Source organism: Caenorhabditis remanei, chromosome IV (assembly GCF_010183535.1).
Source record: "Caenorhabditis remanei strain PX506 chromosome IV, whole genome shotgun sequence".
NCBI lineage: Eukaryota > Metazoa > Nematoda > Chromadorea > Rhabditida > Rhabditidae > Caenorhabditis > Caenorhabditis remanei.
In genome coordinates, this window is record NC_071331.1 from 16,955,138 (window position 1) to 17,361,561 (window position 406,424).

General features: G+C 38.1%; 107 protein-coding genes across 107 annotated transcripts; 53 read left to right on the forward strand and 54 right to left on the reverse strand.

Annotated features, from left to right (window-relative positions):
* Positions 1-4,831: 4,831 nt before the first annotated feature.
* GCK72_014726 (uncharacterized protein) lies at positions 4,832-5,386 on the forward strand (the record flags this gene model as incomplete). The annotated part of the gene is made up of 3 exons (XM_053730428.1): positions 4,832-4,933; positions 4,983-5,166; positions 5,298-5,386. 3 exons carry the CDS (start codon positions 4,832-4,834, stop codon positions 5,384-5,386), a joined length of 375 nt encoding a protein of 124 aa, XP_053585200.1.
* An 8,584-nt stretch (positions 5,387-13,970) lies between these two features.
* Positions 13,971-14,479, reverse strand: GCK72_014727 (uncharacterized protein; the record flags this gene model as incomplete). The annotated part of the gene is made up of 3 exons (XM_003108092.2): positions 13,971-14,034; positions 14,098-14,231; positions 14,276-14,479. The coding sequence occupies 3 exons, from the start codon at positions 14,477-14,479 to the stop codon at positions 13,971-13,973; spliced, it is 402 nt and encodes a 133-aa protein (XP_003108140.2).
* Positions 14,480-15,973: 1,494 nt separating this feature from the next.
* On the reverse strand, positions 15,974-16,725 carry GCK72_014728 (uncharacterized protein; the record flags this gene model as incomplete). The annotated part of the gene is made up of 2 exons (XM_053730429.1): positions 15,974-16,289; positions 16,586-16,725. 2 exons carry the CDS (start codon positions 16,723-16,725, stop codon positions 15,974-15,976), a joined length of 456 nt encoding a protein of 151 aa, XP_053585201.1.
* Positions 16,726-16,746: 21 nt separating this feature from the next.
* On the reverse strand, positions 16,747-17,253 carry GCK72_014729 (uncharacterized protein; the record flags this gene model as incomplete). Its single annotated transcript, XM_053730430.1, has 3 exons — positions 16,747-16,888; positions 16,934-17,068; positions 17,111-17,253. The coding sequence occupies 3 exons, from the start codon at positions 17,251-17,253 to the stop codon at positions 16,747-16,749; spliced, it is 420 nt and encodes a 139-aa protein (XP_053585202.1).
* Positions 17,254-19,062: 1,809 nt separating this feature from the next.
* On the forward strand, positions 19,063-23,061 carry GCK72_014730 (uncharacterized protein; the record flags this gene model as incomplete). Its single annotated transcript, XM_003108081.2, has 13 exons — positions 19,063-19,190; positions 19,856-19,985; positions 20,036-20,556; positions 20,611-21,019; positions 21,072-21,154; positions 21,201-21,406; positions 21,461-21,528; positions 21,585-21,692; positions 21,751-22,158; positions 22,208-22,357; positions 22,490-22,606; positions 22,655-22,786; positions 22,834-23,061. The coding sequence occupies 13 exons, from the start codon at positions 19,063-19,065 to the stop codon at positions 23,059-23,061; spliced, it is 2,688 nt and encodes an 895-aa protein (XP_003108129.1).
* Positions 23,062-23,192: 131 nt separating this feature from the next.
* On the reverse strand, positions 23,193-27,613 carry GCK72_014731 (uncharacterized protein; the record flags this gene model as incomplete). Its single annotated transcript, XM_053730431.1, has 13 exons — positions 23,193-23,503; positions 23,548-23,700; positions 23,743-23,861; positions 23,908-23,978; positions 24,023-24,302; positions 24,354-24,605; positions 25,664-25,790; positions 26,008-26,161; positions 26,205-26,517; positions 26,562-26,824; positions 26,880-26,956; positions 27,140-27,310; positions 27,358-27,613. The coding sequence occupies 13 exons, from the start codon at positions 27,611-27,613 to the stop codon at positions 23,193-23,195; spliced, it is 2,547 nt and encodes an 848-aa protein (XP_053585203.1).
* Positions 24,719-25,531, forward strand: GCK72_014732 (uncharacterized protein; the record flags this gene model as incomplete). Its single annotated transcript, XM_053730432.1, has 5 exons — positions 24,719-24,762; positions 24,879-25,035; positions 25,090-25,215; positions 25,288-25,386; positions 25,430-25,531. 5 exons carry the CDS (start codon positions 24,719-24,721, stop codon positions 25,529-25,531), a joined length of 528 nt encoding a protein of 175 aa, XP_053585204.1.
* Positions 27,614-28,285: 672 nt separating the features above from the next.
* Positions 28,286-33,212, reverse strand: GCK72_014733 (uncharacterized protein; the record flags this gene model as incomplete). Its single annotated transcript, XM_053730433.1, has 11 exons — positions 28,286-28,562; positions 28,702-28,910; positions 29,157-29,276; positions 29,324-29,752; positions 30,180-30,320; positions 30,696-30,794; positions 30,887-31,309; positions 31,353-31,709; positions 31,810-32,807; positions 32,851-32,965; positions 33,099-33,212. The coding sequence occupies 11 exons, from the start codon at positions 33,210-33,212 to the stop codon at positions 28,286-28,288; spliced, it is 3,282 nt and encodes a 1,093-aa protein (XP_053585205.1).
* Positions 33,213-41,118: 7,906 nt separating this feature from the next.
* GCK72_014734 (uncharacterized protein) lies at positions 41,119-43,767 on the forward strand (the record flags this gene model as incomplete). Its single annotated transcript, XM_003108116.2, has 7 exons — positions 41,119-41,146; positions 41,194-41,278; positions 41,324-41,510; positions 41,629-42,915; positions 43,016-43,388; positions 43,470-43,643; positions 43,691-43,767. 7 exons carry the CDS (start codon positions 41,119-41,121, stop codon positions 43,765-43,767), a joined length of 2,211 nt encoding a protein of 736 aa, XP_003108164.2.
* Positions 43,768-44,152: 385 nt separating this feature from the next.
* Positions 44,153-44,636, forward strand: GCK72_014735 (uncharacterized protein; the record flags this gene model as incomplete). The annotated part of the gene is made up of 3 exons (XM_003089069.2): positions 44,153-44,221; positions 44,266-44,367; positions 44,412-44,636. 3 exons carry the CDS (start codon positions 44,153-44,155, stop codon positions 44,634-44,636), a joined length of 396 nt encoding a protein of 131 aa, XP_003089117.2.
* Positions 44,637-46,327: 1,691 nt separating this feature from the next.
* On the forward strand, positions 46,328-47,309 carry GCK72_014736 (uncharacterized protein; the record flags this gene model as incomplete). Its single annotated transcript, XM_003089071.2, has 4 exons — positions 46,328-46,370; positions 46,416-46,465; positions 46,625-46,978; positions 47,217-47,309. 4 exons carry the CDS (start codon positions 46,328-46,330, stop codon positions 47,307-47,309), a joined length of 540 nt encoding a protein of 179 aa, XP_003089119.2.
* A 6,073-nt stretch (positions 47,310-53,382) lies between these two features.
* Positions 53,383-54,082, reverse strand: GCK72_014737 (uncharacterized protein; the record flags this gene model as incomplete). Its single annotated transcript, XM_053730434.1, has 2 exons — positions 53,383-53,603; positions 54,046-54,082. 2 exons carry the CDS (start codon positions 54,080-54,082, stop codon positions 53,383-53,385), a joined length of 258 nt encoding a protein of 85 aa, XP_053585206.1.
* A 766-nt stretch (positions 54,083-54,848) lies between these two features.
* On the forward strand, positions 54,849-56,277 carry GCK72_014738 (uncharacterized protein; the record flags this gene model as incomplete). The annotated part of the gene is made up of 5 exons (XM_053730435.1): positions 54,849-54,901; positions 54,947-55,073; positions 55,118-55,657; positions 55,709-56,035; positions 56,089-56,277. 5 exons carry the CDS (start codon positions 54,849-54,851, stop codon positions 56,275-56,277), a joined length of 1,236 nt encoding a protein of 411 aa, XP_053585207.1.
* Positions 56,278-58,871: 2,594 nt separating this feature from the next.
* Positions 58,872-60,726, forward strand: GCK72_014739 (uncharacterized protein; the record flags this gene model as incomplete). Its single annotated transcript, XM_053730436.1, has 10 exons — positions 58,872-58,898; positions 58,954-59,180; positions 59,258-59,345; positions 59,397-59,639; positions 59,688-59,816; positions 59,961-60,158; positions 60,206-60,297; positions 60,351-60,513; positions 60,560-60,633; positions 60,681-60,726. The coding sequence occupies 10 exons, from the start codon at positions 58,872-58,874 to the stop codon at positions 60,724-60,726; spliced, it is 1,287 nt and encodes a 428-aa protein (XP_053585208.1).
* Positions 60,727-64,150: 3,424 nt separating this feature from the next.
* Positions 64,151-65,282, forward strand: GCK72_014740 (uncharacterized protein; the record flags this gene model as incomplete). Its single annotated transcript, XM_053730437.1, has 6 exons — positions 64,151-64,177; positions 64,255-64,517; positions 64,563-64,650; positions 64,727-64,972; positions 65,021-65,179; positions 65,235-65,282. 6 exons carry the CDS (start codon positions 64,151-64,153, stop codon positions 65,280-65,282), a joined length of 831 nt encoding a protein of 276 aa, XP_053585209.1.
* A 24-nt stretch (positions 65,283-65,306) lies between these two features.
* On the forward strand, positions 65,307-67,246 carry GCK72_014741 (uncharacterized protein; the record flags this gene model as incomplete). The annotated part of the gene is made up of 9 exons (XM_053730438.1): positions 65,307-65,327; positions 65,374-65,454; positions 65,499-66,242; positions 66,311-66,394; positions 66,438-66,581; positions 66,637-66,728; positions 66,783-66,945; positions 66,992-67,065; positions 67,114-67,246. 9 exons carry the CDS (start codon positions 65,307-65,309, stop codon positions 67,244-67,246), a joined length of 1,536 nt encoding a protein of 511 aa, XP_053585210.1.
* An 8,581-nt stretch (positions 67,247-75,827) lies between these two features.
* Positions 75,828-77,689, reverse strand: GCK72_014742 (uncharacterized protein; the record flags this gene model as incomplete). The annotated part of the gene is made up of 3 exons (XM_003088812.2): positions 75,828-75,993; positions 76,270-76,465; positions 77,587-77,689. 3 exons carry the CDS (start codon positions 77,687-77,689, stop codon positions 75,828-75,830), a joined length of 465 nt encoding a protein of 154 aa, XP_003088860.2.
* A 6,158-nt stretch (positions 77,690-83,847) lies between these two features.
* On the forward strand, positions 83,848-85,041 carry GCK72_014743 (uncharacterized protein; the record flags this gene model as incomplete). Its single annotated transcript, XM_003108225.2, has 7 exons — positions 83,848-83,930; positions 83,975-84,363; positions 84,413-84,471; positions 84,519-84,624; positions 84,672-84,721; positions 84,769-84,888; positions 84,934-85,041. The coding sequence occupies 7 exons, from the start codon at positions 83,848-83,850 to the stop codon at positions 85,039-85,041; spliced, it is 915 nt and encodes a 304-aa protein (XP_003108273.2).
* Positions 85,042-85,076: 35 nt separating this feature from the next.
* GCK72_014744 (uncharacterized protein) lies at positions 85,077-88,256 on the reverse strand (the record flags this gene model as incomplete). Its single annotated transcript, XM_053730439.1, has 6 exons — positions 85,077-85,297; positions 85,343-85,531; positions 85,580-86,018; positions 86,069-86,424; positions 86,511-86,958; positions 88,182-88,256. 6 exons carry the CDS (start codon positions 88,254-88,256, stop codon positions 85,077-85,079), a joined length of 1,728 nt encoding a protein of 575 aa, XP_053585211.1.
* Positions 88,257-89,089: 833 nt separating this feature from the next.
* Positions 89,090-91,564, reverse strand: GCK72_014745 (uncharacterized protein; the record flags this gene model as incomplete). Its single annotated transcript, XM_053730440.1, has 6 exons — positions 89,090-89,301; positions 89,350-89,538; positions 89,584-90,022; positions 90,374-90,729; positions 90,813-91,260; positions 91,490-91,564. 6 exons carry the CDS (start codon positions 91,562-91,564, stop codon positions 89,090-89,092), a joined length of 1,719 nt encoding a protein of 572 aa, XP_053585212.1.
* Positions 91,565-93,624: 2,060 nt separating this feature from the next.
* Positions 93,625-95,715, reverse strand: GCK72_014746 (uncharacterized protein; the record flags this gene model as incomplete). The annotated part of the gene is made up of 5 exons (XM_003108065.2): positions 93,625-93,836; positions 93,889-94,219; positions 94,271-95,226; positions 95,445-95,586; positions 95,638-95,715. 5 exons carry the CDS (start codon positions 95,713-95,715, stop codon positions 93,625-93,627), a joined length of 1,719 nt encoding a protein of 572 aa, XP_003108113.2.
* A 1,031-nt stretch (positions 95,716-96,746) lies between these two features.
* On the reverse strand, positions 96,747-98,299 carry GCK72_014747 (uncharacterized protein; the record flags this gene model as incomplete). Its single annotated transcript, XM_003108361.2, has 5 exons — positions 96,747-96,812; positions 97,072-97,436; positions 97,486-97,557; positions 97,605-98,098; positions 98,151-98,299. 5 exons carry the CDS (start codon positions 98,297-98,299, stop codon positions 96,747-96,749), a joined length of 1,146 nt encoding a protein of 381 aa, XP_003108409.1.
* A 375-nt stretch (positions 98,300-98,674) lies between these two features.
* Positions 98,675-102,283, reverse strand: GCK72_014748 (uncharacterized protein; the record flags this gene model as incomplete). Its single annotated transcript, XM_003108259.2, has 10 exons — positions 98,675-98,824; positions 98,872-99,076; positions 99,169-99,265; positions 99,315-99,386; positions 99,718-99,832; positions 99,880-99,957; positions 101,120-101,231; positions 101,566-101,754; positions 101,800-101,885; positions 102,179-102,283. 10 exons carry the CDS (start codon positions 102,281-102,283, stop codon positions 98,675-98,677), a joined length of 1,209 nt encoding a protein of 402 aa, XP_003108307.1.
* Positions 102,284-102,786: 503 nt separating this feature from the next.
* On the reverse strand, positions 102,787-104,592 carry GCK72_014749 (uncharacterized protein; the record flags this gene model as incomplete). The annotated part of the gene is made up of 8 exons (XM_053730441.1): positions 102,787-102,863; positions 102,913-103,260; positions 103,306-103,564; positions 103,612-103,759; positions 103,813-103,922; positions 103,972-104,056; positions 104,114-104,259; positions 104,353-104,592. 8 exons carry the CDS (start codon positions 104,590-104,592, stop codon positions 102,787-102,789), a joined length of 1,413 nt encoding a protein of 470 aa, XP_053585213.1.
* A 788-nt stretch (positions 104,593-105,380) lies between these two features.
* Positions 105,381-106,150, reverse strand: GCK72_014750 (uncharacterized protein; the record flags this gene model as incomplete). Its single annotated transcript, XM_053730442.1, has 3 exons — positions 105,381-105,681; positions 105,728-105,858; positions 105,917-106,150. The coding sequence occupies 3 exons, from the start codon at positions 106,148-106,150 to the stop codon at positions 105,381-105,383; spliced, it is 666 nt and encodes a 221-aa protein (XP_053585214.1).
* A 3,132-nt stretch (positions 106,151-109,282) lies between these two features.
* On the reverse strand, positions 109,283-111,434 carry GCK72_014751 (uncharacterized protein; the record flags this gene model as incomplete). Its single annotated transcript, XM_053730443.1, has 4 exons — positions 109,283-109,522; positions 110,701-111,016; positions 111,066-111,270; positions 111,317-111,434. 4 exons carry the CDS (start codon positions 111,432-111,434, stop codon positions 109,283-109,285), a joined length of 879 nt encoding a protein of 292 aa, XP_053585215.1.
* A 779-nt stretch (positions 111,435-112,213) lies between these two features.
* GCK72_014752 (uncharacterized protein) lies at positions 112,214-113,744 on the forward strand (the record flags this gene model as incomplete). Its single annotated transcript, XM_003108333.2, has 8 exons — positions 112,214-112,255; positions 112,431-112,487; positions 112,535-112,652; positions 112,701-112,844; positions 112,887-112,948; positions 112,998-113,253; positions 113,322-113,398; positions 113,670-113,744. The coding sequence occupies 8 exons, from the start codon at positions 112,214-112,216 to the stop codon at positions 113,742-113,744; spliced, it is 831 nt and encodes a 276-aa protein (XP_003108381.2).
* A 566-nt stretch (positions 113,745-114,310) lies between these two features.
* On the forward strand, positions 114,311-115,148 carry GCK72_014753 (uncharacterized protein; the record flags this gene model as incomplete). The annotated part of the gene is made up of 4 exons (XM_003108128.2): positions 114,311-114,385; positions 114,438-114,553; positions 114,601-114,988; positions 115,047-115,148. 4 exons carry the CDS (start codon positions 114,311-114,313, stop codon positions 115,146-115,148), a joined length of 681 nt encoding a protein of 226 aa, XP_003108176.2.
* A 189-nt stretch (positions 115,149-115,337) lies between these two features.
* GCK72_014754 (uncharacterized protein) lies at positions 115,338-116,816 on the reverse strand (the record flags this gene model as incomplete). Its single annotated transcript, XM_003108338.2, has 7 exons — positions 115,338-115,564; positions 115,609-115,750; positions 115,795-115,958; positions 116,006-116,373; positions 116,417-116,508; positions 116,560-116,681; positions 116,726-116,816. 7 exons carry the CDS (start codon positions 116,814-116,816, stop codon positions 115,338-115,340), a joined length of 1,206 nt encoding a protein of 401 aa, XP_003108386.2.
* GCK72_014755 (uncharacterized protein) lies at positions 115,981-117,909 on the forward strand (the record flags this gene model as incomplete). Its single annotated transcript, XM_003088690.2, has 6 exons — positions 115,981-116,100; positions 117,154-117,275; positions 117,322-117,442; positions 117,514-117,653; positions 117,702-117,800; positions 117,846-117,909. The coding sequence occupies 6 exons, from the start codon at positions 115,981-115,983 to the stop codon at positions 117,907-117,909; spliced, it is 666 nt and encodes a 221-aa protein (XP_003088738.2).
* Positions 117,910-118,130: 221 nt separating this feature from the next.
* On the reverse strand, positions 118,131-118,767 carry GCK72_014756 (uncharacterized protein; the record flags this gene model as incomplete). The annotated part of the gene is made up of 3 exons (XM_003108336.2): positions 118,131-118,357; positions 118,401-118,674; positions 118,720-118,767. The coding sequence occupies 3 exons, from the start codon at positions 118,765-118,767 to the stop codon at positions 118,131-118,133; spliced, it is 549 nt and encodes a 182-aa protein (XP_003108384.2).
* Positions 118,768-119,421: 654 nt separating this feature from the next.
* Positions 119,422-120,807, forward strand: GCK72_014757 (uncharacterized protein; the record flags this gene model as incomplete). Its single annotated transcript, XM_003108347.2, has 4 exons — positions 119,422-119,432; positions 119,489-120,287; positions 120,340-120,537; positions 120,586-120,807. 4 exons carry the CDS (start codon positions 119,422-119,424, stop codon positions 120,805-120,807), a joined length of 1,230 nt encoding a protein of 409 aa, XP_003108395.2.
* Positions 120,808-121,074: 267 nt separating this feature from the next.
* Positions 121,075-122,990, reverse strand: GCK72_014758 (uncharacterized protein; the record flags this gene model as incomplete). Its single annotated transcript, XM_003108177.2, has 7 exons — positions 121,075-121,250; positions 121,302-121,436; positions 121,483-122,101; positions 122,144-122,317; positions 122,367-122,670; positions 122,721-122,878; positions 122,928-122,990. The coding sequence occupies 7 exons, from the start codon at positions 122,988-122,990 to the stop codon at positions 121,075-121,077; spliced, it is 1,629 nt and encodes a 542-aa protein (XP_003108225.2).
* Positions 122,991-124,359: 1,369 nt separating this feature from the next.
* On the forward strand, positions 124,360-126,751 carry GCK72_014759 (uncharacterized protein; the record flags this gene model as incomplete). Its single annotated transcript, XM_053730444.1, has 8 exons — positions 124,360-124,417; positions 124,462-124,604; positions 124,768-125,012; positions 125,086-125,421; positions 125,475-125,683; positions 125,731-125,814; positions 125,885-126,474; positions 126,551-126,751. 8 exons carry the CDS (start codon positions 124,360-124,362, stop codon positions 126,749-126,751), a joined length of 1,866 nt encoding a protein of 621 aa, XP_053585216.1.
* Positions 126,752-127,343: 592 nt separating this feature from the next.
* On the forward strand, positions 127,344-129,409 carry GCK72_014760 (uncharacterized protein; the record flags this gene model as incomplete). The annotated part of the gene is made up of 7 exons (XM_003108110.2): positions 127,344-127,388; positions 127,552-127,749; positions 127,796-128,042; positions 128,085-128,246; positions 128,292-128,706; positions 128,752-129,171; positions 129,220-129,409. 7 exons carry the CDS (start codon positions 127,344-127,346, stop codon positions 129,407-129,409), a joined length of 1,677 nt encoding a protein of 558 aa, XP_003108158.2.
* A 269-nt stretch (positions 129,410-129,678) lies between these two features.
* Positions 129,679-130,054, reverse strand: GCK72_014761 (uncharacterized protein; the record flags this gene model as incomplete). The annotated part of the gene is made up of 2 exons (XM_003108317.2): positions 129,679-129,810; positions 129,863-130,054. The coding sequence occupies 2 exons, from the start codon at positions 130,052-130,054 to the stop codon at positions 129,679-129,681; spliced, it is 324 nt and encodes a 107-aa protein (XP_003108365.1).
* Positions 130,055-131,556: 1,502 nt separating this feature from the next.
* GCK72_014762 (uncharacterized protein) lies at positions 131,557-133,005 on the forward strand (the record flags this gene model as incomplete). The annotated part of the gene is made up of 7 exons (XM_053730445.1): positions 131,557-131,586; positions 131,629-131,767; positions 131,816-131,910; positions 132,005-132,173; positions 132,217-132,437; positions 132,484-132,745; positions 132,794-133,005. 7 exons carry the CDS (start codon positions 131,557-131,559, stop codon positions 133,003-133,005), a joined length of 1,128 nt encoding a protein of 375 aa, XP_053585217.1.
* Positions 133,006-133,835: 830 nt separating this feature from the next.
* Positions 133,836-134,063, forward strand: GCK72_014763 (uncharacterized protein; the record flags this gene model as incomplete). The annotated part of the gene is made up of 1 exon (XM_053730446.1): positions 133,836-134,063. One exon carries the CDS (start codon positions 133,836-133,838, stop codon positions 134,061-134,063), a length of 228 nt encoding a protein of 75 aa, XP_053585218.1.
* Positions 134,064-143,863: 9,800 nt separating this feature from the next.
* Positions 143,864-147,469, forward strand: GCK72_014764 (uncharacterized protein; the record flags this gene model as incomplete). The annotated part of the gene is made up of 5 exons (XM_003108316.2): positions 143,864-143,941; positions 146,094-146,429; positions 146,900-147,052; positions 147,102-147,233; positions 147,284-147,469. The coding sequence occupies 5 exons, from the start codon at positions 143,864-143,866 to the stop codon at positions 147,467-147,469; spliced, it is 885 nt and encodes a 294-aa protein (XP_003108364.2).
* On the reverse strand, positions 144,344-145,678 carry GCK72_014765 (uncharacterized protein; the record flags this gene model as incomplete). The annotated part of the gene is made up of 7 exons (XM_053730447.1): positions 144,344-144,472; positions 144,520-144,676; positions 144,726-144,901; positions 144,947-145,099; positions 145,149-145,365; positions 145,452-145,605; positions 145,651-145,678. 7 exons carry the CDS (start codon positions 145,676-145,678, stop codon positions 144,344-144,346), a joined length of 1,014 nt encoding a protein of 337 aa, XP_053585219.1.
* A 967-nt stretch (positions 147,470-148,436) lies between the features above and the next one.
* On the reverse strand, positions 148,437-162,511 carry GCK72_014766 (uncharacterized protein; the record flags this gene model as incomplete). The annotated part of the gene is made up of 17 exons (XM_053730448.1): positions 148,437-148,510; positions 148,569-148,684; positions 148,822-149,143; positions 149,193-149,363; positions 151,134-151,466; positions 151,700-152,498; positions 152,582-152,850; positions 152,901-153,191; positions 153,347-153,922; positions 154,624-154,814; positions 156,426-156,522; positions 158,860-159,004; positions 159,424-159,597; positions 160,935-161,227; positions 161,716-161,792; positions 161,973-162,150; positions 162,463-162,511. 17 exons carry the CDS (start codon positions 162,509-162,511, stop codon positions 148,437-148,439), a joined length of 4,155 nt encoding a protein of 1,384 aa, XP_053585220.1.
* Positions 162,512-163,909: 1,398 nt separating this feature from the next.
* Positions 163,910-165,131, forward strand: GCK72_014767 (uncharacterized protein; the record flags this gene model as incomplete). Its single annotated transcript, XM_053730449.1, has 4 exons — positions 163,910-164,032; positions 164,079-164,199; positions 164,245-164,603; positions 164,652-165,131. The coding sequence occupies 4 exons, from the start codon at positions 163,910-163,912 to the stop codon at positions 165,129-165,131; spliced, it is 1,083 nt and encodes a 360-aa protein (XP_053585221.1).
* A 9,921-nt stretch (positions 165,132-175,052) lies between these two features.
* GCK72_014768 (uncharacterized protein) lies at positions 175,053-177,168 on the reverse strand (the record flags this gene model as incomplete). Its single annotated transcript, XM_053730450.1, has 8 exons — positions 175,053-175,160; positions 175,910-175,975; positions 176,032-176,129; positions 176,178-176,451; positions 176,494-176,622; positions 176,669-176,798; positions 176,846-176,987; positions 177,048-177,168. The coding sequence occupies 8 exons, from the start codon at positions 177,166-177,168 to the stop codon at positions 175,053-175,055; spliced, it is 1,068 nt and encodes a 355-aa protein (XP_053585222.1).
* Positions 177,169-183,359: 6,191 nt separating this feature from the next.
* GCK72_014769 (uncharacterized protein) lies at positions 183,360-183,575 on the forward strand (the record flags this gene model as incomplete). Its single annotated transcript, XM_053730451.1, has 1 exon — positions 183,360-183,575. The coding sequence occupies one exon, from the start codon at positions 183,360-183,362 to the stop codon at positions 183,573-183,575; it is 216 nt and encodes a 71-aa protein (XP_053585223.1).
* A 244-nt stretch (positions 183,576-183,819) lies between these two features.
* On the forward strand, positions 183,820-184,116 carry GCK72_014770 (uncharacterized protein; the record flags this gene model as incomplete). Its single annotated transcript, XM_053730452.1, has 1 exon — positions 183,820-184,116. One exon carries the CDS (start codon positions 183,820-183,822, stop codon positions 184,114-184,116), a length of 297 nt encoding a protein of 98 aa, XP_053585224.1.
* A 2,590-nt stretch (positions 184,117-186,706) lies between these two features.
* Positions 186,707-187,039, forward strand: GCK72_014771 (uncharacterized protein; the record flags this gene model as incomplete). Its single annotated transcript, XM_053730453.1, has 1 exon — positions 186,707-187,039. The coding sequence occupies one exon, from the start codon at positions 186,707-186,709 to the stop codon at positions 187,037-187,039; it is 333 nt and encodes a 110-aa protein (XP_053585225.1).
* Positions 187,040-199,510: 12,471 nt separating this feature from the next.
* On the forward strand, positions 199,511-204,378 carry GCK72_014772 (uncharacterized protein; the record flags this gene model as incomplete). The annotated part of the gene is made up of 8 exons (XM_003108199.2): positions 199,511-199,617; positions 202,100-202,362; positions 202,615-202,769; positions 202,823-203,304; positions 203,358-203,631; positions 203,679-203,852; positions 203,972-204,121; positions 204,247-204,378. 8 exons carry the CDS (start codon positions 199,511-199,513, stop codon positions 204,376-204,378), a joined length of 1,737 nt encoding a protein of 578 aa, XP_003108247.1.
* Positions 204,379-205,748: 1,370 nt separating this feature from the next.
* Positions 205,749-207,262, forward strand: GCK72_014773 (uncharacterized protein; the record flags this gene model as incomplete). The annotated part of the gene is made up of 7 exons (XM_003090012.2): positions 205,749-205,852; positions 205,902-206,029; positions 206,075-206,192; positions 206,238-206,457; positions 206,504-206,713; positions 206,761-207,002; positions 207,046-207,262. The coding sequence occupies 7 exons, from the start codon at positions 205,749-205,751 to the stop codon at positions 207,260-207,262; spliced, it is 1,239 nt and encodes a 412-aa protein (XP_003090060.2).
* Positions 207,263-207,418: 156 nt separating this feature from the next.
* GCK72_014774 (uncharacterized protein) lies at positions 207,419-208,518 on the reverse strand (the record flags this gene model as incomplete). The annotated part of the gene is made up of 3 exons (XM_003090009.2): positions 207,419-207,876; positions 207,922-208,335; positions 208,383-208,518. The coding sequence occupies 3 exons, from the start codon at positions 208,516-208,518 to the stop codon at positions 207,419-207,421; spliced, it is 1,008 nt and encodes a 335-aa protein (XP_003090057.2).
* A 206-nt stretch (positions 208,519-208,724) lies between these two features.
* GCK72_014775 (uncharacterized protein) lies at positions 208,725-209,244 on the reverse strand (the record flags this gene model as incomplete). Its single annotated transcript, XM_003108189.2, has 3 exons — positions 208,725-208,928; positions 208,979-209,084; positions 209,144-209,244. The coding sequence occupies 3 exons, from the start codon at positions 209,242-209,244 to the stop codon at positions 208,725-208,727; spliced, it is 411 nt and encodes a 136-aa protein (XP_003108237.1).
* Positions 209,245-209,511: 267 nt separating this feature from the next.
* GCK72_014776 (uncharacterized protein) lies at positions 209,512-210,810 on the reverse strand (the record flags this gene model as incomplete). The annotated part of the gene is made up of 7 exons (XM_003090010.2): positions 209,512-209,834; positions 209,881-210,016; positions 210,068-210,129; positions 210,179-210,337; positions 210,441-210,534; positions 210,581-210,702; positions 210,750-210,810. 7 exons carry the CDS (start codon positions 210,808-210,810, stop codon positions 209,512-209,514), a joined length of 957 nt encoding a protein of 318 aa, XP_003090058.2.
* A 1,315-nt stretch (positions 210,811-212,125) lies between these two features.
* On the forward strand, positions 212,126-213,186 carry GCK72_014777 (uncharacterized protein; the record flags this gene model as incomplete). The annotated part of the gene is made up of 4 exons (XM_003108126.2): positions 212,126-212,292; positions 212,343-212,737; positions 212,815-212,976; positions 213,026-213,186. The coding sequence occupies 4 exons, from the start codon at positions 212,126-212,128 to the stop codon at positions 213,184-213,186; spliced, it is 885 nt and encodes a 294-aa protein (XP_003108174.2).
* Positions 213,187-213,827: 641 nt separating this feature from the next.
* Positions 213,828-214,556, forward strand: GCK72_014778 (uncharacterized protein; the record flags this gene model as incomplete). Its single annotated transcript, XM_053730454.1, has 4 exons — positions 213,828-213,973; positions 214,024-214,174; positions 214,223-214,351; positions 214,398-214,556. The coding sequence occupies 4 exons, from the start codon at positions 213,828-213,830 to the stop codon at positions 214,554-214,556; spliced, it is 585 nt and encodes a 194-aa protein (XP_053585226.1).
* A 485-nt stretch (positions 214,557-215,041) lies between these two features.
* On the reverse strand, positions 215,042-218,799 carry GCK72_014779 (uncharacterized protein; the record flags this gene model as incomplete). The annotated part of the gene is made up of 9 exons (XM_053730455.1): positions 215,042-215,275; positions 215,324-215,632; positions 215,680-216,201; positions 216,250-216,376; positions 216,424-216,470; positions 217,642-217,956; positions 218,007-218,525; positions 218,575-218,692; positions 218,741-218,799. The coding sequence occupies 9 exons, from the start codon at positions 218,797-218,799 to the stop codon at positions 215,042-215,044; spliced, it is 2,250 nt and encodes a 749-aa protein (XP_053585227.1).
* A 1,164-nt stretch (positions 218,800-219,963) lies between these two features.
* On the reverse strand, positions 219,964-221,231 carry GCK72_014780 (uncharacterized protein; the record flags this gene model as incomplete). The annotated part of the gene is made up of 5 exons (XM_053730456.1): positions 219,964-219,968; positions 220,013-220,325; positions 220,373-220,882; positions 220,931-221,057; positions 221,104-221,231. The coding sequence occupies 5 exons, from the start codon at positions 221,229-221,231 to the stop codon at positions 219,964-219,966; spliced, it is 1,083 nt and encodes a 360-aa protein (XP_053585228.1).
* Positions 221,232-222,410: 1,179 nt separating this feature from the next.
* GCK72_014781 (uncharacterized protein) lies at positions 222,411-223,046 on the forward strand (the record flags this gene model as incomplete). Its single annotated transcript, XM_053730457.1, has 1 exon — positions 222,411-223,046. One exon carries the CDS (start codon positions 222,411-222,413, stop codon positions 223,044-223,046), a length of 636 nt encoding a protein of 211 aa, XP_053585229.1.
* A 2,853-nt stretch (positions 223,047-225,899) lies between these two features.
* On the reverse strand, positions 225,900-227,399 carry GCK72_014782 (uncharacterized protein; the record flags this gene model as incomplete). Its single annotated transcript, XM_053730458.1, has 5 exons — positions 225,900-226,133; positions 226,182-226,490; positions 226,542-227,051; positions 227,100-227,226; positions 227,272-227,399. The coding sequence occupies 5 exons, from the start codon at positions 227,397-227,399 to the stop codon at positions 225,900-225,902; spliced, it is 1,308 nt and encodes a 435-aa protein (XP_053585230.1).
* Positions 227,400-228,028: 629 nt separating this feature from the next.
* Positions 228,029-229,683, reverse strand: GCK72_014783 (uncharacterized protein; the record flags this gene model as incomplete). The annotated part of the gene is made up of 5 exons (XM_053730459.1): positions 228,029-228,217; positions 228,260-228,568; positions 228,620-229,099; positions 229,145-229,271; positions 229,610-229,683. The coding sequence occupies 5 exons, from the start codon at positions 229,681-229,683 to the stop codon at positions 228,029-228,031; spliced, it is 1,179 nt and encodes a 392-aa protein (XP_053585231.1).
* Positions 229,684-229,866: 183 nt separating this feature from the next.
* Positions 229,867-231,434, reverse strand: GCK72_014784 (uncharacterized protein; the record flags this gene model as incomplete). The annotated part of the gene is made up of 5 exons (XM_053730460.1): positions 229,867-230,049; positions 230,099-230,512; positions 230,558-231,088; positions 231,139-231,265; positions 231,316-231,434. 5 exons carry the CDS (start codon positions 231,432-231,434, stop codon positions 229,867-229,869), a joined length of 1,374 nt encoding a protein of 457 aa, XP_053585232.1.
* Positions 231,435-231,821: 387 nt separating this feature from the next.
* On the forward strand, positions 231,822-234,982 carry GCK72_014785 (uncharacterized protein; the record flags this gene model as incomplete). The annotated part of the gene is made up of 9 exons (XM_053730461.1): positions 231,822-231,949; positions 231,995-232,121; positions 232,170-232,682; positions 232,730-233,038; positions 233,087-233,159; positions 233,793-233,862; positions 233,911-234,028; positions 234,078-234,596; positions 234,647-234,982. The coding sequence occupies 9 exons, from the start codon at positions 231,822-231,824 to the stop codon at positions 234,980-234,982; spliced, it is 2,193 nt and encodes a 730-aa protein (XP_053585233.1).
* A 1,299-nt stretch (positions 234,983-236,281) lies between these two features.
* Positions 236,282-237,725, forward strand: GCK72_014786 (uncharacterized protein; the record flags this gene model as incomplete). The annotated part of the gene is made up of 5 exons (XM_003089438.2): positions 236,282-236,421; positions 236,466-236,550; positions 236,603-237,097; positions 237,153-237,470; positions 237,516-237,725. 5 exons carry the CDS (start codon positions 236,282-236,284, stop codon positions 237,723-237,725), a joined length of 1,248 nt encoding a protein of 415 aa, XP_003089486.2.
* Positions 237,726-238,006: 281 nt separating this feature from the next.
* On the forward strand, positions 238,007-239,331 carry GCK72_014787 (uncharacterized protein; the record flags this gene model as incomplete). The annotated part of the gene is made up of 5 exons (XM_053730462.1): positions 238,007-238,059; positions 238,106-238,232; positions 238,282-238,821; positions 238,873-239,199; positions 239,272-239,331. 5 exons carry the CDS (start codon positions 238,007-238,009, stop codon positions 239,329-239,331), a joined length of 1,107 nt encoding a protein of 368 aa, XP_053585234.1.
* Positions 239,332-246,730: 7,399 nt separating this feature from the next.
* Positions 246,731-247,048, reverse strand: GCK72_014788 (uncharacterized protein; the record flags this gene model as incomplete). The annotated part of the gene is made up of 2 exons (XM_053730463.1): positions 246,731-246,911; positions 246,993-247,048. 2 exons carry the CDS (start codon positions 247,046-247,048, stop codon positions 246,731-246,733), a joined length of 237 nt encoding a protein of 78 aa, XP_053585235.1.
* A 5,648-nt stretch (positions 247,049-252,696) lies between these two features.
* Positions 252,697-262,066, forward strand: GCK72_014789 (uncharacterized protein; the record flags this gene model as incomplete). Its single annotated transcript, XM_053730464.1, has 12 exons — positions 252,697-252,829; positions 252,875-253,081; positions 254,177-254,325; positions 254,466-254,623; positions 254,677-255,118; positions 255,866-256,697; positions 256,775-257,413; positions 257,466-258,517; positions 258,564-259,127; positions 259,173-260,973; positions 261,021-261,872; positions 261,939-262,066. 12 exons carry the CDS (start codon positions 252,697-252,699, stop codon positions 262,064-262,066), a joined length of 6,957 nt encoding a protein of 2,318 aa, XP_053585236.1.
* An 899-nt stretch (positions 262,067-262,965) lies between these two features.
* On the reverse strand, positions 262,966-264,187 carry GCK72_014790 (uncharacterized protein; the record flags this gene model as incomplete). The annotated part of the gene is made up of 3 exons (XM_003108218.2): positions 262,966-263,155; positions 263,242-264,045; positions 264,093-264,187. The coding sequence occupies 3 exons, from the start codon at positions 264,185-264,187 to the stop codon at positions 262,966-262,968; spliced, it is 1,089 nt and encodes a 362-aa protein (XP_003108266.2).
* Positions 264,188-264,499: 312 nt separating this feature from the next.
* On the reverse strand, positions 264,500-265,882 carry GCK72_014791 (uncharacterized protein; the record flags this gene model as incomplete). Its single annotated transcript, XM_053730465.1, has 5 exons — positions 264,500-264,653; positions 264,701-265,214; positions 265,260-265,392; positions 265,461-265,688; positions 265,739-265,882. The coding sequence occupies 5 exons, from the start codon at positions 265,880-265,882 to the stop codon at positions 264,500-264,502; spliced, it is 1,173 nt and encodes a 390-aa protein (XP_053585237.1).
* A 1,373-nt stretch (positions 265,883-267,255) lies between these two features.
* Positions 267,256-268,667, forward strand: GCK72_014792 (uncharacterized protein; the record flags this gene model as incomplete). The annotated part of the gene is made up of 5 exons (XM_003088084.2): positions 267,256-267,335; positions 267,811-267,948; positions 267,998-268,091; positions 268,142-268,388; positions 268,438-268,667. The coding sequence occupies 5 exons, from the start codon at positions 267,256-267,258 to the stop codon at positions 268,665-268,667; spliced, it is 789 nt and encodes a 262-aa protein (XP_003088132.2).
* Positions 268,668-269,238: 571 nt separating this feature from the next.
* GCK72_014793 (uncharacterized protein) lies at positions 269,239-270,114 on the reverse strand (the record flags this gene model as incomplete). Its single annotated transcript, XM_003108152.1, has 5 exons — positions 269,239-269,325; positions 269,497-269,679; positions 269,725-269,849; positions 269,924-270,020; positions 270,064-270,114. 5 exons carry the CDS (start codon positions 270,112-270,114, stop codon positions 269,239-269,241), a joined length of 543 nt encoding a protein of 180 aa, XP_003108200.1.
* A 571-nt stretch (positions 270,115-270,685) lies between these two features.
* On the reverse strand, positions 270,686-272,334 carry GCK72_014794 (uncharacterized protein; the record flags this gene model as incomplete). The annotated part of the gene is made up of 5 exons (XM_003108340.2): positions 270,686-271,516; positions 271,564-271,713; positions 271,773-271,868; positions 271,975-272,050; positions 272,108-272,334. The coding sequence occupies 5 exons, from the start codon at positions 272,332-272,334 to the stop codon at positions 270,686-270,688; spliced, it is 1,380 nt and encodes a 459-aa protein (XP_003108388.2).
* Positions 272,335-272,947: 613 nt separating this feature from the next.
* Positions 272,948-273,671, reverse strand: GCK72_014795 (uncharacterized protein; the record flags this gene model as incomplete). The annotated part of the gene is made up of 3 exons (XM_003108327.2): positions 272,948-273,106; positions 273,152-273,535; positions 273,588-273,671. The coding sequence occupies 3 exons, from the start codon at positions 273,669-273,671 to the stop codon at positions 272,948-272,950; spliced, it is 627 nt and encodes a 208-aa protein (XP_003108375.2).
* Positions 273,672-275,063: 1,392 nt separating this feature from the next.
* On the forward strand, positions 275,064-275,737 carry GCK72_014796 (uncharacterized protein; the record flags this gene model as incomplete). Its single annotated transcript, XM_003108101.2, has 2 exons — positions 275,064-275,132; positions 275,183-275,737. The coding sequence occupies 2 exons, from the start codon at positions 275,064-275,066 to the stop codon at positions 275,735-275,737; spliced, it is 624 nt and encodes a 207-aa protein (XP_003108149.1).
* Positions 275,738-276,548: 811 nt separating this feature from the next.
* GCK72_014797 (uncharacterized protein) lies at positions 276,549-278,165 on the forward strand (the record flags this gene model as incomplete). Its single annotated transcript, XM_053730466.1, has 5 exons — positions 276,549-276,930; positions 276,976-277,082; positions 277,128-277,349; positions 277,392-277,808; positions 277,860-278,165. The coding sequence occupies 5 exons, from the start codon at positions 276,549-276,551 to the stop codon at positions 278,163-278,165; spliced, it is 1,434 nt and encodes a 477-aa protein (XP_053585238.1).
* Positions 278,166-278,517: 352 nt separating this feature from the next.
* GCK72_014798 (uncharacterized protein) lies at positions 278,518-280,325 on the reverse strand (the record flags this gene model as incomplete). The annotated part of the gene is made up of 7 exons (XM_053730467.1): positions 278,518-278,586; positions 278,636-278,777; positions 278,823-278,969; positions 279,025-279,291; positions 279,592-279,956; positions 280,133-280,207; positions 280,251-280,325. 7 exons carry the CDS (start codon positions 280,323-280,325, stop codon positions 278,518-278,520), a joined length of 1,140 nt encoding a protein of 379 aa, XP_053585239.1.
* A 3,068-nt stretch (positions 280,326-283,393) lies between these two features.
* Positions 283,394-287,649, reverse strand: GCK72_014799 (uncharacterized protein; the record flags this gene model as incomplete). Its single annotated transcript, XM_053730468.1, has 15 exons — positions 283,394-283,487; positions 283,533-283,621; positions 283,664-283,852; positions 283,895-284,351; positions 284,396-284,594; positions 284,637-284,958; positions 285,001-285,201; positions 285,247-285,373; positions 285,417-285,540; positions 285,584-285,718; positions 285,762-285,913; positions 285,956-286,167; positions 286,216-286,369; positions 286,417-286,573; positions 287,133-287,649. 15 exons carry the CDS (start codon positions 287,647-287,649, stop codon positions 283,394-283,396), a joined length of 3,129 nt encoding a protein of 1,042 aa, XP_053585240.1.
* Positions 287,650-288,104: 455 nt separating this feature from the next.
* On the forward strand, positions 288,105-290,203 carry GCK72_014800 (uncharacterized protein; the record flags this gene model as incomplete). Its single annotated transcript, XM_053730469.1, has 4 exons — positions 288,105-288,336; positions 288,924-289,027; positions 289,073-289,167; positions 290,014-290,203. The coding sequence occupies 4 exons, from the start codon at positions 288,105-288,107 to the stop codon at positions 290,201-290,203; spliced, it is 621 nt and encodes a 206-aa protein (XP_053585241.1).
* Positions 290,204-290,730: 527 nt separating this feature from the next.
* GCK72_014801 (uncharacterized protein) lies at positions 290,731-294,513 on the reverse strand (the record flags this gene model as incomplete). Its single annotated transcript, XM_053730470.1, has 10 exons — positions 290,731-290,867; positions 290,913-291,107; positions 291,153-291,500; positions 291,546-292,101; positions 292,146-293,147; positions 293,294-293,622; positions 293,673-293,802; positions 293,853-294,115; positions 294,186-294,407; positions 294,453-294,513. The coding sequence occupies 10 exons, from the start codon at positions 294,511-294,513 to the stop codon at positions 290,731-290,733; spliced, it is 3,243 nt and encodes a 1,080-aa protein (XP_053585242.1).
* Positions 294,514-295,434: 921 nt separating this feature from the next.
* GCK72_014802 (uncharacterized protein) lies at positions 295,435-297,968 on the forward strand (the record flags this gene model as incomplete). The annotated part of the gene is made up of 5 exons (XM_053730471.1): positions 295,435-295,728; positions 295,782-296,338; positions 296,387-296,929; positions 296,980-297,790; positions 297,837-297,968. The coding sequence occupies 5 exons, from the start codon at positions 295,435-295,437 to the stop codon at positions 297,966-297,968; spliced, it is 2,337 nt and encodes a 778-aa protein (XP_053585243.1).
* A 474-nt stretch (positions 297,969-298,442) lies between these two features.
* On the forward strand, positions 298,443-299,592 carry GCK72_014803 (uncharacterized protein; the record flags this gene model as incomplete). Its single annotated transcript, XM_053730472.1, has 5 exons — positions 298,443-298,480; positions 298,526-298,595; positions 298,697-298,910; positions 299,046-299,322; positions 299,436-299,592. The coding sequence occupies 5 exons, from the start codon at positions 298,443-298,445 to the stop codon at positions 299,590-299,592; spliced, it is 756 nt and encodes a 251-aa protein (XP_053585244.1).
* A 2,490-nt stretch (positions 299,593-302,082) lies between these two features.
* Positions 302,083-302,784, forward strand: GCK72_014804 (uncharacterized protein; the record flags this gene model as incomplete). The annotated part of the gene is made up of 4 exons (XM_003108513.2): positions 302,083-302,122; positions 302,168-302,268; positions 302,315-302,428; positions 302,779-302,784. 4 exons carry the CDS (start codon positions 302,083-302,085, stop codon positions 302,782-302,784), a joined length of 261 nt encoding a protein of 86 aa, XP_003108561.2.
* A 576-nt stretch (positions 302,785-303,360) lies between these two features.
* On the forward strand, positions 303,361-304,005 carry GCK72_014805 (uncharacterized protein; the record flags this gene model as incomplete). Its single annotated transcript, XM_003108592.2, has 3 exons — positions 303,361-303,454; positions 303,520-303,776; positions 303,880-304,005. 3 exons carry the CDS (start codon positions 303,361-303,363, stop codon positions 304,003-304,005), a joined length of 477 nt encoding a protein of 158 aa, XP_003108640.1.
* A 116-nt stretch (positions 304,006-304,121) lies between these two features.
* Positions 304,122-307,921, reverse strand: GCK72_014806 (uncharacterized protein; the record flags this gene model as incomplete). The annotated part of the gene is made up of 11 exons (XM_053730473.1): positions 304,122-304,228; positions 304,275-304,351; positions 304,400-304,471; positions 304,523-304,635; positions 305,218-305,502; positions 305,550-305,688; positions 305,733-305,843; positions 305,893-306,107; positions 306,437-307,078; positions 307,128-307,303; positions 307,711-307,921. The coding sequence occupies 11 exons, from the start codon at positions 307,919-307,921 to the stop codon at positions 304,122-304,124; spliced, it is 2,148 nt and encodes a 715-aa protein (XP_053585245.1).
* Positions 307,922-308,891: 970 nt separating this feature from the next.
* Positions 308,892-311,429, forward strand: GCK72_014807 (uncharacterized protein; the record flags this gene model as incomplete). The annotated part of the gene is made up of 3 exons (XM_053730474.1): positions 308,892-309,001; positions 309,048-309,530; positions 311,288-311,429. 3 exons carry the CDS (start codon positions 308,892-308,894, stop codon positions 311,427-311,429), a joined length of 735 nt encoding a protein of 244 aa, XP_053585246.1.
* A 378-nt stretch (positions 311,430-311,807) lies between these two features.
* On the forward strand, positions 311,808-313,260 carry GCK72_014808 (uncharacterized protein; the record flags this gene model as incomplete). The annotated part of the gene is made up of 4 exons (XM_053730475.1): positions 311,808-311,864; positions 311,912-312,073; positions 312,142-312,316; positions 313,136-313,260. 4 exons carry the CDS (start codon positions 311,808-311,810, stop codon positions 313,258-313,260), a joined length of 519 nt encoding a protein of 172 aa, XP_053585247.1.
* Positions 312,858-316,870, reverse strand: GCK72_014809 (uncharacterized protein; the record flags this gene model as incomplete). Its single annotated transcript, XM_053730476.1, has 11 exons — positions 312,858-313,304; positions 313,355-313,577; positions 313,625-313,840; positions 313,891-314,630; positions 314,714-314,954; positions 315,005-315,126; positions 315,177-315,662; positions 315,712-315,911; positions 315,960-316,200; positions 316,245-316,470; positions 316,551-316,870. 11 exons carry the CDS (start codon positions 316,868-316,870, stop codon positions 312,858-312,860), a joined length of 3,462 nt encoding a protein of 1,153 aa, XP_053585248.1.
* Positions 316,871-317,505: 635 nt separating this feature from the next.
* Positions 317,506-317,857, forward strand: GCK72_014810 (uncharacterized protein; the record flags this gene model as incomplete). Its single annotated transcript, XM_003108405.2, has 2 exons — positions 317,506-317,577; positions 317,636-317,857. 2 exons carry the CDS (start codon positions 317,506-317,508, stop codon positions 317,855-317,857), a joined length of 294 nt encoding a protein of 97 aa, XP_003108453.2.
* A 430-nt stretch (positions 317,858-318,287) lies between these two features.
* Positions 318,288-319,198, forward strand: GCK72_014811 (uncharacterized protein; the record flags this gene model as incomplete). The annotated part of the gene is made up of 3 exons (XM_003108627.2): positions 318,288-318,424; positions 318,470-318,670; positions 318,718-319,198. The coding sequence occupies 3 exons, from the start codon at positions 318,288-318,290 to the stop codon at positions 319,196-319,198; spliced, it is 819 nt and encodes a 272-aa protein (XP_003108675.1).
* Positions 319,199-319,792: 594 nt separating this feature from the next.
* GCK72_014812 (uncharacterized protein) lies at positions 319,793-320,579 on the reverse strand (the record flags this gene model as incomplete). The annotated part of the gene is made up of 4 exons (XM_003108516.2): positions 319,793-319,868; positions 320,232-320,317; positions 320,363-320,400; positions 320,447-320,579. 4 exons carry the CDS (start codon positions 320,577-320,579, stop codon positions 319,793-319,795), a joined length of 333 nt encoding a protein of 110 aa, XP_003108564.2.
* A 355-nt stretch (positions 320,580-320,934) lies between these two features.
* On the forward strand, positions 320,935-322,150 carry GCK72_014813 (uncharacterized protein; the record flags this gene model as incomplete). The annotated part of the gene is made up of 7 exons (XM_003108520.2): positions 320,935-320,985; positions 321,034-321,116; positions 321,164-321,406; positions 321,460-321,568; positions 321,616-321,843; positions 321,897-322,016; positions 322,067-322,150. 7 exons carry the CDS (start codon positions 320,935-320,937, stop codon positions 322,148-322,150), a joined length of 918 nt encoding a protein of 305 aa, XP_003108568.2.
* Positions 322,151-322,222: 72 nt separating this feature from the next.
* Positions 322,223-323,017, reverse strand: GCK72_014814 (uncharacterized protein; the record flags this gene model as incomplete). Its single annotated transcript, XM_003108620.2, has 3 exons — positions 322,223-322,355; positions 322,407-322,789; positions 322,895-323,017. The coding sequence occupies 3 exons, from the start codon at positions 323,015-323,017 to the stop codon at positions 322,223-322,225; spliced, it is 639 nt and encodes a 212-aa protein (XP_003108668.2).
* Positions 323,018-323,119: 102 nt separating this feature from the next.
* On the forward strand, positions 323,120-325,409 carry GCK72_014815 (uncharacterized protein; the record flags this gene model as incomplete). The annotated part of the gene is made up of 6 exons (XM_053730477.1): positions 323,120-323,151; positions 323,295-323,466; positions 323,513-323,794; positions 323,838-324,819; positions 324,869-325,317; positions 325,365-325,409. The coding sequence occupies 6 exons, from the start codon at positions 323,120-323,122 to the stop codon at positions 325,407-325,409; spliced, it is 1,962 nt and encodes a 653-aa protein (XP_053585249.1).
* A 439-nt stretch (positions 325,410-325,848) lies between these two features.
* GCK72_014816 (uncharacterized protein) lies at positions 325,849-326,664 on the reverse strand (the record flags this gene model as incomplete). The annotated part of the gene is made up of 3 exons (XM_003087235.2): positions 325,849-326,032; positions 326,082-326,357; positions 326,447-326,664. 3 exons carry the CDS (start codon positions 326,662-326,664, stop codon positions 325,849-325,851), a joined length of 678 nt encoding a protein of 225 aa, XP_003087283.2.
* A 1,080-nt stretch (positions 326,665-327,744) lies between these two features.
* GCK72_014817 (uncharacterized protein) lies at positions 327,745-330,735 on the reverse strand (the record flags this gene model as incomplete). The annotated part of the gene is made up of 11 exons (XM_053730478.1): positions 327,745-328,287; positions 328,334-328,646; positions 328,694-329,146; positions 329,204-329,382; positions 329,428-329,492; positions 329,545-329,615; positions 329,668-329,840; positions 329,896-329,997; positions 330,050-330,370; positions 330,427-330,522; positions 330,700-330,735. The coding sequence occupies 11 exons, from the start codon at positions 330,733-330,735 to the stop codon at positions 327,745-327,747; spliced, it is 2,352 nt and encodes a 783-aa protein (XP_053585250.1).
* A 1,229-nt stretch (positions 330,736-331,964) lies between these two features.
* GCK72_014818 (uncharacterized protein) lies at positions 331,965-333,516 on the forward strand (the record flags this gene model as incomplete). Its single annotated transcript, XM_003108550.2, has 7 exons — positions 331,965-332,077; positions 332,121-332,190; positions 332,472-332,638; positions 332,683-332,845; positions 332,892-333,040; positions 333,195-333,336; positions 333,409-333,516. 7 exons carry the CDS (start codon positions 331,965-331,967, stop codon positions 333,514-333,516), a joined length of 912 nt encoding a protein of 303 aa, XP_003108598.2.
* A 712-nt stretch (positions 333,517-334,228) lies between these two features.
* On the reverse strand, positions 334,229-337,223 carry GCK72_014819 (uncharacterized protein; the record flags this gene model as incomplete). Its single annotated transcript, XM_053730479.1, has 9 exons — positions 334,229-334,323; positions 334,406-334,588; positions 334,679-334,857; positions 335,136-335,365; positions 335,418-335,641; positions 336,032-336,300; positions 336,349-336,422; positions 336,540-336,902; positions 337,170-337,223. The coding sequence occupies 9 exons, from the start codon at positions 337,221-337,223 to the stop codon at positions 334,229-334,231; spliced, it is 1,671 nt and encodes a 556-aa protein (XP_053585251.1).
* GCK72_014820 (uncharacterized protein) lies at positions 334,417-335,443 on the forward strand (the record flags this gene model as incomplete). Its single annotated transcript, XM_053730480.1, has 4 exons — positions 334,417-334,646; positions 334,716-334,848; positions 335,100-335,345; positions 335,399-335,443. The coding sequence occupies 4 exons, from the start codon at positions 334,417-334,419 to the stop codon at positions 335,441-335,443; spliced, it is 654 nt and encodes a 217-aa protein (XP_053585252.1).
* A 1,482-nt stretch (positions 337,224-338,705) lies between the features above and the next one.
* GCK72_014821 (uncharacterized protein) lies at positions 338,706-340,479 on the forward strand (the record flags this gene model as incomplete). The annotated part of the gene is made up of 9 exons (XM_053730481.1): positions 338,706-338,709; positions 338,765-338,948; positions 339,003-339,182; positions 339,289-339,499; positions 339,546-339,710; positions 339,755-339,930; positions 339,975-340,068; positions 340,113-340,202; positions 340,252-340,479. The coding sequence occupies 9 exons, from the start codon at positions 338,706-338,708 to the stop codon at positions 340,477-340,479; spliced, it is 1,332 nt and encodes a 443-aa protein (XP_053585253.1).
* A 999-nt stretch (positions 340,480-341,478) lies between these two features.
* GCK72_014822 (uncharacterized protein) lies at positions 341,479-345,260 on the reverse strand (the record flags this gene model as incomplete). Its single annotated transcript, XM_053730482.1, has 6 exons — positions 341,479-341,632; positions 341,685-342,398; positions 342,736-343,387; positions 343,433-343,470; positions 344,951-345,144; positions 345,192-345,260. 6 exons carry the CDS (start codon positions 345,258-345,260, stop codon positions 341,479-341,481), a joined length of 1,821 nt encoding a protein of 606 aa, XP_053585254.1.
* Positions 345,261-345,314: 54 nt separating this feature from the next.
* GCK72_014823 (uncharacterized protein) lies at positions 345,315-345,575 on the reverse strand (the record flags this gene model as incomplete). The annotated part of the gene is made up of 2 exons (XM_053730483.1): positions 345,315-345,473; positions 345,519-345,575. The coding sequence occupies 2 exons, from the start codon at positions 345,573-345,575 to the stop codon at positions 345,315-345,317; spliced, it is 216 nt and encodes a 71-aa protein (XP_053585255.1).
* Positions 345,576-345,684: 109 nt separating this feature from the next.
* On the forward strand, positions 345,685-349,217 carry GCK72_014824 (uncharacterized protein; the record flags this gene model as incomplete). The annotated part of the gene is made up of 4 exons (XM_053730484.1): positions 345,685-345,810; positions 347,600-347,770; positions 348,666-348,761; positions 349,038-349,217. The coding sequence occupies 4 exons, from the start codon at positions 345,685-345,687 to the stop codon at positions 349,215-349,217; spliced, it is 573 nt and encodes a 190-aa protein (XP_053585256.1).
* Positions 346,031-353,579, reverse strand: GCK72_014825 (uncharacterized protein; the record flags this gene model as incomplete). The annotated part of the gene is made up of 14 exons (XM_053730485.1): positions 346,031-346,150; positions 346,270-346,365; positions 346,563-346,619; positions 346,679-346,790; positions 349,813-349,886; positions 350,065-350,157; positions 350,201-350,329; positions 350,377-350,470; positions 350,519-350,600; positions 351,073-351,186; positions 352,039-352,164; positions 352,439-352,504; positions 353,196-353,292; positions 353,448-353,579. The coding sequence occupies 14 exons, from the start codon at positions 353,577-353,579 to the stop codon at positions 346,031-346,033; spliced, it is 1,392 nt and encodes a 463-aa protein (XP_053585257.1).
* Positions 353,580-358,232: 4,653 nt separating this feature from the next.
* On the reverse strand, positions 358,233-361,706 carry GCK72_014826 (uncharacterized protein; the record flags this gene model as incomplete). The annotated part of the gene is made up of 5 exons (XM_053730486.1): positions 358,233-358,379; positions 358,847-358,938; positions 360,075-360,186; positions 361,236-361,483; positions 361,622-361,706. The coding sequence occupies 5 exons, from the start codon at positions 361,704-361,706 to the stop codon at positions 358,233-358,235; spliced, it is 684 nt and encodes a 227-aa protein (XP_053585258.1).
* Positions 361,707-362,188: 482 nt separating this feature from the next.
* GCK72_014827 (uncharacterized protein) lies at positions 362,189-364,094 on the reverse strand (the record flags this gene model as incomplete). The annotated part of the gene is made up of 8 exons (XM_053730487.1): positions 362,189-362,303; positions 362,858-363,054; positions 363,104-363,214; positions 363,309-363,416; positions 363,465-363,596; positions 363,668-363,772; positions 363,819-363,982; positions 364,034-364,094. The coding sequence occupies 8 exons, from the start codon at positions 364,092-364,094 to the stop codon at positions 362,189-362,191; spliced, it is 993 nt and encodes a 330-aa protein (XP_053585259.1).
* A 4,051-nt stretch (positions 364,095-368,145) lies between these two features.
* On the reverse strand, positions 368,146-368,399 carry GCK72_014828 (uncharacterized protein; the record flags this gene model as incomplete). The annotated part of the gene is made up of 2 exons (XM_003088740.2): positions 368,146-368,276; positions 368,327-368,399. 2 exons carry the CDS (start codon positions 368,397-368,399, stop codon positions 368,146-368,148), a joined length of 204 nt encoding a protein of 67 aa, XP_003088788.1.
* A 12,212-nt stretch (positions 368,400-380,611) lies between these two features.
* GCK72_014829 (uncharacterized protein) lies at positions 380,612-386,847 on the reverse strand (the record flags this gene model as incomplete). Its single annotated transcript, XM_053730488.1, has 11 exons — positions 380,612-380,751; positions 381,000-381,273; positions 381,332-381,472; positions 381,518-381,638; positions 381,689-381,956; positions 383,913-383,982; positions 385,141-385,554; positions 385,627-385,867; positions 385,994-386,135; positions 386,562-386,724; positions 386,776-386,847. 11 exons carry the CDS (start codon positions 386,845-386,847, stop codon positions 380,612-380,614), a joined length of 2,046 nt encoding a protein of 681 aa, XP_053585260.1.
* A 10,959-nt stretch (positions 386,848-397,806) lies between these two features.
* Positions 397,807-399,523, forward strand: GCK72_014830 (uncharacterized protein; the record flags this gene model as incomplete). Its single annotated transcript, XM_003108654.2, has 6 exons — positions 397,807-397,932; positions 398,124-398,264; positions 398,311-398,396; positions 398,447-398,612; positions 398,661-399,152; positions 399,296-399,523. 6 exons carry the CDS (start codon positions 397,807-397,809, stop codon positions 399,521-399,523), a joined length of 1,239 nt encoding a protein of 412 aa, XP_003108702.2.
* A 268-nt stretch (positions 399,524-399,791) lies between these two features.
* Positions 399,792-400,901, reverse strand: GCK72_014831 (uncharacterized protein; the record flags this gene model as incomplete). Its single annotated transcript, XM_003108637.2, has 6 exons — positions 399,792-399,983; positions 400,060-400,258; positions 400,306-400,435; positions 400,481-400,574; positions 400,625-400,744; positions 400,797-400,901. 6 exons carry the CDS (start codon positions 400,899-400,901, stop codon positions 399,792-399,794), a joined length of 840 nt encoding a protein of 279 aa, XP_003108685.2.
* Positions 400,902-401,717: 816 nt separating this feature from the next.
* On the forward strand, positions 401,718-403,656 carry GCK72_014832 (uncharacterized protein; the record flags this gene model as incomplete). Its single annotated transcript, XM_053730489.1, has 10 exons — positions 401,718-401,793; positions 401,846-401,910; positions 401,990-402,490; positions 402,540-402,696; positions 402,739-402,845; positions 402,946-402,987; positions 403,192-403,271; positions 403,319-403,379; positions 403,464-403,560; positions 403,607-403,656. 10 exons carry the CDS (start codon positions 401,718-401,720, stop codon positions 403,654-403,656), a joined length of 1,236 nt encoding a protein of 411 aa, XP_053585261.1.
* Between the last annotated feature and the right edge of the window lie 2,768 nt (positions 403,657-406,424).

The window sequence follows — 406,424 nt, forward strand, 5'->3', positions numbered from 1 at the left end:
GTAATAACAATGATACACTCATTTGACAAACGGATGTCTTCATGATACAGTAGTCTGCAGTGCTTATTTTTTCTTCAATCTTTGTCAATGTCACTTCTTTTTTTCTTCCGAATGTCTAGAATATACCGATCTAGACAGAAGATTCTTTCGAAAGGTGATGTTTATAGATGATCGCTTAGATAAAAGAAGAGAATCGCACCCAAAAAATCATATCGAAATTTGAAAGTACTTTTGCACTATTTAGAGTTCAATCAGGTCCACGGATCAGTTTTTGTAGCCGAGATATTCCGGATCATGTTCTCAAGGAATGTCTCGAAATGGTTGATTCGTTATTTCAGATAAACTTTTCTTATTTATATAGACCTAGATTACTGTACTTTGAGTTCGAAGATGAAGTGTTCAAGTTCCTGACCACTCATTGTTTCTCATAGCCAACGTCACTTTTTGATCTCGTTTTCTTGTTTTGTTGTCTTAAAATACTCTTGACCACAAAGTGTTTTCTATAAACAGTATCCATATTGATCACTACAGTAATACTCCCATAGCTCACCAATGAGAATCGATGTCATAGTAGCCGTTCCCTCGTGTTTCGATAAAGACAAAATTTTTTCAAACTCTAACAACACAAATCTCTCAATATCTGCATCGTTTCGCAACACTCATCGAAGCAATCAGAACAAATAAAACCGAAAAAATGTTGGTTGGTATATGGAACAAACCAAATACAGAGTCAATCATCCTGTTCAATGTACTTTCGAAGCAATCATTTGCAACCACGCTCCCCAGTAAGAACATTCATAACCTGTTTTGTCTCAAAAGATGCGCATCGAAACAACGGCGTGTATAGTAAGAAATGTCTTGGGAGGGGAGGGAGAAGCTATCGAATCTTGAGATCAGTGTTCTAAGGAAAAGATTTTTAAGGAGGAGGGGAAATGAACGTCATCGTCTGGATAGAAAAGACCAACAGGACCTTTCTTTAGCCCCTTCCCTTATCATATTCCTTCATCTGTTCTGTTACCTTGACGTGAGGCGAATGAAGGTCTTTTTACCTCGTTATTGAGGAGAAAGAAGGCAATCGCTCTGGGTTATAATACCGTGTTTCTTTTTCAACTCTTTTCGACTCTCTATCAATTTCAACTCCCCTTTTTCCCCTACTTCATTTCGTTTCTAATCAGGTCGATTGTCGCCTTCTCCTTTTTTTTTGCCCAACTTTTCTCCGTTTTGCAAAACGAACTGTGTCTATATGTGATTGTAAAGTGATTTTCGCAGATTTTTGATTCATCGGAAAATCGAGATAAACGAGAGAAAAAAGAAGTGACCACGGGAGAATTGTTTCGTTGAGTGACGATTTGATGTGACCTTTTACGCTTCTTGTCTTGTATCATTTATCATTTTCTGACTCTTTTTCTTCTTCTGGTGGCCTAGAATTGTCTGTCTCGGATGGAATTTTTTGTTGGATAGTACGGTAGTCGTAGTACAGTATCACTTTTTGACCTACTCATTGATATGATCCACCTATTGAATGATATCAAAAGAAGAAGAAAATGAAAATTGTGTTCTTTTGTGATTTGTACTTTATCGATTTGAAACTAAATTATTATTCTTTCAAATTCTGAAGATGTACAATCAAAGCTTGATGACCTGGAATGATTGCCCGACTGAAAATCCTTGTAAGTAAAACAAAAATTCCTTTTTTTCGAAAAATGTTTTGGACAGTTCGAAAGTTTTCATGAAAATGGCGAAGTTTTAGAAGCTTTTAACTAAAAGTCTTTCAAAGCTTTTACTTCGGTTCCCAGATGATTTTCGATGAAATGGATCACTAGTGGATTCTGGATTAATATGAAATGACACCGTTTAGACTGGTTCGGGTTGTTGAGTGCATATTCTTCTTCTTTTTTTCTGAAATAGAAATTTTCACTGCTTCATCAACTCAAAATGACTATTTCCTAGACATCATCTTTCATCAGCTTCTGTCTTTTTTCGCTTTAAATTACACGATTTGTAACTGCTTCGCCACTTTCTAGAACATGATGGTTCTACTTCTTCCACATTTTTTCAATCGATTCGTTCTACTTGATACAATCTAAACTTTACAAAGAAGAAGGAGAAGAAGAAGAAGATGGAATATATGAATACACGAGGAGGGAACTCCGTTCATGACAACTTTTCGGGGGAAACCGTATTAGATCATATCTTATCTTCCTCTCTTTCTCTTTCTCTTTTTCTCTCTTCTTATTTCTGGAAACAAAGTGTAAACAGTCGGAAGAATATTCATAACTTCGCAGACTTTTCTTTTTAATCAAAATACTTTATCTACCTGCCCTCTCGGAAATCCAGACATTCTACATCATCTTCCGACGTATCCTTCTTTGTTTCTTCAGCTGTACTTGCACTTTTTCTCGCTATTTTCCGTGTTTTGTAGCACCTTTCCGAGATATTCAAACATCATTACAGTCCATACAGTCCAATAGAAATGAAGTTTTCGTATTTCGGAGAATAGGAAAGCTGCTACTCTGATCACTTCGAAATTTCCACAGTTTAGCAGGGTCACTGTTTAGTTATGTTTCTATATTATCACTGATATTAGGCCACCATTTTTTGAATCTGGCTAAAAATTGAAATTGAATCTGAAAATTCTTATGCCACCGCTACAGTAATGACCTTTTATAAACGTTTTGTGGAACAATGCATTCTCGATTTTTATAAATTATTCTCTTCTTTTGTTGTTTCTATGAATTTCAAAACCAAATCTAATTGGAATCTGTAAAGAAAGCGTCAACTGTATACTAGAAAAAAGCATTATTGCCCGTAGGTTATCTTCTAAAAGATCACACCGTATATATCTTTCTTCGAGTAGTTTCTAGACTACAAACGGACACTTTTTTCTTCGTTTTCTTGTGAATTTAATAATTAACCATTTTAGTTTGTCATCTGGTCTTTTAGAATTCTTCCTCTTCTCCATCTTTTTTCCTCCCCATGCAACTTTTTTATTCCTACGATCTTCGATTCACTGACCGATTTTCGCATCTTGATGCTTGTCTATTCGTTTTGCATATCTCCATGCTTCTTCAAACGCTTCTCACTAATACAGTTCAATATTTCAAACACCGAAAAACCGAATCCTCCCGGTATCGCATAGCCAAATCTCTTCTTCCGTGAATTTTCAAAGGATCATTCTGAAGACTCCATAATTTTTCTTTCGCCATTTCTTTCCCAATCAGAAGCATCTTTCGGGTTCGGTTTGTCACATTTTTGCCTCCGTATACAGTCGGACAACGCCGCCTTTTGTTTTTTTATTTGATTCGTCACTTCGTTTCGCATACAAAACCATCTTCTACCACCCGTTTGTCTCTTATTTTTGATTCTAGTTTCTTTCTACAGTACCATATAAAAACAATATGAACACTGTCGTATTCATGTTGTTTCATTCGATTATATTTGGTCTCAAACGTTCATTTTTACGTTTATTCTCTTCGGAGCTCAACGTTTCAAACTCTGAAATTCTAAAAACCAAAAGATGAACAGCTGAATACGTTTTCTACTATGCCATTTTATTAACTAATTATTTACCGCAGGAAAATAATATCAAAATTCAAAAACTCAGAAATTCAAAAACTGAAAACAGAAACTTACACAATATTTTGTAAATAGGCCCGTAATAGAATCTGCTAAAATGTAGTCTGCTTTTCTGTGTGAAAACAAAGCTGAACACATAAATGATTCCGTTGTCGAAGAGCTTGAGTCCTCATATGTGCTCAATGAGCATTGAAACGGACTGTACAACTCCCTCGTGACAGCGAATAATTTTCCGCATTTTTGTATGATTAGCTGGAGTAAAATGAATATCGGCCGATCCGCGGCGATAATGCACGGATTTCTTTGTCGATTTTCTTTTACCATCCAACCAGCTGGTGGGAAGGTCATGAACCAATTTTAATAAATCTTTCAATATATTGCAACCTTTTTATGATGTAGTACATTTCCCAATCCATTTGCAGAAAAAAAAAACTGAATATTTCTCAAGCAAATTTAATAAACTTTTTCGGCATTATTCATGAACGCCTTTCAGAAAAGCCGGAAACTTTATGAAGAAGTACGGTAGAAAATTCGCGCGGTGGTTGCTGTCGCTGACTCCGCCCATTTTAACTTTTTTCATTGATCGAGACTTGAATCGCATAAAGAAGAAAATGAAAAGATGGAAAACCTTCAAATAAAGCACAAATTCACATTTTCGAAATCCATCATTTTTTTGGTCAGTTTCAAAAACAGTTTGATAAATTTCAAATGTTTTTGTATGAAATAACTCGTTTTGAGACTGGCGCACGGATTTGTTAAGGCGTAACGTTAGGTCTCTTTTAAAAAAAGGTTCCGAAGAATCGAACGAACATATGAAGAAATCATTTGAAAGAAATTATAAAAAAAAAAGAAAGAAATCGTCTAAAAAGCAAAAGTTGTTTTCTTAGATTGTGTCTTCTTGGATTCACCGGGTGTCGTCACAACTTCTCATATTATATAGAATCCATTAGATTGGCGCATTCGATTTCTCGTTCGAGCGCCCGCCTGCTGCTGATCTTTCACGTGTCCAAAAACCGCCCATTTCCGCAAGTTGACCATTTATTCCAATCCGCCACCCAGCCTAGAAGCCAACCAAATCGCATTCACGCGTCGAGAAACTCAGCTCACCGCGCGGTGCTCTTATTACAAAGGGGCCCAGTGGTTGAGGACTCCGCCCCTCCCATTGCGCTGTCTCGACTTAAGAACTCGATTTGTACTGCCTTTTCATCTTCTTCGTAAAACTTAATCATTTTTTATTCTATCATGCATTCTCTAAATGTTTCTATTTTCAGATATCTTCTATGGAATGCCGCCAGTACACGAGCCCACAGCGACGACTTCAGCAGCATCGTCGGTGTGGCAGATTGGAATGCCCCAGGTTCGTTTCCTTTCTTATTCTCTATCACTTCAAGTTTTTAAAATTTCAGTTAAAATCACAAGTCGATCTCATAAATTTCGCTCGTGGGATTCTTTCGACACAAACGACATCAACGACCGCTTCACGAGATATCCAGAATTTGAACCCGATCGTTGGTTCGGTGGCCTCCAGAAAATCACCGACAGCAATGACTGCCGTAAGCGCCGCTGCAGCAAATATTACTCCTCAGATCGGTAGGTTACGGTAGATTGTTATTGTCTGGGATTTGAGTGCAAACACGCCGCGTGAATTATAAAAATAGTTTTTTTCAACATAAACAATGTATGGTTTAAATTAAAAGTATACAAAAATGACTAGATTACAGGGCTCGCTTCGCTCGGATCTTTCACGACTCTGCCACCGGAACTGCTGCTCCAATTCGCCAGGCTGGATAACCTCAACTTATTCCCGTAAGTCGTTTTGAAGAGGGAGTTCTTTTTTGAACTAGTTTTCTGTCGTCTGAATCTCTTCGTCTCCTGAGCTATTTCCAACGTGCTGGCTACATTCAAGTCTAGACTTGTGCTTTGATTCAGACTGCACTTCTGATTTCTGCTAGAAACCAAAATGAGCTCAATAGTGCTTACTGAGTAATGAAGTTTCATGCAGTGTCTGATCATTAATCAAATGAACGAGTACTACTTCTAAGAATAATACTCTGATCTTTCTTTCGTAATAGTCTGAAAACATAAAGAATGAAAATCAAAGAACAAAGTGCCCTGGTTTTCATTTATTATTTCGTTGTTGCCTTGGTATTAAATCTAGAGACTTTAGCCATGTCTGTTAGCGGAAACGAAAGTAAAAGAGAGAAAAAGAGCATTGAAACAAAGATCCGTATGTTGCATGACACATGAGTAGTGGTGTCCAGAGAAATGAGAGTGTGGGAGGAAAGGTGCAAAGTGCGTTTGCTCGCTTTTAAAAAAGGAAATCCAAGCCTCCACGAGCTTTCCGATTTTTATAGAATACAAGGTAAATAGTAGAGGAAAAAAGTAACGAGATGATGTGAGTCGCAGACTAATGAATGAAAAAAGGATTATTCTGGTTTGTGCTGATGTTCGAAATTATCCTAAGCTTTGAAGTCCTTCATCATTTTTCATGATCATTGTGACCATCGAAACAACATTGGAGCCAGCCGAATGGCAGATGCTCATCAAAGGGAACCTATTATGAGAGAAGAGGGGTCAGAGGGTACCGCCCTAAAATATTACCCTCTTTTATAATACGTTCCTCCCGAGCTCGAGTCCCGCTCTCATTTCTCCGTTAAGCTCACATTCATCCGCCAAAATGTTGCAGGTGCCCTAGGAAAAGTCTAGTTTTACTGCCTACTCTTGTTCCCCTTCTCCTTTTATTATGGAGCTCTTTCTTCTTTTTTTCTTAGGCTTCTTTTCCTTCTTTTCAATTCCTAGACTTCATGTGAACCTTCGCTTCAATGAGTCCTCCTCTGCACACACAAAGTTCAAAGGTTCAGTGTATCATTTTACTTTTTTTCTTCGTTTTCCTGTCTTCTTTCTCCCCCACTCCTACACACTCACAACCACACACTTAAAACATCCCGAATAGTGCCACGTGCTTGTATAAACTGTTGTATACAAGTGTGCGTCAGCATCTACACCAGCACCGAAAGTTTCCGGTTTATCAGCAGTTTTGCGGTTTCAGTCCCTGCAAAAACTTGGAAATATAATTTCAGTTTACATCGCTGTTGACCTCGATTACCTGATTTAATGTCAGAACGTTCTTGTTATTCCCGATACGCTCTTCCAAACAAGAGAGAAAAATGCGAAAAGCTAAGGTTCTCTCCGAAAAATATTATTATAGTAGCGGGAGCTCTCGTTCGAACAAAAAGTTGGTCAACACTCTTTCTTTATTGACACATGTTTTTCGCTTATAGGTTGGTAGTTGGCCTAGTGCCAATCGGGCGCCGAATTTATTCAAATTGAATCCGACTGGTCATAAAATGTTCGTTGTTTCGATGGTGTCTCCGAACTGTTCTTCTGTATAATCACCATGACGTATTAATTGAGTTCAGCAACGAATTAGCTACAAAGATTACGAACGCCACGGACTACGGTAGTGAGAGACAGTAGTGAAAGACTAATTTCTTATCACTGATTTTCCGTGTTGCTAGACCAAAAAGTTCAGTTGACGGGAAACCTTTTTCGCAACATTTATTTTAAGAGAAAAACGATGACCTAGTCTTATCAGTTCGTGTTAACACTACATAGAGATTGTTAATGCTCCAATGTGAATATATACAGACTTTCGGAAAAGAAGAGTTGATGTTTGAGTACAAAGATCAACGTCATTGTCTTTTTTCTTCGCTGACCTCCTACAAACTAATAAGTATTCACGGACTCTCCTCTTTTTCCTCGCGGCGTCCGAATGTTTGTCAATCCCTCGTTTTCCACCTTGTCGCCCTGACAGATCACCGAAAGAGGAAGAGAGAAGTGACAGTGAAAGAAAAATTTCGTCTTTTTCGGTGAAAAAGTTTTCGTTTAATTTCTCATTTTTCGATTCACCTCAACCATGTGATGATACAATGAACATCTTAACTTCAGAGTATAGTAGAGTCGCATTTTACTTTATTTTCTTTATGCCTCTTTCGGATAGATAATGAAGGCTTAGAGGCGAACGGGAGAGAGTTCCGGTTCGGTGACCACCAAAACCTGCCAATTTTAAATCTTCAAACACCCCGACTTACCGGATCATTATTGTGATTTTTCAAAGTTTATTTTGATGACATACTACACCTACATGACGATTGTGTTTTGGTTAAACCGCAAATAAATTTGTGTTCTGTAACTAGATATTACTTGAAAACACATCATTGGTGAAATAAAGTGCTTGGTACTTTCAAGATCTCCCAAGCTCTGCCAGGCACCCAGTGTTGTGAACTCGCGGCTCTTTCCATATAATTTAGTGACCAGAACACGAATGGAATAACCTTTTCACCTTCACTATAAAAGAACCTGTTCACAAGTCCACCACCCTCCCCTTTTCTTTTCAAATCTCTTCTCTCGCGAAGCCAATTTGCATTTGAATCACTAGTCCTTGTCCTCGTTTCGACCCCACGCGATAGAGATAGAATCAAATAAAGTGACGAGACCGAAAAGGCGAAAAAAGATTCGGTAGCAACGCGGAGAGTTGCTAGGAAGCGGAGCCTCTTTTCTTTTCTTTTCCCTTTTACAAAATTCATATTTTTCCTGGGTGTCCTCCGCCTCCCAATTCATCGCAACTTTTCTGCATAAAAAACCCAACTGCTGACCGCTTGAAAATAGAAGGAGAAAAGAAAAAGAGGAGAGAAACACATGCGTGTCGCCACCAAAACGACGTCGGCAACGAGTACGTGTGATGCTGAATACGCCTGGGTCTCTATCTTTTTCCCTCTTCACGTATGCTTTCTCATCATCTTGAAAAAAGCTCGCTTCGGATTTCAAACAATTCTAGTCCCTATTCCTCCAGTTTTCCTACCACCCTGACTCTCATCGGTCTTCTTCCTCTTTTTATTCCGGCTCAAAATCTCTTGTTTCAGCTGCGGCTTCTCCTCATTATTCCGCCTCCTTTTTTTTTAGTTTGGAGTTTTTGAGACTTTTCTCTGATTTTTTGATTTCTGATTCCTTTCTCACTATTAGTTGGTACCTTCGTAAATGTTTGAGTTTACGGAATCTGAGAGATCGTATTCGTTGATTAGATGTCCTTCTTGCGTAGTTTTCCATCCCGACACCGAAGAAGGATTTTCGTGTTGTGAAGAAAAAGATGCAACGATGAACAAGTTTTAAGTTCTTTGCAAATGACCATTGTCTTTTCATCCATGCGTTTACATGTTGTTTTTCTTTCGGATAATGCTATAAACGTTCTCTTTTTCCTACTATATGAGAAATATTTGTTTTAAAAGCATAATAAAGCCCAATTGATAAATTAACTCAGTTTGTAGCGATTTCACATCCAGAAAATTTTAAAGAGAACCTGCGCTTCATTGATCCTTCGAAAGATTGATCAATTCAGTTTTCCTGTAAATCCTTGTTCTTTAGAGACACTCCACGTGGTGTTTCATCCTTTCATTTAGATCTTTCAAGATCGTTTTTCAATTTATTCAATTCTATAATATAATTTTTTGTTTTTCAGAGCGGTGGGCTCACCGACAAACCCATCATCATCTTCGTGCTCCGAACCATCTACATCACAACAACAGCAGCAGACATCGAAGCCGGCCGCCCCTTTCATGCCATCAGGTCATGGCACGACGGTAGATCAGCACCAACAGAGGCAACAACAACAACAGCAGCAGCAACAGTCGATGGACAGAAAATACTCCATGGATACTTTACAGCAACATGCAATGCAACATCCGCATCAATTACAGTACTTTCCAAGTCGTAAGTTTTTATTATTATTTTTGATAACAAACGTTTTGGAATTTCGAGAATGTTAAAAATGTTGATGATGATAATTATGATGATGATGGTGATTTATTTACTGTATAAACATTGGTTCTAAGCAAAAACTCAACCTCCTACTCTCCCGAAATATCGACAAAATATTTCAGAAATAAAAACTACAAAAAAAACGAAAAATATATATTTTTGGGTCAGTCTGACCACCTGCACAATGATCAGCAAAATGCTCAGAAAGCAAAGAACAGCGTCAGAAATAATATCTCATCTCTTCTTCTTTTTTGTTGAGCCAGACGTGGAGTTCTTCTTGTTATGAGCCAGATCATAACACATCGGCTTCTTTTTTTTGTGGTCTTATAGGTATTTCTTGATTAATAGACATATTGCAAGTGCAAAACATATTAAACCTCCGGAAGCAAATGATCTCTAGTGAAACGATGTTCAAGCACATATTTCTTATTCTCTCGTTGTGATAATCCGTGAGACATTGGCTCCGCGAGAAAAATTACACCAGTTCAGTCTAGCGAAATCCCATGATAGTTCGATGATATTACATCGATCACCCACCTACACTACAAACTCTCATTTTCTTTTTCCACAGATGTCTGTTTCTCTTGTTTCCTCTTCTTTTATAGGTTATTCTCGTATCGTACTCTAGTGTCTTTTCTATGCCCGTGATGTCATTTTGTCTCTCTTCTCGTTCTTCTCTTTTACCATCTAATTTCTAATTCATCTCAATTCTGTTTCACTTCTACCTCTCCTTGACAATGCCTCTGTCTTTGTATCACCCTTGCGCGCCTACGGCTGTTTGCACAACCGATCACAGTTTGTTTAATGCTCGGCCGTATGTCTGAGAGCAAAATAACAGAATTCCCAACTTGCTGCGTCTATGATTCGCTCCCTTCTTTCACTCCCGCTGATGCCACCCTCTTTCCCGTTCATTCTCTCTCTCGCTTCCTCTGTCTCTCAGTCTCTATACATATACTTTCTCGACATACTACTATACCACCACCATCATCATCATCATCGTCATCATCATCATCACAACCATCACCATAATTTTTGGGCGAAACACACTGATCTATTACTGTCTATGTCGATTTGACAAACGGCTGTCTGTGTTCTAAATACGTTTCCTATGATCCTAAAATGGATGTGGCCCGTCTTCTAGACTTCATGACCGCTTCAAATGACGTCTACGCAGCAATGGACATGAGCCAGAAACCGTCACCACCTGGACTGTTCAAAATCGGTAAGTCTGTCTACCTGCTATTTCTTATCAGTTCCCGACGTCTACGTTTTGCAGCCAAACACGAGCCCAGCAGCTCATCGAATTCGCAGCCTGGCACACCAGCAATGAGTGATCGAAGAGCGGTAAGTGCAAATTGTCTGCGACAGTGTTTCTTACTTCTTAAAGAGTCCGGTTCAGGTACCAGCTTGCGCGATATGTGGTACTGATTCTACTGGGATTCACTTCGGAGTAGACGCATGTGCAGCATGTTCGGCTTTCTTCCGACGAACAGTTGTTCTAAACAAAGACTATTCTTGTACAAAAGGAGGCAATTGTACAGTAGTAAAAGGTATGTTTTCCTCTTTCTTCAATTGTTGTACTTTCTCAATAACTTCCGTACCGAAAATAGCCAAACAAAAGAAAGAAAGAGTCTATTCTTGGCTCGGCCGCGAGAATGTACTTCAAAATTCACTATTTCGTGGTTTGTGATATCAAATTTGTAAGTTTGATCTCTGAATTGAAAATGTTTATTTTCAAAGAAAAAAGTCAAATTACTTCAGATGGATCCGCTGGTCAAAAGTGCAGAGCGTGTCGATTTCGGAAATGTATCACATCAGGAATGGACAAAAACTGTGAGTTGTTTGATCTTTTCGTCCTGCTCAGCAATGATCATGTTATTTTAGCTGTTCAACACCGTCGAGATGCAATTGGAAAGTATTCGGCAGGAGTGAAACGAGAACTGAGTCCAGATGATTATGAACAACCACCAGCAAAAATATCAACGATCAGTGAACCAAGCACATCAGCAGGTCCGCCATTGAATGCTACTCCACCATCGAGGATGTCCAGAGTTCCAAGTACAAGTCGGGTGCAACATACGCCATGTTTCAATCCTGCATGTGGACAGAAATCAGTACTTCATGAGCTAATTTGTCGCCAAAACTTTCTGACAGAACAACGACAATTATTTTATGCTGGATGCCTTGGTGATTGGTTTCGAAAACCATCAGGAATAGAAAATGTAAGTTGATTTTGTTCGTTTTGCTAGCCTGAATTTGTATTTATTTAGCAGTCTCTCTCCGAGCTCACCGATTTCTCGAATTGTATGTTTCATTTATGGAAAATCGAACCAAGATTGGCAGCTGATTTCATGAATCGCAATAGATACTTAGATCCACTTCCCATCGTCGAAAAATTAAAAGTTTATCGAAACTTTGTGATAATGAGACAATCTGTTGAAGAGCCATATCTCACTTGGCGCCATGGTGGTCTCGAGAAACGGTGGTTTGTGATGCCCAACAATACGTATATCGACTTCAATGATCCAGCCAAATATTTCGATAATGGGGCATTGAAAGATCTGAAACTGGACTATGAAACGACAACGAAGTAAGAATTGGCATGAACTCATTTGCTGCAAAAAATATAGTTTAATTTCCAGTCTCTTTCTACCATCATTCACACATGCAATGGATACAATTGGAGAGAAAATGAAGAAGATCAATGTGACAGAGACCGAGCTGACCGTACTACTTGGCCTCGTTTTATTAGATCCCGGTATATATGGAATACACGAGAGTACACGAAAGTTCCTGAAGGGTGTTCGTGATCAGCTGATTCATGATGTCTATATGTACTACGAGGATGAAATGGCTCCTGAACATGATCCAGAAATAAGAATGGCTGATTTATTCATGATCGTTGCAGCTATTAAGGTGAGTTAGCTTTCCGAAAACTCTTCTTTATATAAGAAGGTTTTTGAACAATATAAACAGCTATCCAGTAGTTGATATAAATTTAAATCTCAATTTACAGATTCACTCCATCAAGACGTCTGAAAATATGCACATGTTACGAGTTTTTGATTTGATCCCTGCTGATGCCTGTTTCAACCAAATGCTTGATGTTGAAAGTGTCAACGTGTCTCCGGGTGGTAGCAAAGATGCTGAAGCAGAGCAAGGTCCGAGCCCTGTGTCTATCCCTGAAGCAGCACGTGAAGATATATATCAAGATCACGATGATGACACTCCGCCTGTACTTGAAAGAAACTGTGATGATCCTGTTACTCCCTGATTGTGATCAATTTTGCGCTTTTAAAGTGTTTCCCTAGTCATGTATTTTCCCGTTTTCAAATGATTACCTCCCGGTTTTATAGGGTTTTTTACGATGATGTTTACTGTGTGCCTATTTAATACTGTTGAAATTTACATATTGTTAAAAGGAGCTATCTATTCGTACAGGATATTGCATGTTCCGGCGAAGTTATTGCCTGGATCATTTTAACCTCATCATACTTTAATTATTATGATCTCTAGTGCGTTATGGGTGTTTTCTAAGAACCTCTTCTCAATGTTTACCACTTTCAAGCATCACTTTGATATGTGCAGTCGATTTGTAATATACAATTTTTATGATAAATTATTTGCCATTCATTAATTAAAACTTTACATGAAGAGGAAGGGAAATTGGAATGAATGTGTGGGCGAATGGTTGACCGGAGATTCACTTAAGCTTTGATGTAACGGATCACTTCGAAGATGGCTGAAAGGAATGTTTGTTTTTTGGGTGTATGAGCAGATCAGAATGTATTACTCACCGGAACCGCAAACAACGAAAATGAAGAGACCGATGAGCCATTGGGAGGTTGGGAGTTTGGATTCAGTGGCCTTCTGAAAAAATCGATTGATCAAGTTAAAAAAGAGATAATGATTTGAAGCTGAAATTTTATATGACCTCTTTATTTCATTTCTCGAAACCATGTCCTATATTTTCATGTCTTAATCAATAACTGATCAGAAAGTTATAACAATATAAATATTTAACTTGGGCGTCATATATTTTATACCTTTATGAAACACTATTTGTTACGTTTATTTAACTATTTGATTCATAAAAAGGTTTCACTCTGACTGAAGTCCTATTCCTCAATTTTATCCAGTTCCCATTCGACAAAACTGTACGTTCTAATGAGTTTATGAAGATAACTGAAAACTAACGTTTCCCTTCGGTACATTTCCCCGTTGAGTGACGTTCTTGCTGAACTGCTTGTTAGCGACGGCCATACGCTGCTTTGGAGCCATTCTGAATAGAAGTCACTTTGAATATAGACCGAAAAAGCTGAAGATAAAAAGAAACATGTAAATTATGAAAAAACCAGGAGAAAATCTTAAGAAAAAGACTGAAAACAACTCCACGTGTTTGGAGAAAAATTGACAAATGGCACAGCTAAACAACACGCAATGCCGTTATAACGGAGTGTCGTACACGAAAAGCGTCAAAAGTTATGAAGCAGAAAACAGAAAATACGACGTTTTTATTGATAAGAAAGCAACAATTATCACGAGTTTCACTATTATGTACATTGAATTGAATTGATCGTTTATGCATTCAAAAGTCTATTGATTTCTTCTTCCAAATCAAGTGGGTCAACAGAATGCGAGTACCTGGAACATGATCAATCATCATCTGATTCTATTTGAAGTTGGACAACAATTTGGTCGATTTACCTGGCAACCACGTGACCGTTCCTATCAATCAAAAATTTAGAAAAGTTCCAAGGAATATCTGATGCCATTGATGAACCTCTTTCTTTCTTCAAAAACTTCCAAAGTGGATGAGTCTTGGGTCCATTTACTTCAATCTAAAATTTCCAAACTTTTGAAGATTTATGTCAGAAAAATAAACCTTTGCGTACATATCAGGAGTATAAGTGTAACTACTTTTCACAAAATCCATAATCTTCGTTTCACTCTCGGTTTCCTGCTTTCCAAATTGATTACATGGAAATGCGGCGACTCGAAGCCCTTTGTCTCGATACAGTCCGTCTAATTCTTTGAATGCATTGTAATTCGAATCAGTATATCCACAGTAAGACGCTACATTTGTCATTATCACTACTTTATCTCTATAAGCCTCGAAATAATTCAGAATTTTGAGAAAATCTACCTGTATTTCTCCATGGAAACCATTTTTCCATCTATGTTTTCAGCTTGAAATTGATAAATTGTCCCATGTTGACCACTCTCGTCCCCATCACAAAGAAATCCCGAAAAGAGAAAGAAAGAGTAGAAAAGTAGAGATTGACCCTTCATTTCTTGTTTCTGCAAGTTCGTTTGTGTGTTGTGTGACTACGTGTTTACAACGGCATCTTGGACGAGATGAGAGAGAAAAGAGACACAGATATATCAAGTGAACAGAAGGTCGGAAGAAGAGAAAAATGAGAGATGGAAAATACAAAAACAGTGATAATTTGTTGTGAGAATAGATATAAAATACCACGTGGAGAACACTCATGACCTCGATTTGAAATGAGAGATTGTTTCAGTTTCTCTTGTTTTTTTGTGAGAATGTTTCATGGGATTTCTGGAAATAGAGAGAGTGATCAGAGTGCTTTCTTCTTTTTCAAGATGATACGGTTCTGAGAGTCGATTGAATATTCCATCTTTTATGGGAAGCCTATGCGCTCTCGTTGAATTTTCATTACAAAACTGAAACGTCATGTGGCTCCTTTGCAAATGAGCTGAATTCGACAGTAGTTTTATAAAACTGATGAGAAAATACATTTTCAGATGATACTGTAGTCCTAGAAGTCATTTTCAGAGCTGTTGAATATTATGTGGATCTCTGTGTTTTCAAACATTAACATTTGATGAGAACATGAATATAAGAGGCAGAAAGGTACTCCACCGTACTAGCTCCGTGTATTTAGACTTGGGAACGAGGCTTGAAAATCCGAATTCTTAAAATGCACTTATCAAAGAAACATATAACAAGGCGGTTGGAAACGAAGAAAATACATTAGACGTGTTAATCTGTGATAAACCCGACCGAGACCGGTCTGGCACGGTCAGGTGGGGTCAGTCTTTCAGAACAAAAACACTCAGAAGGCAATTGTTGGCAGTTTTACTAAAACAGTATCGAAAGGTTTTCGAGATTTCCGCCACATCTTCCAACTTGATATGGAACTTCGAACTCCAAAAAAACGTTGCTTTTTTAGCAGAACTCGGATCAAGACACTTCAAACTATTGTGCCCCCAAGCCTCATATTGTGCTCGGTCAAACGTCATTCTCTCACATCAGCAACGTCCACAAAAACTAAAAAGTGAATAACATGCCCTCGACCCTTCGCTCCGGTCATACAGTAACCCAACCTGTCCCTCATCCTGCTAACCCTATTTCCACCGCATAAAAGAAGGGTGAATCGACAGGAAGAGCATCAATCTCTCGATAGATCTCCCACAGTTCGACTCACTCGACTCGTCTACCAGCTCCAAATGGATCAAATCCCGCCATATGAGTTCACCAAGTACGTCTTCGCAGCTCGTGCTGCTGTCGTCACTTGCTCTGCGTTTGAGGTATGTTTCTGGTGGAATCTTCTCTTATTCAGAACCAAATGAGTTCCTTTTCCAGCTTTTGATGGTGCTCTTCGGTTCCCTCGAAGACAGCAACATCCTTGCCAAACTCATCTACTTCATTTTCCTTGGAGGAACAGTCGCCGTCTCTTCCTACAACATTGCACTCAACGTTGATGGTCGTGAAGAGCTTCAGAAGGCTCTCACTGCTGATATGCAGCAAGAAGTTCGTGGAAAGGCGGCTGCTCTCGTTTTCACTCCAGCAATCGCCGGTGCCTTCATCTTCTTGTGCGTCTCTGGACACGCCTTCTTCTCCCTCTTCGTCCTTTTCCACGTCCTCGCTTCGGCTGGACAACTTGGATTGGAGATCTATGAAGTGAGCCGAGGATCGGGAAGTGTTGCTCCACCGGCTGATGCTGCTGCTCCTGCTGCTCCAGCCGCCGCTGCTCCAACTCCATCTGCTGTTCAACCAGTTGCTGAAGTATCGGCAGCTGCTCCAGCTCAATAGAAGAATGCCTACTCGTCCTTATTAGTTTCTAATAAAGTTTTATTTAGTGGCTCGTGTTTTATTTTATTAATAATTTAAAACAGATTCAATTAATAATTTATTTCTCTAGAAAATCATCTTTTTATCTTGAATCACTTTTTTGCTCCAGGAGTAATTGTTGATTTCACCATTTTATCTGCGAATTGAATCTTCTTTCCATTCGGCTTCTCCACAACTTTCTGCTCCTCAGTAGCTGTCAATTTGGATACTCCTGTATCTGATCTGAAATTTAACATCTTGAATTCAAATAAGTCTATTCAGAAGACGTGCCCAGAAGCCTTTCCAAGTGGAACATCGATCAATTGAGTATGCTGAGAATCAGTTTCCTCTTTCTTATCTTTCTTTTGTGTTGTCTTTCTGAATATCTTTCTTCCTCGAATCACTTTTATCGAATCCATCCTGAAACCACTTGAAATATAAATCTGCATAATGAAGAGAACCTACATTTCTCCTTTCCCTCGTTTACTTTTTTGTCCGTCATCCGGAGAAATTGGTTTAGCCATTAAACTATCCTGAGCTATAGCTGCGGTTTCTGGAACTGGACCAGTTGACTGTGTGGTCGTTGCTATCTTTTTATCTCTGAAAATATAAAAAATATTCCAGATTTCCAGAAGTACGAACCCAGCTGCATTTGGAGTCGCTCCTCCTCTTTGAACACATTTGATGAAAAGAGCCGGAATAAAACAAACCAAAAATACAATCGAATAGAATCGTGATTCGTGTAGAATGAGATGAATATCAACATGATTCCAATTCAAGATCATTTTTGTTAAATTGGCTAAAGTATAGAAATAAACATTTATGAGATTGGGTTTGATCAAAGATAACAGAAAACACGTTGAAACTTGGGAAAAATAGGGAGAGAATTTGTTTTAAAAAATCTAGAGCACGGTATATTTCATTTCAATTGATGAGGAAATAATGATATTAAAATATTTGTGATGTAATTATTGTAGAATTGTAGAAAGATTGGAACAGGATATTTTCTTATTAGCCAAGAATATTTTTAATGTTTTTAAGAAAAATCCAGTTTAGGTTAGGTAGAAAATTCAGATTGTTCGATTGCATTTCAGTTGGAAAACTCGGCTCAATTGGCAAAAAATGGTCCCAACCGCAAAGAACGGCCCCAAAAAATAAAAGAACGGTCCCAAAGAATTACATGGTCCCTACCGCAAAGAATGGTCCCAACCGCAAAGAATGGTCCCAAAATTTTGGGTGACACGAATTTCAGAATTGAATGGTTCCTACCGCAAAGAATGGTCCCTACCGCAAAGAATGGTCCCTCGAAATTGATACTAAAAACTTTTCACCATTCTCTTAGGCTTAGGTTTCTTAGAAATTGGGAAAAAATTGACAAATACGATTAATAACCGATTTTGTCAATTTTTTCACCAATTTCTAAGAAACCTAAGCCTAAAAGAATGGTGAAAAGTTTTTCGTATCAATTTTGAAGGACCATTCTTTGCGGTAGGGACCATTCAATTCTGAAACTCGTGTCACCCAAAATTTTGGGACCATTCTTTGCAGTTGAGACCATTCTTTGCGGTTGGGACCATGTGATTCGGAAATTTGGGTCACCGAAAATTTTGGGACCATTCTTTGCGGTTGGGACCATTCTTTGCCAATAGAGCCAAAACTCTTCTCAAACCCTGAAATTCCATTCCATCTCAAATTTTCTCTCAAAAAACTCCTTATTCCCAAGTCAGGTACACCATCTTTTCTATTCCTCAATTGCAGAAAAATCCGGAATTCAGCAACAAAATTCGTCAGTTCTCTCGAAAGAGTTGTAGTTTATGTGAATTTTCCACCTGCTTTTCCGATAATTGATTTTCAAATCTCACCTGTCTTGTTTGCTGACAACTCTAGAATAGAAGCGGTGGTTTGTGAGAAGTTCAAGAAGAAAATTTTGGAAAACGTTTTGAAAGAATTTTCGAGAAATATTGGTAAAGTCGAATAGTGTCAAACCTCATACTCGAATTTCCAATTAGTCTTGAAATATATACAAACCTTTCTCGCCAATGTTTCGAAAATTCTCGAGATATTGTTACCGTATTCACCTGACACCAATAAATTCTGAAACGCCTACGGTCTACTTGCAACCTATTCAATTAAAAGTCAGCTCCCTGAATTTTTCCCAAGATTTCTCTGTCAAGAGCATATGATATATTGAATCTAGCTCCCACGGCAACCAACGAATTCAATCAAATATACTCCTTTCCAATTTTCTCAGAGTCATTTCTCTCGAACCTCTTTCTTTTTCCCCCATTTTCTTCTTCTTATTTCGCCTTCGTGGAGATTCGGGCGGCTCAGTGACCACGCCTTCTTCTTCGCCCAATCTCCATCTGCTCCACGAATCCAGTTTTTGTTATTCTGACTCTTACAAACTGACCGCCCGTTTTTCTCATTTCGATTATTTTTTCTCGTTTTCCTAATCAAAAACAGCCGATACAAAATGAGAAACGAACAGGAGTCGCCCGCTTTCAATACGAAAAATTACGATTTTATTCTCTCACAAAAATTCTAAATTTCAGAATTTCAAAAGAGAGGTGTAGTGAGCTCAAAAGCAGGTCAGGATGGGTTCGGCGTCGTCCACCCAATCCTCGTTAAACAACTTCGTTGGGATGGGAAGATTGAATGAGGATATGAAGATCTATCAGTTGGTTGATATGCATGGAGGTGGAGAACTTATTCCCTGGCTCAGGTATGATTCTGAATATATTGTTTTCGAATCATTTTGTACAGAACCGTATGACGAATATTCCAGTTCCATGAAGTTCGCTAAACGCTTTTCCATTTTGTTCTTGTTTCTGACGGTGTCAGAACCAAAAAGTGCTCTTGACATCTCTAAAAATCAAAAATGAAATGATCCATAAAACTGACTCCAACTCGAACCTATAATTTTCTTCTCTTGTTCTTTTTTCTTTTCATTTTTTATGACTTCCTGGTACTCGTTGGAAAAAAGAAGTCATACAAAATTGTGTCGAAACGTGAATATTTTCAGTCATAAATTAGTCGAAATCTGAGATTTCACATGTTGTGTTTACTAGAAAAAATGTCTAAAAACCAATTTGTACTACTGGCTATGACGCATTTGGCGAATCTCGGCGAATACATTTTTGAGAAATTTAGGAGACTTCTAGATTACGTCTGTCTGCCAAGAGAGGGTATTGAGAACGAGGATTTCAGACACATGGTTTCTCTCTGAGACACTTCGCAACTCTCATAGACGTTTTGAAACTGATAGTGTGCAGATAAATTAACGAGAGATTCTTGAACTTTCGGTCTCATTTCTCGAAAAAACATGAAGTTTTCCCTTTCCAGTCACACGATTCTCACGGCTCTTATCACCTGTTTCCATATTTTCAGATACGCCATCATAAGTAGTGATACTTCTTTCATCGACGCTTATCTTGAGACAAAAGTTAAGGATTTCTTGTATAATGGAGGAAAAGGAAAACTGGTGACAGTTACCGAGTTGGTCAAGTTGAGAAATAAGGTGAACTCTCTTATGAAGTTTCCAAAAACCTGAAAAGAATGCGTTTTTAGGAAAGAAACGAACGTCTTGGAGCATTTTCTCGAAAGAAGGGAAAAGGAAAAAGTGGACCAAATGTGTTGGATGATTTCAATCAAGAAGGAGAGAACGTTGGAGATCTGAAAAAGGCGTTGAAACTTCTTGATGGAGGAGGAAAAGGTGGAAGAAATGAGAGTAAATACAGAGAGATTTCATGGAAATTGGAAGAAAGAGGCTCAATGGGAGAGACTATCATTGGATGTTGTCTACTCCATGCTTCTGAACTTCATAATGCTCTTGTTATTAAGATTCTTGATTATTATCCAAAACTTCTGAATGATATTCATATTTCTGAGGACTTTTATGGATTGTCTCCTCTTCATCAGGCAATTATTAACACGGACTGCAAGCTGGTTTACAAGTTTTTGAAATTGGGAGCTGATGTCAATGCTAGATGTTATGGATCATTTTTCTGTGCGGACGATCAGAAAACGTCGAGAACTGATTCATTGGAACATGAATATGTGGAACTTTCAATCAAAACCAACTATACAGGGTTTGTCTTTTTGTTAATTTTATTCGAAAGCTTCAAGAATTCATCCTTTTTCAGTAACATGTACCTCGGTGAGTATCCACTTTCGTTTGCTGCTTGCCTGAATCAGCCAGAAACTTTTCGTCTTCTTCTTGCCTTCAAAGCTAATCCAAATGCTCAAGATACAAATGGAAACTCAGTTCTCCATATGTGTGTAATTCACGAAAACATGCAAATGTTCAAATTGGCTCTGGAATGTGGAGCAAGTCTTCGAACTGTCAATAAACAGAGTCTTTCTCCTTTGACTCTGGCAGCTAAACTTGCGAAAAAAGAGATGTTCGATGAGATTCTGGAACTGGAAGGAGACAGTGTCTGGGCGTATGGAGATGCTTCATCGACTGCTTATCCGTTGGCTAAAATTGATACAATCAATGAGACAAGTGGGGAATTGAATGAAGCATCTGCATTGTCCCTGGTGGTTTATGGGGTAGGACACTTGAAAATTAGTGTTGTGTTGAACAAAAAAGTGCTATTTACAGCAAACCGTGGAGCATTTGGAACTTCTCGATGGCCTTCTTGATACTCTTCTCGAAGCGAAATGGGAAGCATTTGCAAAGAGAAAGTGAGTTGTTTTTCAGTTATCAAGAGACTCATGACCAATATTGCAGCATGATAGTCTCATTCACTGCTTTCACATTCTATTACATCTGTTTTGTGACTGCATTCACTCTTCGTCCAATTGGATTCTCAACTGAAATGATAACTGAAGGATGGATCAATCGTTATTCTGAACCATTCCCTGGAAGACATGGAAAGGACGGAGAACCTCAATTATCACCTCTGATTAATACAACGAAAGGGTTGAAAACGTGGGGTGAGTAAACGAAATTTCCCCGGTTCTTTCTTCTGAAAAATTATACAATTTCAGAAGAAAAGCTTACTCAATGCCATCTGCGAGACTACTGGGACCCAGATATTCCGTTTGCCAACGCATATGTGAGTACTACAAAATTAAAAGATAGTTGTTTCAAATTTCAATTTTCGAGTTTCAGATTCGTCTCGTTTTCGAAGTACTCGTTGTAATTGGACTTGTCATTCAAATGTTCCTGGATTTCCATGATATTAAACGGATTGGAAGAAAGAAATGGTGGGCTGTATTGGTAAGTCAAATAAAGCTCAGCTCTTCCTCTTTAAAGTATAAAATGAAACAATATTCAGACTGCTTTCCCTGCTAAAATCACATTTAAAGTCACATATTTTCTTGTTCTTGCAATGATTCCAACCCGTCTTGCGTGTCAAATCTCTCCGATTCTTTTGGTTGTTGACAATGTTCTCATAACAGTGACAATGATATTCACAACTGTTCATTATCTGTATTACTGTCGTGTCATTCGATTCGTCGGACCTTTCGTTTTGATGGTTTACACTATTATTGCAACTGATATTTTCCGTTTCATGCTCATTTATGGCATCTTTCTGATGGGATTCTCTCAAGCGTTTTCACTGATTTTCTTGTCTTGTGAGAGGGAAGCAAATGTGATCAAAGAGTTGATTCAAAATCAGTCAGTGGCTACTGGTGCAGAGAAAATCAGGTATACAGCAAAGATTGATGCATATGAGACTGCTGTGAGTCTGAGTTTCCGAATCTCAATATATTATTAAGGAAGATTTTCAGATTGTGAAAAACGCTGAAGCCTTCGAGAACGTCATTCAATCTCCCATTGAAGCCTTCGTCCGTACCTTCATTTTGACAATTGGAGAATTTACTGTACTCTACCGTAATCTGGCTTTATGTCCCGCGAATACAATGGTTTGGATTGGAAAGGTAAGAGAAAATGCGGGTCAATTGATGAGCTGACATTTTGGAGATTCATATTACCATATTGAAATTTCTTTTCAGCCGTGCAGGTTGAAAACTTAAATTTGAGAATCATTTTCTATAAAAAATTTCTTTCAGGTTGTGTTCATAACATTCGAATTGTTTGTAAGTATTATGCAGTTTAATATGTTGATTGCTATGATGACACGAACTTATGAAACTATCTTCCAAACACAACTGGAATACAAACGACAGGTTTTTTTACTCTAGAACTATCTCTTAAAACTTCATTTCGTTTTCCAGAGAGCCCAAGTCATTCTCATGTTAGAATTGTCATTGAGTCCAAAAGAACGACATCAATATCTTCTGAAATACTCTCGACCAACTGGAACAAATAAGAAAACGAGAAGTTTGGTTGTCAGTAAGAAATCTTCGGTAAGCTCTCCATCCCTAACTTCAATTTCAATTTCGTTGATTTTCAGTTCAACCGAGAAACAAAACAAGGGCAAAGAGTACTGGAAGAGAAAATGAAAAAGATGATAGAAGAGAAGAAGGCAGTTTTGAAGCGAAAGATGAAAGATTTGGAAATAAAAGAAGGAATTCGTCCAGTGACTGGATACAGTCGTACTCCTCGTCCACATACTCAGTACATGAATAGAGGAGCAAATGGAACTCAAAATGGAAGTGCTGCGAATGGAAATACTAATTAATTCTTTAATTGATTCTCTCTTCTTGTGATTGTCTTGATTCCCTGTGATAATAAATATATTTATTTGTTAAAGGCAGATATTCTAAAGAGATCTATTCGAAAGAAAAGCACCAATACTCAATTTCTGAAATTTCAAACATTTTCTCCGTTAACAATAGCATTAATCCATGAAAGATACGGAGCCACCATTGTATAAATACCCGGTTGTTTCTTCTGTGCACATCCATCACCCCAACTAATCACTCCTGCTAGAACGAACGCTCCGTCCTCTCGACGACAAGCGAATGGACCTCCAGAATCACCTTGACATGAATCAATTCCACCCTCGAGATATCCAGCACAAAATGCAGATCTTGACATTGAAGTGTAGATTTGAGAGGAGTTTACACAATCGAATCGATCGATTATTGGAATCAGAGCTGCCTGGAGACGTTGGGCGTAATCTGAAACAACAGAAATTGGGATTGAGAATAGAAAGAAAACTGACGAAGTCCCATACTTCCCCATCCTGAAACAACACATTGTCTTCCCGGAGTGTACACGAAATCTTTGGATGGAAGACAGATTGGTTGAACGTATTCATTGAATTCAATTCCTGGATAGGGAATCTCAAGAATAGCAATATCATGAGAGAATATGTCTGAAAATAGGCTGAATGTTAGATTTATTGAGTTTCGATTACCTTTGTAGAGCGGATAATAGTGGATTCTCTGTAGGCCAAACACCTGTTCACGTCCATCAGTTCTATTGTTATCCCACTCTCCAACCACTATTTCGTATGACGACACTCTTTCGTCTTCTCTGAAATTTATTCGTTCAAGTTCCCTGGTTTGGATAAACGACTTACTCAAAACAATGAGCAGCAGTAATCAAATGGGTTTTGTCGAGAACCGAAGCTCCGCAATGATGTGCTTTTGTCTGAAAACACTAATGAATAAGAATGCCACTAATTTCTCAAATACCGCCTTATTTCTCAACGCAGCCGTCCATGGAAATGCTCCAGGAATAGTCTCGAATCCCCCGACAACTCTTGCAATCCTGGATCTCGAAGCATCTCGAGCATTCACTTCAACGTATCGGAGACCACATTGAGATATAGAAGACACTCCGTTTTCAGAGATACATGAGATTCTAGCATGTCGAGTGCAATAAGTGGATCGACGGAGAATACAGTCTGGATCGCAGATGACGTCAAATCCAGATGAAAGCGACGAATTCGTGGAGAGTAGGGAGCCGCGTTCTCTATAATTGATGACTCCAGAGTTGAAGGTGCATCGAATTGAACTTCCTTACCCTAATCTCATGCTGTAACAAACTGAATTTGCCCTCTTCTCATCAATATGATCTGCACAAAGTGGTTCCCATTTTGCTCTAAATAAAACTTCCAAATATCCACGTGTATCGGTTCCATTTGTCAATCGGAATGACTTTGCAGTACAGTCTCCCTCATCATCACCTGATTCACAATCAACATTTCCATCACAAAGTTGTCTGAATCTGATACAAGAACCATCTGAACAAGCAGCTTCTTGACACTGCGAACATCTGTAACGATTCGACGTGAACTTGAGAATTCTGGAGTTAAAGGGTCACTTCTTTAATTTCATTATTTTCATATTTCTAGTTATAAATATCACACTGGGTGCACGTGGCAATTGATGATTCATTTTGATGAGCGTCGTCATCATCACTCGATTCGTTGGTACGGTTTTTTTTTGAAAACTTTGAAAAAAAAATGAAAAAACATACCTGATAGTCTGGCAGGTTGAAATGATAGTTGATGTACAATTGGGTTCTCTCAAACAATTCAGATTCCAGGCCGGCAGACGAAGAGCCGTTATGGAGGAAACCGCTGCCTGCGAAACCGAAGAAAGGGAATCGGAAGAAGGCAAAGAATGCGGCAGTCGTACCAAAGACAATTCGGATTGAAGTGATCCCTCTACATAAATCGGGTCTCTGTAGAAATGTTTATTGGGTTTGTGAGATTTCATTTATTTTTTTTAGTCCGGAACAATCAGTTCAATTTGAGATGCATCCCAATATGGCAATAACTCGAGAATCAAAAGAAAAAGAAGAGTTTGTCGGGGAAGTGGATTTCTATGAAGGACACAATACTAATGTCATCGTTAATTTTTTCCCTGCACTCGATTATTCGGTGAGTCTCATCCAAAAAGTATTCTAGAACTCTCAAATCAATCTCTTTTCTTTCAAAACTCTTTAATTCCAGGAGCACTCAAAACTCCGATTCGCCCATACCGCCCATACGCCTCCTGTATCAGTTCGATCTGTATCATCATCTGCTTCATCATCTACCTCATATTCAAGAGTAATTCTTTTCTCTCCGCCAATCATTCATTCCGATTTTACAGCCAAAAAGAGATTATTTGCAAAAGAATATGGATATTCTAATGAAGAAATTGGACATTCTCGCATTCAAACAGGCAATCATTGACTCACAACCCACCAACTGACACATCTATTCGACCCCATTTTTGTACACATACATATTATTTTATTTCGATCACTACCACCAATACATCATTCTTTATGTAATCATTCGGAATGTCATCTCATAAATACTCAATAGAATTCAAAATACTCACCCGAATCCCAGAATTCGACAGATGGAAGATAGCTTCTCTCGACTGAAATTCTCATTACACACTCGGCCTTTTTTAGAAAGTTTTGTTGCGTAGAGTGTCTTGTTGTCAACTTCAAACAGAACGTCTTCTGGAATTAAAGACGATAGTATTAACAATAGATTCTTTATTAAATAGTCGTCAGATTTCAACTAAACCGAAAAGAAAGCTGATGTCGTGTGAGTTCTGAATATGAACAGACTCAGTTTTCAGCGGCATCTATAGACATATTCTAAACCTCCACCACGTCAGATATCCAAAGTAAAAGTCTCTTACTACAGTAATCCCCAATTTTATTCGTAACTCACTTGAAGAAAATCGACGACGATAATAAAGGGAAGTTATCTTTCTTGCAAGACTTGAATATGTTTGAGAAGTATCAGTTAGAAGACATGTTTGAGTTTTCGGTTCATAAGAGAATGCTTCACACATCAGAAGACTTTCCCGACACTTTCTGGCACACTGAAACTCGAAAAGTCTTATGAATACTATTTTGATATCTTACCCCTTGAACATGAGGAATAAACGTCCAAACTTCAATAATATTCTCAATTAATCGATACGCTCCAATCAATTCATAATACTGTAGATAGTCCTCACAGTTCTGTTCATCTGTCCCATCGATACAATCCACTTCATAGTCACATTGAAATTTCTCAGAAATGCATTTCGATCCGTTATCACATGAAAATGATCCGATTGTACAAGAATCTCCAGACTCCAATTGAATCGCATCGTTCAGACTTTCCGGACAATTTGGAATATTACATTCAGATAGCTGATTTGGTTTTGTATAACAGACTGGAGTTGCAGATTTTCTATAATTAAAATATAGTATAAATCTAGTTGAACTTGGACTTACTTTCCATCTTGTTCTATGAACCTACAGAAATTATGATTCAGAATTTCAAGTTCGGCGTCTCGTTGAAATAAAACAGATGGATCATTCCACATGAGACAGCTGATTCCGTTCGAAGTCTTGTTAGAAGCTCCAGAATAATCTCTGTTTTTTCCGATACATTCTCTTCCAGATTCACAGAAAACATAACCTTCTGAATCACAGTCAGATGCAACGAGACTACCCGATTGATACGATAGACACCTTCCGTTTCCAGATATTTCCTGCTAAAAATAGAACAAAAAGGACTTTCAAAAAGAGTAAATCCCAATTCCAACTCACTTCTACAGTATCCCCATTTGCCCATTTCCACGTGGATCCTTGCCTGAGACCGGAAGTGAAAAACAATCGTGAATCTGCTGAAAAGTAACGATTACAGAGATGGACATTCATTCATTTCGTTTTCTCCGTTTCGGTCACTCATTTAAAAAGTAAATAAACAGTGAAAGGAAGTGCCACGTATTACTCACTTGTTGAATTAACCGATAAACAGAAAAATCATTTGAGTAAATAAGAGAAATATGAAAGAAAAGGGCACTTACTTAACGAGAATGGCAGAATAGTATCTCGAATCGACTCGATTTCTGATGGTTTTAACGAAGAAATTAAAGAGAATGGACTACAGTAATCATTTGCTTCAGAATATCCTTGAACTGGAACAGTTGAAATTGAGATACATTTATTGCCGAGTTGAAGAGTTCCCGAAGAACATACTGTAATTATTTCAACTCTTTTCAAACAAAAATGTCTTTTGACTCACAACTTGACGAACAAAAAACTTTGATTCCAGTCTTACAGAATGCAGATAAGAAAGTGAAACATACGGATGAAGTACATCCAATTGAATAAGTATATTGTTGAAGTGGAACGATTGAATGAGATGAAAATGTACTTGATATCAGAGAGCATACTTGTTCTCCGTATTTTTGATGAAATGATTTTGAACATAATGGAAAGAAGAGACCGTTTTGACTTCGAACTTCCAGAATATCATCAAAAATTCTGGAATTTTTCATTCAGATTCTGAAAAATGTATTCTTCTTCTCAGAAACTCACTTTAATTCTATACATTCTTGTAATTTTATAATAGAAAAAAGGAGAAAAAGTAATAATCTCATTGTGAAGAATCGCATTGAAACATCTCGTTCATTACTTCTACTTTTCACTTTTTCTTGTTTCCGAATCTCGTTTCAGTCGTCAATTAGACAATAATATATTGAGTAGAAGAATACAGGAAATGTCTCGGTTTTTCTCTCGATTCCCAATTCGAGAGAAAGAGAGAAAAAGAAAAGTCAGTAAGTGAAGTTGAGGTTTTTTGTGGAAGGAAGTGGGCGGAGTCACGAACAGAGAGATGACACCGAATTTCTTCAGTGTACGGGAGAACTCCGTTTTGCTAATATGATACTTTTTAGAGCTCTCTGTGTTCCTGGGCATTACTTTCAACAAGATCAGACATTAAACAATTGTTGTTTCTTTTCTTAAAACCATTGTAGTTGACACCTTCGAATTAGTTATAAAGTGGTGTTTAAATTTTGGTAAATGACATGAAAGAAAGTTAAATCTGTTTACTAGTAAACAAGGGGAGATCGAGTTAAAAACTAATAATGGGGAAAGGAGGGACAAATAAAATATTTTACAAAACAAAATAAAAGCCGGGAAGAACAGATGGAACAAAAACATAATGGAACCTAGGAAAGGGATGGTCCAAGTCCGGTGCGACGATGTTTGCGCCGAATCGGAGGGATATCTTCTGAAGCGCCGTCATCCGCCGCAGTACTGATTACAAATGTTTTATCCGATGATGTTGACGGTGTTCCATCATCGATTAATATGATTGAATCATTTTCTGACTTTTTAACGAATGTTTCGTTGTTGGAACTTCCTTCCTCCACATTTTCCATGTCTTCATAAACTCCCGGGAGACGTGTATCGTCATCGAATTTGATAGGAGACATTGCCACTTTTCTGAAAACGATAAGTAATAAGATTACGGAAACTTCCAAAAGTACAAATAAATACACTGAAGAGAAGACTTTAGAGACAAGGTGATTGTCAGTCGCCAAAACTTCTTCAAAATGAAGATAGCAAAAGTTTATAAGATTACCTTCTAACATTCTCATCGGTTGTCCGATTCAGCTCATTAGCGACAACCGTTGGAATCTTTTTCGTATGGAAATGTCTGGAATCGTCCATCGTGACATCTTCTGAATTAACAACTTTTCCGTAGTGATCCACTGCACGACGAGCACGTTCGTTTCTCTTCAGTTCTGGCTTTGGAGTCAGAAGAGATCCTTGATGGTGGGTTGTACGGCGCTGAAAATTCAATCAATGGGGTTATAATAACTATAGAGAGTTAATGAAGGTGCTTTTTCTTCAGTGACGGCAATTGTTACAGTATACCACCCTCCCCAACTTAAAAAAAAACACCCTGCCCTACGGGAATCTGAAAATGTAAGATTATCAATTATCAACAAAGTCAATACTTATTAAAATGATAACAGATAGGCAATCAGAAACTATTGAGTCTCTAGCCTAAAAAACATAAGTAATCAAACTCACTCTTGCCAATTTCTTTACTTTTTGATCCACATCACAATAGTGATTTTTGAGCGACTCGAAATGTTGCATAAGCTCTTCATCTACTTGTCCTGACATGACAAGACCCAAGAGGAATTTGATCTAGAATAAAATTAGTAATTTCATCATTTCATCTGAATTCTGCTTACTCGTTCATGCAGATCGGCTTTTGCATCCTCGACATTACTCTTCAGATCTCGGATCTCACTTTTCATTTCTTCACCTTCCCGTTTTCTTTTCTCTTCTTGTGATGCTTTGATGGCTAATTTAGCAGAATATTCATTCTTTGTTTTAGTTAGTTTGAATTCGAGCTCTAATGCTTTTCGCATATGAGCCACAGCATGCGAATATATCACTTCTAGAATTGGCCGCATCTCGACTGGAACCTTCTCCCATCTCGATGTGGATCTCTCTTCATTTCCAGAAATTGTTTCATTCCTTAATGAATCCTTGATTTCTTCATTAATAGTATCGAGTGAAGCACGAAGAGAGGTCAATTCTTTCTGACGGTTCTCCTCAAATTCTTCTTCTCCAGGAAGGACTATCGAAACGTCTGGATCTACGCTTGACATACGCCTCTGTAATAAATTTTTCCTTTCAGAGTTAGAACAATGTCAGCTAATTTTGATTCACATTACATAAATAGTAACGCGGACTGGACAGACAGCACGCGAATAAAACAGGGAAACACACTTTTCTACAGTTAGAACTTTCACTGTGTTCATCAGTCGATACTTCGCTGCAATCCATTTTATCATCATCTTCACATTCCGAATGATCACAATATTTTGTAAAAGTCTTGTCAAAATGAGTAGATCTCTCGAGAAGATCACATTTACGTCTAGCTACTATATATTGAAGACACACCTGAATAAAGACAAACACATGCAACAGGTAATTGGACAATAACGGCAGTTAGATGAAAAAAAAACGTTTGTTAAAACACAAATGTAATAAAATGATGGTTCTTTTTGAGAATTTCATTCCAGATTTCAGAAATATTACCTTCTTTGCGCCTTCAAACTTCCTTGATTCGATCTCGTTAATCCGCTGCATAACATCCTGTCGTTGACGGCGAAGCTCTTCACAAAGAAGATGACAGCGTTGGGAAGTAATTTCGAGTTCCAGTTCGTCCTCGATGAGACTCTGAAAACGATAAACCTTGTAACCACATAACCGAGATCGAAATAAAAAACGAACTTAGAAGAAATGTATAAAACGAGGAATGCTTGAGAAGTAGTATTACATATTTTCAGGTGTGCTCCAAAGTTTCAAGTAGAAAATCAAAAATATTCATAGGAAACTGTAATATGGAACACACGGGAAAACATACAAATGACAGCTGATAGATAACTAGGTAAGAAGATGACAAGTATTATATGTACATAAGAACTGGGTTAGACAAACTGGTTAATTTGACAGAAAATTCAGTCAACGAAATGCGCGCGAGAAATGTTTTGAGTACGGTTTCTGAGAGGTAACAGAGGCTAAACGCTGAAAATTGCGAGTTGTAACATTAACCTGAATAGCAGTAGCATCAGTCGTGGATCCTTTGCGATTGGCACGTTTCAAATTGAGTTCCCGGAGTGTTTTGTTTATACGGTTCGACTCAGCGAGTCTCTGAAAAATGATTATTTTTAGAGTCGGAACAGGGTTTTTGTTTCACAAAAACCAACACGTCGAGTTGCTAGAAAGTTTCAATAACACCTCACCTGCTGAAGAACAGCCAGCTTCTGATCATCGACTCGTTTCTGTCTAACCACATCCATTTCTCTCTTTTGAAGCTTTGACTTCATTTGGGCCATTTCTCTCTCATGCTTCTGTTTAAATGCCTGGAATTTGCTAGCTTCAGCGCGTTGTTCACGGAGAAGACGAAGTCGTTGAGTTCTCAAGTTCTTCAGTTCCTCCTCTGTCTTTTTCAACGTTTCTTCCATACGACGACGCGTTTCTTGCAGCTTTTTGAGTTCTGACAACGTTTTCTTGTCCTCGGCGTGTTGTCGTTCCAGTTCCTTCAGTCTTTGACGTCGCTCTTCTGCTATTTTCGTTACAGTACTTGCTTTCTTGGTCTCTTGGCGAAGTTTGTTGATTTCGGTTTCGAGCTCCCCGACACGGACAACCAATTGAGTTTTTTCCGACTAAAAATGAAATTAATAAAACATATCAAGAAATAAAGCTCACCTCTCTTTGCTTCATAGCTTCAATGAACTCTCTTTGTTCGTCCAAAGCCTTTTGTCTATTCTCATCTTTCAACGCGATTTGATTCTCCAAATCGTCCAATTCAGCTTGTAATTCCGGAAGTCGTTCGGCATCATAGACCGTGTCATCTGAAGATGGAAGACATGTTGCCGTCTCGTCTTGATCTTCTTCTGGGAGAGCCGTCAGTTCTTCGGAATCAATTAATTGTTGTACAGAGCGTACTAGTTCATCCGAATCTATCATTTCTTCATTATGGAGAGTGTTCCGGACATCTGTTATCACTGTCGACAATTTCATTTTTTCAGCTTCGAGACGGGCGTTTTTCTGAGCGAGATGATTCTGAAAGAAAAGCAATATTATGGTGAACCAAGAAAAACTTGTCAACCTATGTTTCGTTAGAAAACACAGAAATACCGGAAAAAAGAGAAAAAAAACTTACGATTCGAATGATGCACTCTGATTGCTTGATCGTTCGTTCTCGTAACTCTTCCGTTTTTCGTGAAATTTCATCTTTCAACAACACAATCTCCTCTGAGTTCGCCACATCACTATACTTGACGTCCGAAGGAGCTATTCCTTGTTTCAAATCTGACACCTCTTGCTGGAGACGTTTGATTTGGGCATGAAGAACTGCAATCTCTTCAGCTTTCGGATTTTTGTTGACAATTGGTTTGTTCTTGATTTGCTTGGCTCTGTCCGCATAGCGTAGAGTGTTCAAAGTTTCTTGAGAGTTGGTATCAGCCGGAGAGATACATGCAAGAAAGACGGTGTAAGAATTACCTCCAAGTGAATCTTGGAGTACACGCGTAATCACTGAATTTCGGTATGGAATGTGTTTTTGCTTCGTAGCAAGAGCAGCGATGACTTGTGAAAGAATGAGAAGACCCGCATTGATGTTGATTCCTTCTCTCATTCGATTTCCTTCCGCTTCCGTTTTTTTAAGGCGTTCTGACCCAGCCAGATCGACGAGCTGCAGTTTAGCCGAAAAAGCACTGTCACTATCAGGCGTGGCAGTTTTTTCAACAAAAACGGTGAACACAGCATGAGATCTACTCGACATTGCATTCATTGCTGTCTCTGCTTTCGTACGATAATGACATCCAGTTGCCAATTGTTTCAGTGCACCCTTCAAGTCGATCACCGGAACAGCAGTCAAATTGACGATTGTGCAGTTCTTCTCATCTCCATGAACATTTAACTTCACTTTGTCAGCTCGGAGAAGATCGTAGACATTGTCACCATAAACCTCGAACATGGAAACGGTAACAGTGAATGCCTCTGGAGCTTCCGTAGCCATGATGCGTTGGAATAGCGCATGTACGAGACGAGGGATGATTCCACGGCGCATTTCATCGGTTCCATCGTTGTCCTCCGTTCCCATTGTGTACGTTTTACCACTCCCAGTTTGTCCATAAGCGAGAATAGTTGCATTGAAACCTGAGAAAGCATTTAAGTGCGAAGTTTGTAAACCAAAAATTACCTGCAAATATGCGATCGAGAAGGGGAAGAGCAGTTTTTTCGTAAACGGTCTCTTGATCAACAGTGTCTGAGAATACAGAATCATAGGCAAATGTCGCTGATTCATTGATCACTAGCTGTAAAGCAAAGAATATTTTTAACGACCTGGAAATACTGGGAACTCAAGCAGAATAATTTTATAATAGTTAGTACAGGTTCAGAATATTCATAAAGTATTTTTTGTACGATATGGAAAACCAAAATACGAACCTGTCCTGTATTTTCGAAAAAATCCACACATCGACGAGCTCCTTCTTTGTTTTCTCGCGCGTTCATGGGCCGAGCACGGACCACAACCCTAAGCGATGTTTCAGATGCGCTCATTTCAGCTGGTTAGAATAGTTAATATTTAGGAAACGTTCCAAAAAACTTGAAGAATGAAGAAAAAACCGCCGGTCGTTTTTGAATTTATAATTTTCCCGCCCATGAAAACCGGGGGGTACGCAAACAGTAGAGTTCACGCGCAATTGCTGAAATCTTATGGGCCTGTTCACAAATTAGCTAAAAAAACCCAAACAAAATACTTTTTTTGCTTTTATTGATACCTTGTGAATAGACCCATTACGATTTTTGCCTGCTACTTGGTTTAAGAACTGTGCGAATAAAAACTGTGCTGTTTAAGAACTGGTTTTTGACGGTTTTCAAAAACCTTAAGCGGAAATGTGACCATTGTTTATCGAAAACTGTATTTAAATACTGTTTAAAATACAGTAAAACAGAAAGGAAAACTTATCAAAATCAATGAGAAATAACATAAATCAACGAACACCTAGAGAGATCTATTAAAAAGGACATTCAGCAGGTCCCAATCGGTCAGGTTAGGCAGGACTGGGACATTTATACGGTTTTTCGAATACGGGAAGATATGATATTTGCAGTGAGGATAAACTGTGAAAAATAAATAATATATAATGCCTTTATTCAACAAGGAAGAAAACAAATGCAGATACTAATACAAAAAACATATTCATCTCAACATGGATGAATAGCAACAGATTCTATAGCTCAACAAAAAAGCCAATTCCAAATACATTGAAACCCGACTGAAAGATTTTACCGGTCCCAATGGGAACTGAAAATTCTCGTCAGAAAATAGTTGAACCTCTTGTTACCTGGAGACATCAAAACGTTGTCATAAAAACAAATAAAACAAATGAAGCAAGACAATAAAATGTCCTATGAAAAACACAGAAAACAAGAATCATATACTAGAAACTCCTTTGGCATCTGGCCAGACCATCATTTTGAAACCCTTTGGGTTTAAAATGATAGTGGCTGATATTCCGTCGCTTCTAGAAATATCGAGCCCGCCGGAAAAAACAATTGCCTCGTGATTGTCGCTGAAAGGAAATAAAAATAGTCCGAGGTGAGCTACGTGAAGAAGAAGAACTTACATAGAATAGGATCTTTTGAATGTTATTGGGTGTTCTTCCACATTGATGTCAATGAAAACATCTCTCTTATTCAAGTTCCCCAATACATCGCAACTAAAATATTTTGTCCGTAAATAAGCTCCACTTACCCATTCTTTCATAAAACAGTTAAAATTTCCAGAATTGAAAGTGGACTTAAGCAAGCAAACTATTCTTGCATTCAAAGTCGACAAACTGTGCATTGTAAGATGTTGACTGTGGTAGATCGAAACGAAATTCAAATCGGATGGAAAAGAATTCCGTAATTTCTCAAAATCGAACTGGGAGTAAATCCATAAATTGTTAGTAACATTGAAATTATCCAAAATGTAATATTTTTTTTAAAGTCATCTTCCAAATCATGCTCGAGTGTAAGGTTTTTCACTGGAAACAGTTTCTTGTTATTGTAAATCTGAGTACTGAAAAGTTCTTACACTGATTAACTGCATGAGATTTCAACCACACTACTATATCATTGAAGTATGGAAAAAACGATTTGTTCATAAAAATTGATAAATTTGGCTTATTCAGCATTCCAAGGAAAAAGTTTCCAAGAATTTTAATCCCGAGTAATTCATTTTTCCAATACGTATAAATACAATGATCATCTTGAGTTATTTTCGCAGTGATTCCGTTAAAACTAACAACATCTGAAAATTGAATGTTTCAAACTATGCTGAAATACGGTTCCAAAAATATCACCTTGAACAAATAGTTGCCGATAACTCTCTGCTAGGACAAAAACTTTCCCAAAAAAGTTCATGTTTATGGAAAGAATGAATGCAAAACCGCAACCAGAAACACCCATTCTTAACTCAAACTTCTTCCAATTCTTGCTAGTTCTTATGATGATTCTCATTTTGTGAGATACGAGAGACAAATTGAATCTGCAGATACACAACTATTTAATGTGTCATACTGCGCCACTCACAATTCTATCGAAGTAAATGTCTCGAGAACCTCATCGCGAGCCAGTGAGGGAAGTCGGAGCAAGTGAAATGTTGAATTCGGATTGATTGACTTGTTATAAGAAGATAAACGATTCAAAATTTGAAGAAGTGGGATCATTTTTATCGTCGGCTGTGCACTACGAAAATGAACTGTATGAAACCTGAATTTTTTTTTAGAAATTTTAGAATTTTTTTGAACTTCTTTCAGTCTCGAAAATTTCGAGTTGTTTTTTCTTATCCACTTTTCGAGAGGAAAAGAGTGAATTCACAGGAATACTAACTTATTTGAATTTACAGGAAAACTATCAAAAAATTCTTTTGAGCTCCTCATGTTCCGCTTTTTTCAGACAGTATATAGGAAAAATGTATAAAAATTGAGAGTAAAATTTGACAAAAACTTAACATCCTTCTTATATGTAAAAGACAAGCGGGCGCTGTCAGTGGATTTGCTTGTGTGTTTTTAGGATTTATGCAAGATTTTTGCGTAATTATTGTCGAAATAAAAAAGTGATACCCCGGTGTTTGCGGACTTAGTGCTAATTTTAATAATTTTGCACTAAGTCCGCAAACACCGGGTATCACTTTGTTTATTTCGACAATAAAAAGAAAAGTGGTCAGGCTCTAAACTGAACTCTCGCGCCACTTAAACGTAGGACGTGAGCTTTATGGTGCGTCCAAAGTTGCTACAAAACAGCAAAAACGACAAATCTGCGGTGTCCAAAGTTGATTTGTAGATTTGCAGGTTTGCAGTTATGCGTTATTGCTCATCCTTAATTTTTTAACTGCAAAACCTGCAAAACCTACAAACCTACAAATCAACTTTGGACGCCGCAGAATTGTCGTTGTAGCAACTTTGGACACACCATTAATCACTCGCATTTTTTTTTTCAAATTTAACGCCCAAATACGATTGATAACCGTTTTTGTAAATTTTTTCCCGAATCTGAAAAAATTCGAATTTTTTGCAGGTTTCAAGGGTTTTTGAGGAATATACTTGAGTAAAAATATGGAAAACTCCCAGAAAAAATTGCAAAAAATAGTAGTGAAAAAGTTCAAAAATTCAAATCCGACCCGGAATTTTGCAAGTCTCGAACCAGAGACCTTCTTTATAATACTGTCTTTAAAAAAGAGAACATTTCAGATGGTTTTCCTGTCTAAACTTACTCTACTCCTCTCAGAAAACCGGTAAAGAAAAACAATGCGAAAATTATGAAGACGAAATACGCGTACTGCCTCCTGCACGAGGTAAGCGACGTTAGGCATCTCCAGTCTCTCACGAGTACTCGCGAGTGCAAATAGAGCATTGCATTGCCTCCTGCACGAGCAAAGCGCCTCTCTTTTCGCACGCGGTCTGCGTCTCCTACAGAGACGCACGTCTCTCACTCTCTCACTGGGATTTGAGGGTGTTTGATTGAAAACTGTACTGTAATTTAATTGAAGATTTTGGTGATTTCAAAGAAAAAATTAGGATTTTGAGAACATAAATCAGAAGAACAATAACAATAATGTTAGGAAATCCAAAAAAAAAGAGAAGAATAATAGTGAACAAGAGATAAAACGATACCTATTATATGACCATTTTTGATCGAAAACGTTTGAAATGCAGTCAACTTATACAAAAATCGAAAACGGATAACTTTTTCGGAATGTCTTCACCGTCATTTTCCACTGTCAAACATTGAAATTGGTTGAAAACTGCGCGCAAACCGCGCAAAACCAAAAAAAAATTTTTTTTTTGTTTTTATTGATACCTTGTGAATCGGTCCATTACGATTTTTGGGTGATACTTGGATTAACAACTGCGCGAATAAGAACTGGTTTTTGAGCGGTTTTCAAAAACCTTAAGCGAAAACTAGCATTTATGGTTTACATTAAACAGAGAGGAAAAATTATTCAAATCAAGGAGAAACAACATAAATCAACGAACACCTAGAGATATCTGTTAAAAATGATATCAATCAGCAAATCTTCGCATAAAAAATTTAAATGAAAGACTTCAGCAGGACTGGGACATTTTCACTGCTTTTTGAATACGGGCATCCCTCTAGAGGAGGCCTCTTGGAGCTTTTCGATGAGATCCTATATTTGCAGTGGGAATAAACAGTGAAAAACAAATCATTTATAATACATTTATTCAACAAGGAAGAAAACGAAGATCTTTACTATTAACAAACACCAGATTCTGTATGTTTGTGTGTCTGTCGCCGATCCTACAGCCCTTCCTACTGGACCGATTTTCTTCAAAGTTGGACGAAAAGATCAGAAATTTCCCCCGCATGATGCCCGTCTTTTTCTTTTTTCAAAATTCTCAAAATGACGCCTTCTGAGCCAAAAACACTGATAAAGCATAGGGGAATGAAAAACGGAAAAAATGACGTGAAACTGTCGGCCTAAGCGTTGTCATTTCTTTCCTTTCTTCGGCTTGCATTTTCCGTGGACTTATGGTTACGGTTGACGTGTCGCTGCGTCCGATCTGGCAAGTTATGCGTCGTTGACTACAGTTAGTCTTTAGTTCGAGTTTTTAGGGCGAAAAAAGATTTTTAATTTTTTTTGTTGATAAATTCGGAAAAAAGAGATTTCCGAACGTGTCGTCTGTTTCCAATAAGGAAAATTACGGTCCGCGTTCTAAAAAGCGAAAACGTGAAAGATGTTTTGGTTTCATAGGATTCAGAAAAGTAGATGATTCCAACCGTGTCGTTTTTTTCAGATTGATCAATATCATATAAATACGGGCAGTTTTCTGGAGACAGCTAATAGGGGATGGATCCATTGTGGATATGAGTCCACGTTTTTAAAAGTATTAATAGCCAATCTGGCTAGAATTTACCTTCTTCTTCTTACCACGGTTTTAGCTCCGCCTACTTTTTCGTGTAAAATACAGTGAAAAGCGGAAGTTGCATGAAGTACAGACATGTGGCCACGTAAATCCCATTCTTTTGAACTGCTGATAACTATCATTTTCCTATTTCCTTCATGGCGTCAATGTCTCCAACAACTACTGTTCCTGCCGACAAGTTAGTGGATGATTATGGTGATGTTTCTCCTGTTTCCGGTGAAGGCGTGATCCATCGCTCAGAATCAGATGGGAGATTGAAGCTCGAAGGAATTGATGATACAGGACATTCAACTTATGACACAGGAGTCGGTGAAGAAAAACGACGAAAAGAAAACGTCGGGCACTGCTATCCGGGCTTGAGATTGTTCAGAATTCATAGCAAATGTTGTAGACCTATCGGCAGAAAGAGGCGAGATGAATATAGGACGGATATCAGCTCGGATCAAGGCTATCGTACGGCCGGCTGTGGCTTTCAGGGCCGTCGAGGCCGCGGATGAATGAAATGGGCTGAATTTTTGCATATCGACTAATCTTTTGGTTCTCTTCAAGGCCGGCTGAAGAAGCTAACATTTTCCATGGCTGGGAACTGAGATATAAAATCGCCCACCGGCCTTTTTGACGGCCTTGGCTCGATTCACATATGATCGTAGAGCTTAACGGAATGGAAGGGATTGAGGACGAGATGATGACACAGGAGTCAGTACGAAAACGAGATAAGAAAAACGCATAACCTCGCTTAAGAGAGAAAGAGAGATCAACTTTTAATGACTTCAGAAAAATAAAGCTGCTAATTCAACCCGCTTGGTTGCCAAACGAGAAACTGAGAGTCAGGATGAGAAAGAGTTGAGGTTGGAATGAATGGTAGATGATACAGCAGTCCGAAGATGTCTACAGGCTGACACTGAGAAGTTGAACAGCAAAAGAACCAGCACCAAAAAAATTGGAAACAGCAGTGGACAAGAGTCCGAAGATAATTTAGAAGGGCTTGAGTAGCTTTCTGGGGAGCTACCAGACGATCAGAAAAGCCCGATGATGTGACGGCGAGAAGAAAGAAGCTCTTCTCGGAGTAGCTGCTACTGTGCACAACCAGACCTTCACTAGTCCAGAAGGATGAATCAAATTTGTTCATATTGCGAGGGGTTATACTTCAAAGCTAAGTTCTACTTTCAAATGGGGAAGGTCGGTGCGTTCAGGAACCCGATCTGTCAAGTTCGGCAACGTTGACTGTAGTCAGTTGGATCAAACCCATGTTGGGACGTAAAATATATTTTCTTATATTCAGATATAGAAAAAAAGGATTCGAAACGTGTCGTCCGTTTCCGGATTGATACACAGATGCGATATGAAAGATTTTTTGTCATCGTCAGAGTCAGAAAAAACTAACTAGGGAAGGCCCTCGAGTCAAAGTGGAGATATGGGACGTGACCTATATCATTGGAAAGCTGAGAAAACGCTGATTTCAAATATATATTCAGTTTTTGCCCTCGAGGCCTGGTATTCGAGAAAAACGAGGTCAAAGTTTGGACCCCTAACAAGTCATTACCTTACCGACGTGTTAAAAATGTCGGCAGCGTGGTGTCGGCGGTAGCAGAGCGGTCAATGCGCAACCACTTTTTGGTTCAATTCCGTCCGGCCACCAAATTTTTTTGGTTTTTTAAAATTTATTTTTTAATATATTTGAACACAACTTTAAAAAAAACCACTTCCCGATCCAAAAAAACGAAACTTTAAAAATCAAAAAAATTTGGTGGCCGGACGGAATTGAACCAAAAAGTGGTTGCGCATTGACCGCTCTGCTACCGCCTACACCACGCGAGCGCTGCCGACATTTTTAACACGTCGGTAAGGTAATGACTTGTTAGGGGTCCAAACTTTGACCTCGTTTTTCTCGAATACCAGGCCTCGAGGGCAAAAACTGAATATATATTTGAAATCAGCGTTTTCTCAGCTTTCCAATGATATAGGTCACGTCCCATATCTCCACTTTGACTCGAGGGCCTTCCCTAGTAAGGATTTCGAACGTGTCGTCCGTTTTGGATTAATTAAGATTTACTGTAGCACATAGAAGGGTGGTGTTAAGAAGGAGGTTTAGTCGCCGTGAGGCGACGTGAACCGACTGGTACTACAAAAAATATATATTCATCTCGGCATGCAAAAACCATTTCCGAATACATTGAAACTCGACTCAAATATTTTACCGTTTTCGGTGGGAACTGAAAATACTCGTCAGAAAATAGTTGAACCTCTTGTTACCTGGAGACATCAAAACCTTGTCATAGAACCCGTTTTTTTTTCGATTAAACACTGTACTTCCTGCCAAGTTGATCGATCGCTTTACACAAACTTTGATTTGAATCAAGCTATCTTTTACAGATAAGCCATGTGGTTAACATGAAAAGAACATCGTACGTACTTTTTTGAACACCTAACACCCAGTTTTTGTTTCCTCGTATATTTTACATCTCCAGTCAAACGTGTTGTTTTTGTATTTATTGTCACCTAATTCAATTTCTGAATTTTAGTTAGATATTTAGAGAAAAGCGTGTATTTACATTTTGAGCCATCAATGCAAATTTCGAGTTAACTCGAACTTGTTTTGCGGCCGTGGCCTATAATTTTCACTCAACACGTTCTGGCCGAATCTCTGCGCCTCTGCAAAGACTGGCCCGTCGCTTCAGTGGCTTGTTCAATCAATTCTTTCACAACACACCTTTTTATTCCAGTCACCATCCTTTAGTCACCTCTTCAATTTTTGTTGATATACATTTGCCTTTGTTTATATTTCCTTTTGTTTTGGATCCCTCATGCTCCTCACGAACCTTTCCCGTTTCCCATCCTTTCGCTAGTCAGTTCACGTTTCTAAAAACATGAAGAACAATGATTTGGTGACGTGGAAAGATTCTAAAAAGAAATCTTCATTCAGTATTCTAAAAAATCTCAAACTCAATAATACGAGTACCATGGTAATATCTCCAACCTCTATTTCCTCTGAAATAAGTCTACTTTATGAATATTTCTTTCAGTACCGCAAAATGGCGAGCAAATTTCAAAAAGTACTCGGTGAGTTTCTGTTTTAAATTATTTCAAATAACATATTGGATTTTCAGAACAAGCAACAGACAGTACACTGGTTGAACCGAATTGGGAGGGAATTATAACATGCACAGATATGATTCGATCTGGTGAAGTTCCGTAAGTGTTCGATCAAATTACGTTCGACATGTTTAAACTTTCCAGAGCAAGACCATCCCTTCAAGCAATTAGAAAGCGTCTCCAGCACGAAAATCCCCACGTTGTCAATCACACTCTTCTTGTACTCGATGCATGTGTGAAAAACTGCGGACATAAAGTTCATGCTGAAGTGGCAACTCGTGAATTCATGGAAGATTTCAAAAACTTGGTTACTGAGAATAAGTATGATGAGGTAACCTTTCCAACAAAAACTTTTCGAGTTTGACACTGTTCTGTATGATTATATTTTCCATAAGAACACACAAAACATCACCAAATATTTTTTAAATATTATTCTTTTTATGTTATAGGTAAAAAACAAGTCACTGGAAATGTTGCAATGCTGGGCAACTGCTTTCGCCAACAAACCAGAATACAAAATGGTTGTCGACACTCATAATCTCATGAAACTTGCCGGATTCGATTTTCCATCATTGAAAGAGGCAGATGCAATGTTCATGGCTCAAGTTGCTCCAGAATGGGCTGACGGACCAGAATGTTATCGCTGTCGTTCCATATTCACAGTGTTCACTAGAAAACACCACTGTCGAGCATGTGGTCAAATCTTTTGCGATAAGTGTAGTTCAAGAGAAATGGCCTTGCCGCAGTTTGGAATCGAGAAAGAAGTTCGTGTCTGTGAAACTTGTTACGAGAAGAAAGTTGCCGAGATAAAGGAAAGATATCCTGCTTTGAAGAAACAACTTGCTGCCGCTATTGCTGGAAAGAAAGGTGTCACTCCAACATCGGGCGATTCAGAGGCTGATCGAGCTGCCAAGGAGAAGTTATTGAGAGAAAAAGAAGAGGAGGATCTTGCTTTGGCCATCGCTATAAGTCAAAGTGAAGCTGAAGCTAAAGAAAAAGAGAAACAAGCAAATATGTATTCTTTGTATAACGGAATTAAGCCGGAAACAGATTTGGGTGGTTACAAAGGTGCTGCTGAACCGAGTACTGCTCCTCCTCCTGATGAAACATCTTCGGATCCACTTGCAAGATATCTCAATCGAGATTATTGGCAACAAAAGAAAGAAGGAAAACTTGAAGAATGGGCAGCATCTTCAACAACTGGAGCTCTTTCAGCAACTGCTCCACCACCTTCTGAGCCTTCTATTGCACCATCAATTTGCTCTACTTTGATGGGTCCAGATGAAAACTCATTGAATGCTGAAATTGCTGCAATGTCATTAGGTGTATCTAATGGATTGAATAATTCTGTTGGTGACGATGCTAAAGCTCAAGCCGACGATACAATGCGATGGTGTCAATCGATCAAAGATCAAGTATCCGTTATGGATAACAGAATTCGGTCGAACTTGGCTAGAGGACGTCCTGTATTCAATGATTCTGCTATACAGGATTTGTTCACGAGATTAACTGAATTCCATTCGCATGTCCTCAGTCGAATGCATACACTTGATGAGCAACGTGGATATTACGAAGGCCTTCAAGACCATCTGGCTAATATCGGAGAAGCAAGACAAGCGATTGATGAAATGCGCGATGAACATGAACGAAAGAGACAAGAACGACTTGCTGAAGAGCAGAGATTGAGGCAAGCTCAAATGCAACAAACATTGGAAATGATGAGAATGAAAAAGCATGTAAGTTCTTCAGTTTCTTTTTCCTGCCAATTCTTTATACATTTAGGTCTGGGTTTTCCTGTCAATACTAATCAGCTGATTGAACACTTATTATTTTCAGGCAATGCTAATGGAACAACGAGAGCAAGCGCTTCAAAGATTCCAACAACAACAGCAAGAAATGGCTATGCGTCGACAACAACAAGCCTATTACAATCCTCAGATGGGTTATGGGGCTCCTCCGGGACAACCTCAACAGCCATATTACGGATATCCACAAGGACAGCATGCTCCAAATCAGTACCAACAACCACAACAACAATCCCAGCCGCAACCCCAACAGCAGTATTACCAACACTATCAAAATGGTCCGGCAGTTCCTCAAACTCAAACAACCACCAACCAACATCAAGCCTCGATGCCACATGCTCAACAATACCAACAACAGTATCAAGGATACTATCCACAACAGGGCTATCAACAACAACAAGGAGGTTAGTTTCAAGCAATGTGCATCCGTAAATAATTAAAAATGAATTATTCGATGTCATAAACATTTTCTAAAGTCTCTCCAGAATCTTCAGGATATCCATCACAACCTCAACAACACCCGAACTATCAAAATGGAACATCGACACCTGTAGAAAACGGGCAATACTCGAATCAACATTCTGCTGAAATCAAGCAAGAACAGCCAGTTCACATGTATCAACAGCCGGCTGCCAATGGTCATAATAGTTATGGAAATGGTAACTGATTAATTGCAAACTAACACAAACAATAAAAGCTTTTTCAGTTGATCAAAATGCTGGACAACAAATTCATCAACCACAACAACAAATGGCTGAGCAACCACTCATTTCATTCGACTAACTCATTTCTTTCTGGCCTGTGACATTGTAGTTTTCAATGCTGTGATAGAGCTCTTCCCACTTATAACTTTTGTATAAAACACTTTTCCCTATACCGCTTACTCTGGTGCTCCGTCGTGGTTTCAGCCATAACTCGCTAATCCTCGAATTTGCATGTACGTAACTTATTCATTTCTCCCTCCATTTCTAGAAATATTTATTGTATTGTCTGTACAACATGCACCCTCTTCTTTTCCTACTACTTGTCTCGTAAATTATTCAAAATGAACGACTCGGTGACGGATTATTCCAGAGTAGTGTTTGTTTTTGAACTGTGTTGATGACGATAAAATATCTAAACTGGGGAAATAGAGTGATATGGTCACATTGGTCTTCATAGAAAAACGATGGGAGGATCTGCATCTACACCGCCTAAACCGGCACTTTCCGAGCATTCGAAGCAAATTGTTGAAGAAGTAGAAAACAAAAATTAGGCTAAAACTAAAATAAAAATTTAAAGGTAAAACAGCATGCCGTTGTGATCTACACAAAAGATGGATGTGGATACTGTGTGAAGGCGAAGAACGAGTTGTATGAAGATGGAATCACGTACACTGAAAAGGTTTCATATTTTTATAATATTTACACTATTCATTTAAATTTCAGAATTTAAACGCAGTTGCAAAGGTCATTCCAAACCCACAGGAATATATCAATGGACTGATGGATTTGACACGTCAACGAACAGTTCCACAGATTTTTATTTGTGGGAAATTTGTTGGTGGATACACAGAATTGAACGCTCTGCGACCGAATCTTGCCAAAATTTTGGAAACGTGTTCATTGGACAAAGGAGAAACGTTGCGACGAGAGTTTGCTTCAAAAATTTGAAGAGTTAATTTCGAATGTGCCATAATTATTTTGAAATGACATTATATTGTCGAAATAAAAAAAGTGATACCCGGTGTTTGCGGACTCAATGCTAATTTTTAATAATTTTGCATTGAGTCCGCAAACACCCGGGTATCACTTTTTTTATTTCGACAATATCTATTATAAATTCACGACACTGCGCCGCATGGCTTTTGGCGCCTCTAATTTGGTCAAAATGGTCTCGAAGCGAAAAACATTATTTGCATTTATTTTTAGACCTGCAAAGCTCGAAAATAGGGTATTTGATCTTTTTCAACTACGAGACCATTCCGCGAAATTTCTAATAAATGGGATGCGCCTTTAAAGCCATGCGGCGTAGTGTTGTGAATTTATAATAGATTGAAATAAATCCTGCTGAATAAGCATTTCTCAATTGAATACATATGGTTGATAATCCAAGTTTATAATTATATTGTTGTTTATTGTGGATTCTTTCTCTTATATGAAACCAAGTGCATTGGGTTGTGACCGCGCAGTCTTGTCGGTCGCTTCCTAATCCGAACGTTTCGGCTATTATACGAGCGGTCCCCTCTTTTATTTCTCACTCTGTTCTCCCGTTTTCGTATTTAGCAACTCACAACCCCCGACTCCTGACTCTTGTCCTTTTCAACTGCGCATTTTTCTTCGTTTTCCTTTTTTTGTTGTTTCGTCCAGTTGACCCGAATTTAGCGACGAGTATAAGTGAATCGATCGGAAAAGAAAGAAAGTGACGATGAAGTCAGCAATTTTCGGATTAAATGACACAATTGTAGTTTTTTGTTGTTTTTTCGTTGATTTCGGTTCTAAAATTGGAAATGTAAACTGAAAATTGGAGGCTTCTCCTACTGTAAGCTTTACACCAAGCTCGAGCTAACACTAGATTAAAACAATGTCGCCGGTTTGTCTTCGCCGACATCGTGATTATTTTTCGGAAAACGAGAACTATTACGCAAACTTTGACTGCTAGCTTATCAGTGACTCATCTGATGATTCACTATAAATGTTTTTGGTAGTCGAACCACAACTTTAAATTTCTGTTCGATACGATTTTTGTATTATATATTTCCAAATGCTGGTATCACTTAAATCGGACCTGTTTTTCTAAAAAACTTGCGCTCTTTTTGTCGTGCGATAGAACTTACGGAGCTGTTTGAGAGGTGAGAATTGTCAACATTATGTACTGGTAGCTACAAAGTAGTTCTGCGATGGTAGTTCTGCAAAAAAGTTAGTCATTAGATAAACATTTTCACTGTACTCCTTCTGTTCAATATCATGATGTTCAGTTTTGTGTTTCGCTTTCCAGCACTTTTCTCCTTTCTTTCAAATTGAAATATCCATTGGATTTCGCCGGAATCGCGAAATGGCGGCTCTCTTTATTATTTGTATAGAGTGATGGCTGAACATTTCGAACGAGGACACATGCATTAAGTACTCGCAGCAAGAAAGGGAGCAGAAGAAAGTTTGCCTTTTACGATTTTCCTTAAGAAATTTATTTATTAAATAAACTCGCGGTACACTCAGTTTCTCCTTTCCTGACTCATTCACCTTTCATTGTCAAAGCATTTCCAAACGAACTTATTGATTTTTCCCTCTTCCACCAAGTTTTTAATTTTAAAAATCGCTTTCATTTACAGGTTTCTATCGTTTCTCGTTTCAAACGGAAACATCACATGTCGGTATATCCGCCAACACCGACCATCTCCATGATGCACGGTAATACTTTCTAGACTGAAAAAAATTGTAAAATAAGTATTTTAGCTGGAGCAGATAGGAAAAAGGCAAAACGGCCACCTAACGTCGGATCAAGAGTGAGTTGTTTTTCTGCAAATTGTGTATCATGTCAAAAACCCAGAAATACTAATTTTCTTCAAACGGAAGAATTTCCGGTTTCAAAACAATTTCGATCGAAAAATATATAAACTCATATGCTTCTCAATAAATTGATTATTCAAAAACAAAGTTTTCAGGAACTGAATTCTCAAGAAAACGAAATGCTCTTCCAATTAGTAGGGTCTGATGCGGTTTCTCTGACTGCTGCAGTCGTACAACTATTGAAATCAGACAGAGGATCGTGGAGAATCGAATTGCAACACGGAGTGGTTTCTCTTGTCAAAGATTATGCACAGAGAGCATATTTTCTTCGAATATTTGATATTCTCGACGAAAGAGTTGTTTGGGATTTCAAACTGTACAAAGCGTTTCGAGTACAATCTTTTCCTCAGTGTCGAAAATTATTGGCTTTTGAACAGATGGAAAACGGAGAGGACGGAGTGATTCTTGGATTGAATTTTTTCAGTGAATATGAAGCAGCGGAATTCAAAGTAAGATTTAATTATTTCAATTGAAAAAAGAATTCCTTTGAGTAAAAGTATGAAATCACAAAAAATATGAAAAAGTAGTTCTTCTTTGGTGATAAAAATTACAAGTATGACGTCTTGTCGTGCCAAATGTCAATAATTGTTAAGAAACCCTAAACATTGATTCTTCATGAACGTTTTGAGATAAAATTATTAAAAAATAGTTTTCATTTTTGCCTCAAACAATCGTGACATTTTTAAGGAACATCTGGATCGTCGTCACGCACAAGAGCGGAAATCGAGTACTCCAGTACGTCCCGGAATGCCTATGGTGATGTCTTCTTCTTCAGGTTAGTTCTATTTTCTTATTGTTTCTTCTTTTTCAAAAGTTAATTTACTCACAGTCAATACTCTTTTTTATTTCAACTTCGCTAGCAATTCAATACGATTTCTTATTGAAAACGAGTCAGAGTTCATTGTAAACTACTTGCTCTAACGGAGAAAGAACCGCGCCCTCTTGTATGCTTGCTCTGTCGTTTTTTCTTCTTGCTAATACTTTCTTTCCGCGCGGTACGCAAAAAAAAGACTGCGCTTCTGCCAATTCTACAGTCAGTTAACTTTCTCTTTCACATGCACACTCACATAGCTTGTATCACTTTTGTTGGCTCAACGCCAATTTTCTCATTCCGACTCGAGTCATAGGAGGTAGAGGGAGGAGAAGATAGAAGAAAAGTCGAACAATAAATAAGGAGACTAGCAATTTTTTGCTGATGGAGCTCATTTTTTTCAACAATTCAGAAAATATGCAGACGACTTTAATATGAAACTTCTGAAGTTTGAAATGTATCCCACGATGAAGAATTCTGTAATCTTCATCTCAATATCGTTAAGTTGCTCTATTTTAAGCTTCTTCATATTGGCTGAGCTGTTCTTATTTCCGAAACATCCTATGTGTGATCTCGAATTTAAGATTTACGTCAGATGTATTTCCTATCTCCTATTCAGTTTTTTGATCCAAATCCCTTTTTCATAGGATATTTCAAAAATGTTGTCTAGTAACTGGTGTCGTTTCTCCTCTTTCCGTTCTTTTATTTGCCGTTCCGATTACTATATTTCTTGAGCATAAGAAACGCTCTTTCTCTCTCCTCCCGGCTGTCAAACTGTATACTTTTCGTTTTTTTTCTCAAAGTTCTTCTTGAATCATCTATCAGCTTAACGCTCGTAAACTTGTACTATTCTCCTCATCGAAATCGACGCCGCCTTCCCTTATTTCTTTTGTCGATTTGTTGTTTTTTCTTATATTGCCCTTCGCTTCATATGACATACAAATATGGGTTGGAATTCGAACAGACAAGAAGGAGATAGATGAAAAGAATAAGGAGAAGAGGAAGAAGCATTTTTTTCTGTTTTGTACGGAAAGAAATCCGATCTTCTTTTCTGTATTTCTTGTCTTTTTATTCGTTCTTGTCCGATCCAATTTCGGGTGCTCCTTCTTCTTTTTGCCCGAATTTGACAACTCCCTTTTTTATTCTTCATCATCATCGTTTTTCACGGGGACTGGTCAATTCCTTTTCCTGTCTCGTCCGTGCGAAATGCTGACGAAAACGGCAAACTAATTGGGCTATGAAAAGCCATTATGTACTCTTGTGTCGTCGGGCAAAACGAAAAAGAAAACAACAAGAGATTCAGTTACCATAAAAAACTTTGTTGAAACCATTGTTTGGGCTTTGAATCTTTGAATTTCTAAGCTGTTTCATTACTCAGAAAGTTCACGATCAACCTTGATTCGAGAGTTTTTCTCCTTTTCCGGCTGTAGTAATTGTAGTAATCTTCCTTCATGTGCGTACGGGAATGAGAAAGTTTCAAACCATAATTCAGGGGTGTTCTATCTACGTTCCATTGTCACAAAAAGCGTCCTCTGACCATTGTGTCTGTTTTCCTGTCATCATCCCAAAAGTTGTTGAACAGTTTGACCTTGCCGCGCTCTCGAGACTTGCTTCCATTTCCTTCGTATTCCTCCAACACCGGTAAGCCGTCCTCTTAATCCTGATGAGTTTTGTGTAAAAGGTTGGCAGACGGTGGGAAGAGTGAAAGTGAAGGGGAGAGAAGGAGACAAGCTCAAAAGAAATTTCGATGTTTATTTTGTTGGACCGGAGAAAAACGAAGAGCGCATATCATAATCTATTGGCAAATTCGTCGTTCTTCGCCTCTTTCCCTCAATCTCTTTTCTGTTGTCCTTTCTTTTTTATTGTACCGGAATAGAAGAACATAGTCATACAGTAACTGAATCTCAAATCTGGATCCCTTGACCTCGCCTGATTCCAACATGTTCCGATGAATTGCGCGATCCACTTCTCTGATTCGGAGCAGCGGCATATCTTTCCGCATGAGCACAGGCCACTTGAAAGAGCAAGGAGTAGGACAAGAAGAGTACAGACATTGAGGAATAAAATCCGTGCTGCACGTCTGATCTCACTAATCTTACTGTCTTGTGATCCAGTAGTTTTTGGTCTCAAACTATTTTTGTCTCTAAGTATTTTTGAAAATGTATTAGTCGTCGTCTTTATTAGTAGTCTTCCGCGAATATCGGTACCAGTACTACAGTTACTAATAACCGAAGGACGCGATCTCTTTTTATTTCGTCATAATCCATTTATCTTAGTACAGATCTCCATCAATACCGCTCTATTTCTGTCTTTTCTTCACTTCCAAAACCGTTCAAGAAACTAGTGAAAAACTAATGGAAAAGTGAAATTTAAATACAAACAGTCTGCTTCTTCTTCTTTTTTCTCTGTTTTGTTTTCTTCCGTTTTCCGAAGTCATCAACGTCTTCTTCCACTATTCGGATTGGCACGATGTCAAATAGTGAGTGGATAATTTGTGTTGTACATTATGTTTTTTTGACGCTTCTACCTCTTCTCTGCCTTTCTTTTTTTTTCCATTTTTCTCAACCATATTCTGTTTTTCCCGTAGGTTCAGTGCACATAGAGTTGTGTTTGACTCCGCCTAACTCTCGTGAGAAGAGAAGTGCTTCAGTTCATCTTCTCCCCCTCCTTTCCCTCTCTCTTTACTCCTCATTTCGGTCACTTTTACTATTTATTTCTCGCGCCTCCCACTCACAATACCATCACTTCTGTTTTACTTTTTGATAGTTTGTGTTATCTCTCAACATAATTTAAACATCTGTTCTTCTTCGAGAGAATCGAACAGTATGTCAATAGGCACAGCCGCCATTCGCATCACCCTACGTGGTGTAATTCGATTCGCAATTGAAACGGACGAGAAGGAGAAGCCAGTGCGGTGAACGGTGTGAAGAGGCGAAACGGTATACAATAATGATGTATATTATGACGTTCAATTCATTCATTTCCACCCATCGTCTGATTCTAATATCCGTTCGATTTGAACATTCAAATTACAAGAAAAAAATGATCAGAAATGAAACCGCTTGTTCCGATAATGTCTAGATTTATCGGATGCGGATTTTAAATGTTTCTGAAGCATCAATCTTGCGTTACGCAATCATGTTAGTCGTTTCATCTCATACTTTTGTTAGAAAGTTTGAAACTGACCATACTTTTCATCCAAACTTCTTACATCCCTGTTCTCGAAGTTTTCTTTGCGTTCTTCTATTTCTGTTCACATATCTTCCAACTGGACTTTTTTTTTGGCAGTTCTCACCTGACCCAAAATTTACGAATCATTCATTTCGCATCGTTTTCGATTCATAAATGTCACTTTGCCCTCTTGCTTTCTTTCTATCGTTTCTCCGTTCCCATCATCTTAATTATCCTAATTCTCGACCATCGTATTACCTTCCAGCCAAGTAATAAGAACATGTGGATGGTGGTGAGCGAGGATCCGGCTGGCCGTCTACGCTATCAGTACCACAACCTGCCGCCTCCGTCCGGCACACAAACGCTCCCTCCTCCGCCCACTCCCTCGTCTAATCCGTCAACCGTTTCGGCGGCTCAAATTTATTCGTCTTCCCCTTCCGGTCATCATAGCCATATGCAGCGTTTCGCACGTGGCGGATGCCTAAGTTTTCCCGATCCGATGGGCGCCTCGCCCCGTACTAAAACAAGAAGTCATACACTTCCAAGTGGTGGACACTACTACGAAATGGAACAGTATGATAATGTAAATGACTATTCTACCTATGGAGGACCTGATTCTTCAAGTTCAACAAGTTCATCTGCCGAGTATCAGGATCCAGTTTATTCTACAAGATATGGTGGATCAACAGGTACATATGCAAGGCGGCATAATTATGCGAGATGCTATGTTCCGATTTCTGCTGATGCATTCTATTATTATCATCACCAACAACAACAGCAGCAGCAGCAACCACAATCATACCGACCACGTCATCGGTCATCACATCAGCAAGAGCAACGTCGTCACAGAGCACCGAGTCCAGATCCAGATTATTCACCACCTTTATCAAGAAATAAAGTTCGATTTCATCTGCCCGAAGAACCAATGTCTCGTGGTGAATACGTGAGTAACACATATCAATCTTCACGACAAATGAAAGTGTTCAATACGGATGATTTTGGAGATGAAGAAGATGATTATGAAGCAGTTTCAATGAATCCAGATCCTGAACCACATCATCATGATTCTGTTCTTGTGCACGGATCCAATGGACAAGTATCTGTAATGGTAAAAAAGGAAGAGCCTATATACTGTTCTGGAGGAAGTGATAGTGCTGAAAGTAGTAGTGCAACACCTTCATCAGTTGAAGCAGATACTCCACCACCAATTCCATCTCACCCGCCTGCAAGACATCGATTAGTGAAAAAGAGTCAAAAAGAGTTGACTGCTCGTAGCTCAAACTCCAGCCCACATAATGGTTTGTTTTTATTTTCAACGTTTCTAGAATTGTGTCAATATTAAAGATAGCGAAAGTGATGCATCACGTGTACTGTATATCGTTTTATTTAGTGTATCACTCGTAATGTTTGAATAATGACGGCATTTGAAAATCTGATAACTCTTTCGGTCTAAAAACGAAATCAGGTTCTCTGATTGAGCACATACTGTTTTTCTCAAATTTGGAAAGCAAACATTCTTTCGGTTGGCCGCCATTTGGGTTTTTGCCCGAGTTGGCGCGAAATTCGGACCGATTTTATTATTTGTGTTCATGTCATGTTGTGAGCACCAGCGAAACGAGCCGATCGTGGCCTCTTGATCGGTTCATAGAGGTGAGAGCAGCATTTATGAGTTGAAGTCAACATGAGATAGAACAAAACGAATTGTAGTGAATTGTTGATCATATCAGAAAACAAAAAGAGTACTTGACTGTGAGAATTTGATTGTGAGCTTTTAATAGAGAAGAGAGAACAATTATAAAAATATTCAGGGATTGGATCCACTCCAACTAGACAATTTGAAATCACACAAGCATATGGAGGAACGATTCGTGGACCTCCGATGACGATCGGAGGAGGTCAAGGTATCACTCCGATGGGAACAATGGCTGCTGCTCCACATTCACATACACAAACAGGTAAACTTACAATCTTCTAAAAGGAAGAACGACGTGAGAGTTCACAAAAACTGAAATATTTAAGCAATTTTCATTTCTTATACGAATTTTGTCAAAATTTTAAATAATGATTGGTAAATTGAAACGAATATTTCATAGAGTAGGTGTGAATTGTCTCATTTCAATCGCAATCAATGATGTCATATTTTTTTAGATGGAAATGCAAGCAGTAGCGGTTCATGGTTTAGAAAGGATAAGAACAAGAAGAAAGACAAAAAGTCGAAAATCAAGAAGGAAGACATTTCAAATCCGACTAATTTCCAGTAGGCTCATATTTTTTACAGTTATGGAAAATGATAATTTTCAGACACAAAGCTCACGTTGGATGGAATCAAGACAGCGGTTTCTCAAATACAGTCTATGATGATGACATGGACGAAGCAACGAGAAATATATTGAAGGCTGCTGGTTTGGAGAGTAACAATTTGAATGAGGATGATAAGAAATTTGTGAAAAAGTTCATAGCCAAAAACTACGATAAATATGTATCAGTTGGAAATTTGGATCCTTCTCAAATTTCTGCTCCTCTTCCACCAGTTCAGCATCATCAACAACCGCAAGTTCAACAGTGGAATCAGTTAGTTTTCTTCATTTTATTTCTTTTGAAATTTTAATTTTTCATTTCAGGACACCGGTACGACCTTACAAACCATCATTCCCTGCCTCTGCTCCTATCGGTGGTTCGTCGTATCCTTCTCCTGCAGCTCCACCACCACCTGCACGTGTAGAATCTCACGGGTTAGCACCAGCTCGTCCACCACCTCCACCCCCCTCAAATAATCGAGGAATAGCTCCATCAAGACCCTTGCCACAGGTTTGCGGCTAATTTTTATAGAGTTGATTTTGATGTGAATAACCAACTTTTCCAGGCACCAAACTATGGAACACCTGATACTCGGCCACATGCAGTTCCACCTCCGCCGCCACCTCCTCCACCAGTTCCTGGAATGGCTTCTGTCTCGACATCAGCTCCGCCACCTCCGCCTCCTCCACCGCCGATGGCTCTACCTTCAGTGGGAGCTGGAGCTCCACCACCTCCTCCCCCTCCGCCGCCATCTGGAGCTAATGGACCTTCAGTGCTAGCAAGTCTTCCACCGGCTCAAAATGGAAGATCGAATCTTCTGGCGGTGAGTATTGGTCTATCGTTTAGTTTAAAGTAAATTATTTTGAAGGAAATCCAAGCTGGTAAGCAGCTGAAATCAGTTCAACAGGCCTCAGCAACGGAATCTTCAAAACCTGGAGACGTTCGTGGTGATGTGATGGCTCAAATCAGACAGGGAGCACAACTGAAACATGTAAGTTGGGTTTCAGAAAAGACTGAGGTGATACTGTTTGTTTCAGGTTGATGCTGTTGCTGAACAAGAGCGTCGAAAGAGTGCGACATCTGGAGCGGCTGGAATGGGTGGTCTTGCTGGAGCATTGGCGAAAGCACTTGAAGAACGACGTCTAAATATGGGAATCGATGATACGAGTGATGACGAAGATGAAGAAGAGGACAAAAACGAGTGGTCCGACTGAGAACTTTCCCACATTTATATACTTTCTCTTCCCATGTTGAACAGGGTAATTTTAGTCATTCAGTACAACAACTTGGGTTTTTTTTTTTTCAAATTGTAACTTCTATTCATTTTTACTCTCTCTTTTTATTCTTTCTCCTCTCTTCAGTGTGCCTCTTCTCTGTGAATTATTCCATCTCTCACAGATCCCAATATTGTTTCACCCAGTTGTGTTTTCCCCCGTTTATTACTTCTGTGATGCTCCTTTCCCTCCCACAAAAACCTTTTTTATTTGTGTTTCATAATGGCTCAAGCGCATATACATTCATGCATATTATCTTTCGTATTTGCTACTATTTCCTTTCTGGGTAAATAATTTCATGATTTTTGAATCTTTATTGAAGTCCTCTTTTCTTTGAAATCAAAACGAGACGCAGCAAAAAGATCATTGATTCAGATTGATTTAAAAACAGGCACATTGGAAAAATATTGGAAAAAACCCCTCAAATTGTGAGTTAAAAATGAAAATGTTAGAATTATAAGATCCATCTGGAAACTAAACTAAGCGGATCACTCATCACAAGGTCAGAATGATTGAAGACTATTTAGTTAATGAAACTAGTTAGAAAGTGCTGATGTTTCGATGGAAGAGCCTCTCTCCAGTAACCTCTTCTCGCATAATTCAGAAGAGTTGGCGAGACACAGAGAAAACGAGAAAGGGTGCTCCGCAGTGTCACGCCAAGCGGACTCTTTTTCGCATTTTCCGATAAATTTCGATTTTCTCTCAAGCTTCTGTTCTAAATGAATAGCACACTTCTTTTTTGAATCTGAACACAAAAAACAAAAAATGATTGTGAGACATATGTCAATTGAAGAGCCAACAACCAAATCGGAAATGTGGTGAGAAATAAATTCAAAGTTTAGAAAAAACAAGAGAAACTTCAGGTATGATTGGTTGGAATATCGCATACGAAGATTCATGATAATAGAATGTGTTTTCTTTGTAATGTTCGTTTTTCTCATATCAAAATCATTTTCTATCTCTGATGAGATTCAGAGAACTCATGAAATGGTAAGATTTCTGAAGTTTTTATTTTTCAATCGAATAATTTACAGATGTATCAAATGCAATTAAAAATTGACAGTATCGAGAACCGATTGTCTTCAAGACATTATATGAAGACAGAGAATACTGAATCTATTTCTGGAGAAAGCCAGCAAGAGATATCGAGACTTCGAGAAATGAACGAAAAACTTGAAAACGAAATGAAGGCTGCATCGATCGAATCAATCATGAGCCATCGTCAAAGCGCCCTCCCAAGTGATAATTTAAATTCTATCCCTCCAAATTCCACAACTAGCTCTCGAGAAATATTCAATGCTGCTAGTATGGTGGCTGGTGCATCAATTGTTGATAAACTGTCATCACATACAGTATCTGCCCAAACTGGAGGGTATATTAGAAGTGGAGAAGAGACATATGTTCTACTCGATAGAAAAGAATTGCCGCTTTATAAAGCATGGTGTTCGGATGAGAGCAAACCGAGGCTTACGATAAACTTGGCAAAATATGTCAAACCTATTTCTGTTTCTTATCAACATACGAAATGGAATGGACTGATTCCAGACGATGCTCCAAGAATATACGATGTTGTAGTAAGAATTTAGATTTAAATTGACAAGATTCAACCGAAAAACTAATTTCAGAATTGTCTCGATAATAATTGTAAGAAATGGGATGTTCTGGTCTCGAATTGTGAATACAAATCATCTGGATACAGTATTTCAAAACAAGAACAAACATGCTTGATTCAATCAAATCGGAGCATGATGCCAGTCAATACCGTTCAATTTCGTTTTCGTGAAAATTATGGAAATAAGAATAGAACATGTGCATATTTAGTTCGTGTCTATGGAGAAAGAACAGAACCACCGGAAGATAGAAAAGCAATCGAAAGAAAAGAGGAGGAACGAGAATCTACATGTTCATGGATCTCATGGCAATATAACAATTTTCGGATTTTGTACAATGCAGTAAGTACTTTATATGCTTGTGGCATGAAACATTCTAATTTCTGAGATTTCAGAGAAACAAAACATGTCCAGTTTTATATGAGAACAATTGCTGTATTGAATGCCCAGAATGCTGTATGGAATGCACAATGACCACTAGTTTTTCAGATTCCATGCAAGGGTTCCTTTTATTCATCATTGTTCTAGGCACATTATCTTTAATTTTTTCCGGATATGTTCAACTTTGTAAACATTTACAATGACCTCAATAATTATAACTTACCAGCTGTTCCGGCCACTTCTCTTTCTTATTTCTCAAAAATTGCCGAAATAATTTTTTAAAATAATTTTTCCAAACCCCACATCCGTTTTATATATTAGGTTGATTCATAATTTTCTGCAATTTTTGGATAAAACTTTGCTTCTATTTTTTCGAATCCAGAAAGACTTCTAGAATTCAAAATATTGTTTATCAGCATCGATTGTCTTCTGGCAACATTTTGGTAGTTTACTAATTTTCTCCGCGTAGAGCACCCATTTGAAATCATTTGAATACGAAACTTGCTCCTTTTTGATATCCTCTTTCTATTCGGATTTTTTCCCGTTTAAATGACGTTTGAGTCCAACAAAAAGTTAGTTATCAAAGAGAAGAAAGTTGGATAAGTACGTTGAATAAAAAATAATTATCCAGCCAGGTGACAGCAGTTTGTTGTGGGTTACTTTAGCAACACTTGAACAAGTGTTGTCCTACTGAAAACTTCGTTTTGTTATATCTCCCGGTCCTGGAGTCACATATTTTTAAATTTATCCAAATCAGAAACGTGAACATCTGATGTTACTTCCCTATCCTTTTTGAGGAGTTCTCACCACTCCACCAAAAGCACTGAGTCCCCCGATTCAAAAAACCACTTTTTCAGGTTTGAGAACATCCAGAGCTCGCAAAACTCTATCTACACATTGTACTTTTCTCACATCGTTAGAGTAATAACTCAACTACTTATTTCTAATAAATAAACAGCTCGGCCATACGTGTGTTGGGTGTAAAAGTACTAAGAGCCAACTTAGGTTCAAGTGATGTGCCATCTCATGTTGTTTCAAAACGTGTGGTATGTAACGACGAATTTTCTCATTCCGATAATTTGTTTCCATCCATGAACTACAGTTACATGAGTCACCCTAAAAGAAGTTGACAACCTAAGGGTGGTTTGATACAGATCCGCTTCTACGATTCCCTGCAATAACTCCAAATCTAGCTCTGACTGCTGAAAGAGAAGAAATTTTTCTGTCAGATCCAAGTTTCTTGTTTCGAATCTTTGGAATTAAAATGTATTTGCGTTTAAACAAAAAGACCTTTGTTAACATACATCAACAACTTCCTTTTGAATGAAATAATTTTTAGACCAGAAACGAATGAAAACAAAATAACGTTTCAAAAACGCAAAAAGTTGCGTGTAAATCAAAGCTCCGTTCTCTGCGAAAAAATCAACGAGAAATAAATCTTTGAAAGTGTAACAAGTACTTAAGTAGGTCTGCCAGACAATAAAACAACCACATCGAAAAAACAACTCCTGTGCCGAGAAATCAAAACGACAACCGGCAAGAACGAAAATTGCAGAAAATTATGAATCAACCTAATATAAAAATGATTTCTTCCTACATTTTCACTGTGTTCTATTGACCATAAACCTCAATTGCATAAAGTACACTCTCATATTACCAGCATTCCTCTAATATAAAATCATTGTCATTATACTGTATTTATCCAAAAACATTCTTAACAGTACTCGGTTGTATTTGATTTCACGATTCTTTAGAAAAATAAATGATTATAATTACGATGTGTTAAAATTATAAAGAAGCTTTTCATTTAAACCAGTGACTTTTACAAGAGATTACAAGCGAGTAGGTTATCAACAGGTTATCAACTTTGGCTGTTTTCAGTGGCAAATGGCCAACTTTGACAGTGTATATCGGTGTCATCTGATAGTCCGACGAATTTTATATTGTATGGGCTGGACAGAACAAAAAAAGCACATAACTTTTGTATTTTATTATTTTTTTTGTAGGGACACAGGTCATTGAAGTTGTTTTCCCCTGAAACCGACTAATAATGTTTTTTTAATGTCTCTTAAGTCATTAGAAGTTTACAAAAATAAGTACTGTGTTCTTTTTATCGAAAGGTCACTCCCATAAGCTTTTTTAATTTCTAGAAACATAGTGATTGTTGGATACATCACTTATCTTTTCGATATGCAAAACAGCAACCCACGCAGTGTAGCTTCAGAAGACCTTGGAACTGATTATAAAAGTTCTGCTCCACTTCTGAAAACCCTTTTCCTCATTCAAAAATAATGTTTTGAATCTGGTTCATTCTATGGAGAATTAAATATCTTAATTTCGGATGGATGAGACAGGAATGTTTTCCATGTTTCTTTACAGACGGGATTGATACTGTAACACACACCTACACAAATAACATATGATTGTTTTAAAATTCCAGCTTTTCCCAATTATATTCATAACTTAGACTGTTTTAACAACAGATCTTCTCCGCTTCTCGAGAAATTGAAGAAAAATCGAGTGTGTTGAAAAACCTGAAAACCTGAATTTTCTGTGCAAAAAATAAAAGAATTAAATTGAAACGTGAAAAAATAGGGTTCACGTTTCGTGCAGTCTTTTTTGGAATGTGAGGGGTCGAGGAATGAGAAATTCTAAATATTTGTTTTTAATTCCACACGGCATCAGAACGTGGAATAGTTGTCTTGTTCTTGCAGTTCTTTTCACTGTATTCAGCCGTTTAGGAATATAAATTATTTCACAATTCTCCACTGTTAAAAAAACGAAACAATCTCATGAAATGATGTCAATGTTAAATCAAGAAAAGGTAAGTTGTTTATATTATGAAGCTTCTTCATATTCGTCATTTTCGTCGCTTTCAGTCCCGAGAACGCCTATTGGAAATCGCGAAAGTTTACGGGATCGAGGGATACGATGGGTTTTGCACCTCGTTTTCGATAGAATCGCTGGATTTCGACGGAATGGAATGCCACATGTCAAATGTGAACAACCCCAAAGAGCCATCCGGAATGGTTCCGGAAGATGCATTGAAGAACGTGTTGAAACTCTGCTGCCGCACATTCTTCACATTTTGGACGAAGAGCACTTTGTTTGATTGGGTCTCAGATGAATGGCATTCTTGTGAGTTTCCAACTTGGTTATATCAAAAATATCTGGGCATTTCAGCCATCATCACTCAAGATTGACACACGGTGGATATGTGAAGATCCTCGTGAACTTGGAACGTCTGATGAATGGAGTGTGCAAAATGAAGGTAAGTTATTCAAAAAGTTAAGAATCTTGAACAAGAAACGGGAACTTTCAGGGAGAAATGCAGTCAGTAACCGAATCCATGATATCTACAATCACCCGGAGGCTGTTTGTAGGAGAAGGCCGTATAAACTTATTCAATTCAACAACACTGGTAAATGTCGCGAATAACGTATTGTTGAATCTGGAAGAGACTGAACGGAGTGATATTGTTGAAAAAGAAGAAAATATTGGAATGGTTGAAGATGAGAGAGACGAGACAATGGTTGAGGCAACTGGTGAAAAGGATCAAGTAGAGGTAGAATACAGTTTATTTGAAACAGTTCCACTTTAATTCGTTTTTCAGGAAACGCTCGAGACAAAAGTTGATCCAGATGAACCACCACGGTCTGATGTGTCTATGGAACCCCATTCAGCAGAAGCTTCAATCCAGTTGAAACGTCACGGAATTCAACATTTGGATATTAATAACAATGTGAGAGTAGAGAAAAAATTTCACGAAAAAGGGCGTTTTGACATATCTAGAAAATTCCGATATAGATCAAAGTGTTCGGCTTGCATCTCCAGATGTTACAATAGTTAGTTGCCAAATCTCTATTTTTCTATTGAAAGCTTTCAGGCTCACACGACAAATGAATCGACGCATCCGGATGTTCCCGAATCCATGTGCGTAGATGTCACAAGTGTTCCGAAGGTGAGTGGAAATTGGAAAATGGAAGAAGGACGACGGTATCGAAAAAGAAAGAGAAGACGTAGGATTCAGAAGATATTGCTTCCCCACCGATTGGATAGATCAGAACAAGCAAGAATGGCAATGGTACTGTGATGGTATCCCGGTCGAACTATTCTCTATTTTCATTTCAGAACGGAAAGTGTGAATTTTCAATCGTGAATGTAAATCGAGCTGCTTCATACTCTGCCGAGAAAGTGCTCGATGATCTCCTTGCAAGTATCGGGTAAGCTTGAAGAAATAATTTCAGCAAGAAAAAGAAAGTTGTTTTTTTTTCAGTATCATTGGAGAGCACCACCTCATCTCCTGCGTTCGACTTCCGATGAAACGATTTGGACATGTTTTGACGTTCTCAATTCGGAGTCCGAAGGATTCCAAGATCTTGAATGAGTGTATCGGATCTGAAAAGATTTGGTACTCTAGGTTCAACGGGATCTTCATGGTGAGTTGGGGGATATGCCCTAAAAAAACTCATTAACCGTTTTCAGGCAAATGCAAACGTCTTCATTTGGACACCAATTACTGTCGAAGAAGCTGTTCAAGGAGTTCTCGCCACTTCGATGTAAGCATTTTTTTTAATTGTACGAAAACAATATCATTAAATTCTAGCAAGCAATTCGATGACAGTTATCAACTTCCGGAGTCAAAGATTTGAATGGAGAGAAACTGAAGCGAGATATTATGATTTCCAGCTCCTACCATGATATCATTCTTGATTTGAAGAAGGTGAGATCCGACTCTCAGTCTTCATTCAGCAAAAAAATCATTTTCAGATATTATGGAAATCAGAAATCAACAAACTCAGTAACTTTATAGCAAGAATGGAGTGACAACTACTTGAATGAATGATCTTAAAGTTGGAAATGGTATTTAGAGCTTCAAAAGATTATGTTTATTCCGGCTTCTGAGTTCCGGATTACAGATGATTTTCTATTCTCTTTTTAAGATTCTGGGTTTCAAATGTTCCGAATTCAATCCGAATACCGAATTCAAGTTTTCGTTTTTTTTCATTCCGAAATCAGAGATTCATGCATTCCGTACAAGTTTTCTTTCTTCTAGCCCAGTTCCAAAGAGTGACTAATAGTAAGTGACACAATGCGACTCATGGATCATCAAATTAGTTGCTCGAAAACACGATTTTCGTTGGAATTCATACCTGCTAGCCACTTGTTTAATATGACTAAGTTGACTAACCTCCCAAAAGCGACATCTCACAACCAACAGAAAAGTATCTCATAAATGTGAAAAAGTACTTCACAAACACATTTAAACAATTCCGTTTTTCGATGATGTTTAAATTAGTTCTGCTAGGAAAACCATGCCCGAGATATTCATTAAAATGATGTGTTCTGATAACTGCTATCTGATGTTCTTACTGGAAATTAAAAAATTTTATCCAGCAAGTTTACAGTTCAGACAAATATATACGTTGAACAATCGTGATCTATCTTTTGCCAACTTTTGAAAAACGTGTTCCCCTTATAACCTTTTCAAATACTTAGAAAGGCATTTCAACGTGACCGACCTCTGTGACATGTTCCCAATAAATGTAAACCAGGACAAGGTCAGGTCAAGGTCAACTCTATCTGTCGATGAGCACACCTCTATCAATCAGTTCTCGCTTACAAAGCCCTCCGATCAACCTTCAAGCCACATATTCACTGCGTTTTCGTCCCACCTTTCTTCCACGCTATTCTAATTTGAATCAAGCATCCTATTGCTCAGTATATGAGGTTGAATTCTATAGGGACGGATCGCGCATCTAGTCACAACAAACCTCACCAGAATGTACACTTCCTCACTCACAGCTTGATTTCGAAATTCCATAGAGTTGCTTCAACCAGCTGATCCTGACTATGATGCCTCCCGGTAATTTCAGTTTTCTGACTATCAGAAAGCTCCCACACACCGCATTAATTCTCAACTTCCCACACTTCAATTTTCCTAATTTCCCTAATTTCTTCAATTTTTGACTGCGCTAGCTCATAGCGTTGATCTTGGATGGTGGTTCTATTTCATTTTAATTCAGTTTAAAAACTGTTTTGAATCTGATAGAGTTGCTTCAACCAGCTGATCCTGACTATGATGCCTCCCGGTAATATCAGTTTTCTGACTATCAGAAAGCTCCCACACACCGCATTAATTCTCAACTTCACACACTTCAATTTTTCTGATGTTGACTGTTTTTTTCTATTTTTGACGAATAAATATTCTATCAAATCTTCTTCAGGCCTCATTCAAAATGTTATTGAAATTCTTACTATATACTTTAGACCAACTCTGAAATATAAATCAAGTATATTTTCTCCTGTTGTAAAAGTTCAAATTTGCAGATTGAAGTCTATTCAAAGCCATCGATGCTTTATGAAAATTACTATGGAATACTAATCGAATCATTGGAAGTATGCGGAATTTAAAATCATTGGAAACATTTAATCTTCAGAATATTGACGACTGATATATGGCTTACAATGTATTTAAAAATTATTATCTGCAAGAAAATCTACTGTGACAATAGTCTATAGTACCGTGCTGTAGGATATACAATTTGGCATTTCTAGTTGAAAATGACCAACGTTAAGAAGGTGTTACGGTATCACTGATTGTCCCACAAAGTAAATTATGTATCTACCATATAGAAAAAAGGTAGAGCATAATTTTTGTAGTTGGCAACTTTTCTGTATGGACACTTCTTAGAGAGTTAAATATCGACAAAGTAATTTCTCCCTCAAATCGACCAATTTCAGTGTAAAGTTGGGTTATCTTGGAGCTGTCCCCTTAAAATCACCATAACTCTCTAGGGAATGCTTGTACAAAAAAGTTGTCAATTAAAAAAGTGCAGTTCTACCCTTGTCCTGTAACGTTTATACATAATTTACTTTGTAGGACAATCAGTGATACTGTAACACCCTCTCGAAGTTGGTCATTTTCATTGAAAAAGAGCAAATTGTACATCTTACTGCCCGGTACTGTACATACTCATTCTCCTGTTCCGATATCTCCGCGAAGAAATCAACATTATATCTAATGGAATATGAAGAAGAGAAACAAGTGGACTTCCCAATATATCCCTAATCGAACTAGGAATTGCTGAAATTCATTACCTTGTTTTTATATTTAAGATTATATACAAATGGTCTGCGCAGCTGATTCCCCGTTTTTTCCCATTCTGCCTTTTATTTCTTCCTAGATTCAAGATCCTCTTCAATTCTTAATTTTCTTTCGTTTCATTTTGTTGAATAATTACATTTTCCTACTAAAATTGAGTTATTTATTGACTTCTCTATAACCCGATTTGGTAACTTTCTCCCTTTTCTTCATCTACACTTGTAGGAATTGCCAAAATCTCAATGAAATGTTTTATAACGACTTAATGGATGATCAATTTATGAAATAAATGATCTGGTCCAATAAATTGAATCTTTCGAAGATCACGATTTGTTCTTCATTGCGGTAAAATTATAAAGAAATTCCAAAAGAATTTCACCGTATCCCTCCAGTGTATGAATTCAGTGGTCCTGCTGAATCAACGTTTATCTAAATCATACAAACTCCAATCAAATGAAGAAGACACACTTTTCATACATTCTGGCAAAACTCCAGCTGATTCAACTGTTGCTGAAACTGCACTGACCGGCCGTTCTATTAGAGAGTTTACGGTATTCATATTCTCCCTCTCTCTAACTCTTTTTCGAAAATATTTTTAGTCAATCAGGTACTCATACTAATTTTGCTGAAAATTAATTCTTCTGTGTAGAAATTTAATTTCTGACCACTGTTCACGTATTCTGCATCATCCGATTGAGAAAAGAGAATTATCTGTATTTTTGATGAATTTCTTCATGGCTGAAAACGTGGAAACACCAAATCAAAAAATAAAAGGTTTTAATTAAAACGTGAAAAAATCATCACGTGTCTTGCGTGCGGTTCGTTTGTGGATTGTAGGAGACCGCGCAAGATTAAACTTGGATTTCTCTGCGTGGATTACTGAAATAAATTTAGATTTTTATTGTATGTGAAAAGGTTTATAAATTTATCGAAAAACCGGTTCTCAAAATCAAAAAACCATAGTTTCTCTAATGTTGAACGATTCGAGAATGAGAAAGGTGCGTTTGTTTTAAAAAATTAGAAAGCTCACACGGGAAAAATGTATAGATGATATTTTATCTTTCTTTCTTTTCAGTCTCCAAAAGAAATCGTATCTGATTATGCAATTGTATACGGAATAAAATCATTCGACCCATTCTTCTGCATTTATTCCGTTCAGTCGTTGGATTTCGATTCGATGAAATCCACAATGTCTATAGTCACAAATCCAAAGGACGAGAGTGAATATATTCCGAAGAACGTGCTGGAAGAAGTAATAAAAATTAGTTTTAAAGCGTTTTACTCTTACCATACCAAGACTCAATGCTTCGATTGGTTCACAGATGATTATTGTTTTACGTAAGTTTTTGATCTCAAATCATGAAAAATATCTAAAACTTTAAGACATTACCCGGCTCATTTGGAACATGGAGGGACTGCACAGGTCGAGGTATTCTTCGAATCTATACGGAAGGGAGTATTTCTATCGAAGGTTAGTATAGTTTATAGATATATGATAATTTAGAAATCATCTGCAAATTGAAAGGCAAAATCAGATTCTTTTTCAGGGTAAGATAAGTTCAATCACCGACTCGACAAGCTCTACTTACACACAAACACTTGTAGTTGGAGAAGGACGAATACACATGTTGAAATTGAACCCGCCGACTGGCATAATAGAAAATGAGAACGTGTCGGTGATGGATATTGAGAGAGAAGATTCCGAAGAAACTAACCCATCTCCAGATGATAGACAAGAAATCGGAGAACAAAATGATAGAACAATTGGGAATGATTTTGATGATGTGCCTCTGGTTAGACTTTGAAAAATTGTTATATGTTTATTTTGTTTGACTTTTCAGCAATCTTCTGAAAATGAAATAGGAGAAAGCCTTCGTAAAACTCCTCGAGAATCCCCTCCAGAAGAAGACGCTCTTGTTGATATTTCGATGAGATCCGAATCCAGTGAATCATCAGACTGGAATAATCCAGAAAACCCTTTTTTGGATGATGATAATAATGTGAGTAAAAAGATTGAATTTGACTTTTAGAAAAATCTCAATTTTCAATTTTCAGAGCGTCCGAGTTCGCAATACCGAGCACAGTGAAAAGTCATCGTCTTGAGAAAGCTCGTATAGTGAACCATCAATGAATTCAACAGTTTCTATGGTTAGTCAACAAATGGATCATTTTCTTTGAAAAAAAAAGATTCCAGCATTCCGTTCGTTCTTCAATCTCTGAGAGTAGAGTCAATTTGGAAACGACGATGAATACGGCGGAAGGCCATATTTCGAATGTAAGTTGAAATGAATAATAAATTAAAATTCAATTTTTATTCAGGTTCCGGCCGACGTCACTGAGATAATCCCGAGAATTACGACAGTGACAGTGAAAGTTGTTCCGGGAAAAACTTGTGGAGTGGTTCTCAACGATTCTTTGGATATTGTTAGACTGGAAAATGGTTCATTTTGCGAGAGTGCGATTCAAGTTGGTGATCGAGTTCTGTCTGTCAATCGAAGTCAATGTAATAATCCGAACGAGTTCTATAGTCTCTTGTACGCTTCTGGTGACACCGTGGAGATATGTGTCAAAAGAGAGGAGAAGACGGAGAGTGAGCTCGCAGATCTACTGAAAGATGACGGAGACATGCTCGGGAGTTTGAAGACAAGAGAAGGATTTACGTACACAGTCACAAGAACCAGAACTGACAAAAACGACAAGGTATTCGGTTTGACTGTCATCCAATACAGCAATCGAGTTTTGGTTTCGGATTTGATGGACGATTCCCGATGTGCAGAGTTGCTTGAAAAGGGTGATCACATCTGCGATATTGATCGTATTCCGGTTACAAATCACATCGAATTCCAAAGAATCATCGAAGATAAATTGATGACTCAACAGATTGTCTCACTTCTCATAGAGAGACCAGAATCAGATGAGGCGAGAAAATGGATATCCGATGGATTGAATCAAGAAAAGTCGAACTTTTTGGCTATAGACGAAGTTTCGGTTGGAAAAAATAACTGGGTGGACGAAGATGGTCAGATAAAGACGAAGAAGCCGATGCTCGAGCTCTGGAACCCGGTGCACATCTGTCGTAAAAAGATGGCAAGAGATATTCTGAAATCGAAATTCTTATAAGCATTTTACAGAAAATTTCGAACCTGGTCGATGAGAATTCTTCTGAAGAGACTATCTTCTCTGAAGTCGTTTCGACAATGTTTCCAACTGTATACGTAAGTTTCTGATATTCGAGATGTAGTCTTCTCCATTTTTCAGACTGAAGATTTGGCCCGTGAAGAAGCAATCATTAATCAGACGAGAAGAAGTCAGCGAAAACCGTGGAAGTCCACCAAACAAATATCTCAATCAATCTTGAAGGCGCCGGGTGTCGTCGAGGATGAGCTAGTTCAACTTTCAATGGTATGATCAGTGCATCCGCATCATAATCATAATAATAATAAATGCATTTTTTCAGAACGATAATTATGATTTCACTTTCGTGAATGTAAATCGAAAAGCGGCTGATGATGCTGAGAACGCCCTGAATATTCTTCTGGAGAGCATTGGGTATTTTTTGTTCAATCTGAAAAATGAACAATAATAGGAACGCCATAATTTCAGAATTGAAGGCAAGCATGAGCTTAGTTCATATGCTCGACTTCCAATCAAGGGCTACTGTCACTTTATTAATTTCTCTGTCTGGTCTCCGATTGATGCAAAGAAACTGTATCGGCTGGTTGGATCCGAGAAGTTGTGGCATAAATTGTTCGTAGAAGGAGTCGTGGTGAGTTGGAAAATAAGTCTAAAAATATCTCATGAATGATTTTCAGAACGGAGCAGCTGCTTTCGTTTGGACAAGAGTGACTACTGAGCAAGTGTTGAATGCAGCCTTGGCGACAACGATGTGAGTTTTAATTAGAAATTTTACAGAGAGAATAACTTCAATTTTCAGAAAATCGTTCAACATTGAATATGAATTATCAGAGAAAATCACACAGATCGATGGGAAACAGTTGAAGAGAGATTTAGCAAATTCCAGATCATATAGAAACATAATGATTGCACTTAAAAAATGTGAGATTTAAGACGTTTTAGTTCGGCAGCTGACAATGTTGATTTTAGATGTTCTGGAAGATGTACATCGATAAACTCGTGAAAACTGTCTGATAAAGGGATTCAACACTACTCGAAGGATTCCTTGTGGTTTATGAAAAGCTATAACATGTATAATTACCTCTAAATTTACTTTTTGAATAAATAATTGATTTCTATATTTCGAAAAAAGTCTCCATTGAACACACTTCTCTAGCAAAACTAGATTTCCAGCATTCGGAGTTCTTCGTTTAACAATTGCTTCAGGGTTTATTCACAGAGTGTACAATTAGGAAGTCGACGGGAAATAAATAACGATTTTTTTGAGATTATGAGATTGGTATATTGTGAAATAGCAATTCTATAACTGGTGGCTTACAACGGGGAACATTCTGAGAAGAAAGATGATGTCGGGATATGGAAAGAAAATGTTACACAACAACTTATTAGAAGAGAAGTTAGAAAAAAGGAATGAATGAGCCATAATTGACAGAATTATTAAAAGACCGAGAAAGGTGAAGGACATTTCAGGGGAAAAGGGCAAAACGAATCGGAATTGGTTGACAAGAAACCCGTAAAATTCAACACAATTAAGAGATAGAAACGGAAAAGGGCAATAAAGAATTGAGTTCTAAATTATGAAAGGAAAGAAGATGGATTTGTTCCTAAGTGTGATGACTTGAATGCATCCGATATTTGTCTTTGACAAGAGTTCCACGATGATGACGACGTGAATTATGATGATGATCAGAAGCAAGAAGTTCGCGTTCAATATGAATACCATCGGCTTCTAGAACGGATTGTTCATCTCGTAGATGACAACACTGAAATCAAAACGATGATTGCGTGTAATTAACTGAAAAACACTTACTTTGACACATATCGTCCTTAAAAACGGATGCTTCAATGCGTCCGCAGCTGACACTCGATCCTTTCCTTCATATTGTAAGAATTTCATTAATAACTCGAAACCGTGCGCATCTATTCTAGGAATCTGACGGCACAATGGTTCCGGATTATAATGTCGATTCGCGTAAGGGTAGAATGTCGGCCTCTCACAAATTGTTGGATGACGATCTGGACGTGGAGACCCGAGTGTTCTAAAAACTGTTCATTTAGACTCAAAGAAATGTTCCCAAAACCCTCTCACCTGAAAATGAGACCTAACTGCTCTGTTGGAGTTCCTCCAGGGAAAAGAGCTCGTCCAGCAATCATTTCGAATAGAATACATCCAACTCCCCACATATCGATATGCGTCGAATAATCAGTGGAGCCGAGTAGCACATCAGGTGGTCGATACCATAATGTAACAACTTCATTCGAATATGTTTTTGTCGGTACGGACTTGGCACGCGCCAGTCCGAAATCCGCAAGTTTCAGTTCTCCTTTCGCAGTTATCAGAAGATTTTGTGGTTTGAGATCTCGATGAAGTACCCTTCGTTGATGACAATAGGCAAGTCCGCGTAGTAATTGGAATAAGAAGAGACGAATATTATTCATTTGCATGGCATTGTTACATGAATCCATATATTGTTTCAAGTCCCGATCTACATATTCGAATACCTGAAATTTCGATTTTTAGTTAGCAGTCATTATGAATAACAACTCACAAGTGTCAGTAACCGATCTGTGTGTATGATATCATGAAGAGTAACAACATTCGCATGCCGTAAATTTCTCAGAAGTGAAACCTCTCGAATTGCAGTACACGGTGCTCCCTCTTCTTGTTCCAATCGAATTTCCTGAAAAACATGAATTCGTATAGCTTTATACAAGTAATAAAAAAGGAAGGGGTAGACAAAGGAAATTAATTTCGAATTTCTTTGTCTCATCGCAAAACTCACTTTTAATGCCACAAACTTGTTGGATAGAATTGATCGACCACGGAATACTGTAGCATATGTACCCTCTCCGAGTTTCTCTAATTTTTCATATGTTTCCAGTTTTCCGAATCCAATTTCACTGAGTGATGCTCTTCGATTCTTTCGTGTTAACGGTTGATCTAGTGTTGGTGTTCTGTTTAATTTGTCGACAACTGCAACAGGAAGACGCAAATCGGCCGGAAGTGAAAGCCTTTTTTGGATTTCCTCCTAGAAAAATAACACCATTTTTTCAACAATAACAAGTTTTTAGAGAAAATAGAAAGGCAGAATCTGAATTTAGTCTCATGTGTCATAGGCATGTGATGTCATGTATATTCATAGATTTCCGGTTAAATTTCCGGCTCATCTCTTTCTGTCGACCCAAAGTAGATCAGGTTTCAGGTCGTGGGAGGAATAAATCAGAAACATGGAATAGATGCATGCCAATTTCAGATCAAGAACATAAGTGTATGCAAACCGTACCTCACTCCACTTTCTTGCTGGCTTCTGACGCATTTTTACGTTTACAATGTATCTGAAAATGGAATAAATTACACTCGAAACGTACGGAATCTGAATACAAACCTTGGAGGCACACCAGTTGGCGTCTGATCAGAAGTACACGGTGAAACCTCAACACTCTCTCCATCAGATCCCAAAATCATCGATTCTTGGACGACTGCTGTAAATTTCTTTTTCAGATTGGCTCCCATTTTCAGAATGCGAGCGCACGCGCCGTCACACAAAGTACATCTCTTTTTTGTTTGACCATTTCTCAAAAAATCTACGTCACATATAGATTCCCTCATCTACATTTGAGCTGGTATTAAATTTCCACTATTTTTCGGAAATCCACACCAAAATATTATTGTGCAGAGCCAATTGTGTAGGGGGATTTCGAAAACTTACACAAAGAAATACTGGGTCTGAGAAGACACGTGCTTCGAGACATTAGCCTTTCACCATCACGATTCCCAGAAGCTGAATCTCTTCCGGAACGTCTTCTCGACACGAACATGTTTAAAAATGAAGCGAATGTACTACTCTTCTTCATTTTTCTCATTCCATCTTCTGCTTTTCTTTTCTTTTTCCCTTTTTTAGTATCCTCAACTGATGGTGTTGTTTGGGAAGGTACACCATTTGGGATATGTGATATTTCATGTTCTTCAATGTCTTCTGGAGCAACTTCTTCTTCTTCCACAACAATCTCATCTTCATCGTCTTCTTCTTCCTCTTCTTCTTCGTAATCATCTAACTCCCGTCGATCACTTGCATCTTCAAACTCATCTTCCTCTTCTTCATCGAAATCTTCTTCTGGAAGTGTTGTCACTGGTCGTCTCGAATATTCAGAATCATCACAAAAGTCATGGAATGTTGCAGATTTACACATTCGTTTATTGGAAATCTCCCTTTCCCATCCAACGTCTTCTTCATCATTTTCACTTTCTCTATCGTATCTGGTATTATCAGATGAGCCAACTTCATAGGCGAGATCAAGTAGGTTTTCAGTATCCGAGATGGGGTCCGAGCCTGATAAAAGACGCGCCTCGGCGGTCGAATCGGCCGGAGAATATGCGCTCATGCACTTGGCCACGATGGACAGCTGAATGATAAATTCACTCAATTCATTTAGAAAAGAACGGAAACGAAGTAGATGAGAAATGACAGAAGGTACCTTTTCAAGAAGAAACAAGCGCAAACCTGAGATTTGGAATGCATAAAAATGAGTCGGTGTGTAAGGGGAAAACGGGAAGAATCTATCATGTATGTCTCGATGAATTTCTAATTTTTTGAAAAAATATGAAGAAGAAAAACACCATTCAAAACGGGATTCAACAAGAAAAAGAAGAGATGAATGTCTGATGATAAATTTGAAAATGAAATGGATCCATAGATTCGCATGGTACTTCCTTATATGAGTCAGAATTTGAGGAGAAGAAAGTTGAGAGTTCCAACTTCTCTTTCGAGACAAAGTGGCTGACACCTATCCGAAATGTACATAAAAGAAGACGAAATGACGTGGACACTTGATTTTTTAAAGAAAAGAACACGTCAAGGGTCTCTGAACAAGTAGACCAAAATATTGGTCTTGAGTTTTTAAATGTCAGGTTATGGTAGTTTTTCCGACGAGTTTCAGTTTTTTTGGAGAAGAAAGAAATCATTTGGATAAATAGTACTGGAATTTAACATTTATAATCATAACAAGAATAAAGTTTCTTCAAAATTAGCAGCAAAGAGTCACTCCTGCGTAAAAGTACAGTAGATCATAGTTCTTCTAAATGTGAAAATTGAGATAATTGAAAAAAGAAGTGCAGCAACATTTTCTAGATAAGTTCTTCTAATGAGCCTAGGCAATGAGCACGACGCCTACATCTTCGTACGAGTAAACTCGAGCATGAATAGCGTGTGCGCGGAGAGCTGAGGAGATATCTCTCTTCATTGAATATTAAACGAGACGCAGACATGAGAGAGAGCCGGATGGAGTCGTGCAACGCAGACGATACTAGAGAAAAGAAGAAGGAGTAGAAGGAGAAGAAGACAACGACATCGTGTAAGCCAGGGGTGAGAAGAGCAGCAGCCACACAACTGAGGGAGAGCACAGTGTCGATGGAAGGAAAAGGGAGGAGCTCCTCTCTTTTCTCTTTCCTCTTCAGTCCCTTCTATGAGCACTTCTCTCGCTTCTCCGTATTCCCTAACTAATCCGAGAGATGTAGTGTTGTAACTTCTACTGACAACCAAGCTTCCCTATAGCAACTGGATATAGAACTTGAAAACAAGAGACGGAAAACCTCTAGATTTTCAGCCAGATTTTTTTCCAGGCTCTTTTTTCTTCTAAAGAAAGAGCTTTTTCCTCTCGATTTTGTTTTTCCATGATGCCCACGTCGCGACTTGAATAGTAATGCTAACAAACGAAGAGAAGGGAATAAGGCGTTGGCGGAAAATAATTACCAACGAACATGAATAGAAAAATAAGGTCTAAAAATCCAGAGAAATACAAGAAGCGGAGGCGTTTAGAATAAATAGAACACTCTAAAACCAAATGAGGTCACACAGTTTTATAAAAAGCTATATATTTAAACCTCGGGTTCGATTCTAGATTCAAAAAATATGACTGTTAAACTTTCGAATGTTCGAAGACCGGACGTGAGAACTAAATCCCGGCGAAGAATAGCGAAATGATAAACGCCCTGAGGGACCGAGTAGGCGTCATGCAGTATGACAAGGAACTCATCTCTCTCATTCACAGAGAGCTATCTGCCACGTCAACATGCCCTTCTGTCACCCGCACAGCAGGAGAAATGAAGGCGTTTGATTTCCTTTCCACCAATCACTCTTCTATTGTGATTCGTGATATTACATTAATCCGTGTGCCAGAATCATCACATCTGTTCACACCCATGAGGCCGCAAAAAGTCAAAAACGAACTGGTGTAAACTATCTCTATCTCGCTCTCTCATAGTGCCCTCCGCCGAACAAGACTAATAAAAAGTTACTGGCCGCTACTGGTGCAGTCCGACGGGCAAAGGGGACACGGATTATTTCGGAGAAGAGAGATGACATTGGGTCAAGAGCATCAATCAGAAATTGATGAGAGTTGTGAAACAAGTGACCTCTTCCATCTCTCTTTCTCTCAAACGTTTCCTCCAATTCATTCCATATGCAAAATCGGTCACTTTGCTTTCTCTACGATGTCAATTATAAATTCGAAATGCGTGCTTCATTGAGATTGCTCCACCTTTGAGCAGATTTCCGCGAGCCGCCCCGTTTCCCATGAAAAATGATTGAATGAATTCAGTGTTCCTACGATTTCTAACAGTCTGCCTAGATCTTCAAAAAAGTCGTAAAACCTTTTTTCTCTTTCGTCGAATTTAATTAATTTTATACTACGAAAAATTCTGCTCGTTTTTTTTTGTCTCATTGTGCCAATCGAGTGACCGAAAAACAGAAAGATATATACGCGTACGAAATGACGGCTAATCAAGAAAAGGAGCGGGGGCGAAGAACGAATATTTTTGGACGGAAGAAGACGGAAAGTAAGAAGAAGACGTCGGTGACAGCGAGTGGACGGCAACTACGAACAGACGATGACAACCTGCCATCCGTAATCCCTAACCTTTTTTGACTGCTGCTGCCGCCGACTGAAGAAGACGACGCTTTCAATGAATATTGAACGTCAGTGCCGTCGATTAGTAGCAGAAAAAGAATGAGCATTGTGCTGATTCGAGGTGCTTTGAATAGAAAGAGGATACAAATTTGGGTGAGCATTAGAGTGGACAACTAGAAGAAGAAGAAAAGGAATCTTAACACAATTTGCACCGCGCGTCTTCTGACGCCCGAATGCAGCGAAAGAGCAAGATTGTGTGAAGTGTGGAAAAGGGGAGAGAATAAGAAGGAAAAGTAGGGAGCCAGTAGGGAAGGGTGCACCAAAAGTGGAGGTACTTAGGAATAGAAGGACAAAAAGGAAAGGTGGAAAGTGCCACGTCATTGAGAAACAAGCGACACACAGACGTTTGATTATAGTGTGTCTGTGGGGTTTGAAGGACGTCAACGGAAAGGATTTGTACAACAAAAACCGAAGCCATAAGCTGTTTGGATAAAGAAACTGTCACTTTCAGCTGAATGTTGTTTGATCGAATAATTGTCAGCTCTAGGAAATAATTATATCTTTTCGAAAAGTAAAAAACCGAGAAGGAATACATATTCATGACATTTCAGGCTTGAATTTATCATGTAAAGCAGCACTCTAAGCAGATTTGAAATCAGTCTGACACATCGTTCCATCAAAAAGTTCAAGTCTGAAAGACGAAGAAGGGGAAGTGGCGTATTTGAATATGAATGGGAAGCGGGACGAAAAGTGTGGGAGGACGAACTCGAAGAGGTCTTCTTTTTCTTCGGATTGAGATTGATAAGTCGGCTCGTCGTGGAGCAAAGAGGGATGAAGAACACAAAATAAAATAACGAAAAGGCTTTAGCAAAAAAAAGAAGACAGAAGGTGAAGAAGAAAGAGTTTGAGGTTGGAATGGATGAGCTTTACGGCGGTATGACGAACAAAAGAAACATTGAGCCGAAATATAATGTGATGGAGGCATATTGTGGTATCATTCAAGAATTTCGGAGCATTCGCCTCGAGAGAAACTTCTTCTCAATTCTCATGAAAACTGGGTGAATTCTGATAATAAAAGTAGAGGTTCGAGAAGAAAATAAGAGCTCGATTTATGGTCGAATTGAACTGGGGTAATTGTGTTCAAACGGGCGGTCTCGAGCGGGATATAAAACTGTAGTTAACACGTGCAAAGCAGCTGCGAAAACGGATATTCTTTTCGTTTTTCTTTGGAAATTTTAGAATTCGTTTGGAAGAAAGCAAAAGAGCAGGTGTACCTTCAAAAGACACGTCACAAGAGATTTACATACGTAATGTTGCATGGAAGGACATCGCCTACCGAGTAGGTTTATATGGAAATGAGTGAATATTTGACATTCTCATAACCTTCCAGTGTTTTTGTGATTGTTTTTGAAGGTGAACACACGGAAACATCAGAAGACGACAAAAGTTCGGAATAAAAAGAGATCGCAGAGTGAGAAAGTGAAACAATAGGGGGCAAATTCCGTGATGAGAAAGAGAAGAAAGAAGGGCATTCAACATCTGGCAACACGACTTCTGTTGCTCTGGTGAACGAAATAAACAACAAAATCAAAAGAGAGAAGAGAAGACAGAAAAAGTAGTTTGAAAGTACGGAAATGAGGAAAAATAAAGTATTTTCCAGCAAATGACAAAGGACAATCGGAAACCGTGGGTATCAATTAACTGGCTATTGTCAGTTGTATGTTCGGAAGGACGAAAAGAAGGAAAATTGGAGGAGAATAGTGATTAATCGGGAGGAGTAAAAAGGACAAGTAGAAGACACGACCAACTAGAAACTAGTAATGTTTCGAAATTTATTATAGTAGAATGGTGGGTTAGAAATATCAAAAATGAAAAAAAGAAGAAATTTCCTTCCGAAATTTAACAAAATTGATGTAAAATTATAATGCGTCTCTCTTCGTTGAACAACAAAATTACTAATTTGTAAGAATTGGAACATTCCGGCAAAGTAATTTCCATTAGCATGAAATGAAGCTGCTGCTACGTCTAATGTTCAGTTTTTGATTGAAAACAATTGGTGAATAAAATTTTTTGACTTCGATTTCTGAAACTTTCTCTCAATATAATCTATTCTTAGTTTCGAAAACTAATAAAATGGATGAAGATGAGAATATATAATCCAGCTGTGACCGACAAGTCAACTGGAAAAAAGAGAGAGACGAAAAAATAACAAAAGAAAGAAAAATATGAGAGAATTTGAACCGGTACGATCACGATGATGGACACCTGGGAAAGTAGGCCAGGTGCAATAATTTCGAATTTATCGAAAAATTAACCGCCTGGAGTGTTATTTTCGAATCGAGAACAAGGCAGATGTTCTCATTAGTTCAAACTAATGAAGCCATTTCAAATCTGTTGGGATTAAAACCGACAGAGAAACAGAAAAGTATAGAAGGGAGTGGCTAAAAGAAGAAAAAAGAGGAGCAAGACGAAAGAAGCTTATCATTGAACGGATCAAGAGACGTCCCATCGGAATTCTTTCGTTCGTCGTCATCGGTAATTCAAAGATTTCTTTTTTCTCTTTGAGTGACTTCTCTTTGTATGAACAATTCTTTTCGGGAAGGTCATTCACAATGAGAATGTACTTTGCGTGCGACGTGCGACGTTCGTTTTCGAAAAGAAAAACTTACAAGCATTGGATCCATAATATGAATTTCGACGGGAATTGTATCCACGTGGATAGTAGAGACTGTGTGTTCGTGGTGGTGGGACATGCATTCCGTTGATGTAGTTACTACAAATAAAAAGATTTCGTAAAAATAGAGGCAACTATGAGAGAGATTCTGTGTGAATGTATATTTTCGATTGGCAACAAACATAACAATACTTGAAAACATAAATTCGTTTTTTTCCAGAGAACTCAATCATGATTGAATCTGATATAAGTATGAAATATGTCTACGGTTAAATATATTATATTACAACACTTTGTATCCAACAGAATCATAATTGAACTTTTAGTACTACTCAAGTATATCTGGAAATAAGAAAGAGCTGAGAGTCCACTTACACATTTGTATCATATCGTCTTCCAGCTGTTCCTCCTCTCGAAACTCGAAGTAATGCCGTTGGATCGACGCCGCATTCCTCCATAATTGCACCATTTTTATCCGATAAATGGCTCATCGATTCGGAAAGTGTCCACGCCCGTCCATGAAGCGGTGCTGACATCATACCGTATCCAATGACAATGTTGTTCCGTGCTTCTAAAAGAAGAAACGTTGGATGTGGGGTGAAAAACGGATTGAGGTTAATCTGACAGCTTTCTATTTTGTAAAAAAATATTTGAACGAGAGAAAAAACATAAAGTTCAAAGATTGAGTTTGTTTTTTTCACCCTGAAATTACTCGAATATTGTATTTTCCAATACACAGTCTCCCAGACTCCGAGTAAGAACTGCAAGGAAATTTTTGATCTACCCTCGTGAAACGAAAAATTTGAGAAATTAGCAGGTCTAAAACGTTATTATTTTAATTTTTAGCGTAAAGCTCAATGTCAGAAGTAAGAAAATTTCAGTTTTAGAATTATTCTGAGAGCATTATCCAACCATTCAATCCAAAAAATTATGGTTTCAGATATTATTTCGAGTCGAAACGGCAATTTTTCATTTTGATTTCGGAAAAATCTACGGGATTTGTTCATTTCTCAAAATTATCCAACGAATGATTGCTCAAAACGCGCTCCGGAGATTTTTACACATTTCTGTAGGACGGTTTTCCAATTTGCTCATTAGTTTTCGAGAAAATAACAAAAAACTGAAAGAAATTCGGAATTTGATCGATTTCTCAAAAACTAATGAGCAAATTGGAAAACCGTCCTACAGAAATGTGTAAAAATCTCCGGAGCACGATTTGAGCTATCATTCGTTGGATAATTTTGAGAAATGAACAAATCCCGTAGATTTTTCCGAAATCAAAATGAAAAATTGCCGTTTCGACTCGAAATAATATCTGAAACCATACTTTTTTGGATTGAATGGTCGGATAATGCTCTCATAATAATTCTAAAACTGAAATTTTCTTACTTCTGACATTGAGCTTTACGCTAAAAATTAAAGTAATAACGTTTTAGACCTGCTAATTTCTCAAATTTTTCGTTTCACGAGGGTAGATCAAAAATTTCCTTGCAGTTCTTACTCGGAGTCTGGGAGACTGTGCAATAAAAAAAGCCAGCTTCTAGTTGCATAATATCAATGCTCAATACTCTTTTCCTTTCATTCTTCACGTGCGTTACTTTTCAAGAAATCAATCATTTCATACTGATAAGCGACGGTTCAAGTTGCCAACGTCATCAATCATCAAATATTCTCCTTTTTTCATCAACCTACCACATTCCGAATCGTAAAAAGAGCCTCCAGAGCTTGTGATGCTCACATTGTTGTTGCTTCCAGGCCGAAATGCTGCCGACAATCTCCGTTTCAGCTTTTTCATTCTTTTAATCTGAAAATAAAAACAAAAATATCGTTTTTCATGAGAGAAAAAGAAAAGAAAACTCACTAATTTTTAGAAAATAAAATATTATCCTAGATGATAGATGAACGGCAGTTTGAGGGAGTGAAGTTAGTATATTCAGCCTGAAAAAAATAATTTTGGACAAGAATAAAAATATAAAGAGCAAATTTGCTAGCAAAGAATCGAGACAAAAGAGAGATGAATGGTTTCCTCCGAAACAGATTACTTTTCGGCATTTCTGCAAAAGAACAAAATTGGTTCGGACAGCGATACGAGCCGAAAGAAAACGGACGAATGTAAACAATAAACAAATTCTGACAAAAAAATAAAACATGTCGTTCTTTCTTTGTTTGGAGGGAATCAAAGAGATTTTTCCCGTTCTGCACATGAGAAAATGAAGAAAAAAGAGTCGAGTTTTTCACAACTGATAACGGAGAAAAAAGTACGATGGACACTCAACCGACTGCAAAAAAAAGAATGAGAAGAGAGAAAGTTCCCAGTGGTTCCGCCTTTCTCAAGGACATAATCCGTAAAGGAAATTGGGAGAAAAGCTCCGAAACTCATTGAGGAAAAGTACTTTTTCAAAAAAAGAAGAAGTTGGGGATGTAAACTGAGCAGCTGCTTCTTTTCTGGAGAAGAAGACGACGACGACGTAATCAAGTCATTCGGAGCACCTAACGAAGCAAGACGGGCGGCTCTTTGTGTTGGTCGTCAGGAGCATCCAATTATGGAAAAGCTGTGAGTAGTGAGCAGAAATAGATGGGCGGTGTGAGAATAAAGTAACAAAGATGCAAGTTTTCAGGCGGGAGAGCTTAGATTGGATAAACAGATATAGAGGATACTCGAGTAAGATTTATGGAGATGGTGAGGGGCGATTCTCTGATAAAATAGAAACATTTGGAGTCTCGAAAGGTTTTGAATGTCTTCCATTGTTTTTAAAAAGTCGTAGCATTTTCTGTGAGAATTTAATCCAAATGTACAGTGACAAGTTAAGAAATTAGTGAAGACGAAGGTATCTTCGAGAATTGTCAGTGTGAAATGTAAACATTACGCGAGAGTAGTGGAACGATAGCATCAAAAGTGAAATGAAATCTCTACAGGACTATGAGTGTGTGAGACACCCTCCATAAGAAAAAAAGTACCGAAACTTGCGAAAAAAACCGAACAAAGCGACACATGAGGGGAGAAACACGGAATGAGAGCATATGGAAGAAAAAGATCAGGTGAGAAGATTTCGATTTCGTAATTTTGGGTCAATCCTAGAGGGAGTTCCGATGAATATTCAAAAGATTTCAAAAATTCTGAAAAATAACTAGACTCAAACTTTGATCTTTGAGTTTTATGAGTAAAAAGTTTAAAAATGAAACAATTGCAAGCATATTTCGGGCTGTCTTGCTTGTTTTTCTTATTTAAATTCCAAAAGAAATAAGTTCCAAACAAGTTCTCATTTCCCGATTAAAAAAGGAGGAACACATGCAAATGAAGAAACACAATAGAGGAGAAACACTCATTCGTCGGAGGCAATACATACACTTCGAGCGTGTCTAATGAGAAGATAAGGAGTGGGGAGAAAGACACATACACACAACTTGTTATCGGTTCTCTATCAGCTTCTCTTTCTCTTTTTTTCAACACAGTCGACCGACGTCTTCATTTCTTTTTTCTTGCTTTTTGCTTCTTTCTGTCATCACCATCATCGTCGCCGTGAGCGTAGAAGGGCGTAGTTTCTCGAGATGAACGCTTATCTCGTCCTTAGCAGACAATAAATCGAAGTTGACGGGTGGAACTTAATTTATGGCGCGGGCAGGAAAATATCGTTTTTTCTGTCTTTTTTGAAGTGAAAATGCCAATCTTCGATTCTCTCGTCCCACTGCACTCGGACATTTCAATAGACTTGCGGTTCCCAAATTCCGAAAGAAAATTTTTAGAAAGTCTCTCGATACCTTTTTGCAAAGCGGTTTTTAAGTTTTTAAAAGCCGAAAAAAGAAAAAAAAAGCTTTCGAAAAAATGTGTGCAACTCGACGTTAAATTGAGCGTTTCTACGTACTTTCAGAACTACAGTAGCCATCATGAAAAACAATCTGACGAGATCCTTGCTGATCTTCCAAGAAAGCTTTCTTGGAAGTAACATTTAAGCGGACAAGAAAATCAGGCTTGAGATTCTCATAAAATTATGTATTCAATTCTAATCATACAGTCGATAGTCAAATGATGATGGCGAAAGTGAAAATAAACGAATAAATGGAACAAATCGAAAACTTTCGCGCCGATCTCACCCCTATCCCTCAATACTTTTCTTGTACGGATAAACAACAATTTGAATAAATATAATAATATTGTAAAGAGACAAGACAAATGAGTGAAAAGAGGTGAAAGACGATCGGAGATTGAAAAAAGGTAAAACTGAGAAAAAGGAAAAGACAAATTGGGTGAGAAAATGACCTTTCCAACAGAGATATTTTACTAGTATCCGATAGCAAAACACAAAAAGTATCCTCTCTCGATCGCAATAAAATCGAGCGTATCCTCTGCTTTACGAGCTCTCGAAAGGTTATAAACAAGTGTTTTGACAAAAAGAAACGAAGAAATGGAAGAGAGGAACAGGTCGAGAAGAAAATATAATTTGATTAGAAATGAATTTGAAGTGGAACCGGAGTGATATGATGACCTGATTCATTTATTCAAATCGTTGACATTAACGGCGCCCTGCTGTCTCGGGGATCGTTTGAACTGTTCAAATTGAATTTCAGGGCTCGTAATTTCGAGAAGCTATTTTTTCTTAAATTTTTTTTGTTGTGACATCTTAATTTCCAAAATAGAAACATATTGAGACGGATTGAAGTTCGAAAAGTGAGAAAAAAGGAACAGGAATCGAATGACGACTAATGGATTCGTCTTCAACGCAAATAGTGCGGGCGCGCATTAAAATGATATGCGTGACGCCCATTCAGGTGTTTGGAACGTTGCCCATTTTGACTGTGGTTGTTGGCAAGAAGCATTCGGAGAGAGGGCTTTAAATGGACGAATGAGAATGAAAAGAGTGAAAGAAGGAGAGGTATTTGTGGGTGTTTGACAATAGTAATAGTAATAAATATCAATATAAATATACAACTATTGACATTTATAAAAATGATAATTATTGGAGTGATTGAACAGTGAAAAACATGAATGGAACATATAAATGAAGTGAGTTTTCAGAAGAGAAAGAGTGGTCAGAACAGACGAAAGGATACGGTAGTTACCGCTGCTAAATGCACAGATGACCAGCGCAAACTTGCTCTATTGATTCATTGATGTTGATCTAATGAATCATTTTGGCAGTTGAATGTTCCAAAGCTTGGTGTTTGTCTCTTCCCGCATATCAAGAAATTGTTATATATTTTCTACAAAACGAGTTGCTGATATTCCCCAGAAGCTCGTTAAAGATGATAATAACGAATCATGAAAGTTCTCGTTAAAATATAAATAAGAAAAAAGAACTAGCGTTTCTCTTGGGATTTTCAGTTGTTATTCTTTCGACAAGCTTATAAACTGAGTTCAAAAAATGATTCTGATGTGAACTTTGACCCATTCAAGGTTTCCATTGCACACAGTTAAAGAATATTTTTGTGGAGCAAGTTGTGGCCACATTATCACGCTGGTAGGTCTCAAAATTTCTGATAGAGAGTATGGATTCATAAAAAGTTTAACTCGCGAGCTTGCAGTAAGTTGAAAACGGCTCTTGTATGCTCCAACTAACATTTTTCCAAAAAAAAAACCAGAAGAGTTTTTTTTTTCCATTTTCCCTTCCGAAAAGCTAGTTGGAATGACAAGTCAATTTGTGGATGGCAAGGAGCCGACAATGGGAAAATTGAGGGGCACAACGAGAGGGATTGTTTGGCCGTAAGTGGTGTGGTGAACGTCCTGTTTGCACAGTCTTGTCTTGTCAAACTCCCACGGAGTTCCCGCTCATAAAAACAAAACAAATCGAGAAGAAGCAAGAAAAAGAGATAATGATGGGAATGAAGAAGGAGAAGCGGAACGTTCTGGCACGTCTTCCAGCAGAAGACGTCACCAAAAACAAAAGGAAAAAGAAGAGGAATCAGGATCTGAAGTGGTGACACTGAATACCCTTGAGACGACGGAAAACGACGCCCTCTCTCCTCAGAAAATGTCGTTTTCCTTTGGTGTTGTTGTTGCTGGTATGCACTTCTTCATTCTCTCCGAAACAACTAATTTAGAGTCGAAAAGTAGTAGTAAATGAGGGACAAAGGGGACAAAAGGAGGAAGAATTATTGATAGTTCGTAGGAGATGAATGTTCGCTCTATTGTAAAATGAGGATACGGTAGCCACTATAGTGGTCCAGGAGTGATCCAGGAGTTCCGACTATCTCAATTTCTGAATCTCGTTTGAAGCCCCAGAATAAATAATAGTTTGAATTTCGAAAAGTTGAAAAGTCAAACACTAACATTTGAATCATTTCGAAATTCTGGGAAATGTGAAAAAGTCAAAAAAATGTGATTCATTATTTCCTCTATGAGTAACAGACACGAGTTTTACCCAATTTCCAGGTGGAATTGGTTAGCTGGTTCTGGATAATCTAGAATTTGAAAAACTAACAAAAAGAAAGATAAACAAATAATAAAAAAGGTAATTTATCTAATTAATATCCCCGATGGCAGTTATTACGAGAAAGAGAATAAAAAATCATAAAAAAGGAAATAAGAATTGCACGGTTTGCGGTATGAATGCAATAAATGAGGTCAGTATAGCCGTAGTTACTCTCCCCTTCCCCGTTCAACATTCTGCGTCTTCACCGCATTTTCATTCAAAAAATCCATCTTTTGGCATTCGTGGCGCGATAAATCCACATAGAGTAAATAGTATTGGAATCAGAATAGACGCAGACACGCCGACAGTCTCTTCTGTGTGTACAACACTTTGGCGTAGCTGAACGTCTCTCGCGCACTCCAGTGTCTCTGATGTCTCTGATTACAGTACAGTATCTCTATCTTTTCACAACTACGAACTGTTTCTCTCTCTCTCTTGGGATTATCAATCGTGCATATTGCATTGAAACGGTCATTCTCTCTCTCTATTTTCTTCTTCTTGTTTATTTGTTTGTCTCTTCCCGCAATTGGAGGGAAGAAGCATTGAATTGAAACACTTTCGAGAAGAAGAGCTCAAAATGACACAATATTGGAAATCCTTGAAAATTCTTAAAACGAAGAATTGAAATGACATCTTCTTCTTCTTTTATTCCATTGAAAATGTTCGGGTACTCAATTGAATTACCTATTACCTACATAACCAATTGACTATATCGAATCAGGTCAAGGGCGTGAATGGACCTCTTGTAATAGTTTTTTGCTGGTAACTGAATAGCAAATGGATTCGAATAAACACGACTTTTAAATGATAGCCATTAACAACAATGCTGTTGGAGAAGACTGTGAGGGGGTGAGGTGGCATTTGAAACGGCCCTGTTTGAATTCTGGACAATATAGCTTTGAATTTTTCTTCATTTATGATTTTTCCGATGCTTCAAGAACAAAGAAGAGTTCACATATTTCTGGAATTTTAGTAGAACCATTGAAGTGGATAACCTGTAAGAAATACATATGAAAAATCCTGAATGAAGACTTCGCATCCCAGTTTTTTATATGGTTAAAAAATATCTGCTTCTGAAACACTCGACGGTTACAAAATCTCAAAGTTTTTCTAAACCCCCGCAGACTGTTTACGTGCACGGTGTCATGTTTTATCATCTTTCTAATTGTGTGAATCTACCCTCTATCAGCATTTTCTAGCCACATTTTTCAATGTCATCAAAAGATTTTTTGATCTGAAACTCTCTGCAGAACTAGCAAGAAACCTGAAGTCACAAATAAACTCTTGTTTCGAATTTCAAAAATCAGATACCCAACAATATCAGAGTCTCAAACCACATTTCCGTGTTTTCCAAAAGTTCATTCCCCGGGTACATTTCAGATAATTACGAATTTGATCACATTTGTTATCACTGAACATCCGTGTGAAAAAGGAAATGATCATAGAAATTGATAGACTACACAATTGGAGAAAAAAGAGAGTGATATAAAAGAAAGCGGTGATTCTCATTATCAGCAGCAGTCAGTTTGACACAATGTTTCAACCAATGCTTCTAGTTTCTCTTCTTCTTTTACCTTTGATTTCTGCTCAATGTGGACCTGGAGCAGTGTTTCAATCATCTAGTTCTAGGTATATTTCGATTGTGAATTCAATCATCACTTCTCTATTTTCAGATGCTTTACATTCTTCCGAACAGGAGTAGATTTCCAAAGTGCTGAAGCAATTTGTGCCACTTTGAACGGTCATCTTGTCTCTATTCACAATGCAATTGACAACGCTTTCGTGTCGAGTCAAGCTCAGAAATACTTCGACGGATCGGCATGGCTCGGAGCCAAAACAACAGCTCCAGACGTCACAAATCCATTGAATTGGTATTGGACTGACGGATCGAACTTTGATTACCAAAACTATCGAGTCGGAGAACCAAGTGCACAAGGAGCAACTGCATGCATGCAACTGCAAACTGGAACTGCCAAATGGCTCACTACTAACTGCTCAACTCAACTTCCATTCATTTGCTCATACTCTTCAAGTGTCACTCCAACATGTCCAACTGTAACGAGTAAGTGTCAATAGATATTTCATGGCTGCATTGTGTACATTAATTTCAGTTCCCAGTCATTGTCCATCTGGATACACTTGGTACGATGAGACTGATTTCTGCTATAAGGCAAGGAAAAGGGTTATGAAACATTTCAACAAAAAATTTGAATTTAGAGTACTGTCCGATTCACAAATTTCAATGATGCTCGCAGTGCTTGCCAAGCTGATGGAGGAGATTTGGCATCTATCCATTCTCAAGCAGAGAATCAATTCCTTGTTGGTACGACTTAATCTTGATTTTACCATTGTTAAAAAACTGATTTTCAGAACTTTCTAAAGCTGGAATCACCAATAAAGACAAGGGACACAATGATGATGTAAGTTTTGAAGAAATGGAAAATGAAAATAATGAAACGAATTCCAGGTTTTCATCGGATTGATCTACCAGAATTCCAAATGGCAATGGACTGACGGAACCGCTGTCAACTACCTCAATTGGGGAGATGGTGAACCAAATAACATGGAGAAAGAGTGGTGGACTTCGGTAGGTTTCTTTTAAGTCTCGACACTCTATTCATTCCATTTCCAGTTGGTTGCTGACCCACATGAGGACAGAAACACAGAAGACACCCGATGGAACAACGTTGCTCAAGTTGATATGAGAGCTTTCATTTGTAAAAGAGCACCACTTCATTAAAATGTATTTATTTAAAATAAAAAACACGATCCTCATTATATTTCCAACTTCCCTGAAACTGCGATTTCGATTTCTCTCATTGTGCGAAGAACAGCTTCTTCTCTGAATGGCGGTGCAGCAACTTGAACTCCAATTGGCATTCCAATTGATCCAATCGTTGCTTTTTTGGTAATTTGATACCATTTATCTGTTTCTGGATACTCGTTTATCAACTTCTCTTCATCTGATTTATTCACTGTGGTCACTGGGACAACACCTGGAAATGGTTTGACTTATTCCGAGGACCTCTTCGAAAACGAACCGGCACCAAAATCCAACAGATTATAGATAAAAGTATAACTAGCTCCACATAATAACTTCGACGGAACATCGTGTTGAGGAGCTGGCATTATGGAAGGCGGGCACAAGATGACATCCAAATTGTCCTTCAGCATTAGTGAAACATATTCCTCTCTGTATGCTTCAATAGCAGCATACGCTTCTCTCAATTCTGAAAAAAACGAAGTTATAGAAGTTCTCAATTTTCGGCAAAACTAACCGAAAGTGTCTCTCGTTAGAGACTTCATAAACATCCCTAGTCTAGGAAAAACCAGAGAAACTGGATAACTTAGTAACCGTTGAATCCATGCAGGAACAGTACAAAGTGTTCTTTGAAACGTGATCGTCGGTTCTATTATATCATTCATCAACTTATTCAATATAAATTGTCCGCCGTCCAGGAAGAGAGCTCTAAAGTACCACTGAATAACATCGGTGAGTCTTGGTGGATGGAATGGAATAACAGTATGTCCAGCATTCTCCAAATGTTTCTTCGATTCGAGTACAGCTCTCTGGAGTGCCGGAGTTGGAGTGAACCATCCATCATCAATATAATATCCAATTCTCAATTTCTTCTCACTTGAATACAATGATTCATTCCAGTGGACTGGTGGACAGTATGGATCACGATCCGATTGGAAATCAATGTCTCCCCAGACCTGAAAATTATTAAAGCAAGTTTCTTGCAGAAATGTAGTCGAAGTCTTACACTCTTCAAAAGTTCAACATTTGACGTAACATTCTGAGCCATTATACCCTCATTCGCATCAACAAGTGGTTTTCCGGGAACAGAAGTGCCACCTCCACGATGAGCAAATCTCATTTTGGATGGTTTAATTCCAGCAATTCCAGTGAAATGACATGGAATTCTGACAGATCCTCCAACATCTGTTCCAATTCCAATCAGAGATCCTTTTGCTCCAATCAATGCACCTTCTCCACCAGATGATCCACCACAAGTACGAGTACTATCGAATGGATTTGTAGTTGTTCCGAATAATGGATTGGAGCAATTGTAACTGAGAAGTGACTGGGGAACATTGGTTTGGCAGAATGGAATCAGACCTGAAAAAAACATTTTGTTTATCATTCAACTAGACAGAAACCAACTTCCTCATAGCTTTTTTATCAAACTAAACTGTAATACTCACCTAATTTCTTATAATGTTCAATTTGAATCGAATCTTCAGTCGATGGTCTATAAGCATCCTGAACAAATCCCCTAGTTGTATCATATCCTTTCACTTTCAAACATTCTTTCAATGATAGTGGAATCCCGAACATTGGAGGTTTCACAAAAGAAGGCAACTTTGCTTTTTCATCGAGTTCTTCCGCCTGTTGCTCTGCTTCCAGAATGAAACACGTCACTGCATTCGTCTTTTCATGAGCCAGAATTGCTTTGTGGAAGTACGTTCGAACTGCTTCAACACACGTCACACTTCCTGTCTGAAGCTCCTCTTTCAACTGTTCGAAATCCAAATTTCCGATGTAATCTCTTCTTTTCGAATCCAATTTATCAGAAATTCTTCTCGCTTCTTCAATATTTTTTAGGATATCATCTCGTTTTCTCTGAACAACTTTCTCCAATCTTTCAACTATCTGAAATCATATACATTTGTCTTGAAACCTTCCTTTTGAAATGTATTTATATCGATAATTGTATTTGTACTTACTCCTAGATCACGGAACTGTCTATTTTTTAAACCCTAGTACAATATCTTATCAATGTGTCTGAATGTGTGACTGAGACGGACAGAACTTTTCTTTTTTCCAATAAATAATCTATCTTATCACGTGCCATCGAGGGGGGTGTTCCTTTAAAATGGAAGGCATGCTTTACAATGTTTCTCAAAGGAGAGATAGGTTGATGATAACAAATTACATTGGGTTACTGTATGAAGTTCATTTTTCATTTTCCTAAACAAACCAATATGTTCACCCGATTCGGAAATTATCGTTGCCTAGGTGTTATTTTTTTCCAGAACTTTGCTATTACAGAGCTGTGTCATTTTCAGAACTGTCTCTTGTCAGAACTCTTCCTTATCGGAAACAACCAAAATCGAATGACTTCGGCTTTTGTTTTCTCTTTTCTAAACTTTAAATTATGTACTCTCTTGAAGTTATGGACAGAAAAAACCGAAATTCCGAATTTGAAGCTGGTGAGGTAAAAAATAGTTCTATAAAGGGGAAAACTAAAAGATTTAGGGTTATGTCTCCTGATATTATTTTCCATGTTTGAAATAATTCATATTTGAATTTCTCAAGCTTTTGGAATTTCAAGGGCCCTCTATCTATAATGTTTTTGATATGTACTCCAGAGCTGTGCGGAAGTAAAATTTTCAAAAAAGGAAGAAGGAAGAAGGAAGAAGGAATAACATTTTCAAAAAGGAAGAAGGAAGAAGGAAGAAGGAAGTGAAAAAAGCCCGGAAGAAGGAAGAAGGAAGGAAGAAGGAAGGAAGAAGGAAGTTGGGTTCCAAACCGGGAAATCGGAAGTTAATTTTGAAAATGACAAATTTGAGGAAACTTTTTTCTAGTCATCTCTGAAAACGAATTTTGGCGTTGTTTTGCATACAAAATTCCATTAAAAATCACCAAAACTCCGCTGATATTCAGTCGAAAATTACAAAATTTTTGTGAACTTTTAACACGGAAGTCGAACAATTTCAACGGAAGAAGGAAGAAGGAAAAAGGAATAAATTTTCAAAAAAGGAAGAAGGAAGAAGGAAGAAGGAAGTGAAAAAATGCCCGGAAGAAGGAAGAAGGAAGAAGGAAGAAGGAAGAAGGAATTCCGCACAGCTCTGATGTACTCTCTACTTACTTACCTTCCTCCGCTTCAATTGAAAATGACAGTAATAGGCACTGGCTCCTAATATCAGAAGAGCCACGTAGAAGAGCATAACTCAGTTTTTCAGCAATTTGTTGTTGTTGACAAACAGAATTCCGAGTGGATGAAAAGAGAACGACTAGTCTCAAAAAGTGAATATTGGGAGGTCAGATACCGCCTTTTATTATCTTTCTTCTCGTGGGAAATAGTGTTGTCTCCACGGAATTCTAGAGAAAAGAAACGAAAGAATTGGGCATTTCAGGAGAATATGAGAAAGAAAAAAAGGGAATGGTCTCATATCTTTTATTCTTTTTGATTTTTGATGATGGTTTGGTTACTTTGATATCCGTTACGGTATTCGAGAAGTCATAAGAATTAAATGAGATTTTGAAATTTATGAGAGAATCTATTTTATATTTGAAGTATTGGCGTTGACCTGCTTACCAAAAGTTTATTTCCGAAAAATTCGGAAGAAAAGTGGGTTATTTCTTCATAAAGATTCGTTGAAACTTCTCACTAGATTTCTAGACTTTTTAAGTTTAGTCAACCTTGTCAAGATGCTTGGCCTCATATCTTCTCTCACACTAAAATGGAATTTTTCCATTTCAAAGAATCTAAACTTTTTATTTCTTGAGATTTTGCATTCTGATGTTTTTGAAATTCTTTTTCCGGTGAATGATAGTCATGATTTCAATCTTAAGATTATCAAAAATATATTGATAAATATGAAAGTAGAAAACATGAGAAAAGTTTAGCATGTTCTCTTAAAAGCTATCACACCCGTTAATGTTGCTCAATTCTTCATGTCTGCCCAAATGTACATTTTATCCGTTTATTTCTATTACTGAAAAAAGTTGAGAACAAATAAAATACAGTGAGTAGAGCAAAAATTCAGTTGAGATTTGATTATTTTCCAGTAATTGCGATTTCGATTTCTCTCATTGTGCGTAGAACAGCTTCTTCTCTGAATGGTGGAGCAGCAACTTGAACTCCAATTGGCATTCCAATTGATCCAATCGTTGCTTTTTTGGTTATTTGATACCATTTATCTATTTCTGGATACTCGTTTATCAACTTCTCTTCATCTGATTTATTCACTGTGGTCACTGGAACAACACCTGGAAAGACAATAAAGATTCTTTGGAAAAAGTCAGAAAAAAACTGACCTGCTCCGAAATCCAATAAGTTGTAAAGACAAGTGTAACTGACTCCAGAAACAACCTTTGATGGAATGTCATGTTGAGGAGCTGGCATGATCGAAGCTGGACACAAGATAACATCAAGATTGTCCTTCATCATCAATCCAACATATTCCTCTCGGTATGCTTCGATTTCAGCGTAAGCTTCTCTCAATTCTGAAATATCGAATATATTTCAAATATGATAGTTTAGTAACTGACCAAAAGTGTCTCTTGTCAGTGATTTCATGAGAACTCCCATTCTCGGGAAAACCAAAGAAACTGGATAACTAAAGATACGTTGAACCCAAGTGGGGACCATCCAAAGAGTCACTTGGAAATGAATTGTCGGCTCAATGATATCTTTCAAGAGTTTATTCAAAACGTATTGTCCTCCATCGAGACAAACTGCTCTAAAGTACCACTGAATAACATCGGTGAGTCTTGGTGGATGGAATGGAATAACAGTATGTCCTGCATTCTCCAAATGTTTCTTCGATTCGAGTACAGCTCTCTGGAGTGCCGGAGTTGGAGTGAACCATCCATCATCAATATAATATCCAATTCTCAATTTCTTCTCACTTGAATACAATGATTCATTCCAGTGGACTGGTGGACAGTATGGATCACGATCCGATTGGAAATCAATGTCTCCCCACACCTGAAATGAGAATTGATAGTTTCAATACCGTAACCATGATTCATTTCTATTCTTTGATTCTACATTCATTTGTTATCTCTTCTATTTTTTTCCTTTCATCTATCTTATCACTGTCGTCTGGGAAACCCGTGATAAAAAAAAAGAAAAACCGACTTGGCTAAACTGTACCGTCTTTTATCAAATTCCATCGAGGGGTGGTCTTTGAGAGGTAGAATCATTTCATCGGGAATATAAACCAGTATTTGAATGATGTGAGAAGTTAGATCACTTTTCATTTAATTTTTCACGGAACTTCGTTTTTGAGATATCAAACGAATATGACGCAAGGGAACATGTAGACGAAGCACTTACATTTCTCAAGAATTCTACATTCGTTTTTACATCTTGCGCCATTGGTCCATCATTTGCATCAATCAATGGTTTTCCTGGAACAGATGCACCTCCTCCACGATGAGCAAATCTCATTTTGGATGGTTTAATTCCAGCAATTCCAGTGAAATGACATGGAATTCTGACAGATCCTCCAACATCAGTTCCAATTCCAATCAGAGATCCTTTTGCTCCAATCAATGCACCTTCTCCACCAGATGATCCACCACAAGTACGAGTACTATCGAATGGATTTGTAGTTGTTCCGAATAATGGATTGGAGCAATTGTAACTGAGAAGTGACTGGGGAACATTGGTTTGGCAGAATGGAATCAGACCTGAAATCAAGCAATTTTCTTATCATTCAACTAAAAATCAACTTCTTCGTAGCTTTTTTATCAAACTAAACTGTAAAACTCACCTAATTTCTTATAATGTTCAATTTGAATCGAATCTTCAGTCGATGGTCTATAAGCATCCTGAACAAATCCCCTAGTTGTATCATATCCTTTCACTTTCAAACATTCTTTCAATGATAGTGGAATCCCGAACATTGGAGGTTTCACAAAAGAAGCTAACTTTGCTTTTTCATCGAGTTCTTCCGCCTGTTGCTCTGCTTCCAGAATGAAACAAGTCACTGCATTCGTCTTTTCATGAGCCAGAATTGCTTTGTGGAAGTACGTTCGAACTGCTTCAACACACGTCACACTTCCTTTCTGAAGCTCCTCTTTCAACTGTTCGAAATCCAAATTTCCGATGTAATCTCTTCTTTTCGAATCCAATTTATCAGAAATTCTTCTGGCTTCTTCAATGTTTTTCAGGAGATCATCTCGTTTCCTCTGCACAACTTTCTCCAATCTTTCGATTATCTGAAATCAAATTTATCTGTGATGAGTCAATCATATCTTATCAATCTATCTGTTTGATTAAGGGTGTAACCAGGTAGGAACTTTATTCAATCTCTCAAATTATGTGAGTCTGTGTTCTTCAAAACGAGGGATTTTGTCTGACTGTTACAAGACATATCAGTCATCAGATTCTAGAGTCAGATAATTTCAATTAAACATTTTAAAAAAAGTGTCTAGTGACAGAACTAACCTTCTTCCGATTGATTCTGAAATGATAGTAGTATGCCCCAGCTCCCAAGAGTAGAAGCACCACGTAGAAGAGCATGATGCTGTAAAAATGTTTCAATTTCAGAAATGGAATTTATTTCCCAAAAAGAGGTGGAGTTGAAAGTGAGAGGAGGTGTGATAAAAACCGATTTTATAGCCACATTTTCTTTGAGGAGGTGTTTGCCGACACACGAGAGATTCCCTTGAATGATTACAGAATGACAAGTCACAAAAAAATATTGAATGTGAAATGAAGAGGATTCATTTTTTAAGGGTAACTATGGAAACATCGGGAACACAATAGAATTTCCATTATTTTTAAAGAACTTTAAAATAAATTTTGAGAAAAAAAATGATTTTATACGAAATGAGACAGTTGAAACCTAAAGGGTTTTCAAGTGGAAGGTAAATTCAAAATATCAAATTTCTTTTAAGGAGTTGATCTTATTTGAGGAGCAAAATATTATAATATTTTTTGGCAGAACTAGTAAATTGATGATTGAAAAAACTTATATTCTCTGAGACCGTCTTCAAATTTTTTTCCATATTGTACCCAAATTTAACAGACATTCATCATTTCTTCTATTTTAAAAACTTAAATTTCTGAAACTTGAAACTTGTTTCGACTCCAAATGTAGAACTAACCAGACAATTTTCTTAATCTCCGCTATTTTTCAAACCACAGGTTTTGAAAACAGTTTTATTCATGAAGATTTTCAATTCGCTCTTTTTGTAAACCAAAAATCGAAAAAAGTGGAAATTTTGCAAAAATTCAGTCTAGACAAAGAAAACACAGACGTTATGCTCTAAAGACTTTGAACGTTTTCTTTTAAAATGCGTCCTCATCCATCCGAAAAAATAGGGAAAACAGGACTAAAAGCAAATTGTACTTTCCACGATCTGAGAACTCAATTCAAAAGGATGACTAAACAGAAATAAAAACGATAGGATTCGAAATTCGGAGAAATTTCGTTTCAATGCGAGAAGGTCATAGAGCAAATAAATGTGTTATTTATTTAAGAACTTATCAAGATTTCAATTGAAAAATCATATCAACAAGGAAATGAGACTGAAAAAAGAAAAGGAATGAATCAGAGAGAGTTCGTATTTATACACTTGAATCATTCACAAGTTTCAAAAAAGGAAAATGGTGATGTCGATGAAAGTAAATAATATTGAAGTTTACTTTTGGGAAGAGGAATGAATAGAACTTGCAAATCTTTTCTGAGATTTTGATTTTCTTTTCAGAAGAAAAAAACTGCGGATGTGGGAAAATGGTCAGCTGGATGCAGATTACTTCGAGAGAATTCTGTTAGGACGCAGTTGTTAGAACGGAGAAGAGTTTCTAGATTATAGAATCGAAAAATAATTTTTTTCTGAATAATTATCCAAAATAGAAATTTCGCGTAAGTTACTTCAGAATCAAATATGAAAAGATTGACAATTTGTAGCATCCCATGTGACATTTGATAGAAAAAAGATATGAAAAATGTAGACCAATCGTTGTTAATTTGAGAGAAAAAACTAGTTTTCTTCTCGGTTTTTCAAAGATTTGTCAGCTGAATTAATGATTTCTTTTTGATCAATCGTTCAAAGTTATTGTGAATTTTTAATTGAAGATGTTCAAGGTATCCAAAAAACATGACTTATTTTCCACATGCAAATGCGAGAAGCATTTGTTTTCTGAATTTTGTGAATTGTTACAATTCGAAATCCTGCATTAAAAAAACTATGGATTCCAGAAATATTTCAGAAAATAGAAATCTTCGGAACCCCCAAAACGTAATAAATTCCACACGAATAACTAGAATCACTTGAGCAAGAAAACAAATTAAAAATAGAATTTGCCAACTTTCGTGTCAAATTTCGAAGAGAGTTGACTGTTTGCATTAAACTACCACCCCGTCAAACATGTAATCCTTTTTGTCGTTGTACTCTGATCTTTTCTTTCTCCCGAACGAAAAGAACGAACGGTTTAGTCTAGACAATTAGAAAAAATTGTTTTATTTTATCAAGATCAAAAGTTTTATCACAAAAGAACACATTTGTTTTAACTAGAAAAAGAACCGTAACCAAAAGATATTATGACAGAAAAAGGAAAGAAGAAGGGATTATTGATTATTTGCCAGTGACACCGAATTCAATCTCTCGCATAATACGGAGACAAGTTTCCTCTCGATACGGAGGAGTTGCCACTTGAACTCCAATTGGGAAACCGATGGTTCCACGAGAACTGTTCTTTGCCAATGCATACCATGGATCGGATGCTTCGTAGTCCGATTCTAGATCCAACTCATCTTGTTTCGTGACATGAGTAACATTGACGGATCCTGGAAAATAAAAATGGATATGAGTTAAATGAATTATGCTTAGAAAGCTTACCTGCAGCATAATCAAGAAGATTAAAGATTCCAGTATAGCTAGTTCCGGCGAATAGTTTCGATGGAGCAACGTGTGGGAGAGCAGGAGTTACAGTAACCGGACACAGAAGAGCATCAATCTTTTGATCAATCATTAGAGCAGCCATTTCACTTCGATATGCTTCAATATCCGCATATGTGTTACGCAGTTCTACAGTACTTAGAGTCATCGCATTCATCAGATTTCCAAGTCTTGGGAAGAAAACTCTGATGAAACTGGCAAGGAATCTTTGAACTCGAACTGGAACCATCCAGAGAACAACTTGAGTGTAGAGAAGGGGATCGATGATGTCCTGAAAGAAATAAGATTGTACTGAGAGATTATTTATAGTGTTGGAACTTACATTCATAAGTTTATTGGACAAGAATTTTCCAGCATCCACACAAACTGCTCGAAGGAACATAATCAAAACTTCGGGAACTCGTGGAGGACGGAACGGAACAAGAGTGTGTCCAGCGTCTTCCAAAATCTGTTTTGCTTCCATAACTGCTCTCTGACAAACTGGAGTTGGAGTGAACCATCCATCATCTGTGTAGTATCCAATCTTTAGTTTCTTATCACTTTTGTATGCTTCTTCATTCCACGTGACAGGCGGTACGTATGGATCTTGTTCAGTAATCCACGTGTCAGCCCACACAGTTCGAAGGAAATCGACATTTGTCTCAACTCTTGTTGACATTGGACCGTCGTTTGAATTAATCAATGGTCTTCCAGGAACAGATCCACAAACTCCACGATGAGAGAATCTCAAATGAGATGGTTTGATTCCAGTTGTTCCAGTATATGCACATGGAATACGGATTGATCCACCAACATCTCCTCCGATTCCGAGAATTGATCCATCTGCTGAAATCAATGCTGATTCTCCTCCAGAAGATCCTCCAGATGTTCTTGATTTGTCCATTGGATGATTGGTTGTTCCGAAGACTGGATTAGAGCAATTATAACTGAGAAGAGATTGAGGAACATTCGTCTGGACATAAGGAATTGCTCCGAGTTTTTTGAGTTGTTGAACAAGAACTGCATCAGTTTCTGTCGGATGGAAAGTGTCTTGAACAAATCCACGTGTCTGATCGTATCCTTGAAGTGGAACACATTCTTTCAGAGACATCGGAAGACCGAACATTGGTGGTTTCTTGAATTCTGGGTCCTTTGCCTTTTCATCCCATTCCATTGCCCATTGTTCTGCTTCTTTCACAAACATACACACAGAATTCGTCTTTTCATTTGCTTGAATTGCCTTGAAATAGTATGTTCTGACCGCATCGATGCATGAAATTGTTCCAGATTGAAGTCCTTCTGAAAATTATAATTTCATATGAAAATCATGCCATTTGAAAGTGTAGACTAGAACATTTCTGAGTTCGGGAAATCAAGGAAATTGGACTGATAAGAAGAATGAAAACCAATTTTTATTGTTTAATAATCACATTTCTCCTAGAAAGTGTCAATCTAAAAGAATTGAAATTCAGTTTTTTCATGAGAAAAATAACTATTCGAGAACTTTCGGGACTTACCTTTCAACTCTGAATATTCCAACGAAGCAATCTTATTTCTCGTTTCGACATCCAACTTTTCCGCCGACTGCTTCGCAAACTTCACACTTTCAGCTCTCTCCGCTCGTTTCCTTTCCACGATTTTTCGTAATTCAACTTGTCTCTGAAATCATTCGATTGTCTTCTGAATTCCCGCTGATTCGAAATCACTCACCTTCTCTCTTACACTCCAGAATCTATAAAAATAGGCGGCGGCAAGAGCCAAAACTGTAGTGAGTAGTAATAAAATCATATTATATCAATCTGTAAAAAATGAAAGTAAGACTGGTGGTAATTGATAAGTTGTACACTTTTTATAAGCAAAGGATTAAAAATCAAACAAAGGAAAAAAAGGAGAAAGAGAAGAATAGAAGAATGACAGGAAAGTGGACATTGAACCGTCTTGAATACAGTTTTATAAAACATTTCAAAGTTGTTATCAGTCACAAAAGTTGGTTGGCAGAAGAAGAAGTAGGCGGGGCTTGGAGATGATTCGCGTCATCTGAATTGAGCACATCTCGTGATTCATTACTGATCAAGCTGATCGAAATGGGAGAGAAAAAGTAATGAATAACACATAAATATTTAGATGGTAATAAATAATATGCTATCATTTTTAGAAATTTATGAAATGGGAAAACAGGAAGGAACCAGTTGATAAGTAGCTGTTTGAGTTTTATTTCACTGGGAAGTGACATTTTGGATGAGAAACTTCAAAAAGTTGCATTCCGAAATAGATTATTTTGTAATCTTTTTCAAAACAACTGAAACTTTTTTATTTCATAGATATAGGATTCTTTTCTATCGCCGATAACGAGTCCCTGGAATTCCGAACCCAAGAAATTCGCGCAAGAAATTAATCTCATTCCTTCAAACTCGATAACTTCCACATTCCACAAAACTGAAATGGCGCGTGTAGCCAACATAACAGAGCTAGAAGAAGACTTAAAAATTGAAATAGTTTCATTTATTTTTTGTTATCAAGTACATGTAAGGTAAATAAAAAAGTGCGAGCAGGTGGTCCCCCAAAAATAGAAACAATAAATACATGAGTTAATGAACAGGGGAAAAGGGAAATAGGGGACGTGGAAAGAGCACCTATTAGATCAAACTTTTTGAGGTTAGTTAGAAAATTGGTAAAAATATAAAAAAACAGGCAAAAATAGTAAGCGAATCTTTTAGGTACCTTGTTTTTGTTTTTTTTTTCTTAAATTTTGGAAGGGGAAAACAGTAAAAATAGGCTGAGATAATCACAACAAGAAAACATAGGATGGAAGAAATTGATTACGATTCCATTTTATCGTCCTCCTCCTCTTCCTCTTCTTCTTCGTCGGCGAACGCCACGTTCTTCTGGAAAAAGTTACTGTAAATCCCAGTTTTTTGAATTTTCAGAATGTTCGGATATATTCGAGAAGTTTCTCGGGTAATCTATTTCCGAATGACTCACTCGGAATAACCTTCTCAACCCCCACTGATTCATCTTTCGCGTGGGTAACCCTCTGTCTGTTATCAGTTTTCATATCAATTTCATAACAAAAATAGGGTGTGAGAGGTGTAAATCAACGTTTCACTATACAAACTGATATTTTCTTTTCTATTTTTTACTCACCTGGAAATCAGTAATTTCTTCCCAAATGATTTTCTTCCACTCATCAATCGTATCTGCCTTCACGTCATCATTTAACTCCATTTCGTCAGCTGTTGGCTCGTCTGATTCATCGTGATAAGCTTGCAAGTATTCATGTTCCATTGCTTCTTTCGCTGATGGACGACGATCCGGATCGAGATGAAGCATCTTTTCAAGAAGATCAATCGCCTGTGGTGTTGCTTGGGCGAAGAGTTTTTTAAAGTCACGACGAGCCATTTTTGGAAGATTTCGGATATAATTTCGTGCCTCTTCAGATGAGATCTTTTTAAGGAACTCTTCATCGGGAGTTCCAGTTACAGACATAATGCGAGTGAGTTGATCAATGTCTGGAAACTAGCAGAAATAGTCAAAATATTGAATTGATGAATAACTTACGATCAGATCCAGGGAATAGTGTTTTTCCAGTGATAAGCTCCGCGAGAATGCATCCAACTGACCAGACATCCACTACAAAAGTTAGTTTCATTCGAATTCATGATCAAAAAATAGTATACCTGTCTGTGTGTAATGCATCCAATTCAGCATAATTTCTGGCGCTCTGTACCATCTCGTGGCCACGTATCCCGTCATTTCTGAATCTGTCTGTCTTGCTAATCCGAAATCGAGAATTTTCAGTTCACAATCCTCATTTACAGCAATATTTGATGGCTTGAGATCTCTGTGAATGATATCAGCGGAATGAATGTATTTGAGACCACGAAGAATTTGATAAACCAAAAATTGAATGTGATCGTCGTTGAGTCTCTGGATTTTGAGAATATTTGAGAGATCTGCGCCCATGAGCATTGACACGAAATACACGTCTTCAATATCATTCACGTTTTCATTTGGAGTGAAGACGTCAAGCAGATCAATAATGTTTTCGTGGCGCATGCATCGAAGTAACCGTAGTTCACGGAATGTGCGTCGAGCATGAATGATCGATTGGAATGGACGATTGAACTTTTTGATGGCGACCCGAGTGCCGGATCGAGTGCATTCCGCGGCGCTAAAAATTTTCTAATTTCAAATTTATTCAGAAAAGGACTAGTTGAACTCACCAAACGGTTCCATATGCCCCAGTTCCGATCGGAGTCAAGTTAATGTAGTAATTCGGAACAACCCAAACACTCCGGTTGAGTTCAACCACATAATATCCTTCGCGTGGCGTTGGATGAAGCATCTGATCCATTGTGGCCTGCGGAAACATTGACTCCGGAAAAATCTAGAAGAGTCTAGATGTTATGAAAATAACAAGAACATTGATCGAGATATTGAACGGTTATGAGTCACCGAGAACCAACAAGAAAACAAAGAAAGAATACTCTATTCAAACGTATGTACATTGGTTTTTATACATTTTCAAGAAGGAGTCAATAAATTAGAAATCTGAGGTCATGCCTGATAGGAAAGTATGTGTATAAATCACATGCAACATGGGGGAGAATCTAGGGTTTTAACAATGAGATCATGAAGGAATACAAGAGAGATCAATAAGTGTGAATGAGATCAACATGTGAAATATAATATTAAATTAATAAATTTAAAGAAAAGAAAGAAAAATTTAGCACTTGAACATTCGAATTCATAATTTCATTGGCTCTTCTTCATTGTCCGTACAGCTAACAAAACTGAGTCGACGCGCAGAATTTTGGAATAATCGAATTTCGTTCCAGATCAATTCTCTCCAATCAGCAAGTGTGGTCGCCTGCTCTTCGGCGGGATCTGTTGCTACCTGGAAATGGAAATTTTGTTTCTAAAAAGAACGAAAATAGATCGTACTATGCTATTTTTTACCGTATCCATAGCAACTGGTTCATCATTTGGAACGGAATATTCACGGAGATAATCATGTCGGAGGGCACTTGACACTGAGATTCTTTCATCTGGATCCAAAATTAGCATCATTTCAAGCAACTCAATTGCATATGGAGATGCCATAGGGAACAGTGCACCAAAATCTTGACGAACAATTGGGGGTCGATTTCTAAAGATAAAATAACAAATATGGGAAAAATTGCTGAAGTTCCCCAAAAATTATCCGTTCTCAAGAAGAAATAATTGAATTACAGCACTCACTTGATATAATTTCGAGCCTCTTCTGATTGAATTTTTGACCAAAAATCCTCTTTGGGAGTTCCCACAACCGACATTATCTTGGTAAGTTGATCGATATCTGCAACATTCTGACTCCCAGCTGAGAAAGAAAACTTCACAAAACTCACGATCATCGCCTGGAAACAACGGTCTCCCAGAAACGAGTTCCGCAAGAATACACCCAACCGACCAAACATCCACTGAAACAAAAAAGAGAATTGAAACTTTTATGTATTTTCTTTTTTTTTGGTAGCTTCGGAACAAAAATATTAAATTTTTCTCAATTCACATGTGAAACTTCTATTGAAATGTCAAAAAAGTTGAAACTTTTGCAAAAAGCTGAAACAATGAACGATCATATTGTCTCAGCTGCAACATTTGGAAGGGAGGCTCGTTTCACAATCAAAAACTAAAATGTTTGAAACAAGAGGAATCGTTCATTTTTATTGCTGTATGAATATCAAGTTACGATGGTCGTTTCGACAAAATGAAAACTGTTTGCTCTTTTTTTTCTCTCTGATTCTCTCTCACCTGTCTGTGTGTAATGCATCCAATTGAGCATAATTTCCGGAGCTCTATACCATCTCGTTGCCACGTATCCAGTCATTTCGGTGTCCTGGGCACGAGCCAAACCGAAATCCAGAATCTGAAAAAGAAAATAGTCGAGAGAGAGAAAGGGGATAATAATGTCACCTTGACTTCGCATCTTTCGTTGACAGCGATGTTCGACGGCTTCAAATCTCGATGGATAATCCCAGCCGAATGAATATACTGAAAAGAAGAGATTTGAAAGAAGAAGAAGAAGAAGAAGGAAAAAGAGAAAGGAACATAAAACTGCTGATGAATCAAAAGGAGAAATAGACAATTCAGAAAGTGAGAAAGAGCGAAAAAAGAGTGTCTCTTCGGTAAACATAATACAGTTTGTCGATCGTCTTTATCATGAAAAAACGTGGAGAAATTAAGCATTAGAAAAAGAGAAAAAGAGACGTCACTTTGAAAGAAAACAACGAGTTTTAACCCGCCTGTATTAGAAGACATGTAACAGAAGGTGTGTTCATCGATCAATCTTCGGATGAGAGTGAACTGATGAGATGAGAGACGCAGGAAGCAAAGAAAGAGACAGTACTAGAATGACAGTAGTACAAATAGGAGAAGAAAAAGAGAGAGTTCATAGCACTTGTGACTCGAAAGTTCATGGGTTAGAGATAGCAACCTTTTGGGATTTTTTTTGCCTAGTTTAGACGATCTATGAACGAATTTAGTCTACAGAATAGAATAAATTAAACTTACTTTTATATTATTCGGAAAACAAAAATATTAGTTTGAAACTATAAAAATGTCTCCCAAACTCCACAAAATATATTCAAAATAACATGCCAAACCTTTTGGTGAGAGAAATATAAAAAAGGAGAATAGAACTCGAGGCGTTTTATGTTTTTTTTCTAAACCTGTCATATTCATAAATCAACTCTTGGCCGCTCTCTCATTTTCTCTTCATCTCTTTCTTTTTGTGCCGAGGCATTCAGAGAGAACACGAAACAACGAAAAAGGGAAAAAGAGGCGAGCTGAAGCGGAATAATTGATAGAATTCATCCAAAAAAAGGAGGGCTTTCTTCCTATTCCGATACATCTTCTTGACCCCGTGGCTAATCGAAAAAACATCTATCAGTAAGGAAAGAAAGGGGAAAAAGGAGAGAAAAGATGGAGCAATCGTCGCCAGAATTTAATTAGAAAGTGGGAAAAAATGGCAAGGACGCAGAGATGAAAAGAGAAGAAAAAGGTTCTCAATGAGGGAAGGGCGGAGCACTTTCTGAGGGTTGCCCACTCGTAAAAATGAAATTTGAGAAATGTGAAGAGAGAAAGAGAGGGAGAAGGAGTAAGATTCTAGCCCCTAAATTATCATTCATGAAAAATGAAAAGAAATAATTAATACCTTGAGACCACGGAGTACTTGATAGATGAGTAGTTGGATTTGTTCATCGGTAAGACGCTGGATTTTCAGAATATTTTGAAGATCGGAACCCATCAGAACAGAGACGAAGTATCTGAAAAGTGGGAAAAATTGTCATGAGAATTAGAAAGTAATTGGCTTCGTTGTCTACATAAAATCCGCTATAAAATTCAACCCCCGTTTTCTGAATGTTATATTTAATCAAAACAATTCAGTCGAACTGTTTACTCGAAGTAAACAAAAAGATGATTTGTGATCTCTATTCATTGAAATGACCTTGATCTGTTTTTGTCTCCACGTGTTTTGTCTCTATGCAAATCAATTCTCTCTTTCTTTCATCTCTAACCCTCTAACCCTCTTATCTCTACCAATCCATCCGATTATCTCTCTCCTCTCCAATCTTCTTATTTTTCTCATTCCACACTTACACATTATTCAAAGAAGTTGCATCTGGATCCGGTGTGAATACATCAATCATTTCCAAAACGTTATCATGTTGAAGTGTTCGAAGTAATTTCAACTCTCGATACGTTCGTTTCGCATGAATTGTACTTTGAAATGGTCTGAAAAACTTCTTGATGGCGACACGATCTCCAGTTGGCTCGTATTCTGCCGTACTGAAAATATTTAATTCATTCCCATTTCCTATTCTGGAAACTAACCACACAACTCCATAAGCTCCTTCTCCCAGTGGTCGTAGACTGTTGTACCATTGTGGAAGAACCCATTTTGTCTTGTTCAGTTCAACCTGAATTATAAGATCTTGAAAGGTCAGAAACATTCACTTTGATGGTTATAATTTGAACTATTTTTAAACTTAAAATCTTATTCATTTCAAGCTCTCAGAGGAACTCAGGCATAAATAAGAGCTGGAAATCTTCTTAACAGATTTTCGGTCTTGCAGTTTTTGCTCCTCGTTATTGGGATTAAACTAAATTAACGGTCACTTACTTTTTTTAATTCAAAAATTGAACGGGTAAAAAGTCAACGCGAACTTCATAAAAAAGCTTGAAAGCATCAGAGGAAATGATATTTAGTTACCTCGTGATAGCCTTCTGGAGTAATTTCCGGAGGGGCTGGTCCAAAATCAGCAAAGAAAACTCCGGGAATGTTGGCCGAGTCTCCCATCTTAGCCGACATTCCCATTCAAGAAGACATCTGAATTCTTCCAATGACTTTGACTTATTGTATCTTAAGAGAGAAAGTATGTGTGTTAGATGAATACCAATCTTTTTTTACTTCGAGTCGGTACAACCTTCAAAACAAAAAGTTTATTGAACTAATTAGTATGTGCGTAAGTGTGCAATGTAAAAGAATGACGAATAAATGAAAAGGATGATGAGATGTAAAAAAAAACGGAAAGATGAGGAGAGAGAGAAACTGAGAAAGAGGTACAGAGAAAGAAGCTATAGAATGCACAAGGAAAATAAATACTCTGGAAAGGAAATGATGTGAACAAAAAGAAAATCAATCTGCACTATCACCAGTAAAATGTGCTATCACTGAACGACAAAGGGAAGAAGAATGGAGGAAAAGAGAATAATAAAGCGACACAGGGCATAAGAGACAGAGAAAGAGGAAGGTATAACGGGTTGATGGGGGGACAAAAAGGAATAGCTGGCAATATATACAATCATGAGAGAAGACATCTAACGATCTGCTTCTCCTGGAATCAATGGAGACGAGTCGAGCCTCCTGTAGTTCATTATCTCTTTCCATACGGCATCTGAAAACAAAAAACAAAGGTGTTATTAATTATAAAATAGGAAGTTTACCTCTCCATTCAAATCGAGTTCTGGCCTGGGAATCGTCTAGATCAAAAATATGATCTGCTCTTGGTTCATCGTCTGGGAGGGAGAACTCTGCAAGATACGGATGCTGAATAGCTTCCTCTACTGTGATTCTCTTCTCTGGATCCAAAACAAGAAGTTTCTCAATCAAATCAATGAAATCGGCTGACGGATTGTAGGCAGCAAAAACTTCACGGAAGTTTCGCCTCTTGAACACTTTGTATGACTGAATTACAGCTTTCATCGCAGACGAGTTATCGTTTTCAATCTTCGTCAAAAGTTCTTCATCCGGACTTCCACATAATTGGGTGATTCGTTGATATTGAGCATTTACTGTAATTAACTTATTACTAAATGTATCAGGCATAGATGCAATACCGTCATCTCCTGGGAACAACGGGTCTCCTGTGAGAAGTTCAGCAGCAATACAACCAACAGACCACATATCTGCGAGATTTGTGTAACTGTCAATTTTCCAATAAATGACTTCTGGACTACGATACCATCGTGTTTGAACATATTGTGTTAGGGTTGTGTCTTTCTTTTCTAATGATCTTGCAAGTCCAAAATCGAGGATCATAAGATCAGAATCGTCCGTTAAAGCCAGATTACCAGGCTTTAAATCTCGATGTATGATCTGAAAAGGAGTGTTATTCATTTGTTAATCCGAGGCAATGTTGTTACATTTGCTGAATGAATGTACTTTAGGGCACGTATGATTTGATAAATGATGAATTTGATATGCTCATCGGTCAGCACACGCCTTCCATATTCCCTTTGTTGTTTAAGTATTCGATAGAGACTACGACCAGCGAATTCAGTGACTACATATCTGAAAACAGAAGAGTTCATTTCAAGAGCTCTCTTCAAATAAATGAGACATACACATCACGAAAATCGTTTTCCTCGTCAGGAGTGTAAATGTCAAGAGCGCAGATGATATTGTCGTGTCGCATTAATTGAAGCAATTTGATCTCTCGAAAAATGCGACGAGCCTGAAAAAGTAGAAAAATGTCATTAATATATGTATGAAAAGACACTAACATGATGAGGATCGAAGAAAGGCTCTCGCATCTTTTTGATGGCTACCCAACGACGCATGCCGTCACGGCACACTGCACTTGTTTTTCTGAAAATAGAAAACATTCAGTAGACAGAACACTCTGAAAATACAAATAAAACATACATTACATTTCCGAATGAGCCTCCACCCAAGTATTCGATGTTGGTCCCATCCACATCATAACCTTCTGGGATAGCAAAAGTGATATTACGGACCATAACGAAATTGAATCTTCTATTGTGAGGACCACAGGGTTTCGAGAGAACATCCTGAAACATCTCTCTGTGGTGTTAACTCACAGATTGATTTTCGTCAACTTGCGAAATATGCAGTATCCACACTTTCACCGGTCTCCCACTCACCTCTTCCTCCTCCCCGTCATTATTCGTTGTTCCGGAACTCTGCTTCTCAGCCTCTTCAGCTAACTTTTTCTGCTGCTCGTGCTCCATCTGTTGTTGAAGCCAGGTGTTAGGTTCGTAGCTTTCTGGCGGTTGTGATTGAATATTGCATCGTTTGGTTGGCGGTGCACTTGGTGTTGGTACGTCTTCATGACGACGGACGTGCGAATACGGCAAATTTGATGACGATGGAGCCGAGGCCATCTGGAATAGGAGTATTGAGAGATGTAAAAATAGGAAAAAAGGAATTCGTTGTATTTACTACAGGCTAAAAAAGCAAGCGAGTGAGATTTACAAGGAAAGTGAAAGTTGTTACGAAATAGTCTTCCTCGGTGTGTTTATCCGACGGAATGTAAAAACACTTCTGTTTTTTGTAAATAAAATAAGAAAATGGATAAGCTCTGAACTAATATTGTTTTTGAACTAATATCGTTTTCAAGTAGAGAACAAAATTACTTGAAGACAAATTGAATAATATGAGTTTATAAATATATTCTCAAAAAGAAATGAAATCTAAACCAACTATTAGCTTGGCACAGTTCTTGCAACTGCGCTCCACCGAAATCCCCTTAAAAAATGTATCTTTTCTCTCACTATCAGTCTCTCAATTTCGCACACATTTTTCTTCGGTTTCGGTAGAGCACGGTTGTAAGAAGGGTGCCGTGCCAATATTTAAAGTTAGTTTTATGAGCCTGTCAGATTTTTTCAATTCAAACATTTAAATATTTGAATAAAGGTTCAAAACCTACCTCTTATTATGATACAGTTATTCTACAAATTGTTGTAATAGTTGAGTAGCTGCTGCGGTAGTATGAGAAAACTGAAAGTAGAAAGAAATGGTTATCAATGCGGAAAATTAGTCGAAGGAAGAAAATATGAATCACCAGCGATCAAGACGCAGAGAAAATTGATAAACAAGAATTTTGAGAGGTTGAAAAACAATTTATTTATTTGTTTTCTAGTTATACGTGCTATTTATTGGAATTATTTTCCTATATTTGACTGTTCTCTCTTCTTCGCGAACGTCCGGAACCTTTGCTTCGGTTAGATCCTGTTCGATGCAAAGGACCCATTGATTTCGACCTTTTCTGACTAGAAGCTTCACTTGACTGTCGTCGACTTGCAACTGACGCTTGTCTAGAACCAAACCGATTTTCCATGATGGAGTTCGTGTCCAGGAATCCCGACTGGTATCTTCCAACGCTTGTTGCTCGAAGTGTATTGTAAGGACTGGCAACGAAAATGTTATTTGGAGAACGCCGATGAAGAGAAAGCGTAGAACATCCAGGAATTCTGGAAACTGAAAATTGATTTCTGGATGGAAAAATATAAATCTTACACGGGCGGATAAAGTTTTTTCTCATCGTGGGGCTTCACAACATTAGTCATAGCATGTCGATTTTCTAACACTGGATATGCTGGTGGTGGTAGCGGTTGATAAGGATCTTTTTCGAATATCGGAGGTAGTGGCTGAAAAGTAAGTGAATACATTTTTTTTTGCTGTTTTTTTTTTGCGAAGATTAATCACCTGTAGTGGGTCTATGTCGCGACGGTTTGTGGGGTGGTGAGCCCGAACCGACCGCGAGGACTGAGAGGACTTGGACTTAGAAAGAAGAGCCAACACAGATTTAAATAACAACGATTTATTCGATAAGAGACGCAAATTAAATAAGATACCTCTACTAGCTCCTTTTGGCTCGGCATCGATGGACGTCAGTTGAGGAACCTTGGAAGAAGGTGATGGCGAAGGTGGCTTTTGCATCGGAAGTAGGCAACGGCTTCGGCTGGTTGAGAAGTTCCTCTCTCGTGGGTAGATACTGATTCTTCTATTTTCTTGTTCCTACATCGACATTGACACGTAGTAAGGTCATCAAGATAAGGAGTTTGTGGAGCACGTTGTTCAAAGTGATAATAAGGATACCGTATTCTCTTCACGTCCATATGAATTCATCGTTGTATAATTGATAATAAGAGCATAATCTACGATCTAGATTGTACCAGTTGCGACAATATAGCTGAGGCTATTAATGTCGCGACACTGGGGGGGAGCGAAAAAGAACTTCCCTAGTGGTAGCGTTAGGGAAGTTCGTGGTTTGCCTCTGCCTAAGCAGAAGCCAGAGGTTGGTTACTCGGCGATCCGAGTTGTTGATCATGACCGATTGTCACTTTATTTTCTTTAGCCCGTCTTGGGAGGTACGGGCGGGTTCGTTGAGGTGGAGCCTTCGCTGGAGTTATCTGTTTGTGTAGATCCGAAGGAGTTCCGGCCGCTGGCGCGTCTTGATCTTGACGTTCTTCCGCGGGAATCTCTAGCGGTATAAGGTGATTCACTGACTTTTGAAAGACCTTCTGTCCGATTTTGACTTCAACGGCTCTCACCTTCCCATCTTTGGATGAGATTAACTTCTGAATGACCCCGATAGGCCACATGTATCGAGCTACTTTTTCAGTGACGATTAACACTGTTGTACCTGGTGTAGGTGGGCTCTTGTTGTGCGCTGTTGACCGAGGTATGGATTCTCGGAGTAACACGTAGTATTCATCGCTGAATACGTTCCAGAGGTTATCCCTGACAGCTGCTGTAGATTCGATTAATCTTCTTGTTAGTTTTTCTGTTTTTCCTGACTCTAGGACTTCCGATATTGTTTTTGACGATTCTGGTAGTACCATCGATGATTGTGGGATCAAATAGTCGATGGGTCGGACTGGTTCGGCATCGGCTGTGTGGACTTTGTTGGCGGTTATAGGCCTGCAGTTGATTATACACTCAGTCTCAATTAAGAGACTTTCGAGCTCTAACAGCGAAACTGTTATTTTCTTCAGGCATTTATATATCATGTTCTTTACCAAAGCCACCAGTCGTTCGTAAATTCCTCCTTTCCACGGTGAGAAGGGTGTAATAAACCGAATGTCTATTTCTTTATCCGCCAAGAATGAAGTCAGCGTTAGACTTTTGTTGATGATTGTCTTGATATCCGTGTTCATCATTGAATATCCGAGTTTGAATGTCGGAGAGTTGTCCGATAGGATAGACTGAGGAACTCCCCTACGACCGAAATATCGTTTTAAAGCCATGATAAAACTGTGAGTGGTGTTGTCTTGGACGATTTCCAAGTGTATTGCCCGAGTGACAATACATGTGACTAGTAGTACCCAAATCTTTCCGTATTCATCCTTCGATTTGTATCTCAGAGGGCCGAGATAGTCGAGGCCCACGAAGGCGAACGGAGCCACGAGTTGGCTTCTTATAGACGGCAAGGTTTCTGCATACGGGTATTCGAAAGGAAGAGCGTGCATCCTTTGACATGTGACACATTGCCTCCGCACCGCTCTGACGAGTATTCCAATTTTCCGTATCCAGTATTTTCGTTGGATGTCCGATATGACATCTTTCACTCCCTGATGTAGCAAGCTGGTATGTGATTCGATAACCAGAAGGCGGGCGAGCTGGTGTGTGTGGATGATAATAATTGGTCTCTTCATCTCATCGGAGTGTCTGGGATGTCTCGAATTGACATATGGCCTGTTGTGTCGATATAAGCCGTCTGGAGAGAGCACTGGCTTAAGATGAGCAGGCGGTTCCTGCCCCATTCGCAACTTTGAATCCCGATAATGTTCCGCAATGATAAAGGTTCTTGTGATCCTCCGTTTGGTCACTTCGTCCTTTTCTTTATCGGCGTCATCATATCTTTGCAGTGTCATTGATTGGTATGAGTACTGACAAGACGGGAACCGATTGTTCCGACTTTTTATACAGCTGTGGACAAACCGAAGCACATAATTGCACGTAGTTGTCAACTTCCGCATGTCATTAGTTCTGGAATATGGCACGATTGACTCATATTTACATAATTCTTTCTCCTCCATGCTGTTGACAACTGCAGTTTCTGGTGAATCTTGGTTTGGAAGCTTGTTTAGTTCTCGAGATAGAACTTTTTCTCCGTCATTCACCACGAATAGGTGAAACATTCGGGCATCTGGAGGCGTTGTTTCCAGAGTCTGCGGCCAATCTTCTTCAGGTCGCTCGAGGAAGGATGGTCCATGGTGCCATAGTTTGTTGACTTTCAATTCGGCTAAAGTGCATCCTCGAGAAGCAATGTCTGCTGGATTCGCGTTTGTTGGCACGTATCTCATTTCTGGATTCAGTTGAAGTTCGGTTAACTTCGCTAAGTTCTTATGGATATTTGTGACTCGATTAGCCACCCATTTCAGTCCCACGTGGGTTCCTACTTTGTGTAGAACCCAGTGTAGGACACATGTACTATCACTGAAGAATATCACCTGATTGACTGGCATGTGAAGTTCGTTCATCAGATTCAACGCAAGGTTTGTGGCTGACTCCAGTGCCAGAAGTTCCATTTGTGGGATGGTGATTCCAACACGTCCTGGCTTGACTCTCGACTTTGAGCATATTAATTGGGACTCGTACTTCTGTCCAGGAAATTCATGTCGTATGTATGCAGCAGCCGCGTAGTTGTCCTTGGAAGCATCTGAGAATATTACCAGTTGAACTCCAGTATAGTGATATGACGACACGATTTGTCGCGGTATTACGAATTCCGTTTCGTTGAAATGACTGGTGATACTCTTCCACATGGGAAGAAGTACGTCTGGTAACAGATCACCCCATTTCAGGTCGAATTGCCACAACAGGGTGATAAGTTTCTTGATTGGCACCACGAGAGGTGTAATGATCCCGGTTGGATCATAGTTCTGAGCAAGGAAGGCGATAACTTCCTTCTTTGTAGGGATTCCATTTGGAGGCCTCGCGATCTTAATTCTTATGACGTCTGTCAGACTATCCCATGTATGACCAAGAAGCTTGTTTGAGGTGTCGGGCGCCCGGTCATCTTCTTTGATTTTCTCCATAACTTCTGGAGAATTGCATAAAAACTCCCTAAGATTCATCGCCATCCGATTGAACGTATCGCCCATCGCGATTCAACATCGAACTTCTCACAGTAGGCCGCTGCATGACCTCTCTGAGAACAAAAGAGGCATCCGCTCCAGAAACGATGTCTTTTCTGTTTCTTGGGTTTTTCTGGCCAACTAACTCGACCGTGCAACGGAAGGCGTCCTGGTGAGACAAGTGACGAAGCATCTTGGATAGATGACGCTGGCGTATCCGAATTGATACCTGAACAATGCGATCATTGTTGTGAATACGATAATTCGATTTTCAGATGGTAGGTACGAGATTTGACGCTATTGTGAGAGAGTGATCATGTTGCGTGTGTGGTGGTTCAATGGGTTGATCAGTTTTTTCGACTAAAAAACATCTCTCGTCTCGCTGGGACCTACATCAACGATATGATGTCCTACCGGGTGTACTGTATGTTGCCACTCGTTCGGATCCCACCCGAACCCATACAGACACCTCGTAAACAACGACTTTGTTTTACCTCTCGAATAGAAGTTGTCACCTCTCGAATAGAAGTTTCACCTCTCGAATAGAAGTTTCACCTCTCGACTAAAGGATGGTGTCTCTACGATAAGAGGTGTCCTACGATTAGGACGTCTACAGCGTCGCCTATCCTAGCCTACTGCGGTCGCGCTCGAATTTTGCGTTCTGTGATGACTAATCTTTCGAGCCCTGAGACCTCTCATCCCACCAAAGTTCGAGTAACTCCGGTCGATGCACCATGTCGCGACGGTTTGTGGGGTGGTGAGCCCGAACCGACCGCGAGGACTGAGAGGACTTGGACTTAGAAAGAAGAGCCAACACAGATTTAAATAACAACGATTTATTCGATAAGAGACGCAAATTAAATAAGATACCTCTACTAGCTCCTTTTGGCTCGGCATCGATGGACGTCAGTTGAGGAACCTTGGAAGAAGGTGATGGCGAAGGTGGCTTTTGCATCGGAAGTAGGCAACGGCTTCGGCTGGTTGAGAAGTTCCTCTCTCGTGGGTAGATACTGATTCTTCTATTTTCTTGTTCCTACATCGACATTGACACGTAGTAAGGTCATCAAGATAAGGAGTTTGTGGAGCACGTTGTTCAAAGTGATAATAAGGATACCGTATTCTCTTCACGTCCATATGAATTCATCGTTGTATAATTGATAATAAGAGCATAATCTACGATCTAGATTGTACCAGTTGCGACAATATAGCTGAGGCTATTAATGTCGCGACAGTCTAACTTTTCAACTACATCATTTATGGACTTATTCACAAGGAATCCAAAAATACCAACAAAAAAACTATTTTTATGTGTCATGTCAGAAAATAGTTTTTACTTTTTTGCTACCTTGTAAGTAGGTCCATTATATTCCCAAGAGTATCAGTTATTGTTTTTCGTGAAAAACGTACCACATAATGTGTAGTGATTGTCGTTAATCTTGCAGGATCATTGTGCTTCTTGGTGTGATGTAAAGAGAGATCGCACAGCTTCGTTGTACACAAAAAGTACATCAATGAAACGAGAAGAAAAATGCATCCTAATCCGAATAATATAGGACCGGCTATTTGGATAGGCGGTGGTCGAATTCGTTGTTCATATGGCCATGTCCAAAATGGAGACGTGTAAAGATATTTATAACCAAGCAACGACATTAGAAGACCACCAATCAAGAGGAACACTCCGAAAGCTGTGCAACAGATAAGAGAAGAAGATCCTCGAAATTTTCTGGAAAGAAACCTTATTTCAATTAAATTGATCAAATTAAAACACTAACGAAGTTCTGTACGGGAAGAAACCAAACGTTGCCGGATATAAGATATCCCATCCTTTCGGGTAATAGTAAAAGTACGGATCTCTTTGAGCCATCGGACCAAAATGTAGAACTCTCTGATTACCAGTCCATTGCAGAGGGTCTATTTCACTGGCTCCCGCTTGAACCATTTCGTCTTTCTTGTCTTTGACAGTGGCGTGCAATTTATCTGAAAAAGTCAATGAATGCATAAAAAATCAATAATGAAAACTTACTTTGAGCTCTTCTTTTCCGCTTCTGATGTGGACGTTCAGCTTTCGATCCGAAGAAAAGATGCGTGCGGACTCGCTCTTGATTCGACGAAGCCCCGCCGCGCCCTCTTTTACTTCCCATCTGAAACCAATCAGTTCCGGAAGAAAAGTGACTTTTCGGCCCGACTCGATTGAACCTCGATTACAACTCTTTGAGCTGGCCGCAGTATCAAACAGCCCTCTTTTCTCTCAATTTATTTTTGCTAAATAGTTTGGTGTCGCGAGAGAGTGGTGTCAACAGATGTTTTCACTCATTTCCTCATTCTCATCAGCGCACTGAGTGCTCTTTTATCAAACACTTACCATATTTTTCTACTTGAAAATAGTAATCCACAGAAGCTGATATAAATCGTATCGAACCGAAATAATAGCTGGCTCGTCTGGCAGTGTAGTTCAGATTCAATTCACAGCTGGTGGAGGATAGAGACTCACGCTTGTCGCAGAGTGTTGTGAGAGCAAAACGGCCTAGTACCCGCGTCATTATTTTGAAATTGAGATGCCGCTGTCAACGATTATTACAAACGGGACCTTCGCAGAGCTCCCGGAGCCGACGGGGAATCCTCCATGAAAGCGCGCCCCAATAACAACGAAGCGGCGCGCGGCGCGTGCCTAAAATTTCTCTGCGTCTCTTCATGTAGACAGTCCGCCCGTCGAAGTATTCCCAATTTCAGTCATTTTTCAGATTTATTTTCATCAAAAATTTATTTTTTCAATGAAATCCGAAAGAACTAATAACAATTGTTACATCTATGCCACTTATTATTAATTTTATAGCATTTTTCGGTGTTTTTCGACAGCAAACCTTTCTCTATTCTGCATATTTTATTTCTTAAAATTTAAATTCAGGTATTAACTGGGGCAATGGCTTCTCTTGCTAGATCCGGTGGGTTCGCCGTCAAAGTGGTGAGTTTTTGAATTATTTCAATTCGACAAAAAAGTGGAAACTAGTTTCCCAATTGCTCTTTTACTGAAATCTCTGCAAAAAAGTCAATTTTCCAATTTGACTCATTAATTTTTTCAAGTTTAAATTTAAGATTGTTCTTTTATCAAATTATCAACTATAACAGTTATTTTTTAGATTAGCGGATCCCAACAACATGTCAACTTCGTTGCCGCTTCTCCAGCTGCTGAAACTGTAAGAATTGTTGGTTTTAGATCAGTGAATAATAATAAACTTTCCAGGTTTCTGCATTCCGAGAAGTTCCAGCTGAATTCACAACTGCCGAAGCTCGTCAAGCTGCTGTAACCCGCAGCACCGGAGGTGTTTTCACCAATGGGCTCGCCGTCAAAGGAATCAATGGTATTCAATATTTCTTCATTCAAAATCTACAGTGAATCATTTTTTCAGTCACTTCTCGCCGTTTGGCTCACACCGATGTGACTTTCCCAGATATGACAAGCTATCGTCGCGATTCCACAAAAAATACTCAAACCCCCGCTCGTGATACCGAAGATCAACGCCGTGCTCTCCCATCTGCTCTCTACTACGGAGGTTTGCATTAAAAATTTTAAGCTTTCTATAAATGTATTTTAGCTGGTGGAGTCCTCTCTTTGTGGGCTGGAAAGGAAGTTGTTCAAACACTGGTTTCTTACAAGGTATTTTATCCACCTAACTTCGAAAAACGGAACTTCAACTTTTTTACAGGCTATGGCTGCTGATCAACGTGCTTTGGCTTCGATCGAAATTAGCATGAGCGACATTCCAGAGGGACAAACTAAGACTTTCGAATGGCGTGGAAAGCCAGTGTTCGTTAAGCATCGTACCAAGGCTGAGATCGCAAAGGAGAAGGCTGTCCCAGTCGCTGATCTTCGTCATCCACAACATGACGATGAGCGTGTACAGAAAGATGAATGGTCTGTTGTCATTGGAGTGTGCACTCATCTTGGATGTGTCCCAATTGGTATGTTAGTTGTTTCAGATGTTTTAATATATTGAAAAACAACTATTTCAATATTTAATAATTTGCAGCAAATGCTGGAGATTTCGGAGGATATTATTGCCCGTGCCATGGTTCTCACTACGATGCTTCTGGACGTATTAGAAAGGTACATTTATTGTTATTTGAATTGTCAAAAATTGGTTATGCTACCCGTAAATGATGAGAAAATCATCCTTGCTCTGCGAGTCGTATGGCAAAGTGTTCAACTTCAAATAGAATGAGTTCTCAACATCGGGTTGATTTCTTTTTTATTTTGAAGAAGATCATAGTCATCGTTTACGACGGTGAACAGCGTTGGCCTCTGATACGGTTCGGAATTAATTTTCCAATAAAAAAAAGAAGTTCAATAAAGTTTCAACTGACGAATATTTTTCCAGGGACCAGCTCCATTGAATCTTCACGTTCCGGCATACTCCTTCAAGGATACCACCATTGTCATCGGATCGAGCTAAATATTAAATTCAAAAACCCCCGTCTGAAAATTCGCCTCCTTATCGAATTTGCGTTTTCCTTGGAAAGTAGATCCCTCTTTCTACGTCGTATTCTTGGCAGATAAAGTTTATTTTTAGTTATTTTTCTCATTTTTACTGTCTCTGTTTTTGTTCTTCTTTTAAAAATTTTTCTAGGATTCTAATGCACTCCTGCTCGAAATTTGTTCATTTCATAATGAATAAATGTAATTTAAGAATAGAGTCTCTGTGTCTGTGGGCGGGGCAAAAGAATAAACAACTCTTGGCAAACATGCGACCGGCATACTCTGCGTCTCATCACACTTTCAATCAATGTCCTCGAAAACGGCACTTGATCCATTGGTGAGGCATAGACGGTAACATGTCTCGTTTCTCTACGTCTTTCCAATTTCTGACACACATACACACTCTACGATAACTTTCTCGTTATCAAAAAGAACATGACGAGTAGTCTCTCTTCTTCTCACTTACTCTCCATCCATTTTTCGCCCTTTTGTTGTTATTTTTATCGTTATAGATGAGAATCGATTGATTTCAGGTATTGAAAAATGCCTTCTATTCCGGAGCACATCAATCTAGCAGCATTCAAATTCCCATTGGGATTCATTAGAATCATTCAATTCGTAAGAATTATTTAAAATAGTTATTTCATATTCAATTGGTTAATTTCCACAGATTTTCATCATTATTGCAATCGCAGCAGTCAATAGTTGGGGAGTTAAAGTTGAATACAACTGTAAGAGTCCCGCAAATGTATCAATGACAAACTTCCAGGAAGTCTACACTTTTTCGTATGTTCTAAAGTGATTAAGAATTTCAAAAACTTCTATTTTAACAGACTTTCAAAGATTAAGTTCACTGGCTGTGATAGTCAGAAATACGATATGTGGAATGGGGAAGATAGTGCTGGTGGAAGTGCTGGATTCTTCTATTTTGTCAATGTCACTGCTCTGATTTATGTAATATTCATCTGCTTTGTTTATGTCATTTTCTGGGGAATTTATCAAACTGAGAAACGTCTTCCACTCGTTGATCTTGGTGCAACTGCTCTCTTCTTCGTTCTTTTCTTCTTCTGTAGTTCAATTTGGTGGGCAGGAGCCAACACAATTGGAACTGCCACGTCAGATGAACGACTGAAAGAGATCTTCCAACGCAAAGAGTGGGTTAATCAGAGTGCCACTTACTCGAACAGAGATGTGAATAATGGACAACTTGCTATTTCTGTGGTAAGATTTCTTATAAATTGTTTTTTTTTTCTTCAAATCAACGCATAAAAAATTTCAGCTGGCAAACTGGGTGTGTGTCCTCTGTTTCGCCTTCAATTGCTGGTTCATATATAAAGAAGTCGTTCCACGTGAATCTGCCCATCCAACAGACATTGCCTAAACTCACTGAATCCGTTTTTCCATGATTACTCATGCCCTTCTCTACTTTTTCCCCCCATCAACACGTCCAACGGGCTTTTCCTTTTTGTCTCTATTGTACTCTATTCCTGAATAACTCTGACTCATTTTGGAATGTATAAAAAAACTAATAAATTAAATAGAACTTTAAAACAAAGAAAATCAACAAATTTTAGTACAGTGGGAACTTGTCATTGATTTTAAGTGCCCATTCCTCGTATCCTCCAATTATATCACGGAAACGAATAGAATTGAGTTTTTCTCGTAGAAGAAGAACTGCTCGTTGTGAATCGTTTCCTCTATGGCAGATCACATAAACATCAGATGTATTTGAATCAACTCCAAGACGAGACGACAAGTCATGTGGTGTGAGAGACCTACATTCGTTCAGTGTGATATCTGAAACAGGATCATTGCAGAAAAAAATAGACAAAAGGACGTACTAATTGCTTCCGGCAGGTGTGCAATTTCAAATTCAACTGGCGGTCGTGTATCTAATAGAAATTGTTTTTGAGCTCCTCTAATATCTCGATATTCTTCTACATTCAAACGATCAGTTGGTCCCAGAAGTTTCAGATTCTCAATCTAGAAAATATTGTTTTAGAAGCATGATTTTTTGAAAAAAAAACCTTATCATGGGCACCAGCGCCACAGAAAAGAACATAGTCAATTGGAGCTGTAATCGTTGGATTATCCCCACAAACTGCACATTTCGTATCTCGTTTTCTTAGCCGAATCGTCCGGGATTTTCCTTCACGTCCGTCAAAAAGCAATAATTTACCAGCGAGAGTGCCTAAAATTAAACAAAAATTACTATGAAAAAAGTTCTGAATTACTCACTATCCACATTAGCCGCAATCTTCATAACTTCTAACGCTTGCATACTTCCAATCGTCCCAACAATTGGTCCGAGAACTCCTCCTTCATTGCAATTTGTAACTGAATTTGGATCAGGTGGAGATGGAAACAGACACCGATAACAAGGACATTCAGGACCATAATGGTACACTGATATTTGCCCGTCCCATCGAAGGGCACTTCCACTGACAAGAGGAATGTTCAAAAGTACACAAACATCGTTAATGAGATATCTTGTAGCCACATTATCAGTACAATCACAAACAATATCGTAGTTTTTGAAGATGTCCATGGCATTCGAACTGTCCAACGACACGTTATGAACTACTGTGTTGACATCGCTATTCTGTCTGAAAATGTGAACTGATTATAGTTATTCATATAAAAATTTACAGTTTAATGTTGTCTGCTAATCCTTTTGCCTTCGAATGTCCTATTTGTGCTTCTTTATACGCAACTTGTCGCTGAAGATTATCCAAAGAAATCTGAGAAATGAAAATCATTGAAAAATCTAAAATTAGAAGTTTAGATGTTACATGATCATAATCAATGATTCCCAGAGTTCCCACACCTGCAGCCCCTAAATACGTTGCAACGGGACATCCGAGCCCTCCAGCTCCTACAATCAGTACTCGAGAGTTTTTCAAGTTTTTCTGGCCTGTAAAATATGGATATGATCCCAAAAAGAGACGATTTCTTTACCTGAAACTCCGAAATCATCAACTAAAAGCTGTCTGCTGTATCTTCCAGCATCCTTTTTGCTAATGCCGGCTACCCAGTCATTATCACTCATGTTTATCTAAAAAAAGAAGAGAAAGCAGGCCAACAACTCGAAAAAAGTACTTTTTTGATGCCTTCGGCAAGTGCGCCCCAGCGGACAAATCGTCGCAGCCCTTCACATTTTCCTGATTTTTTAACCGATTTTGTTTAATTTTTATTGATTTGTTGATAAGAACTTTTTAAAATAGTTTTAAGAAGAAAAATAATTTAATTTCAAATCGTTGTAACAAGTATAATCTACACTTGCTATCATTAAATGCTCCGTTTGAGCAACGTTCGTTTCTTATCGATTTCTAACTACCTCTGATCGCTGACTCAATTCAAATTGATGATTTTAATTTATATTTCAGATGTTGCCTCAATTGAGCCGTCTTCAAACGTCGGCCAACATTCGGTCGCTGGGTTTTAGACGGTTCGCTTCATCTCATTCACACTCAGATGCCAAAGTTGAAAGAAAACCCGATAACTACCGGTATAATCCTGTTTCTATCGGTTTTGAAAATTATATTTTTCTACAGACCAGGTACTGATTCCTATGCCTACGATAATCCATGGCCAAAGTTGAATGGTGGTCGTTTGGACTGGTTGTTCGGAGACGGATGGAGAAGACCACTCGCCAAGGACCAAGGAGCCAAAATGGTGAGTGTAGTTAATATATACAGCAATATGAACCCAGTTTTTCGAACTGTCTAAGTAAAATTTTATTTCAGAGAAGAGAATGGATTTGGTTCTCGCAAATCGCACATGATGAACACAAAGATTGGGCTCGTTTCCATCAAGCTGCTTTCCTTCTTTTCACTGTTCTCACCACGTGGTTCACTTGCTGGATTATGTTCGCTCGACCAGATTGGTAAGCTTCATTTTTTGCAGAAACTTAAATTCATTAAAAGATTTTCAGGCCAATGGGAAGAGAATGGGCCCTAAGAGAGGCTCATTTGGAGATCGCCAGACGAGAGAAGGCCGGACTCCCACTCATCAGCCCTGACCTTATCCCAAGGTAACTGAACAAATAAATATAGTTCATTTAAAATTATTTTTTCAGAGACCGCGTCACCGCCACTCTCCCATCCGACGAAGAGCTCCGTGACTTCGACGTGCTCATCTAAACTGCCGTTTCTATTTTCAAATGTTTTTGTGTATTTTCATCCTTCTCCTTTTTTGGTTAGTCTAGTGATTGGCAGTTGTCCGTTTCGATTTCATTGTTTTTATGATTAAATAGAATAATGCGAATGTTTTGCTGATATTTATTATCACCGAAAATGTAATAGAAAATTGATAGAAACGGGAAAAATTGATAGAAAGTTGATAATGGGAAAAAGTAGATGTATCAAAGCCACGGTTTCCTAGATTGACTTGATGGACGACTGTTAATTTTCTTTGACTTCTCAATTCGCTCTTCTTGTTGTACTGACTTCAGACGAGAGGCTGACGTACTGCGCCAAAGTCGACCTCCGAAGACACTGTTCCTCTTCTTTTCGTAGATCTCTTTGAGTTTCACAAAGTCAATTGAGGGTTCGACCAAGCAAGGATAGCTCTCCTTGAACTGTGCTACATCTGAAAACAGAAATATTTTGATGTTATCTAATGGATAACTGACTTCCTTTCAGCAATACAGTTTTGAATCCTCTCTGAAAAAGTACTTTTGCCACTCTGTCAGCTTCTCTGCCATAGATCACGAGAAGATGACCTTCAGCTCTGGCTTGTGCAAGAATAGGAGTTTCATAGATGAGCCGAGCGAGCATTATTCTATCATAATGATATGCATTTGCTATGTGAGATTTCGAGTATACGTCATGATCATTTACATCAACTAGACAAAAACTCTCTGGGCATCCATTCGTCTGCTCTGCTTGGGCAATGAGCCAACCCACCTCAACGAAAATATTCTAGAGACTTAGAATGGTAAACAAACTCACTAATTTATCAATGTCTATGGCAGAGTGAGGATCAGCAGCTAAAAGCATTGAATGGCCGGATAATTGCGCGTAGAAGTCGTCAAAAGGGACTCGGAGGCACTGCGTGAGACAGTGAGACGACAGAGAATTTAGTAAGAAGCAGGTATTGGGGGCTCAGAGACAACTCATTGGATGCAGGTGGGAGGCGAATACGCGCGGAATGAGTGCGCATATGTACTTGAGATGGCTGCATTAGAATAACTTGGTTGTCAAGGAAACCGAATTGAGGAATGATGACATATGGAAGAGTTTTGGGAAGGAAAAGGAATGAGATAAGGGATTAGAGATAAGAAAATGAATATTTAAGAGGGTTTAGAGCAAAACAATCAACGAAGATACAATTTTTGGAAATTGAAAATTCATTTTATAGTCTCCATATACTTGATACGGATTAAACGTCAGAAAATCAGATTTCACTTAGAATATTACGAGTAAAAGCAAATCCAATTTGAAATTATCTGGAATACAATCTTTAAAAAAAAGCAAAACATTCTTAAAAACGAACAACGTGCAGATACCGTACACCTACCGTAACCAAGTTTTAAAAAGAATACAATGACCACGTGAACTCTGAAACGTTTCACGTTTTTTTGTAATAGCAACGTGGAATCTTTCAAACAATGTTTCAATCGTAAATCGGCTCATATTCAGAAACTTCTTGCTATGACGTTTCAGTAAGTTTTTAGCAGTTTTACTTCAGTTTTCCCATCTGAAATTATCTATTTTTCAGTGCCCAATTGCTTTTGGTGCTTTCAATTTTACTATCAGCAAACAGTTCCCTTGTACCAATTACTTCCGTGAATCACGATGAAGTCATGCAGAATAGTCGACTGACATTCGTATCATTCACGGCTTCTTGGTGTCCATTTTCTCAGATGCTTCTGACGTCATTCACTGATGCAGCTATCACATATAAAGAGAAGCATCCGGAGAGAAAAACGATTTGGGGAAATGTGGATTGTATGAACGAGAATGAGCTTTCGAATAAGTATTCTATCAATAAATATCCAACGATGAAAGTGTTTTTCTATGGTCATTTGGTAACAGAATATCGTGGATCTCGTCAGGTTCAGGCATTGATAGACTACGTGGAGCAGATGGAGAATACAACAAGTCTTGTGAAACTGAATGAAGTTGAGAGTCTGACACAATGGCAACGATATGCTGTACCCCAGAAAGGAACTCTTATTCTCTGGTTTCCACGTGGATCTCCGCCATTCGAGTTGATTCTTAAAGCAATCGTATTGATTCATGACCGATTGACAGTAGTTGTTCCGGAAGTTTCGAATCTTTTGGAGCATGAAGAACACAAATTATGGTTTTCTTTGGACGGAGAACATGTTCAACATTTTAATGGAAGTGTGACAAATTTCAAAGAAATTATGGAGTGGGTTAAGCAAAGATCAGAAGGAATGGTTCGAGAATTGACATTTGAGAATATGGAAGAAATGGTTGAAGATGGAAAACCAATGCTCATTTTGCTGCGAAAAAAAGATGACAAAGAAACAGAGAAGAAGTTTGTAGAGGCTGTCAGTTTTTGAGAGTTTGTGACATTTTTGTTGTAACTTTTTCATTTTTCAGATTCGCCGGGAATTGGAGGGAGACCTTCTCTCAAAAGTGAATCCACTGATGGCTGACGGAGGAATTCTCACAGCAGTGCTTCGTCATTTCAGAAAAGATGTCAATGACCTTCCATTTCTTCTCATTGATCAACTTGTTCATTCTTATCCATCTCCCTGGAGTGGTGACGAGATATTCGCGAAAGGAAACATCAAGCAGGTAGAAGAATGTCAATACTGTGAATATAGAGAAAAATAATATTTTCAGTTCGTTGTCGACCTGTTCAACGAAACTCATCACCGTAAGCTTCACAAAAAAGTTGACGAGCTCTTGAAAAAGATATTGGCTGAAACAGAGAGAATTGAAAAACAAGCAGAATTGGAAGATCAGAAGACTGAAGCTCCTAAAACACTCACAAAACAAGAGAGTTTGTTCAAACAACTGAAACCAGGAAAGAATCGGTATTCTTTCGCAAAAGAAGAACTTTAGTGGATACTGTTTTTATTTTATTTTTTACAACGAATAAATATTGATTTGACTTCCGAAAGCGGTCCCATTTACAATCAAATATGTCTTTGATACACTACACACATATTAAAGAAGAAATAGACAAGAAAGAAGCATCTCCCAAATGAAAAAAGGAAAATCTCATCAAATTCAAATAAATAACCATTCAATAAATTAAAACACTCGATTGGAACAAGAAATAACGCTAACGAGAAAGTACCGGCACATTGAGGAGCCTGTTTGTACGACTTAGTTCTGCGACTGTGGAGGGGCTTGTGGATAACCTCCGTATTGTGGGAATTGAGGAGGTTGATAGGAGGTTGGTCCGGATGCAGAAGATGAAGTTGGTGGTGCAGCCAACTGCGTGATTCCAATAGAACTCAAAGAAGGCATCGGGAAGTTGAGAGGCGCAGGTGGTGGAATTGCTGAACAGTTCTATCAATTAAAAACAAAAACAGGTTGTATTTATGACTTACGGTTCACATAAGAAGTTGGCGGACTCGGGGCTGACGTGGCAGAAAACATTGGTGGAACACCAGATGGAATTTCTGGTGCCTTGTATCCATACGACGGTTGCTGTGGTGGATATGAAGGCGGAGCATAGTATGGCGCTGAAAATTTCGAGGTTTATCAAAAACAGTATTGTTTGTGGCTTACCTTGATATCCAGATGTGTTAGAAGAGGATGAAGCAGGTGGTGGATAGTAAGGGGTTGAAACCGGAGTTGGAGGCTGATATGATTGGTATGAAGGTGGATGAGGAGGTTGATATTGTTGCTGATGTTGAGGTTGTTGTGGTTGCTGATGTTGTTGTTGTTGTTGATAGTAATCCGCAGCAGGTTTCACTTGTTCCTGATATTGTTGAGGGTAGGCCGGAACTGGGGTTGGAGCAGAAACAGGAACTGCAGGCGCTGGTGATGGTGAGTGCTCGTGAGAGTGACCATGACCGTTTTCGTGAGAATGACCATGTCCTACATTGTCATGAGAATGTCCATGTCCTCCATCATCATGTGAATGCCCGTGGCCCCCATCAGCGTGAGAATGCCCGTGACCTCCATCAGCGTGTGAATGCCCATGACTGTTAGATTCGGAGTGTGGAGGTTGTTGAGAAACTGGAGGCGGGGCATACGAAGTTGGTGGCTGCGGGAGGAAAGCAGGTTGTGGTGGGGGTGGAAGATTTTGCATCAACGTGGCAGGAGCTGGTGGAAGCGGCACAGACGAAGAAAATTGTGATGGATCAGGGAAATTCGTAGCAGCTGGTGGTTTGGTCGTATTAATCTGAAAATATTAAAATTATATGTGCCTTGTATGATTCGAAACCTTATCAACAAGTGGGTTTCCGACGGGAATTCTTGATTGACTAGCTGTTTGTGGAAGTTGAGGAACATTCTTTGATCTATCAACGGAGACTGGAATACGATGAAGGTATCCGTATCCAATATCACATCCGAGACATCCTTCCCCTCCCCATGCAGAGTTTGGAGTAAGGGAGACCTGAAATTATATTTATATTGCAATAATAACTTTCTTAAAATCTGCTCACCTCTCTTACAACATCAGTATCCACGTTATAAACATATAATTTTAGTGGTTTTCCTTCATTTGCTTGAACAAGAGCTATCAAGTCATCAGCTTGGTGGAGAACACTCTCTGCTCCGAGAATATAATCGGTATCTGCGATCAAACCAGCAAGAGATGCTGGTGAATTTGGTTGTACAGAAATTATGTGCCACACATGTTGACTGGCTCCATCAAATGAGCAAAATCGAATCGAAACTCCGAGAAGTCCTTGACCACCCCAATTTTGGGAAGGAATAATACTTGTTTGACGAACGGCTTGAGACTTACTGTATAATTTTTATCATATTCACATTATTATTCAATTAAAGAAACCGACCTATTATAAACAGTAATTTCCAACGGTTTGTCAATATGCTGTTTCAGAACTTCCTTCATCGTATCGTTGTCTTTATCCAATCTGATATTTCCGATTGATACAATAAAATCGAAAAATGGTTCAAGACCAGCTACTGCTCCTGGTGAGTTTTCTTGGACCTGAAAAAAACTTCGTAATGGAAAACTAATACTTGATGTATTTTCTTACTCGAAGAACATGATATCCTTCAGTCCCACCTCCTGGAATTGGAACACTTTCACTGCTTCCCATTTTGAGGGTTTCTGAAAATTTCAATTGCTATTCGATAGTATGGAGAACTAGTGAAAGGAGGGTATATCTTCGAAACATAATAAATAAACTAAACACTTCTGTTCTACAATTAATAAGTCATTTTCAATTTAAAAAAGAGAAAAAAGTGTTCTGATAAAAGCAAATTTAATAGATTTAGCCACGTGTAGGCGTACTCGAATTTGTGTATTGACCGCAAACACCGTCACGGCAAAATGCATACGCAGTAGTAAAATTTTTAAAACGGCTTTTGATAATATTTTTAAGTGCCGCTTCTTAAGGACCAGCTGCTGTTTATCAACCACAAATTTATTTAAATTAAATAATTGAAAGCTCTATTTCTTAATTTTTAATTATATATGTTCAATCTTATAACAATATGTGAACTAGGAATAGATTTCTTTATGTTTTCAATATTCATGTCAAGATTGATGTTCCATATCAGAATATCGTTTTGTCTTTTATATACTCGAGCTGGAGCTTAGCTGGGATAGTTGGCTCAGTTTTGTCTGCAAACACTGGGACGAATTACTGCAGACATTTTGGAAGAAACATGCGCGCGTCATTCAAATTGAGTAAGCCTTGCTTCAAAGTTCATTCATATATTCATACGTCTAGACATTTATGAGCTCCTCCTTTTAATTCCTCTTCCAGTGTTATAAATGGCTTATGGCCTATGTATCCCCAATAAGAGGTTAGCTTTTGAAAAGTTTGACCTGTATTTCTTTCCAATACTTGTACTTATATCTGGAGTTGACATGTTTTCCTAATTTCCAGCCTGCCATGTTGTTTACATATCCGCATTTTCTCGTTCGAATTTTCCATGGCTTTCTTCAGTGTTCTTCAATAAAAGCACTACTGTACTTATTAAATAATAATACTAATATTTCCTTCCCCCTGCAGATTTATCAAGGGACGCTTCCTTCATTGTGTCGTTCTCTTTGCTGTACTGTAATAGTGACTCTTACGTGTTTTCTTCTTTTATCTATATAAAATTTATAATATCGTACGGCTTTTCCCTTTGTTTATCATCAATCTCTATTATAAAATCGATAGATTGAGTCAAAAAAGAGGGCCTTGGGCAGCTGCAGAGCGGTCTCACCCAGTACGAAACGGGCCGCTTACAGTGTCGGCGTCTCTTGCATTCACCAGCTATTCACCCTCTTCTCTCATCCACTTTCATACACACTCTTCGCTCTGCAGTCCTGTTTCCTCGGCCGTCGCCGCGCCGAACAACGAGTCTCTAGACTCTGTGTCCTCACCGTCTTCTCGTTTCTCTCCTCAGAAATTTCATCGATCCGAAGTGAACAGAATATTACTTCATTCATTCTTACTTTCAGAACTGGGAAAAATGATCCAAAGGAAGAGGGTATCGTCTGGAAGAACAGGGCGAGGTAGAAAGAGAGAAGGTATCATGCACATGAAGATATACCTACCGTAACCTTCATTTCAGAGTCTAATTCGCCAGTCCGTCGTCGTGGATCAGATGACGTTCGTGCTCCCCCAGAATTTCGACCATACGATTACGATGCCCTTTCTGCATTCATGATGAAGAGTCTCAAAGGACAAAGTTATCCGTTCTTATCTAACGGTTTCGTGAGTTTTCTCATATTTTAAGTCCCGTAGTACTAGAATGAGTTCTGAAGAACCGATAACAAAATCAGTCTTGGAAAATAGTAAAACTAACTCTAGCTTCTTAACTATAATTAAAAACGGTATGAAAAGAAGTCCTGGCCTATCGAAGTTCATTTGCGTTTAGATTCACCTTGTACACGAAATCGAAGCGATGGCAGCGGCAAATAATTTCACAAAAGACTATATGGAGGGAGAAATTCAATTTATAAACGAAGGATACTACCCTACTCCGAATCTGAATGCAAGAGCAATGCCATCATATGATTCAAGAGGAGACGATCAACAATCTGATATGGAGGGAAGTTCGGAACCTCGAACAGCCAGAGCACCTGCAATTCCAACGGAAGAAGATTTAGCTAAAGAAGCTGAGTAAGTTCTTATTCATACAAATATTTTTCTTAACGAAAAAAATAATTATTTTAAAACATTCAAACATATTCAGAATCTGCTTGCTTCCCGAAGAACACGAAGAAGATGACTTTGATGAATACCCAGCTTATCATGTGGGAACGCGTTTCTGGACTTGGTGTCGTAAAAGTTTCATGGGAAAAGTGGATTCAGAATTTCTGGAGAATTTTAAAGAGACTATTCTGGACGTGTACAGTGACGAGGCACTTCAAAAGTATTTGGTCAATGAACCGTGGAAATATAGAAAAAGAGCAGCGCATGCGTCCAGAAGAAAGTCATTGAATACTTCAGGCAGTAAAAAAAAGGTCTCGATTTCAAATGAAGTAACATCTCCGACAACAAATGGAAGCAGAAATGGAACTCGAAAAACGTAAGTTATTGAGGCGGTTATTATATTTTAAAAAAATAATTCTCTAATTTCAGATCGCTTGCTGGATACCGTATTCCAAATCGCCGAATTTCGGAGAAGGAGAAAGATATAGCTAACAACAATAAAATAATGCCGATAATTGATTCAATGGTATACACAGCTTGTAAGGAGTATAAAGACAGTAAGAATGCTCCGGAAACTCCATCCGGAAGACGTGGCAGACATAGACTGACAAGCCCTGAGGTTTCCAGAGAACGTAAATGTATGTTAAATTTCTAATGGATTTTAAACATTTTTGAAGAATTTTAGACCCGAAATTGGAAATCGATACTGAATCTGAAGGTGAAGATGAAACAGTGAATGGCACCAGCAGTCAAAGAGGATCCTCGCGATGTAAGTCTTATATAAAGAAGAGAATACAGAAAAGGCGAAATTTTCAAAAGTTCTAAAAGCTCGTTTACAGTGCATTCTCCACGACAACTCAAGAAGGAAAAAATGGAGGAGGAATACGAGCGAATGGAAAATGGTCATTCTTCTTCGAATGGCATCAATGGACACTCTCGAACTAATGGACACGCTGGAACATCGTCGCCAAAACGAAAGAATGGTGATATCAGACACTATTTCAGTTCATCTTCGAAACCAAGCACTAGTACTACACGAAGAAACGGAGAGAATGGATATGATGATATCGAAGTTCCTTCTGATATAGAAGATTTCGATAAAAAAGCAATCGGATCGAAGATTGTTTCAAAACTCATTGCGGGAGGAATCCTTCCAGACTCCAGTGCACAAATTTTCGATGAATTAACACGAGATGACGGCGAAGAGGGACCAAGTGTATCGACAAGAATAGAAATGAGTGAAGAGGGAAAAGATGATGCTGAAGATCAGGAAGTTGGAGAATTGGCTGAAGAGCTTCACAATTTGCAGATGAATTTGAAAGAGGAAATGAAAGAAAAACGCGAATTGTTCATGACGACATGGAGACGTGCGAAGGCTCATTTCGCATTTTTCCACACTTTCAATGAGCTCAAACGAGGAGATTATGATGTAAGTGCCGTTGATCATTAAATTCAGAGTTCCAATAAGCGAATCATTCTTACAATCACTGAATGTGTGTTTTCAGCTTTTCAAACTTGGAATTAACATGTACCGAGACTTCCCCAACCGAAAACTCCCAGGAATATCTGAAATGATGTTGCTCAAACAGGCTCTAAGGAAGCGAAATCGTCTCGCACGAATTCATTACGGAAAAATGTATCGTCGACATCCGAAATACAGATGGCATCAAGGATACGTCCCAGCTGGGAGACGTGTCGTAGTTTAAAATAATGTACCTTCCCACCCTTCTCATGAAATCAATTTTTTATTTTTTATTGTTCAATTCCATTAATGACTTCATAATTAAATTATTGATCTCTCACATTAATCTCTTTCTTTTTTTTTTGTAAATTATTTCATTTCTCTTCTATTTTCTGTCGGGTCTTATTCTATTGGTCTTCTTCCCCCTTCCTCAAAAATTGATCCACAAAACGCACACTTAAAATGCTCCTAATTACGTAAACATAACCAATATCATAGACCTCGACAATGTTTTTCACTTTTTCTTTTTTCCACACTACCACAATGTTCTTCCTGCGCCTTAATGTAACACACATAACTAATTTCAAATTTACCGGCATATCGATGTGTCCTCCCAATAAATATGAGTAATGTACAAATTCTTCCCCATTTCTTTCTTCTCAACAAATTGTTCCCTGGTTTCTGCCATTGTATACGTTTTGTTGACGTGGCAGTGCCTTTTTATTTACGCTTTACCAGTCGACGGCGTCGTCGTTTTGTCTGCGTCTCGAAGCTATCAATGCTTCAATGGGAAAAAGAGAAAATATAAAGATTTTTGGCAGAATTCAGTCGATGGAATGGACGGAGCAGCAGGAGCAGGTAGCAGCAATGTTGTTAGACAGGTGAGATTTCTTCGACAATATGAAGCGACTGGAAAAAAATACAATTGAGTATGCGAATTTATCAGAAGTTTTGAAATTTTCATATTGCCAGGCGTTTGAAAACTGAAAAAAGGAACAAATCTGCTGAAAAATTTTAAAAAAATCACACACATTTTATTTTCAGGGATTCATTTGTCCATTTTGTATGGAAGATTTCGGAGAATACGAACGACTGATTGGACACGTTGAAGATGATCATCCAGAAGAAGACAGCAGCGATTTGGCTGGTTTATTCGTTTCGAATGTCAAAGGATTCTTTGATAAAGCGAAACGAGGAATTCAGAAATTGGATGCTAAGAAAAGTATTGCAGAAATTGCTAGTGTTAGTTATTAGCTCGAAATTTTTTTTTTCATCCAAATTACTTCAGAACGTCGAGTCAGAATTCACAGAAACTACCGAAAAACTGACAGAAAGAGCTCCATTACCGCGAATTCCGAAACCATTGCCTCCAGATGAAATATCTTCAGGAACAATGAGATCAAAAACAAGAGAATTTATGTCGACACGAGAGCTCAATATAAATGAAGTTGCTGTTAGAACAAATATGTTAATTATCAGATTAGATAGATTAATTAATGGAGGACCGAAGGATAAAGATCCGGCGAAGAGAAAAGGTAAAGAAGCAATGAAACAAATTTCAAATTAAATCAATTAAGAATTTGAACGAGAAATCGTACCCTGGCTCGACGATGCAGAAGCTGTGTGTTGTCCCCTATGTGCCGCCCGTTTTGGTCTCACTCGTCGACGTCATCACTGTAGATTATGTGGAAAAGTTCTTTGCCATTCTTGTAGCAAATTTCTTTCTTTTGACACTGCTAGTTAGTCTCATTCCTCAGTTCCTTTAGATATTTTATAATATTAAGGATCTCTGACAAGTTCATCGAATCCTCTTGGAAATGTTCAACTAGATTTGGATGATAAACCAACAGATACAGAGGAACCGGAAAGTTCGAATAATGAGGAAAATGGGCGGAGATCATTCTTCGCATTTTCTCAAAAATCAATGGATAAAATGAAGAAAGCAATGGCCGGTGCTGTACAAAAGGTTCATTCTGCTGCTGCTGGAGAAGAGATAATTGCTGGTGCATTGAATGAACAAGAGATGTCAGATCATATGAGAGTTTGTAATCTGTGTCTGAGGGATTTGCAATTCCGAGAAAGTCAAATGGAGAAGAAAGATCCGCCTTCTTATGTTCAACAATATGAATACATGAAAGAATTGATTGAAGAAGTGAAGAATCTTGTGCCAACTTATGTTAGAGTGGTTGTTAGTTTAAAGTGAGATATTAGTTTGTTGCAAAGATAAAATTAGTTTAATTTCAGTAACGGAGAATCTGTTTACACTCATAAACACGGAGAGGAGCTTCGATCGAAGTGTTTGGAAATTCAGAAGAATATTGATGTTCTGAGTAAACGAATAGCAGAAGGAGCAGATGATAAACCGAACGCTGGAAAAGAACAACAATTGAGAAGAAACATTCGTTTATCCGCAGTGAACGCTCTTCAAGGATTAATTGGACAAATGGAATCACTTCCAACAGCAGAAGAATGTGCGAATCGAATCGTGAGAAGAAAAGAAAAACGAGTGAAAGATTTTGCGAGAGTGAATCGAACAATGATGAAAATGTCGAATTCAATGCCACAACTAATGGCTCACCCTCATTTGAACAGTACAAGTAGTGTATCTTCATTAGGAGGTCCACCATCTTCCGATGATGGGTGGACTACAGAAGATAATGATCTGTAAGTCTAAAGAATTGTACCGCTGAAATTATCTCGATTGAGTTCCAGAGTGTTTGAGCCAAGTTCCATCGAAGACGACACGATTCGAGCAGACCATCCACTGTACGAACAACGTGAACAACTTGAAAAATTCCTTAAAGAAGCAATATTGAATGGAAGAATGGACGAAATGGAAATTTTGGAGAGGAATATCAAAGAGATCGACGAAGAAATGGACCGTCTTGGTCTTTTATCCTAATTTATTTACTTTCTAGTCAATGTTTTAGCTTTCCTGTGAATCAAAAATTGTGATATATTCTATTGTGCCCCGAGAGATTTTCGTATATTTGCATATTTCTGTGATCTTCATTTTCTACTTTTTATATCTTTTTACGCAATGTAGTTTTGATCTTTGTATCGAGTGGAGTATATGTCATGAATAAGTTTATGCATATTGAGTGGCAAAATAGTAATGACCCGAACTCAAAATGAGATCGAAACTGGGGGAGTAAATGTGAAGGAAGAAGATTAATAGAGGCCGCCTCTAGATCTCAATATAGAATTCAGACTTGGTGTTGGTCGGACTGGAATAGCGATTCCGTTCTCGTCAATGAAGACTTCACTGATTGGTTGACCATATGTCCAACGGCGGGGAATAACCTGGAAAGGGAAATTCTGAATTTTCAGTCAGAACTTTTAATGAATTTCTTACCGGTCTCCCTCCGATAGAAGCAATTGGTCTGATGAAACTTTTATCGTTAATGTTGATTCTCGAGATAGAATCAGCCTCAATTCTTGCCTCATCAGGATATCTCCCCTGGTATTGCTGTTGTTCTTGTGCTCTCGTCTCCTTTAGTTTTCGAAATAATCCTTGCATTGTCAATGATGAACATTCTGAAAACATTTAATTTGATCGTATAGTTGTCAGATTCTTGTCAGATTTCTTTCGAATCTTCATTGAGTGATGGGTTTGATAATTGAAATGAAGGAAGAAGAGAGTGTGTGTATGTGAGGATTTGAACCGATTTCTCTCAATTCGAAATACATTGATCAAAAGTCAAAAAAGTGGTCAATGAAACTGTTATTGTTATCATTTGAGATGAGGTTATGATGATGATGGGAAACAGGTTTTTGGGTTAATGGCACGTAGATGAAAGCATTTGATTCTCTCTTTCTAGAACAAGATGGGATTCAAATGGAATTCAGATGGAATTAGAACTAGGGTTCATGAGAAATTTCAAAGTGACCTATTATCTATTTCATTCACTGAAAATCCCTCACTCCAATCTTTAAAAATCGCGTAAAATCCTGCGACTCAATTCGTATTCTAGAGAAGAATATCGTTGAACAGACTCCTATCCATTTACCCAATAGAATATCTAGATTCTGTGAAATTTTAGTTTTTGAAAAACCAGAAATACTCGAAAAAGTCAGAATCATAATTCATTTTTGATTCAAAAAAGTTTCAGTTTCAGTCAATTTTGATTTGACAGAGCCCCATTTTCGCATCAGAAACTTAGACTACTTCGTGAGATACTAGAAGGTTTCTATAATGTGATGTGTCCATCATCTTTTAAAATCAAAGTATCTCTAGTTCACAGCACTCTCCTCACTCCCTATACTTATAAACATAACTAACCTTGAATGAAGAAGAAGAAGCCAATAAAAATCACAACAAAAGTATATGATTTCATGTTCGAAAGTTGTCTGCAACTAACTATTCTCTTCAATTTATCTTTCCTTTTAAATGTCGTCTCGGTGAAAGATTCGGAGACACAGACGACCGATGACGTCGTTGGAGACCGTTCGGAAGGAAATCGTCTTTTAACACTTTGACGTTTGTTAGCTGAGAGAATGTCTGTAAAAGACCGAAAGACTGAAATAACAGATCAGCTGGTGGATGGGAGGTGGAGAGTAAACAGAGAAGACGATCAGATGACCTTTGAAAGATCAACGACGACTCTTTTGAGAGTATGAAATCATAAAGAATACAGAAGTCAAAGACAGACAAAACAATTATTGAAGACGTCAGAAAAATGAATTTTGTGTTTATTAATTATAGAGAAGAAGAAGAAGAAGAAGAAGAAGAAGAAGAAGAGGGGTGTTTACTGAAACTGTTCAATGAGTGTTCTAGAAATCACGTAAGACAAAAAACAAATAAGGGATGTAGACGTTTTTCGTATGACAAAATTTAAATAGGTTTCTTGGGGTGCTGCTTTAAATCGGATGGTGTTTTTGGGTAATTGGAACGCTTCTTCTGTAAGACTATTTCGGTCTACTACAGTAATCACATTCAACGTGGACTCTAACTTTCAGAAGAAATCAAAAATCCACGTTTATTTTCGTAAAAAAACAACAGAGAAATCATTTCCTTTTCTCTCTAAACAACTCTAGGTTTTCATAACAATGCAATTCAAAATGAATTGTTTCGTTTTGGTATGTTCATTGGGAAAACAAGAAATTTCACTCTGATTTCAGTTATGCTCCATCTTCATATTCGTTCAGTCAACGATAGCTCTGGATAATGGAATTTCAGAATTTGAAAATAATGTAACTAGTCGACGCGAGTGTTGGGCAAAGGGCGGAATTATTTCGAATATTTGGAGGAACAGCGCAGGTCATCAGTTCTGTTCAGTTTTCATGTTCCTATCTTTTTCAATTTCAGCATTATCTGCTTTGAAAATGGTTAAAGTCGATGGAGAATTCACAGTTTTCAACTTGGGAAAGCAAATCGATTTCCCAAAAATAATTAGTGATGAAGTGAAAAAGGCTTTCGAAGCAAACCAGCCTGCTTTTCTGAAATTCGATGATAAGGTATTTTGCAAAACTTTGAACATTGTTTTATGAGTTTTAGGGTGGGCCCAATTGGACACCAACGCGTGTTAACGAATCAGTAGTATGTGAAACTGTTCTTCACTATGGATGCTTACAAGATATTGTGATCAATACAACTGATAGTCTCGACGAATTCAATCGATTCGATTGTGCTGAATTGCATGGGAATCTTATTATCACTGGATTTAGTTTGTACTTTTCTTCATTATTGTATTTATTACAATAATTCAGGTCGAGGTCGTTTTGCAACAGAGAAGCAACCCGACTTCAGTAAGCTGAAAGAAATAACAAAGATTGGTCGTCGATTGATTATTGAAAGTGTTCAATTGGATCAATCATTATCTTTCGATAAATTAGAACAAGTTGGTCGACATGAGGAAAATAAAGAATTTCCAAGCATTCGAATAGTCTCTAATTCAATGCAGAGTATTCATTTTCCATTGTTAGATACTGTAGGTTTTGCACCCGTACTTATCAGTAATCCCCCTTGAAATTCAGGCTGAATGTTCCTCGAAACCGCCGATCAATTGTGTTTTAACTGCGAATAATCATAATTATTCTTCTCCTGGAAAATCGATGGAAATTAAATTCAGAAACGATACATTGGAATCAATTTGGATATCTTATGTTAACCTTGATTCAGATGCTGAAGCCACGAAAGAAGCAGAATTGGAAAAAGAGAAAATGGATGTGCAACAGAAGATGAAAGATTATAAAAATGATTACATTGATTGGCAAGAAGAGGCATTTGGAGAAGAGGGTTAGGTTTCAGAGAAGACGGAAAATATACGAATTGAAATTGTTTCAGCGTCTCTCGTTATGGGAATCATTGGTATCATTTTATTCGTTGCATTTCCTGGATTTTCCGCGTTCATGTTAGTGAGAGGTAGAAGAAAACCAGATTACAATTTCAAGGAAATGGAGAAAGCAGACGAGAAAACTCAGGAAGAAAAGAAACCAGAAGTTTCAAAGATGGCTGAAAATAAGAGTTCTCATAATGATGATCTTGGATCAAATTGATTTTTTATCGAATGAAAAATAACTTCTCTGTATAGTTATTTACGTTTCAATATGTCCAAATTCCAATAATAATGAATTTTTCCGATTTTCGAGCAGTTTTAGATTTTCGTTCCAAGCAAACTTATATTTTTAATTCAAATTACAGTAGGATTACTTTGGCTACATCGACTCAATTAATGGAGATGGAAAAGAGAAACCCATTGATTTTAAATTTTATAGAATAACAGTGTTAACAACAGTGGCAGACCACCATTTTCTTTACTACGGTATTTACAGTATGCCTTAACTTTGAAAATTCACCGAAGACGTGCCAGTAAGTTCTCATTTTACTAATAAACTAGAATCAACTGAAAGTATTCAGATGAATAGAATCAGAAAAGTTCAAACAGGAATCTAACTTTCTCTTGTTGCAATCAATGAATTTGAGCCCAAAAAGTGCATTTTCGTGTCTGAACTTGACCGTTTTGATCCATGAAATTCTAAGATCATCATTTCCATTTTTTTGAGGAATTCAACTGAAATAGACAGATTAGTAGCGTGAATTCGAGATATTCTTTATGATAAAGAATGAGTGAAAGACAGAGGATTAACTTATTATTTTGAAAAATGGAGTACGTATTTCGAATGATATTTATGCGCATACTCATAGTGAATTTAAGAAGAGAAAAACGGGAATTCTACGGGATTACGTCGAAAATTCGGTTATCAATGGAACAAAAAGTGGGAGATAAGGAACAATATTTTGGGATTACCGTAGTCGATTTCGAAGAGGCGGAGTTAAGGGAAAATGGAATAAAAGAGAAAACGATTGGAGTGTCGAATTTAGAAAAATGCTACCGCTTCCCTATCCAATCAACCCAGTTACAACTACTACTCAAATGACGCTTCCCATTCCAACAGTGACCATTTCTTCGCCTGTTATTCCATCTACTTCAACTCCTTCATTGACTTCTCAAACATTGGCGAATGCGTGGAAATTGGGAATTGCTCCGTCGCCTGCTTCCAAATTTCTTCTTCCAACGACACATGGAATCATGAAAATGGTACAGAAATTGTGAGTTTCGCTTCGAATTTATCGTTTTCACTCTATCACTCTTCCATGAAGCTTGTTGCTGTGACAGATAACCGAGGAAAGATATTTTGTATTCATTTAGATCCCTTTGTCCCTTCAAAGTCGGGAATAGACATTTCTCTAAGTATTACGGTAATGATGATCTTTGTTTCAATGAATTTCTGTTTTGAGTGGGAGTGTGAAACTGGAAAAAAAAGTATCTCGTTATTTCTCTGAAAGAGGATAATTCCTCAAACAATCAATAATCTCGTAGTAAAAGCTATTGGATTTGTGAAGAAAAAGAAAAAGTTTCAAGATGATGGCAACCGTATGTTTCGATTTTTACGGAAACATTTTCAGGAAAAGTTATCACTGTTGGAATTCTGGATCTCATTTCATTAAGCCTAGTTCCAAAATGATCCGGGTTTAGACGTACAACTTTCTCGTTTTTAAAATTTTGATGTTCTAGATATTCTTTTCCAGTTAATTCAACTGTAGATTTTCAGAAATACCTAACAGCAACTGAATTCTGAAAGATGAAACACAGTTTCGGAAAAGTTACAGGTTGTCAAAGTGAAAAGCTCCAAAGGATTTTATCATTACCGTTGCCATCCTTCCCTGTTCCTATCTGTAACTTTCAACTCTCTACCTTCCCAATCTCTTTATCTTCTCTCTTTAAGATGATTCCCAGTTGATAATCAATTTCAATTATTTTACATCTAGAAATCTATACACCTATCCATGCCCTCTTCCTTCTCTCTTTTTTCCCTCGAATAATGTGATTCCCAAGTCCCTTGTCGACCCTAACGTTCTTCTTCTTCTTTCCTCTAATACATTTGTCTGTGTCTCTCCACTTAAGAGATTTATTTAGTGTGTCTTAGGCAAGCAAGCACTAAGGAGAAGATGGGTTTAGTGAGGGAAAGAGGAGGAAAAGGTCAGTCTCCTTATTCTATCTCTTATATACACTAACCATCGATTTTCTAACGAATTATTAAGGAGGTTTCCTTATTTTTAGGGTCTCAATATGTCCAACTCAAATCCTAGCTCCCATTCTTCTGCAGATGTAAAACTATATTCCTTTTCTCTCTTATTAATTCTTTAATTCCGAATGGTAACACATCTTGAATAGTAAAGAAAATTACATGTTTCCTCCACTGACGAATCGTAGTGTAACTTTAGAAGATCAACTTTTTTGTTTTTTAAAAACCAATTTTTTGCTTTTGCTAATAATTATATGTATGAAAAGGTGTGAAATTATATCTATAGCATCTGTAGTCTTTATTCTGAAAAAGATCAGAGACATTCCTTCGGAAAAAAGAAGGACAAGGTGGCAAACGAACGCTTATCTAATGCTGCTATCGTTTCTTCTGAACAAGAAATTGGAAAAGAAGAAAAAGAAGAAGGTCATCTCCATGTGTTGAACTGTTCTTCCTTTTCTTCCTTCTTTTTTTATTAATTTCGTATTCATCCAAACTTTCCATTTTCTCATGAAGAGCATACAATATAACTATCTTTTCGAAGAATTTCAACGGACTTTCAACACTTTCTCACTACCAAAACGAGAAAAGTTACAAGACTCTCAGATCTCAGTTTCGGTTGATTTCCATATATTTCTTGATGAGGTGTGAAAATAGTTTTAAAATGCATCTTCTAGAAGTTTTCCAGATCACTTCGTTTCAGAATAACCTTATCTCTCAAGTCAGTTTCCAGAATATCAAGACAGGAACAATCCAAATAAATTTTTAGAAATTCTCCAAAAGTCGTTTCCTTTGAAACCCAAAAAAGAAACAATTCGATCTCTCTTCCAAAGTGTGTGAACGAGAGGAAGATGTCCCATTATTCGTCCTCTATTCCTCCACTTTTCTGGCTTATGACCGAACGAAACTCTCAATTTTCTGACTTCAGCTATATATTTTTTGGAAATGTATCTCATGTTATGTCTTTTGTGGTTCTCTTCTTCTTCTTCTGCTTCTTCAAAAGAGACTAGTTGTATTTAAGCATTCTTTCTGACTTTAGGTTTCAATCGATTTAGAGTATTCCATCTGAAAAGAAGAAACTGATCTTCTGAGTTTCTAATTTCTCCCTTATCATCCCGTTCAGGTGTCCTTCTTTTCCTTGTTTACTTCCTTCCAATTTCCCATTTGCCAACTTATTCTTTTGGAGCAATTTCGCCTAAACGACAAAACCAAATCTCCCCCTTAACTAAAGGGAAGCCGCTTAAGGAAGGCTTACGGAACAGAAAAGAGAGAGGGAGAGCATAAGGAAATATTCAGTTTTAGTTTTCAAGGTCTTACTTGTTTTTCAATTAGAGATGAGTGGTGCTCACTGAGTTTTCATTCATTAATCGAGCTGTGGTTTGGGCAGATTCGGAATGATGTAGATATCTGGAGACTTATCAAATTCAAGACTTTGAACTTTTTTTGAAATGCTTAAAGAAAAAATTTAAAAAACGGAATGTCAAAATAATCAAGTGCTAAGAAAGCGGCTAAGAAATGTTGAAAAATTACAAAATTTGAGAGTGTGTCACTGTGTCAAAGATTGTTCGAGAGTCTCAAATTTCTCAAAAGTTGTAGATGAAGCCTAGAGCTTCAATTTTGTAGTTGACTATGCCTGGGTATGAGTGTACCGTAAAGAAATATTACCTGCCAAAGTTTTCCCCGAGGTTATTGAATATCCGTACAGAAAAGCTATCACATTTATGAAAATGTATGTGATTCGGGTATCTCTGCAAAGCATTGCCAAATCTTATCCAGATACCTTCCTTTCACACTTTCTTATCTTTCTTGTTACTCAAATTTAAGCTTTTACGATAAAAACTCATTTCAATATGAGTAAATCTTAAATCCTTTTTCATTTTTCACTTAATTCCATAGAATTGTTCTTTTCTCCAAAAACAACCCATTTACTTTCAATTTTCCATCTTTCAATCCTTCAACGTAAAAAATAGTAAATAAAGATTAGAAAGAAGAAAAAAAGAAAGATCATGGATGAATTCTGTGTGTGTGGAATGATATAATCAGCTGATCACAATGAGACTTCTCGTAAACTCTCGAAATGAAACGGATGAGTTGGAAGAAGAAACAAGAAGGTGATAGTTTAACATTCCCTCTGTCAATTGAGAAGTCTCTTCGTCTTTTCACTCATCAATTCCAAAGTGCACTAGGTGGAGCACGCGGGAGCCTACTACCACCCACACCTTTAATCGCAGGAGAGGAAGAAAAAGAAGAAACTCTTTTCTTTCTTCTTTTTCACGGCACTCGTTATATATCTTAGAGATTAGTGTTGCCTCCAGGGGGCCACTTGGTCATATAGACAACTTCTGGGTCCTTGAGTACTCTTTTTATTGGGAGAGTTCAACTCTTTTGAAACATTTCGACTTATCTTCATCCTGAAATAGTCTCACTAGTATTGGTGGACATTGGAGACGTTAGGCAAAACCGATACGGCTGTGAATCTAAAGTAACGGAGAGTCTGATTTCGATCCTAATATTTCTTTAAAAATGTTCACAGTTATCAGATTTTCGAATCTCGAATTCAGTGATTTCTCAATTCGGAGTATTCCCAAAAACTGCCCCGTATCCCTTTTCCATGTCAGTATTTCAGAAACCCCTATTTCAGTATTTGTCTTCCCATTTATTTCGAAAACTTTCCCTTCAAACTCTTAATTTTTCCCTCCAACTATTCTCTTCCAATTCCAATGAATTTAACCCGTTTAGGTCTTCTCTCTGTATATAAATGTGAGAAACCGGGAAATGAGAAGAAGTTAGAATAGAATAAGGAATGCAATTTTTTTCTCTTTTTCCCCTTTTCTATGTAGTGTCCTTATTAAATTACTCTCATTTCGGTCTATTTTCGTTGATCTTTTAGTGTCCGAATAAGCGGAAAATAATGTGCAAAACCTCCTTCCCATTGATATAAGATGCTTTCAAAACTGATTCTTTTAAATCTTTGATGTTGAAGAGGATAGAAGAAGAGGGTGGAGGAAATTTTGAATGTTGGAAATCTAGAAAAAGCATCTTCTTTTTTGTCTTATCCGGATTATCTGTGTAGTTTATGCGGGCGGGTCCTTAGTTTAGAATCGGTTTACTGTTTGTCATTTAGACGAGTTTTAATAAAGTTGTATCATATTTTGGAGATGAAAAACAACAGGGAAAGGAAGAAACGAAGTTAGGTGAAAACCATGGGTACGGTACCATCCAATAAAGTGTGAGTGGATTTCTTTCTGAGAAATGTGATTCTCATAGAAATCTTCTATTGACGTAGTTTTCCAAGTATTCAAAAAGACTTATCAGCTACATATCTAAAGCATTGGTAAGTCTTTTAGAAATCAACTGATATTTAAGAGGAAGGGAGTACGGTACTTGGATTACTGAACTGACTTCTGGAAACATGTTTTGATGATCAGGAAACTTACTCTCACTTTCTTCAAGACTTCTAGCTTCTTGAAAAAACAGTATCTGAAATAGTTTGCGTATCTTTCATGATCTTCTACACAAAAATGTTTACACATATTTTCGATTAGAGAGAGTGCTACTCCAAAAAGTTAGCATCTGTAAATAACTAACAACGTCTTCATAGTTTGCCAACGTCAAAATAACGAGAGGGTGGGACTTAGTGATTGGTGTCCGACATCTCTTTTTTGTTGGAACCATCAACATTTTGTGTCTTCATGTCTTCCAGATCAACGGCAGGACCAACCACAAAATGACCAAATTTCTCTAAATTTTTCTGAAAATGCTGTTTTTTAATGATTTTTTGGAAAGATTGACCCAAATATCGTTTTTTTTACGCTGAAACGTATTATTATGGTGAGAATTTGGTGTTTCTGCAGAAGAAATGTGTGCTCATTTCAGTCTTGATCTCAGCTTTGTACTATAAAAACTTTACTGTCAGCTAATTAGAGACTGCCGGTCAATTAGAGAAAATACGGTATTCATTTTGGTTAGAATTGAATCAACTCATCCTGGATCCGCTCTCGGAGTCTGAAATCTCTGAAAATTGAATCTGACATCACAATTTTTCTGCAACAGCCCCTTATAAGTCCCTAATCAAGTCTCACTCTCTCTACCCTAACTTAATTTAAAACCGGCTGAATATGTACTCCATAGCAACCACTCTCCTCACTTTCCTAATCTATTCTCCCCCGTTATTCTCCTATCTTTTCCACTCATAAGGTCTTCATACTGTTCATAAATGGCCTTCCAATCCTTCTCTTCATCCAATCCTTACTGTACTATTACTGTCCTCTCCTTCCTTTTCTCTCTTCATTTGTCTCCCCTAATCCTTGTTCGTAATCCCGATCGTCCCTTCTCTTTCCCCTCCAACTGTATTCCTTTTTCCCCTTCAACTAGTGTCATTCAATGTACTAAACAACTAAACTTTCAAAACTGGGTAACCCCATTTCACTTATGCTCTTTCCACTCTTTTTTCTTTCTCTGCAAACTTTTTTTAAGAATAAGAAAGGGGAGACCATTAAGTTTTGGTGGCACACACACACACACTTTATGGTTGGGTTTCCCGAATAAAGAAGTGAAGTTCATAAGACTTTGGGTATTCGGGGGATAGGCTCAGGGATAGGCTCTTACAGTAATGACTTCCTCAAAGATAAGCCGGAAATGCTTTACTGTACATTTTTTTTTGTTGGTTTTTCCGTACTTGTAAAAAATTTTACGATTACTGTAATCTCTCTGAAACCGGATTAAATAACTCAACTTACCATTAGCTTCTTTTTCAGCTTTCAGATGTTCAGTTGTACAGTATCAGAATACCAGTTTCCTTTTTAGAGAATCTAGTTTCTTTCTACTTCTCAACCAATTCGAAACACCTGGAATTACCCTATCAGGCTTCGAAAAAGACGCCATGCCCAACCCCGCCCCTTTCTTGAGCTTTTGTGGTGATTCTCTCTAAACATAGAAAAAGTACTTCCATATAATCCATGGTCATATATTTCTAATTAGTTAAGAGTGTTCCTTCATATCCTTCATATCCTCATCCACTCTCCTCTTCCAACGCCTACTTTTACTCTCCTCTACTTCTTCCCCAAAATAGTCGTCCCCCCGGCGTCCCAAACATTTTAAAGCCCCTTCTAAACTGCTGTCGTTACCAGTCGAATGGCAATAGAGAGACTTAGAGACCTTCCTTCTCTCACTTCTTCTTCTTTCTTCTACAACGACGTTGACGATGGACTGGACCCCAACCACTACCACCTCTTCGTTGTTCGAATAAATACTCGTTGAGAGTGTTATGGTGGCCACTACTCTAACGTTTTAGTGTTGAAAAGTGGGAGGAAAGAAGAGAAAAGAAGTCTCTCTCTATCTTCACTTCCTTCTTTTTCTATAGTTTGTACTGTTCTGAAAACGTCTCCTTTCGCTGCTAAACATTCTCAAAATCTTCTATTTCGGAATCTTCGGAGATTCGAGATTCATTCTCGATTCCATCAATTATTCATATGAAAATATCCCCCAGTTTCTCGAATTCTCACTCTAAATTTAAATCTCAAGACCACATCTCCAAAGTGTTTGAATACTTTAGTTCCATCTTTCTCGAAACTCGTAAATCTTAATTTTACCTTTCTCAGAAATTGTATTGGGTAGCCTAATTCAAGTTAGAAAAAAAGTGCACTACTAGTGATTAATCATAATTTTATCAACTCAAAAGTCAGGCAGAGTAATAAATGTTATTTCAGAATCAGAGTACATGAAACTAAGTTCTTGATATTACTAACCTCCCCCTAGATTTATAGATTTCCAGTAGAAAACATTTTGCCAAAAAGAAATTTGACTCGAATTTCAGGCCCCGCCATCTAAACAAAAGCGGGTTGTGGTCCCAATGAACTAGTAAGTAAAGAGACGTTTTCAATCAGTTCTGAAAGACATGTCCTAGAAAGTTACCAATTTCAAAGGAATAACTGCTGACTTTGAGACTGTATCCTGACAGCATAGGTTGTCTATCTCTTTTAATTTCTATTGAGAGTCTAGATCAAACCTAGAACTTCTTTTTTGTAGTGAAAAACTGTCCTCACTACTGCCCATAGCATTCCTCCAACAAATTCCTACAGTGATTCCTTCAATTGAATGTGACTGCCCAGAGAGATCTCGAGAGAACTTACAATAAAGTTGAAAACTACAAAATTGAAGCTATTGGATAGCTCTCTGTGTTCTACAATAATTTGAAGATATACGGAAATTTGCGGCCTCAAACACTTTCGAAGTTCGCCGTTTTCATCCAGAAAGTTTTTTAAAAAAGTTTTCAGTTTTTAACCTTTTTAATCTGCTCAATTCACTAAGATTGTGTCAACTCTACTCACCTCTCGACCTGCTTTTATTGTAAAAAGATACCTTCACCTCAATAAACATTATTCCTATCCATCGCTAACCTAAACAATTCTCTCTTTCCTTTCTCTTTTCCATCAAATATCATAATGATCACCTCCTCGTGCTTCTTCTTCTTCTTTTCTCTTTGCAACCAACCAAAAAAACAGTTAAGAGAGGCAAACGAAGGGAAAGATGCGTACGTACAGTACGCATGTTTATGGTCGCATAAAGAGGGATTCCTAGTAACGAAAAGAAGAGAAATATATGACAAAACACCGTGTTTAGGATGTTTCCTCTTCTCTCTCTCTCTCTCCTTTGTACTTTTTTGATATTGTGAACGTTATATTCTTTTCTCTTTTTTCACTCTCTCAATGGTTTAGTGTCAAAATGGAAGTGTACAGAGAGCCGAGATGGCGGTTCGTTCTCTTTTAGGGCTTTTGAAGTTTAAAAACATTTTTGATTGAGTTCGGAACAATCTGAAAAGTGGAGGCACATATTTTAGATCCTCGACTTTGAAGGTAATGTTCCCAGGACCCAATTTCGGTTTTTGTAACATTGCTCTAATGTCACTCCACTCGCCACGACTTCCTCACCGAATTTCGGTTTAGCGCAGTTGTAAGAACCGAGTAAACCCACTAGGTTTTCAAAATGAAGATTCAAAATTTTGAATTTTAACTTTCACAATCCTACACTTGTAAACGAAAACCCAAGAATTCACTTGAAGAAAAAAAACAGAGTCCAGTCCCAGCTATCATCTAACACGAACCAAGCCATCGAGCTCTCTCTCTCCCTCTCATTAACTAAGTTCTCCCAACTAAAGCACTTTTAGTTTCTTTAAAGTGACTATGTCTGAGTCTCTAGCTCTCAGTCTTGAGTGCTCTTTGAAAATGCTCCAGTGGTGGTATCATTTTCAACATAAACGGAGAGAAAAAGGACTTTTTGAAGGCCTTCTCTCTCTCACTAGAACTCTACTCTCATTTGAGATCAACTCACTTCATAAACTCATTTCATTGCCATATCAAGTACCATTCGAATGTCATTTCATACTGTTTGTCGAGGCAGAAGACACCCATTTTTTGATTCAAAACGAACAGCTCTTTTTCTTCTTTTCTTCTCCTTTCTCTCCTTCCTACCATCCAAAATTAGTATTCTTTGCCTGTTCTCATCTCACTCTTTTCTCCTATTCACCCCCACCCAATTGTTGTCTTTTCTCTTCTTTTCTCTCCTTTGCATAACACAAAAAACGATTCGATCGTATTCAAACTTTTCCTTGTTTAGATGACACGCTTACACACATTTGGTACCGTACCCACAGCGGGCTCTTTTTTTGTTTCAGGCATTATGAACGAATGGGGAACATCAGCTCTTCTCTTTTTAAGTGGTTCGGATTGAATCATGACTGAGTGATGACATTATTATTGAAGTCTCTAGGTTATCATATAAGTTTAGCTGAAACTTTTATGGTTGGAAGTCTTGGGGTTTCTGAAATCTTAGTAGGGATTTTCACTTTCAAGTCTCAAAGCTTGATTCATTCTGCTATTGAGCAAGCGACAACTCAAAGATTCAGATTCTCCACAAACCAGCCTTATAAGCTCATTCTTAAAACTTAAACTCATTGATAGCTTACTAGGTAATGATTAAATTTGAATCTCATTTCAGAACGCGCAAAAGTCACGCCAGACTAGATTGTATGACTCTCTGAAAATTAAGATTTCTCAAATCCCTTTTTCTGTTTTTCCCTTTCTTATGATTGTATTCTAGCACGAGTGCCCTTCCCAGTAATTGGATTACTGAAATAGGAAATACAGTATCCCAGTCAATTATAGATCTCTCCCAAAACACTCTTTTTTTGAAAATAGTCTCGAGAAATTCTAGAATCTCATGAATTCGAATTCATATTTCTGTTCAATGTCTCTCAATTCCAGCAAACATGTTCATAACTCTATTCCACTCTTTCCACTCTCTTCCCAAATAAAAAGTTCTACCTTCCTTCGCCTCCATCACAACCCAACATCATCATCCAATGTGTTAGTAGTCAAACTGTGAAATAGAAATAAAAAATCATTGGTTTGTTGTATTAGTGTCTTTCCTCTGCGTCGTCTCACTCTCCAATAGAGTCGTTTCCAACAACTAATTCTATTTAATGCCCTCTCACAAATTGGACAAAAATGTCGATAATGAATAAGACCTTAATTCTTATCACAAACCATTTAGTACTTCTTCCAAACTACTACCGTAACCTACAGTACTCTTCTTGACCTTCATTGTCTCTCATTGACCTTAAACAAAGAAGTTAAGCGTATTTCTCTCCCTTACCTTCCCTATTTGCTGCCAACTGATCAACACTAATCATTATCACTTTTTCCTAAATTAAACCAATAAACTCGCTTATTTGCTTATCTACCTTCACCTGCTTCCCTATCAATTCTCGCTGCCCATTTTTGCATTCTTTTTACTCAAATATACCACTTCTTAAATATCTTCTTTTTTCAGAATGTCATCAGACACAAAGTACAAATATGCAGTTGTCAGGATACCAGAGAATTCCGTCGTCGATTTCTTCTCTCTTATTGTGAGTTTTGCACGTTTATTTTCCTCTTGCAAGTGGTGTCATATTAACATCTTAAAATATGTGGGAAATTTGGGAGTGTCAAAGAAAGAAAGTTGAAAAATACTGTATCTAAAATAACGTTTTTCGTAGAAATAGGGTTCTAGGATTTCCAGAAAGTCTCAAGCTTCGAAGAATGTTTGGAATAAACCTAGGGTATCGAGGCCTCTCACTTTGAGCAGGTGCATCTATTCAGAAAGAATTTCTCAATTAAATTTAAAAGTTCAAAATTGAAATTATGTGTTTGTTTTAAATAAACTATAACTATCACTCCATGATATCTTTCTGAAACAACTACAAAATGAAGCGGATCATGGTTTATTGAGGTCATCCCATTGGTTGAGAAAAAGAAAAATTAAGAGTTTTCTAGAGAACGCATTTGCTGTATTGATCAGTGAAATCTTTGTGGAATCCCATCGTAGTCTCATCCAATAATCCACGTTTCTCAAAGAAATTCAGCATTACTTGATGGACGAATAGGTATTGATGATCTGTCTTAAAAGAGTGTGTGATGTATTTTTGAAATAAAATTATAGTTATACCTGAACAGAATTGTTTCGTTGCTCACGAATCTTCTGAAGAATCTTGTCGCTTTCTTCGATTGTCTGTCCATTTATCAACTGATCCATCACGTATTCAATCATTACAACTGATCCGGTGCGACCGATTCCAGCAGAACAATGAACAACTATTGGTCCTCTGAAATAGATCAAATTATGAAACAGTAACCAAAAATGAATCCGTTTACTTGGACACTCTCGCCTTTTCCAATAATTCCAAAATGGCATTATCAGCTGTCGGAACTCCACGATCTGGCCAGTCGATCCAGTGATAATGAGTTGTTTTCAATTTTTCGCAACCGGCTCCTTCAATTGTCAACATTGTTTTGGTAACCTTCGCACTGCTGCTTTCACGAAATTTGATCTGAAATTCCAGTTGACAGTCGTAGATTCAGAAACCAATACGAACCGAACTCGACGACTCAAACTTGACTGTAACCTTCTGACCCTTCTCTTTAAATGTCATTGTGTCTTGTTTCTCTTCAGTTGGCAAATATTCGTAGCATTTTTTCGCGCCCTTTTCAGTGTAGTTGCATAACATGAAGATGGTCTCAACACGGTCCTAAAGCAGTTTTCTCTAATTCTTCTATTCATTTAATGAATCCTCAAACCTGCAAACACATGTACCAAAAGTCAGCACAAGTCTTCTCAAGAGGTGCCTGAGTACAGATAAAACGTTTCGGATTCGTCGGAGTTGCCACGTAGTTCGCATGAATGTATTCGTGAGGCCAGTTTCCACCCAATTTCACACGATTATTATCAAGACATCCGACATCTTTATAACGATTTTTCCCGTGTTCTTGAGCTTCTTTGAATGCTTTCATTTTACTGAAATCGTTAAATCTTTTCATTGTGGCAAAGTCAGAGCGCAGTCCTGTTGGACCCTTTTCCAATGTTCTCGCCACGAATTTAACGATCTGAAATAGGGATTCAGAAGCTTAGTGAGATGTTGTATCACCTGTTTCCGTTCCCGTTTTCTATCAGCAGTCGTTGGTTCATCGAATCCAGTATTCTTTTGACTCTGCTCCTTTTCCTTTTCACGAATTGTTTTGCTCCGACTTCGATTCTCTGCGAATAGTTCCAGATGGGAAACTCTGTAGAAAGAGAACTCACTTTTATTCGAAGACATTTTCTGGTCCATTTCTCTCAAATACGAACCGTTCACAGCGGTAACAAAATATGGGAATGAGTGAACAGAGAGAGAGAGAGAGAGAGACAAATGAGACGAAATGTTATTTTGTTAAAAATCTACACGTGGGCTAGTGAAAATAAATTAATTGGATTAAAAATAACAGAAAAAAGAGCTCACGGAGAATTAATTGAAAAACAGAAACGTCAAAAATAGGGCATACGGGCACACAGAAACACCAACATACAAATCATGACTGAATTTTCCGATTTTCGATGGAGCATTTATTTCATTTGATCTAAAAATAAGTTTTATGAGTTGAACATTTCAATAAACTAGCTGCTTCATTTCAGGTACATTTGATGAAACTCTGTTACAATTTCAAGAGGGTTACTGTAGAATCCTTATTCAAATTTATGATTTTCAGGTTGCAAAAGGATATTCAGACGTTTCATTTGTTGCTTCACTGGCTCAATGCAATATGAAAGATGACCCGAATGACGATCAACCAACAACTTCAAATTCCGTTAAAGAAACAATAAATGACGACGAATCGAATTCTGAAAACAATAAATCGTCTCCGCCACGCCGCCAATCATCTGGATCTCAACCTCAATCAATCTCTCGTCAGAATCTAACTCCGAATATCAAAACGGAGAATTTCGATTCGTGGACTCCAACAGCTCCATCTTCTAATCCGACTCCTGATATTCTATCAGCTGGAGGTGTTCCTGCTGAATTATTGACGAATTTGTTTGCCAAAGTGAGTTGGAAATAAGGGGAAAGAACGGTTTGGTTTCTAATCATATTAATGAGTTTTGATTGAATTAACTACACTTTCATTTTGTGATTCTTTATTCTTAATTCTGAGTTCCTGTCCCGTATGAAGTTACTTCATCATTAAATATAATTCGAATGAAATGCGGCCATTCTGTCTGTTTCAATTATATTTTCGTTTCTTGTCAACCAAATTCACGCTAACTGATAACGCCGTTTGGTCACTGAGTTCTTGTTTTGAACTTCTATTTTATCATTTCGAGAATTCCATGTTTTGGGAATACAGGTGGAAGGTCACTTCTCATGAAATACCAAAAGAAGTTACTTTTTCTCTGATTATTCCCACTGGTAGAAATAAGATGTCTTATCCCTATTTTGCACTCAAAATAATCAAATAATCAACTCGTCCTCTGTCCATTGTCTTCTTCCTGACTAACACGTGTTTTTTGTTTTCAGAATAACGGAACCGAACAAAAGAAACCAATATTTGGATTCCAGGCATCAGGAGTTGATTTCGATTTATCAAACAATGAATGGCATGAAAACTTGAAACTATCGAATGGACATTCAGCTGAGAAGTTTCATCCGTATTCTGGAAATCCCAAGAATGTGAGTTTTCTTCTTTTTCCTTCGATTTTTGAAAACAAAAGAATTTCAGGATTCTCCACTGCAAACTCGAATGAAAGGATGGCAACGAGAATATATAAAAGAAGTGATAAAAGACAGTCATTATCCGACGGAAGACGAACTCAGAGATATCGAATTGAGATGTGATTTGAGCAGAAAACAGGTTTGTTCAATTCCATTTCGTTATGATTTCTCCAACTTCGACTATTCCAGATCCTCCGATTCATCGCGAAACGATTGACCAATCCGAATCGAAAGCCACGTGTCAATCATCATGACGAGAAGCGAAAAGAGCAAGAAGAGAGAGATTCATTGGGAGATCAAGAAGACGATTTACGAGATAGTGACGTCACTAATTTACATCACATTCTGAGTTCTTTACAGGAGACAACCGCCTAGTCATTTTCATTTTTCTTTAATTCGCATAATGCCTTTGCATACAAAATAAATCTTGTTTTTTGAAGTTCTTCTTGTTCCAAAATCACACTGAAAATTGCATGCCGGAAGTTTCGAATCTGGGAACTGAATATCAGTAAATAAGAAAGTTTTAGTTTTGATTGTTTATTAAAACTTGCATAATGCCTTAGCATGGGAAATAAAACGTTTTGTTTCGAGAAATGAGTTTAAAAGCCGAGAAAGACTGAAAAGCTGCGCTCTTCTAACAAACCAAGGCGATTTTTGGGCAATGATGATTGGAAAGAATAAGGAAAACAAGATTTAAAGCGATATTGTTTGCAAACAACTCAAGTTTTTGTTCAGAAAATGAAAAAAAGACCCAAAGCTATCCAGTTATTACATGGGGAGCGAGTGGTTTACAGATGAAAACGAATCACAACTGAAATCTAGAGAAGGGGTAGATCATAAAGATGTACTCGGGAAGAAAATGAAAAAGAGAGAAGATGAACAAGAAGAGAAAATAAAACAAAGAAGAAGGGAAGGGACATTCTCAATTGAAAAATAGAAAACGAGGGGATGATTGATAAGTTCTCGAGATTTGTAATCTGAAGAGAAGAAAGAGGGATGGGATGAATATATCATAGAAAATGAATATGACTTATGACTTTTCGAGAAAAACTGTGTTTATTTTGAAAGGGGATTTTGTGGGAAGTTGTACCCGTCGTATAATTAATGGTATAAGCTCTGAGGCGTCTATTTGCCAACAGGGACAAACTACCAACCAACCGGGAAGAAAAGGATGAACAGGAGAATTTTGATGAGAAGATAGTGACTTTGTGACAGGAAATTGAGAGAATCAACATCTGACAGGGGGATATAAAATACTACAAGATAATGAACAGTGGGTTAGAGAGTACACATAAATAAATAAGCTCAAGCGAGTAAAAATGTCGAGAAAATTGGTTGAGTCCTATACGAAAGTTGATGTTGATCCTTTCTCCGGCCGTTCAGCCGGCATCAAGCTCTTTTGTGGAACGTATTGACCTGAAACAGCTTGGCAGATTCGTATCAGATTCTTATGAGAATATATATCAAAACTTACCAATGAATGATCCATCTTCCGTGAAAACACCAGGATCCGTGTCTCCGTATTGAGCCATACTGTCTGTTTCTGATTCAGCCTTTGAACCAGTCAGCGACCTCTTCTCGTCGTCGTCACTGAAAATTTAGTTCATTTATTCAAAGTTTATGGAAACCTCTAGAAATCAATAAGTAAACAAAATTCTAATAGACTTGTCAAAAAATATTTTTGAATTTTCGTTCTATCCCATATCTATATGTGAAAAAATACTCACGTCTTGTAATCTGGTTTTCCAAGAATTGGTTCTCTTCCTTGTTCACGCTCACGCTGTGATACTGGATAGTTTTGTCCACGATGACGGCAGACAACACAGCAGATGCAGATGATAATGAGCAGAAGAAGGAGAATCAAGATGAGTAAAATGAGGAAATAGAGATTTCTTTCACGAGAACTCGTTCCAGTTGTTGTGATTTTTGAGATTCCTGAGAACGTCTTCGTCGTTTCACCACCTTCTGGATCCACTTGAAGAGCAGCTACTCTCACATCGTACTTGGTTCCTGGACTGAGTCCATCGACGTGTACCGTCAAACCATCATCTAAAAAAGTAAAGAATTGTATTCAAAACTCTGTCCGACACCAACTCACCAGATGGCTTAACAGTCTCCCAATCATCTCCATCTTGTGGTTTGTATTGAACTTCATACGTGTTTCCCACGGGAGCACGTGTTTCTTCATCATATTTCGCGGGTCGGAATGATACATTGAAGTATTTGTCTCCGATGGCATTTTCAACGAGACTTGGAACTCCAGGATCCACTGTAATGAATACAATTTATCATAATGCATACCAGATGTTTGTATTCAATTCAACTCTTTTTCTCCATTCGTTTTTGTTTCCTAAAACCCTTCTAAACCTATATTTATCTCTTCTCACACCTGCACCTGCACCTCTATTTCGAATATGTTAATCTAATAGAGCTCGTGAGAGATAAAGAAATAGAGAGGAAAGAGAGAATTGAAGAAGGAAAAGATGAAAAAAGAAGTGATGTAATTCAACACCAAGTCGTCAATCCTGATGACAGCTTCTCTTCTCCTCCTGGATAAAACTTCAATTTCAATTAGCCCTATACTATTGGTGGGAGCCACGCAATTTCTTCTCGGTTTTTCGTACTCGTACAGTAGTCCTCTTAACCTAATTAATCGGCGCCGAAAATGTCTTCGCATTGTGTGCATCCAGAAGGGGACCCACGGTCTTCAAGAGCTGCCATCCATCTATTCGGAACAAAACATGGCTCGTTTTCTCAGCGCCTGCTCTCATTTCTTTGCACAAAATGGGTTAAGTCTTCCTTGGGGCTCGCGCTCGTCTTTTTTGCTCATTTTTTCTAAATCGATTCGCTGTCTTCTCCTACGGTTGATGTTGAGAAGAAGCAGAAGAAAATGATGAGAGAATAGGACGAAATGAAGGAAGACCGGATTAAGTGTCAGTGCAGAGAATACGTATTTGTTTAGAACGTCAACCAGAACTCGGCTTCATTTTGTTTTAAAAACTTACAGGGACTGGCAGAAGTAAGCAATCGAAGATGAGTAAAAAGGAGAAAAGAGAGAATATGCAACATGATGTTCCTCTTCACGTATAGTAATTTGAATGTTGTTGTTCTTCTTCGATGTTATGAAAAGAATGCGCGAGAATCGAAAGTGACGGTTTATCGAGACGAAGGGAGGAGTAGTTGGAGTAGTGTCCGTGTAGAATGGACAATAGTTGCAACAATATGTTGGAGTGACGGAGGGAAAGAATATGATGCGTACTACGGCAACAAAACTCTGATATCTATTTTGCCGATCTAGTAGTATTAGACTACCAGCAACACAGAGAAGAAGCACGAAAAAAGAGAATAGGAAGAATTGACCAAAAAAAGAGGCCAGAGTCGAAGGAGAGGAGGCAATGCCCAACTACAAAATTGGACTTCTCTTTTCGTGTCTGCTACAACCAGCTGAGCCCCACAGAGCTCTCTATAGGTGTGCAATAGACGAAGGGCGAGGCTATGCAACGAAAAGCAGCGGAGAACCGAGACTCCAGCGGTGACCGGGCTCACTTTGAGAAGGAGACGAGCAGGGCTTCTGACTCCGCCCCTAATTGCGAGGGCACCCAAAGAAGAAGAAGAAGGAGCCACATCACACTCCAATGTCCTTCCATGTTCTGTCCAGCCAGCAACGTCCAGCTATTTCCTGTGTGCTTCTTCAACTAATGAGTCAAGAGGATTTGTGTCCGAACGGGAAAAGAACGATGGCAGGTGAAAGAAGGAAGAGAGGGAGCCCGCTGTGTAGCCTAATGAAGCATGGACGAATAACAAAAGGTTAGTGCATTGACATGGCCTTTGTTAGGGTATTTAGGTTTAAGGAATCAACCAATTCGCTCTGAGATTCTCTTTTGAATTATTCAACCTTCTAATTTGGACGAGATATTAAAATTTTGATTAATAAATCCCATAACCAGACGTAGGATATGATATACAAACTAGACTTTGAGCTACTTTAGACCACTCTCTTACTATCTATATTTTTCCCGATTTTTTTCAAAATACTCACCTCCAGCAGCAGTTGTTTCTGGAAGAGTGGTAGCATCCGACGAGTTCGGATCACCTTCACCAGCTGACGTATGAGCTCTCAAAATGAATCTGTACGGTGTCTCATTCTCTAATCCAGTAATTCGAATCTCCTTAGCATCGGCATCAATTTGTTGTCGTGGACACGTCTTTTCAACTTGCTTCCCATTTTGTGTCTTACAATACTCCACCTCGTACCGAGCCAATTTTCCATTCGTTTGCCTTGGCTTCTTCCAAACGAGAACGACGACTCCTTTTTCGTCTCCATCTTTTGAGTTCATTGGATATGCGCGAAGGGATCGGACAGGAGATGGAACTGCAATTTTGAAAAAATGTTTAATGGAGGAGAAAGTGAGGAGAAGTGGCTCATTACGAATTCAGATGCGAGTCTCTTCAATCCTTTTTTTGCAATAAATGTATACTTTCATGAAACTCAAGGGACATTCTTTCTTCAGTTTTTAACTAGGGAGTTTCAAAAATGAGTAAGCATTCTACGTTGAAAGAGCGTCCCTTGGTCTATTGAAATCAAGTTTTAAAGTAATTCCTTACCTCCTTCGTCAGTCTGGAAATCGATTGTATCACTAGATGGTCCTTCGTGAGCTCCATTTGTAACTTGAATATAAGCATGGTTCAATGTAGCTGGTTTCAGATCAGTGATTGTTCCTTGAGTTGCACTTGGACCGAAGACAATAGTCTTACGAACTCCCGCTTGTCTTTTTACACGAATCGACCTCTTCCATCTGAATTTTCTCTTTTCTTCGTCATCATCTTCTGGTTCGTCGACGTCTTGATCAGCTTCATCAACCCAATATGTGATCTTGTATCCTGTGAAATTTCCATTCGCTGTTGCAGGATCAACGCCATTCCATGCAAGTGTTACAGTAGTTCCACTCTTCTCCAGAACACGAAGTCCACTTGGAATGCTGCTTGGAACTCCTTCTCCAGTACGTCCTTCAACTGTTTCTGGTACAACACTTGTTCGTCCTTCACTGTTGATAGCTTGAACTTGGACCTCATAAGGCTGGAATGGTTTCACATCTTTGTCATCATCCAAATTAATTGTGACACGATCAGCAAATGGATCTTCAACAGCGACCTCCTTCCAGTCTCCGTCTCTCTGATCTTCGTCGACTGGGCGATATTTGACGATATAGTGGAAGTTTGCTCCATTCCATTCTTCTCTCGCCATTGGTTTCCATTGAACAATCAGATTTTCTGGACTCGTTCCCTTTGCAGCAACTTCTCCTGGATTCTTGTCTGGTTGCTTGGCGGGAGTTTCACAAATTCCCTTGACTGTTGTCGTAGCACTGTCACCAACAGAATTGCGAGCCAGAACACGGAAGACGTACTGAATAAGTAGCATTGAAATTGGTTAATTTTACAGTATTTTTTTTTAATTTCCTGATAAATCATTTCCTTTTCAATTCTTACCTTTCCAAATTGTTGAAGAGATACAGTAGCAGATCCTGAAGTCTTTCTGAGTTGATCGTCAACTTGATCGTTTGGATGAGCTGCTGATGGAACTGGATGAGTTCTCCATTGTGATCCTTCCGTCTCTGAATCCATTTGGTATTGAACCCAGAATTCCTTGACTGGAGCAATTGTATGGATTGATTCAATATGCTCGAATTTGATGAATGCGGTGAGAGAGTTCTTGTCACAATTGTTGACAAAGGCAGAGTGGACAGCTCTAGGCACATCTGAAAATTAGTTGTTTGTTAACACAAATCTGGCCGAATAGTAGGTTTACCTTTGAACTGTATCTTGATTTCTTTTTCAACTTTGTCCAACTTTGTGCTGACAATACACTTGTATTTTGCACTATCATCTTGTGTTGGGTTAGCAACTATCAGAGAGTGATCATCGCCAATTCTGTAGTGTCCAGAGTTCATTCGTTCCTCAGGCAATGGGATTCCATCAACAAGCCATTCATATTTCACTTCTAGTTGATTATCAGCAGTCGCGTCACATGGAAGAACCATTTCTTCACCAGCCATTCGAACTTCTTCAGCACGAGCGAATGGTTGAACAACAGTTGGTTCTGAAGACAGACACAGTTAGAGGAAATATAAAGAATTGAAAAAAAAAAACTGAAATGTGATAAATATTTTATCATTATTCACATTTTAACGGAAACCAGAATCATAAGTTTGTTCAAAATTTACGTTACCATGTTTTAAGAAGGTATAAACTTACTTCTAACTTTCAGAGTGATGCTACCACTGGCTTGACCATATTTGTTGGTTCCGACGCATTCATATTCTCCTTCTTCGGCAGCAGTGACTTCACTGAATACAAGTCTTCCAACTCCGTACGGATCCGCTGGAATTTGATGTCCTTTCGATCCGGATATCATAGGAGCTTCCCATTTAACAGCAGCATTTGGACTAGCGAAGAACTTGCATTCCAATGTCACTTTTTGTCCGACAACTGCTTCCACTTCTTCTTTTCCTGGATCAATCAAAAGTTGTGGTTTGAATGCGAGAAGATTGAGGTAAAAGTTGGTCCAAAGCCATCCATGCTTGTTTTCTGATTTGCATTGGTAGACGGCGTTGTCTCCTTTTCCATAAGTTCCTTTCTTGACATCATAAATTGTCAACCGAGTTCCTTCGATCAAATATCGGTCATCCTTCGGTGATCCCATTTCAACTCCATTTTTGTAGAATGTCACTTTCGGAGTTGGTTTTCCGTAGGTTGTACAGTCGAATGTGACATTCTCTCCTTCACTTGTATTCGTGTTTGGCGGAGGTCCTTGTGGCCAGTATGGAGCAGCTGAAAAGTTTGTATATGAAGATAATTGAATGGGTTGTTCTAATATGATTATCTCTCATTACACATGTTTCTATTTTAACAGATACTTTCATAACTGAAGTTGATTGCATTTATCTGATGATCCTAATTTTCTGATAAGCCGTACCCTGTGACCGTACATGTAGATAATGCTTTCTAATACAAAAACGAACAGGGAAATTAGAAAATATGTCAAAACTTCATTCTAATTATGGAAACGGAAGCTTTGGAAAGGAGTTTATGAAGGCCTGATAACATTAAAATGATTAAAGAGTGAAGTTTTTAGTCTAATCTGATCTTTTCTATAGTAATTAGAGTCATTATTTTATTCCAGTTTTTCAAAAACTTAAGAAAACCCTTGACCTAGAACTTTTACGTGAAACCCCAATCTATTTATCGAGATATTTTGTAAAAACGATAAGAAGAGGGGCCGATATTTCTTAAAAGTAATTACACTCCCTAAATTAGTTGTTCTCCAGCCCCTTCACTACGCTCAAAACTTCTAGAGAACCCAACCGAAGAGGGAGAATTTTATCAGAAACTTCCGATGTTGCCCTCATAAAACCAGTCCAGCACTACTCATCTCATCTAAATTTCCACGCAATGACCCTATCGGGTAGAGTGAGTACGTTTTTTGGAAACATCCAAAGTCGTCCAAATAATTTTGGAAATAAAAAACATACCCTCGACGACAACATTGAATGTACGATCGATGTCGTTTTGGGTGGCAAATCGACAATCATATTTTCCAGCTTTGGCTTGAGTAACGTTGAAAACAAGCGTTTTTCCGTATGATTCGAATCGGAATCCAGCTGAATCACTATCTTCACTGATCTCACGGCCATTGTGGAACCATCGGGGCTTCGGTGCTGGGCTGAAATTATACGGATTGGGAAACGAGATATTTGAATTTCAGCAAGGGCATTCCAGACGCGATATATCAAAACCTATGCGAACTAGCTTCTTTCGTCCTATATCGACAGTAATTACTCTTAAAAGTTGTCATTGGAATTCAATCAACAACTTCATTTTACTGTTACCATTTCAGAATTTTGCTGGATAACACCCTATTATTATTTTCATCTCATTTTATATTTGAATCCATTAGTCCTCTTCTTTTAACCATCCATTTCTCTCTCACCGGAACTAATGGGCTAATTAGAGTGTTAAAAAGATGGCCCATTGCCGCAGGAATACTCATTTAATTGCTACTATGATACTGTTTACGTGTGCACCTTCTTTACCCTTCTGTTTGTTACCCATCCCCCTCTATTTCCTCACTCTCCCCTCAATTTCCGACAACAATATCCAAAATCGCAGGTGTTGTGCTCATGAATAGCCAACGAATCCATCTGATGACTTATTAACTGGACGTTTCTCTTTCGTCTAAAGTAGTGAATATTCAACTACTTTCCCCCCTTTACTTCTTGTCTCTCTCATGGTATCGTTTAACCGAAATCTCGACTTCTTTTCGTGTTTCTTCAAAAAGCAAACGCTCAAAAGAGAAACGCGCGACAATCCAATGGTTGTCCCAAAGGAGACTCATTGCAAAAACAAGATCGCTATCGGGTTTGGTGGTCCCAACGAATTGGAAGATAGAAGGAGACATCTCTCTTCCCCGTTACTAATAAATTTTGTGACCACACTTCAACTTCAATTGCACTCTTTCTTTTTCTCTCAAGTCCAAAAAAGGGCATACGAGTGGTTGCTGTCTTTGTTGTTGTTTTGTTGACGGCCCTTCAACAAAAACTTTGTGAAAATTGGAAGGCCTACAATGAGAGAAAAGAAGGGGGTACCGACAAACGAACAATGGAAAAGAGAAAGAGAAACATTCAAAACGTACATGGGTACGCTTCATTAGAGTTCAGTTCGTGGCGGCGGAAATGGATTGTTAGCGGAAGTGGTTCCATTCGAGAGTACATATATGGAACACGTAAACGTCAGTATTCCGAAACTGACTCGTTCGAAGTTCCATCTATCCCTCTTATCACTTCTCACCTTTCTCGCAGGTTAAAATGCACACCAACACCCGATCGCGCGTGTGCATCAAAAACATCTAAACATCTTCTAAGCCGCGAGAGGATTGGTTGACGACAACACGCACCCACTTCCGAACCTGGCACCGCCGAACGGGGGCGCCCGATGTCGTTTGAGCAGCGCTCCAGAGACTTAGAGAACAACGGCTCCAGGGCTCATGCTCTATGGCTTGCAATAAGCTGCGTTGGAGCAACGTCCGGCGGCGCCGTCGAATGGCCAAAAGTGGACAGCGGAAGAGAAAAAAGATGTGTTTCTGAGGCCATTGCGTTTTCGAGCGGGGCACACATACAAAATAAGTGGGTCTGACGAGCAACCGGGAGTTGAAAGAAAAATTGGTTTTGTTCGTATAAGCCGCGCAAGAAGATGATCTAGGTTTCAAAAAAGGAGAGATAAATTGATGGATTGGTATCTGTAGTTTGTTTGAACGGGAAGTGATCGAAAAACTTACTATCCGGAGAAGAAACAGTGAAGTTTGTGTTGATTTCCTTGCAGAGCAATCGGAGAGCTTTGATTCACATACTGCTCAGTTGGTGGCATCTGTTGCACTGAAAACGGAGAAATTTGATTTAAACTTGTTCTTTTCGAAAATTCAGTTTGAATTCCATTTTGCTTTTTGCAAGATACTCACAATTGAATTTTATGTTATACTTTCTAGATCAATGATTTTGTTATAAGCCCAGGGCGCCCATGTGTGTGTAATTCTCTCCCAACTCTATTCAGATTTTCCATAATAGACTCTTACCCTTTTCCCAGATCTTTTCTTCTCGTTCCCATCATATTTTGTTTCCGTTTGAAAACTAAAACCTAACAGCCCATTTCCCCTTCCTAACCCATAATTCAGTTCACACGCCCGTTTTCTTTATGTCAATCATGTTCTTCTTTCTCCTCTTTTTCGAAATGTGCAGGTGGTTTCATGATCGATGAGAAATGAAATTCGATTATTTTATGACCCCATCATCATCTGCTTCCCAATATAATTTTATAAACATTTTCAGTGTGTAGCATGATGTACTTTCTCGATTCCTAGCTCCGGAACAAAATCACCGGAAACGGATTGTCCTTCGTGTTGTTCGAGAAGTTTCATGTTGCGCAAACAGATAATCCCTCGTTGTTTCAATGTTTTTTTCGCTGCAAAGCTGCCGGCCATCCTCCAAGGGTATCGGATGTCTGTTCTCTTCCCGCCAGAGCTCACTTCATGACAAAAAGAGTGCATGAGCTTTAAAGACGCAGAGATGCTTGTCAGAAGTGCGATCAATCAGTGGACGCCATCTTCCCGCCATTTTTAGCGGAGAATAGTTGACTATTTGGCGACGAACGACGTCTTGCCCTTGCTTCTGCTGCATTTCGTCTTCTGTCACTATCCCATCTTTTTCTCTTTTTTGTGACCAAGTTTTGGATGGCCCGGCTCATTCGCACATATGTTACTGACTGGTTTGTCATTACACCACCAACACAAAGAAGAAAAAGAAGAAGGAGGCGGGGGATGAGACGAAGAAAACTAAGAAGCGTCAAAAGAGAAAAAGAAAACTAGAGCGACGGCGGTGGTAGATTGGGGTGACCACAGAAAAAAGGAAGAATAGAATTCAATAAAATTGTGATTGGTGATGAGAAGAAAGCAGACAACTCCAGAGAAAAGCATTCGAACCCACGAATAGAAGAAATATGAGATGCAGTTTAGTTGAAAAGTGAAACGTCGGGTGGCGGGAAAAAGAAGAAACTCGAGATCCGACTAATTCTATTACACGCATTTAACACATTGTCTTATTTTCTCATATTGTTGTCAAACAGTACCACCTTTTCAAAACCGTTTCCGCTTGATCGGTTGTACTTCTTACGGGTCGTTGAGCCTATGGAGCATCAAGCCATCTGTCATTTCAAAAAATTATCTTCTCATCCAAACCACCGTGCGAGGTGGTGAAATCTGCTGCCTAGATTTGTGAAGGAGGAGGACAGAAAAAAGAGGATTGGAGCACACCCCAGAATGCAACAGCTGTTTCTTCAGTGAAGCAATATTCTTCTCTTTCTGTGGGTCCACCGATTTGTTTTGTGTTTATCTAACAACATGTCGATTACTCAAAGTAATCGGAGAGAAAGAGAGAAGTACACTGCTGACATACACTTTAGAGATATACAAAAGAGAAACTGTTCCATTATCATTTCTATTTACCAAAACTATCAGTTGAAACGGGGGAAGCCTCTCCATATTTGTGGCGAGATGACGCGCGACAAGTTTGGCCTTCTATCTCTATTTCCACCCGGGTTATTGTCTCCCCCTTCTACGATTCAACCGTTCTTCTCTCATTTTCTGTGATTGAGTAGAATTTGGAGGTTCAGAGTGCGATGATGGTCTTCTTTCTTTTCTCTTACTCCCCCCAATTCAGTTCCTACCAACACTCTCTCTCTATCAAATGCAACATTGTTGGATCAACAGAGATGCAGACGGGTAAACATCGCGCCCCGGCGGCGATTATAGGGGCGGACGCGACGCGAAATAGTATCGGATCCAATAGAGACAACATTAACTACTCACTCTGCAACACACACAAAAAAACAAGTCAATGTCCTCCGAAAAAAGAAAACAAGTTTTCAGAACTTCAGAAGTTTCAGACTTTTATCAGAATTTCAGATCCAAGCACTTTCAGATATCCACAAGTCGAGTCATTTCGGAAAAGTGAAAGTACACACAACAATTTTTACGGGGCGGATATTTGTATGTGTACTTTTTGTTGGCAAACATACACACACAAAGGCGCCCAAGCAATTTTTTATGATTGATCTGATTCAATTTTTGCAACGAAATAATTTCTTTCAGGAATTTGAAACATTTGGGAAGTTAAGCTCGACACTTTTGGATTAATTGAATGAAGAAATAAAAAACTCACAGCTTCGTCTCTTGTTGTTCGTGATTTGGAGGCTGAACTGATTTCCAAATTTGTAGTCTTTGAGTTCGATGTTTTCGGCAGTGCATGTGTAGTAGCGATCAGACTTTAAATCCGTTTCATTAACATAGTGAAAGAACAATGTTCCCTGGAAAAGAAAGAAGAAAATTCAAAAACGAACCATGAAAAACAGTAGACATCCTAGTAGGAGGAGGATCGTTGTTGGTGGGCCTCCAAGACCCATCGTCTCTCGTAACCTCATCGTTATGGATCAGCTGAATATCATAGACTTGCCTAGAGGGGCAACAGAATGGGAAGAGGAAGAGATAAGAAGAGTGATACCCGAAATCGAGCCAAAAAGGGTGATGGGACAAGTACGGCGGGTAGTGAGACGGCTCTGGCAGTAGTGAGAAGACGAAGGGGGCACAGCACTGGCAGCAGTAGCAGCAGTAGGTCTCTCGCCCAGCACTTGTGTGTCACTCTCTAGACCCTCCGCGCGCGATCTCCCTCTCTCTTCCATTGCTTTCTCTGAATTTCACGCTCTTTTTCTCTGCGTACTCCACCTACTCTCTTCTTCAGGGTAAGGCCTCCTGCTTCACCCCAGGCACCATCTACACCATCACTACCACCAAAAGCGGCGGCGCGGACCAAAATGACGCGTCTTCTTGCCGCCTCTTTTTGCTCTTTTTCTTCCATCTCCTTCCTCGTCTTCTTCTGATTCCAAACCCAATGGGGAATTACCTAGAGACAAGAAGACAGGAGAAGAAGCGGTGAAGTGGAGGATGAAGCAAAAAGGAAAAGAGCACAAGATTATAATGGGTTTGGGGTGGTCAATAGTAATTCATATAATCGGTATAAAGAAGTCGCGGTCGAGAAGAGCGGAAATGGAAAACTAAGAATGAAGAAGTGCATTCGTCAAGCATCGAAGGGCTTCAATTACGTCGCACAACACTAATCCGGATCGTACAAAAAGCTTTAGAAAAAAACTACAGGAAAACAAGATTCACTTCTTATTCTCTTTCTACTTCATTTCATAAACGTACTGTCTTTCTGATTGCTTTATGTTTTAGCTTCTTCTTCTTCTACCGTCACGCCTTCTGAAACAAAAAAGAAGACGTCAAAGGTCTCGTCAAATTTCAATCAAATTAAGAAGAGAAACACCACTTAACTACGGCTAATCTGTTTTTCTTTCTTCTTCCTTTCCCCTCATTCTCTCGTTTAAACGATGGGTTCACACCAGTATCACTCTTCTATGCTTATTCTCAAAATGCTCCATATTGTTACCACTTTTCTCATTGGGAGAGGAACAGCTAATGAGCCTCTTCCACACTTCAGAATAATGCTCTCATCCTCTTCCTGAAACTTCAGGATTCGAAGGTCATCGTCCAGTGGAAGAGGGAGTAGGGGAAAACTAATTGCGCAACATAACAACAGACGGAAGGAAGGGAAAGGTAATGTTGCGAACTACTGAATTGCGCAACGGGCATGAGGCCAGGTGTCAGAGAAAATGAGGCGGCAGGGTACAAATAGACGTACGATGCTGTCAAAAAACTTATTCATCATGAAGACGTCGGGAATAGAGAAAAGAGAAGGACGAAATACACACTGGACCGTCTCATATTAACAATGGGACTACAATAAGAGAGAGTTTTGTATGTAGTACTATATGAATAGAAAAAGAAAAAGGAGAAGGACAACTACGGATACTTGAAAAAGACCCCGATTTTGGGGAAAAATTTCTAACTGTAGAATGATACAGCACCGTAAAGGTTTATAACTGCACGGAGAACACCTAGATGAAACTGAAGAAACTATGATTGATTGTACAGAAAAAGAACAAAAACTATTCCACTTGGGAAAATATTGATAGAGAAACATTGGAAAAGAAAATCGAGCTTTGAGAAAAACAGAAAAAAACAATTATTTTGGCACAAAGAGGAAATGAATTATACGCCCACAGAAAGTTCATTGGAAAATGTGAAAAATTTACTACAAAACTAAACAGTACCATTATATTAATAAGGTTACGAGAGACGATCTGAAAAACCTATTGGATTTCAACCCATTTTCCCACTCACTTGTTCATTACTGGAAATGTGACTACTACTTATTGTTTCGAAGTGTCCAGGCTCCTTTCCCATCAGAATCCAGTAGACTCTTGCAGTTGGATTACTGGCTGGAGGCGAGCAGTTTCTCTGATATGGATCTCCAACTTCAACGACCACAACTTCTGGTTCAGCTGTTTTGAAGTGACGTATCCATGTTTCTTGAACACGAACTGGACGATCAACGGCTGTTCCGTTCGAGTTTTCAGCTTCGCATTGATAGAGTCCGGCGTCAGTTTCGTCGAGACGAGAGAAGACGAGACTGCCTGATGAGGTACGAGTAATCTATTTTCAGGACAACTTGGGAATGGAAATGAAACAGGAATTATTTAACAATTATTGCCAAGAATTACTACTATTTTTAAATTAGCCAATGCACTAGACTTATCACGGGCGGGCCGGGCCGAAATCAAAAATATTCTCTGCCCGGTCCGTTCTGAAAAAAAGTTGAATTTTTTTGGAATTTTTTTTGAAAAAAGTAGTTTTCGACTAAAAATTTGGAATTCAATCAAAAGGTAAACATGCATGATAATTTAAGCACTTTTATTCTAAATTTTCGAAAATTTTCAACTAAATTTTGTTTAAAAATGAATACCCGTTTTTGAATCCGGGCCGGACCGGCCCGGTTTTAGACAACTATGATTTATATTGAATCTTTTCAAAAAAATTTACTATAAAACTTAAAAAGTTCTAGACAAAATGTCGATAAACTCTCAAAAATAGTTCGCGTTCTGTGCGCGAACTGAAATCTCACCTTCTCCTGGTTTCTGAACGACCTTTTCTGGGAACATTGAAGGAAGGAATGACTTGCCATCTTTTTTCCATCGATATCTGAAATTTTTTAGTTGGAAATAAGATTCCGTTAAGATTTTCATATCGAAAGTCGATCAACTGTTGCTTTGCGTGAGCCAAAATAATCCAGATTTGCAAAAATTGAATGTTCGACGATAACTTTTGATGACGGATTCTCATTTTGTCAAATTTCAAGTAAGAGAATATTAAAGAACTTACGATGGTCTCGGATTTCCATTGGCTAGACAATGGATGGTTTGTTCGAGCAAATTTCCAGGCGTATTTTTTGCGGATTCATCACTCATCCCACTCTTCTCCACTTTGAAGAAGACGGTGTCCGCATTTTTGTCGTGCACAAACTGTGGAGGAGTTTCGATTACCGACCAGTCGACGTTGCCTGGAAAAATATACCGATTGTTTCAATTTTTAAACTATAATATTTTGCGGTTCTTGTGACTAGACAAAGTGATCTCTGATTAAATCGTTTTCTGTCAAATATCTGTTCAATGAAAAATAGTTATCGAACTTCTTAGTCGTTTCTTGTTTGTTTTTTTACCGCATTTTTAGAATATTCCCTTTCAATAACAAAAATGGGCGTAAAATGATGTTGCAATCATCTGTCAAAATGTCAACGAATCGTCAATCAAACAGTTTTCGAAAGAGAAACGACGGATAGATTATCGTTTACTACGTCTTTTATGTTATATACCTGCTGATAGATGGCCGGAGAATAGAAGGAGCAAAATAAAGCTCCTCATCTCGCTCGCGTGTCTTCCGACGTGATCTAGAATCGCGTCGAAATTCGTTCGTTGTGCTGCTCGATGCTGGAAATCGGAACGATTTGATGATTCATAAAAATCGAGAAATATTGAAATGTGAGAAAGCGACAAAAGAATTTCATCGGGAACATGTAATGTACAAAAAGTGTTCGACGAAAGGAAGGAAAGTACATGGCGATTCAGAAAGAAGATAGGGATGCGAGTTACAGTAAGAAGTTTACTTTGAGATTCAAAAATTAGGTTAGAAAGGGCGATAAGAGAGAAAAGTGCGAAATGAAAAGAATTAGGAGAAAACCAAAAGAAGAAAGAAGTCTTTATTTGGTCTAGGTTCTCTTCCGATTATGCAAATGAAAAAAGCGAGAATTCATGGGAATGTACCCCGCTGACCGAAAAAGTGACCATGAGGAAGCAGTTTTGACGGGATTAACGATGGAAGATTCTTATGTTTTCTTATGATTTCGATCATTTTTTGTAGGATTCAACCTTAATTCACATAGGGGAGTTGATAGCTAGAACTGGACGATTGTAATTCGTATTTCTCAAGAGTTTTTGTCACTGTGCAGCAATAAAACAGTTGAATCATAGAATTTAGCTTTTGTTGGACATTAATAATCAACTGAAAGGTGAAAAGAGATACATGCAAAAAAGAGAATGCGATTGAAGAGAAAAGGCGGGAGGAGAAGAAGTCAACGGAGTGATAGACGTGTGTATTCGTTGACAGTCCGCAACCGACACAATCTGCGCAGCCGATGGAATTGTACTTTACCGGTAGGCGCCTTTCGGTTTTTTGCAATCTGGACAAAAAGCGAGCTCGCTTCGAAAACAGAAATGGACGCCTTCAAGGACGCGTGTCTTCTGGATGAAGGAGAGAAAGAATGCGTTCGCGTCACGCTACTCGATTTTTATTGCTCCAATGTTCTACGCACGAGATGTCACCTATTCGACGTGTATGCGTGGGTAGTACAAGAATGAAAGAACACGAATGGCTTTTACGAAGGCATTAGGTCAAAATATGGTTAAGAATAACATAGAATATAAAACTTGCAATTGTAACGAAAGCAAATTTTTGCAAACTGTGATTGCATGCAAACTACCATTTTCAGCTTTCAGCGATAATGAAAAGTTTCATCGAGAAAATAATAAGAAGACGATGGAGGAAAACGTTCAGAGTTGATTTTGTTAAATATTATTAGGGAACAATAAATGTTTAAACATATGTTTCAGAGAATTTTCGCGGACAGTACGGTATTAAAGGCGCATAGAGAAGCGCGAAACGACTGGCGACTTTCTCGGCAACAGGTTCATTTTTCCTCGTTCAGAGCTGTCGTTTTTACATCACAATTTCGAAAATCTCTAAATTTTCAATATTTCGAAGAGATGCCGCCAACGAAAGCAACGATGGAAATCATAAAGAATTCCAAAAAATTTATATTGACGAATCGTTATCCACCAGTTTCGACTTCTTCGGTGAAAGGTGGAAAACCTCTTATATCAAACACGGTATGCTTACTCTTTTTATTTAAAAGAAATTACTGTCATTTTTCAGAAGAAAGGGATTTTATCGACAGCCATTTCCAGGATGAATCGAAAGAAATACCGAGTTACTTTCGCTGAGATGTGCAAACCTTCAACTTCTGCAGATAATAATGCATATCAAATTACAACTAGTGAGATCATCGCTTATTTTCAAAAGTTAACATTTCAACATTCAGGGAGCTCGAGGTTAGAGGACAATCAAACAGAATGGAGGAATAACTCAAATTCGAATGAAGTACGAGAACTATCGGAGCTTACTGAAAACCGTGCATCCGACTCTCATTCTCTCGATAATTCCACGAAAAATTATCTTAAAATACTTCCCGTTACCGGTTTCTGTAATATGCCACTCCCACAGCAACACGAAATGCCTTCGGAAGGAATTTACAGGATATATGCCAATACTTCATCAAAAACCACGTTTCTGACGCAATCATTAAGATCAGATGCAAGACTGAATGATGTGAAGGACGAGAAAAATGCGCAGAAAAAAACAGGAAGAATATTTAGAAGGAGTTCGCCGTTCAAGTCAAAGGTAACACTTATTTTCGTTTGTTTCCGTGCAAAATTATAGTTTTTACAGGCTTATCGTAGAAATCGCAGGCGCATTCAATATCAAGTGGATTCCTATCTACCTCTCTCTGATAAAAGACGTAGTTCTACATACGAAAGGGATGATAGATCCAGAAGGCGAAGCGGCAGAGATCATCGTGATGAACGTGCCTCGAATAGAAGACGATGCACAATCGACGAAAGAAACAATCCAAGTGAAAGTGAACGCAAAGAAGCTAGAATTGATGAGAATTTATCCGACGATCAAAAGAAATATCAGAAGAAAGCATGTGATGATCGCGAGAAATCCCGAACACGGAGCTCAGTTCAAATGTCTGCAGAGTCAGAAATTCAAGAAATCACATATAATGTTCAAAATGATGAAGAGAACAAGGAGAATTCTGAAGCCAGTTACGCTCAATCGTTGAATCAATATGGTGATCAGACGCTGAATCAGTATGGAATCACACTGTTATCGAATCATAATAACACGCGGAGATCCTACTATTAGATGATTCTCATTTAACTTATTGGCTTGGTATATCAAAAATCTATAATTTCTTACAAAAAAGCTTGTAACATTGTTTCCAATTGTAAATTCCTAACTTTCTCCAACTACTCGCAATTTTGACAATTTTTCATGATAATATGCAAAAAATGTAACTAGAGAATGTTTCCAGTAAATAAATGTGTATCAAAGAAGAATGTGTAAAATATATTAATCATTTTAAAACTCGGTAAAATTTCTTGAAATTTGGAACAAAAAAATTTCAGAAAGAGAAGAAAAAATAACTAGTTTTTGGTGAGAAGGCTATACACTTCCGGCACATTGTGCTAAGTCGATCGGACAGATTTCTCGAAATTCTTTTCTTTCACATTACTCTCAGTGTCACGGAAGAAGGTCGTAAAATGAGTGTAAGCCATATAGAGAGGTCATGAAATTTGGCAGTTTTCAAAAGCTGCCTTCTTTCTCTTCTCATTATTCATAACACATCGATCTTGCTTTTGGAACGCCGCCAATGTAGTGGAAAGAACATCAAAAAGAATGAATTATTAAGTGGAAGTTGGTACAGAGAAAGAGTGGCTTTCATCTGATGTATCGATATAATATGGGTGAAAAGAAAAAGGATCAGAAAAAGGAATATCTGTCTGCAGAGACTCCCCGTGTCCGATTTCGGGTAGAGAGGGTCGGTCATAAAACAAAAAGGACAGAAGACGAACGGTCGACTGCCACCCATCACGAAAAGATAAAATAACACTGATGGATATCAGAAAATGATTTGACTCATGCTTTTCGAATGACAAAGAGAGAGAAAGAGAAATAGAGGAAACAATGCAACGGGAGGGGTTGAAACACTGGAAAAAAACGAAATGAGTCAGAGATTTTCGAGATTTCAAAACAAAATTGTTTATTTCTTTTTTTTTTCGGAGTGTTCGATTACTATCTAGGAGAAAAAAAGAACATCGATCAGAAAGAAATTTCAGAAAGGGGTGGAGCAACTAATTGACTTTTCAACCGGGTGGCTTTGTTGGTTAAGATTTTGTACTGATGAGAAATAATACGATAGAAAAACTCTAAAAAAGAAGGAATGAAGTTTCAAGAGCCAAAGTTTTTCCTATAAACAAAAAGAGAAACTGAGGAGAAGGTGGCATGAAAAAGAACAGCTATTTGGTAACTACCTCAAATTATATTCTCCATCTCTTTCTCTCACTTTTTCTCCGTTTGGAGGTGTCTAACGGGACAAAAGAGGAACCAATGGCGCCAAAGTTTTGGGGGTGAATTGTTGAGACGAACGAGATAAAAGGACATGACAAGTGGGCCGAAAACGAATTAGAAGACGAACGAGGCGCCAACAGATCACCGGAAAAAAACAGAATAACGGGGGGGATAGATAGAAGAGAAATAGAGAGAGATGGTTTGGAAGGAAAGTAGTAGAAGGAGACGGAAGGATTCTTTCTTTTCTTCACTACACATCACATATACATGCTCATCCATAAAAGAGCACAAGTATTTTCAAAAAAGGGAAACTTGTCGAGGGAAATGAGAAGGAAGAAAAGAAAATGAACGGGTAAAAATTCTAATGTTCAAGGAAAGGTTGAGAGGGAACTCGAGGTGACTGATTCATGGAGACATGATGACGTAAGAGGAGATATAGTATTGGATTGAGAGAGAGACGCAGACAGATCAATGACGTGGCAGAAAGGGGCGGATTAGTACGAATTGGTACGGTTGGTAAGGAGTATCGTCGAGGAGAATTTGAATATTATTTTCGGGTTCTAGACATTTAAAACTACTTGAAATAGACACCCAAAATGGAATTGACCTAAGAAAATGACTAAATTCTCCTCAAAAACCAATAAAAATGCTAGCAGATGTTCTCTCCTCAATTGGACATTTACTACTCATAAAAACGATGAAAAATTGGTGAATGACGGATCTATTCAATGGTTTTTTTCTTTCGTCGTAGTAGAGAAAAACCGTGGGAAAAATGGTTTTGAAGGGTTTTTTGAGAAAGCGGTTTCTCTCTCATTCAGTTGAAATGGTATTGGTTTTTTGAAGAAGAGAAAAGAAGAAAGAAAAAGAAAAATAGCAAATTAATGCGATTGAATTCGTAATTTATAAGAAGACTTACACGGAATTTGATAATTTTCAACTGGAAATTACTTCAACTTCTGAAATCGAAAAACTTTTTTGCGAAGGTTTACGGTAATACTTACGGTAATAACTGCCAAAACGTTTTTTTATTCAAAAAAGTGTCAAAAACTTACGAAAATTCCCAAAAAACATATAACTAATCTCCTGAAAAAAGAAGAAAAAGGAACTTTGTAAAGTATTATGTTGTCAGAATACGGAGAAAGAGATTCATTATAAAACTGTTTCGAAATTCTCAAAAAAACATGAGAATGATTAATTCCAAGGTTACCAGGATTCAGGGTAAAGGGATTCATGTGAAAACAGAGATTTTTTGAATGGGCGTTTGGAGTAGAGAAGGCGACGGTCAGTCGGCCATTTTTCAATCGGATTTGTTGATATATTTGGATGATGGGAAACGAGAGAATAGACGGGGTGTTCGGTAACTAGTCATTAGCATCGGAAGACCGAACACAACGAGTCATAACCTGATTAACTGTCGTTGCGACACCCTCAATGCTTCAATCCAATAACTCAATGAGGATTCAGAATAGAAAAAAAAGAGAGAGTAAGAGAAGAGAAAAGAGAAAGAAATAATTGGAAAGAACAGGTGCAATAAGAAGAAAAAGAACGGAAAGAGGAGAAGAGGTTTAATTGAATTGGAGAACAACTGATTGGATGAACGAAAATACAATTCTCTAATTTTGGGTTCGAATTTTGACAGAAACTGGTTCAGGATTTCATAACAAATTTTGAACTTGGAATTATGATGACTAAGAATCAGATAGACAAAGACAAAAAAAATTGAATATTGGAATTCAAAATAATGGAAATCATGTGAATACGGGGTGAATTGGAACAGGGAATGAAACGGAAATATGGAGAAAAGGATGGTTGAAGTTTTAGAAGATTACAGAAATTTCCAATCAAAAGTTTTGAATTTAAAATTAGAAGTTTGAGTTTGCAAAGCACAGTTTTCACAACTTCGCAACTTCGCTCCCCCGATTTACTGTAACTATCTAGAGAATTTCAGTGGAGCACAGTTCCAAAAATCGTGTAGCGACAATAGAAAGGAAAATTGGTTTCCTCAGTCTTCCAATCAAACAGGAAACCAAAGATTTATGAGTAGTATTCTAGTGGAAGCAATAAATAAACCGAACATTTATTGTGGAAAAACTGAGATTATGTAGAATTCGGAAATCAAAAAAGGTTGGTAAATTGGAAAGTTAAAAGGGAAAAAAAGAAAATTGATGCTTAGACAGATTCTAACTGTAGAAACCATATTGAACGAGGAAAATTGAAGAGACTTATAGTTATATTCAAACAAAATATGTAAAACAGTCCCAGTTTTAATTCAGAAGAATTTCAGACAATAAGAAATCAACACTGCCGGAAATCCAAAAAAAAGAGAAACAAGAGAAAAGGCAATAAAGTTGAGTTGTCAACGACTTGTTAATATGTGTTGAAATAGAGAAACAATCACATAAACGTCTTCTTCTTCTCCCTTCCAAAAAAGAAATACTCCAGAATAGCTCTCACCACCACCACCAACACCCCAAAACGAATGCAATCAAAAAAGAGAGAAAAGGCTAATGTGGCGGGAAAGGACAAGAAAAGAATAGGAGAAGGAGGGGGACCTAAATGAGTGAGTAGAAGACGTGCCAAACGGCGACAGATGGTCATAAAATGCGATTGAATAAGAACAAGGAGTCACCACAGATCCAAATCTGTTGACTCTTTTCAACTTTTTTTTCGATGAAGAGAGGAAAGGTGGAAATGAATGAAAAAACGGAGGAAAGTCTCTGGAGACGATTGAAATGAAAAAGGCGTCGCCACACAAAAGTATGGAGACCCCATCTTCTTCTTTCTTCTTTTTGCTCTCTTGCTCCCGGCGACAATCTCAGTCGCATATCTTTTCGGCTCTTCTTCCTTTTTTCTTCTTCTCGCTTTTTCACACAACGACGACACCAACCAGCATCTCCACAACCATTTATTGCACCCAACAACACAACAACATTTTTTTGGGTCCCCCCCCCCCCCCCCACTCGTCTCCTCTAACAACTTTTTTTTTCTCATGCCGTTTTTTTTTGGTTGGTCAAGTATGCCAGTACGCATAATATAATTGAATTCTGTAAGGAGTTGCATCAACGAAAAAGCACCCAAAAAAATATGGAGAAAGTCTAGAGTTTGGGGGGAAAAGAGGGCGAAACAGAAAACGGTTCAGTTTCCTGTTTTATTTGCTTTTCCGCTTTTTACACTCTATCTCTCTTCACTTTTTGAATTGTTCGAAACGATTTTAGTCTCTCTTCCAAATTTTTTTAGATTCCGGATTGTGCATAGATACAGTACTTCCGGTTTTCAGTTAGGGGATGTTTGTACCAAATAGTTTACAGTAACCTTCTTGACCTCCAGTTTCAGAAATATTTCGAAAGTTAGAAGACAGTGTAGCTAACTGGAAAGTTCTACAAAACTTGCACGTTCTTCTACAGTACAAAACATGAGTTCACAGGAAATTTCTAGTCCGACTGAATAAATAAATACCTTAAACTTTCGACAACGTTTGGACAATAAAATTAGACAAAGTGTGAAGATAAGAATCTTCTGGGCTACGGATATGGTGATATTGAATTTCAAAGTTTGCAAAAAAAAACGTTCCGAAACAGATACAGTACTCCATGGATCAAAAAAGGCGCTTTTTCTGACACTTTTTCATTTCTATCACCACCAACACCGTCTTCTTCTTTTTTCGTTGTTCCCACCCTCTTCATTTCCTTTTTCTTTAAACCCCTCCCCCAATTCGATCGGACCCTTTTTCTTCTTCTTCTTTCATCCTATTCTAATTCTTTTGCGGCTTCTCCTTCATTTCGACCACACAACACTTCTTCCGAAATTTTCGGGGTGCGAAACGAAATGCCTTCTTCGTCTTCTTATACGTTAATCAGACGTATTTTGAGAAAGAGAATCAAATTAGAAGGGCACCGCGTGGACAGCAGAAGGAGGAGGAGCACTATGTCAACATTTTGGGAAGAAGTAGAAAACGAAGGGTAAGACCCAAGAAGAAGAACGAGAAGAAGGAAAAGAAGGAGGTGACAAATGGTAAGTGGTTTTGGAGCCAAGAAGAAGAATGGAGAGTAATTAGAGGTGTGTTGCTTAAGGAGTGACCACTCATTGACTTCTAAAAGACAATTGGATCAAGTAGAGAGCCTTCGTAATTATAACGGTGCATTCAAATTTTTGAAACGAACTGTCTTATGCTAAAGTTCTTTGTAAGAAAAAAATATGGATGAGAAATTTTCGAAACTGGAAAAACATGAAGGTTTCAAGTTTAAATGTGAAATGTTCGGAGCATTTCAGAGATGTACGGTACGATAGAAACTAGAAGTTATTTTGATTGAACTGTATCGTGTTCCAATAAAATCAAAAAGTGATCAAAGTTAGAAATACACAAAAATTATAATAAACGTGTGAGAGCGGTGAATAAGAGAAAAGAGTCATCGGCAGTTGCGGTGATTACATTGAACGGTAGAGAGGGGAACAGGAGAAATAGTGTTGTGAAGATGAGAGACGCAGAAAAGGCGGCTTCTGTATGCAGGTGGCTTTAGATGGCTCTTGACGAGCACACATAGAGATCAAGAGACGCAGAGAGAAGAAACAGTTTATATGTATTCTATTCTGTTAGCTCAGATGGTGTTTGCCAGGTATCCTGCCCGGTTTCCCTCTGAATATGTGTAATTTTTTATGAATTGTCCAAATTTGTTTAAAATTGAGTAAATTTGGGCTGATCACAAGCAATGTCCATCTCGGGTTTCATGACTTGTAACATGATAGATTGACGGAAGAACAGAGTAAATAGCGAACAGACAAAATATGAAATCAGAGAAAACGAAGAAGAGAAGAAGACGATGACAAATGACAACCATCTGAGAGAGGTACATAATTGATGGTCAGAAGTTGAAGAGTTGAGATGGATTTAGAAGATTCAGAGATCTCTTCATTCAGATGTTTTGAAGAATTCAGTCTCTCAAGAATTTAAATTTCAGATGACAGGTCAGCGGAATTCCACACAAGGATTCTAGATATTTCAACTGAAAAATTCTTATTTTCAGAACTGTTTGGTGTTGAGCTATGATCCTGTTGAATTCATCTTCAAAGTTGGTTTCAAAGTTCTTACTTCGATTCTCAGCAAGATTTCAGATTTCGTTATACTGCTGTCAGTGTGAAATTTCTGAATTAGAGAGTGTATCACAGCGTCTCAGATAGTCTTATGGTCCCAATTTATGTAGAATGTATAGAACAAAATAAGATCTCCATACTTAAATAAAATCTTCTTTGCACGGATCCTTCACAAATGAAGCTCTAGAAGTTAGAATCTGTGATAGACTTCCAAATTAGCGGATTTCCACTAAAAACTAGGAAATCATTATTTGGTTGATACTGTAAATCTGTAAGCTTTCACGAAATTCATAAGGTAATAAAAGTTCTGAAAGAAAACCATTCGAAATTTCATCACAGATTTCATAATTCTGCTCAAACAAATGAATTAGTCAAGGCCAATTCAAAAAACCGATTGAAAAGGGTAGTGTTTCTTTGCTTGCTTTCTCTTTTTTTGCGATGCCATCAATCTCAAATAGTGGTGCATCATCGTGGGAACCTTTCATTTTTGACCTATTCATTCCCTTTGACGTATGTCTTTCGGGCGGTCGCTTTTTACACAAAAAGAGAAAAATAAAAAGATAGGTGAGAAAAAAGAGAAAAAAGAGAATACAGTAGGCATCTATTTGTGCAATAATCTATTCTAGAGGGTCCTTATTCCCGATTATCAAAACTAATAAAGAGAGGGAAAGGAACGAATAGAAATTGGTCAATTGCTCAAGGGACCTCAAAAGTATTTGCCCTCTGCGGAAGTTGGTTGCTCTTTGCCCAATTGTCATTGAGATAAAATCAGATGAACGAAGAAGAAGAAGAAGGGGAAGGAGAAGCCGATGGAGACACTTGTAAGGAACCAATTGGGTGAAGAGATAATTTATGGACGAACGGAGGAGTCAAATGAATGAAACAACGATGAATCAACGGCTTGATTATAAAGTTTGTACAACTTATTTTGGGAAGAAGCTGAAGAAAATGAAAAGGAAGGGAGAAGGGAGAGATGACGATAGGGTTCAATGGTTTTTAGAAGTAAATAGAGAGTGGAATGAGTGGTACAATGACGAAATGAGGATGGACTAATGTGGTGGTCCAGTAAACTGAATGTGTGCGGAATCAGATTTTAAAAATTTAAATGTAAAGTTTTTTAAACGACCTTAAAACCTGCGATTGAGGCGCACCCGCTAGCAAGAGTTTGGAACATATTATCTCGGCTGCCTTTAGAGATATGAACATTATTTCAACTAAAGAAATGTTCTATGAATATTAAGCTATATTTTTAGAATTAGCAGCTTTTTGATATTTCCTTTGGGAACCGAGATATGCGAACAGACACCGCTAGACACGCCTCTACTACAGATTTTACGGTATAATTATCATGAATCATTTTGAAGAATATTCCAAAAGCGAAATCTGTATATCCAAGGAACGAGCTGGTTTCAAATTATATTTCTATAGCTCTAACTAATCTGTAACGGTATCTTGATTGAATTCTAGAACCGATTCTTTCCTGGGAGATCAATACACTCTGGAATACCATGAAGAACAACTTCATGGAAGACCAGTTGTCTCAAAACTCTGATGATGAAGTTCGTGAAGTTACACTGATAATCAGATTATAATAAACCGTATTCTCCCTAAAAAGTAAGATCAAAACTCGAAAAAAAACCACGAAACCTAGACTTTCTAATTCCAAAATCCGCTTCCTCACTTCTCGACAAAGTATCGAATTCACGAAAAGTGCGGCGCGTCTTTTCCGCCTACAATTCCCCTCTTCTATAGGTAAAATGCGAAAAAAAGTTGCATTTCACAAAAGAGACACCTCAAACAAGCAAGCACAAAAAACAAAGAATCTTTTGGAAGGAGGAGCTCGAGCTCTCTCTTGTTGCTCAAACAGTGCATCTCTTCTCTCGTCAACAGGCAAAAAAAGTGTAATCGCAAAAATACAAAAGCCGTTTTGCCTTGAGTCTACCCAGAGACATTGGATGAGAAAAAGATATTTAGAGAAAGGAAATAATGGATGAAATCATAGAAAGAGAGGATATAAAAGTGTAGGCGGAAATAAGGAAGAAGAAGGAGTCGATACAGTTTGTGTCATGAATTGAAAGGGAGGAGCAGAATGATATTTCATGGATTCATTTGGCAAATGGATCAATGGGAAATTGTGGTAGATCAGAACATAAACTAGACAGGAAAAAACTCATGACATATACAGTTAAAGTATATGGAACAGTATCTGAATAGGTCCCGGAGTTTGAAAGTCCGCAATCTAGCTACATACATTATGCACCAGCGAGCGGATGCTCTAGAAGACGATGAAAGGCAATTTTCTAAAAAACTTAGTTGTTTTGTCCGGTCTCTTTTGAGTAACTTTCACTTATTCTTTTATGAAAACAGTCTAGGAAAACCAAGGTAGGAAATTCTATTTTGACAATCTCATAACTCAATTTTTGGAATTTCAGAACAGTAACAATTCTCAGAAATCGAACTGAAAATAGTTCTCTTCGTACCAAATGACTGGTCAAACTCATTGAATAAGTGACTAAATGTGTTGGAGCGGACCCGTTTGTTTGAATCGTAAAGTCAAAATAAAAGAGTGTCGAGTTCTGAAATAGAGTTTCTCCTGAACACCCTTTCTCTGCGTCTCTCCAACTCACTCACTCTATCAAATGGTCACCAAGTGGCTGTAACTCGACACCGTGACGGCTTTCGTTTCGGAATATTCAAATTTGGAAAGAGGGTGGGAGTTGGGTCTGTTTGTCTACTCCCTTTCTCTTCTACACAATTAATGACTCAATATGCAAATTTCACGTAATTGAAATTGTTGTGTTGAGAAATTCAAGATGTTTTGAAGGCACTGTACTAAATGCATTTGAGATGACAGTTTTCACGAAAAAAACATAATTATCTGATTCATTGAAATCAGAGAAAGAAAAACAAAGAAAAAGTGAACATATTGAAAACATTGGTATGTGATATCCAGAGAGAGAGAGACTCCTATCCACTTGAAATGTTCGGCAAACGAGAGAGATTTTCAAGTGTATCTGGTCAAAAGACTGACCATCTATCGATAACATTATGGAACAAGAAACACTTTTCCAGAGAATCAGAATCAGATTTTCACAAAGCTTTTTATGGTTGACATACGGTACTGGAAGATTTACCGTTAGACTACCGGTGAATCGTCTAGTTCCAGAAGCCATCTTTTCCGTTGCCAATTTTAAAAATAAAAGTCATAGCGGGGCGTCCCCTTCAAAGCCTTAGTTTGTGGATCTCAACCGTGAGATCCACAAACAGAATCAAAGTCAAGTCACGTAAAACAGAAATGTTCAGTGTAATTTTCTTCAATAAATCATTTTTATGATTAGAGACTTCGTACAAAGAGTTGTTAACGAACTGATCAACGCCGTGATTGAATACGAAATCGTAAAATATTGATGGCTTCCTGGTTGTCTGAGAAGTTGAACGATTTCTATAGAGAACAAAGTTTCGTGTTCAACTGTAAACTGATTCTCACTTGTTTCCGCATGATCGGTATCTGTTGCCATTATTTACTCTTTTTTTCACTTTCAGACCTTATATGGCAAAATTGAACTATCCAAGAAAATTGAAAAAATTTATTCCAAAACTACTAATATAATTCAAAAATGATTTGATTTAGCAAACTTTATTGATATGACATTCTACGAGAAGATTCTTTTTCACAATCGGAAGACCCAGCAGATGAAAATATTGAATTTCCTGATCGAAGTGGGCTGAGACGCGCTGAAAGTATTTTAAGATTGTTGACTGGAAAATAGATTTTGAAACTCATGAAACGAACAAAAACCATCGTAAGAAGTTTCTGGATTAAGAGATCAGATGAGGAAGGGAGTGGGCGAATCACTGTTTTCTACTTATGACGGTGCTCGTTGGTCTTTTGATCTATTCGTAAACAACGAGTTCACAATTTATCAGAAAATGGAGGCGTTTGAATACGGTAACTATCAAAAATCTCTTCTGATTGCTGTCTCAATCTCGTTCGGAAGCTTCAAAAAGTCTTATTCGAAATGATGGAACCCGAATCCGATCAGTTGCAAAATAGATCCTTCTCTCACAATCCTGAGCTTTTGCTCGTGATTTTAATCATTTAAAAAGCACTAAAAGGGATTTCAATGATCAATAATCGTCTTATTTCTTCTGATGTGTCTTGAGTTAAAATCCTAGGAATCTCGTTCGAAAGTTGAAATCATATGAGGATGAAAGCGGATGATCGAAATCTCTTTTCATCAGATGAAAGTTCTTGTGATTTTGGAAAAAAGCATTCTATTTTGAGAGGAGGCTTTTGATTATCTTTTGGAAGAATGATGACACTCCGGACTATAGAGAATAGCAGCTATTAGCACGGTACTGCTCTTACAAATGCGCTCCACCGAATAGGACGATTTCGGCAGAGCTCAATTGCAACAACCATACTTCATGTACTCTCTATTTACACTTTCTTTTTTTTCTGTACTTGTTTTCTAACTCCTTACCTCCAAAGCATTCTGTACGTCCTGGACTTGGAATAGAATATCTGTTTGTTCACTGAAAGTTTCCACCTGGAAAAAGAAGAAAATCGAATTAAAATTCGATCAGACACACACAAAATACGTACCCCATTCATCAACAATTTCATAAGTGCATTTTTATGTTTTGTGTACTCATTTCTCATTATTTCCATTCCCTTATCGGACACTGAAGTTACCACAATTCCTGAAAAAATGAAGACAATAACAGAGAAAATATTGGAAAAGTTCTCACCTGTTGAGAAGAAAACACACGCTTTGAGAAGTGAATAGTGCAGATCAGTGACTTTTAGATTCATCATTGGATATATTACAAATGAAAACATTGTCTCTGTAATTGAAGAGAAAAGAGATCTCAAATGTTCATCTTCCACTGAAATCCATCGATCAGATTTCAATGGATAGACATTTGAACAGCCGAAAAGAAGACCTTCACACATTTCTACTCTTGTTTGATAAGCCATTGTGAGGAATGAGCAAGGAGCAAGACGACTGATAAACCACGCACGCTGGAATCAAGTTTGAAATTTAAGAGAGGTATAGATGGGTACCTTATCAGTTGGAGAAAGTTGATTGAAGACAGGAAATCGAGTTGCAAAATCCAGAAAATGAACAATGGATCTAGACCAACTTCTACAGAAATTCTCGAAATTTAAGATTTCCAACGGTTTCCACTCTCTCTGAAAAGAATACACGAGTTCTGGAAACCTAGAACCATCCACTAACTTTGAAACGTGGACACTGCGGTGACGTTTTCTGAATCAAATCCAGCACATTACTACCCAACATTCGATCTATTAGTTGATTCTCCTCCTCTCTGCACATATTCGATTCGCAATAATTATTCTCACAGTATCTGAAACATTAAATCTCCAAAATTTCATCTAAAATTCCTTCTCTCACTTCTCCAAATTCATATAAACCTGTGCCATCTCCATCGCCTCGGCCACGCCCATTTCGGTGTCCTTTGAACTCTTTGGAGTGCTCTCCGCGGAGCTCGATACCTCGCAATCCGTGCTTGGTGAGGTGTACTTTCCGCGGATATCTTGAAGGGATAAGATTGTTTTTTTTCGAAGGGATTGTGTCTTGTGTTTTCATAAATTACCTTTAACATTCATCCCAACTTGAAGACACTTTTTGTACCGACAAGCTCTACAGATATTACGAGTTCCTTTTTGAATTACACACATATTTCCACGATAACATTCAAACTTCTTTTCAGACATGTACACTCGACGAAAGAATCCTTTGCAGCTTCTGGAAAATCACTGTAATAGCAGGGATTCTGTTTCAAGCAGAGACCTCAATTCTCAGAATACGTATAGACAAAACACATTTTCATAGTCTATAGTTTTACTCTCTATTGTATTTCCTTTCAGACTCGATTCCAAGTAATTGTATTCAGTGGAAATTAACTCGATTTTTATTCAGAGATCAGGGGAAAACGACACAGGTCATTCAAAAGCGGAGCAAAATGAAAAAATATGTTCATAATCCGGTTTTGTTAAGAAAAAAAGAAGAAAGACAATGAAAACCAAGATTTTTAAAGAGTATGAATTGACCTTCAAGTTTGTTTACAAAGCAATCTTATTTCGTTAAACTAGCACATTTTGGAGTTTCAAAAGATGCCAAAAGATGTTTTGAGACTATTTTTTGCAACTAAGATTGAAAATTTGCTAGACCTCTTCCTATGAAACTACTCGAAAACTTTCAAAAAAAGAACTCACGGACAACAGATGGTTCCATAATGTGGTTGACCATTCGAATCATCACAAACTCGACATATTAATATTGCATTTTCAGGAGAAGACATCATCCACCGCCGCCGTCTTCCCTATCACTTTTTCTTCTGAATGAGCATATATATGCTCTCTTCTTTTCCTCTTCCCTCCTCCCTCCTTCAGATTATATTCATCGTCTGGCTCCTTATTTCTCGTTTCCATGACTACTCTCTCATTTTCTTTTGATCTTTCTGTTTTTCTCTTTCGTCATTTCTTTATTTCTCACATAAATCCCTCCTTATTTGACCGAAAAACACTCTCCAAATATAAATGGAAAGTGTTTGGAGGGAGAGATCATGATGACGCTTTGAACTATACAACACGGAGGTTATCACAATGACGTTGTTCGATCAAAAGAGGAGTACAAGTGAACCGAAATGAAAAGAAAAAAGAAGAAAAAGTGGAGGTCGAATTGTTTCTGGAGATTCTCAAACAAAATACAATGTTCGCACTTTGATGCATACATTATGGAGTCTGTTGGTCTGAGAGTTGTGGGTCGAAGCTCAAATTTGAGGTTTTCGATCTGTAATTCTAGTTGTTTCCCAATAAAATTTTAGTTCAACACGGAAGAAAACTCGTCCGAATAATGTCACTAAAATTTTTCAGCTGTTTCAGGTTGACTGATTCATGCTTGTTCTCTGAAACAAAATAAGAATACATCTAACGTTGATAGAATTCTTACTAGGGAAGGTCACCGAGTCAGTATGGAGTTATGGGACGTGACCTATATCATTGGAAAGCTGAGAAAACGCTGATTTCAAATATAAATTCAGTTTTTGCTCTCGAGGCCTGGTATTCGAGAAAAACGGGGTCAAAGTGTGGACCCCTAACAAGCCATTACCTTACCAACGTGTGTAAGTGATCACAGAATCATAGAAGACTAAACAATTTTAGGTGGGTTATTGAATTGGGACATGGAATAGCATTTTCCCAGCAACATTTTTGGAAAACACTGAAAATGTTTTAAGCGCGAAAGCCTCAATTTCTAACCGATTAAAATAGGAAACTAAATTATTTACAGATATTTGTCATGATTCTCTATGGATCTTCAAAAGTTTTTTTCCATAGAAAAGAGATTCGTTGAGAAGATTTTGTTCTGTCTTCGATTAAGCTTGGTAACTTTTTCACTTCTGAAATCGAAAAATGTGTTTACCAAAAGTTCGACGAATACCTCCGAAACCAGTGAATTGATATATTTTATTTTGCTGCCCGGTATTGTTAAATCGACCGAAAAGTCTACAGAAAAATGTTATTTTTCTGTTCAAGGTGTTCAATATTCTGTAAACGAATAAATTTTCATTTACTTCCATGTGCAACAATAAATTACAACAATTTCCATTGATAACACAATCATCTCTTAAAATGTAATTTCAGATAGCATGGAAGAAGAACCAATTACGCTTTTCGACCAAGATATGAAAGAACCCTCAATGAAGGAAACTTCATTTTCTCAGTTGTCAATAAATCGAGAGATATGACGAGAGATTGTTTGAACTTTGATTTGATCCCTCTTTATCATTTGAATAGGTCAAAAACACGGTTTCTTGGTGATTTGAATTCTTGTATTTTGATCGGAAAAGCGGGTTTTCCTTCTCTTCTTTTCTCCGTTTTCCATGTTTCATTCATCCCTTTTCGTCTGAAAAATACGTATCAATTGTAGTTTGAAAGTAACGATCTTTGGGTGTTCTGTTTTTGCAGAGAAGTGACGTCTTCACAAGTGGAATCTGAATTTTACGTCGTTTACACTGAAAATGAAATGACTGAAAATCATAATAAGATGGTTATTCTCGATAGAAGATGTTATCTGAGAAGTTGTGAAACGAGAATTATTACAAAAGTTTCCGATTTTCCAACTGAAAAATAAAAAACAGAGAAGATGGAAACTTGTGATAAATCACCTTGAGTGTAAATGGAAGTCACGCTAGTCTCATTCTCTCATCAATCATCTTGTTATCATTTGGATTAATCATTAGGTCAAACCGATCAAGGTTTCCTTTTTTATTTGTTTTTGATGATTCTTTGGAGTGAACTGAATGTTCGATTCAAAGAATGATTGAAGTGATTATTGAGAGAACAGAGATCTTGATTTAGAAGATGGAATCAATTAGTTTTTGAACGCTATCAAATTGAGAAAAACGTGAGATCAGTTGGGAATGCTGTGAAATCAAACTGCCAAAGTACTACTAGACTATAAACGTTTTCATTCTCATATTGAGGATCCGATCGGTTGATGAATACAAACTGTGTGCTCTTGGTGAGCTTTATGAGCGCTTCAGTGCTCTAAGATTCAGTTCTAAGGTTCAGTCAGAGTAATTTTCATGAGCTACCAAGCGGGAATTCATATATGAAAGTTGCAGATGGAAAGTCAAAATTTGAGTTTTTAACCGAGTTTTCGAACTGCTTAATAATTTTAATTGTGTAGAAATAAATTACTTGAACTGACTCCCACACAGAACTCTCAAACCTAAATTTGATCTGTTCCACTTCATTCAGGTATAATTGTTCTGGAAAAAAAGTTATCAGATGAGATAATGGTTCTCCGTTATCTGAAACCACGATCTTAAACTTTTTGGAGCGTTCTGGCTCTTTGTGATGCATGTTCTCAAAATCGGACTTCAAGTTAAAGCGACTCTTACTACACCAACTTTGGTTTTTTAAATAACAAAACTGAAATCATTCAAGAAATAATTCGTCAAGTTCCGTGAGCACTTTGAAATTAGAAACCTCTCCCTACAAGAAATCCCACCGTATTTCTGAATTTCCTGCTATTTTTTCAAACGATGACGTCTCCAGTGATGTCATTTCACCTCCTGTTTCTCATAATTCCCTCTCTATAAAAATACAGACCAGTCTCTCATTCACTCTCTGACTCATTTTATATCATTGATCAAAATTTTGCGAGTTTCTAGAAAATTCAAATAAAAACTGAATTTGAATTGACCTCTTCGACGACATAAATCACTTCCCGATGACGTCCCTCTTCTGCAAAAAAACGTCCAATTTCTATTTACAACCTGTCTCTATCTACCAGTTCTCTCTCTATCTCCACACCCATTTCATCTACTTTTTACCGTTCGTTCTCTGAAACGCCTCATCAAAATTCCGTATCGTATCGCTTATTGACAGTTTTTCCTCGTAAATCAACGCCGATGCCACCGAAAAAAATGGACGGATTCATTCTCGTGTTTCAACGAATTGTTTTTGGGAAACCGGTTCGCGAAGTGATTCGGACGTCTTCTATTCTCTTCTTCTTTTCTTCTCTATTTCTCTTTTCGTCTACCATCTTCTGAATTGTGTTCTTTAACCGAATTTTGCATTAATCAAGAAAAATTGAGTTTAGTTTGATACTGTTTTTTGAGTTTTCAGTGAAAATTAAATTATACATAGATTGTCGGAAATCTTCTATATTAGTAGGGCTTGGACCTAAATCTTCATGTTTTGATTGCTATTTTTAACAAACTTTCTCTAATTTTGATGACTCTTCACACCATTAAGTAGCTTTAATCATTCAGGGCGCTTTGAATGAAACGCACATTTCCTGGCAATCCAAAAATTGACTTTTTTTTCAAAATCTCCTATTTTTCCATTTTTTTCACTTTGTCATCTATTTTATTTCCAATTATCTAAGCTTCATTCCAATTCTCCGTTGTGTTGTTGTGTTCAGAATTCGTAAATATCAGTTACAAAAAGAAAACAAAAATAGATGAAAAAGAGAGGAAAAGATGAAAATTTCGAGATAAGAATCCGTCGAAAACCTGAAAGAAATGTCTACTGATTCATCAAAAGGCTTAGCCACAAACGTCTCTCTTTCCTGGTTTCTTCTCGAAAAAAGTTGCTCTGGATTGGAAAGAGTAGTCTTCTTCTTCTTCTTTTTCTTTTTCCTCTTTTCACGTCAACGTCGTCTGGGACCATTGGAAAAAAAAGAAGAAGCAGCAAGCATATAATTGAGACGAGAGAGCACGCCTTCTGAAAGGGACCCAGACTGAATGTATGCCCTCCTAACGGCTCTTTCTCTCTCTCGGATTTCCTAAAACATTGAAGGCCTTTCCCTTCTCTTTTTTATTTTATTTTTTTCCCGCAAGCCATTTCTGCATCTTCACGCTTCTGACTACATTGGAATGAGACGAGAAAATAGTGTGAGAGACGTAGAGACGCAGAGACGAAATCTGAGAAGCCTCTTCTTCTCGTTTATCTTCCGGGAGCCATTCTATTCAACTGGTTCTTCGTGCCCTTTTATGAGAAAATTCAGAATTTAACGGATTTTTTGTTTACTTTTCTCACATGATTAAGCGGGATTGACTTGGGTTTGATCTAGATTTGTCGCGCCCATAACTGGGTTGTTATTTACGCGACCTTTCTGCTCATCAACTTCGGGTCAATTCGCGCTATATTCTGATCGAAGAGATTAGTTTTATAGCCAGAATTTACTCTATAAATTCTGACAATATATTGTGTGTTCAACTCCCCCAACTTCTCGCTCAAATCTGTGGAATCTGCACCGGAAATCGCCTCCAATCGATAACTCGCGATTGGAAGCGATAATGCAACTGCGCTCCACTGGACAAAACTTCTGTTGCCAACAGCTTGGCGCGAAACGCCCGGGATTCTTCCAGAACGTTATAATTTGCCCGCGAAACTCTCTTCTATCGTTTCGCTCTTGTTCTTTACTCACTTCTCACATATTCCCCACCTATGGGACGGTGACTCGCTCACCGCTCTCTATTATCGTGTTCCCCCAGCTAGGTTTACCTAATAAACCGATTATTCACTACATTCTATTCTTAAAACCACTGAACCGAACCACCACTATTCTATCGATGCACAACCTCGTCTACTACGAGGAATTCTCTGGAACTTTTCCCCACAAATCCGCATTCTATTGGTGTGACGGTGCGGGCCTCACCAGCCAATCAAATCCCCGTCTCCACATGGTGCATCGACCGGGAAAGGAAAAATATTGATCTTCCGAAGAGGATGGTTGATTTTTTTTCTAGAAAGAACCGAGGTGATGCGGATTATCGATTTTTTTCGACTATTATTCGCCGGAAAGCAAAGAAAATCGACTCTTCGAAGAGGAGAGCCGATTTTGTCCAAAGAAGAAGCTCGATGACGCGGATTATCGATTTTTATTTAACAATTGGTCGTCGGCGAAAAGAAATGATGCAATTTATGTGATAATTTTTTTTTCTGGACCAAAAGCAGAGCGATTTCGCTGTAATTGTAAGTTGCTATACAAATTTCAGGTTTCCGAGCATTCAGCTTATGAGACGGAATTTCGAAATTATTGCGAAACGCTCCCCAGCTCACGAATAATAGAAGAGTGTGAGAGCAATGTGTAGAAGCCATTCTGATAGTTGATGTCAACTTCAAGCGGAGCTTCGCCAGCCGAATCGAAGAGATTCGCGGCGTTAGCGACAATGATGCAATTTCAAGAGGAATGTCGACAGCACTCGGCTCGAAGAGAGTCGTTGTGCTGGCGATAAGGACGAAAGCATCAAATGCAATCATTTGTCTACTGCTTCATCCGAGCAGAGCACAAGAACTCATCATGATGATCGATGCCCTGTGGACAGCAAGAAGAAAGTCAAAATCGGACGCGATGGAGACGACGTAGCTCCAAGGGGTCATCAACAGCGATGACAGTGACGCAGAAGAACCTGCACAGATTCTCCGAAGAGGAGAATCAATCGGAGGCAGTAGACAGTGATCGGAAGTTGCCGCGAGAAGGCAGCTACTGGAATGGGGCTGAAGAAGCCACAAAAGCCGTTCAATCGGAAGTCGAAGTGGGTGTTCCTCAAATAAATCCCAACAACAACAGGAACGGTGGCAACACAACGCAACTGAAGGAGTGATGAAGCTAGATGATGATCTTTCCCCCTGCAACGGTGATCACACGCAATCAAGTGAGCCGGAGCACATCATCTAGTCACTCCAAAACGTCGTATAAACGTTGATTCGAGCAGTACCGCATGCCGAAGAGGTATAAGGAATTCTCGAAGAGTTGATCTGAAGCTGGGTCTTCAAGGGACAAGGGAAAAAGCCAGAATGTATAGGTTACGCGAAGAGCGAAACCGAGAAATCACCCCCGCCCCCAGCATGTTCGACGGAGAACGCACTGCATGTCTTTCCGAAGAGGAATCCAAACAAAATGAATGCCTTTGCATACAAGCTGGTCAGCAAGGGACATCGGAGAACCCACACCGTAAAGGAGGATGGAGATTCTATGGACTCCGAAGAAACCGGAAGGAAAGGCACGATGCTCCGAAGGAGCAGGAATGTTTCACCCCCGCCCCCAGCATGTTCGACGGGTGGAAAACAGAACCAGACCAGACGGAACATGCAAAGACTTACTCAGTGCGACCTTCGAAGAGAAGCGTATTGCTCAATTTCTAACTGCTTGAGCTGCTGAGTCAATGTTCGAATCAACCCCCAGCATACTTCTGAAGGAGAAGAATGAGGGATACGACGCGACCCCCCATCGCACTTGGAAAGACTTGTAGAGGAAAGAAAGACGGATACGTTTACGGTGGAGGAAGAAACCAACGACAAGGATTCTTTCAAGAGACGTGGACGACAGGCCAATCACGCTAGTTCATCAAACGGAAGAGAAGTCCACTAGACAATGCCCAACGCGCGGGGCAGTGCCGAAAGGACTCCTCGAAGTCAACATTCCCGATGACATGGACTGAAAGACTGCACCAATCAAGTCAAGTACAAGGACGATCACCTATGGTTGAAGCAGCCGTCACTCAAAATGCTAATAGGGTCCATGCAGCCTTCTCTCAAAGTGCAACTACGGTCAAGCAACCATCATTCAAAATGCAACTACGGTCAAGCAACCATCATTCAAAATGCAACTACGGTCAAGCAACCATCATTCAAAATGCAACTACGGTCAAGCAACCATCATTCAAAATGCAACTACGGTCAAGCAACCATCATTCAAAATGCAACTACGGTCAAGCAACCATCATTCAAAATGCTAATACGGTCAACAACCATCAGTCAAAATGCAACTACGGTCAAGCAGCCATCAGCCAAAATGCCAAAAAATTCTAACACACGGGTTGGAACCCATCAAACAAATCTCCGTCAAAAGCTTTGCAAGCTTCAACCCATTCACCCACGCTGTCACAGCAACTCAAATTTTATCTAAACTCATCACATTAACATCTATACGTATCAGTCCGAAGAGGACATGAAGATGCGGTCTTCAACAAACTGGAATCACGAATCAAAGTGCAGGAAACTAACAATACTGATCATTCATCTGCAGAAGAAACGAAGAGTTTTGACCATCCCCAGCCTTCCCTCCTCGAACGTCTTAAGAGCATGGAGCTTGGGCGATCATCATTCGCATCTGAAATGGCGGAAGACACAATGTCTATCGGACAACGTCTATTAAGGAATCGAATGAATGATGTAGCGACAACAAAGTCTTCATGGCAAATTCCACAAAGGAAAAGAAACAACAATCCCCGTTCGAGAAGAGACAGTCATTGGTGGACAAGAGGAACAAATTGCTTATTCTGCAAGGAGACCCAAGCGATCAAGACGAATCGACTCGTCTGGAAATGGTGCCTCAGCTGAAGTGTCACGGATTCTAAACCACATGGGAAGAGTTCAGCGGACCATTGAGAAGATCAATGGAAAGCTTGCTCATGAGGAAGCACAAAGGAAGCAGCAGCAAAAGAAGACATCCTTATCAGGTTTCGCATCTGATCCAGCACTAACAGCTAGAGTCGAGCCCAAGTCAGTGTGAACGGGATCACAGCAACGCTATCGCAAACCGAAAATACATCTTCTTGTTTGATTGGTTTGGAACAGGAAGATAAGACAATGCTGCGTCAACTATTACGGGAACGTCTACGATACCCAATGGCTCCGGAAGGAACAGCGTGTCATTTTGATAAAAACGAAGGTCGAAGAGACCCCAGCACCCAGAACCAAGGAGTCCAGAGACAACTGCAACTCTCAGAGAAGATGAATCACAACAGGTTGTCAAGGCGAACCTTTGCAAGCAACAGACACGTAGAGGCTCTGGAGATTGCTCGAACAGTTCCTACTCACACGCCTTCCCAACGACAATCTTGCTCAGCTCATCAACCACATGCACCTGGCCAGAGTTACGTGAGGAAACTTGAGATGTTCGGAGATAACCCAGTTAATCCGTTCTTTCACTTCAAAACCGACGGAGCGATTCTCGAGTCGTCAACAAGCTGAAACCTCGGAATCCCAAGCAAATCGGATCACGAGAACTACAAGGAGAATTACAAATTCTGATCTGGAAAATCTTCAAGTTCTTCCCGAAGAGGGACGAATATTGAGGATTCGGTACGCAGTAATTATGGCAATTTGGAGCAATATGTTCGGCGGCTGCGGGAAAAGGAAAGAATCAATATCCTTTCTTGCTAATCAACCGCCCCACAGATAAAATTGACAAGTTCACGTGACTCGGAACATCGAACAGACCAAATTCAGTTCGATTGACCCACCAAAAATTGCAATAAAATTCCTTCAATCGAATCTTCAACACATCAGTCACTTGGAGACATTCAAGGAACGATTCTTGACAAGGATTCGCGCCTGTAGCAGTATACCGATTTGCCACGAAGATGGTTTGCTGTCTTGCCACGCTCAAGGAGAAGGAGAAATGCATTCAACAAGATCTCGAATCAAGGAAGACAACGGAGAGCTGATCCTTATCTTCAAGCAGCTGATGACAATAGATCAAGAAGAGCAAGAAGATCTTCACATCCCCCAGCTGGACATGTCAACAAAGCCAGTCGGACCGCAGGAAGCTGGTACGTCGTCGAAATCAGAAGATGATTCCGGCAAGGGCACGAACCAATCTGATGTCAAAAGCGACAAACTGGTGTAAAAAAAAAAACTCGCACACAGCTTCTCGTACCAGTCGAAGAGAAAGAGGATCATCTCGAAATTCTATCATCTCGCCGACAAAGCCAACGAGATCAAGCGAGAGATGAAGCAGTCCATACTGGCCAAGCTACGACGAGAAGCAAGAAAAAATCACGAGAAGATGCTCGTCGAGACGTCTTTCACCCAGCCAGTGAGGAAAGAAGCCTCATGTAACAGCCACTCTCCGAAGGAGTATGGAATCACCGAAGAGGTGGAACCAAAGCACGACTCCCTCAACGAGTACTTGGTCAAACACTTCGTGATGGTCAAAGGACGAGCCGACAAGAAGAGCAAGGAACATCAACTCTTTGAGTCGAAGGAGAAAAAACTCACGACTATCAACTCATTGACGAACCGTTACAACCCAGCTCTTCATTTCCCAGTATACACTTCATAGGGGCCAACATCTGCTTCCGGATGCCCAGCTAGAACTCGAAGTTGAAGACTCCCATAAAGGACGGAAATCCAAACAGGAAGTTCTGGTTCCCAACAATGGTCAAGAAGCAACCAGCAAGCTATCAACAACAGCAAGGAGGACGGACAAGTCCACGAACGAAGAGTTCGTGAGACAGACTCGCAACAGGCCGACAGAAGTCTCGGTCCAACCATCCAGGCTCAACGGCGTCGACGTTACCTGCGGTCTAGGACAAACAGTCAGGATTCGGTCAATCTGCATCCCCAGCTTGAGGACACATTGCCCAGTCAAAACAACCTGAGTCCACTAACAGGACATCGCCTCAAGAGGAGACTACGTACAGGAGCTGAAAGAGAAGGATCTGAAGGGAGACGGAACCCACATACGCCCGAGCAATTAGATCAACGGAGTCATCATCACAAGGTGCATGAAGCTTTCAAGTCAGGTAGCTCCATCGAAGAGATGGTGTTGGCCAGAAAGTCTCCATCACTCCAAGTTCGCATACATCATGGTCGACAAGGACCATAAACTGGAACATCTTTCTAAAGTGAAGCAACATCTATAGGAAAACGTCGGAAAGGAGTTCTTCCATAGGCTCAAGATTTGCACCTAACAAGGATACGACATAGCGCTTAGCGAGGACAAAGTACAGCGAGAACCGAGAGAAGATCTCTGTTCCTCAAAGTATTGCGTTACCTTTTTCCATCTATCGTCCCCCAGCGAAGGAGGATGCAAATCAAATGGATCCACAGCTGAATAATCATCCCGATGCAGCCACAAAGGGAAAAGAAGGTCAAGAGAGAACTCCCGACGCTCCTAGCGACTCGCAACTTCTTGCTACGACAACCGGAGCGAACCTTCTGTGCAAGGAAACCTCCAAAACGTCAACATTCAGCCGAGAAGAACTAGGGACGTTTTATACCAAGACGTCTGCACAATCTTCTTCTAGCCCTCCACGCTCAAACTCGTCAACGTCGGTGCGATGCAAGCGATGCAAGCGATGGAGGACGGATTGCCACGAGCTCATTTAATTTTCGAGCAAACACTCTTTCCTTTTTTATTTCCGTCGTCAATCATTCGTTATCGCCCAACATCTTAAACGCTTGTGCGTTTCATCCACTAACTAAAGCGGATATTCATTGCAGAACTTGGATCAGCAATTCCCCAGCTCGACGATGAACTTCCTGACAGGATTTCGCCAAAGAGCAACAAAAACGGTGAAAAAAGCGGATGACGAACGCAAAGAAGCGGACACCCTTCTTGAGTGGGACACGAGAGGGCTCAAAAGCGACATTCTAGCAATGAAGCAGAAAACTCTTAAGGACAAGCTTCCCGGACTGGAAGAGCTCGAAGCCGAACTTCGTCATTCAGTCGGCGAAGGAGGTGAAACTCAGGAAAGGCAGGACGCCATCAGAAAGGAAATGAAAGCTCATCTCCAGCAGATCAACCACGCGGGTGTCTCGGAACGGGTCAGGTCCACGATTGAGAAGATCAGTCAAAGACTATCAAACAACCTGTCCCCAGCACTACCTGTTCACCCATTAGGAGTAAACAGCACGTCTCTCCCGATCACCAGTATCGTGGGAACTACAGCCAACACACAAGCAACCGATACTACGAATGGGTCGAAGAGACTCAATAATATCGGAGCAAATAACGAAATGGCTCTCCCGGCTGTACTGGGAAGGTTAGAACACTCCCGCAACACCGAGTACTACAGTTGTGGAACGGATCGGGACCAGAGAAGCTCCAGCATCGATTCCTACGAATCAACACGCATAGTGCTCGAAGAGAGACTCTTCAGCCGAATGACTGCTATGGAGAAAACACAGGAAGCTACTGGAAGAGCTCTGAAAGAGTTGGATAAGTCAGTGAAAGACAAAAACTTCAACGACGCCAGAAGACTGTCAGCTATTGAAGCAGCAATCACCAAGATCGCAAACGCAGTCGAATTGCTACAAGAGCAACTTCAACATAGCGGATTCCACAATTCGAAGAGAGTTGGTGGAATCGGCCGTGAAGATACCGCACCTGTCGAAAGGTATTCTGAAAGAAAGAGGCCTCGATCAAGTGACATACTCGGAGTTTCGCAGGGAAGACCGAATACGTCGCAGCAAGAGGAGTTCTACAGGGGACAAAATCGCGTACATCCCGAGGAATACCAACAGCCCCAGCGTAAAAGACCATACCAAAAGCAGAGACAGGAGAGAAAAGTCAGATTCGTACCACCAGGAAAGATAAGGCCCTGCAGATATTGCGAGGCACCAGATCATTGTGCGAACGAGTGCAGTCTTCCAGTAGAAGCAAAGATGAAAATGGTGGCCAACAAGGTGATGTGCTTCAACTGTCTCTCAACTCAGCATGGCGTCATCGACTGTCAATCGAAGCTCAACTGCTTGAACTGCTACAAGCGTCACTACACTGCCCACTGCCCTCAGATTGAAGACAAGGAGAAGATCCAAGTCAGAAGCACGGAGACGGTGGACTACGAAGATGACGAGGAGTTGGAACACCAACTGCGCAACGGAAAAGAGGGTCAATCCTTCAACTGTTAATACAGATTCGCTCAACTCCCCAGCCGTTCCATCTACTAATGCCTGTCGCTGTCAACTGTTGTTTCGATTAACTAAATCAAACGCTAATTATCCAAGTCCCACAAGGAATGATCAAAGTCAAGTAACCCGTCTTAGAAACGAAGAGTTTCTTATCAGAAATCGCCGAACGGTCAACACCCAGCGAGAACAAAGGAGGCTTACGTGTCAATATCAAAGCCCAAATGATGTGTCAGAACCCAATGATGTGCCAAACCTAGGTCTCAACCTACTTTCCTCATCTTCAACCGGAAAGCAGGTTCGTCCGCCCCCGGAATGTCGCGCCCATAACTGGGTTGTTATTTACGCGACCTTTCTGCTCATCAACTTCGGGTCAATTCGCGCTATATTCTGATCGAAGAGATTAGTTTTATAGCCAGAATTTACTCTATAAATTCTGACAATATATTGTGTGTTCAACTCCCCCAACTTCTCGCTCAAATCTGTGGAATCTGCACCGGAAATCGCCTCCAATCGATAACTCGCGATTGGAAGCGATAATGCAACTGCGCTCCACTGGACAAAACTTCTGTTGCCAACAGCTTGGCGCGAAACGCCCGGGATTCTTCCAGAACGTTATAATTTGCCCGCGAAACTCTCTTCTATCGTTTCGCTCTTGTTCTTTACTCACTTCTCACATATTCCCCACCTATGGGACGGTGACTCGCTCACCGCTCTCTATTATCGTGTTCCCCCAGCTAGGTTTACCTAATAAACCGATTATTCACTACATTCTATTCTTAAAACCACTGAACCGAACCACCACTATTCTATCGATGCACAACCTCGTCTACTACGAGGAATTCTCTGGAACTTTTCCCCACAAATCCGCATTCTATTGGTGTGACGGTGCGGGCCTCACCAGCCAATCAAATCCCCGTCTCCACAAGATTTGATTCGGATTTGATTCAGAATGAATTTTTTTTTAGAACCAATAGAAGAATAGAAGAATGCTAAAATCTGAGGCAATGTTGAAATAGGTGTCCTGAATTTTCAGAATTTTCAGCCATATTTCTGTTCAATTTTCTGTAAATTTCCATGCGACCTAGTTCTCTTCTTCCACTCTGTACCGTTATGAATACTGTCAATACCCACTTATTAATGTTTTCTGATTTTTCTGAAACTCTCCAACAAGTCAACAAACCGTTTTCAGGCCCATTTAGTTCGTCATAAATTCTAAAAACGGTCACATTTCTCACCCAAAAACTCATTATTCAAATACATTCTCTTGTAGTTTGGCCATCTGATTCCAGAAACTTGTCAACATAACCCTATTTATATGTAACTGAAATTTCCTTCCCTTCTCTTATTTTTCATCCATTCCTCCACTTGAACATAAATTGTTGCTTTTTGCCTAAAAGAGAGACTCATTTTTACTCTTCTCTCTCTATATCCGAATATACAAATATCTCCAGAAGACGTCTTCTTTTTCTTCGTCTTTCTCTCTTCCAAGCCTCAAAAAAAGAATGCGGACGACGCCATCTGAGGTGCTTTCTCTCTTCACCCACAGCTCTTTTCTCTCCTTTTTTTTGTGCTTTCTATATATACTTCGAGTCTATATGTACATACCTTTTTTCATTTCTTTCCTTCTTCCTCCCACACCAAAAAACCCATCCGAAAGAAACAAAAAACGATGACGTGACGAGTCGTTTTTTCTTTTTGATCTACCTTCAGAAGAGGATTTCAATCGGTTCAATTCCTCTTCTGTATTCATAAAAATTAAACAAGCGAAACATGAAAATCGGATGAATCAAAGTACCATTTATCACGATAAAAGCAATTTTATTTTCTTTCCAAATAGAACCCAACAACTTTTGCATTGTTATGGTAAGAACACGAAAGAAAAAAACATTTTTGAAACTTTTTGTGAAAAAAGATATTGTATTGTTAGAGCTTTGAATAGATTGTCTATTGAATTCTTCATTTTTTTGTTGATTTTTTTATAAGAGAGTTGACGTGTCAGAAAAATTAACACTTCCTGAATACAGTTTTCATAAAATTTCTGTTTTTTAGAAGTTGAACAAGTTTATTTATAATCGAATTAAAGTTTCCTGGAACACTTTAAACTGCAAGGTTTTCTTTAGAAAGGGAAATTAAATTGAACAAATTAATTTGATTTTTAAAGAGTGAAGGGAATTACATTGTTTCCAGTATGTAGTTTGGTAGCTTTGTGAGAGAAATGATTGAAAGAAAAATCTAGTTTATTGCGTTAGAGCTCATACTGTTGATACTGAATTACAAAGAGTTGAGATGGTTCTGAAATATGTTGTATTCAAGCAACTGGTACTAAAATTGAACAATTCATCGTTCACCTTCTCCGCTTTCCCAGTGATTTTATTTCGTGAACCATTCAGGCAATACTATACCTGATTTGCACAAACCACTATCCAAGGATACTTTTCGCTTACGACTGTATCCAGAAAACTCAACGCTTCATTAGACTTCTGAAACTTTTTAGTTCTTACTATATCAATTTTCTTTTCCAACTTTTCCCTCTTCCACACAAAAATATCACTCTCCTCCCTCCCATTCCCCGGGTTCTTCTTTATTATTCAACCAAAAAACAAGCAACTCTTTACGCGCTTTTTTACAAACGTTGTGTTCTCTTTTTTTTCTGTTTGCATTCATCGGAGGACCCAATTATTTTTGTGTCAACTACTACTAAAACAACTGTAAATTGGAAACTGGGTCCCCCTCCCAACTCTATTTTTCAATTGTTGTTAATCCTATTTTCATGTCTCCTCATGTTTACAACCGTCTCTTTTTGAAATAAATGTCGACCGGATTTTCGGATCTACACCGTTACTTTCTGTCCCCTTCCGACCACAGTCATTTTGTTTCTCTACTTCTAAAATTTTGGATTTGGATTGTGGGTATAGTGGCAAAAAAAACTAGAAAACTTGTTGTTCATACACAGTCTATGACACAAAAACTGACACATAATACGATGAATTCATCGCTTCACAAATATTCCCATCATCGGAAAAAGATTCGGGGGGCAACGGATAATCGGCCTGTCATCTCAATTATAAATCTCTTTTCCCTCCCATTCTGACCTTTTGTCACTTTTCAGTTTTCTCTTTCTCTCTCATTACAACTGTCAAATGTTCCAAAATATTTACAATTCTGATTATCTCCACTCTCTTCTCACTTTTTCTGTTCCAAAAATACAAAAATACTGTAAGGCTCACTATAATTCTTGTAATTTCTGTAGCCTGTCCATTATTTCGAAGCTATCAGTTGGGGGTCTCAATTCGGTAATTCTGATTCATAACACTACCATTGAAACTTCTAACCTTAACTTGAAACTCTCCTTCCTGTTCTTATCAATATTTCCGCTTCCAATCATGTCACGTCATCTGATCTGACTCTTACTATTTGCATACCCTTTTCTTCCCATTTTCCGAAGTTGAAATCTTGCAAAATAAAAAGTTGAAACAAACTCGCATTGCCATGTGATATTCATACATATCTTCCGATTTGATCTACAAATGAGAAAAACGAGAAAGAACTGCCCGATTCTGATTCATTACCAACAACCTGGCCACGAGAAAAGAAGAAGAGACTATCATCTTTGGACAAGAATCTTTGAATTTACGTTTCTTTCCTGTTTTGTTCATTGATTTCCACTTTCAACGTGGGAGAATGTTTGATTTGAATTAAAGTGGGAGGAAAGTACGCTCTAATGATAATTGACAATTATTCTATTTAAAGCACAGGTTTGAGTCAACTGATAAACATTTTTCAGTAAACTACAGTTTTCTCAAACTTTTTTGATTTTTCAAAAATCAGTGTCTTGTTTGACTATTCACATCACCTGTTTCCCTACTACTTGGTCAACATTTTTATTTGTTTTGAGGAGGTGCAACTAGATACAAATAAGCTCAAAACAATACAAGTTTTGTTTTTTTTTCTTTTTCCCTGTCTTCCAAATAATTATCCAGCTTTCAAGAAATCAAGAAACTACTAAACTGTCTTTACTCTTCTTTTCGTTGTTGCCTACAATATATTTGTCATTTGACTTTTTGTCGATTTAAGAGCTCAATGACAAGCCAGTCGACATGCTCTTTCATTGGTACTTTTCTAATCAAGAGATCACTTTTCTCAAACTGATCATTTTGTTACTCATTCGAAACAAGACAATACATTTGCCACTTTTTGAACTATTTGCTCCCGGTCTCTGAATGATTTCATTCAAATGTCGTCCTACTTGTTAGCAAATAAAATCTCAAAATGGTCTTCTTCAGATGACATGAAGTGGGTGGATCCCGGTACAGCTGGCCGTAATTTTTTCGGATTGTTTATCATCGTCTGGAATGTATTTAAACTTACTCAGGTGCCAACAAGGCTATATTTATTGTTCTTTGGAATAGGTAAGAGGTGAAAAGAGCATTCTAATGGTTTTTTTTTCAAAAACTTAGTTTTTTGGAAATGCTTACTTTCTGCCTAATCGGTTCTATGCAGACTTGACAAGATGATTTCCAGATTCTTATTTTCAGAATTCACTTAACTGTGGTTTTGTTTCTATCGATATTTTGTAAGCATATTTATCTTCATTCAAAATTACAAATATTTTTTCAAAACCAGAATCTATTCTATAGTTTCTTTCAGTTTTCAAAAGTTGTGCTGCAATAAAAGTGATCTTTGAAAACAGTACGAAAAAGACAACTGAGAAATAATAAAACCCCTCCGATCATAAAGTTCAAATGATCAGTTTCTCGAGAAAAGTTTCGTGAAAATGACACTCAGATCGTCTTGTCATATTCTCTTTTTCTCTCACCACAAAGCAATAAAAAACATGAATAATATCTTTTTGCGTCTAGACAATAAATGGGTGACTCATAGTGTCTTATCAGAAGTCAGTTTCGACAAAACACAGTTTTCTGATTTCTTCCAAAAACTCCCGAATAAACATTTCTGTATTTCATAACATACGTTGCTCATCTCTTCAATCATATGTTCGGTTTCCGCGTGAACCGCCCGTTGACTCATATTCTTCTCTCTGCTTCTTCTTCTTTTCCAATTGTTTTGATTCCGACACAAACTATCTCTCAAGAGTGACCCCTGGTGCTCCGGAGAGTCCGCTTCTTCTCCTTTTGCCGCGACCTGTTTGTTTATCTCTTTTTGCTCATTTCTATTGCTCCGGCGACGAGAATACACAAAGAGACACCGGTTCGGATTGAGACCACTTTTCAATTGTGTGTACCTGATTTGATTCTCATCACTTTTTACCTTTTTTGACCATGATCATTTAATGAGTTCGAGTAGTTTTAGTTCCGAGCGGGTTGATGTTTTGTGGAAAAAAGCACCGAAATTCTGGAAGGTTTCCTATGTTTTTTCTGATGATTCAGATATTTAACGCTAGTGTTTTTTATATTGATTTGGTTCATCATTTGAAATGTTTTTATTTTCATGAACATTCTCGAGAACAACTCTTTTTTCATTGTTCTCATCTCCTACAGGGATGGTATTGTATACGTTTCCAAACTACGGAACCAACTATCACATTGTATCAAATTTCCCACCCACACGTATTCATAAATTCTAATTTTCTCATTCCGTTTTCTCGTCCAATCTGATTTTGATTCCTTTTTGATAACATACGAATTCTCACCATTATCATTAAACTTTACGATTTTTGGAAGTGCTCTCCCCCCGTCCTTCTAGTTTTTTCGTCATTCTTTTTTTCTCATTTTTTCATCACTTGGCGTAATCTTTTGAGATTTCATTCATATCAGACTCTGACGTGGCATCACTGACAATGAAGTACAATGAATAGAGAGAGTAAAAATGTTTCTTTTTGAAAAGGAAGAAAAACCATTGAAATCTCGTGGGAAACATTTTTTGCGAACGCCTCTTTTCAACTTTTGTTACGAATACAAAAAACACGTGGAAGTTGAGCTTTTCTTCCCAATTTTTGCAGTTTCCGTTGGCCACCAACTGTCATTTTTTGTTCAATTGAACTAGTATTATTGTCTGTTTTTTTCTTTTTCACTCTCCTCAAGTCAAATGACTCATTTCCAACCAATGCCGTTCGATTTCTTTTTTTGATTTTTATTTCAGAGGCTTCTGATTCAGCGTTTCCGATCACCGCTCAAACCACAATAAATAATAATAATTTTCAAAAATCACCGCCGCCCGCCTTGAGAAACTTGATCCAATGTGCAAATAAGAACTCTTTTCTCTCATTTTCACTATCAAACAGATCAGTTTCAGACTGTTTGAAAAGTGCACATTTAACTGGGCGATGACTAGGTTTGGGAAGAGAAAAAGAGAGAAATCAAACGACGAGAGAGATCAAACTTGGATTGTTTTATCAGTTGATCATAACGAGAAATATGAAAAAATAGAGATATTTATTAGAGGAATACTTCTTCTGTTTCTCTTCTCTCATCTAGTGAGTTCTCACTTTTTGATCTTCGTAATAATCAGAGAAAAAGGAATGTGAAATCAAAAAATGACGTTCATTTCGCAAGCTCCGGCAGAAAACGTTGTCATCATGGGTTTAAGGGAATGCAGGATACGAATTAACTGATAGGTGGGAATACAAATAGTCTGATGTAACCATTACCACAAAGAGTTTTGGTTTCATAAGATATTTTTGAGGAGTTTTTAGTGGCGGTCCCTCTACAGTAATCTTATTAACTTCAGTTGAAATTACTAACTTTTCAGGGCTTTTCAACATATTTTTCCAATTGATTACTTTTCGTAACGTTCCTTTGAAGATCAGCAGAAATATTCGATATCACCCGAAATCACCTAGATACTGTATGGTACTCACTATATATAGATGGTCCATTTGGGAGTAAGAAGAAGAAGCCATAAGTATTGTCTAGGGTAATTGATTATTGAGAATTGAGTTACCAAGCCATATGTTCCGATCTAAGAATCTTCCTAATACATTTGCAAGATGTGCAACTCTCCGCATCCAAACAATCCCATTTTGTCATCTAAGAACATTTTCGTTTTTCCTCTCCGAAATGATACTTCAACCTTCTAAACCTCCGAACTTTGGAATTCTAGTCATCAATCTTTGTTAGACCTAAAAAAAGTTAAATGACACTGATAAGGCCTTACGAAATGACCATCACCTCTTTCCTTACGTAAGCCTCGCATAAACTTTCGATTTTTGAGCAACAAGCCCTCCCGCAAAGATTACTTTTTGTCTTCTTCCTTAATGTTTTCTGAGTTTAAGAACGAATATTTTCTATTCTCTTTAAGTCATCCTCTTAACTTTCGACCTTCTGCTGTAAATGCAAATTCGAATTCCTTTCTGATAATGACGCAAGTGGTTTTTACGGAGGAGGTGGAGAGTACACAGTTGTTAATTGATTGATAACTGAAGAGAGACGAAATTATATTTATAGTTTTCAATAAGGTTCATGTTGTAATCGGGAGTAGATCAACCACAAATCATGCTCTCTCTAATTCTCTATGTTCTCAACAGAATCCAATATGTTTCTTATCATTTAGTTTGCGTCGTTACGACGTGTAGAAGCACAATTGAATTCCGAGAAATTGGTGGAGAACTGATAAGAGAAAGAAATATCAGCTAGTTGATGTAGTTAGATCGAAAACTTACAGATGAAAAGAATAGAACGGAATTCGGAAGTGATAGTTGTTGGCAAGAAGAAAACGTGGGAGAAGAGGAGATTAGAGGTTGGAAATTGACAGTTTACGGGTAACGAACAAAGAATGGAGTGGCAGGAAAACAGGAGGTATTAACTGTGGAGAGACTCAAAGAGAGCAAGAGCTTCCGTAGATTTCGGAGAAATAAGAATACAGTAGTCATCTCCTGAAACAACCTGTTCCCAGTAGTCGGTTCTCTAGGTCATCCAGAGTTCAGTTCCACGAATTCGCCAATAAAAAGTTCCCCCCAACTAAAAATAGATTCTTATTCTTTTGCCGACACTCTCCTATCATATTATCAAAAAACAGACAAAACCAACATGTGTATTCATCAATTGATACCCTCCTTTACCCTACTACTTTTCTACTTTTACTACTTGCTTCTGACCAGAATAGGTTTCCTTTCTCGGTCATTCTCCCCATCATATCATGCTTCTTTTTTCTTCTCCGCCTTCTTCGTTTTTTCATGTTTCTGCATGAAACACCGCCTCGTTTTCAGGTGAGTATTGCCTCCGCCCAATTTGCATTTCACAGTGTCCCGCAAAATCCTTCGTCCACCTCCTCTGAGAAGTCGTCGTCCCGTCTGACTGTTGTTACGTTACTATTCAGGCGGAACATACACCATCATATTTTTATTTGTTTCTCTTCTTCTTTCTCTCTTTTTCTATTTGGGATTCCCCCCTCTCTCTCTCCTCAAAACTCCGCCCACTTTTAGTTGCAAGAGGGAAGAAGAAGAGAAACGTTAAGACAGTCTAGCAATGAACTTTTGCAAAACGGAAACCACCGACTGATTGATATCATTTGAACGTGGTTCCGAAATAAGTAGCATACAAAACTGTGTCTCTTATCTTTCGTTTTGTGACCTAATTGGTAGGAGCTGGGTCAGGAGTTGTCCTGAAATTTTCAGTTTTCAAAAAAGTTCAAAGTTTTCTATTTGTCATCTTCCAGGTTATATAAGAAAAACGATGATTTCAGCCGGTTTATTTCAAATATAATTTGTTGTTGAACTCTGAATTAAACTTTCGGAGTTTAACTTACTGAAAAAGTAGTTATGGATTACTGTAGCTGCTCCCTTGTTCATATTTTTCTTAGTGATAAGAACTTCGTAGGATTTTAAAACCAGAAAAGCTTCTGAAAACTACAGTAGAAGCCAGATAAGTGTTCTTCTTTTCCAATTTTGAGTAACTTATTTTAATATTTCTAGTTGATCAACCATACAAAAACAAAGCTTCTTTAAGACACTTTCAGAGTTGGGATTGTTTATTACACCTAACACTTTTCTGATGATGCTTCATATAAATCTGCATTCTAGTACCTAATCAATTTCGGTATCTGTCTGAAAACTCCTTTCCATTTGAATGATTAAACGTGAGTTGATCTATGAATAGTTCAAAGTACTGTATAATCTAGTAGCCGTTGTAAATTTTCATAATCTTTTTCTCTCCTCTATACTGTTTAACTCCAATCCTCTTCTCCGTCACTTTGCATCTGATTTCATATTCCACTTTTCCAGTTGCCAAAAACCATTTTCCCCCGTTTTCCAAGTCTTTCTATTCCATAAGATGTTTGATGCCACGTGGCACATTATCATCTGGAATGCCAGCTTGCCAATCGGCAGAAAAACTTTTTTGTCTCCTTGTGCCGTCACTGCCGTTATCATTAATCAAAAGGCTGGCTGCCTGCCACGTCCCCCCACTGGAAGGATGAACTATTATCAGACGATTTCGGTTTGGCGCGTAAGAAACAAAAAGAGAGGAAACCTAGAGAGAACAAACTCTCTTGTTCAATTATTTATGATTAAAAAGAGGAGAAAGTACGTCCGGGTACTCTTGCTTTATCAATATTTGATTTGAACTTAACCATGTTTTTTTGACAAATTGATGATGAAGAAGCCGAGTAATCCATCTGACCACCGTTCACTTTTATATACATAATATTGTATACATATATGAAATGAAACTATGAAACCCGTTTAATAATCCGCCTGTCCGTCTATCCCGTCCATCCGATTCTCTCTTTTCTGCATATATTCATTCCCCTTTTCCACCACCATTTTCCGCAATTACCGTCTCCCGTTTTCCCGCATTTTCTGAAATAATATTTATTTTTGTAGTTTTGAAAAAGAATATCCCAAAAAACGAATAAGAAGTCGACATCCCTTTGAATCGACTTCTATTCAATCATTGTTTCTATCAGGACGCTTGCGGCAAAGACCGCGACACTCAATATCAAAATGGAGCCCGTTGAAATGGATGATTGGGAATACTGGGGTGATGAATACCTCGAAGATGAACCCACATATGCTATACGACCTGGAACTCGAGTTGTGAAGGTTGAGAGGTTAGTTGGCTCTTTGCAACTTTTCAATCTGGATAAAAAATACTATTTGAACTAGGAATATCATCTTCAAACTAGAAAGTTCGAGGTTTATATACTCAATGGATCAGATGAAGGTCAAATTAAATAAAATTGAACTTTTGGAGCATTTGAGCTATTTTTAGTTAGAAATTTCCCTTAACTTCCTCCAAAAAAAGAAATAACCCCGGAAGCATTTATTTATTATCTTCTGATCGAGTAGAAAGAAGATAAGTTGTCTACATCTTTCTAATCGGAAATTTGATTGTTTCGTAGAAATTCCTATCTTCACGACAACCAGTCGATGACCTTCTGACGTTTCTTCTCTTTCGATCAGATGGCTCAAGCTCATTGACCATCAGACCCTTTTTAGGAAGCCTTGTTAGATAGTACGTGTTCTGTTTGCATTTCAATTCTCTTTCTCTCTCTTTGTTTCTCTAATTCTCTTCATAAATTTCAATTCTGTTATCTTCTCATACCGCCACGCAACCCTTTTTGGTGATAGTTTGCAATATTATCAATGGCATTACCCCTCTCACGCACACTTTGTGTAAGCGCGTCAACCGACAACGTCAAAATACTCGGAGAATACTATAGAGAGAGATACCGCACATGAAACTACTGTTTTGTAGATGATGTTGAGATGAAGAAGGGGGGAAAACACGTGGTCCTCATGATCCTCGCGCACGGAGATTGATCAATTTGTGATAGGAAGAAGTTGAATGATCTTTGTGATTTGCTAGATGAGGGTTTCAAAAATGTTGGTGGTTCAAGGACGGTGATCGGTCAATCTGAAGGAGATATTGAAGAGGAGAAGGAGAAATAATAGCTAGATTATGATTCAGAAATAATTGGAAATCATGTATTCAGTTGAAGGTCGAAGGGGGAAAAGAAGAAGCAAAAAATATTACAATATACAAGACAATAGATGTTGCAACTGTTATAAAGGTGTTCATTTTTGCAGGCTTCACTAGGAAAAGAGTAATTTTAGAAGAGTGTTGCATTGTCGGAAATTATATTCCACCTAAAATCTGGAATTTAAACATTTGGAAGGAAAAAATCCCGTTGCTATTCAACTTGAAAATATTTGCGATCAAGAATTTTATTGTTTTCTGGATGAAACTCTCAAAATAATTTTGAATTAATAGTCACGTTTTGTACTTTTCAGTCAAAAACTAAAAGACTGTTATCGATAACATCAAATCCGAAAACTTTTGAGGTTCAAGAGACAATTCGGTATCATTTCCGTTCTTCCAACACCCACATTCTGTAGCCCCCTTCAAAAAAAACTTCCTGATAACTTATTTATGTATTTATAGTGACCTTTTTCTCAATACAAACCAGTTATCTTATCTATCGGTGGACTACAATTTTATAGACACTCCTAAAAACTTTAATGGTTGTGTGGAGCTCAGCGTGATGTTTCTTTTTCCGACAATTTCAACGGAAGAAGGATTCTTGTTGATAGATGAGATATGATAGTCTTCTGCAAAGAGAGACCTGATTAATTAGCCTAATTCAAAATGAATCGTTTCACAAACACTGACATCATCTGTCCTTCTTCTTCTTCTATTTCTTTATCATTGCCTCTTTGAATGAATGACCTAGAAACCGATTGGCACGTCCGGTGATGGTAATAAATTGTATTCAGGGAAGAACAAGAATTGGGGGATAAACGACGCGGAAATCGTTGTGCAAAGAAGAAGGGGAGTTTGCTAGGGTTCTTTACTTTCGCGCCTGTTTACTTGCCTTGTTCGGTCGAGATTTCGGACACGAACCCCCTCTCTGGGCGCATCTTTCTCTTTCTCTATCGTCGTAGCAGTCTCTTTTGTTGAATACAGTCCTTCTCCCATCTAAGGCCCCATCTCTCTCATTTTCTTTTCTTTTTTCATCATCAGTGTCTCTTTTCCTTGTTATCAGTAAATCGTCTTCTTCTTCGTCTTCGTCCTCCCTCCCTTCTTGTTTCAATGTCACCGTTTTGTAATATTATCATAGATGAATTTGGGAATTCCCCCCTACTTTCCACGTGGACTTTTGTTTTTATGTTTTTACCCAACCTTCTAGAAAAAACTTCGATCAGACTGATTTTTTTTGGGTTTCCGAATTTCAAATTTAACAACTCCCTCTCTGAGTTTTATTGTCCATGTCATTGATCATTGTTTCGATGACTTTATTGGATTTACTCAAACATTCCAAATTATAAACTTTGAACTTTCCCCACCCAAAAAGCCAACTTCCGCTTCAAAATGTGAAATTTATCAATTCGCAATTCTTCAAAAATCGAGAAAAAAGTAGGGAAAAGACAGAACCGTAACCCTCTTTCGTATTCTTAATCACCTAAAAAAATGCAAAGTCGCCCCGAAACCTCCGTTTTTCAAGACACGAAAAATCATTTCAAAGATCAAGAAATCATCAATTTTTCCTGTCAAGGACACTTGGAATATACTCTATTTTTGGCTAATTGCAGGGTTCCAATGATGCGAGGAGAACTGAAAATATCCGGTGCCACGTCATCGTCAGGTCCAGCCACGTCCTATGTGATTCGTGAGAAGTCGAATTCAGGTGGATCTCAGAACGGAGACTCAGTTTGTGCTGTTTGTGGTGATGGAATCGCAAAATTACATTATGGAGTTTTGGCTTGTTATGGATGTAAAGGATTCTTTCGGAGGACGTTAACTGGAAAATATCGTTATGCTTGTAGATTTGGAAATAATTGTATTGTCGATAAATGTGAGTTTTCTGTTTCGGATTCTTTGGAAAAATGAGAAAAACGTTGTAACCAGACTTATTAGCTTTTCATAATTTCTGCAACTGTGCTCCGGTGAGACTCAAGAAAATAAGAAACGTAGATAGAGAAGTACTGAAAAACTTTTAAAGATTTCGATTGAGCGAACTTGTCAAAATCATTCTGCAAACGTTCCCATCCAGTCGAAAACTACACATTTCAAATCCTTCAAAATCTGAAATTCTAAATCATTTCAGTTCACCGAAACAGCTGTAGATATTGTCGATTCCAACGATGTATTCAAGCCGGAATGGATCCGAAAGCAGTTCGACCCGATAGAGATCAAACGGGAAAACAGAAAGTTCCGAGGATAAAGAAGAAGCAAATTGATGAGGAATTACTGAATCACATGGTGAGTTTTTCAAATGGATATTTGAAAATTAAACCAAAAAAATCCATTTTCAGATGAGGCTACAAGGAGATGATTGGTCACGAAAACTTCCAGTAGAAACGCGAATTTTATTAATGCAATTGATGAGTATTGAGGATAAAGTAGTGAAAGGAGACAACAATATGAGTGCACAGAACACTGCAAAAGATCCAAAAAGTATTTCTCTCCGTGAAATGTTTGAATCGAAACCAGCTCTCGATGGGCGGCGGATGGAGATTGGATATGAGCCATTTCGAATGGCAAGAACTGAAGAATTAGGAGTTATTGCACATCGAAGAGCAATCGCAGCAGTGGATTGGGTTGATTCATTGACTGAAATTGCTGATGCTGTGGATACAGAAGATAAAGTTGCATTGGTGAAAAGTTGTTATTCTCCATTGACAATTTTCAATTTCTCGGCGAGAACTGCCCAGAATACAAAGAATCCAGATATTTTATGTCTATGCAGTCATTCTTATGTTCCAAGACGACTACCTCCAGAGTTTAATGAGACAAAGTGAGTAATCTAACACCTTGAATTGTTCTATTCCTAGTTTCAATTATTTTCAGTCATCTGTCCAACTTCCTGATCGACAGAACTCTCAATGAATTGGTTGCTCCATTGAGAAAATTAAATTTGAAAGAGGAAGAAATTGTTCCATTAAAAGCAATTATCATCTTGAATCCAAATGCAAAAGGACTTTCCGAGCATGCGAGACAAGCGATTTCAGAGCTGAGGGATAAAGTTCAAGACATGTTATTCCAAATCGTGAAGGAACTTCATCCAATCTACTCAGCTAGTAGCAGATTCGGAAATTTATTGCTTCTTCTCCCAACTATTACGGTATGATTTCCAGATTCTCTATCTCTAAAACTCTTATATTTTTCCAGACTCTCTCCGGTCTGATGTCTGAAAACATGCATTTCTGTCAAGCACTTGGAGGAAGAGCCAGTGGAGATAATCTTCTTGCTGAAATGTTTGGAGATAGAGTATTCGACGATCAAATGATCAGTAGCAGTATCAGTCCTCCACTCTTCGAAAATCCAGCTGAAATTTGTTTAGAGGTAATAATTACACTTCTTATCAGGAAGAGTTGTAAACTCATTAAAAGTAGAAATTTCTCGGAGAAATTAAAAATTGGAAATGATAAGAGAAAACTGTGCAAAATAGAGAATATTTGCAGAGTATTTCACCGCCAATGTCAGATCGAAGATTCGTAAAGAAAACGGATGCAGCGACACAAACAAATGATGATTTGTTATCGTCTGGACCGTATCTTCCACACTCGAATTCATGCAATTCCCTTCTCAATTCTGGATACTCTCCGCCAATGGTGAGGAATTCGAAAATGAAATTTACTATTCTGAAAACAGAAAACAATCGTTTCAGAATCTTAAAACTTCAAAATTGGTTGAAAACTGAAATCTATTCTAAAACAAGAACCAAATCTAATTTCAGCTCTCATCTTCTCCATTCCCACTACTTGATGACAACGACGAAGCCTTCCAGAATGATATCAGTTTAACTGAATTGAATGGATGCGAAGAATTCTTCAGTCAACTGTTGGAGCAACCCATCCTCGACAGCTAAAACCCATTGTACTCTTCTAGAGATTCTTGCCCATTTCCCTGTTTTCTTATTTTGATGTACATATCCCAATTATTCCTATACATACAATATACATACATAGTAAGTTATTGTCTTCTTCTCCTCTTTCCCACTCAGCTTCTTCTTTTTTCCATTTCTTCTCATCTGCATCCAAATGACAAAAATCCCCACAACTTGCTCGAAGCAAATTCATTTTCATCGTCATTCTCTCATATTCTTCTCAACAGAAAAAAAAAGAAAAAATCAAAAGTTTTTCACTTGTTTGCTATGATCAAACTCCCCCTCTCACTCAAATCCACACACTCTCTCTCACCGTTTTCTTCTGTGAATCCCAGGTATCAAATTAGTCGAAAAGAAATTTATCTGTTTAGTTTTGTATTTGTCTCTAGAGTAGATGCATCTTGTCAACACCCAGAACGTTTTCCCGGTTGGGCGTCCCTTTCCAGTTCTTGTATTTTTTCGTTCCAGCTATCAATGTCTCATGCTTTCCAGATTTCTAAATGAAAGAGTTTTACTAGATTCATTGTTGCAACTACACACCCGACAAACCCTAAAAAATCAGTTTGAAAACGGAAACTATTCTCATTGGACAGTATTATTAGAATATATTCTAGATTATCTAGAACGAGAAAAGAGAACGAAATGATGAATCTTTTTTATTTTTGAAGTTTAAATGGAGAGTGTTTGAATGAGAAAGAGTCGTTGTGAAAACCCTTTTCAGGAAAAATTATTATAAAATGAATTATAAATTGACAGTATTCGAATGAATAATTTCATTTCAAACTGCAGACATCCCACAAAAGTGAATTAGAAGAATACTCAACTCGAAAATTGAATCCCTCAGGAAACTTTGATGAAAAATTGAAAACTTATGCAGATAAGAACTTGTGTGAAGCTTTGCCTAGAATGATTAGAAGATACAGTACTCTAAAAGGCTTCATCCTGGAATTTTGTTCAGAAATTTACGTTTGAAAAGTTGGGTTATGACATGTTACGGGACTAATGACATATATTTTTTTAGTAATGTTTTTGCGGGTGTACTGGAATAATATTTTTCACAAAAAGCATTATTGTATGTCTTCATCTTCAATTTTCACTTTAAAATATGAGTACATGAACATTTATTCGCAAACTTCATGATTTGAACAATTAAACTTTCTATTCGAGCAACCCAGTTAGACCGAACGAGAGAGTGGAGGGTGACAGACAACGATGCAGAAATGGCCGCGTGTTCGTGGCCGAGTTTGGTGCTGGTTTTGTTGTGAAATTTCACCAGTTTTTCCGAATTTTATTCATTTTTTCTCTCTTTCTTGGATCCATTCAAGACATTTTTCAGGCTTATAAACCATCCAATGAGTGCTCTTCTTCAATATAATAAAATAACATACGAGTGTACTTGTGGAAAATGGCGAACACTTCCGGATCTTTTTTTCTGTAGGCAATGCTTTAAAATTAAGTTAGTTTGTTGTCTCATTTTTGTTTTTTTTTAAATAATATTTTTTCAGATGCGATGACTGCAGCTGTAGAGAAATTGATGTGATTTTCTGTCCACGATGTCTCGAACCGTCGAGTCCGCCAGATGCAAGACTCAAGAAGCATCGTTGCACGAATTGCAATGATTGCCCGAACTGTGGTAAGTCATATTTCTTTCGCTAATATTTAAATGTATTAACTTCAGCGAACGTTCTGAGTGCGAGAACTGAAAATGAAAAGTGTTATCTGCTCTGTCAACATTGTCGTTGGTCATCTCGAGATGCTAATCAAGAAGATCGAGATAATATTCGTTCGTGGCCCTCGTAAGTTGCACTTCAGAAAATGAGAATTGTTTTTTCACTTTTCAGAAAAGAGAACCCGTTTGCCAATGAACTTAATGAAGTGACGGCGTATATGAAAAGGCTAGAGAAGATTGAGAATGCTCCGAAAGATTTAAAGAAAGGAAAGTCGAAAGCGTGGTCAGCTTTCCATCTGAAAGACAAGTTCGGTGTTCAGCAAATGGTTGAGAAGAGACGAAAACAATTAGTTCCAGAAGTGAATCCCATCGATGTTCACGCTCCGACGGAGGTAAAGGATTATCTCTCAAAATAAAATACAACATTATTTTTAATAGGCACCCACCCTCGAGGATGAAATGAAAGGTCGTTCAGATGTACTTCGAACGCTTGATCAAGTAATTATGCAACCACTGACTAATTTATCAGAATCCCTTCTCCCAGTGAAAGTTGCATTACAAGGAAGAGTTTTGGTCAGATGTGATGAATGCGAAAGAACTCTTGTAAAAAGAGATTTCGGTGTCGCCACCTATAAATTCAAGATATCAGTGAGTAAATTGCGGTTCTTATTATTAGTTAAATATACCATTTACAGTCATTCGCTCGAGAATTCGTTCCCGATATCAGGCTGTCCCGTCCGATCGGTGAACTTAAAGTTGGACAAACGTCCCACGTCCTGCTCTCTATCACAAACCTGTCGCTGTCTCCATTAGACCTAACTCTCACTCCTCAATCTGGAGAAAGAACCATTCAATGTTCCAGTGATCCTATCAAGCTAGTTCTGCCATCTCCAAGAAGTGCTGATTCTGCTGCTCCCGGTGTTCATGCAGAACAAAGGTATGCGTTTATTCCATTTCTGTTTGAAAATTTTGTATTTCAGTGATGTCATCGTGTTCCGCCAGCATAATCGTGTTGGTCTCCGATTGGATGTGATCCCTTCGGAATCTGATCTTTCTTCTCCTGTATTAGATCTTCTCATAACTTACAGCCAGGATGGTTCATTCAGTCATCTTGCTGCTAGTGAAAAAATACTCAAACCAGAAGAATCTGGTGTCGACCGAATTCTTTCTGCTCGTCTCAGAATAGACCTCAACTAAATTATTTTAAATGTATAATATCATATTTTTCCTACGGTGCGCCTGCCTTATTATCAAACATAATTTATGTGTTGTTTTATAGAAAATTATTTTGCTTTTTTTGCTTTAAAACTTTTATAGTCATTAGTTAACAACAACAACAAGAAAAAGAAACAATCAGAAATCAATGTTTTGACAAGAAGAACTATTTTGCTGCCCAGGAGCAGGTTCCTCAAATGCAGGTGGGAGATGCATGACTCGAATCTGGAATCCTTTTCTAGAACTTGCTTCGAAAATAAGATCCAAGATTGGTGGGGTGTGAGTTCCGACCGACATTAAACGAGGGAGGTTTTTCAGATAGAAATAACCATGAGCGGTTCCAAGATGTCTGAACATTTTCTTTTCATTCTCGTTGAACAGCATCAATTGAATTTGTGTATCAGCACAAGATTCCAAAATTCTCCAAGTATCATTTGGTACTCGATAAGAGTTAGCAGTTATGTAGACGATCATGTAGCTGGAACGAGCAAGGGAACGAAGACAAGCAAGAAATCGGCCAAGAAATTTGTAGTCCTCCCAAATTTCCATATCGATGTTTTTGAGAACGACTCTCAGAAGATTCTTCTTCGGACCACCTATAATTTATGGTTCAAATTTTATTTATTGTATGTTATTTTTACCTCTTCCGCTAGATTTTGTGTGCAATTCCTCTTCCCGAACAACTTCACAAAGCTTTTTGTACAAACCGCTCAGCGAACTGACTTCTTCATTGTAAACCTCAACGTTCGGATTTTCGACGTGTTTCGAGAAATCATATTGATTATCGTTTCCTGACGCTCCAATTGCAGAGGAAACTTGCTTCACGTTTCCGTATCTCCAAGCAATTTTCATATCAATCTCTCCGCCAGGATTCGGGGCGTTTGGAACTTCTTTCTTATGTTCGTCATTCGTTTTTCTCGTTGGTATCACTTTAAGTAGACTATCCTTCACATCTTCTACTGGGTCAGCGACGAAACAACGATGACTATTATGAATACCCTCTGCTAGAAATGAGCGAACGAGATAGGATCCATAACATCTGGAGCGATATTCATCTGAAATGATGCGACGTTTATATTCGTACGAATTTAATTGCCCTTACCTATAAGAACAATACTTGAATTGACAAGAGCTCCACCGAGAAGAGTATCAAAAGAATCACATCCACTGGATGTTTCCAACAGGCGCTTCTTTGTAGAGCAACCCGGGATTTGCACGCTATCACCGATATTTAACATTAAGATTTATCTGAAACTGTTTTTCTGTTTCATAGGAAAGATTACGAATAAATATGAAGAAATCGTTAAGGATAATGAAACCATGATACTTCAAAAGTACAAAAAAAAATAAAAAATGAAATGATTTATTCAACAGAATCTAAAACGAAAACAGCTAAATAACTAACTACAAAAAACACCCGCAATTAACAAAAAACGAGCCAAAATTAGACAACTGCAACTTTCTTTCTGTCGTCTCCACTCAGCTGCAATTCTTTGCGAAGAGCTTCACGTGCGTCCATTTCTTGGCGTCTACCCATCACAACTTGTGATTTTACAACGACAAAAGCTCCAAATCCAATGAGAATGATAACTAGATATGCCATCCACGTGTTACGATGGTTTTTGTCGAGGTCGTGGCGTCCAACCAGCTGAAAGAGAAGAGTTATTATATTGTGGGTTGAAGGAAGAAGGGTGAAACCTCAGATCTGTATGCCCATTTAATTTTTTGTCCTTCTACAATCATTTCGCGATTTTTAACTGCTGAATTTCTCTGACGAATTTGTTCTTCAAGAAGATCCATGTTCCTGAAACAATGAAATAAATAACCCGTCCTAACGAAAACTTACTAAAAACGACAACTTACGTAATATCTCTCTGATCTTTTGTTCTATGAAGTTTCGGATTTTTTTCAGGAAGATTACAAAGACATCGTTTGATTGGAAGGCGTTGAATAGCTCGAAGCATTGCGATGAGTTGGAAAACCAAAAGTTTTAAAGACTCGTTTCAAGTTGCAAAAGCGAGTAAAAGATACAACGACCCTCCGAAATAACGCTTGCGCGTGCTGTTTACCGTAAATCGAGTTTTAAGAATTTCAGCGCAAACTTTTAATTTTCAAACATCTAAATAAATAAATATGCTTTATTTATCAAAAAATATGAGAATCTGTGTAAAAAATAAGAAAAATAATTTATATTTGTACGTATGCATCTGTTTTTGGAGAAGTTTCTTCTATCAAATCCTCTTTCTATCATCGTTCTTTGTAGAAAACCCGTAGAATGTTGCTGCAAGTGGCTGTCCTGGTAGCACGTGCGCGTATTCTTCGAGCCATTCACCGAAGTGAAAGTCATCCATTGCTATTCTGGCTAGATCCTTCTGCGTCCAAGTGTCGTGCTGTTCAAACAAAGCCAGAATCATAGTGTGCATGCCGACAGGTTTATCAGTAGAATCTGGTGGCTGGTAAGAAACTGCAGATTTAGTTCTTCTGTGAATTTCAAGTTGTCCATCAAAGGCAGCAATGTTTGCAACCAGCCAAGTGACAGCCTTGGATGTTGCATCTGTCAATAAATCGTGGGGTTACTGTGGACGACAAAAAATAATTACCTGCTAAAATGATTGTGTAGAGTTTTTCATCTTGTAACTCAACTCCAGCAGACATTATTGGTGGATCAGCGAGCTTATCTATAATTGAAGCATCGAAAAGTTGTCCCATCGTAATTTGTTCGTCACTGAATGTGGCCTACAATGAAGTAATTTGAATCAAACAGAAATTGTTTCTCTTGTATCTTACAATGAGTTCATAAGCAGGAGCAATTGGGAGAAGCCGTGGAACAATTCGATTCTCTCGGAAAGCTGGAAACGAATGTGTTTAGACATCATTTCGTTTGTAATAAATTCTTACTGTGTTCTGGTTCTCTGTACTCTAATGTTCTATTTGGTTTACAGCAAAGTTTGATGGAATCATCCCCAAGACTGCCCAGGCAACGATAACCTCGTGGACATTGTGATTCAACTGAATTGCCGCATGGTAACAAAAGAGTCTCGTAGTACTTCGGGCACGCTGAAAGAAAACCGAGATAAAAGAAACCGGAAAAGAAGAGCGGGATCTCCTTTGACACGTGGCGGGCGGTAATGTGTCAAAAGGACGGGTCACCCTCACTCACTCGGAATATCGGCATCCTTCTTGTCTTCACAGCAGACGTATTTCTGACTGCGTAATGAGTATTGACACACCGGATTTCTTCCTGCCGGACAGTTCTGTAATTGATTTTCTCTTGTTTTTGTTTTTTTAGTCAATGATTACATGATCATCTGGATGACATTCAATAGCTCTCGATGGTATTCTCAAAGTAGGTTTACTCATTTGTGCTTGTTGCCAAGGCCGAACACAATCAGAGTTTGACCATCCTTTCACAAGATGCGAGTCTAAAAGTTAGAAGTTTACATTTCGTTGGAGGTTTCCTATGTCTTACTGTATCTCGCACCTAGCCCCGCTGTAGGCACAAGAAGCATAATCAGAACAGTATTGAGCATGATATCTATAGCAGGCAAATAAGGAAATAGGGGATTATGAAATGTAGCATTTCTCGCTGTTTTATATGCTGCCGCGAGCCGCCGCGCCCACAGCAGGAAGTGTTTGTTTATATTTACGTGCCAATCCAGGCCCAGTCAGTCTTCAATCAGTTTTAAATCCGCTCGCAAACATGTTGCCCAAGAGACTCTTGTTGACCAAACTTGGAATTCGAAATCGATTAAAAATGTCTTATCTGACGGTTCTCATAGTAGCCACGACGAGCAAGGAAAGGGTGTGAATGCAAAGAAATGCCTAGTTAATCTGCGATAATTATACATAGTTTCCTTTCTGTGTATGCCAAGTACTGGAGTTAATCTTTTGGCAATCGGAAGATAAAAGAAGAAAGGAAGTGGATGTTCAAGTGATTCAACTAGTTTATTCCACAGTATCCGAAAGATTCTTCATATAATCGTAATTCGTCAGTCTATGAAATCCATTTTCGTGCATCTGTTTGTATTCTCACGTTACTCATTTTCTTGTTGTCCGGGTCATGTGTCGCTGTGAAATCACACCTGTCTTGTACCGTTTCTGTCCCACAAAAATATGTGGGAAATCGTTTTTCTTCAATTCGATGTGTCTCAGAACTGGTCAGAATTATGTTCTGATTTATTTTCAAACAGTATCCCTGCGACTGGTTCCGATTGTTCCGATGGTTGGATGGATAATAGGCGGAGTCTAGTGTGGGGGAGGGACCTCTCAACTGTTCACATTCCTTTCAACGTGTTACTCTCACTTCCGATTGAAAGGTTACAACCGTTTTCAATACTTATATCACTTGAGAGTTGCACTGACTAGTACACACAGTTTATCAATTTCCTTGTTTTTTGTCTCTCTTCCGGTTAAACCCTTTATCAAGTGTCATGAAAAACACGAAAAATTATGAAACCTAAGCTGCCTATGTTGTTTTTCAAGTTTCTTATTTTTCTCATCACTTCTATAAACACAAATATAGATTTGCAAAAAATCTCAAACCTCGGTTTTTGTTATTCGGTTTCCCACAAAACTGTTCACACTCGCCTCCCGTCACTCCAATTAGGCTACACTAGAAATTCATCTTCATTACTCCCTTGCACCGAACAATGCGTTCTAAAAGATGATTCTTGATAATATTATAGTATCATTAATCTCACATTAGGCCTATTACTACAATCCTTGAGTAATTATAACAATATTCATGACTCTCTTCACTGTCTGTCACCCAATTAGACATCTCCACCTCCCTCCCTCGCTCCCTCTCTCTCTCTGTTCACCAAACAAACCTTCTCAGTTTCAGGAATGGACCAGACGTATGCAGAGATAGAAAACGCGTACGCACAAATCACGACACTTTCTCCAATCATGACAACTCCGAAAAGTCGTCATCACAATTTCCATCAGAATCAGTTACGGAAGAGTCGACATTTGAGAGAACAATTCGACAGCAGACTTCCGATTGAATACCGGTAGGGTCGTGACCTGACATTCAATCCAATATAATTGTATCATGTTACAGATATCCAAAAAGAAACAGCATGACGTCATCTTCGTCTACAAGACAACGAAGTCTGGTGAGCAAAGGTTCTTCGTCTGGATACTCATCTTCCGGAAGTACATCATCAATTGCAACTGTTGTCAATGGACCAAAACCTTATCGATCGAAAAGAGATGATGTGGATGAGTTCAGGAAAGAATCAATCAGTGAACAACAAATCACAGAGGAGAAAATTGAGGTATTAACAGTGATAAACAAACAAGAAATAGTCGAGAAAAACGAGGATGTTGAAGTGGAGAAAAAGAATCGAGCGTGTTGTATCGAATGTCGAGAGAAAGAAATTCGACTGGAACTTGATCTTGCTTCTCATCAGTATGCTAATCTCGAATCACTCAAACAACCTCAAGACCCGTATGGTGAGTAAGCAAACCTTTGCTCAAATGAAATGGGCAACTGATCTTGAATCATTTAAAATTTGAAACCCAATTTTCAGTGTTCCTCATGACAACAATGCTCGGAAATCTACAGAAAGACGACGGTGGTCGAAAAGTAGCAAAAGTTCAACAGAAAATCGAGAAAGTGTTGCGACTGAAGCCACGTGAGCCATTTAATGTCGAAAACAAACTGACTTACGATCGACAAATTTCAACATTTGGTAATTTTAACATTCCTTTCTCTAACCAAACTAACTTTTGATTTTCCAGCGTCTGATGTAACAATTCGTCTTCGAGCAGTCAATGAAGTGGCACCTGAAACATATCGTGATATCTCGGCCAGATTCTGCGAAGCACTTCATCATGGAACTCCGAATTCAAAAAGTCTGAAAAGCATCGTGAAAGGCGTTAAGAATCTACTCAACTTCTAATTTGATATCTCTTCATGTAGAATCTTCTTTAAATATAATTTATAATTTGAATTCAATAAGTTGTAACTAGTTTTAACAATTTGAAAAGCATAATATCCAAAATCCTAGAAATGTATCACTTGTTCAGTCCATCCCCTCGTGTAAAATGTTTCAGTTCGAGTATATTCTTGTAATCGGTTTCAATTCTTTTTGTTCTACTGTGTGTTCATCCCTTCCTTTTTTGAAGTAAAGTTATTAGTATTATGTAGAGACTTCTAGAAGAGATATTGCTGTTACCGATTCATTCCAAAGTTTTGCAGGTTTCCAAACGTCTGATAATTGAAGCTCACCCAGTATTCTCGAATTTCAGAAGCTCTCACTGAACCGACCAGGATCAATATTTCAGTAATAATCTCTGTCTCTCTTTTCGCTTCGAACACACAATCAATACACTACTCCTATTAGAAGACGTAAAACAACTCATGTGCTTTCTCTCTGCTCACTCACTTCTCCCTTTTTTCTCTCATCGATTCTTGTGACCAAGAGTGAGAGAGTCAGGCGGTGTGCATTTTCGTCGATATTCTTCTTCTTCTTCTTGTGAGAAAATTTTCACTTTTTTCAGTTTTTTCTTAGAAACGATAATTTCAGAATTGAACCAAAAGATGATTAAAGAAAAGTTCGATGATCTGCTGGATTACTCAGTGGATTCTGATGAGGATTCATTCTTGATTGTGGACAAAAAGAAGAAATCGTCGTCTCCAATTCCAAAGAAAACTAGCCAACAGCCGACTCCAAAGTTAACACAAAAGTGAGTTTATAGAAACAAGGAATCCAAAAAAACCAAAAAATTAATTTCAGATTGAAAGCCAAGAGAAATGAGATCACCTTCACGCGAACCATTGTTTTCGTCATCTTGACTCTCGTATTCGTCCATCAAGCATGTAGATATACTCGGATGGAACTTCAGATCAAAAAGGCTGAAAATGAGAAACAGGAAGCTTATGAAACGGTGAGCTCCTTCGATAAAAAGCTCCCAACCTATCTTCATAAAATTCAGATCTCAAAAATGCAAATCGAATTGGACAAATTGAAGCAATCGGAGAGTGAATGGATGAGAAAACAAGAGTTGAAACACCGTCAAAATGGAATATCTGCTGACGACGACGAGGATCCGGATGATGATGATGTGAGTTTCTTTTCTCGAATGAAGTAAATCATCTTCTGAATTCCAGACTATTTTCCAGAATTCAAACCACAAAACCGAAGAAATAATTTCCGTTCAGGCCGCCCCTCCACATCTATTCGCTGTCTTTGGTTTTCTTCTCTGTCTATTCCTGGCAACAATCGTTTTCTACTGTCTTGAGAGGTCCGAACAAGTATATTATCGTTGATTGAATTCATGAAATTTTCCCATGACAATTATTTTTTGCAATAAAATTGTACTTATTCACAATCTTTTTATTTTACCTGTTCTTTTAAGGAGAGAATTCATTTAATTTTTAATGGGAAACGTGAATATTCTGGGGAAAGATGGGAGAAAAAACTGAAAGTTGTCATGATCCTGATGGTTGTTTCAGGATTTGAATTAAGTATTTTTAACTGCATGGGATTCGTTTGGATTCTTATTTAAATGTTTCTAAAACAACTTTAAATTGACTTTTTTGACGATTTTCCTCATATTTCCATCGGTGATTTTAAATACTCAACATAACGGTTGCAACCGCGGTTGAATTGTATGGAAAAACGTAAAACTCTTTATTCATTAAAAAAATAAACTTCCAAATCTTTTCATGCTTACAGAATTCAATTTGATTTTTGGAGATTTTCCTCTCTCCTTTTATAGATAATTTTTTTTCTCTCTTTTTATAGATAAAATTTACTTCAACTCGTTTTCCAGTCTAATCATTTCGTTCGCATCCTCAATGGCCTCTTGAACTATACAATATAGTATTAAACATACGAATAAAACCATCAAAATCCCAATAAGATTCAGACAAATATAGCCGATTGTACTCCAGTTGGTGTCTTGAATGAGACATTCATCACAGCATTCCGGGCATTCAGTACAGCAGCCATTCGAGTAAAGTACCGTGCAATTCTTGCGGTCAATCTGAAAATAATTTAAATTATTATATGATTTAATATTTAGAAAACAAACTATATTGTAAGCCCACGATTTATGATGATAGTCATAAGTGAGTTCAGAACAAGTTTCAGCCTGTTTCAGAGTCCTCTCTTTAACTTTTGGAACTTCTTTTGTCTCTCCGTAGACTCGAATCGAATGAGCACAGGTTTTCATGACATTTCCATGATTTTGACGGAAATGAAATTGAACTTTCCCAATGGAATAATGATTTTTATTGAATGGAATTGAGCAGAATTGTTCTTGTTCGTTGTCTATAGTTGCTTTATATTCACAATTCGAGACAAGTGGTTCTAGATTGTTACAGTAGTAATCGAGACAAGCCTGTGTTAAAATCAATTAAATACTCACTAGATAATGAATAAACTCACAAGTACATCATATCTCCTCGGTGCACCATCTGGAACTATTCCTGACCATTTCGAGTGTTGATAAGACACTGAAATTGGTCTGATATACTTTGCCAAATCAATAGTCAGAATTGGATTCTCCTCATTTGAACACCATGCTTTATCTGATGGTGGATCAGATCTATCAATCAATACATAACCACTTTGATCTCTTCCAAACAATGGATTATTGTCTGAATTGGATGATCGACTCGAATCAACTGTTGCTCCGAGAATAAGACTTGCTGCATTCATCCGGAATACTGAATTATTTGGAGATGAATTATCTTGAGTTGGGACAAATTGTTTCGGATATTCTTTCGATTTCTGATTTATCTCAATCGATGGATTTTTGATATCTTTTATCACTTCTTCCACTTCTTCAACTAATTCTTCGAATTTCTTATTTCCTTCATCCAGATTCATTGTGTCGGTTGGTTTCGAAGCTGTATTAGATTCAATATCTATTTTGAAATTTCGGAATTCCGATTGAATACTTGAAATCTGAAATCAACTCAATCATACATCTATTTCTGCTTGATATTCCATTACCAATTCAAGAGTTTTATCGTTCTGAGATGAAATATGGTATTGTTTCCATAGAATCAAAACGAGACAAATCGAAAACAACAATTCCAGAATCATGTAATGACGAAGTTTATTTCTGATCCATTCATACCTGAATACTCTTTGTTTTTTTCAAATTTGAAATAATTCCAGACTTACCATATTTCTTTTTTTGTTGTCGATTCTTCGATTTGAAATCTATCTTTCTGAAGTTTGAAAGTGACATTTGAAGATACTTCTGAGCCATATGCTGACTCGGAATTTCTTCCAATTGATGTTTTATCCATTTTCAGTTTTGATTCATTTGAAAAATATCTGTTTAAAAAATTGAGATTAATACTTTAGTGAAGAAAAAATTTTCAAATCAAATAAAAACTAAGTTGAAAAACAACAGAATCATTGAAAATGCTCCATTGATTATTCACAGTTTGTTTAGCTCTTGAGCAGGAAGAAAGAGTCTTCTCCGTTCACGAGGGACCATTTGAATACCGACTACTGTCGGATGGAGCATGTTTGCATATTTCTCCGCGTCTCTTCTTATTGTACGATCTCTCAATGAAATTCTGGGATCCTCGTCAAGATTCCCTGAGGTATGAAATAGATCCATTGAAAAGAAATGTGCATGGGATTTTAGTATGGTTTTCATATAGACATGAAAGGGTTCTTGAAATGGAACAGTCTTCTGATCAATGAAGTTTTTCAATTCAGAGAATCATCACTATCTCCATTCCGAACCTCCAACTTCTGCGTGAACCAATTAAAATGTTGAAAAAGGTTGGCGTAATTTATCAATGAAATTTCAGTAAAATATTAGAAAAAATTATTTTTTAAACGATTATTTCTCTTGTCGGAGGATTCCAATAGAAAAGTTGTCAACTACTAAAATGAAGATCTAGGGTTGTTCCATTAATACTGTAAAAACTGCAAATCTTACCATTTCCAATTTCCAGATTGTACCTACTGGTTTTTATTTTACAACTTTGGACTATTTGATTTTTAAATTTCATTCATTGACATTCGATAAGAACGAGATTCAATTTGTACTAAATTTGAAAATGTGAGGTAGAAAAAGAATACAATAAGAGAAGATGAACTCAGGCATTTACAGAGTTCCTTTTTATCATTCGTAGGCATTCTACAACTACCGCAATAATGAAAATTACAACAAATAAAATAAAAAGGAGACCAAAAACAATTTGTGCAAAATAGAAAGAATTAAAATCTTTCATTTTGCAATCTGAGCAGCATTCAGGACAGTCGGAGCAACATTCCATCGAATACAATTGGGTACAATTCTTCTCTTGCTGAAATTCGTGTTTGTTTTTACATTCTCATTATATTCCAAACGTAATTCAGTCAAATAAAAAGTGAACTGACCCAACTATAAACCAGAGAAGAGTGCTTATGATTCCATGCCAGTTCCTCGCATTTCTTTTTATCTTCCAATTTTTTCTGTTCAGTTCTGAATAAGTTTCTCCGAATTCCAAAGACTCGAATGGAGTAAATACAAGTCTTTTCTACATTTCCATGGTTTTCCAGGAAAAGAAATTGCACTTTTCTGACTGGAGGAGCAACAGAATCCGAAGATATTCGACACATTTGTTCTTGGATATACTGGCCATTAACTGATTTTTCATATTCACAGTTAGTTGCAAGAGGCTCCAAATTTTCACATTTCGAGTCGAGACAAGCCTGGAAAACATATAAAATTTCAACAGAGAAGAATCATTTGAAATCCGTACCAGAACATTATATTTCTTTGGTGCACCATCTGGAAAAACTCCATTCCATTTTGAATGTTGATAAGAGACATACATTATTTCAGTATTCTTTACCAAATCGATTGTGAGAACTGGTTTTTCTTCGTCCGAGCACCAAGATTTATTCGGTGGAAGTTCTTCTCGATCCAACAGAATATATCCACTTTGATCACGGGTAAATGGATAGAAAAAGTTGTTGAAAAATCCATCTTCGGATGAAACAGAAGAAGAAGAAAGGCCTAAATCCACTGAGGCGCCCATCAGAATATTGGCTGCATTCATTTCGAAACGAGAGTAATTCAATGAATTTATTGGAAACGAGTTTGATTTCTCAATCAATTTTTCGCTTGTTTTGACTTCTACTGGTCTAATCGATTCTTCTTGGATGCTCTTGAGCATTTCATTCCTCTCTGGTTTCGGAACAGAATTCGTTTTCAGTAGTTCATATATCTCATCAAGCCGCTTGCCCAAATTATCTATATGTATTTCTAACTTTGCATTCTGAAAATGAGAAATATGAATCCAAATTGAAGTAATAAAGTATACTTACCAATTCCATATTTCGTGAGGACAAATCATGATAATTCGATAGGGAAAAGAATAGTATAATTATTATAATTCCTTCTAAAACCATATAATATCGTAATCGATATTCTAACCATTGATACCTGAGAATATAAATTTTCCGTATTTAATACGAATAAAGAGGTTCTTACCATATTCCCGGTGCATTTTTTGTATTATTTTCTTCTTCTTCGATATTCAATCGATTCATTTTGAAAACGAATGAGGAAGATTAAAGAAGATCTGATAACATGTGGAAAACTGAAATGAGTATGGTATCGTAAAACAAAACTTAATTTCAAATTTTTAATCCATTGAACTGGAAAATGAAACTAGAATCGAAAGACATTTAAATATTCTCACATGGCCCCGAAAGGCTACTATTTCTTCTTTTCTTTGGGTCTCTTCGTAGCGTCTGTCAGGAGAGAGAGAAAGAGAGAAATATGCATACGGCACCAAGTCTAGGCCAAACTTTAGGTCCACACAAGTCTAGGCACGGGTTTTCAACAAGTCTAAGCTCAACCTTACCAAGCAGCAAAGGAGTTCACAGAGTGCCACCAAGTTTTGGCCCATATTTGAACATTTTTCTGTAGCATGTTTCCATGTAGTATTTTTTCAAAAATCTAAGAAAACTTCCTGTAAATACAGAGAAAGAGAACGGAAGCTTTAAAAGTTAAAAGATATTCAAATTCTGCGACCACGAATCAGACTGCTCACAAGTCTTTCACAAACCTTCCAAAAGTTTAGAATTTACTTTACGAAACTCTTGTGGAAGACTCGTGCAAGACTTAGCGACCACCACCGAGTATACATACGAGATGATAAATTGTCAATTCAAGATGTGTACTATCATTCAGTTCAAGTTTGTACCAACCCAATACAGAAATTTTTGATTTGGAACAGCACCAAAATTAATACTCTCTTATCGTTTTTCCTGTAATGTCGCAATATGTTTCAGAATTTATTGGAAGCGATGAGGAATGTACATATAAGAACATACAAGTAACATCATAATATCTTCGGATTTTATTCTGAAATGATTGAATGCTAAAAGAGTTTTACTTGCTTACAAAATAAACTTTCAACCAATGGCCAAATTCCGATTTAATACAAATTAGTGTTTCACAGTATTCGTTTTGTTTTCTGAGCTGTTACTCTTAAAACTTAGGTAGATTATTTTCGTTTGCTGAACGAAATTTCTATTATTATTGCTATAAGGGTAAAAATAACAGTGATTAAAATGACAGAAAAGATTATAAGTAAGATGGAGAAAACAATTGTTTCAATGTTGGTGTCTTGAATGAGACATTCATTACAGCATTCCGGACATTCAGTGCAGCAGTCATTCGAGTAAAGTACCGTGCAATTCTTGTAGTCAAACTGGAAACAATTTCAATTATTATATGATTTAATATTTAGAAAACAAACCATATTGTAAGTCCACGATTTATGATGATAGTCATAAGTGAGTTCAGAACAAGTTTCAGCCTGTTTCAGAGTCCTCTCTTTAACTTTCGGAACTTCTTTTGTCTCTCCGTAGACTCGAATCGAATGAGCACAAGTTTTCATGACATTTCCATGATTTTGACGAAAATGAAATTGAATTTTTCCAATTGAAGAATGATTTTTATTGAATGGAATTGAGCAGAATTGTTCTTTTTTGTTGTCACTAGTTGCTTTATATTCACAATTTGTGGCAAGTGGTTCTAGATTGTTACAGTAGTAATCGAGACAAGCCTGTGTTAAAATCAATTAAATACTCACTAGATAATGAATAAACTCACAAGTACATCATATCTCCTCGGTGCACCATCTGGAACTATTCCTGACCCTTTCGAGTGTTGATAAGACACTGAAATTGGTCTGATATACTTTGCCAAATCAATAGTCAGAATTGGATTCTCCTCATTTGAACACCATGCTTTATCTGATGGTGGATCAGATCTATCAATCAATACATAACCACTTTGATCTCTTCCAAAAAATGGATTATTGTCTGAATTGGATGATCGACTCGAATCAACTGTTGCTCCGAGAATAAGACTTGCTGCATTCATTTGGAATACTGAATTATTTGGAGATGAATTCACTTCATTTGGGATGACTTGTTTCGGATATTCTTTTGATTTCTGATTTATCTCAATCGATGGATTCTTGATATCTTTGATCACTTCTTCAACTAATTCTTCTAATTTCTTATTTCCAGTGTTGTCATTGGAATCGGTTCGTTTGGAAGCTCGATTAGATTCAATATCTAGTTTGAAGTTTCGGAATTCCGATTGAATACTTGAAATCTGAAATCAACTTAATCATAAATCTGTTTCTGTTTGATATTCCATTACCAATTCAATAGTTTTATCATTCTGAGATGAAATATGGTATTGTTTCCATAGAATCAAAACGAGACAAATCGAAAACAGCAATTCCAGAATCATATAATGACGAAGTCTATTTCTGATCCATTCATACCTGAATACTCTTTGTTTTTTCAAATTTGAAATAATTCCAGACTTACCATATTTCTTTTTTTGTTGTCGATTCTTCGATTTGAAATCTATCTTTCTGAAGTTTGAAAGTGACATTTGAAGATACTTCTGAGCCATATGCTGACTCAGAATCTCTTCCAAACGATGTTTTATCCATTTTCAATTTTGATTCATTTGAATAAAATCTGTTTAAAAAAAGTTAAGATCAATACAAAGGAAGAAAGTTTCAGATAAAAAAGACGAAGTTGAAAAACAACAGAATCATTGAAAATGCTCCATTGATTATTCACAGTTTGTTTAGCTCTTGAGCAGGAAGAAAGAGTCTTCTCCGTTCACGAGGGACCATTTGAATACCGACTACTGTCGGATGGAGCATGTTTGCATATTTCTCCGCGTCTCTTCTTATTGTACGATCTCTCAATTGAAATCTGGGATCCTCGTCAAGATTCATGAGGTGGGAACTAAATCAACTGAAAAGAAATGTGCATGAGATTTTTCAAATGATGTTCATAAAAACATGAAAGGGTTTTCGAAATAAAAGCAGTCTTCTGATCAATGAAGTTTTTCAGTTCAGAGAATCATCACTATCTCCATTCCAATTATGTGAATGAAATTGAATTTCTCCAATTGAAGAATGATTTTTATTGAATGGAATTGAGCAGAATTGCTCTTGTTCGTGGTCTCTAGTTGCTCTATATTTACAATTTGAGACAAGTGGTTCTAGATTGTTACAGTAGTAGTCGAGACAAGCTTCGATTACATCATCTAGAACCATTTAACGAAAGCCAAGAGTCTTTATACTTCCATCCATGTATTTTTTCGAACTTTTTATGAAGTGATAGATGATTACCAGTTTGAAGAGTGATGGTTATTAATTTTCTTAGTAATAAGAAAAACTCATCTTTGCTTAGTCTCTCATAGTCTATTTGTCCAATTTGTTTGCAGAGTCTGTCCATGGAACATATTGATCATTGTGGTACGACGCGGTTGCATCACGTTCCATTCGTCACTACAGCAGTTACATTATCAAAGCTTTACAGCAAATTATATTCCGTGTTCTTCATCTGAAATGACCACAAACTCATCATTTTCTTTATTCAAACTCCCATTTGTTGTTCTTAAAAAAATAAGTTCAAACTGGACATCTTTAGACATGTAAGTATTTTGAAAAATGATCGTAATTAATGAAAATTATTTCAGACTTTTGATCTCATATGCTTCAAGACGAACTTCAATTATTTTTCATTCAATTGTTCCTAAAAATAGATTTAAAATGGATGTACATTTTTGGATGAAAGCATGTGTGCGCATATACGATTCGAACGAAGACAATTTTATGGATATACCATTCGAGCAAAGAAATACTATTGACTGGAACGATATAGATCTAGTGTTTGATTTCATTTTCGAAGACAGAAGTATTGCTCAAATAATAAGCGTAATGGATCGCACTTATTACGTCTTGAACCTGGAAATTCGTTGCTTAAATATCAATAACAGCCATTGCTTGGGAAGCGTGCCACAAATTTTAAAGTGGTTGAATTTCCGCCAACGATCTGTTGAAATCGTGCTATTAGACTACAACAGACCAAACGATGATGAATTTATTTTAATATTGGAAAGTTTGAAAATAACCAGAACTCTTCAAATGGAAATTCATCCATCATCACATAAAATCAAACCTTTTGATCCAAAGTTCGAAATGGACTACTTATGGATGAAAGGAGGCAGAACGAATCCTTGGATTTCTTTGGATAATATAATGACATTCGATTGCATTCATATTGATTTAGGATGCTTCTCATTCACATCATCTGATATGAACAAATATTTAAAAGCATGGATCAACGGATGCAATTACAGAATGGAGTATCTTTTTCTAGGTCTCAGATTGTTAGACCACGAAATACTGATTCATGGAATAGAAGTAGAAGAAATTGAGTCTTCGATTACGAGAAGTTATAATAAGTAAGCTCCACTGATAAAAGTGCTGTAAAACCATTAACTCAATCAATTTCAGGAATCTTTCACAGCCATGCGTTTTTGAGGGCGGAACAAACGGCACTGTTCTAGAACGCCGGAACGAAAAAAAAATCCCGGAACGAAAATAAAAAATCCCGGAACGAAAAAAAATCCCGGAACGAAAAAAAAATTCCGGAACGAAAAAAAAATCCCGGGACCAAAAAAAAATCCCGGAACAAGAAAAAAATCCCGGAACGAAAATGTTCACTCTATTATTTGAATTTTTGCGGAGTTATATTGTTCCAGAGTACCGAAAAGAAACTAGAAAAGTCCAACTGCTAGTCAGTACGGGTCCAAAAGAGATAACGGTTCTGAGAAAGTGGTGCAAAGTCCTACCAGCAAGTCATCAGCTGGTTGCCATTAACTCAGAATCTTAAGTCCTCTTGTAGCAAAAAAAAATGTTGGTTCAAGTTCAGATCCAGTAGGCAAAGAACTTGAAAACACTGGCTGAAAAGTCAACAAGTTTTCTTTTTATAGTCAATTCTTTAATAATTCTTCAACAAGTCTACTTAAAGTATCATCTCTTCATCAATCATCTCAAACACCAGAAGAAAGCCCAACGACAATCCACCATTCACATCTTTTCCTCAAGGATTCAAGAATTCGTCGAACAACTGAAAAAAGCCAGGAAGAAAAAGTCATATACTTCCCCAGTCAGATCTTCAGAAAGGTTACGGATAAGTTAGTCAAAAAGAAGAAGCCTAGAACATCAGTCCCTCAGCTCGACCTCATAGTGGATTAACCGGATTCATCAACAAGAAGTCAACGATTCCAGGATTCAGGAGCCAAGATGTCAACGTCAAACCCTCCTAATAGGTGGAAGCACACAAGCAACTTCAGCTGAAACTCCAAAGAATTTCAACAACTTCATTGTTTGACAACTCATCTTCTGGACATAAAACTCCTGAAAGTTACAACCATTTGACCTACCACACTGGAATGAGCCTTCTGTGAAGGAGTTCTTCTGGACCGGTTATGGGAAAGTGAACAAGTCACAACTAGAAGTCATACCAGCCGCTTATTCCGACCAACTCCAGAAGCTAAGCCTCGCGACGAGGATAGTCACAAGAAACAACTTGGAGTAGCGAGGAAGTACACACAGAAGATAAAAACTTCAATACTAGTAGTCGTCAAAGGACAAGTTCAGTAGCAGCAGTCTAATTCCAACTACTAAGGATCAAGAAAAGATCGAATAACACCCACAAGCAAGGAAGCTCGAGATTTGGGAATTCAGCTATGTGAGTATCAGCAATTTCAAAGTAAGACACCACACTCTCCGACTACCAGCTAGCCGTCAACGGAAGGTAACAACTACCAGCTTGCACTAATCATACCAGCTAACCTATACAATAAAAGGTTTATCGATTTCTTTTTGTGTGCCTCTTTGAGATCACAATACACAGATAACAGTCAGTGCAACATCCTTAGGGTTGAGGGGCAGGTTTCCCTCAAACCTCCATAAAACTTCCTCGTAACAACTAAAGCTTCAAAAACCAAAAAACTCCTCAAAAATATAGAAAATCTAAACAATCCAAAAACAAAGGACAATGATAATGTTTTCCGGAACTTAGTTGTATTGTTTATCATGTATTTCAAATAAACATTATATCTCGGCAAAAACTCAAATAATAGAATGAAAATTTTCGTTCCGGGATTTTTTTCTTGTTCCGGGATTTTTTTTTGGTCCCGGGATTTTTTTTTCGTTCCGGAATTTTTTTTTCGTTCCGGGATTTTTTTTCGTTCCGGGATTTTTTATTTTCGTTCCGGGATTTTTTTTTCGTTCCGGCGTTCTAGAACAGTGCCGAACAAACATACGTAGAAAAGATGGAAAGTTGGCGACATTTCAACAAAAGATTGATCAAATTCATACTGACCCAGAACAAATTTATCTGTTTCGAATGGTAGTGTGGCAAGAGAATTCTGAATGACTTACAAAACTTGCAAAACTATTACTGTCTTACTATTTCCAGATGAAACATAGAATCTTTGAATGGGCTCACTGATTGTCCGATATTTTCTGTTTTTGCAAACCTACATTTGACAATATTAACCTGTTTTATATTCTTTATACCGTGTAATAATTTAGATTATCAGACTACAGTACCGCTCAAAAGTATATCAAGTTTTCGTTTTTTGGTCATAACTTTTTTCAAAATAGTCGGAAAAATGTCAGAAATGTTTTTGAAAAATATTGGTTCATTTTTTTGGAGCCGGGTCTTCAAATTTTTCACATGGGCCTTGCCGGGCAGAGCTGTCTTGTTCGGTTTCTTTGGTTTTCTTCTCTGTCTATTCCTGGCAACAATCGTTTTCTACTGTCTCGAGAGGTCCGAACAAGTATATCATCGTTAATTGAATTCATGAAATTTTCCCATGACAATCATTTTTTGCAATAAAATTGTACTTATTCACAATCTTTTTATTTTACCTGTTTTTTTTAAGGAGCGAATTCATTCGATTTCAAATGGAAAACGTGAATATTCTGGGGAGAGGTGTGAGAAAAAACTAAAAGTTGTCAAGATCCGATGGTTGTTTCAGGATTTGAACAACGTTCATTTTACTACTTCGAATTCGTTCGGATTCTTCTTTAATGTTTCCAAAACTAATTGAAATTGGCTTTTTCAATTTCCCTCATATTTCCGTCGGTGATTTTAAATACTCAAAAAAAACGGTTGAATTGTATGGAATAACATAAACCTTTTATTCATAAAAAATAAAATTTCAAATCTTTCAATGATTCAGCTTACAGAATTCAATTTAATTTTTCGAGATCACACTTCTTTTCCTCTCTTTTCATAGATAATATTTACTTCAACTCGTTTTTCAGTCTAATCATTTCGTTCGCATCCTCAATGGCCTCTTGAACTGCACAATATATTATTAAACCTACGAATAAAGCCAATAAAATTGAAATAAGAATCAGACAAGAATTTCCTATTGTACTCCAGTTGGTGTCTTGAATGAGACATTCATCACAGCATTCCGGGCATTCAGTACAGCAGTCATTCGAGTAAAGAATCGTGCAATTCTTGTAGTCTAACTGGAAACAATTTCTATTATTATATGGTTTAATATTTAGAAAACAAACCATATTGTAAGTCCACGATTTATGATGATAGTCATAAGTGAGTTCAGAACAAGTTTCAGCCTGTTTCAGAGTCCTCTCTTTAACTTTTGGAACTTCTTTTGTCTCTCCGTAGACTCGAATCGAATGAGCACAAGTTTTCATGACATTTCCATGATTTTGACGAAAATGAAATTGAATTTTTCCAATTGAAGAATGATTTTTATTGAATGGAATTGAGCAGAATTGTTCTTTTTTGTTGTCACTAGTTGCTTTATATTCACAATTTGTGGCAAGTGGTTCTAGATTGTTACAGTAGTAATCGAGACAAGCCTGTGATATTTAAAATTAATTGAATACTCTCGAGATAATGACTAAACTCACAAGTACATCATATCTGCTCGGTGCACCATCTGGAACAATTCCAGACCATTTCGAATGTTGATAAGACACTGAAATTGGTCTGATATACTTTGCCAAATCAATAGTCAGAATTGGATTCTCCTCATTTGAACACCATGCTTTATCTGATGGTGGATTAGATCTATCAATCAATACATAACCACTTTGATCTCTTCCAAAAAATGGATTATTGTCTGAATTGGATGATCGACTCGAATCAACTGTTGCTCCGAGAATAAGACTTGCTGCATTTATCAGGAAAACTGAATTATTTGGAGATGAATTCACTTCATTTGGGATGACTTGTTTCGGATATTCTTTTGATTTCTGATTTCTCTCAATCGATGGATTCTTGATATCTTTCATCACTTCTTCAACTAATTCTTCTAATTTCTTGTTTCCAGTGTTTTCATTGAAATCGGTTGGTTTGGAAGCTCTATTAGATTCAATATCTAGTTTGAAGTTTCGGAATTCCGATTGAATACTTGAAATCTGAAATCAACTTAATCATAAATCTGTTTCTGTTTGATATTCCATTACCAATTCAATAGTTTTATCATTCTGAGATGAAATATGGTATTGTTTCCATAGAATCAAAACGAGACAAATCGAAAACAACAATTCCAGAATCATATAATGACGAAGTCTATTTCTGATCCATTCATACCTGAATATTCTTTGTTTTTCAAATTCAAAATAATTTCACACTTACCATATTTCCTTTTTTGTTGTCGATTCTTCGATTTGAAATCTATCTTTCTGAAGTTTGAAAGTAGCATTTGAAGATACTTCTGAACCATATGCTGACTCGGAATCTCTTTCAAACGATGTTTTATCCATTTTCAATTTTGATTCATTTGAATAAAATCTGTTTGAAAAAAGTTAAGATCAATACTTTGGTAAGAAATGAAAGTTTCAGATCAAAAGAAAAATAAGTTGAAAACAACAGTATTATTGACAAAGCGCCATTGATTATTCTCAGTTTGTGTAACTCTCGAGCAGGAAGAAAGGGTCTTCTCCGTTCACGAGGGACCATTTGAATACCGACTACTGTCGGATGGAGCATGTTTGCATATTTCTCCGCGTCTCTTCTTATTGTACGATCTCTCAATTGATATCTGGGATCCTCGTCAAGATTCATGAGGTGGGAACTAAATCAACTGAAAAGAAATGTGCATGGGATTTTAGTATGGTTTTCATATAGAGATGAAAGGGTTCTTGAAATAAAAAGCAGTTTTCTGATCAATGAAGTTTTTTCAGTTCAGAGAATCCTCACTATCTTCATTAGGAACCTCCGAATTGTGCTTGAACCAATAAAACGTTGAAAAGTGTTGTCATATTTTATCAATGAAATTTCGACAAAGGATTTGAAAAAAGGCGAGCAGTACAACACTATAAAAATCAAAAAAGGTTTAAACAAGAGAAGTAGAATATGATATTTAAAACACTAAATTATCTTGGTTAATGAGCTACAGAGCGAAACATAAAAGAACGACGATAGCGAAAACAGAAAATAGAGCTAGAGCACACAGAACCCCGAGTGCACATTGACTCAGTATTTCAGAGTTCATATCTTTGATAAAACATTCATTGCAACATTCCGGACAGTCTTCACAACATTCATTCAAGTAGAGCACTTCACAACTTTTGTAATCGAGCTGAAACTAATTCAAGTTATATCGAATATTATTTGAACAAACCATGTGGTAAGTGAATGAATTGTGGCGAAAATCATAAGTGAGCTCTCTACATGTTTCAGCTTCTTTCGGCGTCTTGGGTGCCAGTGTTATGATTTTTTTGGCTTCCCCTTGCACTCGAATTGTATGAGCACAAGTTTTCACGACATTTCCATGGTTTTGACGGAAATGAAATTGAATTTTTCCAATTGAAGAATGATTTTTATTGAATGGAATTGAGCAGAATTGTTCTTGTTCGTTGTCTCTAGTTGCTCTATATTCACAATTTGAGACAAGTGGTTCTAGATTGTTACAGTAGTAATCGAGACAGGCCTGAATGAATAAAAATGAATTGAATACTCTCGAGATAATGAATAAACTCACAAATACATCATATCTCCTCGGTGCACCATCTGGAACAATTCCAGACCATTTCGAATGTTGATAAGACACTGAAATTGGTCTGATATACTTTGCCAAATCAATAGTCAGAATTGGATTCTCCTCATTTGAACACCATGCTTTATCTGATGGTGGATCAAATCTATCAATCAATACATAACCACTTTGATCTCTTCCAAAAAATGGATTATTGTCTGAACTGGATGATCGACTCGAATCAACTGTTGCTCCGAGAATAAGACTTGCTGCATTCATTTGGTTTCCTGGAAACTCCCTCAATGAATTCTTCTGATCCCTGAATGGATGTTCCGGAATTTTCTTCAATTTATTTATTTTTCCAGCTGAAGAACTTTCAAAATCTTCAATTACTTCTTCATCATATTTCTCATCCTCTCTGTTGGATTGTATTTTGGATTCAATATCTAACTTGAAGGTTTTCAATTCCGATTGAATATTTGATATCTGAAAAATGAAAAATAAATCATAAATTGCCCGATTACGTCTTACGAATTCATGATTTCTTTCATTTTGTGATAAACTTTGGTGTAATTTTGATATAACCAGCACAATACAGATTAAAACGAACAATTCCAGAATCATATGACGTCGAACTCGTTGTTTAATCCATTCATACCTGAAAAACTCTTTTTTTTTGAGTTATATTTCACACTTACCATATTTCTTGTTTTGATGTCGATTCTTCGATTTGAAATCTATCTTTCTGAAGATTAAATGTAGCATTTGAAGATTCTTCAGAGCCATATGCTGATTCAGAGTTTCCCCGAAGTAATATATGATCTCTCATGAGTTTCGATGTATTCTATTTCTGTGAAATATACTTGAAACTGAGTTGTCTTCAGTCTAAATAAAAGAAAAAACTCAGATTGACTCATCTTCCTAACAACTAGAAACTAAGTGAATCTATCCACTTCATCCTCCGTTTATTTTCGACCATGTGAAATATCAATAGACCTTATTTTTGTGTTTCTCTGTGTTTCTACTGATTTCTGTCTCTGTAATCCAGGTTCCGAATGAGTTGACGTCATTTGTTTGCTGAGAAAAAAGCGGAGAGAGCCTCTCCAATCGAAATGTATAGAAACAGAAAGGAACCTGAGAATTAGTTTCACGTATTTAGAAGTACAAAATTTAGAAATAAAATGTTTTTGTATTCAGAATGCATAAAAAATCAAAATTTTCATCAGATAATGCTTAACCAGAACAATACGAAATCACATATATTGGAAAGAACGAAGAACGAAATACAACCCGATGATGATCAAAGTAGGTCCGAATAAGATAGAGAGAGCCAAGAGAGTATTGTACAGTCCAAGAGACATCTCGCATTCCAGACAACATTCTGGACACACTGAACAGCAATTCTTTGAGTAAAGTGGAACACAGTTCTTCTCCGTCTGAAATTCATTTTTGTTTCATTTTAATTTATTCAAAAAGAGTTCAAACCTTCGCATTGTACAGTACTCGAGCATTATCATGAAACCATTTCAATTGAGTACAATGTTGCAAATTCGCATCTTCTTTTTCTTTCTTTTTCTTTTTTTCATTCATAATTTTCTCGAGTTGTTTGATCTGCCTCTCCTCATCACTCATCTGGCTTTTTGAATCTTTTTCTTTTTCTTCTTTTTCTTCTTCTTTTTCAAATTCTATTGGCTCTCCATAAACACGTACAAGATATGCACATGTTTTGTTTACATTCCCTTGATTTTCAACGAAACGGATTCGGATTTTATTGATTGGATACCAATTGAGTTGTTCAACGATTGTGCAGTTTTGTTCTTGATTTTCCTCATCCGTCATTTTGTATTCACAATTGGAAGCAAGAAGCTCCCACTTCTCACAATTTGAATTGAGACAAGCCTGGAAAGAAATATATAAAACTCCAAAAAATACTAGACAACTAACCATGATTTCATATAATTTTGGTGCATCTACTGGAATTGTTCCATTCCATTTCAAGTGTTGATAAGAGACTGAATTCAACCTGATCGGTTTCGCTAAGTTTACAGTTAGAATTGGGTATTTCTCAAGTGAACACCATGCTTTATTCAGTGGCAACTCATCACGATCGAGTAGAACATAGTCACTTTGAACCGTTCCGAAGAAGTTTTCGACGTCACCAAGGAATCCTTCTCGAGTAGAAATGACTTGGGATGATTGGTCATAGTCAATCGATGCACCAAGAATTATATCTGCTGCATTGAAGGGAACTGAGTCATTTGAAATAACCGGAATAGGAGTTGAAGTAGAGAGATTCTCTTGGACCGAAATGGATTCGTTTGCAGTTTTTGGTTCTTCAATATCCTCAATCACAACTTTCTTTTCGATTGGTTTCTCCTCTTCCTTTTCAGGATAAATTTCATTGAAAGTTTCAAAATTCGTACTGATATTGAGTTGGTTTTCTAAAAATGCGACCCGGTTTTGAAGGTTTGAGATCTGAAAAATAGATCAATCAGAATAGATTCTTGACGATATTTGAATCATACCATTTCATTAGTTTCGTGATTTTGAGTAGAGACATTATAAGAATTGATTAGAAGAAATAGAATAGAAATGAGGAAGAGTCCTTCCAGAATCATATAATGTTTCACTTGATATCTGATCCACTGAGACCTGGAATAGGAAAAATAAATTACAATTTTGCGATATGACTCCGAAATTACCATAGCCCGCTACTTGAATTAGCTTTGTTTGGAGAGAAACGTCCTTTATTCATGGATATATTGATACTGGACATTGATTCACCAACTAGATTGGTTTGTTCTTTTGGTTTAATGTCCATTTTGATACTGAGAGTTCGAAAAGTTCAATTACTATCGACTACCATGAGGAGAGACCGAAAAATAAATGAATTAAACAAAGTCGGGAGCCTTTACTGTTTGAACAAAAACTAATCCAATCGATAATAATGATGTATTTGTCTTCTTGGAGAAATCTACAGATTTACCGAAAGAATACGTCAATAAAAGAGATACGGAGAAGTATGCAAATACGCTCTATTAACAATGGTGAGACTCACATGGTCCCCCTAGCTAATAGCAGTTGGACACTTCTTTCCCTGTTGGCCTCCTTGGTAGCTGAGCCAATTCTTTGAAATTATTAGAGCCAAGTGAAATTAAAATTGTACTTTTAGGTAGCTAATGAATACTAACTGAAAATACCAACTACAATGGTTCAAACATCGTTTGGAAGAGATTCCGAGTCAGCATATGGCTCAGAAGTATCTTCAAATGCCACTTTCAAACTTCAGAAAGATAGATTTCAAATCGAAGAATCGACAGCAATAAAGGAAATATGGTGAGTCGGAAATTGTTTTAAACTTTAAAAACAAGGAATGTTCAGGTATGAATGGATCAGAAATAAACTTCGTCATTATATGATTCTGGAATTGTTTTTTTCGATTTGTCTCGTTTTGATTCTATGGAAACAATACCATATTTCATCTCAGAACGATATAACTCTTGAATTGGTATTGGAATATCAAGCAGAAATAGATTTATGATTGAGTTGATTTCAGATTTCAAGTATTCAATCGGAATTCCGAAACTTCAAACTACATATTGAATCTAATAGAGCTCCCAAACCAACCGAAAATGTGAATCTGGATGAAGGAAATAAGAAATTAGAAGAATTAGTTGAAGAAGTGATGAAAGATATCAAGAATCCATCGGTTGAGATAAATCAAAAATCGAAGGAATATCCGAAACAATTCATCCCAGCTCAAGATAATTCATCTCCAAATAATTCAGTTTTCCAAATAAATGCAGCAAGTCTTTTTCTCGGAGCAACAGTTGATTCGAGTCGATCATCCAATTCAGACAATAATCCATTATTTGGGAGAGATCAAAGTGGTTATGTATTGATTGATAGATCTGATCCACCATCAGATAAAGCATGGTGTTCAAATGAGGAGAATCCAATTCTGACTATTGATTTGGCGAAGTATATCAGACCAATTTCAGTGTCTTATCAACACTCGAAATGGTCAGAAATGGTTCCAGATGGTGCACCGAGCAGATATGATGTACTTGTGAGTTTATTCATTATCTCGAGAGTATTCAATTCATTTTAATACAGGCTTGTCTCGATTACTACTGTAACAATCTAGAACCACTTGTCTCAAATTGTGAATATAAAGCAACTAGAGACAACAAACAAGAACAATTCTGCTCAATTCCATTCAATAAAAATCATTCTTCAATTGGAAAAATTCAATTTCATTTCCGTCAAAACCATGGAAATGTCATGAAAACGTGTGCTCATTCGATTCGAGTCTACGGAGAGACGAAAGAAGTTCCAAAAGTTAAAGAGAGGACTCTGAAACAGGCTGAAACTTGTTCTGAACTCACTTATGACTATCATCATAAATCGTGGACTTACAATACGGTTTGTTTTCTGAATATTAAATCATATAATAATTTAAATTATTTTCAGATTGACCGCAAGAATTGCACAGTACTTTACTCGAATGGCTGCTGTACTGAATGCCCGGAATGCTGTGATGAATGTGTAATTAAAGATATCAACTCTGAAACAATAAATTCCTGCATCTTACTTATATTCATTTCTTTTGTTCTTATCACTATCTTTTTACTCCCCATAGCATTGATAATAGAATGTTTGTTCTGCAAACGAAAATAATAATTTATTTTGTAAGTGAAATAAAAGTACTTTCGCATTCAATCAGTGATGATTCAGAATTAAATCAAACTATATTACGGCGTTACTTGTCTGTACTTATGTATAATCCCCATTGTTTCCAATAAATTCTGAAAGTATTATGATATTACAGAAAAATGATAGCAGAGCACCAAGTTCAGTACTGTTCCAAATCTAAATTTTCGGTGTTGAGCTGGTACAAACTAGAACTGAATGATAGTACACATCTTGAATTGACAATTTATCCTCTCGTATGCATATTTCTCTCTCTTCAAACAAACGCTACGAAGAGACCCAAAGAAAAGAAGAAAAAGTGCACTCTCGAGGACACGTGATAATATCGAAATACCGGTCGATTCTAGTTTCATTCTCCAGATTAATTTCAAATGGATCTCCATTCTCTCAAATTAAAGTTTGTTTTACGATACCATATTCATTTCAGTTTTCCACATGTTATCAGATCTTCTTTAATCTTCTTCAGTCGTTTTCAAAATGAATCGATTGAATATCGAAGAAGAAGAAAATAATACAAAAAATGCACCGGGAATGTGGTAAGAACCTCTTTATTCGTATTAAATACGGAAAATTTATATTCTCAGGTATCAATGGTTAGAATATCGATTACGATATTATATGGTTTTAGAAGGAATTATAATAATTATACTATTCTTTTCCTTATCGAATTATCATGATTTAGCCTCAAGAAATATGGAATTGGTAAGTATACTTTATTACTTTAATTTGGATTCATATTTCTTATTTTCAGAATGCAAAACTAGAAATACATATAGATAATTTGGGCAAGCGGCTTGATGAGATATATGAACTACTGAAAACGAATTCTGTTCCGAAACCAGAGAGGAATGAAATGCTCAAGAGCATCCAAGAAGAATCGATTAGACCAGTAGAAGTCAAAACAAGCGAAAAATTGATTGAGAAATCAAACTCGTTTCCAATAAATTCATTGAATTACTCTCGTTTCGAAATGAATGCAGCCAATATTCTGATGGGCGCCTCAGTGGATTTAGGCCTTTCTTCTTCTTCTGTTTCATCCGAAGATGGATTTTTCAACAACTTTTTCTATCCATTTACCCGTGATCAAAGTGGATATATTCTGTTGGATCGAGAAGAACTTCCACCGAATAAATCTTGGTGCTCGGACGAAGAAAAACCAGTTCTCACAATCGATTTGGTAAAGAATACTGAAATAATGTATGTCTCTTATCAACATTCAAAATGGAATGGAGTTTTTCCAGATGGTGCACCAAAGAAATATAATGTTCTGGTACGGATTTCAAATGATTCTTCTCTGTTGAAATTTTATATGTTTTCCAGGCTTGTCTCGACTCGAAATGTGAAAATTTGGAGCCTCTTGCAACTAACTGTGAATATGAAAAATCAGTTAATGGCCAGTATATCCAAGAACAAATGTGTCGAATATCTTCGGATTCTGTTGCTCCTCCAGTCAGAAAAGTGCAATTTCATTTCCTGGAAAACCATGGAAATGTAGAAAAGACTTGTATTTACTCCATTCGAGTCTTTGGAATTCGGAGAAACTTATTCAGAACTGAACAGAAAAAATTGGAAGATAAAAAGAAATGCGAGGAACTGGCATGGAATCATAAGCACTCTTCTCTGGTTTATAGTTGGGTCAGTTCACTTTTTATTTGACTGAATTACGTTTGGAATATAATGAGAATGTAAAAACAAACACGAATTTCAGCAAGAGAAGAATTGTACCCAATTGTATTCGATGGAATGTTGCTCCGACTGTCCTGAATGCTGCTCAGAATGTAAAATGAACGATTTTAATTATGTGTTCGTTGGGAATATTCTCCTTGGCCTCTTTTTTATTTTTGTTTTTGTTTGTTGGATTATTTGCGCAGTTGCCGAATGTAAGAAAAATATAAAAGCCGACTCTGTAAATGCTTGAATTCCTTTTTTCTTATTGTTTTCTTTGTCTACCTCACATTTTCAAATTTAGTACAAATTGAATCTCGTTCTTATCGAATGTCAATGAATGAAATTTAAAAATCAAATAGTGGAAAGTTGTTACATAAAAGCCAGTAGGTAGAAGCTGGAAAGTTTTTGCAATTTTCAGCAGGAGAAGTCGGGTTTCAGGACAGTGGCACAACACTGTGGATTGTTCGATAGATTTGCAAGTTATGCAAAATGAATAGAACAACCCTAGATCTTCATTTTGGTAGTTGACAACTTGGAGTTCTCCGAAAAGAGAATTTATAGTATAAAAATAACTTTTTAGGATGGCCTAGATTTCACCATCCATATCTTTCAATAGATGTGTAAAAAAAAGAGTTCAACTACAGAAATGAACATCACTGCAACTTAAATCAGATCAGTTTGATTATTAGGCTCAGTGAAACTCAATGCTAAAGTGTGGTGTGTTTTATGGCAAACAGATGGATAAGATGAACCAATTGAATATCGAATTTAAACATTCAGATTTCAGAATTGGTTTTCCTTTTCTCCGTATTTACCCTTCGACCTGATTCAGCGACTCAGTTCTATTTTTTTTTCAAATTATCTCTTTTTGGTTAGCCATTCCCCCGACAAACACAACGAGCGAGACGGCAGCTCGTTTTTTGTGAATTTCTGAAAACAAAAGGCTCTTGTGAATATTCTATTTTTCTCTATCTCTCGTAAAACCTTCTCTCGTTGAGAATATGTCAATATTCTTTTGTGAGCAAGAAGTCTCTAACGATACGAACTCTCTCTCTCTTTCTCGAAACCTTATAAAATATAGAGTGAGTGGAACGAAGAGATTGAGGCGACTGACGGGGAGAATCTTGCTCTTTTATACTGCTCCGCATGACCTTTCACTATGAATTTCTCTTTTTCACCTCATTTTCCCCTGATATCTTCTGATTATTGTTTCGACTGAACCTCATGAGAATCTTCTTCTTTTTTCTTTTTCTAATTTATAAAGCTTCTATTCTAGACAAATCAGCAATGAAGTATAAAACTGGAGCAGAGAATAAACCATTCCTTCGAGACGTCGAATCTCCATCCGACAATCCGTCGAATCCGTTTCATTTCAGAAAAAATGAGTATTTTGGAAATGAAAAACCGATTGCAAAAAAGGAATCTTGGTAGGATTTTCTATTTTTCTAAATGTCAAGTTTCTCAATTTTAGGCACAAAGTTCTCAATAATCGTCTTCGGCATTACACAGTTTTAGAGGCGTTTCTTTTCGTTTTTCTCGTTATACTTCTGTTCAAGGTAACTTTTTTTAAATGTGAATATTTTCTATGTTTTTTTTTTTTAATTTCAGATTTACAGTCTTCAATCTCAAATTGACACACTCGAGAGGAAACTTGATTCGAAAAAACATGCTGAAAGTCATCTGATGAAAACAAAAGAAATCTTGGAAGAGAAGAAAGTGATTCATGAAATTGTGCAGAATGTGATCAACCCTTCATCTCCTTTTCCGAAAGAAAAAGAAGGAAAAGTGAAATTGAATTCAGAATTCAATGCAGCAAGTCTTGTACTCGGTGCATCAATTGAAACAAGACAATCATCTCATTCAGTTTCCCCTGGAAATTCATATTTCGATATTGTTTCATTTGCATTGGGATCAGATCAAAGTGAATTTTCACTGCTGGATCGAGTGGAACTACCAGTGGATAAAGCATGGTGTACAGATGATAAGAAGCCAGTGTTGACAGTCAATTTGGCTGATTATATCAAACCAATTTCTGTTTCATATCAACATTCGAAATGGAATAGAACTGTGCCAAATGTGGCACCAAAGTTATATGATGTTGTGGTAAGATAATTCTGAGTTTCCAGTAGAATTGTTATCTCGTATTTCATATTTCCAGTCTTGCATTGACGGGGATTGCAATCAACACGAACCACTTGTATCCAATTGTGAATACTCAAAATCTGGAAATCAAGAGCAAAAATGTTTGATCTCCACTGGTCTCCCACTTGTCAACAAAATACAATTTCGATTCCATGAGAACCATGGAAACTTGAATAAGACATGTGTGTATCTTGTTCGTGTTTATGGAGAGCCAAGTAGATCAAAAGAAGTTAAAATTCAAGTCAAAAGTCAAAAAGAAGAAGAAGAAACTGCAAAGATATGCTCTCGATTGGCATGGTTCCATGACAATATCCCGGTATTTTATAATGGATTGGTAAGTTTTTCAAATCCAATACTGAGATAACAGAACAATTTCCAGGCATCCAAAAACTGTTCAACACTCTACTCGAATGATTGTTGCCGTGAATGCCCGAATTGTTGTTCGGAATGTCAGATAAACGACTCGACACTCCTCAATAACCTTCAGTTTTTCATCATTTTCTTTGTTCTTTTTTTCATTCTCTTTCCAATGTATATAGCAGGAATATCTGCATGTTGTTTCGGTTTGAAACGATTTTTTGGAATCTGAGATCTCTTGTTGCAGTTAATGAAACTAGTTAGAAAGTGTTCTTATTTTTATAGAAGAGCTTCTCTCCAGTAACCTCTTCTCGCATAATTCAGAAGAGTTGGCGAGACGCAGAGAAAACGAGAAAGAGTGCTCCGCAGTGTCACGTCAAGCGGACTCTTTTTCGCATTTTCCGATAAATTTAGATTTTCTCTCAAGCTTCTGTTCTAAATGATTAGCTCACTTCTTTTTTGAATCTGACAATAAATTGAATCTGACAATAATCTGACAATAAAAAACAAAAAATGATTGTGAGACATATGTCAATTGAAGAGCCAACAACCAAATCGGAAATGTGGTGAGAAATAAATTGAAAGTTTAGAAAAAAACAAACGAAACTTCAGGTATGATTGGTTGGAATATCGGATACGAAGATTCATGGTTATAGAATGTGTTTTCTTTGTAATGTTCGTTTTCCTCATATCAAAATCATTTTCTATCTCCGATGAGATTCAGAGAACTCATGAAATGGTAAGATGACGTTTCTGAAGTTTTTATTTTTCAATCGAATAATTTACAGATGTATCAAATGCAATTAAAAATTGACAGTATCGAGAACGGATTGTCTCCAAGACATTATATGAAGGCAGAGAATACTGAATCTATTTCTGAAGATCGCCAGCAAGAGATATCGAGACTTCGAGAAATGAACGAAAAACTTGAAAACGAAATGAAGGCTGCATCGATCGCATCAATCATGAGCCATCGTCAAAGCGCCCTCCCAAGTAATAATCTAAATTCGATTCCTCCAAATTCCACAAGTTGCTCACGAGAAATATTCAATGCTGCTAGTATGGTGGCTGGTGCATCAATCGTTGATAAACTGTCATCACATACAGTATCCGCCCAAACTGGAGGGTATATTAGAAGTGGAGAAGAGTCATATGTTTTACTCGATAGAAAAGAATTGCCGCTTTATAAAGCATGGTGCTCGGATCAGAGCAAACCGAGGCTTACGATAAATTTGGCAAAATATATCAAACCTATTTCTGTTTCTTATCAACATACGAAATGGAATGGATTGATTCCAGATGATGCTCCAAGAATATATGATGTTGTAGTAAGGATTCAGATTTAAATTGCCAAGATTCAACCGAAAAACTAATTTCAGAATTGTCTCGATAATGATTGTAAGAAATGGGATGCTCTGGTCTCGAATTGTGAATACAAATCATCTGGATACAGTATTCCAAAACAAGAACAAACATGTTTGATTCCAGCAAATCGGAGCAGGACATCAATCAAGAACGTTCAATTTCGTTTTCGTGAAAATTATGGAAATAAGAATAGAACATGTGCATATTTAGTACGTGTCTATGGAGAAAGAGCAGAACCACCGGAAGATAGAAAAGCAATCGAAAGAAAAGAGGAGGATCGAGAATCTACATGTTCATGGATCTCATGGCAATATAACAATTTTCGGTTTTTGTACAATGCAGTAAGTACTTTATATGGTTGTGGCAGGAAAAATTCTAATTTCTGAGATTTCAGAGAAACAAAACATGTCCAGTTTTATATGAGAACAATTGCTGTATTGAATGCCCAGAATGTTGTATGGAATGCACAATGACCACTAGTTTTTCAGATGTTATGCAGACGCTCCTTTTATTCATCATTGTTATAGGCACATTATCTCTATCTATTTACGGATGTCTAAAACTTTGTCAACATAGTAAACAACGTATAAGACGCGGGTACATTTAACTACTAGTTTATTAGCGAACTTTAAGTTTACATAATGAGTGTGAAAGGGTGAAAGGTGGATGAAAATCAGTCTCGGGACAAAAACCCCGTAAGAACTGCCTAGATTAAGAGAAACGTCAGCTTATATAGGCATCGAAAAGGGGCGGAGTTAATGGGTGACAATTAGTGGCGCCGAGCCTGTAGAGCGGGATGCGGAGTGTCGTTGTGGCGGCGATGACGAGAGAGCGCCGGCGTTGAAGAGACGGCAGACACGACGACAGCGGGAGGCGAACATTGCAGGCCTAGGAATGGTGGTGACGAGACTGTGAGCGAAAGCGAGCAGTTTCGACCTGAAAATAAGCACTTTGTGTGTGTTAGAAACTCTGATAAATCTTAAGGGCCGGGATAGGCTTAAGGTTTCGACAGAATACCTTACACCTCCCCCCTTTAAAACAAAACGACCGCCCTCGGTCGGCAATTAAGCGTTTTAAACGACCTTCAGAATGAGGATACACTCAGGTAAACTTGCGTGAACTTCGCATTCGACTTCAGATGACCAATCCCTTCGTGAGGTTGAGATGGTAAAAGCCGTGAAGGTGTCGACGGTTGACTTAGTCGCTGAACCTTCCAGGTTTCCTTCGGTTACGAGCGGGATTCCGTCTTGCTCCTGTAGGTGGTTGAGCCGGAACAGTTTCTTCGGAACGTCTTGTCTTCCTCGGCTTATTGACTTTAGCCGGTGGTTTCTTGATCGAAACAGATCCTTTTGATGAATCAGTTGTGCATTCAGCTTTTTCAGCTGAATTATTTACCCCAGATGGGTTGTTAACAGTTTTAGCATTATCTTCCTTCCTGTCCGTTGATAACGCGTCGGTCTTTCGACCTTCGCAAGTGTTATCCGTAACGGGAAGTTTATCTTGAAGAACATACTTTTTGATTTGATCGAGATGTACTCTCTTCTCTTTCTTTTCGGGTCTACCAATATCTTGGATGATAGCTTCAGATCCGTTGACTTTGATAACTCGATATTCTCCAGTCCATGGAAGGACCAGTTTTCTGGAGAGGCCTTTCTTTGACTCGTAATTCTTCATCATGACACGGTCTCCTGGTTGAATTCCGGAACCGAGAGCTCCTTTGTTGGCTTGAGCTTGTCTTACAGATTGTGCTCGAATGGAGTTTTCAGCAGCCAGTTTCCAGGCGTCTTGAAGAGTTGTTGTCAGATGGCGAGTCCATCCTTGATAGTCAGGTTCTTTTTGTGACAGCGGTGTCGGATCCAAGATCTTGTCGATCACAAACACTGGATCTCTTCCAAACATCAAATAAAATGGAGTTTCTCCTGTAGTTGAGTGAACAGCGGTGTTGTAAGCAAACGCCACTTGCTTCAGAATCTCATCCCAGTTCGTGTGATCCTTGTTGACCAATTTGGATGTCATTTGATGGAACGTCCTGAACGATCTTTCGGTAGCTCCATTTCCCTTTGAGTGGTGTGGGATGGCCAGATGATGTTTGACGCTAAGAAGCTCACAGAACATCTTGAACGCCTCCGCTTTGAACGCGGGGCCATTGTCAGAGACAATTTCCGTAGGTGTACCAAACTTGAGTACGCATTCCTCCAGAATCGCCCGAGATACCGTGTCAGCAGTCGCATCCTTCAGCGGAATGGCGATCACGTACTTCGAGAACCAACAGATGACGTTCATGTAGTACTTGTTGCCATTGATTGACTCTTTCAGTGGTCCGCACATATCGACTCCAATCTTCTCGAAGATGGTTGAAGTTAGCACGATCGACTGAGGTTCCCGAGTTGATGGATGTGGAATCCTCTTCAGCTGACACTGCACGCACTCTGCTGCCCACTTCAAGAAGTGCATCTTCATGTTAGGCCAGAAGTACCTAACTTGAGCCTTCTGGTGTGACTTTCTCCCGTTGAGATGACCTCCAGATATTGGGTTAGCGTGGAATGACTCGAACACCAGTCGTCGAAGACTCTCAGGTATGACTGTTCTGAGTTTTCCTTGGAATGATACGGTAAGTATCCCTTTGTCGGAGATTACAACTCTGTCTAGCACGTCATTCCACTGCCTTGACAATGAATCAATCGGAGTAGCTGGATGCTTCAAGAAATTCTTGATCATAGAGATCTCCTTATCCTTGTCCTGTTCGTCCAGCAGACTGATCGGATTGCTATCTCCGTGTGCATTGAATGAACTAGCCGGACTTTTGGCTACCATGCAGTATGGAAACTCGACAATGTCTTCCAGTTCCTGCCCTTCCAAAGGCTTCGATTCATCCTTTGCTCTCGACAAGAAGTCAGCTACAGTGTTCTTCTTTCCGTCGATATGAACGATCTCCACATCATATTGTTGAAGTTCAACCAACCATCTAGCCAGCATGTCGTTGACCTTGCTCTTAGCCATCAGAAAACGAAGTGGACGGTGATCTGTGTGAAGAATCACTTTCGATGCGTAGAGATACGGCTTGAACTGGCGCAGAGCAAAAACTATCGCTCCCAGTTCATTCTGAACTGCTGCTCGTTGAGCTTCACATGCCGACAGAGTCCTAGAGACATAAGCTAACGCTTGGTAACTCTTCGGGTCATCAGGAGACGTCTGAGTCAGAACTGCTCCCTGTGCGACAGCACTTGCATCCGTGAAGACGTGGAATTCCCTGTTGTAGTCCGGGAACGCTAACACCGGCTTGCTAGCCAAAGCTTTCTTCAGTGTAGAGACTGCTTTCTGCTGTTCTTCACCCATGACGAACTTTACATCTTTCCTCGTCAGTCTTGTTAACGGTTCAGTTATTTCTGCATAGTTCCTGATGAACTTCCTGAAGAATCCAGTCATTCCAATGAATCGACGCAGCTGTATGATGTTTAACGGCATCGGAGCTTCCAGAATCACCTTGACGTTGGCCTGGTTTGGACTGTAGTTTTCACCATTGATCTCATGTCCCAGAAACACAATGGACGTCCGTACGAATTCGCACTTCTTAGGAGAAGCCTTCAGATTGTACATTCTGAACCTCATCAGAACTTTCCTCAGAGTTGTCATGTGTTCCTCGAACGTTTTGCTGAATATCAGTACATCATCAATGTACAGCATGACGTCATCGTCCATTCCAGCGAGCACGGTTTTCAGGGCTCTTTGAAAGTACGAAGCGGCTGACTTCAAGCCAAATGGAAGATGTGTGTAGGCGTAGACACGTTTCTCAGTGATGAAACCATACTTGTATGACGACTCTTGGTCCAAACGGAGTTGAAGATAACCGTTAGCCATGTCTAGCGACGTGAAGAAACGAGCTTTCCCCACCTTCTCAATGATCGAATCAATCCTTGGAAGAGGATAGTTATCCGGGATTGTGATTTCGTTCAGCTTTCTGAAGTCCAGACAGACTCGCAAAGCGCCATTCTTCTTTCTCACCAACACAATGTTGCTGGTCCAGGGAGTGTTACTTTCCGTGATACGTCCCGATCTCAAAAGTCCATTGATGTGACCTTCCAGCTCCGCCTGATACTTCGCCGGAGTTCTGTACGGTCTTCCTCTGACTGGAACTTCTGTGCTGGTGTAAATATGCACTGGATCAGTTTTTGAACTACCCAAGTCGTAAGCGTTTTTGGAAAACACGTCATGGAACTCATCCAACATAGCTTGAAGTAACGCCTTCTGAGTTTGAGTGATCCCCTCGGCTTTGCTGAGATCGATCTTGAACGTTGGATCCACCTCCTCTTCGTCTCTGGCTGCCACATGTAAAATGGGAAGAGAGGTGGTTGTAGTGTCAAAAACACTGCAACCCCCCAGCAGCATTCCATGCTGGACTGCTTGTAGCGACTTTCAGATTGTTCTCAATCTCGACTGGTTCGTCAGAAACGTTGCTGACCAGAAGTTTGCAAACTTTTGTGGTTACGACAGCTGGTGCCACGAACAATTCATCAGAGGAATCGATAGCAGATTCCACGACCAGAGGAGTATCAGGTGCCAGATTCTCTCCTCGTTCAATCTTGCATTGAATGAAGCATTCCGATCTTGGTTGAATCACTGTTTTCTCAGCAACGAACACGCTGAACTGTTCAGTTCTTGCTCGACCTGTGAGTCTAGCTCCCATTGGCAGAATGTCTTTACCGATTATCACTCTGTGATTGCCATAGTCCATTCTCAGCATTGGTAAACGTGACAGGATGTCATTCCCAAGAATAAAGTCATATTCTCCAGGTGCTGGTTTTGTACTTGGATCCTCAGCGAAATGCACGCGGTGGCAGATTATGGTTGATCCAATCTTGAATGTGATCTCTGCAGATCCAATCATCGGAATCGTGTTGTTTCCGACACCGACCACGGCATTGGTGCTGCTCGGCAAGAGTTTGTAGATCCCAAGAAGCTTGGCGATCGATCTGCTGGCTACCGTAATACTTGCTCCAGTGTCAATCAGTGCAGTACACGACAACGAGTTAGCCTTGACAGCTACCTGAGCGGTGATATACTTAGGTCCCGATTTTGCAGATCCCGAAGCCACATGCTTGACTAGCCCTTCACTTGGATGTTGCAGGATGTAGCATCCTCCCCGGTCAGTTCCATACTGATCGGCTGTCAGCTGATCGTTACGTCCTTTCAGCAAATCGATCTGCTCCGTCAGAGCCTTTATCTTTTCCAGATATTCCATCTCAGTTGCACTTGCCATTGCTTGTTTCACTTGTGGCTGTGATTGACGGTGATTGTCCACTGGGTTCATCTTGTTACCAGACTGTTGATCTCTAGCCTTCTTGAAACATTCTCTTGCGAAGTGTCCCTCCTTTTTACAATAGTGACACATTCCTTTCTTTCTGTAGTTACCGTTTCCTTGGCTATTGTTGGAGCGACTCTGATTGCTTCCACCTTCCTGTGTACTTGAGGAACCATTATTCCAAGGTTTCCTTTGAACACTAGCTGCTATTGCTCTCAGCTCAGCCAACAATTCGCTTTCAGAATTTGTTGGTGGCAACATAGCTTCCACATCGAGCGCTGCTTCCAGAGCCTCACGAGGGTTCTTCGGCTTGTGTAGCTTGACACCCATCTTCATATTGTCCCGTAGACCAAACAAGAAATGCTCGAAAATGCTGTCCTTAGCAGTTTCCGTCGTTGTACTGTTGTGAATCTGTTTCACCAAGCGTGTGATAGCTCTGTAGAATTCTTCAACCGTCTCATCAGGACGCATCTTCCTTGAACGAAGTTGCTCACGATAACGATCACCCATCGCTGGATGTGCGAATCTTTTCTTCAGTTCATCGACCAACTCGTCGAACGTAGCATCATTCTTCTTATCCAGAATTTCCTGTACAGTATCTCTCGCTTCATCGCGAAGATAAGCTAGCAGAAATCTTACTTTATTTCCAGATTTCGTTGCATCCTCTGTCAAGTTGAATCTGTCTTCAAAAGACCGGATGAAAGCATTCAGATCCTCTTTGCTGGATCCACTATACGGCGTGATCTGTGCAGCATCCGCCAATGTAATTGCCATAACACGTGGAAGTGTTTCAGTATTTGAGTCAGGCTCAGTTAAAATGTTTTCAGAATTTCCCTTCTCGTTATCACTAGCCACCGCGTCGGTCTCGCGACCTTCGCATACTGTGGCCGCAATAACAGGGCTCACCTTTACGTCTTCAACGCCAGAAGACCCATCAGGACCATGTTCCTGCTCAGCTCCGATTGTTGTTGCAGGAGCAATGTTCTCAGAGGACTCGTTTGTCAGAGTGCTCTCACGACTCTCCTCCGACACAATCGGTATAGAATCGTCCAGTGTGAACGACTTCACATCTCTCTTCTTCTGTTTCCTCAGCTTCTTCTTGGCACTTTTACTCAGCTTCGAAGCAAGCACAGGTTCCAATTGAACCGACGTCGACGCAGCTGTTGTCGTCGTCTGGATAATATTGTGATTATCAAGGGAACTCCCCTCCTCACGAGATACTGGACTTCCATCGGGTTGTCCCATCAATGCCCCATGCATTGAGTTGACCACTGATTCCAGACCAAACTGTCCTGGTTGCATATCAGATTCAGCTCGCGCTGAATTGTCAACACTTGTCACGATTTCTTCTGCGATTGCAGAAATGTCAATCTCCTTCTCTCCGTCGTAGTAGATGTCTGGTATCTCCATGTGAGACACGTGGATGCCATTGTTATCAGTTGTTGAAACAGGAGTAGACACTCTCGGCTGGTTCTCACTACCAGAGAGATATTGGTTCACAGAAGGGTTTTGGGTTGTTTGGGTGCGAAGCTTGGAGGTTTCAAGAGTATCCGCCGCGTCGGTGTTTCCACCTTCGCACTTGGCGGCCTCTTGAAGCTTCTTCAAATCCTCAGCCAAGATTCCGAGTTGAGAAATCACCTCCGTTTGCTTCTTCTCCACCGCTACTGCTTTGTCGCCAGCTTCCTTCGCTTGTTGTTGCATCAAATTGATGGACCCTTCGATATTCCTCGTCTTTTCAGCAAGGGAATCCTCCAGATGCTCCTTCAGCCAAGTCAGATCGGACGCGATCGCTCTTTTGAGTGCGGAGAAATGTTGCGGCGTGACAGTCGATCGATCCGTGAGTCGATCGGCAGCTGCCACCACTGCCCATGGCGGGCGATTAGCCATTTGTCCACGATTGGACATTGAACGCTTCGATGGTTGTTTCGAATCAGAAATTACCTGAAACGAATAGAAATCCAGCAGCCCATGTGCTGCCGGAAACAGGAGCGAATGGCCTAAGTCGGGTATACGGATAAAATCGATAATTTTAAGGCCGTAGGCAGCGCGTCGGTATTTCTACCTTCGCATGTGCTGCCCCGGTAAACAAGCGACGAAATAAAACACGTGACACGATTAAAACGAAGCTTATAAAACGGGAAGCGCATCCTACGCCAATTTCCCCCACCGGGAATTCAAAACACCTAACACTAACCTACGCGCCAGCGGAAACACTTAATGTAAATTGCGCACTTTACAAGAAGGGGCGGGCGGGAGGGTGTAAACGAAAAGAGAAAACGGGTTATGGTCCCGAGCCAGCTAACAAAATACAAGTAGAAAATGTGGGTGGGAAGCGTGGGTGGGTCTTAAAGTAATTCTTAAAAATGAAAGAAAAACAAACGATGCTGCTACCAGTAAACAACGTATAAGACGCGGGTACATTTAACTACTAGTTTATTAGCGAACTTTAAGTTTACATAATGAGTGTGAAAGGGTGAAAGGTGGATGAAAATCAGTCTCGGGACAAAAACCCCGTAAGAACTGCCTAGATTAAGAGAAACGTCAGCTTATATAGGCATCGAAAAGGGGCGGAGTTAATGGGTGACAATTAGTGGCGCCGAGCCTGTAGAGCGGGATGCGGAGTGTCGTTGTGGCGGCGATGACGAGAGAGCGCCGGCGTTGAAGAGACGGCAGACACGACGACAGCGGGAGGCGAACATTGCAGGCCTAGGAATGGTGGTGACGAGACTGTGAGCGAAAGCGAGCAGTTTCGACCTGAAAATAAGCACTTTGTGTGTGTTAGAAACTCTGATAAATCTTAAGGGCCGGGATAGGCTTAAGGTTTCGACAGAATACCTTACAACATTTACAATGACCTTAACAATTATAACTTCCAGGTGGTCCGGCCACATGCGTTGTATATAAAAGAATGATATTTCTTCCTACATTTTCCCTGTGTTCTGATGACTATAAACCTCAATAGCATTCCCCTATTGTATAATAATTGTCACGATACTGTATTCTAAAATATTCTGAATTGAAATCGTTTGAATTTGATTTCTTTTCATAAGTCTTTAGTCGTATTTTAAATAAATAATCAAATGAATAAATATTCAGCGTGTTTTCTATCTTGCCCATAATTACTAGTCTTTGTTTTATTGCCTAAAACTATGAGAAAGCAGGAATTTTTGGTTTTTTACCTGCAATTCGCACTTCCGGAAGTACTTCCCATTATACGACATGATCATGCATGAATAAAGGAAATGATGCACTCTACAGTGCAAAGTTCCTTCGTTGCGAGACCTCAGCGTTCGGAGAGGTATGCACCTTTAAAGTTACGGTAATTTTAAAACATTATTTTAATTTTTCCAATCTTTTTTTAATTCTTGAATTAAACTTTTAAAACTTTCCCCACAACATTACAATTCGAAACATCTAAAATCCGTTCATCCGTATCGTATCAACTGTCATTTTAACTTCATAAATCCCACCCTGTCATTATCTGTTCATCTCAATTTCCGAAAATCATATTTCATCTCATCGTTTTTCTTCCATTTCTAGTTTATTTTTTCTCTTCATCCGCTTTTCTTCCTATTTTTCCCTAATTTCTTTTCAAGTGAAGATAAAATCCTCCAGGTTGCGCAAGCCATGTGAATAGACTTGAAAGTCTGCCACAAGAACTAATTAAGTTATTACCGCCATCCAAATCCGTCTCACTTCATCAGAATATATCGTCGGTGAAAGTTTCAGTAATTATTGAACTTCTTGTTCTTCATTTGGCAGTTCAATCTGTATTGCTTCATGTTCTTGTTAGTTTCTGTTTCTTCATGAAATTTTCCGTTCTCTAGTTACATTTTCATTTGCAACTTGAACTTCGCAACGCTCAATTAAGAATAAATGAAGAGCGACAAACTCCGTGATGACCCGTCTACTTATCGGTGCGCACACCAATTTGTTCCCTCTTCAACTGACGCAACATACAATAACAATTACTGAAGACTACCGTCATTCCTTTGCTGTTGGTATTATAATCCCTTCCATATATTCCGATGAACTTTCTCCTGGTTAAAAAACGAAAAGTCAGAAATTCGTTTCAATTCTAATCGTAATCGGGTCGCCGGAAGATTCGTTTTCGAAATCTCGGGGAAAGTGCACAAACACCTGATTGTCGACGACAAACGACGTCTTCTGATTTCATGTACCAGGACAATAACAGGGAAGATCGTCGGCACTCGTTCACCGTCACTTCTCCATCTTCTACCTTCAGATGGCCTTGATCGTAATGACGGGCGGGCGGATTGGTGGCCCCGAGTGGGGGTCTCACCGCCGTGTCGACTTTTCGCCTTCGTTTCTTCTTCTTCTTTTGCGGATTATTGGTTTATCTACCTAGTTAGCACAAGGTTACCTTCTTAACTAACCTCGTATCATCGATTCAGTGTGAAAAACAAGACATTCGAAAAACGTTTTTCTATTTTTTCTGTTATAACTGACCTTTTTTCAAAAATTAGTTTTATAGCAACAAATTTTGGAAAATGTTATTCTTTGACATAATAGTGCAACATGTTTTTCCTTCATTTTCTGACTCATTCTGCAAAACTTCTGATGTTTTTGGTATACACAAGTTTGTTTATTTATCTTTTCTGAAGTTTTAAGTAGAAGTCTTTCTTCACTTTTGCTTCTAAAATTCTTCGTTTTCTTCAAAATCAATTTTGATTCTTTCACTACTCTAAACTCCAAGTCATCATTCAGATTTCCTCTTTTCTTTCCAAAAGTTCTCCTAGTACAACTTGTTCATCCTCTTTTCTGGTCGTTGGCTCATTTCCGAAATTGACAAGTCGTCCTCGTTGTATACGAAATCTAAGACCCTCTTCTACTTACGGCTTCACCTCAAAACACATTATCGGCCCATCAATTTTTCTTTTTGCCTTTTCTGTTCTCGCCGTTAAAATTGTCAGGAATGACAAACTTTCCACCCCATCCAAAACCGTTTTGCAAGGTCGGTAAAAGAAACGCCGTTCGAAATCCATTAGCAAACGGATTTATAGTTATTGGCGAGAACGAGGCAGGTAAAGAGAAATAGAGAAACGGAAAGATTATTACATTTTTGAAAGAGATCTGGTTGGATTTAGTACGCGAACTGTTGTGAGGGTGCCGTCCGTCTGTTGGACAGTCCTACGCATCTGCCGCGTGTGTGTATCGCACTACACCCAAAACGACAGGTAACCTGTCTCTTTTTTCTGTTGTGTCCGTTCGTTGACTGGTCATCCGCTACCTCTCCGTCTGTCCTTTTTCTTCTTTCATTTACCTATGTTGTTAGCCTCTTCGTCTATCCACTGTCATATATGGTTTTGACCATATTTGCTCTCCAGCCAGCTCTTCGCGCACACTCTTCTGAGCTGCGTCTCTATGAGATACTGCCTATCCCGTTCATATCTCTCGGTATCCCGCTACCTATGGGAGGAGACCACCCGAGAGTATCTAGTTGAGCTTCTCTCCGTTCATTTCTCTAAGATACTTCTTTCTCAGAGACTATGATTTTCGCGCATCCACTACTGGTTCTTTCTTCCTTTTTTTCCTGTATACCTTTAGCTTCTCAATGCTTCTCACAATCGTCACTAAGCTTGTTCAAAACCTCATCCAATTTGCTAACCCATTTGCAAAAACCAAGAAGTGGACGTTCGAAAAACTTTTTTTTTCTTGGATGGCTTTTTGAAGTCTCCCGCCGTTTCAATTCCACCCATATCCTAGCTTTTCTACAGTTTCTTTTCAATTTTACGCGGATTAGTGGATCGGACTTATTACCAATTGATTTCTCATAGTAAAAAGGAACAGAAATAGAAAGCCCTTCTCCTCTCGGGCTAATCTTCACTGCGGAAAGTTTCATACATTTTCATCAGATTCCCTTGCATCTAGACGATACATCTGGTTACTAGTCGCCTTTTCGCCTCGTTTTTCCTCCAGACGATAATGATCTGGCTATCGGGGCGCGCGACGCTCTCGGTGACTTACTTTCCGAGAATACGTGTCCGCTTCTTAGTTTGCTTCTTCTTCATTTTCTCTCCAACCATTTTTATGTGTAGTCACCCAGCGTCCCTTTTTCATGGCCTTCTTCAAAAATCTTCGTGGGACGTGTCTCTTTGGGTTATTCAAATTTTTCATCGAGCACAAAACAGCACCAGTAAGCACAGCTGCGACGGCGAAAACGACGTACTTTTGTCAAAGAAAAACTCGAAGAAAGAGTGTGGGAGGCAAGAATAATGAACGGCCAGTGTTCCCTCCATCTCGTTTCGACCTTGTCTCGTTTCGTTCAACCCATTTTCCTTCTTTCTATGTACTCTTTTTCAAATTTTATGAGCTTTTCGAATTATATTCGTACTCACTCTGATTCGTTGGGAACCTATATGTTTATGAGTTCATTCAGGAAATCACGGAGATGTTGTATAGTTGGCATATTCTAAGGTTTTCTTCCTTTTATGAACATTCGATTAATCCCAAATTCTCAAAATTACCGTATACATTATACTAGGTTCCTAGTCACCAGCCAGATGTTCTTTCTTTTCTCTACATCTTCTTGTTTTTATTCCGGAACGTCTTCTCCTATCTTCTGTTTCTTCTCCTTCCATCTCCTCATTTAGCATAATTCGAAATGCCTAACTTCAACATGCTTGTAAAAACTGAATGAACTCCTTGAGGAGCGTGTGAAGTGTCCGATGATTGTCGTCGTCTTCATCTTCTCTTCGACAATTCCCATGATGATCGTTTGCGCGCCTTATACAACAAGCCCTTCATGTTTTGTGCCCTTTGTGCCGAAATCCCAAAAATCCGAGTAGTAAAGTTGCTATGACGAACATTTTTACATTGTCATGCTCAATCCTCGTACCACCCAGCGCTTTCCACAATGACAAAGTTGAAATTAAAGAGGCATTACGTCTAAAAACGGAAAAGGGCGACGCAATCATAATTGCCAAACCCTTTTGATGTTCCGCCGACTCATCATACCTTCCCACACTATCCGTTTTGTCTCTATACTTGATCTCGGTTTTGATTCAACAGAGCACTCAACAAAGGTCAATTCTACCTCTTCTCTCCCTCATTTCCATGCCATTCTTCCTCTTTTCCGACACCTGAGACGGAAATGAACGTTCGAGTAGACCATTCGTTCGCAATATTGGAGTCCGTTTTCACACCTCTGACGCATTCTATTTTCTTCTCTAGAACGGTCTATTGTCTCTTGTTCCACGTCATTTCCGTATGGATTTAGGCAGTTTTTTTTTTTACAGATTCTAATATTTCAAATCTAAATTCTCTACTAAAATATATTTCTTTCTTTTCTCCCTCGGATCGTATCGTGTAGACTATATACAGCTTCCAGAAATTCTTTGTCTGCCACGTCATATCCGCCAGTTTCCCTCCCCCCTTTTCTTGTGTTGTTCGTTCTGGGTCATTACCGTTTGCTTTCTTATTCTTCCCATTCCCTTTGTCACATTCGTTTATGCAGTTGCAAGTTTTGGAGTTTTTGAAGAATCGTTCCGGATAAGATAATAGAAAAACACAATTTGTAAATTTTGCCCGCTATCTTATCTTTCGGCTTTCTTTTTATTTCAGTTTGAAACAGCACCAGCTCTTCTTTTCTTCTTCCTTTGAGGTATTCTTCGCTTTTTCATGATATCAGTCTATTCTTTCTTTTTCTATTCGACCGCCTTTACCTCCAAATGGTAAACAAAGGATGGTGTTATCGGGGCGCCGGTGTGCATTTCAACACTCGCTTTCTTTCTTTTCTTCTCGTTTTCTTCTTCGTCCTCATTCGAAACCTCAGAATCTGATTCCTATATGAAGGTGACCTCTCCCATTAGAGCTCTCATTTGAATACATTAATTTCATTCATGATCCTCCCCATTTGCCACTTGAACGGGTGATGCTACCACATGGTCATCCTGTCTCCCACCTCCTTCTCAAACCCCGCCCACTCTTTTTCACTCCCTCTGCGTCTTACTCTCGTTAGTCATACTTTCTCTTATCTGTACAATGTACTACCGATACTAATCAACACATCAAAATGGATTTCCGCTCGACATTACCTACCAGAATGCATAATAACGACCTCTCTGGTATAGATCATATAGACATCTCAAATGTTCCTCAAACGCTCCTTCCGTATCATTTCTCACTTTTTTCTCCTATTACCACCACCTACTCAAATGTAATCGCAATTGGGGCCCAGAAAGCAGATATTATACATATAAGAGGGGACAAAAAAGTGAGAAGTGGGAATTGTCGTCTTCTACTTTCGGTGTCTGTATGTTTCTTCTGCTTCTTCTCCTTTTTCTTTCCTTCACCGTCATGAGTGTCTGAATGGGAAAAGGCGCCAATTTGGTATATTCTCCTCCGATTTATTCCTGATTATATAGTACTTTTCACATCCGTTCATTTTATTTTTTTGCTGTGTCAAATTCTGCTTTGAACTTTTCACAAAATTCTAATTTTTCAGTTAATCGTGTCGTCGAACGCGAAAAAGAAAGAGACGACTATAATATCAAGGAAAAGTCCACATGGAGGAACGATGAGGTGCCGCTTTCTGCTGCTCCTGTGTACCACCTCGGTACTGTGGTCCGTGGCGTCCACACAATTAGTATTAGGAAAACCTCCGATCTTTCAAGATGGTGGCTCTGTCGAACAGAAAGTTGCTGTTGAAGGTATGTATTTCCATTATTTCAAACTGTCATTTGACTCATTTCCAGGCGAGATTATACGATTGAAATGTGACGATGCCGAGCTCGCGGAGCAATACGAATGGAGAGTCAATGATGCGTCTGGCGAGTTGATTGCCACATCACGATTCGCAGAAGTGACGGTTTCACGAGCGAACGACCATCAAAAGTATCGATGCGTAGCGAGGAACACTGTTGGTGCCGCTATTTCTCCACCATCTATGGTTCGATCCAAGTGTAAGTCGTTCTGCTTTTTTTCTAATCATTTCCGCTTTTCTCTCGCTTGTCTCCTGACTCATTTGACCTGATTGAAAGCGAGCGTTCCGTTGCGCTTCTTGATTACTAATACTTTCTCTTCTCCTCAAAAGATCATCTTGTTAGTTAGTGCCGCTGAGAGTCTGTTGGCTGCTACTGTTAGTACGACATGACACATAAGATTTGTTACAAAAACTAGTAAGCCCACAACTAAGACTGCCGGAAAATGACCAATTTTGGTGAGGTGTCAGGTTTCGAATACGAAGAAGAAAGAGAGTGACCAGGTCTTTCTGCTGTTGTATATGTTTCCCAAACACCTAGAATATATGTTTGCTCGATCAACACAAATACATAATAAAGGGCTCATTGGGTGTAAAAAGAAAGTGAGGAAATAGAAAATAGAATGAAAGAAAAGTTAGATGAAGGGCCGAGGGAAGATGTGAAGCCATTCGGAAACACAAAAACAAGCATCTGGAGTCTCTTTTACGACCAGTAACAGGTGCTGTGTAAACCGCTAAGAACCTAACATATTATTAAACTTCCTAAACTTATATCATCATGTCCCCTCGTAAACAGTCGTGTCATTGATCTGAACATCAAGCAGATGTGTTCACATGATTTATGAGGCGCCAATAGATGAGACTGTCATTATGCTCTTTTCCGTTCGCCGCCGCGCAGCACCACTTTACGAGCATGCTCACTACACACCTCAGTGAAGATGGGTTTCGGCACTATTCACTCTCTTGTGCTCCAAAAAGTGTTTATGACAGTTTGTGAATAGTGAAAGCAGGCCTGGCGGCACAATTTGCTTTGCGCAAGGAAGACGGAGAGGATCGCCAACGCCTCGGCTCACTTTGCCCCATATAATCAGCTTCTCATGTTCGAATTGAGCAAACTGTTGGGAATGCGCACTAGCCGGCCGGTTTGAGTATGAAAAAGAGAAGGTGCTAGGAAAAGAAACAAGAGAAAAAAATGAAGAGCAGGGAGGTAGAGTAGGTCGCAGCAGGGGGTCAAAAGTGACAATAGAGGGTCATATTAATATCAATAATACAATCATATTATGTTTGTTATTTACAGATCTGGATGATTTCGATTCGTCAGATGAATCTGTTCAATATGAAGTCACAACAGGAATCGGCCGTTACTTTGTTCTTCGGACTCCACGTCTCATCTCATCTCGAAATCTGGATATATCGTATTCATGGATTAAAGATGATTCTAATCAAGTGAGTTTTTCATATTCTTCTTTTCCGCAAAAAATAGAAAATTCTTCGTGAAGTTTTGCGAGTTCGAGAGTAGTATGAGCTCAACAAGCTTGTGCCCCCACTCAAGTACCCTGTTTGTATATTTATTTGAATTGTTGTAGGTCACTCCGGACGGAACGCACTTTGTGACCGCAAATGGGGATCTTGTAGTGACCGGTGTGAAACGAGAGGATTTTGGCACATATAAATTGATGGCGAGCAGTGATGATCTGCAAGAAATCGTCTCCAAGGAATATGTTGTCAAGGATAATGGAATGACGTGAGTGTTGGATCCATGAAAAATCGGATATTTATAATTTACGAAATTTGTAGGCCCTCACTCCAAAACATCTTCTCAATTATCTACTTTTCACCGGAACGGACCATCATAGAATCTTCTCTGCCACACGACGAAGTATTCGATTGTGTTACTTCATTCGGTATCCAAGATGATGTTAAGATTCGTTGGTTTCTGAATGGACAACCAATCAGTGGCTCGGAAGTCGGAATTACAACAACAATGAACAATCGAAGACTTGTTATCTCGAATCCATCTGGATTCACACGTGGAGAACACAAACTAGAATGTCGAGCTGAAGCAGCAATGGGAAGGACTTCCGATCAGAATTCAACATATCTGACATTTATCAGTCGTCCAGTACTCAAAGATCTACCGAATGAAGTTCAGAAATCAGTTGGATCCAGTCTGAGTCTAAAGTGTGCTGTGAAGAAGAAGAGTTCATTGGATATCAAGTGGTACAAGAACGGATTAATGGTAAGTCTCACAGTAGGGTGCTGCACATACTTGAGAAATTTTTAATACCCCCACTCCTCTTATTGAACTGAGTTATGTAATATTAGAGTAGGTTGTACATATGTTATGAGTGTTTGAGATTATGCTGTTCAGGAACCATTTCTAAGAAGATTAACACAGTATTATGACATGGTGTAGTACTCGGTTTGAGATGCTTGTTCTGGTCAATATAGAGTTTTTTTATGGAGGGAATAGCTTCCTCATTCTATCGACGCCCATCCAATTATCTACTTTTCGTCTTCTTGTTTCTCCTCCTCCAATCCATGCCGAAAATCATCCTCTTCTCGTCATTGTTTTCTCCTTCTTCATCGTCGTACTAATTGTGCTGGATTACGTACTCGAAGCCAGTTTCCGGAATTCACGGGACAAGGTCAGATGAAGAATCGAGATTATGAAGGCGTTAGAGAGAATGAAATGCCGAATTTTTTGTTGTTTAGTTGACAGAATAAGAAGTTGGAGTGAAATAGAAAAGAGAGACAAACAAGCACTTGATGAGACCATATGTTATAATTATACAAAGGAAAGAGAGGGACTGCACCAGATTGTCACCACTCTCTGACTGAATTCAAAATTGCCCTCTTGAACATTTAAAAGTAGTATTTTGAACACACGTTTACTGGATGAGAAGGGAGAAAATGTAAACCAGAGTGTTATCAGCTTAGAATGCGCAGTTAGGGATTTACCGCATTCTTACCATATCTTTTCCAGATGAATACGCAACGAGGAAAACTGGCAATCGACCGAATCAAACAAGAAGATTTTGGGTTGTATCAATGCGAAGCGAGTAACGAAGCAGGTGCCGATATGAGTAGTGTATGGGTCAAAGAAGGTGATGGGAATGATACGGTTGCTGTATCGATGTCAGAAGATGGACGTTCTCTTGAGGAAGAAATCAGTATGGAGACACCGCCACCAAGGAAACTGAAATTTTTCGATAGTTCGAAAAGCCAAGAACAACTATTCCCATTCACATCAGATATTGAGCCATTACAAAAATTGACAAAGACTCCTAAGGATGTGACTGTACCTTCTGGAACTGATAAGATCACATTGGAATGTACTGCTGCTGGAACTCCAACTCCACACGTCATCTGGCTTCTAAATGGACATGAAATTCAGACAGATAGTGTGAAGTATGATCTATTTGCCGGTGGACTCACTATTCATGACGTTCGGAAATCAGATGAAGGAGAATATACTTGTGAAATTAGTGGAAGTGATGTGAAGTCGTCTGCAAATGTACAAGTGAGCGGTGATTCGTTGATTGAATACGGACCAGCTGATCAGAAGAGTTTGATTGGAACAAATGTTGAATTCTCATGCGAAGTTGCGAAGGAATATACAAGAAAAGCAACTGTCGAATGGTATTTGAATGATGCATTGCTGCCGGTCAACGGAAATTCGGGTCTGAGAATCTCTAGAAATCGTAAGGGAAGTCTTATCATTCGTCAAGTTGGTCCAGATAACACTGGAGAGTATAGATGTCGAGTAACAGTTGATGGACGTGAAGAAAATGCCAGCGCAATGCTTCAAATCATCGGTAAGCTGTGTTTTATTATAATTCGAAATTATTCTTAATAGTGTTTACTATCATGTTATCAAACTGTTTCATTTCAGAAAAACCTGCAATGCCTGAACGTGTTCGTGCTGAGCTTCACAACGAGACGATGCCAGCGAAAGTACGAGTTCGATGGAATGAAGGGTTCGATGGAAACGAACCAATCATCAAGCATGCTATCGAAATTCGAACAATGGGACCAACTGGGTTATGGAGTGATTGGACAACAGCCATAGATAATATTCCAAAAGATGATGGAAAACCGTGTTGTTGGGCGGATATAGAAGATTTGAGACCATCTTCTACTGCTGAATTCCGAGTTGTTGCTTCTAATAAGCATGGTCCAGGAAAACCATCATTACCATCATCAAGTGTTACAATGCCGCAACAACCACCATCTGCCGCACCGAGAAATGTTGCGGCTTCTGCAAGATCTCCTCATAGTGTAATGGTTCAATGGCAACAGCCAAAAGAGGAGATGGATAGTGGAGATGTTCTCGGATACGTAGTACGATACAGGTTAGCTGGATACAGTTCTTTGACGTGGAATGAGAAGAATCTGACGACAAAAGATGCACGAAATACATTGGTTGATGAGTTAATTACATGGAGAGAATATGAGATTCAAGTGGCCGCTTATAACAAGAGAGGACTCGGAGTCTTCAGTGAAAGTATAGAAGTAACAACGGCAGAAGGAAGTGAGTTCATCTTTTAGCGAAGTTAATCAAGTATAAGTAATAAATATTTCAGGACCAACACAAGCTCCCAAGAACGTACGAGTGAAAGTACTCAACTCAACAGCAGTTGCAGTTGAATTCACTGCACCAGAACAACAAAGAATACCTGGAGTGAATCTTGGATATAAAGTTCAGTTCTGGAAAGGAGAACCAGAGAAAGGAGAACTTCACAAGCAAGTTATTCTTGATCCGGATAGACGCCAACTCAGCACAGTTGTGAATGAACTGGAGAAATTCGGGCATTACAATCTAACCGTTCTTTGTTTCACTACTCCTGGAGATGGTCCAAAAAGTAATATTATGAAAGTTGTTACGGAAGAGGATACTCCAGAAGTTGTCGATGAATTGAGTATTGCTGAAGTAATGTATAACGGAGCAGTTCTCACATGGAATCCTCCATTGAAACAGAACGGAGTGGTTACCAAATACACTATTCGTCACTGGGCATCAAGTTCTCCAGATGTCAAAACGAAACACGAAGTTGATGGAGCAACCACTAATTTCACAATTGATGGTCTCCAGCCGTCCACTAGATACGGCGTTGATGTGATGGCTTCGACGAAGAAAGGAGATGGACCAGTTGAAGAAACAAAGTTTGAAAGTGGAGTACCTCCTGAGTTACCTGGAAGGCCATCAATGCTTTCAATTGGTGATATCTCTGCAACAACAGTTCAACTTCATTTCACTCCTGGATTCGATGGACATACTGCTATTCGTCAGTGGATAGTTGAAGGGAAAATGGCTGACTCGAGTGTTTTTGCACATATTTTCAATGTCAGTTCTCCAAAAGCTAGATCTATCATTGTGACTGGACTTCGGCCGTTTACTCAATATCAGTTGAGACTGATTGCTGAAAATGTGAAAGGACGAGGAGCACCATCAGAGCCATCGAGAACTTTTGAAACACTTCAAACAAATCCAGAAACTCCAAGTCAACGTCTGTTCGCTGAGCCAGTGTCTGCAACTTCTATTTCTGTATCATGGACACCACTTCTTGCTACACATTGGAATGGTCAACCGAAAGGATATCTGATTGTTTACAGAGAAATCGATGAAGAGAATTGGGTAAGTTTTTGGCAGAAATTATAATTTTTATCTATTGAATTTGCAGAAAGAAGTTCGAACACCTGCTCTTCGTTCCAGTGAGCACACAGTCACAGATCTTCGTCCTTTCACGACATATGAAGTTAACGTCTTCTCCGAAAATGTCTTCGGAAGAAGTCTTCCTACAGATGCAGTCAAGGCGAGAACATACGAGAGTGTTCCTTCAGGATCACCAAGAAATATCGTGGTAACTGCCGAAGGATCAAAATCTGCAATCGTGAAATGGGATCCTGTTGCTGAATTATCAACTAATGGAGATGTAATTGGATATAAGATACGAGTTGTGCCAGAAAGAGATTCTCTGATGGCTGACGAAACTAAAGAAATTGATGTCCCAGGACAAGCAACGCTCATGACAAAATTATCGAATCTCCGCCCATTCACCAGTTATCACGTCTTCATGTCTGCGTACACGATTGTTGGAAATGGACCGGAAAACTCTACTCCAGTCTTATTCGAGACTATGGAAGACGTTCCGGCTCCCCCAGAATCATTCCAATGTTCATATATCAGTGAGCAAGAAGTTAGAATGAAATGGCTTCCTCCTGGATCTCCAAATGGAAAGATTTCGGTAACTTACTTATTTGCTATTTTTTAAATAATTTTATATTTTCAGAACTACATCATTTCGTATTGGAAATCCCACGAACCGAGATCAATGGCTATCGATTCTACACTTGTTGGGAATTTATTGATGTTCGCAGCGATGAGTTTGAATCCGAATACGCAGTATACTTTTGCTATCAAAGCAAGAAATGTCAAAGGAGAAAGTGAAGAGGCACTTGCTGACGTCATGACATCATCAGTACGACTTCCGGTTCGAAATGCTCCTTCGCCTGTTCGGGATACTCAATCACAACATCTTGCCTCGGAAATCACAATCAGATGGGATGAATCACTTCCAAGGAAATTAACAGAAGACGCAGAGAGTCCAGTGCGTGCAGTTCAAGTATCCTATCAGAAAACGAATGAAGACGAATGGGTTACTTTGGAAAAGAAGTTCGACTACTCGAAACGACGTGCTGTTATAAAACATTTGTCACCGAACTCAATGTTCCGATTCCGAATTCGTTTCATCGGAGACTTCCTTGAATCCTCCTGGTCGCCAGAATCCGAATGGATGAGAACTCTTCCATCAGCTCCGTTTGCTCAACCAATCTCTTTGAAAGCCACTCCATATGATCGGAATAGTGTTCAATTAGAATGGGTAGTCCCTCATAAATCAACATGGAATAGTGCTGCAATCGGATACCGAATTCATTATCGAGAGTATCCATCGAACGAAACTTGGCAAATGGAAGAAATCCCAGTGCACGATCCACATGAGGAAAAAGAAGAGAAGGTGTTGGCGAAACTAGATAGTTTCCGACATTATATTCTTCGGATGCGATTGTTCAACTCAGAAGGCGAAGGACCGTTTTCAGCCCCTGTCTTTGTGTATGTAGGATATTCAATTCCAAAACGAAACCTTACAAATATCATCACTGAACCATTATCTTCATCTTCGATTCGTGTGAAATGGGATGCTTGGCCAAAGGAGGACAGTGGAACAATCACTTCTTTCAAAGTACGATATGTTCCAGTCGCTTCTGTCCTATCGTCTGTCAGTAGTGAGGAAGAAGTGATGATTGTCGATACGAATGAATGCACATTAAACGACCTGCGTAAATTCACCGAATATCAAATATCTGTTTCTCCATATAATCGTGCCGGTGAAGGAAAAATGTCACAAGTTCGTGAAAAGACGTTGGAAGACAAACCAGGACCAGTTGGAACTCTCCGATTTAGTGATGTTCTTATGGATTCTGTCAAAGTTTCTTGGGATGAACCAGCTCAACCGAATGGTATTGTTACTGGTTACATTGTCAATTACAAGGGATATCGAATGCAAGAAGAATTCAAAAATGAAGATCAACAAAGAGCCTCACGGAACTATTTTGATACTCATGGGCTTGCTGAAGGCGTCACCTACTTCTTTAGTGTGTGGGCTGAAACATCTGCTGGTAAAGGAGAACAGCGATCAGCGAATGTAACTATCGGACCAAGTAAAGAAGGACCACCGCCTCCAAGCAAACCGCAAATTACATCAGGTCAAAGTTATGTGACTTTGAGTTGGAATGATGTTGCAAATTCTGATGAAATCGTCGGGCATCTTCTACAAGCGAAACGTGTTTCAGTTGCAGAAGAAACTGAACATGGATATGTATCCCAACGTCCACGGAGAAACGAAATCAAAGGTGCCAAAAGCGCTGCTCAAACTGCCGCTGCTTCAACCTCTAATCGTCCGACTCATCCCATCGGAGAATGGATTACATTACGACCAACTGACGGCAAGAGTGAAAAGGAACAAGTATCTTATAGAGAACTTCAACCATCAAGTTTCTATGTTTTCCGTGTATTTACACGAAATGTTAGAGGTGAGTTATTCGGTCACTGGTAGAGTTTTTCAATTGAATATTTTCAGGAATCGGAATGGCCAGTCCAGAAACAGAACAGTTGTTTGTACCCGAATCCATTCCGGATGATCCATTCTACACAACATGGTGGTTCATGGCTCTGGTTGCAATGGCTGCTTTCGTGTTGATTGTGATTATAGTTGCAATTTTATGTGTCACTGGAAGTTCAGCGAAATATCGTCGGGAAAAGCGATCTAGATCGATCGATAGTCTTCAATTGGCAGATGGAAACTTCGCATCATTCCAATTGAAGGGAACATCTGCTGCTAATATGACCAGAAGTCGTGAACTTCCAACTCGACCTGGCACTACGCAATCATGGCTTTCTGATCAATCTCGAGAACCGCCGGCATATGGAAGCGTTCACGGAGATGGACGTAACAGTGCCGGAGTCATGAATATGTATGGACTGGCTACTGATGTTATCCCTCCACTTCCGAACTCTGGACCGCCACATACGAATATGGAAGCAATGCAGAAACTTAGTGCTCTTGTTGGAAGAGATATCCGAAGTCAGAATACAGCATATGTCACTCCATCGACTAGGGGATCTGATAATGGTCGGAATGAATATATGCCAACAAGATCAGACCTGTACGCAACAAGATCAGATTACGGTCGTGTTGAGTACAGGGGGCATATTCCATCGTCATCAGGTGGCTCACAACCACAAGGAAGTCCACAGCAACCGCCAGAGGCGTATGACTCATTTGACGAAGAGGAAGACGTGGATGATGATACTGTGATTCGTGGAGATCGAACGATGACAGATGGAGCTGATGACATAGCAAGGCACTATGGATCAACTGATCAATACAGAGATACTTGGAGGAAGGTTCGAGATACTGATATGGTCAGAGGTGAGTACAGAACCAGTTTCATTAGCCTCATTATCTGAAATTTTATGCTCACTTTCCATTTTTCAGCACCAATTCTAATCGGTCAACCAAGTAGTGCAGCTGGTCGATCTTCAACAACCGACAGCACAAGTGAAGGTCCTTGGGCAAATCCCTCGAATCCCAGTTTGACAGCCGGGTTCTCCAGTTTCGTCTAGCCACTTTTCACTCATTTTTTCTCTTTTTTACCTTATTCTTTTTTGTAGATGTACATAGATCTGTGACCTGTTTCCATTTCTGTCTCATTGTCGATGTTCAAAATCTTGCCTTCCTGTTTTTTTTTCTCAAAACGTTTGTAATTTTGTCACTATATTCTGTACCATTCAGTGTTTCTGCCCCCTTCTCATCCCATTATTACCGGTGATTCAATAACCGAAGCTATCGATATATTATCCCTCCTAAAAACTTATTTCTTTCTTTCCTTTTGATGAACGGGTTACTGTAATGAGTTTTTCCTCTGTTTTCCCCCACCCCTTTAGAATCTCGTGTATTCGTTTTTGATATTTTGAAAATATTCTTCTGTAGCAGCAAGAATAAACTTAATTGATTTAAATAATCAAATCTAAAAACAATATTTCGATCATCTGGCAGGAATAATACAGTTACCATTTGAGGAATAGAGAGGAGAGACTATACAGTACTTCCAGACTTTTCTTCTCGATTGTTATACTCTGAGCTTTTTATAGTTTCGACCACATCATTCGAATTGATTTCATCGCAAATCAATCCGTCTTTTCAGCTTTAAACTTTTCTCCAGATGATTCTAAAGATCATGTTGTTCAAACTCGATTTCATTCAAATCTAACCAGGAATCGAGACGTTTTAAAACGATGGATGGAATGTTAAAATAATAGAAAAACAGGGGAACTTTATAATGTTTGTTCTTTTTGGATCTCATGTATCAGTATTTCGAAGAAGCAATAGAGAGAACATAGAGCATTATTAATCTGGAAAAATAAAATATTGTTGGATATGAGACGGAAGCGATGAGAGAAGTCAACAATGAGTATGGGAACACGTTGAAAAATGAGACAAAAGAAGAGAGGATCAACAATCTTCAGAGATCTAAACGTTTTTGTCCTTTATATGGGAACTTGTTATATGGCCACACCGCCATTGCGAACCACAACTTTGAAGTGTCAGACCAAAAACGTCTTATTTGTTGAATTGTGGCGAGAGTTCCATCTTCCCTTCGGATATCGAATCCTCCTTCGAATATATGACATTCTTCTCTTCCCATGAAGTCACTTAAAAGTATTTTTTTTTAACTTATAGCTTGAAAGGATTTTGTGAAAAACAGTGATGTATTTCATTGGAAAAGTGAGAAACTTACTATACGAACATTATTTTGTCCATTCTATCCTTCTTTTCGAACTCGATTCCGTCCAGTACTAAATCGAAGTTGAGTGGTTTCAAAGCAACAGTGAAGAACTCCATTTGAGGATTGTTCCCATCGAGCCAACTTCTTATTATCCGATTTATATCATTCTCATTGAATTGACACACACCCATCACTATTCTTCTATATTTAAAGTTAATAACATCGTTTACAGTAATCCACGTGACTGGTTTCTCCCAAGTTTTACTAGATAAATAAACTTCTGTTAGATCCAGAGCCTCAAATGGCAATGGCTTTCTTAAATAGGGTTGTTCCAGTCCGAATGATAAATTATGAATAGAGAATTCTGCTTTCTTGAAGAATAGTTCGATACTATCACTATTAGTATCATCACCACGGAATTCACAGTAATCTATTTCATTCTTTCGATTGTTGATCCACTCAGAAAGGTCTGACATTTCTTGCATTGATCCATCCGACGGCAGATAAATATAGTTGAGTTCCATCCGGAATAATCCACATATGTAGTCGGTCCATTCTTTCGCACTATCAATCCAAATCATATGTTTATCATCCATAATTTCTGTTGATTCATCTTTCCGTTTCAAATACTTTTTTCTGTTATTCAATTCATCAATGGAGAATTCAAAGATGCATTTTTTTCTCCGATAGAATATAATAGCTAAGAGTTTTTTAGGACTTCGATTGCGTTGGAAGTTTAAACATATTTCAAAATCGGCGAATTTTATGAGCTGAATTACGAACTGACATTTTTTCGAAACAAACGAGAAATCAAGCCTGGAAAGGAATTAATATAGTAAGGAGAAAAGTTTTTCAGAGCTTACATTTCCAAATAATCGAAATTGTGTAATACATTACTCAACGGAAGGAACGGAAGTTTCAATATAGGGAATGGTTTCTCTTCTGGATTTAAATTCATTTTGGATAGAATAAGAGAAAATAAGATGAGGTGTCACTGTTATTACAAGAGAAGAGTCGATGTGCAGCACTCAATATCAGGTGCGTTGCGTGTGCGTGGCGTAAAGAATGGTCGTAAAGATGACGTCTGTTGTATGGGATGTTGAAGATGCCAGATGAGGTAGGAGAGAGGTAATGCAGAATCCAGTTGCAGCGAGAATAAACTTATTTCATTTATAATCTGATCTAGAAACAATATTTTGAACAAACGGGCCTTTCTGTATATACAGATAAGAATAATGATAGGAGATCAAGAGTAACAAGGAGATGATGATCATGGGGAAGCACGTTTGATTGTCTTTTTCACATCAACTTGATATCCTGGTTCGAGGACCGGCGGTGCGCAATGATCACAAGAAGCAGGAGATCCAGGGGCTCCTGGTGCTCCTGGCCGTCCTTGGAGACCTGGCCGTCCTCCGATTCCTGGTCTGAAATGAGAGATAATTAGGTTGAGTAGATGCTCCAGATAACTTACGCTCCAGGATTTCCTTGTTGTCCGGGCGGTCCTTTTGGTCCTGGATTTCCTTCAGTTCCTCTTGATCCCACACCTCCTTGTCCTCCCTTAACTCCCGGTGGTCCTGGTGGTCCTGCAACTTCTTCCTCATTCGACTCTCCGTGTTCTCCAAGTAATCCAGGCAATCCAGGAGGTCCAGGTGGCCCCGGTGGCCCAGAGAGTCCCGGTGATCCATCCTCTCCATCAATTGTATTTCCATCTAATCCAGGTGGTCCCTGCTCTCCTGGCCGTCCTTTTGGACCCGGTGGCCCTGGATAACCTTGTTGTGCTGGAGCACAAACTTGACATGGTTCTCTATCAATATCAGCTACTCCATCTCTTCCTTGTCCTCCATTTGATCCAGCTTCTCCGTCGTTTCCATCTCTTCCTGGATTTCCAGATGCTCCTGGAGGACCAGGTGGTCCATAACGAGGAATACAACCACCGCCTCCATTGAATCCGGATTGACCGTCACGGAGGATTGAGCCGGTTTGGGCTGAAATTATCAATTTATGTATATGAATAAGAAGAGAGTTCTTACGTCCAACAAATGTAGGTCTAGTTTGATAACCTTGAGGAGATGCTCCACATCCCCCTTGTCCTCCAACTCCTCCGTTATAATCTTGTTGAAGAGAATACAAAGTTGGACGTCTGGCTCTGATTGCTTCGATGACCTGGAAAAGAGAATTTCTTTTTTAAACAAAACAACTTTGTTACAATAAATTCTTATTCCAAAACGTACCTCTGGAAAGAATCTATACTGCCCATTTGCAGCTGGTTGACCAATTGAATCATAATTTTGTCCGGAATATTGTCCAGAATATGAATTCACGTATCCACCGCCACGTTTTGATCTTTGAGAAGATGATTTATTGAATGATTGGATCAATTGAATCTCTATTTCATCGATTGCTTTGTACATTTTGAAGGCGTCTGCAGTGCATCTCGCTAGATTATCATCTACTGATGTCTGAAAATTGAAAGAAAAAGAATGAGGCAAACGACAGATGAATGACTTACAACTGCTTGAAGTGTGGACGAAATGAGAACTGGAAGAGCGAAAACTGATAGAACTGCAACGAAAACAGCGACGGATGATGAGAAGACAGCGAGTTGTCGCATTCGACGAGCCAATTGTATCAGTTCTTGCTCATTACCCTTCATTTTCTGGAAAGCAATGTAAGATTGTTTAGATTTTTCATTTTAAAAAACGAATAGAAAAGATTTAATACTGAAAATTGAACGTATCAAAAGTTGTTAAACTATCGATTCGATTTGCAATGAATAAACCTTGCATCTCGGATTACTGTACCTACAGTACACTGGCTATTCAGGTACTGGCAGGAAACACTTTTTCCTAATTATCAATGGAACACGACTACATTAGAAAGACCACAGCGAGGTATAGTTCGTTAATGTGTATAGCTCAAAAATCTCACTATTTCGATTCTCCAAAACAGTGGACGGGTTCGAGACTTTGATGATCTGTAACTTTTCAACAACATCTCAAAATGAAAAGTTGTCAACTGCAAAAGTTGAGTTCTTGGTTTCATCTACACTCCATACAAAATTTGGAATTGTGTGGGAATCAGCAAGACCGTGAAACCCTTACAAAGTCCGTACTTTCCACTGAAAAAGCAACAGTTTGCAACCTTTTGTACGGAATTCTATAAATATCTGAACCATGATATAGTAGAGTTGTCAACTACAAAAATAAAGTTAAATATTCGATGAAATCATCCTACAAGAATCTGGGTTTCAGAAGAATTTTTTGACTTCCTAACACTCTCTCAAAGTTCGTATTTACACCAAAATTCGTTTGGCCGGTCTATTCAAAGAAGGTTTAGATCAAGAATTGAACAATTACATTGAGTGAACAATCAGGTTGGATAAAGTTCTTTTTTTTTAACTTATTCTGAGAGTAGATTGAGAATTTCAAATTTTTGTAACTTCCGATAGTCAAGAATTAAAGTTATCCATAATTTTGATTTTTGAATTCACTCAAAAAAGGAAAAAAGCACGAAAATTTCAAGAATAAGATCAAGAGATTGAATGAGATGAAAACTTGGAATAGACGAAATGTTCAGCTTCTTCTTCTCCTTCTTCTTCGCCTTCTAACCGAATAAGGCGAATCAGCATGTTATCAGTCGTTTTAAGTGTAAAAATGACGATGAATGGTGACTTGAATGAGGTATGTAGATATGTAGTCGTGCTTAGTTTACAATGATTATTTGGGTGGGAAGTCTCTTTAATCAATTCTCGTTTAGAATCTCTCAATTCTTGATCCCTTCCGTTTGAGAACAAATATATTTCCTCTTCCTCCCGGATGTTTATCATCTTTCCTAAAAAAAAAAGAAGTCATATCTTCCGAATGTTTCATCTCATCTAAAATTCATAGGATTCATCCGAAAATACAGTAAAAGAATTCAGTTGAGCCTCGGCAAAAATGCATGAGAATGGGGAGGAATGGGCGGAGGATATGAAGTCGGAGGAAGACGAAAAACGGAGAAAGCGGTCAGTTGCGAGCCAATTCGATCATGCAAGTCAACGCGGATCTCCGACCGATTCTCGGTCCTCAACTCGTTCGTTTGGATCCAATGAGAGTTAAACAATTGCAGTAAGTTCTGAAAAGAGATGATTCAGTGTCTTCCTTTCCTTCTTTTCCGAAAATTCTCTGAATTCGTCATTTGTAGTTTTGATTCAATAACGTTAACTTTCAATTTTAGACATACCGAGTGTCGAAAAATCTGAAAAATCTGCAAAAAACTTTTCAAAGAGAAAAGAAAAACAAGTATTCTCATTGTTATTTCAGCTGCAAAAATCAGAAAACTAACCCGTTATGATATGTGAACTGATATCATCACAAATCAATCCCTCTTTCCAACTTTAAACTTTTCTCTAGATGATTCTTGTGATTCCTTTTATAACCTGTTCCATTTTCGTTTTTTTGCTACTTCACCTCCTCCCCCCCTCTTTTATATCATCAGAACAAGAGAAGAAATGATAAGAAATAGGTTGTTATCTGAATGAGAAAGGGACTTGACAAGTTCTTTGAACTGAGATTATTTTTCCAGATATCAAGAATCTTTCAGAGATCCTCTAGTGTACGAAGCGATTGATAACCTTGCGAAGCTGTCTGCTCATTGTCTTCAACTTCGTACACCGTTGACCACTTGTGAGAAATTGATTAATTCTGACTCAACTTTGTATCTTTCGTGGAAATATGATGAGTAAGAGAAACCGTTCAGTGCTTTCGATGAATATCATTAGCATTTTCAGAGAAGAGAAGGTCAGTCGACTCCTCGGATTTGCCAAAGTTGGAAGAAAGAAGTTGTTCCTTTACGATGCTCAAATGCAAACTTATGAAGGAGAGGTGGGGGTTCACAGAATTTCGATTTTAGACGAGTCGAGCGTGACTTTCAGATTCTCTGCCTCCTTGACTTCTATGTCCATTTCTCAACTCAACGTCAAGGTGTTGGAAAGCAAATTCTCGACTACATGTTCGCTCAAGAGCATACTGAACCATTCCAACTGGCTCTTGATAATCCTTCTGTCACTCTTCTTGGATTCATGTCACAAAAATACGGACTGAATAGACCAGTCTGGCAGAACACAAACTTCGTCGTTTTCGATGAGCTCTTCCAGTCGTTGTCTGCTGAAAACGGAATCGGTATGAGAAAACCCAAACATTGAATTGAAACAAACTGATTATCTTTTAGAAAAGCAACCACCAGATGGTTGGCGTCGACCAATGACTCCACGTCGCCTGGGAACTGGAATGACTGATACTCGTTGGTTGCAACACGCTGTTAGTGGACATCAAAGCAAGGGAAATGCAATGGCTGCTCCAGTTGATGCTGATATGACTCCACAAGGAGCGCTCAGCAATCGAGCTCATCAAGCCAAAGCCAGAAAGGCTCATATTCTCTCCAGCAAGCCACTTTGGTGATTCAGATGTCCATAAAATACATTTACACAGCTTTCATTTATATTCCACACGCACTCTCTGCCATCTCAGCTTATTCTCGCGCTCGCGTGCTTCACCAGTTTAAAGTTTTCGAATTTGATTTTATATATAGCGATGTGTCCAATGAATAAAATTTAATAATCATCACTAACCCATTATATGAACATTTTGTAAAAATATTATTCATCAACACCCTCAAATAAATTAAATTGTTGCGAATGTGGTGGACCAGCCATCGATTGCTCTCCGACTAGTTCACCGTGGTGGTTTCAAAGAGATTGACCATAACACGGCCAAATATCACATAAATTAGGACGAAGCCCGGCCGATTGTAGGGAACGGAGAAGAGACGGGGATACCAATAACACACAGAAAAAAGAAGCTCCCAGTGCCATCATACAATCAAATTCTATTTAACAAAACACATAATTTAAAAACGGCTGCGTGGATTGAAGTGGTTGGTTGGTTAGGATAAATTTTTAATGGGGAGAAAAAGGGAAAGGATTTACACATTATGGAGGAGAATGGGGAGTTTGGACAGGAATGAGGGCAATTAAGTCTTTGACAGTTGGTTCGAGAGCCAGTCGAGACCCTCGTAGAGTCCGTGTCCTTGAGTGGCGCACGTGGCTTGGATGTACCACTGAAAGAAAAATTGTTTCAAAAAATCGCAACGTCCTGATTTTCTAACATGTTCTCGAAATTAATGAACAATCTCCGAACAGATCGGGAATTATTCCGTCTGTCTGTGCTTTTTATACTGATCTGGTACGCAGATAAGTAAATGGAAAACGGAACCTCGAATTACACTCACCTGTCTTGAGCGGAGATTGTGGAGTCCAAGCTTGTCGGTCAGTTCGGCGGCGGTCATTGCATTTGGGAGATCTTGCTTGTTGGCGAAGACAAGAAGAGTAGCATCCCGGAGTTCGTCCTCATTAAGCATCTTGTGCAACTCCTCACGGGACTCTTCGATACGCTCCTTATCGTTCGAATCAACCTGAATATTTAAAATTATTTAAGAACTACAAAAATTATAACTTACGACAAAGATGAGTCCTTGCGTGTTTTGGAAGTAATGCCTCCAGAGTGGACGGATCTTGTCTTGACCTCCGACGTCCCAGACAGTGAATGAAATGTTCTTGTATTCGACGGTCTCGACGTTGAATCCTACAAAATATTTTTTAAATGATAGTCGAAGAATAATTGTTCTGAAATGTTCACTTTTTCAGACAAAAACTCACCAATAGTCGGAATAGTAGTGACGATTTCTCCGAGCTTGAGCTTGTAAAGAATGGTCGTTTTTCCGGCAGCGTCAAGTCCAACCATCAAAATACGAACCTGAAAAATGAAACTGTTTCAGTTTTTTTGGTGATTAACTAACCTGTTTCTTGCCGAAAAGGCGATTGAAGAGAGATGAGATTGTCAAACCCATATTGGAGCTGATTCAACACCTGTAACATGAAAATTTAGTTGTTAGTTCCAAGAAAGGCAAGTAAAAAAAGTTCGCGAATGACGGAAACTAGCTGCGCATGACACAAAACCATGTGACATATCATAAACAACTACGACTTCGTCTTTTTTACACCCTTTTGAGAGCATTCAAAGCAAAAAGACTCGTTGAAAACGAAAAAGCGGATGAAAATTGCCTAATATGGAGCGAAAAGCAGGAAAAACGATGAAAATCGGCAAAAGCAACGTTGATTTGCTGGATGTCGTCCAGCCAGCCACACACGTGTAATTTCGATTAGTCGATCGTGGCGAGACCCGTCGGCCAGCAAACAGCGCCTCCCTTTAAACTGAATGCGCTTGCTTTTCGATGAACGCTCTCGATATGGACATTTTATCGTTCCGCAAAAGCGTGTTTCGCTAAATTTTATGAAACAGAATTCTTGGGAGGATCGTATAGATAATGCAAAATATATAATTAGTCATGAAAATAAATTTATTATGGTCAAAAAGTTAGAAAATTGTCGAAAAATCATAAAAAGTGAGTATCATTGAAGTCAGATCCAGTCGGCCATTCTCTCAACCAGATATTTCAATTGCATTGCATCCTGAATGCTTCCGCGCACTTTCAGACTTCCATTCATATATGCATTCACAGGTGAAAGTTCTTTGGTTAATATTTTGCCGAAAACGGCGAAATTGGATTCGAACACTACATCCGGATTTAATGCTGTTCCCTTATAGGCACTTCCTGCACCATGTTTCAGATCAATACATATCGGATCCACATCTTTGCAGTTAATTTGAAACACCTTTCCTATCAACCGAACTAAATGCTCATCAATTGCCATGCTGGCTACAGTAATAAGGTGATCGATGTCGATGGAAGACTCGTTGGAAGTTGAAGACGTTGGAACTGATGTTGAAGTCGATGGTCCATCAGATAAATCAACAAGTGGCGCTGCTTCCTTTTCTTTGGCTTCTGCAGCGCACTCCTTTGCAAAGTCTTCGAACGCTGGACCGATTACTTGCCACAACTGCTGTCCAGCATCTGATTTAGCGACACTGCTCAGCGCAGACATTCCCATATTCTCTCCTTCTTTGACAACCTTCACATCTGACATCTCCACGTCAGTAATCTCAGTTCCAAATTGACACGTAAATGCACCCAATTCATCTTTGAAATTTGCAGCCATAATTCTTCGGTCTTGAGAGTTCGTCACATCACATACACGTTTCTTGCTAATATATCTGTACAGCATGGTATTCGCAAGTGTTCGAACAGATGCATTTCTATCTTGAACCCCACAAACTGCAGCAATCGGGTCTCGAATTTTCAGGAAGACAGTTGCTCCAAGTTCGACAAGTCCTCGATCAGTAGTGATAATCTGAAAATAAAAAACGTTTTGCTGCTATTATAAAAAACTAAACATACTTGTAGTGGAGGAACATTGAAAGCAGTAATTGAAGTAGTAACCTTATGAGTTGTATCGATACAAGGAACAACTAATGCAATTCCAGGTCCACGTGTTTTCTGAGCTCTTCCAAGTCGGAGAACAACCAATTTCTCACTTGTTGATATGAACTGAAACGGATCATTATAAAGAAATGAAGAGAAGAACCGGTCTCTCTCAATTAACCTACCTTGAGTGCGAAGAGAAGAGATAATGGCATCGTCATCACGACGAATAACATTGAGAGACCGTAAATCAGAAGTTCGACTGCAGTCAGTGGTTTGATCTGGAGTTAGAATCTTATTTAAGTTTTTGAATAATTAAAAAAAAAAGACTTTCAGAAAAATAAAATAAAATTTCAGACATTTTCTTACTGTAGTGAAACAACTTACATTCTCTTCCATATCAGTTCCGTAATCTCTTGTATAAGTGAAGTTGCCATATTTGCTCCCGAGAACCATTCCATGTCTGGAAATGACAATATCCATAAATGCAATTAAATAATTAAATACTTAGTTGCATTACCTTTTCGGACCCATATAACCCATTTTATCCAGATCATTATATGGTGCATAAGTGAATACAGAATCAAAAGAACCCTCCGGCATTCCATACTCCATTACACTTTCATTCGGATCTCCAAAATCAACGACACCTGAATATCCTTCAATACTTTCCATCTCGATGACGTCTTCTGGTGATTCTGGATCGTTTTGTGTTAAAGCAGAATATTTGTATGACGAGGAGAACATTATAGAATATATAGAATAGATGAGAGAAGAAGAAAAAGAACTTTTGCTCTCTTCTCTCTTCAGCTTCACTTCATATGTCTACGTCTCTCTCTTCTCTTTTGAACCACACACATCGATCCCTGGCCCCCCGTGTCTCCCGTCCTCGTCCTCTGTGCACAAATGCATTTATTCTTGCATTTGAAAGGACGGATGGCTTTTCCCAAAAGACTCATCCTCAGATTATTGTGTGGCGTTTGTCACATAAGAAAAAGAAAATTCGGGGGTTTGGGTTGACAAGAGACAGATGTTTTTTTTGTTCTTTTGGGGAATGTAACCTATATTTTTGGATGCCGTTTTGGATTTAGATTGGAAATTTGTTCAGAATTCGGGTTATTGAAAAGGGTTATTCTGAAATTGGAACTAAAATTTGAGTTTTCTGTAAAAAAAAAGTTGGACAGGGATGGAGATGGAAAGTTCTAGAAGTATGGGATTCTGGAAAAATGAAATCATAAAGCCACAATAGTTTAGATAGAAGTCTTTATTAAATAAATATGGAATACATGTTCTGGATATGTTTTGGTTTCACTTTCGGATAGAATTCTGAATATTTACAGAAATTGATTTGTCATGTCATTTAATGATGTCTTGGTGGTCCATGTGGACGGCTCTTCCACAAATCGAAAAGCTCATCCTTGACGTCTTCATCGAGATCTTCGATGATGGCCCACTTTTGTTTTCCGAGAGCTTCGAGTTTCTCGTAAGCTTCCTTGGCAGCTGGGGAGAGCTTGGCTTCCTGCAAATAGATGAATCAGTTAAAAATCTTTTCAGAATTCCTTACCTTCTCCTTGTATTCCTTATCTTCCTTCTCCTTCTTCTCCTTGAATTCTTGGAACTTCTTCAAGTTATCTCCAGTGAGCAATTCCTGAGCAAGAGCATCAATTTTCTCTGGTTTTTGGGAGAATGGAATAGATTTATCCTTGAAAATGGCGTCGAACTTGGCGAGAATATCCTTTGGAAGTCCACGGAGGAATGGAAGTGGTGGTCTCTTATGGATGCTCTTTCGAACGTCTTTTGGAAGAGATTCCATCACTTCACGAGTCAATCCTTGCTCCTCGTAACACTTATCTCCCTCCTTATAGTCCTTCCAGATCTCATTGATCTTCTCTTGAGCATCAGATGGAAGATCCTCAAGGAATGGTGGGAGTCCACATGGTGGTGGTGGCTGGAATTATAAAATTGTATTCAAGAAAAGAATTCTGAAATCGAGAACTCACTCGTCCTCCACATCTTCCGAAACATGGCTTGGCCTCAGCGGCGATAGCCAAAAGAAGAAGAGCAGCTGCGAATTTAGAAATCATGATTCGAGTCGTCTCGATGTCCTTTCTCTCAAAAATACAAGACCTTTTATACGGTACAAATGCATTTCAAAGAAACCGAACCCTTCGCCAAACACTGCTCATTTCTCTGCGCTCTCTTCACTCTCCTCACTCTCTATTGTGATGCTGATCTCATACCGTTGTTGTTGTTTTTTCAAGTACCGCCCTCCATATGTCCATTTTCGATCTTTTTTGAGAAAAAGAGAAAAAAAAAGAGAAAGGAAGAACACTTGTGAGAAAAAACGGATATCAAGAGGACTTTCACTTGAAAAAACTATCAATGGCAATTAGATGATGTCATCTTTCTCTTGTTCATAAATTCGTCGAAGACCAAAGAAGATTCGTCTTCAATGTGTGGTCAATGTAATAGTTCAGTTTCATCTGAAGAAGATCATTATCAAAATGATTCAAAGAAGAGGCACTGAAACAACTTTTATTTGGAATGAACTTTGATGAATTGGGAGAAAGAAATTGTGACTTGGTATCAGTGAGATGCTGGTTTCGAAAGTTATTCAGATCAAACGAGAAGAAATGAAAAGAGTCTTGTTTTGAGAATATACTTGATTTCATTAAAATTTCCAGATCATTGAGAACAATATATTCATAAAAAGATGAAAAAGCGGAGGAGAGCAAGAGGTGTACAGTAATCCACGAACCTGGTACAACAGTTGAAATTGCAGGAAAAGTCGATTGTACTGTTTTTGGAAATCCCGAGAAACTTTAGAAACCTTAATTATATTTTTTTAATTGTTAGCAAAAAATGCTGCTAAAAGTAAACTCCTGGTCGTCAATTTCAGTTGTTAATGGTCAACTTGAAGACTATTTGGCGGCTTCAGATTCGGTGATACACTAAAAACTTTCAGAATGAAGAAAAATCAAGATCTTCGCTTAACTATTTTTCTGTTGCGAATCCTTTAAAAGGGGATATAGTCGGAAGAACGGGAACACCGTTTGGATTTAAAATTTTCCCCAGATTAGGGAATTTTAACTGAAAATAACATTATTTTGAAAAAATTCCGTCTAAGTTTTGGCTTATGTGTGAAAGAAATTTTCAATTTTTCAACTCTTCAGAAACTTCAAAATAATATTCTGACTGATTAAGTTGCATCACAACACCTACTGAAAATTCATCACAACAGTCTCTACTATCTGTCAATACATTTTCTCTGACTTCTTCCCTCCGAATACTTTTTTCTCCACATATCTTTCAAAAATACATTTTTCTTCTTGACACAACGCTGACCGAAAGATCTGTTCCAAACGAATTTATCATTATTTCATTCTCTCAACGTCTCCATACTATTTCATCGTGTTCGCTGGACGGTAGGTCGAGTATAAAAGACGATTCTTCTCCTCGTATTGAATCAAGAAATCATGATTTCGAAGGTTGTCTTTTCTATTCTTTTGGCTATTGTGGCGGTTCAGGCGAAACCTGGAGGCAGAGTGAGTTACTGTCATTTCTTTATTTGAAATCGAAATTCTTTAATTTTCAGAGATCTCCACCATGCGGAATCCCACCATTCTTGGATTCACTTCCAGAAGATGCTCAAGAGAAGATCAATGATATCTGGAAGGATTACAAAGAGGGAGATAAGTGTTACGAGGAGCAAGGATTGACTCGTGAAGTGATTGATGCCCTCCCAAAAGAAGCCAGAAAGAACCTTCACAAGAGACCAACTCTTCCATTCTTGAAAGGAGTTCCAAAGGAGACACTCGCTAAATTCGAGGAGATTTTCAAGGATAAGTCAATCAAATGGAGTGAGAAACCAGAGAAGATCGAAGCACTTGCTGAGAAGGAACTCACTGGAGATAACCTGAAGAAGTTCAAGGAATTCAAGGAGAAGAAGGAGAAGGAAGATAAGGAGTACAAGGAGAAGGAAACCAAGTTGTCAGAGGAAGCGAAGAAAGCTCATGAGAAGATCGAGGCATTGAACAAGCAAAAGTTCGAGATTCTCGGAGATTTGAGTGAGAAGGCGAAGGAAGAACTCTTCGATTTGTGGAGAAGTCGTCCACATTTCAGAGGAGGACGTCATGGAGGAAAACACTAGAGCAATTATCTGTAATTATGTCTAATAATACGTTTTTAAATGTAATAAATCGTTGTATTTTCTCTTTTTTTTAATGTAAAATAGGTGAATACATTCCACTGAGGCTATGAGGTGGAGATGGCTTGCAGGATATTTGGAAGTTCTTGTTGTCTACTTTACGTATCTTTTCCTTTTTTCCCGATTTTTTCTTTCTTATTTCCTGACCTTGACCACATTTTTCCATTTTTTTCTTTATAACATATAACCCGAACAGATAAGAAAATGCAATGAACCATTCAATTTTCGTGGTCTCAACCGGTCATTGTTGTTTTGATGTTGATCTATCTATCTTCGGTCCAAAAAACATCTCGATTGCACTGAACGCCTTTTTTTTGTTTGGGTAAACAGAACGGCACAGGAAAAAAAAAGATAATCGGTGCGCAAATAATGAGCATGGAGAGAAGAAACAGGGTGAGCAAAAAATGTATGTGCAATACACGAAATTGTCACGAGCAGCACATATGGTCAATATATGCATATGGTCAAATAAAAATGTAAAGTGCAAGGTTTCAAAAATTGAAAAAAGGGTTGAATTGTTGTCAAATTACCAAAAACTTCGAGGTCAACGATAATTAGATGCCATAGCAGGATAAACACTCTGCAGGTTGTCGTAAACTCAGGAGATACTGTAGGTTCACCGCGACGGCAAATCACGACTGACCTGAAAAAATTCGATTTGAGATTGTTTTTGAATTTGTTTTTACAGATTTGTTCTCAAGTAAAATTCTGTCAAAAACAAGGATAATTTTCAGAAATAAAATCTACGTGACAAATGGCACTGAGACGTCCCGTCTCGCCGCAACTCTCGAATCGTTCGAGTCCGCCGGTCACACGATCTGTTTCACGCAATGGATCACGTCAACCGTTCGAAACTTCGACACCGCTTACACGTCGAAGTCTTCAGCCAGGGATGCATATTGATACAATCGAGAGAGTTTTCGAATCGGCAGATGATACGGATGTCGATTTAAACTCATCAAAATTCATATATAGAGAACATTTCACTGTCACAGAGAGAACATCGATTCAAAAAGAATTGTGGTACGATTGGCTGGTTTACCATATTCGAATGATCAGACGTCATTTGCTTCCGGAGTTCAAAACAGTACGCGAGACAATGATGGTACTTCTGCTACTTTTGATGATCACCAAATGTAGGCTCTGTAAACAATTGTGTTGTTTAAATGAACTTTTTTCAGATGCCCGTGACTGCTACAGCGAAGAAATGCCCAAATCATTTGAACAACACCAACCGGCGGACTACAGTTCTGAGTGGATAGCAGAAATTCAGAAAATTGAGAAATCGGTAAGAAAACTTATAATTTCTATCAGCTCAATTCTTTCTGTTCAGATTTCAAGTCTCCAAGCAAAAATAGACTCAACAGAGAGTAATTTGCATCAACTGGAGAATCACTTGAATCAGTTCGACCTTAAAACGGATCAGTTGATAAATCAGCTAAATGATGATAATGGATGGAAAGAATCGGTGATGGAGGAACTCAAGAGAATTAAAGTTTGGCAGACCGAAAGTGATCTGTCAATGCATTCTTTGAAAAAGGAAGTTGAGGAAAAGGTTTGTAAGTTTTATCATTTCTGAAACGGTTTTTTTTTTCAGAATTGCGATAAAGTAATAGCCGCCGAAGAGGAGAAAAAACCTGCCGAACCAACACCATCGTTTCCATCAGATATCCAAGTTCATTCGTCACAAACTTCTCGTCGCCCTCATGTTGGTATCAACGTTGCAAACAGTCTGATCGGTGCATCAATTGATAATTCTTGTTCTTCACGCCCAGTTTCCGCCAAAGATGGGATCTTTTATGACGTCATGTCATATTTCGGTTCTTTTAAAGAGGGCTACGTTCTTCTCGATCGTGATGTTCTCTCGCCTGGGGAAGCGTGGTGCACAAACGACGACCGTCCGACGTTGACTATCAAATTGGCTAGACATATCGTGCCGACTTCTGTCTCTTATCAGCATGTTCGATGGAGTGGGATCGTTCCAAATCATGCACCAAAAGTCTATGATTTGGTGGTGAGTTTTAGATAATTACCTCTGTAAAAGTTGGTTATTCAATGATTTCAGGCTTGCATGGATTCGTGTTGTATCCGTTCGGAGCCACTTGTTACGGATTGTGAATACAAATCTTCAAATGACGAACACGATGAACAAGAACAGTTTTGCTCGATTCCAAGTAATCCGAATCTCTCGTCAGTCAACCACGTGCAATTCCGTTTCCGTGAAAACCACGGTAATATGAAAAAGACGTGCGCATATCTTGTTCGCGTCTACGGAGACTTGGCGAATCCACCAAATGCACAAACACCGGATAATGCAACAGCTTCACTTCTTGAGGAAACTGTAGCGGATTCAATGTCGGAAAGCGTTTAAACATTATTCATTCATTTCTTCCGATAACCTGCGTTTATTGATTGACAAAATCTGAGCACCTCATACATTTTCTCTAAATTTGTGTTAATTAGCATTCCCTTCTCACAGCTTCCGTGCCTCTCTTGAATCTCGTATCTTGTTTTATAATCAATCCGGTTAATTCTCGATTATCACCTGTCCCACATATAGTTCCTATTGTATTGCTTTATTCAACATTTACTTATGTAGAATGTCATGTTTGTCTAGAAAAATCTTGTCTTCAAAGTTTTAATTTCACAATTTTTTATCACGAAATGGCACATATTATTTGGAGGCGTAATCAAAGAAACCCTGTGATTATTGTTCGATACTTCTAGCAAGGTGTCGGTCCTTCCGGGCTGCGATTGTGAAGATTGTCGAATGTAGTGACTCGAGAACGAAGCTGATGGAAGTGATGTTTGGAAATTTAAAACTAAACAATAATAGCTTACCATTCCATTTCCTCCATCAGTTGTCAATCGAGTAACAACACTTCCATTTCTTGTCGTAATCAAAGCTGGACATCCAAGAAGTTTAAGAGCAGCACGACGGAAACGGACATTGAATACACAGTAGATCATCATATTCGAAGCACTGAAATAGGCATTAACTAATGTTTAATTATTGTAAATGGATCACCTGTTAACACAAACAAGTACATTCGAAAGGGGAATTCGTTGTCTGTAGAGATCTGTCTTACTGTATCTATCAACGAGGTAATTGATGCCAGGTGGAATATTACAGAATATGAATATCATTGTCATGACTGTCGCCATTACGGTTACCCTGAAAATTTAGAGAAAATGAGAATTTATTCGGTTTTTCAAATAAGCAAACTCACTTTCTTTCAGCATCCTCTCGTTTTGAATTCATCTTCCCACTATTATGAATCATAACTTCCTGTGCTCGATATGCCAATCTCACTTTGTGAATTATAATAGCATTCAAAAAGATGATGATAGTCCATGGAATTAATTGAATGAATGTCACATAGAGATAGAATAAATAGAATTCTATGTAGAATTGATTCTTCCTCAATTCCGTTGGAACAACTTCTCCGTTATGATCGAGTCGCACTTCGAAGAATGAAGGAAGTTTGAAGAATGTGCTGAAAACTTTCCGATTTAATTTTTAATTTTTTCACATTTCCTTGCATTTTTTGTTAAATCCCCGTCCCTTGTTCAACTACAAAATTCTAAAAAGAAACATGATGTTCCTCACAAACATATCTAGACATAAATTCATTTAGAGTGCCACTTTCAGCTGTACATTTTCGTCGTGGTATCCTAGAAGCCAGTTTTTCAAAGCACATAAATTGTGTTTGAAGAGACAAGATCCCTTATTCAACGTGTATGTGTCTGGAGCCCAACGTCATCTGACCAGCTAGAAGAAGAATGAAAACACAAACCATATGAGGGTGATAACAACCAAAACAGTCAATGAATTCGATCGAGTCGACCAGACTCTTCGCTTGATTGGAAACGAAACAGCAATGAATCGATCTACAGTAACCGCCACGTATGTCCAAACAGATCCAGCTTGAGCAATTAGAGACAAAGGGAAGATGAATACGGTGACTTTCCAGAAGAAGTGACACACAAAACTGTTATGCTGGAATGAGAAAATAATCAGAGGTCCCTTCCATTGAAGAGATTCTAGAATTACTCTTTCAGATGGTTCATGAATCATTGAACATTGATGCATAGATGGATAAATCATAATTGAAGAAGTGAGAAGAACCACGTCGAATAACGAAAGACCACATAGTAGAACCTGAAATAGTATAACCTCAAAAATACTTATAGACTGCCCTTGGCCATTTTTCAAATAAAGTTTACTCTCAAAAATAGAATGGAATTCAAAGATCGACATATTTAAGCACATTTTGTTTATTTCGTTTTCCCTTTTTGTTTTTTCCGAATTCATAGGAAATTAATTGAAAGACGAACCTCCAAAGAGCTGTGGCGAAGTTTTGCAAACACAATTGCAGACAAAACTGCAGCCACAATTCCGGGTATGCAGACCTGAAAGAAGTCGGAACTTTGATGAGACACAAATTAATTGAACCACGAAAACACAATGAACATGCGAACAAAAATGGTTCATATGGCTTGGTTTGTAGTTTTCAGGGGAAACGGCCATATTTGAGAATTGTGTCACACAGTCCGGAGAAGCCTAATAGCTTGTACAAGATAGTTGTCGACTAAAAAAATGAAGCTCTTGGTTTGACCGTATTATTGATTTAAAATTAAAATTATGCATCAATTTTTGGCTTCGTGATATGCTTTTTGAAGACAGTGACTTTCAACTCTCCTCAATTTAACTAACTTTTCTTAGCCCCCATCTTCCAGGATATTCTCTCTTTTCCTTTTTCCAAACAGAAAATTCGAGCAACTAAAAATGTTTCGATCCCTCTAAATTCCATTATGTTATTCGTTTTCCAGTCCATTTTTCTATTTCAGCTCTATCTCTACCCAACATATTTTTGTTTTTCTTCTTCTTCGTTCCAATTTTTTCTCTTCTTCATACCATCAGTACCACCCTGAGCATTCAAAAGTACACATATTCTATCCATAATATTCGGTTTTCTCGTTTTGTTCCCAGCCACAAAGTTGGTCTAATTCGAGAATTCGAGAATATGTACTAATGAGAGAAAGAAATTGAGAAGAAGTCGAGTGGATAGAAAAATAAGAGGAATCAGAGGATCTCCTCATTAAAATGAAAAGAAAAGGAGAAGCAGCTGACTTCATTTTCAAAAAAAATGTTCATTTTTCATTATTTCGCGCAGAAATTGAACATCTGTTCCTTCCATTTCCTGTTTTTATAAGGAAACACAATATCAAAAAGGTTTTTTCTTCTGTGAACATGCACCATTCAAATGGATCATTGGAATATAGGTCATGTTGATGATAGAAAAAGAGATGAATAGATGGCAATTTAGAAATTCTGAAACGGATGTGAATGCGTCACATGTCTAGAAGGTGACAATAATTGAAGTCGGAACAGAAATCTCAATTGGATTCAGAAAATAAATGAGATATTTCTGGATGATTCAAATTCAAGAGAGCAAAAATCAGTAATGGAATTCTGTGGATTTCACCAGTATTTGTTCATTTTGCAGAACTTTTTAGAGACGACAAATGCACAAGCAAAGTTGACAAGGACAGATATGAAGGATTTTTAAATCACTTTCAAGACAAAATCAAAGCGATCGAACAATCGACGACACTTTCTACAAGTCCGTAGTTTGCACCGAAAAGTGCTGTAACCCTCCAGTCACTTTAACCAATTTTCTCGTTCCTCCAAAAAGTTCGAATCCAGGAAAAACGAAATAATTTGGATGCAAGGAAACAAAACGAAATAAAAGGAAAGAACTAAAATTGGATCTTTCGACTACTCAAGTGTTTTTTTCCAGAAATGTTTTCAAGTCCTTTCTCAATTTCATTCACTTTTTTCGTTCCGTTTTTGCGTTTTTCTCTATTTTAAACCCATATTTTCGTCTAAGAATAAGGAGACGTCACAATTGAAATGATCATATGTTATCACATGATGAAAAAGGAATAATTGGAGCACAAACAGATCTTTTTATCTCGCATCAATGCATGAATACTTTCGAAGAATTCGAAGGACCGAAAAAATTCATTTTTGGAAATGAGAATCGGCTTCGAAGGGAACAAGAGAGCAAAAAAGAATCCCCGTTTGATTAGGAACGTTATGAACTCATTAGGCTGGAAAAGAGAATGGAAAAGGCTTCATTTAGATTGAATGAATCATTAAACGAATCGGCTCAATACACAAAAAACATTAGTCAGATATTTGTTATTGACACATGAATACAGTTCTAAAAATACGTCAAATGATCACTTGACCCCTTGGAAGCTGATTATCTATGTGCGAACGGTTTCAAAAATGTTTTTCACTTTTCTCGTTTTTTGTTTTTCATTCGAGAAGGAAGTGGTTTCCCTAATGGATAAGCTCTTTTCGAGAGGAAAATGGAGACCGAGAATCAAGATGAGAGTACAGTTATCTGATCCTGGATCAAAAGAACCATTCTTCCCATCAAAATAGTTCATATTCTTTATACTTTCCCCCCTTCTTCGACTACATTTTCCTAACATCTTCTTCTACCCCTTCTTCTTCTTCTTTTCATCATATTCTTTTTTCTCCGTTTCATGGATAATGATGGATCAGCAAAAAGAGCTCATTATCAAAGAGAGAGGCTCTCTCTTTTCCTTTTTCTGTTGCCATTTCGTTCACACAAATTTATTCATGAGAAGCTGAGAGAGAAAGAATATATAGGGTCACCTCTTCTTCTTTTTCTTCTGAATTTCACATCTTCCACTTTCGGTGCGTCATTCCTTCTCTTTCCACCCACAACACATCTCTGAACGAAATATTTTTTAGAAGAAGCTTTTTGACTAATTATCATTCGAATTAATATTTGAATCAAAAACGATCGAGAATTCAGAATTAAATTGGAAGTGGAAACAATGGAGCGGAGTCCCAGGAGAAATACTTCGATGGGTCATTAAAATGTTTTCTTGTTCTTTTTATGAACAACAACCACCGAATTCTGATAATTTGGCCGAGAGCACGACTTCCGCATTCTTCATTTAATTTTGAATGAGAAAAACGATGCAGAAAATTCTATTTAAAAAAATACACAAATAGTAAATCGCTTGTTTGAGTCCATTTAGATTGTATTTAAGTTATGCGAATACGTGAAATAGAGAAACTTGGCTTACAATGATTCATGCAAGATCACGATCGAAACAAAAAAGCATATTCGACACGACATTTATATAATTGAATTATACTAACCAGTGGAACAAGGTAAATGTATGATAGTCTCTCTACACTTTCATATGAGAAAATATCTTCCCATGAATACGCTTCGAGAGACCGATTGTTCAACAACATGGTACCAGGAATAAATGATAAACTGAATAGAAAGCAGAGCAAGTTGTGCAGTATTTGAGAGAAATACTGCCTGCGCTTCTATATATTCAAAAACAAACGGAAAAAGGCGGGGCTTCACAAAGAGGTGTGGATAGAGAAGAGAAAAAGAGAGTTTCGGAGGAATAAGACGGTTAAAAATATAAAGGACGAAAGAAAAAAGCTTTGAAGCTAACTACTTTAACTTATAGGTTATCGAATGTGTGGAACAAATGACATGTAAAATGAATGAGTATCAACACGTGATAATGTGCCTAAACTACGCGAACTTTGGAGAGTCGATCGAGTGTACTATAGGATAGTTGGTCGGAAAGAGTTGCCCAGTCGTGAAGTTCTCCATTTTTGAATCTGAAAAATGTTTTAAATCTTCATAATATAGAAATTTGCAGTTACCTATAAGCTTTGAACAGGCCGGTTCCTCGCTTGGCAAGTTCATGAGCAACATAGACAGGAGTTGGGATGGAAGTCGGACTGTTCACGAGCTATAAACAACATTATAGATAGTAAACATCCTTGATACCCACCTGATGAAGACTGCAAACCGCACATGTCATTTTTGCAATGCTTTCATCAGAAACTTCTTCGTCATCCCGGAGAATTAAAAACGACGGAACCTTTGCTGTTCCCTGGACTGGCCTGAAGGCCTGAATGAAAATTTGTCGTTTTCCATACTCGGCAATGTCTCCTCCAACAGATGTGTCAGGTAAGGGATTCTGCAAAGAAAAAAAAAATTTGGATACTATGAGCTTGCATACTGTGGGCGTATTCCCATTTTGACCTCCTTTTGCATAAAAGCGTGTGTGGTGACGTTTTTTGACTACGATGGCTAACACTTTAGGGGCATAGTCACGGAGCCCCTGTGATTTGGCAGCAGCAATAATTGTCTGTTCGATGATCTCTACTTCTCTTAAAGCTTCCGTTTCTTCACCAAAAGAAACTCCGTCACGGAAAATGATAATTTTCTTTGGGAATCCACGACGCTCCGCAAAGTTTCGAACATGCTGGTCAGTGAATTTTCTCAAAAGTTCGTCTTGAATAGCCTCTCTTCTTGGATCGGTGTAAAGAAAATCTCCAATGAACGAATACGGATTATCCGCGGCGTTGCAAGACAATCCAACAGTAGATGGGTTTCCTTCCCTTGATGCCATTTTGTCTGGATGCGCGACATCCATGCCCATTACGAACGTTGGGACTTCTTTCCACGCTCCAAGTCTGAAACGGAAACATGTATACGTAGTAATCCCCGAAGAACGTACTCTCTCGGAGGATCTGCAGTGTAATTCAATCCTCCACATTTGACATTGGCCTTCATGACAATGTTATCGAGAGTCAAGTCGTATGCACGTCTGCCACCATGGCTTTTCTTTTCGATATTGTCTCTGATTTTTCTGATGTTTTTAAGAAGAACATGTTGTGTTGGAATATCACTCATCCGTTCCTCGAATTTGAGACACTCTGAAAGGAACTAATTTCTGGAATAAATTATCTATAATTTACCATGAATATTTGGAACGTCATCAGAGACGAAAAGAACGAATGGTATGAAAGCGGGATTTGGATACTCCCTGAGGGTGACAAGGTACTTGAAAACTGAAGTTAAGAACGTTTCGCTGTCCCGTTCTCCTTCGAAGTGTTTCAACTCGTAGTTTTTGATAATCATGCCTTTGTCACGGCATCGTTGCATGAAAGCATTAGCGACGAACTCTGTTGCTCTGATATCTTGATCAAAACTACGGGTGTAACCTGCGAGAAGAACGAACATCAAGTGATCGATAGTTGCTGGCGTTTCAAATCGCTTGTCTTGAGCTTTCCAATCACGCTGCAGAAAAAATACTGATTTATGGTTCATGAGAGTTCAAACCTTTTCGTCATCAACATGAACTGGATCAGCGTAGGCGATTTTTGGAGCAAGAACTCTTTCTCCGTCGATCTCGCTGATGTTTTGGAACGGATCGTTACAAATAAGAACCCCAAACTCTTGCATAACGTTGTCGTTGAAGCCGAACGCGTCATAGTGATGCTGAAGAGTAGTCCATCGCTCATTGGGCGCGTTTGCACGCGGCTAAAACACATTTTAAGGTAAAAACTCTGATTGATGATTTCCTACAGTGAGCTCGAACTCTTCCAAAACTCTCCGATCGATAGATTGGAATGGGAGCACTTTCAGGTACTCAAGTGGCATTAAACGTTTGTGAGGTCCAGTGCCGCATTGGGCTGCAGGGAGGGCTGGGAATCTAAAACATTTGAGATTACGGTACCACGGGTGATCTAAACTACTTGAGGTTTGGATATTTCTGTTTAAACTCCTGATTTTTTGGAGCGTTGTAGTCGATATCCGAAACTGTGATGGTGTTAGTCGCCCAATTGCTCAAATCCTCATAGTAAGGGTTGCACTTTAAGTCTGAAAGAAATTTGTTACATAGGAAAATGGATCGATACTAAACCTTTAAGTAGCAATTTGACGGCTCTTTGTAGTCTCATGTTTGGATTGACAATACGATTTGATCCAAAGTCACGCGGGAACGCGTATTGGATCATTTTGCTCAGTGGAATAGCTGCGTAGTATTGAGTGGACTGTGCTGAATGAATAAATATTCGAGTGAACATGACAGAAAACCCTACGATCGAGCTCGAGAATTGGCAGTGGATGCTCTTTGCCGACGATGCGACATCCTTTATGGATTCCTTTGGCTGCAACTGCCCATTTTACCCGAAGTTCTTCCATGTGCTCAGTATTCACATAAAGACCTTTGGACTGGGACAAGTACTTCCCGCTGTAATAATTAACCAATTTTTAACACTGAAATATAGTAAACCTTCTAGTAGCGCTCTGAGACGTGACGATATCTAAATATGCGTAGAATCGTGGATCACTCCATTCGTTGATTTCAGTCTGTACAAACGACGGCTTTTCGAGGTCGGGTTCACAAGAAATTTCTAGGTCTCCATTCAGAAACTTGATTGAGTCTTTCAGAAACTCAGAGATTCCCGGAATCTGCAGAGCATCTTCCTTCTGAATGACCATGTTCTGAAACAACATACCAGTTTAGTAGCTAGACGGATTACTTATGTCTACCTGGCTAATTCCTTCTAAAGTGAAAAGCGACTGAGCTCCATCGTAAGCATAGACTGGGTGTTTCTTTGTTCCTTTCGTGGCAATCCATCTGTCCAGAAGCTTGCCAAGCAAAATGAAGTTATCATTCTGTTTGGATGCGCGATTACCACGACCTCTGAAACGAACATCATCGGTTCCTTTTTCATAAACTAAATAACGTACCGAGCGCTCATCGTTGTGAGGATGTAATCCTTGTTGGTTTTATGATCGAGAAGCTTCATCTGAACCACATGACGAAAAACTATACGCTCAGAGAGTTCAAGCCCAAAAATGTTGAGGGCGAGTCGAGGGTTGAGGTGTTGATTCATATCTCTGTTCCCTGAAAATTTAGATGGTTAACAACTGTCAGATGCGAAATGAAAAACTACGAAATCATGTTTCTTTTCGAACAAGATCACGAGAAATCGCTAAAAAATTGAGAGAATATTTGGGATTCGAATTTCGAAAACTCTGGCAATAATGCGCTCATTTTGACGCAACATTGCACAGGACTCGCCTACCGTAAGAACTACAAAGAGCGCGCACCATAGTTTGAATGCACTGTGCAAAAAGAGATTGATTTTGTTTAAAAATAACTTTTTATACTGTATTCTTCAAAATGGGGGGCATTTCCAACTTTTACGACAGACAAAATACTCTATTTTTAACAGATTTCGATATTTTTACTATTGAAATGCTTCCGCTCACTAAGGTACACACAGTATGACAACAAAACGTTTTCTGCAAAATTCTAGAAACGCAAAGCCTAAGAACTGGACTTAAAAATTATAAAATTATAAATTTTTAATCATGGAACTACTTAAATAATTAATAGTAAAAAGTTATTTGCTTCGAATGTTTGATAGTTTAAATTGATAAACACTTATTTAACAGCTCACCGGAGTTTTCCTTGTCACTCGAAAGTAAGCCGTTGCAGCGGTCAGTAGTTTCTACAGGTCTGCGATGGTTATCTGCATGATCACGTCTTCCTCTATCACTACCACCTCCTCTTGTGTACGCACCATCTCCATCTCCACGGTGCCCTCCTCTTCCACGATATCCACCACGAGAAGCATTATCATCTCTGTGGTGTGATCCCCGTTCCGAACCTTTATAGTCACCACGATGAGACCCACGTCCACCGCGTTGATCACCATTCGATTCTCTATCTGAACGATAGCTAGAAGGTGGTCCATTTTCGGAGCCTCCACGATGTGATCCACGACCACCTCTTCCTCCGCGATTCGAGAATCTATGCTCCTGTGATCCTCCTCTCTCAGATCCTCCACGTCCACCTCTATATGATCCACGACCGCCTCTCCCACTACCGCCTGGATCCCGATCTTCTCTATCTCGTGCTCCTCGTCCCCGTCCACCACCTCCCCGTCCTCCGCGGTTTGAGTTCTCAGACTGCATTCTGTGCTGAAAATTGTTACTTTTCTAGAAAATCGCTTCAGATTATCACACGAAATCTCACGATAAACGATAACAAGTCGTGGAAAAATGCTATATTATTTTCAATGCTCACTTCGTCGTAATTATAATTATTTTAACAAAAACAAGAATTATTTACTGAATTCCGAAAAGAAGGAGTGACGCCTTCAGCTTTACAGATTTTCTCAAAAGAATCTAATTTCAATTCCATTAATAATCTCAATTACCTTCTCTCAATACTCAAATTTCAGTGTTTGTCATAGAATGATTACAAGCGTGAGAGAGTATAGCATATCGAAGAGACCCAGAACTCACCTGTCGTATAACTTTCCCACGGGTTCCAAATATATAAATCAAAACCGAGTCTCTCACTCAAACCGCTTCTCTGCCTAATCGACAACTATTTGAGAGCTAATTCTACATCTAACACTACTATTATGGCTTTCAATATTGAGAGTTTACTTGAAACTAAACTAAATCCAACTGAGGAAACTGAGGATTACGAGGAAGAAGAAGAAGAAAGAGAAGAAGAAGAAGAGGATGATGAGGATAAAAATGCTATCGATGGATGGACAAACTTGGCAAGCAGCCAGTTGGCAATGTATGCTATCGCCAATGATTTGAGAACTCCTACCCTTGTTGAGTTACAAATGTTGTTGGGAGTTTCCGGTAAGTGGACAAAAAGTGTCGATCAAATAAGGTAGAGCAGGAAAAAGAAAAGAACGAAGATGGGACTGAAAGAGAGTAAACTCCTCTTTCTTCCTGAACTGCCACGTGTCGTTCCGTGGAATGTCGTCTTGTCGTTTTAGTGACGTGGAGTTCACTTGAGAGATGTGAATTTTCACGTTTTTTTGTCTCGAAAAAAGAAAATTTTGGAAAACTATTGGGAACACTCATAGACATTCAATTCGATTTTTGAATTTGATGGCTGGCTTACGCATTCAACGGAGATTTTTTGTTCCGTATATTTTATTTGCATTAGTAGTGTAAACAAATAAAGGGTTACGGTATCTCTACGATTATTTTTGATTTCGATGACTGTCTGGTTGGACTTTTTCTAATTTTCCGAAAGCGAGAAATACTACGGTAGGCACATGTTTCTCGAGTTATTTCAAGACTAATTGAAGTTTATAATATTTTGATTGCTGAAGGTAAAAGGCACTTCAATTAGGAATGTTATTCTAATATGATTGACAGCTTGATAGTGATATTAATCAGAAAATTTCTTTCATTAGAGAAAAAAAAAACAATTTCAGCACGTAAACATGACTATAAAAGAAGCCGAAAATCAGTGAGTGAGCGGAAACCGAGGCAAGCCTACTCGGCAAGACAGTTGGATCGATTGGAATCTGAATTTCAGGTGGTTAAAGAAGTCATAGAATATTCCAGAATAATGAATTTTCAGAGTGATAAGTACTTGAGCGTGAACAAGAGAATTCAATTGTCTCAAACATTGAATTTGACGGAGACTCAAATCAAAACGTGGTTCCAGAATAGAAGGTGAGGATATGGAAATGAACAAAGAGGTCGGGAGAGCACTATAATGAGTCATTGTTGCAACTGATAAAGAGAGGGTCAGTAGTACTGTATCTTTTGTCTACTTGTGTGTCAATTATTGTAAAGACAAACAAGAATTTATTTTGTAATGTCAACAATCATATAAAATCGACAGCTTGAAGGAGAGCAGAAAGATATTTGAAAAAAGTCAGTTGACACTTTGACGACAAGTGGTCATTCGCAGAAGAAGCAAGGACAAGTTACCAGTTGGGTTCTCTTGTTCTATCAGCGTCAAAAGATAGTGTAAGAGATTGAGAGAGTGCAGACGAATTACTGTACGCATATTTCTTTAATAAATTGATACGGGATTTAGAGAAACAAAGAAGAGGGTAATGGTACAGAGAAGATTTTCTGAAACCTTATTCGTTTTCAAAATCATGAAAAGAGGTCTGGTTTACAGCTTTTAGTGTCCAAGATGTACAAAAAAAATCTGTTCGATTTAAATTTTCTAACATGAATAGCGCCAGCACCTATCAAAATGCGTTCATTTTCTTTGATGATTAATTCGGAAATGTTTGAGAAAAAAAGAATTGGAAAACAAAGTTTTTCAAAGTGAGCAGATAAGTCGTATCTTGTGCTACGTATCATTATTTTCTCTCTTTTTTCCATGACAACTTTCTATTGATTCCGGTGGAAAGGTCTCTTGGGAGCGAGAAATTTTTTCTTCTTGGTATTGCGAAATACTTGGAAGCCAAGTAGGAAAAGGACTGAGAAGTGGAAAAAAGAGGAGAAAAAGACATTTTCGGCAAAAATTTAATTCAAAATGAATTTAAAAATCAAAAATTTCAGAACAAAGTGGAAGAAGCAATTGACCTCCTCGATCCGCCAAATGTGCAAAGAAGTTCCAACAAATCCAGTCGTCGGCGTACCATTTCCAGCCCTTATTACCCCTCCAAACACTCTTGCAACCTCAATTATCTCGACTCTAACCAATAATAATATCTCAAGTCAAGAAGAATCAACAAACGAGAATCAATGAATCTAATATTTTATTTTGACCATAATACTTTTCTCTAATAAGATTTTTTCAAATTCAGAAATACATCAAATCCGTTGAGTGTTACACTGTAGTCGTTGTTCGGATTGGAGGATAAAAACTAGAAATAATAATTCAAATTTTCTCATTTTTTGAACCGTCGTACTCATTAGAATAGTCGAATTGTAATCTGAAATCGTTTCTCCTTTGCTACACGTGGTCTTACTGTAGACGTCGAGCCAGTTGGAAACAGTCAGAAGGGAAACTAGAATTCGATGCATTCTCACAGTTACATTTCACAGCTACGTGCCATTTTTACCCCCATCTAGTTGAAAAACACGAAATCACATTCTGGTTCAATTCAAATTGTATATTTCTCCAAGAAAAACTAAACAAAGACATCACGAAAAAGAAAGAAAATCGGGGTAAAAAATCAAAGGATCGGTTTTTAAAAAATCAGTCAAAACAGAACATTATATGGTACAGTAAGTGATTATCATCGGGTTTTGATTAGAAATGGACCTGTTGAACTACAAGTCATCGACACGTCTTGATTTGATATCTGCCATCATTCGATCAAGTTCAGCGGTGTATCGAAGTGTTTCGTCAAGAAGTGTATCTGCTTCTTTTGTTACTTTTTCAATGTGAAGATTGTTCTTTTTGGCTTCTGAATAAAATATCATTTGTATTATTTCCAAATAGTTCTTCTTACCATCACATAGCAATGCTTCCTCTTTCTTCTTTTTCAAAATATGCTCTTCACATATTCTATCAAAAGAGTCTCTTCTTCTTTTCAGCTTTTCTTTAAGGTCATCAGGAATTTCTGATACAGGTTCCCATTCCTCTAAATGTCGACGAGCAACATAAAGCGAAGTATCCAGATCTTGGAAAGACCCGTTGTGAAAATCTGAAAATTACTTGTTCTCTTTGTTTTTTCACGGTAGTAACCAACCTGGTGTTGGTTTCTTCTCTTGGAATGTCTCACTGCTCCTCCGTTTTGTTTTCATCCAATCATCAGGAGCATCAAACTTGAATCGTGTTTCAATCTTCGCACTCTTCTCAAAGCGTTTATAAAACTCGTTCTCCCTTTTCTGACGATCCTTCGCCTGCTTTTTCAGCACACTCATCTTGTGAGCTCTCGCTCTCCATTTTCCGAATGCATCGCGAACGATCCGATTCTGACGATTCTTTTTGAATATTTTCAGCTGAATATGGTTGGTTGGACGGTCTAAAATTGGGAAAACGGGAGAAGTCGTTTGACTTTTTCCTCCGTATTTCTTGACTAGATTGTTTGCGTAGTCTGTAAATTACTGATTGCACTTTATCCATTGTTGATGTGTCTCACCTTCTGATTCCCATCTCGGAACACATCTTCTCATCATCTTCTTAATTTGAACCCATTCTCTCCACCTATTCCAAAACTGCAGTAACCATTGTTTTGATAGTCTGTCACTGATGACTGCTAGACGGTCCAGAATCTCTTCTTTCTCGTTAACCATCTCCACACAGATTGTCTTCACATGACAATCGACACTCCTCAACACTTCTTTCCAGAATTTATTAACGATGTGCTGTGCCAGTTTTCGTTCTCTTTCCCTTCGTTCTTTCTTCATTTCGTCTACCGTAATCCGCCTCAATTCCTTGTCGGCTGCCTCTTTTGCTATCTTCATTGCTAGATTTCTTGCTACTTCTTTCTCCTTTTCCTTTCTTTTCAACTCCATTTCCTTTATCAATCGCTCTTGTTCTTCTTTTAGTTTTCTTGCGTTTTCGAATGCAATCATTTGTTTTCGAAGTATCCTCGCCTTCCGAATCTCCTCATCAACTATTCCCGCAGTGACCTGATCGATGACTCTCGTCATCAGTTTTTCAACCAATTGGTGCCGCTGAGCCTCCGCAACTTTCTGGAAATAGTCTAAATCAAAAAAGAACAAACTGATATACTCACCCTTAATCTTTCTTCTTCAGCTTTCTTTCGCTGTTCAATTGTCGCTTGCATAGAAAGTGATCCACCCGACTGGGAAAATGAGGAAATCGAGGAGTTGTTCACTGGTGGAATGTCAGATCCGCTGAGCACGGAATCTAATACTTTATCATGAACATATTCGTGATGATGATTGAAAGAATTCGACACGTCACAACGAGAAGCAATGAATTGGAATAGTCCAGGTCCATAAACAACAGAACTCAACTTTTCTGAAGTTTTCTGATCGATCCATTGATATGTAGTGATAGGAACAGTTTCATTCAGAGTTAAATCATCTCTTGATAGCACCACGTAATCACTTCCTTCCGTTCTCAATCCGTATGTATTCAATACCGAAGTCAAATCGCTGACACTATCAAAACCGAGAGTTCGTTGAAGTTTGTCGAGTGGAAAACTGTTTCGTCCATAAGCATTTGCCATTATTGAGATAGCATTTGTTCTGGTAACAGTGAAGAGCTTGTGAGCTACACAACATTGTAGATATGATGCTTGTGTTTGGAGTAGACGGAAGAAGCGGTAGTAATTCTTATCTCGGAATGCAGATGCCAATTGAAGAGAGAGTCGGACTGATTGTGATTGACGAACTTCGCTACGATACGAGAGAACTTGAGATAGAATATTCGTATCGTTCATATGAAGCATCACATCGTAAGATCTGAACTCTGCCTCATTTACACATGGAATCCCTCTTTTCTCGAAGTCTTCATAGAAATGGCGGAGAGTTTGCAGACATTTTCCAAGCGTTTCGTTGTTCATCGCAGCGTCGAAGTGCTCTGTTTCGAGATCACAAAGAACATATCCGAAAAGAATGTGAAGACGAGTGCACCGTTCAACTAGATTCAGAGCCAATGCATCGGAGAGGGATAGTTGTGTTACTTCTTTTCGGAGAGCACGAGTTCGGTTCCAGAGAAAATTATACCAAGCAGCCCGCTGTTCTGGAGACTCAGGGAACTCATCAAGGACCTGAAAACCGATTTGAATATTTGAATGAAAAGTTTTATTACATTATGTAATAGATAACACATCGCGTGATTCATTATCCTCTCTGACCGTAGCTCATGAGGTAACGGCCTCTCTTGATCTGCTGCAGATCTCGCATATTGTTTTACCATCATTTCGTGGGAAACGTCTCCTGTTTCAATATCACATTCAAATGGAGATACTCCTTTCTGCACTATTCTCTGATATCGTTCTTTCTCTGTACACATCTCTTCACATCGCTCAAGTCTCTGAATCGATGGACTGTCGACTTCTCTCAGCTGACACAGAATTTTATCTCTATCATCGAGCAGCATATACTTGTCATAATCCTCCAAGCACTTCCGGCCTCTTAAGGAAACTAGACTTTGAATCAGTTTTGCTTCTTCTGGTCCCATTTTTCCTTGTCGATTTCCGGGAGCCGAAGTCGGTCTGTTTGCAGGTCTCCACGTACGATCAGCTGAACGGATGACATATATTTTGATTATTTATCGCGAGAATAATACGTACCAAAGGGCTTAAATGATGCACCAGCCTTATCAGTTTTGAAAGACATTGTTCCGAATCCTTTTGAGGAAGAAGTAGCTAGTGGTACCCCGAACATTGTTGTTGGTGCCTCATTACTTGTTGCATGATCAGTCTAAACCGCATTCGTATCATAATCAAAACGAAAATTGAAAAATTATTCACCTCGTCGTGTGAATCGTCGTCTACAATAGGCTTCACGCTTCCGAAAACGCTCTTATTATCGACGTTCTGTCTTCCGAAGAAACTTGGTTTCACGATGTTTCCAGCTGGTTTTGGATCCGAAGGATTTTTGAATATCGAGGTCTTATTTTCGGATCCGTCAGGAGTGGCTGCTCGTCTTCTGTTTGCGAGGGATCCCACTGGCCATTTTCCTTCCCTTGTTCTTGGTCGAATAGCAAATTGACCCTCTTGTAGAACGGGAACTTCTGAATTTTGGAACTATTAGTGAGAAATTACACATTGATAATTAAATATTCACTCCAAAAAATCACTCACTGCGATCAGCAGAATCTCCTTGCGATTTGAAAATTGATTCCTTATTTTTTCCTAGCACAGTCAACCGACTCGCCAATGAATTTTTGGAAGGTACAACTCCTGGAGCATTCGGTTCGGTCGGCGCCTCTGTTGCTCGTTTCGCGGCTTGAGAGAGGATTGATGGTTTTCCGAAAGACGACCCGAATGCTACTTTTGGGACTGCGGCTCCAAAAGCGCTTGAAGCTGAAAAACATTATTATTCTTCATCCATCCGTGTTAGTAACCGACCTGCTGGAGGTTTGCCCGATGTACTGGGGGCGGTATTGAAATTGAACGGCGGTGGGTCCATCACCTATAAATCATATTTTTGCTTTCTAGAACATTTTTACAGATTTTCATAAATTTTTAAAACATCAAAGTTTTCAAACAAGCGAAGATAAACGTTTTCATGCAAAGTAATTTACGTCTGTGTCTCTCAAATTTACATTATCTCTCTCGTCCGTAACCCCGAAGTACGCAAACACCGGCATACACCGTGTTTCTCAAAATTTTAGCGCCTTGAGCGAAATTCTTCTTCTTTTCAAAAAAAAACGTGTATTTATGAGACCGTACAAATCGGGAAGAAACGAAATCGGGAAGAAACGAAAGCGGAAGAAACGAAACGGGAAGAAACGAATCGGGAAGAAGCGAAACGGGAAGAACAGTTTTTCGCCAGTTTTCCTGACTTTAGCTATAGTAATGGCTGCGCACAATGCTCTAAATCGATTTTTTAGTTCCGTAGCTTTATTTTTGACACAAATTTTAGCGCATAAGCCAGTAAAATCTTTTCTCAATTTTGGATTACGGTCAACACCGCAATTTGACGTGAAGGTGTTCACAGAAATTTAGCTTTTTCTTCCCGATTCGTTTCTTCCCGTTTCGTTTCTTCCGCTTTCGTTTCTTCCCGATTTCGTTTCTTCCCGATTTGTACGGTCTCGTATTTATCTCTTTTATATTATTCCGGAGCCATTTTTGATGCTGATTGTTCTTCATATCAAGTCTAATCGTTCCCTTTTAACGTTTCGTGTCTTATCTTTTAATCTTTGTCTGAAAAGTAGAAATTCCGACATTCTACGTTTTCGTTCATGTTTTCTCTTGTGATTCGGACTGTACACGTATCTTATCAATTGATTTTTGGACGGGTTTAGAAAAATATATCTCCTTCTATTAATTACGTTGAAACTGCCGTAATTAACACGGTTCAAGTTTACAGGTCGTCCAACCTTGAGCGATGCCGTCGTCGGAGGGATCGTATAGAGATCTGGAGAAAAAGCTGAAAGATGGACTAACTTCCATTTCAGCTGACATTGTGGACAAGTATGGAAACTTGAAAGTGGCACTAAACATCAACGCTACTGCCAAGTTGATTTTTGATAGACTCGAGAATTTAGAAGATCTTGCTGATATGTCATCCCGTGATTTGACGGCTCTTATTGAGCAAGCCGAAAAAGATAGTCCAGAAATGCTTGCAGAAATCAAAACTCAAGCGAAATCTTGTGAAAATCTGGTGGAATTTCTGCAATCAGTGAGTATTCAGAATACCAATTAATCTTCAAGAACAAATCTTCAATTTTACAGATGAAAAAAGTTGAAGAGCAGTTGATAATTATGCGAAGCAAAACGACGAATAGAATTGAATGGGGAAACGCTATTCTTGCTTGCAAAGACTTTCTAAATGACACTAATCTATTGCTAGAAGGAATACAATGCGAAGGATTCGATATGAGTATTCCATTAAAACATTTCGCCGCTGAGTACTCGATTCTCAGTTATAACTGCCGCTATCAGTTATCTGCTGATTATGACAGAGCGATGACCGTACCGAAGTTATCAAAAAAGCAAGGTGGAGATAAATCTAACGTCTCTTTCACCGTTCTGAATATGTCAACACCAGAAGATCACAAGAATATGAACGAAACTTTATCAGCGATGAATATGATCGGACAGTTACCAGAACGTTTGGATGCCTGGAAAACCGTTATTCTGGACGTTTTCTGTGAAGCCATCGTTTCTAGTCGTGATGGTGTAGATGTCTTCTTTGTTGACAATCCAACACCCGATCAAACGAGATTCTTGATCAATCAGAAACTTCGTGGTAAAAAAGACAAATCAATGGACGTGGCAAAAGTTCTTGAGTGAGTATTATTTCTTTTTCGAACAATAAGAGAATAGAGGTTTTGCAGATCGATGAATGCATTTTTCACAAGACTCGCATCAGTTCTAAAATCCTATGAACTTCTTGATGCATGTGGAAGATCATTGATTGTCATGATTGGTAGTGTCATTGAATCACAGCTTATAACTATGATTCTGAAAGACGTTATTGCAATTGCTGCCCCGGTCACTGAGACTGCCGATGAGGATCAACAAATGTTCACAGATTTACTGGATATCGGAGAGGAATTTGTCAGTAGAATGAAAGAACTCGGATTCTTCTCTCCTAAAGCGAAACTAATTTTTGAACTTGATAAAAACACGATTTTCGTTGATCGTCGTTGCTTTGCTATCGTTTCGAAGGCCAACAAATTGATCAATGAGACATATGATAAACTTGTGACTGTTGGAGTCGAAGATTCAGCACCAAAAGATATTGATCTGCTCTCGAAGGCTTATACACATGCTGAAAAGTATGGAAAAGAATACGGAAACGATCTTGGCCGACTCTGGAGTCACAACGAAGAATCACAGTTTCCTTCCTTTTTCGCATTTCAAAAATGTACTGTCAGGTATTTGTTTGATGTCATTTTTTCAAAGAAACTAATTGTAAATTTTTTAGTGCATCAACTATCAGCTTCGTTAATCTTTTACGTGATAATGTGAAAGCAGCATTCGCATCTGAAGACGAAGGTGCTCGTGCGAAGTTAGCACTCACTGCCGAGAATATCGTCCGTCTTTATGTCATTCAGTCACCTAGAAAGCATGCTGAGTTGTTCAGTTCTATTCCAAACATGTCGGCAATCTTCTACAACAACTGCCATTACATTTCACATTGTATCATGACAATCTCTTTTGAAGCCAGCACGGAAAACCAAAAAACGTTGCTCGAACCTCTTTTGTTGGATTCCGTAATCAGATTACGTAATGTTGCAGCTGATTGTATGGAGAAAACATTGAAAAGATGTAGACGAGAAATGGCTGCTTACTTGGAGGATCACAGTATTTTCGAGCATTTGCCTGCAAGTTACAAAACCACGAAAAGTACATTCGCCCCGCCTGAAGAAATGTCCGAAATGGCTGAAGTTTTGGTACCAAAAGAAGAACCGAAATTGATTAAATGTTTAGCCGCATGTCTTCTTCACATCCGCCTTATTGCCAAGAACCTTCGTGAACCTCTAACTGAAGTGGTTTACTGCAAAGTTATTGGGTCACTCATTTCATTCCTTCTGGATTCACTCGTTAGACACGTAGTCACTACATCCGATTTCCGAGAAAACGATGCGAATGTGATGGCTGATGTCTTCAAGAAGTTGCTCGAAGTTGTTGCCAACATTGTCACGTACCAAGAACAATCGAAAGTTACTGATTTCTGCGCAAGAGAGTATTTCCGATTGAACGAGATTGTGTTCGTACTAGGAAATAGAATGCAGGTATGTCAAATATTTTTGAACTTCAAAAAGCTAGACGTTTTTCTAGGACATCGAACATCGCTGGTTCAATGCAAAAGGTCCAATGGCGGAACATCTCAGTCGATCGGAAGTGGTTGGACTCATCAAAGCGCTCTTCGCCGACTCCCAACACCGTAATGACCTAATTGCTCGTCTTTAAACTGTATCAAGTGTTTTACATATCCCCGTCAAATATTTTCTATCATAATTATTCCTTTTCTGTCACTTCTACTGACAATGTGTTTTACCGGTTTATTACTTCTCTTCCCATAATTGTGAATAAATTTCGAAGGTGACGAGAATATTTCAAAGAGCTCAGATATCCAATTCAAACACTTTAATGAAATGCCCTCGGAATTTTTCCACCTTCCAATTAATCTGGAGATACGATTAACGAATCGAAACTTTGAACATCATTTGTACAAGTACAGATTTTTATGATACAGACAATCTCATTCTTCCCAGGAATATCTTTGGTACTACGTGACGCATACGCAACGCATCTGTATATTGAGAGATTCTATCTTTGTCCTAATTGTGCAATCTAGTCTCATTCAATCTGTGCCCACCAAAAAAAATGAAAATTGCTTCTGATGAAAAGATATTTCCTATTTTGAAACTACCCTTTCTTTTAATGAGTAATGTATTACGGAATTTCGATTATTTGGAAATGTAAGTTCTCTAAACTCGGATTGTCATAATTTAGTTCCTTTTCAGAATTGATTTCTCATTGGCTTCTAATAAATGTCAGTTCGTGATTCAGTCGATGAAATTCCAAACTTTTGGAGTTTGTGTGCGCTTACAACCCTGAACAGAAAGTATTCCTATTACATTTTATTGAGACGGTGATTGGATCTGTAAATTTTCTATGGATTATTTGAATACCAGATATACAAGTATTTGAAACGAAACACAGCATTGACACAACACAAAACCGAGAGAAATACGATTTGTATTGAATTTACGAAGGAATGGACAGATTATATTTGTGCTTTATTCCGCAAGGATCTGAGCTGTCTTGCAATGAACTCAAATTCATCGACTCATGAGATTTTATCCATCACGGATTGGATCAACAAAAAACAGTGGACTCTAGAGTATTGTGAGTTCTCTGGTGATGATACTAATCCTGAGAGCATCGATTTATTTTTTGAAAAAAGGAAAGTCTCAATTGGAAATTTTTCGTTTGTACTGAGGCCAGAGCATAAAATAAGACCATTGAAACTTGGAGTTTTAGATGTGGATGCATTTTTTGTGAAAAACAGATCTTCTAAATATCCTGTTAATTGGTTGACTGTGGACGATATAATGATTTCATTATGTAGGATAATAATGATTGAGACATGCTCCTTTGATGAGAATGACATAAATCGGATATTAAAAGGATGGCTCAATGGAAATAATTCACAACTGGAATCGTTTACTGTAGTGTTGAAGATGCTCAATTTCCAATTAGTATTAGATGGAATCGATTTCGAACGGAAAGATGAAACACTCAAAAGAGAATTCGAATAGTGAGTTTAAATGAAATAATTCCTATCAGCATATTACGTTTTTCTCAAAATCCTTCAGAAAGTTGTTTTTCCATTTTTTTTCAGTTGTATTAAAAGACTAATAATTGTTCCAGTGAATTCGCGGGAAGGCAATGTAATACACTTCAGTTCACAGGAGGATTTGACATTCGCAGAAAAGATGGCACACTTGCCACAGTTCAACAGAGATACCATTTTCCGTCTAATGCTCCGATTTTCTGGTTCGTGATGGTAGTGTGGCCGAATAACTAAAAATAAAAGACATCTTTAATCCGAAGATTTTTCTTACCGTTTTTCTCCAACTTATAATATTTTCTTTGCTAATGGTGACTTCTCTCATTTATTATCTAAGCTAACATATTTTCAATATTATCCTTTCCAAGTTTTATATTATATTCTTGTTCAAAAAAACTTTTGAATTTGATGAAACAGTTTGAAAGTTTGAAAGAAAAAGAGCAGGAAACATTTTGAATCCACGTAGTCATATTTTCCAAATGAATCATTCTCAAGGCTGTCATGAACCACATGAAAACCAAAGAGTGTCCTCTGTATTCAGCACAAGAATATTCTGATCATTTTGTATACTCGCTCACGACCATTTTCAGATTATATAGTTGATGAAGACAATAAGAGCACTTAGGCTCATTTAAAACCAGATTCAGACGGGAAATTGTACAAATTAGCTTCCAAATTAATTGAATCTAATTCGATGACGACGATGTTCAGTGTACTATTCAAACACGCATGCCCTTGGAATGTTGCCAACTTATTTCAAAAGTCTTTTTGGCGCCAATCCGGAAGACGCAGACAACAAGAGAAATCACTTTGAAAGGTCGGGTGAATAGTGTCACATGACAGTTTTGGCACGGATGAAATCGAAACAGAAAGTCGAGCTTCATCTCACTGTCGTCTCTGAACCAGTTGTGACTTTTAATCCCGTCCTTCTACTTCTTTTTCTGCGCCCGCCCGTTTCCTTTCCCGGCGACAATACGTTCTACTCTACTTATTTGTTTATTCCATTTGATCCCTTCTTCTTCTTTTCCCTCTTTTCACTCAATTTTATCCATCTATCGTTTTCCGTTTTCTTCCAGAGGCAACTAGTAAACATCTTCATTTTCTCGCTTTTTCTTCGATTTGAAGTAGTTATTATAACGGGATTACTGTAGGTGCCACTTAGACATCGGAAAGTGTGGTGTGACACATGAGATCATTTGAATTATTTTTTTTGTTTATTTGAAAACTGATACTCTAGAAAAGAAGACACTGAAATTCTGTATGAACCACTTGATTCGCCATTTTTTTGCTGGCAGCTATTTGAATACTGCGAATTCGAAAGGTTACGGCAATGTTTCTTTTCGAAGGTAACCCACAGAGAATGAGTCACATTCACCTTTGGTCACTAGAATCCGACAGAAGTTTTAAAATAATTTGCAAGATTCTTTGATTTTCAAAAGAAGAGAAGACTTCGAGAAGATAATCATTGAAGAAAAGAGTCTTCTGAAATCTCGTAAACTTTTTCGTGATTCCCAATTCTTCTGAACTTTCAAATCCATCCATCTTCATCTCTCCCCCTCAAACTGTCTCATTTTCTATCCAAACATCTTTCTCTCATTTCCATTTTTATTCACACAAAACATGTCTTTATGGACATATTGGAAGTGCAAATTGCACCTGTTCCTTGTCTCTTCTCCTCTTTTTTCTTCTTCTTCTTCATCTTATTCATTCTGCGCGGTCATTGGTAAAAAGTTGTAAAAGAACAGATGTGCCCTCTTCTTCTTGCCCTTCAATTGCCCTTTCTTTTTGTGAACAATCTAATGAACGGGGCCGCCCATGCAAGCTTTGTACCATCTTACCTTTTTGTATTTTTTGTTTATGTACTGCTGATTCAACATATACAATTCCTTCTCAACTTCCAGTTAAACCAACAAAAATAATGCAAATCTTTTTTTTCCGTGCGCTGAAAAGTAATAATCGTTTCTCTCTCTCTTTTTTCACTCGCTTTATTTCCATTTTCAGACCTATTCATGTCTTTTTAAATTGTGTGAAATTGAAAACTCTCTGTCTCTTTTTGTGTCTCCTTTCTAACCGTATTTGTGCCAACTGTCACTATTATTTTTGTTTCCTCTACTGGCAGGTGTCTCTCTTCATAACAGACACCACACCTAATATTCCAATTGTTTGCACGTGACACCTCTTTATCCTTTTTCGACAAAAAGTGGTTTAGAGACACCATTTTAATCAGATTTATTGACTGTTGGCCATATGTTGCATTTGGAAAAACCATCTGGGGGAAGTCGAAATTGAAGTTCGATCAACAGAGTGGCCTCGAAAAAGAAAGTGACAAAAACCAGTTTGTGACCTTATGAAAAAAAACACTTTTTCTTGACCAGAATTTCCCTTTTTTTCGAAATAGATTTGCTACGTGGCAAATTTTTATTTGCACGTGTTCTTTTTCACTAAATTGTCACGTTCACCCAACTAGCTCCACGTGTCTCACATGTGTCAGTTACAGTAATAACTTCGTCATCTTCTTCTTTTCTCGCGTCGCATCTCAAAAACATTTGTAAACATTGCGCGTGACAGACTCAAGCTGCTCAGAAATCTTCTTCTTTTCTCCTCTATGCCCTTCTTTAGAAATTCTGTTATCCTTTTTTGGTCCTCTCTTTTTCTTTTTTATTGCTCCCACATCTTCTTTTCCTTTTTCCAGAAACCGACCCCCCCCAAACCGATTCAAACGAAAAAATGCCAAACTGCCCACGTTGTCAGAAACCAGTGTATTTTGGTAGGAATTTTTGAGTCTCAATAATACAAACTTTTTGAATTTCAGCCGAACGCGTCACATCGATCGGATTCGACTGGCATCGTCCATGTCTCCGATGCGAAAATGAGGCTTGCAAGAAGACGTTGGCAGCTGGAAGTCACTCTGAGGTACTCGTGTGTTTGTTGCATTCTGAAATAGAATTCTAACTTTCAGAGAGAAGGAAAGCCGTACTGCAATCGTTGCTACGGAGCAATGTTCGGCCCACGTGGATACGGTCATGGAGGAGTCGAATCACACACTTTCCATCAGGGACAAACGTCCGGACAGGTTAGGATAATAGTTTCCTTATGTTCTGTATTGTAGATCTAGAAAAAAATTAGGTGTGAAAGTTTCGAAAATCACGGACTCTAGATTCTTGTTTTAACAAAATACAGTTTTTACGACTGGTCTCAACCAGAATTATGTAGAAATGTAACTATTGTTTTTTGCTTTTCTTCATTTCACGCAGTTTCTCTTCATTTTCGATAGAGCGCAGTTGTAAAAACCAATCCGTTGTAATACAGAATACTCTTTTTTTCCATGTTCTAACCAAACTTTTCTGATAAAAGCCATCTAATTCCTAACCACTTTGAATGGTTTTGTTCCCCTCTTCATCCAATAATTCTAACCATTTTCAGGTTTAAGTCAACCTCTTCAACATCTTCTCCACTTCCACAAATCCATCCACATACTATCCGAAACAGCCGAATTCTCGTACCTTCTCGCCACATCGTCACCTACTATTAATAATTTTATGCCGATTTCTCTTCTTTTTCATCATTTTTTGTCCTTCCAAAAAAGATTGTGTGGCATCCAAATTCGATATAATAAAGTGTATAGTTCAAAGAATTCTAATTCCGAAAAAATATTCTGAGCTGAAATTGACGCAAATCAAGTAGGGATTCACTAAATTTAGAGAAACGACTAGAATACGAAGCAGACAAATAGAGTCTTCAGGTCAAAGAATTTGTGAATCAGAAGCGGATAGTTTTAATATTGGAAGTCGTCATGAAATAACGAATAAAATAACGATCAGATGGTAGTGAAAAACAGTTCTCTGCGTCTCTTCATCTAGCCTACTCTCTCAACAATGCTCTAATCCTAGAGCTCATCTAATATCCAATAATCCGCCTTTTTCTGATATCCTTCCCATCTCACAGAACTTTTTCCTTATATCATTTTTTATTCCTCCTCTTTTTCTTTTTCTAGTAAGTCAATCAATGGCACCACGAAACCAGAGAAGATATCGACGCGGACAAGATCAAACTTGGAGAGAAAAATGGACAATTTTCAAGCATAATCGGAGGAAAGCAAGTCAGTTTTCTTTTTCTTTCTTCTTTTCTTTTTGTAATATTTTCATTCATAAATTATCTATTCAGGTTGGCATGAATTGATTGCTTATGGTATTATTCTAAATGTATTTGGAGCTGCTCTCCTGCTTATAAAAGCACAATTGGACAAAGATGTGATAAAAGCGGCGGTAGATCAAAAGTTTCGAGATGCTGGAATTCGTGTGAATTCCACAGATGGAACAGATGAAGAAGAGGAGATTACTGAGCCAAGTGCAGTACTTTTAGTGATGATTACGATGGGTGGAAGGATGGCAAATGTTGTGGGGACAATGAAATTATATAAGGTTAGTTTGAGGGAGATCAGATTCTGAAAAAAAAATGAAAAAAGGAGATTTAAAAATAGTATAAAGTCCACTTCCAACTTCATCTCATTTTCCAATATTTCAGGGTCTCGGAAAGTACTTATCCGACAGAAAACGAAAGAAATTCCAGTCGACAACTGAAAGAATTCAGAACGGTGAAGCAGAGACGGAATGCACGGAACTTCTTGCTGACTGTTGTCAGATATGCTAAATATTGTTTTCCTCTTGTTTTTCTTGTTACGGGTTGATTTAAAGTAATAATCATTTATTGATAGAATGAAACCAAAATAATTTTTTCATGAACAAAACACACTTCAATTTTATGGCTTATTGACTGGAAACTCCATATTGCAAAACCTTAGTGACGATCTGTTTATTATCCTCTGCGATTGCAGCTCGACAAGTGACGACAATTTGTCTTCCGGGTTCTCCAACTGAAATATTTCTCAAAATAAATGAATTAGCAGACAGTCAACAAACCACGTAGACGTGAGCAGTTCTCGATAATCTTGTTTAGTCGACGGAGAGATTTCACACATCTCTCCTGGTTGTTCCACCTGAAAATTATATGATAGAGGCTTCTGAAATTCCGGATGAACATGTACCTTAGCTGAGCAGCTTGTCTTGCCGCCGCGTCGTTTGCTTTCAGACGAATATAGAATTTTCTGGCATTCGGACTGAAAAGAAAAGGATTAGACTAATGTCGCAAGTAAGGGATTAATACTGACATTGTATCAATGGCAATTGCATCTTCAGCTCGTATCAATACCTCTCTAACAGCTGCTTGTCTTTCTTGGAGTTCAGCTGTCAGTCTGTCACGGACTTCGGTCATTGGATCCATCTGGAAAACATTTGGATAAGACAATTGATATGAAATCATAATGCGTTCTTTTGGAGGTGTAAACTCAGTTTAGGATCAATTTTGATGCCAGAAAGACTAGAGATTGTGAGATTAACCACTCAGAAAAGTCTCTGAAAAGTCTCAGAAAAGATCAGTGAAGAGGAGAAAAATACATTGGTCAAAGAATAATGTTGTGTATGAAAAATATGAGATAAATGGGATTGAGATGGATGGAGGATTGATACGAGAACTCAAAAATATTTTGTTTTTCACGGGGTTGTTTAGCATTGATTTTAAACTCTTCTGCAAGATGGAATGTTTCGAGAAATAAAGTTATTTATCTGAAAATAGAAAACTGAGAAGATTCTGAATATGTATGTAAACTTCCAACAAAAACACTCTGATTTCCACAAAAATTGAAATTGTTGGAAAGTTTTAGAATTTGTGATAAACTCTCAACATTTGCTCCATCTTTAAAAAAAAACCTGAAACGCTGTTACATTTTCAGACGACACACGATAAATCGATTAGAATTTACAGATCTAAATTTTTGTATTTATCCAATAATTTCCAAACTCGAACCTCTTCCAAAATCTCTTCAGCCTCTTTGAAAACATCCGGAAAGTGTGCAACAGATTCCATATTCTGAATTTGGAAGAAACTCGAATAACTCTGCACCATTGCTCCAACTGTTTCAATATCATCATGAAATATTGTGAATGTTTTCTCCGCTGGATCTATCGAGAACATCAATGATTTCTCATGTTTCGGACGTAATCCCATAAATTTGAAATCTCCTTCATTTTCATCGAATATCTCAACCAACGATGAATCGATTGTGAAACTTTCTGAAACCCATTCGGAGAGCTGAAAATGGAAAATTAGAGGCGTCCAAATGGAAAAAAATTATATACTTTTATTGCTCTTGGACTCAATTTGAATTTCACGAAACACGTCGGCATGTAGAAGAATTTCTCGAACTCCTTATTCAACAATGTGAATCTACAGAAACGTGGAAGGATTCTTGTATTCTCCATCACCATTAATTTGTTTCTGAAAACGAATACTTTTTAAAAGAAGATGTATAGATAACTGACGAATCGACATGTCCCAAGAAGACTTTTGTATGCAAATCATTTGTCGAATCCTTGTCAATTACCAGTGGAATGTCAATGACACTTCGAGATTGATGTTCATTTGGAGGAATCCTCAAATAAAATAGTTGTTTTTCTTTAAACTTCGAGTCTTCGATCCTACCAAATATAAGATTCTCCCTCAAATAATCCCTCTGCAAAAATCAAAACTCCTCTGATAGGAATCGCATGAGATGCTTCGACTCGGAGACTCAACAACTGGGTTTCACAACTGACAATGAACACAACTGCAACATCAGTGTCAGCTGGGATTCTGAAGTCTCGATCTTTCTCTGCTTCGGTCAGTTGCTCTTCTTGTTCGTAGTTTGATAATTCCATCTGGAAGAAAACTCGAGTTAGTTTCTTATTTCAAAGGAAAACGTCATGAAGTCAGTTAACAGTTAGAGAAATCCTATGGAACTCTGGTCTCAAGATCTACCGTAAAACATGTGATTGAGGCCCACCCGCTAGCAAGAGTTTGGAGAATCATAACTCGGCTGTCTTCAAAGATTTGAAAATTGTTTTAACTGAAAGAATATTCTATGAATGTTAAGCTATATTTTGTCCGTTAACAGCTTTTTGATATTTCCTTTGGCAACCAAGATATACCGCAGCAAACAGGCACCGCTAGATGCGCCTCTATTACAGGATTTACGGTAGTTCCTTACCATCAAATTATGTTTCTTCTGTCCAAACTCTCTGATCAACTGTTGAGTCTTATCAATTGCTCCATTCGTTGCCTTCTGAACTTTGAATCCTTTCACTTTTCCATCCAAACAGACTACAGTAACCGTCGGATTCTCTTTATCTCTACTCAAAGTGGCAGATGCAACTGGAGTTGCCACTGAATCTCTCGACAACACTTCTCCATTATGAGCAAATCTCAAATCAACTTTTCCTTGTTTCCATACAACAACCATCAGCCCTTGCTCCTCGAAGTTAAAGATTTTCGAAACATTCGATTTTGACTTGATTCTCCATTGTCTCTCTTTCAAAACATAAGTTCCAATTGTTCCATTATTCAGAGAATACGCGAAACATCCACTCGTGACATGAGCGAGACTTGTTATTTCATCAGTTTCCATCAGTTCAGCTCTCATCAAATCGTTCTTGAATACTCTTATCTCGAAATCAGGGGATCCTATGACTAATTCCGTCTCTCCATCACCATCATAATCACTCAAACACATTGTCGTCACTTGATCTCCTGTCACTGTCCAATAAGTGTTGGCTCCAGATTTATCGAATCCCCAAATGCAACAATTGCCTCCACAATAGATGGCCTCTTCAAGATCCCCCAGTTTTCCGTACTGAAATTTAAAACTTCTTGAATATGAAAAACCATCTTTCAGAACTCACTGCAAAACAGTTGACTCCATCTGGAACATCATTCCGGAAAACCGTCAAATTATTGTGAACATCGTAGCAGATGACACTCGAGTCTGTTCCAATCACAATGCAATCATATCCTTCTCCAAACGGAGCTGCCGCGATGCACCGGATAGTTTCAGTGATGTTCAATGATGTTTCGGTGTCTGGAAATTGCTAGTTTGGCTTGCATCAAAAAGAATTTATCACTCGATCATCGACGTGTCTGTCTAGTTTCCGATTTCTTTGTTTTCAATAGAATATGGTAAAATTTAAGACTGTGTCACAAAGCCAGATGTGAAAATGCAACTGCAATCTTTTCGGAGAATTCATTTCAAAGCTAGATCTTCATTTTTGTAAATGACAACTTTTTTGTATGAAAATTGTGAAAAGATATATTCACTCAATAAACAATGTCACTGCACGTCAGAACTTTCACATTTTTAAAGGTTTATGTGCTTCCAGATATCATTTCTTCCTCAGAAGAGGCAGTAAAGAAAAATGAATTTCTAACTAATGTGAACATTTTTGACAACCTCAACGTTCATAATTATCTACTGAATTAGTGACTCACCTTTAATAATAACCTTATTAGTGACTGAGACCGCAACAATAGTCTCTTGACCATCTGGTTCCAAAACTGCCGAAATAACACATCCTTCCATTATTCTCTGATCCAATGAAAAAGAGAAAACACTCGTGAGTTCAACATTGTCATCGAATTTCGAAGTCTCATCGGATTCACCAATTTCAACTTGTTCTTCAGGAGTTTGATCGCCGTCCATTTTGAGAAGAAATTAGAAAAAATTGAGAAAATTCAGGTTGAAGGGAATTTCTTCGAAGTGGGGAAAAATGAGTTGGGGAGAGTGCTCGAGCTCGTGCTTGTGAACGTCGCCATGGAAACAGGAGAGAAATGAAAAAGAAGAGGTAGAGAAGCGATGTGGGAAACAGGAGAGAAGACTCGTTTCGACTGCTCATTCAAACATGAAACCTGAGAATGGTATCGTTTTCCGACGTGAACCGGAGACAATGTACCAAAAATTCGAGTGAGAGATTTGAAAAAAAAAAGATGTCCTAAAAGTGGATTAATTAAAAATGAGAGTATTTCCGGTGGAGATAAACAAACAAAATCTGATAAATAAAGAATGGTTCCAGCACTACGTGTTGCAAAGTATTTGAGCATATGATTTGACCTCCTGAATCAAATTCGGTCAACGCAAAAAATGACAACTCTTAGGACACCATGGTACTAATGGATTGAAGTATCAGTCAGGACTAATGTGTTTGGCCTATGTGACACCGGATGAAATCGAACGACTAAAGTTTGGTAGCCTAATTAAAGAACGAATGAGCCAATGCTTGAAGTCAAGGAGGGACATAAAAAGAGTCCGATACTATCAAACTAAAAAGGTTGAGTATTTCGAGAACTAGAATATCTATAAACTGATGGTTTCGTCCTGCCTATCGCACTGTTGAAGTTATAAGTTCGACAATTTCAATTTATCTCAGTTTCATATTCAATGTTGATCTATTGAACTGCACAAGTGCACTAAAGTGTTTCAGCCCGCGAAATTATTTTCTGATAATAATTGGCCAAACTTTGTTTTTTCACAGTATTTTCTCTTGGTCCCGACTTCCGGGCTGTTTCTCACTTACGAATTATATCTCGTGGCGTTTTGAAAACACGTTTTACTGTAGATAATCCAATCTGAACCAGGATCCAGATTATAAAATTCACACTTTTTCAGACTGTTGATGGCTTTACTCCCATCAATTGCTGCCTTCGGGACAATGGCCGTGATGTCATCGAACTTCCCAAGAAATGCCACAGTTTTCGATGTTTCCTCTATTCGAGATCTCTCAAAGTCAGTAAATATAATTAAAAATTAGAATATGAAATCTATGTTTTAGCGCAACGAGTGCTCGGAATTTCACCTGCAGTACCTGCTCGCTCATCTTCTTCTTTGTCTACATGGCCAGCAGAATCTTCCGCTTCTCTGAACGGCTGATGGTTTGGGTTGGCCGCTTGATTTTATTGATTGGAGCTTTTGGAATTTCGGCCGTCATGGTCTGCCTATATTTTTCGTTGGACGAGTACATCATCGAGGGACTGTCGATACTCTATTGTCAGTTTGCGAGAGCCAGGCTGGCGATGTCCATCACCCAAATGAAAACAAATTCAAAACATTCAAACTACTGCCAGGCCAAAAGTTGCACTAGGCTGAACTTCGTGCTACTGCTTTTGGAAGTTTTCGAGACAACTATTGGAACAACCATTTGTCTTATCGTCATCTCTACAGGCATCAACGACCCAATGCCGTACCTTCTGATTGTCTACATCACTCTGGTTTTTGTGTCGCTATTCACTCTTGTCACAGAAATCGTTCCAATCAGGTTTGTAGTTTTAGAAACCTTCAGTGTTTTCCAGACAGAACACTTGAAGTTTATGCCTAAAATATAAGAGATTGTAAATTTCAAAAAAAAAAGTTTTCAAGTGAAAACGCAAAGTTTTAAAGAAAAACTGTAGTGATTATACTTTGCTTCTAGAATGTTATATTCCTCCTACTTTTACATGTATAAATATACAATTTCCATTATTGAGCCATGTAAACAGTTGGAAAGCGTATAAGTTGAAGAAGTCTGGTTTTTTTCCATATATTTGTTCTCATTATTTCAGTTGTGTTTTTTTTTTGTTCTCATTATTTCAGAACGTGGAAAATATACAGAAATTTGAATCCGAAATTTCTGTATATTTTCCACGTTATCTTTTTTTTCAATTATACAGAAATTTCGGATTCAAATTTCTGTATATTTCCCCAACAAAAAAGGAAACGGATAATTCTACTCAGATTCTCCATCTTTTCAGATCCTCGATCCTCATTTGACATTTAGGACTTAAATCTAGTTGACAGTGTTTGGAAGTTAAGTAGTCATGTCTGGAAAATTCATAGTTTTTGTCGAGACCAGACTCTTTTCTTACCTGTCTGAGTGTACTTGGTCATGAGAATATACATCACAAATAGATAATTGATTTACAGTGTCTCCAAGATAATTAGGCTATTTTGAATATAATCCACACACATTTTTTTAAAATTGTTCTTCTATTTATCAACAGGTACTTTTAATAATCTGTAAAAATAAGTTTTTCAATGAATAAGGATACTTACCTGGCTTGTAGAATGCTTTGTATCTATATTCTCTTTGAAAAAATTGGATAGCCATCATGAAATTACACGTCATCTTTTTGTTTTCCTTGGAAATGAATAGAAAAATGAACTTTCCAGAGGGGTTCTCTCGTGGTTTTTACAGTACGAGTTCCCACAATATTGCCAGTGTCACGTAAGATTTATTTGAATGAAAAAATTCATTTCCAAGGAAAACAAAAAGATGACGTGTAATTTCATGATGGCTATCCAATTTTTTCAAAGAGAATATAGATACAAAGCATTCTACAAGCTGGTCTCGACAAAAACTATGAATTTTCCAGACATGACTGCTTAACTTCCAAACACTGTCAACTAGATTTAAGTCCTAAATGTCAAATGAGGATCGAGGATCTGAAAAGATGGAGAATCTGAGTAGAATTATCCGTTTCCTTTTTTGTTGGGGAAATATACAGAAATTTGAATCCGAAATTTCTGTATAATTTTAAAAAAAAAGATAACGTGGAAAATATACAGAAATTTCGGATTCAAATTTCTGTATATTTTCCACGTTATCTTTTTTTTTAATTATACAGAAATTTTGGATTTAAATTTCTGTATATTTCTCACGTAATTTTTTTTTGTTGTAAATTATACAGAAATTCTGAATTCAAATTTCTGTATATTTTTTTTCCTCACTGTTTCATTTTTTATGTCACATTATTTGTATTGGTTAACTTGAAATAATAAACTGAAAATAACACAACTGAAATAATGAAAACAAATGTATAAAAACGAGAGCAGAGCCAAAAATCTCAGAGATTGCGACAATATTCCAGGATCTTCAGATTATCGGTATATTTATACAGCAATCACACATATTTCTTTTTTGATGAAAAAGCTGTAAGGGCTACATAAATTGATAGAAACTATGAGAAATGATGCGAAAACTTTTTTTTTTTGAAATTTACAATCTCTTATATCAAAAGACACATGTATAAATTATAGAAGACCAGATCCACCTCCAGTCGAACGTCTCCGCCCCATCAGACACAACCCCAGAATTGCAAACGAAGATGAGGATAATGACAACGCGGTCCCTATGGAAAGAATCAGGATGGTCAATCCCATCGCTGATTACTTCCAATGAAAATACATACTCATTTCTTCATGTTCTGTGTTTCTTTCTCTCTCCCCTCCCTCTCTCTTTATCTCCAGTATTCTCCCCCTTTCAAATTCGTCCTCCTGCTCAATTTATATTGATCGGAGCACTATATCGTTTTATTCTCAGAAACAGGAAATGAATTAATTCATCAATGCTCATTCAACTCTTCTCATTATAAATGATAATCCTTATGCTCATGTTTGTCGGCAGTGACGGGTCTCCAAAAAAGAATATGACTTATTTACCTCTCATTTTCTCTGCTTGTATGATATATCGAACTTTTAATTTTGGGAGTTTAACCACAAAAAAGCAAGAGAAATTCCCTATTATGCAGATTATTTGAAAACTATTCTTCTCGGATCAATGTTCTTTTCTATTATTCAATTGACCGTGAGTTTTTCCATCGACTTGAGTGTACCGGTAGGTTGCAGTATGTGAATATAATCAGCCAAATGGAAGCATTTCAGTCTGATTATAAGTTGTATATGTATATCAACTTTGCCTTCGTCACATTTCTCGGATATTTCTCATGGAATGTTGTAGAAGCTTGCGAATTGAAGTACCGGTGGTCGTTCTCGATAGTGTTCTTTTGCCTGGTATTGTATCAATATTATATTCCAAAAATCATTGTAAGTTTTTCAGCGAAGAGCACATAGAGCGTAGTGGTAAAAATAGTACTACAAAAATCTTTTTTTAGAATGTCAAAGATACTCAAGATATTTTCATCTGGAACTTTTGGGTCAGTCTTTTCGATTACACACTCCTTCGAATGGAACAGTTACAACCATCTCCTCTTCTAGCACCACTTCCCCATGAACCACTTCCTCAACATGGAAACAGATTTGTGCAGCAACAGTTTCGACAGTTTAACTGTCAATAAAATAAAACGATTCAATATATTATCAAACTTTCCGTTTTTATAATCGAAAGGGATTTTCCCTTCTGGACTTGAGCTCACTCTAGTCCAAGTCTGTAATTGAAGTACTCCCAAATACCGTAAATACTGTATTATAACGGCATGTCGTTATATTTTTCAACTGGTTCCCAGAGAAATTTTGTGCTTTCAGAAACTCATTAAAATTAAACGGAAAAACATTTTTGGACGTTCTATTTGTTAATTTAAAAGTTACTAAGCACGTTGCTTCTAATCAAAACCAAGAAAGACCACCGGGATAATCATATTCATGAATTTTTAGCATAGGCAGAGTGCCGTTATAATACAGGTGCCGTTCTATTACAGTTGCCGTTATAATACAGTATTTACGGTATATCACTTTATTTTCAAAAAAATAATACACAATCTCGATAAATGCAATTCAGAAAACTCTAGAGGTCTTCACTATCTTCAATGCTTTGTTTTTTTCACAGTTCAATTCAAAAATCAAATGCCAAAAGTCAATTCAAGTCAATAAATTATCTCTGCAATCCAGTTGGATTTCTCAAATTCAATGAGTAATCGTTCGAACTTGTGCTTCCCAACATTCCAGAGAATCCGGATCCAGATGATTTCATCGACGGCGCCAAATATGCTCCACTCTGCCCAGCACCTTCTGATTTAGTTCCCATCAACCAATACGTCATACACATCCCTTTTCCTTTGATTGGAATCTCTCCACGTTGTTCACAAATGTAGTCGGGATACTCTTTCAGAAGAAGATTCTTTGCAGTTTCAGATATTTGAGTTTTCCCAGGTTCTCCGTTACTTTCCATTCGAGATGCCATGTTTACAGTATCCCCAAAGAGACAGTATCGAGGAGCATTGAGTCCGACGACAGCTGCAGCGACTGGACCAGTGTGGAAACCTAGACGACATTGAACTTTCGTATCTCGTTTATGAGGGACGACGAATTCAGACAAGAACTGGAAATCGAATTATCAGGTAAAATCGTATTGTTTCGTCAAGTCTTTACCTTATGAACATCCAAAGCAATACTGGCAATTTCATTGATATGACGATGTCCGTTCTCTTCTGGAACTCCTGAGACAACCATGTACGCATCTCCAATTGTTTCCACTTTGTATGCATCTTTTCTTGCAATAAATTGATCGAATCCATCGAAAATTCCATTAAGAACAGAAACCACTTCAAGGGGAGAAGCATGTTGACACATCTCGGTGAAACCAACGATGTCACTGAAAAGAAAATTTAACATAAACTTGAATAAAAAGGGAAAAATAACCTGAAAAGAACAGTAGATCCAGTGAAAGTCTTCGGGGGAACAGGCCGTCCTAACTTTAGTTCATTAGCCACGTAAGCAGGGAGAAGCTGACTGAGAAGACGGTCTGCTCGTTGATTTGCTTCCTCTAACATTCCAGTTCTTTCAGCCACCAACTTCTCGAGGTTATTGGCATATTGTTCCATCATTCGTGTCATTTGATCAACCAGAGACCCCTTTCTGAAAATGAATTTAATTCATAATGTATACTGCTACAGTCTGTAACTAACATGTTCAAATAAGTCTCCACATTCAACTTGATTCTTCTCAAAGAGGGTCTCATCTCTGGAGTTGTATTCCAACAGTCTTGAATCAATGCAGTCAGATCCATATTCAACACTTTGTTCTGGGTAATTACCGGCTTCACAACTTTCGTTCCATCCTTCAACCATTCAACCAACTCTGACTGATTAGTACCCTCTGGGAATGGAAGAGCTCTGAATATAATCTCATACATAACGAGTCCAAATGCATAGACATCTCCCAGCTGCCGTCTCGCTTGAGTCTGTCTCATCCAGTCCTGATCCACTCGTCTCACTCGATTCTTTTCTCGATTCTTCAGCATTTCAGGTGACTCATACAGTATACTTGTGCTTTGTGTTGCCTGTGATTTATCATCTTCACTTGTCAGAGCATCTCTCGAGATTGATTGTTGTTTCTCCCATCTCTCTAATGGATCAGCAATTCCGTAATCTGTCAGCTTAACCATCCAATTTCTGTCAATAAGACATGACCATGGTGTAAGAGAGCCGTGATATCCAATCTGCGAGGCATGTAAATATTCCAATCCAGCCAAAATATCTCGAATGAATGCTCCATGGAATTTGGTATCCAATTGAATATTGTCATTGTAAATGATATCTTGAAGGGTACCACGAGAACAGAATTTCCAAACGAGTAACATCTCTTCTTTCTCATTCCAAACCATTCCCAAGAACGGGTTGATGTTGTCATGGACAGCAGCTTTCATCTAGAAATTTTAGCTTAAAATAGTTGGGAGAGTTAGAAATGACTCCTAGCTTGTGAAATGTTTAGTTTGCTTCAGACCCTTACCAATTGGATGAGTGTTTTATCTGCTCGATTAAAAATAATCGGTCTTCTCTGAACATATTTATGATAGATTGCATGTGTATTTGTTCCAACAATCGCATGATTCCTTGATCCATAGTTCATATTACTCATTTTAGTTCGAGTACTTCCCAACGAGAGCATACTTTTCAATTGTTCTTCATCGATAAACTGTAGATCATCTCTATAAATCCTAAATGGAAGTTTATCCAATGCTCTCTTTTCTCTGAAATACTCAAAATTATTATCTTCTTTCTTTCTAAATCTTTAACAAACAGAAGCTTTTGAGCAAAGAAGATTGAGACGGCGGCGATGATAAATAGAAGGATAAGCGCGGCTCCAATGATAATCAGTGTGTAATCACATCTTTCATTTCTGAATCCGCAGTCTGGCTCATCCTAAAAGAAAATCTTTACAGATTAACGCAGTGGAATCGTAATAGTGGAACCTTGGGCATTTTTCGATCTATCGACGGCCAGAAATCTCTCATTATATCGGTAACAACGATCTCATAACATCCGGATTTGTTGGCAATCCCATCACAATTATCAAGCATTGTCGGTTCCATATGAACCATTGGAAGTACTGCATCTGTATTAGGAGATACAAAGAATCCACGGTACAGAGGTGCTCTTTCAGCTCGATCATCCATTGAGACAAGTCCAGACGCTATTCCAGATGCACCGACCATTCCGATAAACTTCATCTTCCTCATATTCTGCCACATCATTCTTCCGTTCAGAAGATTCTCTGCTTTTCCAGTCTCATTTAAAACTTTTCTGGCAGCAAGAGCATAGAGTTTCAGAGCATCAAACAAATAGAGATATCCATAGATATTTGCTATATCAACATCTGCTTCAGTCAATCCAACATCTTTAATTCTTTCAACAAAAGGACCAATGATAGTGTTATCAAAACTGTTGACATCATCAATCTAAATTAGAGAAAATATATATTCTAGTCACACTCAAAACTGAACTTACGATAATCGCATTAGCATACTGATCTTTCACTTTCTGAAGCATTGATCCATCTGATCCAGTCCAAGGAGCAATATCTTTTCCACCATCTTGCAACCATGGGAATACGTATCCATACTCATTCACACTCATCCCTTGAGTGTTCGCAGCAGTTAAAAACTCACGAGAAGTTTCTCTGGTGTTCGAGAAAAGACAGACAACAACTGAAAGTGGTATTTATAGTTTGAATTCCTCAATTTGAGTGAGCTCACTTCTCGCTGAATTCTTAATATCATTCAACAATCCAGAAGCAACCATTGCTTTTGAATCAGCGAATTCATCAAACATAATCTTTTTAACCACTGAAATTCCTCTCTGATGAAATACTTCTTCGAATGAAATCACTCTATCATATGCCAAAACTCCAGTATTTGTCACGATTGCCACTTTATTCCATCCATAGTGACGAAGCATTGCACACGTCGCTTCAGCGATTGAATTCGTCGTTCTCATCTGGAGATTCTCTTGGTTTGAATTACCGGTTAATCTGGGCTTACAGAAATTCTGGCAAGGGTTGGATACGCATTTTTATCAGCTAAATTATTCGAAGCAGCCATGTAGCCAATGATTGGAATATTCCAGAATGCAGCCATTCGAGCGACTGCATCCATTTCAGCATTACAATAGGGACCAATGAATGCTTTCACTTTTTGGAGATGATACATGTCTGCAGCGACAGCAACTCCTTCATACGATTCACCACATCCAGTTTGAGATATTATTCTGGAAGTTATCTTTCTAACTGAATTTTCGAATACCTAGATTTCTATAGAAACGATATTTATCTATATTTTTTAACATACTCAACATCCAAGTCTTCATCCAAAATTCCTTCGACCAGCAGTGATTTATGAGACACTTCCAATATTTTCACATCATTTCTCAATGCTCCAATTGCTCCAATATGTCCGATTGTCAATCTGATTTTTCCTTTTGAATCATACAACCCTGCACTTGAATTTGAGAGAAACAATGGATTTGTGTTGGGAGTAGATCCCTTTGACGGAATATTCTCGTTATCTTCTGTTCCATTATTTGCGAGAATTCGTTCAGTTTCTTGGCATAATACCAGAGAATTCAGAAGAAGACATATTAATAACGGGGATAGAAACCCGGTTTTCATTACGAAGAAATAAGTTATTACTTTCAAAATATGAGTCGTCTAGTCGGAAGCAATGAAAATGTACGAAATGAAGCAGTCGTTGTCGCGCGGAGAGCCGTCGTTCCGGATCATCTCGGATCATATTCCTACTGTAGTCGTCATCCGATAAGCTTCCTCTCTTCCCGACAACTCTGTTTTCTTTTTATCAATTAACTCTAATGGAATGCGTAGATTACTCATAGATATTTAGAAGATTTTTTTCGAGTGGGAGGATTGTATTTACAGGCTGATAATATTGAGAAAATGTTATTTTTTTAAAGTCACTTTTGATCCGATAACCGTCAAAAATGAGAGTGTAAGGAAAGATGTTTGAAATGTATTTATAAAGTAACAAAGAAGAATTTAAACAGTTCTGGTTCCGAAAAATGACAAGAACAACGAGAATCTTCGTCAATATTACACACTTTTCACAGTACATTGACATATCTTTTACATCATTCCGTTTGCTGGTCGCACTTGATCACAAATTTAATATTGATTACAACATGAAAACTGTTATTCTTTTGTCTTTAATATTTCTCGAATCTATTCCATTGAATGGGCTCACTTATAACGAACATCTGCAATTTTTGCAACTTCAAAACGCCGCTTACAACATGTACCTTCGAACGTTCGCTGAAAGAAAACAAAAGAACAATGTGTTCAAAAGTTGGTATGCGGCCACCACTGTATGTTTCTGTTATTATGTAAAAATCCAGATTGCGATTCAAATCAATTTGTTTCCAGGAATTTCCACCATTGAAGAGCGAGTTTTTCGAAAATGACACTGTTGTTGGCGATAGTCAGAAAAACTCTGCAGTCGTCAGCATGGATCTCGTTTATTCAAGACCCCGAACAGTCGACGATGATATCGGAATGCCTCTAAACCAGCCAATTTTCACAAAGGAGAAAACGACTTTTTATAATTATGGAAAGCTGTATCAAAATTACTACCAGAATGGAAAATAACTGTTCATTTACATCCTTGTTTCTAAAAAATTGATTTTTAGAAAGAATAAATGCTGTTCTTGTTTGTTTTTGATGGAAATTTACGCTTAAAGCCATTCAGAATTGACGAAAAACGAGTTGACACAGCCGTTGTTTAAAGGCGCAGGCAGTTTCGAAGGCGGCGGGTCTCGCCACGCACCCTCCCTCTCAATGAATTTGCTTGCAGAATTCTATCTTCTTCCTAAAATTTCGGCCTTTTTGCGTTTTTCTGGGAAGTTTTTAAATTTTTTGTAGAAATTTGAATAGAATATCAAAAATTAATGTTTTCTACAGCTCTCACTAATTTTTAAGAATTTACTGGAATGATCTCTGTAACTATTTTTTACACCCGTATTTTCATCGTTTTCCGTATATTTTTGTTAATTTTGCAGCTTGAGGTACACATTTCAAAATGGCCGACAGAGGAGGCTTCCAATCTGGATTCGGAGGACGCGGTGGTGGTCGCGGCGGAGCTCGCCCTACTGGAGATCGTCCAGCTGGACGTGGAGGACGCGGAGGCCGCGGTGGACGTGGTGGACGCGGAGGAAGGTGAGAATACAGTTTTTGATATCATTACCACAAAAATTATTGCAGAGCCGGACGCGGAGGAGAGAAGGAGACCGAATGGACTCCAGTCACCAAGCTCGGAAGACTCGTCAAGGAGAAGAAGATCACTACACTCGAGGAGATCTACCTCAACTCCCTCCCAATCAAGGAGTTCGAAATAATCGATGCTCTCTGCTCCAACCTTAAGGACGAAGTCCTCAAGATTTCCCCAGTCCAGAAGCAGACCACGTAAGTTATATAAATTCGATTTTGAAGCTGTATGATCCGATTTCCAGTGCCGGACAACGTACCCGCTTCAAGGCTTTCGTTGCCATCGGAGATCACAACGGACACGTCGGACTCGGAGTCAAGTGCTCTAAGGAAGTCGCCACAGCCATCCGTGGAGCTATCGTTGCCGCCAAGCTCGCTGTTGTCCCAGTCCGTAGAGGATACTGGGGTAACAAGATCGGACTCCCACATACCGTCCCTTGCAAGGTCACTGGAAAGTGCGCTTCCGTCATGGTCAGACTTATCCCAGCCCCACGTGGTACCGGAGTCGTTTCTGCCCCAGTTCCAAAGAAGCTCCTCCATATGGCTGGAATCGAGGATTGCTACACCGCCGCTAAAGGATCTACCGCTACCCTTGGTAACTTCGCCAAGGCCACCTATGCCGCTCTTCAGAGAACCTACTCCTACCTCACCCCAGACCTCTGGAAGGAGGAGGCCCTCGAGAAGTCGCCATACCAACGTCACCACGAGTTCCTTGCTCGCAACTAATTTGTGGAAACTTTTTTCCAGTTGTTAAAATAAAATTGTTTACCGTGTATCATTGTAATTTAATTATGAGAACACTACTTTATTTTAACAATTTTGGGAATGAATTGTCAATTTTTATAAAGCTGCATTCTCATTAAACTGAAATAGCCTATTTTGATGTTTCTGGAAAAATGATGCCAGGAGCGCCAAAACGTTCCCACGATGAAGACTTCTCAGGGAACCTATCCTTGTCGTGAGGAATATTTAGGAACAACACTGATGAATGGGTAAAGTCTAGTTCACTGTCGCCAATAGGTTCCAATCGTGTAGACATCAGAGATGTGATTAAATTATATTCACAAGGGCCCGATATGAATTCTTATAGAATCTTGCTGGGTGTCTTTCAATTTTTTGATAGTAAGTCAAAAAAACTGGTTATCCCCTGGGAAACGGAATACGAGTGCTACGTATTTCTGAATGTCTATTGTACTTTTATAAAGTCATGAACGGTCTATTAGAAGTTTCAAGAAATGTTCATTTTCAAAAAGGGTTTATCAACGATAACAACAACAATTGGGTAACAAAAAAAGTTCAAATCATATACAATGGAAGTGATCATCGGAAGTTTTTGGCAGTCTTGTTTTTTGACTTCTTGATTGCTTTGCTTTTCTTGGTAGCTTTCTTCTTCTGCCTGTAATAAAAACTTTTAATAGTAATTCTGGAGTTCACAAATTCGAGATATCCCTTATCCGTTTTCTTTGAAAACCAAGTTTACATAATAAATACGATCTTCCTGCACTGCTAACATATTCTGGAAGTTCCATAAATAGTAAACAGTAATTTGTTCCTACTTTTCAAATTTCGAAAAAAAAATCGAATTGGAAGATTGTTGGTCAACCAATCTCTCTATCGGAAAACTGCTACTCTCTCGTTTTTAAAACAAAATTTATCACAACAAAATAAGTGATTGAGAACTCAATTGAGTGGTTCTTGACGACGCATTAATTTAAACAAGTCGGTTTCAAAAAATCGAGATCTTTTAAAGTAAACTTACGTTCCAGATAACCACGATGGGAATGATCCGTCTTTTTTTCTGAGGGTTTTAGTGTTGATGGTGGCAGCGTCTGATGTTACATCCATCTAAAAAATCATTTTTGATTTGAATGAAAAGTTTTAAGAAATCACCTTTTCTGTAGTTGTGGTTCTGTCAGCCAGAGCTTTTTCTGAATTAATAACCATTATTTGTGAATGAGAAATTATTTTATTCACCTGCTTCCACTTTTTCGTATTGATCTCGTTTTTCGACGGCTTTCTGGAGGAATGCATCAGTCTTCGGCTGTTTTTTGGTGCGAGCAATAGCGCGGACCTTTCTCTTGAATTTAGATCTCAAACTTTTCGCCATTTTGTCAGAATACTACAAGAATGTGATGTTGAACAGTTGAAAAACGCACAGAATAAACTGAAAAATAGTTGAGTTTAAAGGCGCATGCAATTTCTCAGCTAGTCGTGGCGAGACCCGTGCAGTTCGAAGGCAAGCCGGGTGGAAATACTGGCTTAATTAGTACGATCCGCTTCGTTTAAAGTGAAATTTCACACTCATCACGATAATTATTCTTCGAGATTGTTAAAAAAGAAATCAGCGAAAAGGCGGCGAAGAGAAAATCAATATTTTCAGGTGAGTCTTCTTTACAACGAACGACGAATAACCCAAACGAGAGGATTCAATGAAATAGCACTGGATAAAGGGGGAAACAGAAATGTTTGGCTATACTGGAATTGCGGTCACCGATCCAACAAGACAGGCAGAGGTATTCCTGAGAATATTATATTATAACAGACTGAATAAATATTTTAAGATCTACCGAGCATTGGAATCGTTGAAAAAAGATGAACTTGGTTGGAAAAAGTCGGTTGAATCATTCGTTGGTCCCAACAAACCGTGAGTTTGTCACGTCATAAACTAAAATTGAAATCTAGATTCATCAGGTCAGCAGAAGAGCAGTTTCTATTGCTGCAAGTCATCGAAGACTTTCTGAACAAGCGGTACAGCTCGGCAACCCAACAAGATGTTTTAGTGATCAGAAATTTTTTGTTGCATTATATCAAAGGCTTCCAAGATAATTCAAGCACAAGCCATGAGATGTTCCTAACTAACAAAATGGCTCACATTTTCTCACTGGTGTTTGCTATGGATTTTCCTGAAAGATGGTCAGCATTTTTCAACGATCTGTAAGATACAATCATTTTATAATCTCCTGATTTGTTTAACTTGCCGATTTCAGTTTTTTCAACAACAATATCACGGATACAAATATCTCGAGCTTCTACCTGAAAGTTCTTCTTGCTATTGACACAGAAGTTGTTAACCGGGACATCCAACGTTCAAAAAATGTGAGCATAATTACTTTTTTCAAAGTGTTTACTTTTCTTCATTATAGGAAAGTGAACGAAATATCAAAATAAAAGATGCGATGAGGGAGATCTGTATGAACGAGGTTGCTAAAAGTTGGCTAACCATTGCAAACAGTTCGAAAGAGGAAGCAATTCAATGTCTCGTTTTGCGGAATATTGCCGCTTACGTCGATTGGATTGAGTTGGATCTTGTTGCAAACGACTACGTGATGCCGTTCATTATTTCAAAGCTACAGGATTCAGCGACTTCAGAGGTATTTCAAAATTGAAATTATAGACATATCGAGCTTCATCTTTTAACATTTAGGACGCCACTTCAGCAGTTTGTGGTCTAATGCAGAAAGGCATGCCAGCGGAGAAAAAGGTCGGATTGGCGTTGACAGTAATGACTGTTTTACGAAATAATGGTCTTCTCACAGTGAACGATGTAAGTTCAAATTGTAGTTAAGACTTGAATTATATTGTTTTTTCTTTCAGAACAACGACGAAGATGAAGTCACACGTGTTGGATCGCTAGTCAACACTCTCGGATTAGTTCTTTTAGATGTTCAAAACAAGTGAGTTCGGTTCATTGGAATGTAAAAGTAAATATCAGTGGACATTATATACAAAAAAATTATTAGGTGACATATTTTAAAAATTTCTTTTGAAAAGAGAGTTTTGTGAACATGTTTGTTCACATTGCATCTTGCTCGCAAATCTGTTCTGATTTCCACATCCACTCCAACTGAATCGCTCGCATTTTCTGGATTCATTGTCGTAATACCTGAAGGACGTGTGATATTTTGGAAATTATGAGATCTGAGCTCTAACTTACCACATAATTCTGGCACGACTGCAAGATCCTGTTACTGGTGGTAGGGTACAAACGTCAACTGGACTTGGTGTAGTCGGTGGAGCAGTAGTAGGCAAAGTTGGCAGAGTGAATGGTGGAATAAGTGTTGGTGTAGGAGCACCTGGAGCACCTCCACCGAAAAGACTCAAAAATGGCGCGAAGGGAGATGGAGGAGTAGTGGGTGTTGATGGTGTACTCGGCGGGATGGTTGGCGTCGGAGCCAGTGGGGCAGGAATATTCGGTGGAGTTCCTGTTTGAGTCGGTGGTGGAAATAGAGGTTGTCCTCCATTAATTGTTCCAAATGGTGGAGGGGAAGGAGTATTTTCCACGAGACATTGAGCAACCTGTTCGTCAGAAGTGAATTGCTAGGGATTAGGATGAACTGGTTCAAACAGGAATCAAAGACTTACGAAAGTGACAACCGCACAATAGCGAGTTTATTCATATGTTAAAAAAGAAAATATGCTAACCTGGTCAACAATTAGACACTTTTTCGGTGGATCACAGATAAGGGATTCACATAGCCATTCTGCTGCTTGTCCATGGGCATATTTGACTGATAATAGAAGGACGAAAACTACTAGAAAACGCATTTCAATCTAAAAATAAGGAGTTTTCGATTTATAAAACTATAGAAAAAAGTGCGAGATAAATAAATGAAGCTGTGAAACTGGTATGTGTTTGAGAGATGAGAAATGAGGGAAAAGGCGGAATGGCAAGCGATGAGGTGAGTCACGCATCACAGATCGCGCGAAGAAAAAGAGAAGAGAAGCGTAGAAAAGTGACCGGTTGGTGAAGACGAAAGCCGTAGATTGTCCGAAGGGCAACACACTGCGCTTTCGAATTTTAATTCGAATTTCCATTTTACAGATTGTGCGCAAGTTCGATTCTGGAGAAAGAACAAGAATGCTGTGTACAGGAGATGGCACGTCTCGCAGAGCCAGCGATTGTTGTTTTGAACAACGAGGATCCAGATTTGAGTTATTTGTGTACCGACTACATCAGAGGTTACGCTTCATTCCTTATCAAATTTTATCCAAATGTAGGTTTCAAAAAGAAAACAATCATGTGCAATTAGAATGTTTTAGGATACGAATTTCATTGAAAAAGTTATTCGAACAGGACTTCAAAGATATGTTATGGGAGACGATATGACAGTTGGAGGGGATGGAGAAGAAGAAGTTGAATTCCAAGACTATCGAAGAGAGCTTCGTTCAATGCTCAACGTCATCGGTCTGAGACGTCCAGAGGCCATTGTCAATGCTATCGAACCATGGACAGCAGAAGTCACAGCTGGAGGATCGACTATTCCAGTTAACAAAATAGAGGCTCTCCTGAATGTACTTTTCCATCTACACGAAATCATTCCGGTGAGTACAAACAGTCTTTCATAGAAATCAAATTTACTTTCAGAGTAACATGCTCCAAAATCCGAGAGAAGGAGTTTCTCAACGTGCTGCACGTCTTCCAATCGTAATTCTGGAAGGATTAGTTCTTGATGGAAGATGTCCGGCAGTTCATGTTCTCTACTTTGAGTTGGCATGTCGATACGAACGACTTTTAGTATTACAAGCTCAACCAGTAGTTATAACTCATATTGCTGCCGCATTCCTCGATCAACGTGGAATATCCATTCCAACTGGCAATGTTCGAACCCGAATCGTGTATCTATTCTGCCGATTCGTCAAATCTCACAAAGCGGTTCTAGGACCACTTGTCTCGGAAGTTATCACTCGACTTGCTCCTCTACTTGCAGTTTCTCCAAAGTCAGAGGACAACCAGTTACTGTCTCCAGACGATCAAGGATATATTTTCGAGGCAACTGCGACATTAATTGTATTTGGAGATCTCACTTCCGAAATGAAATCCCAATACGTCGGAGAGTTGGCAACAACATTGGCGATGAAGTTCGAGAATGGACTAGTAGAGTTGAATGCGGCGAGAGCGAGAAAAGCAGATGAAGAAACAATTCAAATCATTCTGCAGTTCATGGCCAATATAATTGGATATAGTAGCCGCATGTCCAAAGCATTCAATAATGCTCAATCCATGAAAGCTTGCAATTGCATTGAAATTTATCTGAAACTCGTTAAGTTGTTTGTTGAAACGTTATCACCGGAAAACTCTTTCCTTCTGGAATCAACTCGTCAGTTCGCTCATCGTTTAGTCGTATCGATGGAAGACGAGCTGATGCCCTATATGAGTGGAATTTTCGAAAAGCTCGCATTGGTCTCAACAGATCTGGATTCAATGCATCACTTGCTTATTTTCTGTCATCAAACGGTCGCAAAGTATAAAAAGGCGATGCTGACAAGTGGTGTTGATCTAGGAAATGTGTTGGCGATTGCAGCAAGAACTTCGTTACAAGAGCAAGAGAACAATTTACCAGCTAAAGGTAAGAATGAACAAAACGATTAGATTTCTTGAATCAAAACGATTTCCAGATGATAGCCAACGAGCTCTTCTCTATGTTCAACGAGCATTTGTTCAACTTTTGTTCACTGTAATCGTGAGTGATTGTACTCCAGCACTGAATACCTCCCCCGGACTTCTGGATCATGTGCTTGAAGCAGCTGCTCGTTTGGCTCTCTCATCTGATCAAACTGCCCAGAAAGTTGCTCTCTCAAGTCTTGCTAAAATCTCGTTGATTATTCCTGCGTGGTCCGCGAGAACTCTCCGTGTAGCTTTGGAGATTCCATCTCTTTCCCACATTACTCCATCTGATGCCGGAAGTACGTTGGTTGTTCATGAAGTTTGTGCCACATTGACAAGTCTTCATCAATCTGATCCCGATGGTTTTGCACGTGCACTTCGCGAACTTGTTCCTAATGGATTCTCCGATCAATTGTTATCTGCATTGACTAATTTAAAAGGGAAGAACTTGGATAAACAGGTAAGAATTCCCTTTTCTCATGACCCTCTAATTTCAATCCATTGCAGGTTATGACTATATACTCTTCGCTTAGGAATCAAAATGCCCAATGATATGTTTTTGTTCCCCCGGTTCTGCCTTCACGTCATCATCAAAATTTGTAAATCTATTGTTTCTTGTTATTGCGCCCCCCGTTTTCTTCTTTCTCAGTTTTTTTGACTCACTCACATTGTTGTTAATCTTATTCCTTTACGTATCATATTTCATTATGTCCCACTCCCCACCCAAGTGCCCTTCTCAAACTTTCTGAATTTCGAAGTAGATTACGTGACTTGACTCTTTCCGCTCCGGGTAATCTTTCTACTCGTTTCATTGTTTTCCGATTCTTTCAACAACGTCATCAACATCATCATCCCATTATTCACTTCTAGCTTTCTCCCCCCAACTCATCGGATTTGATGAAGTGGCTTGTAGTAGATATTACTCTTTTTATTAGTTTCACACTTTTTAATGGTACTGAATAAAGCACAGGTAAAATTAGGGCAAGTTCATTCAAGATAGTGTTCGCACAAAAACAATTGAATCTCCCTTCACAAAACATGACCTCTGGAAGCGATGCTCAACGAGACTATTGGCACCAATCGGCATTGGCCAATTTCCACCTTCCTTCCAACGCAAGAACTCCGGCAGAAATTCCTGCACACGATTTCGAGCTCCAACCTCTTTCTTTGCTTTTCTACAAACAAGTTCATTCAATTATCATATTAATTTTTAATAATGAGTACCTTCCATATCGAACAGTTTCTGTCACATTTGTCATCATAACATTCATGTGTTCATCAAATGTTGTCAGAATCCCTTCGAATATTCTATCAATCCGGTCAACTGCACGAGTTCTAACTTCTATTCGTAGTTCTCCTTTAACTGCTTTCGCCAATAATTCGAGTGGTCCCTTAATCTCGAGAATTCTGTCATGATACGTTTCGTCTTTCTTCTCGACAACACTTCTTCCCTCTATCATCATTGCTTCTAATCGTTCACGTCGATCTCTTGCTTGTTGTCTAAAAAAATAATTACAAAGTTTTGCAGAATGGCATGCTTACGCATGCAATGACCATAAATTTCTTAAATTTCCTTTCTTTTAACTCACTTCTTGCTAACCTTCTTTTCTTGTTCTTCTTTTACAGTCTTTTCATCAAGTTCGCAAATTTTTTCAGCGAGTTCTGGATATTCATTAACTATTTTTCTTTCGAATTCGTCGGTTTCAAAGTCATCCATAAGACTTGTTCCTTCAAGGCCTTCTACGAGTTCTGGATGTGTTCCTGCCAAGTTTTTTGTGAATTCATCAATATCGAATTCACTATCCATCTTTAAAAAGTCAATGCACATCATCCAGTTTCTTCATACTTTTAAAATACACATAGCCTTCGAAACATTACTGTTTTCATTGAAATACATTTTTCCACCAAGTAATCGCTTTATTCGTACCACTCTCACAAAAAAAAGCAAATCCAACAAACTAAAAGCAAAAAAGGAAAAAGGTTGGAATGCTATTTTAATACGAATATAAATTGAGACAAACGAAATATCCCTCGCCTTGTTCTCAACGAGGAGAATTGAAGACTCGGAGAGTGTGAGAGTACGACGAGAAACATGAATCAACTAAACTTTCCAAAAAAAGAAAAAAAGAAGGACAGGAGAAAAGAGGAAGACAGAAACTACGATTTCTCAAATCTGATGGATCTTGTCATGTGACAGATGCATTTTCAATTTCAAGAAAAGGAGTAACTGACAGCAATTTTGAGAAAGAGAGGATAGAAAAATGAACAGGACGAGAAAGGAGGAGGAATGACCAGGACAGACAAAAACAGCTATGTATAAATAATGTACTGAATAGATTGTAGAGGAGAGAAAAGGAATCGTCCTGTTTCTAATGTGTGAATCCCAGAAAAAAATAGGGAATAGGGTGATGCAAAGTGCGGGAGTTTAGAAATCTCAACGATTCAGATGGACAGCTTTGCAGTCTGCTCACTACACGACTGTTCGAAGAGTTTCTTACAAGAAGGGTGTGGGGGTGAAGGACAATAAAATTGTGGACATAGATCACATAAAGTCCGAGAACGAAATAATCAATGCATTCTATGGGAGGAGCAACAAACACGAATAGAATGATTCGAGACGGAGGGCCGGCCCAATTGATACTCATGATACATGTCGATAAAGGACACAAAATGATTATTCTGAGGGGATACCATTAACATATGAAGAATATTATTATGATTTGCATTTAAGTTGGGGTGGACAAGGGTAATTATGACTAGAGAAAACTCTGATCAACCACAACCGGGGGAATACACATCAGAAACTGTTCTTGCTTTTGAAAAAAATGTGGAAAGAATAGAAGAAAAAAGCGGTAATCTAAAATGAGGACTTGGGTATGTTATGAAACTAACGATTCAACACCGATGAGAAACCGGGAGGTGGTGGAACATGTGCTGATCGCAGACTGTTCTCATGCGACCAACGAGCCATCGAGCTATCATCCATAAATCTGACATTCACGTTAGGTAACAACGCTTTGAAGGCATCTTGTGCTGACTGTGGTTGTTGTGATTCCTGTTGCAGCATGTGGTTTCCCATTCCAAACAATCCCATACTCTGTTGCTGATGGTGCTGTTGTTGTGATTGTTGTTGTGACAAATGGGAAGGCGTCTGTTGCATCGAGGAGGATCTGTTTGAACCTGGAGCTCCAAGACCTGGTGGTGGTGCCATTCCAAAAGGTACTCGCTGTTGCATCATATCATTGTACATGTATGAGTTCAGTCCTGAATACATCTGTTGCTGCTGTGCTTGTTGTTGTGCCTGCTGCTGCTGTTGCTGCTGATGATGTTGTTGTTGCTGTTGCTGCTGGCGATTGAACAATTCTTGTAGGAGACTAGATGGCTGTGACGATTGGGACTGTTGTTGTTGTTGTGGAGAATGATGCTGCATCTGGAACGAACGAACAGTTTGAAGTAATTAGTGAGGATTAACTTACATTAGCAAATGGATGTGAAAAGTTTTGTGCTTGTTCATATTGTCTTTGCTGTTGTTGTTGTTGCTGCTGTTGCTGCTGCTGTTGTTGTTGTTGCTGTTGCGACATCATTCTACTGAACATATAATCCTGTTGCCTGCTCATATCTGCTGCATACTGTTGTTGCTGATGTTGTTGTTGCGCATGTAACTGATGAAGGAACGAGTGATCTTGGTGCTGTTGTAATGGGTGGTGATGGTGATGTGACTGTTGATGATTGTGTTGTTGGAACTGTTGAACTGCAGGCTGCCGCTGCTCCGGCATCTGACCAAACAATCTGGAACTGGAGATAATTAGTTTCTGTTTCATATTGCTCAAACTTACTGCTTCAACACATCCATCGAATTATTTGATGATGGTGGTGGGATCTGCTCCTGCTCTTCTCGCAGTAATGCTGACAATCCCTTCGATGATTCGGTGAACGGATCGAAACCGAGATCATCGTCTGAATTGAACCTGCCAAGACCTGGTGGAGGGCTCGGTTCTCTTTTGAACGAATTTGTGTTTGATGATTGTGTGCCAAATAAAGATTGAGAGTTGAATGCGTCCATTTTAAACGTAGAAAACAAGGTGGATGGTTCGACAATTGTATCAGCAGGTGGCTGAGCAGTCGATATTCCGAGCAATGCTTCCCAACCCATAAGAGGTGCTGGTGCTTCTTGATGTTTGGCAGGTGCAGGAATTCCGGTGTGAATATAATCGTTTTCTGAGAATGACGACCGGTCCAGCCGGTCTTCATTCACATCCAGTTTTGCCATGAGCTCATTTACATCGCCTCTGAAAAATAATTTTAATGACAGCAAGGTCATATATGAAAATTAAATCACAACAAACCTATTTATGTCATCTTCGAATTCGTTTTCATTTCCTTCTGGATCTGTCGGAGGTGTATTACTTGGTGCAACAGAAACTTCATCTCGTTCTGACCACTGTCGTTCTCTGGCATTTGCATTACTCCTTCTACTGCTTATTGTCTCATCTGCTGGATTTGACGGGGCTGGATCATCAATAGACTGAAAGGAATGTTTATTTTTTCTATTAAAACTAGAAATGTATACATTGCTTGTGTTTGTTGAATTTGCGTCGTCCTCTGGTTCCTCAACTGAGTTCTGTGTCGGTGAGCCTGAATGTTCTCAAATTTCAATAGAATCAATAATTTCAGTTTATTTTCTTACCTGATCGCTCAACGTCTGCAACAGCATTGGAATTTTCCGTGGGAGGCCGTCTGGTCGGTGATGAATTTGCCCTGAAAATAAATTTCTAGTTTTTCTTTCTTCTTTCTCATCAATCGATCGTACGCTGGTGCTAATATTTTGTCAAGTTGTGATGCAAGTGATGATTGTGGAGGTGGTGCCCGGCTATTCATTGATTCGATTAATCGTCTCTCATATTCTGTGTGTTTTCCCAAATGCATATCATCCTTAGTGAAACTTATTTCAGGTTCAGCATTTTCGTGTAAATACATACATTCCTATAAAAGAATGATTACATAAAATGCGGAGGATGGAGTAGTTACGAACACCAACCGGTTTGAAACACTTCCGACTATTCAAGAACGAAGAACAATATTTGGTTGTCCCAAGTGACGCCTTCACTAACCTACCATCCAGCATTGAGTTGTGTACACCCTGAATTCAATGAAGATACTATTTGTGAGAGAGAAAGAGTATGAAAACTTACTTGAATGGCTCGAAGTGCATCATCAACCCGTTTATACGTCACATAGGCCGTATGACTTGGTGGAAGATGTGGCGCTGGAAGTGAAGCCTTTTCACTTGTCACTATCTTCTGAATTTTTCCGTAACGACCAAAATATTCGTTCTTTTTCAATATTTCGGCATCGGAAACTCGAGGTGACAATCCTACGACATAGACAAGATTTTTCTGCAACACTCGATAGTTACACAGATATTGTCGGGCATCAGATAATTTCATCTTTTCCGCCTGTTTTTTCATTCGCTTTTCATCTTTATGCTTCCGCACATCGTCGCTGGTCATTGGCTGAAAAAATCAATCCAATCTAGTGAATGACAAGAGGCTTTCTAAAAAAAACAAACCTTGAAGTTGACAGGGTCCTCAGGGTATGGCTGCCGACAAGCCGGACATAATCCATTCTCGTCGGTTCGTATACGATGCCAGCAAAACCGGCAAATCTGAATACAAAATATTATTTTATTAAAAACAATTTTTTTACCTGGTACTCGCACTTGCATGGATAAAAATTGATGTCATCCAGTTCGAGGGTTTCCATGCACAGAGGGCACTGAAATTTTCTTAGCTTAGATACATTTTAAAAGTGTACAGTGTTCTGGAACAGGATAAGTACTAACTTCCTTATCGGACGCTTCATCGCTGGAGGTTGACATTTCTTGGGCGAGAAGAAAACAAGTGAGGATTGAGAGTATGAACACTGAAAAAAGAATTGAAAAGGGGCTAGACTTCAAACGAAAGACGAGAGACGAAAAGTGCAGCAGGGCCAATTGGTCAATCGATAAATTGTGAGAGAAAAGGAAATGTGAAAGCCGCAGAGAAACGTAGTCGAAAAAGAGGAAAGAGTAGGAAAACGAAATTGGTTGGGAGAATTCAGATGCTGAAAGCAAAAACGATTTCTAGGAGCCAAGAGAAAAGCACAATCGAGCCGGAAATCTAGACGTTGCGGAAACGAGATTTCGCTTCTGCGCACGAATCGCATATCGCTACGCAGATTTGATTACACCGATAAGATATGTGTTCTATAGCGGCAGAAAGACCGATGACTTAATCGATCCGTTTTCTTTACTTTCTTTCGCCACATAGCTAAATGTTTCCGTTACTTAAAACACTATTCTTCGCTAGTCAAACGCGCCTATAGTGAAAGCATCTTCCGCAATGAGTCACCAAAATCAATATATCGACTTTAGATGACCACCTTTCAGTTTTCTCTGAAATAGAAAAGAATATAATATTTATATTCGGAACATCAGGTATATCGTGCTTCCAGTAGAATCTGTTCAGAAACATTTTAAGTGAGTAAAGACGAAAGTAACTCTTTTCTCGAAACTTCTCGACGTTAAAACCATCCAAAAGACGACTGGAATTGCCGAAATTATTGGTAGGCGTCGACGTTCGTCACAAGACATCAACAAAAATTGAATTGTGTCCTCTTTGACTTCGTTTACTCGCTAAAAATTGCAGGAGAACCAAATCACGTGACGATAGAAGGCGCCTCTTTCCAGTCTTTTTTCTGGCTCCTCTCTCACACTAACAATATAGTTTTTACATCATTCGAAAGCTCTTGAAACTGGCTTTCCAATGTTTTCAAAATTATCAGAATTCATTGAGTTTGAGTCAACGAACGGAGCCGACAAAGAATTATTGATGGGCTGCGCGATAGAAAGCGAGACGAGGGGTCGAAGTGGAAGAAAAGAGAAGAGAAGGAGGCCGTGGCGAGACCCGCGGCGTGTTATAATACATGTGCCTTTGACTCGGCGTCTCTCGCTACGGTACCACTGAAATAAACTGCCGCCAGGTTATCTTCCAATTGCGAATACTTATCGGAAATTCTACCTAAATTCCAGACACTTTCCTAGTTTTTTATAGGTAAAAGAAATCAATTATGGAGGTCGACTCGGCGAACAGTCGCCACGCCGCTCTTCTGAAACGAAAAGCCACTGATTCGATCAATGAGATTCTCAATTATGGACAATCTTCAACTAGTCCACAGAAAAGGTTTGTTCTGACTGTTTTGCCACGTCGAAACGGTTTTATTCAGGACGAAAAAGACAGCACATCACAAAATTCGAGATATTGATGCGTACAAAAAGATCATCAAAACATATAAGGTAATTGATAGCAGTCACCGTCATCCACAGTTTCTGGTTCGGCTTGACCAGTTCTCCCAAACACCAAAAGGTTTGAGAATCTGGTGCTCTTGAGCTTCAAGATATTCAGCATTCAAAAATTATTGATTTATCGGGTCAACACAAACTTAGCTTTGGAGCTAAATGATACAAAAGAAAAGGATTCTGATAGAAGTATCTCAAAGTTCGAACCTGATAGAGAAGTAAACAAAACATTTTTCATAAATTAACTCAATTTTCCGAGTTTTATTGATCTTTTCCAGGCACCCACGTGGTACGGATGTGCGGTCACTCCACGTGATCTCGCTGACTTCGGATGGGCTTGTGTCAAGAAAGACTGTGTGCAATGTGTAGAATGTGAACAATATCTGAATACATCTCTTCCAAATATATGCAAAGTATCATTCAATGTCTACAATTCATCTCTTCAGTGAGTGATGCTCCGTCAACGAGTTAAAACTGATTTTTATTCAGAGATATTCACCAGAAACTTACGACAGCACACCGAACAACGTGTAAGCTTCGAACAGGTGCACCACCGTTCCGGATCACAGAACCAAGTTCGAAGGAAATTATGGAAGGAGTTCAGGGAAGACTCACTGATATCAAAAATATTGAAGAAGACGAATTCAAAGTGGTTGGTTAAAACACTTGGAAACACAAAAATCGATTTAATTATTCAGGATATTCCATCAGATTTAAATCTGCCGAAGCTGGAAGGCGTTTCAGATAAATTTATGTATGTAGCAATTCTTGGATGGTTCGTTTCGAAACCAAAAAGAGGAGCTCTCATTTTCGGCTGCGATTATTGTGCTCGAGAGTTGGCAATAAGGTTTGTGACATCGGACAATAGGTTAAGAATGTTGCATTGGTTTGACAAATCAATAAATCACAAGCAATTTAAGAACTGTAATATCTATATCTAACAATTAAAAAAAAAATATATATATATATGAATTCCTGTTCCCAAGTCCTTGTAGTTCCAGAACCGGAAACAAATTTGATGCGATTCACAATCACGAACGCTGGTGTCCACGTATCGATTCAGATGAACATGGAGAGACGAGTTGGCAGTCTGATATTAATATTGTTATGAATACAAAGAATTACTTTCCTCATCATAATAAGGTACGTTTTCGTTTATTCTGATCCGATTGATTGGTCAGTATGCAGAAAAACTTATTGATTATATTTTTTCAGTATCATGGATCAGCAATCTACCGAGAGGCAATGGCTGCTCGCCGTCTCCTTGATAATTCTTTGTCAACCATCATTTCTCCTAGTCTTATTACTCCTCCCAGTTCATAAGTTCTACCTCATCGCTTAATTTTCTACGTCCCGTCGTTCGTCCAGTGCCTAATTCCTATGGATCGTCTAGTTTTTGCCGTTGTTTTGTTCTTCATTGTGTTTCTATCTCCTTCAATAGGTTCCACTCAGCTTATCACCTCATCTGAACAGTTTACGTTTTATAAGAAAAATAAGTCCCCAGTTATCATTATATTTTTGGCCTATTTTCACCTTATTATTCTTCTTTTGATCTGCCTTATCAGTTCCTCTCATTCAAAATGCACGACGTGCTGGTCACGATGAGATTTTCGCTTTATTGGGAATCTATCGTTCTCAACGTGTACAGCTTACCGTCCTTTCAACCAAACCTCGGCAAAATCGACCACAGACGGGTCAAGATCGTCTTTTCGTTTTCAAACATCGCTTTCCTTCCAAACCTTTCCCCTCATCTGTGCTCTAATTTGAGACGAAAATCGATTCAATTCAAATTCATTATTATTAGTCTTTGTCTCGTGCCTTTTTTCTTTCACACAAACCGCTGCTTCATCATTTCTTCACGGTTTCCATTTCAATAAATATAATATTCACTTGAAAACTATTATTCTATTCATTTCAACTGAAAACAAAGAAAGAGAAGAAGAAATCAAAGGGAGAAAAGATTGAGCAAAGTTTCGAATGTAAGAAGAGAATTTAAGTACCCATGAATTGTGAGGTGACGGGGAATGAAAAAAAATTATTTGGAGGATCCAAACGCTTTAGCAAGAATTCCATTCCGTTTCACTGTTCCAGACATTTTCCGTTCGCTCGCAACAGTTGTGGATGGACCAGCTGGAAATATACAAGTTATAATAAGAAACTCGAATCTCAATACATCAAAAAAAAAAGATCTGAAATCAGTGAATAAGAATACTATGCAAAAACATGCCAATTCTAGTTGTAACAACTCCAGTTGTCGATGAATGCATTCCTCCATTCATCGTACTTCTTCGTATTGGAGCAGATGAAATCGGAGGATTGTTGTTGGGTTCTCTGGGAAGACTTGAACTTCTTTTAGCCATTGCAGTTGAATATGCAGGTGGACTTGATGATACAACTGAAGATTTACAACACTACGAATATGACTACTTCACGAATAAGCAAAATAAGAGAAGGTGCAAAAAGGGAAAAGAAGAAGAGAACTCACCATTCATCGATTGAATCGCTGCTTCTAATTTTTCTAGCTCTGGAGATAATGGCATCACAGCTGACGTATTTGTTATAACTGAAGTTGTTGTGGTTGTTGCAGATTGTGGTCGACGAACTGATGTGGAGGAAACGCCCATTACTGGTGTCTTTTTCACTGGAGAACTCATTGTACGGGGTCTGAAAAAAACACTTGGAATCAGATGGCATTCATCTACTTAGGCACACGCAAAAAGTGAAAATTACTGTAACCATATAGTCCCAGAATCCAATATTAGTTTCCAAGCAGGTATTCTTTTATAAAGAATCTACTTTTTCAGATAAACACTTTTCCTAGGATTTGAAATAAGTGTTCTGAAAGTTTTTTTCACTGAATGTTGTTATTCGAATCAAAGAAATTTATATTTGCAATATCTTTTCAGTATACAAATTTGAAAAACAGAATCAAGAGAACTTACGGATTCGAACTGGAAGAAGACAGGTTTCCAATTGACATGCGTGGAGCCGGAGCAGTAGAAATTGGTGGTGGAGCTCTCGGAAGACGACTTTTCTCAGTTGGAAATGTACTCGAATTCGGAATTCGGGCAGCTGGAGGAGCTGTTGGTGGACGTGGAGTTGTCACTGATTTAGCTCCACGATTAGCCATTACCAAGGATCCGACGTCTGGGGTTAGTTGGGGAAGTTGATGCTAGAAACAGAGAAAACAAATCGATTGTTTCAGAATCAATCGAGTTACTTACCCCAGGTTTATCAATTGACATTTTAGCTCCAGTCAACGTGAGATTTCTTCTAAGCATCTGAAGATCCACTTCTTGTCCTCTCACAGTTTCACGGAGACTCATGTTCTCATTCTTCATCATTTTTTGAGTTTTCGTTAAGGACTCTCTTTCAGATCTCAAAAAAGTGACCTCCTTTTTCAGTTCCTCGATTAGTTCTCGCTCGTTCAATGCGTTAGAAGGACCAGCTGAAACTATTTTAGTTTGGAATTTTGGATTAAAGTTAAGGAAATCAATTTTATTGAAATAAAATGAAAATATCCTAAATTCTAAACCCCAGTTCCCAGTCAGTATTGGTTCTCAAAGTTCTCAATTCAGAATTTCCTATTTACAAATGTATCGGACGCAATTATTCCAAATGTTTGATCCTCGATTATTTCAATTTGAGAATAATTTCATGAGAGAGATTAATATAAAGAAGTGGTCAACTACTAAAATGAATTTAGATCTTTTGATCTACATTCTCTAGGAATTGGAACTATCAGAACTATTTCATCTTCTCAAAGTTTTCTTTTTTCCTTTCTTCAACCACCCCAAAACTGTTTTTTGGCAGATACAGTAATCCGTAGCCAACTCACGTTTATTAGGATCCGATTGATTCTGAAGCATCAACTGCTCAGCTTTGACTCTCAATTCATGCATCTTTAATAACATCTGTTTTCTTTCTTGTATCAAATACAAAACGATTGATTCGTGTCGTTTCTTCTCATTTCCAAGTGTCATTTCCATTTTATCCTTTGCAATTTCTGCTTTTCGTTTCTCTTCAATGTGAAATTCAATTTGTTGTTGAAGTTGATTTCTTTCTTTTTCCAAGTGAGCAACCAGGTCATCTCCTTGTTTTGCATAACTGAAAAATGAACATTTTGGTTGATTTCAGATGAATTTTTGACCGCACCGTATCTTGGCTTCTCTATCAGATTCCAGCTTTTTCACCAATTTGTATTGTTTCTTTTCGAGGGCGACGAGAAGCTGAAATTCATTTTATTACAGTAATAAAATATTACTGAAATTGTAATGAAGATTTTCCATCGGTTTTTAATTCTTCTTCCAACGATATCATAAAACTTTTATAACTTTCTCACTCACCACAGCTGCATTTCTCTGCGATTTCTTTTGAACCGACATCATTTTGTCCAGCTGATCCACCTGTGATTCGTACATCTGAACTATTTTCTCCTCATCAATTTGTTCATCAGTAATTGCAGAATCTCTTCTTAATGCAGCAAACGGATCATTCATGTTCAACTTTCCATATTTCGCTTCCGAGAGTAAAATTTTCGTTCTTTCCTTCTTCAAATGATCAATTACATCTTCTCTAGCTTGGACTTCTCCCTCCATAAATGAGAGAAGTTTCATCAATTCATCACTTGAGAAATCATTCACACGTGGTTCTTCATTCAGGTTATCATATTCTGCATGGTTTTTTCGATTCGGTGGGAGTACTAGCTTCTGGAAGAATTATTTCAGAATATTGAGTACAGATTTCCAAATTTCTGATTTCGGATTCTCAGAATTTCGTTCCAAAAATTTCAGAATATAGAATTTCAAAATTTGAGAATACTATTTTTCTTCCACCTGTTTTTTTATGAAAAAAATTTCGAGAAAAAGTTTTATTTCCAAACTAGTTTTAGGAAATATCACATTTTCTACCAGAATCCAAACTTTGACTGAAAGTTTTGCATGACAAATTCGAATTGTTTTGAGATTGATACTCACTTTAGAGGTAGATTGGAAAGTAGGATCAAAATTATCCTCAAGCAAATTTGGCATTATTGGCAAAAGCACGGCAAACGCCGTGAAGCAAATGAAATCTGGAAAAAAACAAAACGAATTAGGGAAAAAGAAAAGAGGAAAAACGGACAAGGAAAGAAGCAAATTTAATATTTTGATGGTGAGAAAAAAAACAAGAAGAAGAATAAAAAGAAGGAGAAGAAGAACGTGGATAAAACAGAGTCAGACTGGACAGAAAGGATTCAAGTGTGTAACTTCTTTTCTGCCTATTTCAAAGTGATTGCTCAAAAGTATAAAATATTGAAGAGACGCAGGCAGTGTTGTCGGTTGAAGGATATATGCTCCCGCGTCGTCTCGCTTCGGGCTCTCACATGTCGAGAGGCTCCATTGGCTCCGCTCCAAGCGGGTGATGACACTTGTGAAAGAGTACTGGACACTATGATATTGGAGAAGATAACGAGTTTTTGGGGGTGGGAATGATGAGGGAAAGGGATGTTCGCAATTTCCGAAAAGCACAGAGTTCAAGAGCACTTTGTAATGAAATCAGCTGACAAATTGATAAATAAAAAGAGAAAACGAAATGAATTTTGGAAACAAACGAACCTGAAATATGAAGAAGAGTTGTGTATATATGTGTGTGCTAAAGAGCTTGTGAACACTATTTGTATAAGATGACCAAAAAACAAATAGACCGAGAACAAGGCTATCTAGAGGTGACCCAAATCCTGCAGCTACTGCACTAATTAGCTAGGAGAATAGATATATGTCTACCAAATAAAACAAAGTTATAACAAACTTGCAGTTCTCCAATTTCATCAAATTAATGGCAGAAAAAAAAGTATGCATACTGTACTTGGTTTCGGAGTTGGAAGCTCTGTGAAATATGAATCAAGCTATAATTGGTTGGTTGGCTTTTATTAATAGAAAGAATTTAACCTCTTCAATATGGTAAACATAATTTATTACTTTCTGAACTATTCTTAAAACTCAATATTTTAGTTTTAAGGAAATAAATAGTTACTATTTATTTGTGCTGTGAATGTAAATGGTGTTCGCATATGTGACATCAGGATAACATGCTTTTTTTTTAAATTCCAGAAACTTAGTAAAATTGTAAAACAATCCAGCTTACTCACCCCGAAAATATTCAGAACCTGGAAAAAATCAATGAATCTTCAAATTCTGAATCGAAGATCAACTTTTATGGATGTTTCAAACTTCTCTGTGAAAATCTTTCTTTTACGATGTTAATTAACTATTTTATGTTATCAACAAGTGGGAAGACATGCAGAAGCGTTTTTTAAACTGGCGGTCATCGGCAAAGCGATAAGAAAACGTCTGGTGACGTCACTAAAAGTAGCTGACCACTTTGCGCGTAAAATATGAGACATTCGGGTACGCAACTCGCCGCGGTGTTTGCACACATTTTTGAAGAAATTTTTTAATGCAATTTCTTGAAATTTATTTAATTCATTGAAAAGTATAATTATATTGAAAGTCTAATATCTAGCACAAATAACGATGCGTAGATTTAAATCTCAAACAACAAATAACTCCATAAACAGTATATTGTGTTTCAGCTGTCAAACTGGCGTCGAGCGTTCAGGCAACTTTGGAGTCGCTGAAAGCGGCCCGAAGAAGTAATTCAGGAGTCTCAACTGCATCAGATCTATCAGTTTCTTCAACTGCTCTTTCTCAACTTATCACCACAATTGATAATGGAAAAAGTGCAGTTGTCGTGGAAGTTGGAAGCAAACTCACCAAGTAAGAGTTACTCTCATAAGTTTGAATTAGGATTACAATATTAACTCTCTGCAGAATTGGATGTGCTGGCGAAATAAATCCCCGGCATGTAATCCGAACGGAATATACTGAAGAATCAGGAGAGGTGATAAAATCTGACGAGATACTCGCGTTGAATGACCGGAAAAGTGCTTTGAAACCTATCGAGTATTATGAAGATCTTCTTCACAAATTCCTGAGAATCGCTTTCTTGAAGTGAGTTCATGCAACATTGTTTTTGTTTGCAGCTTTTTTTATTTGAAAAAAAACCGGATGTTTATGAACTCTCCTCGATTAAAAAAAAATATTATATAATGTTCAGAGTCCTCGCACCATCGGATCGGCCCGTTATTGTCGTAGAAAGTATGTTCATGTCAGAAGATCTCCGAAATGCGATGACTAAGGTGATTGTCGAAAAACTCCGATGCAAATCATTGATGTTCATGCCATCCCATGTTTGTTCTACATTCCCATTCAATACACAAAATGCTTTTGTCGTAGATATAGGTCATTCCGAATGTGTGGCAGTTCCAGTTAGTTCAATTAATAGTCGAACTCCATTGATATTTTGAGTTGCAGGTTATTGAAGGTGTGACGATGCTCAATGAGTTCGAATCGGCTCGATCGATTTGCGGACGACAATTAGAACGAAGAGTTCGAGAATTGTTAGAAAAATACGGACAAATGGAAGAGCTGAGTGGAGAAAGAAGAACGCTTACAGAATCTGACTGGGAGGATATTGATGTAATGATTTTCTTCTGAAAACATTAATAATTTATCACTTTTAGAGAATTCGACTCATCGAGACGCTCAGCTTATCGTTGATTTGTTTGGATAAAGAAAGAGCTCAAAAGTGGAAAGAATGGGAAGAAGCAGAAGGAGAAAAGCCATCAATCGAAAATTTATGCAAAGAAAAAACGGTTCCAATCAACGGGAAAAGTATTGTTGTGCCGCCCGTTGTTTTGTTAGTAAAATGAATCAACAACTTGGAAAATTACATACTTTCAGCGAAACGGCCATTGAAATTTTCTTCGACGAGTCACTAAACCCCAATTCTTTCGACTTGAGTCTTCCGAAAATTCTTCATAAAGTAGTTTCAAAGGTTTGTCTGATAATCAAATCTGAAGTTTAATCACGGTCTTACAGTGTCCCATCGATATCCGTCGGAAGCTATTTCCCAATATTCTTCTTGCAGGCGGAGTTTCTACAATTCCAGGGCTTATGAAAAGAATAGAGGTAACAACATAAAAATCTATTTTTCCAGAAAACATTTCGAATTTTTCAGCAAGAAATTAATGAAATTGACGAAAAAAACGGCACCAAGTATACGGAAGTTGTGAAATTCTATCAATTTTCTGAAATCAAGAACTCTCCTCTATTCGTTTCGTGGGTTGGAGCAAGTCTTCTTGGATCTCTTCGAGAAACGATTGAACGGAAGAGTCTGACATTGGAACAATGGAAAGCTGGAAAATTGGCAGCCGATTGGACTGATATGATTGTAAAAGCCCGCTGAAACAACAAATATTCGGTTCAATTATTGTATTTGCATGTGAATAATTCTAGCTTTATCATTCATTTATTTATTTATTTGATTAAATATATCAAGACAGGTACGAAAAAAGTTTCGGAACGTGCAAACCCATGACAAAAATGTACATTCTTTGGAGCTGTGAAAAGAGGAAATGGGTAAAATTTAGATTCAACCTAACAATTTTTCACTAGATTCAACAACAGCAACATCAATATGTGTGCGCAAAAGAACTTGTGAATACTATTTGTATGAGATGACCAAAAAACGAATAGACCGAGAACAAGGCTATCTAGGTGACCCAAGTCTGGCAGCTACTGGACTAAGCTAGGAATATGGATATATGTCTACCAAGAAAATTGAAGAATGATATTACAAACTTGCAGTTCAACAATTTCATTAAACTAATGACAGAATATAAAATACAATATTTGTATACTGTACTTTTTTTTCGGAATAGGAAACTTTGTGAAATATAAATGAGGCTATAATTGGTTGGTTCACTGTTATTAATAGAAAGGATTTCGAATCTTCAACATGGTAAATACAATTTTTTTTTTTAAATCAATCTTAAATCTCAAAATTTTAGTTTTAATGAAATAGTCACTATTTATTAGTGCTGTGAAATGCAAATGGTGTTCGAGTGAAATTAGGATAACATGCAATTGTTCATTAATTCCAAAAACTTTGTAATTTTGTAAAAACAATCCAGCTCACACATCCCCGAAAATATTCAGAACCCGGAGAAAATAAATGAATTCACGATGAGGCACAGACTACATCCGCAGCCGCGTCCTATTTTCCTACAGAACATTTTAGGAGACGTGAAAATGTTTCATTTCCATGTAGTTTCTCATTAGAGCGTGCTCGCAAAGGTAGCCTGGGTCTCAAAGTGATTCTTGAGAAAAATTAAAATAATTCTTAATGATTAGTTGAAACATGAAATGCTACAAACTCAGAAAAAAAGTAGCACAAAACAGAATCTTATTGACCATCCTTCGGCCACACCACCATTTCGAACGGGAATCTTTGTTCTGGATAGAGATAATCATTATCTATTATTTGTCGGAATGTTGCTCGTCTTCCATCTTTACTAAGTATGTCGGTTCCACCCTCAAACTCGGTAGGTCCCAGGATTCTGAAAGTTAAATGAATAATATTACACAACAAAAGTTTAGACTGAAACTCACTTGCTATTATAACTTCTCACAATGGAAGCATTTACTTCCTCCACCTCGATTCCATCAGTGAGCATTTTGTGATCTAAAGGTCTCAGGCCCAAATATAGATACTCCATTCGAAAATTACATCCATTTACCCATGCTTTCAAATATCTATTCATATCAGATGACGTGAATGTGAATGATGTCAAATCGATATGAATGCAATCGAAGTCCATTATATTATCCAACGTAATCCACTGCTCTAAATTGTCGGCTCTCAGCCATAAGTTATCCATTTCAAATTTTGGATTTAGCTTATTCCCTATCTGAGATTTGGATAAATTTGCTATATCGAGGGTTCTTTTAATATTCAAAGTTTGACAAAGGGAAATAATATCAGCAAAATCTTCTAGCTTATTAAAATAGATTTGTAGATCATCAATTGATCTTTGACGGTGATTCAACCAGCACAATATTCTGGATACATTTCCAGAACAATGGTTAGCATTCACGGCAATGCGATGAATATCTGTGTTTAAGACATAAGACATCTGTTCGAACATCCATATAATATTACGAATGCTAATGTCTTCGAACAAGAAATTCTCACAATGATTTTCATCCTCCCAGTTAACTCGATTTCTCTGCCCATATGGAATATCGATCACATGCTCCCTCGTTCCATCAAATACGAAAGCTCTTGAATTCATCCAAAAAGATACTTCAAGTTTGAATCGTTTCCTGGGAATTACTGAATGAACTCGCAGCATTGTTCGTTTTGAAACATTTGATAATACAAGTCTAAAACAATTTTGTGAGCTCAGAAAATTTATTTAAAAATCTTACAAATCTATTGGAGCCCAATTGGCGCATATTCGTCTCAGCACGACAAGTGGAAGTTTAAGGAGGAGAAAGGATGGATTCGGTAACATGAAAAACTTTGAAAAACCGGAATCGATGTTATTTGAGTGTAGATATGAGGTAAAAATGAAATGAAAATTAGAAAACGTCACAAACGATTCGTGACGCAACCGCGACGCGCCACATGGACCATTGATTTAAAATCAATACTATACACCATATAATTATAATTGCTTTCCTGCCTCGTTGTGAACGATTTCTTCTTTTCAACACGACAATAAGAATGAAAATCGCCGGCGGTTGAAGATTTGGATCAGCAACGATGGCGTCATTCGAACCAGAAGCATACGAGAAGTCTCCAAGTTTTACCATTTGGTCAGAAGGCATTTCAAGAGGATCAGTGTAATCACTCGTGAGATATACACTAGTTGATGCGACTCGCGTATGAACAATTTTGGCGAAATGAAGATGTTCGAGGGCTCTCGAGATTTGCTCGGTGAAGCTGCAGAGTGGGGAAGACACTTGCTGATACGAGCTTCCTTCCTTTTGATTATTTTGATCTGGTCTTTGTCTCCCTTTGCTAGTGAAACTATCATACCCAGAAGACATGTTCGGGGAACCCTCAGTGATAGGAAGGTGATGATCAATCGGAGTTCGCATCCCTTGACGACGGAGTACGTATCCAGCCGAGTTTATGTAATCATACAATGATCCTCCTTGACATTCTTCCATCAAAATTCCAGTAATCTGATAGGGAATATTTTCCCATCGACCAATTACAACTCCATCGAAACGAACGAAATTCGGATGAATCGGAAGAATTCGAAGGATCTCCAGTTCCCGACGCATTGCTCTTCTCGATGGCTCAGCTAAACAGAGATGTTTTGTAAAGAAACTTCTGTATAAAAACTTACAATAATCTATTGGGTACTTGAGTGAATAGCAGTGTCCTCTAGATATTAGGTTGATTCATAATTTTCTGCCATTTTCGTTCTTGCCGGTTGTCGTTTTGATTTCTCGGCACAGGAGTTGTTTTTCGATGTGGTTGTTTTATTGTCTGGCAGACCTACTTAAGTACTTGTTATACTTTCAAAGATTTATTTCTCGTTAATTTTTTCGCAGAGAACGGAGCTTTGATTTACACGCAACTTTTTGCGTTTTTGAAACGTTATTTTGTTTTCATTCGTTTCTGGTCTAAAAATTATGTGATTCAAAAGGAAGTTGTTGATGTATGTTAACAAAGGTCTTTTTGTTTAAACGCAAATACATTTTGATTCAAAAGATTCGAAACAAGAAACTTGGATCTGACAGAAAAATTTCTTCTCTTTCAGCAGTCAGAGCTAGATTTGGAGTTATAGCAGGAAAGCGTAGAAGCGGATCTGTTTCAAACCACCCGTAGGTTGTCAACTTCATTAAGGGTGACTTATGTAACTGTAGTTCATGGATGGAAATTATTTATCGGAGTAAGAAAATTCGTCGTCACATACCACACGTTTTGAAACAACACGAGATAGCAGATCAAATGGACCTAAGTTGGTTGTTAGTACCTTTCCACCCAACACATGTATGGTCGGGCTATTTTTTTATTAGAAGTAAGTAGGGGAGTTGTTACTCTAACGATGTGAGAAAAGTACAATGTGTAGACAGAGATTTGCGAGCTCTGGATGTTCTCAAACCTGAAAAATTGGTTTTTTGAATCGGGGGACTCAGTGCTTTTGTTGGAGTGGTGAGAACTCCTGAAAAAGGAAAGGAAAGTAACATCAGATGTTCACGTTTCTGATTTGGATAAATTTAAAAATATGTGACTCCAGGACGGGGAGATATAACAAAACGAAGTTTTCAGTATGACAACACTTGTTCAAGTGTTGCGAAAGTAACCCACAACAAACTGCTGTCATCTGGCTGGATAAATCTTTTTTATCCAACGTACTTATCCAACTTTCTTCTCTCTGATAACTAACTTTTTGTTGGACTCAAACGTCATTTAAACTGGAAAAAATCCGAATAGAAAGAGGATATCAAAAAGAAGCAAGTTTCGTATTCAATTGATTTCAAATGGGTGCTCTACGTGGAGGAGAAAATTAGTAAACTACCAAAATGTTGCCAGAAGACAATCGATGCTGATAAACAATATTTTGAATTCTAGAAGTCTTTCTGGATTCGAAAAAATAGAAGCAAAGTTTTATCCAAAAATTGCAGAAAATTATGAATCAACCTAATACATCAACAGCGGTAGTCATCAAACAGTATGTATTTCCTTCTCGTTCATACGGTTTCCCGAAGCGGAAGTTTTGGAGCGCATATGCTGGCAGGTCATCGAATTCCTCAAACGGTGCGATTGGTGCCATGAGGCAGAAGGATGGGGAATCGAAGCGACGGAATGAAGAGTTCGGAGTAGAAATGCAGATATCTTCTTGAAAAAAAAAACAAACAGTAACCGTCTTCGATGACGATTAGAATAACTAACCTCAAAAACTTCATCACTCAAATCCGATTCTACTTGATATTCCGTTATGTAGTCGTACTGATTCTCTGACACGTTGTCGCCGATCGGTTGTGGGAGTACTTGGAACATATTGTTCTTTCCTCCGTCGCGAAGATTACATCCAGCGGTACGTTGTGTTAACTGAAAACGAAAGATCATCTGTTTGTCTGAATGTAACTTTCACTTACTGCTGCCTCCACATCACGATTGATATACTCAACTGGCATGAATCTGGATCCAGGTGGACGAACTTTCATTACATTTCTTTTTGGATCATCAACATAAGCATAGACGACCGTCTCTCCCTTTCTTCATCGGTGCGATCGATTTCTTTTTTTCAACATGACAATGAGAATGATCAAATAAAGAATGATACTCGTAGCAATCAGAAGAATAGCGAATCCAATAGTTGTAGGATAGTCAGCCGGAGAAAGAAGAGCCATGTACGATGGTTCGTTGACACGGACAATCTGAAAGAGAAAAGATTTAGAATAAGTGTATTTCATAAAGCTCACCTTGATCTTTTTCGTCTCACTTCTTCTCCGTTTGGTATCAAACACTATTACTTCCATTTCATAATTACACTTTGAGTCAGGAGCATAGAAGACGACTCTTCGATGGGTATAGAAGACTTCTCGCCGATTCGGTTCATATTTCTCGCATTTTTCGTTGTTACCAGTTATGAGCGGATGCACAGGGGTTGGAGCAAGTCTTCTTGGATCTCTTCGAGAAACGATTGAACGGAAGAGTCTGACATTGGAACAATGGAAAGCTGGAAAATTGGCAGCCGATTGGACTGATATGATTGTAAAAACCCGCTGAAACAACAAATATTCGGTTCAGATATTGTATTTGCATGTGAATAATTCTAGCTTTATCATTCATTTATTTATTTATTTGATTAAATATATCAAGACAGGTACGAAAAAAAGTTTCGGAACGTGCAAACCCATGACAAAAATGTACATTCTATGGGGCTGTGAAAAGAGGAAATGGGTAAAATTTATTGCTGTTGTTAGGGTTGAATCTAGTGGTGGAAGAGTCGAAGTCCGGTGTGGATGAGAGTGATTCCATGTTCGTCGCAAGCTTCTTTGATCTCCTCATCGCGAACCGAACCCCCCGGATGAGCAACATACGAGACGCCGAACTGCAAAAAAGAACAACTCAGTTTTGAAAGTACGACACACTCAACAAATCCGATTTATATCTCAAGAGAACTCTTTGTATCAAGGAAACTTCTAATTTTCAGAACTCTTTTGCCCTAACCTGTTTAGCACAATCCACGTTGTCCCGGAATGGAAGGAAAGCATCGGAACTCATCACAACACCAGTTTGTTGGCTCAACCATTGCTTGCGTTCTTCCTGAAACAAGTTCCCTTTCCATTTCTTGTTGCGAAAAATAATATATTTTTCTTTCGAAAGTATCATCATCTTCTTCATAACAGACACACTTCTCACAACTAATACCCGTTTCGGTTTACTACGTCATCTCTCCCTTTCCGATTATACACTTTTTTAGGACCACGAGGCTTAAAACAGCCCGCGGGCAATACACGTACCTCAGCAAGCGGTTCGACGGGTTCATTGAAGTATTGCTGCCATTGGTCAATGGCAATCTGCAAAAATATTTTTAAATTTAGAAGATGTTTGCTCGGGAGAAATGAGAGAAACTAACCTCTGATCCGAGTACTCCACTGCACAAAACATCGATTGCATTCGATTTTTCTGATCGTTTGATTGCGTTTTTCCATGGAAGTGAGAGGACTGTCGGGTGTTGTCGTAGCCACCTGTTGAAAGTACAAATGAAGAATTGTTGATAAGGAGAATTGAATGGTTTTTCTACTTTTCAGATGACAAATTAAAATGTTTTTATCAGTTGAGGGTGGAGTGAAGAAAGGGGCAGTTGATTAAGAAATCAATCATTTCAATTTCAGAATTCGATAACATTTCTCTTTTTTCTCATTAAAAAAGGTTCCGTTTTCTCACTAATATCCCTTCTCCTGATTTCAACAACTTGACTTTTTCGTGACAAATATAGGTTATTTTTGATCTGTCGTGTACGTCATTTCTACGTCACATAAATCCTAAAAAAGGAAGTTACATTGACAGATACTAAAATTTGATTTCGGAGAGAAAAAGGGAGTTGCGAACGACGGGATTCGATGATAAAATAGGGATAGAAGTTCAAGAAACGAAAAAAAAATAGAAAGGGGTACGGTATCTAGTCTAGGAAAGCTAATCTCAGAACCATTTTCATGGTTTCAAGATGTCGAGTTAATGGTGAAAGAACTCAGTTCCAAATTCCAAAATTCAAACGAGCAGAACTTTTCTCAAAGATCTCGAATAGGTCACTCTATCCCTCTTTTCAATTATCTCTTGACATCATTTCCCCTAATCTCATTTCCCGTTTTTTACTATTTTAATTCAATACTTTTTCCCATCCGAATACTCCCAAAACGGCCAAAAAGACTCCCAAATTTAACCCCATGTACTCTGAATGACGTGTCACTTTCTATTCCAAAAAGAGGTGTCACAAATCCACTCATTAATCAAATCGATCTCCTGTCTTGTCTCATCTTTTTTCGTCGTATTCCAGGCTTCAGTATTGGAGCAACAAACGTCACCGATCGAGTGGTCAAACGAAGTGGGCGTGGCGAATTGCTGCCCACCGAAAGAAGAAGAAGAAGACGACTCGTTTAACGAAACAGCCATAAGAAGAAGAAGGACCCGATTCATTCTTCCTTTCATTTATTACTCATCTGATACGGTATCACTCATTTCTTTTTTGATTTGTATCTAGATTAAAAGGAGTTTCAGCCACAGATGAGGCCGCCGTGAATGAATAATTAAGACGACAATTGCTGGAAAACATGCTGATTTCTCTCGCATTGATCTCGCTGTTAATCAGTGCCACAACCCAATTACTCATGTTTGATAAAGGTAATTTGGAGTTCGGCTTGAGATTCTGATTCACCGGAAGTGCATTGTCTCGGTTGTATCGAGTAGACGGCCCTTATCAATCACTAGAAATAGATGAGACGTCCTCGAACAAACTGATCAATTTTTATCAGTTCTTTCCTCTTTGCAACTCAAACTTTAAACAAGAGAATCTGGAACTTTTGTTTTTCTCTCCAAACTCAATTCCTAAAATAAGAGTTCCAGCACAAAACTTTTGCCAAGCAGGTCTAGACGTCTTCCAGTACAAAACAAAAATAATAATTTTCAGTGGAAGAAGACCATGCGTGCCTTCTCGCAATGTGTGACCAAGATTCAGGTTGTGTACCTCTTGGATGTTCGGTAGATCAATTTGAGAGAATTGGTTGTGGATATTTCAGACTGAATATCTATCAGTTTCAGGTAAGAGATATAGGGGAAACATGGGGGGAACTCGGAGAGCTATCGTCTAGAGGTTGAATATCTTGAAATCTAGATTTTCAAGGTTTCTAGTCATACTAGCCTCTTTTTGTTTGATTCTAAACATTCTGAGAAGGTCTCCAATAACTAACTACAGTAACCACCACAGTCGCTCTTACCGATTTAGCTCCAAAATATTCAGAAATTCTCTCCCTTTATATGATTCAGAAACAAATCAAAACTTCATAACTGTCATCCAGAAAACTTCACGACTAGACGTCTTCCTTTCAAAATAACCCTTATTTCAGCAATGCTACCAACCTGGTAAAAAAGACGAAGACACTGAAAACGAGGCATGGATGAACTGTGCTCAAGACTACCAATGCTCTGCTTCTTGTATCAGGGTAATTTGCTTTTTTCTCCTACTTTTTTTCTGAAGATCGTAGATCAAATATGTACCACTCCTCTTCAAACAAATAGAAAAAGTGACCGATCGCTGATAAATGTGTCATTTTATGATTTCTCGTTTTATGATCGACTGTACGAATAGTTCCAAATTGCCTCTTTTTTGGTTGTGTGAAAAAGAAGAAGCAGCCACTTTTGGAAACACGTCTGTGACGTCATTGGGAATGGAGAACAATAGAATGCTCCACACACAAAAGACCAAAAACTTATTCCAGACTCTGGCCAGCAAATTTCGTGTCAAGTGTTATGGAAAATCAGACTGCGAGACAATTGCACGTATACATGATGGTGGAGCGAACGGATGTCGAGATAGAGGAACAATCGGATATTGGAAAAGAGTCAGAGATTCGTGTGGATCGGAATGCAATAAACCGATATTCTCAAGATATTTTTAATGATGAATTTATGATACATTTCTTGCCCCCTGATGAAGAGCATCTCGAGGAGTTTTCAGTGCTCTCTAATAAACATATTTATTTTCAATTTTCTGATTATTGTGCGAGTCATTTGATTGACACAGAACAATGAATGTAGTCTGGTTCACTGGGGGTTTTTTTCAATTGAAAAGGGAAAAATTGGATATCAAACAAAATGCAGTGCCCTTTTTGTCCATTTCGAGCAAATTTCAGTTTATTTCTAGAACTGATTTACTCGGAATTCATTTATCTAAGTGAGTGTACTTTTACGGAAAAAGATTTTCAGAGAAGAAGAAGAAGAATAAAAATGATTTTTTTGACCAAAGATTCTGAATAGCTAGTTCAGCAGTTTGTATTGAAAATTTTAGAGCGATTCAAGTTATAATAAGAATACTGTAGGCACCGAAACCTGAAACTCAGAAAAAAAACCAAAAATATTGGAATTATTTCTCAATTTCTTAGAAGCAATCTTCGCTTTCCCTCAGAAAAATCCAGAGAATTCAGATCCTTCTTCTTTGAAATTTCAATATTATTCTGATTTCTTTCTACTTCTTCATTTCCCAAAATAACATACCAATTCATTGCCTTGTCACCAGCCAATCTTGTACAATGAATACGAGATTGCTGACCTGCTCCCATTCCGATGACCTGAAAAATGCGATGACGTTCGAACGGAAATGTGCGATTATCGAGGGTGTATGGGGGCGAGTTTCTATTGTTTTTAAATATAGAATTGATCGAGGAATGAGGTTGGAGAATGTCACGTGATTTGAAACGTTTTGAAAAGAACGTGCGTCACAAATGCTTCCAGAAGAACAATGCTCACCTGTCCTCGATGAGCAAAACAGACACTGTTCGACTGAGCATACTTTAGAGCAATCGTAGCAACGATGAGGTCATCGACAGCTTGCTTATTCATCTGAAACCTCCTATAATTATCATTTCCAAAGTAATTAACTCACTCCATTCTCTTTTCCAACAACATTAGTGAATGTCTCCGCATTAATGACCGCATTGTTTCGTTTTTGTCGGAGTCTCAACCCGAAAACAGTACGTTCCTCGGTCTCAGAAGGAAGATAATTAGGGTTGATCTGAGGGAATGGATGGTTAGAAATTGAAGGTTCAACAAGGAAATTACCTTCAACACACAGTAATTTCCATTTTTCTTTTTGGCAAGAAGCGACAATGCAGCCGGATCGTAGTCAGGGGCCACAACTCCATCAGACACTTCTCTGGAATTAAATTGTGTTGTATAGGATGAGAGAAGTAGGTCAACTAACCTGTTAATAATTTTAGCCGTAAGTTCATCACATTTTTCAGAAAGAGCAATGAAATCACCAAATGAGGACATCCGATCTGCTCCTGAAAATGATGAAATGACTTCTAGATCATCGAATATTCATGAACGAACGTTATGCGCATTTCCAATGAGATTCAAGTATTATGACATACATGTGTCACCACTCAAAAATCATCAGAAATGACAAAATATATGAAACAAAAAAGCCTAAATCAAGGAGTCCGGCGACAGTGATCTCCTTCTTTCCTCCGAATTTAACGAAAAATGACAAAATGAATAAACAAAAAGCAGTGCAAGAGCATATAAAATAAATGAATTGAGGCATCTCTCATACCGACAGAGGGTGCAATTTTTTGAAGACGATCATTGATAATCCAATCCTGTTCTAAATGGTTGAAAAGTGCAGATAGAAGAAGTGGGGTTAATTTAAAAGTGAAAATGTGATTGTGAGTGCAAAAAAACAAAGTGAAAGGTGAGATGGGATAGTGAAAATGGAAACACACAGTGGGGATTCAGAATTCATGGGAAACTGACCTCTGGCACGAGCGTATGCTGCTGCAAGGGATGGCTTCTTTGTGTCGATTGGAAGATCAGATACCATGCAGCAGGCAGATTCAGTTTCATTTAGAGGGAGACCGATGGCAGCACCTGGAAATTATATTATGCTTTGTGTCATAAGAAAGGATCGTGACGCTACAAGTGTATAATCATTGTGTCCATGAATATAGGATGTAATGTCTGACGGATTCTTGCATCAAATAGATACATGACATATTTCTCATTGAAGATCTCTCTGATCTAAAGAAGAAGTGGAGTGATTGCCCTTCCCCTACGAGTAATTCATGATCCCATCGTTTGGAGAACGAGAACGCTGAGAATGAATCTAGACCTTCGTTTTCGTAGTTTCGAGATTTCTCATTTCAAGCAGAAATGACCGTACTCAGGAATATCGTATCGAAAAGTCATAAATTAAAAGGTTGAAGCTCCTGGTTTATTATATGGTTTTCGGGTTCAAAATACCCGAAATTCTCAGAAAATGCTTTGAAAATTTATCAATAAAATCACGAAGAACCCCTTCATTTTCCGAATACTTCGTTCTATTTTTAGGGGATGTCTGTTTATTAGAGTACCGTAAAACCTTTGAAAGAGGTGCCCCCCAGAGCAAAGCCTATTTAACGCGGTGTATCTTTTTCCTCAAAGGAGATATCAAAAAGTTGCCAACAGACAAAATAGTTGCCAACAGACAAAATAAAGCTGAATAGTTAATAAATACTTTTTCAGCTGGAAAAAATTGATAGCTCTCATGGCAGTTGAGATATTGGGCACACCAAACTCTTGCTACTGGAGTACCTCTATTAGAGGTTTTACGGTAATTACGATAACCGTGTTTCAAACCATCAAAGTAAGAAACTTTCATGAAAAATTTAGAGAAGCCCAACCTGTACTGGAGCTCAAATAATATAAAACCTACTGTGACCAAACTTATATATTTCAGCTTACCTGCCGGTGAAACATGCTTGAAAGAAGCAGCAGCTGGCATCTTTGTGGCATCAGACAGTTCTTTGACCAGTTGCCAACCATTGAGCCCATCCAATATATTGATATATCCCGGTGATCCGTTTAGAACTGAAATCATTCTCAAGATCGAAAATGAATATCCGGAAGTCTTTCTCTCTCATTTTACCTTTCATCAGACATGTAAGTTGGGGCGGGGAGGAGATAACAAAGAATATACAACTTGTGTTTTGAGGAGCAAGAGATCAACTAGAAAAGAAGAAAAAAGAAGAGAAAAAGAAGAAAGAAGAGAACACTTGATAGTGGCCGATGAGACCAAAAATGCTATTATTTCATACATTTTTGATGACTATATACTTGGACAAAGATGAAACAAAGAACGAACCTTTGATTGGCATTTCGTCTTCCACTATATACAATTCAGCATCATCTTTTTGATGAGGATTTGTTCCTGAAAATTTAGAGAAATTCAGAAAAAAGGAAACAAAAAAAGAAAAGAAGAACATAGAGTAATCTAAGAGCTCAATGTCTGCCGTTTTTGAGAGCATTTCCCACTGAATTCCCATATTTTCCCGTGGGACATGGCCCCGGAGATCTCCGAGAATATTCCTGTTTCTTGACACCCCATCCGTTTTTTGAGACAAATGTCTGTCAAGAGGTTCACAAATCAAACAGAAGAAACAACTTATTGAGAGAAGATTTGATTTGTTTTGACATCTTTTTTTGATTTACAGTACTCTTTTTTGAAATGGGGGCTTGATGTGGGATTTGATTGACTTGAGTGATAAAGGGGGCGAGGATGTGACATTTTTGAGTCTTTTCTGAGTTTTTAGAGGTCACAGAGAAAGCTGGAATATTTAATTAGGGTATATATGTATAACTAGTTAGTTTTTATTGAGATTTCTGACTTTATTCAAAAAATAGGAAAGGTGTTCGGAAGCTGTAAATCGAGCTCACCGACAATCACAGTAAAAATTAATGAAATAGGACTGATGATTAATTTTTCAAATTGATTTTTAGAAATTAATTATTGTTTTCCAACTAGGCTTATAATAAGAAGAACCCACCAGCATAGTTTAGCAGTCAATTTCTTATCTACCGTATCCTACAGTAACCCCGCTCTCATCTTCCCCCCAACTAACCATATCTCAAAGGCAACGCCCTTTCACCGTTTCCAGCAAATCGACGACGCATGAATCCACTAATTGACTCGTCGTACGACGTTGTGTGTTCGAACGCCTGCAAGAAAAAAGAAAGAATTGGAAAAAAGAAAGTTGGCATCAACTTCTTCTTCTGATATTTATCTTCTCTTTGTTGTTTTCTTTTGCTCTGAAAAGATGTCACCCCCCCCCCATTCTTTCTCTCTCTTCACTTCATTCAACCCCAAAAAGAACCTTATTTCCTCTGTGCATTTGCCCGTAGATTCTGTCAAAAAGACGCGAGTTGCTCTGTGAACGATGTCGTGAATCATCATTTATCGGTGGCGGTTGTTTCCATTTATAGGCCATCGATGATATCCGAGACATTTTTGAATTTTGTGGTGATGATTGTTGAGGATTATGTAGGGATGGATGGCTGATTGGAAAGTCACTTTTAGGGAGAAGAGGACGGACGATTTAAGAGAGAAAACAGTAAAGTGTTAGATAGGAGATTCACAGATTTGCAGCTGCAATTAATCAACATTGAGGCTGTGACACGGTGTCATAAATTGTTGAATCATTTCGAAAATCACTTCAATGAAAAGTACAATCCAAAAGTTCAATTTTTTGTAGTTGATTACTTTTTGTGAGATGTGTTTCTAAAAGAATACAGCTAGTTAAAACATGACCTCTCTAAAATTAACGAGGTTTCTAGTTTTACTTATTGCTCTGACTGTATCTTTTCTTGGAGCTTCTGCAAAATAAATTTGTCAATTAAAAAATTAGAGATTCAAAGTTTTACTTTCCACTCAGAAAAATTTAGAATGAAAAAGGTTTGTTTGACACCGTAACGCAGCCTCAAAGTTAGCAATTTTCAACAGCACTTCAGGTCAGGATCAAGACACATTTTATAAACCTCGTGAAATGCAAAAAAAGAGTAAAAATTAGTTCCGGGGGAGTTTGAAAAACGGATTGATCCGTAAGCGAACAAATTTCGAAACGCGTGAATTCATTTGAAAATGCTCTGAAATTTCAATCGGAAATCCGTTTTCTCCAACGAACCGAATAGAAACTTTTGACTTTTTCGTCCCCGAGAAAACGTCGGCTTTCTTTCAAAAGAAAATGAAATATTTGGAGACAAGAAGGAGACAAAATACACGAATTTATACATTTATATTCGGCCGGAAGAAGAAGAGTCATCTTTTGGAATGAGTTTGCACCCCCAGGAGCACAAAGAGCAACCTGATAGCCTCCCGGAAGAAAGCGAAGTGTGGGAAATGGAACAAGAGTCAGTTTTGCATAGGTTAACGAGGAGAGTCTCGTGTTTAATTATGAGGTAATTTATTGCGGACGATAGAGAAAATCGTAGGTACAAAAGTCTAATTTTCAGAGACAGAATTTTGGAGCAGTTTACCGTAACCACCAAAATTATAAGGAATCGAGAATCGTCCTGAAATTGATTCAGGATAACGCTAATAGTGTACGGTTAAGCTTGACAAGAAGAAAGTTGGAATCTAGGTTTTCAAATTTTGAGCTGAATTTTTCTAGATAAATGAAGGATCTGTCAGAGTCTAAACTGTTCGTATGACACATACAATTTCTTGTTTTTGGGATTTTGAGAGTAGTTTGCTATTTTTGATTTTGTCGAATCAGCTGGACCCGTTAATTCTCAAGATGACACTTTAAAAATTAGAACCAAAAGATTTTGAGATATATCCGTTTTTCAGCCAGACAATTTTGGGACTGATTTGGGGTAGCGCTGACTCTCTGAGGCACAAAAACCTATCACAAGTAGATAACACTTTCAGATGAGATATCCAGAAAAACTTACTAGTCAGAAACTACAGTATCCTACTCCAGAAATTCACCGTAACTCTACAATTTCTTATCTTACTGTGCCTGATCAAAACAGAAAACTGACGAATGGAAGACGGCACGTGATGCTCACTTCTTTCATAGTGTTTCGCGATTTTTTCTTTTCCGAACAATTAGATTTCGGAAGTTTTTGGCAAGAAAGAAGAAAGTGAGTGATTCCCAAAGGATTCTGGAGGGAAAGGGACACAAGAACTTTGTGTACCTGATTGTCCAAATTGCTTTTTTTCTTCAAAATGTCGTCGTCGCCCTTCAACAAAAAAGGGAAACATTGTATGAGAAAGAGATAGGAGCACAACGAAGCGAGCAATTGGTAAAGCACACGAGGAGTGAAACTTTGCCTCAATTGTCGTTGGATCTTCCCTTTTTTGTGGAAAGTTTATGACCGATAGAAGCGAGAAGTGCGGGTCCCTTTCGACCGAAAAACGTTGAAATTCCAAACAGAATAGGAGGAGAAACGGGAAGAGACAGAGGTCGGGTTGGGTCCAAGGACAACGAAGAGCAAACTGGACGACGAAGTTGATGAGAATGAGGGATTAGAGCAAAACGAGAAGAAATGGGTCAGTAGCAAAAGGAAAACAGTGGAGGAGAAAAAACGAAATGGATGAGAACGGAACGTAAAAGTTCAGTGGTTTCTGAGGTTCAGATTAGAAGTTCAAGAAGATTATTTTGCGAAGAAATACTTCCTGGTGAGTACGGTAGTCATTCTGAACTTCTATATAACTTGTGGATCCTACGAAGAGTCAAACCTAGGTTACCGTAACCAAGAACACTTCTGAATCATTCACTTTTACAAAAATAAGACTTCCAGAATTTCAAGAAATAAAGAAACTGGAACAGGAAAAGGGGGATCACTAATGTATTTTAAAGAAGAAGATTCTGAAATTGGAAGTTTCAGTCTGGTGAGCAAAGATTCAAAAACAACAGGAAATCTTCTTCTTCTTTTTCGGATTTTGTCAAGATAATTCGGTGTGGAAGAGATTGTTTTCAGACATAAAAACAACACATCAGGTTGGTGGCAAATTGAATCGAAGAAGGCGTCGACGTCTTCTGAAGACTTCGACGATCAGCTCTGTGACGAAGAACAAAAGACGGAAATTGCTGGACACTGAGGACAGGAAAGAAGCAGAAGAGGAGTGAAGAGCAATGAGCACTTGGAATTAATCGGAAGAAGATGTGTCAAGTTGAGAAGTAGAAGATGGGGGTCTCCTTCTACTTCTTCTTTGGTCTTATTTGACATCTGACATTCTGTCAAATTGAAACTTTTGAACGAATTCAAAAAGGGAGGAGAAGGGAGGAGATGGAACATTTTGTGAACTTTTTTGAACTAGGTTGAGAGTACGATAGATTGGTAAGATTCAACTGGAAGTTCATGAGCGTAGAGTAATAGATCCCACCTGAGACTATATCTGTAAGCTGGCCAGGGAAGTCAATTCTACAGTTGACTATATCCGTAAGATTACATGTGATTCTACAGGTGTTTTCAGATTTTTTATGTTACCGATGGGAGCCAAGTAAGGAGACTTTTAAATTCTGTCTATTTTTTTTTCTGTTTTTTTCTAAAGCGAGGCTTTATAGAACGTCGCCAAAGCACCTAGCATGTGTTACATATCATTAGTGTACAGGTCATTCTTCTGACTACTCCGGTGACTAGGAAATCTTTTCTAGTTAGTACGTTCCGCTGTGATTCACATCTAGATGTAAGAAAAGTAAAATTTTCAGAAAACTAGAGTCTATTCGATAATAAAACAACAATCAAAATTCGATCTTTCGATTTCAAGATGCCTGCGGCGACGATTATTTCTTTGTCAGACAACGTCTTCTGAAATGGCTTAAAAGCTGAGAAAGATCTGAGAAAAATGTTGTGTTTTGATGGCACTGAAGCAATATGGTCTTCTGATACTTTAGATTTAGTCAGTACTAAAAGCATCTATGGATGTCGTGAGAATGAGGAAGCTATCCTACTGTAGTTTAAAAACTATCCTCAAGTCAACTCTAGAATTAGAGAACTGACTTCAGATTCGAATGAACTCTGCAAAAGACGTGAAAAATGGAGGAAGTCTGAAGAATTACGTCGTCCCAGAAGAGCTCAAAAAACGGTGAGATTGATAAACCTCTTCTGTTTTTTCTATGTGTTCCGCCCACATCCACTTTTCAAAGTTTCGCACTTTCCCCGCTCTTCTTCTTTCTTTTTTCTTTTTGTTACTTTGTAAATTTGAAGTGAAAAAAGAGAAAGATTGAGAGGGTTCGTTTGTTTCAAGATGGATAAAAAAGAAAAGGAGAGTGGTTCGGAAGTTTTAATAAATTCATTTTCTACCATCTCATTTCCTCGATTCGTTCGAGCGGGGTTGAAAACAAAAACAAAAAGGAAATATTTGAGTTTGGAATTTCAAAGTTTTTTTGAGGGAAGGAATGGGTGTGAGGGGGAAAGGTGGATGAAGAGGTGGTGAACTTTTTAGAATAATTGATGAAATTGTGTTGAAAAGAGAGAGAACTTCAAGTAGTGGGGGAGACTGATGACGTTAGTAGAAAACTTTGATCGAAATGAAATAAATGATCAATGAGTTTAGGGAATACTGAAAGTATCTGGAAGTTTCAGCAGGTAGGAAAGAACAGATTTTCGAGTTAAGACTGGACGAGAGAGTATTCTTTCTTTCTATTATATTTTTCAGAATTCCCTGGTTCCAGATTAACTTTTCAGATAAATTTCACTCAAAGTTCAATAAATCGTTGTTTTTGAATCATACCACTGCCGAAACGTTAAAAAACCTAAAAATGATTAACTATTTTGAGATGGAAAGAAGAAATGAATCAGATTGGAGAATAATTTAGGTTCTAAAATTGTAAAAAGATTCAAAACTTTATTCTCCAAGATGTCAGTTTTTCAATCAAATAGGTTTTTAAAAATCCCATTCCCAAATGTACACATCTTATATACTGTAAGATATAACAAATTCAAGCCCTTACGGAATCCATATAAATTCCAAAAATTCTTACTATAATATGTCAATTGACACCAAGAGAAAACAGAGGACGCAACAAAAACTCGTTGACGCCTTCTCTTTTTTCCTCAGTTTTCCGTCGGTTGGAAGCTCTATAAAATCAGATTTCTCTTTTCTGCACCAAGTTTATTACCGGGTTGTGTCCCCCTTCTTCCGCTCATTTTACTCATCGTTTTGGAATTTGAGAGTAGAGAAGAAGAAGAAGAAGGAAAGAGAGATTTTCGAGTGACATCTTCATTAATTTCCCTCTGAAATCACTAACCTTCAAGGCAAGAAGTTGACGACGTTCACGGCTTGTTCCTCCCGATTTCAACTGAAAGAATTCGTTTGAATTTCGACAAAATCATGAGTGTCGTTCTGTTTTGAAACTCTCAAAGGACCAATTTATGAGAGGTTCGACAGAAAACAGAAAATAAGAAGAAATAGAAAAACCTTTTCGTTTAAAAACTTATGACGTCGTCGTGTTTCTGTTCATTTATAAAAGTGTTGGTTCTCTTGAGATATTCTTCTAAAAAAGGGGAAGAAGTCAGTTGGTGAAGGGGTCTTCTTCCAGTCGACAAATTGCTCCCAAGGAACATACGGAGCAGAGCGTGTCAAAATATTTCATTCAATCTTTTAGCCGCCCCGCCGTTTTTTCCTTTTCTTTTTCTGTTTTTGGGTTAACAAATAAACCAAAATGACGGTCTCGGGTTTGAAAAATGTTAAAATTAAAAAAATTTGGATAAGAATTGGGAACTTGGTTCTGAGAGCTCTGGAATATCTGTAGACTCCCTCACTTACCTCCGAAATTATATGATCGTAGTCAGCAGGATCGCAGATCACACTGACACGTTTGTGATTCTTCGCAGCGGCACGAAGAAGAGTGACTCCTCCTGAAAAACAAGGAACCTTTATATGGGCTGAAAATTGCTCCCATGGGAACAGATTTTATGGATTTACTCTATGGTTTTCATATATATACAGTCAACAAATCTGGAAAATTGGAAAAACGGAAGAATGGATGGATCTGGAAAACAGGGAAGAAGGGAAAACAAAAGGGCGGAGTCAATTGGGAATGGGAAGTTTAAAAGGGTAAAAAAGGTAAAAGATTTGATGAAACAAAAGAGCAAAAAGAAGAGGAAGAAAATGGATGAAAAGGTAAGGACAATGAGAATGAATTAGATAGAATCTGATTGGGTCCGATCAAAGAATGTTGGAAGCTCGATGGGCTCAAACTATAGAAGAAAGAAGGGGAAGACGTCAGGAGAGAATGGAGAAAAGGACTACGGTAGGTTTATTAGTGGGAACTTTTGATCTGCTCAGTGTTTTTTCGGAGGGAATGACTTTTAATCCAACAGATTTCGTTAAGTTTTGATTACCGTACTCACCACAAAGGGAAAATTTTCAAGGTTTTATGTGGAATCAGATTTTTCGATTTATATTTTAAAACTTCTGTTTTGGTGCAAGACATTTGAAAGGGCTTGTTCTGTCAGAGTAAATACAAAAAGGACAAGAGTCGAACTGCTGGAAATCACTCAACTCTTATAAAAATTCAATTCCTCGAATGAACGCGAAACTCAAAACATTGATATTCCAAAGTTTTATGTACTTAAAACTGAAGATCTTCTCAAAGACGGAACTCATATTTCTCAATGAAAACATATTTTGATACTTTCAACGAAAAGAAAAACGATCATAGATTATATAAACTCATTGAGATTTTCTCATTTCAACTCCCCCACATGGAATGAAAAGTATACAAAAAACATTTCTTTTTTGATGTTCTTTCTTGAAGATTTGTTCTTTTCACAGAACAAATCAAATTAATATTTTGAGAAAGGGAAAAGAAAAAGAAGAAGAAGAAGAAGAATTGGCTGTTTGGTCCAAAAAGATAAAATAAGTCGTAAGTCACGGGAGCAGAAATAAGTCAAGTGCATGAATTGAAATCAAGGGAAAACGGAGAGAAGATGGCAACATAAAACAAAAAATAAAGGGGAAATTCCTCGATTTTTCGGATGAATAAACTCACCAATGTCAATGTTCTCAACGGCTTCTTCGAGTGAACAATTTGATGATTGAACTGTTTTTTTGAATGGATAAAGATTGCAGACGACGACGGAAACGAATGAAATGTTGTGTTTCTGGAAGAAGGAGACGAAAAGGAAATAGAAACAAATCGAATTGTTTTTGAAAAAATAAGAAGGAGAAGAAGATGTTGGTGTGAGGTAATTGAATCGACACGGGCGGTATACGGGATCTCACACGTAGACAAGTTTCTAGAGAGAGAGAGAGAGAGAGAGGGAGAGAGAGAGAGAGAGATGTTTTCGGTGCACAATAACCCCAATTTCTATTCCAATCAGTGTTCTTTTCGATGCATTTTTTGGGTGCAATACGTCATTCGAAAGAACGGAATCATTGTTTTTTTGTTAAGGGACAGTTTGAAGTTTGAAATATTTTGTTTTTCTGAGATAAAAAAAGCTTGTGGTATTTGAAATCGAGTTATCGTATATTGGCAATGCCCATAGCTGAAAACGATTTCTGAAGTTGGCCGTTTATATCGAAAACGTTGAAAACATTCATCTTACTAAGGAATGGTCTAATCACATGTATTAAATTTAGATTTTCAGACCAGATCATCTGGATTCTGAAGGCCATTCAACAATTTTTGAAAACGGATTTCAGAATTCGATTGTCTTTCGATTGTGCTAGATCTCGTTTCTGAACTCCACGGCCAGTTTAGCCCATTCCCTAGTTAGGCGGATTAAAAAAAAACAAAAAATTCAACACAAAATTCAAACTTAAAACAAAAAGAGTCTTTAGATCTTTTGAGTTCCATAGCTCCGGTTCGAAAACTCTCAAAACAGAAAATCTCAACTTTCAACTCTTCGTCACTAACCGAAATCTAAGAAACCATCTCTCCAAATTTAGAAGTCGCTGACAAAATGAAAGAGTGAGCCCCAGCGTATTTTAATCTTCTTTCTCCTCCTTTGTCTCCATCTTTTTCACGAGATAATCCCGTCTTCATCCGAAATGGACCAACTTTTTGTCGCCTCTTCTTTTATCTCTTTCCTTATTTTACTTTCCTTTCGATTCGATTAAAGTAAGTAAAGAAATCTCTCTTTCCAAGTACAAAGATTTTTTTCCTTTTCCCCGGAAGTTCTTCTTTCTTCCCTCTAATCTTTATTCTCACCTCCAAATCCTTTCGATCACTTTCCGAATCTCTCGCCAAAATTCCTCCATGAACTGCCGGATGAAGTGTCTTCACTCTTCCACCAAGCATTTCTGGAAACTTTGTGATATCTGCCACGTCATGAACATCAATTCCATTATCACGGATTGTTTTGGCAGTCCCTCCAGAAGCAACAAGAGTCAGACCAGCGGATACGAGTCCTTCGGCAAGTGGGATCAGTCCTGTCTTGTCCGAGACAGATATGATTGCTGGAATAGAAGAATATTTGGAATTTCGACACGTCAGCTTCTCAAGACGTGATGAATGAGAATGTCTTTAGAATCTACTATTTTTCAATTCTCATTTTAGAAGAATCTTTAAAAAAAGAATTCTGAAAAAGAACTCACCAAGCATTTTCTCCTCGGCCATTTCGAACAACTCGTCGATATACTGGATCAAGTGGATTGTCTTGTAGAACTCAATTTCCAACATTTTTAACGAATATTATATGTTTTTCTTCCTCGCGGAAAGGAACAAAAAGCACCAAAAAACGAAAAGAACCTCCCACCCCAAAAATAGAAAATGTGGATAATCACAGGAAGAAAACGAGAGAAAAAAGAAGAAAATGGTGTACCTCGTATGCATTTTTAAGTGATTCTTTTTTAGTATCCAATTCATTTTATGAACTTTGAAATCTATAAAATACACTCAGAAATCGACAAGTTTTTCATTGAAAAACGACATTTTTACTGATTGAAAATATGAACATTGTTGCTCTCTTCGTTGTCTCTTCTTTTCAATTGATAAGATAAAAATGGAAAATATTTTGTGTTTATGAAACAGTCAAAAACAGTCGAAATTGATGGCAGAATGACCGATTGATAAGATTTTTATTGGTTGGGGGAGATGCCACTGACAAGTCGATTCTTTTATTACTTGTAATCAAATTGTTTCTTTCTTTGTGTTGACGATTCTCAAAGTTTTGACCCGGATTGACGGACAGTGGAGACATGAGAAGCGATGAATAGAGTACGTCCACTGACTTCTGTTTGCTTTCCAATTGAAGCTAATACCAAGTTTCGAATACGTCTGGAAATATGGAACAAAATGAGACACTGTTATTATAGGAACGAGTTCAAAAAAGAGATTTCTCTCTAAATACAGTACCGGCCGAAAATCTATCATATTATGCCTTTTTCAGTTGAAATTGGCGAATTTTGAGAATGTGCCATGGTAAAACTAACTGTCCCACAAAACAACTTTTTATATGCTCAAATAGACCAAGAGTAGAACTTCATTTTTGTAGTTGACAACTTTTTTGTAAAGACATTCCCTCGAGAGTTACATATCGGCAAAGTAATTTCTCTCTGAAAAGACTAATTTCAGTGCCAAATGGTGCGATTTTTCGGAGCCCTTAAAATGATCACAACTCTCTAGGGAATGTCCGTACAAACAAGTTGACAACTACACAAATGAAGTTCTACTCTTAGTCCATTTGATCCCATTAAAATTTGTTTTGTGGTACAGTAAGTTTTACCATGACACACTCTCAAAGTTGGGCATTTTCAAATGAAAAAATATGATAGACTTTTGGCCGATACTGTACCTTCCCAAATTTCCTACAAAAAAGCGGAAAAACTAACGGATTGATCAAGACATATAACATTGGATTAATTGCATTCCAAACCATCCAAACAACGTGTCCAATGAAAACTCCAATCGGTAATTCCCAGGGAATTGGAAAATATTCCCACGTCAAATATCCAATAATATGAAACATTGAAACACATACAACTTGAATGGTCAGAATTAATTCTTTCTTGGATAACATCGCTGCTTTCTGTAATTTCAGAATTCTATTTAAGATAATTTAAGGCCAATGAACTCACAAAATAAATATAAGTGAATATAGACAAATGAGCAAAAAGGGAGAATAAAACATCAACTAATGAGATATCTGCACTAACTGATCTCAGTGTTGCAGACAATGGATTTGCTGCCTGAAAATCTCAATTCGATTTTTGTGTTTCGGGCAGTTTCTCAGAGCTCCTCTCAAAGCTTAACACGAAATGGACTTCTCACAATTCGACTCACGGCATAATGCCACGTGTAAGCAGGTAACAGATAGACCATATGACTGTATCCAGATGCATTCAGAAAGAAGACGATGCACCAGACAACGAGAATCAGAGAAAAATAGATCTGGAAATTCGATTATTTTTTTCGATTTACTGTGACTTCTACACTCACTTTCATAGTAACCGGACTGAATATTCGACTAGATTTAAAATGAAAAACTATGGAAATCAAACGATTTATATTCAGAAATATACTGAGAATGAGCATTGAGACCCAAGATGCATTCATTACCGCTCCAATTAACTGAAAGAATTGAAAAATAATCAAGAGATCAATGAAAGAAAGAAATATAAACTCCTGAAACATCAACTTACATAGTCTACAGTACCAAAATGAGGTTTAGAATTCAAAATATAAAATACAGCGGTTAAATGAACAAATAATTGGATCGTATCGAAAAATGAGATCATAAACATTATCTGAAAATTCAAGTTGGTTTTCTGAATGAATTGTTTCTCAACTCACTTGAAATGCAGGTAACTTTTTCAAGTCTTTATCTGTTATCATCACTCTCATTACGAGAATTTGAAGAATTATGAAAAATACACAAAATATAAGAATAAAAACTGCGTATGGAACCTCTCTTCCCCAATATTCATCACTACTATAGACTGGAAAAACAATTGGATCTGGAAAATATGATTGAGCTGTTGATAGAATAAACTGAAAGAGTTGCTCACCGACTCCAACGAAATCAAGTTGTAATTCATCGTTTGTTATCACTGATTTCGATTCATTCATCAAGTTTAATCTGGATGAAAACGAGATAAAAAGTACGAGAAAAACTGAAAATCAAAAGCAAAAAGTCAGTTGTTAAGGGGGCTAAATTAAATTAATTCAAAAAAGAGAGAGAATGAAACATAGAGAGAAGAAAAACGTAATCAAATAGACGACTTCCGCGGAAATGTTTTAGGGAAATTGAATGTATTCTGAGAGTAATATTCAAATGTTGTTGAAGTTCAGAAGCAAAACAAAATAATTGCAACGAATCTGAAAAAATAATGATTTACAACGTCATGTTGGAGATATACGAAATCTTTGTATTTCGTGGGAATTGGGAGAACAAATGGTTCAAGTTTTTGCAAGAAAAGGCAACTTGTTTTTTTTCTGGAAACTTTGTACTTGTGGAAGTTCTTTGTACTGACTGAAGAAAGTTTAACTACAACCGTTTTTCAGATTTATCAGAATTTCTTCCCAAAGAAAAAACTAGCACAGCGGGCGCTGAAATAGATCAATATAAGCATCCGACAGATCCGCTGGTCCCTATGTTCTGCAGGGAATCAGACTCCGCCCACTTTCTTCTGTTTTAACTTGTCCGATTGAGAATTCTTTTATTGAACAAAGTGAAATTAGAATAAAACTAAAATGAATTTCAGGAAAGACTGTGTGACTTCGTTGATTTGATTCCTATTTCGAGAAAATAATTTTTTTGGAATTTTGGAAATTTTGGAAAGTAATTATCATGCTTATTCCTTGCTAAATCAGAGAATATCAGAGAATACTCGATTCGGCTGATTAACTTTGACTTGATCTGTCGTTTCCATTTCACTTCCGAAAATAGAAAATAAAAATTTAAAAAATCATCGGAACAAAAACTATAATTGAGAGTGAGAAATCAGTCATCTGTAACTTTTTTCGGCCTGCAAGAAAAAAATGGAAGAGGAAATAATACAGAAGTCAGAACCCGAGAAAGAAAAAGGTAATGAAGTATCAATGAGATTTTGAATAACGAGCATGAGGTTCCTGACCAGAAAAGGTACATAGAAATGGGAAGAAAATCTCGTGAAAACAAGAAATAACTTGCTCTCACAATTAGGTTACTAATATAGAATGTTGTTTAGCTACTTATCACAAATAGTGTAGTTTTTAGTGTTTCCAGGAATAAAAAGAGAGAGAATTTAATCGTAGTCCAGGCTACACTTTGATTAGAATATTAAGGGACACCTTGTTTTGATTTCAAGTGAAACAATATTACGAAAGTGTCGATAGAGGCCAGTCTTTAATCTGAAAGCATTTAATTTTATTCTCAGAATACTTTTATTTGATCTGTCGAACTTTTTCTGGATTATATTTTCATTTCCTTCGTGCATATGCCAATAAGGGAAATTGAAGAAAACAGTGCATACTGACTCTGCCCACTTTCCTAATCTTCGATTTCAATAAAGGGGAATCAGTTTTTGGAGAAAGAAACAATCCTGACGGTTGATACTTTTTCTCAATTTTTTCGATGTAATCTCAAAAATGATTAACTTTGAGAATAATTTCAACACGGAAGGTAGACAATGAGCACAGTTATGATGAAACAAAGAGGGAAGGAAACACATTATCACGAAGCAAATTTATTAAAAACTGGAGGAAGTAGTCGGTTTCATAACTTACTTCACCAGGGAAGGCCTCCAGGTGATCGTGGAGTTATGGAACGTTGACATATATCATTGGAAAGCTGAAAAAACGCTAATTCCAAATACATAATCAGTTTTTGCCCTTGAAGCCTGGCATTCGATAAAAATAAAGTCAAAGTTCGGAAAAATAGAGAGTTATTACCTTTCTAACACGCGAAAATTACAAGATTTCAAAACATTATTCTCGTATCAGAAAGACAATAATTCTTCATTTTTCCAAACGTTGACCTTGTTTTTCTCGAAAACCAGACTTCGAGGGCAAAAACTGAATATATTTGGAATTAGCGTTTTCTCAGCTTTCTATTGATATAGGTCACGCCTCATAACTCCACGGTCACCTGGAGGCCTTCCCTAGTCAGTTCCACACAAAATTAAAAACGGTTTCGATAAGAATAATAACCTGGAATTTGTCACTTTTCTTGCAGACTTCAAGATTGAAATGCAATTTAGATGTTTGAGTATAACAAAGGGAAACTAATTATGTTACAAGAATAATTGAATATCTGGAAGTCTGTTAGTATGTGGGTTGAAATAATCGAAGTTCTGGAACAACGAACAAAAAACCGAAGCAACTGACCATGATAACGAGCTGTGAAAGCGCTAAAAGCCAGACTCGCCGTAGACACAAATTCAAGACGAATACCAAATAATGGTTTCATTAGAAAGCGTGTTACATGTTTTGACTTGTTATTCAGCTTTTCTTCTTCTCTTTTGTTACAGAAGTCTTCGTTGTCACTTACGAAGAGCAAAGATTGAAAATCGAAACTTGACTCATATTCGGAATGGCGTCAAGAATCGCCATGTTGTCAAAATAAATCCGGTGTTGAATGAAGTATGTTGTCCACCTACACGTCAGGCTATCCTGATTGCATTATCTTTGGGAAAAATAGTGTTTTTGGAGATAACTATGTTTGAATCATTTCCAGAGTTACTTAGTCGATGGGGAATGTGTTGGAATCTTCTGAGTACAGAAAAATAAGAATTTGGTTCCTTTTTATTCTTTCTACGGAAGATTAGCTGTAGACATAATATGTAGGCTTGCGATAATTGTGATGGATTTAAATAGTTGACGAGTCCTGGATCGGAACAATTCATAGAGTCCTACAGTTCAAAAAACCAGACTTGTTAAAAATCGGGCCGGTCGGTCGAGATTCAATAACGGGTATTCATTATTTAACAAAATTTTTATTTGGAAAACCCAACAAATAATTGTATTATTGAATTGTGTGAAATTGGAATTATTTAAACTGCTCATAGTTCGGTGGAGTGTTCTGAATCTTCAACTTTGTCTACAATTATTTTTTGAAACAAAATATTGTTCCGATTCTCCGACAACGACTTCCTGAAACTGTTAAAAATAACTGTAAAACAAGACCTTGAACTTGATTTTATAGCCATTTTCTGCTATTTATGCTTTTGTTCTTGATGTCGGAGTTCGGGACGAAAGCCGTTTCCAATGGTTTCTCCGCTTTTCCCATCAGAAATTAATTAATACAGTTTATGTACAAAAACGTCGAAAAACATAAGCTCCACCAAGAAGCCTACTTCACTCTGCGGATGACACCGATATTCGTACTCATCTGTTTTCTAAATTTGACATTCTAATTTCAAAAAAACAAAAGGCCAGGTATCGTAGGATTTCACACAAAATTGCGATATTAAAACAAATGCTCCAAAACTTTTCTCTCATCCAGTGCTCGATTTGGGTTTGGTATCGGTAGTGTCTATCGGTTAGATACAAGTCTGATTCTGAGCATATTCATGAAGACCGTTGTACAGCTTCTCACGATTCATTTATGTATTAGATATTCAGACCAAAATTTCGTGTGACTGGAATCTTGTTCATACTTCCCTTCTGATTGTCTTTCTTGTGCAGAATCCAAAAACTGTGTATTGGACTTTGTATCTTCCAATTTCCATGTGAATTGTATTGTTTACACTTTTGTCAAATAGAAATAGTTTTGAGATAAGCAACAAATCGTTTTTATTCGCTGTATTTCAGATTTCAAAATACATGGAATGCGACAATAAAACAAAAGAATGCGTGGGCTGATTGAAAGAAAAGAGCCGAGAAAAAAGAGAGAAGGCAACGACGAAAAGAAGCGAAAAGACGGGGGGAGACATTGGTATCAGAGACGCTTCGAGATCTTCGTTAGAAATATGAAACGAATATATTCAGACGATGAATGAAGACTTGACGACTGGGATGATGGTATTCTGAATAGTTTAAAGAAGAGAAGGGATGTACTGTTTAGAAAAGAGAGAGACTAGATAAGACGCAGAGAAAGAAAACGGCGTTGATGACGTGGATTTCGATTGGCGGGAAAAGAAGAAGAAGAAGAAGTAGAAGGTGTTTGTGCGGGTGTCGATGGTGATGTGCTCATGGATATTCAGAGAAGAAGTTGGTCGAGATAGAGAAGTTCGGCATTTGGGTCGACTCGTCGCTTTCCGAAGCGGATGTATCCGGAACGAGACTTCGTTTGACGCTTCTCCGAGACGGCATCACGGCGAGCACGGGATGCTGGAAGAGGGATGATTAGATTCTACGAGTTGATAAGCTTTCGAACTCACCATCACTAATTGGAATAGCGATGACAGCGGCCAAGCAGAGAACGACAAGAAGGAAAACGACGGAGAGTTGCATCGTTGTTTCGAGAAGTGTTGATTGCCTGTAAACGGAATTTCTCAATAAATTGGGAGTTTAGGAAGAGAGAAAAGGCGTGTAATTATACATTGAAACGTTCGAAAAAGGTAAAGGGGTCGGGAAAAGAAGAAAAAAGGAATGGGAAAGAGTAAGGTCATGAGAAAAGAAGAAGGAGAAAAGTGAGTAGTGCTTCTATTAAAATGAAATGATATCAGATATTCAGCTCGCTTCTTTCTTGGTGGTCTTCTCCTTCTTCTTTCTTATTTTTTTACTTTGACATTACATCATTTTATTAACCAAGGAATAGAATGGTTCATGAAGAAGTGAGATGACGTGTCAGAAGTCGTTCACACTTGTAAAATTAATTGGACATTCTAAAAAACAAACTGACCTTTATGATTGGTCATAAACGTTAATTGGATAAGGAGAAGGTGAGTAAAAGTGAGAAAAGAGAAGATAGAGGTCAGGTTGGGTAGATTGTTGTGTTTTTCTGAAAAACAAAAGGACATGGGTAGTAGTTTTTGTGTGATAACATGGAAAGTGATGTCAATTATCATAGTCCTTTGAAGATAAGGTCATGGATTCCGATCAGCATGAGATTCTCATTCTTATTTTGATTCCTTGCTAGCCAAGATCGGAATCCAATTGCTTCTGCAAAGTCTGGAATTCTAAAAATAAAAAAATCACATATTGAATCAAATAGATCAAGAAGACGTCAGAAACTAATCTTTCCGGAGCAGAAACAGAGCAGTAACATCTTCTTTTCTTTCAGTGAAACTACAACGTCTTCTTCTTGAATTCTTCTACTATTTTTATGAAATGAAGGTCACTAAAACCGCCCACAAACTCATAAAAAGTGGTGACCCAACAACTGCGTTCAATAAAAAATGGAATGAAATTCTTTTCGGGGCTCTTGGATCTTTGCAAATAAGGGGCGGAGCATCCCTCAGCCGACACAAGCCACGCCCCCTTCCGATTCGACCCGAATGCTCTGATGATGTGGCAGGAATGGGGAGGGATAACTGGGTCACATCAAACTGCCAACTAATGTGTTATTTCCGTATCAGAAATGAAAAAAAAACAGATAATGGAAGAGAAAAGAAAGGAAGAGGAGTGTAAAATAAACATTGAGAAGGCATGGAATCCTAAACGGAATGAATCCATTTTCGACAATGAATCGAGGAGGAATAAGGCGGAACCGATTCGTCCAAGGTTCTCAGACGAAGAAGTTCTTACCTATAATTAGATTCTCGAAGAGAGAAAGGGAGCTGGAGGTGACGAAGAAGAGAAAAGGCGAACTTATAGTTCAAACTGTGGGAGAAATTATCAGGTGAGAATAGGGGAATGACGTGGGTTTTCAGTGTTCTCATAGAGAGCAAATCCTGAGAACGGTCTGGTGCAGACGGTGGGAAAGTTAGGGATTGTCACGTAGATAAGGTCTCAGAAATAGTTTGGATTCTTGGTATGATGGTCTCTGGAAGGATTTAGGCGACTGTAGTTTATAACAGAGATCGGCCGAAGAAGATAATTCTTTTTTGATTTGAGTCTTCACAAATTCGAGAACAGAAGTTCTGCAATGACCAGATATTCTGAATCTTACAGAACTTCACGAGTCACTTTTTTTTGGAAATTCGCATCGCCAATGATTTATGTGAAATATAAAATTCAGAGGACCAATTACATATCTGTAGAATTCAAATCTCAATGATTCTCAGCTGACATTGAAATAGAGGTCACATGAATCTTCATGATTTGATCCTTATGTGCCACTCTTGATTCTCAGATCTCATACATTTTTGAACTCGTGATTTCGTCTGGAAATCCGGAATTCAGAGACTAAATGTCTTTAGAAAATCAGATGTTCATCTGGTCAAACTCTGGAAACTAGAAAGTAGAAGGATTCTCGAGAAAGTAAAAGAAACGACTGAATTCTAAGAAATTTAGAGCTCGACAGATGTTGAATTGTGTTTATTGCTAGACAGTATAGGTACCGTTCACAACAAAAATTCATTTAATTTCCGGTGGAAAATGAGGTTTTTGGTTTTTTTTTTCCATCTCAGAGACCATTTTCAAAAAGGGATACAGAACCGACAGCATTTTGTGATGTCCGACGTTGCCGGACTGAAATTTCTAGATCTTTCAACTCTAGCTTTAACCGAATCATGATTTGACGTGTGACACTATAAAAAAACAACTAGAGATGATAAACCACTACAACTTTTTCTCCATTTGTCACCCTACTTTTTCACACTCAAAGATCATTTATCTATCAATTTGATAACCGAATGACACCCCCCTTCTGACACTATTTTGGAGTATTTATCCCATAATTTGACCTACTTCTACTCCAATTCCAAGTCAAAATTAAAGTCAGATGTCTTGTCTACGTCATTCCTCGTGTTGCTCTCTGCCAGGCACCAATTTTGTATTCATTTTTTATTAAAAAATGAGCATCTCACTCAAAACAAGAGAGAAGGTCAAATATTGTTGTGTACTAATTGAAAAAGATAAAAGAAGAAACAAGGAAGAAGGAAGAAGAAGAAAGTAATTTCAAAGGGATTCTCACCGATATATGTATTGTTTGGCAACATTTTAAAAGTCAGCAAACATCGTTACAAATGGCATTTCTGATTTGACTCAGAAAACGGGGAAGAAGAAGAAGAAAAACGAACGGATAGGTTACGAGAGGGGGTGGAAAGTAGAGATTCTTGGAAGCAAGGTTCCAGGAAAAATCATGAGAATCTTTGGTTGAAACTATTATTGGATTGCAACTACAATTGGAGCATAAATGTAGTCAAGTTCCGATTCTGAATCTGATTTCCGTTGGAGTCAAAAATGGAATCAAAATGAACGTTGGAGTATGTGAAATCATAGAAACCAGTTGGTGGAATTTATCAAAACTCGAAAGTCTAATCTAAACAGATAAAATTGACTCAGATATTTTCGAAAAGTTTTATGACCTCATGCTGAAAATTATCTAATTTGATTTCAGATAATTTTATTCCACGAGTCTAGATTTCTATCTCATTTTCTTCGATTCTGGAAATAAAAAGTGTTTATTGCATATCTAATTTTATGTAAGGTACAGAGTTCAGATCCCAGTTTCAGGTTTTTTATTGCTAGAAGGTTAATGTACTGGATTTGAGATTTACTAGACTTTTATCTGAAGTAGAATCAAGAAAATTCATTAGCATAACACAGATGTAACAAGTGGGCTCCACGCTAACGGATTTCGGTAGAGCGAGATTACATAATTCATACCACTTCAATACACTTCCGAATAATCAAACTATAAACCTCACGTCAGGATGAAGCCGGAAGTGAACCCAACTTTTCGATTGCAAATTAAAAAGAAGGAACAGTTGGTTAATGATCAAAAAAGAGAACTTCTGCTGCCATTATATTTATATTTGAAATAAATTTAGAATTGAGACGACGATGACAATGGCTCAATAATAGGAAGAGAAAGAGGAGAAAATTAAACAAAAACAAGTCAAGAAGAATAGCTCATTTGAGCTTCATTCCACCCCGAAAGTTCATACGAAAGAAAAGTAATTGAATTGGGTCGTGACCTGGAATTCTTCTGAGCTGCAGGGAATTCAGGATGGATGTCCACGTCACTTTTCGAACACTAAAAACAAAAAGATATATATCTATTTTAACCTCCCAAGAAACAATTCATTCTTCAAAAATAGTCGTTCGGGGGGTACGACCTTCTCGCTTTTTTCCTAGGAGGCGCCCGTATTGTTCGACTCAAATGAGCTGTAGCGAGTAGAAGAAGAAGAAGAAGGAAAAAGAGAAAGAAGAGAGAAAAGACAAAAGTTTAGTGGAGAGGAGGGAAGCGCCAAGTTGCATAACAGTTTCATTTCGATGTCAAGGACATTGTCCCTCTTTTTTTGTGTGCAAGCTCATTACATGATCGAGTTTCGAAAAGAAATCTGTACGGAGAACGGAATGGATATGTTGCCGAAATGAGTCACAGAAAGAAGAAAAGGAAATTGGAAATGAGAATATGACGGAAAGAAGGACAGTATGTCATCAGAAGAAAGAGTAGATGACCAGAGCATATTACTTTTATGACTCACTTTTAGTGGAATGTTGGAGGGGAGAGAAAGGGAAAGTGTACAAGGTACTGTACCTTATGAATACATTAATTATCAATTACAATGTTTCACTTTTGAATTACAGAAGTCGTCCACTTGTCAGATTGGACTTGAAGAGTAACATTCAGAAGGTGTCACTGAGTCACGGACTGTCCGATGATCTCAAGTTTTGAATGATCGCGAATAAATAATAGAGCTCCATTTTTGTTGTTTGAGATTTTTTAGATTAGTCTTCACAAGGTCATAGAAACTGACGGTCGATGTGTCGCGGATTATCAGGTGCATGAATGAAATGTTTTCAAACGCAAAAGTAAAATTCTAGTATTTTTTTATGAATAAGATAAATTTGAGAGACTTCAATTACAGAAGAATCAGTTAAACACTCTGAAAGAAGAATATCTTTCACAGCATCTGCCTCAAAACCCTAATACGAAGTGTGATACCGTAATCCAATGGATCAAAGAGACAATAGATCAATTCAATGTAATCCAATCATCATCACATCACAGAGTTCCACGAGTTCATTTCGATTTCCAGATTTTGCTAATTTTGAATTTCCTCTCCTTCTAACATCACTTTTGAAAATCTTGGAACGAGTGTTGAACCCCGGAAATCTGATGACCAAAGTGATGTTATGAGACGATTTTAGGAACGACGAACTGGGTTTTGGTGGGAAAAAATATTAGAAGAAGAAGAAAATGAGGAGGACGGGGGAGGGGAGGGATAATAATAAACTGACAATCGAGAGTGGGGGTCGTCATGTGAAAAAGGGTCATGTGAAGAGAGAAGGAATATTTGAACTGAACATCTGACTGGAAACATTAATTGAAACCTAATCGTATCATACTCATAAAAACAACATCATATCTAAATGTGGAATCTTTCGAATTAAACCGAAGCGGTCACACTTCAAAGGCATATTAAAAGGTTTTTTCTGAATTTTAAGGAACTTTGGGTCATGAGGCGGAATGGAAGATGATGTCTGAAATTTGGAAACGAGGACTGTAGTGAAATTGATAATGAAGGTATTCCTAGGGGTCGAGAATCCAAGAAATTTACAAATCTACAGTTTTGGAAAAAAATCGAATAACGCTAAGAGTTTGTCGGCCTAGAGCTCACGGCCTCCAGCGGAGGCCTCTCTCAATGCACTGCGCACAGTACTTTGAAAGGGCCTCTGCACGAGGCCGTGGAGCTTTGGTAGATCAAACTTGAAGCTTCATTTTTGTAGTTTACGACTTTTTGTTACGAGTTTTTTCTAGAGAGTTAAAAGTTTCGAAGCACTGTCGAAGTACAAAATTCTAAAAATTTCAGTGTTTTTACACTGAAATTCTTTGAGTGACTCTAACTTTTTCACACTCTTAAAGTTAACTATCGTGATACAATATCATTAACAACCAATCATTTCCAATGAATTCTTTAACTGAAAACAGTCAGACGAGAACGATCCGAATTAACCTGTGAGGTCTACAAGGTCATTCCTTTTTGAACTGTTTCAAGACTAAAAAGACACCGAAAAAGAGAAAAAACAAACTGAAACAAGAGAAAATCAACATTTTGATATCTACAGGTGACATCTAATGAAGTTTTTGCGGGGTGAAATATCCTTGGTCAAGGATTGAAAACAAAGTGAAAACTGATGGGAAACTGGGAGAGAATAAATCGAAAAGAAACACTTCCTCTCTCTTATCACAATAACCTTTTTCTCCATTATGATCTATTCGTTTCTCTTCTTTTTTTCAAGAAGTTCACGGGTTAGATGAACAAGAAAAACGGGGAAAAAAGAAGGAGAAGACAAAGAGAAATGTGGCCGCCAAACAGAAAAACCATTCGAATTTTTTTCGTGTTCCTCTTCATCTTTTCGATGAAAAGAAGCTGCTGGACGAAGGCAACATTTCACAAGAAACATGCGTCTTCTCGAGATAATAAAAAGAAGTTTATGACATCGCACTTGGGAGGTCGAGTGAGAGCAAGAAAACATGAAAAGGAATTTCAAAAAGGTCAGAGGGAAAGGTCTGAAATCGGGAGGAGAAGTTCGGAGAAAAACACGAAGATGGGAAGTTTCGGAATCCATAAATCTGGTTTCGAGGTGTCTCAATTCCGAAATTCCAATTTTCAGAAGCACTCTGTACCTAATAAGGAATATAGGTGGACTGAAGCTTGAGAAAAAGCTACAACTTAAACCTAAAACCATGATAAATCAGATGTTTCTTATGAAAAATCTTTGATTATCATTTCCAAATCTTATCGCATTACTCCCCCAAAACCACCATTATAACAGTGAAACAGTTCGTCAAAAACCAACAAATTTTCTCTTGAGAGAAACATTTTGATCTGAGAATAACCAGTTTTCAAATATTTCCTTAAATCCATTTCCCTGTGATATTTGACTAACTTGAAATGCTGAGAACCGTGATTCAGATGCCTTGATATTTTTTCCCACAAAATGTCGAAATACGAAATGTAATGTTATTTACTACTTTCTATTACTACTAATTTTAATTCAAGGTTTGTCTGGAAAATAGTGAAAAAAGTGACGAGACTTGAAATACAAATTTTACCTCAAAATGGAACTATAGACAAAAAGAAACCAAAACGTAATAAAGTGAGAAGCGAATCGAACGATTAGCCTCTTTCTCTCTCTTCTAATAGTGTAATCAAACTGTTGAACCTCGAGAAGCAACACACTATTAAAAGTACCTTCATTACAAACCTAATGGTCAGACACTGATTCTAGAATAAACTGAAAAAGAGAAAAGATGTTGACCTTTTGTAAAACTGTAGAACTGTGACTCATTCAGCATGACGATTGTTTTCATATAAAAAAAAATTTCTGTAATGTTCCGGACAACAGACAATATTGTAAGAATGGCAAGAAACAGAAAAAAAGTGGGCGGAGTTAGTGGGGATTCTGCAGCTGCAGCTCCTCTTGTTCTTTCACTTTTTCATCATTTTGATGTACTACCATTCCATCTGTTGGAATAGACCAAAATTGATGAATGAGATGGGGGTTTGCACCGAAAACATATGGATATGATTGAGATGAAACAGCAAAAAAGACTCATTTAACTTCCTTGACATGATTCAATTAGGCAATTAGATAAGAATGAAAAGAATGGGAAAAGGTGATGGAGAGATGAGGAAAGTGAGTGAGGGGATGAGTCAATGCCATCTAAGGTTTCAGTCATTTGGAAGGGAAATAGGGATTATGAGGATACCAGCCTGTCTCCCCCGCCTTCGGCGGTTGAGCCGGCTGGTATCTCCTCATTCACGTGGGCACCTCTTTTCAAATGTGCCCGCATGGCCGAGTGGTCTAAAGCGGCGGTCGTTGTCCAAAGCACGCCAGTTCGGTTTTGCCCGCTGGCTCAGTTTCTCTTCTGTTTCCAAAACCGCTGCGGACAGTGCCTCAGACAACGCCCAATTGTCTTTTATATATAAGAATGATGTATCACAAATGGAAACGAATGGATAAACATTTGGAAGAAGGGAAAAAGATTGGTAGAGAATGTCAAGTGGGTGGTAGGAAATGGAGATGGGAGGGCTGGAAACGGAGAGTATTGGGGCAAAAAAGTACGTAATGAGAGTGTCGCGGAGTACTGTCCGATTTTAAAAAATTGTGTAATTACTATAGATGGAATCTAAGTCGGCAGAACGAATCAAGATTTTCAGCTATTCGACTTCAATTGAATGAATCGTTCTAGAGAGAACCTGTGAACACAAATTGTCAAATATACAAATAAAGCTCTGCTCTTAGTGCCCATCGAACAGTCTACACACTCTCTAAGTTATTAATATCCGCCTGGAAACCGGAAAAGTATAGCGAGCGATAAGAACCTTAACCCAAAAACACAATATTCAATTAAAAACCTATATTCCAAAGAACCTATCAACAACCTAACTATATGCAACCAATAGATATAAAACCACGAGCGTACGAACAGTTAAAAAAAGTTCCAGACATCTTACCTATACTAGATAAAAAGTCAGGTTAAGTGAGGTGAAAACTAGCTTCAGGTTCTTAAAACTTGAAAAAAAAATTCTGATTTTTTTCAAGAATATGCGAAGAATCCTGGAGCTAAGCACCAGTCACCAACAAGCCTTGTTCAACATTCCTTCTACTATCATTTTCTGATTCTTCGAAAGGAATTCGAATGGTCAAAAAGTGAAAAGACACCTCACTCAATTGCATACCTCAAACCGTCCATAAAACGGACGGTTTGAAGTTTGAAAAGAGGAGAAAGTTGTTGAAGAAAGATGATAAAAGATAAAAGATATTTTGACAAACGGAAATTCTTCTAGATTTGACAGGAAATTTGAAGTATTCTATCCGGTGGTCGATCATCATTTTAGTTAGCATGGAGGGAGGGAGCATTTGGGAAAATGGGGGTGATTCAGATGGAAGGAGACTCAGAATTCGGAATAACAAACAAGAGATCCACGGGATGTTTGATTCCCGAAGAGACAAATAAAAAGCGAGAATCGTCTCTTTTTCTGTTAAGAAGGCGTTCCTCTTCAGATAAAAAGTGATCAATGTAACTTGACACATTACTAGAAAATAGTGACAAGTAATAGAGAGACATATGGTTTTTGACGATTCAGAAAAGTGTCCAAAACAACCAAAAAATCTAGAAAATTCCATTGAAATCAAAACCGTTGTTTTGATTCTCGTTTTCATGTTTTTGTTTCAAAATGTTTATCTTCTCTGGCATGAAAGCTTTTAAAAATTAGCAAAATTTAAAGTTCAAATATAAATTCGAACCGGAAAACTATAGTTCAAAGATACATTATCGGATTAGGATTTGAAATGTTTCGTCTGGAGAGTTTTAGAAATTTAAGGGCAATGAAGAAGAGGGATCTTCTTTGCTGAATTATAATAAATTTCTCTTCAAAATTCACAAAAATTATGTGATCTTAGTTATCTAGAGATCTTGTTTTTCGATAAGATTAATAATATTCAGCAAGATTCCAAGAAATCTGATTTCTTTCATTAACTTCCTAATTTTTCATACCGAATGAAATCTATACCAGTCAAGAGAACGAATAACCTCGTTTCGTTTCGAAACCAGCAAAAAACCATACGGAGCCAGCTGGAGTCCGTGTCATTTGGGGTCACTCAATAAAATTCTAAAAAAGAAGTCTACCAGCTGTGGAAGAAAGAAGAAGAAACAGCTGGAAGGATCGATGGGTCAGCAGAAAAAAGCTCTGTTTATTTGCTCATCATATTCTGAATAACAACTCTCGTGGCAGAGGTTTCGAACTGATTTCTGAGTACACCTACTCGTATTTCTGCAGAAAAAACCTAACGAAAGACAGATTGAACTTGAAAACTGCTTCTGCTTCTTCTTGCTTAACATATTCTTGGCGCATTGTCCACCCTTCTTCTTCTTCTGTTGATTACACAGTGCAACCACCCCATTCCGATATATGAATATGAGAAAAAGAAGAAAAGAACAAGAGTCATAAACGAAGGTCGTCGTCCTTCTAACAAAACGAAAGACCGATTGAGCCATAAACCATTTGGAAAGAAGAAGAAGAAGCAGATCGGAGCAGAGGAGAAGAGGTGAGAATCATCATCCACCCGCATAAACAAATTGTTGAAAAGAAGAGAAATGAATGGCGATGGAATTGTTTAGATTTATTGTTGGGGCTGCACTTTTCGAAATACGTTTTGCAGAAAAAAAAACGGAAGTTGTGAAAGTAGAGATTAACGAAAGTGCACATTTTTCAATTAGTTGGAAATAACTGTAGTTTGGTGACCTTTGAAATAAAAAGGTTGGGGGAAAGGGAACGGGTACGGAGTGTCACTTGCACAATGAGTCATTTGGAAGGAAAACTGTAATGGAAAATGACAAAGAGCAGGTGTAGAAGGTGAAGAATGCGGAAGAGAGGAAAGATGATGAATTCTACAGTAACCTCTGACTCAAAATGGTCAGTGAGCACCCTGACTTTTTTAACTTTGAAAAAAGATAATGGAAAATTGGAACCTCTTCGAAACTATCACAAACTGGAGTTGCTCAGAACGCAATTTTAGTTTTTTTTTGCCTCAAAAACCTTCCTATTACAACTTCTATATCCAGTAAAAGACTAAAGATGTTGGCTCTTCTTTGAGTGATCCAGGTAAGAGCAAAAAGTGAGAAAAAACGAAAAAGAGAGAAAAGAAACACGAGAAGAATTTCATGAAACTTTCTTCTTTTTTATCTTAGAGGATATCCACCTACTCTCTTCTCAAAAAGACAACTGTTCAGTCCGTTCCCTCTCGAGTGATTTGCCACGTCATATGATAAATGGCGGTTGCAAAAAGCGAGAAAAAGAAAAATGAAATGATGAAAAGAGGCGAGAGTGAGTCACGATAAAAGTTGCACAATCAATCGGAAGAGTGTAAAGTGGAAACATGGAAAATCTTACGGAGCTTTGAGAGATCAGGCTCCTAGGAAGAAGGAAGAATCTTCTAGAAGAGGTCATTCAGATGAGAATAAGAAAAAGAAGAAGTCTACTGTAATAAACGTGAATCCATCGGTCGTATGAGAGAGGCGAACATTTTATATCATAATCAAATCAACTTGAGAAAGAAAAAGAGAAATAGAGATGGGTTGAAAACTCATTTAAATGCTAATCGACTTGGCCGAAGAATTGTCAAACAGGTATGACACTATACGAAAGGGCGGTGCCCTCCCCCTCTCTTCATATGGCAGACGATGTTGTCCAGGAGACGTTGGCTCTCGGATTCACAATATGTCAAACGGTGACGTGGAGCAGTAGAAGAAGAAGAAGAAGGCTCATTTGAAATCAAGATGACGGGGTTAATAAGGGACGGAGAAGAGGAGAGAAGAATGCGAATAAAACCTTCGGGATCAATTTGTTACAGAAAGTTCAGAAACAGCAGAAAAAATAACCATGTCGATACCACATTGGAATGTGATTCTTCTGACGAATTTAACCTTCCAAGAAAGGAATTTCCTAGGTCAATTAAAAGGACAAGATGACGGAATGAAGCTAATTACCTAAATGCCAAAATTTGTTTTTTGTAGAGAAGGAAATCGAGTATAGTCTGGACTGGCTGAAACACCTGTACCAAAAGAGTATTTGGTTAAATTTTCATCCAGTAATCCGACCATCATATCACATGACAAGGATTTGGACCTGCTCTTTTTTTTGTATGGTGTAAATTCCGAAGACACCGGTTACGGTAGTCGATGCCCCGTACGCAAACACCGTCACGTTCAATTGCAGACTTTCCGTCACCCAATTTTCGCAGAGTAAGCTGTCAGAAGAGAAAAGAATACCGACGCTTTTCTTCAGAAAAGTACTGAAAAATTCAATATTTTTGAAAAAAGAAGAAAAACAACTGTTTGGAACTTTCTTCTTCTTTTCTTCTTTTGCTCTTCACTCTCCAGAAATCTCTGTAAAAGGAGCTGAAAACTTCTGTATTTCGCTACAAACTCACTCTCCAGAAATGAAGAAAACCTCCTCTAATCAGAGTTCAAAGAATATCAGACTTTGAATAAAAAAGGAGAATGAAGACGTCAAATCAGAAGTGTTTCCAGCCAAAACAATCATTGAATTCTTATGGCGAAAGATGCTTCTTCTTCCTCTTCATTCAAACCCTATTTCTTCTCCAAATGCCAAACTTTATGACCGTATCATTCGTCGTCCGAAATCTTCTGCCCACATAGTGTGATCTTCATGTTATCTGAATATATATACACACTTCGAAATGGGCGGAGCAATAGTATCGTACCCCGAAATTGCCTAAAATTCCAGATATTGGCTGAAATTTGTATTTTCTCTGAAAATTTTCGTGTCATTCGGAGCAAGCAAACAATTTTTTAGATTAATCTAATTTTCATGAGAATCATTGAAAAAATGCAATTGAATGAAACAGAGGTGTTGATGATGAGCGCAGGTTGTAACCTAATTCAAAAATTAACCTTAAAATGGAACAGTTTAAACTTTGGAACGTGAGAAAAGGGGGATTCCATTTGGAGGCGAAAAGAGAGAGAGACGGGTGAATGTACACGTAACGGTGATTGGGGAGGGAGGAGGAAGAATTAAAAAAGAAAAAGAAATGAGTAAGAATAGGATTCTTCGAAATAAAGAGCATTATTCATATTATTATTGGGAATTATTCTCTTTCGGGCGGAGAGATTTCGAATTGTATTGATAGAGGCATTGCTGGATATCTCTCGTCAATTCACAAGCTGCCATTGGATCACGGGCTTCTACTTCTCGAGCAATCATTGAAATCATTCGACCTGGAAAAACATATTGTGATAGGGAAGAGATAGAAAGGCATGACGTAAGACATCTAGAACGTGAAGTGATTAATCAAAAAGTGCCAGGGATTAGGCTGTAAGATTGAAAAGTTTCGAGAAAATAAGACTTCTAAGAGTAAGTACGAGCGCAGAAGAAGCCTCAACATGACCTATTTGCAAAAACCAACATCATCATATCACTCGTCAACTCAATCGAAACAGTCAGGGGCTCAATTAATGCAACAAACCTAAAAGTGTCCATTTGTCTTCCGGTTCCGAATTTCCGTTCATCGCTCCATTAATCAATGCTTGAGCTTGATGAAGTTGTGGTGCCGACACTGATGGCATTGCCGACGCCATGGTTGCCATCGTAGCCGCCATCGTCGTTGGTGGCTCCATTTTCTTGAGAAGAGCTTGTTGGAGGGCAGACTGTGGAATCGACATTGCATTCAATCCACCGAGAATTCCATTTCTATGAGCAATCGACGCGGCTGCCGTAGTTGGAATAATTGTTGGACTTTGCTGAAACATCTGAGGGGCGGGTTGGAGTTATAGTTCTTTTTGCTCTACGAGTTCTTACTTTTTTCAAATGTCTCTCGAGTGGTATTCCACTTTTTATCACTGCAGTAGCTTGTGGTCTCTTTTGCGGAGGTGTCTGTATCACTTCTTCCTTCACTTTCGCCGCCAAATCTTCTCTCGGTGGAACCCACGTGGCTATCGGCTGAAAGAAAACGGGATCATGATAATTTCAGGATTATTATGTTACCGCTTGTGCAGCTTTTCTCGTGTCATTATTGTATACGATCATTCGAGAATTTCCTGGTGGTGATGACCCACTGTCATGTTTTGCTCTCTTCATAGGTGGACCATTTTCACCTTCCACTTTTCTGAAACTGACGCAACATTGTACTTGACAATCAGCACTGGTTCAACTTACATTAACTTGTTCTGCTCCAACATCTGCTTCAATTCCGAATAGTCTTGAGTCGTTGGAATGATCGAGATTCCATTCAATCCCTGTTCTTCTTTCATACTTCTGGCGACAAGATTATCAAGAACTGTCTTGATGGATTTATTTCCATTCGACACGAATTGTGTGGCATTCGCTGGCGATGAAGTCGCCATTCTTGAATCCTCACTTTGTGATGAACCTGCCGGGGAAGCCACGTTTACTCGTGATACGAGACCGGTAGAGGTCGACGGGTCTGAAAATAGAAGTGAATTGAAATTGAAATGAAAATGAAGATGAGAATGAGTGGGAAGTGCACTATGAATAACATTTCGCCAAAATCATTGTCTGTGAATGAGTAGAGCGAGAGTGAGAGGTGAAAAGTGGGCGGAGCCTCTGCGAGGGAGCACTTGTCCATTTCATCTTTTCTGCTAATGACCGAAAAAAGAGGGTGCGGGTGTCGGCCTCTATCAAAACGACGAGTCATGGAGCAATCGCCATAGCGGGAAAGATCAGAAAGAAGGGAGAAAGAAGTGTATGTTTCCATTCGTTTTTTCATGAAAACTGCTCGTCTTTCTCTGGGTTTTATGATCACTGTGTGAAATGATGAAGGAGGGTATGAAGTGGTTCACACGGTGTCTTTCTGTATGCAAAAGGAAAGAGAAAAGAGAGAATACAGTTGGAAAGAGGAGTGAGTTCCCACGGGAAAGTGACACGTTGTTTTTGGAAAAGGAAATGGAGAAATCTCTAGAAGAACGGCTATATTCAGAGAGCATGAAGCATTCGAGTAGTATCGAAACCAGCTGCATTGCATCTGCTTTTGTTCCAGATATCTCACAGTTCAACACTCATTTTCTCCTATATGTACAGGGGAGAAAGATGTAATAAATTTCGAAAATAAGGTCGATACACCTTGACCTACTTCTCTTGGGGATTAGCGATTCGGTACTCGTAAAGCATTACAGTCTAACATTCATAATGAGAAGAGTACATACAGGTATAAGACTGAGTATCGAGTAGGAATGAGCTATCTCTGCTCTCCTATTTCTGTGCCTATCGTTTTTTTTTCGTCCATTCAAAACGATGAGACTGCCCATGCAGGACTCGAATATTGTGGGAACGGTGAGCGAAGAGAGCACACAATTCGGCGAGCCATCAGACACAATGTGGTGGGAAAATCGAAATGCGGACGGACGAGCGGGTGGGGTACGAGACAGGAGAGACCCACCACCACTACCAAACACAACCACTGAACTATGAAACCAGGCGTCGGAAGATGTCAACGGCAACGACGATGTTCACGAAGGATGATGAGCAGTGGGAGGATATGACGGGAAGAGAAGAATGGATGCGAAGAAGAACGGATAGGAAACAGAAATAATGGTCGGGGCGAAGAAAGTGAAAAATGAGCTCTCGAACAGAGAAGATTTGAAGCTATAATTATGAACAGAAACTGACAAATCACCTCGTGAGATCTGAGATGAAAATTCTAGAACGAAAAATCTCAATACGAGTTGGTTCTTCTTCTTCGTTTCCAGCACAAACCTTCTCATTAATAGTCGACTCCGCCCACTGGAAATGCTACCTAATTCTCCAAAATAACTTGTTATGAAGGTAAAATTAACACTCTCTTGGGGGTTTGGCTTGAAAGCGAAAGGGATTGTGCATTAGCAACCTGAAAAAATAGAAGAGAGAGAGAGAAAAAAGAACACGGGAATGTGGAATGAAACGGAAGTGCATCATCACCGTCTTCTTCTTCTTCTCCTCATTTTGTTCGCTTCTCAAGTAAATCTATTCCGGTGCAAAATGTAGCTGCTACACACGTTTCCCATGCGCAAATCTTACTCATGATGAGTAGAGAAAAGGGCGAAGAAAATGGAAAAAGGGGTGAAAAAGTAGGAGGAGTATGTGAAGGAAAAAAGGGAATAGTTGTGGGAGGACATAACGTCCCATCTCAAAAAGCGAAGGCCTTTCTTCTGGTCTCTTACGTATATGTTGAAGGCCCCCGGAGCGTCTTCCCACGATGGTTCCCACGAAGAAGCAGGCCGAGTCGGAAGAGAAGATGACAACAAACATGGGTCTCCAAACCGAAGAAGAAGAGACTGACTACTGGATGAGAAGAATGGAAAAGAAAAGAGAGAGGTGAAAATGAAAGGAAAGTTCAAGGTTTTATAGTTTCAGAAAAAAGAGAAAACTGTAACAATTCGCTTACCTTCACTTTTGATAAAGACGTTCTCGAGAAGGAAGGCTGGCATCAACCGATTCGACAGGAATTGCAACGGCTGAAAAAAGTTATTATTGTTATAGCAGATGTCTGTTGGGAAGGGAGAATTGATAGGTAATGAAAAGAAAGTGGCCGGAGTCTAGGTGTTTTCGAGACGAGGATGTGGCTCAAAATACCTAAAACAGTTTATAGAAAACCCTCTGGCATAATATATAAGATTCCGATCTAATAAGCGGATTCCAAGTTCAGATGCACTAAAATGATATTTTTAGTCTAAATCGTATAATCCATACATCTGGAATAATCTTACACGAAGCGCTAACTTCTAATGTTTTCTTAGTCTAAATAATTTCTATGAAATTCAAAGTCAATGCCAAACATTTTTCCGAGAATAAAACAATTTGACGGTTTCACAAATCGAGTATTACTGACCATGGGTTGTGTCGAAGTGGCCTTCAGGTCATAAAGTATAACCAGGCGGCCTTCCCCACCCCGTATTCCGTCGAGGTATGACCTCATTCGAGCCCTCTGCATTCAGGTCACACAGTCGCTGCGTCGACAATCGACCTATTTTCTCGCCCGCCCGTTTACTTGGCCTATTTCGGACCGTCGTATTCGCCCCCTCTCGTTTTTCCTCATTCTCGAGAATAAGATTATTCCGAAAATATTTTTGAGGGTAACGTAATTAACATGCTAGATCTTGTTTATCTCATTTTTCGACCCAGATGATGTAAAAATCTTTCCAAAAAAACTTTGAGTGAAAGGGCGATGGCGCCCAGAATGACAGCTGGCATGCAGCTGTTGTATCCGTAGTGCACAGGAGAATCAGTCATGGTGACCCGAAAAAATGGTTGAATAAAAGCTCGTATAGTAAGATTTCAAGAAATATAAATCACATGGGAACCTTTGGATACAAGCAACTCTAGACAGGTTCCAAATAGTTTCTTTCAAGAATTAGAAAATTCAAATCTCAGAGAAATCGTTCTCAAGTACACCTATTTGTTTCAAATCTGATGTTACCACTCCCTTCAAAATGTAATTTTAATGATGACCCCGATGGATTAATAGTTCTACTCGAATGACGTCCCTCAATATGTCTATTTTGACCGTGAAACTACTGGACCATGGAATTCTACTGTTTTGTGAAAGAACTATGACAAAAATTTCAAGGTCTACAGGTAGCTTTTATGAATAAAATATATATTCAAGAACTAACCAGATAGTATCTCCATTGTGATATTTTATCCAACTTCTCTTCTCTCTGAAACTTTTCTTTCAGCGTTTCCCATATTTTTCTGATAAAAGATCCAGTCATCCTCTCCGATTGTTGAATGTCCAAAGAGCCATTGAATTTCAGAATAAGTTTTCTAGAAATATCGTCAAAATTTTTATCTCGTAATTCTCCATTTTTTCGATTCGGATTATCATTTTGCCATAATTGAGGTGTTTCTTGGATCATTTCGATGAGAGCATTATACATTGCAGGGGTGAATCCAAGATCATCGGGAGCATCGGATTCGAGAAATGATACAGCTGTGAATGAGGTTGATGCAGTTCCGTTCACTTCGAGAAGTTTTTGGAATTGAGCAGATTGAGGAGTGAGGTTTATGAACTGGTCGACTGGGGAACGCTGGAAAATTAAGATATTTGATCAGAAGATTTTAGAAAAAATGTAGAACATTTCTGAAAATCAAAAACAAACTTTATCAGCTTTAGAAGGCCTCCCTCTTCGCTTTACATTGATAATTTGTCCAACTGTTCTTGCTATCGAATTCGCTTCTGATTCGTTATTAAGTAGTATCTCTTCTCCGGAGAAAACGTGCATTTCGTCACGAAAAATTCCAGCTGGAAATTCCAAATCATCTGTTAATTCCGACACTTTCAAAATTTCAGGATCAGCGTACATCTCTGTCAATTCATTCCGTCGCTTTTTTGATATACATCTGAAAAACGATGTGCGATTGATGATGATGATAGTTTTTTGGAGAGAAAAATCTACGCACACCAATACTTTTTAATTCTAGTTTTATCAGAATATCATTTAAAGAATTTGAAGAAATCGAACTCACCCTAAATATGGATAATGAATCATTGCAAACGGTTTCAAATACTCTAAAGTATTATTGTATCGCCATTCCGATGGTGGATTCGTCATCGAACATCTCACAAAACTCTCCACGGCCCAACACCACTTCTCGATGATTGCCCATACTGAAACAATGAAATTAATTAATTTTTGGAAGGCACGAAGAAGTTGTTTTTATATTTTTGTCATCAATTCGCATTTCATGTTAACAAAATCTCAATAATAAAGATTGATGTTATTCGAATAAGCGGGGTGAAAAATATTGATGCTTTTGAATATTTTCTTGAAATGTGCACTCTTGGCATAAATTAAGTGCGATACTCAGATTTTGTGATGACTTTGAATTTTTAAGCTTAAAATAAGTTACTTTCTTAATTGTGTTATTCCCTATTATTCCCAGCTGAACTATACATTAAATTATATGAGTTTAGCTTGAAAATGGGCGGAGCTTAATTTTAAAAACGAGTTTAGATAGTTTCTTGCACTTTATTATCTTTTTTCACTCAATTTAAAGGTCTCTTTAGTCTCCTATTAAAATATTTAAAACATACTTCCAAAACTCGGATCCATATTCGATAATACAGCGGAACACTGTTGAAACGAAGCGAGAACATCATCTTTCGTTAATTTCGCAGTGGAATTCCAAATTGTCGGTCTCTCTTTAATAAGAGCCAAAAGCACTCCTCGTGATGTGTCGTCGAAATTCGGGGGTGCCTGAATTTTTTTTCATTCTAATTTTTTGCAGACTCAAGCCTCAATGCTCACCTTTCCTTTCGACTCTATCAATAAATTGGTATAGTATTCGCTCAGCGACCTAGACGCTTGTTCTACTTTCATTTCTGCAAAAAAAGTTTATTTGAAACATTTTCCATTTCGCGCCAACGGCGGAAGAAAAATAAGCGACGAGAAAGAGTGTGTGAAATGAAGAGACGGCAGAGTGATGCGTGGGAAATCGGCGGCCACCTGGTTAGTTTTCTAGACCGCACGAAAAAGAAATTGCAAAAAAGAATTCCCACGAGTTTTTTTTCGAAGATTTTCAGAAATTCTCAGGAATTTTGAACGTTTTTCACTCGGATTTTCTAAAATAAACGAATTTTTCAGAAGTGGAACCGAAAAATCTCAATAATACCGTTTTGTTCTATATATTCTCACATGATGAGCTAAGTAAACAAAAGAAAAAAAAGTCTTCAACAGTATTTTTAAAGTGAAAACAGAATTGTCAACATTCAAATCTTCGTCAAAATGTTCAAATTTTGAATTTTTATGCAAGACTTTGATTACGATCAGCAGAAGATCGTAATCTAGAAGCAAGTGACATCTCATTGAATTCAAATTAACTCGCTAGAACTGTTTCGGAAAAAATACGAAAGATGAAGCTGTAGAAGAGTTTTCACTCTTCTCAAGGGTCAGATGAGAAAAAAGAGAACGTTTAGAATAGAGGAGGCGTCGAATCTAGAAGTTATATCACTGAGAGCGTTCTGAAGATCAGAAGCTTGTTATTGTCGTACTGTATCAGTGATAACAATTCTCAGATCAAGTGGTAACCGGTTTCAAATTCAAAAATTTTCAAAATTTCCACTGAAAACGCAGAATCCGGCCGAAATTTGTAAGCCACGCCCCCTTCGAGTTGTCAGACAAAGATTTCGGCCGTTTTCTGAAAATAGCCCAAAACATGCAAACGGGCCGGGTATGTGTTGTGTGTGTCTCTGTGTGTGTTCTCTCCCAACAGCGTGCCCTCCGTCTCGGCCTCGATCAATTCTCTCCAAACCACCGATGGGCGGAGTCAGGACAAGCCCCGCCCCTTTCTCGCCGCGTTCTATGTCGGAGTACTCTCTTGATATAGCATACTATCTAATACTCTCCGTCCTCCGTGTTTGCCCTGTTGTTTCTTGAACGTCGAGTGGTCGGATGGGGGGAGGCGGAGAGGGTGTGCCGTGCCCGACGAAGACGACGCAGCAGTAGCAGGCGGCGCAAAAAAAAAAGACATCTCAGGGCCCCGGGCTCAGGAAAAGTCGAGGATGTTGAGATGGATGAATATGGAGAACTCTCTGGAAAAAAAACTTCTGAGAAACTGGTTCTCCACTTTTTTTCATTTCAAAAAGTTTAGATCTCTTTTCAGGATTTGAATTTTTTTTTGACTCAAAAATATAGGATAGAACGAGAAACTGAATAGAGGAAGAGTTTTTAAACAGATAGACGTCTAGAACCTGCCTAAGCACTCAAATTATATCCCACTCCTCAAGAGAACCATGATTTTCGAAAAGTGGGCGGGGCCTGTGTCGAAATACGATCTCACAAAAATAATTGAAAATTCCCGACGTGATCAGAAATTATATTCAATGAACCTAGAGCATAGTCTGAAGGAACTAGATTTTTTCTCCACTTCGAAGAGCAAAAATGAGCATTTTGTGATAATCGATGACTAATTTCCTTATTCCATTTTTCTCTATTTTAAATTTAAATGTTCAAAAATTAAGAAAAACAAAAGTAGATGTTGTTTCAGAGTTGATCCTCTTGTGGATTCAAGATAAGATTACGAAGCACTTTGAAAATGTTGGAATAGACATTTCGAGGGAACCGCTGACAGAAGTAATTCAAAGGTCTAGATCTTTCAGTATTCTAATTTTTACATCCAAGATATTTCTCAAGATTTCTATTCTGAAACGATGTAACGGTATATCAAATTGGGAGCGCGTTTGCTCTTCTCCTGGATCATGTTGAAATTCATTCAAAATTTCTCCTTCTTTTTCATTCAAACTCCCTTTCAACAGTTCTCTCATTCCCCGTGTGCTCCATGACGAATCACTCCAAAACTTCCTTCAAACGAAGCCCCGCCCATCTGTGTTACCTCCTCCTACCACACGTGACCATCTCTGATAAATTCTCTTCTTCTTCTCATGATTCGGCTGCTTATCATTAAAAGATGAATGGACACGGGAGAAAATGATGCGGCGGCGGGAAGAGAATGAAATGACACATTTTTCAAAGAAGGAAAATATTAAAAGGAAACGATCGGAAAAGGATTTTTCACAGAAACAGAGGTATTGTATTAAAGAAGCACGAGTTTTGCAACTTCGCTCTACTGAAACTAAAAAAAGAGGATTTCGACAGAGCGCCTTTGTGAAAATCACGCACTGCCAGAAGACTGTATATTGTCAATGGAGGACAAGTATTTTGTCACTGAAGATCGTATAGTGAGCAAGAGAAAAACAAAAAGCAATTATATTCAATTTCCGAAAAATATATTGTTTTTTCAAATCTTCTTTTACAGTATCCCCACTTTATTCTGTAAATACTCTATGATTTTTGAATCAGAAAATTCTAGAGTAGATCATCCGAATCTTGAACTCCTGGTACATTGGTTCTCCATGGTTTGCGAATAAGTTGTTTTTCTCGAAGTTTCAACCCTCGCTTCAATGAATCCATTTTCTCAAAAGTTGCAGTAGAGCGAGTTTGAAACATACATTTCAGCAGACCACATCGATGCAATGAAAACATTTTCTCGTGATGGTGTCGTTTCTGCAATAAATATTATTTGATAACCCCCCAAACTATTAGGTGGCATCTTTCTTTCTTTCTCTCTTTCGGAACTTTTTTGCTTCTTCTTTTTCTATCTCTCTTTTTTTCTTTTTTCTTTCCCATCAACAATTCGTTATCAGCGTATGTCAGGGGGATTATCATGATGGACCTCGAAACATTTGAAAAAATATAAAGAAGAAAGAAGAAGAAAAGCTCAACGAAGCAGGACACGCCCACAAAAAGAGCTGAAGGAGGCCGCCCGTTGCACATCCATTAATCGACTTCTTTTGGACGCCCTGACGATGGAAAAAGTGCATTTGCTCATGAGAAGAACACATTTTTTTGCTCTTTTTTGTTAGAGAGAAGGACTCGATTCATGTGCAACTCTATACAGAATCGGAGGAAAAAAGAAGAAGTCCGGAGGGGAAATTTGTTGAGAGATGGATGGAGCAAGATTTTGTTTGAAGGGACTATCAAAATTTTGTTTTTAAAAAATCTCTGAAAGTGAACACCATAAAATGATCTACGGTGACTACGGTAGTTCATCATAAAATCATTTTCATAAAAGCTCTTTCTCGGGGTTACTGTAAATTTATAACCTCTTTATGAATGCTTTTTAGTACCTACTCGTGTAAACACTCCAACCAAAAAACCATACTCCTAAATTCCTGCTCATCATTTGAACTTATTTCTTCCGCTGGACTGATAATGAAATTTTTCCGGTCTGGAAAGTTAAGAGAAGTCTCTAACTGAAACATAAGCGTAACCTCCTGCTGATGAACTGAGGAGGCGGGAAAGTTAGAGAATTTATAGAAACTTGTGAAGCTGAAATTATAAATTATGTGGGTGTGGATATACGTGAAATCTGTGATGTGATAATGTCAACAGTGACATCCCTTTATTCTGGGAGTTACAAAACCCACATTCCCACGTGGTCATGTTTATATTCTATCATAGAAATCGGTACAGTACTTCCGAAAAATCTCGTGAATATACAAGCGTGTGAAGGTTTTGTCATGAGGTATTTGGTGCATAATTCAAAGAAATACATGTCAGATTAAACGGGAATCGAAGGTTTCAGACATTGAGAGAATTTTGAAGTTGTGAAAAGAGTTGGTCACATTGCACTACTTTTTTGTTGTTTTTCGGTGTGAACAAGAAAACATTTAGAGCAAAAGGTTTTAGAAAAGGATCTTGACTTGGACAAGGATGGTTTTGTCCGGTGGGAGAAATTTCCAGCTACCATCCTAACTCAACTCGAGACTGATCATAATATTCATCAGAAAATCAAAACTTCCATATTCAACTCTAGACTGATTCCTTCTCAATTCTTGATTCTAGACCTCCTTGACTCCAATATAAACTTCCTCTCTCTCTCTCTCCAGTTTATTTTTTCCGTTTCAACCGATTTCTGCATACTAAACATTCAAACCAATAGGGCATATCCTTCTCTCTTTTTCTTTTCATTTTCTTATTCTCTCGTCTTTTTTCTCTCTCCAAAAACCTTCATTTCCTGCTCTGAAATGGAGCTCCGACACGTGACACTTATTTCTCTCTTCTTATTTTTCGTTTTTTTTCAGAGAAGTTTGAAATCAAAAGGGGTAGAGGGAAGATGCCTTTTTTGGAATCAAGTATTTTGAGAAGTACTTTTATTAAATATTTGAAAAATTGGAAGAAGAAAAGTCTTCTTTTTCTTCTTCTTTACAACAAAAACTAGCTCAATTAGTTGGTGAAAAGAAGGAAAATGTTTGACACTTTTTTCTTTTTTTTGAAATATGGAGATTTCAATGCTGCAAATTTTAAACTCTGAGATGTCCAGAAGTAGCGCTCGGCCAAGAAAAAAGCATGAACTCAATTCTTTTTCGTGATTTCTTTCCGCTCACTCAAAATAATTTTAATCTTCTCAACTGTTCCATAAAGTACAAATTCGTATTTTCCGTTTCTCGTGTTATGTTTCTAGACAAAATCAAAGATTGACGCCTACTCCATTCCCTTGTTTTGCCAACTATGACTAGCCACGTCATCTCCGAACTCGTGGCTTTACACCCACGAGATGTTTCTGAAATGTTACCTGATTTTTAACTCTGAAAACCTTGATTAGAGACTTCAAAATATAAAAATATAAAAAATTGGCTCTCTCCACGAAAATACTGAATTTATATGGTGCTAGATCGTTGCTCGAGTGGCCGTCAAGTACACACATAAACTCAGTTTTTCCGAGTGGTGCCTACTGGTATCCTGAAGAAGAAGAAGAAGAAAAAGAAGAAAACGGAAAAGAAGGAAGAAGAAGAAGAAGAAGAGTCGACGCAGCACAATAATCGTTTAATCGACGTGTACAGTTCGCCCCGGGTGGGGGGCCAACGCGGCAAAAGCGACGAAAAAAGTGGGCGGTCCCTCCGGTTTTTATCGGTCGCTTCATATTCTAATGTGTTTAGAAAAGATAGTATTAAAATAGAAGAGAGTGGGTAGACAGTGTGCATGAGATAGAGAGTCAAGGAGAGAGTGTGTTTGTGCTTCTCCACGTCACTGATAAGGAATTGGATAGTATTTGAGAGAATGAAGATGTTATTGATTGATTGATTATTGTTTTTTTATTCGGGTAGATTTCAGGAGAGAAGGCGACGAAATGGCGGGGGAGCATGAAGAGAAGAGGTCCTGAGGATGTGCACGAAGACGCCAAATTAATGAGTAGGAGAGGGAGAAAAAAGAGAAGAAAAAAGAAGGGGTCCTCTGGAGAAAAGAGGAGATGAAATAGGAAAAGGCGGCACCATTTCTGGGGGAAGAGCACTAGGAGATAGATCAGTTTTTCCGGTTGGATTTCTGCGTTTTTAATTATGGAAAAGGGAGGAAATCAGAAAATGGGAAGAGGAATGGGGAATGAGTTGAGAATTCAATTTCAGAAAAGAGTAAGCTTGGAAGGATTCTAGTAAATCTACACAAGCGGGAAATACGTGGAATCAACGGAGGAAGTGATGGTACTCCGCGTAGTGAACCTACAACTAATCTCACTGAATCATAAAAATATGTGCTTGTTCTTATAGATATTTTAGAACGAATTCTTACAATACAAGGAAACGAAAGACATGAATCATTCTAGATCTCTACGGACGAAATATCGAGAGGCCTGTATTAAAAGGGAATATATTTCTGGAATTACTGTACCGGCCAAATTGATATCATATTTTGGTTTATTCCGTTGAAAATGTCCAACTTTGAAAGTGTGTCATAGTAAAACAATATTTCCCTCAAAGTAAATTTTTTTTGAATCAAACAGATCAAAAATATAACTCCATTTTTGTAGTTGTCAACTTTTTTGTACGGACACTCCCTAGAGAGTTATAGCAATTTTAAATGGGACAGCTCAACAATCGCACATCTTGGCATTGAAATTGGTTGATTTGAGGGAGAAATTACTTGGGCGATATGTAACTTGCTAGGGAGTGACCGTACAATGAAGTTGTCAACTACAAAAATAGAGTTCTACTTTTGATCTGTTTGATGCATAAAAAAATTTACTTTGTGAGAAAAATTGTTTTACTATAGCACGCTATCAAAGTAGGACATTTTCAACTGAAAAAGGCAAAATTTGATATAATTATGACCGGTACTGTACCACTTTCTGATCCGGGAAACCTTCAATCAATGATTTTGAGAGACCTAGCGTGCAAACTTAGTTGCAGAGAAAGGTCAAAAATGTTGATACTTTACAGCGTTTTTTATGTTTACACATCATCCTTTTCCCTATGTTTGACCTACGACTCCAACTACACTCGCCCCCGAAGTTTCTACAGCTCCAATCCTACCGTATCCCACTTTTATTAACCATTTGAGCACCATTAAATTTCCCATTAATCGTAGTCTTGAATGACTTTCAAACAGAAGAAAAGGTCCAAAATGTGACCTTTTCCGTTATTCAACGTGTGCATAAAACCCCGTTGCTTGACGACCAGAATCCATAAGCACCTTCCGCTTTACATTACATTTTTATGGGTTTTCTTTGATTTTTGCAAAATTTTCTTCGCTTTTTCTGATTCAAAAGACCATCACTTATTTTCTAAAAAGTAGTGCCACGCCATCAAGTCTTCTAAGACTCCACCCCTTTCTTCTTATTTATTTCGCTTGACTGAATACACTGCAACGTCTTCTTCGTCTTCTTTTTCGTCACAAATTCAAACTCACTGGTTTTTTGAAGAAATAGAAGTAAAAAAGAAGAATAAGTAGAGAGAATAGGTAGAAATGAAATGGCAAAAATAGTAAAGTGAGTGAATGCGAAAAGCTGACGAAAAAGGCGGAATCGACGTCTCGTTTCCTGGGAAACGGGGCGGTTTCTAACGGCAACGGGGGTCTCTTTCCGACGGAAAAGCAACTAATTAACAGGAAAACGGGGCGTTTTAGGCAGAGGATAGAGGGGAGGAGCATTAGGATAAAGCAGGTGCATTTGGATAATACGAGGAAGAGGAAGGATTGGAGGAGGATGAAGATGTATCTTTAGTCTATGTAATCATAAAGATTAGAGTGGATTATAGGGTAGAGATTCAGGTGTAGATGGAATGAGTTTTTGAATGTATTTTGGACTCTCAGGAGGTAATGAATGGAAAACAAAATGGTCTGAAAATAGGAGCTGGTGAAAGTGAAAAGTGTTAATCAAATTAGAAAGGAAGATAGAAAAATCAAAAAGTTGTTAAATTTCTCTCAATAATATTCTAGAAGACTCGTAATTTTCAGTTTTCAAAAAAACTTTTTTTTTTTAAATCTTTGAAGAATTTTAGTCCGAACCATTTTTTATTCAAGACTCCAAAGTTTTCTTTTTTCAATTAGTTAGATACATTCTTCAAATTTAAACACGAATATGCACTTTCAGTCATGATCCTCTTCGAAATCACGTTTGAAATGGATTGGAAATTTTCTCAACGAGTAGAGATGAATGAATATGAAAATGACAAGAAACATCTTACTCTAGACCGAATGAGTTTTGTCATAGGTTTCTCACTATCAGAATGACAGGATTCAATGAAATTCACACAAAAATTTTGAATCCGCCCATGAATTAGAGTGGCTGGAACTGATTTCAATCGGTTATCACTCGTTTCCATCATTATTCAAAACATTTTCTGACGGAGTCCTGTCTAAACTTATGATATAATCATCGAGACATAGGCTTCTCAAAAATATCAATTGTTTTCTAGAAACCAAAACTTATGCCTAAGCCATTCCATTACTGATTGCAGGTCTTCGTTCGCAATTTTAAAACAGTAACTGCAAACCCGAAGCCTCAATCACAAACAGAAGTTGACCACCATAGGATTTCACTCCAGAATAATATTAGAATAATAGAAACATTTTGAATTCAGGAGTTTCAAAACGGAATGAGCCTCTCTCTCTCTCAAATGAATATTCGGTGTCACCTTTCTCTTCTTTCCTCTCTCTTTTTCTTTTCATCCACATTTCTATTCCATAATAAAACCGCCTTCCGTCTCTCCATTATCATCACTATTCTCTCACTTCTTCGACCCACAAGGTGCTGTCAAACGATGTGGCCATCCCCAAAGGGAAAACCGAACCTTTCAAATATTTGCGCAACGTCTTTCGGACGATGATAACCCCTCCACAACCGAAAATTGGCGCCATTCCTTTGAAGAAAAAAAATGGAAGAAGAAGAAGGAAATCTGATTATTACAAAGATGGGAAAAGAGTTTGAGAATGGGAATTGGGCGATAAAATTCTTTTTTCCCAAGAAAATTGGCTTTCGAACCAGCGAAATCGTAACCTGGAAGCTGTTTCTAATAGTTGAAAAAAATTTCAGAGAAGAAATGGAAGTGGTAGATTCCAATCAAAGAACATGCAACAAGATTGGAACATTGAGTGACGAATCCGAGCTGAAAAACAGTTTTTTTGATATTTTCAGATTAATATACAGAACTGACACACGCTTTCAAGTTTCTTTGTGATTTTGGAATCTTGAAAAATAAAAATTACAGTATCTCGAAAAATTTCGGAGCTGAATTATGCAAACCTTCTGACGAAAATCTATTTCTATTTTCATTCCCAGATTCTTCTCTTCCCCAAAATTCCCTTACTAACATATATTTTCCTTTTCGAAACAATAACTTTTTGATGCTTTTTATTTTATTTTCCCCTTCCCCCATCCGCAGAAAACACAGAAATATCAAAAGACATAAAATGGAAGAAACCATCTCACTGACTTTTCTCTTCTTCAATATTTTTGGTCGTCTTTCAGTAAAAAGGGGAAATAGAATCTTCCAGAAGTATCTTCAATTAAGATCTTCTTCTTCTTTTCTCCTCCAAAAAGTACTTCCCACCCATCGAAGAAACCGGTTTTCAGAGTGTTTCACTTGGTCATTTCTTCCCGCTTTCACTGTATTGTTTACCACTTTTCTTTCATTTTTCAGAAATTAGGAATGGGGAATTCTTTGATTTTTTGTAGAATCTATTTTCTAGATTTCACAAAAGATGAAGTTTGTTTTTATTAGAATTCTGGATTTCAGAAATTCTGAAGAAACCACTACATTCATAAATCCATTTTCAAAAAAACATTAGAACCTTTTGGAACAAGAAATACATAAGTTGTTTCCTAATGTAATGAAATTTCAATCTGGTTTAAAGTTTTGCCGACCCGGATTCAAGAATTACGTCTGAAATTCTTAATTTTCAACGTTCATTCAGGTTTTTCTCCACTTCAAAAACATCGGAAATGAACTTTCGCGAAATCTTTTCAATTCCATTCACTTGTAGTTCTTTTTGAATCTCTTCCGTCCGAAAATAGGTTCCCCGTACTTACCCATTACTAAAGAGCTAATGAGCCAATTCCCACTTCTATTTGAAGCTCTCAGATTCATCTTTTTTCTCTTTCTCACATCATTAACTTTTTGTCCTTTCTTCTCTGTATGACGTAGTACATTCAATCATCTCCTTCCTCTCTCTTTTTTCCTCTTTATTCCAACATGAATCGGACAAAATATGTATATCGTCCTCACTAATCTTGTCTCTACCATTACTTCTTTATTTCTCTCAATCCCTCTTTTCTAACCCTCGTAACAATCGATATACCGTACTTTCGAATGAGGTACGAGAAGAGAAAAAGAGACCACCGGCCACTTGTCCATTCTCTTTTTCCTCTTTCTCTCTCTCTCTCTCTTCCTCTATTTTCTCCGATTGACCTTCCCCATCAGAAAGAAGATTCCGTATATAACGTGGAACTATTCCCAAATATCATGAATTTCCGTATTATTTCATGTTTGCTCTTGGATATTAACTGATAGATTCAATGAATTTAAAATGAGAGAAGAGCGAGATTGATTTCTTTTTTTCTCTGCCGATTTGTAGTTCGGAATCCTCACACTTTTTTGCGCAATACTTGGGATTACTCATCGGTTTTGAGGCGTAGAAATCCGTGATGGCTGGAAGATTTTTAGGAGATTCAGCATGAGAGTACAATTTCAGTTGTTAGGAGATATGATTATTCTGAAATACTAACTTTCTTTCTGATTCGAGGCTCTGGTCTAGACAATTTTGAGCTTCTTTTTCCAAATAATTCTCTGATTTTTTCTCAAAAAAGTATCATTTCAAATAAACTGTTCAGTTTCACGTCAGTATTTCAAATCCAGAATCTTTAAAAAAAAACCAAAATTTCTGATTTTCAATGAAAACTCTTTTGAAAATTCGGATTCCTATTGAGAATTCAAAATAAATTATCATAAATTTTACAGAAAATTGAGTCTGCATCTATAAAATTCTGAGTTTTGTCTGGACCAAAACCCTATTTTTCTCTTCTTTTTCTCAATGTACCTTCTTTTTGATGATTACCAGATTAGAATCTAACCTACTTCTCTATTTACTTCTTATTTTTCTTCTCCGGAAATCAAATCACCACATTTTTATCTCTTTCCAACTGATAAATGTGGATATGTATGATATGTATGTTAGCGAAAGTCTTCTCGGGATGTTTTCAACTTTTTTGTCTTCATATCTCCTCGATTTGGGTCATTCTTTCATCTCGTTCTCTCCGCGTTCATCCTCTTCTTCTTCTTCTTTTCCATACAAACAGCTTCTCTTTTTTCCTGATGTTTCGGAAGAAATGGGTCCAATTATGAATCGATTTGAATGCAAACAACAGCAAACTTTCTTTTCTCGGGGGCTACTTTTGTCAACAAACTTCATAGTTTCTTTACATCTCTCTGCTTCTTCTCTCTCCATTTTTTTCTTTTTCTTCAACAGATTGCTCTTTTTTCTCAGATAAACTGTTTTTAATTTCAGATAATGAACCTGTCAAGCGTCCTTCCTCTACTGGTCGCTTGTCTCATATCACTAGTTTCTGCTCAAGGAAATAAAGAAGCTGTTGAGTTATCATCAGCCAATCATGATCATATTTTGGGTAGTGCAACGGTAAGTTTGTTTTGAAAATGATAGGAATATGAAGGGTGGATCCATTCATCGATAGCTTTCAAATATCAGTTTAACGGGTTCAAAAGTTATCATCAACTCAAAATGCAATAATTCTTAGCTACCTAGTATAAAAAATTAAGCCAACAGCTATCAAAAAATATAAAATTAATGTCAATCAACTTCTTTTCCAGGTAGTTTTCGTCGCCTTTTGTGCCGATTGGTGTCCATTTTCCCGTCGACTGAAACCAATTTTCGAAGAATCCGCCCGTGTCTTCCATCAAGAGAATCCACAAGCTTCTGCCGTTTGGGCGATTGTTGACAGTCAACGACAGGTATGGATTCTTCTGAACGTACTCAGCTATATCTGGTTTTCTTCAGGCAGACATCGGAGACAAATACTTTGTTAATAAATATCCAACGATGAAGGTGTTCGTTAATGGAGAACTTATTAGCAAGGAATACAGGTAACATTGGAATGAGAGTGAATCAGAATTCTGAATGGAGATGGTTTCAGATCGACTCGTTCCGTGGAAGCTCTCACAAACTTCGTGAAATATCAACTCTCAACTGCAATGAATGAGTTCTCATCTCAAGACCAATTAAATCAAGAAATGGATAAATCGAAGAGAAATATCGTAGCTTGGTTGAAGAAGGATGGGCCAGAATTCGCTAATCTCAAGGTAACTTTTTTTTTAATATTGCTCGTGAATTTTTAAATTTTTTTCCAGAAAGTAGCCTCAATCCTCCGTGAAGACTGCTCATTCTGGGTACCAACTGATAATTTCGGAACTCAAACAACTGAGAATAAGCTCTCTTTCTTCGATCCGGATAACAACGAAGAAGCGAAATTCACTGGAAACTTCAACGATTATGACTTTGTGAAACAGTGGGTAACCGATAAATGTATTCCATTGGTTCGTGAAGTTACATTCGAGAATGTGGAGGAATTGACTGAAGAAGGAATGCCTTTCCTCATTTATTTCCGTGATCCGGATAACAAATCAACGGATAAACTGTTCGGAGAGGCAGTTGCAAGAGAACTTTATGATCAGAGATCAGCAATTAATCCACTTTTGGCCGATGGACACAAATTTGCTCATCCATTGAAACATTTGGGAAAAACAAAGGAGGATCTCCCAGTTCTTGCAATCGATTCATTCCAACACATGTATTTGTTCCCTGACATGACACAGATGAATGTTCCTGGAAAGTTGAGAGAGGTTCGTTTTGAAAAAGAAGAGATAATTACTCCCTAAAATAGATAGCAAACTTTGAAAGTCACACGAATGATCTCTTTTGAAAGAAATTTCCTGTTAACCTAAATGGTCAAAGAACAAACAAGAAGTACCTCGAAAATTTTCAGTTCGTAATGGATCTTCACTCTGGAAAACTTCACAAAGAGTTCCACGAGAATCTCGATCAACGAATGATTGATCTCGCAAAGGCAAAGGCCGCCCGTGGAATCACCGATGATCACGAAGCACAAGCTCCGTCTGCTCGTCCAATCGATACAACTCCACCACCATCTGTCTTCAAGGATCTGAAACCATCCGATAAACGATACTCGATTCTTCAGAAATCCGAATTGTAAACTTTCGATCCTTTCATTTTCATTCTTTGCATCAATCTTCTTTTCATCTTTCTCGGGTTTTTTCATATTTGTGATATTTCCATTCACTTTCTGTGTTTCTTTCTTTTTCTCTTCTATCTGTCACACTTTGATGAATCATATTGGTTTAGAACAATTATAATGAATAATTAAAAGTTTACATTTTTACACAAAGAAGCAGCCGAGAAAGTACAAATAACGAAAGAATTTTTGTGAAGTTTGGTTTGTGAGATTGGGGATCAGAAGAAAATTATGAAAGCACAGCGTGCTCCGTGGCAAAACTGTAATTGTACTTATCATCTAATCGACTTTGTTCCAAATGGATGAATTGTGAGAGATCCGGGAGTTGAGAAGAGCCACTATTTGAGTCACTTTTAACGAACATTGGATTCACTTTGAAATCGATTCCGTCTATGGCCTTCACTCGAGGTATTCCAACGTTCTAAAACAGTAAGTATGATGAAAAAGAGCAGAAAAATAATTTCGCAACTAGTTTGACATTTTACTCATTTACTAACCTTCATTGTAAAAGCAGAACTAGAAGCTCCAGAAACATCAAGATTCGCAGGTGTAGAATTTGAGAGATTCTGTAGCCCAGGATAAAGACCACCTGTTGACTGTTGAGTTTCCAAATTCGATGTGCTATTGCTTGTTTGAATGCCATAAGTTTGCGGGATAGGGATAACTTTGTAGCAAATGAGAAGTGAATCAATATCTCTGAAATTGTTTGAATAAAACAAATTAATGAGTTCAAATTCAGTTACCCTGCGGAAGTATAATCTCTCGGAACTTTTTTCGTTTTTCCAAGAATTATAATTTCTCCAATCGCATCGACAACACGATCGCGAGGCTCTGTTCGAATACATACATACTTCTTTCGCAGTGATTTTTCTCCTGAAGTAATCTTTTCTATGATTCATAATTTATCATTACACTTACTGCTATCGGCGGTATAATCAATTGCTACATAACCATGTGGAATTGGGTCAGATTCACGAACAATTATGAGATTGGTTATGACTTGGACGGGAGTCTGCGAGAAATCGAGTTTTTAGTGGGCTTCGGATAGTTCAAAATACTTACTTTAATATTTGAGTCAGGGATTTCTGTGCTAGTACAAATATATCGAACTTGTCGGTTGATTGTGAAAAAGCCGTCTCGCCAAAGATCTGCCTCTGCTTGATCATCTTGGCACTTTACTATCTGAAATACTCAATATCAGGAAAATCAAACGGAGCTACGAAATCTGACTTACGGGAACAAAACCACGTGGGGCTTTACTTTTGTCAGCTACGATACACATTGCCGTAATCGGCACAGCTGGAGTAGCATTATCAGCAGAGAATTCGAGCTCAGCCATCTTATTTCTGAAAATGGTTATTATGAAATGTTTGTGAAATCCAATTGGAAAGTAACACGAGATGCAGTGAAATAAATGGAGTGTACGACAGAGCGCAGTTACATTGTCTCCGTCTGGCTGGGGAAATCGTGGAAATTCGACAAAAAGGTGCGAGCAAGGAAAACGGGCGGTGACAAACATTGAAAACATTGTCTTTGATTAAAAAAAGCAATCTGTACGAAGCAAAAACAACTTTCATGACGAAAAAGAGTAATATTAATTTGAAAAAGTAATCGACTTGTCGACTAACACTGCCTGAGAGCAAGAATAAATATTATGGAAATTGATAAGAATGTTTCGATTAGTCAGAATTTCCGACAACTTATGTAGTGTGTCATGCTCCTTTAAATTCAACTACGGGTTTAGTGATATCTTCTCGAGACCCGCAAATAACTTTCCAGCTGCGCCTTTAATGAGTACAGTTTCGGTGCGTTCTTGTGTTTTATCATTGAAGGGGCGTGTCCATTCTCCTTTGTGAATCTATATAAATTTACGGCGTTCTAGACAATCATCTATCAATTTCGTTCAAAATTAGATCGTTGGGGCTGTTTCGCTGCCCCCGAATTGAACAACACTTATGATAACAGGCGCATCTTGTGTCTCCGTCTCTGCTATTTAAAATTGGTTTTCAACTTCTCCCATCAAGTATCGTTTTTTCGTCACAATAAAAATTTTTCGGCTGTTGCCGCAGTTGCTGTTTTATCAGTTAAACTTCCTCTTTATTTTTCGTATTTACTAAACCACTGTTTTCAATAGAAAATATCAATTTTCCAGGATATGAGTGAGGATATCGGAGTGACCCGTTTCCGTGAATATCTTCGGGTCAACACAGAGCAACCAAAACCAGATTATGGTAAGATTGATTATGTTACATCAGCGGCTATCATAAAATGATCTTTGTTCAGTTGCCTGCCGCGATTTCCTTTTCAAGTATGCTGACGAACTGGGAATTCAAAGAAGAGCTGTTGAGGTTAGAAATGACAGATAAAGATTCGGAAATAAAGATTAAATCTGATCTGAATGTCGATTATTGAAGGAAAATGTTTCAGACTGCCCCAGGAACCTTCTTCGTCATCATGACCATCCCAGGATCGCGACCAGAACTGCCAGCAATAATGCTGTACTCTCATACCGACGTTGTTCCAACTTTTCGCGAGTTCTGGACTCATGATCCATATTCCGCTTTCAAGGACGAACAAGGAAACATTTTCGCTCGCGGAGCACAAGATATGAAATGTGTCGGAGTTCAATACATGGAGGCACTCAGAAATTGGTTCGCCAAAGGAGTCAAACAATGGACACGAACAATTCATATCGTATGGGGACCAGATGAGGAGATCGGTCATATTAACGGAATGAAAGGATTTGCAGTTACCGAAGAGTTCAAAAAATTGAATATCGACTTCGCGCTTGACGAGGGAATTGCAAATGAAGATGACGTTTACAAGATCTTCTACGCTGAAAGGATCCCCTGGTGGGTTAAGGTCACACTACCTGGAAACCCAGGACATGGGTCTAAGTTCATTGAGCAGACTGCTGTTGAGAAATTGGTAAGGGTCATCAACAACAGAGAGGTTAATACAATTACTATATTTTCAGCACAAACTCATCGCCAGTGTCGATGAATTCAGAAATGAGCAGAAGGCGTTGTTGGCTGGAAATCCTGAACTGACTGTTGGAGATGTCACCACTTCAAATGTGACGATTATCAACGGAGGAGTGCAAGTCAACGTAGTGCCAGAGAAGTTCGAAGCATGTATGTGAAATTGTAATTATAAAGTCAACGTTTCTTTTATAGATATTGATATTCGTGTAACTCCTCTTCAAGACTTAGACGTTGTTCGTGCTCGTGTCGATCAATGGGCAAAGGAAGCAGGAGAAGGTGTCACATACGAATTCATGCAGGTAATAGCAGTGTCTCCCCAATCTCACCTTCTAAACCCAATCACTTTGTTTCCTCAACCGCTAACCTATCCAATTGCTTCTTGTCCAATGTCTTTTTCAGTCAACTAATCCGGCGGACAAGTCGACGGTCGATTTCAAAACAGTAAGTTGGATAATCAAGCCGGATGTGAATTTCGAGAAAAAGAGTAGTTGGGATAGTAGTGTTGGGGAAAATCATAAAGCACTTTTCACTGTTTTGTATATCACTTACCTTCGTTATTCTCTGTAAAACATTCTGGGTTAGCACGGTGTTTTTTCAGCAGGTAAGTTGCGTTTGGATTCAGAGTTTCGTAATTTTTTCTTCCAGTTCTCAAACTTCAAGTTGATTTCACCATCTACTAGAGAGGATCCATTCTGGGCTGCGATTGATGATGGATTGAAACAAGAGTAAGAAAATGCGGTGAAATACATTTAGTAAGTTTTGACAATTTCAGAGGATGCAAGTACAAGAAAGAAATCTTCATCGGAGCCACCGATTCCCGCTTCGTCAGAGCGGTATGTTTTCATGATCATTTATTGTGGACACCCTTCTAGAATTATCAATGTCGTCATAACTCTTTGTTATTGTTATTTTTTCAGCAAGGAATCCGTGCTATCGGTTTCTCGCCGATCATCAACACTCCATCATTATTGCACGATCACAACGAGTTCTTGAATGAGAAAACGTTCTTGAGAGGTATTTTTTCCCATCATCAACACTTTCATAATGATTCTAAATTTAGGTGTTCAAATCTACGAGACTCTGATCAACAACCTTGCCAACGTCAACTGATTCATTCTTCCTTTTCTCAACTACTACATAGATTGTCCCTTCCACACTGTGATATAAGTATTTCCTACTAAATAGTCAAACTTTTTTCTAATTGCTAAAGACTCTTTTTCATTTGAATAAACCGCTGTGTATTCAGTCACACCCCATCGCATTGTTTTCTTCATCCTCTTTCTTCTTTTTTTTCCCTTGAAAAACTTCCCTCTTTGGCTGCCAAGTATTCCTTCCGAATGACTGCAAAAAGATCGTATCTGAGAGAGGGCGCCCGCCTACTCAGATTGCTGTAATAGCAATGGCAATATGCCAACTTTCTCGAACTCATCTCTTTTTTATTATTCCCTTTTCTCCTCTCTGTTCGATTGTTTATACTGACTGAACAATCAGGAATGAGTATAGGGTTTCAGGAAAAACACGTGTGTGTGAGGTGCGCGAGCGGGCTGGCGCGGAAGAAATCAGGCGAGTTCTCATTTTCTGATTCTTCCCGAAAAGCAAGCGACGCCCAGTCCAGTTATGTGTTCTAATTTGATTAAGTGATGATCGATGACCAGGATTTGTTTCAAAAAAAAGTATTTCTTCTATTACTGTAGAGATTTGTGAACTCCTTTGCTAGGATTACGGTAGCTGATCTTGGATCCTAGGAATACCGTAGTAACCTAGATTTCTCTCTCCACCAGATGCCGTACTCTATTTGCCAAAACCTACCGAATCTCTAAACTTTCTCATTTTCCCGAAACATATTCACACCTTCTCACGAACCATTGACCATCGAGTAATGCTTTCTTCTTCTTCTTTTCCAATCCGTCTACTCCTTGCCACGTCAAATATCTGTCAACGACTACATTTCATGTCTCTCTCGAAGAAAAAAAAGTTTTCTGCCTTCTTCGATAGGTGGCATCTTCTCGCAAACATTCAGAGCAACCTTGATCGGCAACCGGTTACTTTTCTTCCCCTTTACCATATCCTCCTACTTGTCACTAATACTTTGTTCCGGGTCCAGACCAAACCATTCGAATTGAGATGAATTGTTTCTTTTTCTTTGGCATGGTTGGTAAGATTGTTGCCGTGATAAAACAAATGAAATAGTAGAGTACTGTACTTCAGAGAACTGTGTTTCTGGGTTACGGTAGGTTCCAGATACCGTAAAACCTGTGATAGCGATGCACCTAGTGGTGCGTGTTCGCTGTGGTATATCTCGGTTCCCAAAGGAAATATCAAAAAGCTGCTAACTGAAAAATATAGCCTAATATTTATAGAATATTTCTTCAGTTGAAACTTTAAAAACAGCCGAGATAGAAGCTTCCAAACTCTTGCTAGCGGGTGCGCCTATATTAAAGGTTTTACGGTATACGGTATTTAGTTGAAAGAAATCTAACTTTGGTATTGCGTTACAGAGTCAGAAACGATTCTTCGATTTCGCATTTTTAGGAATAAACACAAAAAAAACTAGAGTTACTTTTATGTACTATCCCTACTTGTTAAATTGTACTTTGGACAAAGTGGGTTATCTGAATTGAAAACTTCTGATTGTCCGAACGGCAATGGGTGTAACTATCTATGCTGCACTTTAACAAAAAAGTGATTAACTACAAAAATGTGGCCATAGACTTGCTCTATAACTCTTGAAAAACTTGAGACCTGGGAACTGCCGGTGACTCTGTTATGCTACCTCAAAGTCAACCGTTTTTTACTCCACAGTATTGTCCCCTGTCCTCTCGATTTATTGTTCTTGATGACCTTATTCCTAATCCAATATATCAAATAACTCTACAAAATAATCTTTATTTTTAATTTGCACTTTATCAATGACAAGTCTGTGTCTCTTCATCTCACACACTATTTCCAAAAGTTCAAACTTCAAATTTGTCGCTTCCGATTAATAAGATTTTCAACCTCCCTTTCGACACAGTGTCATCTCATTCTTCTCGTCAAAAAAGATACGTTACCCACCAGTTCCTTTCAACCTTTTGTCTCTCTCCCTCATTTTCAGCTTTTTCCCCTTTGATCGCATCGTTTTCATAACGTGTCAATCGTCGATAACAAGTGTAAAAAACGAATAGTTTAACGAGAAGAGGAGGGGGAGAAAAGGACGAGAAAACGAGTTTTAGTACCAATTTTGTATTTGTGCTTCGTTTCGAAAGGAACGAGAATTCCAAGAACAACAAGAGTCACCATTTAAAAGGACCTCCAAATGAATACAGTTTCAGATTCCAATTCGTTCCACTGACCATCCCTTTTTTCTTTTTGAAATTGGTCATTAGTGATTCTGAATTCCTTATTCCTACTGTGACACTGTTTTGCTAGCTTTGAATTTATTTGGAGTGGTTAATTCACCTTTTTCAAAATGAAAAACTCTGAATTACTCTATAGAGATGTCTGATTTCCTTCGAATGTCTTATTTTAGACCTAGAAGCATTCATGAAAGTTATTCATGATAAAATCTAAGTTTTACTTCCTCCAATTATCCACTTAGCCTTAATTAGTGCCTTTTCGATTCTGAAGTACTGTAGATAGATACCTAATTTCCTTCGGAATAAAAAATGTGATTTTCAAGATATGCTGCATTTCTGGACATAAAGGTTTTCCAGGTTTTAATCGAAGCCAACTTTGAGATTTCAGTTGTCATATCTCCTCCAAAGTTTAAGATTGAAACCTTTTGGGACTCCATTACAGCTGATCTGGTACAACTTACTATAACCCAGAAATTAAACTCTGTTAAAGATGCTCACAATATCCAACTAGCACGTTAGGTGATCAACTTCTTTAAGAATAAA